Raw genomic sequence first — 576,716 nt, 5'->3', positions numbered from 1 at the left:
GCCCATCATCTGGGAGGTGAGGAGCGCCTCTGCCCAGCCGCCCCATCTGGGAAGTGAGCACCTCTGCCCGGCCGCCCCATCTAGGAAGTGAGGAGCGCCTCTGCCCGGCCGCCCATCGTCTGGGATGTGAGGAGCACCTCTGCCCGGCCACCCTTCGTCTGGGAGGTAAGGAGCGCCTCTGCCCGGCCGCCCCATCTAGGAAGCGAGCGCCTCTGTCCGGCCGCCCTGTCTGAGAGGTGAGGAGCGTCTCTGCCCAGCCACCCTGTCTGGGAGGTGAGGAGTGCCTCTGCCCGGCCGCCCGTCGTCTGGGAAGTGAGGAGCGCCTCTGCCCAGCCGTCCTGTCTGGGATGTGAGGAGCGCCTCCGCCCGGCCGCCCCGTCTGGGAGGTGAGGGGCGCCTCTTCCCGGCCGCCCCGTCAGGGAGGTGGGAAGCGCCTCTGCCCTGCCGCCCTGTCTGGGAGGTGAAGAGCGCCTCTGCCCGGCCGCCCCGTCTGGGAGGTGAGGAGCGCCTCTGCCCGGCTGCCCCGTCTGGGAGGTGAGGAGCGCCTCTGCACGGCTGCCCCGTCTGAGAGGTGAGGAGAGCCTCTGCCTGGCCGCCCACTGTCTGGGATGTGAGGAGCTCCTCTGCCCGGCCACCCCGTCTGGGAAGTGAGGAGCACCTCTGCCCGGCCGCCCCGTCTGGGAGGTGTACCCAACAGCTCCGAAGAGACAGCGACCGTCGAGAACAGGCCATGATGACGATGGCGGTTTTGTTGAAAAGAAAAGGGGGAAATGTGGGGAAAAGAAAGAGAGATCAGATTGTTACTGTGTCTGTCTAGAAAGAAGTAGACATAGGAGACTCCATTTTGTTCTGGACTAAGAAAAATTCTTCTGCCTTGGGATGCTGTTAATCTATAACCTTACCCCCAACCCCGTGCTCTCTGAAACATGTGCTGTGTCAACTCAGGGTTAAATGGATTAAGGGCAGTGCAAGATGTGCTTTGTTAAACAGATGCTTAAAGGCTGCATGCTCATTAAGAGTCATCACCACTCCCTAATCTCAAGTACCCAGGGACACAAACACTGCGGAAGGCCACAGGGACCTCTGTCTAGGAAAACCAGAGACCTTTGTTCACGTGTTTATCTGCTGACCATCTCTCCACTATTATCCTATGACACTGCCACATACCCCCTCCAAGAAACACCCAAGAATGATCAATAAATACTAAAAAAAAAAAAAAAAAAAAAACTAGAGAAGCAAGAGCAAACACATTCAAAAGCTAGCAGAAGGCAAGAAATAACTAAGATCAGAGCAGAACTGAAGGAAATAGAGACGCAAAAAACCCTTCAAAAAAATCAATGAATCCAGGAGCTGGTTTTTTGAAAAGATCAACAAAACTGATAGACCGCTAGCAAGACTAATAAAGAAGAAAAGAGAGAAGAATCAAATAGGTGCAATAAAAAATGATAAAGGGGATATCACCACTGCTCCCACAGAAATACAAACTACCATCAGAGAATACTATAAACACCTCTATGCAAATAAACTAGAAAATCTAGAAGAAATGGATAAATTCCTCGACACATACACTCTCCCAAGACTAAACCAGGAAGAAGTTGAATCTCTGAATAGACCAATAACAGGATCTGAAATTGAGGCAATAATTAATAGCTTACCAACCAAAAAAAGTCCAGACCAGATGGATTCACAGCCGAATTCTACCAGAGGCACAAGGAGGAGCTGGTACCATTCCTTCTGAAACTATTCCAATAAATAGAAAAAGAGGGAATCCTCCCTAACACATTTTATGAGGCCAGCATCATCCTGATACCAAAGCCGGGCAGAGACATAACAAAAAAAGAGAATTTTAGACCAATATCCTTGATGAACATTGATGCAAAAATCCTCAATAAAATACTGGCAAACCGAATCCAGCAACACATCAAAAAGCTTATCCACCATGATCAAGTGGGCTTCATCCCTGGGATGCAAGGCTGGTTCAACATAAGAAAATCAATAAACGTAATCCAGCATATAAACAGAACCAAAGACAAAAACCACATGATTATCTCAATAGATGCAGAAAAGGCCTTTGACAAAATTCAACAACCCTTCATGCTAAAAACTCTCAATAAATTAGGTATTGATGGGACGTATTTCAAAATAATAAGAGCTATCTATGACAAACCCACAGCCAATATCATACTGAATGGACAAAAACTGGAAGCATTCCCTTTGAAAACTGGCACAAGACAGGGATGCCCTCTCTCACCACTCCTATTCAACATAGTGTTGGAAGTTCTGGCCAGGGCAATCAGGCAGGAGAAGGGAATAAAGGGCATTCAACTAGGAAAAGAGGAAGTCAAATTGTCCCAATTTGCAGATGACATGATTGTACACATAGAAAACCCCATCGTCTCAGCCCAAAATCTCCTTAAGCTGATAAGCAACTTCAGCAAAGTCTCAGGATACAAAATCAATGTACAAAAATCACAAGCATTCTTATACACCAATAACAGACAAACAGAGAGCCAAATCATGAGTGAACTCCCATTCACAACTGCTTCAAAGAGAATAAAATACCTAGGAATCCAATTTACAAGGGATGTGAAGGACCTCTTCAAGGAGAACTACAAACCACTGCTCAATGAAATAAAAGAGGATACAAACAAATGGAAGAACATTCAATGCTCATGGGTAGGAAGACTCAATATTGTGAAAATGGCCATACTGCCCAAGGTAATTTATAGATTCAATGCCATCCCCATCAAGCTACCAACAACTTTCTTCACAGAATTGGAAAAAACTACTTTAAAGTTCATATGGAACCAAAAAAGAGCCTACATTGCCAAGTCAATCCTAAGCCAAAAGAACAAAGCTGGAGGCATCACGCTACCTGACTTCAAACTATACTACAAGGCTACAGTAAACAAAACAGCATGGTACTGGTACCAAAACAGAGATATAGACCAATGGAACAGAACAGAGCCCTCAGAAATAATGCCGCATATCTACAACTATCTGATCTTTGACAAACCTGACAAAAACAAGCAATGGGGAAAGGATTCCCTATTTAATAAATGGTGCTGGGAAAACTGGCTAGCCATATGTAGAAAGCTGAAACTGGATCCCTTCCTTACACCTTATACAAAAATTAATTCAAGATGGATTAAAGACTTAAATGTTAGACCTAAAACTATAAAAACCCTAGAAGAAAACCTACGCAATACCATTCAGGACATAGGCATGGACAAGGACTTCATGTCTAAAACACCAAAAGCAATGGCAACAAAAGCCAAAATTGACAAATGGGATCTAATTAAACTAAAGAGCTTCTGCACAACAAAAGAAACCACCATCAGAGTGAACAGGCAACCTACAGAATGGGAGAAAATTTTTGCAACCTACTCATCTGACAAAGGGCTAGTATCCAGAATCTACAATGAACTCAAACAAATTTACAAGAAAAAAACAACCCCATCAAAAAGTGGGCAAAGGATATGAACAGACATTTGTCAAAAGAAGACATTTATGTAGCCAAAACACACATGAAAAAATGCTCATCATCACTGGCCATCAGAGAAATGCAAATCAAAACCAAAATGAGATACCATCTCACACCAGTTAGAATGGCGATCATTAAACAGTCAGGAAACAACAGGTGCTGGAGAGGATGTAGAGAAATAGGAACACTTTTACACTGTTGGTGGGACTGTAAACTAGTTCAACCATTGTGGAAGTCAGTGTGGCGATTCCTCAGGGATCTAGAACTAGAAATACCATTTGACCCAGCCATCCCATTACTGGGTATATACCCAAAGGACTATAAATCATGCTGCTATAAAGACACATGCACATGTATGTTTATTGCGGCACTATTCGCAATAGCAAAGACTTGGAACCAACCCAAATGTCCAACAATGACAGACTGGATTAAGAAAATGTGGCACATATACACCATGGAATACTATGTAGCCATAAAAAATGATGAGTTCATGTCCTTTGTAGGGACATGGATGAAGCTGGAAACCATCATTCTCAGCAAACTATCGCAAGGACAAAAAAACCAAACACCGCACATTCTCACTCATAGGTGGGAACTGAACAATGAGAACATATGGACACAGGAAGGGGAACATCACACACCGGGGACTGTTGTGGGGTTGGGGGAGTGGGGAGGGATAGCATTAGGAGATATACCTAATGCTAAATGATGAGTTAATGGGTGCAGCACACCAACATGGCCCATGTATACATATGTAACAAACCTGCATGTTGTGCACATGTACCTTAAAACTTAAAGTATAATAATAATAATAAAAAAATTAAAAAAAAAACTTAAACCAAATCTCTCTTCCTTCAAGAAGAGTACCTAATCATAGTTTGAATGATCTTGTCTTCCTCAAAATTCCTACAGTGCTGTGCCACTCACTTAGTCATTATCTTCACACTCTAGCTCACAAGAACCACGGCCAAAGCCACACTTCACATTTCATAAAGGAAGACAGTATCTTCCTTTAGTTTTTTCCACGATATGCATCACCTTGGTTTCTGGCCCCATTCCCACAAGCACAATATCCTTAAACTTTGTAAACTGTTCTCTAAATCTAAACTATAATTATTTTACTAAAGATACTATAAATCCACTTTAATTTGATATCCCCATTTGTTATCATTTGATGATATCTGCACATATATATGTGATATATAATGCAAGCACAAATTTTAAATTCTACAATAAAAACAGTTATATGCTATATTTAAAATGAGGCATGACACAGACCTTAAAAATAAGAAAACTGCTATGATTAAATTTAACTCTCCATATTTGGGGTGGAAGGATCAGAACAAAAATACTTGGGTATTTGTAGAATTTAAGAATGTAAATTCTTTCCCTAAAATTCAGAGGCCACCGTGCTACACGTGTGGCTTGAGGGAGCGAGGTGGACGTGTGGCTCACAGAGCAAACATATGACTAGGAACCCTCCAACAAATGGTCACCTAAACAACAACATTCTGTAATCTTGCTGAGACCGTAACGTGCGTAACAGGGAATAGAAACAAGCACACAATTCCTACAACAGCTTTAACACAGACCTATTAGTTCATCTCAACCAGTCTTTTCCTCTTCTGGCTTCAAAATAACCCTGACAGCAGTCAGTTATGCTTTCTATGAGCTCTCTCAGTCTTTCCAGTCCCCTATATTGATCTGGCTCTAAGCACTTAATAAGCATCTTTCTCAAAAGCTTTCCAAGTCATTTTTTAAACAGAAGCCAAGACACAATTATGCCACGGTTTTAGGCAAAACCTTTCGTCTTTGCTAGATGTTTTAAGCACTGTTGGTTTCAGTCATTCCTCCTTATAGGACTGGATGGAAAACAAGTCTGCCCTGCTATGAAATGTGGGAGTCTTATCTCTGAAGATTTGTAATTCTCAAGTAAGACTCACATATGAAAGACAAAACTGATTATTTATTTAAGTGAGAATCCTTTATAAACACAATATGAAAAGAGAGATCTCATCAAGTCTTTTTGGTACACAGTTTTCATGATCGATAAGACTTAGTCTAACTCAGTACCTTCCCAAACTATTTTTGATGGTCACCCTCAGAGAGAAGTATTTTATACAGAAACCCAGGACACATGGCTACACATATACGTGTAATAAAAAAAATTCTACTTATGACCCACTAAACTGATTTCACAATCCACTAATAGGTCACAATATGAGGTTAAAAACAAAAACAAAAACAACTCCGGTTTCTATCTCTAGTTTACCTGGATCTCTATCATATATGTATATTACTGTATTGGGTTGGTGCAAAAGTAATTGTGCTTGTTGCCATTACTTTCAATGGCAACAAGCACGATTACTTTTGCACCAACCTATAATTAAAAGGGCTCTCCTTTAATGCTAAATCTGAAATACTATATTCCACACTGTCTCAGGAATTTGTCTTTGGGCTAGGCTACACAGACGCTTAAGAGAAATCTGAGGGAAATATAACTACATTTAAAACCAGAAAAACTAAATAACTGCAACCCATAACATTTCAAAAACTCAGTCACTTTCACAGTTCATGCACGTAAAAACCTACTTTGGTCCTCCGCATTCAACTGCAGAAGCTTTCACAAACCGGATAGGTTGTAATCCCACTGGTTCAATGCTTAGAGTATTGTTTTCCACAGCCTCCAGAACAGCTGAAGCCAACTTAAAAAAAAAGAAAAAGTACTAGATGCTATACTGGCAGAAAAATATCAAAATTGTATTCTACAGTAAACGAATTTTATAAATTATTCTTCTCCAAAGTTCCACTAGCTTGGCTTTAGCAAATGAAAAAGGAAGAAATCAGATAATTTTGGTTTGATTTATTTTATAATCCAAACACTGTTATGAAAGGCAATTCACTTATGGTAAAATAACTTTCCTCATTATCTGGACGAGGATTCAAGGCATCAATTCCAGTCTCTGTTCACTCCTTACCCACGATTAATATCCACAGTTAATGCCACTTCAAAATGAATATCCTAAAGCTTTATTCTGCTAAATATATACAATATTTTTAAACATTGGTCATTTATACCACAGCAATATATATTAATTAGCTGCATATTTTCTGAATTTGTATTTATGTGCACAAGAGTGAGTCTACAAAAGAATTAGCTGAATTATCAAATATTAAATGCCCAGATGAAGACGGTAGCAACTAACACCAGATGAAACAGGAAAACCTCTTTAGTCTGGCAAGGTTACTAATACTGAATGGCCTACCTGAAACCAGATACAGAGCCACAATGAACAAGATATATTCATACCAAAAGTGTGAAAAATGTTCATCTTAACTTCTCCTGGTAAGCAACGTTATAATTAAATGCTTGAAAGACTTAACATAAAACTCTTAGGATTAAATTTCTTATACTTTAATTGACCGGATATTTGTAGACAAACCTTTCACATGTAAGAACAAATTAAAATTACAGCTTTAAATTTTTATACTGCCTTATTTTTCTAAGGTTTTTGCATCTACTTAATCCACTTCATTTTATCCTTTTAACAATCCTGTGGCACAGGCAAAGAAGGCATTACTTTTCCTGTTTTAAAGATAAAAAATTAGATTTTTAAATCATGTACAGATAGACACAACAAATGCCTTTAACAGAGTGTGTAGAGAACTTCCCTTACACTGAACCTTGGACTGCAAATCAAGAAATAAGTCCTATCCCCCATACCTATTTAATACCTGACACCAATGCAGTACACATTTGAGTGTGAATGATCCTCTGCTCATATAAGAAAAGATGTTCAGTAACTGAATGCCAAGAAATTATCATGATTCTAGTACGGAATGGCAAAAATAGCAAAACATGACATTTTATAATAACTTATTTATGTAAGAGATATTAAAATATGTAATATGATTTAGTTTAAAAGAAGTACAGAAACAACTATAATGAATTCCTACTAAAATGAAAAAAAATTACCTCACTTTTTGAGAATGTTAAACATGGAAAGATATCTTCCTGGTAGATTTTGTCTAAGAAAGGACACGTCCTGTCCATTGTGGGCTCATCCTTCCACAATCGGAATTCATTATACAAGGATAAGTCAGCCTAACAAACCAAAGGAAAACACAAAAACATGTTTTAAAACGTATAAACATAAAAACCGCTTTACAAAACCAAAACTAATTTAAACATCACTGAAAAAAAGCTCTTCATTTAAAATAATAAATTGAACCACTCTTGGTGGTTCAATACCTGGTAGCAGTTTTCCTTTTTAAAAAATACTCTCAAATAATACCTGGTAGCATAATACCTGGTAGCAGTTTTCCTTTTTAAAAAATGACTCTCAAATAACCAATTAGCCTTTTTCCAAGCATCATTCACTACCATGTTCAATAACACTACTATTATCCTCACTCTGAGCTCCTTCTCCCATCCCCACCAAAAATGCTGGAGTTCCTCTTAAGACACAGGTGGCACACTATTCAGAATATAATAAATGATGACAAGTCTTTTCTGAAAACAATAAAAAGGTAATTTGGAACCTAATTAATTATAGTGTCTGAATAAACTGAGACTGGCTGAACTGTGAAACCTAGTTTGGGATCAAAAATGACACTAATTGTTCTACTATAACTTGAAGGCATTCCAAAAAGAATTGTCAAAATGTTATTGCATAACCAACAGGATTAAAAAAAAAGAATACGTAAAGCCTTCTAAACTACCTTAAAATACAACATTTATTTAGATATTTTTGACATATTTTTGGCACCCAGTAACTACCATCTTAGGCATCAATAATAATCCACTGCTGGCACCTGCCTTCCTATTCACTCCTCCAGCTATCCCTCTCTTTCTCACCTCCCTAATAAATTTTCCCCAAGTATTCTTCCCTACAGATTCTCAGATTCCCTCAGTCCAGCTCAATAGCATCTGCTGGAATACAAAGTTGCACTGACATCAGCCACCCAAACTAGAGCAGTCTCCCCCATCCTACAGCTCTAAGCTGCTCTTCTCCAGAGGCACTGGATACACCATAAATGATGCACTGACTACAGCTACAGACTGCCTCTAGGATAGCTCAATCAGATGTGCAAGTAGTCTACAAAAATGTAACATAGAGCTGAGTGTAGCCAAGCCTTCCTACAGACTTCCTTTTAAGGTGTATAAGGGCAATCTCCATGTGAATATTTTTTTCAGCCCAATTCATAAATTCCTTGAATCAAAGCAAAAGCAACAGGATAAATAATATTAGCATATAAGCAATACTTACATTTTCAAATGCATTTTCTTTGTAAAGTTACTGAGAAAAAGGACACTTCCTCAATTCCATTTATCTTCTAAATAAGACTCTTTAATCTTTGTTCCTAATTCACTTACCTCCTGGCTCTAATAAGAGATGTCACATCTCCAATTTAACAGTCTGTTTAATATTAACTTCTCAAATGTATTTGTTCCCAACATATATTGATTTATATGAGCACACACTAATGACCTAAGTCTGTTACTCTTTCTTAAGAAAGATGCAAATTTATTCCCTATTTAATAAATGGTGCTGGGAAAACTGGCTAGCCCTATGTAGAAAGCTGAAATTGGATCCCTTCCTTATACCTTATACAAAAATCAATTCAAGATGGATTAAAGACTTAAATGTTAGACCTAAAACCATAAAAACCCTAGAAGAAAACCTATGCAATACCATTCAGGACATAGGCATGGGCAAGGACTTCATGTCTAAAACACCAAAAGCAATGGCAACAAAAGACAAAATTGACAAATGGGATCTAATTAAACTAAAGAGCCTCTGCACAGCAAAAGAAACTACCATCAGAGTGAACAGGCAACCTACAAAATGGGAGAAAATTTTCGCAACCTACTCATCTGACAAAGGGCTAATATCCAGAATCTACAATGAACTCAAACAAATTTACAAGAAAAAAACAAACAACCCCATCAAAAAGTGGGCGAAGGACATGAACAGACACTTCTCAAACGAAGACATTTATGCAGCCAAAAAACACATGAAAAAATGCTCACCATCACTGGCCATCAGAGAAATGCAAATCAAAACCACAATGAGATACCATCTCACACCAGTTACAATGGCAATCATTAAAAAGTCAGGAAACAACAGGTGCTGGAGAGGATGTAGAGGAATAGGAACACTTTTACACTGTTGGTGGGACTGTAAACTAGTTCAACCATTGTGGAAGTCAGTGTGGTGATTCCTCAGGGACCTAGAACTAGAAATACCATTTGACCCAGCCATCCCATTACTGGGTATATACCCAAAGGACTATAAATCATGCTGCTATAAAGACACACGCACACGTATGTTTATTGCGGCATTATTCACAATAGCAAAGACGTGGAACCAACCCAAATGTCCAACAATGATAGACTGGATTAAGAAAATGTGGCACATATACACCATGGAATACTATGTAGCCATAAAAAATGATGAGTTCATGTCCTTTGTAGGGACATGGATGAAACTGGAAATCATCATTCTCAGTAAACTATCGCAAGAACAAAAAACCAAACACCATATATTCTCACTCATAGGTGGGAATTGAACAAGGAGAACACATGGACACAGGAAGGGGAACATCACACTCTGGGGACTGTTGTGGGGTGGGGGGATGGGGTAGGGATAGCATTGGGAGATATACCTAATGCTAGATGACGAGTTAGTGGGTGCAGGGCACCAGCATGGCACATGTATACATCTGTAACTAACCTGCACATTGTGCACATGTACCCTAAAACTTAAAGTATAACAATAATTAAAAAAAAAAGAAAGATGCAAATTTATTAAAAAAAAAAAAAAAAAAAAAAAGAAAGAAAAGAAAAAGGACATAAACCCCAAAGCAGGTAAGTGGTATTCTAAGGAAAGATTCTAGTTTAAAGGCTGTAATTTAAACCATTTATTAAGAGCTGACTCTGCCAGGAACCACCGTAAGCACTTTACAAGCATTTAATCCTCACAACTGTGCAAGACAGATATTATGATTGCCATTTGTAATTTGCCGGAGATTGCATAGCAAGAAAGCAGTAAAGTCCGAATTCAAATCTAAGTGGCTTGATCCCAAAGCCTTGCACTGGGCATGTATGTCTGCATGCATGCATGTGTATTTTAAATGTTTACAGAAGACATGTTGCTAATGTCATAACTGAGTGCCCCATCATATTTTCTACAAAAACACGGACATGCTTAATTTTCTTCCAGATTGTTACATATTTTTCTAAGACTTACACAGGTCAAATTTATGTAATTCCTTTGCCTAGTAAGACTTTTTGACAAGTTTTTCATGAAACATCAGACTATAACACGTACCTGAAGAGCAAAGGTTATTATTTTGAAGTTATATGCTGCCTATGCACATTTTAAGGGATTTCAAAAACTAAAAATGAATCTTTACCATGTTCCATGAGAAGACACTTATAATTTTGTTAGTGTAAATAGGGGGGAAAGTACATAATTACTTACACATACTGAGTAAGAAACACCAAAAATACAAGTTGTACCAGGCAATTAAAATTGCTATTTAAATTCCAAAGAATTAGAATTAAAGTTAGGACAAAGAAGTTTCTTAAATATTTAACAGAAACCAATGTGAATTTTGGATTTGGTTACATTCAGATTTAACCAAGTATTGAACTTCTCTCTTACCAGCATCATTTTTATTGATAATTCGTCAAAATGCAATTCAATTAAAACAGGTTAACATTGGTTATTCCATTTAATAAACTCCTGGCTTCCATACAAAAATTTAACAAGCACACACATTTCTTCAAGATTAATGATGGACTTGAATTTAACAATGTAAAAGATGGCTTCTAAGAAGAAATGGGAAAGCTTCATAAATTATTGATCAATCCTCTTAGAAATGCATTCTCACAGTATACAATGATTAAAAATTTTTACTCTAAACAGCTCAAAATATTTATATATTATTTCAGTTATCTTTGTAACATATCTTTTAAAATAAGACTATTATTATTATTATGATTTTGAGACAGAGTTTCGCTCTTGTTGCCCAGGCTGGAGTGTGATGGCGCAATCTCAGCTGACCGCAACCTCCGCCTCCCAGGTTCAAGGGATTCTCCTGCCTCAGCCTCCTGAGTAGCTGGGATTATAAGCATGAGATACCATGCCCAGCTAATTTTATATTTTTAGTACAGATAGGGTTTCTCCATGTTGGTCAGGCTGGTCTCGAACTCCCAACCTCAGGTGATCCTCCGGCCTTGGCCTCCCAAAGTGCTGAGATTACAGGCATGAGCCACCATGCCCGGCCCATTATTTCGTTTTTAAATTTTTAATTGTTATGGATACATGATAATGGTGGCCTTACATAGTTGTAAGTGTCTGAATAACAGACTGGCTGAACTGTGAAACCTAATTTGGGATCAAAAATGACACTAATTGTTCTACTATAACTTGAAATTTCACTTAGCAAAATGTCTTCCAGCCTTATGTCATTGTAAGGCTACCATTATTTCTATTTTTTTGTTGCTTAATTATCTAAATTAACTCTAGGACTCCCTTGCTGACATAAAATTCTCTCTGAATTTAAATAAAAGCAATGTATTGATCTTTAAGAAAATCATCTTATTTTCACATATTTCTTATATCCATACTTTGTAAGCGCACTCTAGCAATAAATTTTGACTAGCCAGATCATTAAAGCCACCCACTCTCCTCTAGACAACACATGACAGTTTCCTCCCTTAATGAAATACTGAGATTAAGAAACTTACCAAGTTTCCAGCAGGTACTCCAAGGTCAGCCAGGTAGAAAATGGAACTGAAGAATCCCTGAAAGCAGCCAGCTCTAGATAAAGCCTCCCCCATCTTAATACTGCATTATTTTGTACTAAAAATTTTGCTGGCAAAAATGATAACTGACACCTCAGTGATGAGAACTAACAAGTATCAACAGAGTCAGAGGGGACAGTCCTTGATGAGTTACCTCTTTGCAGTCTTTTACAATTGGCTGTATCACACTGAGGTCCTGATGACTGCCACTCATAGCACTGCTTGTGCTTTTATTTCTTGTATGCCCCTTTTTAAAAGGTGTCTTTCCACCTGGCAAAGGCTCCTGCGTAGGTGATGTTGGAGAACTGGACAATACAAGTGTCTTCAATGCAGCTACTTCAGCTTGAAGTACATCAATCTTGGAAAGAAATCAACATAGTCACATACATTAAATACGTTTCATGACATATGCAGCTAAATATTAGCAATCTGGTCAAAACACTTTCAAAGATGAAAAGTAAGTTTAATTTGTATTTCCTGTGGAGTAATAAAAAGAAACTAAAATCAAGTTTTTTGATGTTTCCATATGGTTTGGATTCATCTATTATTAACAACGTCAAATGAGCCTGTGAAAATTACCAAAATATCTAACATTTATGTGAATTTTCAAAATCCTCAAAATATAATAGCTTATGATTAGTTGTAGAAGTTCACTCCTAAAACAGTAAAATCTAATAACATTTAGGTGGCTTTTCTCAGTGAATTTAAAAACTAAGTATTAACATTAAAATGTGATTCTATAATCCTTTGGATAATTCATGTGATTTACAAGGTTTTAAATCATTTGGTTCTCATATAAATGGACACGAAATGTTTACTATTAATTATACCTACATAGTAGCTATTTTCTTCTATTTTTCTGTAGTTTCCAAATTGAAAACAAGCACTACTTTACGATCAGAACAAAATCCAACAGATGTTAAGGTATCTTTAAAACAGTTATCACAAATTTATTTTATACTATTAAGAGCTGCAAAAACTCACTTTTCCTTGTGCTTCTTTTAGCTGTTTTTCTGCTGTTGCCTGCTTGATATTTGCTTCTCTCACCATTTTATGAGCTTCCTGAAAAAGTTAACATCTCAAATTTTAGAAACAAAGTAGCATTTGTTTTCAAAAAGTTCTTGCCAAATGTTTACAATTGAAGCAAAGATATACTACCAAAAGTTAGCCTGAAGTTAAGTATTCAATGTCAACTATGGAAGCAGCAGTTGACAACAGAGACAAACTATGAGACATTAGGAATAGGTGCCTTCTTTTAGGACCTATTACCACTGAGGCAGCCAAGTTGAGATCAATCATCCGGATAGATACTTGCGTAAGGACTGTGAATGTGACGAAGGCAAACAATGACCAATGTGTCAAAGCCAACTCCTTTGCAGTCAGCTTTTTATAATGTGGTCACTATATATGTTCTTATTAGTCAAAGCAAAGACATACAGGAGGGACAAGTAAAAACATTAACACACCAATAATGTTGCAGTTTATAGTAATGACAGCTAAGAAGCCTTAGAGCTTTCAATAAAAACATTCCCAAAATTTTATTATGTGACAATTTTGTGAAGAGCAACCTAAAAAGGCAAATCAGTTTACCCTTTAATAGAGTTTTAATCTTCTAGTACCACAAATATGAAACTCTAGGTATTTAATTCCTTTTTATTCATATAATGTTTATTCATGAGACATTTACTCATGTCATCTCCTTGTGAGGTACTGCTCCAGATGCTGATTACGTACTGGGAAAGGACAAAGTCCCTGCTCTTAAGGAGCTTACATTCTGTTTATATGTATTAACCAAATAAAACATCGGAATAAGAATTGTGGGTTTTATTCTAAATGCAATATGAAGCCTTACAGTTTTTTTAAGGAAGACATGATCATTTTATTTTTAAAAGATTATGCCCTTGTATAGAATAATCCCTGTAAGGGATTAAGAATGGACTGGAAGCATATATAGGGTGCTTGAGATAGTGCCCCGAGATTTAAGAACTTACATTTTAGAACTTTAGTTTACAATTTATCAGAGGAAGGAAGGAAATGAGCTTCAAAGATATTTAATGAATAGTTTGACAATGGCACCCTCACTAGATCTGTCAAAATGCACAGTGGTAGAATGGAAAGGTGGAAGTTCTTTACATCAGAGTTTGACTGTTTGTTTCCCGTTTGTTCATTAGCTTTTACAGTATTGTAACACTGCAGTTTGTGTGTGCCCATGAATGTGAATTTGCAGCTTATACTAGTTTAAATAGGAGAATCTTTACTATCAATGATTTATAGCAAAATGATATTAACCATGAAGATATTCCATGCACTATTATTCTGGCTATCTTGGCAAAGTCCTTAAGAGCTGTCAAATTTAATGAGTTAAATATTCTCCTTTTAAAAATAACAAATGTTTCAGATTTGCTGAATTTTTCTGGGACAAGTGGCTGTCAACACAAAACTATCTGGCAATGTTTTAAAAATAATAAACACAGCTAATCTGACCCTTCAAGATAAGTAACATTTTAACTTTAAATGAAAAAGTAATTCATACTATGGAGAGAATAGTTGACTAAATTTTTGGAAATGGACTCTGTTTTCATTAATAGTGGATTATGCAATTTGTACCAAACCTCCAACGGAGAACGATTAGAAAAGCTAGAAAAGTTTTTTGTTTGTTTTTAAAATATGTTTGAAGGTATCTGAGAACAAAATAGTGAAGTAAACTTAGAGTAATGTGAAATTTTAGGTGACTTTTCCACTACAGACATAAGGGTTACAGTGAAAAGGTATAACATACATATAATTGGAGCCCCAAAAGGAAAGATGAGCACTAGACTGGGGCAGGATCAGTTGCTAAAAAGATGACATGCAGAATTTTTACAGAATTTTTTAAAAATTGACAAAAAACATCAAAAGGTAGACTCAAAAAAAGTTTGAAAATTTTCCATCACACTGCCCTTCCAAAGCTGAAAATGATGTAAGTATCACCTATACCAGGAGTCGGTAAACTTTTTCTGTAAAGAGTCAAACACTATGTATACATATACAGCCTCAGCTGCAACTCCTCAGCTCTGCTGTTGCAATATGAAAGCAGCCATAGACAATACACAAATTAGTGTGGCTGTTTTAATAAATATTTATGAACACTGAAATATACATATCATTTTGTTTTTCTTTTAGCATATCCAGCACCTCTCAGTTACCTTTTTTTTGGAGGGGAGGTGGTGCGCAAACAAGATCTACCTTCTTAGCAAATTTGTAACATACGATATAGTCGTGCTGTACATTGGGTCTTCAGAATTTATCTATCCTGCATAACTGACACTTTGTACCAATGACCGACATCTCCCGTTTCTCCCACTTTCCAGCCCCTGACAACCACCAATCTACTCTGTGCTTCTATGAGCTCGACTATTTTAGATTCCACATATAAGTGAGATAATGTAGCATTTGTCTTTCTGTCTTGCTTATTTCACTTAGCAAAATGTCCTCCAGGTTCGCTCATGTTGTTGCAAAAGGCAGGATTTCCATTTTAAGACTGAGTAGTATTCATATACACACACATACCCCCCACATTTTCTTTATCCATTCATCAATAGACATATAACTTGTTTCCATAACTTTGCTACTGTGAATAATGCTGCAATGAACATGGAAGCACAGATAACTCATCAGGATAGCAATTTTCTTTTGGATATATATCTGGAAGTGGGATTGCTGGATCATGCGGTAGCTTTATTTTTAATTTTTTGAGCAGAAACTTCCATACTGTTTTCCATAATGGCTGTACCAATTTACATTCCCACCAATAGTGGACAAGTTCCTTTTCTCCACATCCTTGCCAACATTTACTATCTTTTGTATTTTGATAATAGCCATTCTAACCAGTGTGGGGTGCTATCTCATTGGGGAGTGACTGGCATTTACCTGATGATTACTGATGCTGGGTATCTTATCATATACCGGTTGGCCATTTGTATGTCTTCTTAGGAGAAATGTCTATTTAGGCCCCTAGCCCATCTTTCAATTGGGTTGTTTTTTGCTACTGCATGCCTTATATACTTTGGATATTAACTCCTTATCAGATACACGGTTTGCAAATGTTTTCCCATTCAGTATGCCGCTTCTTCATTTTGTTGACTGTTTTTTGCTGGGCAGAAGCTTTTTAGTTTGATGTACTCCCACTTGTCCATTTTGTTTTTGTTGCCTGTGCTTTTGGTGTCACATCCAAAAAAATCACTGCCCAGACCAATGTCAAGAAGCTTTTTCCTTGTTTCTTCTGAGTTTACAGTTTCAGGTCTTATGTGTAAGTCTTTAATCCATTTGAATTGATTTTTCTTTATGGTGTGAGATCAGGGTCTAATTTCGTTCATTTGCATGTGGATATCCAATTTTCTCAGCAGCATTTATTGATAAGACTATCTACTCCCCACTAGGTGTCCTTAGCATTTTTGTTGAGGGTCAGCTAACCAAAAATGTGTCATTTCTGGGCTCTCTATTCTCTTCTATTGGTCCACATGTCTGTTTTTATATCAGTGCCATACTGTTTTTACTGCTGTAACTTTGTCATGTACTTTGAAATCAGGAAGTGTGATGCATCCAGCTTTATTTTTCTTGCTCAAGATTACTTTGGGGCTGGGCATAGTGGCTCACGCCTGTAATCCCAGCACTTTGGGAGGCTGAGGCAGGTAGATCACCTGAGGTCAGGAGTTCAAGACCAACCTGGCCAACATGGTGAAACCCGTTTCTACTAAAAATACAAAAATTATCTGGGCGTGGTGGTGCACACCTGTAATCCCAGCTACTCAGGAGGCTGAGGCAGGAGAAAAGCTAGAACCCAGGAGGCGGAGGTTATAGTGAATCAAGATCGCACCATTGCACTCCAGCCTAGGCAACAGAGCAAGACTCCATCTCAGAAAAAAAAAAAAATTACTTTGGCTATTAACGTTTTTTGTAGCTCCATATGAACTTCCTACTTCTGTAAAAAATGCCATTGGGATTTTCACAGGGATTGCATTGTATCTGTAAATCACTTGGGTAGAATAGACATTTTAACAGTATTAATTCTTCCAACCAATGAACACAAATCTCTTTCCATCTGTGTCTTAATTCCCTTCATTAACTGTATTATAATTTTCAGTATACAAGTCTTTTTGCCTCTTTGGTTAGGTTTATTCCTAAGTATTTTATTCTTTTTGATGCTTTTTGACACTGAAATCATGAGATTGTTCTCTTAAATTCCTTTTCAGGTAACTGGTTGTCCATGTATAAAAACATCATTAATTTTTGTATCCTGCAACCCTATCAAATTCATTTATTAGTTCTAACTTTTTTGTTGTTGAATCTTTAGAATTTTCTACACTTGTGATCATGTCATCTGCACACAGAGATTATTTCTTCCTTTCCAATTTGGTTGCCTTTTCTTTTTCTTGACTGATTGCTCTAACATTCCAGAACTGTGCTGTACAGAAATGGTGAAGAGTGGGCATCCTTGTCTTATACCAGATCTTAGAGGAAAAGCTTTCAATTTCCCCCACTGATTATGATTGTTAGCTATGGGTTTCCATATATGGTCTTTATTGTCTTAAAGTAAGTTCCTATATCTATTTTGTTGAGAGTTTTAGCATAAATGAATGTGGAATTTTGTCAAATGCTTTTTCTGCTTCTATTAAGATTATAATGTATATTATTATATCATTCTATTACTGTGGTTTATCACACTGATTGATTTGCCTATGTTGATGCATCCTTGCATCCCAGGGACAAATCCCATTTGATCACAGTGTATAATCCTTTTAATATGTTACTGAATTTGATTTTCTAACATTTTATTAAGAGCTTCTGCACCTATGTCCATTGAGAATATTGGCCCATAGTTTTTTCCTTGTGGTACATTTACTGGCTTTGGTATCAGAGTGATATTGGCCTCATAAAATGAGTTTGGAAGGGTTCCCTCTTCTATTTTTGTAAGAGTGTAAAAAGAATTGGCACTGATTCTTCTTTGAATGTTGGTAGAATTTACCTGTGAAGCCATCTAATCTTGGGCTTTTTTGTTTCTACTTCTTGATTCCATTTTCCAGAATTTGATTCCAGAAAACTGAGTCAGTTTCTAGGAATTTATCTATTTCTTCTAGATTATCCAATTGATTGGCATGTGGTTCATAAAAGTCACTTATGATCTTTTTTATTTCTGAAGCATCCATTGTAATACCTCCTCTTTCATTTCTGATTTGAGTCCTCTCTTCTCTTGGTTTGTCTAGCTAAGGGTTTTTATTTTTTTCAAGAAACAAACTCGGGTTTTCTTAATATTTTCTATTATTTTCCTATTCTCTATTTCTACTCTGATCTTTGTTATTCCCTTCCCTCTGCTAAGTTTGGACTTAGTTTGTTCTCCTTCTAATTCCTTGAGGTATAAAGTTAGGTTGAGATTGTTCTTCTTTTTTAATGTAGGCCTTTATCCCTCTTAGTACTGCTTTTTCTGCATCTCTTAAGTTTTGGTACGTTGTGTTTTCAGTTTTATTCGTCTCAAGAAACTTTTCAAGTTCCCTTTTGATTTTTTGACTCAAAGGTTGTTCAAAAGGATATCATTGTTTAGTTTCCACACATTTGAGTTTTCCTGTTTTCTATTATTGATTCCTAATTGAATTCCATTGTGAGTGGAAAAGATTCTTAGAATGATTTTGATCTTCTTAAATCTGAGACTTGTTTTGTGACCTAACATGAACTATACTGGAGAATGTTTCATGTGCACCTGAGAAGAATGTATATTCTTTTGCTGTTGTGTTAAAAGTTCCATACGTATCTGTTAGATCCATTTGGTCTATAGCGTTATGCAGTTCTGCTGTTTCCTTATTAATTTTCTGTCTGAATAATCTACTCATTAGAGAGACTGTGGTATTGAAGTCACCTATTATTAATGTATTACTGTATCAGCCTTCAGATCTGTCAGTTTGTTTTACACATTTAGGTGCTTTGATGTTGGATGCATATATACAGTCATGCACCACATAACATTTCAGTGAACAATGGACTGCATATATGACAGTGGTCCCATAAAATTATACCATATTTATTTTTACTTTACTTTTTCTATGTTTAGATACGTAAATATTTACCATTGTATCACAAGTGCCAACAGTATTCAGTATAGTAACATGTTGTACAGGTTTGTAGCCCAGGAGCAATAAGCAATATCATATAGCCAAGGTGTGTAATAGGCTGTACCATCTAGGTTTTACCACATCTTGGTTTGTGTAAGTATATTCTACCGATTTCTGCACGATGAAATCTATAATGACAAAATAATGATTTAAAATAGGGAAAGATGTATCTTATATTAGACCAATAGATGTGTGAGTTATCAGCAGTATTAGATCTATTTTTGAAAATGGAACTTAGACCAGACCTTCATCTGGATAATAAACTGTTAAAACAAGATCTTCTAAAATAAAGTAACATATTCAATCACACTCCTCTCACTAAGTATATATAAAACATGTGTGTATAACTGTTTTAATGAGAATATTTTTGTACCATAATAAAAATGTTAAAGCATTTTTATTGTTTTACCTTTTAAAACTTGTATTTACAATGTATGTTAACACATTAGTATGTCCATTAGCAAGTGTGTATAATTTATAAATACACATATATGTTCATATAGAACACTACCTATATGTGCCTAGCACATAGGGAACTCTCAATAAATATTAGTTATCTTCATCATAATGGAGGTAACATGCTCAAATTTTTCTCGTACTGATCAGGTACAGGATCAAAAAGTTTGGTATCTATTGATTTAGCTAACAAACGATGGTGGCTTGGAAGGCAATGTGCTCTATGTCCTGGAGGTAGCATCAAAAGACTTAACTGATCACTTGAGTGTGGAATGAAGAAATAAGAGGCCCCGGTGATGACTTCTTTTCCATGGTTTGACACAAAGAGAAATGCCATTTATGATTTTCACAGTAGATAAAGCAAGAGTTAGGATCATGAATATGAGTGCCTGCATTGCTCATTAGCCTCTCTGCCTCACTTTTCTTCTCAGATAAAATGATAATAATCTGCCCTATATGCATCATAGTATTGTTGGGAGAAAACTAGACATATCATAAACATTTACTAAAACTGGCTTATAAAACATAAACATCTTAAGACTACTATCTTTTTTTCTCCATGTAAGATATAGACTGCTTTGTATTCTTTCAACTGACTTAATTTTATATTATCTCAAAATTGGAGGCGTTAGAAGAAAAACATAACTTTTGAGGTTTATTAAGTATTTGATACTTTTAAAACTCAACTTTGCTACATACAAAGTATAATTATATTGAAGATTAGGATAATAGACTCCTATTATACATGTCAGACTTACCAAAACTGTGCATATTGAGTTTATTCAGAATAATCTTTAATTCCTAAAAAGATATGCAAACACACACATATAAAGTGCAAAAAAAGAATCTTTTCATAAGACAATGGTAAACAGATCATGAAGGCACAATTAAGACCAAATAAAAACTTTGAGCGCTTTTTCCACGATTCATAAATAATTGGTTCGAATACAACTTTCTTCATTACCAAAATCATCTTTAATCAATGTACTTTGTTTTCCAGAAAGTAGCCACAGTGTCAATGCTAACAGCCACCACTGGGTTAGAAAAGGTTAGAGACTCCAAACTATATTTTTTAGATATGCTTTTTCACTTATTGCCTATTGCCTAAGCTGCATTTCTGGCCCTTCACATCCTGCTACTTACAGGGAGAAGTTTCTTTCTGTTTTTTCTACTTCTATTTCATGTAACAGAACATACATACATGTGCAGATGGGTGAAACTAAGCAGGGCTAGCTAAATTAAATGCAAGTAGTCAGGAAATCAAAATTAACATAAATAGCTTAATATATTTGCTTTCTTACCTAATATCCATATCACTACAAAATTTTCTTCCAGTCAGACAATACTGGAAGAAAAATCTAATGCTTCTGTATAACCTTCTATTCAGAAATGTAACAAGTCACATAGCTTCTATTCTAGCTCTTTAACTTTCCACTCTTCCTATCCTTAAATTTATTCTCCTCTCATCTCTGATGACTAGCTAGCTAAATAAATAAACAGATTAATTTTAAAATGTTCATGAAAGAAAATGACCCCAAAAAGACAGAAAAGAAGGCAAAGGGGTATGGAGCAGAGAAGGCATGGAAAGCCCTACATGTCTAAAGACATTCAGGGCAATGTTACTTGTAATGATAAAAGTTGTGGAACAGGCACCTAGTAGATTATGACTATCGTTACAATTAGTGATGGTGCAGCAACATTAAAAATGTTATTTAGAAAAACACAAAATATTAAATTACAACTAAGTAAGAATACATACATACCTGAGACTGTGAAATAGATTATGAATAAATAATAACAAAAGGTGATGGAATTTCCACCCCCCCAAGTTTATTATAATAAAAGTTTTAAGAACAAATCTTTAGGAAAAAAACATATATATATCGTTAAATGATAATGGCATTAGCCATTCCAGTAACACATCAATGTTTTTGTTAAGGAACTTCTAAAGACTCAAGGTCTTAACCCAAAGGAGACACTTTACAGCAACAGTTCTTACTCATGGAAGTACTACCCTCACCTCACCCCCAGGGGTATCTGTATGCTGTCAAAATGACCGGGGGTATTACCAGCACTTTTCTGAGCAAAGCCTATTATAATGGTTTATTGTGTACGTCAACTTGACTGAATCAAAGGGTGCTCGAATATGTAGTCAAACATTATCCTGAATGTTTCTGGATAAGAATAACATTTACATTGGTAGACTGAGTAAAGTAGACTGCCCTCTAGAATGTGGGTGACCCTCATCCAATCAGTTGATGGCCTGAATAGAACAAAAAAGGGTGCCGCTCCCTCAAGGAAGAGATTTTTTTTCTGCCTTCAGACTCAAACTGAAACATTTGCTCTTCCCAGTTCTCAGACCTTCAAAGTTGGACTGGAAGTGCACCATCAGCCCTCCTGGGCCTCCAGTTTGCTGACTCCCACTGCAGCTCCCTGGGACTTGCCAGCCTCCATAACAGCAAGAGCCAACTCCCTATAATAATGAGTGCCTCTGTCCCTCTCTCTCCCTCTCTGTATCTCTCTATACATGTATATGTATATAGGCTCTGTTTTTCTGGAGAACCCTGACTAAAACACCAAGGACACTAAACGTCCTACAGTGTTAGTGGCACCCCTATGGAGAAACACTGCTCCAGTTAGGTAGAAATTTTTCCTGGTGGCGGGCTGGATATAAAAAGTATGCCTTCTTACAAGTAGATGTGCCTTCTAACATTTCTCAAATCATCCCATGTAAGATGACTATCTCAAAGAGTTTGCCCTCTTAGTTGTACAGTCATATGTAGTTAATCTAAAGTAGCCCGTAAATACTTGGTAAAATAAAAATCAATACTAAAATTTGCCTCCTTTCTTTGCACACATACATTTTTAAATAATCTGATACTGGTGGCCCATAGATGTTTTTTATTTCTTTTCACATCATCTTAAGTTGTAAACTCTACATTGCTTAAAGATTTCTCTTTTGCTTAGAGGACTTATAAATATACATGAAGCTAAGCAAATATTTTTCAAGATTCCCTCAAAATACAATTTTGTCAATATATAAAAGTCAAGATGTTGCTGTTGGCCAAGATGTAAATAGACCAACCTCAAATAGACTAGCTGTGAGTTCTTCCAATTCCTGTCCAAGTTGATCTCGCACTTTTGAAAGCCTCTCACATTCTTCATCTTTTAACTTCAGTTCCTAAGAGAAATTGATAATTTTATTTTGGATCTCCATAGTTTGAAGTTAGATTCAGCAGACTATATAATCTTTACTAATAAAATTATAAAATATGAATACTGTCACTTCTGACAATGTTCACATTGAAAGTATTTATCTAGCACCTGCTATGTGGAAGACAATCAGGCAAGTCCAAAATTACAGAAAATCCCAACTAACAAATTAAATTTTCACATTTCTTTCATAAAATATCCAAAAATTAAAAATATACATTATATATATAAACTATATATAATATATATTACAGGTGAAAATAAACAAAATGACTTCTTTTTTTCCTTTAACTTTTTGCTATACATATTTATTTCCATCAAGTAAGGAATTTAATTATGCATATTTCAATAAAAATACACTTTTTTTATGTTTACTTTAAAAGCTATTTACTTATAGGTAACTTCATGTACCATACTGCAACTAACCTAAAATATCTATTAGGAGACTATATCCATTAAACAATGTAACCAGATATAAATGATGCATATTTGCATTTAAAATCAAGAAAAACGTTACCAAAAATCACATTCTACATTTATATTCAACTCCTCACCAGTTCACATATAGATGTTTTAAAATTCCTTTATTCAGCTATTAAGCATATGCAATTTTGTATGCTTAAGTAGCCCTAAACTAATCTTTCAAACATAGGGGGGGAGAATCTAAGCTCCTTACATATTAGTCACAATTAAACTAATAAAATAATGAGTTAGTGGTGTTATAATTGTGGTGGCAGTATAGTCTTTTAATCCCCCAAAGATAACTCCTAAAAACCAGATATACCAACAGGGATATGAGAAGATCTCAATGAAACTAAGTAAAAGAGAATCTCCATAATTCTCAGAATACTAAGAGAATGTGGATAAACTGCTCACAATGCATGATCACCAGATGTACAAAAGCAGCAGGAAATTAAAGCTACAACAGAGGTACCCTACAAAGCAACAAAACCCAAAAATCACCAAGAAATACTCCACAAGCACAGGACTCTATCTTTGGAGAAAACTCGGAGAGCAAATCTAAGAATAAACGGAGAGAAAGCAAAAGGTTTTCACAGGCTCCAACTTGCAGGTGACTGCAAAAACCTGTATAGTCAGTCCTATAGGCAGCAAAGAGTGCTACGAAGCTCTAAACCCTCAAACATCTTAGAGGAGTACGTAACAAAGAGCCCTCACCAGAAGGACGGAGTCTCACCCTAAGGGGAAAAAAACTCGGAAGTCTCAAACAAAACTGCAGGGCAATGAAGACAGGGAGAAGGAAGGATAAGATATAAAGAGGGAAGGGAGTGGCAAAGTTCCAAAGGAAACAGTTGACAGAAAATACTAGAGAGAGAAAATAAGTATCCTATGATGGGATGCTAAGCATGTAAAGCTCTCAGAAACAGTGCGCTGGAAAAGAAAAACCTTTTTGACCAAGGATTACCTACGAGACAAAGGAGCTACACACACACTCCAAAAACAACAGAGGAGAAAGACCTTCAAATGTAAACTGATAAAGCTATCCTGATTTATTCTTTCATAGGAATCTCTTCCTAATAGTCCAGGGAAATCCAGATCATTTAAACATGGGAAACAAAAATATGTAAAGTTATCACAATAATAAAGTTAAATACAAAGCCAAGTCACCTACAAGGGAAAGAAAATCAGACTGGTACCGAATTTCAACAGCAACATTTATGTTAGAAAACAATGAAGTAACATTTTTAAGTTACTCAAAGAAAAAAATGTGAGCTGAGTATTTTATAGCCAGCCAAAGTGTCCTTCAAGTGTACGACCACAAAGTCATAAACCTGTAAGACCTTAGAAAATCTCTCTCCTATGAGCTTGCCTGAGTGGACCAGAGAATGTTTCAGATTAAAAAAACAAAAAAAAACAAAACAAAAAAACTGGATAAGCTGTAACATGATGGACTGGGGTAAGAAGAAAATACATCTAACTTTAGAACTAAAACTAAAAGATGGGAATATCAAGAGAATGAGAAGACAAGACACAAATTGGGAAAAAAATATTTGCAAATGACCTATGTGATAAACTACTGTTATCCAAAATATACAAAGAACATTTAAAATCCAACAGTGAGAAAAGAACGACCCAATTAAAAACTGGGCAAATGACCAAAACAGACACTTCACCAGAGAAGGCAGATACACAGATGACAAACAAGCATGTGAAATGATGATCAACATCATATCTTATTAAGGAACCACTAATTAAAACAATGAGATGGCTGGGTGCAGTGGCTCATGCCTGTAATCTCAGCACTTTGGGAGGCTGAGGTGGGCGGATCACGAGGTCAGGAGTTCGAGACCAGCTTGATCAACATGGTGAAACCCCGTCTCTACTAAAAATACAAAAATTAGCCACGCATGGTGGCGCGTGCCTGTAATCCCACCTACTCAGAAGCCTGAGGCAGGAGAATCACTTGAACCCGGGAGGTGGAGATTGCAGTGAGCCGAGATCGCGCCACTGCACTCCAGCCTGGGCGATAGAGCGAGACTCGATCTCAAAAAGAAAAAACAGAACAAAAAAACAATGAGATACCCTGCATACCTACTAGAATGGCCAAAACTCAGAACACGAGTTAGTGGTGTTGTAACTGTGGTGGTAATATAGTTTTTTAATCCCCCAAAGGGGGATTAAAACTGGTAATATCAAATGCTAAAGAGAATGTGAACAAATAGGAACTCTAATTTATTGCTAGTGACAATGCAAAATGGGAAAGCTACTTTGGAAGATAGTTTGGCAATTTCTTACAAAGCTAACCATACTCTTATCATGGGATCCAGCGATCACACTTGTTGGTATTTGCCTAAATTAGTCAAACACATGTCCACACAAAAACCTGCAAACACATATTTACAGCAGCTTTATTCACTCATAACTGCCCAAACTTAGAAGCAGCAGATGGCCTTTACTAGGTGAATGAATACACTGTGGTACATCCAGACAGTGAAATATCATTTTGTGCTAAAAGAAAATGAACTAACAAGCCATGAAAAGACATAAAAGAAGATTAAATGCACATTACTAAGTGAAAGAAGCCAATCTGAAAAGGCTACACACTATATGATTCCAACTCTATGACAATCTGGAAAAGGTAAGACTACAGAGATGTTAAAAAGATCAGTGGTTGCCAGGGTTTTTAGGGAGGAAGGGATGAGCAGGCAGAGTAAAGAGGATTTTTAGGTCAGTGAAACTATTCTGTAAGATACTATCATGGTAGACACATGCCATTATACCTTCATCAAAATCCACAGCATGTACAACACCAAGAGTAAACCCTAATGTAAACTATGAACTTTGGGAGACAATGTGTCAATGGAGGTGTATTAATTTTAAGAAATGTACCACTCTGGTAGGGAATGCTAACGGGGGGGATGCTGTGCGTGTGTGGAGACAGCAAGTACATGGGGACTCTGTACTTTCAATTTTGCTGTGAACCTAAAACTGCTCTAAAAACTGCTCTAAAAGTGTCAATTTTTTAAAAATGGAGATAAAACTGACAAAATGGTATAAAAATGATATAAGCTCAAGGGATGTAAAATAACACATATTATTTTTAAAAACCAAAAAAATTATAAGAAAGGTGAAACTAAGTGTACTAACTTCTTAAGTATTACTTGGAAAAAGAGTTACAACTTGAAGCTCTCAAATCAACTGGGATAAACCCAAGTACATTTATGAACACAGTGATTGGCATTAAGATAATACTTGTAACTAAAATCAAATGATACAGGAAAAGGGAAGAGACAGTTTAGTATTGTTTATGGCAGGAAACAAAGGTAGTATATAAAGAACTTTTAAGATATATAAATGCATTTGATTAAAAATAACAAAACAAAAATCAAACCTTCCAAAATACTAATTAAAAAAAAAAAAGATTTAGGAGGAATCAAGCACACTAGTGCCTAGGCAGCAAGCTTCATCTGCCCACTGACATTGGTCTTGGCAGCAGACCTGAAAGTTACCCTGTAAATTGGCTCCAACCCTTCTGCTACCCAGCCATGGGCCCAGTTTATTACTGCTTGCACAAGGACCCAGAAGAAGATTTACCCATATCCCACAACCCAGGAATGATTTGTCTGTCTGAGCCTCCTTGAAGGACCTGTCAGCCTTTGTCCCAAAGCAGGTCCTAAAGGATCCCACTCTCTACTCTAGCCTCTCTCACTACAGTCAGGGAAATGCCCCACCTGTGCAGGGAGCTTCTAGGGGAAGCTTGCCTGCCTGGGCTACCCTGGTGGGTTTGCCAGCCTCTGTCCCACAGCAGTGAAGGGGCCCAGACTCGGCTCCAGCCCCTCTCCCTGCAGTTGGTAAACTGTCCCATCCATGCAGGAAATTACTGGGAAGCATGGATGTAGGCCACTGGTGCAAGCTCACCAGCCTCCATCCTACAGCAGAGTGTAAGGGGTCCCAGTCTCAGCTCCAGTTCCTTTTGCTACAGTTGGGGAACTATCCCATCTGTGCAGGGAATTGCGGGGAAACATGCATCTGTCTAAGCAAATGGGACAGGCTTCCAGGTTCGGGTCGTTGGCCAACTTCCTCACAGTCAGGGTACCCCTACCTTGAGTCATCATTAGGTATATCCTGGCTGGAGCACCATGTCATCTTCGTGGTAAAAATGGGCTTAAGGCGCCCTCTACCGCTGAAATGGCTGCAGCAGTCACAGGCTTGACAACAGCCAGTCTTAGATCTCTAGATAGGCCCACTGAAGGATGGGCACAAAGTCACACTGCAAAGACTTGAATAAATAACTAATTCGTTAATAAGCAGACATCAGTGTACATCCACAAGCATTCAGAACAATCAGGGAACTATGACCTCACCAAAGAGACAAAATAAGGTACCAATAACAGACCCTAAAAAGATGGAGATGTGTGATCTGTCAGAATAAAAATCAAACTAGCTGTGTTAAGGATCATCAGTGAACTTCAAGAAAATACAGATAAACAATTCAGAAATTTATCAGAAAAATTTAAGAGAGACGCTGGAAAAAAAAAAAAAAATTCCCTAGCTAGAATGTGCAGTGAAAGCAGTGAAAAATGCAATAGAGCTTCAACAACAGAATTAACCAAGCGAAGAAACGATGAGTGAGCTCAAAGGCAGGATAAGTGAAAAATATACAGGTAGAGAAGAAAAAAAAAAAGACTAAAGAGGAATGAAGAAAGCTTACAAGATCTATGGGATAGCATCAAAAGAGAAAATGTTCGAGTAATTGGAGTTCAAGAGGGAATAAAGAAAGACAAATGGGAGGAGGAGCCAAGATGGCCGAATAGGAACAGCTCCGGTCTACAGCTACCAGCGTGAGCGACGCAGAAGACGGGTGATTTCTGCATTTCCATCTGAGGTACCGGGTTCATCTCACTAGGGAGTGCCAGACAGTGGGCGCAGGCCAGTGTGTGTGCGCACCGTGCGCGAGCCGAAGCAGGGCGAGGCATTGCCTCACCTGGGAAGCGCAAGGGGTCAGGGAGTTCCCTTTCCGAGTCAAAGAAAGGGGTGACGGACGCACCTGGAAAATCGGGTCACTCCCATCCGAATATTGCGCTTTTCAGACCGGCTTAAGAAACGGCGCACCACGAGACTATATCCCACACCTGGCTCAGAGGGTCCTACGCCCACGGAATCTCGCTGATTGCTAGCACAGCAGTCTGAGATCAAACTGCAAGGCGGCAACGAGGCTGGGGGAGGGACGCCCGCCATTGCCCAGGCTTGCTTAGGTAAACAAAGCAGCCGGGAAGCTCGAACTGGGTGGAGCCCACCACAGCTCAAGGAGGCCTGCCTGCCTCTGTAGGCTCCACCTCTGGGGGCAGGGCACAGACAAACAAAAAGACAGCAGTAACCTCTGCAGACTTAAGTGTCCCTGTCTGACAGCTTTGAAGAGAGCAGTGGTTCTCCCAGCACGCAGCTGGAGATCTGAGAACGGGCAGACTGCCTCCTCAAGTGGGTCCCTGACCCCTGACCCCCGAGCAGCCTAACTGGGAGGCACCCCCCAGCAGGGGCACACTGACACCTCACACGGCAGGGTATTCCAACAGACCTGCAGCTGAGGGTCCTGTCTGTTAGAAGGAAAACTAACAAACAGAAAGGACATCTACACCGAAAACCCATCTGTACATCACCATCATCAAAGACCAAAAGTAGATAAAACCACAAAGATGGGGAAAAAACAGTACAGAAAAACTGGAAACTCTAAAAATCAGAGCGCCTCTCCTCCTCCAAAGGAACGCAGTTCCTCACCAGCAACAGAACAAAGCTGGATGGAGAATGATTTTGACGAGCTGAGAGAAGAAGGCTTCAGACGATCAAATTACTCTGAGCTACGGGAGGACATTCAAACCAAAGGCAAAGAAGTTGAAAACTTTGAAAAAAATTTAGAAGAATGTATAACTAGAATAACCAATACAGAGAAGTGCTTAAAGGAGCTGATGGAGCTGAAAACCAAGGCTCGAGAACTACGTGAAGAATGCAGAAGCCTCAGGAGCCGATGCGATCAACTGGAAGAAAGGGTATCAGCAATGGAAGATGAAATGAATGAAATGAAGGGAGAAGGGAAGTTTAGAGAAAAAAGAATAAAAAGAAATGAGCAAAGCCTCCAAGAAATATGGGACTATGTGAAAAGACCAAATCTACGTCTGATTGGTGTACCTGAAAGTGATGTGGAGAATGGAACCAAGTTGGAAAACACTCTGCAGGATATTATCCAGGAGAACTTCCCCAATCTAGCAAGGCAGGCCAACGTTCAGATTCAGGAAATACAGAGAACGCCACAAAGATACTCCTCGAGAAGAGCAACTCCAAGACACATAATTGTCAGATTCACCAAAGTTGAAATGAAGGAAAAAATGTTAAGGGCAGCCAGAGAGAAAGGTCGGGTTACCCTCAAAGGAAAGCCCATCAGACTAACAGCGGATCTCTCGGCAGAAACCCTACAAGCCAGAAGAGAGTGGGGGCCAATATTCAACATTCTTAAAGAAAAGAATTTTCAACCCAGAATTTCATATCCAGCCAAACTAAGCTTCATAAGTGAAGGAGAAATAAAATACTTTATAGACAAGCAAATGCTGAGAGATTTTGTCACCACCAGGCCTGCCCTAAAAGAGCTCCTGAAGGAAGCGCTAAACATGGAAAGGAACAACCGGTACCAGCCGCTGCAAAATCATGCCAAAATGTAAAGACCATCGAGACTAGGAAGAAACTGCATCAACTAATGAGCAAAATCACCAGCTAACATCATAATGACAGGATCAAATTCACACATAACAATATTAACTTTAAATATAAATGGACTAAATTCTGCAATTAAAAGACACAGACTGGCAAGTTGGATAAAGAGTCAAGACCCATCAGTGTGCTGTATTCAGGAAACCCATCTCACGTGCAGAGACACACATAGGCTCAAAATAAAAGGATGGAGGAAGATCTACCAAGCCAATGGAAAACAAAAAAAGGCAGGGGTTGCAATCCTAGTCTCTGATAAAACAGACTTTAAACCAACAAAGATCAAAAGAGACAAAGAAGGCCATTACATAATGGTAAAGGGATCAATTCAACAAGAGGAGCTAACTATCCTAAATATTTATGCACCCAATACAGGAGCACCCAGATTCATAAAGCAAGTCCTCAGTGACCTACAAAGAGACTTAGACTCCCACACATTAATAATGGGAGACTTTAACACCCCACTGTCAACATTAGACAGATCAACGAGACAGAAAGTCAACAAGGATACCCAGGAATTGAACTCAGCTCTGCACCAAGCAGACCTAATAGACATCTACAGAACTCTCCACCCCAAATCAACAGAATATACATTTTTTTCAGCACCACACCACACCTATTCCAAAATTGACCACATAGTTGGAAGTAAAGCTCTCCTCAGCAAATGTAAAAGAACAGAAATTATAACAAACTATCTCTCAGACCACAGTGCAATCAAACTAGAACTCAGGATTAAGAATCTCACTCAAAGCCGCTCAACTACATGGAAACTGAACAACCTGCTCCTGAATGACTACTGGGTACATAACGAAATGAAGGCAGAAATAAAGATGTTCTTTGAAACCAACGAGAACAAAGACACAACATACCAGAATCTCTGGGACGCATTCAAAGCAGTGTGTAGAGGAAAATTTATAGCACTGAATGCCCACAAGAGAAAGCAGGAAAGATCCAAAATTGACACCCTAACATCACAATTAAAAGAACTAGAAAAGCAAGAGCAAACACATTCAAAAGCTAGCAGAAGGCAAGAAATAACTAAAATCAGAGCAGAACTGAAGGAAATAGAGACACAAAAAACCCTTCAAAAAATCAATGAATCCAGGAGCTGGTTTTTTGAAAGGATCAACAAAATTGATAGACTGCTAGCAAGACTAATAAAGAAAAAAAGAGAGAAGAATCAAATAGACACAATAAAAAATGATAAAGGGGATATCACCACCGATCCCACAGAAATACAAACTACCATCAGAGAATACTACAAACACCTCTACGCAAATAAACTAGAAAATCTAGAAGAAATGGATACATTCCTCGACACATACACTCTCCCAAGACTAAACCAGGAAGAAGTTGAATCTCTGAATAGACCAATAACAGGCTCTGAAATTGTGGCAATAATCAATAGTTTACCAACCAAAAAGAGTCCAGGACCAGATGGATTCACAGCCGAATTCTACCAGAGGTACAAGGAGGAACTGGTACCATTCCTTCTGAAACTATTCCAATCAATAGAAAAAGAGGGAATCCTCCCTAACTCATTTTATGAGGCCACCATCATTCTGATACCAAAGCCGGGCAGAGACACAATCAAAAAAGAGAATTTTAGACCAATATCCTTGATGAACATTGATGCAAAAATCCTCAATAAAATACTGGCAAACCGAATCCAGCAGCACATCAAAAAGCTTATCCACCATGATCAAGTGGGCTTCATCCCTGGGATGCAAGGCTGGTTCAATATACGCAAATCAATAAATGTAATCCAGCATATAAACAGAGCCAAAGACAAAAACCACATGATTATCTCAATAGATGCAGAAAAAGCCTTTGACAAAATTCAACAACCCTTCATGCTAAAAACTCTCAATAAATTAGGTATTGATGGGACGTATTTCAAAATAATAAGAGCTATCTATGACAAACCCACAGCCAATATCATACTGAATGGGCAAAAACTGGAAGCATTCCCTTTGAAAACTGGCACAAGACAGGGATGCCCTCTCTCACCGCTCCTATTCAACATAGTGTTGGAAGTTCTGGCCAGGGCAATCAGGCAGAAGAAGGAAATAAAGGGTATTCAATTAGGAAAAGAGGAAGTCAAATTGTCCCTGTTTGCAGATGACATGATTGTTTATCTAGAAAACACCATCGTCTCAGCCCAAAATCTCCTTAAGCTGATAAGCAACTTCAGCAAAGTCTCAGGATACAAAATCAATGTACAAAAATCACAAGCATTCTTATACACCAACAACAGACAAACAGAGAGCCAAATCATGGGTGAACTCCCATTCACAATTGCTTCAAAGAGAATAAAATACCTAGGAATCCAACTTACAAGGGATGTGAAGGACCTCTTCAAGGAGAACTACAAACCACTGCTCAAGGAAATAAAAGAGAACACAAACAAATGGAAGAACATTCCATCTCATGGGTAGGAAGAATCAATATCATGAAAATGGCCATACTGCCCAAGGTAATTTACAGATTCAATGCCATCCCCATCAAGCTACCAATGACTTTCTTCACAGAATTGGAAAAAACTACTTTAAAGTTCATATGGAACCAAAAAAGAGCCCGCATTGCCAAGTCAATCCTAAGCCAAAAGAACAAAGCTGGAGGCATCACACTACCTGACTTCAAACTATACTACAAGGCTACAGTAACCAAAACAGCATGGTACTGGTACCAAAACAGAGATATAGATCAATGGAACAGAACAGAGCCCTCAGAAATAATGCCACATATCTACAACTATCTGATCTTTGACAAACCTGAGAAAAACAAGCAATGGGGAAAGGATTCCCTATTTAATAAATGGTGCTGGGAAAACTGGCTAGCCATATGTAGAAAGCTGAAACTGGATCCCTTCCTTACACCTTATACAAAAATCAATTCAAGATGGATTAAAGATTTAAACGTTAAACCTAAAACCATAAAAACCCTAGAAGAAAACCTAGGCATTACCATTCAGGACATAGGCGTGGGCAAGGACTTCATGTCCAAAACACCAAAAGCAATGGCAACAAAAGACAAAATTGACAAATGGGATCTAATTAAACTAAAGAGCTTCTGCACAGCAAAAGAAACTACCATCAGAGTGAACAGGCAACCTACAACATGGGAGAAAATTTTCGCAACCTACTCATCTGACAAAGGGCTAATATCCAGAATCTACAATGAACTCAAACAAATTTACAAGAAAAAAACAAACAACCCCATCAAAAAGTGGGCAAAGGACATGAACAGACACTTCTCAAAAGAAGACATTTATGCAGCCAAAAAACACATGAAGAAATGCTCATCATCACTGGCCATCAGAGAAATGCAAATCAAAACCACTATGAGATATCATCTCACACCAGTTAGAATGGCAATCATTAAAAAGTCAGGAAACAACAGGTGCTGGAGAGGATGCGGAGAAATAGGAACACTTTTACACTGTTGGTGGGACTGTAAACTAGTTCAACCATTGTGGAAGTCAGTGTGGCGATTCCTCAGGGATCTAGAACTAGAAATACCATTTGACCCAGCCATCCCATTACTGGGTATATACCCAAATGAGTATAAATCATGCTGCTATAAAGACACATGCACACGTATGTTTATTGCGGCACTATTCACAATAGCAAAGACTTGGAACCAACCCAAATGTCCAACAATGATAGACTGGATTAAGAAAATGTGGCACATATACACCATGGAATACTATGCAGCCATAAAATATGATGAGTTCATATCCTTTGTAGGGACATGGATGAAATTGGAAACCATCATTCTCAGTAAACTATCACAAGAACAAAAAACCAAACACCGCATATTCTCACTCATAGGTGGGAATTGAACAATGAGATCACATGGACACAGGAAGGGGAATATCACACTCTGGGGACTGTGGTGGGGTCGGGGGAGGGGGAAGGGATAGCATTGGGAGATATACCTAATGCTAGATGACACATTAGTGGGTGCAGCACACCAGCATGGCACATGTATACATATGTAACTAACCTGCACAATGTGCACATGTACCCTAAAACTTAGAGTATAATAAAAAAAAAAAAAAAAAAAAAAAAGAAAGACAAATGGGTAGAAGGCGTATCCAAAAAAATAATAACAGAACATTTTCAAAACCTGAAGAAAAATAAAATCCAGATAAAGGAAAGTCAAAGATCACTAATCATATTCAACCTAAATAAGACTACCCCAAGGCATATTATAATCAAGCTCTCAAAGATCAAAGACAAGGAGGGGATTCTGAAAGCAGCAAGAGAAAAGAAGCAAGTTAACATACAAAAGAATTCCAATATGCCTGGCACCAAACTTCTCAGCAAGAACCTTGCAGATCAGGAGGAAGTAGGAGAATATATTCAGAAAGCTGAAGGAAAAAACAAACAAAAACACCAAGAATACTGTACCCAGCAAAGCCATCTTTCAGAAATGAAGATTAAAAGTTTCCCAGAAAAACAAAAGCTGAAGGAATTCAATACCATCAGAATTATCTTACAAGAAATGCTAAAGGGATTTCTTCAATCTGAAAGAAAAGAATGCTAACATGTAACAAAGAAACTCCTGAAGGTATAAAAATTACTGGCACAAGTCAGTAAACAGACAAATTCAGAATACTCTAATATTGTAATAGTAGTATATTAACCACTCCTATCTTTAGTTATTAAGACTAAAAGACAAAACTATTAAAAATAAGAACTGTAATACTTTGTTAAGAGAGAGACAATACACAAAGATATAAATTGTAACATCAAAAATTCAAAATGTGGGAAAAGAATGGAGTTACAGTGTACGTTTTCTTTCTTTTCTTTGAGATCAAAATTAAGTTGTTAGCAGTTTAAAATAACTGGTTATGTTTTTTGTAAGCCTCATGGTAACCACAAAGCAAAATCCTACAATAGATACACTAAAAGTAAAAGGCAAGGTGTCAAAACATATTACTAGAGAAAATCACTTAACCACAAAGGAAGACAGTCAGAGTGGAAGGAAGGATCTACAAAACAACTATAAAAGAAGTACCAAAATTGCAGTAGTATGTCTTTACTTATTAATAATTATGTTGAATGTAAACAGATTAAAATCTCCAATAAGAGACGGAGTGACTGAATGAATTTAAAAAACAAGACCCAACTCCATGCTGCCTGCCTACAAGAGACTCAAATCCTCTGTAAGGACATACAGAGACTGAAAGGGAAAACATTCAATGCAAATTGAAAAACAAGAGAAAGCAGGAGTAGCTACCTATACTTATATTAGATAAAACAGACTTTAAGCCAAAAATTGTAAGAAGAAACAAGAGTATTATGTAATGATAAGGGGGCCAATAAAGAGGATATAATAATTGTAAATATATATGCACCTTACATTGGAGCAAATATTAATAGACATAAAAGGATAGACTGTCATACAATAACAGTAAGGAAATTCAGTACTCACTCACTCCCAGAAACGGAAACAACTCAATGGCAAAAATACAAATAACATAATTTTAAAATGGGCAAAAGACCTGAATAAACATTTCTCAGAAGACATACAAATGGCCAACAGGTATATGAAAAAATGCTCAGCATCATTAATAATTAAGGGACTACAAATCAAAACCACCATGAGGTATCATCTCAACCCACTTAGAATGGCTATCATCAAAATGATGAAAAATAACAAACACTGAGGAGGATGTGGAGAAAGGAAATCTTTCATACAGTGTTGGTGGTAATATAAATTAGTACAGCCATTACAGACAACAGTATGGAGGTTCTCCCAAAAATTAAAAATAGAATATCCAGCAATTCCACTACTGGGAATAAAATTCACAGAAAAGTAAATCAGTATGTCAAAGAGACAGCTGCACTCCCAAGTTTACCGCAGCACTATTCTCAAAAGCTAAGACATGGAATTAACCTAAGTGTTCATCAGTGAATGAACTTTTTTTTTTTTTTGGAGACAGGGTCTCACTCTGTCACCCAGGCTGGAGTGCAGTGACATGATCACAGCTCACTGCAGCCTCAACCACAGAAGCTCAAGCAATCCTCCCACCTCAGCTTTCCAAGTAGCTGGGAACACAGGCATGCACCACCATGTCTGATTAATTTATTTTTTGCAGAAATGGCATCTCGCTATGTTGCCTAGGCTGGTCTTGAAGGCCTGTGGTCAAGCCATCCTCCCACTTTGGCCTTCCAAAGTGCTGGGATTACAGGCATAAGCCACTACGCCCTGCTGGATTATTTTAAATGCAGTGTATATACAAAATGAAATACTATTCAGCCATAAACAAGAATGAAATCCTGTCATTTGTCACAATATGGGTAAGCCTAGAGGACATCATGTTAAGTGAAATAAACCAAGTACAGAAGGACAAATATTGCATGATCTCACTCATATGTGAAATCTAAAAAATTTGATCTCATAGAAGTAGAGCAGAGAATAGCGGTTATCAAAAGCTGGGAAGAGTAGGGAGGAGTAGAATGAGGAGAGGTTGGTAAAACAGATGAGAAGTTAGTTTAAATGGGAGAAATAAGTTCTGGTGTTCTATTGCACAGCAGGGTCAACAGTTAATAATCTATTATATATTGCAAAATAGAAGAGATTTTTAATGTCTCATCACAAAGAAACAATAAATATTTGAGGTGATGGCAATGCTAATTAGTCTGATTTGATCATTATACAATGTGTGTGTGTATATATGTATATGTGTATGTGTAAATATACACCATACTGTGTTGCATAAATATATAAAATTACTACCTGTCAGTTAAAAATCAAACTTTTTTTTAAATGGTAACTTGGACATTATGGCTAGGTTAAAAAAAAGACTGGAAAGAAACAAAACTAATCACTGCAGTATTTCAAGCAAGAGATATGGATTCAGAGTGGTAATACTGGAGACAAGAAATTTGAGAGATACAGTTGGCCCTCTGTGTACACAGGTTCTGCATCAGCAGGTTCCATCTGCATATTCACCAAACCACAGATCAAAATGTTGAGAAAAAACAATAAAAATACAAATTTGTATAAGACAATACAGTATAACAACTATTTACACAGCATTTATATTATATTAGGTATTATAAGTAATGTAGAGATGATTTAAAGTATACAGGAGAATGTGCATAGGTTATATGCAAACACTATGCAATTGAGGATCTATCGATTTTGGAATCCCCGGCAGGGTGGGGGGGCGGATTTGGAGGACTGGAACAAAACCCCCAGTGGATACCAAGGGATGAGTATATTTACAACTCTATAATCAAGTGTATTTCATCAAATCCAAGACTTCATCATTTTTTAGAAAAAATTTTAGACATTAAAAATATGTTATTAATGAATCTATAATGTTCTTTTTTCCAACTGGAATTTTTATTTTAAACTTATAGGAAGACTCTCTTAAACTGATGAAGACATAGACTTTTATCATATGTAACTGTGCTTTTTTGTGCCTTTCTGTTTTGATGTCATATCACAGTGAGATCCTTTTGAAGATATTTAATTCGGTAATTAAGATCACAAATACGGAACCCAACTCACATAATTCAATTAAATTTATAACACAGCTATGACAAGTTCACACACAAGAAGGCAATGATAAATGTCATGATTAATGTCTAGCTGACTATAATTTTGACTTTTACTGATTTCAGAGATGTTAGTTGAAAAAAATGTACAACTCAGAATCAATGAAACATCACCATAAAATACATGCTACTTCTCCCCAACTAGTAAACTCCTTAAAGAGAGACATATCTATATTATTTTTGCCCCCTACACAACCTACTGTAATGCTGTTGAGTACTTTGGTTATTCAATAAATATTTGTTTCTGGTTTTCTGCTTCCCCATGATGGTAGATTAGAGGATTTGGGCATGCCTTGGCCACTTGGAAGTCACAAGATAAGGCATAAAAGGAAAACAGCAATCCACCAGAATCACAAAAGACACCCCAGATACCAGGGAGGAGAATGCTGACAAACAGCCCCCGTGATAGTGTCTGGCTGATAAAAGTGAGTGAAGTCCCAGTAGGTGAGAGAGGCAGAGAACTTCCCTCTGTGATTCACCTGTCCACTGGGGTTCCCTATCCTGGCTGAAGGAGAGCACTTTGTTTCTCCCAATCCCTGGAGTTAACTTGGAGAGAGGCTTGGAGATGCTATGAAGGAAAGACACTGGGAAAAGCTGCAGACATGTTCCCAAATCCAGGACCAAAAGCAGAATGCCATTTTTAATCTGGGCACGTATTAGTCTGTTTTCATGCTGCTGATAAAGACATACCCAAGACTGGGCAATTTATGAAAGAAAGAGGTTTAACGGACTTACAGTTCCCACATTGCTGAGGAGGCTTACAATCACGGCAGAAGGCGAAATACACATCTAACATGGTGGCAGACAACAGAAGAGAGATTGAGCAGGGAAACTACCCCCCATAAAACCATCAGACCTCATACTTATTCAGTATCAGGAGAACAGCCCAGGAAAGACCTGACCCCATGATTCAATTACCTCCCACAGGGTCCCTCCCACAACACATGGGAATTCAAGATGAGATTTGGGTGGGGACACAGCCAAACCCTATCAGGGTACATACGAAGTCAGCCATTCTTTGACAACCTGGCAACATGGCCATTCATGCATTTTAGTCTTAGGACAGAGATTGGAGCACCTGTTTTAGAGTGAGGTCAGGGCCTCCACAAGCAGAACTGTGGAAAGTACTGGAGTAGTAGACACTGGAATTGTACTCTTCCCTGTCACAGGGTTGGGGCAGGAGGAGAACTATTACCACAGCAGTTTCTCCTGGGCAGCAAGGCTTGCAGCCAGGGCCAGTTTGGCAACATGAACTGATCTGCGTGAGACACTGCTGGGTGCCTCAGTCTGTTCCTGAGATCGCGGTGCAGTGGAGTCCTCTCACTCCACCCCAGGGAGAAATCCAGGCATTCAGAGCACCCACCTGCCTGGCCCAGCAGCCTGAGCAGCCCCACCTTTCCTGGGCATACACTGTAGCATAGCAGGGCCTTCTCTGCTCCATTCCCAGGAAGATCTCCAAGCATTTGGAGCACCTACTTTTCTTGACCAGCAGCCTGCACCACCTCACCCGTCATGGACATAGATTGTGGTGCAGCAGAGCTCTCTCCACTCCATATCCAGGCAGATCTCCAGGTATTTGGAGCACCCACTCACCTGAATCAGTAGCCTGAACCACCCTACCCTTTCCTGGACATAGACTGTGGTACAGCAAGACCCTCTCTGGTCCATGCCCAGGCAGATCTCCAGGCATTCAGAGTGCCTGTGCATCTGGTTCAGCAGGCTGAGCTGGCACCATCCTTACTGGATGCAGATCACGGTACAGTGAGGTCCTCTCCACTACACACCCAAGCAGATCTGCAGACATTCAGGGAACCAGCTTGCTGGATCAGAAGCTTGAGCTGCTCCACCACCCTTCCTGTGCAGATATCCTGGTGGAGGGGTTCCCTTTCTGTTAAATGCCCAAGCAGATCTCCAGGCATTCAAAGCACCTGTTTGTCTGGTTCAGGAGCATGAGTAACCTCACCCCTCTTGTGCAGAAATCTTGGTGAAAGGGGGTCTTCTCCACTTCACACTGAGGCAGATCTCCAGGCATTCAGAGATCCCACTCACCTGAATCAGCAGTCTGAGCCACCCCAACCTTCCTGTGCAGAGATCCTGGGGCAGGCAGGTTCTGTCACATGCCCAGGCAGATCTCCAGGCATTCAAAGCACCTGTATGCTTGGTTTGGCAGCCTGAGTTGCCTCACTCCTCCTGTGCAGAGGCCTTGGTATAGGGGGGTCCTCTCTGCTCCACGCCCAGGCAGACCTCCAGGCACCTGGAGCACCAACTCTCTTAGATCAAGAATTTAGGCTACTCCGACTCCCATGCAGAGAACTTAGGGCTGAAGGGGATTCCCAGCTCCATGCCTAGGCACACTTCTGGGTACTTGGTGGCCGCCCATTGGATTCACCGTCAGCACTGGTGTTTGTGCTTGCCATGAGTGAACCTTTGGCAGATTTGCCCAGTCGTTCTCACCAATCATGGCCCCATCCCCCTGGAGCTGAGCAGGGAGCTCAGACCACTGCCTGAGGCAACAGAGTTTCTACCATTAAACAAGTATATACCCAGCAGCATTGGCTACAGCTGACTCTTATCAATAAGCATGGCCTACTGACTTGTAGGTCAAATGCACAGCCCAATATAAAACCTGCTGAAAGAAGTGCACAGAACTATAGAAGCAAAACCAAAAGATCCTACCCAGAATTCTCTACAGTCACACCCCAATAGGGAGGAAAAGAAAGGAAAAGAAAAAAACAATTATAGGGAAGAAAAAAAATCCTACTCACATGAAATTAATTACAAAAATTAGAAGTGCAATCATCTCCAGATGAGGAGAAACCAGTGGAAGAATTCTGGCATGATGAAAAATCTAAATGTAGTAACACCACCAAGGGATAGCACTAGCTCTCCAGCAACAGTTCTTAACTAAAATGTGAACTCAGAAATGACAGATAAAGAATTCAAAACATGAATTGCAAGGAAGATCAATGAGATCCAAGACAGAGTTGACAATCAACATAGAAGAAACTTCTAAAGCAATCCAGGAAATAAAAGAAGAAATAAACATATTCAAAAGAAATCAGAGGTTCTGCACCGGGCATGGTGGCTCATGCCTGTAATCCCAGCACTTTGGGAGGCCGAAGTGGGTGGATCACCTGAGGTCAGGAGTTCAAGACCAGCCTGGCCAACATGGTGAAACCCCATCTCAACTGAAAATACAAAAAAAAAATAGCTGGGCATGGTGGCAGGCGCCTGTAATCCCAGCTACTTCGGGAGACTGAGGCAGGAGAATCACTTGAACCTGGGAAGCGGAGGTTGCAGTGAGCCGAGATGGTGCCATTGCACTCCAGCCTGGGTGACAAGAGTGAAACTGTCTTAAAAAAAAAAAGAAAAGAAAAGAAAAAGAAATCAGAGTTTCTGGAACCAAAAAACTGACGTAAGGAATTTGAAAATACAATTGAAAGCTTTAGCAACAGATGGGACCGAACAGAAAAAAGAATTTCAGGGCTTGAAAAATGGTCTTTGGAATTAACCTGGTCAAACAAAAATAAAGAGAAAATAATTTTAAAAAATGAACAAAGTCGTTGAGAAATATGGGATTACATAAAAGAAACAAACCTATGAATTATTGGCATTCCTAAGAAGAAGAAAAAGTAAACAACCTGGAAAACATATTTGAGGGAGTAATTCAAGAAAATTTCCCTAACCTTGCTAGAAAGGTAAACACCCAGATACAAAAAATCTAGAGAACTGCAAGATACTATCCAAAATGAAGATCGTCACAGGACATAGTCACCAGACTGTCCAAGGTCAATGCAAAACACAACAAAACAAACAAAAATACTTAAAGGCTGAGAAAAAGGTTAGATTACATAATCACATACAAATGGAGCCATACCAGGCTTTGGACTTCTCAGCAGAAACCTTACAAGCCAGGATAGATTGGGGACCTATTTCCAGCATTCTGAAAGAAAAGAAATTCTAACCAAGAATTTCATATCCTGTCAAACTAAGCTTCATAAGCAAAGGAGAAATAAAATATTTTCCAGACAAGCAACTGCTAAGGGAATTCATTACCACTAGACTAGCCTTACAAGATACCCTTAAGAGAGTTCTAAACATAGAAACAAAAGAATGATACCTGCTACCACAAAAATTAGAGATCCTCTCTGCCACATGCCCAGGCAGATCTCCATGCATTCAAAGCACCTGCATGCTTCGTTCGGCAGCCTGAGTTGCCTCACTCCTCCTGTGCAGAGGCTTTGATATAGGCGGGTCCTCTCTGCTCCATGCTCAGGCAGACCTCCTGGTCACACTTAAGTACACAGGCCAATATCCCTGGTGAACACAGATTCAAAAATCCTCAACAAAATACTACCAAACTGATTCCAACAGCACATCAAAAAGTTAATTCATTATGATCAAGTAGGCTTTATTCCTGGGATGCAAGACTGGTTCAATATACACAAGTCAATAAATGTGATTCACAACATAAATAGAATTAAAAACAAAAGCCATACGATCATCTCAACAGAGGTGGAAAAAGCTTTCAATAAGATCCAACATCCTTTCACGATAAAAACGCTAAAGAAATTAGGCATCAAAGAAATGTACCTCAAAATAATAAGAGCCATCTATGACAAACCCACAGCCAACATCATACTGAATGGACAAAAATTGGAAGGCTTCCCCAAGAACTGGAACAAGACGACGATGCCCACTCTCACCATTCCTATTCAACATAGTACTGGAAGTGTTAGCCAGAGGAATCCAGCAAGAGAAAAAAGTAAAAGGCAACCAAACATGAAAAGAAAAAGTCAAATTACCTCTCCTACAGACTATATGATTTTATACCTGAAGAACCATAAAGACTCTTCCAAAAGGTTCCTGGAACTGATAAATGACTCCAGTAAAGTTTCCAGATACAAAGTCAATGTACAAAATTCAGCAGCATTTGTATACACCAATAACATTCAAGGTGAGAGCAAATCAAGAACACAATCTCATTTACAATAACCACACACACACACAAATACCTAGGAATACATCCAACCAAGGGGGTGAAAGATCTCTACAAAGAGAACTATAAAATACCGTTAAATCATAAATAACACAAAGAAATTTTAAAAATATTTCATGCTCATGGACTGGAAGAATCAACATTGTTAAAATGGCCATACTGCCCAAAGCAATCTACAGATTCAACGGTATTCCTATCAAACTACCAATGTTGTTTTTCACAGAACTAAAAAAAAAAAAAGTATTTAAAAACTCATATGGAACCACACAAGGGCCTGAATGGCCAAAGCAATCCTTTGAAAAAAGAAGTCAGAGGTACCATATTACTTGACTTCAATCTATTTTATAAGGTTACAGTAATCAAAACAGCATGGTGCTGGTACAAAAACAGACACATAGACTAATGGAACAAAATACAGAACCCAGAAATAAAGCCCTGGACCTACAGCCATCTGATCTTTGACAAAAATCAACAAAAATAAGCAATGAGGAAATGACTCCTTATTCAACAAATGGTGCTAGGATAGCTGGCTAGGCATATGCAGAAGAATGAAACTGGAATACCCATCCCCCTTCACCATATACAAAAATTAAGATAGATTAAAGATTTCAATGTAAGAAATCTTTGCCATAAGAATCCTAGAAAACAACCTAGGAATAAGCCATAAGAATCCATAAGCCATAAGAATCCTAGAAAAAAACCTAGGAAACACCATTCTGGACATCAGCCTTGGGAAAGAATTACCACCATTCAACTCAGCAATCCCATTACTGGGTATATATCCAAAAGAAAATAAACTGTTCTCCCAAAAAGACACATGCACTCACATGTTCATCCCAGCACTATGCACAATAGCAAAGACATGGAATCAACCTAGATGCTCATCAACAGTGGATCAGATAAAGAAAATGTAGTGCATATACACCAAGGAATATTATATAGCCATTAAAAAAGAACAAAATAAATTCCTCTGCAGCAACACTGATGCAGCTGGAGGCTATTATCCTAAGCAAATTAACATAGGAACAGAACACCAAGTATTGCATTTTTTTCACTTATAAGTGGGAGCTAAACATTGTACTCATGGACCTAAAGATGGGAAAAATAGAAACTGGGGACTACTAGACAGGGGAGGGGGACAAGGGCTGACAAACTAACAATTGGGTACTATGCTCAGTACCAGGGTGACAGGATTATTCATAACCTAAACCACAGAACTATACAATATATCCAGGTAATATACCTGCACATATACCCCCTAAATTTAAAATAAAAGTTGAAGAAAAAAAAATTTTAACAAGTGAGATCAAGATCCTGAAGCATTTTCAAAGAATTATAATAGGAGATGAAACATAACTTTTCCTGTATGATGCTGAAGACAAAGTACAATCAAAGCAATGGCTACCAAGAGGTGGAAGTGGTCCAGTCAAAGCAAAAGTGGACTGATCAAGAGCAAGGGTCATGGCAACAATTTTTTACATGCTCAAGGCATTTTGCTGGTTGATTTTCTGGAGGGCCAAAGAATGGTTAACAACTGCTTACTATCAGAGTGTTTTGAGAAAGTTAGTCACAGTTTTAGCAGAAAGATGCCCAAGAGAGCTTCACCAGAGTCGTTCTCCACCACAACAATGTTCCTGCTCATTCCTCTCATCAAGGGCAATTTTGTGAGAGTTTCCATGAAAAATCATTAGGCATACACCTTGCAATCCTTATTTGGCTCCTTCAGAATTCTTTGTTCACAATCTTAAAAAAATATTTAAAAAGCATCCATTTTTCTTCAGCTAATAATGTAAAAAAGACTGCATTGACATGGTTAAATTCCCAGCACCCTCAGTTCTTTAAGGATGAACTAAATGGCTGGTTATCATCCCTTATAAAAGTGTCTTCAACTTGACGGAGCTTATGTTGAGAAGCAAAATAAAATTTATAGTTTTATCTCATAAAAAAATATTTGTTAATGTTTACAAATGTCTTTGGCTACAGTTAGTAGAACCAATACTGAATAGGGTTAGTGCAAGTATGTGATTTTCAATGACTCTCTTTGCAAGCTATCCTACTGGGCTTTATTTTCTAAGTCATTTCATTTTCTTTTTCTTTTTCTCTTTTTCTCTTTTTTCTTTTTTTTTTTTTTTTTTTTTTTGAGACGGAGTCTCCCTCTGTTGCCTAGGCTGGAGTGCAGTGGCGCAATCTCAGCTCACTGCAAGCTCCACCTCCTGGGTTCACGCCAGTCTCCTGCCTCAGCCTCCCAAGCAGCTGGGACTACAGGCGTCTGCCACCACACCTGGCTAATTTTTTGTATTTTTAGTAGAGAAGCGGTTTCACCGTGTTAGCCAGGATGGTCTCGATCTCCTAACCTGGTGATCTGCCCGCCTCGGCCTCCCAAAGTGCTGGGACTACAGGCGTGAGCCACTTCGCCCAGCTCATTTTCTTTTAAGAAAAATAAAAGTTTAAAATAACCTCTTACAGCAGATTTCACCTTTTAGTGAATGTAAGAATCAACAAGTTTGATGAAAATGCATATTCCCAAACCTCAACACAATAATTTGATTTCAGCAGATCTGGAGTAGAGTGCAAGGATCTATACTTAATAAGAATGCACTAAAGCCCAATTTCCTCCTGAGAATTCCACTAAAAGCTGCTCTTCAGAAATATCCTATGGAAGGCCAAACAGCTAAATGACTACATCATAATCTCTGGCATCCCTGCACCTGAAAATAAGTGACCACATGATTGGTCCCCCTACACACACAGTATGGATTTGTTGCTGGGAAGTGGTTGTCCATCCAGGGATTACATTACCCAGCCCACCATACATCTAGGTATTGGCATGAAAGGTTCACACCAATAGAATGTGAGCAAAAGTGATGTGTATCATATCTAAGCCAAGGTTTTTTAGAAGAAGCTGTACCTTCTCTAAGCTGTCTTTCCCTTTTGTCTCATTGGTTAGATACAAATAACAATAAAACCCTAAGAAATTACAAAGGCCCCAAACAGAAGAGAAACAGATCTCTGAATTATTTCACAGAGAACTGCCTACCAACTATGAACATCTGCTTCAGAGTGTTAAATGAATAAAAATGAACTTCTATTAGGTAAAGTCACGAAAATTTGGGGGTTACTTATAAGCATCACCCTAATATATCAGGCATGTGTGTATACAAACACTTGTATAACCGCATATACATGTATATATTCATTTAATCAACAAAATGTATTGAAAACCCATTATATGCTCAAGATATAATCATGAGCACAAACATATGCAATCCTTATCCTCATGAATCTCAGAAGTACTGAAGCATGTGTGTATAAATGCAGGTTTTTCTATGTGGATTACTTGAATGGGGTAGACAATGAAGTAATATAAATGAGTAAGTAGAACTTTCACTTCCAATTAAGATAGAGGAACAGGGATTAGATTTACCACCCATCTGACACAACTAAAACTCTGAAAAAATATATGGATCAACAATTTGAAGCATTTGATATTAGGCAATAAAAGACAGTGATCCCCTAGAAATGAAAAACAAAATGTGCACCCCAGATCTGCCCCAGCTTATTATCTGAAGAGATGAAATAATTAGAAACAAAACATTTATTAAACTGCATCCCAACATATTAAGCAGAGCAAGCAAAGTATAAAAAAGATCCAAATCAAACTTTCAGAGATGAAAACTACAATGTCTAGTTTAAAAACATACTGTATGGGATTAACAGATTAGATATTTCAGAAGAAAAGAGTAGTGACTTTGAAGACATAGCAATAGAAACTACCCACAATGAAACACAGTGAGGAAAAAAAGATTTTTAAATGAAAGACTGTAACACCAGCAAGCTGTGAGATAAGTTTAAGCAGTCTAATGTACATGTAATAGGAATCCAGAGGAAAGGAGAGAGAGAGGAAGAATGGAAAACTTTTTGAAGATATAAAGGCCAAAATTTCCCAAATTTTATGAAAACTAACAACCTACAGCTTCAAGAAGCTCAATAAATCCCAAACATAAGAAAGCTGAAGAAACTACACCAAAGCAAATCACAATCACATTGCTTATGCCAGTGAGAGAGGACTCTCATAAGCAGCCAGAGAGAAAAGACCTAATACGCAGAGGAACAAAGGTAAGGGTAACAGCAGACTTCTTGTGAGAAACAATGTACATGCTTGAAAACACTGAAGCAACATCTTTACAGTAACAAAAAAAAAAAAATTATCAATCTTAAATTCTTTACTCAGTGAAAATATCTTTCAAAAACCAAAAATGAACACAGACATACAAAAGCTAAAAGAATTTATCACCATCAAACATGCACAACAAAAATGTAAAAGGATGTCCTTCAAGCCAAAGGAAAAATGATACGAGTTGGAAATCTGGATCCACATGAAGAAATGAATACCAAAGGAATGAACACACAGAGCAAGTCCCCAAACGGATCCTGAGCAAGAGGAGAGTTGGAGGCTCTCCCTCTCCCTCTCCCTCTCCCCACAGTCTCCCTCTCCCTCTCCCCACGGTCTCCCTCGCCCTCTCTTTCCACGGTCTCCCTCTGATGCCGAGCCAAAGCTGGACTGTACTGCTGCCATCTTGGCTCACTGCAACCTCCCTGCCTGATTCTCCTGCCTCAGCCTGCCGAGTGCCTGCTATTGCAGGCGCACGCCGCCACGCCTGACTGGTTTTCGTATTTTTTTGGTGGAGACGGGGTTTCGCTGTGTTGGCCGGGCTGGTCTCCAGCTCCTAACCGTGAGTGATCCGCCAGCCTCGGCCTCCCGAGGTGCCGGGATTGCAGACGGAGTCTCATTCACTCAGGGCTCAATGTTGCCCAGGCTGGAGTGCAGTGGCATGATCTCGGCTAGCTACAACCTCCACCTCCCAGCCGCCTGCCTTGGCCTCCCAAAGTGACGAGATTGCAGCCTCTGCCCGGCCGCCACCCCGTCTGGGAAGTGAGGAGCGTCTCTGCCCGGCCACCCATCGTCTGAGATGTGGGGAGCGCCTCTGTCCAGCCGCGACCCCGTCTGGGAGGTGAGGAGCGTCTCTGCCCGGCAGCCCCGTCTGAGAAGTGAGGAGCCCCTCCGCCCGGCAGCCGCCCCGTCCGGGAGGGAGGTGGGAGGTCAGCCCCCGCCCGGCCAGCCGCCCCATCCGGGAGGGAGGTGGGGGGTCAGCCCCCGCCCGGCAGCCGCCCCGTCCGGGAGGGAGGTGGGGGGTCAGCCCCTGCCCGGCCAGCCGCCCCGTCCGGGAGGTGGGGGTTCAGCCCCCGCCCAGCCAGCCGCCCCGTCCAGGAGGGAGGTGGGGGGCGCCTCCGCCCGGCCGCCGCCCCGTCCGGGAGGTCGGAGGCGCCTCTGCCCGGCCGCCCCTTCTGGGAAGTGAGGAGCTCCTCTGCCCGGCCACCACCCCGTCTGGGAGGTGTACCCAACAGCTCATTGAGAACGGGCCATGATGACGATGGCGGTTTTGTGGAATAGAAAAGGGGGAAAGGTGGGGAAAAGATAGAGAAATCAGATTGTTGCTGTGTCTGTGTAGAAAGAAGTAGACATAGGAGACTTCATTTTGTTCTGTACTAAGAAAAATTCTTCTGCCTTGGGATGCTGTTGATCTATGACCTTACCCCCAACCCTGTGCTCTCTGAAACATGTGCTGTGTCCACTCAGGGTTAAATGGATTAAGGGCGGTGCAAGATGTGCTTTGTTAAACAGATGCTTGAAGGCAGCACGCTCGTTAAGAGTCATCACCACTCCCTAATCTCAAGTACCCAGGGACACAAACACTGCGGAAGGCCGCAGGGTCCTCTGCCTAGGAAAACCAGAGACCTTTGTTCACTTGTTTATCTGCTGACCTTCCCTCCACTATTGTCCTATGACCCTGCCAAATCCCCCTCTGCGAGAAACACCCAAGAATGATCAATTAAAAAAAAAAAATCTTAGAAGTGACCAGAAGGAGGAAGAAAACCAATTATCTACAAAGGAATGACAACTACATTGACAGCTGGCTTCTCATCAACAATGATAGATGCCGGAAGACAAAGACGTAAAATTATGAAAGTGTTTGTTGAGAAAAAAAAAAACAACCATCAACCTAGAATTGTATGCCCCGTTAAACTATCATTCAAAAATAAAAGTAAAACTTGTAAAAAAAAAAAAAAAAAAAAAAAAAGGAATGAACACACAGATGCCCATGTAGCTAACATTTCTGATGTTTATCTATGTAAAGATTCTTTGTTATTATTTAAGTCTCTTTAAAAGATAATACTGTTTAATGCAAAACAATAGTGTTTTGTGGGGTTTAAACACACAAAGAAGTGAAACATACAACAATTATTGCACAAAAACTAGGAGGGGAAAAATAAAAGTATACTTTTGTAAGGTTTGTACACCAGATGTAAAGTAATATATCACCGGAAGGTAGAGAGTGATAAGTTAAATATGTCTACTATAAACGCTAAAGCAACAAAGATAAAAGCCACAGGAAGATGAAATTGTTTTAAAAATACAGAATTAATTCAAAAGAAAGGATACAAAAGGGAAAAAGGAACAAATGAGACAAACAGAAAACAAACAGTAAGATGGTAAATTTAAACCAAACTATACCATTATCCATTAAATGTAAATGGTCTAAACACCAATTAAAAGACAGAGATAATTACAAAGGATCAAAAGAACAAGACCTAACTGTACACTATCTATAAGAAACTCGTATTAAATAGGAAGACACAGTTAACCAAGTAAGTAAAAAGTATAGAAAATGGCCTCTCTTAAGATAAGACTAAAGAAAATGGCTGTTGACATAGTTTGATTCACAAGTTGTCACAATTCAGGAAGTATTTTTATATTCAAGAGTCCTTTTCAAGCCTTGAGATCTAAGTAAATATTAATACTAACTTATACTCTTCATAAAAGTCACCACATATGTGTTTACACATCACCATTTCAATTATCCAAACAGTATCTCTAAATACAGCATATTAGAGATTTCAAAGGAAATTCTCAAGTGAGCTAAGAAATTAGCAATCTGTTCTGATCAATAACCATGTGTTCTCAAAGATGGATACATATACTCAAAATTTTACCTCTATATAATGTGTGATTTTAATAAAATACTATCTATTAAGACAACAAAGTCTGAGCCAGATGACAGAAACAAAATGCAACCACATCTCACCACATCCTTTTCCTTTGGGAAGGAACTGGGGATTAAAAAAATGAATATACTACGCTCATGAGAGACAAGTATGCTAGGGAAAGAGTGGGAATACATTTGTGAAATGTCATGGTAGGTTGGATATTACACCTATAAATGTTTGCCCTACCTTCTCAATTTTCTACATGTGAATTGGTATTTCACCTAGGTTGTCAGGTTTATATATGCAGTTTTTCATATCATTCCATTATACTTTTGATATGAGTCTCCAGTGACATCCTGCATTTCACTCCTGCTACTGATAAATCTGTCTTCTTTTTGTCAGTCTTGCTAGAGGTTTGCAATTTTATTAATCTTCTTAAAGAACCAACATTTTGTCTCACTCATTTTCTCTATTTTTTCTGTTATCAATTTCATTGATTTTTGCTCTTTATTATTTCCTTCCTTCTACTTGCTCTGGTTTTATTTTGCTCTTCTTTTTACAGATTCTTAAAGTGGGAGCTTAGATTGTCCATTTGAGACTTTTCCTGTTTTCTGATGTATGCATTTCATTCTATAAATTTTCCTCTGAAATTTAACTGCAGACTCAGAAAAAGAATAAGATATGGCCACAAGTTTGGAAATAAATAGCAGAAACTTTTAAAATGACCAAATGGGAAACACAACAATTTACCAAGAAAATTCTCCAAGGTAAGATACAGAAAATATTCAAACTCAGCTTAAACTCAAAACAAAATGACTTAGACTGAGTGACTTCAAGTAAATAACCATTTAGTCAGCCATGTAGTAAGAAGGAAAAACCCTGCATGTGGAATATAGCCCACTCAATCTGCATTACAGATAATACGAGACAGGGAGCAGGCAATGCAGTGGGGCACAGAAGAGTTAACAGAGCCACATTTTTCCAGTTAGTAGTCTTAGAGGAACTTCTTTACTACCCAACCAGTTTCACGGATTCCTAAATGCTGCCTAACAGGAGCTGAGGCTGGGCATATGTGACGGATAAATGTACAACCATCATGATTTCATTTCTGCAGGTTGCCCCACCCCATGGAGAAATACTAATTTCTAATATAATATATGGAAGAATAAAATATCTTCTTTCTTACCCTCTGAGCTTTTGCGAGTTCTTCTTTTAATCGTTCATAGCCCTTTTCTCTAACTTCCAAAACAGATGGGCTTCGTAAACGAGACAGACTATCAGTACTCAACCCAAAAATATCATCACTGCCATCGCAAGCCTCTGTTATAGTAGCACCCTGTAAAAACTCTCTCTCTGCATTATAGTTGTCCTTTCTTGTAGTTAATTTAGTTAATCCAGCTGTGACTCCAGAGGTAGAGCAAGGGGCTGGGTCTGTAACATGAAAGCTGTAAAGGAGAGAGACATTTTTCAGAAAATATCAGCATATGCTCCAATAGAACTGGCTTAAACACACAGCTCTAGAACTGTACTACCCAATTTGGTAGCTTCTATATTTAAATAAATAGTATGTCCTCAGTCATATCAGCCACATTTCAAGTGCTCAATAGCTACATGTGGTTAATACCTATCATTCATATTAGATAGCACAGAAATAGAACATTTTCATCAACACAGAAAGTTCTACAGGACAGTGCTACTCAAGAGCAGGGGTTAACAAACTATAGCCTACAGGCTAAACCAAGCCTTCCACCCGTTTTTATAAGGTATCAATGAGCCAAGTATAGTTTTTACAATTTCAAATAGTTGAAAAGAAATCTTTAAAAGAATATTTTGTGACACATGAAAATTAAATGAAATTCAAAATTCTGCATCCATATATGAAGTTTTATTGGAACACAACCACTCTCATTCATTTACATACTGTCTATGGCTGCTTTCAAACTCTAAAGGCAGAGTTGAATAGTTGCAACAGAGACTGCATGGCTTGCAAAGCCTAAAATATTTACTATCTGGTCCTTCACATATAAAGTTTGTCAACCCTGTTCTAGAACATTATCAGGTCATGTATTTCTTTACCTAGGCACACTTAAGTTATTCAAATTTTCTAAAAATAGTAAAACTTAAAATATAGTAACTAAGCAAACTGTCCATTTTAAAAAAAATCAAATAAGTGATTTACTTATTTCCTACCTGATACTAGATATTTCCGCACAATTTAAACGTCTGGGGGATGAATACACGGGTTGTGTAGGAAGTTCAGAAACATCTAATGCATTTGCCTGGATAGGTACAGAGGATAAAGCTGAAGGGTGTGGCCGGTAGATGACACTTGGTGAGGTAGTCTGCTCTTGAGTTCCTGATTCATACACACCAAGAAGGTCCGGAGAAGTAGGTGAAGCAAGGTTTACTTCATGGAAGCCTTCCAAGGGATCATTAGCCATAGCAAAAGCCTCATCATAAGATAACCTATGTTAAAACAAAAAGCAGATACTTATTTTTAGATAATAACATTTAAAACTAAATTAAAATGCATAAATTATAAAATGTGTTTAACAGTCCATTGTAAATTATAAGCTTACAATAAAAGAGGCTTTTTTTAAAAAACCACAATCACATGGTGGTATATGCCTGTAGTACCAGCTACTCGGGAAGATGAGGTGGGAGGATTGCTTGAGCCCAAATGCAGGTTGCAGTGAGCCGTGATCACAACCCTGCACTCCAGCCTGGGTGACAGGGCAAGACCTTCTCCCACTCAAAAAACAAAAACAAAAACAAAACACCACAATCACTTAACATTTACTAAGCGATCTCACAGTATAACTACTACAAAAGGCAAACAATCTGATTTAGAAGAAACCTGAAAGTGATAAGCAATGCTGTTAAAGTGAGAATAATCAATTAGTATGAGGAATGAATAAAAATTGGCTTAATTTTTAAAAATATTTTAAAATTATTAAATGTTCATATTAAAATAAATTATCTCAGTATACTATTTAAATATGAAAATACTAAAAACAAAATCTAACAGTATTATGCAATCTTAGACTCAATAACAATTATATTATGCTGTGAAACTCTTAAAACAATTTTTTTAACAGAGAACATTGTATTTATCATGTACAACATGTTTGAAGGCACATACACATTGTGAAATAGCTAACTAGCTAATTAACGAATGCGTTACCTCATGCCATTATTTTGTTATGAGAAAACTCAACATTTACTCTCTGCATTTTTCAAGAATTTACAATATATCGTCAGGAACTACAGTCATCCTGCTGTACCATAGATCTCTTGAATTTATATTTAACTTTCTGATTATACATGACCTTGGTTAGAGTAAGTAGAAAGGCGGTAAAGACACACACATACTCTCTCATACCTGTCACCCAGATTATGAAATTGTTAATATTTTTGAGTCATTTAAGAATGTTTCAGACATGATGCCCACTTAATATCTCAATGTATACATATACACAGTGTGTGTGTGTGTGTGTGTGTGTGTGCCCGTGTATCTGTGTATGTGTGTGTGTATCCTAAGTACAAGGACATTCTATCTAACCACAAAATCATCATCAAAATCTGGAAGTTAACATTGATTAAAATTACCATCTAATCAACAGGCCCCATTCAAATTTCACTAATTGTTCCAATAATATCCTTTATATGTACAGGATCCAATCCTGGATAATGTGTTTCATTTCTATAAGCCTTAAATTTCTCCTCTGATGAGATTAGAATGGGGATAACACTAGCCCCTCCCTTGTCCTGGTTGCTGTGAGGATTGAAGGAGACAATCCATGTAAAGTATTTTGTAGAGTACTATGTACCTGACATAGAGTATGGCCTCAATAAACTTGAATTATCATAGCCCAGCCACTAACAATACCACATATGCTTCAGGTTCTCCATAAGCAAAAAACAGTTCATGTAACTATTCAATTATATCACAAAGTTTACATGGAAACTAACTTGAGTGTACCACTCAAGTTTTTCCTCTGAAGAATTCAAAGCTAAATGGCATCTTACAAATTCTTTATTGATTTTCCCTGTCTGCTGAATAGAGACCAAACTTCTTAGCCAAAAAAGTAAGGTCTTCTAGGATCTGAATCCAATCTCTCTTTCCAATTTTTTTCCTTCCTATGATAGTACTTTGACAGTTGTGAATAACATCTTCCCGGAACTTAGAAAATGCCAAACAGGTCAGGCTTGGTGGCTCATACCTATAATCCCAGCACTTTGGGAGGCCGAGGCGGGTGGATTACTTGAGATCAGAAGTTCGAGACCAGCCTGGCCAACATGGTGAAACCCTGTCTCTACTAAAAATACAAAAATTAGCTGGGCATGGTGGCCCATGCCTATAATCCCAGATCTCGGAAGGCTGAGGCAGGAGAATCATTTGAACCCAGGAGGTGGCAATGAGCTGAGACACTGCACTTCAGCCTGGGCGACAGATTGAGATTCCAACTCAAAAAATAAAAATAAAAAAAATGCCAAACCAAACAATATAGCACATCATTTCTTCCATAAGATACAGAAGTAGTCATTTGTTAAACTAGCTGAAAAATTTAACTCTCAAATCCTTAATAAAAAGTGTTAATACAAGTAGAGAATAAAAACAAAAAGATTTCAGCAAAGTTGAAAGAGATCTGACTCAGTATCATTTCAAAATTACAAATTAGTATGTGTCACAGACTTTCCAGCATATAGACAACCCAAAGTGCAACAATTAAATCTACAAATGACAAATTTCAAATCCAATCAGCTGTTTACTAATAGCAAATGATTTATTCTTCAAAATGAAACTAGTCCTTGCTTTTTTCACATAAAATATTCACTATGCCAAATGAAAGATGAGATTAATAAGGAATGTAAGGTGTTTAATACTCCATTAAAATTTATTATTTTTTCACCCAAAAGAATTTTCATTTTTTATTCATAATCCATATACCCACATATACCAAGAAAACTGCTATATTCAAAGTACATAATTCATTTTCACTTGAATATAGTTCAGGCAAGTACACTAACCAATTCATTAACATAAAAAACCTTTGTATTACGTTTGCATTAAATTTTGACATTTTAATCAGTAACTATTTATGATTCTTTCTTCTATCCCATATACTATGAATTCACCTCTTTATATCCTGAAGGTTCACTGAATCATAAAACGTAAAAGCATTTGCATTTCTGGAAATACAAAATAGTACAAATCCTATGGAGGAAAATTTAGCAATAACTTCAAAATGATATTAAACCTGTGACCCAGCATGCCACTCCTGGGGCTTTATCCTAAAGATAAACTGGCAACATGACAACAGCACTCTTCGTAATAGCAAAAAACTGATTCAATGAACCAGGGTACATCCTCATAATGAAGCACTGCACAGATGTAAAATACATATCCATGTATCGCTATGAAGTGACATCGAAGATATACCAGTAAGATAAAAAACAGGATAAATAACAGTAAACTACCTTTTATCTAAAAAAGGAGAATAAAAATAAATAAATATATATATATAATTTTTTTTTAATGGAAAGGCTAGGTTCAGTGGCTCACACTTGTAATCCCAAAAACTTGACACACAGAAGCAGGAGGACAATTGTGGCCAAGAGTTAAAAGACTAGCCTGGGCAACATAGTGAGATCTTGTCTCTACAAAAAGTTGTAAAATTAGCTGGGTGTGATAGTGCAGGCCTATAGTCCTAACCACTTGGGAGGCTAAGATGGGAGGATGGCTTGAGCTGAGGAATTTGAGGGTACAGTAAGCTTTGATTATACCACTGCACTCCAGCCTGGGTGAAAGAACGAGACCCTATCCTGAAAAAAAAAAAAAAAAGAACAAAAGAAAAAAAAGCAGGCAAAATGGTTACCTATAGAAGGAGAGATGACAGAGTGAAAAATATGAAAGCTAGACTTTTTTCTGTAAGTACCTTGCTTTACAGATTTGATTCTGAGCTTGGAACCATGTAAACAGTAAAAATTAAAGTTTAAAAAAGAATCCCTAAACATAAAGCAAATAAACTTGTGTACTGAGATGGTAGCTTAACCACACAGAAAAGAACTACTTCGAGTGATTTTAAAACATAACAACATAAATATATATCCCTAATGGAATGTATTCTAAAAGCAAAAGGAAGTGAAAAAAGTCACAACCTATTTTCAATGTTAATAACAGTAGTAATATTGATACTGTGATTCTGAAACTTTGTTATAAGATGAAGCAAATAAGTTATGCTAATGTCATTTGGAACTAAGATTTTCAGCATATTAGAAAAACTACAAATATAAAATCAAAGAATTTAAATCCTAGAGGCCTAAATTTTACTCAGAAACACCAGAAAAAAAATTCTAAGTTTATCCAATGAAAAGTTGGTCAGCATAGCAACGCTGACCAACTCAGGAGCCATGCGCACCCATGTACTCAGAGTAATACCATGTCCTCCAAAAAAAAGAACACAGGCTCCTTGGGAAAAATGGCTGATTCCAGCCTGGGACAGAAATGTACGAAAGGACCCTGGAACATCTTGTTATACCAGAAAGCAAGCACACCATCAAAAACTACTGGACTGATATCAAACGGACTCCCACTAACCAAAAACGGGACAATCTGAACATCAAAAAGGATAATATCTGCAAAGAACTGAAAGGCAAATATTTTTAAATCCATGAGGTCATAATGACACTAAAAATAAAGCAAAGTACCTCACTGGCCTTCTCTGATCAATGCTATGGAACCAATTCATTATTTTCAAAATTGGTAAATAAAATGAAAGAATGAAGTATTTTATCTGGCTTTCCTGTATATCAAAGAACTGAACAGCTCATGAGAAAAAGTTCTTTTTAGCAGAATTCCACTTAATAAATATAACTTTGGAATCCTAATGAAATAATGGATTTAGGGCAATAATTATTTAAATAGCTATTAAAACCATAAGGTAAAAGGTTGTTTGAGGAACTTTATAGTTAATCAATCAGAATGACAGTACCTGAACTCACTGATCACATCTTGTCACAAAAACGGAGACAATCAAACATTATGTATATTATGTGGCAAATAAGAAATGAACATCACTGCCATTAATAAAGCATTCTGGCCTAAGAAAAAAAAAAAAAAGAAAGACCCCAAATCAAACAAGCCTCTTGATGGTCATCAGTTTATAGTAAATACAGAGGAGAAAGGAACATGTTAAATAACACCACAGGGACAAAAACAGCAAAATCTAGACTTTGGGAAACTCTCATCATAAACAAACTACTTGGTTTTTCCAATAAACTGTAAAAAAAAAAAAAAAAAAAACGAGGTAGAGGGAATTTATAAACTTAAGAGAATTAACTAAACACAATCTGTGGGCCTTGTTTGGATTCTTCTTTGAATAAACCAACTGTAAAAACAAATTATGTTATTAGGAATTATAGTTAATTTTAGGGATAATAATGGCATAATGGTTGTATTTTTAAAATCCTTATCTTTTAAAAAAGATACACACTGAAGTATTTATAGATGAAATAAGATTACTTGGATTTGCTTCAAAATAATCCAGGGAGAGAGGAAGGGAATGGGAAGCCAAGGAGCCAAGTCATTCAACTACCAGCCCCAATCTCACAGGAAGTTAAGGTGGCTCCTCCCATAACAGCTAGTATTCGTTGAGCACTTACTAAATATTAAGCATAGCGCATCTATGGTTGAGGAAACTGCAGCTTAGAGTAGTCAGAATTAAAGCCTACCGTTATTAGACCCTACTGTCCAAGCTCTTAACCACCACGACACACTTACAAGTAGAACTGCTTTGCCACTCCATTGTTCCACTGTTCTAGTGAAAATGTTTCTCTTAGTTTTGAATTAAAATCCATCATGCCTGCAACATTAACCCTATTTTTCCCACATATAAACACAGTATTTCAGCCATTCTTTCAGCAAGTATTTACTAATGACCTACTCTGTGCCAGGATCTGGGGAAAGAAGAAAAATCTACTCTGCCTTCAAACAGCCTATTAGAGTAGGAGACTGACAAGTAGAGGCAATGATATGTGATAAATGCCACAGAAGATGCAAATAAACTCAGAGACCACACGGGAAGGACAAATAAATCAGAGACAAAGGATTCCCGAAAAAATAAAGCCAAAGGAAAGATCCAAACAACAAGCAAGAAATGAGAAAGACAAAACCTTTGTAAGGGCTTTCCAGACATGTCCACCATGTGAAAGCAAAGCATTTATACAAAACGCAGTTACTCCATTAGCTGGAGCACAAGCTATGAATATAAAGTACAAGTCTCGAAGAGAGGCAGGTTTGAATCCCACTTCTGTCAAATTACTGAGACAATCTGAGCCTAGGTTCTCCCATCTGGAAATCTGTGTCTTGGTTTTGCTACCTAACAGAATGAAAATTAAAAGGGATAATACTACATAACAGCAGTCCCCAACCTTTTTGGCCCCAGGGACCAGTTTCGTGGAAGACAATTTTTCCACAGACAGGGCAGAGGGTGGGAGGAGATGGTTTCGGGATGAAACTGTTCCACCTCAGATCATCAGGCATTAGATTCTCTTAAGAAGCATGCAACCTAGATCCCTTGCAATGTGCAGTTCACAATACGGTTCGCACTCCTATGAGAATCTAATGCAGCTTGCTGATCTGACAGGAGGTGGAGCTCAAGTGGGAATGCTCGCTTGTCCGCCACTTACCTTCTGCCACTTACCTCCTGCTGTGTGGCCCAATTCTTAACAGGCCACAGACCACTTTAGGTCCACAGCCCAGGAACTGGGGACCCCTGTTATATAGCACTTAGGACAATGCCTCTGAGCAGTGCTTCTAACCTACAATGTTTCCCTTCTGGGGGATACATTTAAATACTGTCTAAATTCAAGTCACTTCTGAAAAGGAGATTATTTTGAGATTAAATTTAATCCCTTTTTCAAGCACATAAAATTTCCATAAAATGTAATTTAGCTGGTAATGAGCTGCCAATCTCACTGGTCTGAAAATCTTTTGCCCTTTAAATACATAGAAGCTTTAAGATTTATTTCACATACGTCTTTATAAGAGTAAAATAAACTACTATTTTTAAGCAGTAGTATCTTTCGCATTAAGCAATGAGTGATTCAAAAAGAACTAATTTCAACTGATTATCCCAATTAGTAAATTAAACTTGTCAAGGATCATGACCAATATGTAAAAAAGATGATCACATTAAATTCTTATGGGTGAATCACCAACACAACTTGGCTGGCCTTATTACTGAGCTCCAGGTAATAAAGCAGACTGCAGACCACAAGAAAAAGTTGATCAAAACAATTTGCTTCTGATCCCTAATATGCATTTCCTGTTAATTTTTCTTTCTCGAAATCAGTACTATCACAGCAAAAACAACAGCCAATCTTTACTGAAGGTTAACTATGTTGTCAGATAGTGGTGCTAAGAATTTCATACATATTAACTCATTTAATAAATGCCTAGAAAGATCCTAATAACTTATGAAATTTACTTTTTCTAATTAAAGTGAATTTTTAAAATGTTTCTTGAAAACAAAAGCCATCCCTAGGACAACTCAAGAAATCAGAATTAATGGGAAAATATTTTCAATGAAACATCTGAAGAACATGAATAAAATGCATATACATATTTTAAATGAAATCTAGCAACTTGATTTATATCAGTAGTCCAAAAGAAAAAATAAAATCCATTTTTCCACAAAAAGCACATTCCCCTAATTTGGACTTACCTTGACAAATGGGAAACATAGAATTTTAATTTTAGAAAAAAAAAAAAAAACTAAAGCTGTGATTTTTATCTTTTTTCATATCAATTTAATATATGTGAAAATTAAATAATTTGAATTCTATGTTTACTAAAATTCCTCAAAGCACTACACTCAGAAAGTAAATCATTTCCAACAAAGGAGGTAATATGGCAACACAGCAGAGTAGAAGCATCAGTACCTGAAGAAGAAAGCTAAGGCTCCTGATCAAGCTCTGAGATCTATCTATGAACCTGGGCAGGTAACTTATCTGAGCCCAAATATCTTCATCTATTTCAGTGTAGAATTGGATCAAATAATCCTGGTAGATAAAGGAATGTACTTGTCTACTAGAAGAAAAGCCAACAGGGTAACTTAACCAGTATTCACTATCTCATGAAATAGCTTGTACTCTGGAATCAGTCTCAAATCTTGGCTTCACCAGTTACTAATAAAGTGACCTGAAGATCTAAGTCTCAATTTCTCATCTAAAAATGGAGATGACAGGTCAGGCACAGTGGTTCTTGTAATCTCAGAACTTTGGAAGGCCAAGACAGGACGGTTGCTTGTGCCCAAGATGTTTAAGCAACAACCAAAAGCAACATAGCGAGACCCCATCTCTACAAAAAATTTAAAAATTAGCAGAGTGTGGTGGCATACGCCTGTGGTCCCAGCTACTCCTGAGCCAGGAAGGTTGAGGCTATAGCGAACTGTGATTGTGCCACTGCACTCCAGCCTGAGCAACAGAGAAAGATCCTCTCTCTCTCTCTCTCTCACACACACACACACACACACACACACACACACACACACGAAAGGGCAAGGGGAGAAAACTGTACCTATCTCCTAAGGTAGTCATGAGAATTAAAGAGCTTAGCACCATATCTGGCACTTACCAATTAAGACTGGCTCTTACTATTATAATCATCTCTAGGACATTTCCTAATACTGGCCAAATATTTTGATCATATTGTATCAGCACAAGCACTATCACTAAGAACAAAAAGCAATGATTGTTGAGTTTGGGTTTAAAAGCTTATTGTTTTGAGTGATTTTCCTCAAAAAAAGTAAACATCTATAAATCCTGTAGTATAATTTTGTTTTACTTGTATTATCACAATAATAGAAATTAAATATTCCAAGACATGTCAAAAGAAAAGGTTTAAGATTATGTAAGCACTATTTTCCTCTTTCAATTTATTCACAGACAGTTGTGGAAGGGGGGCAGGGAGGAAAGTCCAGATGCTTTTTAAATTCCCAAATGACTTCTTAATTTAACATGAATTATGAAAGAAACAGTTTCTGAGATTAAAAATGAGACTGCTACTTCAATAGCATATAATGAATTGAACTGTTATAAATTCCATGAATTAGTTACAAATTCCATCACTTCTTTAAAAACCTTCAACATTTATTATACATATTAAATACATTTATTTCATACATATATGTGATAAATTATATTTATTCTTGTTGGAATGGAAGGATGATTGCCAGCTTCAACACCTCCGGGCAAATCCTGATACTAAGTGCTAAGAATACAGATACAAATGGACCAAAGAGATGGCACACAGCCTCTACGAGCCACGGCATGATTATTCTGAGGGTTGTGGGGAGGGAAGAGGGAAGAGGAGAATGTCTCAAAGAGAAGTAAAATATAAGTCAGATTTTCAGTGCTGAATACAAGTCCAGTAGATGGGCAAGGGGAATAGGATAGGACAGTCAGGGAATAAGGGTCTGGCACTAACAAAACTAACAAAGGAGACAGTAACAGAAAAGCAGGCTGGAGAGGCAGACTGTGACAGACCATTAAAAGCCTTCTTTAAAAGAGAAAATGTTGCTTAAAGTTTATCCTGAAGAGATGGTGAGATCTACATTTTAGAAAGTATAGATGTATTGTAATGTAGTCATTTAAAAATGACTCCCAAGGCAATGAGAACTTCACTGGAGACTAGAGGCTGGTTAAACGATTACTGTCTGATCTAATGCCAAGGTCATGCACTGGGAATGAGGGGATGGAGGCATATATACGTATGGAAAACATTCAGAACAGCTTCATTTATATTTATTCACAAACACACAATTATTCCAGTTAATCTTCAGAGCATTCATTTGAAATGGTTCTTATCCCTACTTTACAGATATATAAAAAAAAGAGGCTGAGAGAGATTAATTTTGTCAAATACACAAAAAGTAACAGAGCTAGTATTCAAACTCTGGTGTGTCTGACTCTAACACCTAACTCCACTACATCTGAGATACACTTAGAAGCTGAAATGGATAGGGAGTAGGGAGATGGGAATAAAGGTTAAAGCACAGCAAAGGATCTCTAAGAAGTGAACAATCCTGGGTGCAGTAAACCACCATGGCACGTGTATACCTATGTAACAAACCTGCATGTTCTGCACATGGTATCCCAGAACTTAAAGTTTAAAAAAAAAGAAGTGAACAATCCAAACAGAATAATAATGTTTAATCTCTGAACCCTTCTCTTACTTTCACAAAGACAAAACTGAAGTTTCTCTAAAGCACTGCTATTGAAATGAGCATTTGCTATTGCTTTGTGTTCTATTATTTTCCCCTATATTATTTTTGTTATCATTTCCTCCTCTGTTTTGTTACTATGCCAGAATTTAATACTTATTCAGCTCCTTACAGGACTTGGAAAAAAAAAAACAGCACATAAATCAAAATAAACAGAAACTTGAATTTACTATAGTACCCATATTCCTGTGTATTTTTTTAAAAAGTGTAGATATTTTATACCAAGGAATTAGTGTTAATTTTTGAAAATTTGTAATAATAAAAGCAGGAAATGTAGATTAAAATGAAAAAATAAATAAAGAACAAAGTTTGTAAAAGTACTGCAGTTAACTGCTCTTATCTTTGGGAAATACTGAAATACCTACAGGTGAAATTACACAGGACTTGCAATTTGTTTCAAAATAATATAGAAGTGGGAGAAGTGGATGGATGAGGACTGATCACTGTTGATAGTTACTGGGCTACATGATGGAAACTTTTAGGTTCATTATACTATTGTGTCTACTTACCTTATTTGAAACTCTCCATAATTTATAGTGCTCTCAAAATAAAAAGGAAAGTTCAAAATTTATTCAAATACTGTATAATAAAGGAGGAAAAAACAAAACAAGTATATATATAAAATCATTTTTTCATTAGCTTTCATAATAATTTTAAAGTTGGCTTCCCAAACTAGCATTTTAGTTATGACAAAAAAAATCACATTTATCTTTTAAGAAGCATTCTATGTTTATAAATGCAAATGTAATTAATAGCCCAAGGGCAAAATTACTCAAATGGTCAATCAGGCTACACAATTTTCCCATTTTTATTATAATAGATCACAAATGAATTCCCACTAATTCCACAATACTTTTTTTTTTTTTTTTTTGAGATGCAGTCTCGCTCTGTCGCCCAGGCTGGAGTGCAGTGGCACAATCTCGGCTCACTGCAACATCTGTCTCCTGAATAGCTGGGATTACAGGCGCCTGCCACCACACCCAGCTAATTTTTTGTATTTTTAGTAGAGATGGGGTTTTGCCATGTTGACCAGGCTTGTCTCGAACTCCTGACCTCAAGTAACTGTCTGCCTCAACCTCCCAAGTGCTGGGACTACAGGTGTGAGCCACCATGCCCGGCCTAATTCCACAACACTTCAATGTACAACCTGACATGTGTAGAGATGTTAGTTATTGCAGTGTGTTATGTTGACAGTTTTCAGAAAATGTTCTGAACTTATGAGCTAATATTATATTTAATTACAAATAATTATTTGTAATAATACAATGAGCTAATATTTAATTACAAATATTTATTTGTAATTAAATATTTATTTAAATTAACAGAACACCGCATGTTCTCACTCATAAGTGGGAGATGAACAATGAGAACACACGGACACAGGGAGGGGAATATCACACACCAGGGCCTGTGGGGGAGTGGCGGGCTAGGGGAGGGATAGCATTAGGAGAAATACCTAAGGTAGATGATGGGTTGACCGGTGCAGCAAACCACCATGGCACGTGTATACCTATGTAACAAACCTGCACATTCTGCACATGTATCCCAGAACTTAAAAGTATAATTTTTTAAAAAAATCATTTTCCAAATTTCTTTTTCTCAATAATGGAAGCTTCATTTTACATATTCTCTTAAGAATATATGCCAACTAAACATTCAACAGGTGCTGAAATACGCACTGACTAAATAAATAAACAAGAGTCTTTAGAGAAGGAATGAATAGCAAAGCGGTAAAGAGTGGAGACAGTTATTCAGGCTACATTTTTGCTGAAAAAGATAGAAATGAAACAGTAAATACTTTGCGAGAGTATCAAAACTGGAGAAATTGAAGTTTGAGAAAACCTGAGCATTTTAACAGACTAACTTCAGAAAACCTTCCTTCTAGTTCAGATTCTGTCACTGACAAGCTGTGTGAACTGACGCAAGTCATTTAATCTCTCTAAGGTTCAGTTTTGACATCTATAATGGTAGTGATATTATCTCCCCTGCCTACATTTGAGAAAATCAAATGGCATATCAATGTAAAAATGTATACATTGTAAAGCACAACATAAATGTATGATTTTATAAAGATCTAAGAAAGAAAAAAATGTAATGGGGGAAATAGCAAAAGCATACTGAGGGGTTTGTCTTACAAATCAGAAGGTATCTTTATTTATCTTAGGTAAAAGGAAAGAAAGGGAAAACTAGTCTTTATGAGGCATGTAGTTCAAATATGATTCTTTTCCCCACAGGGAATTGATACAAATTTGCTTATTGTTTTTTCAAACTTATTTTGGTTTTTCTTTTATACTTTATCCTTATCTGACAACCAGATGCTCCCAAACAAATATTCAATACTATTACTTTTATCTGGGCATATCAAATTACAATTCACTTATTTAAGTGGTTCTAAGCTATCATCTATATGCTCCTTTATGCTCATAGGGCATTCTCACATTCTTGAATAGTTTCTTCATACTAAGCTGTCAATTCATATACTTATTTGTGTATGTATCCATACCCCTCAGAGGAATTTCATCAACTGCCATTATGATTATATTTACAATCCTACTGTTAACGACAAGCATCAAATCTTTCATGAACTTGAACTATTTGAATAATTTTCATTCTTTTTCCTCTAAGTAATATCAGTTTACGGCTATAGTTATCTAATTTCGTGTTGCCCTATATTCTAAGATAAATCAGATTACTTTTTCCACTTTTCTCTAACCATGACTATGTACGATGTAAGCTTATAAAACTACCTCATTTAGTGGTAAGTTGAAAAGGAAAGCAGAAGGGAAAATAGAGATAGCAAGTTAATGCTCCCAGTTGTATAAATATCTTCCTCTTCCTTCCTTTGTCCCTTCATTTCTCAATGTTCATTTCAATTTCTACTGCTAGAGCAGCTTCAAAACATCCTAACATTCTTCAACTGATCATCCATCACCAAACACAGCACAGTACTTACCTGGCCCGATGTTAAAGCTATAAAATGAGGTAAGCCCTACTCTCGAAGCACTTGTAGACTAGAGGAAGAGACCACCTTGCCAATAAACATGTTTCTAGGGCCCTAGAAACAATTACAAATACAACACAAATATCAAAGTTCATAAATACCAAAAAAGAGGTACTCAGTATTATAAAAGCATAAAATTTTTAAAAAGAGTACCATCTGGTACAACTAAGGATAGTAGCATAAAAAAGGAGAAACAAGCTAGAAAGCAGTTTACAAAAGCTCAGATATTTTGTTTTTAGGATATCAAATGCGTAGTAACCAATTTACTATCCTTTGATGAACTGCATCTTAATCAGAATTATATCGGAAAAAAGTTTAGTGTGAAAAAGCGTACTCCCTTGGAATATCTTCAAAGCTTTCCCTCATTACCTCAATGCACAAATATCTCTACCCACTATCCATCTGTCCTTCCTCTCCACTACTCAACTATCCTAGCACTTTGTCTTAGTTGACATTCATTAAAATATGTAAAGTGCGTTCTACATTTTGAAGAACTTATAAAAGATATGGGAATGATTATAAGGCCCTACCTTCCATATTCCTTAAGAACAGTTTCCTTTAACCCCTACTGTGACTTGCAGAGTAGATGCTCAATGAGTATTTGATTTAAAAAAATCTCTGGTGACACAATGAGAATTACATATTACATTAACATTACGTATCTCATAAAAGCTAAATTACAAAGTTCTTCAGCATTATAAGCTACACATAAAGAAGTGATAATGTAGTGATTATGAGCAAACAATTCTTTAGCATTACCACTTATACATGAAGAAATGACAGAGTGTAGTGGTTAAGAGCACAGACATGGAAGACAAACTGTCTGACATCTAATCTAGACCTGTCACTTAATTAACTATGTGACGTTGAGCAAACTACATAAGGTCTCAGGGTCTCAATTTTCTCAACTACAAAATAGGGATAAAGTATTATCTCCTCGCTCACTCTGAGAGTAAATGAGTATAAAGCTTACACCAGGACTTCGCTTGATAAGCACTAGACTTAAAAGTAACTGTAGTAGCAATGCTGGTATCACCGTCTTCAGAAAACTTGGATATTTTTAAACCAGAAATACAAATGGTAACACTTGTCATCTGTGTGCCTCCTTATAGTTACAAAGCTCTTTAATAGAAGGTGCAGACCAGGAATGTAAGAAACAAAAGCACTACGTTCCATTTTGGGCAGTCGGATACAGTTTTTAATACCGGCTCTGTCACTGGCCAGCTGTACGACCACCTACAACTAAGTAACCATAGACAAATTATCGCAACTTTCTAAGCCTCCATTTCCTGACTTGTAAAATTTGATAAACCACCTATATCCCGGGAATGTCCAGAGGACTGAGGAGTCAAGGTATCGAAAACAAGCACACACAGTGCCTTGCACACAATCAAGCTCACACTGGTTCCTTCTCCCCTTCCCCACATCTCTAATGGAGTATGTTATTAAATCCTCATCTTACCATTATGAAGTTCATATTAGGTTGAAACATAAAAAACAGCAGAATATTAGCAATTTCAACCTAATAGTATTTCCACTGACAAATGGAGAAAATAAGCTCAAACAGGTTAAATGTTTTACTCAAGGTTTTATGCACAGTAAGTGATGGAGCTGAACATTAAATAATTTTTCATTCAGCCAGCTCACTAATTTGTTCACTGACTCCTGTTGAGGAGGAAAAAAGTATAGTAACTACTATAATGCATATAAAACTACTGTAATCTACAAAGTATTTTTTCGTGCCATATTTAAAAAATGAGGGGGTGAAACATTTCTAAGAACCTTTCCATTTTAAAAATTATTTGTAGAGGATGTGTGTGTTGGGGGAGGATGAGAGTTTAGACAAAATCAAAGGTAAAGAATATTAAAGGAAACATATGGATAACTGCACTAATTCAAAAAGTACAATAGGATCTATTCAGAAATCCCACAAAGCAGCTAAACATTAAATGGCCATCCTGGTGAAAGATTACAAGTATTCAGTACCACAGATGAGTTGTTTACCAAACACAGAAGGAAGAGTTGTATCAAACACTTTGGTTCACAAAGGTATACATTAATATGTAACATTACTGTAATGGAAAAAAATGCAATGGCTTTTCATTTAATAGTTAAAAAATGGACTACTTAATTGTATAACTGTTTATTTCTATAAATTCCACAAGGGCTTTAGGATTAGATCACATAAGCCGCATCTGGAATACACTGTCTGTCCAAACATGAAAAGTCCTATCAAAATGCACAGTACTAGTAAATAAATAACAAATGATAACAGAACAAGGCCCCATAAAACTGGTGAAATATTTAACAGTATCAAATATTTACTACGATTGGTCTACAACCCTATTCTGCCTCTTTTCTCCTTGATTTGTCATTCAGCACTGGAAGAAAAAAAAACCTTCATGAACAACAAAATGAGAAAAAGGATAATGAACAAGAACTGGGTCTTTCAACTGATTTACAATGGAACAGTTTTGTTGTAATCCTCTTATGGGCCCCTCCTCCAATTATGCAATCATTCCACTGCAAGAGATTACAAGGCTTTTAACCCGACACTGAACGGAAGGAGTTGGGGTGAAACAGGAGAGTGTATAACAGGTAGCCTCCGAACAGGCAACATTTCCATGAAACTAAATTGCCTCTCAGTAATCAGTACTAACTAACTCAGCGCTCGTGTCTTTCAAGACCTTACCCTTTCATCTTTTTTAATCCCATAACAACCGGCAACTCTTCACATGCTGCGACTTCCACCCAGCATCATCACTTCTGGAGCCAGTAAGCTCGCGCTTCCTGGGCGGTCGGGGCGAGTTGTCAACGCTGGGAGGGCAGAGCCATGCAATCCCACCCGTGCAGTTCGTCTCAACTCCCCCGAACACAAGTCTGGCGGCACGGAGCTGCCTACTTGGGCGCGACTCCGGGCGCCTGCCCGGAATTTCCCACCAGGTTTCACCGAAACCTCCCGAGGGTGACCTCTACGCCTCAGCACGGTGCCTCGCGCGTAGTTTCCTAAGACTGGGACACGAAACCACCCCAGGTCCACAGCCCTGCCGCGCGGCGTCCGGTGTTGTGAGCTGCTTCCGACTTGTTCGGGAACTCTCTCTTCATCCTCTTCGCGACCGCGGCCCTCCGCTCCCGGCCGCGCCCGCCCGCCGCCAGGTAACCCGCTGGACTCGGGCTCCCTGCCCCGGGCGCGCGGGACCGCGCAGTTAATGTGTAACGCGCCCGTGCCCGGGGGAGGAGCCGCCGCCCGACGCCCACCAGCAGCCCAGGGGGCGGCCGGCTGACCCGGGTCGCCAAAGTCCCCCCCACACGCCGCCCCCAAGGGCCCGGAGCCCAAGTGCCCAGGCGGAGAGCGAGCTCACCGGGCCTGGGCATCCCCCCGAACCCCCGCGTGCCGCGCCCTGCACGGCGCCAGCACCTGCACCTGCCGCGGCCGCCCCTCCTGGCCGACTCGCCAGAGGCGGGCGCGCGGGCGCCGAGGGGGGCGGTGCTCTACGCTCCGGGCCTCTCCCTCCCGCGGCCGCACTCACCTGAAGAACCCACCGCGGCCGCTGCCGGCGCTCAGGGGCGCTCACAGAGCCGCAGAGAGCGCGTCCCGAAGCAGCGAGAAACGGAGGAGGACGGCGAGCCCTTTCCGCTACACTCCACGGCGGCGGGCTCACTACGCCGGCAGCCGCCGAGGGAACGCGGGACTGCGCCTGCGCCGGAAGCGGGGCCGGGGGCCGGGAGCCGGGAGCGGCCGGTCCTCACGGAGGGAGGGCGGGGTAGGGGGGTGTGGCCGGCAGGGGCGGGGCGAGCCCGGCATGGGGCCTGGGGGCGGACGCGCTTCCGCGCCCCCTGGCGCCAGGCGGGGCTCGTCGCAGGTGTCACGGCCCTGGCCCGAGGTTCCTCCGCGGGCGGTTTCCCTGGGAACCAGCGCGAGCCGGAGCTGCGCTCTGTTTCGTCGGGCCCGCGCTCTGTTTCGTCGGGCCCGCGCTCTGTTTCGCCGGGCCCGAGAGGCGGCCTCAGGTTAACTTCAAGCATGTTGGGCTCTCCAGGAGGGAGAAGAGGCACCTTTGCCGTGGGTTGAGGACTCCTAGAACCAACCTGAGACTCCGCGGCCATATACACCTTACGACGTGTGTGTGTGTGGCGGGAGATGGGAGGGGAGGAATCCTGTAGAACCCAGATCCCATCATTCCAGCAACTGCCAGAGCGTTCGAGAATGTCATGTCTGTACCTGTCTTCTCTCATCTTTTGTGCCAACTGTTTTATCAAACTTCTACCCCACTTTAGGTCTTCCAGGTAGGAAAAATACAGAAAGAGCCAAGATCCCAAAAATCAAAAAAAAATAATAATAATAGAGGTAGTCATAGTATGTGTCTCTATGTTTAGCAAAAGAGAAACGTGCATTTGTGTGATACACTTATTGAATAGGACCATCATTCTGGGTATTAATCTCATCTATTAGAGGCAGTAAAGAAAAGTAGACTATATGTATGGTTGTTGGAGTCAGAATTACTGGGCTTGAGCCTGCCACCTGCTAGCTGAGTGACCTTAGGCAAATGAATCTCTCTAGCCCCAATTTTCTCATCAGTGAATGAGTATACAGAACCTGCCTCACTGAGTCATTAAGAGTTTAAATGGCTTAATTCATGTAAACACTTTGCGTACTTCATGACACAGAGTGCCTAATAAATATTAGCTATTGTTATTATACCATTATAACTATTATCATGCATCTGTAATCCAGAAACCTAGAAAGCCAGTGTTTCTTATTTTATACCCCATCGCCAATATATCACCAAGTCTTATTCATCCTAATTTCTAAATAATTCTTAAATCTATCTTATCTGATATTCATTGCCACTAGAAATGACCTTTCTCATTAATGGATTCCTATTCTCCCTTACACCTCATAGCTGGTCATTTATTCATCAGACATTTTATTGCACTCCATCTGTGTGCCTCCTGTTAGACATAGGGACAGAGAAACCATTACAAAGTCCCCACCATCCACGGACTCAAACATATATAGGGAGACAAGTATGTCAATAGTAGCTACGTGAAATGAATAAATTAAATATACAGCAAACCACTTAGGCTCCCCAGTCTTGCCGTACTCACATACAACCCTGTATTTCCATATGCTGTTTATTTTTATGTCTTGATCTCCTACCTTTTCCTTGCCTTGCTAATTATTTGTTATTCATTATTTAGCCTAGACATCAATTCCACTGTGAACCCTTCCCTATTGTTGGCCACTCAGCCCTATCCCAGCCACTCCAGTATGGGCTAAGTGCCCCTACCAGGGCTTCCATAACACCGTATCTCTTTGTAACACTTATCACATAGAGTTATAATTGTATCTGTATTTCTCCATTTTCCTGGACTGCGAGCTTCTTGAGAACAGGCACAAGGTCTGACATGCAGTAGGACTGACTCAGTAAATGCAGAATGAGTGAATGGCATGCATGCAGAGTGCAGTCTTGGTATGTGAATGTTTAGAGGACAAGTCCTATGATATATTCTACATAAGACCTAAGACATCATGATCTATAGGAAATAGTAAGCAGTAACCATATATGCCTGAGTCCTGCGTTGGTCCATTTACAAATCACCTACCATCCATGAGGCTTTTTGAAATATACTGAAAGATGTTCCTCTTGAATACTTAACCTGTTAGCGCTGTTTGAGAAGAGTGATATAGATTGTTACCTATAATAATACTTCAGTGTTCTTGCAGCACAGAGACCAAGATACATTACAGAATATTAGACACTCAGAATCTCAGCCTACAAAGTATGTAAAGGGCTGTGAGCATCTTAAGTTTGATAGCTTACCCATATATAAAAAGGACAGCTATTTCACAAAATTTAAAAATGTGAAAGATTTGGATGGGCACGGTGGCTCATGCCTGTAATCCCAGCACTTTGGGAAGCCAAGGTGGGCAGATCCTTGAGGTAAGGAGTTCGAGACCAGCCTGGCCAACGTGGTGAATCCCCATCTCTACCAAAAAAAAAAAAAAAAATCAGCTGTGCATGGTGGCACACACCTGTAGTCCCAGCTACTTGGAAGGCTGAGGTGGGAGAATCACTTGAACCCGGGAGGCGGAGGCTGCAGTGAGCCGAAATCACGCCACTGCACTCCAGCCTGGGCGACAGAGTGACACCCTGTCTCAAAAGAACAAAACAAAAGGCCGCACGCGGTGGCTCACACCTGTAATCACAGCACTTTGGGAGGCTGAGGTGGGCAGATCACCTGAGGTCAGGAGTTCAAGACTAGTCTGGCCAACATGGTGAAACCCCATTTCTACCAAAAACATAAAAAATTAGTCGGGCATGGTGGCTGGCACCTGTAATCCCAGCTACTCGGGAGGCTGAGGCAGGAGAATCACTTGAACCTTGAATCACTTGAACTCGGGAGGCAGAGGTTGCAGTGAGCCGATCGCGCCATTGCACTCCAGCCTGGGTGACAAGAGTGAGACTCCATCTCAAAAAAAAAAAAAAAAGAGTGAAAGATTTTATAGTGTGCTCAAGGTTGCCTTTTTCTCTTTATTTTTTTCTCTTTATTTTTTAAAAATGTAAATTATACAATTAGTGTCAAATATAACGTATAAAATAATATTGCTTTTTTTTTATCTTAAGACTTTCTCATTTATACCTTGGGCCAGAAAAAAAGCAGATGAGTGCAAATATATAGACATTGTAAATTGAACAAACCATTCTAAGGTTGTTACCCTTAGTTATAACTTTTATTACTTGTTTGCCTCTGTTTTGTTTTCAGAGTTAAGAAAATGTATTTTCATGGTATTTTCCAGTTGCAAACTGACTTCATGTTAATGATTACATGAGTCTTGTACAAAAAACAATTTGATGCAGGTGGAAAGGTAGTTATTCTTCATTTTTGTGGATGGGGAGCTTAGGCCACCAGAGTTAGGGCCCTGGTGTTTGGAATGCAGGTTAATATCTTATAAACGAATGAAGTGAAAACATATTGAACTTTTGTGTCCAGTAGTATGGCAGACTAGAGGCTCTGGCTGATTCTCAAACCCAAAGCAATATATATAAATATATATAAAACATCTTATCAAGCATATCAAAGAGTTGGCAAGAATATAAGAAACCCTGAAGGGCAAAAACTAGGTGTAAGTGAGAACTCAGACTGGTAAATAGTAACAATGCAAAAATGAAATGGAAAAAAAAGACAGTTATGGGAAAAATGTACCAAAAGTAATTAATCTATCATTTCCTTGTCTGCCAAAATAGTCAGTGAGTGCCAGTGCTTGTGTTCTCATAAAAACTGACTTTTGCAACTCCTGTAAAAAAGCAGAGCAATCTCAAAAGTGTCTGTCATGATATTAATTATGGACAATCCTGTATTTCAGGCCCCCTTTCTGATGTTGGAATAAGTGACTGGGAAAAATTGGAAAGCTGAGAGAAAGGGTTTAAGAGAGAGCTTAGACTCTAAAAAGTATGATTCCCCCCTTCAAAAGAATCACTTTAACAAGCTACATATATATAACAAAACGTTTTGAGAATTGACTTTAGATCCAGTTTATCACACACACAAATTGCCATCCATCAAACAAATATTTATTTGTAGCTTCTCTGTGACAACTGTGTAAATAATTTTCAGTAAGAAGGAAGAGAAGGAGAGATGAGACACAGTGAGAGGGCTTCCTGGCCTCCCCTTACTTTTTAATTCCAGCTATCGCTCTATTACTGAGGCTTCCTTCATCCCTTCCCATAGGTTCTGTGAGAAATCCTTCTGTCCTTAAAATAATTCTCCCTTTTTTGCTTTACATAGCTTTGAATGATTCCTATTACTGCCACCAGAAAATTATCCTAAACTATATATTTTCATACAGGGATTGATTTCTGTAGCAGTTAAAAAGCTCAAAGTAACAGTAGCTTAAAGAAAATAAAATGTATTACTCTCACATCAGTGTAGGTGACTCTCTAATCAGCAGATCCATGGGCTCCTTCCATCATGTGGCTTTACCATCCTGAAATGCAGCTTCTACCTTATGATCCATCATGGCTGTTCAAGTTCCTTATATCCTTTTTCCAGCAAGCATAAAGGAGGTAGGGGCAGAAAGGAACACACGTGTCTATTCTAAGCCACTTACAGAAGTTGTATACATCACTACACTATGCTCCCTTGGTCAAGTGTAGTCTCTATTGGGTAGCCATGTGCCCAGCTAAAAATCAGTGGTTCTAACACTAATGAAGAAGGGGAGAACGTATATTAAAGAGAACTAGCAGTCTCTACTTCATCACCTGGCATGAGACTTAGGATGAGAGAAATGGTGATGGGGTAGAACATACAAATAGAACAAAGGCGGTGTTAGGAAAACATGCAGTGTGTTCAGAGATGGTAAGCAATGCAGCTTAGTTGGCTCATGGAACAAGTGCAGGTGGATAGATAAGCCTGGAAAGATATGCAGGAGCCAGATTGTGGAAAGATCATAAATGCCAGGCTGAAGAATATAGAATTTGATAGAAGAAGGTTTCTGAAAGATTTTTGAGCTGGAGAGTAAAATGATCAAAACAATGCTTTAGGAAGACTTGTGTTGGCAATGCCTAGAATATATTTGAGGAGAGAATGACTACAGGCAAGGAAATTAGATAGGAAGCTACAATGAGATAGTGCCTATACTTCATCAAAACAGAGAAGAGGAAACATTTCAAAGGATGTCTAATGCAACAAGTGATTAGATGTCTCACACCTCTCTCATGCACACACACACACACACACTCACACACAGAGCTTACTCAGCGTCCATTATACCTTTTTGAGATCAGCACATTGATGTTACTTGGAGAAGCATCTTTCCACCATATTTAGTCTGTATGATTCCAGTGGAACTGAATTCCCCCAACTCCAGGGGTGAATATGTGACCCAGGCTTGACCAATCAGAGAATCCTAGTCTCTGTGATGGATTCATTGATAAGCAAATGACTCAAGTAGAGCCAATAAAAGTCAGTTCTGGGAGTTTTGGGTTAATGTTGGGAAAAATGAATCTATGTGGATTGCTGAGAAAATCAAATGTAAGCTGCTGGCAACAATCTTGCCCCCATTGGAGAATATGCCTAAAAATGGAACTAACATGGAGACGGCAGATCTGAGAGAGAAGAAAACGAAGTGTGAGTCCTAATGACATCATTTTACTTCCTGGATCAACCTGTGACTGAAGCCAGAGACCCTGGAATTTTTAGTTACATGAACCAGTAATTTTATCTTCGCTTATGCCAGATTATGTAGGGTTTTCTGCCACTAGCAACTGAATATATAGAAATAAAGGTGAGAAAGGAATCAATGAGAATTCCAAGTTTTAAAGATAGTATCATCTACCTTTGCCATACATAGTATTACCCAGACTTGGCTCTGATCAATTTTATCTGTTCCAAAAAATCAAATCTACATTCAAAGGAGGATGTTTGGGGCTGGGCAGAGTGGCTCACACCTGTAATCCCAGCACTTTGGGAAGCTGAGTTGGGCAGATCACCTGAGGTCTGGAGTTCAAGACCAGCCTGTCCAAGAGATGGTAAAACCCCATCTCTACTAAAAATATAAAAATTAGCTGGGCGTGGTGTTGGGTGCCTGTAATCCCAGCTACTAGGGAGGCTGAGGCAGGAGAATCGCTTGAACCCGGGAGGTGGAAGTTACAGTGAACCAAGATTAGGCCACTGCATTCCAGCCTGGGCAACAGAACGAGACTCTATCTCAAAAAAGAAAGAAAGAGAAGGAAAGAAAGAAAAAGAAAGAAGGAAGGAAGGAAAAAGAAGGAGGGAGGGAGGAGAAAAAGAAAAGAAAAGGAAAGAAAAGGTTTTCTGTATGATTGGGAATGTTCACAGTAATGCCATGAAAACTCTGAAAATAATTAGAGTCATAGATTATTGGAGTTAGAAGAGACCTTTAAGTCATCTCCCCTCAACATCTATTTTCACAAATGAGAAAGCTGAGACCCCCAAAGAGGAAGTGATTTATCCAAGGTCACAGAGCTAAAATGTCCCAAAGCTGAGTCTTGAACCCAGGTCTTTGCAATACTAGTCTATATATTTCCATTGTATCATCCTGAACTTCAAAACAGGACATCTAAAAAATGTTGTTGAGTACATTTGAGATACATATAACACAAATACAGACAACTTCCCATGAAGCAACTATTTTGAAAAGACAGTATTTATTTTGAAAGCATGGGAGTGGCAGCAATGTTCACCATATTCTTGTGAGGATAGATGGTCTTCTGCATAGTGTTGCTGTGACTCATGCCATTGTACATTAAGTGAAACCAACCATGCTGTGTTAACCACTAATAACTGGACCTGGTTAGATACCTGAGCCAAAAGCAACCCTGTGTGGCTAGATTGAAGATGAGAGAGGCCAAACTTTAGAAGTGGCATGAAGCTCTCCCCAGTAGGGATCCTCTATTCCTTCGAGGGAAATCAACCCAGTCAGTCCCCCTCCCTTTGCAAATATGAATGCTAAGTATGCACACAGAGGGTGGTCATTCAAGTTCAACTGGTAACCCAAATCAAGATAAACTATTCTTCATTAGGCTTACTACATCCTCATTATAGAAATACTGGGGTCCACATATCCTGTAATACCTAATCTCTATATTTTTGCAATAATTATGCATGAATTCCTTTACTTATTGAGTGTCCTTTACATGCCAGATACTTTTCAGCTACTTGGAAAGTGATAGAGAATAAAATAATGTCCCTGCTTTAATAGCTTTTGCATTCTAATGGAAGAGACAGTCAATACAGACATAAATATATAACATAATGTCAAGTAATAATATGTGCTATGAAGAAAAATAAAGCAGGACTCATTACTTCATGAGAACTTTATCACATAGCCAAACATGGCTATAAGGGAAGACAGAAAATTTGGTCTGTATGTCAGCAGTCATCTGCTCAGGAAGAAAGAACTAGCAGTCTGCCACAAAAAAAAAAAAAATTAAAAAATAATAAAAATTAAAATGAAAAAAGTACGAGTAGAAACAGGGAAGAAGTTACACTTTGATGTATCTAACACATCCACAAATTAACGAACAATTCATCTTTTGTTTAAATTAACCTTAAGGTAGTATTTGCCTGATTATTCACATAAACACATAGATAATTTGTATTTCTTGGGTTACTTTGGGGGAGTCTTGTCTCTCAGTGTTTGCCCAATTTTGATGCTGTCATTCATCAGTTATTTATTGTGTGTCATTAGTGGGCTAGGTAATATTCAATTAAACAGATGACAGAATATTTCCGAGATAGAAAAAGTTTCTGTATTCTCCAAGGAAAATATTCTTGCCTCAGTACCCCCACTATTGCTGCATATTTTATCTCAGCCAGTGGTTTTTTATTTTTTAAAGTGACAGATAAAATTGTATGTATTTACTGTGTACCCTCAGCCAGTCTTATTTATAAAAACAATATCTACTCTATTTCCTATACTAAGCGTTCTCACATAAATACCCATGCCCTTGTAAGTCATTCAGTTAATTATTGAGTGGCTACTAGGTACAATATCCAGCTGGTGAACCACTAGCATCAGAATCACCTGAGATACTTAGTTAACTCAGGCTTTATGAATCAGAAACTTTAAGAATTGGGCCCTATCTGAAATTTTTCAACAAACTTTAGAAGCAATTTTTATGACACTTTAGGAATCAACAGTAAAGAATGCATGGTACGAAGTAAAGCAGAAAATTCTCCAAACTACAATCTAGTTGGGTTAACATAATATATACATAAAACAGTGATTTTAAAAATGTATCCAGAGAGTAAAGATAGCATCCTCTATTCTTCCACCTCCCAGAAATCACTCAGTAACAAGGATAATGACAATAATACAAAATTCATTTTCATTGAAAACAGTAGATACCTGAAACCCTGAACTACAATATATGTGAAATACAGTGAATGGCAGAAATACTTTGATAAAAGATGTAAATGCCTACCGACTGCAGAAGACAACATCAACAAAGCACACTTCACAAAAGTAAGTGACTTATCTTAGAGACAAAACCAACAATCTTTCATTTGAAATAAAGGAATCAAGTATGTGGACAGGCAGCAGTGTCTTCCCTCAACCTGGTTTATCATAAAAGAGAAGGTGGTAGGGCGCCATTGGAAGAAGAATCATTCAGACATACCACATATGCAGGAAGCATTGTGTTTGTGAGGCAAAATGGAAAAAATATATATAGACTGTGATGTGAGCAGCCCTGTGATTGCCAATTTCTCTTAGTTAAAAGTAGAAGCTAAAGGAACTCATCTACACAACCTCTGTATTATAAGCAGAATTCCTATTAGGCTGAAACATGGTCCAGGCCTCTCAGCACAAACCTTCTGCAAGCAGCATTTCTTGGAAAACCTCTCCTCCAAACATGAGCAATCAATCAAAAAGTAATCAGTCATCCAGGCACGGTGGTGCAGGCCTGTAGTTCCAGCTACTTGGGAGGCTGAGGTTGGGGATCTCTTGAGCCCAGGAGTTCGAGGCTAGCTTGGGCAACATAGTAAGATTCTCTCTAAAATATTTTTTTTAATTTTAAAAGTGCGTATATAAAAACTATACACATTTTACAAAAATATATGCAAACAAAAAGATACATATTTGATGCATTTGTATGATTGCTTATCCAGGGGAGGATAGGAATAAGAATAAAAAGGAAACCACAAATAAATAAAACTAGCCTTCCATGAATCAATTATGATAATGTGGCATGAACTAATAAGTATGACTAACTCAACTTTCTTAAGTCCTTTCACTTGAAAATTTTTTTAAAAGCAGCAGAACCACAAAAGGAACTTAAATACGAATTGAAAAAGGGAGAGGAAAAAAATAACTATTTAAAAAATGAAGACAAAATTAACACAAACTTGGAATAAACACTTGTTAAGGGGGGAAAAAAAGGCAAAATAAAAAATGTTTTAAGAATCACAAAATACCAGATTGAGAAAAGCAAGTTAAATGAAGTGAAAATGAAAAAAAGGGATTAGAGAGAAAATTATGTAAATGGAAAGAAACAAAAGAAATCCAATATGTATATAATCTAACAAAAGAATCTAGAAGTTGGAACAGGAAAAAAAAAAAGCAGATAAATATTTTGAGACACTTTCCAGAAATAAAAGACCTAAATCTATAGATTGAAAGAGCATATCATATCCCAAATTAAAAAATGTCAAGAATAATCAAAGCAAGACCTAGTCTAGCATAGCTACTGGATTTCAAAGATAATGAAAGGATCTTTCATGCATCCAGAGCAAAATGATCAAGACATCTATAAGGGGGAAAAAATTAAAATGTAATTCTAAAGGTTTCATACCCAAGGATTTCATACCAGAGAAACTTATTCAAATAAAAATATAATGAACACTTTTGAACATGCAAGCAATATGGTTTTAATATTGCCCTTTTTTATAGGATATTCATAGAGAATGAATTTCAACCACCAAAGAGACGAATTTAGAAATATGGGCAGTGAGAGGAGACTGGTAGCAATCATTAAATCCATTATCTATAGAAGTAAGTCTAAAATAACGTTGAGAATTATGGTCATAGAACAGAGAGTAACCGTTGTAAGTCTTGACAATATCACAATGAAACAACCAACAAAAGCTGAAAGAGAAAAGAAATAAGGTAAACATAACAAAAATAATATAATTAGAGGGTAAAGAGGTGAGGAACAGGAAATACACTGTTCAATGCTTTCAATAATATATAAAAAGTAGTTTCAAAGTTATTAAGATGACCACTGGAACAAAAATGCAAACCTTTCAAGTTCAAAACACATGCATACACAAAGAATATATATACAGGCCATATAGTGAAAAATAAATGAGCACTACAAACAAAACCTAACAAAAAAACAAAAGATAGGTAAAGTAAGATAAAAGATGACATGACCTTCTTTTCAATGAGCACTGAAAATTTTCAATTAATTTTCTCAACTGGGATATCAGGGCAAATCTCAACCTTGTGCTATATACATAAGATACAGTGAAAACAAAATGATTTAGAAAGGTGGAAAATAAAAAGATAGGTGAAGGCATACCAAGCAAATTAAAACCAAGATCAAGATTTTATCTCCAAGTTAAATTCAAGAAAAAAGTATTAAATAAGACAAAGATAGGCACTTTATAAAACATGAGATGCAAAATTAAGATTTCATGCTTATGAATATCAATGTACCAAATAACATAAAATTGAAATTTATAAAGGAAAACTACATCAAATTCAAAGAGAAATCCACAGAAAACATGACTAGTTAATTTATCTCATCCAGAACAGATCAAGTTGTCAAAAATTAAGTAGGATATAGAAGGCCTAAATAACATAATTAGCAAGGTAGATTGTATATGTACATTTATATATTTATAAGTTTATATAAATATGTGAGCGAGAATAATACATTTTCTTTTCATGTACCATAGACTAGTCACAAACATTGATTAAGTATCTAAAGGTGCTTCAGATAGGCCTAAAAATTTTGTCTCTAATGGACAAGGGAAATGCTCCTTTATTCTCAGCCCCCTTTATTATTTTTTATTTTTTAAATTCAGCTCTTTTTTTTAAATTTAAATGAGCACAAATGAAGAAAAAGAGTGAAATAAGATTGTACACACTCATTTCCAATTTTAACAATTATCAATGAAGTACCAATCTGCTTCATCTATATCTCCAACAACTTCTTGCCATCCTGCATTATTTTATATTTAGTTTCTTTATTAACTTTATTAAGGTATAATTTACATACCATAAAATTCACTCATTATAAGTATATGAATCAATAATTGTTAGCAAATGTTTAGAGTTGTGCAACCACACTACATTCCAGTTTAAGAACATTTCCATTATCCCCAAAAGATCCTTCATGTCCATTTGCAATAATTTTACTCTTAACCCAGTTCTAGGCAACCACTGATCTGTTTTCTGTCTATATATTTGTCTTTTCTCTCAACTCCTTTTAACTACAGCTAGCTTCTCTTTTGTTTCATTTGCATATTGAACTTCCAGCTTGGAAAAAAAAAAGTTTGAAAACCATTATGACACACACTTACTTAAGAAACAATGTAAAAATATTTTTTATTTTAAATTTAAGATGTACATCCCATGTGCAAAATATATGGAATGGAATGCTCCAAAGCAGCAGTATCCAGTATGTGATCTAACTGATCCTGGTTAGGTAGAACACAGAAGCTTTGCAAAGACTATCTCAAAAAGGAATTTGAGAAGTTTGGTCTAAACATGGATGTTTATTGTATGTGGGGTATCTACAGTGAAAGAGGAGAGAAATGCTTTAATACTAATTTAAGCGTTAAAGTGGTCTGATGCTCCTTGCATCATTCATCGGGTGTGTTTTTCATTTGAGCTTTGCAAGAAAGCTTTTCCTGGTCTAAGAATAGAAATTATCATGGTTGTCAACATTCTTCATGCCTGTACTCCTAACCGTCATCAGTTTGGGCAAAGACAAAACAGCGTATGCAGTCTGGGTTTATTTGAATGCAGTCAGAAGTGTAGGTTATGGGTACTTGTTAAAGAGATGTTTTGAGGTCAAGAACTTTGGGGAATTAAAGAGCTCTCACTGGCCCAACTTATTCAACATTCAGGGGCCCAAGAGATTGTGCTTTCTTGTTCTGATGAAACATCTGAATATACTGAACTTGAAATCACAGGGGAAAGGAAGGGCTTTTGTTTCAGAAAGTAAAAATCTCAGGCATAAACCAGGCATATGAGTTGAGCTCAGGTCAACCGCCTTGAGCTTAATGGAATTACAGATTTTGAGGAGTTGCTGTACTATTTTGGTAGAAATAAAGTCCGAATTTTAGAAGACATATTCTGATGAACATGAATCATACTTTAAGTTTCTGCAGCTGCTTTTGGTGTGCAAACCCCAAGATGTGTTTGAATTACCAAGTGTCTCCCCTATCTGTGCAGCTTGATTGCAAGAGGAATTTAATTTCACAGACCTGAAAGGGAAACATGCTATCAAAAAAGACAAAATTTAATTAGAATTTGAGTAGTGGTATATGAATCACAAAATTATCCTAAATTTTATTCTTCCATGAAACTACTGAAATCCAGACTGATAGCAATCATACTATCAGAAACAAAAATTTGGAGTAGAAATTCAGCTATATGCTACCTGAATACAGTCTAGACGGTTCAAGAATTGTTTAGTCACATGTATAACTGGATTATCATTGACATAATCAAAATTAATTAACAAGTTTCTGAATCAGGTAAGTAAGTATCTTTCAGGACCAAAAATACTCTGACATCATCCCTGTGTGAAATTATTCTTGCCAGACAAGCAGGCACTTTTGGCCACAAGAAATGGGCATCTGTCCCCAATTCAATGCTAGCAATGCCAACTTAGGGCCCAGATGATTCAGGTAATTGTAGAACCTGACCTTGAGGCAAAGAGTTGGAAACAGTGTTAGAAATACCTGAATATTGCTTAGCCTGATATTTTATAAGAAGTAAATGAACAGCACATACTCCTAATTGGTCTGTCTCTTGGGGTCCTGAAATTTCCAGCGTATTGCAATTATGAGGCTTTTTTTTTTTTTTTTTTTTTTTTTTGAGATGGAGTCTCGCTCTGTCACCCAGGCTGGAGTGCAGTAGTGCAATCTCAGCTCACTGCAACCTCTGCCTCCTAGGTTCAAGCAATTCTCATGCCTCAGCCTCCTGAGTAGCTGGGATTACAGACACCTGCCACCACGCCCAGCTAATATTTTGTATTTTTAGTAGAGACCGGGTTTCACCATGTTGGACTAGGCTGGTCTCAAACTCCTGACCTCAGGTCATCTGCCCACCTCAGCCTCCCAAAGTGCTAGGATTACAGACCCGAGCCACCACTCCCAGCCCAATTATTAGGCTTTGAGTAACATCTAGCCAAGAGATATGAGTCATACCTAGTTTTGGTAGGCTATATATGCATTTTTATTAACAGAGTTGATTAGGAGAGAAATCAGGCCACATGCTTATAGATTTCTAATTATTCCTAAAATGTGAACATTACTATTCTAAAGAGTTAGAGAAGACTTCTGGCATGAACATGAGTGGGTATATTTGTATTTTCACTTTTCTATCTTTGAAAATCATTCTGGATACAAAAGGATAAAAACACAAACCCCACCTTCCAAAATCTGCAAGTCCATTTTTTTTTTCTTTTGCAGAGTACAACACAAATATACTGCCCAGGTTCTAAAACATGTATAAGAGTTAACAAAATCAGCTGAGGTTGAGCAGAAATTGTATAGGAAAAAATAGGAAAAACACAGAGACCAATCTCAGCTGCAAGAAGGTTCAGCTAGACACTGCAAGCAAAAGTATAACTCCTGAAGGTAAGAGACATATCCTGAGTTACAGAAACATTATCCTTGTTTACAAAAGTGGATGTGGGAACCGGGGCAAACCATGCTAGCAACAAAAGTCCCCTGTACCCAGTTTGATTCAAAAAGACAGTGCAAGTGAGACTACACAAAGAATCACACAGATAAGCCATATTCACAGGAAGCAGTCTGTTCATGTGGCAGCAGAGAAGTGAGTCTGCACTTAGTCAAAAACAGCTTCTTCCTAACCTTGCTCCCATACATACCAGAACTCTTGCAAATAGTTGGTCCAGGAAGACCCAGTTGACTCAATGATAATAAATAGGAAAGGGAAAGGAAGTAGCACATCACCAATACAAAGAAACAATAACAAAATTTTAGAAAAAGGAGCAAAATCTAACAGATGAAGAATGCTTTACAAGTGAAATGGTAGCTTTGGCAGATGAAATTTTTAGAAATAACTTTCCTTGAATTAGAGAAAAGAGTGAGACCATAACCCCAATAAAAATACAATTATAAAACATAAACATAGGAATTTGAGGAAGATTTAGAGAGATAGGAGGTGATAAAATGCAACGGAAGAATTCAGAAAAGAAGTAGTAGAAAAAACAAAACCATCACAGAAATAAAGACAAAATTAGAAGGGAAGTGAGAAAGAAAAGAAACATAAGGGAAGATAATAAGAAATATAGAGAAAAGAGAAAAAAAGCAAAATGAAATGAAAAATAGAAAGGATTAGACACAAAATAATATATACAGGAAACAGGCAAAGGAGGTTTTTTAAAAAAAACTTACAACTAGTGCCCCCAAGGAAAAGATCCAAAATAATGGAACAAACAAATACTTAAAGATATGATTGAAGAAAACTTTTCTCAAAAAAAAAAAGTACACCTATTTATTGAAAGGATATAGTATATGCCAGGGACATTTTACCTGACATAATTACTGACTACAATGAAAAGGAAATAATCCTTTGGAGAGGTTACAGATAATCAATCAAATCCTTTGTAGAGGTTGCAGATAATCAAACCACTTATAAAGGGAAGTGCCAGGCTGTCCTTAAATCTCTACACAAGAACATCTGTTCCAAGAAGACATTAGAGCAATGTATACAAGATACTCAAGTAGAAAAAGTGGACACAAAGTCTCTATGTCTAGCCAAACTGTCTTTCAAGTATAAAAACTACAAAGAGTTTAAAATATGCAAAAATTCGGCTAGCATTGTTTCTATTAGACCTTCTTAGGAAAACTACTAAAGATGAACTTTAGGTAACAAAAGATAATGGGCACAAGGCCAGTAAAAGGACTGCTTGTGAACATTGTATCATTAACGAATGATGTCTTTCCTTTGTGCCCTCCTGGAATTCATCCATCACCAGCCAAATCCCCTATATCCTTAGCCTCTTCTCTGAACATTTCATTCACCCTCTTGCTCTAGAAAACCAGCTCTCTCCTGAGGATATGCTTCCCCTGAAGCCATCTTACATAGTGGCTGCTTTTTTTCTTCCACTGTCCTTATATATCTGGGCCTACATTTGGGGAAGGCCACCTCTTTGCTCCTCGTTGCCACTTTCAGACTTTTCTCACTTGCCTCCCTAAAATTCTCCCAAGTTAAATCGCATGTTATCAGATTAACTCACCCAAAAATGTTCATTTTTGCTGTCATCTATTGACACCTGGGTCAGTCTTTTTCATTTCTCAATGCTATTAGCTCCAGTCCGATAATATCTCTCTTTAGTCTTAATTCTTAGAGATTTCAACAACTAAGGTAGGTGATCCTTCCAACACCATAGTTTGTCAGTTTTTTTTTAACTTCTTTGCTCAAATAACCTTGTTCTCCACCATACCTCAGTCACTCACCCTATGGTCATGCTCTAGATTGTGTCATTATCAATAACTTAGTTATCTTAGTTTCATCATTCTATTCCCAGACATCTCGCTTTCTGTCTTTCCAATTTACTCCCTTTGATGCCCCGTGATGGTTAATACTGTTAACTTGATTGGATTGAAGGATACAAAGTATTGACCCTGGGTGTGTCTGTGAGGGTTTTGCCAAAGGAGATTAACATTTGAGTCAGTGGACTCGGCAAGGCAGACTCACCCTTAATCTGGGTGGGCACCATCTAATCAGCTGCCAGCAAGACCAGAATATACGCAGACAGAAAAATGTGAAAAGAGAGACTGGCCTAGCCTCCCAGCCTACATCTTTCTCCCATGCTGGATGCTTCCTGTCCTCAAACATCAGAGTCCAGGTTCTTCAGTTTTGGAACTTGGACTGGCTCTCCTTGCTCCTCAGCCTGCAGATGGCCTATTGTGGGACCTTGTGATTGTGTGAGTTAATACTCAATAAACTCCCCTTTATCTATAAATATATATATATATATTTATATATATAGTCCATTAGTTCTGTCATATATATATAAATTAAAAAATGTATTTAAGGAAGGGAGCAGTTACTTGAGCCAGGAAACAAAGAAGTATATGGAGAGGGTTGCCTGATAGGAGCTGTCACCTTCAGCCAGAAGGTGCAGCCAGCCTGTGGTGGTGACACAGCAAGGGAGGAACCTTGGAAATAAATACTCAACCTCCCTCTTATCACTCTCTCTTGTTTTTTGCCATTGACTCAGAAACTGAATAATAGTTATTAAATTACCTTTTTTAGGTCACTTTGAGAAGATGAGGTATCAACAGCCACTACTATTAGGCAAGGTACAAGTATCACAACACTAGTGCCATCTGAGAATCCATGTCAACCCTTAGCTAAGGAAGTAGCTCCCAACCTGGAGATCTCTGGGTCCTTGAGGACTCTTAAAGTAGTTATGGAGCTCATTGAACTATTTTCAACATTTCAAAAAGATATCACGTAGCAATTGTACATCCATCCTTAATAAAACTGCACAAGCAAACTGAAATGTTATGTTTTCTAGCTTTGAGTTGATGTAATATGAACTCAATGCCGACCAGAAGTGTGATAGGTGGTTTTATACAACTTTGATTAATAAAGAAACGTGCATCATTTTAAAGAGAAATGAACCCAAGTGTAGATTCCAAGAATAGGCAAGTTCTAGGTCTTTCTCAATTGTAGACAGTCACTGAATCTAGGAGGTACTGTTTATAATTTACAAAATTATTTTACCACTAAAAATCACAAAATATATTCCATTATTAGGATATCATAACTAAAAGATAGATATTGCTGTTTGTTTACCTGGAATTATTGACTATGTGATAAATAATCAACAGTGTAACATGTTTACATCAAAAACATTAAATAATATCATGTAAAATAGAAACATATTGTTCTGGTTCTAAATTTAGTGGTCAGATTAGATTTTTTTTTAAGAGTCTGGAAGCACTCTTTGGTTCACTCAACATTACTAGTCAAGCACCTTTCAGGGCTGGATTACATAGAATTTTGTCCTGTCTATTTGGTCTGATCAATTTTTAAACAGTTTCATGCAGAATTTGCCTTCTGTTTTATAGCAAAGTCTATGTTATTAAGCTTCTTTGATAAATAAATCAAAAGGGTACTAGAAGAAAGAATATTTTGTATTCTGTAATACAATTACTATCTCAAGGGGTTAGTTGACTTTTAAAATAAAGTAACAGGGTTCATTAAAGTCAGGAAAATTTGCAGATTTCAGAAATGCTATAGTTAAATATTTTAGGGTAACTGTGGGAAGGGTACCAGAGTGATCTTCAGAGGCTTAGCAGTGAGTTGGAGACAGAGAAGGAATTGCTGCCTAGAAAATAGAAAAAGCAGATGGAATTCCTGTTCCTTCCCATAAGGGATCATTAAGTTCAAAACTGTCAAGATGTCAAAGCGTTAACAAGATTAAAAACAAAAGACAAAAGTTTTTCCTCCAAAACAAGCCTGAAAACTGAGGTGCTTTTGATGTGGAAGACATGTAAAATTTCCCATGTGGTGGTGGTTTTCTTATCAATGAACACTTGAAACCCCTTGTCAGGGAATGCAGTGTGACCTGTCTTCCCAAGGTCTCACCTTTTAGCCATTGCCTGACTAATTTCATCTGCCTCCACGATAGGGCTCACAAAACCAGGCTGGGCAAAGTCTGATCCATAGAATTCTATTTCTCTATCCATTCAAGACACTTATTCACTAACAAAGTAACTCAAATGGAAAAGCTTTGGTAATATGCAAAAATAAAAAACAATCTCCTCTCAGGGTTCAGAGCCTCCTGGGAGAGAAGCATACCTTATCAATGTCACAGACCTCCATTTGAAAAGCTAGCAGATCCCAGTCAGGGGCATAAGCTCAACTGCCAGAGCCAGGGCAAAGTGCAATGGGCCATCGTTAATGCAGTCACAACTATCAGATCAGTAAAGCTCCAGACAGGCATGGTGACTGATTTTAAAAATAAGATCTTTCTTTTCAAATTATTCTTGTACGTTAAAGCTGTCCTCCCCAAAGACTCGTACAATAATGTAAAACTTGGGAGACAACCTGAATGTCCATCAATAGGGAAATGGCAAAATAAATTATAGCATATCCATTCTCTTGAGTCTTAGGCATTTGTTAAAAAGGATAAGTTTGATCTCAAAATACTAACATTAAAAAAATGGAGCTTTTAACAAATAAGCAAATAGGACAGGAAAATACGATTCAGTTTTGCAAAACAAGTGTATTGGATGCAATCTTTGTGCACCTCCTCAGATTTTCTCTACTGCCTCTTTTTTTTCTGAAAGTAATCTCCACACCCCTATTGCACCCCTACCACAACCACTGCCTTTACTGAGCTCCCAGGGCTGGCCAGAGTTCGATTGGAACCCTGAGCCTGCATGGCCATTAGTCCTGACATGCTGAGCCCTATCAGCATTGAGTTGTCACTCTTTTTCTAGGTTTAGATGAAATGCCACACTATGGAGCAAGTGGGGCAGGGGGCAGGATTGGCTTCCTGAGTGTCTGCCAAGGGCTGGAAATATAGGAAATTATCTTTTTAGGGGGTGAAATTTGGCCCATGGGATATGAGAGGGTACCAAGGAGAAAAAAATCCCTCCCCTTTCTTCCTGCAGTGGGCTACTCTGAAGCGTGGTTTCTTCTTGCAGCTTTTCCAGAGGTGTCCTGCATGCTGAGTGGACATGTCTGCCAAGCATCTGCTATGTCTTTGCCAGGTCCCTTGTGAAATGGTGCTCTTAAGTTTTCTCAACAGAATATGACCAAAGAATTAAAGTTAGTGGTGGAAATAGCAGTTACAAGTGAGAGCTATCATTCTGTGACCTAGATCAAGGCCTTGTATCCAAAACTTGGTCTAAGTCTCCTTTTAAGTAGCTCCAGAACTGCAATAACAACACTTGTCCAACTTTAAATTACAGGCATGAATGGAGAACACAGGTGACACAGGCAAATTATATTTACTTATGCAATATGAATTATCCTGATACTTTGTGCCAGGAAATGTTCTAAGTGCTGGGAATTTAGCAGTAAAGAAAGGGGACAAAACTCCTCACCCACATGGAGTTTATTTTCTAGAATTGGAGGGGAGTGGATTGGGAGAACAGTAACCAAGGGTATCAAAAATTCATTTTAGCCCTTAGTTTCCTAGCAAAGCCAGCTCTGAAAAAAACTTGTCAAAGCAAGATTTCTGTCATTTCCTTCCCTGGGGCTAGAAGCCTTTTGCACCATGTTTAGCAGCTTTCCCACTTCCACCCCTCCCAAAGACTTACTCTGGGCTGTGTGTCTGGTCAGCTGTGTGTCTTTTCCCCCAGGAGTTGCTCATTGTGTTTCAAGGCTGTTAGCTCAGCTAATGTGCTTTTTTATTTTAGTAACTTCATAATACTAATAGTCTCTGATATTTGCAGAGTGCTTTTGTATTTACAGAGCATTTTCACTTACAGTAACCATTTTATTCATACTCCAACTCCCATGATATAGTCAGAACAGGTTTTATTTTCCTCCTTTTGCTGCTGAAAAGACTGAGAAGTTACATACTTTGCCCAGGGTCATCCAGCTAGGAAGAGCAGAGTCAAAATGAGGATCCTTCTAACTTCTTAATAGTGTTATTGCCTCTGTACTTTTGGGGCTATTTCTCTCCAGATAGAATTTTAATTATTTTGATCACATTTAATTATAATAACGCTATGGGTAAAAATGCAGAGCTCCAGAGTGGGCTGGTGGAAAAGAACACCTGGGGCAGGTGTGTCTGTGGTATCTTAAATAAATTAGATAGATTTTCTTTTCCACCTTCAGATAGAGCCAATGCTGTCAGAATCACTTTCAAGTAATAGATATATGACTGATTAGACTAAGTAATACAGCCGTGGGCCAGTGTTTATAGGCAACTAGGGTGCTTCTGGTGCAGCTGCAGTTCTTTCTCTCTGCATGCTGGTTGTCAGGAGCCAGCTGTCCCCACCCCGCCCCCCTTCACCCCCACTCCAGAGTCAGCATCCAGAAGATATGATTTGTTCTCCCTTTCCCCCCATATCTGATATTGCTAGGGTGACCATGTAACTATTGTCCGGGAGAAAAAGGAGAGAAAAAGGAGGCGCTATTAAATAATTACACCAGGACAACAGGTGTAAACCAGGACTCTACATTTCACCACTGAACAAGGGGTGAAAACTTTAAAAATAATAATAATAATAATGATAATTGATTACAAAAGAAGTCCTGAAAAGTTGCATGTTACATAAATGAAATTTCAAATATATAGGAAAGCTAGCTAATTAAGGAAATTCTTAACTATAAATTCTCTGGAAACGTAAGAAAAAAAGTTTCACAAAACACTTTACTATCTTTTATGTAAGGCTGTAAAGTTTAAATTTTCTATAACAGTTTCTTAATACATGCAATATATATTGGCTGCTGCTACACATAGTCGAACATTTAATTCTCACAGAAAGCCTGTGGAATGGTGTGCCTTGTTAAGATATCATGCTAGAACAGATACTACTGCCCACCCTACCAACAAAATCTTTATTCATATCATTTGCTTTGTTTTTTAATATTGTAAAATAATACATGCTCATTACAAAAAATTAGAAAAATATAGAAAAATAGAAAACAAAATAAATCACCCTTAATCATCACCTCACCAATAACCATTAGTAACATTCTGATGTATTTTTTCAAATGTTTGTATTTGTACAACTATTTTTGACTTAATTGTGATCGTACTATATTAACTATCCTGCTTTTCTCTTAAATTATATTACACATATTTTGCCATCCCATTATGAATTGTTTATAAGCCTAATCACAGTAATCTATTATGTGAGAAACACCTTGTTTACTTAACTATTCCCAGTTCGTAGGGCATTTGAGTTGCTTCCGATTTCTTATTATAAATAATGCCACAATGAAGACTTCATACTAAAAGCTCATTTGGTAGTTCATGTTATTTCTTGAAGCTAGATTTCAGAAACTGAAATTATCTTAAAGTAAATGAACATATTTTAGGTTCTTGTTACATATTTAAAATTGCCTTCCAACAGGTTTTTCTTCAGTTTACACACCCATCAAAAATAAATATGAATCTCACCAGCACTGAATATTTTCATATATGAAACATATGGTTTTCGTTCTGCATTTCTTTGATTTCTACAGAGACCTAGCATTTTCCCATATACTGACTAACCTAATTGCATTTTCTATATTTTTGTTCATATTATTTGTACACCAGAGTTGTTACTAAAAGTACAAATTCTAAATATCTATAAAATTACCTTAAAGAGTTCTTCATGTTTTGACTTGATAAAAATTACAAGATCTGGCCGGGCGCAGTGGCTCACACCTGTAATCCCAGCACTTTGGGAGGCCGAGGCGGGTGGATCACCTGAGGTCAGGACCAGCCTGGCCAACATGATGAAACCCTGTCTCTACTGAAAATACAAAAATTAGCCAGGCATGGTGGTGTGTGCCTATAATCCCAGCTCCTCGGGAGGGTGAGGCAGAAGAATCACTTGAACCCAGGAAGCAGAGGTTGCAGTGAGCCAAGATCATGCCACTGCACTCTAGCCTGGGTGACAGAGCGAGACTCCATCTCAAAAAAAAAAAAAAAAAAGTACAAGATCTGATAGGAATTATTACATGGATTAAGGATTGAGGAAAATATACAGTTTTCGATATGACATTAATTTCCATCCTCATTGAGAATTGGTGGAACCCTGAGCCTTGGAGGCATCTAAGGCAATGTTCTTGGTCCCAGTCAGTGAGGGTCATATTCTGTATTCATAGTCTAAGTTTCCTGATTGCCTTCCTCTGTGTTTTAATATTTAGCTATTTCATGCCTCCTCTTGTAGAAGCTGAAGTTAGGTATTATTGCCATCTGAACAGATAAGAAAATAAGGGTTCAGATAGGCATGTGACTTGCACAAGGCCACACAGCTGGTAAAGAGTAGAACCCTTTCTGATTAAAATCCTCACGTTCATTCCACTGGTATTCCACCTGAAGTCAGATGTTTAAGAACATTCAGGAAAAGAGGGAAGAAAGAGACCTGAAAAATTTATTAAAATAGCAGCCATTAAGTACTAGAGGTGCCTTAGCCAGACTGTACTGAGCATTAGCAAGATAAAAAGAATTCATTTCATATTCTCCAGGTTTTACTTTTCAATTTGTATAAAAATTCCTACTTATCCACAGCCTGGCTCTTTTAAGTATTATCTTACCCGAGAGGCAGTAGAGCACAGTGGATGAGTTCAGGCTCTGAAATCCATCTGCCTGAATTTTAATCCCAGCTTTGCCATTTGCTACCTGTTGTAACCTAGGAACGTTACTCAAATGCTCTGTGCCCTCAGTTTCCTCAACAGTACAGAGAAAAAGTATAATAATAATAGTACTTACCATATAGAGTTGTAGGGAAAAGTACATGAGTTAATACACGTAAAACACATGACATAGTGCCTAGCCTGTGGAAGTATGCAAGTAATGTTAGTTGTTGTTGCTGTCATTATACCATTATATGTATTGATTCATTTAACCTCATGACAACCCTATGATCCTGTGACAACCTTACTGTGATCCCCCTTTGACTAATGAGAAAACAGAAGTTATACTAATTATGAAAACATAGCATAAAACACTATTCAAACCTAAAAGAGAATCTCTGGCTGTAAGTGTGAACTAGATTTGAAAAACACAATACATCAATGAAATATAAAAAGTTAAGGGAAATAAGTTACATTTTACATCAAAAACAAATTAAGTAATATGAGATGTTAACATAAAACATTTTTGTCGGCACTGAATGTGCAAGAAATATTGTAGAGATTTTTAAATGTTTTTATTTGTATCATGAAGAATCCTTAGAAAAAAACTGTCTAACCCAGAAGTGTAGCGGGGATGCTGACAGATGTTACCGCCATCCTCCTTTGTACTATTTAAATACCATGGATTCTGTTCTTGATAGACTTGAATGCTTGATTTCAGGTGCCTATGACTCATATTTGTAAATAATTAATACATGTATTAAAAACACATTTTATGCATCAACAGATACTTTCATTTTGAATGTAAAGTGCACACACCCCAAACATTTTCTTTAAAAAAAATCAATATTTATTGAAAATAACCATGAATCAAAATTCTAAGGGAAATCAACATAACTAAAATAGTTGCGTGAGTACCGTCCTTAAGAAATAAGAATTTGGGAGAAATAGTTACCCTCACCTCCTTCCTCTCATTCCCAGATACAGGAAAAGACCTTAACTGAGGGATGGTTTCCTGCTGTGTCCTCGGAACCCCAGGGCCTGGTTCATAGAGACAAGTAAGCAGTGACTGAAGAAAGTTGCAAATGTGAAGACCTAGAATTTACCAGTGAATGACAATTTGAATGTGAGAAGCTTAGAAAAAGAGAAGATGGTGGTCAGCAAGGGAAGAAGAAAAATAAAAACATGTGAAAAAATGAGAGGAATGGATATAGGCAGAGGACCAAATGGCATCAAACTCACAGCAAATAGGCTAGATTCACCTATTTCAAAAGGAAATTCTTTCTAGCATAAAGAAAAGACAAATATTTAAGGTGATGAATATCTCAACTACACTAATTTGATCTTTGACTCAAATTATATGAATGTATTAAATTATTACCTATACCCTGAAACTATGCGCATCTATTATGCATCAATAAATAATTATTTAAAAAAATAGAAATGCTAGAACCGAAAAACTCAATAAAGAAATTAAAAAAGAAAATCAAGCTACTGAAGAGATCCCTGGGCTGTGATGGAAACAAATAAAATGGCTTATTTCTAAGGGCACTCAACTATTGAGTAAGTCTGAGCCGAAAGGTATAAAGTACCTTTGGCAAATAATAATAATAATAACCACAAAAATAAGCTTCTTAGATAGCCTATTGCTTTGTGGTTATAATAATTATACACTCCACTGGATAGCAAGCAATCTACTTATCTACACGTGTAAGTTTGACTTGAAGTTTCTTCTATTTTTCATCTGCTGGAGTAACTCAATTACTAGGCCATCTGTATTTGCAAATCTGCAAAGTGAATGTTGTCATCCAGTAGCCTTGCCACATGTGTCCTGAGTACTTTTTACATTCTTTAGCTTCCTTGATTCACTTCAGCCACCCTAGAAATTACTGAGTTTCAAATTAGATTAAGTCTCCCTGAGAAGTGAAATAAATATTGGATGGAGAGAAGGAAAGAAGATTCAGATGGGTGGGGATGAAGAATGAGCCGTGTGAAGGAAGCATGTTTGCTAATAAACCTCACGGAGGATGACCTGAGTACACAATGCGGTTTCATACTTTTATCTTAATGCTGCTCATTATAGCCAACTATAATCTCTGCCTGCCTGACAATGGTTTGTGTATATGTCTGTTCGCCCACCTAGACCTGGAATTCCCTGAAAGCAGAACCTAGTCTTCATCTGCGTATCCCCAGCTCCTAGAATCAGGACTGGCACAAAGCTGTTACTCAGTATCTTTTTGTTGAATGAAGGAAGCAAAGACTCAAATACATTTTTTCATTTTTTTCACCTTATGAAACTTTTGGCCTCATAAAACTTTTTGACTTATGAAACTTTCTTAAGGGCTATGAAGTAAGGTTGAATGCATTGCTTTGTGTTCAAAATCCCTTCAGCCCCTGTGGTAGTCAATGGAAATTTATATAATCTGATTACTTATTATATCACCAAACCTCCAGAGTTGGGCACAGACTGGAGGGTGAACCCACCAACTAAAAGAGGCAGAGGGACACATGAGTGTTCACACAAGTGATAAATTAACATAAACTACTTTAAAGGTTATTTAAAATTTACATGTCTTGGAGTTAACCCTAAAGTAGCAGTTCTTAATTTAGGGCTCATGGATCTTTAGCAAGTCCAAGGATGAATTTTAGGGGGCATATTTATGAACCACAAAAACAAACATCAAAGACAAAATGAGTTATACAAAGACATGTGTTTTGGAAGGGAGGTGATCTACAGCTGTCATTAGATTATTGAAGGAGCCTATGATCCAAAAATAATATAATTCATAACTTCAAACAGATATTTTCAGAGTATGACAAGAAATATGCACAAGGATGTTCATCATGGCATAGAGAGAGTGGAAAATTGGAAGTAATCCAAATGGATTTCAATAAAGGAGTGTTGAGCACATAAATAAAACATATATGATATGCTGCATACGGATTACACATTGTTGAGGGAAAGGGCAGGTTATTGCACAGCATGTGTGGTATGGTCTTATTTATGGAATTAATATACATGTGTATCTAGGCAGAGAATGTGTCTAGGCATAGAAAGACAGTCACCAAATGTTAACAGTTATTGTTGATTGGTCGAATTTGGGATGTTTTTGTCCTTCCTTTTTATACTCCCTAATTTGTTTGCATTTTTAGTGAGCATGTTGTCATTTTAACAAAATAATAGTATTTTCAAGAATTGGAGGGACAATTATAGAGAAATGTAAGGAAGGCAGAGTCATAATTGGCAAGTAAAAGAAACTTGAAAATTATTAACCTTAAGGTGAGCACCAAGGAGACCACTGCTGCTCTCCGAATAGACAACAGAGTGGGACGAGTGATACATAAGCCTGACCCAGTGTGGCAATTGCTGTGTCCTAGTTTAAACATATTCAAAGGGAAGTGACAACTGGTCTTGGAAACTCCTGGCTCCATCTAGTGCATTGTGAACTGGTTTTTCTGTGAAGACAGAGCACTATACAAGAATAAAATCATGTGTATGAGAGGTAGAGATAATTACATATCATCACTCCTGGTTGTGCCAGTCAGCCTGGCATGTGGCACAACCAGTTCCTAGAAGCTGCTCATCATCTGAATCAGATTAGAATCTTCTTTCCTCCTAAATGAACAAAGACCCACTTCCAACCTTATGTTTGAAATGTGAAACATTCATTTGCGAGATACAAACCCTTCTCAGAAAGACTATGTACCGATGCATACTTGCCATGAGTAAATGCTGCCCCTTTCAGTATTTCTTAATTGAAGCTGTCTGGTGTACTGTAAGAGGAATCTGTCTCAAAAGCTATGCATTTTCAAAATGCCCCTTTGTTTGGTGTCTCAAAATTTTCACACCTTGGGGTAATGCACTATAGTCATATGTATGATAAATGAAAGGCATGCTTTTCTTGTGTCAAGTGGGAGAAGGATGATTATGAAAGGGAAAAGCAGATTAATTTTAGAAGACAATATAAGTAAGGAAGCTGTGGGTCTGGAAAATAATTCACTTAAAATTATCCATACCCTATACCTCCTACAAATTCCTAAGTAAACCCAGGTGTATGGATACCCCAGTTTGAAGACCGTTGCTTTAGTCTGCCTCCATTCATTCATAGATACAGAAACTAAAGCCCAGGGCAGTGGCCCATCCAAGACTAGAACCTGTCTTCCAACTTGCAGATTAATGGGTTTCAACTCTACCAAACTGCCTTTTATTGTGTCCTTGAATAAATCTTTTCACTTCTTTGAGGATTTTTTCATCTACAAAATGAGAGGGGTGGAGTAGATCATCTTCACGCTGGATACCTTACCTTTATTTCTCCAGATGTACTCTCCAGTCTTCTCCACCCTGCTCTGGGCACTAGAAGTAGATATGTTTAAACTGTATCAATGGGCTCCCTCCCCCTGTGGCTTCTGATTGGGTTCAGTCAATGGGAGGCCCTGGCAAGAGCTCAGAAGGCAGAAAGGAAGTAAAATTAGACGATTTATTTACCTGCTCCAGCTGCTTGGTTGCTGTGGGTTGCTTGCATCCTGCCCCTGAAAGCCATGAATACTGTCCAGTATTCTTTTCATTCAGCTAATCTCTCTGAGTTCCAGTAACTTCTCCCTCCCCTCTGTCGTTCAGGCATAGGAGTGACAACACTTTCCCAGAAAATTCCATCCCGCTGGATCCACCCTGAATCCTCCACCACCTACTGCCCCACCATTTCCCTGTTGGGATTGAATCTTGTCTCTAGGAAGGGAAAGGGCCAGGGGCAACTCAATGTTCTCCATTTCCTTCCTTAATCCCATTAAAGTGTTCTGAAAGGAAAAGTAAATGATGTCACTCTAAACATATTTTTAAAATCTGGGCCCAGTTAAAAATCAAAATAAGTAAAATAAACAAAAAAAGTTTAAGTGAAAAAGGCTTTTTTATGTTTTTAATTTTTTATTTTGAAAAATTTTAGAAGTTGCAGAGCAATACAGAGATCCCATATACCTGTTGTCCAGCTTCCTCTAATATTAACATCCTCCCTAACCACCATACAATGATCAAAACCAGGAAGTTAGTATTGAGATAATTCTATTAACTAATCTGCAGACCTCATCCAAATGTTACAGTTGTCCCCTAATGTCCTAACTGGTCTAAGGTCCAACTGTCATGTCTCCTTAGTCTTCTCCAATCTGTGACAGTTTCTCAATCTGTCTTTCACTACCTTGACACTTTTGAAGAGTACTAATCAATTATTTTGTAGAAAGTCTCTCAATGTACACTTGTCTGATGTTTCCTTATGATGAGATTGAGGTTATGCATTTTGGGCAAGACTATCACAGAAGTGATGTTGTGCCCTTCTCGGTGCATCATGTTAAGAATCCCTGACGTCAATATGGCATTACTGGTGAAGTTAACTTTGGTCACTTGATTCTGTGGTAGTTGACAGGTTTCATCTCTATAAGGCTACTGCTTTTCCCTTTGTAACTAAAAGTATCTTATGGGGAGATACTTTGAGATCATGCAAATGCCCTGTTTCTTAACACAACTTCTCTCAGTACTATTAGTGTATATTGATTCCTGTCTTTGCTAATGGTGACTTTCCATTTCCATCCTGCCTTCTATATTTATTTATTTATTTTTATTTTTATTTTATTTTATTTTTTTTTTTGAGACAGAGTCTCGCTCTGTTGCCCAGGCTGGAGTGCAGTGGGTGATCTCAGCTCACTGCAAGCTCCGCCTCCTGGTTCACGCCTTTCTCCTGCCTCAGCCTCCCGAGTAGCTGGGACTACAGGCGCCCGCCACCACGCCCAGCTAATTTTTTGTATTTTTTTTAGTAGAGACGGGGTTTCACCGTGTTAGCCAGGATGTTCTATTCCTTCTATATTTATTAAAGAAGAGCTGGCCCTTCGCTTCATTAATTTATTTACTTATTCATTTACTTGTTTATATCAGTATGGACTCAGGAACATTTATTGTGTTTTATGGGTTATAATCCATTACTATGATTATCCATTCTTTAGCATACCTTGTCCCAAATTTCACTGGGACCTCCTTCGATATGGCTCCTGTGTCATTTTCACATACTCCATCATTTTTTAGTACTTCCTTAGTTTCTGGCACCACAAAACGTTCAGGCTCATCTTATATATTTCCTGGAATTGATTATTTCTCTAAAGAACACTTTACTTATTTGCTCAATCCTAATACATACATAAAGTAGTCTCAGAGTTGCTAACCCATGCCTCTGTCTGTGGAAACAAATTTACCAACTAGAGTATATATTTTTGTACAGTTCTTTATGTCTTTAGCTTTATATTGTACGGTCAAAATACTGTTTTCCAAACTTAGTTGGTTCTTCCCCAACTCTTTAAGTATGGTTATGATATTCATTTGTAGTACAGTTAGATCCACTTGTTACCCTTTGCATTCTAATTGGGCTCCTCCCATATCCTGTAGATTTTAATTATTTGGACAGGGTAGGGGGCACTTTGTGGTTCATTCCCTGGTTCTAAGAGTCAGAGATATACAAGAAGTTTATCTAGTCCATGTCACCCCACAACCACTACCCCATTCCACTTCTTCTTTCCATCTCATTCTCAAACTCTGAATAACCAAATCTCACTGCACCTATTTTTGTAAACAGTTATTTTCCATAAGTGAGCAGATACATGCATATTTTATCTCCCCTTTTATTCTTCCATGAAAGGTAGTACACTATCGATATTCTCTCTCTCTTTTGAGGTTCAGTTTGCATAAGATAAAATTAACCATTTTGAAGTGTACAATTCAGGCTGGGCATGGTGGCTCATGTCTATAATCCCAGCACTTTGGGAAGCCAAGGCAGGCAAATCACTTGAGGCCAGGAGTTCGAGACCAGCTTGGACAACATGGTGAAACCCTGTCTTTACTAAAAATACAAAAAATTAGCCAGCCATAGTGGCACGCACCTGTAGTTCCAGCTACTTGGAAGGCTGAGACACAAGAATCGCTTAAAACCAGGAGGCGGAGGTTGCAGTGAACCGAGATTGCACTACTGCACTCCAGCCTGGGTAACAGAGGGAGACTCCGTCTCAAAAAAATAAATAAATAAAATAATAAAGTGCATAATTTGGTAGCATTTAGCACATTCACAATGTTCTCCAACCACCATGTCTCTCTAGTTCCACAAAATTTTCTCAAAAATGTCTCAAAAGAATCCCCCATATTCATCAAGTAGTTACTCCTCATTTCTCCCTACCTATAGCCCTGGCGATGACTAGTCTGTTTTCTGTCTCTATGGATTCACCTATCTGGGTAATTTCATATAGATGGAATCATAATAATATGTGACCTTTTTATATTTGGTTTCTTTCATTTAACATAATGTTTCCAAGGTTCATTCACATTATAGCATGTGTAAGTACTTCATTCCTTTTTATGGCTGAATAATATTCCACTGAATGGATATACTACATTTTGTTTATCTTTCTATCAGCTGATGGACATTTGGGCTGTTTCCACCTTCTGGCTATTGTGAATAGTGCTGTTATGAACATTATATATGCATCTTTGAATATCTGTCTTCAATATTTTGGGGTATATACCTAGGAGTAGAATTGCTGGGGTCATAGGATAATTCTATTTAACTTTCTGAGGAGCCACCAAACCATTTTCCACAGTAACTGTACCATTTTACAATTTTACCAGCAATGTACAGGATTCCAGTTTCTCCACATTCTCACTAAGACTTGTTATTTTCTGTTTCGTTTGTTTGTTTATAGCCATCCTAGTGGGTGGATGTGGTATCGCATTGTCATTTTGATTTGCATTTACCTAATGATTAATAATGTTGAGCATCTTTTCACATGTTTATTGACATAGGTTTTATTTTATACTTTTTCCACCCATCAGTATACCCTGGAAATCACTCCATATCAATTCGTAAACATCTTTCTTGTTCCCTTTTGCAGCTGCACAGTACTACACTTTATGGATGTGCTATAGTTTATTCAACCACTCTCCTGTGTAGGGGCATTTAGATTTTTTCCAGCATTTTTCAGTTACAAACAATGCTGCAGTTAATAAGTTGGTGCAAATGCATTTTTTTATTATTGGAAGTGTGCGTTAGGTGGATTCCTGGAAACTGAATTGCTGGGTCAAAAGGTAAATTCATATGTAATTTTGTTAGTTATTAATGAAGTTAGCAAGGAACAATCCTGGCTGTCTTACTCTAACAACAAATGTAAAAACAAACTCTTTCTACAAGGGCTTGGAGAAGGGAAGCCCAAGAAATACAACCACCTGGTTTTTCACTTTGAGGAAATGGAAACGTGTATACAACTTACCTTTTACTTTCGTCTTCTTATAACAAGATGATGCTATGCTAAGGAAAGTAGCCCTGTCAGCACGCAAACAGATCTTATGTTCCTAAAGGCAGGATTAGATGGTCTGATAGAATGCCATGAGCTCTAGTAGAAGCTGAGTCCTATGAGTATCCTTTACACAACTCATTGTTATGTTTCTAATTTAATCTAATTATGTACCTGTGAGAAAAAACAGGATGAGCAAGAACACAAGTCATCTCCAAACTACTAGGTATGGGAAGAGGAAGTATACTCGATTCTCAATTTACTTCCATTTTTCTCTCACAGAAATATTAAAACATATCAGAATGTGCTCTGAGATACCACCTTAACAGTGGATCTGAACATCCGTAGCTCTTATATACTATTACTCTGCTGTTGGAATGTAGTCAGTCAAATTCCACTAAAGGACCTTTATAATTTAATCATCACCAAAACCCTCCTATCCTAGAAGGGCATTCAAGGTCAAGAACCCTGAGGCATCTTATAAGCCGCAAGAATGATATTGCCACCACCTAGACCATCATCAAAGAACATTTACTGTGTCCATCCTTTCATTATTATTGCTTACTGCTATCTTAAGGAGTGTTCAATGCATTTATCACTCACCATGTGAGTGCCCAGTCCAATGCCTATAACGTAATGATATTATGGAGTAGTCAACAGGAGGTAGAAGGAATCAATTTATTTCTGCCTCTATCCATTCAAATATTATATTGCTATTTAACGTGCAGTAGTCTAGTCTAAATCTCCTTGAGGTCAGCAAAAAAAAAGAAGAAAGAAAAGAAAAGAGATGAGAGGCCGTGTTTCAGATGGATTGGCTACAAGAGGCCACTCACATCCCCACTCTAAGTTTCTGATTTAAGTAGCTAAGGATACAGAAACTCAGAAGAGAGGTAACCACACAGAATGCAGATGAAGCATTCCACGGTGCAGACAGAATGCAAAGTTGATACTCAGAGGTCCCTGAATAACGCCTGTCTTTAGCTTTCCAGAATGCTGTAAAACCCACACCGCCAGAGGAAAAATGCTGAGATTAAAAAAAATTATTCAATAAATATCACTTGTATTGCCGGGTGTGGTGGCTCACACTTGTAATCCTAGTACTTTGGGAGGCCAAAGCGGGCAGATCATCTGAGGTCAGGAGTTTGACACCAGCCGGGCCAACATGGTGAAACCCCCATCTCCACTAAAAATACAAAAATTAGCCAGGTGTGGTTGTGGGTGACTATAATGCCAGCTACTTGGGAGGCTGAGGTAGGAGAAGCGCTTGAACCTGGGAGGCGGAGGTTGCAGTGAGCAGAATTCGTGTCGTTGTACTCCAGCCTGGGCGACAAGAGAGAAACTCCATCTCAAAAAAATAAATAAATAAATAAACCCACCATTTATACTAAAAAGATGGGCTAAACATCTGGATAAAAAATACATCCTCATTTATTCATTTCACAAACATTTATTAAGTGCCTACTAATGGCAGATACTTTGCTGGGCATTGGATATAAAGTAATTAACAAAATACTCATGGAACTGGTCCTCATGACATTGGCATTCTCATATGAGAAATAGTGGAAACACTTCTAGGCTGTTTTTAAATTTTCATTCAATAAATATTTCTTGAAGTAGCCACTATTCAAGGCACTTTGCTTTCATCAGTGAACAACAGACAGCTCCCTGCCCTTGTGGAACTCCCATTCTAGTAGGGAGAAAAAGACAATAAACACAACAAATGTGTCAATTACAAGGTATATACAAAGGAGAATGGTGTGGAGAAAGAGCACAAGTGAAGCCGGGTAAGGGCATCAAGAGTGCTGTGAGGAGGGAGGTGTGCAGGGCACTACGAAGTTTTAGGTAGAGTCATCAGCTCATTGAGAAGATACCTGAGCAAAAGCTTGAAAGAGGTGAAGGAGACAGTGCCTCAGATACCTGGAGGAAGAACATTCCAGGCAGGTAGAGGCTACTGAGGCTGGGGACATGCCTATGTGTTTGAGGAAACAAAGGAGACAAATGCAGCTAGAGATGAGTCCACAGGTGAAAGTAATAGGAAATGAGACCAAGGAGGAAATGAGAGCAGGTCATGGAAGACCTTAGCTGCCATTGAAGGACGTAGGCTTTTATTCTGAGAAGAGCAGGGAGTGAATGAGGGGTTTTGAGCAGAGGAGTGACATGGCTTGTCACTCCTCTGTGACAAGAGGAGAGACATGGCTTGACTTGGCTTGTCTTTTAATAAGATTTTTCTGCCTTTGTGTTACAACAGACTGCAGGGAGCAAGTGCAGACACCGGGAGACCTGTGGGAAGCTGCTGGAGTGACCCCGGAAAACCACGATGCGGGTTCTGAAGAGGCAGGGGCAGTGGAGATAGCTCCCTATCTCTGCGATAGTGAGATGACAGATTCTGAGTATATGTTCAAGGTGGAACCAATACAATTTGCTGAAAGATTGGATTGCAGTGTGAGAGAAAGAGAGGAGCTGAAGATGACTTCAAGGTTCTAGACCTTTTGGAAGGAAGGAATGTTCAACAGAGATGGGAAAGGTTACAGATGGAGCACATTTGTGGGAAAAGGCCAGGAGTTCCATTTTGGGCATGTTGGGTTTGAGATGTTTATGGAAATATTAAGGTAAGTCTGGAGTTGGGTGAAAGATCTGAGCTGGAGGTATGAATTTGGAAGTGGCATCAAGTCTGATTTTTATTTCATTTATTTAATATGATTACATATTAAAATATAGATGTTACTTTTTAAAATATAAAATTATATGGAGCAAAAACTGAAGTTTTTTTCTTCCCCCCTTACTCCAAACCTACTACTCTCCCCAGCAGTAACCACTATTAAGGAGCTGTTATATGTTAAAGGACTGAAAAGATGTCTGAAGAATGCTCAATATACCATATTAGAAAACCAGAACCAGCCGGGCGTGGTGGCTCACGCCTGTAATCCCAGCACTCTGGGAGGCCGAGGCAGGCGGATCACGAGGTCAGGAGATCGAGACCATCCTGGCTAACACAGTGAAACCCCGTCTCTACTAAACATACAAAAAATTAGCCGGGCGTGGTGGCGGGCGCCTGTGGTCCCAGCTGCTTGGGAGGCTGAGGCAAGAGAATGGCGTGAACCTGGGAGGCGGAGCTTGCAGTGAGCCGAGATTGCACCACTGCACTCCAGGCCGGGCAACAGAGGGAGACTCTGTCTCAAAAAAAAAAAGGAAAAAAAGAAAACCAGAACCAACATGGGTTTTTCATTTCCACGTGCATTTTACTACACGAGAAAAGGTATTTTAGAATTGCCCACATATTTATGCATAGCATTTTTCTATTTACCTATATGTTGCCTTTACCCATACAGTAACATAATTTCCACTACCTTCTACAATCACAGTGGTAAAGTAACAGAATTTCACAGCTGTTTGGAATAAACAATATTCTTGAATTCATGTGCCTTTTCTTGTAAAATTAAGCTGATTTTTAATTGATTCTATGTGAAATTTTTTTTCTTTAGCAATCTGGAATGTATTTGAGATGAATAATACCATTCATTTTTAAAAAGTCATCAATTATAGAGTACAGGATACACATTCAGCACCATAATCATAATACTCTAGACTCTAAGCTTTCATCTCTAAAATAGAACAAAGTTTCCATACCTTCCATTAGAAAAAGATAACCTTCAAAATTTGAACTAGTGCATTTCTGTTTTGTTGAGTTAGCAATTACTCTATGCTAGGAAAGTAATGATGACTCCTCAAATATCCAGTCTCTTATGAGCTTAGAGCTTCAGCTGTAATAAAACGCAATAGTCTTTCTAGTCTGAGGAGTTCACTATATCTCCCCTGAAATCAAAGATAATAAATTAATTGAAGAGGTTTTCCATCCTCTTTGGTTTGATTTTTGGCACAGTTCTATGTCCAATGACATACACAGAAACCTCTGCACACCTGGAGTGCCACATGATTTACCCCAAACAGTGTTTGTTATGCAGCTGTTGGATCCATTGTTGCAAGCAGTAAATAGGAAAAAAAGAAAAAAAACAAGAAAGAGTAGGACATGAGTTCTCAAGAAGATCACCATCCAACTGGGCAAGTAAAAATTTACCTGTAGGAAAACATGATCACTATAATTGGTTCTGAAACTAACCAAACCAGTGTATTCTGCTGTGGAAAAAAAAAATGAGGACTGTTCTCTACGTTTTACTCTGAATTTTTCTTGAACTTTTAGCACTGTTTGCTATCTTTTTTCTAGAGAAATCCAGCACATAGCAACATAAGTTCCAGAAAGAAGTATTAACAGGAAAACTGACCACTAACCACAGGCTAATCATTCTTTTTTTTTTTTTTTTTTTTTTTTTTTTTTTTTGACGGAGTCTTGATGTGTCACCCAGGCTGGAGTGCAGTGGCACGATCTCAGCTCACTGCACCCTCCGCCTCCTGGATTCAAGCGATTCTCCTGCCTCAGCCTCCTCAGTAGCTGGGACTACAGGCATGTGCCACCATGCCTGGCTAATTTTTTTGTATTTTTAGTAGAGACGGGGTTTCACCACATTGACCAGGCTGGTATCGATCACCTGACCTTGTGATCTGCCTGCCTCAGCCTCCCCAAGTGCTGGGATTACAGGCGTGAGCCACTGTGCCTGGGCCAGACTAATCATACTTAATTCAGCAACTTTATTTTTTTATGGGCACATGGGCTCCCACTTGAAACTTGAGTTTGCATCCATTTTTGCTGGTAGAATGTTTTTATTTGCAGGATAAAATAAAACACATCAAAAGTTCATGGCATGTCATCAAGAACAGCATACCTGAACAAATTTGAGAATCATGTTCCATAATCTTTGTTCTTCATGAGCAAACAGACTCAAAGGACAAAGGAAGTGTCATATGATACTTCTCTTTCCTCCTCCTCCTCCTCTTGCCTCCTCCTTTTCCTCCTCCTCCTTCTCCTCCTCCTCTCGCCTACCCCTGCTCTTCTTCCCCTCCCTGCAGTGGTAGCTATCCCCTGGGCTCTCTCCCACCATCCTTCCTCTGCATTCCACCCACCCACCCACCCACCATCCCAGTTTATCCCAGAACAACCAAAATAACCTTCAAATTGATTCCCCTTCTATAGTCCCTACCCACTCCAATTCATCACACACTCTTCCCAGAGACTCACATTTCTGCAGCTCGGATTTTTTCGAACCCTTTCCCCATCAAAAACATTGATTGATTGCCCACTTAGTAATGTCCCAAAGTCTTAGGTTCAGAATCAAATCCTCCAAAATACAACGTCTGGTCTTTGGTTAATATTTGAATACATGTGTTATCTACACACAATTTATGTTCAACTAATCACTCAGAAGAAATTTGACAAGAGACTTCTCATGTCAGTGGAGACATGTCAAATCAGTTTAAAATGAATGTGGGGCTTTCTAAATAGCTGCTTCTCAAGTAGAAGGTGGTATTGGCTACGTAAACTTGTTGTTGTTACTATTTCCTGTTTCCTTAAGGAACAAAGAGATTTATTTTGACATCTATAGGTGAATATCAGGATTCCAAGTGGAAATGATTCCTTGTTCTTTTCTATGAATTGCCCTGTCATTGGAGGTTTACTGGAATCAAAGACAAATGTGCTACTCTGGACTGTTGAAAATCAGAGTGGTCAAAATCACATAACTTGATGTTTACTGTCAAGGGAAAATATGGCTGGTATAGTTATTTCATAGAGCCCTGAAATTGCCTAAGGGTCTATCATATCGTTTGCTATTAATTATAGGGTTAAAATATTTTCCACAAAAGTCTAGCAAGATTAACTTTATGCCAAATGATACCACCCCTCTAGTGTGGCAGGACAGAGTGCCACTGTCTTCTTTATATGTTGTTTTCCTTTTTATTTTTTAATAATCATATTTTACTTTTAGAATCTGGAAAAAAATTTCTAAAGAAACTTTAAAGTTCGATTTAAAAAGTGATATGAGCCTTCAACTTTGCAATCCGGTGTTTGTTGGATATTTTAAAATAAGCTTTAGTGGCTTGTCTCCTCTAAGCAGGGCTATTTCGACAAGGCCTCTTTCAGTACCTGTTAGAAATCACCACCAGATTCAGAGCTCAACAATGGGAGTTTGTTCATTCAATCTGATCATTATTGACTAATTTGCATTTAGAATGCTGTCTCCAACCATTAATTAGTCATTCCTCAAAACAACCCAATGGGAGAGAGGAACATAATTATCCCTGTTTAGAAATGAAACCAACCAACAGTGCGTTCAGTGCCCCACAGAGGCAGATCCCCTAGCTATGCAGTCATGGCTGCTGGGAATATGCCAGCTGTCAGGGCCACCACACAACCAATAGGAGATGCAAGAGTGAGAATTTTACAAAATACCTCCGATGTTCCTATTTCATAAGCATTTGGGTTTAGATTTGCTGAGATTCGTCTTGCAAACCTTTATAAACATAACATCAGATCTATCAGACCACTTTTCATGGCAACACAACATAAGATGTGCAACATTGTATATATGCTTTTTAAATGTTCACAAATTCCCTCAAATAACCAACAGAATTATAATAGTGAAGGTAAGGAATAATCAAACAGCAAATACATACTAAATATTCATTATTCACAGGGCTCCATACTGGAATTATGAACAGGGATGGGGGCAAGAAATTAAAAAGATACCTACAGCCCTGGCTTTGCTCTAATCTAAGGTACCTAGAATTTGATAAAGAATCCAGCGAAATGCATATAAAACTTACTGTTTTAGAAAAATTTAATTATATGTAATCTTAATTTTAGAATAAGCATTTTTTTCTATATCTTTCTCCACAAAAATACATTTTCTTTAAGTTAAGGTGCAAGGGTGCACAAGTTACTTTAGAAGGTTGGAAAAGTCCCAGGAATTGGCCCTGAAATTATTTATTTTATTACTTAAAGAACGCTGGTGAATTCTCTCTTTTAAGAAAGAAAATATGGGGCTGGGCGCGATGGCTCACGCCTATAATTCCAGCACTTTGGGAGGCTGAGGAGGGCGAATCACCAGGTCAGGAGTTCAAGACCAGCCTGACCAATATGGTGAAACTCCCTCTCTACCAAAAATACAAAAATTAGCCAGGTGTGGTGGGACACGCCTGTAGTCCCAGCTACTCGGGAGGCTAAGGCAGGAGAATTGCATGAACCCAGGAGGCAGAGGTTGCAGTGAGCCAAGATTGTGCCATTGCACTCCAGCCTAAGCGACAGAGTGAGACTGTGTCTCAAAAAAAGAAAGAAAGAAAGAAGAGAGAGAGAGAGAGGGAGGGAGGGAGGGAGGGAAGGAAGGAAGGAAGGAAGGAACGAAGGAAGGAACGAAGGAAGGAAGGAAGGAAGGAAGGAAGGAAGGAAGGAAGGAAGGAAGGAAGGAAGGAAGGAAAAGAAAAGAAAGAAACTATGCGCCGGGTGTGGTGGGCTCACACCTGTAATCCCAGCACTTTGAGAGGCCGAGGCAGGCATATCACCTGAGGTCGGGGGTTCAAGACCAGACTGACCAACATGGAGAAACCCTGTCTCTACTAAAAATACAAAATTAGCTGGGCATGGTGGCGCATGCCTGTAATCCCAGCTACTCAGGAGGCTGAGGCAGGAGAATCGCTTGAACCCGGGAGGCGGAGGTTGCAGTGCACCGTGATCGGCACCATTGCACTCCAGCCTGGGCAAGAAGAGCAAAGCTCCATCTCAAAAAAAAAAAGAAAAAATTTCCTAGCTGACCATGGAAGGATAACAAATGTGATGAATCTGGCCGGGTGCGTTGCCTCACGCCTGTAATCCCAGCATTTTGGAAGGCCGAGGCAGGCAGATCACTTGAGGTAAGGAGCTCGAGATCAGCCTGGCCAACATGGTGAAGCCTCATCTCTACCAAAAATATAAAAAATTAGCCGGTGTGATGGTGTGCACCTGTAATCCCAGCTACTTGGGAGGCTGAGGGAGGAAAATCGCTTGAACCCGGGAGGTGAGGTTGCAGTGAGCCAAGATCGTGCCACTGCACTCCAGCCTGGGCGACAGAGCGAGACTCCATCTTAAAAGAAAAAAAATGTGATGAATCCATGTGTTATTATTTCCCACTACACTAAGCCATCAATATATCATGATTCTCTATGTGTTCTTCTAACACACAAACACACACCACACACACACTAACACATAATCGTTGCTTTTAATTGAAGAACATTTTCAACACCTCTCAAGTGGCAAAAATCCTGTTTATATTCTTGTCTGCCCCAGTTTATGGCTTCATAAGAATTTTTTCATCTGTTTTTTGAGGCAGAGTCTCGCTCTGTCGCCCAGGCTGGAGTGCAGTGGTGTGATCTCAGCTCACTGCAACCTCCGCCTCCTGGGTTCCAGTGATTCTCCAGCCTTAACCTCCCAAGTAGGTGGGATTGCAGGAGCCCACCGCCAGACCCAGCTAATTTTTGTATTTTTAGTAGAGACAGCGTTTCACCATGTTGGCCAGGCTGGTCTCGAACTCCTGACCTCAGGTGATCTGCCTGCCTCAGCCTCCCAAAGTGCTAGGATTACAGGTGTGGGCCACCGCGTTCCAGCCCAGTTTTAAGAATTTAATCTTCATTTCAAGCACAAAAAGACTTTTTTTTTTTTTTTTTGGCTGGTGGGGCCTCTTTTTTGAACTCTTTAGGGCCAAATCAACCTTTCTTCCTTGATCCCAGGGTGGAGTCAAATGAATCTAACAGACAAACGGCCCAACATCCTTCATGTCACTGCCAACTTCTCATTCAAAGGGGTACTTGGGGTGGCAGGTGGAGTTATAATTATAGCTTAGAAAAAAGCAGCATCAGCAGCTGTTGCTTCTGTTTGTTCCCAGCTATAACTGTCATCAGTGGCTAAACTGGCATAAACAGGCCTCTACAAGTGGAAAAACATTTAACCCCTGTTCTTGTCACACTCTGGGTCCTCTCAGTGGCCAGAGAACAGAAAGAAAATCTGACTGTGCACGAGCGAAGGGTGACACCGGGCGTGCAGCACCGACCTGAAGGCACCTCTTCGGGGGAGCCCGAAATTTGAAGATTCTCTTTCCTGTCGGAGACTACAAACCAAATAAATAGGTTAGTGCCCAGAGTAAACCTATGCATTTTAATTCTGACCTCTACTTGCTGTGATTTTCATTTTCCTGGCAGAGCTTGAAAAGAAGAGTGAACTACTAAATGAAAGAAAGGAAAGTTAATTAAGGACTGTTATTTAAAACTACCGGGAGTCCATGAGAACAAATTATGAAATGGGTTTAATTTATTATGCTCCTCTCCCAATTTTGGCTGTATTCGCACTAGGCAAATAGACAAGGTAAAGATGGAAAAATAAAACCGGTTTTGTGGCATGAGTCCCATCCTTTTGTAATGCCACTTACTTGTGCCAAAAGGCCCTACCTTCTTTATTAAAATCAGTAATGTTGAAAGCTAAGTTTGTGATTTTAGAAAATGCTGTAAACGTAGCTCCAGAGTTTCATTTCCTTAGGGAAAATAGGCAAATCAGAGTTGAATTGTTTTTCCAGCAATGAGTAAAGATAGAAAATTTTCTTGTTTATGATAAAATGTGTGGTGTAGGCTACTTTACAAAAGAAATCTGCTACAGAATTTATTTTTTGTGTCTAGTACAATTCTATCTAAAAGCTTCATGATTTCAGTCTAAGTAGCTCTATAAGACTCTCCTCATAGATCCTTTTGAGAAAAGTAAGATTTTAAATAAATCTCATTTTATTTGCATATGTTCTATCTTAGCCAGAAATTGAGCAAGATTTTCAAAGATTAGCTTTGCGCTGTCTGTTTCAAAACCTGAATATTTAATGTCTTGGTGAAAAGTGGTGGAATTCCAAAGAACTCACCAAAAACAAGGCTTTTGGGCCCAGTGCTCATCCTAACCACATTCATGAAATGGACTCAAGTAGAAAGAGTTGTAAATAATGACCTCATTTTGTTCAACTCCAAAGAGAATGTGAACCATCCCTAAGCATTTATGTACAACTTGTCATGGGGAAACTGCACCATTCTTATTTATCACTATGACCCAACTTTTTGGCTGACTTTTGAAATGCAATGAGTGCTAACGATGCATTTGGACCTCCACTAGAGAGACATCTACATGCAATCAAACCCACCAAAAGTGCCCCATCAATTAAATTCTCACGAGGGCCTTGTTTGTCTCATTTGTTCATTCAAATATATATTGGCCAATGGCTATATAATCTAAAAATAATATTTAACAGTTAAGGCAAGTTTAAGATGTCTAATATTACTCTTCCCAGAGACTGCTTTCCTCCTGCTTTCTGCTAAACTGAGATAATGGTTATCTGAAAGTTCCGAATTATAGAAACTAAGAAAGACAAAACAGAGATATGGCTGACTAGTTGCTGGCTTGAATTTCCTTGATATACAGACATACAGATTTATGCCCTATTTTAAACATTGCTTTTTACTTGTGTTTTGTCTTCTTGCTCTTCTAGAAAAAACTATCCAAGATGACTGTCACTTACTCCAGTAAAGTAGCAAATGCAACTTTTTTTGGATTTCATAGGTTACTCCTCAAGTGGAGAGGCAGCATCTACAAACTACTGTACAGGGAATTTATTGTTTTTGCTGTTCTTTATACAGCAATAAGTTTGGTATACAGGTACTTTTCTTTACATGTCTCCTTAAATGGCCATCAGATATTGTGTAAGATACAGTCTCAAAAATCTGAACCTTTTGATTGCCACTGACTTCGCATTATGGAACTCCTTTTTTGCGTGAGCCTCTCATTTGTCTTCTTCCCCTCAGGACAGATTTTAATCCACCACTAACCATTGTTAGGTTGTAAAATAGACCCTCACTGTTAAGATTCAGGTGGCCTTCATTCCAGCCCCAGTTGTGCCTCGAGACTGTTGCAATAGGCACAAAATGGAAGGATTATCCTTAGATCTTTACTGTGTAAAGACTTTTGAATGGGCAAAGTCCACAGACAATAATTATTTGTGCTTCTGTCAACTTGTCATTCATAGTTGATGATTTGACAGCTTGTAGCAACTACCTATATAATCAACATGTTCATGATTGGTGTATGTCAGGGAAAAGCTTTCCTTCTTTTGGCCTGGAATGAAAATATCTTATCCAGGATGATGCCTGCCACACTTAACAGTACCTCAACTAAAGCAAAGGCCTGTAGAATAATTTATTTTCTTTCCGTTTTCTGAGTTGAGGGTATATTATGTTCACAAAAGGAGGTGCTTATTCTTTATAACATTACAACATATGCCTGTCAGATTGACAGGAAATTTGAGCAATATCAAGTCCAAGAAATATTTTTATGATGAAAAGTTATAGTCTTAATAAAATTTCATCAGTATGATAAAAGGGAAGACTTATGAGATTTTAAAGCTTTTTTTATTAAAATTGAATGCATAAATTTCTTCTCTGGAGGAAGCTAAAATTTAAAACAGGAAAGCTAAAGGTTTTTGAGGCTGTATTTCCATTTTTTCTATGTTCATAGTTTGTTATTTTTCTTCTGCATACAGATAAACAAATTTGTGTTTCATTGCTCTCACATTCTTCCTTGCAGCAACAGGATCTCCTTTGGAAAAGAGGGATATTAATGTAGTTGACTGATAATTATTAAAAGTAAAATAGGTACAGCTATTTTTCCACATGTCAAAACAACCCTTCCAAGCAAGTGTATGCATTGGTATATATCTTGACAAAATATTTTTAGAGGGAAAGTCCTATTAACAACCTCTAATAATTTTTCAGACATGTCATATAATATGATATTATTTTGGCAATTTAGGTAGGTATCACCTAAGCCTTCAGAATATGAAATGGTAAAAGATACAATGGTGTTTCGTGATAATTATCTCATTAGTTCATTTTTACTAATGTGAATTTATTGCTGCTACTTCTGCTAAGAATAGAACAGAATAGCCCTTAGTACAGTTGCAATGTAGCTAGAAATGTTCCTTGGGGCCTCAACTTTTGTTCCAATATCATACTTATACCCCACAACATTTTATGCATATATTTCTTCTAAAGCAGAGGGCTTACATTTATAACAAAAATTATCAGTTCAAGTCATCCTTAAATTTTTAAAGTTCAATTGTAATACCTTATTAAAATAGATCTTTCTATCTTAATCAAAGGTATACCAAGAACTATAGGATGAGTTTGTCAAGAAAATCAAACACATCTATAGAAAAATATAGATGTAGTTTCATTCTCTAAGTCTTTATTAGCTCTATTATAGGTACATAATTATTCCTAACAAAAATTATAAGGAGGAACCAGATTCATTAATTTGATTACATTTATTTCTATTTTTGGAGGAATTTGACAAAATAATTTCTGAAATACTTTCTAGCTATTAAAATTTCTACATCTATTAGCCAAATATTTTTTCTTTGGCCAACTATTAATATGAACCATTTTATTATTAACTAAGTATGAGGCAATTTGTTAAGTGGTTATATATATGTATACATATATTATTTAATCTTTACAATGCCTCTTATATATAGATATTTTTATCCCCACTTACAGATGAGAAAACTGAGACTCAGAGAGTTCAAAAATATGCTCAAAGTCCAAATTCATAAGTGTCAGACTTGGAATTAAAATCTGGCTTTGTCTGACCTTAAAAAAGGTCCATGCTTTCCACATTTAAATCCTCTTTGACCATGTCTATTTGAACATCAGAAACCATTCTGGCTGTAATTGTCATCAGCATAACCCTGATAGACCTCTGCAACAATCTGGTACCTCTCCTGTCAGCTTTCCCTGACTTCAGTAATTCTAACACCTCTTCCAAAGCTGGGGCAGGAACTCCAAGCTCACCCTGTACCCCACACACCTTCTTTGTCAGGACCAGCTCCCAACAGCTCTCTATCTGCAATCTAATTGGTTGCTTACTGTTATCTCATTATCCCTTTGCTTCCTTTATCAAAGTTCTACTGACCCAAATGAGCCTTTGATGCTTGTTATAATGGATCTTTCCTTGAGTTCCTTCCTCCTTTGGAACAGCTACACTCGTCGATTTATTCAAATTCATCTGTTTGGCTTTCCTTCCTGTATTTTGGTCATTATTATTAGTTTGCCTTAAAACATTTCTCCAGACTCTGAATCTCTTCCCTATAATGTAAATATCAATAATAGTCTCATTAAATGCACTTATGTTTAACAATACCAGAAAATGGGGTTTGGGCAGGTTGGGTTAGATCTATAATATAAATTTTGAGAGAGTGACTAAATTTAATAATGAAAGTTTTCATTTCTCATTGTTAAATTTGTTTTAGACTCCAAACAATTCTGGGCTTTAAAATGAACAGTTATAATATCCCTTGAAGGGATATTATACACATGATAATCAAGAATGTGCTAAGTTGCATATTCAGGAGAAATATCAAGGTGTCAAATTCAGTGTTATTATTTAACAATTACTTAATAATGCTAATTCATACTTAATCAATAATACACTCTTTTTAAGGTATTCCTGATGAATAATTGAAAACTGAACTATTTTGTAACATACCTTGCTCTAAATCCAATGAATCAATCATATAAAACTTTTAAAATATAAAGTTTTTAAAATAAAATGATTAATTAATCCCACTATTTAATAGCCAATCATGTTTACAAAATGTTAGCACTTGAGACATTAAGCAATTAAAAAGCTTTTGAGACACATCAGTTTAAGAAAAAAGGAAAAAATTATTGATCCTTCAAAAATAAAAGATTATTTGTGCTTAATTGTTTGCACTTAATGTCACTTGCAAAGCAGGTGCAGAAGTATAATATCATAAAGGGCTGTGCATTTTATTTTTGCTCCAGATTGTTACTTACAGGAGTCCAAAAACGTTACTTTGAAAAATTATCAATTTACTGTGACAGATATGCTGAACAAATTCCAGTAACCTTTGTGCTTGGTAAGTATAGGTCACACGCAGATTGCAGCCACATAGCTGTCTCCGTTAGGATGACACCGATGACTCTGCATGGGAGTGTTTCCAAGCTGAGAGGCATGCCTGAAAAGCCACCGCTTGCAATAGAACCAGAATCATCCATAAGGTTTGCCTTCACGGCTGCTTTTGCGAAATTAACACCAAACAAGTTTGAGGAAATAATCTGCTATTGGACATTTAAGCTTTCTCTTCACTAACTCTCCATTTTTGCAGTCAATATTTGAGATCTAATACCCACTTACAGGGTGCTTAGGCATTGCCAGGCACAAATGACATTTTTTTTCTGGAAGGCAAAATCAGAAGATATGGATAATAATATATTTTTGTCCTCCAACCTCTAAAAAGGCTAAAATTCAGCTAAAAGCATCAGTGTCACCAACGTGTCTGCTGTAAGAAACTGCTTTATAATTTCCTGTTATTCTACAGGGTTTTATGTTACTCTGGTAGTGAACCGATGGTGGAACCAGTTTGTGAATTTGCCCTGGCCAGACAGGCTAATGTTCCTCATCTCTAGCAGTGTTCACGGAAGCGACGAGCACGGGCGCCTGCTTAGAAGGACGCTGATGCGCTACGTCAATCTCACCTCCCTGCTCATCTTTCGCTCGGTGAGCACTGCTGTGTACAAAAGATTTCCCACAATGGACCACGTGGTTGAAGCAGGTACTATGAATGGCTTTTCCTTCCATGGGCTCTTCTCAGCTGAGACAGGACCTCCAGAATTCCTTTGAAAATTCTTTATGTTTGTTTATTCACTCAAGAAACATTTATTGGTTGGGCGCGGTGGCTCATGCCTGTAATCCCAGCACTTTGGAAGGTGGAGGCGGGCGGATCATCTGAGGTCAGGAGTTTGAGACCAACCTGGCCAACATGGCGAAACCCCATCTCTACTAAAAATAGAAAAAATTAGCCGGGCGTGGTGGCGTGTGCCTGTAATCCCAGCTACTGGGGAGGCTGAGGCATGAGAATCACTTGAACCCGGGAGGCGGAGGCAGAGGTTGCAGTGACCCGAGATTGCAGCACTGCACTCCAGCCTGGGCCACAGAGCCAGACCTGTCTCAAAAAAAAAAAAAGAAAAAAGAAAAAAAAAAGAGAGAGAGAGAGAAAGAAAAGGAAAGAAAAGAAAAAGAAACATTTATTGATTACCTACTATGTGCCAGAAGCAAACTAAGAGACAAAGATGAATAAGACATGGTTCCTGCCCTCAAGTTTACTTCAGAGGTGGGGGAGAGAAAGTGGCAGATAGTAACGTTGCCTTAAGGTAAACATAATAATTATCATATTTATTAAACAATCTGGCTGGGCGAGCTGTTTGGAAGGCCCAGGCGGGTGGATCACCTGAGGTCAGGAGTTCCAGACAAGCCTGGCCAACATGGTGAAACCCTGTCTCTACTAAAAATACAATAATTAGCTGGGCTTGCTGGCTCCCACCTGTAATTCCCGCTACTCGGGAGGCTGAGGCAGGAGAATCGCTTGAACCTGGGAAGTGGAGGTTGCAGTGAGCCAAGATCATGCCATTGCATTCCACCCTGGGCGACAAGGTCCCCATCAGTCCCCAAAAAATAAATAAATAAAAATAATCTGTCACATTAACTTACAGTTTTCCAGCACTATACGGTTTGTCTCCTTTATAGCTATTTCATTTGGACTTCAAGAAAACATGAAAAAGGTAGAAAATAGATTCAGAAAGGTTATAACCTGCCCTGAATTACACAGCTGATCAGTGGAAAAGCCAGAATTAAAATTTAGGCTCCAAACTCCTAAGTTAATACTTTCTAATAGATTCTGGTAGGAACTGGCAATGTCAGTTTCATCTAGGCAGACACTGAGAGGTGACAGTCAAAAGCTGTTTTAGTATGGACCTCTTGTCTCTTGTGCCTCAAAGGAGATGTAGATAGTTAAAGGATGATTCTCTTTGGTGTATAAATATTTAGCAAAGAAGCTGTTAAGTCAGCCTTCAGTAGGGCGAGGATTACATGAGATAATTCTTGGCACATATGGATGAGAAGCGTGAGGTGATTCTGCCTTCACATTGAGTCCAGTCTCACATTAGTTTGCAGTATTTAGTCTCCTTTTCTGAAATGTCCTGAAAAATAGATATTTTCGGATTTTGTTTGTTTTGGAGTTTGTGTTGGCTTCTTTTGTTGTTGTTGTTTTTGTTTTGCCTTCTTAAATGGCTAATACAGATAGTAACTACTGAAGTCAAAATAAAACTGTAGAGATGAATGTCTATATTTCACATTTTATTTGAGAAGAAAGAACTCCAGTTTGAGGCATACACACAGACCAGATGGTATTCAGTATGTCCAAAATACAAAGAGAAGGTTGGAGGTTTTATAAAAAGACAGAAATGTTACATATTGCTCTTTGAGAAAGTTCATTGGCACTAGTAAGTTTCTGGGGAGCTGGCAAGTTTTGACTGGTGAGTGATGGAGGTGGGTAAAATTAGTCTTCAAGTTGCAGCAGATCATTTCAGCAACTATAAAACTGGTTTCAGGTAATAGCAGGCAGTTTCAGCAACCAGGCCTGCAAAGAATATTTTTTTTGAGACAGAGTCTTGCTCTGTGGCCAGGCTGGAGTGAAGTGGCGCTATCTTGGCTCACTGCAATCTCTGCCTCCTGGGTTCAAGCGATTCCCCTGCCTCAGACTCCCGAGCAGCTGGGACTACAGGCGCACACCACCACGCCTGGCTAATTTTTTGTATTTTAGTAGAGACAGGGTTTCACCATGTTGGCAGGATGGTCTCAATCTCTTGACCTTGTGATCCGCCCACCTCGGCCTCCCAAAGTGCTGGGATTACAGGCGTGAACCACCATGCCTGGCCTCAACTGCTTTTTCCTGGTGGCTTCTTGACTCTGTTTTAGTTGGGTACGACAAGAATGACCCAATTATGTTATCAAATTTCACAATGATTAAGAACACGGAGTAAGGGTTTGAAACTTTATCTCACAGCTTACTAGCTACATGACTTTGTCTGAGTTAGTTAACCATTCTGTTCCTCAGTTTCCTTATCCATAAAATGGACTTAAAGTAACTTATAATAGCACCTACCTCATATATCCCATAGGCTTGTTATGAGGATTAAAAAAGTTAGCATTTGCAAAATGTTTAGAGCATTCCTGGCACACAGTAAGTGCTGCATAATTTCTTGCCATTGTAATGAAATTACATCTCAAACAACAGCATAACATAGCACAGTAGCCACTTTAGAAGACTTGTTATTAATATAATATCCCAGGTCTTTTTTATCTACTTTGATCAAGAGGTTGTGAATGTCAAGGTTGAAATAAGGAAGAAGGGTGTAGATGATGTTGTTAGAGACGCAGAGTGAGATATGAGAAAGTAATGGGTGCCAGGAGTTGGTTAAGGGGGATTCAGGGGGAGGGTCTGAAGGCCTGGCACATGTACAGGTATATGATAATGTAAAATCAGTAGGAACTTTAAAAAAAAATTAATTGCCATCCTTCCTCCAAATATGAAAGTAGAATACTGTTTCAGAATGACCTAGTTAAAAATGCTACTAGACAGCTCAATTTTATCTTACCTTAATGTCTCCAGGAACAAATAGATTAAGAATTACCGTCTCTAAGAAAGACCTAAAAACAAACAAGAAACGTATGACCTATTCCAAGTTGATGAGCTAAAGTTTACTTGGATGAACAGAGGTGATATTTCTCTAGTTCTGACGCATCCTTGAAATGAAGAGAGTGCATTCTGACAGGAATCAGATGCCGGGTCCAATCCTCAAAGCAAATCTCATCTTCTTAGTGTCACCTTCATATTAAAAGCACACCAGGAAGAAGCCAGGTTGGCTGGCAATGGAGAGGCCTCTGGGGCCTCTGGTCAGACATGAGCTCCGAGGACTGAGCTGTGCTCAGGTCTGAGGGGCAAGTAGATATAGGGAGGCAAATAGGAAAATGACGTGATTTCATTTCCTTTGAGTGTATTTTTCAGAATACAAAGGCCCACTCCCTCTCAAAATTGTACAGATGTCTGCCATGTACTTGCATTCAGACTTTTCCCTTTCCGAGGCATGTGGAATACTGAAATACTTCTATCTGCTCAGCTACCAATGTTTCTGCCATTCCAAGGGAATCTCAAAATGAGTCCTTCACTTCTGGATGTACATTTAAACTAGTCTCTAGGAGTGATCCACAGACCCACAGGCCCTCTACATCTTGAATAACTTGAGTTTATTTATTTAAAATGCATATTCCTGGGTCCCACCCACGTCAGTCCCTCTGAATTATTATAGAACCTAATAGAACCTTTGGATGTACGGCCTAGGAATCTGCAGTGAAACATGCTCCTGTGTTGGTTTTTTTAGTACCCCAAAGTTTGAGAAGTATTGCATCTTTTCTGGGATGCTTATTTTTTAAACCCTTTTTCTCACTCCTGGGGCAAAAGGCTTTGGCAACCACCAACTCATTACTGATAACAAAGCAGCAGCAATTAAGAAAGGATGGATTCGAGGTTTCAGCTTGAGGGTCATGAATTACAAAGAAGAGCTTTGAGGAAGCAGTCTGGTGGGAGGCTACTGTATAAGGGATCTGAATTCCACCTGCTTGGATGTAACAAGCATTGTTCTGACTTAAACTTTTTGGTTGGTTTGTCTGAAGCGGATGAAGGGAGAAGAGAATTGACAGAGGAGCTGTGATGAGGTGAAAGCCTTTCCAAGGGTCCTGTGACACAATCACTGATTATCTCAGTGAAAAGGTCCCAGTTGCTCTCATTAATTCCTAAGTATTTTCTCAAAAGGCAGAAAAGAGGTAGTAGGTACATCTTGTCCCCACAGGAATATATTGTGCTTCTGGTAAGTAATTTTGAAGATAACTACTTTCTTCTCTTGGTGCTTGTAAATACTGGATAAGATGTTTTGATTCAGTATAAGACCATACTATACGCAAGCATTGTGTGTTAGGCGGCAGGGCAAAGGTTCCAAGCCACTATCCTCTAAGCCAGGAGAGACGCTTCGGAGGCCTGTCTTCCTGGCTGCCCCAGGCCGGCACCCGCTGTCACCGGCAGCGCTGACTCACTGAACTTCCTGCTGCTTTCCCCAGCAGAGAGGGCTGACTCAGAGTCTGCACATGGGGTCTGCTTCCAAGTTCTTCCAACTGGGCATATGCCTCCGCCACTCTCTGACTGTCCTTTGCCTGTGCCAAGGTTTCTGGGAAGAACAGGAAGTTCAGGGATGGCGGAAAATGTTTGGCAGATTCCCTGAGTCCAAAGCCGGAGCACCTGCTCCTGCCTGAGGGCAGAGAGGACTGGTAAGTAAAGCACTGAGGGCCCCAAAGGGGTGGGGACAAGGTTAAGGGCACGAGGGACCTTCTTGTCAGTTGAATTCTCTACATAAAATCACCTGTAAGAAAAAGTACATGTTCTCAAACTTCAGGGTGCATTACATATTGTTAAAATCAATATTGCTAAAAATTTGGATCCCACGATACCACTCCCAGAGATTCTGACTCAGTAGGTCTGGAATGGGCTCCAGGAATCAATGAGTTGAACAAACTCCTGGAGACTCTGAGGCTGGTGGTCCCTGGCTTGTGCTCTGGGAAGCAATGGGCTTTGAGGCAATCAGTTTCCCTCCAGCTTCTCTTTCTTCTGCAAGGGTTTTTGCCTCCATAGATTCAGTGCTGGCCAGAAGGAAATAAGCGAGAGGGCCAAGAGTGAGGACCAGCACCTCCTTCTGAAGCATCTGGCAATTTCTTGGCTGGCGCTGGTTGAACTAGGTCACATACCTGCTCATCCTTGAACTTCTCTTGCTTTTAAGTTGGACAGTCAAGTTACATTATTCTGAAAAATAACAAGACCAAAACACATGCTGCTGGGGAAATATATATAATTTGATGCTACAGGTTAAATTTCTCAAATTAAAAATAAAAAAGTTTTTGTTTCTGCTTATATGAAAATAAAAATACAACAGTGGAATTCGGAATAATGTCTATTATGCTGAAAAGTCCCTGAACTGGTCTGTGATCAGTTATTTATCAGAGAAACTGCAACAGTCTCTGTTACTTTTGCCTATTGGCTACAAATCTGCTCTGGAAAATTCCAGTCATTCCAATCACCTGCCCTGGGAGATGTCATTCATTCCAAGTCAAGTCAGATGCACAATTCCAGATCCTGGCTGAGTCAAGTGATGACCTTAGTTGTGTGCATATAGTATGGTCTCATACTGAATCAAAACATCTTATCTAGTATTTACAAGCATCAGGAGAGGAAAGTAGTTATCTTCAAAATTACTTACCAGAAGCACAATGATATGTAATAGGAAATTATATACATTCCTCTTAAAGAAACATTACCAAGCTGGTGCTAGAACTATTACGCCTTTGCTCATGCAACAAAGGTTTATTGTGTGTACAATATATGCCAGGCACTGTGCTGGGCACTGGGACTACCCTTATAAGCAGAACAAATATGGTCCCCATACTCAAGGATTAGTAAAATTTACTACAAATCTTATCTTAAATTAATCATTGTCATAAACAAGCACAAATATATTTACAGTTAAACTTTACATCTCTGCATTGCAATTCTCTCTCTCTAAAATAAATAGTTTCTGTCTGTATTTAGTAGTTCATAAGAGTAGTTATAAGACAGTAACCTCTGAGGAAAAAAACACCCTTTAATTTTCTTAAAGCCTTGGAGTCTTTTTTTTTTTTTTTTTGAGACACGTTCTCACTCAGTTGCCCAACCTGGAGTGCAGTAGCACGGTCATAGCTTACAGTAACCTCAAACTTCTGGGCTCAAGCCATCCTCCTGCCTCAGCCTTTTGAGCAACTAGGACTACAGATGTGCGCCGCTGTGCCTGGCCAATTTACTTATTTATTTGTTTAATCCCTTTTTTTCCTTTTTTTCTTTTTTGATACAGAGTCTCACTATGTTGCCTATGCTGGTCTTGAACTCCTGGCCTCAAGCAATCTTCCCACCATAGCCTCCCAAAGGGCTGGGATTTCTGGTGTGAGCCACCACACCTGGCCTGCCCTGGAATCTTAATGTAAAGATTCTTGACTGTCTTCTATGACTACAGGGAGCCTGATGAGACTCCACTGGAATTTTCAGTGACACTTATGGTTAACAGACATTAATATAACCAAGCAAGCCACCAGCTGTCAATGGATGTTGAGATAAAAGTTCTAACTTCAGATGCTCTGGCTCTAAGTCTAGCCCTATAAATGGAACTCAGGTCTGGGTCACTTACTGCTTAAAAGCCAAACAACTCAGGAACTTTGGTAAAAGGAACGTTAGCTTTATTTGAGAAGTCAGCAACCAGGGGAAGGCAGTGAACTGGGTTGAAAGGCCACCTTTCAGAATTGTGCCTCTAGGTAAAGGATTTCTAAGGGAAATTAAGAGAAATGAAGATCAAAACAGTCTTGTGAAATGTGAGCAGTTTCAGTCAGCTGGGCAGTTAATCATTGCTTTCTTGGTGAAAGTTTTGCGACCTTCTGCAGGTGCCATCAGCCTATTCTTACAGGCTAGTCAGCCCATTCCCAGAGCTGTTGGTCAGCATATTTTCCTTCTTTCTTTTTTTCTTTTCTTTCTTTTTTTTTTGTTTTTTTGAGGCAGAATCTTGCTCTGTTGCCCAGGCTGGAGTATAGTGTTGAAATCTTGGCTCACTGCAACCTCTGCCTCCCCAGTTCAAGTGCTTCTTCTGCCTCAGCTGCCCAAGTAGCTGGGATTACAGGCACAGGCCACCACACCCGGCTAATTTTTGTATTTTTAGTAGAGACAGGGTTTCACCATATTGGCCAGGCTGGTCTCGAACTCCTGGCCTCAAGTGATCCCACCTCGGCCTCTCAAATTACTGGGATTACAGGCGTGAGCCACCGAGCCCAGCCAGCATATTTTCTTTTATCTCTGTTGAAGGTCCTGTTTTCTTGAGGCTGTTTTTTGGGACTAATGTACAAACTCAAGGAAAACAATAATATTATTCAAACAAGCAAGCTTTTCTCTAACATGGAATTAATACTGTTAGAACCACATTTGCGTTTCTGGCACAGACAGATCATTTAATCTGTGATCTTCTCCTCTCTCACTAGGTAAACTAAAATGACTTTTATATAACATATTATGTAACATTCACAAAATTAATTGAATCTGGTATAACATTTCTGCCCTGGGTGGGCTGTTTGTTTTTTTTTTTTTCCTGATCCATTACACAGCTCTGGGGTTCCTTGGTCTCTGAATCTCCACTGCCTTGTGTTACAAGAGTGAGAGCCAAGGGGATAGTGGTATTCACAGCTGTGCCAGTTTTTCCTCTGTTGGCTGAACTTTTAGAGGCTGAGTAAGTCACCCCTCTGTAGTCTCACATGATGAGCCCGGAACAGACAGAATGTCATCCTGTGAGTGAAACTTGACTCACCTATGTGTAGTTGCTCTGCACATGAGAGAAAGTGCATGCAAAACTAGCCCTTCTTGAATTAATAGCATGGATAGGCAGTGTCGGTTGGTCAGTGTTTGAAGGTTCCCCCCACATTTCTGTCTCAGGAGTTAAATAAAGGCTATCCACTCAATGTTTCTCAAAGTATGGTTGCAGACCACATTCACTGATTAGCCAGGGTGCTTATTTAAACTGCAGATTCCTAGGCAACCTAGGGAATCAGAATCTAGATCTAGGGCTTAGGACCTAGAAATTGACATTTTAAACAGGCTCCCTAGAAGCACTGCAGGATGTTTGACCCAGACTGAGAATGCTGAAATGATCAGCACTAGGGCAGTTGTTCAACCTAAACTTTGCTGCATGTTGGAATCTCTGGTGATCTTTTAAAAATTCTGACGCCTGACTCCCATTCTCAGATATTAGGATTCATTAGGTATGTAGAGCAACCTGGGCATCAGGATTTTTCAAAACTCCCCAGACCATTGTAATGTATAGCAGAGTTTAGGAACAGCTGCACTAGAACACATCAATTAATTCCTCCGATTTCATCTGCAAATTGCCTCAGATCTATTCTACCCAGGGCAAATAAAATTCTGGGCCACTGTGCAGATGAGGATTTAAAAGCACTGATTTCTTTGTATGTTATTTCTTGTGTGTGATTATGGAGAAGGCAGTGAATTACCAGATGGGATACTAATTTATGGACAAGGATATGGGTAACTAGAGATTTGCTCATATCAATATAATAGAGGAGTGTCTGTCTCTATTCCTTATTGCTACTCCCAGAAACTGATTTTACTCCACCGTAGCCTATTTCAGGCTTTTCCAGCTGTGGTTTGTAACTCATTATGGGATTCTTAAATCAGGTTAACGGGTTGTAACCAGCATTTTTAGTGGAATGGAATGGAGAACAATAGAATAGAATAGAATAGAATAGAATAGAATAGAATAGAATAGAATAGAATAGAACAGCAGAAAGCACATCATGTGGCAGGGCCAATAACTGTTTTGTGAACAACATATATCTTACTATGGTTTATGGTAAAAAAACAAACAAACGAAAAAACCTGGTTGACATCCTGCCCTGCATGATGTTGTTGCAATGTGATTTCATCCCTCTCTCAATCTCATTTTGCTCCCCCCTTGATTTTCCCAATTGACAGGGATTTCTAAACCTCTTCCATTGAATGGAAAGGACAGCTGTAGCTGAAGCTGGTGGCTTCATTCCATTCATTTGGAAAACACAGAGATAAAAACAAGCCAGGCACGTTGCACTCTTCCTGAAAAAGTGTCATCCCTTGGAGAAGGGCTCAGATGCTGAATACACAACTCTCTCTTTCAGAAAGAACTGGCATGAAACCCATTCTGCCTTCAAGTTTTGAGATGCAGAGCTTTTAGTTCCTCTGCTAATAGAGCCTCGTTTGAATACTCTGCTTGAAAGGCAAAAGACATCTGCCTCAACTTCAATCAAGGAAAAATAGAGCAACTGTACAGCAGGCAGAATCTCTATGATGACTGGAATTTTGTCTATCAATGGATGTAATTAATCCTTTGGCTCGAGGGCAATAAAATTTTGTCTTAAAGTAGCAGATCCTGCTCCATCAAACCACAACTCAATTGGGAGTAAATGCAAACATGTATCTATATTGAGAGATAGATTTTACTCTGATTAGAAAGATGAAGGAGGGATTTGGGGATAAACAATATGAAAATTGCTGAGCAGAGCTGAGCCAGCCAGAAGAAAAAGCGATAGCAAGAGAAACTGTAGGCAGATGCAACGGCAGGATAAAATAGCTATGCCAGGGGTGTGATGGGGCCTGAGGAGAGCATGGCATGGAGACAGACACGTGCAGGGAACCAAGTGGTGGGAGGACAAGCCCACTCAGAGTGTTGCCGAACTGTAGCAAATCAGTAACTATAATTAGCACAGCCTCAGCAATGACAATAATGATCATATTCTGAAAAAAATATTGGTCTCTGCTTAAAATGGCTTGAAGTCCTGATGAGGGTGACATTCCATTTCATAACAAATACTTTTGGAATGGACTTGACCAACAACCTAGAGATTTTCTTTCAGTTGACCGACTTTGATTTCCAAAGGTGGAGTTACTTTTGTGAACCCCCAAAATCTGAGACAGGTCTCAGTTAATTTAGAAAGTTTATTTTGCCAAGGTTGAGGATGTGCACCCGTGACACAGCCTCAGGTGGTCCTGATGACGTGTGCCCAAAGCGGTCAGAACAGTTTGGTTTTATGCATTGTAGGAAGACATGAGACATCGATCAACATATGTAAGATAAACATTGGTTCAGTCTGGAAAAGCCAGAGATGACTCAAAGTGGGGAGGGGGCTTCCGGGTCATAGGTAGGTAAGAGACAAATGGTTGCATTCTTCTGGGTTTCTGATTAGTCTCTCCAAAGGAGGCAATCAGATATGCATTTATCTCAGTGAATGGAGCAATGACTTTAATAGAATGGGAGGCATGTATGCCGTAAGCAGTTCCCAACTTGACTTTTCCCTTTAGCTTAGTGATTTTGGGGACCCAAGATATTTTCCTTTCACACTTTGGATAAGTAAGATGTGTGACCCTGCAAGGAATAACAAAAATTATTCTGCTTATATATTCTTAGAGGATACATTAATGTCTCAGTGATTGTCATTCATCTTTCACAGCACCCAGCAAAATACTCAATAAATTTGTGCTAAAAACAAAATCACCAGCTCTTCTTGCTCTACTTGTCCTCTTTCAATCTCTTGCTTTAGTGTTTGCACCAAATAAACCCTCACTCTGCATATTTGCTTTCTGCTTAGAAGCTAAGAAAGGACTTGCTAGCACAATTTGATCCATGCTTCTGAATAAAAAATAACCAGAGATAAAGTTATTCTTTGGTCAAGTGACAGAGATTGAAGCCAATATATAAATGAGATCATTTTTTAAAATTGCACTATATGTCTCAAGAATATAACTGTTAGACAATTGATATGGAATATGTGAGAATAGGCTACAGCAAGTCTTTAAGCATAAAGCCAAGACAGATCAAGTTTATCTATTAACTTCATCCAATAAGATTTAACTGGCCAGGCACAGTGGCACATAGCTGTAATCCCAGCACTTTGGGAGGCCAAGGTGGGCAGATCACTTGAGCCCAGGAAGTTCAAGACCAGCCTGGCAACATGGTGAAACCCAGTCTCTACAAAAAATACAAAAATTAGCCCAGCATAGTGGCATGCGCCAGTAGACCCAGCTACTCAGGAGGCAGAGGTGGAAGGATTGCTTGAGCCCAGGAGGTTGAGGCTGCAGTGAGCCAAAGATCACACCACTGCACTCCAGTCTGGATGACAGACGGAGACTCTGTCCCATTAAAAATTGAAAAAAAAAATTTAATCATGCTCTGCAATTCTTTAAAAAACAAACAACAAAACAGATTTTTTAGATTGTGCAACAACTCTGAGATGCACTGAGAAACAAGAAGAGAATCACCAAGCTCATTTTTATTTTACACTTCCAGGGAGAGTACCATTCTCCAGGCATGGAGAGAACCCTTCTAAGCTAGTATAAATAACCCAAGTGTTATCTAAAACTAGTCTCCTGTTGGTAAATATTGGCTTTGTAGTTGTTACTTTGTTTATTTCAAATCCTGAATAAACAGAACCTTCAGTTAGTGGGACAGTGATTTTCAAACACCACTATGTGTCAGAATTTTCTGCACAGCTTGGTAAATATGCAACTGCCTAGACCCAATTCTATTAAATCACCCAGGAAAATTTAAAAGAATGCTGATGCCTGGCCTCATCCTAGATCAATTGAATCAGAATCTCTAAGGATATAAGACCCAGCCATTGGTATTTTCTTCTTTTTTTTTTTTTTTTTGAGACGGAGTCTCACTCTGTCACCCAGGCTGGAGTGCAATGGCACAATCTCGGCTCACTGCAACCTCTGCATTCCCGGGTTCAAGCAACTCTCCTGCCTCAGCCTCCCAAGCAGCTGGGATTACAGGTCCCTACCACTACACCCGGCTAATTTTTGTAATTTTAGTAGAGACTGGGTTTCACCATGTTGGTCAGGCTGGTCTCGAACTCCTGACCTCAAGTGATCCACCCGCCTCGGCCTCCCAAAGTGCTGGGATTACAGGCGTGAGCCACCACGCCTTGCTGCCATTGGTATTTTCTAAAAGTCCCCTTATGAGATTCTAAGGTGCAGACTTGGGTTGAGAACTCCTGCCCTACTGAGTCTGATTTAGTAGTCAGGGTCGGGGTCCAGGCCTCTCCATATTTAATAGATATCACAGGTGATTCAGACCTATGGCCTTTGGATCTTATTCTTAAGAACAACGGCCTAAGTCACATCAAAGATCTAGAGAACACCAAAGCTCTATAAATTGATGACTCTAAAAATGGGCATACCTCACTCCTCCTTTGACATTTTTTTTACTGAAACACTACCTCTTAAATAAAATTTGGCCTGCATCATAAGGAGGGAGGATTTTTTTAATTTATTTATTAGAGATGAAGTCTTGCTATATTGCCCAGGCTGGTCACAAACTCCTGGCCTAAGTAATCCTCCTGCCTGGGCCTCCCAAAGTGCTGGGATTATAGGCATGAGCCACTGCACCCGGCAAAAGGATTACCTTAAATAGGACAACCAGATTTGTTAACTGATTACAGATGGTTAAAGATAGAAAAATGTGTTATATTAGGGCAAAAGTTGATTTTCGTCTGAATGTAGTATCAGAATTCCATAAGCAAATGATTGCATTTCTGAGAAAAAAAAACTCAAAAATTAATATCTAATAAAAATCAGTTTTAGAAGTAAGTTTTAATTCAGAAAACACTATTTATATTAAATCATAATTAACATTTAAAAGCTACTTAAAGAGCCAAGGGGGTAAATACCAGGAGAGTCATTACAGCATTATTTTTAGTAGCAAAAAAATAAAAAACAACTTAAATGTCTTAAATGTCTATTCAAAAAGGAACTAGCTAAATAAAATATTATATACTATTAACTATTAATTAATGTTAATATATAGAGAGCAGCCATTAAAAGGAATGCTGCTGCTCTCTATATATTAATTTTTTAAATCTTCAAGATATACCTGAAAAATAGAAGCAAATGGCAGATACATATGTAGTATAAAATCATTTGTGTTTTTAAAAATAGGCCTGTATGAAAATCCATGAGATTTCTCTGGAAAGATACACAATAAACAGATCATCGTGATTTCCTCCAGGGAGGGAAATTTTATGGCTGGGAAAAGGAGACTTTCTCCACTAACAGTCCTTTGGCCCTTTGGGATTTTTGTACCATTTGAATTATTCAGTCAAAATTTTTAAAAAGAAAAGATCGGCTAGGGGCGGTGGCTCACGCCTGTAATCCCAGCAATTTGGGAGGCCGAGGAGGGCGGATCACGAGGTCAGGAGATTGAGACATCCTGGCTAACATGGTGAAACCCCGTCTCTACTAAAAATACAAAAACTTAGCCGGGCGTGGTGGCAGGTGCCTGTAGTCCCAGCTGCTCGGGAGGCTGAGGCAGGAGAATGGCCTGAACCCTGGAGGCAGAGCTTGCAGTGAGCTGAGATCGCGCCACTGCACTCCAGCCTGGGTGACAGAGCAAGACTCCATCTAAAAAAAAAAAAAAAAAGATCAAGTGTAAACTGTAAGTTTTAAAGTGCATCTTGTTGCAAACAAACCCTGGTATATAGCAGGCCTTCAATAAATGTTTATTAAATAAACCTGTTACCTTATTCCTCTTATTCAGTCATTCAATCTCCCCTTCCCTTGGTGTTTGGGGAGGGAGGAGTAGGCAGAGGAAAATTAAAGTTTCACATAATATACCTTAGTGCTTTGTGGGTGCTAAGTGTGTGCTAAGCGTTATGCTAAATAACATCTTGACACATGTTCATCATCTCAGGTAATTCTACAACATCCCTGTGAAGCAAATATTATCTCTCTTTTACAGATGAGAAAATTGAGGCTCAGAGAGTTCACTGCAAGCCCAAGCAAATTGCATTTTACACACACACACACACACACACACGCATGCATACACACATGCACACACACACACCAAGAAACCCTTTTTTTGGGGCAGGGGAGACAGTCTCGCTCTATAGCCTGGGCTGGAGTGCAGTGGCACGATCTCAGCTCACTGCAACCTCCGCTTCCTGGGTTCAAGCGATTTTCATGCCTGAGCCTCCCCAGCAGCTGGGATTACAGGCGTGTGCCACCATGCCCGGCTAATTTTTGTATTTTTAGTAGAGATGGGGTTTCACCATGTTGGCCAGGCTCGTGTTGAACTCCTGACCTCAAGTGATCCACCCACCTTGGCCTCCCAAAGTGCTGGGATTAAGGGCGTGAGCCACTGCACCCTGCCACAAAGAAACAATTTTAAAGTATGTGCAAAATGCTATGGGGACGATGAACATTAATATACTCTTTGCCCTTCAAAAGGGTCATAGTAAGGGAAACATTTATGTGTAATATTACTATGATGCAAGCCAAGAGCGAGTACCATGTGGGAACTTTAAAGGGAAGAAATCCCTCAGGAAAGAGAAAGAAGGACTCAAGGAAGGCTTCAGAGAGGAGGACATGATTAAGTAGGACTTGGAAAGGAGAGATCAGGAGAAAAGTCATGTGAGTCATGTGTTCGGCACTATGCCAAGTGCTTTATATACGTTATCATATTTTATTATTTTAATCGTAACAATTCCAAGTATTATGGTTCCCAACTTTAGATGACTAAACCAAAACCTAAAGAAGAAATTTCCCCAAATGTTCTAGTTCACATTTAATGTCTCCTTACCTCCTAATGGCCTCCTCTATCAGGGATTTTATATAACTTGTGGGTGTGCATGTATATGTATGTGTGTGTGCATGTGCGCTCACACACACACATTCCTTAACTCTAATGCAAGTATAAACTACTTGAGACAGGAAGCTTTATTCCATATTTCTTTAATATCCCCTCATTATATGCTTTTATATAGATGCTGAAATATGGTAACGTATTAGTGTCAAACTAAGTCTGTATACCTACCGATTTTTATTTTTTTGTAAAGGTTTTATGACAACAGATGAAAGGAAATTATTCAACCACCTCAAGTCTCCTCATCTGAAATATTGGGTTCCATTCATCTGGTTTGGAAATCTTGCAACTAAAGCCCGGAATGAAGGTAGAATCAGAGACAGTGTTGATCTGCAATCATTGATGACTGTAAGTATATCATAAATCATAAGAAAAATACGCTAATTAGAGACCAAGAAGGACCTGGATATAACACGTTAGACCAGGAAGAGTCAGCTTTGTTCAGTCCTGGTTCCAGAGGAACTGGAAAGATTGGACTAGTGTCAGACCTCTCAACATGCAGGACAGAGGTGGTACACAGGTTAAACTCAGGTTGCTTGGAAATGGTTCCTTGGAAGCTGCGTTTTAAACAGAATCATGCTTTGTAATAGGCTCTGTAAGAAAGTATTCCTTGATTGATTAGCCAAGGGTCGCCAAGGGCTCGAAAAGCTATGGTGCCCATGTAGTATATTTGCCATACCTGGCTCCAGGATCCTTGAAAAAAACCTGGAGGAGAAATAAACCTCCCCAGCCTAATATTTCCCCAAAACTGGAATATCGCGAGGTTAAGCCAGCCTTTCAGATACTCTAGTAAGTAAAATAGTATTTTCATTAATCAAAATAACCCTGAAATCATCTGAAAAAAATTTTTTTTATATAAGGGCTGGGTATATTTGTGCCATGACAGTCCCCTCCCTGGATTAGGCTAACGGAAGTGAATTGTTTAAAAATAGCGCCCAAATTGATGTGAACTCTTTTCCCTAGTCTTCCATAATAACTTTGTGCAATCGATGAAAAAAATCAAAGACTCCTGTCCTTCCTGCTTCAGAGATAGATTTTCTATCAATATGAGTGTTATAGTCTCCATTTGTGGGAGGAAACAGGAGTAATTATATCTCTTTTCTAAGATCTACGGTAAGCATGTTTTAAAATGAGAGAAACAAAAAATTTGCTTTCCAGATTACCTACCAAAATCGATAAAAATTACTTATTTAAAACATTAACAATTTCCTTCTCACCATGACTTTGGGCCAATATACATGTTGGAAATTATGGGTTCAATAGAATGGCGGGGGGATATTTCTATGAAGTCCTTTTTTTTTGGAAATAGAGTCTCACTCTGTTGTCCAGGCTACATGCAGCATAGTGGCACAATCATGGCTCACTGCAGGCTTGACCTTTTGTACTCAAGTGATTCTCCCACCTCAGCCTCTGGAGTAACTGGGACTACAGGCGTGTGCCACCAAGCCCAGCTAATTTATGTATTTTTTGTAGAAACAATGTCTTTCTATGTTGCCCAGGCTTATCTCAAACTACTGGGCTCAAGAGATCCTCCTGCCTCGGCCTCCCTAAGTGCTGGGATTATAGGCATGAGCCACCACACCTGGCCATGACTTATTTTAATATTTTTTAAAATGTCCAAATGTACTTGTCAACAAACTCATTGCTCCAATGATGTTCATTGATTGATTGTCATTTTTAGAACTTTCCTTTTGGAGTATCCTTGGGAATCAGTTTACTAGCCTTACAGTCAGTCCTGTAAAAGACATGCTCACATTCTGAGTCCCAGTAAGTACTTATTACCACACCCGTCATCTTAGTAAATCATGCTTGATCTGTTTCTGGCTTAGGAAATGAATCGATACCGCTCTTGGTGCAGCCTCTTATTCGGTTATGACTGGGTTGGGATTCCGCTGGTTTACACCCAGGTAAGAAATACTTTTCATGGAATTCTTTATTTCTACTTGCCTACCTTGGCACTGTAGCTTCGCTGCGGGAGGCCAGCACTGTCCCCTCACTCTGGTCTCTCTCTGTTCCAGGTTGTCACTCTTGCTGTCTATACCTTCTTCTTTGCGTGCCTGATTGGACGCCAGTTTTTGGATCCCACCAAAGGCTACGCAGGGCATGACTTGGATCTTTACATTCCCATCTTCACCCTCCTACAATTCTTCTTCTATGCAGGATGGCTTAAGGTAGCCAGTGGTCTCAGGGCCCCACTTTGTAATGTGTTATGTTCCAGACTCTCCACACTAATCCTTTACTGAGTCTTTAGCAAATCATTCATGAGTGAGTCAAAGGTAGATTTAACATGTAATGGCTCAGCAATGTTATTACTTTTCTGCCAGAGATTCAGAGATTCAAGTGACAGGGATAGAAACAGCTCATTTGTGCAAAGACATTAGAAGAACACTCTTATGGCTATTGATTCTCTTTTAAGTCTCTGTGTGTTCCCATTAGGATTATAATAATGTAACTAAAGTAGTAAGTGTACTTGCATTGATATTGTATACCACAACAAGCAACTAGGCAGAGTAAAAGAGTCAACAAGAAGCCTTGTAAATCAGACTTAACCATTAATATTGTAGTAGAATCTTGGTTCTGCTCAACTCTATAGTTATTGCAATTCCCTGAAATTCTGCTAGGTGTCCCACAACATTAAGTGTACCCCATTTTCTTTTTTTTTTTTTTACTTTCCCTGAGACAGAGTCTTGTTCTGTCGTCCAGGATGGAGTACAGTAACGCAATCTCAGCTCACTGCAACCTCCGCCTCCCAGGTTGAAGCAATTCTCCTACCTCAGCCTCCCGAGGATTACAGGCGTGAGCCACCGCGCCTGGTCTAAATGTACCCCATTTTCAAAACCAGAACTGAGACTCAGAATTCATCAGAATCAGAACCAGAAACACCAGAAACAATGACAACATCTGGTTTGCCAGGGAATTAAACAGGTTCAGGAGGTGAGAATGGTTTGCCTAACTATCTGTGTAGAATTTTCCTTGCTTCCCCTCCCTTCACCACCACCTCCTCAAATGTATGTGTGTAAATATCAGAGACCTGATTCTTCCATCACCTCTGTAAACTTCCAAATGGGAAGTATGTGATAGAAAAAAAATCAATGACAATGGCTTCATTAAGTTCATTCAAAGGCAATGATGATATGCAGATGATATTCGTAAAGTAGAATTTTCAAATGTTTGGCCTTCCAAAGAGCCATACCTTGTCGTGACCCACTGGGGCCTTCAGGTTGCAGTGAAATTTTCCCTGCAGAAGCCTTTCCTTTCATTGGTTTGACTCTTCACCAAAAAAAAATAATATGTTGATATTTCAAATTATACTCCAAAGAGTAAAGCCAAGTCCCTTACAAATGGCAAAAGAATTTTTAATCAGATTACTGTGATTCTTAATTATTTCTACCTGCGTAAGAGCAAGAAAGCAGAAGAGACTAATGACTTTCATTTTCCATTAGAGGAAAAAGTAGACTTTAGCTTTATAAATATAAAATCACCACAGTGGCCCAAATAATCATTCTCAAAAAGTACTTTTCTTTCTTTCCCCTGACTTGCACCAAGTTTTTATTCTTTGTTTTGTCTCCATGTAAGGTGCTTGACCAGCCCATAAAGAGCAGATAATGGTTCCTTCCCTCTGACATGCTTTCTAAAATATTTACATCCTTTTCCTTTATAAACTGTTTTAAAATCAGGTGCGGTGGCTCATGCCTGTAACCCCAGCACTTTGGGAGGCTGAGGTAGGAGGACTGCTCAGGAGTTTAAGACCAGCCTAGGCAATATGGCGAAACCCCATCTCTACAAAAAAAATACAAAATATTAGCAGGCATGGTGGCGCATGCCTGCAGTCCCACATACGTGGGAGGCTGAGGTGGAAGGGTCACTTGAGCCCAGGAGGCCGAGGGTGCAGTGAGCCATGTTCACACCACTGCACTCCAGCCTGGGTAACAGAGCAAGACCCTGTCTAAAATAAAAAAAATAAATCTTAAAAGACAAAATATTAAAAGGCACAATCTTAGCTCCATTAAAGGATAGGCAAACCTGCTGGGTGTGGTGGCACACGCCTGTAATCCCAGCACTTTGGGAGGCTGAGGCAGGAGAATCACTTGAACCTGGGAGGCGGAGGTTGCGGTGAGCCGAGATCAAGCCATTGCACTCCAGCCTGGGCAACAAGAGCGAAACTCTGTCTCCAAAAAAAAAAAAAAAAAAAAAGGCAAACCTAAACCATGGGTTGTGCCTCCATTTCTAAACAGCTGTTCTATCTCAACAATTAGGATATTTATAAATGTTTTCTAAGTGCAGAAAAGCTATCTTAACCTTATGAATAGTATATCACTCAGTTACTTGCTGAAAATGCAGCCCCCAGTGGAATAAAAGATATATTTTGAGATTGGTCAATTCAGAATCATACATGCCATTTTGTCAATTTAATGTAGACTACGATAATACATGCAGGACTGATTGCATAAAAATGAAAATCTGGATGGAATAAAAATAGGTTTCAGGACTCAACCAGTACCCTTAATTAATCTAAGTAAATCTCCAGGCAAGAAAGGGCAGATAGCCCCATGGAACTAGTGACAAGAACTTCAACATAGATATCACTGTGAGGCTTACTGATTCAGGGCACAGACCTGCCCAAGGAAAGGCACTTAAAATAAGAGCCACATATGAAAATCCTCTGGGAGCTTTACCTGACACTGATGCCTGGCCTCAACCTCACACTGCTTAAATCAGAATCTCTCGGGGAGGGACCCAGGCATCAATCGGGTTTTTTTAAGAGCTCCTCGGGTGATTTTAATGTGCAGCCAAGGTTGAAAAACACTGCTCTAAGTATTAATACGTTGACTTAAATCCTAAAAGATAAGTAGGTAGATTTTCTACTGAATAGTTTCAGAATCTAGAATGTTTAGACTCTAGAAACTAATCACATGGTGCCTTTATTTTACACATTTAAAATTTTTTTCCATCTAGACTCAATGTAAAATCTCCCTCTCCCCCAACTCTCTCCCTGTCTCTCTCTCTCACGCACACACACGAGCATGCACGCATGTCCAGATAATAAAAACCAAGGGAAATTTTTCAACAAGGAAAATGATAGATGAGTTGTATTTTATACATAAACCTCTCATCAAGAAGGCTATTCAATTCAGGAACATGATAAGAATATTTAATATTGATCAAATATTAAAAGATTTGTGACAATAGCTACCTAACATTTTCCCGGCAGGAAAACTAACTTACTGGATAAGAGTAAATCCTTTAGGGTAAAAACTAGGTAAGCCTCAATTTCCAACTTTAGGACTTACTAGCTCTCTAACTCATTTACTTAGCAGTTATGTTCAATAACTGTGAAAGCTCGGCCAAGCACAGTGGCTCACACCTGTAATCCCAACACTTTGGGAGGTCGAGAAGGGCAGAACACCTGAGCTCAGGGGTTCAAGACTAGCCTGGCCAACATGGTGAAACCCCATCTCTACTGAAAAAAAATCCAAAAAAATTAGCTGGATGTGATAGTGCTCGCCTGTAGTCCCAGCTACTCAGGAGACTGAGGCAGGAGAATTGCTTGAACCTGGGAGGCAGAGTTTGCAGTGAGCCGAGATTATGCCACTGCACTCCAGCCTGGGCAACAGGGCGAGACACTGTCTAAAAAAATAAAAATAAAAATAAATTGTGAAAGCCTCTTATATTATTTTCTTTAAGTGTGATTTAAGTCTTTCTTTACTGTTTAACCTTCTCCCTGTGTACATTTTGTCTTATCATCTGGGCCCTGTAATTCCCTGAAAGCATAGCCTGTGTACCCTTCAGAGTGCCTTGCAAATAGCTGGTTCTCCTTCACTATTCAGTCATTTGATTTGGCTCCTAAATAGGACATGGCTTCCCCTGATAGGGCCTGCATTGTCACCAGTTGAATGGACAGATCCATTTGGAGAGCATACCTACGAAGGTGCATCATTCATGGTTTGAGAATCATGTCTTGCTCGCTAATAAATATCTCGGTAGAACAATCTACTCCCCTCTACTCTTCGTATTAGAAAGTCACACAAGGAAGCAGAGAGGAAAACAGGAATCATCTTCAGTCTCTATTCTGAGTTTTCACAGGTATCATGATGGATTTATTTTATGTTCTCAACTACAGGTAGCAGAGCAGCTTATCAACCCTTTTGGAGAAGATGATGATGATTTTGAAACTAACTGGTGCATTGACAGAAATTTGCAGGTTAGAGGAATTTTTCTTTCTTTTTCAAATGTTAATAATAAATCACTTGCGATATTTCAAATCTAAGCAGATTTCAAATGCACACCCCTTGGCTTCAGAGCTTTAGCCACAAATGAAAGAGGCTTGGCTGTGCACTGTGCTGTCTCAGGTCCTTTCAGAAGCTTACACATCCGAGATTTCAGCTCCAGTGAAATTTAGTTCCTTTTAAGTAGAATTTCAAGCCAATTTTCTTTGTAAGCCCTCTATTAGCTTTTTCCAGCCTCTTTCATCTCAGCATAGAGCAGTATTTTAAATTGTTCTTTAGTCTGTTTTCTGTTGCCAACCAGAGAGGTTAATAGTGACTTAAAATGGCATCCAGACACAAGCTGGTGGGAGTTCCCAAAGTGGTATCACGTCAATCCCAGCAGTCAGATAGCCACCAGCTGGACACTGGGAGCCTGGGCCATGCCAGCTTGTGTCTCAAATCTGCATGAAATGCACTAAATGGGCCCCAGGGCACTTACCCTGAAGCACTATTCCAGAGAGCTTTTCATGAAGAAACAGCACTAAGGAATTTTCCTTTTAGGCAAGACTCTCCCTAGACCATTCTCTTCCCTGTGAAGGCCTTCACATTTTTCATTTGTTTCAAGCCCTTACTCGGCAGTTAAGTAAGTTCAAACATCTCACAGTAGATCCCAATGTCAGTCTCTTAGGGAGGACGCATAATGCCTAGGTCACTCACTTTGTCAAAATTGGAATCCCAGAGGATTAATAATGTATTCATGCATCACTTTGTCAAAGCCAAGAGGAGAGAGCACCATAGCACTGAGCAGTATAGACTTCTTGTTATGTTTTTCCAAACAAAGAAATGAACAAGAAACCAGGGCATATAAGAAGTGATGTCAAGTAAAAATGTGTTTACAGGGTTAACAGAATGAAAAGCGGAATCTTCACCTTCCTGTAATATTTGGGGTTAAGTAGGTGCTATCAGGTAAAACAACACCACAATTGTGAGCAAAGAATAAAAAGATGGCTCCCCTCCCTCCAGCTAAGAGGCAACTCCACTCTAGAGTGTGTGGTTTGATCCCGGAGTGTGGGAGGCTTCAAGCCCCACTTATCCTCATCGCCAAGTGCTCTCGAGTAGTAAACAACAGATACAACTCTCTGTGGCAGCTGTGGTCATGGCAAGTATGAACTACAGACATTTGTATATTCACTCATTTAGACTGTGTCCTAGCCCAATCTAACTCTCATCTGCCCAAAAAAACTTCTCCTTTTTATTTAATTTACATCTGAGTTATTCTAACAATATAACAATGATTTTAGGTCTCTCTTTTAGCTGTGGACGAAATGCACATGAGCTTACCCAAGATGAAGAAGGACATTTACTGGGACGATTCTGCTGCTCGCCCACCATACACATTGGCAGCTGCTGACTACTGCATACCCTCATTTCTGGGGTCAACAGTCCAGATGGGGTAAGTGCATTTTTAAAAAATCTCTAATATTTTCCAGCCTGAGCAACATAGTGAGACCTTGTCTCTATAAAAAAAAAAAAAGAAATAAAATAATTTAAAGTAGCCAACTGTGATGTCACCTGTAGTCCTAGCTACTTGGGGAGGCTGCAGTTGGAGGATTGCTTGAGCCCAGGGGTTCAAGGCTGCAGTGAGCTGTGATTGTGCCATTGCACTCCAGCCTGGGTGACAAAGTGAAGCCCTGTCTCAAGAAAAATAATTAATTAATTCACGAAAATTAAAATAAATATCTCCAATATCTAGGAAATGAACAGATAGATCACTGTTCTAATCTTTTTACCTTTTTTGGCATTTTTTTCTACCTAGGCTTAGTATGTAAGTCAGTCTCTGTTCAGTGGTTTTAACACAGCAATCACCCCTAAGTATAATGAGCTTTAAATAAATGAGTTGAGGCCTGAAGTAAATCAGGTACAGTTCTATAATAATTTCATTAAGTCTGAGCATGTATTTGATATTGGAGAAGTGTGTGAATGTGGGAGAAGTTTAAGTATATTTGCTGAAGGCAGATGCCACAGTTTCCAAGTAAATTAAAGAGAAAAGCACAGACTAATTCAGAAAGTAAGAAACTCTCCACTCAAAAACAAAACAAAACAAAACAAAACAAAAAAACTGTAGCAAAAGGGGAAACTTTTGTGGAATTTTTCTTATAATTCTTGGCAAGACTGTGGCTCATAGTTCCCTGAGGCCTGCTGTAAGCGGATTTGTGCAGTGGGTTTGTGTCCTGTGGTTGCTGCCTATGACCCTTCTTTCCCTCCTCCCTGAAGTGGCCTGCCCTCCTCCTTCTACTTTCAGGAGATCTCGCTTCAACCCTGTTCCCTTTGCCGAATGTCTCCTAATCCCCATCAGTGATGGTTTGTGGCACTTCTCTTCCAAAGGGGCCTCTGAGGCTGAAAACCTTTCCAGACCCAAAGAAAAGGAAGACTGAAAGTGGAATTTCAGTAGTTCCAGCAAATAATGAGAACGATTTAGGAGCCAGGAGATTTGCCTTGTTGCCCGCAAAGCACATCTTAGAGAAGGTTGCCTACTCCAGGCTAGATTTGCTTCTGCTTCTAGCTAGCCTTCTAAGACCAGACCCACCCACCCAGGGCTCCTTCCAGGCCAGAGAGCTCATCCCTGCCCTCAGTGTATTCTCAGTTTCCATGGATAGGAATCTCTTGTTGTATGCATGTCTCAGCCTTCATGATACCTTCTGCAGGGGCAGAGCTTCATGGACATCCAGCAATCATCTCAATTTTCAGAATTAATAAGAGCTGTTCTTCTGTGAGTTTGATTTTAGATAATTAAATATGCTTTATCCTTTTCCTCACTCTCACCATTGATTAATGCAAAGTACTTGACGATTTAACTTGAAAAGAAAAGAGACCAGCAATACTGATAGAATCAGAGCATCATTGTGATAACTCTATTTAGACTGCAAATGCTCCAAACACTCTATTTCTTATGTCCATTGAGTTGTTGTTACCCCATGGTTAAGATAATTTTTTGAAGGTCTCAAAATTTTTATCCTGACCTACTTATTTATCCTAATCATCATAATTCTGCAGATTACTACATAAATGTTCATGTTCTTTAGCAAATATTAAAACACATTTCTCTTGTTTCTAAATACAGAAACAGAAATAGGGATTGACAAGATCTCAGAGAAAATTCCTTCCCCAAAAGATCATTGGGAAGATTAGATGAGATTGTAAACATTAAGATGCTCTATATAAAATCATAGAGCATGATGATTATTATCACCTAGTCAAGCTTTATTTGTGGATGTCAAACTGAAGCAGAGAAAGATTAAATCACTTTAAGCTATTCTTCATATTAAACTTACCCTGGAAATTTGGTACAGAAAATAAAACAACTGAGAGAAAACCAGGAGGTACAATATTTAAAACTGCAGCAAAAAATTATCAGTTGTCAGAGAGAAGTCCTCCAACTAAAATGGCCTATTTACCAGCAGGATGGAGAGAGGAACAGACAAAGGCCAGAACCTATTGGGAGAGGGTTTTGTGAGAGGTTTAACTCGATCTGCTAGAACCAATTGTTCAAAGAAACAATTAGGCAAAAGCTCACTTGATCTTGATTTTCTGTATAAATGAGGACCATTAAAGTGGACCACAATCCAGGAAAATTTACTGCAGGAAAATAGGCGATCAGAAGCCCTGAGTTGATAGAAATGGCCCCCTTTGGATTTCTTAATGCCTATTTTTCCTATGATTGTGGTATTAGAAAAAGTGTTTCTGGTTGCCTATGACAGAAAACCAAATTCAAACTTTCTTAAGCTAAAGGAGGTTTATAGTTTCACATCCAGAGACGAGCCTAGCTTTGGGTGTCACTAGATCCAGAGGCTCAGAGAATGTCACCAGGACTCACTGTTGCCCCATCCCTCTCAGGTCTGCTTTTCTCTCCACTGGCTCAGGTTTCAGGCAGGCTCTCCCATCCTGAGGGCAAAAATGGCAAAATGGCAAGCTCCAGGCTTACAGCTTACCTTCTCAGCTAACCTATGGAAAGAGCACATCTCTTTTCCAACTCTTGAAACTGAAGTGATGGATTTGCTATGACTGACTGGGCTCGGGCTCACATATCCATTTCTGAGCTAATTACTATCAACAGGGAGACAATATTTTGACTATTCATGGCTGGTTTATAGGTCCATCTTTGAACCAAGGGTTATAGTCAGCCCCGTCCAACCATATGGAGTATGTGATATCTCAAGAAAAAGCAGGGTGCTATTATCAGAAGGGTGAATGGTTTCGCTGGGCTAGCAAAAACAATAGATGTTCTCTAAAATCATAGAAGATAATTCCCTAAGCAATGAATGGTTCCCTCACCAAATACAAGGTCAATGTCAAATGAGCCACCTGACTGAGGCTAAGGGCAAGGGGAAGGTAAAAGTTAAGAACTGTAGCACTGGTGGTCTTGTTGGTGCTGACTGAGCCAATGAGCTCTTTGCATGAGAGTGAAGATCACGTGTCAAGATGCTGTAGACACAAGCATTACATTTTATAAAAGTGCCTGCCTCTTGGTGACCATATAAAATCCTTTCCTGGATGAGATTTTTTTAAATTTTCTTATTCTCTTTAAGGTGTATGTTCCCAGCATATTTAATTCAGAAATCAAATTTTCCTTACCTTTTCATATCAATGTTTTGGGTTTGTAGCCACAATTCCCATAACCCGGATATTCTAAAATCAAAGCAATATCCTTCAAGAACAGAGCAAAAGTACTACTCTCCAAGGGCCACCTGCAAGAAGACCTGCCTCCCAGCCAGCACATTCAACAGCGCTGTTCACATTCAGCACACTGTTCATTTCCACTTCAGAAGGAAACTCCTTGGAGACAATGTCTTTATTCTCTATATTAAGGGACATGTTCAAAACATGGCCCTATTTTCTGCATATTTACCAAATATATATAACTCAAATAAATTAATTTTCCTTCTTTCTATCTTAAGCACAAATTTAAAATATATTTTCCCTTGGACCCTCACATACAGAATGTGCTCGTTTATTTATTCTGGTAAATCTTTTTCAGGGCCTACTATGAGGTAGGTTCTATGCCAGATGCTAGAGGTAGTCAAAAAAAGAAAAGAAAAAAACACCTCCCAAGCTCACAGATGTAAGGTGGAGAAAAGTGACATTACAATGTGGTAAATGCTACAGTGGAGAAACGCTCAGCCTTATGGGAACACACGCAATGAAGACACACTTCACCCAGCCTGGTGACTCAAAGAAAGCCTCTTGGAGTCAGGGACTCTAATATGCATCCTTAAGAATGAGTTAGGAGGCGGGCATGGTGGCTCATGCCTGTAATCCCAGCACTTTGGGAGGCTGAGGCAGGTGGATCAGTTGAGGTCAGCAGTTCGAGACCAGCCTGGCCAACATGGTGAAACCCAGTCTCTACTACAAATACAAAATTAGCTGAGCATGGTGGCACAGCCTGTAATCCCAGCTACTCAGGAGGCTGAGGCAGGAGAATCGCTTGAATCCAGGAGGCAGAGGAGGTTGCAGTGAACCGAGATCGCACCGTTATACTCCAGCCTGGGCGACAAGAGTGAAGAGCAAAACTCCATCTCAAAAAAAGAAAAAAAGAATGAATTAGGAGCCAGTGCACAGATAGAATTGAGGGGATTCAGCAGAGGGCTCATTTCAGGCCAATATGGGCAAAGACAGAAAGGAATAATAAATAGTATACTCAGAGTAACAATTTGATAGGCAAAGCAGAAGAGCCAAGAAATGAATCTGGAGAGGAGGCAAGGGAGAAGATGGAGGGTTTTATAGGCCAGGTAAGGGTTTCAGCCATTATTCAAAGCTATTAAGTGACAGGGTCACATTTTTGCTTTGGAGAGATTAGCCTGGCAGCTGGCTGAAAGACAGATAGCTGAGGATAAGACCAGAGCCAGAGTTAGCAGGCTGTTGTCATTTAAACAGGAGAGGATAAGGGCCTGAAGTAGGTGTATCACAAGGGATGTAGACGGTAGAGGTGACAGAAGGGACAGATTCAAGAAAGGAGAAGGAGTGAAGAACGGTAATAAACCAAAGATGAGAGAGTGTAAGGGTGAAACTGCTCTAAGGAAAAGATTATGAGCTCTCCCTTTTGCATGTGTTGAATTTGAGGCCTCTATGGGCAATTCACATGGAGATGGCCAGCATGCAGTGAGTCCAGGGACAGAAGATGCATTTTACTGGTATCAGTACGTAGAACCAAAGAGTGGGTGGGAGCAATCAGAACAGTATCAAGGAAACAGAGCAGAATACGAAGGGTAGAATACTATTACTGAAAGGGTGGTCAGAGGAAAAGGGTAGTCAGAGTAGGAATGGTCAATATAGATGCAGAGTAACCCAGAAAATGCCCTGCCAAGAGGCCAAAGGTACAAAGTTTCCAAATAAAGCCTGAAAAGCATGCCATAGGTTTTGCATGTTAGGGTCATCAGAGGCTTAAGTGAGAGTGTGGGGTAGAAATTAAACCATAGTAGGTTAGAAGTGATTGATAAGTAAGAAGGTCAAATTGCCAGTGTAAGCTGTTTTTAAAAAATAATTTTATTGTAGAAAAATTCAAACCGGGCCAGACATGATGGCCCACGCCTGTAATCCCAGCACTTTGGGAGGCCAAGGCAGGCAGATCACTTGAGGCCAGAAGTTAGAGACCAACCTGGCCAACATGATGAAACCCATCTCCACCAAAAATACAAAAATTAGCCGGCATGGTGGTGCACACCTGTAGTCCCAGCTATTTGGGAGGCTGAAGCAGGAGAATCACTTGAACCCAGGAGGGGAAGGTTGCAGTTAGCCAAGCTCATGCCACTGCACTACAGTTTGGGTGACAGAGCGAGACCTTGTCTCAGAAAAAAAAAGAAGTTTAAGCAGTTCCAAAGGTAGAGAACAAGCTATGAAAAAGCTCCATGTACCCATCACCACTTCAATTATCAAGTTACGGCCAGTCTTGTTTCATTCTCCACCCGCCTTTATCTTCCCCACCATTTGATCATGGTAAAGCAAATAGATCATAATGCCATTTTCATACTTAAAAAAACAAAAATAAAACAAACCCAAAACGCATATAATTCCTCAATTCATTAAGTATCCATGGACTATGTTTTTGAGAAGTCTGAATTGATGGGGTAAATAGACCAGACTGTATTCACTAAGAGACAGGGACTCTGGTCTGTTTCCCTCCTCAATTCAGACTTCTAGGGATGGCTTTTTTGTTTTGTCTTCAGTAAGGCTAATGGCATATTTTTTACTTGCCTTTTTTTTTGTTTGTTTTTTTGTGTTTTGTTTTGTTTTGTAGACAAGGTCTCTCTCTGTCACCCAGGCTGGAGTGCAGTGGCATGATCTCAGCTCACTGCAACCTCCACTTCCCGGGTTCAAGCAATTCCCCTGCCTCAGCCTCCCAAGTAGCTGGGATTACAGGCGTGCACCACCACACCCAGCTAATTTTTGTATTTTTAGTAGAGACGGGGTTTCACCATGTTGGCCAGGCTGGTCTTGAACTGCTGACCTCAAGTGATCCGCCCACCTTGGCCTCCTTAGAATTATCGTCACCACCTATACTGAATTTCACTTTGCTGCTGTACCCTGGCCTTGTTTGGACAGAGCCATTAAGACTCCCTCTGGTGTTCGCTGTAGAGCTGTCCACTGTGTGACTTGGCATCCCTTTTACTGAATTTCACTTTGCTGCTGTACCCTGGCCTTGTTTGGACAGAGCCATTAAGACTCCCTCTGGTGTTCGCTGTAGTGCTGTCCACTGTGTGACTTGGCATCCCTTTTACTGAATTTCACTTTGCTGCTGTACCCTGGCCTTGTTTGGACAGAGCCATTAAGACTCCCTCTGGTGTTCGCTGTAGTGCTGTCCACTGTGTGACTTGGCATCCCTTTTAGCAGAGGACTCACAGGAGGAAATGCATTTCAGATGTTGGTGGCGAAGAAAGAAAGCTTTGCCTCTTCTGGGCAAATCTTACGCTATTTATCTTACAAACTTTATAATTGTATAATTAATGATGGTTTCCTTTTCATTTTGGCTGCTGGGAAGCTGACAATCAAATTTGTAGCCTACCTTTACTAAGTCTGTGGAATGGGATTTTTTTGGAATGTATTTCTAGAGTCTGTATCTTTTATCATTGTTTCTTATTCTACCTCTACTATATTGGCTTGATTTTTTATATTATATATATTTATATAATATATAAATATAATATTTTATATGTTAGATATAGTATATAATATTATTGCATTGTATGTATTTCCAGAAGGCCACATCAAATCCTTTGTAAGATGAAGCAAGATGTGATAAAGAAACAAATTAACAACTCTCCTTGTTTGGAAAAAGGAAGGAAAAAAGACAGGCTGAGCAAAAGGAGCCCACTGGAAGAGAGGAAAGACACAGGAGCAAGGGGGGATGACAGAGCAAGGTCCTAAAGAAGTCACAGAACTGGCCCCGGGTGGCGGGGGGAGGTCCCAGTGCCTGAGCTACAGGGAAGCAGTTGAAGTTGGATACAGTAAGGGGAGAGGGGGAGATGGTGCCTGTGCAGCCAGGAAAGCAGGAACCAATGTTCTTGCTTCATCTAGTCATCGTGTCTTAATCTAAAGGAAGCTTTAACAGAGCTCATCTTTCTCTGTCTAATCTGGGACCAAAGAGCTACTGTTTTAAAATTGCATTTTATAAGCTTTAACACCAAACCAGTGCTGAAGTTCCGTCTCTTGATCTTTGCATGGGGCATGTTAAAAATCAGCTTCAAAATCAACACTCCAAATGAAAAAAGGCCAGTTAAAAATCTGAATGCAGTCCCCAAAATAGAAATGCTTTCATAAATATGCCAGTCTTGAGCATTTACTAAATAGTGATAATTATTGCATGGCCAGTAATCTACACTTTGCCATTTTATGAGTTAATAAGCAATGAAAAAGTATTTCTTGTGTGAATTCTTTTACCATTATCTCATGTGGGATCCCTTCAGTTGACTCTGTTTTGCTTGTTCTTTTGTAATACTGCGGAATCCTTTCTAATCTGCTGGAGTTTTGTTCTTGCTTTTGTTTGGTTTTTGCCTTTTGTATTTTTGAGACAGGGACTCCCTCTGTCACCCAGGATGGAGTGTACAGTGGTGCAATCACAGCTCACTGCAGCCTCGAACTCCTAGGCTCAAGCGATCTTCCTGCCTCAGCCTCCTGAGTAGCTGGGACTACAAGTGCATGACACCATGCCTGGCTTTTTTTTTAAGAGGCAAAGATCTGGCTATGTTACCCACTCTGGTCTTGAACTCCTGATCTCAAGAGATCCTCCCACCAAGGCCTCCCAAAGTGTTGGGATTACTGGTGGGAGCCACCGTACCCAGCCTTGATCTGCGTTTTAATTAAGGCATCTTTTCATTAGCTTAACTATGGAGATGCTATTAACCAAGATCGAGAAAACACCCACAAGTAGCCAAAAGAACATTGTATGTAAGATGCACAGCGAGGAAGTATACCCAAACCCTAATGTAATAATGAGTTTTCCTGGGACAATAATAAACACATGCATGATAAAAATAACTTTACCCAAAGAAATTTTAAATGCTTAAATTCAAGCCAGTGTTGCTGAAAATAATTTTTAAAAAAAAATGAACAAAAATCAAGGTCCAGAACTATCCTGTCACAACTGGCTTGAGGTAGAGTTAGAATGCCTGTCTTCACATTATATCATCATAAGTCACTTCAAAATTCTTACTATCTTTCAATTACTTGGGATTACCCATTAACACAAATGTTTAAGACTCTGAGGAATGAAACACAGAAATTTAAGACCTGAAGTCTCATAATGCCCTTTAGTCCTATCTTGAAAATCAAAACACCCAACAGTAAAGAAGATAATCCCTTAAGGGCCTTGGAAAAACCCTAACAAACTATCCATTCATAACAGCTAAAGGATTTGAAATTCTGGAGAAGAGAGGCTGTAACTGCTTATGAAATGGATCACTCAAGTGTGTCCAGAGTGCTTGCTCTAACTGTCTTGCTAATCTAAAAGCATGCTCCAAGCCTGTAAACTTTAAACTGCTGACTGTAATCCCATTTAAAGAGCTTTGTTTTATTGGGCTCTTCTGCTATAATTCAAATAATTATGTCAAAATGTTCTCACATATATAATAATCTTAAAAAGGGGGTCTATGAAGCCAATTAAGGATCCACTTAGTAAAGAGGAAAAATATTCAAAATTTTAAAGAGCTCCTTCTGGCTAGGGGTTGAGGAATTTATTTAAGACGTATTTGGTACTATGAAACTTTGTCAGAAATAATAATTTCTACTTATCTATCTTTATTCGAAAAGTTCTACGAATATGTAACATGATTTTTTAGTAATTATACAAACATGCAAATGTACTTAATGTGCACAAAATATTTAGGGTTATACAGTAGGTCAGAAATATTTTTAGTGATATTAATTCAAATATACCAAAATACATATTTTAGTAAGTGAAGACTTTATTAAAGTGTGGTTAAATATACTTCTATGTTGATGATACTTAGTAATCCTTTTTAGTCAACTATATTCAAATATTTTAGCTTTACAAGAAAATACGTAGTCTGATACATACAATTGCATGCTTATATTACAAACTACCAAAAATATCTCAAATTCTGAATTACTAACTTCAACAAAAGTGTATTCTGGGAACATTGATTTTTCACTTAATGTACCAGAAAGGAAGGAGAAATGGAAACTTCCAAGGAGATGAATGTGCATTAAGTTTATAATTTTAGAACTTACTCAAGGATTCTTTCATACTGTGATGTGAGGTCACCATGGGCAATCAGTTTTCATCTTTAAATGGTATCAGATGTGTACATGGATTGATTTCCTTTTTTAACAAAATTCCTATAGAATATAACAATATTAAAGAGGGAACTTTAAGTGAACCCCCACTTTTGGCCATAACTTCTTTTTGTGTCAGCCAGCAAGAGCCAAGAGAACATAACCAGGGTGGTAGGATGTAGCTAGATAAGCCTCTTTAAAGGCACAAGAGGCCACTTCTTCAACCAGATTTGCCAAAGCCCTTGGTTCAATGACCAGATAGGCCAACACGGGTAGTAGTGGGGTCATCAGCCCTAAATGCAGCTTTCTGGGCTACCTTCTAGGATGCTCTGGAGCTTGGAACTGTCCACCTGAAAGAGGGTTGAGGGAGGCTGGATGAATACAATATTTGGTCCACTGGATTTTCCTCATAACCCTTAGCCCCACACCTCCCAGCTCAGAGGGAGGGTTGCCTTGCCCATTTTATAAATCCTTGGCTACAGCTTTGATGATGATTCTGCAGTGCAGATGGTTAAAAATAGCCGCATGCGCCTCAGATGGGTTTGAAGAGTACATTTTGCTTTGCCCATGAAAAAAATGCTTCTCCACACATGTCTCTGCCCTGATAGATTCTCAGGCAAATTATCGGCTCCCTCCAAGGCAGTCGCCTGACTGTGAGTACACTAGCAATTTGAAAACAATAAATCTGCAGTGAGAAGTAGAATTCATCATACTAAATATCATTTTCCTAAATTCCTCATTTCAATTCTGTTAAAAAGGCCTCTTATTATTCGAATTAAAATTGTCAAAATACCGCTTCAAAAGTAGAGCAGAGAAAGAGAGACAAGCATCATCCAGTTTTATCTTTCAATCTTTTTGAAGCTCTATATTTACCTAATCACTCTCGTGAGAAGGGGGTTGCTTTGCAAAAAGCTTTCTTTGGAGAAATGCATTAAATCCTTCAAGCAATCAGGGCTATTTTTGTCTTTCTATATTAGACACACCCCAACAAGTATGGCAGTCTGCTGACATCTTCATCAGCCTGTTTCTTGCCTCTTTGTTATGGCAGCAGAGGGTGAAGCATGTTCTTCTGCACCCCTGACCAGCCCAAGCATCTTTTAAAGTTTCTAATTAAATCATGGCTGCTTATGCCCTTGGATATTTGTCATTTGCAAGGGAAACCATGGGGCTGATGTTTGTGTAGGTATTCCATATGTATTTTGAAATTTGGGTTTTTTATTAACACTTGAGATTAAAATAATTTTAATCCAGACATCTACCTAACCTGTGGAAATAATGCATGCTCTCCCTTCTTCTGGACTCAACTATAACTAACCAGCCTGACTGGCTTAAGATAACCTTTTCTCTTTCTCCTTCTTTTACTCTTCTCCCTTTCAAAAATAGACCAATATGTGACACAACCGTTCTCATTCTCATGTTTTCTATATTTTTGTATTGATGGTTTCTATTGCACAATAAGTGTGTATTGCAGGGTTTGATGATGTTTGGAAAATGGCACAAAAAAAAACAATATTGAGAGGCAAGGTCAGGGCAGTCTGTCTCCACAATTTTCACCATTGGAGCAGACCTCTCTTCCTTCCCTCAAATAACCCAGCTTCTTCCAGTTCTTATATTTCCTCTTCACCCACCCAGTGCCCTATCATTAAATGGCTTATCATTAAATGGCTAAGTCATCCCTTTTGAAGGTGTTGTTAAGTGATATCTCCTAGGTGTAGTAACATTTTTAAAAGGACAATCTTGAAGAAGAAAAGGGAGTGACCTTCAGACACACATTATCATCTCCTCCAACCCTGTCTGAGAAGTCAATGATAACTTGGAAACCACTTCTGAAAGTTTGCCAGTCATTGACAGAGTCCTTTTTACATCTTCTACTTTCAAAGCTTTTCTACACAGGTCACCCCTTTTGAACTTTCAAACAACCTAAAAGGCAGGTAAAGGATAATTATCACCAGCTTACCAAGAATGATGCTAAGTCACAAGAGATTAAATGAGTCCCCAAAGATCACACAGCTGGTTGGTGTCAGCATAGACACAGCAATCCTGGCTCTGCAAGCTCTCAAAATAAATTATTTTTCCCACCACAGAGACAGTGCTCAAATTTTATCCCTGGAAACTGATGGCCGCATGACACTTTTCATGAATGTCCTCCTATCTCTAATTACCTGCCTCTCTCAGTCCAAATAAGTTCCAGAACATAAAACCTAGCTTTTTCAGCTGACTCTCCCTAATACATAGGAATATAATGAGGGTACTTTTATTCTATCGTATAATATTTCTGCTATTAGTTGGTTAAGTGGTATTATATTGAGCCTCAGGATTGTACTAACCCTAGACTAAGAGGACACTTTAAATATCAAATAAGGAGCATAAAAAAAAAAATAAAAGAAACTAAAATTTATACTCCAGCCTCCCATTTGGGAAATACTCTTTCAAACTATTCTAAGGCTGAGTGTGGTGGCTCTCGCCTATAATCCCAACACTTTGGGAAGCCAAGACAGGAGGACCACTTGAGGCCAGGAGTTCAAGACCAGCCTGGGCAACATAGGGAGACCCCATCTCTACCAAAAATAAAAAATTAGCCAGGCATGGTGGTGCACGCCCACGGTCCTAGTTACTTGGGAGGCTAAGGTGGGATGATCACTTTAGCCCAAGAGGTCAAGGCTACAGTGAGCCATGATTGTGCCACTGCACTCCAGCCTGGGTCACAGAGTGAGGCTTTGTCTCTAAATAAATAAATATATACGTATTCTATTTTAAACTATTTTGTTCTTAAAGCACAGCTTCTGCTGTCATATTGGGAATAGTGGCTACCAGAGAAAGGAGGAGATGAACAGTGTGTGTTGGCAATGAGATCTTCCATGGAAGCATTTAGAAGAAATGTCTTTAGGTTTGTCATGCTGGGGAGTTTCCCTACTGCTCTGTTACAGCATTAAGACCTGGAGGGCATCATTCACCACTCAGTGTAAGATACTTAAAACTGCCCCCCAGAGCACTGATCACCAAGCGTGCTTCTAAAGACCCTGTTTCAGACTAAAGGAGTGAAAAGTTTTCAAGTCATGTTTCTTATCTAAAGCAGTCATCAACGTTGCTTTTTGTGTACCCTTCCACCATGGACACCCCTACCCACACCACACAACCCTAGCAATGCCCTCCATTCTCAAAGACAATCCACAGCTGCCCTCTGTCTCCGGGATAAAGTTCACATCCCACAACCTGGTATACGACTCTTCATGGCACGGTCCAAGGACCTCTTTCCAGCCTAGGCCTGACACTTTTCTGTGTGTTTCACACAGATTCAAGTATCTCCTATTTCTCACAAACACCCTAAACTTTCCTGCTGCCTTATTTGTTCAAGTCACTTCTTTCACCTGGAATGCTCTGTCCCTTTTCTATCCATCCAATTCCCACTCAGTGTCAAAGCCTAGCTCAAAAACTTGCTTTGCCCCAAATGTAAATATTTATTTATATGTCTTCTCTCTCCTTTTAAGTGATAATTTAAAAGGTACCTAATGCAACAAATTGTTTATGATAAGTGCTCAATAAATTTAGTCGGGTGAATAAACAGATAAACCTCATGCATCTACTCCATAGTCTTATGAGCCAGGAAGGTACAATAGGGTCTTCTTGGCAGACCTACCCAATGTCAGTTATGAATCAGTCCAACATAGCAAGAGCACCAGACGTTTTGCAGTTTGCTTGTTGCAACTTGTCTATTTTCCCCCATCTATGACCCAGGAGTTTATACCTCTTGCTGCAGTTGAAGGTATAATACATATGTCCTATACCAGGGCATAAGGTTTTTGTCTTTTGAGTCACAAAGTTTGAAGTATTAAAAATATAAACTTTTTTCCTAGAAGACTGTCTTTCTTACAAGATTGCAACCTTTAGAGGTAGTTTAAAAAAACAAATCCTAAATAAATAGTTGAGATCCCAAATGGAAGACAGACGCCTGTCCTATATAGAGAGATTGCCAGCTTGTCCTTGATTCCCAGAACACATCCAGAGTGGCTGTGTTAGTGAACAAGTTCACTTGTGGCTCCTCTGGTGTCCTCCTCCCTAACTAAATGGGTGCCTGTGGAGTGTGACTGGAGAGCTGACCAAATGCAATCCACCCAGCAGGGTCACCAAGGCCACTGAAGCATGAGTCTGCATTTCTCAAGTCGATGTAATAGAATCTGACCCTCACACAGTGGAGGGTGGGTCAGAAGGCTATCTGGTAGCCAAGGGCGCTGCTGAGGCTTTAGAAAAACAGCACAAGGTTGTAATCGAACGCCGTCCCAGGACATTCAGCCAGTTAATCATCTCAGTCATCCATGTTTTATTCATAAACATGAGGAACGACGTTTCTTTGGCTGCTTGCTTTGCCCTTTCAAGTTACACCAATATTATACTGTCCCAATGTTCTCCTTCATGTCACATAAAATGCACCCGGCATCTTGTCACCAGAGATGTCACTACCAATAGTGGACTGGGACCAGCTGGTTACTGTTGCTCCCAGAGCTAGCATGATGAGCATTTGTAGTTCAAGGGCAAGGCTTTAAGTTGTTCTTCAAACCCCATTAAGGCTGTAATTCCACAGAGATGTGTGGCAAATAACTATGTAATCCGAGGCCAGAGTAGACCAAACTACCAAACAGGCTTATCTCACCTCAATTATTCATTTTATGTCAGTCCTGAAGGAGATTTAAAATGGTAGGTTTGGCCAAGTGTGGTGGCTCATGCCTGTAATCCCAGCACTTTGGGAGGGCAAGGTGGGCAGATTATTTGAGGTCAGGAGTTCGAGACCAGCCTGGCCAACATGGTAAAACTCCCTCTCTATTAAAAATACAAAAATTAGCTGGGTGTGGTAGCACCCACCTGTAATCCCAGCTACTGGGGAGGCTGAGGCATGAGAATCACTTGAACCTGGGAGACAGAGGTTGCAGTGAGCCGAGATCACACCACTACACTCCAGCCTGGGCGACAGAGTAAGACTCTGTCTCAAATAAATAAATTAACTAATTAAATGGTAGAATTATTTGTTTTATTTTTTAAATGGTAGAAATTCAGCAGGAAATTCTTGGTAGCCAATCCATCAAATTTTATCACAAGCAGAGCCCAATCGCGATGCAAGTTCACCCTAACTGGATGAATATATCCTTTCCACAAGGTTCCAATTTCTCTTTTTTTAACCCTAATTGTACAGACATAAATGCAAAGCCTTATCAGGAATGTTTACAAATTACCTCTGAGCAAGGACTGTGCTTTACTCACTATTCCACCCTGGGCTCTAGCTCATCCCTTGACCCCTGTGTAGTAGGCTTTCCATCAAAGGGATTAGGAGCAAGGGCTTGGAGCCAGACTTCCGAATTTGCTCTAACTAGCTACGTACATTTAGTGAATCTCTCCAGGCCTCAGTTTCCTCATTTGTAAAGTGAGGATACTAATACCTCACTTTATAGTAATACAGTAATACCTCACTGTATTGTAATGATATAATACTAATACCAACTCATCTAATTATTGTGATAACTAAATGAATCAATGCATAGGAGGTGCTTAGCTGGGCCTTAGTATATAGTCAATAAATGTGAGCTGGGCATCGCACGCTCGTGAATTTACCTATGATCCATTGTTAAGGGGGGTTTTATGGGTCCTTGGGAAACTTGGCCTTAATTCAACTGTACTAAGGGAGAAAGAACATATACTAGATGACAGATAGATAGATAGATAGACAGACAGACAGATAGATTCATAGATATAGATATATAGATATTTCTTAATGTCCAAGTCTCTAGATCGGTGATTCTCAAAGTGTAGTCTGGGGATATCTGGGGATCCCTAAGACCACTCCAGAGAGTCCTGAAGGTCAAAAATGTTTTCATAATAGCACAACATGTTATTTGCCTTTTTCATTCTCATTCTGTCAAGAGTGTCCAGTGGAATTTTCCAGAGGCCACAAGATATGTGGTGATGTCATCACTTAGCAGTCAACGGAATGTGTGCTTGTACGTGCTTGTGTTTCAGACATTCCACAGTTATAATTTTAAATACAGTAAAGAGTAATAGATATAACCCACATAAGCAAATCTCTTTGGGATACGCAATAATTTTTAAGAGTTTAAAAGGGATCTGAGATCAAAAAGTGTGTGAGCCTCTGCTAGACTATCTCAAGTCCTCAAACCCCCATTTAAAAAATCTATAAGGCAAAAATACCAAAGTCATCTCTTAACTTTGAGACTCTGCCCCCAAAGCTAGGCCCCCGAAGCTACTCTGCCTGGATCTTGTCATTGTGTGTTTCAGGCTGTCTGGGTCCGACTTTCCTGACGAGGAGTGGCTGTGGGATTATGAGAAGCATGGCCATCGGCATTCCATGATAAGAAGAGTCAAGCGGTTCCTGAGTGCCCACGAACACCCCTCCAGCCCCAGAAGAAGAAGCTACAGGAGGCAGACAAGTGACAGCTCCATGTTCTTACCCCGAGATGACCTCAGCCCAGCCAGGGACCTACTGGATGTGCCCTCAAGAAACCCCCCCAGGGCCTCACCCACCTGGAAGAAATCCTGCTTCCCAGAAGGAAGCCCCACGCTGCACTTCAGCATGGGAGAGCTGTCCACCATCAGGGAGACCAGCCAGACAAGCACTTTACAGAGCCTGACCCCACAGTCCAGTGTGAGAACTTCCCCCATCAAAATGCCACTGGTACCTGAGGTATTGATCACAGCAGCCGAAGCACCAGTGCCCACATCAGGGGGCTACCACCATGATTCCGCTACCTCCATCTTGAGCTCTGAGTTTACAGGGGTTCAGCCAAGCAAGACTGAGCAGCAGCAGGGCCCCATGGGATCCATCCTGTCTCCCTCAGAGAAGGAGACACCTCCTGGAGGCCCCAGTCCCCAGACAGTTTCAGCCAGCGCTGAGGAAAATATATTCAACTGTGAAGAAGACCCTGGTGATACCTTTCTAAAAAGGTGGAGTCTTCCGGGATTCCTGGGGTCCAGCCACACTTCCCTGGGAAACCTAAGTCCAGACCCCATGAGCTCTCAGCCAGCTCTTTTAATTGACACAGAAACATCCTCAGAGATCAGTGGGATCAACATTGTGGCTGGCTCTCGAGTCTCTTCTGATATGCTGTATTTAATGGAAAACCTGGACACCAAGGAAACAGATATCATAGAGCTGAACAAGGAAACTGAGGAATCACCCAAATGAGTGCCACCAAGTTCTAGGACCTGGTTCTAGCCTAGATTCTTACCTCCCCAAAAGCAGCATATTAGGCCCAGGACATACCTGAAGGCTGGTCGACTTTTTAAAAAACATGATCACACTGTATAAGCTACTTAGAACTTTGAAGGGCATTATGATCCTGACTTTTTGAGAGCTGCGAAAAATCAAACGCATTCACGTCATCCAACACAACATGGCTTTCATCAGAAGTTACACAGACCACAGTGATTTAGCCAAATAAGTCTTAACCAAAAAAAGGAATCTGAAAAACATACATGACTTATAAATTCATAGATTATTAGTTGTGGAAAGAGTCTCATAGATCATAGTCCAATCCCCTAGACCCAAAGGCCCAGACACGCAGGGTTCTCTATTTCTCTTCTTTTTTCTCTTTCTTTTTTTCTTTAGCCATAAAGAAAGGAGATGGATCACCTAATGCCTGAAAGATCCCCTCCTTCCTAACGTTTTTGTTTGAGGCTTTCTAACCATCTCATTCCTACTTTTATAACTATTATTGTTATTATCACTTCCTGATTCTTAAGCTTCATCAGCACCAGAACACTTAATTCTCTTCAATTTCCTTTTTTACTTTTCTCTCTTTTCCTTTTATTCTGTCATCCTTTTTTTCCCTTCCCTTCTCCCTGGTTGTGCTGCTTTTCTAGTAATCTGTCCCATTTTTCAGGTTATAATATTTCCTCTTGCCAAATCTGTTGCTTATGTCTTGCCATGAATTTCAAAATATAAGACATTGGCAAAGCCTCCTACAGAATCATCAAAGGTGTCAACAAATCCAGCCTGATACCCTTCCAGTCTCACTTCCAGTGGAAGGCATATAGGAGTGATGGTTCCCCCCGTGCCCTTGCAGCCATTGACATTTCTTTCTGCTTCCACTATTTGGTGTTGGGCACTGGAGAAAAACGAAGCCAAGAGAATATGAAATTTGCATAGCCAAATGCTATGGAACCAAAGAATAAGATGACTCACATCTGTTTAACTTGAACTCTTATGCAAAAATCCTAATCGTGTCGCAACACGGGACCAGTTACTGTGTCTATCGGGTCATTTGGGAATGGGCAGGATACTGGAGCTGGGAGGCTAATGGGGTCCAGAGCTGCATAATGGGGATCGGATGTTGGTACTCCTCCCAGGGAGCTCTCAGGACAGCTGTTTGTCGTGGGCTCCCAAGTGCCTAGGCCATGCCTTACGACTGCTGCACTTACCATTTGTCATATGATGGCACTTGACTACATATGGCTTTAGAAATAAAATAACCCTCAAAACTACCATTTATTGAGTGCTTACACTGTTCCAGGCAGCAGCGAATCTTATGAGACTGATATACTGTTATTTCCATTTTAAAGACGAGAGAAACAGGCTTTAGAGAAGTAAGGTATTTGCCTAAAATCACATAGCCGAGAAGTGACAGTGTTCATCTTCAAACCCAGGTTTATCTGACTCAAGAGCCCACACTGTTAACCACTATGCTTTCTCACTGCCCTGTGCTATGTGTAAGGCCCTGAATCTGCCAGCAATTTGCCCAGCATTCTGGAGGATGCCCCAAGGGAGGCATGCCCAACTCACAGATTCAGGCTAAATCTCTCCAGCCTCAAGGGCCTCTCTGGGTCCTCCCCGCTCAAGTCTACCTGCGTCTTTTATGCATTCATAGAGAAGGGCATTGCTCCAGCTTGGAGTACCACCCATAGTCCTCTTCATTTTTCATGACAGAAAAAAGTTGGCAGGACCCTCCTTCCCTTCACCAACTCCTCCTGATACGCAATGTTCAAATTAGCACATTTTCACAAGACCTCATATCTCCCAGGCCTCCAAGCTGCATGACAACAATGACATTTACTTTAACTGACTTTTCTCAAAGGACTGAAAAGAAATAATATTAGAGGAAATGCTATACCTTGATGGTTCTCTATGTTGGTTGGTAGTGTTAGCATCTGGGAAAGCCCCGTTATTCCCAAAGCACTACGTATAGACTATGGGATCAAGAGCCAATATAACACTTCTAGAAGGCAGGATCCCTAACCTTCTCCCAGTCACCAGGCTCTTAATGCTATTTTCTTGGGTATTTCAATTTCAGTCTGTCTATTCTCTTCTCTTTAGCTCTGTCTGTTGCTCAAATTCAAGTAAGTTTCTACTTAGCTGCTTTTGAAACATAATCAGTTTTCATTCCTAAATCCAAGGTGATAAATTATACACAAATATAATAATACATTTATGAAGGGCTGGCAGTGTTCATTTATCTCTGCTTCCACACGCCCCTTATGCACTTTTATCCAGATAATTTTTTAATTTCCTCAATATTTCTTCAAAATTTGAGATAGACTCTCATTTTCTTCTTGCAATGAAAACTAAATTATGACATGCTCAATGAGCCCGTGTGGTTGAATTCAGCTATAAAATCAAACCAGCAATTGCTCAGAGCAGATGAAGAAATTCTCTATTAATTCTAAAATGAGTTTTTACTCAACACAGACCACGGTTGAAAAAAACAAAATGATTTCTTCTCATGTACCTGATTTCATTGCCTGCCTAGCTCCTTTTTCCCTGAGTCCTGGAACCTTCACCCACCTGGATGAATGGTCACATGGCCTGGTGGCTTAATCTTTTGAGTTTGCCCATTCCAAGAACAGGCTCAACTCTCTCACATTAAATGTGATCCAAAAGCCAGAGAGTGCGGTGAGGCCAAGCTCTATTTGTTGCGTTCTCTCCCTGCTTTGTAGAGATAACTCTGCCCTGATGCTGGGGTTTGTAGTTCAGTAAGGAAATGGCCCACTAACTTTTTCTCAATTTTCCAAGAATTTTAGAGAATGACTGGCACCCAGCAAAACAAAGAAGGCTGTTATCTCCCCTTCCTTTATTGTCCTGTCTACTTCATGGTGTATCGCCTCCACCACTCCAGACATCCACTTTCAGCCTGGTTCAGCTAAGCTATGGAAAATATTTTAAATGGAATGGAGAAATGTAAAATTTGCCATGAAAGTAAAGATTTGTTTAAATCTTAGAAATACTCCTCTTGTTTTTGGTGTTTTCGCCTCTAGCTTCCTTCTTCTCCAGAAAAATCAATTCAATTTTTTTCTTTCTTTTTTTTTTTTTCTTTTTTTTTTGAGACAGAGTCTCACTTTGTCGCCCAGAGCTGGAGTGCAGTGGCACAATCTCTGCTCACTGCAACCTCCACCTCCTGGGTTTAAGCAATTCTCCTGCCTCAGTCTCCCGAGTAGCTTGGATTACAGGGACCCGCCATCACACCTGGCTAATTTTTTTGTATTTTTAGTAGAGACAGGGTTTCACCATGTTGGCCAGGCTGGTCTTGAACTCCTGACCTCAAGTGATCCACCCATCTTGGCCTCCCAAAGTGCTGGGATTATAGGCATGAGCCACCACACCCTGTTTGATTCCATTTTAAGTCATTTTTCTGAGCTCTTAATGTCATAAAATCTACTCTCTGAGAATCTACTGAGCCCAAGTGGCCATGAGTTATAATGGGATAAGGAAAACCAGTGTTTTCCTTTACAAATTTGAACAAGTCTGCGTTCTTCTGAACTTCTTATTCTCATCTATAAAATGGGCTCTTTTCTGGCTCATTTCACTTGCCCTTCATGAGGCATCGTGAGAGGAGGCTGGGAATGCAGCAGCACTGTATGGATGGCAAGCATGACTGGGGATTAATGTTCCCATGGATTCACTATGAACTTCAGAAAAAGCCCTTCCTCTCTTCCTCATTTAGTCACTTGTTTGCCAGGATCTACTTATTCTACAGGATTCTAGCCTCTTTCATTCAGGAAGCTTTCCTTCTTTTTTTAGAGACAAGTCCTGCTATGTTGCCCAGGCTGGCCTTGAACTCCCTAGCTCAAGAGATCTGCCTGTCTCAGCCTCCGGAGAAGCTGGGGCTTACAGACATGCACCACTGTGCCTGGCTCAGAAAACTTTTCTTCTAAGACACACACCATTAAGCTTCCAAATTATTAATCTAGTCATTTCTCTCTTGGTTTTTTTTTCCTTTCATATGCTTCCCAACTCCTCCCACATCTTCTTTCTCTGCAGTGTTTTTTGTCATAGTTCTTCACTGTCCACCATATCCCAGGCCTCATCACCATGGCAATGAATTCCTCCTCTAACCCATTATGTGTCTCCATCCCCTCAATCAAAACATGGAACTGGAGAAAAGTAGTTGCTTCTGTTTTCTCCACTATAAATCTAGAGGATTTAGAACCCCTGGTTCAAAGTTAGAAGACCCTCTTGAGGTATCTAATCTCCCTAAACCTGGTCCTGGATCAGTTAATTAGAAAGAACAACTACAACTGTAAAAACTCCTAAGCAAGAGCAGGTTGAAACCTAATTCCCCCTGCCCCTCTCTTATCACAATCATCTACATGATCAACAACAAACATTTTCTGATGTGCTGGGCTATTAACAGTAACAACCAAGGATTTCCTCATTTTGTCTTGTTGAACTATGTCAGATAGGTCCTCAATACTTTTGCATGCTTTTTTGTTTTTTTAGTTCTATGGACCTTAATTTTTGGGACAGGCTTTTCCACTCATGTGGCCACTGAGTCGAAAGAACCAATTCAAGAATACCAGGATCATTCTCTTTTTGCAAATTTACAAAACCCAGAAAAAATATTCCTATTCACTGGCAAAGCTTGAGAGACAGAATCCTAACAAACATTCACCTCTCTCCAAACTCTCTCTCTTCATCACCTCCACCTGTGCAGTCAGCTCATGCCTGGCCATGGCAAATGGAAAATGCACCAATTTCCCTGTAAAATAGAGACCCAAAAACCACATTTGCTCAAATAATTAATTCAGTTTGGAGATTACGTTTTTGTGTTTTATTTTGTTTTGTCTCTGAGTTAATTCAGAAAGTGGACTCAAACCTTCCTTTTGCCACAGGTAGATGTGGCCAGGTGGTTACCTAGAATCATCTCTGATCTTCTAATTTTAGACATTTGCCAGAAGCAGCAAAGGGAATGTTGTATCTTGTATCCAGAAAACAAATAAGAACGTTTCTAAAATGGGTTTTGCACAAAAGCGCTGGTGCGTTCCAGGTTTTTTGTCTAGGCCAGTGGCTCTCAGCCAGAGATGGCTTTGCACCCAGAAGATATTTGACAATGTCTGGAGATAATTTTAGTTGTCAGGCTGGGGAGTATTTCTGGCATCTAGTGGGTAGAGGCCAGAAATGCTGCTAAACATCCTACAAGGCACAGGACAGACGTCCACAACTATTTGGCCCAATATACCAAGTTTGAGAAAGCTGATTTAGGCCAATAAGAAGGTAAAAATGAGACAACCATCAAGGAGATTAATGATAAGAGATGAGCTAGAGGAAGAAATAGAACTAGAAGAGAACAGATTAGCCCAGCAACAGGCTAAATTCCTATTCTATGTACAAGCTGTGAAGTAATTACCATTTCTCCCTTGATGATAGAGGATCTGATATCTCAAATTCAGAAAAATCAGATTTGAACCCCGAGGTTCATGCTTAGATTCCTTGAATGGCTCCTACCAGTAAGAGTAGCTAAATGCCATTGCTGGCATGATTGTAATTTCCTTAGATTATACTTTATATAAAGAGTGACAACAAATCCGGCACAGTGGCTCATGCCAATAATCCCAGCACTTTGGGAGGCCAAGGCGGGCAGGTCGCTTGAGGTCAGGAGTTTGAGACTAGCCTGGCTAACATGGCAAAATCGTGTCTCTACTAAAAAAAAGTACAAAAATTAGCCGGGCGTGGTGGCGCACACGTGTAATCCCAGCTCTTGGGAGGCTGAGGCACGGGAATCACTTGAACCCGGGAGGCAGAGGTTGCAGTGAACTGAGATCATGCTACTGCACTCCAGCCTGGGCAACAGAGCAAGTCTGTCTCAAATAATAATAATAAATTCTTACCAATATTATTGAAGAACTTGTGCCAATAAGCTGCTAGACTGTGGATAGACAACTGATCTAGCTTCAGCTTTTATATGTGTCTTTCTGAGGACTGAACAAACTGTATCTTCTAGACATGTAATTTGGTACTTTATGTAGAAAGGACTTTTTTGTAGAAAATAGTTACAAAGGATTGGGTCAGTTTACTACCTTCCCTGGGCCAAGCAAACTCATGGATTCCTCTGCCTCAGACTTCCAGGAGAATAACATCAAGGAATTGGTGAAATCCTGGATGATGTCACCAGTTGGACTTGTATTCATAGTCATTCATGAAACATTAAGCAACTATTGAGTGTCAGGCATTCCGCTAAAGCTGAGTGTCCGGGAAGTTCTGTCCCTCCCATCCTCCCTAATGGATCTGCCACTCTCTCTGCAGGTCCTGAGAAATAAGAACATGCCTTCTGAAGTTCATTCATGTTTGCCCCTGAGTTTGTTTTCTTCATCCACAATCCCGTTCCCCATCCCAACTATTTCAGTTTGTTTAACATGAAGCCCTTTGCTTGTATACATTCTTATAAAATGCATAGTTTTGTGTGCAAATGCTTTTGTAGTATAGGTCTCATCTGTTTATTTTTCACTTAGTACTATGTTTTTCAGATCCCCCCAAATTCCCTCTTGTAAATCTTATCTACTGCCCCAATTGCTTCTAGCCGCTGCATACTCCAGGATGTCTCATATCTCACTTACATACTGTCCCAATTGCCTCCACCTCCCTCCAGAGACCCTAGGGATCTCCCTCCAGAGAACCTAGGGATCCATAGAAGAGTTTCTTTGGGGTGTAGACCCACGAACAGATTGACCTCCAGAAGTGTCCTTGCATCTCTACATCCCTTTCCCCAACCCCAAGCTTGGCATCGCCTCACTATCTGTTTTTTCCAGTCTGAAAAATGTAAAGGGATGCCTAATTGTTGTTTAATTGACATTAGTCTCATTACTAATGCCATTAAGCATCTCTTCATGTGCCTGTGCATCCTTTTAGGACTCTTCTTCTGAAAATTGCCTTTTCAACTTCTTTGCTTTTTTATCTAATGGAGTTTCTGTACTTTTCTTGTTGATTTTCAGGAGTTCCTTCTTTTTCTAGACTAATAATAGACCCTTGTTGGTTTCAGACATTGTGGTGGTCTTTTCTGATCCTTTGTGTGTCTATTAAAAGTATCCATGGTATTTGTTGAATAGAAATCCTTAATTTAATATAATCAAATTCATCAATTTTTTTGTTTTATGCTTTTGAAGTTTTGTATGAGAAATCCTTCCCCATCCCTCTCCCATGATATTCGCCTACATTTTTTGTCCTATTTCCTTTACAGTGTTAAGTAGGGATAAGTTTTGTTGTTTTTTTCTCCATAGAGTGAGCCAATTATCCCCCCATCTACTAAACAACCTTTCATAAGTTCTACATATTTTTTGCAAATTAGATACACTGGTATGAAACAAACAGCATCTGAAAGAGGGGAGAAAGAGGGTCATATGAGTGGAAGAAAAGAAATAAAACTCCAGCTCCTCCCCACTGAATACTAACTTCCTTCCAAATGCCTGCCCTTCTGCTACCTGTGAGTGGTGACGTTTCCCCTTTCAGAGCTTGGGGCATAGCACTCATTTGCACAAAAGCCGACTAAAAATCGGCCAACTCTTGTATCACACTAAACTGCAAGAGTAAAGCCTGCTACTTAAGGAGCTGTTGTTTAAGGAGAAACGGAGATGATAGTTCAGGATCCTTCAACACTCAGAAGAAGGCAGGAGCAAATTCAGAGAGATGGAGTCCACAATCAAATTCTATTTAGAGCCTGGGATCAGCAAAGGTGGAGGCTTACACCAAATGGCCAGCATCACTTGTTCTTACTTGCTGAGGTCTGCTCTGGACCTACAGTCTAAGTCTTTACTCCCCTTTACGCCTCAAAGATGGGTGAATACTGAGTGTTTACTGCCCTCCTTGGTTCTGTCCTTAGAAATCAGCTGCCATGCTTGGATGGTTGCAGATGGGTTCAGAAGTGAATGAATCTCATCTTTTTTTTTATTCCCCAAGGAACAAAACTTTCTGGAAGTGGCGGCATCTTCAATTCTAATGATAAGCTTGGTATTAATCCACATGTTTACTGGACCCTACTGACTCCAAAGGAAAAGCACAACCAAGATTAGAAAACACTTTCAATCAGTCATTTTTTCCAAATAAAAATGGAACCCGATTACTTTCATAACTAAAGAATGGAGGAAGACAGGCAGATTTCTGTCACATTCATTCATCTCTCTTCAACATGGTTTTGCTCCCCCTGGCCCTGATGCAGAGGCTATGTGCCCCTGATGCTCTGCAGGGAAAAAGGTTTAGCTGGTGAGGGGCCAGGTGGGACAATGCCCTTCTCATGGGTACAGTGGAAATGAGACATGTGCCCACTTGCCTTAGAAGGCAGCCAGGCCTTTCCACTGGGATGTAAGCTCCATTCACTGGCTTTTTCAACCAGTGCATCTCCAGGGATTAGAAAAGTGTCTGACCATATCAAAAAAAAAAAATTAGGTGCATGGATGCTTGAAGGAAAGAAAAAAATAAATAAATAAAACCAAATCAGATCTAGATCCAAAGTTAGTAGACCTGAAAATCTCAATCAAGTATAACCACAAACTTAGCTGTGTGATCTCAGTCAAGTTACTTGAATACTCTGGACTTCCTTTAGCTCATCTCTAAATGAATGGTTAGACTAAGTGATTTAAAATCCCTCTCAAGGCCAGGCACGGTGGCTCACGCCTGTAATCCCAACACCTTGGGAGGCTGAGACTGGTGGGTCACTTGAGGTCAGGAGTTTGAGACCATCCTGGCCAACATGGCAAAACCCCATCTCTACTAAAAATACAAAAAATTAGCTGAGCATGGTGGCAGGCACCTGTAATCCCAGCTACTCGAGAGGCTGAGGCAGGAAAATCACTTGAACCTCGGGGGCAGAGGTTGCAGTGAGCCGAGATCATGCCACAGCACTCCAGCCTGGGTGACAGAGCGAGACTCCATCTCAAATAAATAAATAAATCCTTCTCAAATGCTGGTACCAGTAACATATCTGGAGATTCTATACCTGGAGGAGGAAGAAAGAGACGGTTGTGATGAACATTAGAAAATTGACCTAAATGGTGAAAGAAAAAGGAGAGTGAGGTCAGGAAAGGGAGGGTTACAACTATTGGGTACTTAGGATGTGCCTGGTGTTTTATATATATCACTTCAATCGGTCCTCACGACAGCTACAAAGCCCTATTACCCATTAAATAGGAGGAATATAGAAAAGGTAAATAACTTGCTACAGGTTACACAACAATTAAAATTTCAATCTGGGATTTGAACACAGGTCCCCTAGGCTCATTGCTGATTCTGCTATTCCACACCGCATCTGTAACAGTTAACTAGGTTAGGATAGAAAGTTATGTTTGCAGCACACAACTGATGAACAGTCAATCAGCAATCACCGTAACCACTCAACCACCTCTGCCGACTTACCCTTTGAGGTCCATGGAGGAACCTTGGGAAACCAACATTTATTGAACCTATTAGGTGGCAGTTACTGCAGTAAGTGCTGTCCATACCTTATCACATTTAATTCTCTTAACAAGCTGTGAAGTATCTCTATGCCCATTTTATAGGTAAGGAAACTAGGGTTTGGGGAAAAAACTTAGCGTTCCTGGGAGCCTTAACAAAAACTCAGTGAGCTTTAGCCCTTCCAAAACCTTACTCATCAGTCTGCCCTTAGCCATCCTCTAGCGGATGTGTGGTAATATTATAATAAACCAATACTGAACACTCTGCCAAATAACTAGAGCAAAATTTGTGCTGTAATTCAATTGGCCATCCCTTTCACCCTGGCATTTCATCAACCAGAAAAAATAAAAACCAAATATCATCAAAGAAAAGAGGCCCCCCATAGGTTCTTCAATTCTCATATTTATATAAATGCCATTGAAGTCCCAAGAAAAGTATCAAATAAATTTAAGGCCCAAAACCAAATAGCTGATGGATTTGAATCTACATTCTTCTAATAGTTAACTGTAAATAAAAATGTAAATTGAATAAATTACATGTATTACAATCAGCAATGATTTATCAATTATACTAAAAATACTATTTTAAAAAATAGCTAAACAATTAGGACCTGCCAGTCAAATGGCCTGGAAAACTAAAATAGCATTAAACATACTACTAGCAAAAGAAAGTGGAGTTTGTGTCATAATCAAAACCCAATGCTGTACTTACATGCCTAACAACATTACTCCCAGTGGAACCATAACTAAAGCATTACAGAATCTTACTGTCCTATCAAATAAGCTAGCCAAAAATTCTGAACTAAACAATCCCTTCACAAATTTAATAAAAAATTGGTTCAGTAAATAAAAAAACCTTATGTCCTCAATCCTCATCTCTCTAGCCATTAAAATAGAGTTACTTATTCTCATAAAATACTGCATCATACCCTGTGCCAAAAAATTAATACAAAAACTTATTAAAACAACTCTCACTAAAACCTCTTACAATCCTCCTCCCCCTATTTCAAATAAACTTTTCCTTCTAAAAGACCAAGTAAAACAACAGAGCCAAATTATGCTAAAAGAAATTTTTTTAAAGTTATAACAATTACTTAGCACATTTAATTCTCTTAACGAGCTGTGAAGTAGCTCTATGTCCATTTTATAGGTAAGGAAACTGGGGTTTGGGGAAATAAACTACTGTATCCATGTCACAGAGCTGACAATTAGCAGAGTTGCGTTTCAAAATCAGGCCTGCACATAAACCATGAGGCAAATATGTGACTTCCCTGAAGGATATAGCCCAACCCTAGAGCTTATTTCTCTATAAATACATTCCCTACAGTTGTACCTGCTCCCCTCCTGCTCCCTTGCTTCACTGGCAACAACTTAAACTCTTGGGTATGATATGGGATGGTACTTTGTCATTAGTCAAAGCTGGTTTGGGTGCCTGAAACACATCTGAAGATCCAATGCAAGACCAGCAATTCCTTCTTCTTTGTACACATGTGAGGTTTTTAGGTTCTGGGACCATGCTTCAGAACACTGAAATTACATTAAATGTGTGGTGGCCTATGTGAATTCAACTCTGTGAGTTTGGCGAAGAAAAGAGAAGCACCTGTATACGTGTAGAAAGAAAAGACCATTCTCCCTTCTCCCCTTCTCCCCAGGAAACAGATGCCTAAGAATGAGTGGAAGATGGAAGATATAAAAATCCCACTCCCTCAGCCTCAATTCCAGTGTGCTAAGAGTGATCCTGGTGGTTAAAGGTACAACACTCGAATCTTTCAAAACAACTTGGCTCCTAAACACAAGCCAACAATCTCATCTGCTGCTCAACTGAAAAACATTCTCCACTTTTTAGCATCCAGGCATGTGGAGTTCCTAAGAAATGCACTTTATTAATGCCCAACATGGTACCTTCCCAGGAGATTTTAATGGTAATTTTCACTCTACCAGTGTTATGTGTGCTGACTTTAGGGCCCACCCTTCACATATGGTATTACTCACTCAAGGGTTTAAACTGGGGCATTCCAGAAGTACCAGTTTCCATGATGAAAAGTGGAACAGCAGAAGCGCTTAAAGCAATTTTACTGAATCTAGTTTTTGTCTTTTTTTTTACATTAAGCAAAATAATGTTTACTAATAAGTTTCTTAATTTAGCAGTCTGAAACACAATTAGATATACAATTTTGGTCTGCAGTGGGAAGGTGGCTGGTAGTCTGAATCTGATTTTCAGATAGCTCTGTTTTTTTGGCCAACATGCTCCAATTTACTGCAGTCTCCGCCACTCCCTATTGTCCTACACTAGGCCTGCTTCACTCATTTGTTGCCTACCTGGCTCTCATAGGTATCTTGAGTTTGTACTTCTTTTACTAAAGCATCACCGGCTCCATGAAGACCTCAACCACTGTGAGTTCCACAAATGCACTCAGGGAAAGCATAAGAAAATACAGAAGTTAAAGTTCTCAGATCATCTTTCTGCTCACTTCTATAAACTTCCAGCAGCCCCGTGCTATCACTCAGACACGTTAAACCTGCATGCTTTTCTCTTGTTGACCTGCCTCTCTGGGTGAAGTACACAGTCATGGTGTTCCCCCTGGCTGGATGACAGTGTAAATCATCCAACCCGCGGGGACTCCCAGCACCAACCAACCCTGCTTCACCAGGCCCCATTGGCAGCAGGTCTGGCAGAGATGTCAGATCCCAGACAACTCAGGAACAGCATGTCATTGCCATGCCATTCCCACTCAGGAAACTCGAGCCTCTTCATTCAGGGTTGTATAGCCACAGCTGCTGTTCACGGTACCTGGCAGGCTGGTTGGCTCTTGCCACAGGCGGGGCAGCCAGGAGCCCTCCTGCTATTTCCATCCTTCAGCCTCAGGAGCCATCAGTCACTCCCAGGTCAGCTCCACAGCAATGGGCATGGAGCGCTGAGCAACAGAGAGCACTCCACAGAGAGAGGAGATGAAAAGATTTGGAATGGGTTTTTTTGGGGGGGATGGGGGTACAGGGGTTTGAGATGGAGTCTCACTCTGTCACCCAGGCTGGTGTTCAGTGGCACAATCTCATCACACTGCAACCTCTGCCTCCTGGGTTCAAGTGATTCTCGTGCCTCGGCCTTCTGAGTCGCTGGGATTACAAGCATGCCCCACCATACCCGGCTAATTTTTGTATTTTTAGTAGAGACGGAGTTTCACCATGCTGGCCAGGCCACTCCTGGCCTCAAGTGATCTGCCCACCTTGGCCTCCCAAAGTGCTGGGATTACAGGCGTGCACCACTGTGCCCAGCCTGGGATATGGAATGTGTTAAAGCCAGCTTTACTCTCCTAAGGACAAAGGCAAGCCAGTAAGTGGAGGAAGAAACAGCTAAGCCAGAGTTGGTAAATCCTGCTGGTGGGAGAGATGACTAAGGACAAGATCAAGCCCCCTCACTGCAGGGGAAATAAAACTTCTAAAAGTTATAAGTCCAAAAGTTGATAAAAGACTGGAGTTAGGCAAAACGTCAAATATAAGAGGCAAGAATATGCCCATGTTCTTGAGTTCTTTCCGTGATGGGCACTGGCTTTGTGTTTGGCCAACATAAAGTTTAGAGCCACTTTCCTCTGAATATTTCAAGTGATACTCAGAGAGCCTGTGGAAGGAGCACTGAGGCGTTTGAGAGCAAAGAGCAGAAAGCCAGCGTCAGAGTGGAAACAACCGTGTCCTTCAGCTGTTCCATCAAGGTCGATGGGGTATGGCCCCCCAGCCACCAGTGCAGTTCTCTGCAGCTGCCTCACCTCCAGTACCCAAGGCTAAGGGAGTCGATGTCTCTCCCACACACAGTTTTTGCAAATCCCACTCTGTTGTTACCCCACTGAAACATGCAGCGTAGGGTGGGGCACAGTGGCTCACACCTGTAATCCCAACATTAAGAGGCCAAGGCAAGAGGATTGCTTGAGGCCAGGAGTTTGAGACCCACCTGGGCAACATAGTAAGACCCCATCTCCACACACACAAAAAAAAACTTAAAAATTAACCAGGCATGCTGGCATGTGCCTATAGTCCCAGCTACTCAGAAAGCTAAGACAGGAGGATGGCCTGAGCCTAGGGGGTCAAGGCGGCAGTGAGCTATGATCACGCCACTGTGCTTCAGCCTGGGTGATGAAGTGAGACTGTCTCCAAAAAACAAAACAAAACAAAAACATGCAGTAAAAATCAGATATAAGTATGTGTCCTAGGATTCAGAGCTGTTCAGAGTTGGTGGTGACATCTAAAACTGATACACACAATCCCCCTCCCTCAGGGCCTCCTAGAACCTAAAAGAGCAGATACAGGGTGGCATGGGCATCACTGCCGCCCTGCATCCATAACACCTGCTGGCTGGGTACCAGCCAGGTATCTTCTCTACGTATTTTTCAGCAGACAATGTGTACTTTCTATGGTCTGTGGTCCACAGTATACCAGGGGAGTAAGTTCTTCTTGTTTTTTGTTTGTTTGTTTGTTTTTCCTAGAGATGGATCTTGATGGATCTTGCTATGCTGCCCAGGCTGGCCCTGAGCTCCTGGACTCAAGTGATCCTCCCACCTCAGCCTCTTGAGTAGCTGGGACTACTGCGATATGCCACTGTGCCTGGTTTATGAGCTCTGATTTTACATTCCACATATAAAACATATTTTTATATATGTTTTTATATATGTTTTATATATACATTCCACATAAAAAACATATTACATATTCCACATATAAAACCAAATTTCAAACATGGCCTGGTCAACATTTGTGAAGAAGTGAGGTCTTTGAACATAAAAGTAAGAATATGAGCTTTGGGCCGGGTATGGTGGCTCACGCCTGTAATCCCAACACTTTGGGAGGCCAAGGTGGGCAGATCACCTGAGGTCAGGAGTTGGAGAGCAGCCTGGCCAACATGACAAAACCCCATCTCTACTAAAAATACCAAAAAAATTAGCCAGGCTTGGTGGCAGGTGCCTGTAATCCCAGCTACTCAGGAAGCTGAGGCAGAAGAATCACTTGAACCCAGGCGGCAGAGGTTACAGTAAGCTAAGATTGCACCATGGCACTCCAGCCTGGGTGACAGAGCGAGATTCTCTCTCTCAAAAAAAAAAAAAAAAAAAGTGGAATATGAGCTTTGGACTTAGATTTCATGGATTCAAATCTTGGATAGACCACTTTTGGTGACAAGTTACTTAACCTTTCTGTGACTTGGTTTTCTCACAAATGAAATGGAGATAATAGTAATACCTATTTTTGTGGGTATTAATAAACTCATATTACACAGCTAGCCATATAGCATACACAATACATACTTGCCATCATGTTTATATCATCATATTATTAAATAGTATGGTGATTAAGAGCTGAGGCACTGCTCTAGTCGGGCTCAAACACTTACTAGCTGTAAGACCTTGAGCAAGCTACCGAACATCCCTTAACCTCAATTTCATCAACTACAAAATTGTGTTAATGCCAGAACCTTCCTCGTCAGGTTGTTTGAAAAATTAAATGAAATTGTGAAGATAAAGCTATTAATATGGGGTCTGATGCAAAGTTATGACTCAATAATTATTAACTATTTTTAATATTAGTTAATAAAATGGGCCAGACTTTGGAGCAAAACATTTGGGATTTTTTTTCCTCTCCTTCCCCCTCCTCAGATTTCATAATTTTTAATGTTTCTTCCCTGAAAGTATATAAGTGACTATTTTGCGAAGTCAAATATCTATGGACATTATTTCTTAAATCTCCTACCTTGGACCGATTTGATAAAAACAGCGTATAACAAACTACACGTGGCAGAAGCAAAGGCCAAGGGAGGAACACCAGCGAGGGTTTCTCCACGCTGCCTCCAGGTGGCAGCACTTAGCATGGCGAGCCTCAAAAGGCCCAGATGAGAGCCTCCGCTTCAATCCATCTGAAACCAAGGGTGGAAGCTATGTTCATCCCTGAGGGCGACTGAAGATTCTCAGATGCACTTGTCATTGCCTCTGGGGAAGGAGGCTTGGGACATGGATGGACAGGGCTGGGGCGATCAGGGCTGCCCCTAACGTATGCAGAGCCCCTGTGTGTGTAAATAATTTGAGTCATTCCAAATCAGTATGTTGAAAAAAACAAAACACCGCACCAGACCCAGGAGTGACCCATGCATCAGTCAGGTTACTCCTGGAAGCAGGGCCTGCAGGAAACCCCACACGCCTTAGAGCGCCTTGTCCAGATGGCATTGCCAGCCCCGCCAGTCCCAGGCACCAGGGAGGGACTTGAATATGAGAAACTTTAGAGGAAGATGCTTCAAAGCACAGAGGGGCTTTTGAGTAGAAACAGCCTTTCTTATGGGCGGGGGGTTCTGCATCCCTGAGTCCAAGATAATACACAAGCACACACACTTTAATTATTTCTTTAAGCTCTTGTTAATGTTTAAAATCTCCCCTTCTAAATGGATTGCTTACCAAAGACAGAATCCAAGAAATTGGCAGCTGAGGGTCTTATCAGGAGGGGGATATGGGCCTGGCACGGTGGCTCACGTCTGTAATCCCAGCACTTTGGGAGGCCGAGGCAGGTGGATCACCTGAGGTCAGGAGTTCGAGACCAGCCTGACCAACATGGAGAATCTCTTCAAATCAGTGGGGAATGTGGAATGGAGAGCCTCTTCATCTGCAAGACATCAAGGAATAGACCTCAGAGGCTGCTGATACCCACTGGCTCCCGGTTGGTTGGAGTAAATGCATTCACAGTAGGTCTTCATGTCACTGACCTTCTGTTCTTAGAACCTTGAGGTGAGAAGGAAATTTTTGTGTCACCTGGTTCAGTGCCTTGTTGTGTGGTAGAATTCTCTCTACAATCATCCTGCCAAGATTCATCCAGCTGGAATCCCTTTAGTGAAAGACAATTCACCCTTCCTGAGACAACACACTGCATGCTGGGACATTACACTCTTTAGAGGCCTTCTCCATGTTGAGTGAAAAGCTGTCCCCTGACAGCCAGATCCCACTGGTTCTGATTCTGCCTGTGGGTCCACACCTAAGTAGTCCATCCTCCTGCCTGCTCAGGACCTGCCTCAAACATCTGAAGAGTATGATGCTTCTATACATGCCCTCAACACACACACACACACACGCGTGCACACACACACACCGTTTCTTGAGACCAAACCTTGCCAAACCAAGAATCAAATTGTTCTTTACATCTGATGATCTTGAGTCCTTCCACTGTCCTGATCTGTCTCTGCTGGCGGTGTCATAAATGGTCCTACTCAAATGTGCACCCAGAAGCAAGCACAGTACTCCCCATATTTGATGGGTGGGAGGTGGAATTTTTTTTTTAACCAGTGCAAAGTAGAGCAGCAAAATCAGCCTCCTTGTTAGGAACACTCAGCTTCTAACCATGTGGCCCACGATGCTGTACCTCCCAGAACCTAGACCACTGTCTGGCACTGGGTAGACACTCAAGAAGTATTTGTTTAATATACATGAATGATATTTTGAAAGTGTAAGTTCATTTTTGTTTTACCTTTTTGTAGTAGCAGTTAGTGATTGTTGTTGCCAATAGTCAGGAGGAACTTTGGGATTTCATATCTGACGTGACTCTGCAGGCTGGGCTATTGGCTACCTGTAGCAAAGTCTACTAATTGTCTCCCAGTATCCATTCTATGGATCACAAGTGACTACATTTGGGCAATAGAATGTGAGCAAAGCATGACAGGTGCAATTTGCAGATCATCTCCTGGAAGGAGAAGCTGTGGCGCTCCCTTTCTGCATTCCTGCTGTCTGAGAGATGGGTGACTGGAGCGATCTTGGAAGCCACGTGTTGAGGATGACAGGAGCCACCCCCTGACCCTGGACCTGTTTCATGACTTGTGTGACACTGGATTTGGGGGTCCCTTTGTTATAGCATTTCAGCTGGTATCCTAACTAATACAACAACATATCCTAGAATTTTATCTCAGGACCTCTTCATAGTATCAGCCCTCTCTCCCATATTACCGTTTAGTAATATTCCAGATCCCGTTACTGCCAGTACCATAATCACAAGGTCTCTGAGCAACAATGACAATTCCAAGGACTAACCTTAGGCTTACTGTTGTCAATCAACATTCGACACTCTTGACCGGGTGTAGTGGCTCACACCTGTAATCCCAGCACTTTGGGAGGCCAAGGTGGGCAGATCATTTGAGGTCAACTAGCCAACATGGTGAAACCCCATCTCTACTGAAAATACAAGAGGTAGCTAGGCCTGGTGGTGCACGCCTGTAATCCCAGCTACTCAGGAGGCTGAGGGACAAGAATCTCTTGAACCTGGGAGGTGGAGGTTGTAGTGAGCCAAGATCACACCACTGTACTCCAGCCTACACTTTAAAAACTCCAAGGCAAAAATATCTGGACAATAGTTGAAAAAATGAAATTTAATTAAAATATTGAAAGTGTTATTATAAGAAGAAATCATCAAATAAAGACAGAGATGCCAACTTATTTTCTCCTCAAGGTCACTACCAGCGACAGCTTTGCCTTTGATCCTGTTGTTTTCTTTGACCTATTTATGGTGCACCTACTAGTCTCACAGCAACCATGCAGTGTCAGTCATTATTTACAGATGAAAGTCTGAGGGGGCCGGGCGCGGTGGCTCACGCCTGTAATCCCAGCACTTTGGGAGGCCAAGGCAAGCGGATCACAAGGTCAAGAGATCGAGACCATCCTGGCTAACATGGTGAAACCCCGTCTGTATTAAAAATACAAAAAATTAGCCGTGTGTGGTGGCGTGCACCTTTAGTCCCAGCTACTCAGGAGGCTGAGGCAGGAGAATGGCGTGAACCCAGAAGGTGGAGCTTGCAGTGAGCCAAGATTGCACCACTGCACTCCAGCCTGGGTGATAGAGCGAGACTGTCTCAAAAAAAAAAAAAAAAAAAAAAGGTCTGAGGTTCAGGAAGGTTCACATTGCCTTCTCAAAGCCACATAGCTATCAGGCAGCAGAACCAGCATTCAAGCCTGTCAGTCTCCAGGCAGCAAGTTTCTGTTACTACCCCAGCAAGTAAGACTTTGCCAGTAACAAATAGAACAGGGAGAGAACAGGAGTGTGCTTTTCATCTTTGAGCTGAGTCTCCTCACTGAGGCTCTGGACTTGCCTCTTCACTGCTTCACTGGGTGTTGGCAGGCACCAAGACAGAAGCTGCTGGATTTGTAGAGAAGCCAGCAGTGAGGGAAGTATCTGAATCTGCAGTGGCTTGACAACCATCAAGACAAAATTCAATTTGCCCTCGAATATTCACACTCAGGGAAAACATGCACGCGCACATACACACATCAAAAGAAAGTTTGCCAAAGATTCGGGGCGGCAAGCCAGACGTAAACTGTGATCAAAATCACAGAGAGGGCGGTGACAGCCTCCACCCTGAAGGCCAGGAGCATACGACTATCATGGATGACAGAGACATCAGAGAAGGTACCAGGAGTGCCACAGAGTTCCCAAGAGGGAGCCCAGAGCTGCTGATGGCAACAGACACAGCCCCGCCTGTCCCCACATCCCTTTACCTTGCTTCTGCATCCTCGAGTATGCTCTAGAAGTACTCTCTGGGCAATTGGGCAATCTATATTAAAGGACATATCACAGCAAATTGCAGACAGAGTGAACTTTCAAAGCCTCAGGCCTCATTGTTTCATTCATAATTTTTAAAAATCTTAAAATCTTTCAAAAGACTAAAAGCGAAGCCCAAATTCCTCAATATGGCATACAAGGCACCCCAGCTCTGGCCCCTGGTCCCCTCCTCAGCCTCACCTCTCACCACTCCCCTCCTCCTGCCCCAGCCATTCCCCAGCCTCGCTTTGTACTCGCCTTTTCCAGCCTATCTGCCTGTATTTCAGTTCTACCAATGGCCTCGTATCTCTTCCAACCAAAACGTTTGTTTTTCTCCTGAATGAAACCACCATGCCCAAAAATGGCCTCCATTTGGTTGACTTCTACACATCCTTAAGAGGGCGGCTCTGATGTCACTTTATCTAGAAAGCTTTCCCATGCTTTCCAGGCCAGGGCAGGCTACAGAATTCCATATCCTCTGTCTCCCCTATCACAGCACCTATGCCCTATTGGACTGAAGTTCTGTGATGGCACCAAATAGGATGGGACATTTCATTCCGTGTCTAACACACAGTAGGACCTTAATAAATATTTGTTGAATTTGCCTTTTGGAGACCATGAGCTCTGTGAGGCTACAGAGGCTGCAGGCCCAGGACCTGGTGTGATACCTTTCATATGCTAACCATTCATGACTGTTCTTAAATGAAAGCTTTTCCCCTTGTCCCTCCTGCTACCCCGAACCTTTGGCAAACTTTCTTTTGATGTGTGTGTATGTGCGCATGTGTGTTTCCCCTGAGTGTGAAAATTCTAGGGCAAATTGAATTTTGTCTTGATGGTTGCCAAGGCCCAGACATCACATGTTTCAATGTTACTGGCTCCCACTGAACCAAAGGCAGGGTTTAGTTGAAACTAACTCTACTACCATTTGGCTTCCCAAGGAAAAAACTGCTCCAGGCCAGGCACAGTGGCTCACACCTGTAATCCCAGCACTTTGGGAGGCCAAGGCAGGAGGATCACCTGAGGTCAGGAGTCCAAGACCAGCCTGGCCAGCATGGTGAAACCCCCATCTCTACTGAAAATACAAAAATTAGCCAGGCATAGTGGCTTGTGCTTGTAGTCCCAGCTACTCAGGAGGCTGAGGCAGGAGAATTGCTTGAACCCAGGAGGTGGAGGTTGCAGTGAGCCGAGATCATGCCAGTGCACTCCAGCCTGGGCAACAGAGTGAGACTCCATCTCAAAAAAAAAAAAAAAAAGAAGAAAAAAAGAAAAAAACGCTCCACAGAACAATAGGGCCATTTTATCATGTGCTAATGTGGATCTTATTTTACTCCTAAGACGTCCTCCCAGGTCAACCAAATTAAACTTCCAAAGATACTCTCCCTCTTTTATTCCATAGAGTCCTTAAGCATCATGGCAACTCCCAACAACCTAGGACAAAATTCATTGTCAGCTGATAGTTGTGACTAATGCTAGTAAGGAGATATACGAGGCATTTCCTAGACACATCTGAAAGACATGGTGCTGAAAAGTCAATAGGTAAATAAAGCAAAAGAGCCCAGGAGAAACTTAGATGTATTTCCATCATTGTGGCTTTGTTCACATTTATTGCCAGTAATCTGTCTGTAACGTCTTTCTGTGAGCTGGACCCAGTGAATTGATCCCGAGTACAAGGGATGGTCAATACCTCACAGAAGCAACTCATCACCATGGCCTTTGTCATGGCTGAGAAATGAAAAAATAGACATCAGGAAGCCAAATTGCTTGCAACAATGAAAAAAAAGCAAAGCAAAAGGAAAAACTCACACCTTCTCAAAACCGTCCATCCGAGCTAGGGCTGATTGTGTTTTGTGTCACAAGACCAAGGATTCCAAATCAGACTGTCAGTGATTGTGCCTCTGATCCAGAGGGCCTTTCACAGCCAGGTACAAATCACCATGAATGACATGCTCCTGGTAACTGCCAACTCTGGAGAAGCAGCAGGATGAGGGAGAAAGAGCATGGGATGCAGAATAACAGGACCTGGGGTTTTGTCCCATGGTGCCACTTATTGTGTGACCTTGGACAAGCCATTTCAATCCCTCCAGGCCTCAGCATTTCTTATATCAAGCATATAGAACACTTAGATAAAGCATATAGAACACTTTTAGAAAAGCAAAGCATAAGTAGTCGGTACTATGTGATGGCTAATTTTATGTGTCGACTTGGCTGGGCCATAATGCCCAGATATTTGGTCAAATATTATTCTAATATTTGTTTTCTTACAATTCTGGATTGTAGGAAAGGTAAGGAATTAAAAAGAGGAAAACAATGACATCTGGAGAAAGAAAGATATTATTTTCCACTGAGACAGCAATCCTAAGCAGTGGTTCCAGATAGAATTTACTCTGCACCAACAGTGAGGACATTGGGTAAATAAACATAAAGGTGAATATTAGATGAAAAAAGATCTAGGCAAATTAACATCATCTTGCACACTGAATTGATTACAGATGTTAGCATTGACTGAGAAACTTAAAGTATGTCCAATCTATTTCCTTCCCATCACGGATGAGGACTCGAAGGCTCAAGGCTGGAAAGTGGCTGGTCTAAGGTCACACTGTGTGTTCTTAGGAGAGTTAGAAAGAACAATTTCTTCAGAATATGCAACACTGCCTCCTAGAGTTTAGTCCTCCAACTAGCACTGCAATTCAAGGAGGTTATAACACTGTTCTATAATACCACTCCAGTATCTTAGTCAATTGGGCTGCCATAACAAAGTACCATAGACTGGGTGGCTTATACACAACAGAAATTTATTTCTCACAGTTCTGGAGGCTGGAAAGCCCAAAATCAAGGTACTGAAAAATTTGACATCTGGTGAGGGCCTGCTTCCCGGCTTGTAGACATCTAGCTGTATCCTCACATGGTCTCCTGTCTTGTAGTCTTTTAATGAGGACATCATGAAGGCCCCACCCTCCTGACCTAATCTAACCCTAATTATCTCCAAAGACCTCACCTCCAAATACCATCACACTGGGGATCAGGGCTTTAACATAGGGCTTTCAAGGGAGCACAAATACTCAATCCATACCAACTATCAATTACAAAATAAGTAAAATTCTTTCTAAAATACAAATCTTAGCCAGGTGCGGTGGCTCATGCCTATAATCCCAGCACTTTGGGAGGCCAAGGCAGGTGATCACGAGGTCAGGAGTTCGAGACCAGCCTGGCCAAAATGGTGAAACCCCGTCTCTACTAAAAATATAAAAATTAGCCAGGCGTGGTGGTGCGCATCTGTAATCCCAGCTACTCAGCAGGCTGAGGCAGGAGAATTGTTTGAACCCGGGAGGCAGAGGTTGCAATGCGCTGAGATTGTGCCATTGTACTCCAGCCTGGGTAACAAGAGCAAGACTCTGTCTCAGAAAAACAAGAAAGAAAGAGAGAGAGAGAGAGAGAGAGACCAGGAGTGGTGGCTCACGCCTGTAATCCCAGCACTTTGGGAGGCCGAGGCGGGTAGATCACAAGGTCAGGAGATCGAGACCATCCTGGCCAACACAGTGAAACCCCATCTCTACTAAAAATACAAAAAATTAGCCGGGTGTGATGGCGGGCGCCTGTAGTCCCAGCTACTCAGGAGGCTGAGGCAGGAGAATGGCGTGAACCCTGGAGGCAGAGCTTGCAGTGAACCGAGATGGCGCCACTGCACTCCAGCCTGGGCGACAGAGCGAGACTCCATCAAAAAAAGAAAAAGGAAAGAAAGAAAGAAAGAAAGAAAGAAAGAAAGAAAGAAAGAAAGAAAGAAAGAAAGAAAGAAGGAAGGAAGGAAGGAAGGAAGGAAGGAAGGAAGGAAGGAAGGAAGGAAGGAAGGAAGGAAGGGGAAGAAAGAAAGTAGGAAGGAAGGAAGGGGGAGGGGGAGGGAAGGAAGGAGGAAGGAAGGAAGGAAATCTTTTTCATTCTAAGTACCTTGGTTTGTGGCTCCATTAAATCTAAGAGATGTATAATTTTGTAGCCCTGGGACACGTACTTAGCTTCAGTGCTTTGGTTTTTTTGTTTTAAACTTCATTTTCAGTGACATCTCAGGCTTGATGCCATTTCTTATTAGGATGCCTTAGCCCAGAAATCCTCCCACGCCATGAACCTGTGATTCTGATACCTAGATTTTATTTCATCCAGCAGATATGTAGTGAGCACATGTGATGTGGTGAGCATTGGTCTGAATGCTGGAGATACACAGGGAACCAAAGAAACAAAGTCTCCTCACTGATGGAGCTTACACTGGAGGGTGGGGGACAATAAACACATCACTCAATAAAGTCTATAGCTTGGTAGATGGTGATAGTGCTCTGGAGAAAAACTAAGCAGGCTGGGTGAAAGTGAGCAAAGAATTTTTGTAAAAGTAGCTGAGGAGGACCTCATGAAGAATGGGATGTTTGAGCAATCATATAAAAGATGGGATAGGAAGTCACGCGGTATATGAGAAAGAGTGTTCTAGATAAAGGAGATAGTGCTCTAGGTCAGAGCAGAGGCTCTGAGTCAGGGGAACCATTTTCCAGTCATCAGATCCATTTGTGAAAGGAAAATAAATCTTAGAGCCCCAAAATCACTAAGCCAAAGGGAGAAGTCAAGCTGGAAACTGCTTAGGGCAAACCTGCCTCCCATTCTATTCAAAGTCATCCCTCTGCTCACTGAGGTAAATGCATATCTGATTGGAGAGGCTAATCAAAAACTCAAAAGAGGCCAAGCTCCATGGCTCACACCTGTAATCCTAACACTTTGGGAGACCTAGGTGGGATAGGAAGTGGATCCCCCCACTGACAGTGCTGGGTACATCAGATGACTTGAGGTCAGGAGTTCGAGACCAGCCTGGCCAAGGTGGTGAAACCCTGTCTCTACTGAAAATACAAAAATTAGCTGGGCATGGTAGCAGGCGCCTCTAGTCCCAGCTACTTGGGAGGCTGAGGCAGGAGAATCACTTGAACCCGGGAGGCAAAAGTTGCAGTGCTGAGATGGCGCCACTGCACCCCAGTGTGGGTGACAGAGTGAGACCCTGACTCAATTAAAGCAAACAAACAAAAAAACTCAAAAGAATGCAACTTTTTGTCCCTTATCTATCTATGGCCTGGAAGCCCCCTCCCCACTTTGAGTTGCCCCGCCTCTGCTTCCAATGGTCCGGCCTTTCCGGACTGAATCAATGTTCATCTTACATATATTGATTGATGTCTCATGTCTCCCTAAAGTGTGTGTGCAAAACCAAGCTGTGCTCGGACCACCTTGGACACACGTCGTCAGGACCTCCTGAGGCTGTGTCACTGGCATGTGTCTTTAACTTTGGCAAAATAAACTTCCTAAACTGACTGAGACCTGTCTCAGATAATCCGGGTTCACACATTCATTTGATATTAAAAGCCTACGTTTCTCCTGTTCATGAGAAAGAAAACTTGGTTTCTTCACCGATTCCTGATCCTTCACCTTGTGAAGATGGGATAGGAAGTGGATCCCCCTGCTGACAGTGCTGGGTACATCAGATCAAACACCATCCAGTTGTGCCAGGACAAAGGTCATCCAGCTCAAAGATGATTCTCTCAACCCTTATTCCATCATGCTAGTATTGCCAAGCTGTTTGTAACAAAGGTGAGAAAACAGCCCAGGAAGGAAGAAGCCCACGCACTGCAGTAGGGCTATCGGGGAAGTTTCAGAGTTCACCTCGGGTGGAGGTTTTGGCATCTAAACTGCAACAACTGGGCATGACAATCCTATCAGGCATCATACTCAACTCCGCCTGGATCCCCGAACCGGGCCCCACATACCTGTACACAAATCATCTGCTCCTGCCTCCCTTTCACATTTGGCAACCAGTATGTCCCACATGCTGTTCCAGGAGCAAGACATGCAATGATGCACATGACTGACAACACCCTTCTTTTGTGGCATTTATCCCCATTTGGGGGAAACAGCCAAAACCTGGTAAATGAGTGAACAAGATAATTTCACAGTGTAATGAGGGGTATAAGGAAAATCAACAGAGCAATGTGGTAGTCACCATTAGGGACAGAGGGGTGTCTTACTCAGATGTGATGGGGGCTTTGGAAGGCCAGGGAAGGCCTTCTGAGGAGCTGCCATTTGACCTGATAGTTGAGTATAAAAAGGGTTAGCCATCGGAAGGGTATACCAGATGGAAGGAGCAGTGAGGCCCTGCTGTGGGCAAGCGCTCCGTGCGTCTGACAAATAGATGTGAGTGCGTTTGAATCAAAGCCTTGGGGAGGTGGATGGAAGTGAGATCACACAGGCCTTGGCGTTCAGAGTAGGGAGTTCGGGTTTTATTCCAGGGGCAGTACGAAGCCATTGGAGTTCTTATGCCAGTTTCTATGACCTGATTTACCTTGTTTGTGCAGCACTCTGATTGCTGTGTGAAGAATGGTTTGGAAAGGTGTTAGTGGCTTGGACTGGACTATGGCTCTGGAGGTAGGGAGTGGGGGAGCAGGGGTGAGGAGATTATTCAGGATATATATCAGAGCCATTTGATGAACTGGATATGGTTGAAGAAAGGAGGAATTGAAGGTGACTCCTAAATTTTCCCTCAAGCAAGTAGGTAGTTTGTGGTGCTATTCTGTGAGATGGAAAGGAGAGGAAGACTTGTAGGTTGAGGGCGTGCTAATAAAAAAAGAATAGAGTATTATTTGGGGTATATTAAACCCCATCCAAGTAGAGATGTCGAATAGACAACTGTATATAAAACAAGTCTTAGAGGAAAGGTGAGGGCTAGATAGAGATAGTGGAGCTATCAACCAAAAGAAAGAAGTCATGTTACTGGATGAACTTGGCTAGGAACTTAACCTTGGCTAGGTCCAGAATTCCACCCCCTTTCCATGCAGAGACAGCAGGCTTTCTGACCTGCCCCATCTCTCCTCCCCCTGTCCCCAGGAGATTCCTGGTGCTGTACTGAAGGAAGAATGCCTGCCCTCCTTGCTCACAGGGAGGTTTGATTTGAGTGGCAGGTGCATTCCTGGGAGTGACAAGGTCAGCTTCTACTATCGCTACAGAAAGTTCACCACTTCCAACTCTAAGGCTGATTTCTCTCTCAGCTCATGGCTAGAAACTCACAGATCAGCCAACTAGGAAGTGGCATTTCTGCTTCCTCTTCACATGCCACAGGCACACAATATTGGAACTGTGATGTCTAGTGGAATGGTGAACTCCCAAGTCCAGGAGTGTCCTGATGGTCTAACACTAATGATGAAGGTGATGGTGATGCTGCTAATCACTAACACAGACCATTTACCATGTGCTAGACTTGCAATAAAAATTTTACCCAGATTGTCCCATTTAATGCTCAGACTAATCCTATAAAGTTATACTGTTCTTCTACTGTTTCCCCCATTTTACAAAGAAGGAAATTTATAGAAAAGATTGGTCTCTTCCTGGTTATCTAATCTCCTTCTAACTCCTTGAGATGGACATAAGCTGTCCAAGAGGAAAAGGGAAAAATTTTAAATATATGTTTTGCATTGTAAAGTAAATGTGTCACGTGTTTTGGAAAAAATGGAAAGAAAAAGAAATCACCGGTTATCATTTGAACATGCTTCCTTCCAATCTTTTTCTTTCTCCTTTCATCTTTTTTTCATAACTGTAATCAAGGTATAACCTAAATTAATATATATATATAAGGTATAATATAAATTCTCTATTGAATTTTTTTTTTTTTTGAGACAGATTATCACTCTGTCACCCAGGCTGGAGTGCAGTGGCATGATCACAGCTTACTGCAAACCCTGCCTCCTGGGCTTAAGTGATCCTCCCACCCCAGCCTCTGGAGTAGCTGAGACCTCAGGTGTGCACCACCATGCCTAGCTAATTTTTTTATTTTTTGGTAGAGATGGGGTTTTGCCATGTTGCCCAAGCTGTCCATTGAATAATATTTTTAAAGATCTTTTTTCAAGCACTTTCTATTCTTAAATGTGATTTCCACAGTTTTGAGTCAAGGTGTATTTGTCCATTCTCTCATTCCTATAAAGAAATACCTGAGACTCGGTACTTTATAAGAAAAGAGGTTTAATTGGCTCACGATTCTGCAAGCTGTACAGGAAGCACAGTGGCTTCTCCTTCTGGGGAGGCCTCAAGAAACTTACGATCATGGTGGAAGGCAAAGGGGGAGCAGGCATATCTTTACATGGCAGGGGCAGGAGTGGGGGCGGGGAGGCGCCACACACTTTAAAACAAACAGATCTAGATAGAACTCACTCACTATCATGAGAATAGCACCAAGGGGGCAATCTGCCCCCATGATACAATCGCTTCCACCAGACCCCACCCCCAGCATCGGCGATTACAATTCCATGTGAGATATGGGCAGGGACACAGATCCAAACCATATCACAAGGCAATAGGTATTGCTTGGACATCCAGGACAGTCTGTGCCAGACTTCCATGGCAGGAGCTCTGTCTCATCCCAGCCTGGCCTAGCGCTCCTCCCACAGAGCCAGGAGACTGAGTGTGGACGTGAAACCTCAGGACAGGTCACGGGGTCCATCTGAATGCACTATATTCAGGGCAGGTGTCCCAGAGGGAACAAGAGGGGCCTTGTGGCTGCCTCACTTCCAAACAGAAAGTGACCCAGGCTCCAAGCCTGGTAAGCCCCAGGGCATGAGCCCCAGGGCAGACATCCATGGGGCTTGGGATCCTTTTGTTCTGGATGCCAGAGGAACATGGCTATGTAGCAGATCTCTCCACAATTTTTTTTTTCCTTTTTCTGCAGTTTCCTAAAAAGTGGCCCCCTTACTCATTCGTCAGAAGCTTCTGAGTCTTCTTCTTGCAGTACCAAGACATTCCCCACTGGGCATAGTCCCTGTGAGGCTGTGGCTTCCAGGTCAGGCTCCCAAGTCTGCCACTTACTCACTCTGGGCCTGGGCACTACTTAACCTCTCTGACCTGCTTCCTTATCTGAAAATGAGGCTAATAATCATTCATACCTCACAGAGTGGCTAGGAGGGTTAAACGGGCATTTTCCTGGGTACCGAGCATGTAGTGGGGGTTCAACAAATGGTGGCTGTTGTTCTAGAAACTTTCTCCATATAGACAGCTCATGAAGGAAGCCATGGAGCGTTGTCTGTGCAGTGGGTAGCTGGGCGTGGAAACAGCACATCCTTCATCTGGAATGTGCAGACCCCTGCATCCTCTCAGCACTATTCAGGCACCAGGCGGAGAGGGAGACTGCCTGAAGACCCTCCTGCTCCCCCCGCCGCTCTCCCCTCTTCCCTGTCCTATTTCCCAAGGACACAGGAAGAACTTTACCAGGGGTAAGACCAAATTATGTAAACGCTCAGACCGGAGCAACAGGAGGACAGCCATGGTGCTGACAAGGGGTCCTGGGAGCCTCCTGCTCCAGGTGTCACCCTCCTATTTCTTCATCTGACAGTGGAGACAATTTGTGTGTCTACCTTGTCACCTAGTGGTGTTGTTCAAATGAGATTATATCCCTCAGCATGGTGATGGCATGTTATTATTAGAAATAACTTCGTGGGCCAGGCGTTGTGGCTCATTCCAGTAATCCCAGCACTTTGGGAGGCTGAGGTGGGTGGATCACCTGAGGTCAGGAGTTTGAGACCAGCCTGGCCAACATGGCGAAACCCCATCTCTACTGAAAATACAAAAATTAGCCGAGCCTGATGGCGCATGCCTGTAGTCTCAGCTACTCCAGGGACTGAGGCAGGAGAATCGCTGGAACCTGGGAGGCGGAGGTTGCAGTGAGCCGAGATCATGCCACTGCACTCCAGCCTGGGCAATGGAGCGAGACTCCATCTCAAAAAAAAAGAAAGAAAGAAAGAAGGAAAGAGCTTCGTGGAATCCATCCCGCAGCCTAAACACTGTTTTGCGCTCAAGAATCTCAGCTGTTTCTTAGGACAGAAATCCAACCTAATCCAAACATCATAGCTAATGTTTATTGAGTCTACATGCAGGCGCCAGCCCTATTCCTCATGCCTTCCATGAATCTCTTTATTTAACCCTCACATCAACCCAGTCATGGAGGTCCTACTGTTTTGTGCTTCACAAACTAAGAAGCCAAGGCAGAGAGGTTTAATGACTTGCCTCAAGTCATCAAAAGCTAAGAAGTAGCAAAAACAGGCTCCAAAAACCCCAAACACTGACAACATCAAGCGCGCTGGAGGACATGGAGCAACCGTGGCTTTTATTTATTGCTGGTGGGAAACCAAAATGGTGCAGCTACTTTGGAAGACAGCCTGGCAGTTTCTTACAAAACTAAACCTACTCTTACCCTATGATCCAGCAATCACGCTTCTTGTTATTCATCCAGATGAATTGCAAATTTATGTCCGCACAAAAACCTGCACAGATGTTCATAGCAGCTTTATTCATAATTGCCAAAACTTAGAAGCAACCAAGATATCCTTCAGTGGGTGAATGAACAAATCACTGTGGTATATTCGGACAATGGAATCTCATTTAGTTCTAGAAAGAAATGAGTTATCAAGCCATGAAAACACATAAAGATAACTTATATGCATTTTACTAAGTGAAAGAAGCTGATCCGAAAAGGCTACATACTGTATGATTCCAATTGTATGATATTGTGGAAAAGGCAAAACTATGGAGACAGTAAAAAGATCAGTGGTTTCCGGGGGGAGGGATGGATGAATAGGCAGAGCACAGAGGATTTTTAGGGCAGTGAAAATACTCCGTATGATACCACAACGAGGGAAACATATTATACATTTGTCAAAAGCCATAGAATCTACAACACCAAGAGTGAACCCTAATGTAAACTATGGACTTTGAGTGATAACGACATGTCAATATGGGTTCATCAGCTGTAAGAAATATTATCTGGAGGGGAATAGCAGGGGAGGAGACAAGGGGTATATAGGAACTCTCTGCACTTTCTGCTCAATTTGCTGTGAACCTAAAACTACTCTAAAAGAATTAAGTTTGAGGCCGGGTGTGGTGGCTCATACCTGTAATCCCAGCAGTTTTAGGAGTCCAAGGTGAGACGGTTCTTGAGGCCAGGAGTTCAAGACTAGGCTGGACAATGTAGTGAGACCCTCACCTCTACAAAAGAAAAAAAATAGAATTATGTTTGTTAATTTAAAACAAACAAAAGAGAACAGGCTTCAAACCCAGGAAGTCTGGCTCTGAAGCATACCCATTAACCACTATGCTATACTACCCTCAACTTGCAATGGAAGGAAAAATCCAACTTTTTTTTAGAAGTTATACACACACACACACACACACACACACACACACACACGTAAAGGAAACTGCTGGGTTTTAGAATACAGTGACAGAGGCCGAGCACGATGGCTCACACCTGTAATCCCAGCACTTTGGGAGGCCAAGGTGGGTGAATCACAAGGTCAAGAGATCAAGACCATCCTGGCCTACATGGTGAAACCCTGTCTCTACTAAAAATACAAAAATTAGCGGGGCATGATGGTGCATACCTGTAATCCCAGCTACTCGGGAGGCTGAGGCAGGAGGGTAGTGGAGGTTGCAGTGATCCGAGATCGAGCCACTGCACTCCAGCTTGGGCAACAAGAGCGAAACTCCGTCTTAAAAAAAAGAATACAGTGACAGAACAGGTCGCCAGCCCTCCCTGATCCATTCCATCCAGGCAAGGCTTGGAGGCTGATTAGGCCGACTCTGGCCTCACGCGCAGTGTTTGATAACAAGCACCTGACGCGTGGCGTGATGCCAGCCTCCCCAGGGCGCTTTGGTCTGGAAACAGCTGTGAGTAATCTGGAGCACCCAGAGCAGAAAGCTTTATCAGTCAGCCTGCCCCAAAAGCTGCTGCGAAAACTATCTGCTGGTGCAGTCATGCCTCCAACTGCCCTATTTTTAGTGAAACGCACTTTCCAGGGCTGTGCTTCTGATGAAGGAGCAAGCCGACTTGGTCTTAAGACATACATAGTCAGTGACAACCAAGCCACTTCCACTCGTCTGCCTGATTTAGGGTTTTCTGCAGGTTTATGAACCACCTTTCAAGGCATGTAACTAGGTTTATTGAATGCTAGTTGATTCCCCGCTTGGTGGGAACCCAGTGGAATAATACTTTATGCCCTGGAAAAGGGGACATGAGACATGGTGAGGTACTGCTCAAACAATAGCATCTTGCCAACATTTCAAAGAACGCCATTCAAGGTCAATAAAAAGCTGTCTTTGCTTTGTAAGGAAGTAAATATCTACATTACAGACCATAGGACTACTTTATGTGTTACGTGTTATATATTATGGTAGGAGGAAGAGTTGAAGGAGGGGACAGTGAACCAGGAGGGTATACAGTCGGCCCAGCCAGCTTTAGGTCTTCCTGACAGCAAACCAGGGGGCCAGACAGGACCCAGGAAGTGAGGAATCAGTACCAGAGCTTGCTCAGGCTTAACTCACTTGAGCATTTATCAGTACACCCTGGAATAGTCACAGCCCAATACCTGATTATAACATGAATAAGAAAAGGATAATCATACAAACCAGTTTTCAAGCACCTTCCATGTGCAAAATATTTAAACACATTATCATTTTTTAACCTCAGGAAAACCTTATGCAGTGGGTGTTCTTATTCCAGTTTTGCAGAATTGAGGCTCAGAGAAGGTAAACAATTTTTCCTTGTCAGTGGCAGAGCTGATAGTACGACTCAAATTTTTCTGACTACAAAGCCCATGCTTCCTCCTTCCATTTGTCATGCTGGCCCCTCTGAGCATCTTGGCCATTACACAAAAGGGTGGCTGGGCCAAGGTCTTTGCCTGGCCAGACACCGTGGCTCAAGTCTGTAATCCCAGCACTTTGGAAGGCTGAGGCAGGTGGATCACTTGAGCCCAGGAGTTCAAAACCTGCCATGGGCAACATGGCAAAACCCTGTCTCTACAAAGAATACAAAAATTGCCTGGACATGGTGGTGCATGCCTGTAGTCCCAGCTACTCAGGAGGCTGAGGCAGGAGGGTTGCTTGAGCCTGGAAAGCTAAGACTGCAGTATGCTGAGATCACACCACTGCACTCCAGCCTGGGCGATAGAGTGAAACCCTGTCTAAAAAAACAAAAAGAAAGGTCTTTGCCAATTTTAGTTTTGTGGCCCAGCATTTAACTAAAATTAAAACAATGTTTTTCTCAAGCATGATCCCACCTCACTTGCCCCACCGTTAACCTACATTTGCAGCAGAGCGATACACATGTTCAGTGACATCAGAGTCACCCAGTGGGAAGTCCGTGCTGCCAAGCCTGTTATGATCCTTTGGGGTGATCTGGTCTGACTCTCTTGTTTCCAGATGATGGGAGGAGATCATGAGAAGTTAAACTACTTGCTCAAGGTTACGCAGCAATTTAAAAAATTCAAATGCAGATCTTCAGAGCGCAAGTCCAGGACCCTCCCCGCAATACCACTCCCAGTCCCATCAGTAGGACTCCAACAGGGCAGGATTCAGCAAAGCTCCACACTGAACCCTACTGTCTGAAAGTCACCTGAGACAGACCATATTGAACCAATGCCACTTCTCCCTCCACATGCAAATAGGAAAAACTCTCCAACAAAAGAAAAGCACAGCTCACCCTGAGCCCCTTGGGGAGTCCAGGTTGGTTTGTGGCGTTTCAGAGCCAGATGTCCACAGATCTCCAGTCAACTCACAGAATCCACTCACATAATTATGTAAGTGCTCTTATATCATCTGGGCACATAAATACACTTTCAGAGGAAACAGTCTCAGATAGCTAGCTCAAAGAGAAACGTCCAGCTGGTGGTCTGTCCTGAACTCCTCCAGGGTCCCTGCTTCTCAGACATGATGCCTGCTGGACATGAGTTGGATCAAAGAAATCCTAAAAGGAGAGAAAAAGATGAGTAAGCTCACGGTGTCAGTCCCCTGCCCAGTTTCAAATCATCTCATTCGAGTCAGCCCCGCTGTGTGGGGGCGATGAGAGGTGACAACCAAGGAGAGACAACGTCAAGGCCTTATGTTATGCCAAGGTCCCCTTACCTCCCCATGCCCGTGACAATCAGAAAGCATGACAGAGCCACCAAGATCAGCTTCTCTGCTCTTGTTCAGCAGCCTCTCTCTACTCCTCAGGCTTCTTGGTAGCTCATTGGTTCCCAAAGTTGTGAGGTTGCTCGATTCCAGGAGGTTCTAAGTTGGCAGGAGTTTTATGGATATGGCTGGAGCTGACCAAAGATTTGGGCAAATATTGACATTCTTTGAAGATGTGAGATGACACCAGACAAGGACTATGTTGGCAACAGAGAAAGTTGGGAGGGGTGGCAGGAGGAAACTGACATGTATTCCATTTCAGCTGTATTTCAGGTACTGTCATTTAATCCTTACCATGATTTTATTTTATTTTTTAAGACAGAGTCTTGCTCTGTTGCCCAAGCTGCTGTGCAACGGCATAATCTTGGCTCACTGCAACCTCCACCCGCCGGGTTCAAGCGATTTTCCTGCCTCAGCCTCCCAAGTAGCTAGGGATTACAGGCGTGCACCACCATGCCCTGCTAATTTTTTGTATTTTTAGTAGAGACGGGGGTTTCACCATGCTGGGCAGGCTGGTTTTGAACTCCTGACCTCAAGTGATCCACCCACCTCGGTCTCCTAAAGTGCTAGGATTACAGGCATGAGCCACTGCGCCCGGCCCCTTACCATGATTATTATTATTATCATCTCCATTTACTTATCTCTGTTTAACTTAGTTATCATTACTATCTCCATTTGACAAATGTAGAAAGACTTTCAAAGAGGTTAAGCAATGTCTCCAAGGCCATACAGTTGGGAAATGGTAGAAATGAAATTCTATCCCAAATCCAACTGACTGCCAACCCACACACATCATACATTCCAGTGCCAGGCACTGTGGGTTTCCTTCCTCACCTCTCTTTTCTTGCATGCTGGAAGAACCCTGGTTGTACTGAGGCAGCAATATGCACAGCCCCAGGTGGCCCCAGATGGCATCTACCATCCTCTGAAACCACCTCTAGCTACTGGCCCTGTTGCTTGAACTGCAGCTCAGAATCTGTTTCCACACAGAAACCATCTTACACACAGCAGTCAGTAAGACTGCAGTCACCCTACCATCACCATACTGTTGTTCTATGAATTAAACCAACTTTTATAGACTGATGTAAAATACCATAATTTATAGCATTATTTCTACTGGAAAATGCATTGCAAGATCCACCAGCCCCCACCTCCAACTCCATCAAAAAACAAACAAAAACAAAACAAAAAGCCTTATAGGAGACTTCATGCATCTTTTATAAGGCTTATAGTTGACTCAGATTTCATGAGTCCCAACCCAAAGCTGCCTGCACATTATCAGCTCTTTACTTGTCAAGCAGATCTGGAAATATCAAAGCTGCCAAATGAAATTCTTGGAAGTATGGTTGTATTTGATCCCACCCCACTTTATTAAATTGAAAGAAAACCTTCCCTGAGACTGAAGACAAAATTTATTCCAGTCAGGAAGATAAAATACTAGTTGTTGTATTTATTTTATGATGACGGGGATGCACTTCCCTGGAAGACAGCTGGCTGGCATTATGGCCCAGGGGTTCTCAACCTCAGCACTACTGACATTTTGGTCCAGATAAGCTTTGTTGCCGGCAGCTGTCCTATGTAATGCAGGATGTTTACCAGCATCCTAGGCCCTACTCACTAGATGCCAGAAGCACCCTCTCAGTGTGACAACCAAAAATGTCTTCAGACATTGCCAACTGTCCCCTGGCAGAGGCTGATACATTTGGAGGACGTACTTAGAAGCCTGCATTAAGCCCAACGGAATCATGGAAACTCTCTGATGAAGAAATGCTGATCTGTGGGGTTTTGTTGCTTTTGCTTTTTGTTTTTGTCCAAAGGCCACTCTGAGACTGATGTGCGTTCTGATGGCAAATCCTACCTTTACCTTTGTGAAGTAGGGAGCAGATGATCACCAAAATGGACCAAAGCATCCTCTGGCTGTAATCCTGGGCCAGGCCTCTCTCCAGGCCATCAGGAAGCCCAGCTTCAGAGAGCACATCCCCTCATTGCCGGTTCCTGGGGACTATAAAGCAGAACTCTACCAAGGCCCATTCTCCTGACCTTGGTTCCTTTCGCACACTTACAGGCTATAAAATGCCGCCCCTGGCTGGGTGCAGTAGCTCATGCCTATAATCCCAGCACTTTGGGAGGCTGAGGCGGGTGGATCACTTGAGGTCAGGAGTTCGAGGCCAGCCTGGCCAACATGGCAAAACCCCTTCTCCACTAAAAATACAAAAAAATTAGCCGGGCGTGGTGGAGCAGACCTGTAATCCCAGCTACTCAGGAGGCTGAGGCACAAGAATGGTTTGAACCCAAGAGGCAGAAGTTGCAGTGAGCCAAGATTATGCCATTACACTCCAGCCTAGGGATAGAGTGAGACTTTGTCTCAAAAAAAAAAAAAAAAAAAAAAAAAGGCCACCCTTCCCACCCTTCCCTCCCACTTGGGCTCAACTTTGCCCCAGCTCCTCACCCTGTGAGTTGATGATGGAATTCCTTCAGGATTCAAGTTTCATTTCACGGCGATTATTGAAGCTCACTTTTCTCAGAATAATTGTCTTAGCACAGCAGTTGCTGTTGAACAGTTTCCAGTAGTTCAGCATTGAAAGAGAATCTAATTAACTTACAGAATATCTTGGGGCACTTGTCTGGAATCCTGCTCCGACTGCGTCCATAGAGCAGGCTCAGCACATTTTCATAGTGGTAGGCTAAAGTCTCAGGGGAAGTCTTTAGCTTCCTCCCTCGCATTGTTTTCTGTAAAGTCAAAGATTGGAGCTTATCTTATAGTTAACAACCAAATGTGAATTCGTTTCTGGGTTCTTCCAACCCTGTATATATCTTATTAACTCTTCTGATAAATTTTACAAGTTCTTCTCAGAACCACTCTCCTTTATCTCAATGATAATCAAGAGTAGAAAAATGTTATTTATTCATAAATATATATTGTCAAGTCACTGGATGCCAGCGATTTGAGTTTACATTAGTAAGCTAAGAGTAATGCATCTTTTGTTCATTCATTCATTCATTCAGATGCTCTGGGAGGGCAGGAAATTGTGTCCATTGTGCACCCCTTATTTATTGAATAGATGAATGCCCATATTGTTTGAAGTGCTGTTGTTAGTGCTAAAAATGCAACAGTGAACAGGATTGGCACAATCCCTGGCCTCAGGGAGTTTACAGTCCAGCAGGGAAGCAAGAGAACTAAGAAATAAAACCATCACAAATTGTGATAAGTGCTAACATGGAGAGAAACTGGGAGTAGAGGCAGCCTAGCTTAAATAGCATGGTCAGGAAGACCCTCCTTGACAGCTGTGGGATGATGGGAGTGAACTACAGGCTAGTTGTGGTGAGTATCTGTGATTTTTTTTTTGACTGACAGCTCTCCACGTTTGGGGAGCTTCTCACCTTATAAATCTTGGTGGTGGAAAATGACAACTCCGCATTATAGAAGCCGAAAGCTGAACCCCAGCCTCCCTTGTGGCTCAGCTGCGGCATGTGATCAATGAGTCTTCCCCGTTGGCCCCGATTCAACTCTTAGTGATACAAAAAAGCAGGACTTAGGCAAAATCCCTTCTGAAGAGGGAGGTAGCCATGGTGGGGGCTACACCAGGTTCGGAGGCAGCAGCCAGCACCAGTGGGCTCGGAAGTACAAGCAGTGGGGGGCTGGGCCCAGAGGCAGTGACAATGATACCATCACAAGACCAGTTCTGCACTGCAATTTAGGACTTTGGTCCCAGCTATAGCATCCAAGCCCAGTTCCACAGCACAGGCAAGGAGGTCTGTGAGCTTCCTAACATAATAAATTCCTTTTCATCCAAATCATTCAAAGACAGTTTCTATTGCGCTGAAATTAAGAACTGTAACACTAGAACTGCACCTTGAAGTATTTGAAGACCCAACATTAATTAGCTTGAAGCCAAGGTTTGGGCAAACACCTCCATGGAGCAGTTGAATTCAAATCCAACAGGTGCAAATGGTCAGACCCAAGCTTGGTGGGACAAGGTTGCTTCTGGACTGCTCTTCTGGAAGGCCCAGGATTCTGCCTGTGGGGCTCTTCTCTGTGTCCAGCATCAGCGTCACCATGATTTTAAACCAAGGAGAAGCCAGCTGCACCTCAAAGCTGACTAACTGGAAAACAGAACAGTTCACTTTATGGTTTTTACTTTCAACACTTTTTCTTCTATCTTTTGCAATACGGTTTGTAAAAATTCAAGCCCTATTTTTCCTCTGTTCTCCCAACACCACCACAACAATCATCAACAAAGAAGACTTCTGTGACCCCAAAATATGTGTGGAGATTTCTCCCCACCAGCCAGCAAGGGAGCAGCGTTGCAGTGGAAATCAGCTGGGTGTCCTCCAATTCCATTCCAACTCTGCCTTCCTGGTGAGAGTATCAGATCCCACAGGTTGAGGGCTCAGTCCCCAAAAGCGCCACCCCGCCTTCAGACACGAGTCACAAGTTCCAGCCTCCAGAACTTCTGATTGATCAGCTTCAAGTTAAGGTTCCCACAACCGCCCTCTAGGTTCAATTAATTTGCTGGAGCAGCTCACCGAACTCAGGGAAACACTTGCAGTTACCGGTTTATTATAAAGGATATCACAAAGGGTAGAGATGAAGAGATGCATAGGGCACAGCATGGGGGAAGGGGTGTGGAGCTTCCACGTCCTCCCTGGGCACAGCCCTTCAGGAACCTCCACGCGCTTAGCTAGCTGGAAGCTCCCTGGACCCTCTCCTCTTGGGCCTTTTATGGAGACTTCACTGATTGACAATCTTCATGATTGACAATCTTCATGATTGACAATCTTCATGATTGACAATCATTTAGAAATGAGATTTGACAAAAAGGATATGATCTAAACCCAGCAAGGCCCATCTGTTCAGATTCTTCTTGGACTCTGTGCAGCCTTCTTTCCTCCAGGGAATGAAGCAAAACCCTTTCTGGAATGAGGGTCTTATGACCCACAAGCAGATTCGAGTCCTGAGCTTCTGTTTCCTTAGACCTGCTCTTGGCACCTAAAGTGCCTCAACATTACAACAAAGGACTGTGACAGGGGCTATGGGAGTTATGAGCCAGGAACCATGGGCGAAAACTTATATATATAGTTACGATATCACTAATATGCATTGTTTTTTCTTTGGGATGTAGGTGTGTACGCACGAGTGTGTTTTCCTTTTGGTATAGGCTGTTTTCAGTTTTTCTGAGGGTCACCTTGATCATTTTATTCCCGACGATGCGGGTTTCATATGGGGGCTGAACCCAGTAGGGAATAATCCACCATCAGCCTTGTCCCTCCTCCTCCTTCCTCACACACATTCTATGAAACCCCTACCCACACCCCGACCCCTGGATCACATCTTGGGTAGGTTGTACAGCTTTCTCGACACTTTCGGGTATTAAAATTTTCAGTCAAATGTATGTCAAAACTTTAAAGTCTCATCCAAACTTTTAGCATCTCATTCAATTTAAAACTTCCTTCCTTCTCCCAGGTGAGGCCTGGCCTGTGGCTTAGGGATCAACAACGAGAAAGAGCTGGGGTTGGGGAGAGGGTCTCCGGGCTGAGTAGCGGGGGTGAAGGGGAGGGGGATACAGAGCCTGCTGTTTTCCTTCTTTGCTCCACGTCTTCTCCCCTGGCCCCTGCTCCTAGACCCTCCAGGCTTGGGCACAGAAGGAGGACGAGACTGTTTCGCTCAGTGGTTCTGTTTTCAGTTCCCCTTAGGCAGATACATGCCTTCTGTTGCAACAGATGCACAAATACTGGCCCTTTCCTGGAGGTGCTCCCGTGGGTCCTTCGGAGACACCTTCCAACCGGGGCGCTCCACACTGCACTCCTCGGGACAGCGATGCACTCTTGGCCAGGCTCCTGTGGCTCTCCCTGCTCCGCCTTCACCGCCAGCATAGCCAGCTGTCACCTGAAATCTTCTTGTTTCCTTTGCTGGGGCTGTTGGTTCCTGGATTCTGTGTCTTCCATTTTGATAAAGCACTTCCTTAAGTAGCTTTCTGAGAATTTGTGCATGAGAGGGAAACTTTTTGACATCTTTTCTGCTTGAAAAGAAAATCATTCTAAATCCTACTTTTACTGGGTGTGAGATTCTATACTGGAGATTATTTTACCTTAGAATTTTGAAGGCATTGCTCTGTTATCTTCTAGTTTCCAATAGTGGTACTGAAATGCCCAATGATGTTCTCGTTTCTAGCTGTGTGTGTGTGTACTCTGTTGTCTTCTATCTAGAAACCTTTGGGCTCTTCTTTCCAGAGTGCTGAAATTTTACAGTGGTGTTGGTCTTTTTCATTTATTGTGCTACAAAGTTGACAAGTTCATCAGAGAACTCATATATGTCAGCCCTAGAAAACTCTTTCATGTACTTCTTTCATCGTTGTCTCTCCCTTTTTTTTCTTTTGTGCGTGTGCGTGTGTGTGTGTGTGTGATGAAGTCTTGCTCTTGTCACCCAGGCTGGAGTGCAGTGGCATGATCTTGGCTCACTGCAACCTCTGTCTCCTGGGTTCAAGCAACCTCTGTCTCCTGGGTTCAAGCGACTCTCCTGCCTCAGCCTCCCAGCTAGCAGGGACTACAGGTGCCTGCCACCACGCCCGGCTAATTTTTGTATTTTTAGTAGAGAGAGGGTTTCACCACGTTGGCCAGGCTGGTTTCGAACTCCTGACCTCAAGTGATCCCCCACCTCGGTCTCCCAAAGAGTGGGATTACAGGCGTGAGCCCCCATGCCCAGCCTGTCTCTCTTTTTAAATTTAATTTTATTTTTAAGACAGGGTCTCACTCTGTCACTCAGTCTGGAGCACAATGTCACAATCATGGCTGACTGGTCAACCTCCTAGGCTCAAGCAGTCCTCCCACCTCAGCCTCCCAAGTAGCTGGGACTACCGGTGAGCACGCCACTACACCTAGTTAATTTTTTAATTTTTTGTAGAGCCAGGGTTTCCCTGTGTTGCCCAGGCTGGTCTTAAACTTCTCTCACCTTAGCATCCCAAATTGCTGGGATTATTGGCATGAGCCACCACACCCAGCCTTTTCTTCAACTTTTGATGAGATGTTCTCAAGCCTTCTATTATATTTTTTAATTTTATTTTTTAAATTGTGGTAAAATATGCAAAAATTTCCCATCTTAACCGGGTGTGGTGGCTCACACCTGTAATCCCAGCACTTTGGGAGGCAGAGGCAGGTGGATCACCTGAGGTCAGGAGTTCAAGACCAGCCTGGCCAAAATGGTGTGCACTCCATCTCTACGAAAAATACAAAAAAAAAAAAAAAAGCTGGGCATAGTGGCACACCCCTGTAGTCCCAGCTATTCAGGAGGCTGAGGCAGGAGAATCACTTGAACATGGGAGGCGGAGGTTGCAGTGAGCCGAAATCGTGTCATTGCACTCCAGCCTAGGCAACAAGAGTGAAACTCTGTCTCAAAAAAAAAAAAAAAAAGATCCTGTTTTTATTTTTATTTTCTTTGGATATATACCCAGAAGTGGAATTGTTGGATCATTTGGTAATTCTATTTTTAATTTTTTGAGGAAACACCTTCTGTTTTTCTTCTATTTTATTTTTAATTGTGCTTTTTTCATATCTTTATTTCCAAGAGCCCTTTCTTATTCTTAGAATATTTCTTTCTTTCTAATAGCATCCTACTCTTTTTATGGATGTTATGTCATCCAAGAAAGGCACAGTATTTGGAACACAGACTGTAGAGCAAGATGATCTGGGTTCAGATCCCTGCTCGGCTGCGCGCTAGCTTGTTCAGGTTGCATAAACTCCTTGTTCCCCAATTTCTTTCTTTATCAAGTGGAAACAATAACAGTACATACATTTTAGGATTGCTGTAAGGATTAAATGACCTAATAATACCACACCCAGCACGCAAGTGCTATCATTAACTCTCTGAAAATATTATGTTATAGTTTATTATTTTCTTCTATTCACTTCATTTTTTTGTCTTGATTTTAAACATTCTTATTTCAATCTCTGATTTTCACGTAGGAGATCTTCTTCAAGTGTTTTGTTATCTAAAGTGCTGCATGGAAATTCCGTTTGGCAGGGCAAAGTTTGTCACCTTGTATGGTTCAACAGGAGCCTACCCTGATAGAATTGTACACTGTGTGAGATCAGGGTTTTATCTATCTTGTTACTCATTTGATTACCTGCATCTAAAGCATAGTAGGTGTTCAGTCAATATTTGATAATATCATTAAACCTCTCTGAACCACACACAGTTTTCTCATCTGAAAAGTAAGGTAAAACATATTTATCTGGCTGGTGTTGCAAGAATAGATTATATATAAGGCACCTGGTAGCAACATTATTATCATTATCATTTCTAGGGATGACACTAGGGCAGCTGCTTCATAACCATTTGTGGTCACCACTGACCATGCTAAATATAGCAGTAAAGCAGAGTTGACAGGCCAGTTATTTTAATACAAATAAGCAAAGCAAGAAGAGGGCTCAAGATAATAGCCCTTGACATTCAATGTGTAGAAAGTCCAGGAAGAACACTGGCTTCAGTCATGACCTGTGAGCAGAAAGTGGGTAGCTCTGCTGCATCACCAAACAGCTCTGTAGAATCGCCATTCACGAGGTGCTTCTCAACAGTGTGGTCCGTTACAAGCAATTCAGCAGCAAAGTCATTGGACGCGGAGCAAGGGTGTGCCAGGCTCCCTCACCCACCCTGAAACTCTATCCAGAGAGCAGGTAGGCTGATGGATTGGTTGTTTTTGGACTAGAGTTTTTAAATTTAAAATGATAAGTGCCTCTAGTTTTTTAAAAAAATCAAGAGTACAAAAGGATGTAAATGGAAAAGTCAGCATCCCTATCACCCACAAACCCTCAGGTAGATTTTCCAGAGTTAATCACCATTATTTCTTACAGATATTTTTATGCACACACAAAGATATATTTTTTCACAGATGGGAATCATTAAAAAACTATTCTGAAATTTGCTTTTTTCCCTCCCTACTTTATTTATCCGGAATCACTTCCCATATCAGTATATGTGGATTTGCCTCCTTATTTTTAGCAACTGCTGTATGTATAAAGTAGTATAAAAGATAAGCCCCCAATCTCGATGACTTCACATAATTAACATTTATTTCTCATTTACCTCAATCCTATTGGGGATCAAGTGGGAGTGAGGAGGGTAAGGAGATGTTTTGCTCTTAGCACTTATTCAGGAATCTAGGATGACCACGGCCCTGCCACCTGCAACATATGACTTCCATATACTTGGTGGCTGCTATAGTCACTCTGGGTGACAACATCCAGCCAGTAGATGGGGAAGGAGAGTGTGGAGAAGGGCAAAAGGTTTGTTTTACAATGAACCAAGTCTAGAGGTGACATCTAACACTTCTGCCCACATTACTTTGGCCAGAACTTGAAGAGTTTCCCCTGTAGACCAGCACTAGGAAATTGTCCTGGCTGGACAGCTGCTTGTCTGGAACAACTGGACACTGTGGAAGGGAAACACAAACCTTTAATGGGTGGTCAAACATACCTGACAAAGGTGCACTGTAGGAATACATCCGAATTTATTTAACATGCAGAAGGCTAGCTTGCTTCTCTTTCTTCTGCTTTTCTACTTATCTTTTGTCAAAGGCAAGTTTTTAAACTGTGGAAAGATATCATCTGATAAGAATGAAGACATGAGAAATTAGAAACCTGTAACCATTGCTGGTGGGTGTGTGTACTGGCTCAGATTTGGTGGGGTACAGAGGAGCCATCAATGAAAAACCTGTAAATGATGCATATCTATGATCCAGCAACACTTTTTTTTTTTTTTTTTTTGAGATGGAGTCTTGCTCTGTCGCCCAGGCTGGAGTGCAGTAGCGCAATCTCGGCTCACTGCAAGCTCCGCCTCCTGGGTTCACGCCATTCTCCTGCCTCAGCCTCCCAAGTACTTGGGATTATAGGTGTGTGCCACCACACCCAGCTAATTTTTGTTTTTTTTAGTAGAGATGGGGTTTTACCATGTAGCCTAAGCTGACCTCAAACTCCTGGGCTTAAGTGATTGGCTCACCTTGGCCTCCCAAAGTGCTGGGATTACAGGCGTGAGCCACCACACCTGGCCTGCTCCAGCAACACTTCTAAGGACGGTTTCTAAAGAAATGAGTGGATTGCTGCTCACATCTGTATGCACATGGATGTTTATAATAGTCATGCTTTGTAAACAACCTAGATGCCTAACCACAGAAAACTGTTTAAATTACTGCACATCCATGTAATGGAATACTATGCAGGGGTTTAAAATAATTGCATAGATATCTGCAAACATGAAAATATGTCCATGATACGTCATGATTAAAAAATAAGGTTCCTGGTCAAGTACCATGGCTCACGCCTGTAATCCCAGCATTTTGAGAGGCCAGGGCGGGCAGATCTCTTGAGCCCAGGAGTTCAAGACCAGCCTGGGCAACATGGCGAAACCTCATCTCTACAAAAAATACAAAAATTAGCTGGGCACGGTGGTGTGCACCTGTAGTCCCAGCTACTCAGGAGGCTGAGGTGTGAGGATTGCTGGAGCCAGGGAGGTAGAAGCTGTAGTGAGCCAAGATTGCACCACTGCACTCCCGCCTGTGTGACAGAATGAGACCCTGTCAAAAAAAAAAAAAAAAAAAGCTCCTAAAGTGCAATTTTAAAAAACAAATGATTACTTATAGCGAAAAGACTAGAGGACACATGCAAATGTGTACAGTATTTATCTCTGGGTAATAGAACTATGGGTGTTTTTCATTTTCTTCTTTTACACCTTTATGTAATGTGTTAATATTTTATCATTAGGGAAAAAAACAGCAAAGCTATTTTCAGCTTGAAATGAAAAAAGGTTGATAAAGGGGATTGGGGCTTAGGTGATTAAAGGCAAGCATGTGAGTCAGACATGGCCTCCCAGCCCCTGCCGGACTGTTGCGCTGTCGCCGGACACTCAAGTTGCTATCAGGAGCACTTTTCTCTGTCAAAGTGACTGGCTTTTGTCATGCAATCCCCAAGTTATAATGGGAGGGTAGGATAGGCCCCAGAGCAGTCAGCTGAGCCAGCCCCGCTCAGTGAGTCTGTCCTCTGGGGCTCGCCATGCCCCCAGCCTCCGCATGGGGAACACCATCAGGGCCCTCGTGGCCTTCATCCCTGCTGACCGTTGCCAGAACTATGTGGTCAGGGACCTCCGTGAGATGCCGCTGGACAAGATGGTGGATCTGAGTGGGAGCCAGTTACGCCGCTTCCCCCTGCACGTGTGCTCCTTCAGGGAGCTGGTCAAGCTCTACCTGAGCGACAACCACCTCAATAGCCTGCCTCCGGAGCTGGGGCAGCTACAGAACCTGCAGATTCTGGCCTTGGATTTCAACAACTTCAAGGCTCTGCCCCAGGTGGTGTGCACCTTGAAACAGCTCTGCATCCTCTACCTGGGCAACAACAAACTCTGCGACCTCCCCAGTGAGCTGAGCCTGCTCCAGAACCTCAGGACCCTGTGGATCGAGGCCAACTGCCTCACCCAGCTGCCGGATGTGGTCTGTGAGCTGAGTCTCCTTAAGACTCTGCATGCCGGCTCCAACGCCCTGCGTTTGCTGCCAGGCCAGCTCCGGCGCCTCCAGGAGCTGAGGACCATCTGGCTCTCGGGCAACCGGCTAACTGACTTTCCCACTGTGCTGCTTCACATGCCCTTCCTGGAGGTGATTGATGTGGACTGGAACAGCATCCGTTACTTCCCCAGCCTGGCGCACCTGTCAAGTCTGAAGCTGGTCATCTATGACCACAATCCTTGCAGGAACGCACCCAAGGTGGCCAAAGGTGTGCGCCGTGTGGGGAGATGGGCAGAGGAGACGCCAGAGCCCGACCCTAGAAAAGCCAGGCGCTATGCGTTGGTCAGAGAGGAAAGCCAGGAGCTACAGGCACCAGTCCCTCTACTTCCTCCTACCAACTCCTGAGGAGCTTCAGTTGCAAGTCAATGCCAAGGACCCAACTGCAGCATGTTCTGGAAGCCTCTCCATTGGAGTGGAAAGGATGGCTCTGGGTCATTTGGGAGTGGCTCTGCTAGTAGAGACTGATGGAGAGAGCCAGGTGGAATGCCATAAATCACACTGAGAAAATATTTCTGGCAAACAGCTCCTCTTCCAGAGGGGAGTTGTGTGCCAATGATGGCATGACAATCCAGAGATCATAACTTCTTTGCAAGAAAACAGCTTCTCCACACATGTATTTTGAAACACTGAAGAGCAAAAGGGGCTGGGACACTCTGAACTCCTGCACTCTCCAGAAGTGACTGGTCATGAAGCTCATGAGCTCCTCAAATAAGGTATTTGCCATAGAACTAAATATTCTGGTGGTCTGTCTCTTTGCAGGACATATTTTCTTTACTGTAAATGACCATAAACAGTATCAATGTATCACTGAGGCCACCGAAAAGGACATTTCTACCTAGGCAATCAGTCAGATTCACAGAAAAAAGTTGTTTGTTGTTGTAAAGGCTCAAGATGAAACTCTTTCCCCAGCAGTTTAGTGCCTGCTGAAAAGATCCCTGATGGACAATACTTCTTGGTGGACTCCAGCTGCCCCTTTTATTATTATTAGAGACAAGGTCTCACTCTGTTGCTAGGCTGGAGTGCAGTGGCACAATCATGGCTCACTGCAGCCCCGAACTACTGGGCTCAAGCCTTCCTCCCGCCTCAGCCTGCCCAGTAACTGGTACTACAGATGTGCACACCTGGCTAAGTCTTTAATTTTTTCGTAGAGATGAGGTCTTGCTATGTTGCCCAAGCTAGTTTCAAACTCCTGGGCTCAAGCGATGCTCCTGCTTCAGCCTCCCAAAGTGCTGGGGTTACAGGCATGAGCCACCACACCCAGCCTTCAGCTGTCACCTTAAACTTGACAGTGGCTCATGCTGATTTAGTTCATTTTCCCTAAAAGGTTTGTCCCAAGATCTGCTCCCAACAGTTGACTGTCACTGACAATGTTGGAAGTCATCTGGAAAAGAGAACCTCTGTGGTAATGTGGTCTCATTAAAGTCAAGCCTTGTTGTGATTCCTGTCTACCTCCCTGAAGCAAAGCCCTTCTGTTTATTCACACTAATGAGCCAGAGCTGAGCTAAATTGAATCCCTGTCCTTGGAGGAAAACCACATTTCCAGAAGCATGTTAGTTTAAAGGTAGTAGGTGAGAAATGTGTTCTCTTGAAACAAGCACTTTGAAATTTGAATAGGAAGTTGTAGTGTATATAGGAAGTCTCTGCCTCTTTCGCCTAGTATCTCTGCCTTTGTTTCAATTTGTTTTGATTTTTACAGACTGTTTTGACAATGTATAAACCAAGGTATTTTGTTTTTTGGAAGTATGTAAATTGTGACCTTCCCACAAATATATAAACTTTAAAGAAATTGTTGTCAGTGGGTAATTTAATAATACAATTCTTTATGTACTTGAACGTTTTCAGCAAACAAGGACACAAAAAGTGTTATCTTAACTAAAACATACAGTACCAAGTTTTTAAAAGGATGTTTTCTGTAAAAGCATCTTAACCCAACAAAGTTTGGTTCTAAAATGACATTACACAGCAGACCTATTTTCATGTATGTCTTCCTACCAGAAATATTTCCTGCTAAACTAGAGGAAGGATGATGTTGCATAATTCCTTCCTATCGTCACCTCCCATCTGCAGAGCATTTGCAACCCATTGATCAGACTGCCAAAAAAGGTCCCTTTAATCATTTAATGTAATAGGTTTAAACTTTCAGGTCAAACATATTTAACTCCTTTAGAAACAAGTCCATATTTCTGTTGGACAGTTAGGATTTATCTCATTCCTAATGACGGAAGCCAAATTATACTCAGCTGATGCTAGAAACTTTTGTCAACAGAACTTGCATTCTAAGCTTAATCTATAGCAAGGTTTATAGATTTCTGACTTTCTTTTGACCCTGTCTTACCCTTCCCAAGATTAATCGGCCATTCTGTAGTTGCAGACTATAACCATAAAACAGAGTGAAGCCAATTGATCCATACAGAACTGTCATCTAAAGAGCTAACTGGTCTGAATCAGTAGTCAAATTATAAACATTTTGGCCCATAATCAAGCTGTTTTCTTCTAAAACAGTCAATACACAAAGAACATTTCTCAAATGGTATGGTCAAGTGTTCGCTGTTGAATTTGCTTTCCAAAAATGTTTTCACTGTAGATTTTCAATCAATTTTTTTTTTTTTTTTTTGAGACAGAATCTTGCCGTGTCGCCCAGGCCGGAGTGCAGTGGCGCTATCTCGGCTCACTGCAAGCTCCGCCTCCCGGGTTCACGCCATTCTCCTGCCTCAGCCTCCCTCAGCCTCCCAAGTAGCTGGGACTACAGGCGCCCGCCACCACGCCCAGCTAATTTTTTGTATTTTTAGTAGAGACAGGGTTTCACTGTGTTAGCCAGGATGGTCTCGTCCTGACCTCGTGATCTGCCCACCTCGGCCTCCCAAAGTGCTGGGATTACAGGTGTGAGCCACCGCAACCGGCCTTCAATCAATTTTATAAAGTATATAAATGCATACTTACATTTCTATAACCCTTCTAATAGTTTCTGGAAATGTTGACACAATTAGAAAGTAAAATAAGAAAATGTTGAAGCACCAAATGTAACTTTTTTGCTCCTGATTTTTAAGTCTTGAAACTCAAAGTGTTAATGCATCAAAGGGAAAATGTCTTCCAGAAGTTTACATAGGATTTTAGATTCCATAAATAAGAGTGATGCCAACTGAAATCTTTAACATGGAATCAATTGAAATGAATCAGCAACCAAGTTTGCTTCTTTATTTTGTCCTAAAATGCATCATCTCTAGAGTTTGTAATTTTCACTTAAAAGTGGGTTTGTGCCCTAATAATCAACTGAACTCAAACTAAAGGCACATATCCAACACAGTGAACCAGAAGCAATGTAGCATAGCGGCTAAGAGCATGGCCCTTCAGACTACCTGGGTTCAAATCCTAGGCTTGCCACGTACTAGTCAGTTATCATCTATGTGCCTCAGTTGCTCATCAGTAAAATCATAACAGTTTCTGCAGAGCACTGTAAGGATTAAACCCATTACTGTGTATAAAATGCATAGAACAGTGCCTGGCATGTGACAGTGAAGGTTTATATAAAATGTTCTTTTACTAAGTACTACACCATGCAGCACAACACCTATATTTACCCTAAAAGCAAGTGTAATTCCTTGATTTTTTTTTAAAGTGGCATCCCATGATTTGAAGGAGAAAAAAAACAGTGGCAATAGAACAAAAAAGCTGTTTTCTCTTCAGAAAATTTTCAACCATAATATCTAAAAGTCCTGAATGTAAGAAATATAACCACAATTTGGTCAAATGCTCCTGGCTTACCAAAATAGGAAAACACACAGACATGATTACCAAGGATGCATTTGCAAATTTCTAAATGAATATACTTTCATCCTTATCTATTATTCTAGAATTAATCACCAAAGTACTTGAAAACACGGGACTATTCCTTGGCATGAAATCCGTTTCTTAAGGGGCAGGAGGCATGTGACTGAAGACGTCGGTCCTGTTAGATAATTTTACTCTGCCTTTTGCCTGTTTTTTTTTTTTTTTAAGCATACTATTTGTCATCTCCGTACCATAGAAAGGATACTACTACTATTTGAAAACAACAAGGTATGCATGCCTTTCTTTCCTTGTGGACCGTCCACTTCTGGCAAATACTAAGCAGGACTTATCATTGAATCATCAGTGCCTTGTACAGTTAGTTCCACCACACTTCTTGAAGATGGGAGATTTTATCATGTACCCAGCCCATGGGACAGGAGGAAAGGCTGACACGTGGAACGCTGCTAGAGGCCAGGTACTTTCCTCAGGTTCTAAAGTTAATTCATGTAATCTTTTCAATACTCCTTTGAAAAGAGCTATTATATACTGCTCACAATTTTAAAATCACAAATTTGAAATCAGGGTTATCTTTAGTCTTCATATTGAGAATCTGAAAAGTTCTATAGTAATTCTGATTTTTTCTTTTTTTTTTTTTTGAGATGGAGTCTTGCTCTGTCACCCAGGCTGGAGTGCAGTGGCGTGATCTCAGCTCACTGCAAGCCCCACCTCCCGGGTTCACGCCATTCTCCTGCCTCAGCCTCCCGAGTAGCTGGGACTACAGGCGCCCCTCCCGGGTTCACGCCATTCTCCTGCCTCAGCCTCCCGAGTAGCTGGGACTACAGGTGCCCGCCACCACACCTGGCTAATTTTTTGTATTTTTTAGTAGAGACAGGGTTTCACCATGTTAGCCAGGATGGTCTCGATCTCCTGACCTCGTGATCCACCTGCCTCGGCCTGCCAAAGTGCTGGGATTACAGGCGTGAGCCACCGCGCCCGGCCAGTAATTGTGATTTTTAAAAAGGTTCTCTTAATATCTTCTATTGATCTAATATGCTAATACGGCACACAGCAGACTTTTATAAAGGGTTTTGTACAGAGTATTTTGTTGACTTCTATTATTCGGAGCCCTGGCAAGAAAATGCATTCACCCCATGTGATTACATGGAGAGACTTTAGTGAAGACAGGGTGAAGTGGGGGAAAAAAACAAGTAATAGCAACCCAGACACTCACAATAGCAGCAGCTGTTATCACCTGTAAGACTAAACAGGGTAAAAAAAACGTTTTGGCCGGGCCAGAGCGAGACTCCGTCTCAAAAAAAAAAAAAGAAAATCATTTCCCAAATCCATTAAGAGCTAAGAGCCATGGTAAGAGGTGCTGCCTAACGAAGACATAGTAGCAGATCTTGCAGGGATGCAGTTACCTCCAGAGACAAAGAGCAAAGGCAGGAAGAGAATAGATTGTCTCCCTATCTCCTGCCAGTGCACCCTCAGTTAAAGCAATAGAAAACCAATCCATAAGGAGCTGTGAGCAAGGCAGCTAGCAGGGGTAAGCCTGCACAGCCCCAGTGCAGGCAAAGACTGGATTTGGGGTTGAGGAGTGTAAAATACCAAACCCAAATTATCCTTCCTCAGAGAAAAACTGAAGGTTAACTAGGATAGATTTTAAGTTCCTAAGCACTTAGACAAATTTCTATGCAGTAACAATTAATTTACATTCCAAATTTCTCTTTTCATGTCACAAGTCTTGTGAAAACAAAAACCCACTGCTTCCATACTTGCTATCTCTGAGTTAAAAGAAACTCCATCCGTCACTCATACACTGTTTGTGGGAATGTAAATTAGCTCCACCTTTATGGAAAACAGTATGGAGGTATCTCAAATAAATAGTTACAACTACCATTTGACCGAGCAATCCCACTACTGTGTATCTATCCCACGGAAATCATTTTATCAAAGACACCTGCAGTCGCAGCACTATTTACACTAGCAAAATCACAAAGCCAACCACAAGCCACCAAAAGTGGACTGGACTTTTAAGAATGTGGTACATCACAATGAGATATCATCTCACACCAGTTAGAATGGCAATCATTAAAAAGTCAGGAAACAACAGGTGCTGGAGAGGATGTGGAGAAATAGGGACACTTTTACACTGTTGGTGGGACTGTAAACTAGTTCAACCATTGTGGAAGTCAGTGTGGCGATTCCTCAGGGATCTAGAACTAGAAATACCATTTGACCCAGGCATCCCATTACTGGGTATATACCCAAAGGACTATAAATCATGCTGCTATAAAGACACATGCACACGTATGTTTATTGTGGCACTATTCACAATAGCAGAGACTTGGAACCAACCCAAATGTCCAACAATGATAGACTGGATTAAGAAAATGTGGCACATATACACCATGGAATACTATGCAGCCATTAAAAATGATGAGTTCATGTCCTTTGTAGGGACATGGATGAAATTGGAAATCATCATTCTCAGTAAACTATCACAAGAACAAAAAACCAAACACCACATATTCTCACTCATAGGTGGGAATTGAACAATGAGAACACATGGACACAGAAAGGGGAACATCACACGCTGGGGACTGTTGTGGGGTGGGGGGAGGGGGGAGGGATAGCATTGGGAGATATACCTAATGCTAGATGACGAGTTAGTGGGTGCAGCACACCAGCATGGCACATGTATACATATGTAACTAACCTGCACGTTGTGCACATGTACCCTAAAACTTAAAGTATAATAATAAAAAAGAAAAAAAAAAAAAGAATGTGGTACATACACACCAATGGAATACAACACAGCCATAAAAAAGAAAAACAAATGTCCTTTGCAGCAACACGGATGGAGCTAGAGGCCATTATCCTAAATGAACACAGAAGCAGAAAATCAAATATCACGTTCTCATTTTTAAGTGGGAACTAAACAAAAGTGACATGCGGACACAAATATGGACGAAATGGACTCTGGGGACTCCAAAGTGTGGAGGGTAAGATAGGCATGAGGGTTGAAGTTACCTACTGGGTCCGGTGTCCAATATTTGGGTGATGGATATGCTAGAAGCTCAACCCTCACCATCACACATAATACCCTTGTAACAAAGCAGCACATGTACCCCAAATCTAAAATTGTAAAAACTCCATCCTAAAACCGTTAACAGGAGTTAGGTCTAGGTCATACTTACCTCTGAAACTGGAAAGATATTTGTGAACTTGAGATTTTTCTAAAGACAACAATCAGTAAGGGCTTTGAAATATATGAAGGCAAGGTATGGCTATTTTCTTCAATATAGTAGTTTGCATATTTTTACCTTTTTAATATTTTTTATTGGCCAATCTGTTTTAAGGTCTTTGGAGAAAATATGCCTAACTCCATGCCATCTGGCCCCTCAGGATAAACTCACCTGTCCCACCACATCCTTTGTGGGTTGTCATATGCTCTCCTGCTCCACCTACCTCAGTTGTGAGGATTACAATTAATGTGTGATAAAGCACTTAAAAAAAATCACACAGCAGATGGTATTGCTATTCAATCAGTGTAATTCTAATACCACATTCTTCCAGTTTTAATCACATCTACAAATATTAAAATATTGAGACAAATTCTTACATGTCTCAACTTCCCCCCCCCCTTCCCACAAAATTGTTTGGTCTATCAGTGTTTCTTTAAAAATCCTTTGCTCCTTTATGGGAATGTCCCTCCATGTTAGCACAGATGTCCAATAAAAACTCAACCTGTTGGTCTCTTACTTCTTGTGTATTCTGCTACATACGGATGCAGTATTAACAGCCTCCAAATCTAGAGTTGCCTTTAAACCAGCGAACTCAGTCCATACTTACACCCATTCTCATTCTCTTATCCACTTACCCAAAACAAAAAACCCTTAAAAAAAAAAAAAACCCAATCAATAACAATACTTAAGTCTAACCATACTCTTCTTCAGAGAAATTACCTTACAAAGCATTGGAAAGAGGTGCTGAGAACCAGCCAGGGCAGCACAGCAAAACCTGTCTCTACAATTAAAAAAAAAAAAAAAATCAACCAGGCATGATGCCATGCACCTATAGTCCCAGCTACTTGGGAGGGTGAAAGAATCGCTTGAGCCCAGGAGGCAGAGGCTGTAGTGAGCCGTGATCACACAACTGTACTCTAGCCTGAAGGACAGAGTGAGATCCTGTCTTGAAAAAAAAAGATACTTAGAGCACATCATCTTGCAACTTTAAAATATGACTTTTTCAAGCTTAAAAACATCATACAACATAGAGACCAGCCTGGCCAACATGGCAAAATCCCATTCTCTACTAAAAATACAAAAATTAGCCGGGCATGGTGGTGGACTACCATGTAATCCCACCTACTCGAAAAGCTGAGGCAGAAGAATCATTAGAAACTGCAAGGTGGAGGTTGCAGTGAGCCAAGATCGCACCACACTGCACTCCAGCCTGGTGGACAGAGTGAGGCTCCATCTCAAAAAAAAAAAAAACACATCACAGAAAGCATCGTAATTTTTTTCAATGCAAGAGACAGCACTTAGACTACACCAAATTAAATGAGTACTAGTTTATGGCATTTTCACTAAACAAAATTAAATGGGTAAATTAAATCCCAAGCAACTGGGATTATAGGCGCCCACCACTATGCCCAGCTAATTTTTGTATTTTTAGTAGAGATGGGGTTTCACCATGTTGCCCAGGCTGGTCTTGAACTCCTGACCTCAAGTGATCCACCTGCCTTGGCCTCCCAATATTAGGATTACAGGCATGAGCCACCGCACCCAGCCATGATTGAGTGTTCTTATGGCCCAGCAACAAAACCAAAAGATTAATATATGGCGTGTTTATCACATTTGACTTGGACTTATATTAATCAAGATAATTATTTCAAAAATGTAGATGGCCAATCATTAAGCTGGAAAATGCCATATTGAAAATAATCATTAATTTCCATTAAGTAGAGTTCAAACAGAATACACACATATAAGACATAAGAACCAAGTAATTGTTCAAATTTTTATTTTAATGCACAGTATGAGAAATGAACTTTTTTAAATCAACTGATTTGTATGGAAAATGACACGGCAAATAAATTAGACCTATGTTAAAGCGAAGGTCAGCTAAATATCCAAACTTAAGGATATAATGGGCACCGATAAACAGATTCCACAGTCTTCTTTAATAGAGTATCTTTCAAACACAACTTTGCTAGAAACTGGTCCAAAGATCGACAGCACGTGGGAATGCTTAACAGGGGTGGTGATCAGGGACACGTTTCCTATGAGAGTAAGAAAAAAGTCAATAGTGAAAAATGAAGAGCATGATTTTATCCAAAGTATTATACTAAATACAAACACAACTAGAATCCTGTATTAAAACTGTTATAACTCTGCAATGGTTTGCATGTGTGTCCCCTATAACACTCACATTGAAACTGAATCCCCAATGTGGCAGTATTGGAAGTTGGGCTTTTAAGAGGTGACCAAGTTATGTCATGGACTAATGGGTTATATAGGATGGGACTGCTGGCTTTAGGTGAGGAGGAAGACAGACCTGAGCTAGCCACTCAGCCCCCTCCTCTGTGTGATGCCCTGCACCACATCAGGACTGTTCTGCCTTGGGACTCTGCAGACACCCCCACCAACAAGAAGCACCTTCTATTCTCATCTTTTATTCTTTGATGACCATACAATAAGGGGGCATAGAACAATCTTTTGGAAAGATGGGATAAGGGTACTAGTAAATTTGTACTTAATGCTTGTTCAAGGATCTAAAGCTTGAGAAACACTGCTTTTAGAGGCAAACACAACAGTTACGAGAAGCTGAAGAAGCTTAAGAACAGATCAAAGAGTACAGCATTATACAGGGATCATATAGAGAGATAAACTTTTCACCCTTGGTAGCTTATGGGGGGACTAGGATGCTAACCATTGTCAAGAGTTATGAAGCAGCTGTCACAGGGCACTGATCTGAAAAAAAAAGTCTTCTGGAGATTAATAAGGAATATGAAAAAGAAGCCCATGGTCTGGTAGGTCTGGAAGGCTGAGTTAAAATTCAGTTTCTTTATTGCAAATTACTCAGAATTTGCTAATAAAAGATACCTGATCTCTAAAACAGTATCAGACCAAACAAGGTATTATACATTTTTTAAGCGTTATTTCAACTGTGGGTGAGGGCACTGACTTCTTGTGAAGATTTCTGGGAGTAGGTGTGGCTATATGACCTTGCCCTAGAACACTTTAGTTACAGAACTCAGTTTCCTTTTGCTATCATTCTGTTTAAAGACAATAGAAAGCATCACAGCATCTACTGTCCTCAGTACTTGACCTTTCCAAGCATGGCTCTTTCTGTGCCTTTTCAATCCTAAGAGCTACCTCAGCTGCCCATCCCTCTTTCCCCTTAAGTTTTTCTGGCTTAAGTGTTAAGAGTTGTGATATTTTAAATAACTTACATACTTTTATCCAGGCAAAACTGTCTCTGCTTTTCATTAACTCTAATTATAAAATAAATACAGCTCCCTATTTTGTTTTGCTGTTAGTAATTTTTTCTGAGAAAAGTGTTAGGGTACCTGGGTGCCGCTTTGATGATGTTGTCCACACGCAGAATCACCTCTGCTGCTTCAGCTGCACTCAGAAGAACCTGTCGCTTCACTTGAAAACTTTCTGTTATACCCAGGATAGCCATATCTCCAATGGTGCCTTCCCTCATATCTGCAAAGAAAAACAAATTTACTAAAAAGCAGTTTTAACTAAAGTATCAAAACATCTCTAATGATTTATAATAAAAATTAATCCTATTAATAAAATTAGGACACCCAACTACTTTACTCAGTAGGTAGATAAGCCTACAAATGAGCTCAAAGAAAGCCTTTAAAAAAATTAAAAGGGGCCGGGTGCAGCGGCTCACATCTGTACTCCCAGCACTTTGGGAGGCTGAGGCAGGTAGATCACCTAAGGTCAGGAGTTGGAGACCAGCCTGGCAAACATGGTGAAACCCCGTCTACTAAAAATATAAAAAATTAGCCGGGCATGGTGGTGGGCACCTGTAATCCCAGCTACTCAGGAGGCTGAGGCAGGATAATCACTTGAACCCAGGAGGCAGAGGTGGCAGTGAGCTGAGATCATGCCTCTGCACTCCAGCCTGAGTAACAACAGTGAAACTCTATCTCAAAAAATAAATAAATAAAATAAAAGGGGCCAGGATCAGTGGCTCACACCTATAATCCTAGCACTTTGGGAGGCTGAGGCAGGAGGATTGCTTGAGGCCAGCCTGAACAACATAGTGAGACTGCCCCCCCATCTCTAAGAAAATAAAAATAATTTAGTCAGGCATTGTGGCACATGCCTTTAGCCCTAACTACTTGGAAGGCTGAGGAAGGAGAACTGCTTGAGCCAGGGGTTCAAGGCTGCAGTGAATTATCATGGTGCCACTGCACTCCAGCCTGGGGAACAGAGCAAGACCATTGTGTCAGTTATAATAATAGTAATAACAACAATAATGTCAACTACTGATCACCCATATTAATAGAAGACAACATATCAAATAATAAAAAACAAATGGAAGAAAATTCATAAGTTACCTACCCAACTTCTCTTCTTGTGAGAATCCTGCTTCATTTTCTCACAGATTAACTGGTGCTCCCTCTTGTTCAATGACAGGATTATCTACCTTCTTAAGACTACTCTATAATGTCCAGCACAGCTTGTCAGAAAGTTTTTCAATATGAATTAAATCTGCCTCATTGGCCACTTTTATCTATGGACTAGAGATCTGTGATCTGTACTCAAGATTATCTTGCAGTAAGTTTACTATGAAATTAGAAGTTAATACTGATTGTATAAACAACATAATAGTTTATGTTATTTTTCAGAATGTAAGTATTGTTTATATTTAAATCCTATAGTCGTTATATACCAAATAGTTACAAATCTTCTAACCAGTTTTACATGTCTTATGGAATAACAAAGTTTGGGAAATGCTGAGCATATAAAGTCACACACATTTTCCCAGCACATGTAATGATTATGAGGACAAAGTCCAAAAGAGTCTTTTATACGGTTATTGTAACTCTTTATGTTCCAAAAGAAAAAAAAAGCTTAGTGAAAAGAGTTACTTTTAACAACGGCCACAAAGTTCCCCTTGATTGCTTACCCAATCCAGCAGTGGTATTGCCTTCACTGTGAGCAGCCCTGAGCTGTGCCACCAGGTCTGCACTGTCATAGCCTGCATTGTCAGCTATGATGGTTGGCAACTATGAAAATGAAGAAAACAAGTAACTACTCACTCTACTGTAAGAACCACTGATTTACTCCTAACTAGGATAGCTTTTTAAAATTATACATTTAGGAACAATGTAAAATCTGCTTCAGTTACTGCTCACGAAGAGGAGAAACTCCAGAATCAAATTTAAAAGCAGTATTAACCAGTTCATTTTCTACTCATTTTAAAACTATCAATAACCACAAAACTTAAGTTCGGATCTCTCATTTTGATTAACTTACCATTCTCAGTGCTTTAGCATAAGACTCCATTGCAACAGCTTCTTTGCCTGGTGTTCTATTGGCAAGCTGTGTCACAGCATGAGCCATCAACATCTCAGAACAGCCTAAAGATTAAAATTCCAATAAAATATTGCAATGCTTAGTTGTCTCCAAGATACTGAATTACTGACTTTAAGATATGCCAAGCATTTTAAAATTTAGTGCAAAAGCAATATAAGATTTCTGTAAGAACCATTAAAACCACTTATGACTTATATTGTACTTTAAGAAATTAAAAATATATTCAACATTTTCTAAATGCTTACCTCCTCCATAAACTGTTCTAGAGTCCTTTACAGTTTGCGCAAGAACACAAAGAGCATCATGCAATGATCTTTCTGCTTCATCTAAAATTTGTTGAGTGGCACCACGCAAAACAATGGTACAAGCCTCACCTAAAATTAAAAGACACAGTGACCACTTAGGGATAAAAAGTTTGCCTTCTATTATTTATGCCGGTGTTGGTTATATTACTGGGTTCTGAAAGCTGACCTGTCTTCCTGTATTATACATTCTCCAACAATCAAGGCTCATAATGGTTCTAAGTTATCAAGGAAAAAAAACTGTTGAACATGCACTGTTCACAAAGACACGGTAAATATGAGGTTGACTCAAGAGACTGAAACAAAGTATGTATCATGCTTCTGAAGAGTTAAGACTTGTAAGATATGCTATTCTAGTAACTACAATAACCTTTACTTCAACAGAGCCTAGCAAGAATTTAGACACCCTAACCAGGATCTACATAATCACTCACCAAGGGCAACCCCAGAAAAGTGAATGAGTTTGTCTTCTCCAATCATGACTTCCTCGATAAGTTTGCAACTTCCAAGCTTCACCAGTTCTGGGTGATCAAAGGTAGAGGCAATTTCACCACCTATAAACATAAACATGTATTAGTTAAATGCACAGCAGGCTTAAAATTCCTGTTTTCTAATAAGCAGTAATGGATAGATAATGATAGGTAATGTGTTTCACATTTTAAAAATTGATTGCTGATTATATTCCTGGCACTCTTTTTAAATACTTCATATCGACTAATTATTTAATCTTTAAAATAATCCTCTTGGATAGGCTCCATTATTATCCCATTTTACACATGATAAAAATGAGGCCAAGAGGTTTACCTTCCTATCCAAAGACCTAACTAGGATGAATATAAAAAGCTGGGGTTCAAACTCAAGCAGTCTGGCTTCAGACCTATAAGCACACACTATACAATACTACCTTCCCAAGGTTAAACTGAGTCTTAAAGCAGTTACTTTTGAGTTTAAATTCAGATTCTCTTCTGAATCCAACCTATAAGACTAAGACCTCATGATACAATTCCCAGCACAAGACATGAAAATATTTGTCCTATAAGTCAACCACTATACACTTCATGAACTGCTTAATAAGCACCTGATATCTCTAATTATCACAAATGAAATGTCCTAAGGCCTAAAAAAACAAGAAATGCATACTAAGAATTTCCCAGACCAAATTTAATAAGAACAAATTAATTTAGTCCTTATGTCTCATTTCTATTCCTATTTTCCCTCCATCTTCCATGCTGTAAACTGAACAGGTCAGCCACTTCGTTCCCTATTTCCTAACTAAGCAAAAGTCAGGTTTCCATTTCAAAATCCTTTTCTCTAGCTGACTACTCCTTTCATAATGTGAATTGCATATATTATCAATCAACCCTTCTTTTCCTATGCCTTACTGATAAATCTGTCAATGCTCTATTATTTATTTTATAATAAATTCATAAAGACTCTGGTCTTTGAAACTACTAATTTATACTCATAATTTGTATAAAGTTCTTTTTACTTTTGGCTGGCAAAATTCTGAGACTGCTTTGTGTTCTAGATGTGAGACACAACAGATATTTGGGACGTCATATCCAAAAATAAGACTAACTTGGCTTATGAAACTTTTCACTTCATCCTTCTACATGAGACTTTTCTTTCTTTTTAAAGAGAGAGTGTCTTGCTACCTTGCCTAGACTGGAGCGCAATGACTATTCACCAGGCACCATCATAGCACAACCTCCTGGGCACAAGCAATCTTTCTGCCTCAGCCTCTTGAATAGATCAAACTGCTGGCACATGCCACCATGCCCAGTGCAAGACATTTATTTAATGACACTTGCAAGAACCAATGTCATCATACACCTTTGACAACCACTGAGCTTTTAAGGATGGGAGCCACCATGTGGTCACCTTCATAGACATACAGTTGGTGTACTTAATAAACATTCTTCTGGGTATAGAGCAATTTCATGTCAAGACCTTACGATATGTTTATCCCATCAATATATTATTACCATTTACTTCTTACATCTTTTTTTTTTTTTTTTTTTGAGACGGAGTCTCGCTCTGTCACCCAGGCTGGAGTGCAGTGGCGCCAATCTCAGCTCACTGCAACCTCCACCTCCCGGGTTCAAGTGATTCTCCTGCCTCAGCCTCCCGAGTAGCTGCGACTACAGGCACCCACCACCACGCCTGGCTAATTTTTTTATTTTTAGTAGAGACAGGGTTTCACCATATTGACCAGGCTGGTCTCAAACTCCAGACCTTGTGATCTGCCCACTTAGGCCTTCCTAAAGTGCTGGGATTAAAGGCGTGAGCCACCACACCCGGCCTCTTACATCTTTATTTTGTGGAACTAAAGAATGAATTACATAAACATGAGCATCTTAAATTGTGTTTATTTGTCACCTTAAAGCATCAAGTACGCAATGGCTCCTAAGTAACTTTAAAGCAAGTAAACCCACTTCAAGTAATTAAAGGAAAATGTCTCTTGGTTAGAAGACGACTATGCTTCTCAAATGATTAAAAAAAACGTCTTAAGAGATCATTCTGGGATGAGACCAAGTCCACTCTCCAAAGGTTAGTACACTATAATTTCTTCTAATATTCATGGCAGTTCCAAACAGTGTGACAGCCCTACTGACTTCACAACTCATAACCCAGGTCTCCTTAATTCTCATTCCCAAACCAACTTTCCAACCTATTCATTCATTTTCAAGGACCTAAAATCTAGAAAAGTGTTAAACTTATTTTCCAGGGCTTAGAGTGTACTATGAAAACCATTAACAAAACTATACTTATATCCCTAAATCTGTAAAAATTTAATAAACAATAATTTTTAAACCATTACCACAATAAAAAGCAAACAAGCTGCATTTTTTTTTTTTTTTTTAAAGACAGGGTCTTGCTCTGTCACTTAGGATGGACTGCAGTGACGTGATCACAGCTCACTGTAGCCTTGGACTCCTGGGCTGAAGAGATCTCCTGCCTCAACCTCCCAAGTAGCTAGGACTACAGGCATGTGCCACCACGCCCAGCTAATTTTTTGTAGAGACAGTCTTACTATATTGCCCAGGCTGGTCTTGAACTCCTGGCTTCAAGCAATCTTCCTGCCTTGGCCTCTCAAAGCACTGGGATTACAAGCATGAGCCACCGCAACCAGCCTGAACTCATGTCATTGTGATGTAGACAGACATGTCTGATTTATAAACACAATTTCTATTTGACACAACTGGAATTATATCACTCATACTTCTATTAAAGGGTATTGAGGTATACTAATTTTCATTATACAATGTTGATTGTTTCACGTATGCTAACGTTTATTACTTTCAGAAATTTTTTAAAATTAACAAAAGCAATGTTTCAGTACTTGACCCACTCTCCAGCACACAGTAAATGTTCAATAAAGGTTACTATTGTAACTGTACTACTACAAAGGACACAAAGCATTCAACTACTTACTAAGCAATAAAAACAAATGTACGAACTAGATAAATGTAAGTAGACTTAAGACTTTTTAAAGCTCTAGTTTGTTCAGATTTTAACAACGGTCTTACAGGTTTGTGAGAAAAAAATATACATATCTTTTTTTTTTTTTGAGACAGGGTCTCACTGTGTCGCCAAGGCTGGAGCGCAGTGGCACGATCTCCGCTGACTGCAACCTCTGCCTCCCAGGCTCAAGCGATTCTCTTCCCTCAGCCTCCCCCCAAGTGGCTAGGATCACAGGCGCTTGCCACCACACCTGGCCAATTTTTTTTTTTTGTAGGGATGTGGGTTCGCAATGTTGCCAAAGTTGGTCTGAAACTCCTGAGCTCAAGCGATCTGGCTGCCTCGGCCTCCCAAAGTGCTGGGATTACAGGCACAAGCCACTGCACCTGGCCAAAAATCTACCTTTAAAACAGTGACACAATGAAAGAAATCTATACCTACGGCAAATGTGGTATATAACTTGGTATCGTAAATGTAATGTATCTATGTATCTAAATTAAAGGTATCCAAGAGAATAGATTTCAGAATAACTGCTGAAATTCTAAACTCCTTAAAGGTAGTTGCATATAGTAACAAATAACAAATTCAAGAGTGACTATTGTGTTTGTTAGAAAACAATACCTTTTTTCCATACCTGTGACAAGAGCTAGGCGTTCCACACCTGCAAAATCTGCATGCTCAATAGCCATGACACCAGCAGCACCAAAGAGCTGTTCAGGATAATTATAAATTAATTGCCTGTAAATAAAATACATGAAAACATTATGCTCACAACTGTTACAAGATAAACTACATTAGACTAAAAAACATGTAAACATTTTTACCACAAGTAAAAGAAATGCAAATTAGAACAAGATTGCATTTCTTACCTATATAATTAGAGTTTATCAACTATAGTACTAATGCATCCATTACTAGTATTGAAAAGAAGTGTTCTTTATTATAGTAACTGTATAAATCAATCCCGTAATTCTGGTCACTGTAAGTGTGCATAAATCACAATTTACTGATTACAAAAATCCATAATTTAAGTGAAGTTATCTAAGACAGTTCCTAGGTAAAAAATCTAATTCAATATAAGTAAATATGAAGTATTCCATAAACTTTCATGGAAAAAAATCCTTTCTTAAAAGCAAACACAGACCTGTTAATAAAGCAATTTATTCCATGCTTAAGAATACGTTCAACTTTCTCCTTCATTTTTTCCTTTTCCGCATGTTCTATTTCTGCAACCTTTGCTGTAGAGTCAACTCTTACCCGGGAACCAAATATCTAAGACAAACGAAGCATAAAGAGAGCATCAGTTTCATTATTTTTTTTGAGATTGAGTCTCGCTCTGTTGCCCAGGCTGGAGTGCAGTGGGGCAATCTCGGCTCACTGCAACCTCCACCCGCTGGGTTCAAGTGATTCTCCTGCCTCAGCCTTCCAAGCAGCTGGGATTACAGGTGTGCGCCACCACACCCAGCTAATTTTTGTATTTTTAGTAAAGACAGGGTTTCACCATCTCACATTGGTCAGTCTGGCCTTGAACTCCTGACCTTGTGATCCGCCCGCCTGGCCTCCCAAAGTACTGGGATTACAGGCGTGAACCACCACGCCAGGCCTCATTACTCTTTTTAAAGAGTCCCATAGCATATTTCAACATTTTTACCAACGTATATATATGTGTATATACACAATAGATTCATACCTATTCCAAGCTTTTTAGTGCAATTGATTCCTGAGTTTATAGAATCCAGCAATTTTTTTTTTTTTGAGACTTTTGAGACGGAGTTTCACTCTTGTTGCCCAGGCTCGAGTGCAGTAGCACAATCTCGGCTCAGTGCAACCTCCGCCTCCTGGGTTCAAGTGATTCTCCTGCCTCAGCCTCCCGAATAGCTGGGATTACAGGCATGCGCCACCATGCCCAGCTAATTTTGTATTTTTTTTTTTTTAGTAGAGACAGGGTTTCTCCATGTTGGTCAGGCTGGTCTCAAACTTCTGATCTCAGATGATCCACCACCTTGGCCTCCCAAATTGCTAGGATTACAGGCATGAGCCACTCTGCCTGGGCAGTAATTTTAATTTTTAAAAAGTAGAGTTACATACCTTTATTTTGTCTGTATCCATACCAGTATTTGCAATAAGAATTTTAGCATTTTCAATTCGTTTTGGTTGATTTACTCCAATTTTTTTATCCAACAGGAAGCCTACAATAAATATAAGAACAGTATCATATTTAATACTTCAAAGCAGCCTTAGTAAATCTTATAAAAAGCTGTCTGCTTTATCATATCACTGTTTCAAAGAAGCTATTTAAGTCCAATTTACCAAGCTCTTAGAAGGCATAAAAGCAAGCTTGTCCAACCTGCCTTATTCTGTTGTTGTTTTGCTTTTAGGCTTTTAGCGCCTGAAAGCCATGGATTTTAGTTTCTGTCTCTAGTGATAAGCAGAAAAGAGGGAGGAGGAAGGGGCTTTACCGACCCAACCAGAAACAGAAACTAGGAACCCATGACTGTATTCTCTTCCTTGGACACTTCTGGTATAAAGCATCCCACTAGAAGAGTTATTACAAAATCAATTTAATGGGTTACTTAAAAAATATGAAACAGAAAATATAAGAGCACAGTACAGACAATAAAATTAAACAGTATTTTGAAACTTTTGTTTCAGATATACGCTACACCCACATCTGTATGGGTTGCAATATAAAGACAATAGGTTAAGTCCTATATTTTTATTAGCTTAAAATCACCACCACAAGAGAAAAATTGAAGATTCAGGTATTGAGGCTGGTGGTAAAAATGGAAAAACCATGGACACCGTGGAGTCAGATAAATCTGACCCTGATCATGCCCCTGCTGCTGGCTATATAACCTTCGACAAATTATCCAACCAGAAATGCTAATTTGTAAAACAGGAATGTAACCAGTAGCAGAGGTGCTAGTTACCAGCCTAGTCCTGCTGCTTTGGAACCATCATACAAACCCAGTACCACCTACCTTTCTAGGCCTTTTTTTGGTTACATTAGAAACTTTTCCATTATGAAGCCACCATTATCTTGGGTTTTCTACTCTATTCAAGTGAACCTAATCCTCACTCACCAGGTCATGATGACTAAATGACTAAAGTTCCTATTACAATTCCTAGTACAGAGCAGACATTCAAGAATGGTGCTGCTTGTGCTACTAATATTCTTGTTTTAATGCTCCTTCCCTACCACCAGCCCCTATCAGAAATGCTACGCAGCGGCCAGGCATGGTGGCTCACGCCTGTAATCCCAGTACTTTGGGAGGCTGAGGCAGGTGGATCCCCTTAGGTCAGGAGTTCGAGACCAGCCTGGTCAACATGGCGATACCCCGTCTCTACTAAAAATACAAAAAAGTTAGCCAGGCATGGTGGCACACGCCTGTAATCCCACCTACTCAGGAGGCTGAGGCAGGAGAATCGCCTTAACTCAGGAGGCAGTGGTTGCAGTGAGGCGAGATCATACTGCTGCACTCCAGCCTGGGTGACACAGCCAGACTCCGTCTCAAAAAAAAAAAAAAAGAAATGCTACACAGCTCTTGTATATAAACTTAATCAAGAGTATTTTCAGAATTATGACTCTCTCTTAAAATAAATCAAGACCTATGACACAGAACAAAACCAGGACTCCAAACCACTGGTAAAAACAGAAGTTGTAAAGCACCATCTAATTCTTTTTTTTTCCTTCTCTATATAAGAATGCCTATACTTTTTGACAGGCCATTTTGTGAAGTAAATATAATGTGAAGATGATCTGGAAAACTTCACTCTAAACAAAAATGTACTACTAAGAAAGCAGTACTTATTATGTCTCATTTATCACTCTTTAAGAACTAGATCCTCTTGCCCTATAAACATACATAATTATTTGTTAAAGAAATTTTTTTTAATTCTTTTCTAAAAAAAACTAGTCATCCCCCAGTATACGAAGGGGACTGGTTCCAAGACGCCCACATACACCAAAATCCCCACATACTTAAGTTCCAGGCTGACTGGAACCAGCAGATTTGAAAAGCTGGCCCACTATATACATGGGTTTCAAATCCTGCAAATACTGCATTTTCCATCCACGTTCGGTTGCACATGTGCAAACCACGGACACAAAGGGCTGACTATATTTATTGAAAAAACCTGCATTGTGAACCTACATAATTCAAACCCATGTTGTTCAATGGTCAACTGTACATCCTCAACAACCAGCTAACACAATGATTTGACTGACCCAGACCCTTCCTGGAGAATACATATAATCCTGGTAAAAGTACCATTTGAGAATAGATGATTTCTAGTAAAAGAAAACATTTCCTCTTTATCAGAGACTGCAAATAACTTCATGGTAGTTAAGTAAACTCTAGAGATCATCAACAATGCTGGAATAGCGCGGGAAGAGGAGTACACTGTCAATAAAATGACAAAAATGGTTGCACATATGATATGTCCTTAAATTCAAGTTCACTGGCTTTGTAAAGGGTCACTGGTCTCAAAACAGAATTCACTCAGTATTCAGCCCTCAGCATCTAATCAAAGCTTCTTGTATCTGACATTCATACATACCTTCATCTAAATAGGAATCTGCCAAACTTCCTCCTAGCTTCTTGATAATATGAATTGCCTCCAGGTTGCCAGAGCCTTTCAGTCTGAGAACTGCTTCTACAGCTAACTTTGTAAAGTGGTCTTTGTGATGAGTAAGAAGTTTTGAGGATAATGTTGTGCCCGCAATATTCATTAAATCTTGACGGAATTTAACTTCATCGGAACTAAATAAAACCAACCAAATATACATATTAACCCTACTTTACTTTTCAAAATTTATCTAGATATTCATGTCAATAGATAATTTTACCCTAACTGATCAAGTCTGTAAGCTATATGAAAAGAATTAAACCTCAGCAGTAATCAAGAAACACAAATTAAAGATGTTATTTTCCCCACCAAACTGGCAAAATGCCAAAAAAAAAAGAGGGGTGGGGGCCACACAAGCATGCAAAAGTCTAATGTTGGCAAGAATGTGAGAAATGGCCGGGCACAGTGGCTCACGCCTGTAATCCTAGCACTTTGGGAGACTGAGGAGGATGGATCACTTGAGGTCAGTTCAAGACCAGCCTGAGCAACATGGTGAAACCCCATCTACACTAAAAATACAAAATTAGCTGGCTATGATGGCACATGCCTGTAGTCCCTGCTACTTGGGAGGCTGAGGCAAGAGAATCGCTTGAACCCGGGAGGCAGAGGTTGCAGTCAGCCGAAGTCGTGCCACTGCACTCCATTCTGGGCAACTCTAAGAGCGAGACTCCGTCTCAAAATAAATAAATAAATAAAAGGACGTGAAAAACAAGTATTATTATACAGTTGTGAATGGGCAAATAAATAGAAGTGCCTTAAAACAGTGGTCCCGGACCTTTTTGGCACCAGGGACTGGTTTCATGGGAAGACAATTTTTCCACCTGCTGCTCACCTGCTGTGCAGCCCAGGTTTGGGGGTGCCTTAAAACACACACACTTACCTTTGGACCCAACAATTACACTTCTAGAAACCTTTGGGCTATGTCGCAACGTCACAAAGTTATTTTATAATGCTAAAAATCATCAAATACACAAATCTCCCCCTACAGATAGGTTAATACAGTCATTCTAGCCAAATATTCAAATGTGTAACTCTATTAAAATACTGCACAGAAAATTGACATCCAAAAATGTGCTTAATATTTAACTAGGTTAAAAAGAGGCTAACAAATTCTCTATACAGTATTATACTATTTGCTTTATTTGTATATTTTGATGATATATACAAAAAGACTAAAAACCCAAACTTAACTTTAGTGGCTATCTCTGGAGGCTGATGTAGGTTTGACTGTTGGAGTGGGGTGAGGCAGCAAGATGATCTTTGTGTATGCTTTTCAGTGTCCTATAGATTTCTTGCATTAAGCATGTTATGAAAGAACACTAAATGTTTAGAACAGTAGTACTTTGCTATACAAACCCATGATCAACTGCAGAACTCAACAGCGCCTCTCTTGCAGCCTTCGTGGCTTCTCTCCAACCCGCTATGATGGTCTGTGGATGAATCTTTTTTGCAATTAAAGATTCTGCTTCCTATTAATAAAGTTATAAAACAAAAGTTATAAATAGAAAATTATTAAGCACTCCTCAATAGTAAAGACAGAGGAAGTAAGGACTAGATTACCTCTGATACTCAAAAACACAGTAGGAAAAAAGAGTTGCTTAGTTGCTCTTACCCTTAATAATTCTGCTGCTAAAACGGTAACAGAGGTAGTGCCATCACCAACTTCATCATCTTGAACCCTTGACATATCTAGAAAAAGAAATTAGTTATTAACTCAAAATTGCTTCTTTGCTTACTAAATTCTCCAAAAATATTCACTACCAATCTAAACTTACCAGGGTTCCTCATTCAACAAATTATTTGGAACTCTGAGGTCTGAAATGCAACAGTTTTACCACCAACATACGGGCACTCCTGAAGCTTGTATTTTAACAACGATAATTAACAACTAGTGGACATCAATTGACAGTACGATTGGTCAACACAGCCTATTTATAAAGTTATTTCAAAAATGTTAACAAACAGTATTATTAGGTTGGTGAAAAAGTATATTCAGACTTACCAACTAAAACTTTAGCTGCTGGATTGTCAACACCAATGTTTTTTAGAATAGTGGCACCATCATTGGTTACCATAAGAGAGGCATCTCGTCCACTGCTTAGAAGAATTTTGTCCTAAAGGGAACATAATTGGTTCAAGTTAAGACATAAGCACATCTTGAAGAATGCATGGATCAATCAGTATTCTCACACAGTGCTAGTGTATAAACACTCTGGATAGCTATTTTGTGGTATCCATTCATCAAATGTTTTCAATACATACACCACGTAACCAAACCATGTATCTACCCCTAGAAACACTAGAAGCACAGGTAGACACTAGTTTTTGTTTCAACACCGTAACTGCAAAAACAATGGAAAGAAACTATCAATACAGCCATAATTAAATTATAAAATAATTAAGGTACAGGATAATATTTGACAGTTAAAGGGGCAGTGTTATCTACTTACACTGAAAGGAATTTAAAAGAGCAAGCTACAAAAAAGTATTGATAAATAGTATCTGTTTTATAAAACAGTATGTTACATGAGTATAAAATACATAATGAAGTACACATACTTCTACATAAACAGAATATTAGAAGATGTACGTGCAAATGATAACAGTACTTGTCATTGGGGAGGGGCATGGGATTGGGGATGGTGATTCTGGGGACTCTGATTTTTACTAAGGAGAACATACTTGTCTTTTATAATTAAACGTTTTAAAGATTAAAAAGCATTTTAATACGCTTGTTATTATATTTCCACCAAGCGCTCTAAAACAATATTAAAATATAAAACTTTTCTATTTTTCTTACCATGCCTTTGGGTCCCAAGGTGCTCTTTACCAAGTCTCCAATGGCGATGGCACCAATAAAAGAAGTCTGGAGTAAAAACCAAGGAGATTATCAGAATCAACTTTACAGTCTTCAAGTACAGTTTTATCTTTATTTACTTTTTTTTTTTTTTGAGGCAGAGTGTCGCTCTGTCGCCCAGGCTGGAGTGCAATGGCGCGATCTCAGCTCACTGCAACCTCCGCCTCCTGGGTTCAAGCGATCCTCCTGCCTCAGCCTCCCGAGTAGCTGGGATTACAGGTGCCCATCACCACGCCCGGCTAATTTTTGTATTTCTAGTAGAAACGGGGTTTTACCATGTTGGCCAGGCTGGTCTCGAACTCCTGACCTCAGTTCATCCGCCTACCTCGGCCTCCCAAAGTACTGGGATTACAGGAGTAAGCCACCGCGCCTGGCCTCCAGTTTTATCTTTAAAACAATGCTTAGAACAAGGCTTACCAGACGAGCTGTCTCTGCTCTCTCTTCATCAGCTCCTGCCTTAAAGATGTTAACAGGTGCAAGGGAAAGGGACGCCTGAAAAGGAAAACCAAGAGGCATTCCGTTTAAGTACCAATACTCTAACACATACACTGAGGTGCCTTCCACTAGTCTTACAAGTGGACATCTAAGAGAAAACTCATTTACAACAATGTTTTCAATCAAATGAAGCTTCCATCATCGGAGAAAGCATTTAAGTGGGAGAGAGGGACTTGTAGGAGAGCGACATGGCTTTTCGGATTTACAAGGCCCCCGGGAGTATAAATTATACACCAGCGAGATTGACAGTTACGTACAGCGAGACTAAAGACGATCTTGAACTAAGAATGAGGCAGGGAGGGGTTGCAGGCCATCAAGGTGACGCCTGCCGGGCGGGCGAGGGAACGCGGCCTCCATCTTCCACCCTCGGAAGGCTGCGGCCCCTCCACCCTCTGATGGCTCAGACCCCGTCGCTCCAGGCTCCGCCCCTAGAAGGAGGGCGGAGCGGGTCCCACACTAGAAATTTCTTCGCTCCGGGTGAGGCGCGGACCTGGGCTGCCGGGACTATGCAAAGACCTAGGCACAAGGAGACGCTGGCTTTGCGGTCCACCCCTCCCCCTCGTGGTGAGCTCCACCGGCTGGCCTGGCGCAGGCCGCACGCCCCGCGCATGGCTCGCACCATGTGCGGAGGGCCGGGGAGACAGAAACGGAGCCTACGACCCTAGCAGGACAGAGGAAGCAGTGGGGTGGCAAGAGCACGGCGGAGCAGGGGTAGGGCAAGAGGCAGGGGAGTCAGGCTCACCATGGTTCCGAGGAGTTCCGCACACAAGTGAATCCCCTCACAGCTCGTGCTCGGGACCAGCGGACTGAAGGAAGCCGGAAGTGACGCCACACGCCCTACTTCGGGGGGCGGGGCCCCGGCCTGTCGTTACCGCCAGCAGGCGTCCCATTTTGATTGGAGCCCCACGGGCCGGAAACGCAGCCTTTCACACTGGAGGGGGCGTGGCCGCCGCTCCAGAACAAAGAGGCGGCTGCCGCGCGGGTTGCCATAGAAATGGAGTTCTTGCTCACACTTTTTATTTTCTTAAATTTAATCTTTAAACACTTCTATTAAAGTCACACATGTACACAGTTTAAAGTGTTATATACCAATAAGGAAAAACATAATTTATCTGCCTCACCACTTCCTGTCTCCAGGAAAACTGCTTTCAACTTTTTCAGTTTTTTGGAGGGGCTATTTACTATCATATTCCCAGATAATATTATTGCTATGTTAATTTTAAACATTATTTACTGAGTATTACAGAAGAAGACTTCCTTTTCTCTTACTGAATTTTCAGACGTTATTTCTAACTGGACGTTGACTGCCCAGGATAAGGTCTTGTGAACTGAGAGAGACATTTATAGTATTTTATCTTTGCCCTATTTACTCATTTTCAGGAATTTTTGCATTTCGGTCTTTTTTTTTTTTTTCCTCCAATAGTAGAGACGACTTATTAGTCTTTGTTTATAATAAACTGAAATATTTGGGACTGATCTTGATGTCTGCCAAAACCTTGGCAGACATCAAGATCAGTCCCAAATATTTCAGTTTATTATAGACAGTTTTCTACTTTCTCTAAGTTGACGGATGTCTAAAAATTTGTTCTCTAAAAAATTTTTCTGTCATCTACTGATACCCTCTTTTCTCCCTTTGACTAACTGATCGCTTAAGCTCCTCGGCAGGGCGCGGTGGCTCACCCCTGTAATCCCAGCACTTTGGGAGGCCGAGGTGGGCGGATCACCTGAGGTCAGGAGTTGGAGACCAGCCTGGCCAACATGGTGAAACCCTGTCTCTACTGAAAATACAAAAATTAGCCGGGCGTGGTGTGCATGCCCGTAATCCCAGCTACTCAGGAGGCTGAGGCAGGATAATTGCTTGAACCCGGGAGGCAGAGGTTTCAGTGAGCCGAGATCACGCCGCTGCACTCCAGCCTGGGCAACAGAGCGAGACTCTGTCTCAAAACAAAAACAAAACAAAACAAGCTCCTGGATTTTTCTTTTTCTGTTTTGTTTTTTTTAGAGATGGGGTCTTCTATGTTGCCCAGGCTGGCCTGGAACTCCTGGGCTCAAGCAATCTTCCTGCCTTGGTCTCCTGAGTAGCTGGGGTCTCCTGGATTTTTGACATTGCTAACATTAACAGGAATTTTCAATTTTTTAGTTGTTTCTACCCTTCAGATTTCCTCTAAGTGGGTTGATTTCCACCAGGGGTTGGCAAGCTGTGAGGAGTCAAACCCAGCCTGCCAGTTGTTTTTTGTATGGCCTGAGAGCTAAGAATAGTTTTTACATTTTTAAGTGGTTGAAAGAAATCAAAAATTTCCTGACACATGAAAATCCTGTGAAATTAATATTTCAGTGTCCATAAAGCTTCATTGGAATCCATGGGCATACCCATACATATTTACTCTGTCACAATACGATAGCAGAGTTATGTGGCAGAGTTGAGTAGTCATGACAGGTTGAATGGGCCCACAAAACCTAAAACATGTATTATCTAATTCTTTACAGAAAAAGTTTGCTGACCCTGGTTTACAGTATTCCTCAGGTCCAACATGAAAAGGGGAGTTCAGGCTGGACAAATTGTTATTTTAAATCTCCCAAGAGTTTTCTCTTCTTTGTAGGAAAATTTGGTCTTCTTTCAGGAAATGTACTTTCCTAGGCAGATCCCAAATCGCATTCTGGAATGAGAAGATTCACAATAAAAAACTAAGATGCCTGCACAATATTGAAAAAGGTTGTTTTTATTGTGGGCAAAATTACATACCTGGAGATATTTATTATGTCCTCTGGTAGGCAAGCCTGAGACTGTGTGTGATGGGGAAACCAATGACTGCTCCCTGCTGGGCTTTGAATGTAGCCAGAGGCATTTGGATGGGGAGAAGGAGGCAGGCCCTGCCACCTTGTGGAACTGAGGCTAGAGGCAGCCAGGAAGAGACTCTATGATGGGACCCTTGGAAATGTGTCCTTTCTCCATTGCATCTTTTGACCCTTCCTTCTTTCCTACTTCCCCCTCCTTTGATGACACCTCTACACCTAGAGGCTAAACACTCAGCTTCTAGACCCAGACTATATGAGTTTGAATTTCAACCATTTTACGTACTAGCTTTGTAGTCTTGGGTGGGTTTCACAGGCTCTTTAAATCAGTTCATTGAAGGCCATTCAGAGCGTGATCAATGTGCTGGTTTACCAAAAACTGTCTCTTTTAGCTGTTTATACTTTTTTGTTGTTGTTGTTGTTGTTGAAACAGAGTTTCACTCTGTCGCTCGGGCTGGAGTGCAGTGGTATGATCTCAACTCACTGCAACCTCCGCCTCCCGGGTTCAAGCAATTCTCCTGCCTCAGCCTCCCAAATAGCTGGGACTACAGGCATGCACCACCACAGCTGGCTAATTTTTGTATTTTTAGTAGAGACAGGGTTTAACCATGTTGGCCAGGGTGGTCTCGAACTTCTGACCTCAAGCAATCTGCCCACCTCAGTCTCCCAAAGTGCTGGGATTACAGGCATGAGCCACCACACCTATATATATATTTTTTAATTGAGACAGGGTCTTACTCTGTCACCCAGGCAGGAGTGCAGTGGTGTGATCTCCACTCACTGCAACCTCTGCCTCCTGACTTCAAGCGATCCTCCGACCTGTCTCCCGAGTAGCTGGAAATACAGGCATGCGCCACCACACCAGCTAATTTTTTGTATTTTTGGTGGAGACGGGATTTTGCCATGTTTCTCAGGCTGGTCTTGAACTCCTGAATTCATGCGATCTGCCCACCTTGGCCTCCCAAAGTGCTGGAATTACAGGCAGAAGCCACTGTGCCCATCTATTTATACATTTTATCGTAATTTGTATTAGATAGGTTACAGGGCCTATGGAGATAGTGAGACCTTGGGAATCCATGTTTCTGTGATTAAACACGTTGTGTGACTTTCTCCTGGCTCATCTTCTGTCCTCTACTCTCAAGTCCCTTGGTCTTGGCTTCTCTTAGTTAACCCTTCCTCCTCCCTCAAAGTCTTTGTGACCCTCTCCTCTCTATGACCCTGTGTCCTCCTCTCTCTTCCCCTTGGTATAATTTGGCTTTCAGTGAATTGGCTTTTTGTTAACTGGTCAGCTTCCAGTTATATAATCTCTCTGTGCCTCAATTTCCCTTTGTGTAAAATGGAGATAATTATCACAGATTAAATAGCTTAGAACAGTGCCTGTTTAGCTTAGCTATTGTTATCATTATATCCCAAGTCTTCTAATAGGCTTTATAAATATAGTAGCCGAGGTTGGATATGCTTGGCATGTTATGGAAGTAGGAAAGCACTGTAGCATATCATTATTTGATGGCTAGAGGTGATTTGGGAGCAAGGGTAGATTCATTAACTGGAGTGAAATAACTGGCGAAGTGGCAAACAACCACCAGAACAGAGTTATGGGACTTGTCAACATTCCTCAGGAACAGTTAGAATACCTGGGGAAGGAAACCAAATAAAGGACCAGGAGTCCACAGTCACATTAAGTTGGGTCCACCCAGACACCTACTGTTTGGGTAGTAGGGAGAAGGTTAGAAGACTTGATATTTCTCCTGTTGCAGACCGTGATAGTTTGTACACAGGAATCAGTCTGTGGAGCACACTTAGAGGAGCACTTTAAAAAAAAAAAAAACAGGGTCTCATTATGTTGCCCAGGCTGGACCACAGTGGCAGGATCACAGTTCATTGCAGCCTCAACCTCCCAGGCTTAATCTATCCTCCTGCCTCAGTCTCTTGAGTAGCTGGGACTACAAGCACACACCACCACGCCAGTTGATTTTTGTATTTTTTCATAGAAACAGGTTTTCACCATGTTGCCCAGGCTGGTCTCAAACTTCTGGGCTGAAGTGATCCACCCTCCACAGCCTCCCAAAGTGCTGGGATTACGGGCATGAGCCACCATGCCCAGCCCCCAAATATATCTTAAATCTCAATGAACTGACACCATCAACCATCTCAGTCACCCAAACCAGATAACTGGGGGTCATCCTTGACCCCTCCATTTCTGTCATTCCCCTTATCAATCAGAGGTGTTAATTCTTCCTCCTTTAGGCCCTCTATTACATTGGTGGCCCTGAATAAACTACACTTTTGATGTTCATGCTTTTATATGAGCCACTGTAATTCAACAAAATACAACAGAATTGACATTGTGCCAGTTCTGGGCTTAGGCCTCAAGAAAGCCTAGCAGCATCTACTTTTGTGCTCTTGGGAACCCTAAGCTGCCATGTAAGAAGACCACATGAAGAAAGACCCAAGACTTCATGGAAGAAAACTAAGGAACACAGCTGAGAGCTTTAAGTTCCAGACATAACCTAGTGGAACTGGTCCAGCCAGCCCTCAGCTGCTTGAATCATACTAGCATAGGCACAAAGCATATGAGGAAGCCAGGCCTCCAGACATCATGTGAGATGAGCCATCTCTGCTGTGCCCTGCCCATCTCGATCTATAGCAACTTGAGACATTAAATGATTGCTGCTTTAAGCCACTAACTTTTAGGGTGGTTTGTTGCACAGCAGTAAACAATCTAAACAGTCCTTTAACAATGCCTTTGAATACGGATTTATCAGATCTGGCTCCATTTCTGAAAAAGCCTCTCAACCAGTCTCCCTGCTTTATTAAAATACCGTAGGGCCAGCTACTTGGGAGGCAGAGCCAGGAGAATGGCATGAACCTGGGAGGGGGAGCTTGCAGTGAGCCGAGATGGCGCCACTGCACTCCATCCAGCCTGGGCAACAGGGAGAGACTCCGTCTCAAAAAAAAAAAAAAAAAAAAAAAAAAAAATACTGCGCCCTTCACGTATCCATGTTGTCAGAGAAATCTTTCTAAACTATTATTTTTCTGGTGTTTAAAATCCTTCAAGTTCTCTCACCTAATTTAAACAAAAGCTCCTTAGGATTCTGTGATCTGTTTCTCATTTCTCCTTTCTTCTGTATCCCCCAACCCTGCCTTTGCTCTCCATGCGCTTAGTCATTTGGAACCTCTTGCAACCACTGAATGTCATGATCTTTCTATACCTCTGTGCCTTTGCACATGCTATCCCTTCTCCCTAAGACATCCTCTCTAAGCTACAAAGACTTTCAACAAACCACCTCAGGGATCACCCCCTCTAAGAAGCTTTGCTTGAAAACCTCCACCCCTAGGCTGAGTTGGATGCCCTTCCTTTGTGTGTGTCTTTATCATGCCAGTTACATCAATCACTTGTGGACATGTCCATCTCCTTCATTGTTTAAATAATTTCCATCTTGACCTGTACTCAACTAAGGCTTTGCAATGTCACTCAGTGGCTAAAAACAGGTTTGAAGTCCCAGAGCTGAGAACTACTATTTGGAATGATCACACAGCTAAAACTGTGAGAAAGCCTGTCATATAGTTACAATTTCATTTTGATATCTTCATTTTGAAAATGGAGGCAGTGATATGAGACTAGGAAAGAAAATGTCACAAAGTTTCAAGTAGTATGTGAAATATAAATACAATAAAACTTTTAAGTAGATATCCGACCAAACGTTTTATTGGGGTTTTATTGCAATCTACTTTCAGCAATAAGGGGAAAGTGAGCATGAAAAGAACTCCAATCAGACTTTATTCAATAAAGCAGCTTTTCATGAATGCTTCAGGTCAGTGTATGATCAGCTCAGCTTCCAGTATCAACTTGAGTACCTCATTATGGATATTTATGCTAGAATGACAACAGTAAGGCATTGCAAAATCCAAAGTCATCTAATATTAAACCATATTTTACATAATTTGTAGGACAGTATACTAATACTCTACAATAAATAAGGATTTAAAAATGTGTTGCTTAGCCCTTGAACTAAATTCAATTACTAGCTTATTCTAAGTACTCCAGTTAATAAACGTTTGATTGTAAAGAACTCTGACTTCTCCAAAGATAAAAAAAATTAGTTGTCATGACAAAAATTAAGCTTAAAAAGCACATTCACACTTGTCCTTAAAAGCAAGTTTACATCATATATGAGAAAACTTTTCATGCCTGATGACATGGCTTATATGGCAAAAAACAGTCATATGCAAAGGACAACTAGAGGGCAATCGTCCCATCCCCACTTCCTCCAAAAAGCCACACTCGGCCTCAGTGTAAAAGTTATATTTTATTGCCATGCTACAAAATGTATGAAGTTGGCACTGATAGGGAGAAATAGAGAACAAAGGGTGGGAAGGGATAGAGGGAAAATTATGTTGTTACATATACAACAAGGTTTTATTTTAATTAACAGTGGTTACGTTTTGCCAATATTAAAAATGCAAACCAAAATTTAAAATGCTGATCTGAAACAGCATTAAGATACAATGTATGCATAGTACAGTATCACTTATGTCTTTTTATTAGAGAAATATGGAATGTTTATAAAAGAAATTAACCATGGGGGTAAAATTCATATTTCATATACAATTTGGCAATGGTAGTCCCACTGTTGGACAATTTTTTATAAAAGAAAAAATTAAAAATCTAATAAGCTACCTTTATACAAAGTTGCTATATTTATGCCTTTACGTAGGAAAAAAACATTTATAATGCAAATTAGGACATACAATAGTCTTACAATATTATACAATGTAATGAAAATAAAACATAACACAAAGTTTGTCCTTTATAAAATGTATATTTTGCATTACTAATGCAAATGTGGCACACTGGTGACTACTGTACTACTTATACCAGTCTGTTTCCATGCTATAACTGTCCAATTGCCATAGAACTGCAATTATAATGATGCTACAAAAGAACTGTGTTATACCAAAAATGAGGAAGTAGGGATGGGGAACAGGGATGTAAAGAACAGGAAAGATAGATAGGGTGCTGGTTTGGGCAGAGTATACTGTGGTACGTCATAAAATATGTTAATTTTTCAAGCCAAAAACATTTTCTTTACATTCTGTAATTTCGTACCAATGCCTTTATTCAAATTTGGCAAACATCAAGGAAAAGGTAATTAGTACCATATACCTCACACATCAGAAATATGAATGAGATGCCAATACATCAGTTACTTGTGAATGATGTCTCTGATGGTATGTCTATTTCAAGAATATATGTATTTATACACACACACTACACATTGCACAAAACATTTGGGCATTATAGGTTAGGAATAGCACGGGGGAATTGGGAAGTACTTTTTCATCTGTTAAAACCTTTACCTTGAGGCAAAAATATGGCGGCACATTGTTGGGAAATTATGAAAACATAAGGCCCCTGTCCCATTTTTAATAGAACATTATTGAGGTACATTTTTATATGCTGTGCCACAGTTTTGGGGAGGGGGAGGAGATAAACACTAGCTTGACTTGTTCTATTTATAACATTGAACGCTGGAGAGGGTCAACATTAGTATCTATAAAAACAAAGATTGCTTGGCAAATTTTCCTAAGTCCCAGATATGATGTATTCTGGATATACTGAGAAGTGAAAAGCTTTTTGCTGAATCTTAAAGAGTAAAGTGCATATCTCATCACTCCACAGCAGCAGTAAATAAAAGGAAATATTTGCCAGTCTTCCTGGAGGGAGGGAAGGCACCATATTTTCATTTTTAGAAGAAGATGAAACTGGGAAATAAAACACACTAAGAAAAAACACAAGTAATACCAATATCAGTTTCCAACCCTAGCATGGGATAGATGCTGTTATGATTTGTATGGATAAAACAGTATTCTATTTGGAGGGAAAACATTAACAATGATTATATTTCCAAAACCAAAAAGAAGGATCACATGGTCTACCAACAGAATTATCTAAAATTAGATCTGCCTCAGAAAATCTGAGATATATGGCCACAATTATATGCTAATAAAATATCAATATTTCATTCTAAAATGCACCTAGTAATAGGTACATCCTTCGAGGACACAGCTTAATGCCCATTACTAAACTACTGCAAAGGACAAGTAGTATTCTAAATTACCTTTTATTAAATAGGAACACAAGTGATTTCTAGAAAATATCTAGAAATTAACACCAGTTGTATATATTTTCCTAATACTCTTATAGTACCTAAAATCAAATTCTTAGCAGACAAATTGGTCCCATTTTCCTTTTTAAAGCACATAGTATTTAAAGCATAAACTGTAATGATTATATTGGAGTTATCTAAAAAAAATAAAAACTAATTAGAATCCGGGGGAAACAATGAAAAGGATGACGGAAAGAAAGAATAAAGTACCCAACCTCCAAAATGAATAAATAGATCAGCCCTTGCATTTGGAGATTAATGTTCTGCCTTGACTGGCTGTTTCAGAAAAAAATGTGCAATGGTTCCATCATAATTCTTATTCCACATTACAAAAACTATTACATAAATTTGGCACAATTAGCAATTTACTCAGAAGAAAGGATAAGTGGAACAATATATTAAAAATGGAACCTGCATCATGGAAACTGCACACCTATACCACTGCTCTCTTTTAAGAGAACAGTGAGCACTTTAATAAGCACCAAGTTCACAGGGGAACAAAAGGGAGAAAAGAAAATTCTGCTATGCACATAGAATGATAAAATACACTGATATTGATTTATAGTAAAGACACTAAAAATGGCACTAAAACGATAAAGACACCTTTAATAATTTATTTTCTTTATAATGATCCCACTCTATTGTTCTCCTAATCCATCATTGTCCTATGATTCGGTTACTGAATAGGTTGGATGCCAATATGACTAAAACTTTTTCATGCTAAATTAACCTTAGTTATATCTGGTAGATCCAGATCATAATCTCAAACTTCCTCATATTTAGAGAAAATAGTAAAATATTTTGCAAGGTTACCTAACCTTTTCCACTCTACCTTCTCTCGTATTCTCTAGTGTTTAGGAAATTGGAACATCTTTGATTTTCCAAGAGTTTGACATATGGAGACTCTTCAGTTTATATAAACTTTAATTCATTTTAAATCCTAAATTATGATACAATCTCACTGCTACAAGACTTCCACTGTACCTGCTATGCTGGCAACAATATTAATATTTCATGGAAATCGAAGGATAATCAAAGATCCAGCTACAAGTAAAAGGACAGCAGAGCTGAGGAACACTAGAGTGGGCAGAGTACAACTGCAGCGTGTAGCTGGGGGAATTACTGCTAAAGTGCTGGGGAAGAGTGCCCACAGAGACAACACGGTACACCTTGAGGGAACTTTGCATGTTAAAAGTAGCTTCCTTTTTTTCTCAGTTTGCTAAAGAGATCACCTATGGACACAAGCAAATTTAGAATTGGAGAATGTTTTTATCAACTTGAAAAGTAAACAGCTTATAAATAAATACTGGACAAGGGCAACCCTGTTACAGACTAACAGTAAGTTCCAAATGAACCTTCAAAACCATAATTTGACAAAAATGCAAACTAAACAACAATGAACACATAATCCAATTTCAAAACTATATACAAACTCAAACATTTTAAATTGAAAAGGACATAAGGCAACAAAATAAGACATCCCAAACACCAAAGAAAAAAACTGAAGATAAATGGAAACCTAATGGCACAAATGCCTCCAGAAAACAATGTGTTGTCAACAATCTATAGGAGAAAAACTTTCAGGAGATTGTGGTTCAGATTTTCAAATGTTTTTGGGTAAAGTGACCTGAGACTGATTCTTGAGCCTATTATAATTTTAAGATATCTGGACATGCCCTTCAAATGACATCATGAGATGAGTAAATAGAAAATCTTGTCTCCTTCCTGCCTTTCAGTGCACCAACAGCAAAGCACACTCATGGACACAGGCCGCTTTCTAGTAACACTGAAGGCAAAGGAGCTGACTGGTGTAAGAGGAGGTGCGGTACTTCTGTTTCCTTTACATATGTTTTGGCTCAAGTCAAAAAGCCATTAATTAATGAAATAAAGGATTCCTCATGTTACATGCTGGAGGCCACATACTGTGAACACTGAATCTACGAGCATTACTTTCAAAGCCTATAGTTACCTGTTAGCAATGTACATTGTCAAGAGGCTTTATAAAAAGTTTTAAAAGCCAACCATGACTTAGACATGAAAGGTATGCGTTAAGTCCAGAATATTGATAAAAATCAACCAGCATGTCATTTACTTCAACTCTCATTTTAAATAGGCACTGTGAAAACGGGAATGCTGCTGTACAACGAGTAGTATATAATGAAATTAGTGTTCTTTAAGGAGTACCTGCTCTACATTAATTCCCTTTAGTTAAAGATGCACATGAAATATTCAGAAAAAAATTTTATCAGTCTATAAAAGGAGTTAGTGTTTAGAAATGAAAATGAAGCACTTGCATCTTCATTTTTAAAAACTTCACAAAGGTGCAAACAACACAATGCTTTCCAGGCTCACATGGGCAGATCAGTACTATTGTGTCTAGTTTTCCTAGATGTACCATCATCTCGTGGCAGTGCTTTCTGCAAATTTGACATAGCAGCAGTTCTCTCGATGTCTATCACGGCATACAGCTCTGTGCGCCTGGTAGGGGTTTGTGGAAGGGGAGTTGTAGGCGTTTTTGGAGTCTGAGGGTTGTCAGAGTCACTGCCACCTTCCAAGTCAACCTGTATGTAATTAAGCTGCCTGTGTTCTAAACTTGGGCGTCTGATATCAAAGTTAAAGACTGTTGGTGTACAGTCCCGACGCCTTGAATATTCTATTTTGTGAGCACTTGCTGGCACTGTTACATTCTCTGTATTTACATAGTTATGCATTGGATCTAGATTATTATGGTAGCCATTTAGAGATGGGGTCTTTGGTCCTAAATTGTCATCTTCATCCCTACTTAGCTTGCGGGCTTCCCAAACAGGAGGCAAAGATGGTAGATTTTCATAGTTTAATAATGCAGTTCTTCTCTGAGCTGAGTTGTTGATATTCTGGGTATCTGAGGTACTGGTGGATGTCAGACGACCTCTCCTGACCCCTGAGGCACTAGGGATAGATAGCCCATTTATATTTTCATACACCAGTTTGTTAACAGAGGGTGCATCTCTTCGTTCATCACTGTCATAGCCAGTGTCCCATTCTGTGTTATTTGCTCCACTTCCACTAACTTGATCTCTTCCAAGTTGCTCCAGTTTCTCTTTTTCCATTAACTGCTTTTGAACAGGGGTTGGCCCTAAAACAAATTTGACTCCTTCAGGTTCAAGAAGAATCTGAGGATCCCTGTCCTCAATACTACTTGGTTCTTCTTTTGGTGTGCTGCTTTCAGCGTTAGAAACCCTCGCCTCCAATGGAACATGCACACTTGTGCGGTTTTTCCGCTCTTCTTGCACACCTGTAGTGTTGACATAGGTATGTACCTAAAACAAAACAGAAAGTGAATTAGTTAACTTACTTAAAAAAACAAAACTGAAAAAAAGCCTGACCACATCAGTTAATTTTATTGACAACAGTTAACTGTATTAACTTTCTCTCCAAATGTACTCTTACTTCAAAACTTTTGCACCTGTTTTTTTATTAATAAAAAGGTGGAAAGAGAAGGAGAAATGTAGAAATGTCTTCCTAATTTGATAAAAGAATAACGACTTCAAAATAACACGCAGGCTGGGCGCAGTGGCCCATGCCTGTAATCCCAGCACTCTGGGACACTGAAGCGGGTGGATCACTTGAGGGTAGGAGTTCGAGACCATCCTGGCCAACATGGTGAAACCCCGTCCCTACTAAAAATACAAAAATTAGCTGGGCATGGTGGTGAGCGCCTGTAATCCTAGCTACTCTGGAGGCTGAGGCACATGAATCATTTGAACCCGGGAGGCAGAGGTTGCAGTGAGCCGAGATTACACCATTACATTATCAGCCTGGGCAACAGAGTGAGGCTCCATCTCAAAAAATAAAATAAAATAACATGCAACATTATATTTGATTGTTAAACATGATAAATATTATGTAAAAAATAAAAATCAGGAACAAAATAGGGATTATCATTTTGCTGCTGTTTTAGAGGTTCTCAAAGCATTAAAACATGATCCAGAAATAAATAACGACTTTGAAAAGAGATAAGTTTATCCTTATTTACTGATGATCTGAATGTATAAGAAGATTAACTCCACTAGATTTAATAAGAGTTCTGTAAAATGCATATATATAAAATAAATGCCACCAAGTAAGAAATTATCACTATTTAGAAAAGCTTAATAGTATTTTGGGGAGATAATATAAAAATATTTACAAGGGTCGGGCACAGTGGCTCACGCCTGTAATCCCAACACTTTGGGAGGCCGGGGCAGGCAGATCACTTGAGGTCAGGAGTTCAAAACCAGCCTGGCCAACATGGTGAAACCCGGTCTCTACTAAAAATATGAAACAATTAGCTGGATGTGGTGGCCTGCGCCTGTAATCCCAGCTACCTGGGAGGCTGAGGCAGGAGAGCTGCTTGAACCCGGGAGGTGGAGGTTGCAGTGAGCTGAGATCATGCCACTGCACTCCAGCCTGGGCGACAGACCAAGACTCATGTAATTACAGTAAATAATATAACAACTCATTATGTAAAGAACACAAAGAAACTGATTTTAAAAACACTAAAAACTTTTTAATGTGACATATGGTTTACAAAACATAAGTATAACTAATTAATACAGAGGTTCCAACCAGATACTTCATTCCACACATGAAAACTAGCATACTCGGGAACACTAAATAACTCCATAACATTAACAGCAAAATCTACCTTCCTACTCGTAGTTCACTGACTATAATGGCTAAAATATGAAAAGCAGCATAAACTCTTAATCCATTGGACATTCTTATAATGGGAACTGACCATTAGTTATGCCTTTCTTAATCTATAGATGTACCTCTTCTGTGAACCCACAAGCTACTGTAATGGTAAGTTCCCCTGAATACCCGCATATATTTGAGCATAAACCAGCAAATATATGCTATCTCCTCTGATTGTTCACTACAAAAGTAATTTACAAACAGATAAAGTTAAACTTCAAGCTGAATAAAATCTTCCAGTATTAGCACAGTGATACCCTAACTCTGAACAATCATTATTGCTGTTACACAGTAGCACATGCTTACTTGTTCCTCAGCCACAAGCAAAGGATGTGTAGATTCTTCCCCTACTGAAGGCAGGCGAGCACTTCCCACAGAAGGATGTCTGCTTGACGGATGGGATGAAGCATCTCCAAATGAGGGATATCGGGGATATCCATTAGGTAAGTTCTGAGCAGCAAATCCTGGAGCTGAGTTTTTGTTTATTGGTTTAAGGAAAAGGGGGGCGGGGCAGAGAGAATAAAAATGAGTAAGAATCGAATCTGTACTGAGGATTATAGGAGGTCTTTCTGCCAAGACAGCAGAAATCAGAGCACAAATAGTATTACCCCCAACTCCATATTTTACCTAATATGAAATACTGAATGTTTTCATTTTTTAAATATTTGAAGTACTTAGAACTACGGCTGTGTTTTTTTGTTCTGTTTTGTTTTGTTTTGTTTTTGAGACGGAGTCTTGCTATGTCGCCCAGGCTGGAATGCAGTGGCATGATCTCAGTTCACTGCAAGCTCCACCTCCCGGGTTCATGCTATTCTCCTGCCTCAGCCTCCCGAGTAGCTGGGATTACAGGTGCCCACCACCACGCCCGGCTAATTTTTTTGTATTTTTTTAGTAGAGATGGAGGTTCACAGTGTTAGCCAAGATGGTCTCGATCTCCTGACCTAGTGATCTGCCCGCCTCAGCCTCCCAAAGTGCTGGGATTACAGGCGTGAGCCACTGCGCCCGGCCTACAGCTGTTTTTAAAAACTGACAACCATTATACTTCTGTTATCCAGTGGTGATTTCTAGTGTGTTATTGATTAAATACCCACAATCTATAGCTTACAACTAAACGTCTGTTATTCAAAATGTGAAAGGGAAAAGGGGTACTTACTTGTAGGTGTTCGAGGTGTTCTAGGGACTTCCAATTCTGTCTGATGATTATTTCTTTCTACAACTGGCTCTTCCACCACATTTATACTATTATTTTGCATAATCTCTTGCAACATGTTAAATAATTCTTCTGCACGGGCACACTTAAAGGCAAAGATTCCTACAAATATAAACCAAAAGGGAAAAATAGTTAACATACCTTTAAAAAAAACTATAGGAACACTTGACAAACAGCAGAATTGTAAAGTAAGCATTCTACGCACCGAGTCAGAAATCCCTTTTAAATAAATATCTGATAAATTAATGATTATTCTCTGTTTCAAAACAAACCCCCGCCAAAAGTTCACAGAATAATTTTCATTCATCTAAGGGAGATGGCCCAAAATAAAGCTAATGAAATCAAGACCTGCGCACTTACGCTAGTCTGTTTCTTAACAGCAGGGGGAGCCCAACTCACTATTCCAAGGTGATCATTTGCCATGTAACAGGCCCCTTGGAAAGTCCCTAGGTGTTTTCCAATTGTTATCTTGTTTAATTATTACAATAATTAAAAGATAGGTATTACCATTTCCCTTTTATAGAGAAGAAATTTAACATTCAATGGAAGTCCTGTAACTTGTCAAGGCCATTCAAGTAGTAGGTAGTAAAAAAATCAATGATAAAGACACTTAGTCAATTTAGCTGACCCAATCATTTACTGAAAAATCTTAAAGTTGACATGAGCCAAAATTTCTCACATAGACAATGTGCTTAATAAACAGTTGATAAATTAATACACAGTATACTATATCTTTCCTTAACAATCTGTTTATTTTGGGATTTTTTTCAGAAGAAAAATATTAATTTAATCTTTGTATACAGAATAGCTGAAAAAACAATTTCAAATACAATATTTGGGAAAAAAAACAAAGGTTCTACCTTGTCCAGTTTGACACCTTCGACCACTTTCAAAAGAAAAGAGATTCGAGTCATAGCCATAGCGTCGCAGGCAGAGGTAGTGCCATTTTACTGAGTCACGTTTGCGGGTGTATAAAATCAGTTCTGTGTCTGTAAGTTCCATTATGCCAGAACCTAACTCATTCCCATCATCATCCACATTAATGACCTAAAAAAAGAAGGTGACAGTCATGCAAATATGTCACCAATTCGTCAGGAAAATGCATTGTTGCTAATTAGTTATTTGTAATTTGTTAGTTCATTCATCAACCAATGTGTGTATCAGGCATGGACTACGTAGCCGTGTAACACCCAGTTCAGATCTGTAAGAAATTTACATTCCCACTGGGGAAACAAAATGTAGAAACACAAAGTCAATACCACAAAAGTGTATGATTAATTGACAAAGGAATGCAACAGAGGCTGCAGAAGGCAGGAAGTGTGGTCTAAGGTTGTTGAGACACCTTCATTTAAGAGGAGGAGGGCCTTTAGCTGGACCGCTAGTATAAATAAATTTACGCAGAAAATAAAATCAGAGGGGAAATCTAGTGGGTCAGGAGATAAAGGGACATCATAAAGACACAATGTTAAAGCAGAACAAAAAAAGTACCTTTCAAAGACACCAAAATAGATTGGCACAGAGTTCATATGAGGAAAGGCTTTGTACTGCTGAGCTTCAGAAAACATCCAAAGACTAAGAGCAGTAGGTAACATTTAGGGAGAAGTTACTATTCCCCTGGGAGTAGGAAAAGAGCTTTACATGTATTTAACCCTCATAACAATCCTAGACTACACTGTACAAAAATGGAATTAAGACTCAGTAATAACGTAACCTGCCCAAGGTCACAAAGCTTATAAAGTGACAGACTTACACCTAGGTTTGTGTGATCAAGGCTATTCTTTGTAACAGATCGAGGTCAAATTATCAGACACAAAACAGCTATAGCAGCATTTAGCCTACAGGTAAAATAACACCACACAATTTTAGCAAAGAGGTTAGTGAATGATGAGAGAAGAAGATTAATTTGATGGTGACTACAGGATGAATCAGAGGGTGACTTGAGGTAGAGTCCAGTTAAGAAATCACACAGGCACACATGAAAATAATAACTGAAAGACAGATAGTGATGAGATTGAAAAGGCACCCCGTAAAATGGCATTTTAAAAACAGTATTACCAGAACGGTATGGCTAATTAGATACAGAGGACCGAAGGAAAACTAAAAAAAATTCCATACTGTAAGAAAATGTTGTCATCATTTATTAAATCAAGAAAGACAGGGTGGAAAGAAAGGGAAATAGAAAGGTTTGGTGATAAAAGCCAGAAATAAGATATGTTAAGTGAAATAAAAGAAGAACACCCAACTAGGCAGTAAGATATATAACTCAACCAGTTTTACTGACCTTAAACTTGTTCCGATGGTTATCTGGGACAGTGTCTTTATCTGGACAGCTACAACAGCTACCCATGGCTTCTTCAGAAGACCATGTGTGCACTACATGAAAAATAATTTGGAAAAATTTATTAGATGAAGGATACAAAAACTGTAAACAGAAAAAGACTTTAGAAATCATCTAACACAAACATTATTCTGATGCAGAAAATTAAGTCCAACAAGGTATATGGCTGCAGCTAGATTTTATACAACTAGCTAGTTGATTTTACTCAGTAATAATGAGAATAAATTTTGTGAGGCATTAATAATGTCAAACAAATCTCAAATTTCTAGTTAAATTTGCAAAGGTCACCTATTCTAAAATCATCTAAAAAAAAAACCAACTTAAGGTCTCATATATAATATTACCTAAATAATTAATTTTTGTTCAAGAGTTAATAATGAAATTAACCCTTTGTGGCTTATCAGGAATTTCATGTCCTTCTTTAAAGAGAGAGAGAGAGACAGAGAGGGACAGAGAGAGAGAGACAGAGAGAGAGAGAGAGAGACAGCCAGAGACACAGAGACAGGCAGGCAGGCAGGCAGGCAGGCAGACATTATGTTGCCCAAGGCTGGGCTCAAACTCCTGGGCTCAAGTGATCCTCCTGCCTCAGCCTCCTGAGTAGCTGGGACTACAGGACTACCAGACCTGGCTTGTTCTTTAAATAAAAAATCACCAAAGGGATGGTGAACTTCTGGCTTGGCAGGTATTTTGACTGTTGTTACTCATTGTAGTATCTTTTATGTCTCCACAAGACAAGAGTTCATTGGTAATTAAAACAAAATCAAATTTCGAATAGCGCATTGGTAAGAGAGAAAGACAACTCAAAATTAAGCAGTAAAGTAACACACAGAATACTGGCAAAACTGATATAGCATGTCTATTTAATACTCCTTTCCCATAGAAGGTTAGAGGTAAGTGGTTATATACCTGACATTGAGTGTTTAAGAACACTCCAACTGAGCAGACAAAGAAAACTCCAAAGCATCACTTACAAACAAGGGAAATAATCAGATAGAATATGACAATATATGAAAAAGGAGGAGGGAAGGAAGCACAGAAGCTACAAAACATTACAAACATAAATTTGATTGAAGCTTGTTGAAAATTATTCAGTGGCTCTCCACTATCTTCAGTTTAACAGTATAAACTCTTCAGTATGATAGATCCGATCAGATACAATGTAATCCCTGTCTAACAGATCCAGTCTAGACTCTCCCTGCTTTCTGTTTCAAGCCCTATTCTTAGTCCTGTCAGAATAAACAAGCTGCAGTTTCCCCAGAGCATCCTGGTCTCTCACATCCTTCCAAGCTGCTCCCTTTCTGCTTCTTTCCTTTCTCAAGATTCAACTCAAAGTGCAGTTCCTCTAGGATGCTTTCCCTGACTCCAAGCAACTAGGCAAGTTATACTATTATGTATGACCGTCATGCATATGCTAACCCAAAGCACCCTGGGCTTCCTAGTATCATAGCATCTATCACACTTTGTACTGAGTAGAAATTGTGGCAGGTATCTGTTTATCTGTCTTTTCTCCTCCATTGTGAGCCCCTTGTCAGCAAGGATGAACCTTACTCATTTTTACATTCCTAGTACCTAACACGATACCTAGCATACAGAAGGTGCTATAGGACCTGTGATTTAAATGGACTGTATTAAACAAATGTGAAGGATCCCTAGCAGGTATAAGTATTAAGAAAATGAAAAAGTGTACTAGCGTATAAACCAAGAGTGTATATGATAACATATAATAGTAAAGTTAATTAAGACTCATGATATTTGGTATTTTTGCTTTAACTAATATGCCAGCTAAGTATCATAGTACAAGGACACATAAGTCACCATCTTTGTCTTTGAAGAGCTGTGAGTATCAAGGGGGAGAGAGAGAAAGAGAGAGAGAGAGATGTAAATAGATAATGCACTGCGATAAACCTTATATTAGGATATGAGCAGAGTACTGTGGGCACATGAAAGGGAACAACTAACTTTCTGGGTTAGGCAGGACAGGAAGCACTAATTGAGCTGGGATTTAAAAGAAGAGCAGAAACAACATGCTAAGCAAAATAAAGAGAAATAAGCACCTGAGACAGACAAAAGTCATGAAGTGTCACACCACATTCAGGAGAAAGTGAGGCGTTCAGTATGACTGGACTACAGGGTAGACTGGAAGACAAATGGGGCCCAACCATAAAGCAGCCTGAACAAGCTAGGGACATGTTCCCTAGATTTGAGACTTGATCTTCCAGTTAACTCGAAGATAGCCTGCCTCTAGTGTTCCCACAATAGAATGGCATAACTCTATTGTGGCCTTTATCGTACTCTACTGCAATGTTTATCTTTCTGCACCATCCACTTTGCTGTGATCTCTTTAAAGACAGGAAATCTTGTCTTGTTCATTTTCCAGGGCACTAAGCATACCAACTTACATGGCACATATTCTTTTTTTTTTTAAATCCCCCAAGACGGAATTTCGCTCTTGTTGCTCAGGCTGGAGTGCTATGGCGTGATCTCGGCTCACTGCAATATCCGCCCCCCAGGTTCAAGAGATTCTCCTGCCTCAGACATGGCACATATTCTATAAACATTTAATTTTTTAAAAAATAGTAAATGTTTAATATTAATAAATTATAGGATGAGTAATATAAGAAATTTTAAGTAAAGGGATAATTGATAGAGACATTTTTTAAAAGTCTTCTTGAAAGTACATATTTGTTCTCCCCGACCTCCTTGTGAAATATGAAGAGCTAAAAGATTACTACAGTATGGCTTTTGCTTCAAAAGATGATGCTCCAAAGGAATGTTTTTAAACTTTTTTTTTTCTCAAAAGGAGCAGGAAAATCATCCTTCCACTTGGCATCTTCATAAGCTACCTGTTAAGGTAGAACCTCTCGTGCTGGCAGGGATATACAGTCATGAGCCACATAACAAATGTTTGGTTGGCAACAGACTACATATATGACAGTGGTTCCCTGAGATTACAAGGGAGCTGAAAAATTCCTGTCAGCTACTGACACTATAGCTATCACAGCATCACAGTGCAACACATTATTCATGTGTTTGAGATAATGCTGGTATAAAAAAAAACCTACTGCACTGCCAGTGTATAAAACTATAGCACATTCAATTATGTATAGTACGTAATACTTGATAATGATAAATGACTATGTAATTGGTTTATGTATTTACTATACTATGTATCTTACTATTATATCAGAGTATACTCCTTCTACTTATTAAAAAAAAAATTAACTGTAAAACAGCCTCAGGCAAGTCCTTCAGGAGGTATTCCAGAAGAAGGTGCAGTTTTCCTAGATGACAGCTCCATGTTATTGCCCCTGAAGACTTTCCAGTGGGACAACATGTAGGAGGAGAAGACCGTGATATGGATGATTTTCACCCTGTATAGGCCCATGCTAATGTGTGTGTTTGTGTCTTTGTCTTAGTTTTTAACAGAAGTTTTAAAGGTTAAAAAAAAATTAAAAATTTTAAAAACAGAAAAAAATCTTAAAGGATATAAAAAAATACTTCTGTACTGCTGTAGAATGTGTGTGTTTTAAGCTAAATATTATAAGAGAGTCAAAAAGTTTCAAAAAATTAAAAGGTTATAAAGTAAAAAAGTTATAGTAAGCTAATTTATTACTGAAGAAAAAATTATTTAAACAAACAGCGTAGCCTAAGAGTACAGTTTTATAAAGCCTACAGTAGTGTACGATAACATTCTAGGCCTTCACATTCACTCACCACCCACTAACCAACTCACCCAAGAGCAACTTCCAGTTCTGTAACCTCCATCCACGGCAAGTGCCTTATACAAGTGTACCATTTTTTCTCTTTTATAGTTTTCTTACTGTACCTTTTCTATGTTTAGAAATGCAGATACTTACCATTGTGTTACAACTGCCTATAGTATTCAGTACAGTGATGTTGCTCAGATTTGTTGAGTAGGAGCTATAGGCTATACCATATATCCTAGGTGTATAGTAGGCTATACCATTTAGGTTTGTGTAAGTACACTCTATGACGTTTGCGCAGTGACGAAACTGTCTAATGACACATTTCTCAGAAGGAATCTCCACCATTAAGTGATATATGAGTGGCAGTGCAACCTACTTGGGGACTCTATCCACACTGAATGTTTGAGTTCAATACAACAATAATTAATGAAATGCCTAATATGTGATATGAAAGCCTTGTATGCCATGCCAAAGAGAAAGGAATTTATCCTACACATGATGGAAAACCACTGATGTATTTTAAGTAGAAAAGTGAGACGGTCAGAAGTGCATTTTAAATAAACATATGTATGATAAATTTAAGTAGGAGTTTAGCTCAGAGGAAAGAAAATCAGTTTGAGATTATTAAAAAATGAAATATGATAAAAACCTAAAACAAGAGCAGCAATGGTAGGAATGAAGAAGAAAAGAATAAATTTAAGGAACATTTAAGAGGAAAAGTCAGTGGCACCAAAGAACTGACTTGACATAATGGAAAACAGAGGCAGTTTCCAGCATGGCAGACAAAGGGTGCCAGGGGTCTATTACCTGAGATACAAAAAACTGTAGTCTTCAAGAGGAAGTGATAATGATTTGTTCAGATATGTTAAACTGAGAGCCCAGGGAAATGTCCAAGTGCAATAGTTAAGTACATAAGTATGTGTTTGAGGGAGAAGGTAAAACATTAGAACACATGTCACATTTTAAGCTCTTGAACACTGGCTCAAGGATAGTATGAAGACTGGTCTGTGGTTGAAATTCTGGGGAAATACAAATGTGTTTAAATACAGGAGTAGAGAGAAGCCAGTGAAGGAATTAAAAAAAAAAAAAGATCAGAATAGTACAAACTAAGAAAAGTAAGCATCAAGCAGGAGGGCACCATCCATGGCAGAGACAGATGCCAAACTACAATGAGCAAGTGGAAGATAAAGAGGTAACCCCTAGAGGATGGAAACTGGTCTTTGAAGAACTGGTTGAGAAAATAAAGAATAGAGAGGGCTACGGTGTGAATATATTCAAAAGAGAATACATTACTTGAGTTACGTATTTTAAGATGACATAGATTTATGCAGGCTTATAATCAGTAGGTCAAGAAAGTTTAAAAACATAGGAAAAACAAAGAAAAGAGAAGGGCTAATTGATGGATCAAGACAGAGGGGGATAGTAGAGATGAGTTCCAGGGCCCAGATTGAGAGGTTTACCCAGAGAAGGAGGAATGCTTCATTCTCTGAGGAGAGAGGAAAGACATAAGGGTGGGTCGAATATAGAAAAGAGGCTGAAGTAGGTAATATTTATCACCCTGCATTTCCTTTGTAAAAGAGAACGCAAGGCTTGTAGAATGAGGGACTTGAGAATGGCAGGATTAGTCACCAAGGAGCTACCCAAGAAAAGAGAGCAGGATTATTAAGTAGGCTGAGATGAGAACTCAGCAGAGGCTGCAGAGGCAAGATTATGCTGTTTTGCTAGCAGTGCTCAGCAGTCCACAGGATAGACAGTTCAACTGACCCACGGTCAGAGGGTAAGAGGGCAAGGATACTAAAGTATGTTGGCAATACAGGGGTTTGAAGTGACAGATCATGACATCCAGTCAGGAAAGAAGTAAAGAAAGAAGAGAGCTAACAAAATACAAAATGGGGCAAAACCCCAAAACAAAACAAAAAAACAGGTGGCCTCAGTAAGGCTAAAGAACAGGCTTAGCATGAGTGAGGGATAGACACAGCTGGAACATGGGCAGTTGTGGCCAATCTTCCAATTCCTGAAAGGAAACTTCTTTAATGTGAAGTTTTCATCCACATATCTGATTCTTTCTCCTAAACCACAAACTCTGAGGCAAGGGAAAAGGCTAGATACTAGATATTCTGCATTTATGACCACCAGATTAATATTTGAAGACTACATCTGAGCTATGTGACACCTAATAATATGCATTAATATTGTAAACACTTGAGGAACAACCATGTGATCTCATTTGCATACACTCCTCCAGGTTTGTAACTCAGCAAAAACACAAATGATTTTATTATGCTCACTCAAGACAGCAACATACAAAAGTAAGTAGGGTACATTTAAGAACAAAAGGTAGGCCGGGTGTGGTGGCTCACACCTGTAATCCCAGCACTTTGGGAGGCTGTCGTGGGAGGACTGCTTAATTAAGCCCAGGAGTTCAAGACCAGCCTGGGCAACACAGTGAGACTCTGTCTCCACAAAAAATAGAAAATTAGCTGGGCACAGTGGCACACACCTGTAGTCCCAGCTACTTGGGAGGTTGAGGTGGGAGGATCACTTAAACCCAGGTGGTCGAGGCTGCAGTGAGCTATGATATGCCACTGCACTCCAAGCCTGGACGACAAAGCAAGGCTCTGTCTCAAAAAATAAAATAAAATTAAAATTAAATTAAATTAAAAATACAAATAAAATAAAAGGTAGCTTTTGTTTGGGAAGAGCAATGCTATAACAAGTTTGCTGAATACTTTAAATTAGTAAACATGTCTTAGTTAATTAAAGCCATTTATCTTCATCCTTTGGGAGCAGGGGGGTGGTGTCAGCAATCAGGAAGAAAAATGGTTGCAGTTCAAGAAAACATTATTAAATTCTCTCATTAAAAAATTATAGGCCAGGAGTGGTGGCTCACGCCTGTAATCCTAACACTTTGGGAAGCTGAGGTGGAGAATCGCTTGAGCTCAAGAGTTAGAAACCGCCTGGGCAACATAACAGGACTTCATCTGTATTTAAAATAAAAATAAAAAATAATTGTAAATGTAGGCTTAGTGATGTAAAACATAAATAAACTTCAACTTACCTAGATCTGGCCATTAATATTCTTAGCCTCTGCTGCAGCATCAGGAGTTTAATCATATTTCAAAATACCATGTTTTCTTTGTTTGCTGATTTAACCTAAAAACAGAAGAAAAACATTGAGAATTTCTCATTTCTAAAGAATAATATTCCTTATGAGCTTTCTGGCAGCACAGTTAGTTCAGTTAATCTATTTAAACAAACTCAAAAGTCTAAAAGATTGAATAAAAAGTATTTAACATATAACATCAATTTTAAAAAGTAATATAATATGCACATGTTATCATTCTTTTTCAGAAGAAAAAGTAAAAATGTGATAGTCTAAGTTCTATGATGTTTCTGGCTTCTCTACTACAGCGATAATACTTGCACAACTCACTTCTCTATACTTATCTCCATAGCTGTAAAATGAGGGGTTAGATTAAACCACCTCTAAGGTTCCATTCCACCTCTAAAAACCCATTTTGGCCAGTAGCAGACTAATTCTCCATCCCCAGTGACATTTCCTAAACCTCACTCACCATAATTCCTCTTGAAGAGCTGACTGTCTTCAAAATCCATCCCCCATATCTTCCTATTCCACAAGACCCCTCCAAAACCAGTTCAGAAAAATCAGTAAATCAGAAAATCAACAGTATGAACAAGCATGCCACAGAATCACAGAACAGTGACATTACAGTGATAAATTACAGTCCAGAGTTACAAGAGATTTCAATGTATTTTTGAAAAATTTCTGGTCAATTTATTTACCCTTCACAGCACAAAAAAACTCAAACTCACTCAAACAGGGACACTAAAATTTACTGAAAACCTACTCTGTACCAGGCATTTTATTAGGGGTTATGGGAATAGTCTCATTTTAATCTACATATTAACTAGAGAATATGATTGATAGCCAAAATGAACATTTCCAAAACCATGTACCCACAGTCAACAATTTCAACTCTGAACTTCAAATGCAACAATTTCAACTCTGAACTTCAATTTTATATATAAAATCAGCATGCCAGGTGTTGGCTTACACTCCTTGTGAGATGCTGCTACATCTCACTTTAAGGTGGGTGGCAATCCTGTCCCTCTTCTTTATTAACCCTTTCTTTTCTCCAGGAGCTCAAATATACGCCATGCTTTATCTCTGGCTTGGAAAACTGCCCAGGGCTGAACTAATTCTACCATAAACCACTTCTTTTAGGTGAATATATACTCTCTTTGCCCGACTCTTTTAAAATGTATTCTAGGGGACTTTGGCCAATTAAGTCAGAAATATCTCTATTCCTCTCATTCTTCATTCCACTTATAAGCATTCTGCAACCCTTATCCTGCAATGAATTTAATGACTGCACATAAAATTAAGAGAAATGATAGTGATCTACCTATTAACTATCAATGAAAAGTCATAAGCTTTGAAATGAAGTTAAACATATTAAAGAATCAGTGTACCAACTCATTAAGCTCTTAAAAACATTATATATAACTGCATTGACTATGATACTTAGTAAAAAAGAAAACAATTTTACCAAGAGGCTAAAAATTACACTAAATGCTGTCTACCACCACCCTATTTTTCTATAGCAAACTAATTTACCTTACTGTATGCCACACATAGAGTCATTTGGATTATCTCATTTAATCCAAACAACCAATCAGGTACATACTACCATTATTTCTGTGTTCCAAATAAGGAAACCAAGGCTTAAAAGGGTTAGGTAGCTTTCCCAAGGTCAAGAACTTATCAGAAGGGCTAGACTTAAATTTTGATCTGACACCAAAGCCCAATCACTTATGAATTAATACACGCAAAAATCTTAAAACAGTGTTTAACATATAGTAAGCACTAGTACATGTTAGCTGTGAAAACAACAATACTTTGTTATTTTACAATGCTGCATGCCTTTGACCGTCAGTCAACCTTTCTGTGCCTACATTCCCTCATTTGTAAGATTAGGACACCCACTTCACAGAGCTACTATGAAAACCAAAAAAAACTCTGGATATAAAGATATTTCGAAAATTAATAGCATTTTAAAAGACAAGGCATTATTATATCACCATTACAGGTAAAATTCTGTCTCTTATTTCACAAAGAACACGTTTGCACTGTAAGCACAGAAAATCTAGAACTTAAGCACATCCTTATAACAAGTATTACATTAATAAATTTAGTAAAGCTGTCCTAAATTATTCCAAATATGATTCTTGCAGAATGACATGGAAAGAGAACACTGAACTCTATTCACAAGTATGATTATAAATTTGGTGCTTAGGAAGGTATATGTGCTCTTTTGGTTCACTAGCAATGAGGGGGAATTTGGCTTATACTACAGTAATTTTGTTCAAATACAACCAGGAAAGAATGTCTATAGTTAGAAGCATAGCAACATAACTAAATTTTGGGCACAGAAAACTGCCATGTTTTATTATATTAAAACAATCAAGAGGATGGCATTCAAAAACTGTGTTGTGTCCACGGTCTGGTTGTTTTTTTTTTTTTAAACCATTGGGTAGGTCTTTTAATATACACATTAATTTCCTGTTAATTCTTAACACTGACAAAGATTTCTGAATTATTTATATTATTCTGAAAAAGAAGAGTTAAGAAAAAAAGCTAAGGAGGGGAGATTCTCAGTACAGTCTGCTAGTTGCCTTAAATCAGAGCCATTATGTCAAAAGCAAGGACATCTGCAACAGTTCCCTTGTTAGGTGAAAATTTAAAGCACACACCTATACACAAAACTACAAAGGTACGTGACTATTTTTAAGCATCCATCCATGAATATGGTTGTATTTGCACATTCCTAAACAGATCTTTCTTTAGTTTTTTTTTAATCTGAGGGCAATGTTGATGAACTGCTTCATAATTCATAACCCTCCACTCACCCCCTCTTTTTAACTCTTGAAAAAAATCAATTACATTACTTACAAATCACTTCAATATCTGGTACCTTAATTTCTGGCAATTATATCTAATCAAAATTCCCTGAACTGCAGTTTAAACCAGATTCCTCTCATTTCTCTATAAAACATAAGTAAAACCAGTATGATCAAGAAAGATTAAGCATATGCTTATGTATATTTAAACTGTCATCAATTCACTTTTCTGTGGATAAATCTAAAATATTAATAAAGTGGCATTTCTTTTAAGATGGGTCTATGTTGCCCGGGCTGGTCTCGAACTTCTGGGCTCAAGCAATCCTCCCACTTCAGCCTCCCAAAGTGCTGGGATTACAGGTGTGAGCCACTTTGCCCAGCCTAAAGTGGCATTTCTTTATTTCAGGCATAGTTGCTTGAATTAAGCTAACAAAAGGTTACTTAGTAGATAAAAATGATTTTTAAGCAACTATCAACATTAAAGAGAAAATTAAACAATGAATTAATTCATTTCCCTATCCATACACTGAGGCATTCTACCACGTATTTTCTGAGCACCTATTCTGTGTGTCAGGCACTGAGTTAAGTGCTAGAAATAAAGATAAAGGACACATTCCCTGACTCCAAGGAGCTTACTGTCTAGTGGGAGAGACAGACAAGAAAATGAGTATGTGGCAGAACTGCAGACCCATGTGCTGGTGCTATCAAAACATTCAATACAGAACAGAAGGAAAGACAGAAATAGCATCAAAAAAGTCTCCCTGGGAAAGCTGGTCCCTATACTGAGTCCTGAAAGGTGGATGGGAGTTAGCTAGGGCAGGGGCAATCCAGATTAAGAAGAAAGCATGCAAAACCCCCCAAACCTAAAACAACACGGCCTCCTCCAGGAGAACCAGGTAGTTCCTTAGAGCTGGAATGTAGGGTGTTCATGGGAAAATATTAGGAGATAGGTAGGAAAGAAGGCACATGGCCATTTCACCAAGGGTCAGTTCGTACTACTGAGGGTAATTCACATTTCCCCTTAAAATCTTACATAAACCACTAATGTCCTACCAGAATACTTTCCCATGGAGGCAGAAAATTGAGATTACATACAAGAAGAATTTAACTTAACATTGGTAAGAAAACAATTAATAGTGTTTTACTGTCTGTGATGTCCAAAGTCTAACCTTCAAGGCACAACATCCATTTATAAACATTCCCCCGACAGCAACTGGACTTGCAGTGTCACTGTACAATGACCTGAACGTCAGATTCCCTCTTCCCTTCTAGACCCAGAAAACTCACACACTTTAACCCCATATCTCACAGTGAATCTGACAAAGTCCCTTTTAATCATGTATTTTGTTTTTTAGGAACAGAAATCCAACAATATATATATAGAGATTCATTTGTTTGTGTGTAAAACAACACACACACACATATATATAAAACAATTTTGTGTGGGTATTTGGCAAATACTAAGAAAATGTTACTAAAATAGTTTGCTAAAAAACTAGCTTTTTAAAAAAAGAAAAAGCTAAAATGGAAGATGATACAAAATACTATCTCTACCTTTAGTAGTGTTGGTCATAACTCTATCCTGGAGTCATTGTTAATCTTGGTACGTATCTATAGGAAGAAACACTGGTGATGAAATTTAGACAATTAAATTGGAGCGCCCATAATGTCTGCCCTAAGATATGTGCAAATCCAGCAGATGAGTCACTCTGTCTTAGCTAATTCAATAAGGTCATTAGTACCAAGGGCAACAATCCTAGCGTGCATGCACCTGCGCGCGCGCGCGCGCGCACACACACACACACACACACACACAATCAACCTTCAGAACTCTCAAAGAAACTCTTAGTTTAGTATAAAAACATATACAGGGAAATCAAATACCATCCTCTAGCAACACCAAAAGGATGAACATTCTATATGAGCAATCACACAGCTCTCTCCACTAAAAATTCACAGATCGCACCACAGAAAGCAAAGGTGTGTGCTTTTAAGGTAGCAGTAAGAAAGTAGAGGTACTCTCTAGAAAACGATTATCATTAACTCTGAAAATCTGAATGAATAGATTTGATCTCATAGAGTCAGTGCATTCAGTTTTCTGTAAACATTGTAGATCAAAATTCCATGTTTTTATTCTTTAGCTCAGTGATAATTTCTATGTATTAATCTTACAACTGTGTCAAATTAATAAAGGGTCACTTAACCTTCATAATAAACCTCTAGTTTAGAAATTTACTAATAAACACTAATCCCTTAGCAGGGACAGAACTCTAGCATAATAAATACTTAACTTATGAAAAACACATATATAAAATCTTTAACCCAATACCCATTTACTAAAAAATACTGTGAAATTCAAAGGAATTGTTATTTCCCAAATAAATGCCAAGTTGTTCTTAATGTAATCACTGAGTAACTTAAAATCAATTCAGTTTTTTCTATTACACTCATGTTTATAGACAATGAAGTTTTTACTAAACTGAGCAACTGTAGGAGGTAAAACCACAGTACGAATTTTATAATATTTTCCTTAATATGGTATACCTAATAGTTCTTAAAAAGCATTTGGCTTCATGGCTTTATTTTTTAAAACAACAAAATTTAAATCCAAGTCACTCTAATTTCAAGATTCATGTTAAATACACGAACTAATATTATTCAAACCATAAACATCAATAAAACACTAAAAGACACGTAAGAAAATCCCTAGGCATCTTCACTTTTTATATATGATACTTTAACCTAGAACTAAATAAACATTAATGTTGGATAACAGAAAAGTAAGCAAAAGCTGGTCACGATGGCTCACGCCTGTAATCCCAGCACTTTGGCCAAGGCAGGCAGATCACTTGAGGTCAGAAGTTCAAGACCAGTTTGGCCAACACAATGAAACCCCGTCTCTATACAAAAATTAGCCGGGTGCGATGGTACATGCCTGTAGTCCCAGCTACTCAGGGGACTGAGACATGTGAATCGCTTGACCCTGGGAGGTGGAGGCTGCAGTGAGCTGAGATCTCGCCATTGCACTCCAGGCTTGGTAACAGAGTGAGACTTAAAAAAAAAAAGAAAGAAAGAAAGAAAGAAAAGTAAATTAAAAGATATTTTTCAAAACTGAATATAGAAATGTATAAGCACAATTTACTATAAATCTGTATTTCCAAACTCAGTTGGATATGATGTTACTAGACTAATATTAAAAGTCTAAATATGGGCCAGGTGTGCTGGCTTACGCCTGTAATCCCAGTACTTTGGAAGACTGAGGCAGGAGGATTGCTTGAGGCCAGGACTTTGAGACCAGCCTGTGCAACATAGCAGGACATCATCTCTAATTTTTTTTTAAAGTCTAATATTGACTATGTGCACATGAAATGTGTATACCATGTGTACACCGCCCCCCCCCCCGCCACACACACACTGATCAAAAGAAGCTATGCCAAATGCCAAGCAACTATAACCCCCAAAACAAACTGTTTCACAAATAGCTCATTTAAATGTTTCTGCATTTAAATCAACCTAAAATATTGTTAAATATATTCTCAAAGAAAACTAAATTTGCCTATTTATTCTCTACTTCTAGAGCAGTGCACTCAAAATAACTGTTACAATCTAACACACCCGATTCAAGTATCCCACTAATAAAAATGTTTGTTCTGTATAGTCATCCCTTGGTGTATCTGGGTATTGGTTCCAGTGCCTCTGTATGGACCAAAACACGTGCACACTCAAGTGCCACAGTCATCCCTGTGGAATCTGTGTGTATGAAAAGTCAGCCCTTTGTATATGGAAATTTCGCATCCCACAAATACTTTCTGGTTGACAAAATCCATCTATAAGTGGATCCATACGGTTCAAACCCTGTGTTGTTAAAGGGTCAATTGTATATACGTTTTGTAACATTCCCCCTCATGAAATGCCAACAACAAAAAGTTTACCAGAAAAGTTTGCATCCGAGCACATCTATCCCTGTGATTAACTTTTATAGAGCTCTTAAAATAAGTATTGTTCAAAAGCTATTTAATGACAAAGACAAAATGTTCATGATATAAAATTAAGTATAAGAAAAAAGGGCTGGGCACAGTGGCTCATGCCTGTAATCCAGCACTTTGGGAGGCTGAGGCGGGCAGATCACCTAAGGTTAGGAGTTTGAGACCAGCCTGGCCAACATGATGAAACCCCCATCTCTACTAAAAATACAAAAATTAGCCAGGCATGGTGGCACATGCCTGTAATCCCAGCTACTCGGGAGGCTGAGTCAGGAGAATTGTTTGAGCCTGGGAGGCAGAAGTTGCAGTGAGCTGAGATTGCGCCACTGCACTCCAGCCTGGGTGACAGTGAGACTCCGTCTCAAAAAAAAGAAAAACGAAAAAAGGTAAAAAAAAATATTATTAAAAAAAATAAAGCTGGGCTGAGCACGTGGTTCACACCTACAATCCCAGCACTTTAGGAGGCCAAGTAGGGAGGACTGCTTGAGCCCAGGAATTCAAGATCAGCCTGGGCAACTTAGTGAGATCCTGTCTCTACAAAAAAAAAAAAAAAAAGTTAGCTGGGCGTGGTGGCGAATGCCTGTAATCCCAGCTACTGGGGAGGCTGAGGTGAGAGGATCGCTTGAGCCCAGGAGGCCAACAGTGCAGTGAGCTGTGATCATGCCACTGCACTCTAGCCTGGGCAACAGTGTAAGACACTGTCTCAAAACAACAACAAACCACTAAATGCAATATGTATCCCTAGGTTGGATCCTGGAACAGAAAAAGAACATTAGAAAAACAGAAGAAATGTAAATAGTCTGTAGTTTAGTTAATAGTATTGTACTAGTATTAATTTCTTAGTTTTGACAAATATGTCACGGTTATGTAAGATGTTAACATTAGGGGAAGCTAGGTGAAGGGTATATGGGAATCTCTGTACTATCTTTGCAACTTAACATTCTAAAATTATTCTACAAAATTTTATTTTAAAAGTTGCTCTTCACACCCAGTAGCAAACTTGAGAGGATTTGCATTTTTACAAAATAATGTTTTACACCTATTTTTCTCTCCCCTACCTCCACATAAAATACATAAACCCACAAAAAGAGACTAGATGAACACACCCTAAAATGTTAACACTGATTAATTTGGTGGTAGAATGAAAAGGATTTTTTCTTTTTATGTTTTCTAGTGTTTGAATAGCTTTTATAATCAATGAATTATTAACTAAAGAAAATACAAATCAATACTTACTGAAGGGTTCTTTAGAAACAAAAGCTGTAAGTGTCTAAGCAGAGCCCAAAAGCAGACTACATACAAAACACGTTTGGGCAGACTGTGAAGAACACAGTGGCCAAGGGAAACTGCCAGGAGCATTTAAGTAGGGAAACTCTAATGAGTAAATGCTGGAAACCTGCCAACAAGCAGAACTTAACATCTACTCTCAGGTTAAAGTGCCTGAGGCCAACAAGCTATGCTCAAAATTCACATCTTAGGGGAATGAATGTCTTGAAAAGCCCCCAATACTATGAATTCATGGAGACACACAGCCTGGGTTTACTTCAAACATAAATAATGCAGCTGGACACCTGGTATGCAACTGCCCACTGAGAACTCCTAGAGACAGTCTTCAGTACCACAATATGTTCCCAAAGTTTTTCTTCCCTACTTCTTTCCTAACACCTCCCTACCACCTACGCCCATTCCTTAGCCCTAAGGCCTAAAAATGGCACCCTGGTGCCATCTAGCAACATGGGTAGAATTATCTAGGTCTAGAGACCACTGGAATTACAGAATCAAATCCTATTTCAGATGTGTAACAGATGCCTCCCAAAAGTTGTTTTTTTTTTTCCTGATACTTTCAAGGAAAAATACGTTCTAGTAATTCCATTAAGCCATAAGAAGGGAAAATTTAATCAACAATATTCTCCAATCAAAATTTAAAGGTACAATCATATTGTCCCTTAAAGAAAGTGCTAGTGGAATCAGATTACATTTTGATAAGAAATTTCTTCTAAGCTGTAATCAGCGTAACTGACATAGGTTGCAAGCTCCTCCTAAAATAGCTCCAAGTGGGCCAGGCGCAGTGGCTCATGCCTGTAATCCCAGCACTTTGGGAGGCTGAGGCAGGCGGATCATGAGGTGAGCAGTTCGAGACCATCCTGGCTAACACAGTGAAACCCCGTCTCTACTAAAAATACAAAAAATTAGCCGGGCGTGGAGGTGGGCGCCTGTAATCCCAACTACTCGGGAGGCTGAGGCAGGAGAATCTTGTGTACCTGGGAGGCGGAGGTTGCAGTGAGCCGAGATTGTGCCACTGCACTCCAGCCTGGGCAACAGAGTGAGACTGAGACTCCGTCTAAAAACAAAAACAAAAACAAAAACAAAAATAGCTCTAAGTGGCCTGTTCTGAGTTTTGTGTTATTTTTAAAAAATAATTTTTAATTATTTGTTTATGGGTCACTCATTCTCAGCACAAAGTACAGTAAGTCCTAGAACCACCACTTAATAAACATTTATATGCATTCCTTTTTAGTTTACTTTTTTTTTTTTTGAGATGGAGTCTCGCTCTGTCACCCAGGCTGGAGCGCAACAGTGCGATCTTGGCTCACTGCAACCTCTGCCCCCTGGGTTCAAGCAATTCTCCTGCCTCAGCCTCTCAAGTAGCTGGAATTACAGGCATGCGCCACCACGCCCAGCTAAGTTTTGTATTTTTAGTAGAGACAGGGTTGCACTATGTTGTCCAGGCTGGTCTTGAACTCCTGACCTCAGATCTGCCCACCTCAGCCTCCCATAGTTTACTCTTTTGAATCCCTGTGGACTCTGTAATAAGATACCTAGGATTAACTTAATGAACTACAAAATAAGACACTACACTCAGAGGCAAAGGGATCTTGTAAGTTTAAGTACCTGGCCTTTACTTCATGAGTTCTGTAACAGTGATTTTAAGCATCAGAAGCCTTTGTTTCTTACTTTCCAGTTCTTGGTTGTGTTTAAGAAAGTAGAGGCTACCTACCAAAAAAGTGATCCTCAGGTATGGTGGTCACTGTACTGTTATTGTTGTTATTTTGAATATTAATAGACATATATCCTGTTTTTAATCAAAGCTGAGACATGATTTTTTTTTTTTTTTTTTTTTTTTTGAGACGGAGTTTCGCTCTTGTTGCCCAGGCTGGAATGCAATGGCATGATCTTGGCTCACTGCAACCTCCGCCTCCCAGGTTCAAGCAATTCTCCTGCCTCAGCCTCCCGAGTAGCTGGGATTACAGGCATGCACCACCATGCCCGGATAATTTTGTATTTTTAGTAGAGACGGGGTTTCTCCATGTTGAGGCTGGTCTCGAACTCCTGACATCAGGTGATCTGCCCGCCTTGGCCTCCTAAAGTGCTGGGATTACAGGCATGAGCCACCGTGCCCGGCCAGAGATGACTGATTTTAAGACTGATATTTTATATACCACTGAGAAAGAAAAAAAGTCAATTTAACTGTAATATGCCACTAATTGTAAGACACACCCAAATTTTAGTGAATAAAATTGGAAAATGTTTCTTAGGATCCATAAAACATGCCATACAGTCAATGAAAGAACTATCAACACATTACAAATAACAGAAATGAAAAGTTGTTTGGACCATCTTTTCTTTACTCCTTCCCAGATGTTGAAGATAGTTACTATCAAGTGGTAGGATTCCAGAGCATCCACGACTGATGTGATGTTCTTTTGAGCCCTTCTTAAATACTGATCTAAAAAACAATCTCATAATGCAGACTGCTGGGAACTATTTTCCCCATTTTTCAATAGGGAAATGAAGGTGAAGAAATCAATCAAAATTTTACTAGAAGCCAAATTTAGAATGTTCAGTTTTCCTCTCTACCACATTAACAAAGCCAATATGCATCCTTCCTCTAAAGGTTTCATGGTCTGCTTTCCTTCATATTTATCTGGATCTTAATTTAAACATATATCAATCTTCCATGGTGAAGGTAATTCTGAAGAGCCACATTCATAACTACACTTGAGCTCATCCCTCTGAAAACAACTTACAATAACATATAATTACTGGTAGTTGGGTTTGTTTGTTTGTTTGTTTTGAGACAGGGTCTCGCTCCATTGCCCAGGCTGCAGTGTAGTGGGGCGATCAAAGCTCACTGCAGCCTTAACCTCTTGGGCTCAAGTGATCCTCCCGAATCAGCCTCCCAAAGTAGTTAGGACTACAGGCGTATACCACCACACCCAGCTAATTTTTTAAATGTTTTGTAGAGACAAGGTCTCACAATGTTGCCCAAGGGGTCTAGAACTCCCGGCCTCAGGCAATACTCCTGCCTCGGCCTCCCAAAGTGCTGGGATTTGAAAGCAACTTTGAGAATATTTCTTTCTTCCTTTCTTTTTTCTTTTTTTTAAAGACACATGTGAAGAGAACAAATCTCAACAAAAAACAGCTGAAATTTCTAAGAAGATGTTTTATTCCGTCATACTCTCAAAATGTTTCTTCACCAATACTGGCTGAAAAGCTGTGTACTTTAAATAATCTTTTTAAAAAGACTTAGAATTATCTTTGAAAGGTCTTTGAACTTAATTCAACAGCTACAAAGAATATTGGTTTCCTATAATTATGTACATAAAATACTCATGTTGAAGCCTTAAAGTTTTAAATTTTCCACATGTAAATTACAAAACTGTATTCCCAGAAATGATTCATCCTTCTAAATAGAAAGTGCAGTATGGCTCAGGTGAGGTTTTAATCCTCATGTAATTGACAAATGGCATACAATATCTCTGCTATCTAAATGTACTTTAAACACTACATTAGAATTTAAAATGAAAGGCTTTGGTGGTATTGTATGTTTTGAGACAGGTCTTGCTCCACCGCCCAGGCTGGTATTATTGGAGATAATGTCTTCTGGAGAAATTTAGAATGCTAAAAACAAAGCCTTTCATTTTAGACTTAGTTAAAATATGTAAGACACTAGAGAGATCTGAGTTCTTACTTAACTTCTCTGAATCTGTATTTCCTCACAGGTTGAGTTAAAAATATTTCCTACCAACACTCCCTACACTTCATATGGTTTTTGCAGGTTTGGAAGTGGTTGTTGCATGCAATAACTATGAGGACTGAATTAAGTTACTAAACAATGAAGATGGAAAAAAATAAAAGGATGGATTAGAGTGATACTTAAGTGCTAGCCTTAATAACACCTGATGATTGATTAGACTGGGAAGGAAAGCAGGAGTCAAGGAAAATACATTTTTAGTTGAGGTTGACAGTACATACATTGAGCCAGGGAACATAGGAAGGACACAAGATTTAGAAAAACATAAGCTCAGTTTTGAATGTACTTTGATGTCTGTGAGACATCCAAATGGAGATGCTCAACAAATAGAAATACAGGTGTGGAGATGGGAGAGAGATTTGGGAGCCATCAACTTACGGATCCAAGCATACGGACAGATGAGACTGCCCAGTGTGAAGAAAAGTAAGACCTACAGCAGCTCAGAAACACCAACATCTAAAGGAATTGTGAAAAAAGCCCACAAGGAGACTGGACATTCACTCTCCAAGAAACAAGAGGACAACCCCCAAGAGTGTGGTATCACAGAAGCCTAGGGGAAGACTGAGGCAAGGTGAGATGGGACAGAAAGAACACTGTTGAATCAATAAGGTAAGACTGTAGAAACCAGTGTGGAGAAGAAAATATTTAGCAATATGGAAGAGCAGAACAGAGACAGACAATTGTCTTCAAATTTCCATCTTATGGAATAATAGGCTTGATTTGCTCCTGAAATAGGAGACAGACCAAACCACAGAAGTCTATGCAAATGGAACAAACTTCTATCTGCCCAACAAAGAACTGAGTTCCCTTTAAATGCTGAGTTCCCAATCACTGACAGTGTTTCAGTAGAGTCCATTACTGGTTAAGAAGTGTGATGTTGTCTCTAAAAACAAAATGAATTAAATACGCAAAATTAACCACAACAAAGTTAGACGTGATGATTTGAGCTTTTTTTTCAATTGAAATAAATTTCAAGGACTAAACTAAATCTGAACTACTTTACATTAAAGGGAACAAAAAGACACAACAAAACAGCTTTTAAATACTTAAATATAAAGCATATTTCTTAAGTTATTATTTCTGAAGTTATAAAATATTATATTCAATTAATTCTAAGTAAAACACATAAAAAAGATAAAAAGCATTTTTAACTTTGTAAGTCCAAAGTAAAACATTTAATATGATATAAAACCTCTAAAGACTTCACGAAATTTTATGGTTGATTTTTAGCTGTACTAATTCTGTTTAATGTCATTAAAACCTACCCAACTGAGTTTTTATAACTTTCTACCACTAAATAATTATGTTCTTCATTTCTCTATTTTTAAACTTGAAGCACATAAGTGTATTTGTTTGTTTTAAGGTAGGGCTTAAAAGTTATCTGTAATGCTGTATATTTTCCATTTGACCCTCCAAAGCCACTCTCTTACCTTCTCTACTCTACTCTGCACCCTAGGAGCCTCACCTGCATGGAGGCACCAGCAGACCAGATTGGCTGTGGTTCCCTTCCTTACTGAGGTTCTAGTAATGGCCCCTGTTAGGCAGCTCTCTCACATACTTATAGCTCTTGCTGATTCAGGTAACCACTTCTTCTCTCTGTCCCCTTTTGGACACCTAGGAGTGTTAAGAGCTGTTCCTAACAGCCTGGTGTTCCCAGCAAACCTGGCCAATATCACTTGCTGATTTCCCTTAACCTGCCCATAATGTGTAACTAATCCCTTTATTAAATTCTTTTCCATTACAGGGTTCCTGCCAGAACCCTGATTTAAGCAGCTGTTACTGATGTTTTCAATACAGTAATTATATATTACACTATAATCAGTGGAAAAGATACCTTATGAGAAAAGAACCACGATCAACAGCTTTTACATTTCTTAGTCAAACCAACTAAACTCCTAAGAATCAAAAATAAAAGTTACCAACCTAAAAATGTTTGAGAAGGAATTACTTACACATTTCATTAAGATTAATATCCAAAAATCTTGCAGTCATCCTTCACACCTTACTCTCTCACATCCCATATCCAATCCATCAATCCTTTCAGATGTATCTTCAAAATATATCCAAGTTCAACTACTGCTTACCATTTCGAAACTATTACTTCTCTGGTCCAAGTTACCAACATTTCTTTATGAATTTTTCCAACAGCCTTCTAATTGGTCTTTGCCTCTGATTGTCCTGCTCTAGTCTTTTATCAACACAGCAACCAGATTAATTCTGTTAAAAAGTATTAATACAGGAGCTTGGTGCAGTGGCTTACGCCTGTAATTTCAGCAACTCGGGAGGCTAAGGTGGGTAGATCACTTGGGGCCAGGAGTTTAAGACCAGCCTGGGCAACATCGCAAGAACCCATCTCTAAAAAATAATAATAAAAAAAACTTAGCCAGATGTGGTGGTATGCACCTGTAGTCCTAGCTACTTATTTATTAGGAGGCTGAGATGGAAGGATCCCTTGAGCCCAGAAGTCAGAGGCTGTGTGAGCCATGACTGTGCCATTGTACTCTAGCCTGGGTGAGAAAGCAAGACCCTGACTCACAAAAAAAAAAAAAAAAAAAAAAAAAAGTATTAATGGATACATTTTTCTAAAAATGGTAAAATTCATGACTTTGAAAAAACAGTAAAACAAACATATGTCAAAGATACAATTTAACTCATTAATAATGGAATTAGTAACATGTTACAACTGGTTCGGAACATTCCAAGAACTACACATACACAGGGAATAAGGAGTTCTGAAAGAAATTTACAAATAGATGCAAAACAGGCATATTCACAGGGCAGTAATCAACTGCATTCCACTGGGTATAATTTATATTTATTTCTATGAATAAGATTTAATTGCATTTTCTACTTTTTTATTGTGGTAAAATACACATAAAATTTACCATCTTAACTATCCATCATCCATCTCGTAATTCTTTTTTTCTTTTTGAGACAGGGTCTCACTCTGTCAACTAGGCAGGAGGGCAGTGATGTGACCATAGCTCACCTGCAGCCTTGACATCCTAGGCTCAAGGGATTCTCTCATCTCAGCCTCTCAATTAGCTAGGACCACAGGTACATCCCACCACGTGCAGTTAACTTTTTAATGTTTTGTAGAGGCGAGGTCTCACTATGTTGCCTAGGCTTCTTTTCATCTTGTAAAACTGAAACTCCACGGCCGTTAAACAGTAACTCCCTCCTCCCCCTATCCCCTGACAAAACCATTCTACTTTCTCTCTGATTTTGACTATACTACCTCCTTCACATAAGTAGAATCACATAGCATTTGTCTTTGTGTGACTGGCTTATTTCACTTTGCATAATGTCTTCAAGGTTCATCCATGTTGTAGCATATTACAGAATTTCCTTCCTTTTTAAGGCTGAATAATATTCCACTGCATGTATATACCACATTTTACTTATCCATTCATCTGTCAATGAACACTTGGGTTGCTTCCACCTTCGGCTACTTTGTACAAATAGATATGGGTGTACAAATACCTCAAGACCCTGCCTTCAGTTCTTTTGGGTATACTCAGAAGTTGAATTGCTGCATCATATGGTAATTCTGTTTTTAATTTTTTGAGAAACAGCCATACTCTTTTCCACAGAAACTGTACCATTTTATATTCTCACCGACAGTGCATAAGGTTTCCAATTTTTCCACGTCCTCACCAACATTTGTTACTTTCTATTTTTTAAAAAATAGTAGCCATCCTTGGCCAGGTGCAGTGGCTCACACCTGTAATCCCAGCACTTTGGGAGGCTGAACCAGGTGAAACTTGAGGATAGGAGTTCAAGACCAGCCTGGACAACAGGGTAAAACCCCATCTCTACTCAAAATACAAAAATTAGCCGGGCATGGTGTCACATGCTTGTAATCCCAGCACTTTGGGAGGCCAAGGTGAGCAGATCACTTGAGGCCAGGAGTTCAAGACCAGCCCAGGTAACATAGCAAAACCCTGCCTCTAATAAAAATACAAAAATTAGCCAGGTGTGGTGGTGCACACCTATAGTCCCAGCTACTTGGGAGGCTGAGACGTAAGAATCACTTGAATCTGGGAGGGGGAGGTTGCAGTGAGCCGAGATCACACCACTGCGCTCCAGCCTGAGCAATACAGCGAGACTCTGTCTCCAAAAAAAAAAGTAGCCATCCTAATGAGTGTGAGGGTAGTATCTCACTGTATTTCTGATTTGCATTTTTCTAATAATTGGTGATGTTAAACATCTTTTCATATGCTTACTGGCCTTTGTATATCTTCTTTGGTGTAATGTCTATTCAAGTCCTTGGCCCATTTTTAAATTAGTTTTTGGTTTTGAGTTTCAGAAGTTTTTTCTTGTATTGTCTGTGCCTTTGGTGTTACATCCAAGATACCACTGCCAAATCCAATGTCATGAAGCATTCGCCCTACATTTCCTTACAAGAGTTGTATACTTTTGATTCATTTTAAGTTAATTTTTGTATATGGTGCTAGGTGAAGATCCAACTCCATTATTTTGTATGTAGATATCCAGTTTCTCCAGCATCACTTGTTGAAGAGACTGTTCCTTTCCCATTGAATAGTCTTGGCACCCTTGTCAAAAATTATTTGACCATATATGCAAGTGTTTATTTCTGGGTTTTTGTTTTTGTTTTTTTTTTTTTTTTTTTTTTTGAGACAGGGTCTCACACTGTCGCCCAGGCTGGAGTGCAGTGGCACGATCTCAGCTCACTGCAACCTCCATCTCCTGGGTTCAAGCAATTCTCCTGCTCAGCCTCTCGAATAGCTGAGATTACAGGCGTCTGCCACCACACCCAGCTAATCTTTTGTATTTTTAGTAGAGACAGGGTTTCAACATGTTGGCCAGGCTGGTCTTGAACTCCTGACCTCATGATTCACCCACCTTGGCCTCCCAAAGTGCTGGGATTACAGGTGTGAGCCACAACATCGGTCTATTTCTGGGTTCTCTGCTCTATTCCATTGGGCTATATGTCTGCCTAAATTTATGCCAATACCATGCTGTTTGATTACTGTAGCTTTGTAGTTAAGTTTTTAAATCAGGAAGTGTGAGTCACCAGCTTTCTTCTTCTTTTTCAAGATTGTTTTAGCTATTGAGAGTCCCTTGATATTCCATATGAATTGCAGAATGGGCGTTTCTAATTTTGCAAAACTCATCATTGTGGTTTTGATAGGAATGGCATGATTCTGTAGATTATTTTTAGTATTCACATCTTAACAATATGAAGACTTCCAATCCATGAAAATCAGATGTTTATCATTTATTTAATTTCTTTGAGCAATGTTTCATAGTTTTCATTGTAAAAATCTTTCACTTCTTTGGTTATTTGTATTTTATTCTTTTTGATGCTATTGTAAATGAAATTGTTTTCTTAATTTCTTTTTCATATTGTTGTTAGATGAAAATGCTGACTCTTCAGGGTTTTCTATGTACAGGATCATATCATCTATAAACAGAGACCACTTTACTTCTTTCCAATTTGGATGCCTTTTCTTTTTCTTGCCTAATTGCTCTGGATGGAATATCCAGTATGATATTTAATAGAATTGGTGAAAGTGGGAATTCTTGCCTTGTTCCTGATCTTAGAGGAAAATCTTTTCAGTCTTTCACCACTGAATATGACATTCACTGTATTTTTCATATATGGCTTTTACTACGTTGAAATAGTTTCCTTTTATTTATTTATTTATTATTAATTTTTTTTCCGAGATGGAGTCTTGCTGTCACCCAGGCTGGAATGCAGTGGCATGATCTCGGCTCACTGCAACCCCCTCCTCCCGGGTTCAAGTGATTCTCCTGCCTCAGCCTCCTGAGTAATTGGAATTACAGGTGCGCACCACTATGCCCAGCTAATTTTTACATTTTTAGTAGAGATGGGGTTTCACCATGTTGGCCAGGCTGGTATCAAACTCCTGATCTCAAGTGACTCACCCACCTCAGCCTCCTCAAAGTGCTAAAATTACAGACATGAACCACTGCACCTGGCTCCTTTTACTTCTAGTTTTAGTGTTTTTTTAAATCATGAAAGAATGCTGAATTTTGTCAAATGTTTTTTCTGCATCAATTGACACAATCATGTGGTTTTCTCCCATTCATTCTTTTAATGTGTATATTACATTGAACAATTTTCATATGTTGAACCATCCCTGCATTCCAGGAATAAGACGCACTTGATCATAGTATATAATCCCACTGATATGCTGCTGAATTTGGTTTTGTTGAGGATTTTTACATCAATGTTTATGATTCAATTGCATTTTTAAGAAGTTTTCTGTTAAGTTCCAGTACTCTTAAAAAAAAAAAAAAGAAAGCCTCCCCACCCCCCCGACCCTGCCCACAAAATGAGACAGAGATAAACTCAATGGCTGAGCTAGACAGGACACCCATTTGTCATTTTTTGTCCACTTCAAAGTGGTTCACAATTTATCCTGACAAAGGCCTGCAATGGCTCCCCCTATTCCTCTGAGAATAAAAATTAAGGATTTTTCAATGGTCTCTATGAGATCCTAATTTTTTAGTATCATTTTCTGCCTCTCCTGTTCCACTACTGATCATGTACCTTAAAATTCTTCTCTCTCCATACTCTGCTCCAGCCACAGTGGCCTCCTTGCTGTTTCTAGAATACACTAATTATGTTCCTATCTCAGGTCCTTTGCAACTACTGTTCTTTGTACCTGGAATGCTTTTCTATCTGGTATCAGCATAGCTTGCTCCTTCACTTGCTTCAGGTTTTTGCTCACAAATCAATTTATTGAAGAATTTTCCTGAGCACACTACATATGAAATAGATAAACCCTTACCCACTAGCCCATGATGCTACACCCTTTTCCTCTTTCCCTACTACATCATTCTCCAAATGACTTACCACCAAGTGGCATACTACATATTGACTTGTTTTTTTATTCCCTAGCTCTTCACTCCAATGCCACCACAAAACGTAAACTCCATAGTGACAAAGATTTTGTTTTGTTCAACGAAATATCCTTGGTGCCTGAAGAATGCCAGACAGATATTAAATGCTTAATAAGTTTTAGTTGAATGAATAATCTCAGATATTGTTTAAAAATAGCAACATAAGTATTCATAAAATTTGTTCCTGAATTTCTGCAATGTGCAAACATATCAATAAAACTACAACCAAATGCTTTTACATTTTTACTTATTAACATATGTTACTTAATAGTTACTTATTGAGATGACTTGTAAAAATGGGGCTCAAAATTATCACTTAGATTTGTCTGTAAACTGACAGCTATCTCATGAAAAATATGGAATTTAAGATACAGTATCACAAAATTTCTTTTAGAAGCAATGCTACCATGTTGTTATCAATGTGAGCAAGTATACTCATAAGACTGAGGTAGTACCTGATGTTTTCCTTTTTGTACTATAGATTCAAAAACTGTCATTTGCATTATAGTTATTATAGCAGATGTAACTCCTGAAGACACTATCTAGGTAAGTTAACTGCCTAAGAGTCATTATCCAAGCCACATTATTTCCTCCAAGCTAGCTCATTCTTTGACGTTTTGCAGTCCTGGGATGAGCCTGGGTGAAGGTGAAGATACTCTAGGATTGAAACAACTGTTTATATTGGATTTCTCATCCTACAGCTTTTCCTAAGCTCTTTTAATTTCTAACATTAAAAGGTACTTAATATTAACTAGAATTTACTTTGAATATACTTGAACTATCTGCCATATGCAATTCCAACACCAACATCTTTGGTCTACTGAGTTATTTCAGCGAAAATAGAAACATGGTTACATATGGTTGGAAGGTACAAGTTTGGAACATCACAGACCAATGAAATAATGGTTTAGCTACAAACAATATTAGTTTAAATATTTTCTTTCTTTACATAACCTGATTCATTAAAAATCTGTTTGAAAAAATAAAGAATTTTAGAGCTAGTCTTTTTTCTTCTTTATACTTTTTTCCTGCATACTTTAAATAACCTCTAGATTACTTACAAATGCTATCTAAATAGTTGTTATGCTGTATTTTGTAATATTTTTTATACTGCTTTCTATTTCAAATAATTTCAATCTGTGGCTGATTGAATTTGCAGGTGTGGAACCTATGGATACGAACGACCAACTATAAATCAAAGACAAAGGCATCATGAAGTAAGGTTTTAAATTCCTCTAGTTGATAAGGCTGAACCTGTTTAAGATTGGGTCTGACAGCACGCACATTTTCACTTTTTAATTAGAATGCTGCAAATTAATATGTTTGTTATACTAAGTATGTCTGTCAGTAAAGAAAAATATTCAGAACATAACCCCCCGCCACCTATATCTGGTTGTAGAGGCAATAAATGCTCTTAATATATGGCCCTGATAATATCTGCTTTAATAATAAAAAGATAATAAAATCATCTTTCGAGTGTGTGAGGAAAAATTATTCTGAAAATGGAGAAATAACTTATTTGAAACCAGTATCTCCCTTTAAATTATAAAAAATTTGTTAGAATTACATCAAAGAATAAGAAGACTTTTTACATAAAGTTATTAGATTTATATCAAAACTACTTCCCCTGAATTACAATAATACAGTGTTACTTTTTTTTTTTTTTTTTTTTTTGAGACAGGGTCTCACCCTGTCGCCCAGGTTGGAGTGCAGTGGTGCAATCTCGGCTCACTGCAACCTCCACCTCCAGGGCTCAAGTGACCATCCTGCCTCAGTCTCCCGAGTAGCTGGGACTACAGACATATGCCACCGCATGTGGCTAATTTTTGTATTTTTAATAGTGAAGGAGTTTCGCCATGTTGCCAGGCTGGTCTCAAACTCCCAGGCTCAAGTGATCCACTTGCCTCAGCTTCCTAAAGTACTAGGATTACAGGTGTGAGCCACTGCACCTGGCCCAGTGTTACTTTTGTACCAGTAACTATACTAGAATAGACTAACTGGGCCTAATAATATTAATGCTATATTCTTTATTTTTACAGAGTAGGCCAAACACACATACACACGCTTCCTTCAGTTAAATTATACATTCTAAGGTACAGTGTCAGTATTTTCATAAGAATTTTGTTTACCCTGAAGTTTAAAAATTTGAAATATTAAAGAAGTTAAGATTTTAATAAACACAACTTTCTACCATTTGTGTGAGTAGGCCTTCAGATGGCAGCAAATGCAACATAATAAATGTTGGGCCTGTTTGTAAGAACTGGTTATCTGATATCCTCCTTTACTAAATTTTTTAAAACATGGGTTGCTCCCGGGGAAATATGCATTCAAGAGTGGGATGCGATCTAAAATCTAATAAAAGTTGCAAAGTATGTGACTTCTAGGTTTAAAAAAATTCTTGAGGGACTCAGTTTTGTGGTTTTTTAAAAAAACAAACTTCATTACATTTAGTCATCATGTCTCTTAAGGATCCTCTTGGCAGTAATGGTTTTTCAGATTTTTCTTGTTTTTGATAATCCTGACCATTTTCAGGAGCACCTGTAAAGTATTTTGTAGAATGCCTCTCCTCTCTTGGAATTTGATGCTTTTCTCATAATTAGACTGGGAGTATGGGATTTGGACAGGAGGATCACAGAGATAAAGTGCCACTTTTATCACAACATAGCCCTTGAAACACACTATCAACATGACTTATCACTGTTGATGTTACCCCTGACAACCTACCTGGCTGTCAGGTTTCTCCACTGTGAAGTTACTTCTCCCCGAACTCTTCTGCACTTCTTGGAAGTACTGTACTTCTTGGAAGAAAGGCATGCACAGCCCACACTTAAGGATTAGGGAGTTGTGTTTCACCATGAGGAAAGTGGAGTATTGACATACATTATTTGGAGTTCTTCTGTACAGATTTGTCTCTTCTCCATTTACTTATTTATTCAATCATTTATTCATTTATTCAATCATTTATTCATACCAGTATCAGCCCGTGGATATTTATTTTATACTCTGAGTTATAATTCAATACTACTTTATACTTTACTTATTTTCTTTTTCAAATTATTCCAACTTTGATCACTGTTAGCTCTTTTAGGTGACTCCTATGCCCCTTTGACATAGTCCCATTTTGTGGGTTTTTTGTTAAAGCCCTTCTTTACTTTTTTTTTTTGGCACTACAAGATGTTCTAAGCTGATCTTGTCTATTTTGTTATTTTTATTTTTTAATTTTTTTTAATTTTATTTATTTTTTTTGAGATGGAGTCTCGCTTTGTCGTCCAGGCTGGAGTGCAGTGGAGCCATCTCGGCTCACTGCAAGCTCTGCCTCCTGGGTTCATGTCACTCCTCTGCCTCAGCCTCCCTAGTAGCTGGAACTACAGGCGCGCACCACCACACCCAGCTAATTTTTTGTATTTTTAGTAGAGACGAGGTTTCACTGTGTTAGCCAGGATGGTCTCAATCTCCTGACATCATGATCCACCCGCCTCGGCCTCCCAAAGTGCTGGGATTACAGGCGTGAGCCACCACACCCAGTGTTTATTTTTATTTTTTTGAGACGGAGTCCCGCACTGTCGCCCAGGCTGGAGTGCAGTGGCACAATCTCGGCTCACTGCAACCTCCACCTCCTGGGTTCAAGTGATTCTCCTCCCTGAGCCTCCCGAGTAGCTGGGATTACAGGCGCCCGCCACCCTGCCCAGCTAATTTTTTGTATTTTTAGTAGAGACGGGGTTTCACCATGTTGGCCAGGCTGGTCTCGAACTCCTGACCTCGTGATTTGCCCGCCTTGGCCTCCCAAAGTGGATCTTGTCTATTTCTTGCCCTAGTCCTAGATTAAGCCATTTCTCCAAGGAACCCTGGTCCTTTTTAAAGGAGAAGGGTACAGATTCAGCATCCCTAACTGGAAAATTCTGAGAATTTTTGAGCACCAACATGACACCACAGGTGGAAAATTTCACACCTGACCTCACATGATGCGTGCACAAAATTATTTAAAATATTGTATAAATCACCTTCAGGCTATGTGTAAAGGCATATATGAAACATAAATTTTGTGTTTAGACTTGAGTCCCATCCCCAAGATATCTCATTATGTATATGCAAATACTTTGAAATCCAAAAAACCCCCTGAAATCCAACTGGGCACGGTGCTCACACCTGTAATCCCAGCACTTTGGGAGGCCAAGGTGGGCAGATCAAGAGGCCAGGAGTTCAAGACCAGCCTGGCCAGCATGGTGAAACCCCCATCTCTACTAAAAATACAAAAAATTTGCCAGGCATGGTGATGTGTGCCTGTAATCCCAGCTACTCGGGAGGCTGAGGCAGGAGAATCACTTGAACCTAGGAGGCAGAGGTTGCAGTGAGCTGAGATCATGCCACTGCACTCCAGCCTGGGCAACAGAGTGAGACTCTGTCTCAAAACAAAACAAAACAAAAACCTTGAAATCCAAAACACATCTGATCCCAAGCATTTAGGATAAGGATAAGGATAAGGATAATCAACTTGTATTAGAAACCAAGATTTGGGTTCTTGGTGTGCTCTTGCTACCGGGGTGTCATGGCATCTAGGAGGGCCTCTGTGTAACTAAATGTTATGTTATTTTGTGGAGAATTTGCATAACAAAATATAGAAATAAACTCATGGAGAATAGACTACGACTATGAAGTTGAAAGATTAATATAATTATAGATAGGGTATTATCACTTTTTATGAATGTGTTTTGAAAATAATGCATCTGAATAATATAAGGGAACCTAAATTTTTAAAAATATAAACTTAACACATGCCATTTTTGTTGCAAAGAGAAAAAGGTGACAAATGTATAATGTGAGGAATAAAAGAGGAAGTCCAATAGAATCCATCTTAATTCAAATGGACATGAAGTTAGTTGGATAAGGCAGGAAATTAAAACACACATACCACCCCCACACACACTCCTTACCTTAAACATTTTATTTTAGCTTAAACATATAAAAAGGCATGAATCATTTTATTTTAGCTTAAACATATAAAAAGGCATGAATCATTTTATTTTAGCTTAAACATATAAAAAGGCATGAATTTACCAAACTTAAGGCCAGGGCCTTTTTTTGTTAATGGGAGACCGCCGATTAGCATTCTGTATTATGTTTCTCATACAAACCTTACGTAAGTTGTATGTTATTTGAAATGGATCAAGGAATTCTATTTCTAGCAACATGGTAGGTTAGATGTCCAGACTGGCTCTACTGCTGGAATCTGCAATGCTTTATATATATATGTATATATATATATAATCTGCAATGCTATATATATATATATATATATATATAAAATTTGTTTTTTTAATTTTATTATTAAACATTTTCCTATTTTGGCACAAATGTAAAAAGCTACGAAAGGTGGCTCTTGACTTTAAGGTAATTTCATAATGCTGCTTAGAAAACTGCAGACTGCGGGAGACAGACTATATAGATCAAGACTGCCTTCCATACAGTTGCAAATCCCAAAATCCACAAAGTACAAATGAATGAGCAGTAAACCTACCTTGCAGAAGATGACAGCAAGTAAACTTGCCTGCTTGATCTTGATGATGGTAGAAAGAAGAAAATCTCCTGCAAGAATTTATAACTATAAGCCAGCTCTTAAATGAGTTTGTGGAGACGAAAAAGGATGAAAAGGCATAAGTAACATGAAAAATAGACTATATGTCTAATTAGAGTTATAGAAGGAGAAAATAAGAGGCATTATTCAAAGAGATAATGGTTAAGAATTTTCCACAATTATTCAAAGACATTATTATTATCCTCAGATCCAGGAAGCCCAAAGAATCCCAAGTGGGATTACAAAAAATAAAATGATGGAATGAAAAAAATAACGCCCTCAATACATTATACAAAACTGCAAAACACTAAATGGGAAGGAAAAAAAAAGGCTTAACACAGCCAAATAAAAGGGTTATTACTTACAAAGGAAGGGCAATTAAGACTTTTCAACAGCAATACTAGCAGTCAAAGTACTGGAATAATGTCTTCAATATCATGAGAAAACAGAATTCTACACACAGAGAAACTACCTTTCAAGAATGAAGATGAAATAAAGACATCTTTAAACAAAGAAAAAAGTGTCTGTTTCACCAAAGGATCTTCACTAAAGGAAATTCTAAAGAACGTACCTCAGGTAAAAAAAAAAATTATCATAGAAGAAAGGTCTCAGATCCAAAAAGGAACAATAAGCCAAGAAAACAGTAATTAGGTAAATAAATTTAAACAAAGGTTTACTACCTAAAACAGTAATTTGTCTAAAATTCTGTATGTGTGCATAAGAAGAATATGCCAAAACTAAGATAACAGACAACACTGTTACAGGTTGGGAGGAGGACAACCAGAGCATGCTAAGTTACTACATTATTCAGGAATAGGTTAAAGATACTGATTAATTGGACTTTCCTAAGAAAAGCATGTTAAAATAGCCAGAGCAACCACTAAAAGAATAAATAATATATTAATTATAAACAAGTATACATGCATGCAAGGTATGGAGAGGAGATGGAATGAGACAAATATATATGTCCAACTCAACACAAAAGACTGGCAAGAATGAGAGGAAGAATTGGATAAATAGAAAAACCACAGAAGGGGACAGAAATACACGTAAATCAGAGCTGGGCACGGTGGCTTACATCTGTAATTCCAACACTTTGGGAGGCTGAGGCAGTAGGAACACTTGAGTCCAGGAATTCAAGACCAACTTAAGCAACATAGTGGGATAACATCTCTAAAAAATTAAAAAATCAGCCCAGCACAGTAGCGCATGCCTGTGGTCCCAGCTACTTGAGAGGCTGAGGTGGGAGGATCGTTGAGTCCAGCAGATCGAGGCTAAAGGATCGTGCCACTGCACTCCAGCCTGGGCAACAGAGTGAGATCTTGTCTCAAAAAAGAAAAAAAAAAATTAAAAAAAAAAAAACTAAATCTATCGGTAACACAATTGACTAAAGTTCTCCAGTTAAAAAATAAAGATTGTCATTCAGAACAAAAATAAAACTCAACCTTATTCTATTTACAAAACTCCAATCAAAATACATGAAAAACTAAAGAATGAAAATACTGGCCGGGTGCGGGGACTCACGCCTGTAATCCCAGCACTTTGGGAGGCTGAGGCGGGCGATCACCTGAGGTCAGGAATTCGAGACTGGCCTGGCCAAAATGGGAAACCCCATCTCTACTTAAAAAACAGAAATTAGCCAGGCATGGTGGTGCACACACGTAATCCCAGCTACTCAGAAGGTTGAGGCACGAGAATTCCTTGAACCCAGGAGATGGAGGTTGCAGTGAGCTGAGATCATGCCACTACACTCCAGCCTGGGTAACAGAGTAAGACTTCGTCTCCAAAAAAAAAAAAAAAAAAAAAAAAAAAAAAAAAAAAAAAAGAATGAAAATACTACAGTAACCAAAAGAAAACTATACTAGCTATATTAATCCAAGAAAACAGCAATAACAACAATTAAAAAAAAACTGTAAGGCTAAAAGTGTGTTCAGATAGAGGGCCCTTTCATAATGATAAAAATTCAATTCAACAAACAGATAAAACAATTCTAATTCTAAATTGTTTAATTATTTTGGCTTATTATTAATGTACTTAATAGCATACATTCAAAATAAATAAAGCAAAAATTAACACATCTATAAGGAGAAACTGACAAACCCATAGCCATGGTGAGAGACATTAATTACCATGTCTTTCTTACTAGAGAAACTCATAAATCAGTCCCCAAATAAAACTAAACCCGAATCCAAAACAAAACCAAGACAGAGAAGATATGAAGAGAACAATTAACAAGTTCTTAGACATAAATATAACACTGTACTTAATAACCGAAAAAGCTGCATTCTTTCTAAATACACATGGAACATTTATAAAAATTAGCCATATTCTAGGTGGGAGGATTGCTTGAGCCCAAGAGGTCAAATTATTTGAATCCTTTCATTTCCCTCCATATTTTATAAATTAATCACTTAACAGCAATCATTTCAAAGCAAAGAGACTATCTGATTATGAAAAATAATATGATGCTCATGTAATACAGGGCTGCCACTGTTCAAGCTACTTCACATCTTAAATACATCACATTTACGCCCTCATTTAAGATCAACACATCACTGTAGGGATTAACAAAAAAGGATAAAAAACAAAAATAACACATTTCATTTAAGTATCTACATCAACGCCTGTATCTAGATCTCATTTCAAGTATTAGTAATGGTGCCCACAGTAAAATCTTAACAGCATCTCAGGTAAATGGGATGTTAGTTTGACCATTCTCACTGTCCTTGAATCATTATTTTTACCAAATTGGCTACTTATTTGTCAGATACGCCCAGAACCTATCTTTGGATGCCTTGAGGAAAAAACACTCAGTTTTTTAAAAAGAAGAAATGGAACAAGTAGACAACACATTTTTAGGAATTTCCAAATCATTCTGAAATTACAGTGCCAAAGAAATACACAATTACAAGGAACACATCATTTACTTGGGACTATTAATACTGTATATATGACTGAAAAGGATCAACTGGAAAGATGACATTTATTCCAAGATAAATAATTTAAAAAACAATAAAAATATGTATCTATCAAGCAAAATAAATTCATTGCCATTTCATCTACCATCAAAGCACCGTCCCCAACTTTAACCCCAAACACACACATACATACAAGGCAGACCTTTTTCATCTAAACTGTAAGCCTGTGGCTTACATGAAAACAAAATGCTTTTAACCACACACAAGCTCCAGCGCTCAGACTTGTAGTTTCTACATGCTGCCCACACAGCACTTTGTGAGCATGTGATTAGGAGGAATGATGCATAATCACACCACATTCCTTCCCTCAGCTCACACATCGAGAACTTGCCCTCTCAGCTGCATTCTTCTCCAAACAGCCATGGTCACCTTAGCAACCCTGTACTCCTAATATGGACAGCTGGTCCATTTAAAGTCAGTACTTCTTGGCAGGGAAAATGCTTGTTCTTCAAATTGGGGGAGAGAGGAGAGGTTTTCCTTTCAGTACACATTACAGGGGTTGATTTAACTTGATCAGCACTTTTGTTACGTGGCAGCAATTTGTGTTGAGTTTCAACCTATTCTGAATTTTGTTTTTTTGTTTTTTAATCTAAAAGCACGTAGCTGAAAAAATAAAATCAAGCCAGCTAATAAGGAACTCTAAGAGTGGAACATGAAACAAAAAGGTACCTAAAATAACTGTTCTTTTATAAACTATAAAACAATCCACATTTTTGTGTATTACGTTCAACCTCAGTTAAAATGAACTGTAACACCTGAAGCCCTAATACACAATAAGACATCAGGGTCAGAAGACCCACGTCTTTTTAATGTCATAGTGTATTTTTGAACAACAAAAAGACTGCTAAACTTCAAAGACCCATAACTCCAAGTAGACTATCAATCTGCATTTCCATATTCCACCACCTACATGTGAAATCTCTCTCAGTCTTTCCACAGGCTTAAATGTAAGCTAGGTGTAAGCCAAGTGGTTACTATTACATATCTGAAGACCCTTCAGACCTAAAATGACCTAGAATAGCACTGGATTCCTCAAAAACAATCTAAATCTCTGCCTCTAACAATAAAGCAGTGTCTGAACCAAATTAAGCCTTTTGGGACGGAAGATACTGGTTTATAATCCAGTATACCTGATTTTCACACTACAAACAAATAATTTGGCGGGGAGGGGATTACTATATTCTGAAAAACACAAGATCAAATTGCTCATTTCATCACCCCGATGAAATTCTAATTTCCCACCCATCAAAACTAGACACATAACCTTTAAGTAAACAGGCATGCTCAAAACTAGAAATATGGCCAGGCGTGGTGGCTCACACCTGTAATCCCAACACTTTGGGAGGCCAAGGCAGGCGGATCACCTGAGGTCGGGAGTTCGAGACCAGCCTGACCAACATGGAGAAACCCCGTCTCTACTAAAAATACAAAACTAGCCAGGCACAGTGGTGCGTGCCGGTAATCCCAGCTACTCAGGAGGCTGAGGCAGGAAAATCACTTGAACCCAGGAGGCGGAGGCTGTGGTGAGCCAAGATCGCGCCATTGCACTCCAGCCTGGGCAACAAGAGCAAAACACCATCTCAAAAAAAAAAAACCTAGACAACTTAAATTTATGGCATTCATTCTAAATTGGAAATACTTCTGAAATACTTTTCTATATAACAGAGGTGGACCTTCCACATTAATAAATGTTCCTTTGACTATGGCCTACAGTATTCACTGCTTATATTTTTGTCTGTATATGTGTGTTTTTTAAACTTCTCAGGCTATGAGGTTCTTCCTGGTTAGAAACAACTTCTTTCAAGTTAAGACTATCCTAGTTGTTATACCTTTTATATACAGGAAAGTATCAGCTGATAGGGTGGCAGTATAAGATTAGTAAAAGAACCTAAAGCCAATCCTACTACTGGTTTCCTCATTTGTAAAATGAGAATACTATCTATTCTATTTATGCAGTGTGGTAACACATCAAAGTAAGAATAAGAAAATTACTATGCCATACAAAAGACTCAAAATTAAAGAAACTGGAGAAAGGAACTATGTTACCTGATGTATAATTCTCTTAGTTTTTAAAAAGGATGGCGGGATTATTCAACAATGAATAGAATAACAAGTCAATATCAACTTCAGTACTTTCTGGTCTTCCCACCAAAGATCTTATAAATACTTAAGTGCTGATATATAAATTAATACTTATTTTAAAAAGCCCTAATCTTGGCTTCACTTTCAGCAGATGTGTGAATTCCCTTCCTGCTATAGTTTGAATGTGTCCCTTCTAAAATTCAGATGCTGAAATTTAATGGCCAATGTGATAGTATTAAGAGACGGGACCTTTAGGAGGTGACTAGGTAATGTGGGCTCCTTCCTCATGACCTAATTAAGGCGTTTATAAAAGAAGCTTTGCTCAGCATTAGTTTTGCTTGCCCTCCACCTTCTGCCATGCAAGGACACAGCATTCCTCCCCTCTGGAGGATGCAACCCTTACCAGACAAACAAACAAATCTACCAGCCCCTAAGAGAGCTCCTATGAACCCTCTACTCCTCCAAGTCACGTAGGCAATGTCCACTGAGTAAAAGATAAATGAGCCCCAATGGAAGAACTTTTTTCCTAAAAAGGATAAACCCACTCAATAAGCTCTGACCATGAGAAGCAGTATTTGAATTTTAAAGGTGACTACTTTTATCATTCCCTTTTATCCTAAATTCAAACAAGATGATCTGTGTCTTGCTAGCAAATTCTGACATAGTAAAACAGTGGCTAATAAATTAGTGAGAATCCCATAATAAAGAAAAGATATTAAATAAATACATGGAAACAAATTTTTAAAAATCAGGAGCAATTAAGCCTTACTCAACAATATTAGTTTTATTACTATATTTACAATTTCTTACCTTGTGGAATTCTCTTCTGAGAAAAACAGATACAATTTTGTTCCTAAAAAAATTTCAGGTAGAAAGTGGAAATGTTAGTTTCAAGACAGTCTACTAAAAATGAAAAATTACAAAATGCTAACAGAGTACATTCAGAATATTACGCTATGACATTTGATATTACGAAAGCTTGAGAGACAGTTGGTCTCTAATAACAAAAGTATGTGTTATAAAAAACCAAAATGTATTACTTTTATTACAAAAATACTTATTCTATTCTCTAAATATCAAGTCATTTTGCTAGGTACCTGATGATATGTGGCAATTTTTATATTCTAAAACAGCTGTTAAGTCAAATAGATTTTATACTCTTTCTAAGACTTGATGTTCTGAAGGGTCCTTTTTTTTTTTCGGTGTAATTCACATAAGGTAAAAAGCATTTCTTTGAACAGTGTTTTTTTTACATATTCACAAAGTTTTGTAACCATGACCACATCATCTAATTCCATAATATTTTCACCACTCCAATAAGACACCCCATACTGAAGGGTATACTTTTAATCCTAGGAAGAAACATACGAAACAAATTTAATTTTTAAAAATATGCAAGTAGCATAATGACCAAAATTATGCTGTAAGATACATCACAGAAATACACTTCTTAGAGCTGTATGGTAGAATTTGTACTACAAAGTAAAACCAAAAATACAAGGTAACTTTAATGTCTACCTTTTTTTTTTTTCTTTTTGAGACAGTATCTCACTCTGTTGCCCAGGCTGGAGTGCAGTGGTGCAATCTCAGCTCACTGCAGCCTCCACCTCCTGGGTTCAAGAGATTCTCATGCCTCAGCCTCCCAAGTAGCTGAAATTACAGGTGCGTGCCAACATCCCTGGCTAATTTTTATATTTTTAGCAGAGACAGGGTTTCACCATGTTGGCCAGGCTGGTCTTGAATTCCTGACCTCAGGTGATCCACTTGCCTCGGCCTCCCAAAGTGTTGGGAGTACAGGTATGAGCCACCATGCCCAGCCTGTCTACCATATTTTTTAATTAAATGATTTTCAAAGTAGATAACTACAAAGTTAAAAAAAAAAAAAAAAAGATTTGGCCACACTTACCAAGCTGGTTGACATGCCACAGCTGCATCTTACTTTATGACAAATGGACTGTTTCATCACTTTTGCATCTGGGCATCTACTTCTTAATGGTCATTTCTGAAATATAGGTTAAGTTATTAAGAATGTTACTCTTGAATATATTATAACAAAACTCTTTAAGAATAATTATCTAAATTGTAGTGACCAGAAAGAACTCTCAAAGCACTTTTTTCCCCTTTGAGACAGGGTCTCATTCTGTCGCTCAGGCTGAAGCGCAGTGGCACCATCACGCCTCACTGCAGCCTCAATCTCATGGGCTCAGGCGATCCTCCCACCTCAGCCTTCTGAGTAGCTGGGACCACAGGTGCATGCCACCACGGCCAGCCAATTTTTTAAATTATTATTTGCAGAGACAGGGTCTCACTACATTGCCCAGGCTAGTCTTGAACTCCTGCACTCAAGCAATCCTCCCATCTCAGCCTCCCAAAGTGCTAGGATTACAGGTGTAAGCCACCATGCCCAGCCTCAAAGCACTTCTTGAGCAACCTTCTCATAAAAAACATTATTAACAGAGCTGAGACTGAGGTGGGAGAGATAGAAAACTGGCTATTTGTACCACGGGACCAGAACTCTTCAGTCCTCAATTCCTGTCACCCAGTGGGACCTTGCAACTCCGGAGTGCCATTTACAGACTGGAAAAAAAAAAAAAAGAAATATATGGTAGCCCTAATATAGTACATTCTGAATACAACAAATTGCTTATTTATTATAAACAATTATTATCATTAATTGTTGTAAGCAATTATTATCATTAATTGTTATAAGCAATTATTATTGTTATTGTCAACTTTCCCCCTATAACTACAATGTAAACCACAGAAGGGGTTTTTGTTGGTTTTATTTACTGGTTTTTGTTTTTTTTTCTTTTGAGACGGAGTCTCACTCTGTTGCCCAAGCTGGAGTACAGTGACAAGACTGCAGCTCACTGCAACCTCTGCCTCCCAGGTTCAAACAATCCAACTGCCTGCCTAGCAGTTGGGACTACAGGCGTGCTCTACCACACCTGGCTAATTTTTGTATTTTTAGTAGAGACAGGGATTCACCATGTTGGTCAGGCTGGTCTTGAACTCCTGACCTCAGGTGATCCGCCCGCCTCAGCCTCCCAAAGTGCTGGAATTACAGGCGTGAGCTGCCACATCCAGCCTACGGGTATTTTTCAAGCACCTAAAACAATGAATTCCATGCTATAAGTGTTCATAAGGATTTACTGAAATGATTAACAGATGAATTTTTTTAACTTAAATTGATGAAATATTTAACCTTCCAGTACTATTTATTTATTTATTTATTTATTTATTTTTGAGACAGGGTCTCACTCTGTCACCTAGGCTGGAGTGTTGTGATACAATCTCGGCTCACTGCAACCTCTGCCTCCCAGGTTCAAGTGATTCTGTCTTAGCCTCCCGAGTAGCTGGGATTACAGGCACATGCCACCACGTCTGGCTAATTTTTGTATTTTTAGTAGAGACGAGGTTTCACCATGTTCGCCAGGCTGGTCTCAAACTTCTGGCTTCAAGTGATCCACCTGCCTCAGCTTCCCAAAGTGCTGGGATTACAGGAATGAGCCACCATGCCCAGCCTACCTTCTAGTATTTTAAAATGTCACTACCCATGTAGTGTTCATCCTAGGAGCTCCAGTTTCAAAAGATATTCATATTATTACCACTTCCACTCTTACTACGATGGTCCAAGCCACAATATTTTGCATACACATTAGTATAATAGTTCCCTGTCTGATCTCCCAGTCTCTCTCTTGCTCACCTCAACAAGTCAGTGAGATTAGCCATTTTCAAAAGAAAGTCAGATCATGTCATTCTTCTAATCGAATTCTCCAACTGAGTCCAGCTCAGTAGTCTAAAAGCCAGACTCCTTACAAAGGCCCATAAAGACCATGATCTGCTATCCCCCACCCCATCTCTCTTACCTCATCTACCACTCTCTCCCTTATTCACCCCATTCAAGCTATACCAGCATCTTTCCTTTCCTTAAACTTATCAAGCACCTTCTCACTTCAGGATCTCAGGACTTGTTTTTCCCTCTGCCAGTAACAAGAGATATCTCTCTCTCTGGCTTATTTCTCCTCTTCCTTTAGGACTTTGTTTTTGTAAGTCATCTCATCAAAGAAATCTGCCCTAGTGTCCTGAGCAAGCCCAAAATAGCTGTCTTAGTTTTCCTTATCTGGCAAAGAATTTGTAAAGAATAGTAAATTATAAATTTGGGAGATGGTAATCTTCAAACATAACATCATCAATTTTTAGATCTTTCTTTGTGTCTAAACATCTGTAGAGCTACACTGTTCCTTTTAAAAGATTCTTAAGTTCCCGACTTCAAAGAAATAATGAAGATGTATCTATCAAAGTGTGGTTTTCTTAAACTGTTGTTTTGTTTTTAAATCATCTGTACCATAACTCTAGAACAGAGTGGTAGAAGATTTGAATTAAAAGAGTCCCATCAAAAAACAAAAACCAGCAAAAAAATGGCATTCCCTTTCCTCCCACTTTGTTAGGGATTTCTGTTTGGGATTATATTATAAGGTTCCAGGTAATCTCAGGAAGTTTAACTGCTTCAAATTTATCTGTTACCTTTAGATATCAAGACCACCAGGAAACAATCAAAAGAACTCACTAACTCTTAACATGACTAAACTAGCTATGACATGGTAGGATGTTTAAACTTAATTATTTTTTCTTTAAATAAACAAACTCCCCCTAGGCTAAGCCCTCCTCTGCCTTTTAAACATTCTATGGCTGGCAAACTTCAGGGTCTTAAGAGAGATAGCCAGGGGACAGAGAAAACAGCAAGTCTGACTCAGTGATCACATTTAACAGTCCCTGAAAACCAAAACAAAGATACAGTTCTGGCAAGAGTTCTCTAGAATTGCTGCAAAACTGACTTATCCACATACCTTTCATCTGAACAATCTATTTTCACTTACTTTAAGGTACATAAAGCATTTGTTATGTGTCTATCAGACCTTAGGTATAAAAATAAACCAAGAGTACAAAGAAAACAATTAGCAGGGGTTCCAAAAGTTGGATGATGAAATTTAATGTTCAAATCTGCTTTGTTTGGAAAGTTGGAGAGAACCCTTGAATATTTTTGTACCGAAATGCTCCCACTCATTTAGAAATCAGAATTTTAGCAAGTTCAACCACTTGAAAGAAAGCTAGTAATATTAAAAACTTTTATTGAGCAACTTCTATGTGCCCCATATTTACATTAGTTAATTCTCAGAATTTCCCAATCAAAAAGGTTAAAGCACACGGTGGTTACTAACTTGTCTAAATCAGAGATAGCCTCAGGATTCCAAATCCCAGTTTGTCTTGTTCACTATTATAATCTGCAGTAAACTGGAATACAGTTATTAACGACAAATCCCATATTTGTGCCATAGGAATAACATGTAAATCCAGGCTGTTTATGTAAAAATTTGCTTAAAGCCAGGCATGGTGACCCGCAACAAGAATCCCAGTTACTTGGGAGGCTGAGGCAGGAGGATTCTTTGAGCCCACGAGTTAGAGTCCAGCTTGGACGATGTACCTAGACCTTGTCTCTTTAAAAAAAAAAAAAAAAAAAAATCATTAAAAAAAAAAAAACTTTGCTCCATTCTTGCTTCAGACAAGAGGACAAATGAAGAAAGATTCACTGCTATACATTAAGAGTAAACCTGTGGCATTAGGGGATTATTAAGGGCATTAAGGGGTGAATCCAAAGAATGTGCCATGCTTAGGTCTAAAAGAATTGAGTAAAAATAAGCTGGCCAGAGCAAAGCACAATAATTGGTTTTCAAATCACCTTTAAATGACTGATTGTTATTCCATACACTTAGAAAAGTCAGGGAAAAAATGTCAGGGTTCAATGGGGTGGCCACACAGGTGTTCATCAAAAGTTTCTGCACTGGCTGGACGCGGTGGCTCAGGCCTGTAATCCTAGCACTTTGGGAGGCCAAGGCGGGTGGATCACGAGGTCAGGAGATCGAGACCATCCTGGATAACATGGTGAAACCCTGTCTCTACTAAAAATACAAAAAATTAGCCAGGCGTGGTGGCACGCGCCTGTAGTCCCATCTACTCAGGAGGCTGAGGCAGGAGAATCACTTGAACCTGGGAGGCGGAGATTGCAGTGAGCCGAGATCGTGCCACTGCACTCTAGCCTGGGTGACGGAGTGACACTCTGTCTCAAAAAAAAAAAAAAGTTTCTACACTTTTCTGACTATCTGAAATATTTTTCTCTCTCATCTATCTACATACATACACATGTATATGTTAAATTATCTTTAAAGTAATTTTTAGAATTTATAATGAAATTATTAGTTCTATTAATTTTCCTAATTTTCTTTTTCTAAAAAATCCTCTCATGTGGAACACATTCTTGACATTATCAGATAACACTAATTGGCTTTATTTCTTCATACTCAATAGCATCTGATTTTATAAGTGTCATTAATGAAAAAATATTGTGTAGGAATATTTTCTTTCTGAATCGTAAGCTTAATTGGTTATTATTAGATTGAACTACTGCCTATCACATAGCAAAAGTAATATACCCACTGTATTTTCAAATGAAAATCAAAGTAATTCCTTCTCAGGACACATTACCCAGGAAATGTAGCCTTATTATACTAATGTCCTAAGTTAGTTGGAAAAAGTGAAAATTCCTTAGAACAAATTATCCCCATGATTAAAAAACATGCCATGTAAACATCAGTACAACTTAGATTTACACAGAGAAACAGACTGATCAATTTAAAGTTTCCCAAAGGATGGGCCAGGCACCATGGCTCACACCTGTAATCCCAGCACTTTGGGAGGCCGAGGTCAGCAGATCACCTGAGGTCAGGAGTTGAAGACCAGCTGATAAACATGGTGAAACCCGTCTCTACTAAAAACACAAAATTAGCCGGGTGTGGTGGTGCATGCCTGTAATCCTAGCTACTTGGGAGGCTGAGGCAGGAGAATCGCTTGAACCCAGGGGGCGGAAGGAAGTTGCAGTGAGTCAAGATTACACCACTGCACTCTAGCCTGGGCAACAAGAGCAAAACTCCATCTCAAAAAATGAAATTAAAATCAAAATAAATAAAGTTTCCCAAAGTACTAAATACATATGCTAGTCTTCTAAATATTTGTGATCTGGAAATTATCAGCAAAAACCAACATTCTTTTAAAAAAACACATACCACTTGGTTGAGTTTATGGTGCTAAAAAAAAAAAATAATCTCCCTCACAGTCTCCATTGCACTGATGGTTAATAAAGATGAAGGAAAGGAAAGGAGAGGAAAGAGAGGACACGCGTTCTCAAGATACCAATTATAAACAATACAACTTTATTTTTTTTAAGCCTTAGGATTTTAGTGTTCCTTTCTCAGTAACAAAGACTCCGTGTGCAGACCTAGAATTAGGAACATATAAAGATAATGGGAAGGTCTGCATGGTTTTGAAATCAATGTTGGGGGTTATCACCTGTGGCATTTACTTGTTTTGTTTTGTATTTTAAGGAAATGCAGATCACAGAGCACATAGATATGTATTGTTTCTTGAAACTTTATCATACACACAGTCTCTCTATAGTCAATGTTTGTCTCATCTTTCTCTCCTTTCCTTCCTTCCTCTTGAATACTCACAAACAGTATGAATAATGCATATTTAAATACTTGTGGTTTGTATAAAAACATGCTACACACATTCTAGGCCATGACATAAAATGCATTTTTTTAGTAAAAAAAAAAAAAACAATATTACATCTTAACATTGTGATTTGATTTAGAGCATCAAGGTAAAAACTTCCAGAGTGGAGGACTCTCCAAGATGGCTGACTACATGAAGCCAGGAGAAACAGCTCCCACCAAGGGACTGGGACATCAGGAAGACTCGTGCACTCCTAGCAAACCTTCAGAGGGAAGGCATTAAGATCAGAGGGAAGAAAGATACAGGGCATAGCTGAAGCGGGAGGAAGCTGGGAACCCTACACAGGGCTACCAGGCACCCAGGACTAGTTCCTGGCCCCCAGTGATTCCTGCAGAAGGGGTGAGTTGAACAGGCAAGGAGCAACCTGCTCTCACCAGGGGCCTCTGGAATCCCAGTAGGAAGAGACCCCTCTGCCACCATGGACACTTGAGTTGGCAGGGACAGCTACTTAGAGAAGTGGTAGTAGCAGAACTCCAGCCTGTGCCAAGTCTAGAGGGTTTGGTGCTGCAGCCTCTGTAGTGGAACACGGCCAGGGATGCCCATTCCCCTAGAATTGACCTGCCCCCATAGGAGATTTTAGCCCTAGTGAAACTGTCAGATCTGAACTCTGCAGAGCCAGTCTTGTCCATGAAACAGGGCCAGTTTGACGTGAACACCCTTTAGTCAGCTGGCCTCTCCCAGGGTCCCACCCTGGCCACACCTGCATGCAGTGCAGCCCCCAGGTACCTCCTGGGGGCCGCATCACAGCTCCTGCACTGGCAGGCCATGCCTGACTGGCAGAGTGCTCTAGCAGAGCTGCCCCACAGACACACACCAGGCTGCCTGTGCCCTCCCCCAACTGTGCCCTCCCCTGTGCTGCTTTGCCTACAAGCACTAGCCCACAGCAACCCCTCACATCACTTTGCCAGCATGTGTGTGCCAGCAGGAATCTTGTCTTCCCTTCCCAGCCAGGGTGTCTGCACCCTGCCATGCCTCTGCTGCCGTGAGTGCACCCCCGTCCCCTATCCCCCACCATACCACCACTGTCATAGGAGCACTGGCAGCAATGAGACCACCAGCCCCTGCCGCCGACACTGCTGCCTGCCCAAAACTAAGCATGGAGAACAGCAGACTGCCCCCATGAGTGCCCAATTCTATTCCTTGCAGGGACCCCCTGCCCTCCTCCAGCCATGCTGCCACCCAGCTGCTGCAAATGCCTGCATGGAGGCTGGCACCCCGGCGCTGGCTAGCACCTTGCCACAGTCCACACACGTCCACACTGCCACTGCTGTTGGCACGTGCAAACGAGTACAAGGACCAAGCCTGCTGCTATCACCCTATGAAGTGCTTTGGCTGGCACTTGCCCATTGGAGTGTGGTGACCAGTGTTCCTGGAGCACTGGAATTTAATATCCGGCCAAACCAAGCTTCATAAATGAAGGAGAAATAAGATCATTTTCAGACAAACAAATGCTGAAGGAATTTGTTACCACTAGACCTGCTTTACAAAAGCTGCTGAAAGAAGTACTAAATATGGAAAGGAAAGACCCTTACCAGTCACTACAAAAACAAACTAAAGTACATAGACCAGTGACACTACAGGGCAACCACACAAAAAAGTCAGCATAACAAGTTAACATCATGATGACAGGATCAAACGCACACATATCAATACTAACCTGCAATGTTAATAGGCTAACTACCCCAATTAAAAGGCACAGAGTGGCAAACTGGATAAAGCAGCAAGACCCAATGGTATACTGTTTCAAGAGACCCATCTCACATGCAGTGACACCCATGGACTCAAAATAAAGGAGTGGAGAAAAATCTACCAGGGAAATGGAAAACAGAAAAAGCAGGGGTTGCAATCCTAATTTCAGACAAAACAAACCTTAAACCAACAAAGATCAAAAAAGACAAGGGCATTACATAACGGTAAAAGGTTCAATTCAACAAGAAGACCTAACTATCCTAAATATCCATACACCCAACACAGGAGCACCCAGATTCATAAAGCAGGTTCTTAAGAGATCTTCAAAGAGACTTAGACTCCCATGCAATAATAAGTATGAGGCTTTAACACCCCACTGACAGTGTTAGACAGACCTTAGAGGAGGAATATTAACAAAGATATTCAGGACCTGAACTCAACACTGGACCAAATGAACCCGATATAAATCTACAGAACTCTCCACCCCAAAACAGAATATACATTCTTCTTATCGCCATACGGCACATACTCTAAAATCAACTACACAATTGAATATAAACAATCCTTAGCAAATGCAAAAGAACCAAAATCATACCAACTACCTTTCTGCACCACAACATAAGAAAAATAGAACTCAAGACTAAGAAAATTGCTCAAAACCTTAGTTACATGGAAATTAACCTTCTCCTTAATAACTTTTGGGTAAACAATGAAATTAAAGCAGAAGTCAAGAAATTATTTGAAACTAATGAGTACAAAGATACAACCAGAATCTCAGACACAGCTAAGGCAGCGTGAAGAGGGAAATTTATAGCACTAAATGCTCACATAAAAAAGTCAGAAGGACCTTAAATAAACAACCTAAAATTACAACTAAAAGAACTAGAGAAGAAAGAGCAAGCTAACTCCAAAGCTAGCAGAAGACAAGAAACAACCAAAATCAGAGCTGAACCAAAGTAGACTGAGACACAAGAAACCATTCAAAAGATCAATACACCCAGGAGTTGGCTTTTTGAAAAAAATTAATAGATAGACTGCTAGCTAGACTAATAAAAGAAGTGAGAAGATACAAATAAACACAATGAGAAATGACAAAGACAATGTTACTACTGATCCCACAGATATAAAAATACCATCACAGACTACTACGAACACCTCTATGCACACAAACTAGAAAATCTAGAAGAAATGAATAAAAGAAGAGCTAGTACCATCTGTACTGAAACTATTCCAAAAAAACTGAGGAGGAGGGACTCCTCCTTAACTCATTCTATGAGGTGAGCATCATCCTGATACCAAAACCTGGCAGAGACACACACACACACACACACACACACACACACACACACACACACACAAAGAAAACTTCAGCCAATATCCTTGATAAACATAGATGCAAAAATCCTCAACAAAATAACAAGCAAGCCAAATCCAGCAGCACACCAAAAAGTGAATCCCCTACAGTCAAGCAGGCTTTATCCCTGGGATGCAAGTTTGGTTCAACACATATAAATTAATAAATGTGATTCATCACATAAACAGAACTAAAGATAGAAACCACATGATCAATTCAATAGACGCAGAAAAGGCTCTCAATAAAATTCAATACCTCTTCACATTAAAAACTCTCAACAAGGCTGGGCGCGGTGGCTCACGCCTATAATCCCAGCACTTTGGGAGGCCGAGGCAGGTGGATCACGAGGTCAGGAGATCGAGACCATCCTGGCTAACACAGTGAAATCCCGTCTCTACTAAAAATACAAAAAATTAGCCAGGTGCGGTGGCGGGCACCTGTAGTCCCAGCTACTTGGGAGGCTGAGGCAGGAGAATGGCGTGAACCCGGGAGGCAGAGCTTGCAGTGAGCCAAATCGCACCACTGCACTCCAGCCTGGGTGAAAGAGCGAGACTCCATCTCAAAAAAAACAAAAAACAAAAAACAAAAAACAAAACTCTCAACAAACTAGGTACTGAAGGAACATACCTCAAAATAATTAGAGCTATCTATGACAAACCCACAGCCAACATCATACTGAAAGGGCAAAAGCTGGAAGCATTCCCCTTAAAAACCAGCACAAAACAAGGATGCCCTCTTGCCACCACTTCTATTCAACATAGTATTGGAAGTCCTGGCCAGAGCAATCGGGCAAGAGAAAGAAATAAAGGGCATTCAAATAGGAGGCGAGGAAGTCAAACTATCCTTGTTTGCAGACAACATAATTCTATATCTAGAAAACTCTACAGTCTCAGCCCAAAAGCTCCTAGATCTGATAAACAACTTCAGCAGTTTCAGGATACAAAATCAATGTACTAAAATCACTAGCATTCCTATACACCAACAACAGCCATGCTAAGAGCCAAATCAGGAATACAATTCTGTTCACAATTGCCACACACACAAAAAAAATACCTAGGAATACAGCTAACCAGGAGAGTAAAAGAGTTCTACAACAAGAATTACAAAACACTGCTCAAAGAAATCAGAGATGACACAAACAAATGGGAAAACATTCCATGCTCATGGATAGGAAGAATCAATATCGTTAAAATGGCCACACTGCCCAAAGCAATTTATCAACTACCAATGACATTCTTTACAGAACTAGAAAAAAAAATTTTTTAATTTATACGGAACAACCACCACAAAAAAAGCCCAAATATCCAATGTAATCCTAAGAAAAAAGAACAAAGCAGGAGCCATCATGCTACCTGACTTCAAATTACATCACAGGGCTACAGTAACTCAAACAGCATGGTACTGGTACAAAAACAGGCATACAGACCAATAGAACAGAAGATAAAGCAAAAAAATACGGCCGCACAACTACAACCATCTGGTCTTCAACAAACTTGATAAAAACAAACAATGGGAAAAGGACTCCCTAATCAACAAATGGTGCTAGGATAACTGATAGCCATATGCAGAAGACTGAAACTGGATCCCTTTCCAACACCATCTACAAAAATCAACTCAAGAGGGATTAAAAACTTAAATGTAAAACCCCAAACTATAAAAACTCTGGAAGACAACCTAGGCAATATCATTCTGGACATAGGAACCGGCAAAGATTTCATGACGAAGATGCCAAAAGCAATTGCAACAAAAGTAAAAACTGACATATGAGATCTAATTACATTAAAGGGCTTCTGCCCAGCAAAAAAAAAAAAAAAAAAACTAATAATAGAGGAAAAGAGACAACCTACAGAATGAGAGAAAATATCTGCAAACTATGCATCTGACAAAGCTGTAATATCCAGCATCTATAAGGAACTTAAACATATTTTCAAGAGAAAAGCAACCCCATTAAAAAGTGGGCAAAGGACACGTACCAACACTTTTCAAAAGAACACATAAACGTGGCCAACAAGCATATGAAAAAAAGCTCAGTATCACCAATCACTAAAAAAATGCAAATCAAAACCACAATGAGATACCATCTCGCACCAGTCAGAATGACTATTATTAAGAAGTCAAGAAATAACGTGTTGGCAAGGTTACAGAGAAAAGGGAATGCTTATATACAGTTGGTGAGAGTGTAAATTAGCTCAACCACTGTGGAATGCAGTGTGGTGATTCCTCAAAGAGCTAAAAACAGAACTACCATTCAATCCAGCAATCCCATTACCGGGTATACACCCAAAGGAATATAAATCGTTCTGTCATAAAGACATACGCACATATATGATCACTGCAACACTATTCACAATAGCAAAGACACAGAATCAACCTAAATGCCCTTTAATGGTAGACTGGATAATGAAAATGTGGTACATATACAACATGGAATACTAAACTGTCATAAAAAAGAACAAGATCATGTCCTTTGCAGCAACAAAAGGTGGAGCTGGAGGCCATTATCCTAAGCAAACTAACACAGGAACAGAAAACCAAATACCCCATGTTCTCGCTTATAAGTGAGAGCTAAATGATGAGTACACATGGACACAAAGAGGGGAACAACAGACAACTGTGGCCTACCAGAGGGTGGAGGGTGGGAGGAGGGAGAGGAGCAGAAAAAAATAACTATTGGGTACTAGGCTTAGTACTTGCATGATTAAATCATCTATACAACAAACCCCGTAACACAAGTTTACCAATATAACAAACTTGCACACGTATTCCTGAACTTAAAAAAATGAAACTTCCAGAGTGAGTTTTCTTCTATGTCTTCAACATTATGCATAAGAGAGGCATACAAATGTAAACGTCATCAGAGTCTGTGATTTTACTGTTTTTCATGAATTTTAATGCAATACACAAAATATTCACTATGAAGAGCAGCCTGGTATTAAAGCAGGTTTGCCTTTTATACAATCCCAGGGAACTGACTTACATGAATACCAAAACACCTCAGTATTTGACAACCTCTTCTTGAAGATGGTATCTTCATATCTATGTGTCCCAGAGACTGTCACCCAGTCCATTAACTTCCTCAGAAGTGGATGCAATTTGTATAAAACACACCTTGGCCCCCTTATTTTCTACGCAATAATCCATAACTTCAAAAATAGAAGTCAATGAAAACCAGTTAAAACTTTTTTTTTTTTTTTTTTTGAGACGGAGTTTTGTTCTTGTTGCCAAGGCTGGAGTGCAAGGGCGCTACCCGCTTCCCGGGTTCAAGCGATTCTCCTGCCTCAGCCTCCCAAGTAGCTGGGATTACAGGCATGCACCACCACACCTGGCTACTTTTGTATTTTTAGTAGAGATGGGGTTTCTCCATGTTTGTCAGGCCAGTCTCGAACTCCAGACCTCAGGTGATCCACCTGCCTCGGCCTCCCAAAGTGCTGGGATTACAGGCATGAGCCACTGTGCCTGGCCTACAACTTTTTTTTTTTTTAAGACAGGGTTTCACTTTGTCAACTAGGCTGGAGTGCAGTGGCGCCATCTCTGCTCACTGCAGCCTCGACTTCCTGGTTTCAAGTGATCCTCTTGCCTCAGCCCCCAAAGTAGCTGGGACTACAGGCATGTGCCACCACACCCAGCTAATTATATTTTTTCTATGTTTTCACAGAGACAGGGTTTCACCATGTTGCCCAGGCTGGTGTCAAACTCCTGAGCTCAAGCAATCTGCCACCTCGGCCTCCCAAAGTGCTAGGATTACAGGCGTGAGCCCCCTGGCCAAAAATAGTTACAATTAAAAAAAAAAAATCTGCCTTTATCTGTCAGAAGGAAAACACTATCTTCATTTGTCAGTAGTTCTGGTAGGCTCTAAATATTTTTCAGGAGTGTACAGGATATAGAGACAAATTTTCCCACAACTAAATTCTAAGGTAATTTCTCATAAGTGGGAATTGTACAAAAGACAAAGAAGGAATCACCAACGTGTTCAACCAGTTTCCAACAAATTGAGAAGTAGAATTCATGTTTCATGAAGAGGTCTTCAATAAATCCATATCTCAAAGCACTCAAGACAAGCTATACCTGTTTTCTCTGAACTACTGCTGTGAAATAGTGTTTCTCATGAAATCCACAAAACTTAGTTAAGATAAGCCAAATGAATTCAGTGGTCCTCCCTAACTTGTGCCTCATTCCTTATACATAAAAAAAATGCTTAATATTTTATATATAAATGCAATATAGGAAAAAAATGCTAAGAAGAAGAGGAAAAAAGACAAGCCCTATAAATTTGCCACATTACAACATATTTTTAGAGTGGGGGGAAAATGCCTGTGAAATCATTTTATATTTTACAGGTAAAGAAAATGAAGTAGCTTATGAGCAAGGAAAGAACTCAAGTTCGCAATATAAATGTTTTTCCCCCCAGAATTACACATTCCAACAAATTTATAGGACATTTTAGCTTAATACATGTATAACATACATGTATTAAATATGAATCAGAACCGACAGCAATGCTGAAGAGTTTAAATAAATGCATGAATTATGAGTTAAAGGAAATTAGAAATGGCCTATGTGCCCTTTAGGAATGGCAGAATTCCAGTAAGAAATCTGTTTCCTTGGTGTGGCTCTTTAGGACAGTCTAGGGTCAGTGGATCACTGCTTTGGCCTCACACACCATTTCTTATCTAGATGATTAGTTAGATTCACCATTGGCAAATGCCCCTAAAGATTAAAAAAAAAAAAATGTACAGGTTGAGTATCCCTTATCCAAAATGCTTGAAACCAGAAGTGTTTCGAATTTCACAGTTTTTTCAGATTTTGGAATATCTGCATATACATAATGAGATATCTTGGGAATGAGACCAAGTCTAAACATGAAATTCATTTACATTTCATATATACCTTATACATATAAGCTGAAAGTAATTTTATACAACATTTTAAATAATTTTGCCCATGAAACAAAGTTTGTATATACATTGAACCATCAGAAAGCAAAGGTGTTGCTATCTCAGCCACCCACGTGGACAATCTGTGGTGGTTTAGCACTATCATCATTCTGCACACAGAAAAGGTAACTACAGCTGTGAGGGCTGGGAGGGTCTTTTTTCCCTTGTGGAGGATGAATAAGCTGTGTGTTGTGTGCCTGTGTTTTCACTGTAGCCCATGACACGAGGTCAGATGTGAAATTTTCACTGTAGCATCATGTTGGTGCTCAAAAAGTTTTGAATTTTGGAGCATTTCAGATTTCAAATTTTTGGATTAGGGATCCTAAGTCTATATATGCCAACACTGTTTTCAAAAATGGACTACTGCTCATTTCAAAACTGATTCACTAAAAAGTTTGTATAAGAAGCATAAATCTTAAAAGTGGCAGAATAGAAGAATATATAACATCAACTGCTTTTATGCAAAAATCCATTTTATACAGCTAGTACTGGATTAAAACAAAAAAATTATAAAGAAATAACATTTCTCATATTAAAAGTTATATGCTAGGAAAGATCAGATGGAGATAAGGACAAAAGGTATAGTATACTCAATGTTGACAATTTAATATTTAAACAGAACACAAATCACTTTTAATTTCATGGATATTTACCTTACATCAAGCACATCTCTAGCACCCAGCCCACATTCAGACGGTCTACAAGAGCATGTGTGTGGAAGGGCACTTAATCTACTCACTTTTGGCCGGGCGCAGTGGCTCACGCCTGTAATCCCAGCACTTTGGGAGGCTGAGGTGGGTGGATCACCTGAGGTCCGGAGTTCAAGACCAGCCTGACCAACATGGAGAAACCCCGTCTCTACTAAAAATACAAAATTAGCCAGGCGTGGTGGCACACGCCTGTAATCCCAGCTACTCCGGAGGCTGAGGCGGGAGAATGGCTTGAACCAGGGAGGCGGAGGTTGCTGTGAGCCGAGATCGCGCCATTGCACGCCAGCCTGGGCAACAAGAGCGAAACTCCGTCTCAAAAAAAAAAAAAATAGTAATAATAATAATAATAATAATCTACTCACTTTTACAAAAATATATCTGCCCATTTAGTCTTAAAGGCACAAGTGAATAAAATAACATTATTATGAAATACTGTTTGGGAAGTATAGAAAAATCTGTAGGACAGACTTGTACTAAAGTAATAATTAACGAGAGGTGGTTTACGAATAAATACTCCAGCTTAATTGACATCACAGAAACTATGGGAGTTTGTCTTTACCATTTCCTCTTGCCCAAACCAAGCTGGATATTTCCCGGGGTTAAATAACAGTTCTTGTTTATTTCTCCTAGATATGACACCTTTTGCAGTGTGTGGGGGTGGGGGTGGGGCGGTCAAACTAAAAATACATAAACCAATATAAAATGTAAACTGGTAGAGAGGCTTAAGATCTACTGTTTACTCTAGGGAAAGCACAGATTCAAACTTAAAAAAAAAAAAAAAGACCTCAATGACTTTCCTGATACAGAAAGGGAAAATTTTAATTGTTTTTCAACCCACCATTAGAGGGAACAAAAGATTAAAAATGTTGCTTTCAGGGTAATGTGTGTGCATACCCTCTCTTCCACATGTATTTGTCTTTGTTTCTCCCTCTCGAGGAGTGGGTGTGAGTATGTGTATGTGTGTGAGAGAGAGAGACAGCAAGAGAGCGCGAGGGATGTTTTTCCCTTCCTCCCTCAGTCTCGGTCACTCTATATCCCCTCTCCTTTTATGTCAGCCTGTCTCTCACACTCAGTAACTCATTTCTAAGCACTGATATTCAGAAACAAAGCATTTTATCAGGTTGTAGTCTGAGGCAAAGTGAATTATAAAAATAGTCACAAAGTGAGAAAAAGAATAAGAAATTATTTAATCATCAGCTGAAAATAGAAAAAATTAAAGCCAGAAACTTTCAGCTTTCCTTAAACTACCTAAACACATAAACATGCCATACACAAAATCTTAATAAACATAGTAGGTTCAATCTAACAGATTCATTTACAGAATTTTGAGCTAAATGCATCAGGACAGAAAAGACATTAAAAGTCAGTTTAATTAAGTAGTTAGCACTGGCTTTGGAGTCATAGCTCTGAATTTATATCCCAACACTGCTATCACTAACTGTACAATCTTGGGCAGGTTACCTGCTCTTGGTCTATCTTTTAATCTCTAAAATGAAACTAACAAGTTTGTTGTGAGGATGACACAGATAATTCTTGTATAACATTTAGCATGGTGGCACATATTGAGGGCTTCACATTTTATCTGAAACATCAGGTGCAGTGAACATCTATTATTCTTTTTGTCTGCTTGAACTTCTCCTGCCATATGATTTCAGAAGGTAAAACACTGGTTCTACAGCTTGGAGTTCTTGAGAACTCCACCCATCTTTTTTTTTTTTTGAGACACAGTCCCACTCTGTTGCCCAGGCTGGAGTGCAGTGGTGTGATTTAGCTCACTGCAACCTCCGCCTCCCAGGTTCAAATGATTCTCCTGCCTCAGCCTCCTAGGTAGCTGGGATTACAGGCACACACCAACACGCTTGGCTAAGTGTTGTATTTTTAGTAGAGATGGGGTTTCGCCATGTTGGCCAGGCTGGTCTAGAACTCCTGACCTCAGGTGATCCACCCACCTCAGCCTCCTAAAGTGCTGGGATTAAAGGCATGAGCCACTGCATCTGGCCATCCTCCCGTCTTATAATTGCAGAAGGTTAAACACTTTCCCACATGTCCCATACATCTAGGATACATGTTTTGCCAAACACACATGTGCATCCCAGAGTAGCGAATTAGTGAGCAGAAGCAGAGAGCAGAAGGAGCTCATTCTCACACTAATGGTGGAGCAGTTTCAGCAAGGTCAAGTCTGGGGCAGAGGTGGCAGCATTTAGAGTCATCCAGAGCCAGCAGTGTTGCTGGGACAGGTTGTGGCATCCATCCGTCTGTCTCTAGATGGTACTGGCATCCTCATGGGAATTATGCAATGTGATTTGGAGCATTGTTTCTGGTTGCTTAGCCCTGAATCTGGTTCTCCAACCCTCACAACAATTTGATAAGCCACTGAGCTCTACCCAATTTCCTTTTAAAACATATTTGATTTGGTTTTTACTAACCAAAAATTCTGATTGACATCATGCAGGGGCGAAATCTATTCTCACCTGCCTCACCCACACAGAAAAAAAAAAGCAATTTTCCATCTCTCCAAAGAAACTCAAAAAGTATTGTTTGCTTTTAACCAATGGATTTATCCTGGGAAGACTTCGAATTTTATTTTTATAAATTATAGATAATTATTTTCTTAATTTAGAAAGTGAGAAATATCTAGGCAGATTTAGATTTATTTCAAAGGAACACTGTCAAGGAGAAGTGATATCACAGGAAAACAACTCTATCCAAGGAGTAGCTTTCATTGAGGTAACAAATGATTCCACCATGCCTAAAACCAACCTATGTATTCCCAACAATTTTCTTCCCAGCAGGAGCTTTACACTTGAGGAGCCCCACCCCCAAGGGTCATTTTTAGGTCAAAAAATTTTTAATTATTATCAGAAAACCATATATATTCCTCTTTTGTTTAAAAAAATAACTCAGTAAAATATCTAAATAGCAAAACTATTCAATTCTCTGTTAAAATAGTGCATAGTAAGTCAGTGCCTCATTGTCACAGGCTAACGCACACTCCTCCTCCTCTGCCAGATTTCTCTGCAGGTCTATTTTACAGTTCAGTAATGCTTTTTCCAGTGTTCAGAATGTTACAGCTCAAATCTGTTAATTTTATTACTCATCAGTAAAAATGTTGATACAAGGTTTGTGGGGAGGCTGAAGCTTGGGGACTAGTTTCCCTATTCTCAGGAGCCAGTTACCATATGGGGTTGAAACTATGTTTTAATGAATAAAATATATATATATGAACAAAATCAAGCATAGTTTTTAAAAAGGTGATTGTTGACTGCCAACCTAAAAAAAAAGAGAGTTTAAAAAAGCAAATCTTTTCAGATTAAAATTTAGGAAAAAAGAAAGAAGAATTTGGAAAGGTATATTGTTGTTAATGTACATCCAATGTATTAAAAGGTCAAAAAAAAAAAACAAACTCCAAACTTTGCCAGAGATTTGGGGGCGGGAGGAGAAGTCACAGAATTTCAAGGTTCATGCTCATGCATTAGAGCTACATTACACCTTACAAGTGGCTGAGGCCTTGAGAGTTGAGCAACTTACCCAAGGAACTTATCTTCTGATTCCTAGCTGAATGATGTCATTAAGACATCTTCCTTTTGCCCTTCAAAATAAAGTTAACTGAAATGAAGTTAACTGAATACCATATGGCATGATTCCTGAATTTAAAATAACAAGAAAATACTAAATCCAAAGCAAGTGATTTCAACTGTTTGTATTCTTTTTAACATAACGTTCTGATTTATGATAATTCATAAATACTCTAGACCCATCAGTACAGAAAAAGCCATCAAGGAAAGTGAAAACTTTTTATAGTGTCTATAACTTCATTTCTAGGTAATGCCCGGGATGTGTTATAAAGTAAAATCATTTTTGCATATGTGCCAAGGGCTATTTCTTAACCATCAATTATAATATACAAGTTGTTATTTACTGCATGCCCTCAGAACATATACCTAAACACCATGAATTTAAGTGTATGCAACTCAACAAAAAAAATTCTTTTCTGGTCACAATCCACTCACCTTATAAAGATACCACAATCCCTTAGAAAAAAGTTCTTCTGCATTTGATTCTTATACTAAATGTAGTGTGAGCTTTCTACTCAAGGGAATAAAAGGAAAAAGTTCATACAAGATCCAGGTCTTCTTTCTTAAATGAGGCTTGCACAAATAAGTCTTACAAACTAGCTATATTTGTGTTTTATGAGAAGCCTAGAAGAAGCAGAGCTAAAAAGGTCCTAAGGCTAGCTCTGAATTACTACCCTGTTATAAAGAGTAATTTATGCTATGAAATAACAGTAACAGTCAAAATATTCCCCTCCCCCGCCAAAAAGAGATGAGCTAACAGACTCCTATTAAAATAAGGTGCAAGATCAAAAAGTACATGAAACCCAAAAGAGAACAGGGAGGGAGGGTGTGTATAAAGAGATAAAAGGTTTACAGCAAGGAAGGCAAACCTAAGACACATGTACTGCTATTTCTCGTCCTTCAAAATTGGCAGACACAGGTAACAGGTGACAGCTCTGTGGAGTCTGGCAAAGGCTTCAGAAACCTCTGTTACAAAGCAATGGGAGCTGTCAGATTAAATATAACACTGTCATCCCTGGTTGAGACTGACTGAACAAAAGCTGCAGAGAAAACTCATTAAACAGATAAAGAGTATAGAGAAAAACAGGAACAATAAGAGCAGCCAATATTTACTGAGGTATTTTTTGTTTTTAGGTTACATACATTGTTCATTTAATCCTCAAAACAAACTTCATAACTACTAACACTGTGCCCATTTTATAGATGGAAGAAAAGAAACAAGATTTACAGAATTTTCAATAACCAACTAGCCAGTCGTATATATAGTAAGAAATGGGGGCCCTAACACGGATATGAGCAGTTTACCATTCCTTTGTAATGGATCATAGAACTCAACGACTGACCTAATCCTCTATTCATCTCCATGTAAATCCACCAGTTCAGAGTTTTTTTAAAACAAAATTTTAATTAAGTAATATCACGTTTCTAATTGAAACTGTGGGAAATATAATGAATATACTAAAACTGATATTTTTATTGCTTTTATAATTAACAGTTTGATGAACACTTTCTACACACACTTCTGTACATTTTTATTCCATTTATAAAACATTATCAATGGAATTCTGGGTCAAAGAGTGTGCACACATTCAGCCGGAACATTTGATTTTATTACTACTGAAATGATGAAGAGATGATGGTCCCTTTAGGAAAACAACTGTGTCTTATTCTCCCTTGTGTCCAAAACATCTAGTACATAAGCAAGTATTCATTGACTGCTTAATGAATGATGGAGGTTTCCCTTCCCTTAGCACACAGTCTCTGAGGGGAGAATTAAATCCTGCAGGTTCTCAAATGAGAAGACAAATGATGCCAAATATCAAATTTACTGATGGGCTGCATAAAACCCTCCTCAGGGAGAAAAAAAGCACAAGTACTGGCACTGCCATTCAAAGTATCTCTATATGTTTAAAAGAGTTGGATACCTTATAGTATATTTAAAGAATACAGTATTTTAGTAGGTATGTAACACTGAAAGATACTACTTCTCCCAGTTTATTATCTAAATGGCACACTGTCCACGAAGATAATTTCAGAACATGTTCAAAGAGCTTCAAAGGGCTAAATCTTTTAAATACTAACTAGATTTTTCATTTTACATTGATTTTTATTCACAGGTACTAATGTTATTATAGCAGGTATCCCATAAAGATGAAAAACAGATTCACTATAAAGACAATGTGCAGGGTATTGAGCTAGCACTTTAGATGTATTAATTTAATGTTCACCACATTCCATGCTAGCTATTATTGTCTCTATTTCACAGGCAAAGAAACAGAAGATAAAGAAACTTGCTTGTTTCTTTGAACCAAGACATTCTGGCCACACGCCTAATCACTACACATTATTGACTCCAAGTAACAAGCAAAAGCAAATACAGTTTCTGGCACAGCTTTCAGTGGACATTAGTGATAAAGGGTACAATGACAATACGCTTGCCAGAAAATAGGGTGTTCAATCAATTTGGATGGATTATTTATTTAGTAAATAATTATTTATTATCTATCATGGGCCAAGAACTGTATCAGAATATGTATTTTTCAAACCTTGAAAACAGTTTAGGGAAGAAAGAGGCAGATCTTGTAATACAGATATCTAGCGTACAGAGACAGATGTAACGGAGACAGAATAAAATAGAATTATTCACAAGTGTCAAGACACAGAAGGAGTAATTAACTCTACCGAGGGCACTCAGAGAAGTTGCACAGAAAGGAAACAGCTCAATTGTAACTTGAATAACAGACTTTTAATGTGTCTGGCTATAAGTTTCTCTCTCAAAATCATTCTCCACAGATGGGTCAGGTTATCACTATGAAAAGTGCTGCAGCAGAAGCACAGAATATGGCTTAGGACAGCTGGCACCACATGAGGTATGCTAGGGAGAGAAAGAGGGGGCTAGAGATTGCCACAGATCTGCAGAATCAAACCCCTACAAACACAATAGAAGCCAGTGACAAGTCCATTTATCACACTTAATTTTATAGCTAACATGGCTGTTAAAATTGCCTTTGTTTGGCATACCTGTAAATTCCCAATAAATTCTTAATAAAATAAACCTAAATTTAAAAACAATAACAAAGGAATGAGGGCTGGGAGGGGAAAGGTGGATGTAAAGCATGACTGACCCTTCCTGAGACCTCGCTTTAAAAAGTTATAGGAGTTTTTAGAAGTATAAAGCCCATAAGGATGAGGAGAATTGGGAAAGACACAACAGCAAATGAGAGTCATCAACATCATTTTGGAAGCTAGAAAAGGAAAAGAATAACCTATCAAGACCAAGAAAGTTGAAACCTAAACCTGACAGGGAGAAGCCATCAGGAAGCAAGCTGATAAAGACAGAAAGTAGAATAATGGTTGCCAAGAGCTAGGGAGGGGGAAATGGGGAGTTACTGCTTAATGGGTGCTGAGTCTCAGCTGGAGATGATGAAAAAGTTCTGGAGATGAATAGTGGTGATTATTGCACACTAATGTACTTAATACCATGGAACTGTACACTTTAAAATGGTTGTAGCCGTAAATTTTGTTATTATATTTTACCACAATTTAACAAAAAAAGCAGCAGCAAGTTGACTCATGCTGGAAAGATTTAGGTATTGTAGGGACAGTGAAGACAAAACACAGGATGGGGCTGGAAACCATATGACTGGCTGAAAATTCTTATAAGTGGCCTCCCCCTGAAAACCAATCTTCTCCCTATCCCTGATAAGAGTCTGGAGATGCATCTCTGGAGAGGGTGAATGAGAGACCCCAATCTTAGGAACACAAGTCACAACTGAAGCAAGACAAAATGTCTTACTGAAAAAGAGGAAAATTATGTGAAATTCTGCTCAGGATGCAGTAGACTATCTCCCAGGAGAAAATGGAGATGACAGATTACTTAATGTGTCCAACCATATTAAGAGCTGTTTCAGATTTGTTAAATAATTGTAAATGAATTAATAACAAGAAAAAAATTTTAAACTGGGATAATTATCTGGAAAAACAAAATATAATTAGTGAATTTTGTGACTCAGTTGTGAAAAATATTTGCATAGTCTTAATAAACACTAAACTACCCCCAAAATCTGATACCCTATAAAGATGAGAAAAAGGGAAGTATGTATAAAAGCCTGTGGGCAGTAGAGAGATTAAGATAACTAATCTTCATCCTTCTTAGATGGAAGTCAGTAGCTACTATCTAAAATGAAAACCCAACAAAAAGCAGAATAACTGACTTAGAAAAATGAAGACAAATATCAGAACAAATAACTAAAAGAACGGAAACTGACTGCCTTGTAAAGATTGGTAATTGGAGGTGAAGAGAGATGGGGAACTGTTTTCATAAGCCTTGTAATACAATTTGACTTTTTAAACTACACATGTACAAATATCATTTTAATTTTAAAATACAAATTTAATTTAGAAAGGTAACCAGAAGATTTTGTTTAAAAGATCTAAAATTGTCTACAGAGTATACATTTTTTCCAACTATCATTATTAATTTCTGTTAATTCTTAGGACTTCCAGTAATAGTGAGGCCAATCATAATAGATGCCTTTCTTGTAGAACAATTCATTAACTGGTATGTCATTCACTAGAGAAATACTTTGGGAATGTAGCAATTCTAAAGCCTAACTGTTAAAAACCACTCCTTAAATGCCGTATTTTCTCTCTTTCTCCCTAAGAATAGATATTTGGATATATTTTATAAAAGCTTACATTATTTGCAACTCTTGGGTCAAATCCAAATTTTGACATTTTCAATGACTAGCATTTGTAAACACCAGCAATAGTAGAGTTGATTTAAGTCTGAATGTCAAATGATACAAATGGACAGACTGAAAGGCTACCTCACAGAAAAATACACACAGGAATAAATATGCAAAGAAAACAGTAAACAATCTTATTATCTTATCTGCAAGAACTGCAGCACTGCAGCAACTTTTTTTTTTTTTTTTTTTTTTTTTTTTTTGAGACGGGGTTTCGCTCTTGTTGCCCAGGCTGGAGTGCAATGGCGCGATCTCGGCTCACCACAACCTCTGCCTCCTGGGTTGAAGCAATTCTCCTGCCTCAGCCTCCTGAGTAGCTGGGATTACAGGCATGTGCCACCACACCCTGTTAATTTTGTATTTTTAGTAGAGACAGGGTTTCTCCATGTTGGTCAGGCTGGTCTTGAACTTTCGACCTAAGGTGATCCGCCCGCCTGGGCCTCCCAAAGTGCTGGGATTACAGGCGTGAGCCACCGGGCCCGGCTGCAACTTTTTAAGTACCATACTTAGGGGCACAAATTCATCAACTAAATATAATCGAATTAACATACTTCTACACAGTCAAAACCAAGAACCTCATCCAGAAAAGGAAAATGCTTAAAAACACAAGATTAAAACCATGAGATTAAAACTACATCACAGTCTATTAAATTTTTTAAAAATTAATGAAGTTCTTTTCATATGAAGAGAAAAGCTATGAGGCCTTGGTTTCCTTTCCCAGCAGTACTAATGGGCTCTGTTGATCTACAACACAGAGTTGCTGGATTTCATGTGTCAACTATAAAACAAATTTGCAAACAATTAAACAAGTATTATAAAAGCTTAAAAAGATTAAAATAATATTTGTCTTATTATTTACATTGCACACCCATATAACAGGACAGAAACATAGTCAGAGATATAACAACCAAAAAAAATGCCAAGTATTTATCACTGAGTGCCTATTATGTGTCGGAACATGACAGAAAGAAAGGCATACTCCTCCTGCACTCAAGGAGTTTGAAATTGACTAGTGTAGGAGAGGGGGTAAGAAGTATGTTGTAGTAGGGCTGTGTCTTAGTGTGTTTTTTGTTGCTTATTACAGAATACCTAAAACTGAGCAATTTATAAGATATGAAATTTATTTCTTACAGTTATGGAAGCAGGGAAGCCCAAGGTCGAGGGACCGCATTTGGTGAGAGCCTTCTTGGCTGGTGGGGTCTCTCTGCAGAGTCCTGAGGCAGCAGAGGGCATCACGTGGTGGGGCTGAGCATGCTAGCTCAGGTCTCTCTTCCTCTTCTTATAAAGCTACCAGTCCTATTCCCGTGATAACCCATTAATCCATTAATCCATGAATGTATTAATCTATTCATGAGGGCAGAGCCCTCATGACCTAACCACTTCTTAAAGGCTTTTCCTCTCAATATTGCCACATTGGGGATTAAGTTTCAACATGAGTTTTGGAGGGGACAAACATTCAAACCATAGAAGGCTGCCAATATTAAGACATTAAAACAATTCATGAACAATACAAAACAGAGAAATGACTAAGAAGTAAACTACGAAATTGTAAATTTAGAGAAGGGGAAGATAATAGAGGGCTTGAAAGAAGAAGTAGACACCGAACTGGATCTAAAAGAATCTTTCAAATGCTATAAAAGCATTTGAAAAGATAAGGGATATTAGGGAGAATGAGTACTCTCTCTCTCTGGATTTTGCTATATATTTAAATAATACGTTATCAGTCAGATGAGAAAAGAAAAGAAAAAAAACAGAATACATATCAGTACTTCCCAAATTTATCTGCCTAACTGTATTTGCGATATTATTCTAAAATACTGGATAAATTCAAGAGACTACTAAAAGTAATTATAGCTTATGAAGGATCCAGGATCAAACCAATTAAGTATTACAGGACCCAATTAAAACAAAATCAAATATAGTCTTTGGGGATATAGGGGAAAAAACAAAAAACAAAAAACAAAAACAAACCCCAACCAGACTTCTGGAACTCTTATTAACATTAAGACAATAAACTAAATTTTGAAACAATTCCCAGAAGTGTTAATGCTCAAAGTGACTCTTCCCCATGAACAGAAATTTATGCAATATAAGCATGTCTTGCAAGCCAACTCAAATAGTGTTCGGGTAAAAATAAAAAACATCCAAAGACAACTTTACTGTCTCATAATTTTTTAAAGCACTAGGAGAAATTTTTAGGTTAGTATAAAAACATTAAAGAAAACATGAAAATAAAAATAAGAGAAGAAAAACTAATGAAACACTTCTTGAACAAGAAATGGTGGTCGGGGGTGGATTGCAATCAACCAAAGGTGAAAATAACAGAAAAAAGACAAGGAACTCATGTGCAGAAACATTCTTGGAATCTGCATTGGAAACTAATCATACAAAGTAATCATCACAAAATGAGGTCCAATCTACTGGTTAAAAGCATAAAGAGCTTTTATGACATTTTTCCACGCAAACTCAATGTAGACTTTTCCTCCACTACAAATACACAAAAGGTTTGTGTTGGTGCAATTTACTATGCCTATTCTCAGCCCTAGGATATTTTTGTACCCAATCTCAAATTGGAAATGAGATGCTATCTGTCCTCAAAATGTCGAGTTATTGGCAGAAACATAGTTCCATGTCTAATATAACTTATATGCTGTACTACAAGTCTTTTAAGCGGTATTCTTTTTTAGATGTAAGACCACCTATACAGTTAAAATAATAAATCAAAACTTGTGGAACACATTATTTGCTGATGTAATAAAGCAAACATTTTCCCTAGTATGAGAATACCACCTTAGTGCTTATTTACCCTATTGCTAAACAGATTCTTATTATGTATATCCTTTATTTTATGGAATTAGTATTTCAAGGTTAGCTACACAGTGAATCCTACTATTCCACCACTGTAAAAGCAGAGAAATGTTCCACAGAACTATATTCCCAAAACATTAAGCCAAAAGTTGACTACTACAAAAGAAAGTTCACACTTCCTTTGCTTCCATTTCCTCATTTGCTAATATTAGGTACCATGTGATATTCAGTTTTTAGAAACAAAAACTGGAAATTAGAAGAGGCCAGGTACATTGGCTCACACCTGTTATCCCAGCACTTTGGGAGGCCAAGGTGGGAGGATCACTAGAGGCCAGAAGTTTGAGATCAGCCAAAGCAATATACTGAGACTCCATCTCTACAAATACAGTACAGTACAGTACAATACAATACAATACAAATTAGCCCAGCATGGTGGCATGTGCCTGTAGTCAGTTCCTGCTACTAAGGGAGGCTGAGGTGGGAAGATCACTTGAGCCTAGGGGTTTGAGGCTGCGCTAAGCTGTGATCACACCACTGTACTTCACCCTAGGTGACAGAATGAGACCCTGTCTATGGGGGATTAGGCTTCTACCACCAGATGCACAACTGTAAGCAACTTAAAAAGTGGGGAACTGGAAATAGTTGTCCATTTATTTCCATCAGGTTGTAATTCTACTTTGAGAAAGAAGGAAAAGTTATTTGTGTTTTTAAAGTTATCATAATGCACATTTTATGTTTAAAGCATACATTAAATAAAAAGAACATTATTAAATTATAATAATCTATGAGAAAAAATATATTTTTTATAATGGGATGCAACTGTTAACATAGCAGACTTATGTTATTTTCCCTCTATAATGTATATAAATATTCCTTGACTTGTGAAGGGATTACATCCCAATAAATCTATTGTGACGCCAAAAAATCAAAGGTAGCACCATTGTAAATCAGGGATCATCTGTACTTTGTTTTATTTGGTGTTCTTAAATAAACTCTCACTTCAGTCTCCTGGTTCTATGCTTTAAATTCCCTTAAAAACTTTTTATTTATTTTTTTAGATGGAGTCTCATTCTGTCACCCAGGCTGGAGTGTACTGGCATGATCTTGGCTCACTGCAACCTCCACCTCCTGGGTTCAAGCAATTCACCTGCCTCAGCTTCCCGAATAGCTGGGATTACAGGTGCCTGCCACCACACTGCATTCATTTCCCTCATATTTATAATTACCAGGCTGTATCTATTAATTTGCTTGCTGCTTGTCTCACTCATCGGAATGAAAGCTCCATCAGAACAGAGAGATGTCTCCTGTTCTCTGTTGAATACTTAGCACCTTAAAAACTGTCAGGTACATAGGCATGCAATAAACATTCTGTGTTTTTAGTAGAGACGGGGTTTCACCTTGTTGGACAGGCTGGTCTCAAATTCCTGACCTCAACTGATACACCCACCTCGGCTTCCCAAAGTGCTGGGATTACAAGCATGAGCCACCGGGCCCAGCCAAATTTTAAAAATCTGTAAAAGCAATTTAATACTAATTTTCATTTGGGATTTAAAAAATAAAAGCACTGGTGTTGTTCTCATTTCTATAAAATGGCTAAACTCTGCACCCCAGGGGTGATGTAGGGCATGAGAACCTACCCTTCCACTCTGCTTTCTTCTCCAAGCCATCATTCCCCATCTTACTCCTAGCACTGAAGAGGTAAATGCAAAGACACTATTTCACAACTTCAGCAGTTCCTACCAACTACTGCCCAAACTCCTCTCCACAGCCCAAAAGAATCTCCATTACCACCACGTAGAAGCTCATGGTCTCTGGTGATAGACAGATGTACAAAGGAGGGTTGCTAATGCTCCTCTTCACACACCACACACAAGAGGCGACTGCATCACTTACTGGCAGCCATGCAATGGGGACTGTCAGTAGTAGGCAGAATTCTAAGATCCAAAATCCCTGCTCCATGATGTATATACCCTGTAAAATCTCTAGGACTATGAATATGATGGGATTTTACTTTCATGATCAGGCTAACTTTAAGAAAATGGGATTATCCAGCTGGATAATCCTGAACTAACCTCAAAAATCCTTCAAACGTGGGTCTAGAAGACAGAAGTCAGAGAGACTGGTCGGTGAGAGATTAGACAAAAACGATATTCTCCATAGCTGGCTTTCAAAATGGAGGGGGGGCATATGGCAAAGAATAAAGGCAGCATCTATAAGCTGAGAGTGGCTCCCAGCTGACAGCCAACAAAGAAACAAGACGTCAGTCCTACAGCTGCAAGGAACTCAGTTCTGCCAATAATCTGAATGAGCTTAGAAGTGGATTCTTTGCCAGAGCCTATAGACAAGAAATCATCCCAGCTGACACCTCGATTTCAACCTTGTGATATCCTGAGCAGAGAATCTAGCCACATGTATCCAGATTTTTGATGTATAGAACTGTGGGTGCCACTGAATTTATGGTAATTTGTTATGTAGCAAAATTAATAAGGGACTCCTTGGAGGGAAAGGCTGTAGGCGGCAGCTGCTGCTGATGCTGATGCTGCTGCTGCTGCTAGAGTAGGTAGATTTACTTCTAGCTTCAGCAACACTTCCAACAGGAAGACCAGAGGCAGACTATAAATTTGCCTGGAAACTAAAGAAAGGTCATCATAATGGGGTACATAGCTTTGAAACCACACTGCATTCATTTCCCTCATATTTATAATTACCAGACTGTATGTATTAATTTGCTTGCTGCTCCTCTCACTTATCATAATGAAAGCTCCATCCGTACAGAGATTATGTCTCCTGTTCTCTGCGGAATACTGAGCACCTTAAAAAATGTCTGACACATAGGCATGCAATAAATATTTGCTGGATAAGCTGTCATCAACCAAAAATCACAGTGGCCGGGCATGGTGACTCACACCTATAATTCCAGCACTTTGGGAGGCTGAGGTGGGAAGACCGCTCGAGCCTCGGAGTTTGACACCAGCCTGGGCAACCAGTGAGACCCCAACTCTATAATAAAAAAAAAATTAAAAATTAAAAAAATCACAGTAAACTGTGTTATATATAAGATTTCTTGGAATAACTACATTATCAACTGGAAAAGCTGCATTCAGTGAAGTCCATTCTAATAAATGATGTCCCTTTAATACAAAAGATAGGTGTTAGCCAGGTGCAGTGGTTCACACCTGTAATACCAGCACTTTGGGAGGCCAAGGTGGGCAGATCACTTGAGTTCAGGAGTTCAAGACCAGCCTGGCCAACACGGTAAAACCCCGTCTCCACTAAAAATACAAAAATTAGCCGGGCGTGGTGGCAGGTGCCTATAAACCCAGCTACTCAGGAAGCTGAGGCAGAAGAATTGCTTAAATCCAGAAGGCGGAGGTTTCAGTGAGCCGAGATCATACCACTGCACTCCAGCCTGGGTGACAGAGGGAGGCTCCATCTCACAAAAAAACAAAAAAAACAAAACAAAAAAAACAGATAGGTGTTTCTCCATACAGTTGTTTCACACATGCTTCCACAGATGTCTACGCTAATGCTGTCTAGTAAAGAATGCTTGTAACCTGGAAAATATATCAACAACAATAGAATGGTGTTTTAATAAACAATATGATAATGAAATCCCAACATCAACTGATTAAGATGGGGAATTTACTTTCAGGTAATACAGCCAATTCATCACCTCTTTCCACACAACCGTCCACACCCTCCAGAGTTCGAGAATCCTGATATGCTTGAAGAAACTGAGAACCAGAAAAATCTCCAGATGAGCAGTGGAGCATATTTCTACAGTGAATCTAACACTTAACATCTAATTTGTTTGTTATGCTAAACTGAATGTTGCTCAAAATTAAGTTTAAAAGCCCTAATATAATGCAAAAGAAATATGTTAACAATTATACCTTCTACTGAATACAATTTCTGGCACATTCAAGAGCAGATAACAGCAAGAGATATCTAATTCTAATACATCTCTTCTGCTAGAAACAATTATTTCTATTCCAAACTTCAACATGGTACATGCCAAAATGATTCACTGGTTGGTCGGGAGTCACGAATGTCTTTCCACCCCCACAGAATCACTGTTAAAAATGGTGGTTAGGTGCCATGAGCAGTCTGTACTTCAGGTACATTACAGAGCTTTGTGTCCTGGCAATTACACTACGTATTTATTTATATCTTGTCTCATTCTTTTAAAGGGGGAGGGGGGAGGTTGTAATCATCATATGTAGCAATACAATGATTTTTTTTTTTTTAAGGATGGCAATTCCTAAACAAGTCTTTTTTCAACAGAAAAAGTTCATCTTAAATTGGGACCATCTCAATTCAGCTTGAAAAGAAGGCAGGGAAAGCACATACATTCCCCTTAGATATTCTTTAAAATTAATTTTATAATGTAGAAAACAACAAAGTACTATTATGCATAATCCACAGAAAAGTAGAATGATTTAATCAGCATAAATTTAAAGAACTTCCAAAAATGTGTTCAGAATTAAGGGACAAATTTTCATTTTAAGGATAACAAAAACACAAGTAAACCATTAATACATTCATTCCTCCCCCATCCACCAAAAGTAAAAAGAACTTCACATCTGTGACCAGTGTTGGTTCATACCTTTGTATATGACTCACAAAACTATTCCTCAAAATTATTCCCTATCCCTATTATATATAATCACATTCCCTCAAAGTAGGATCTAAAAAGGGGTGGAATTCTTCCTTTTTAGAGACAGTTCATATATAAAAAGATGACAGTCTAATTCACGTTTAAGCCTGTATCTACAAATGTCATTTACTGAATTATTATGGTTGAATTAAATAAGCCTGCTAAGACTCAATCATAAGACCAGAATCATAACCAAAAGAAATGTTCTAATAGATACTATATTTGAAATCTAAGAATGCATTTTCTTCATCATTGTTAGGCACCTTGTCCACATTTTCATTTACTAATTTATATTCTAGATAAAACTTCCTAACACACTGAGAAGGTATTTTATCAATTCCTCTCTATTCCCACTGCCAATTCCTCTTCCCTCTACCATACCTTGATGCTCCCCACTTTAGGATGTGTGGGATGTATGCCCACTTTAGGTAGAATGTATACAATAACCAATCATGTCATGAGAAAGTTAATAGCTTTTCAATCCCTCAAGCCTTCTAATTACAAGATCTTAGTATCTTCATGTCGTTTGTTGTTGTTTTTTGTTTTTTTTACTGGGCAGATTTAGGCTCAGAGAATTTAGCAGGTAACAGCATCTATCTAAAAGTTAATACCATTATTTCGTTGTTATTTTAATGTTGCCATTGCCAACTATTCAAAGCCAGTGATACTAGTTTTCCATTTACGGTACCAATATAAAATTTCTCTTTAAATAAATGTATTTAAGGAAAAGAGTCATTTAAAGATATTAAGGAAATAACTGAATCTTGGAATGGCCCTCAAAAAAACTGAAGTGTCAGAAACACTACTCTGACCAGAATTGTGGCCATTTTAAACTCAATTTTTTCTCCACATTTTCTGGCTTATTTGATGACCCCAAATTCTCAACTAAGCTCCAGATTCCAACTTGGGATACTATACCAGCACATCAAATTCAACACCATTTTCTTCTGGATCATCCCCCACCCCCACCCTACTCCAACTTCACCATCAAAACCTAGCTAGATTCTCCTATATAACCATTCACACAATCTAAAAATCTAGAAGCTACCTGTGATTCATCCCTCTCCATTCACTGAATTCCAGAATTTACCAGCTCATTCATTCCACAAATAAAATCATGTGTGCAAATAAAATCATCTTATTTTAGAATGTTGTTTCTTAAAAACTTTCACACTCTATGAGAGGAGATATGTAGCCTTGTGGATGCTTTCTCCAAAATTGGAGGGTGGAGGGCAGAGGGGAACACATGATATGGGACAGATTTGAAAAGGAATGCCCTAAAATATTAACAGGGGTCATTTCTACATGGTACATGGTAGAAATGAGTAAGTTCCATCTGCTCCATATTTTCCTGTAACTTTGTATGTTTTCTATATTTTTATCATCAAGAAAAAAATACATTCCAAAAAGTGGTCCCATCTGGACTCACATCTCAATTCCTATTCAAGCATCCTAGTTCAACTCTCTTTAAATCCTCCTGTCTGTCCTCTAAATTGACCTTTGCAAAGGTCATTGTCCAATACACTATACACACAATTGCCTGAATAATACTCCTGAAGAGTTTTCACTAGGTTACACTTCTAGTCAACAATCTTTAATAGTTTCCTATTGACTATAATCATAAGAGTTGCCTACTCTGCCAGCTTTTAGGCACTTATCTAGCCCCAATTCTACCAATATAATAGATTTTCATGGTATCTAGAATCAAACTGCTCAAGTAATATTTCCATCATTTGCCAGCTGTGTCATCCTACAAAAGTAATTTAACCTCCAGATACCTTGGCTAAGCATTTGTAAAAAGAGGGCCAATAATACCTCATAAAGTTGTTATAAACATCAAGTGTGTAATGAAGGGACTGGTACATAATAGAAGCTCAATAAACAATAGTGTTATTACTCCTTTATAATCCTACACACAATCTCAGCTCAAGGCTGGTTTGCCCACTACCACAAATACACCTGACTTTATGTGCTTGGCTCACAGTGTTTCCCACGCCCTGAATAACCTCTGCCAATCCTCCACTTCTTCAAGCTCCACCAGCTCTCTGAAGCATGCACAGGCCAGACTTCCCCCACTTCTCATATTCTTTCCAGGGGTGTCCAATCTTTTGGCTTCCCTGGGCCACATTGGAAGAATTGTCCTGACCACACATAAAATACACTAACAAGAGCTGATGAGCTAAAAAAAAACGAAACAAACAAAAAACCAAACACACACACACACACACACACACACACACACAAACCCTCATAATGGTTTAAGAAAGTTTACAAATTTGTGTTGGGCTGTATTCAAAGCCATCCTGGGCCGCATGAACCGCAGGTTGGACAAGCTTGCTCTACACCTCACGGCTCTTGTGGCAGGTGAATTAATACTCAACTCATCTCAAAACTTGTAGACTTTGAAATTCTCTGTCTCAGCCTCTACTAGACTATTAGCAGTCTGAGGATAGTCATTGTGCCTTATACTTTTATCCCTTGATACATTAATTCCTTGTATAGAATAGATCCACAACATAAAATTATTGTTTTGCATATTTTAGTATTTCCTTTCCAACTAGACTGCAATCTTCCTGTCAGGGCTAACTTATGTCTTCTTTGTAATCCTAAAAATACATAGTATAATGCTACTGGCCCACTCTCCATTCAGAAAAATAGCACTTTAGTTAATAAATCTCACATAAAAAAATGAGAGAAAATAGCAAGTTTCTACTGTTAAAGTTAATGTACACATAAAAAAAAAATCTGAAAAAACAAACAAGGACTGATGATAGATATTGGTGGAATTATCTTTTTCCTGGAATAACAGTTATACTCTCATAATCACCTTACCATTTGAAACATCTACTAGTGGAACACAGCAGACTTACCAGATCAGACTACTACTCTGCTCAAAACTCTCCAAGGACTTTCTATCTCACCCAAGTAAAAGTGAAAGTATTTACAATGGCCAGGCCCCTTGCTCTCTCTGCAGTTCCTTGAATACAGTAAGAAACAAATTAGCTCAGCTAGAGCTTTTACACTTGCTTTTCCCTCTCTTGAAATGTTCTCTCCCGAATATCTACAGGGCTCACTCTCCCATGCTCTTCAGGCAACCTCTAGGAGAAAGCCCTTTCCTTATCATCTGCTACGGTCTGAATGTTGGCATCCCCCTAAAATTTTATGTTAAAACCTAGTACCCAAAACAACGGTATTAAGCGGTAGGGCCTTTGGGGAAGTGAGGAAGTCAAGATGGCTCTGCTCTCATGAATGGGATTAGTGCCCTTATAAAAGAGGTTGAAGGGAGCAATCTTACCCCCTCTACCATGTGAGGACACAGCAAGAGGCACCATCTATGAAGCAGACAGTATGCCTTTACCAGGCACTGAATCTACTGGTCACTTGAACTTCCCAGCCTCCAGAACTATGAGAAAGAAATCTGTTATGTATAAGCTACCCAGTCTAAGGTATTTTGTTATATTAGCCCGAATGTACTAAGACACTAAGAGCACTAAGCTCACCCCACATTCCAACCCTTTCACCAACTCTTTCTTCATAGCGCTTATTACCACCAATGAATTATATATCTGTTTGTTGTCTCTTTCTAAACACCGGCCTGTAGGCTACATGAGTGCAGGAACTTTGCTTTGCTCACTGCTACAGCCCCAGTCCCCAGTACAGACAACAGGGCCCAATAGTCAATAAAGATTTGTTGTATGAAGAAATGAATCTAAGTTGAATTGACTCTAGAACATTCTATCTTCAGTTTTATTTAATATCATCCATTTTATATCTTTGCTTCCTCATTTCCTCTTTCATACATTTGGAATAATATCTAAACCTTGCAGGAGATGTAAGGATTAAGAGACAGAGTGTGTGTAACTTAGAATAGCATCTAGCACATAGAATTGTTCTCTGTTACCTATTGTTATTAATTTCAGCCACTTAGTTCCAATTATATTCTTAGATATAAATGTATGATTCCTATTTGTTATGCCCTAAGCAACGATTTTTGTAGGCAAATGGTAAAGATAACTAATATCTTCTCTAACCAAAAGTTACCTTAGGCAAAAAGCTACAAAGTATAGAGTGTTTCCTAATAATGATAAAACTACTAATACAACTGCAAGTTAGAATTGTTATACACTATTATTATAAGTGAAAGCGTTTGGTTTATATATACCTGATCTGAAGCCTGTAAGAGCTCTACCAAACCCAAACTAGGTTGCTGTTTTGACTTTAGCTGGACACTTCAAAAATATGTAGATATACCTATTTTATCGTTCACAGGCTCCTTTCTATTGCAATGGATTTGTTCATCAGACTACAAGCTTTTTTTTTTCTTTTGAGATGGAGTCTCACTCTGTCACCAGACTGGAGGTGCAGTGGCGCGATCTCGGCTCACTGCAACCTCCGCCTCGCCGGTTCAAGCAATTCTCTTGCCTCAGCCGCCTGAGTAACTGGGATTACAGGTGCCCACCACCACGCCCGGCTAATTTTTTTGTATTTTTAGTAGATTCGGGGTTTCACTGTGTTAGCCAGGATGGTCTCGATCTCCTGACCTCATGATCCGCCCGCCTCGGCCTCCCACAGTGCTGGGATTACAGGCGTGAGCCCCCACGCCTGGCCAGACTACAAGCTTTAAGTGTAAATCCATGACAATATGTTTTAGGACAGAGTTTTGACCATTTATCAAAAAAACACACTAAAACTTAAAAGAAAAAAATTAGTATTATCGTAAGTCAAATATTAATGCTTTATCAGAAAGCTAAATGTAAGTTAAAACTACTTGGCCTCCAAATCTGGCATACTATTAATAATTCAATTAAGCACTTTTTTTTTCCTTTCTCTTTTTTTGAGAGAGTCTCGCTGTCATCCAGACTGGAGTGCAACGGCACTATCAGAGTTCACAAAGCCTCTATCTCCTAGGCTCAATCAATCCTCCCTATGAGCCTCCCAAGTAGCTACGACTACAGGTGTGCACCACCCAAGTAGCTACGACTACAGGTGTGCACCACCACAGCCAGCTAATTTTTGTTTTGGTTGTTGTTGCTATTTTGTAGAGACAGTGTCTTGCTATGTTGCCCAGGCCAGTCTTAAACTCCTGGCCTCAAATTATCCTCCTGCCTCAGCCTCCCAAACTGTTAAGCATTATTTTGTAATACTCCTAAAATTTAGATTTTTATTATAGTCTCCATTTTTTAAATACTCCATTCTAGAGAACTACCCACCCAAACGATCTAGACTGTGTTTATCATGTAGTTAATCAAAAGGTATTAGTGCATGTATCCATACAACAAGGAAATATTTATTATATTGAGGCACAGACATGAGAAAACAATCAATGGAATTTCTAATGGTAAATAAGCCAAGACTAGCAGCTAAATGCTAGGCCCACCAGGCATGAGTAAGCTGAGTATATTCCATGTATAGTACAAGTTTCCAATAATTTGAAGCAATAGGTTTGTTTCATAACACATCACTTACAGCTTCTAAGCACTGTAATACTTAGCAAGTATTTATTTAGCATTTATAAATGCTATTTCTGATTAGTCACTTTTGGCCAAGAGTATGTGTTCTGGGATGAGAAAAACAATAAACGCCTAAAAGCTCCTGTTCATCACTGTTCTTCAGCTCCCACGAAACTTTTAAGTGTGTAGGAGATTTAGTCCTCATATCGATACCAGGGAATACTGAATTAAAACCTAGAAGCGGCCAGGCGAGGTGGTTCATGCCTGTAATCCCAGCACTTTGGGAGGCCAAGGTGGGTGGATCTGAGGTCAGGAGTTTGAGATCAGCCTGGCCAACATGGTGAAACTCTGTCTCTACTAAAAATTTAAAAATTAGCTGGGCGTGATGGTGGGCGTCTATAATCCCAGCTACTCGGGAGGTTGAGACAGGGGAATCACTTGAACCCAGGAGGTGGAGGTTGCAGCGAGCCGAGAGTGCACCACTGTACTCCAGACTGGGCAACAAGAGCAAAACTCCATCTCGAAAACAAAACAAAACAAAAATCTAGAAGCAACAGGCTATAGCACAGGAGAACTTACTCAGGTGCTGTGAGATAAAACATAGGGTCAGCACTTACAAGATCCTGAGAGTGACTGCCTCCTTAAATTTTAAGTCCTACGTGCCTCCTTGACTCACTCTGGCCTTAGGTAGAGCCAGGGATGTTATTAAACATTCTACAATGCATAGGACAGTCTCCCACAACAAAGAAGTATCTGGCTCAAGATGTCAATAATGCTAACATTTAGAAGCCCCAGTTTAAAAGAAAGAACTGAGTTAGAATTCCAGCTCCACAACTCATTAGCTAAATGAGCTGCAGCAAATTATATAACCTCTCTGAGAGAGTTTCCTCATGTATAAATTGGATATCATGCTTATACTGAAAGATTGCTAGGAGGAAAAACTGAAACAGAAGCCCTAGGCAGAGAGTAGACACTCTACAAATGTTAGTTACCATTCTTCAGAGTAAAATCTCCATCACAGACAGAGCTCTGGCCCACTCAAAGATGTATTTTTAAATTATTATGGTACTATAATTATTTTATCGCCTATCAAAATTTAAGGAACTTGAAGATAAGAGTCCTTACCTTATTGGACTTTGTAGCCTCAGCGTCTAGCACAAATGGACGAATAAATTCTAAGCACCTACCCATTACAATAAGGTATAAATTGCATTGTGCAAAATTGCCAAATATAAGAAAACATAATTCTTGCCCTGGAAAAATTCTGAAAAGAAGCCTAACAAGAAAACAAAACATACAGATAGATTTAACACACAGTAGGCACTCAAAAAAGCTCATGGATTGATGGGTAAAATTCACGTAAATAGCTGAGGCCACGATTGAATATTAATGGAATGCAGATGAAATAGTATTAAAGATATTTAATCAGGGAAAAAGCATATTTTCCTGATTAAATCCTATGTATATGCAGCTAGTATTTTCTAAAGGGAATGAAAGTACACTTAACGCACAAACATCAAAATGACAAGTGCTATCATTTGCCATTTTAGCAATATTTAGCTAAATTTCTTTTTTGTTTTGTTTTGTTTTTGAGGCGGAGTTTCGCTCTTGTTGCCCAGGCTGGAGTGCAATGGCGCGATCTCGGCTTATCACAACCCCCGCCTCCCGGGTTCAAGCAATTCTCCTGCCTCAGCCACCCAAGTAACTGGGATTACAGGCATGCGCCACCATGCCCAGCTAATTTTTGTATTTTTAGTAGAGACGTGGTTTCTTTATGCTGGTCAGGCTGGTCTTGAACTCCCGACCTCAGGTGATCCACCCGCCTTGGCCTTCCAAAGTGCTGGGATCACAGGCGTGAGCCATCGCGCCCGGCAGCTAAATTTCTTAATTCAGATGACGGCAGCACATTTTAACAGGTTCAAAGGGCATTTTAAGCAATTTTAAAAACCACATCATATTTTAATGGGAGCTTATCAAATCCCTGACATCCACAATCCATAAATCGTCTGAGACAGAATAAGACCAAAAAGGCTGATGCCCAAATGTCTGTATACTTTGCTGAAAAGGCTGAGCTCAAGCATACCCAAAGTGTGTTAGAAGCAACTTTTAAAATGCACAAATGTAACAATTATTTTTAAACCAACAATTTTAGAAAAATAGCAGTTCCTATCTAAAGCTTTTATAAATATAAGACACTGGCTTTGCAAATGTCAGCGGAGTTTTAAGATCTCTTTCTAAAGCAATAGTCTCTCTGTTTTGCTTGGTATCTTAATATGTCTTTAGTTTCAAAACTTAATTTGCCAACACTATTCCTCTCAAAACCTCAGGAATTCCATTACTAGTTTTAAACTAAATTAAAGGAAAATAGACGCATTCAACCCATGGCAGAAGTATGCACAAAGTGTTTGTTGATGCTCATAAACAGACTGAGAAATTTAGACACATCTGAAGGACAATGGCTGTACAGTCAAGTCTGTTTTGCTCCACCATGGAACCAAACAGAGAATTATTGCTACCAAGTGAGACCAGCCCTAGATACCTCTAAACTAAGTGGACTATAACAGACAGAACATTATCTTTTAAGTTAGAGCTTTTGTGTATGTTTTCACGTCAGGGAAGAATAGTTAGAGCATCCCTAAAAAAAATCCATATGGAGCCAAGCTATCCTCTCTCCCAAAACAATCCTTAAAGTGACTTCAACAGTAACCACTCGCTTGCCCCCCAAAAATATATGAGATTTTTAAAAAAAGGAATAAACTATGCTTAACATACAGATGGTTCTTTGTCTTATCCCTAGAAATCTTCTTTTCCATTCCATTTCCTTTTTCTCAGATTCCATAAATCTTCCTGACAATTACAGCCATTTCCACTTTTCATCCCTCTCCATCATCTCCTTCAAGACCTAGTTCATCTCAACTTACCTGAATCACAGATATCAGGATCCCCTGGGTGGAACTAGTAACATATTTTCCCATTTCCCTGTTACTCCATTTTATATGACTTAATGGAAATACAGATTCATAATTCCAAATTACTTTTTTTTGTTTCTTTGTCTTATTTCAAACTCTCCCTTTCCTCTACCCCCAGCCTCTAGTCAAATTCTTTTTTAAACACAATTCATTCACAAGATACAGGCTATCCACATAAAGTAAAATTACAGTGACTGCTAATAATGAAAATAATACATTTTTGATGAAGTAAACAAGTGAAAGCCAGTTGTTTGCACAAGAGTGATCAGTGCTTGCAACCACATAATTAATAAAAATAGAGAAAATAAATCTAATTATAAACAGCATATAACCAAACTAGTAATCATATTTTTGCAGAGTACCTTATAAAACTAACATTCTATCTTTAGAAATGAATACACAAAGAACAATTTGGAAATATTTATCAAAAATGCTATTGTATATCCACGGACACAGAAATTCTACTTCTAATTTTAAAGTACTTGCACGGGCAAAATATGTATACAATATTCATTAAATCATTATTTTAAAAGTCAAACATAGCCCCAGCACTGTGGCTCACTCACACCTGTAAACCCAGCAGTTGAGAGGACTACTTGAGGCCAGGCACTTGAGACCAGCATGGACAACATAGTGAGTCCCCGTCTCTACAACAAAATTTTAAAAACTTAGCTGGAAATGGAGGTATGTACCTGTACACCTGTGGTCCTACCTACTTGGGAGGCTGAGTCAGAATGATCGCTTGAGCCCAGGAGTTCAAGACCGTGGTGAGCTATGATTGTGACACTGCACTTCAGCCTGGGTACCTGTCTCCAAAAAAAAAAAAAAAAAAAAAAAATGGAAGAAACGCACCAAAGATAGGAAACAAACTTAATGTCCACCAAAAAAGGAATTTATAGTACATTCCGTTTGATGGATACTATACAGCCATTAAAAAGCTACGTATGGGCCAGGCGCGGTAGTTCACGACTATTAATCGCAGCACTTTGAAAGGCCGAGGTGGGCAGGTCGCTGGAGCTCAGGTGTTTGAGAGCAGCCTGGACAACATGGCAAAACCTCGTCTTTATAAAAAATATAAAAAATTAGGCAGGTGGGTGGCTTGTGCCTGTGGTCCCAGCTACTTCAAGGGCTGAGGTGGGAGGATCGCTTGAGGCCAGGAGGTCAAGGCTGCAATGAGCCAAGATTACGCCACTGCACTCCAGCCAGGGTGACAGAGCAAGAGACCCTGTCTCAAAAGAAAAAGAATGTGGTTATAAATGTAGGAAGAAAATGTGCTATAAACAGGAACTGCCTTAGGGCATGGGACCTAGTAGACAGAAAGGTAGGAAAAAAGACTTGCTTTTCACAATAAGCCCTTTTGTATCTTTAAATTTTAGATCATGTACACTTACTAAACTTTTGTTAAAATAATTTTTAAAACAGCAAAATAATTTAGGACATTCTCTCAGATCCTCTAATCCATAAATAGTTCTACTCTTTTATCTCTAGGCACTTTTAATTTGGACTGAAAATCTAGGCTACTAGAGGTTACCAATAACCATAGGTAGAGGACTTATTTCTTTAGTGAAAAGTATAACCATGGCAACTTTGCATCAACCAAAACAAAATATAAGAAGTCAAGAAATACACAAAGAATGTATCTTACCCAAAGCAATCTTTTTACAGAAATAACACTGAATACAATACAATTTTGTTAGCACTCTACAAACTGTGCTTCACCAAAAGAAAAAAACCATCTGGCTGAAATTTCTGGTTATGGTCTAGATCTCAAATGGCTATATACACCAGAAATATTTTGTAAAGAACCTAAGAAGTGCCAAAATCATTTGAATCCAAAAGGCAGTTAAAAACAAGAGAAGAAGGAGGACAAAAACTTGGGCAAAAGTTTCAAATGCCAAAAAAAAAAAAAAAACCCACACATTTTCAAGGTATTTTTCTAATGGAATTTTTCTTTTTAGCTCTTAAATTCCAAATAAGCTGAACACTATAATCCCTCAATTAGTCATTAAAACTCAAGAAATGTAAAGAAACAGTTCATCTTTTTCAAGCTAATTTTTAAATGTTGCTATTTAATATGATTTTTGTTTTTGCTATTAGATAAAGAATTATTAATTTGATAGCAGCTAATACTACTCAGGTCCCCTCTTCTTTCTCAGATTCAAACAATCTATTTCATTATAAAACAAGAAAGCATATTCTTGACATGGGGAAAATACATAACGGTAACATAAAGAGTAGTGTATTTATTTTTTGTTAAAATCCTTTTACTGGGTCTTTTGTTAACATTATGACTTGGCCATCTGAACATACTGCTACATCAGTATGTTTTAGACTTGACGACCTATTTTTTTTTTAATCAAACTATATAGCTCAAAGGTTTGTTGTTAAAATCAATTACAGTCTCTTGAGGTCTACAATATACCTCAGCAAACAAAAGATGTTAGCTGGCATATCAAACAATCAGTATATTCCTTTGCCAGATTCAAACACTCAGGCTAATGACCCCCAGAAAAGCCAAAAAAAAAAACCCCAAAAACTTCACAAAAGGTACAGTTAAGAAAACAGGATATAAAAAACACCTCAGAATATGTGATATTTACATATCTTGACAATTACAGAGAAAAAGGACAAGAATGTCACCAACCAACCAATAATTTTCTTTTTTTTTTTTTTTTGAGATGGAGTCTTGCTCTGTCCCCAGGCTGGAGTGCAGTGGCATGGTCTCAGCTCACTGCAATTTCCGCCTCCTGGGTTCAAGCGATTCTCCTGCCTCAGCCTCCTGAGTAGCTGGGACTACAGGCATGCGCCACCACACCCAGCCAATTTTTGTATTTTTAGTAGAGACGGCATTTCACCATGTTGCCCAGGCTGGTCTTGAACTCCTGAGCTCAAGCAATCCTCCCACCTCAGCCTCCAAAAGTGCTGGGATTATAGGCGGAAGCCACCTAACCAAGGCTTGTAAGCTTAATTTTTATCTTGGAATGTTCCCTCATTTTTCTTACACAGTTGGTGCAAAAAAAAGAACCAAGGAGCAAAATGAAGCCAGTATCTAAGATGTGGGACAACTTACAGAACTCTACCCCAAACACTACCTGAAGACCACTCAAGATTACCTATTGACTGGGTAAATCAGATTCCCTAAAAGGCATCAAACACCTGCACAGAAGGTAAGAGTACATGCTGTATTTGAACCAATAAACATCTAGGTAAAAATCCTGGGGCTCCACTATTATCACCTGCCTGACCTTGGGAAGGTTACTTAACTCTCTGAGGCCTCAGTTTTTTCATCTATAAAATGGAAAGAGGAATAATAATTCAGTAGAAACTCTTTTAACAGACTTCTACTGTATCAAACTTACAAAAGTAAAGCTCTCCAATCCCTCCATAAATCACTCCCTAATGCCCAACACAGGCTCATCACCTACACCTAGTAGTCTTCTAAGCAGACCACTTTCTTAACATGTCCCTACCCTTCTGCACTTAATGCTTAATAAGAGCCAGCAGTCCATTCCCAAACCAGTTTATGCCAACTGCACTTGTTATTGTTAATTATATAATTTAAGATCGTATGAACTGAATTATGAGGAAAAAGGTTGTTTCTGTGAAAATTATGTTGAAAAGTTCAAAAAGATTCAGAGGCTAGTATTTTTTAAAGTTATTATGGAATTAGGTATATGTCAAAACAGCTTCAAATAGGAGGAAAAGCATGAAAACGTGGAAGGATTTTATATACAAGCATACCTCAAAGATATTGCGGGTTCTGCTCCAGACCACAGCAATAAAGCAAATTTTGCAATAAGGCAAGTCACAAAGTTTTTGGTTTCCCAGGGCAAACAAAAGTTATGTTTACACTGTACCGTAGTCTATTAAGTGTGCAACAGCATTACGTTTAAAAAAACGCACATACCTTAATTTTAAAATACTTTATTACTAAAAAATGCTAATGATCATCTGATCAGCAAGTGGTCATCTTTTTGCTAGTGTAGGGTTTTGTCTCAAGGTTACAGCGGCTGACTGATCAGAGTGGTGGTTGCTAAAGGGTGGGGTGGCTGCGGCAATTTCTTAAGGCAACAATCACTTGCCGCATCAAATGACTCTTCCTTTCACAAAAGATTTCTCTGTAGCATGTGGTGCTAATTTACTGCATTTTACCCACAGTAGAACTTCTTTCAAAATTGGAGTCATCAATCCTCTCAAACCCTGTCACTGCTTTATCAACTCAATTTATGTAATATTCTAAATCTTTTGTTATCATTTTAACAATGTTCCCAAAATCTTCATCAGGAGTAGACTCCATCTCAGAAACTATTCTTTGCTCATTCCTAAGAAGCAATTCCTCATCCGTTAAAGTTTGACCATGAGATTGCAGCAATTCAGTCACATCCTAAGGCTGTAGTTCTAATTCCAATCCTCTTGCAATGTTCACCATATATGCTGTTACTTCCTCCAGTGAAGTCTTCAATCTCTCAAAGAGATCTATAAGAGCTGGAATCAACTTCTTCCAAACTCCCATTAATGTTGATATTTTTACCTCCTCCCATAAATCACAAGTGTTCTTAATGACTCTTTGGAATGGTGAATCCTTTCCAGAAGGTTTTCAGTTTACTTTGCCCAGATCCATCAGAAGAATCACTACCTATGGCACCTATAGTGTTACAAAATAGTATTTCTTAAACAATAAGACTTGAAAGTCAAAATTACTCCTCAATCTATGGGCTGCAGAATAGATGTGTTAGTAGGCATGAAAACAACATTAATCTTGTACATCCCCATCACAGCTCTTGAGTGACCAGGTACATTGTCAGTGAGTAGTAATATTTTGAAAGAAATCTTTTCTTCTGGGCAGTAGGTCTCAACAGTGGGCTTAAAATATTCAATAAACCATGCTGTAAAGAGATGTGCTGTTATCCAGACTTTATTGTTCCATTCATAAAGCACAGAGTAGATTTACCATCATTCTTAAAGGGCCCTAGGACTTCTGGAATGGTAAATGTTAACTTCAAGTCACCAGCTGCATTGGCTAAGTAGAGAGTCAGCCTGTCCTTTGAAGCTTTCAAACCAAGCATAGATTTCTCTCTAGCTATGAAAGTCCTAGACAGCATCTTGCAATAGAAAGCTGTTTCAACTACAATAAAATTTGTTGTTCAGGGTAGCCACCTTCATCAATTATCTAAATTAGTTCTTCTGGTGAGGCATGTTGGCTCAGGCCTATGGTTCTGGTGCATAAGGAGGCGAGGCCAGGAGTTTGAGACCAGCCTGGGCAATTTAGCAAGCCCTCATCTATATAACCATAACACATAATTCTAAGAAAAATGATAAAGAAGTTCTTCTAGGTAACTTGCTGCAGCTTCTGCATCAGCATTTGCTGCTTCACCTTGCACTTTTATGTTACATAGATGGCCTCTTTCCTTAAACCTCATGAACCAACCTCTATTTGGCTTCAAACCTTTTTTCTGCAGCTTCCTCACCTCTCTCAGCCCTCATATAATTGAACAGAATTAGGGTCTTGCTCTGGATTAGGCTTTGGCTTAAGGGAATGTTATGGCTGGTTTGATCTTCTATTCAGGCCATTAAAACTTTCTCCATACCAGCAATAAGACTTTCACTTTCTTATCATCTGGATGTTCACTGGAGTAGCACTTTGCATTTCCTTCAAGAACTTTTCCTTTGCATTTACAACCTAACTGGCACAAGAGGCTTCTCTTTCAACATGCCTTCCTCCCTAACTTTAATCACTTCTAGCTTTTGATTTAAAGTGAGAGATGTGTGACTCCTCCTTTCACTTGAACACTTAGAGGCCATCATAGGACTAACTGGCCTAATTTCAATATTTAGGGTCTCAGGAAATAGGGAACCCTGAGGAGCAGGAAAGAGATGAGGAAACAACCATTCAGTGGAGCAGTCAGAACACACACATTTATTGATCAAGTTCACCATCCTATATGGGCACAGTTTGAGGTGCCCCAAAACAATTACAATAGTAACATCAAAGATCACCATAACAGATATAATAATGATAAAAAGTTTGAAATACTGTGAGAATTACCAAAATGTGACCCAGAGACATGAAGTAAGCACACGCTGGCTGGAAAAATGGCACTGATACAGAATTCTGAATACAGGGTTGCCACAAACCTTCAATCTGTTAAAAAAAAAAAAAATGCAGTTATCTGCAAAACACAAAAAAATGAGGTATGCCTGTATTACACTGAAAGTGCCTTATATTCTCTCTTCTCCATAAAAAAGGGAATTAGGATACTTAATGGATAATGCTGCATGGCTGTGGATTATGCCAAAAAAGGCAATGCAGAACTCTAATCAAAGTACCCATCTACAAACAAAAACCTTGACCCTATAGGGAAAAAGTGAAGGAATGTACATTCTAGTTAAAATAAAAAAATGTTATTTTTTATGATTCCTTGTAACCAGCATTTTCAAGTACCTACTCAATATATCACATAGAGGATCTTAATACATAGCTATCTCAAAATTTACAGAATTATTGTGAAGACTGAAAAAAAATGCACTTAAGTACAGTGTGTGAATCTTAGTAAGTATTCAATTAAAACCTGTTTAGGTCAGGCATGGTGGCTCATGCCTGTAATCCCAGCACTTTGGGAGGCCAAGGTGGGCGGATCACCCAAGGTCAGGAGCTCCAGACCAGCCTGGCCAAAATGGTGAAACCTCATCTTGATTAGCCGGGCATGAAAGCGGGAGCCTGTAATCCCAGCTACTCAGGAGGCTGAGGCAGGAAAATCGCCTGAACTTGGGAGGTGGAGGTTGCAGTGAGCCAAGATCGCACCACTGCACTCCAGCCTGGGTGACAAGAGCAAGACTCCATCTCTAAATAAATAAATAAATAGGCTGGGCGCGGTGGCTCACGCCTGTAATCCCAGCACTTTGGAAGGTCGAGGCGGGCGGATCACGAGGTCAGGAGATCGAGACCATCCTGGCTAACACGGTGAAACCCCGTCTCTACCAAAAATACAAAAAATTAGCCAGGCGTGGTGTCGGGCGCCTGTAGTCCCAGCTACTTGGGAGGCTGAGGCAGGAGAATGGCGTGAACCTGGGAAGCGGAGCTTTCAGTGAGCGGAGACGGCGCCACTGCACTCCAGCCTGGGGGACAGAGCGAGACTCCGTCTCAAAAATAAATAAATAAATAAATAAATAAGTAAACTTCTGTTTTAAGAGTTTTAGGGGGGTGAGAGTGTGTGTGTGTGTGTGTGTGTGTGTGTGTGTGTGTGTGTGTGTGTGTGTGTGTTTTAAGATGAGGTCTTACTATGTTTCCCAGGCTAGTGTTGAACTCCTGGGTTCAAGTGATCCTTCCACCTCAGCCTCTCAAGTAGCTGGGACCACAGGTGCATGTCACCATGCCTGGCAGGTTTTGATGTCTTCTGTTGTTACCATAATGATCTGCTGCTCTAACAACATAGTATTGCTGTCTCCCAAAACACACAGAAAAGTAAAAGATGCACAATTTTCTTGTTGTTTTGTTATTTTTGTATTCATATATGTTACACATACAGACTTCAGACATTATTAGCCATATAAATTCCTAAACAGCCATCAAAAAACGTCAAGGCCAATACTCCTGAGAGCTCCAGGAGACTGTAGTCTCCCAGGGGTATACTTAACTATAAAGATAAGATTATGGTAATGTATTAACATGTCAGCACGACTAGGCACTTGAAAGTGACAACATAGGAAAAATGAATGAGGTGCTGGCATGGTACCAGTGGAGGGAGCAGCAGCTCTTTGAACAGGGAGCAGACAGGAAGAAAGGTTGAGAATCCAAATTGAGGAGAGTAACTAGGAGATAATGATAAAGACCAAAGAGAAGCAATGTAGAAACTGGCAATCATTTTGTAGGTAAACCTGTAAGCTAAAGAGAAGGATGTGGTGATTCAGCCTCTAGCTCAGAACTGTGGAACACTGGCACAGATATTAAAAAGCTTTTCCAGGCCGGGTGCAGTGGCTCAGACTTGTAATCCCAGCACTCTGGGAGGCAAAAGCGGGCAGATCACAAGGTCAGGAGATCGAGACCATCCTGGCTAACATGGTGAAACCCCACCTCTACTAAAAATACAAAAAATTAGCTGGGCGTGGTGGTGGGCGCCTGTAGTCCCAGCTACTCAGGAGGCTGAGGCAGGAGAATGGCGTGAACCCGGGAGGCGGAGGTTGCAGTGAGCCGAGATTGCACCACTGCACTCTAGCCTGGGCGACAGAGCGAGACTCTGTCAAAAAAAAAGAAAGAAAAGCTTTTCCAATTAATTAAAAGTAATATCACATTTTTTAAAGTTCATGTCTTAGGACATTATAATCAATTTTACTCTTCATGAAAAAACTGTTACATAAAGAAATGCACTCTAAAACCACAACAGTGAAGTACCTTTCTCGCCTAGTAAGTTGGGGGAAGGAGAAAACAGCACTAATACCCAATCTAAAAGAATACAGTGAAACAGTACTAGTAATACTATCCTTTTGAGAAGCAATTTAACCACATTTCAAGATTAAAAAACTCTCATATCCTTTGACTCAAAAATCATACCTGGGAACCTACCTTAAGGAAATAACTAGAAATATGAAGAAATCCATATACTCAAAGGTGTTTTCTGCAGTATTTCTCTTTTTAAGCTTAATTTATTTTTTTATATTTTGCAACATTTCTTATGATAGCAACAACTAAATATGATGGATGGTGACACGGAAAATACTTAATATAAAGTTTGTAAAAAGTAGCAAACAAAATTGAGTATATACTATAAGTGATAGAAGATGTATATGAAAAAGGCTATAAAAAGCTCCAAAATTGACTGTATTAGTGATAGAATTAAGAATTTTTTTCTATTTTTGTAAACTTTCTGAGATTTCACTTTATGAATTAAAACAAATTACATTTTTAAAACATCAATCTCCAAAGATTACATACTACATGACTTCACGCAACATTCTCAAAATGACAAAACTAGTGGTTGGGGGTCACGGGGCATTGTAACTACAAAGAGGCAGCACTAAGGAGTGTTTTCATGGTGATGGAACAATTCTGTATCTTGATTGTGGTATTGTTTCCACAAAACTACACATGGGATAAAATTACACAGAACTATATGTACACATGCACGCACAAGGAAGTCCAGGTTGAAAAATGGTGAAATCTGTATACCGTATGTTGTCTCATTAACAGTAATGTATTGATGTCAATTTTTTTGTGTTCATAAATGACATCTATGTAAGATGTTTTCGTTGGGAAAACCAAGTGAAGGTATGCAGGACTATTATTTTCCAACTTCCTGTGAGTCTACTTCAAAATAGAATGTTAAAATAATACATGCACTAGCATGTATAATATTAAACTTTTCTGAGAGTGGGAGATGTGGGAATGTAAAATGAGCCCTGTAACATGTAGCTTTCAAGGCACTAACCTACCAACTATTCACAAAACCCCACAGAAGGCAAATGGCAGTCTAGATTGAATGTAATTTACTTAAGTCAGGTTTTAATAAAAGGCTTCAATTTAAATGAAAATATCAGTCAATTTTCAGAACATGCTTAACTGAATAGTTTTGAACCTCAAAGCCTATACTTACATAATTTATTAAGCAAGAGCCCTCGGAACTTTCTTCCTTGCCAGAAAACAGTTTCAACAGATATAAATGATATTTTCTTACATACATTCATTTTAAATATATAAATGACTACTACACACAAAAGATATAAAAGCTTATTACCTCTGGACTGTGCTCCATGACAGCAATCACATCTGTCTTAATTAAACATTTTGACACAATGCCTAATATAGTAGGCTCCCAATAACTATCTACTGACTCAGTCAGTCAATGGATGAATTCACATTTTAACCAAGGTTCAATGCCCAAGTCTCTCCAGCTTTAACTGGGAATGGGAGGTAGAGGGTTAGGGGGAAAAAGGCCCAGCTTCTACCAATTTACCAGATCAAAGGATTATATTAACCAACACTCCCGTAATATCAATGTAAAAGTTTACCTTAGGAAAACCTTAAGTCACCTCCTCTAATCACTCATATCTTAAAGGATTGTTTAATAAAAAGAAATGATCTGGTATCAAAAAATCTGCCTCACTAATCTTTGTCACCTAATGCTTTAGAATTTCCTTTGCTATGTGCAACTCTATTGACTTCTTGATCTAACAAATCTTAGCTAGAGTTATGCAAAGTATCAAAAACCTCTTCTACACAAGCCTTAAACTCTCAACAATTATACATATACAATTATATATACTTATACATTATACACATATATATAGAAAGCACTATACAAATATAAGGTATATTATTACTACACTTAGTTTTCACTAAGGAAAAAAAAAAAAACCATAAAACACTAAGGTACCTCTAAGCAGACTGCTTGTTACAAGGAAAAATAGTAACTATAGAGTAGAAGAACCAGACTATATCTTGACCGAAGTTAAAATCACTAATGAGGGGCAAGTGGGCATTATGTATCTCCAGATGTGATAATCTGAGAGGAAAACATCACTTTTGTAACATTCTGACTAAACATAACCTGACTACAATCAAAAAGCTAATCAGATCAAATCAGACAAGTCCAAATTGAAAAACCTTCCGTAAAATAAATGACCTATACTCTTCAATTGCATGAAAGACAAAGAACTGCTGAGGAACTCTCCCCAAATTAAAGGAGACTAAAATAAAATATGTGATCAAATTACCAAAATGGGAATGTAAAGTGTAAAGTACCGTATCAACGTTAAATTTCTCGGGCCAGGTTTGGTGGCTTATGCCTGTAATTCCAGCACTTTGGGAGGCCGAGACAGGATAGCTTGAGCCCAAGAGTTTGAGACCAACCTGGTCAGCCTGGTCAACATAGTGAGACACCATCTCTACAAAAATCTTAAAAAAAAAAATCAGCTGGGCATGGTTGGGCCTGCCTGTAGTTCCAGCTACAAGAGAGGCATGAGTATCTCTTGAGCCTAGGAGTTCAAGGTTGTAATGAGTTGTGATTGTGCCACTGCACTCCAGCCTGGATAACAGGAAGAGACTTTATCTCAAAAAAAAAAAAAAAAATTCTGGAATTTGGACTTTCATGATGGTACTGTGATTATCTTAAGAGAATACTCTTATTCTTAGGAAATACACCCTGAGGTAAAAGGCATACAATCTACTCTTCAATGGTTCACAAAAAAATAAATGTGTGTATGCAAAAAGAAAAATATGGCAAAATATTAAAAATTAGTGACTATGGATAAAGGGTATACAGAGGTCTACTGCACTATTCTTGCAACTTTCCTGTAAGTTTGAAATTATTTCAAAATAAAACGTTTAAGAAAATAGGACACTATTCTCCAGGCGGTTACTTATAAGCTCTAAGGAATAAAATTTTTAAGTACTACTAAAAATCACTCTGCAAAACTAACATAAAGTTACGAGAACTTCACAGTCAAAAATTACAAGACAAGAAGGCGTGGCACCATAAGCAACAGCCAGCAGAAACAAACAGCAGAATCATGTCTGCAAAGACTTCAGATACTGGATTATCAGGCACAAAATGTAAAGTAAGTATATTTAATAGATTTTTAAGAAATAAAAGAAATATTGAGAACATAACCAAGAAAAGGAATAAGACTACCCAAAAAAAGGATGATAGTCTTAAGAAGGAACTGAATAAAATGTCTAGAAACAAAAATATATAGTAAATGAAATTTTTAAAAACCCAATGGCCAGGTGCAGTGGCACATGCCTGTGCTCCCAGATACTTGGGAAGCTGAGACAGGAAGATGGCTTGAGTTCAGAAATTTGAGGTTGTAGTGTGCTATGATCGCCGCTATGAAGAGTCACTGCACTCCAGCCTGGGCAATATAGCAACACCCCATCTCTAACATAAATTTGTAAAACTCAAAGAACATGCTATAACATAGACTAACCTAGAAAACATGCTAAGTAAAATAAACCAGACACAAAAAGACAAATATTTTATGATTCCACTTACATGAAGTACCTAGAATAGTCAAATTTGTAGAGGCAGAAACTCAAATAGTGGTTGCCAGGAGCTAGAGAAAAGAGGAAATAAGGAATTACTGTCTAATGGGTACAAGTTTTGGTTCACGATGATGAAAAAGTTCTGGAGATCAGTAGTGGTGACAGATGCACAATGATGTGAATGCACTTAATGCCACCGAACTGTACACTTAAAAATGGTTAAATGGTAAATTCTATGTTATATGTATTTAACCATAATGAAAAAAATGGGCATAATAGTTAAATAAAAAGTTTTTAAATTCAATAAACTGGTTGAACACAGCTGAAGAGAGAAGTAGCTAACTTCAAGAAAAGTATCCAGAACACAATACAATACACAAAGATAATGAAATGGACAATATAAAAGACAGGTTAAGAGACACGGAGGTAGAGTAAGAAGATCTAACATACTTCAAATACAAGTTCCAAACAGAAAATATGGAAGACAAAATTTAAGAAAAAGGCCAAAAATTCTCCAAAATTGTTGAAAGACACTAATCTTCAGATTTGAAAACCTAGTTAATACCAAGCACGATAAATAAAAAGAAATCAACTTCCAAACATAAAAATGAAAATGCAGATCACCAAGAACAAAGTAGCAGTTCTAAAACTAGCCATAAAGAAACAACAGATTAGTCCAGGCACAGTGGCTTGCACCTGTAATCCCAGCATTTTGGGAGGCTGAGGCAGGTGGATCATGAGGTCAGGAGATGGAGACCATCCTAGCCAACATAGTGAAACCCCATCTCTACTGAAAATACAAAAATTAGCCAGGCGTGGTGGTACACACCTGTAATCCCAGCTACTCAGGAGGCTGAGGCAGGAGAATTGCTTGAACCCAGGAGGCAGAGGCTGCAGTGAGCTGAGATCGCGCCACTGCACTCCAGCCTGGCAACAGAGCAAGACTGGTCTCAAAAAAAAAGAAAAAAAAAAAAAAAAAGAAACAACAGATTAACTGTAAAGGACTGTCAATCACACTGTGTATTTTTCAACAGCAATAAAAGCCAGAAGATAATGAAATAAAATCTATAATGAACAAAGAAAAAACAACTGCTAATCTAGAATATATATTCAGGAAAACCAGTTTCAGGAATGAGACTAAGAAAAAGTTATTTTCCAACAAAAAGTTTTCCAACACACCCTCCCTAGGGAAAATTCTAAAAGATGTACTTCACACAAAGAAAAATGGTCCTAGATCAGAGGTCTCAGATGCAAATGAGAATAAGCAGACATCTGCAAATACAGTGTATAGGCAAATCAAAGTAACAGTGTTTAAAACAAAAGTATCTCATTTGTTGGAGGTCAGGGAGAACTAAAATAAAGCTACACAGAGTTTAACTTCCAAACTTCAAGACAGAGGGAAATGTTAAAAAAAAAAAAAAGACATTCATATAAAATTAAAACAAAAAGCAAGGTAATGATTAATATAAAATTCAGATGGCGGTTACTTAAAGAGTATGTCAGAGATCACAAGTAGTGAGAAACATGAACGGCCATCAAAGGTGCTGGCAGTGTTCTGTTTTTTAAAGTGGTTGGTCATACATGGTAGTTCATTATATAATTCTTTACACACACACACACACACACACACACACACACACACACATAATGATGTATGTCTTTGTAAGAATAAAAGTAAATTCTGAAAATCAATATAGAAGAAAAAAATTCAAAAATCTATGGCTCCTCCCCAAAAATTTAGAATACTTCACAAACACTGGTCTTCAAAATTCAAAGAAAAAGATGAATTATTTCATTCAACAAATACTTACTGAGTGCCTAATCTGCCTACATGTGAGGTGAGAGGTGTCATGAAGATGTGTGATCTCTCTTCTCTCTCGTCTTCCTAACCTTATAGAGCTGCACTAATACAGTAGCCACCAGCCCCATGTGGGTATTCATATTTAAATTAATTAAAATTAAATTCAATTAAAAATTTAGTTCTCCTATAACACTAGATATATTTTAAGTGCTCAGAAGCTATATAGGGGCCACCATATTGAACAGCATAGACATAGAACATTTCCATCATTTCAGAAAGCTCTTAGTACTACCATATTTTATTATGATAGAAATACATTGATAATTTTAAAATCTTAAATAGAAAAAAAAATTTTAACGGATTAAATCCCCCTTAAAAGTCATTTTATTTCTATGAAACTACAGCTTCTTAGTAGTATTTAAAACAGCTTGCTATTTATTAAAAATACATAGGAAGTATCAGAAATTGTTTACCATCTCCTATGTTCCAACAAAAACCATCAGACACAGGGTTTAAAAATAAATAAACAGCCGGGCGCGGTGGCTCACACCTGTAATTCCAGCACTTTGGGAGGCCGAGGTGGGCGGATCACAAGGTCAGGAGATTGAGACCATCCTGGCTAACATGGTGAAACCCCGTCTCTACTAAAAAATACAAAAAATTAGCCGGGCGTGGTGGTGGGCGCCTGTAGTCCCAGCTATTCGGGAGGCTGAGGCAGGAGAATGGCGTGAACCCAGAAGGCGGAGCTTGCAGTGAGCCAGGATCATGCCACTGCACTCCAGCCTGGGCAACAGAGCGAGACTCTGTCTCAAAAAATAAATAAATAAATAAATAAATAAATAAATAAATAAATAAATAAGCTACTATTAAATATTTAAGCACAGTACTACTAACCAGTGATAAAGCCATGTCATAGGGATATAAAAAGCCGCAGGATGAACACTGCACTCTCTCTTAGGAGCATCAATTTTAGTTAAGAGTATTTTAGGCCGGGCGCGGTGGCTCACGCCTGTAATCCCAGCACTTTGGGAGGCCGAGGCAGGCAGATCACGAGGTCAGGAGATTGAGACCATCTTGGCTAACACGGTGAAACCCCGTTTCTACTAAAAATACAAAAAATTAGCCAGGCGTGTTGGCGGGCGCCTGTAGTCCCAGCTACTGGTGAGGCTGAGGCAGGAGAATGGCGTGAACCCAGGAGAGGCGGAGCTTGCAGTGAGCTGAGATCGCGCCACTGCACTCCAACCTGGGGGACACAGCGAGACTCCGTCTCAAACCAAAAAAAAAAAAAAAAAAAAAGTATTTTAAAATACTGTCGACATGCATGTAAGATAGCAAAATGCAACATTTATATAAATTTTAAAATATAAAACCCTACAGGCATCAAAAACTTCAATTTATAGCAGGCACACTTTGGGCTGCATTCCTAGACTTCTGAGGGTACTATTCATCCACATTTCTGCCATTGGGAGTACTTTAAGAGAAAAATTTAAGCACTGTTAAAATAAATGAATTAAACATTTTTTATTTACCAGCAACAATGATACACAACATAACTCTATAAACCCATATCATTTTAATATCTAAAGCAGCAAACCCACAGTTTTCTTTAAAATTAACAGAGGGTCCAAGCTATTTCTACTTAACCTGAACATTTTGCCTTGGACATTCTAATAGAATTTAAATATTTCTATAGCATTCCCAACTTTTAAAATTACGCAACCAAAAACACTCAAAAGAAACAAATGTTAAGCCTTAATTTAACAGTCACCTAGGCTAGGTTTGCACCTTAAGTTCCCCACCCCCACACCCCCCCCCGTCCCTCCCCCACAGCCGCCTGCCCACCCAAGTGAACCAGGGAGTCAATAAGCTCCTCATCTAGACAACTGATGCAATTTCAATAAGCACTTATGTTCATAATTGGTTTGTGTCCCCAGGAGGACTTCTGTGACTCCACTTACATAACCCATTACGCACAGTGCTGCACTATTCTTTCTCTAGAAAGCATTTTGAATACTGATATTTGTACAAGGTTTACTTGCTGTATTAATAAAAAGGCTTTTCTTGCTCTATCTTTCCTGCAGAAGAAGTGAAATGGAAAGCCAATTTCTGCTGCTTCACTATGTCAAAGGCGAGTTATTTATCTTGTTGGCTAATCAACAGAGTAATAACTTAAAGCAGCACCCCCAGGCAGCGCCCACAGTTCAACAGTTTTCTCCAGAGGCTCTGGTTGAGAAACACAGTCTTAAACAAGTAATTTAGAGCTACTTGTGTGAACTCAACTGAAAACAGTCTGAACTGCTCCTTGAAATATGTTATAAGTATTGACTGTGAATCTTGACAAAATTAAATTCAATGGTGGCGAGAATCACAATACGTCCTCTGTAGGCTAACACAAGGGCAGAATGTACCCCAAACCTTCTTTAATATGCATAAATATGTGGATGAATAGTCTCCTCCAATCCCTCAGATTCTGTTTAAGCCAAGATTTTCGGATTTCACAGAACCATAATCTTTAAAAAGGGGCACGAGGAAGGAGAGGGTGACCAGCATAGGGCTGCCAACTTTTATTCTGCCAAGGACATTTAAAAAACAAAAACAAAAACTACCGATTACCCATCACCACTATTTCATAAAAGAACTAAGCGCCCATCGAAAATGGCAAAAGATAATTTTAGAAAAACATATCAATAGATTTAGCTTTAAAGAAGCCAACTACATTCTCCTTTCACTCAAAGGAAAACTCTGTCATGAACTGACACTACTCCACAGTCCAGCACTTCGGGAGCCACAAGCTTAAGTGGCTAGCTCCCACTGAGAAAAGGAAAGTGATGATACGTAATGCCCAAACCAAATATTAACCTATTCAATAATGAGGAAATGTAAGCTTAGAGAAGTTTAGGGACTCTCCCAAGGTTGAATACCAAGGATTTTGACACGGGTCTATCTAATTCTAGAGTCAGAGGTCCCAGCCATTATCCTAAGTTTCCTCTAATATTCTTCCAGTGGTATAACAATCCACCCTCATCTAGTCACCTTTGTGACCAATGACAACCAAGGAATTTCCAAGACAGCTGGAGGGAGTGAGGGGTGTACTCCCTGGCCATCATTTAGACTGAAGCTAAATGGAACTCCTGACCTTTGCCTCATTAATACCAGGCTTACTGAAACTAAGCCAAACAGCCCAGACAAAGCACACACAAAACCCCCTGCCTCCAACAACACTGACACAGGACTCTTTCGACATTCCCAAGTGCCTGTGATATAGTGGAAAACATATTCCTGAAAAACAAAAGGAATGTATTAATTCTCAAGAAGGAAATAAACACTTCCATGGTAACTCAGTCTAAAAATAATAAACTTGCCCTCAAAAAGTTACAACTCTAAGCCTCATTCTGCAAACTATTATAATCTTTTACACATTAATACTCAAGTTCCCCCTATTTAAATACCTAAACAGAAAACCACACAAAATTCTATAAATTTACAGTTCTTAAACAGTTTCCAAAATAAAATATGTAACTTTCATATGTGTTATCATATAATGGATAAAAGTATCTTATTCTATCCCTCTAATATAATCCAAACATTATAAGCCAAAACTAATCATGTTAATCAAAAGAACTTATAAAATAGAGTTGGAAGAAAAATATGTAATCAAATGCCATTTTCTATAAAAAGCAATATTAACAGCCTTAATGAGATGTAAATATTATCTTTGAATATTCAGAGGTTCTTGATTTTGAAACCAAAATCGATGTCATACACATAAATAAGTGAAATACTGTATCAGAGATTTGCTTCCAACTCCTCACATACCACTTGCCAAACAAATGTCCAAAAGAAACAAGCTAACATAGCTTTTAAGTAACCAAATCTGACACTCTGGATGAAATGAGTCTGAAGTAGTTTGTCCTCCCTGAAACAGGGTAAAGATAGCATAGTATTCTTGCTACCCAGGGCAAGAAAACTGTATTTCCCAATTGGATTTTTAATGATCAGATTCTTTCTACTCCGTGTGAACCTACAGTGTGAAGAAGCAGTGGACATACTATCAAATTCTTTACCCACTGCATAAAATAAATCACTTAGCATATTTCCTTCTGTTTTAAACAGATGCCATTTAAAACAGAAGTTTTTTTTTTCTTTCCCCTCTACATTCTCCCTTGGCACTTTCATCTTCTTACACAGATTCAACCAGTACACCTATTTGTATTATTCACTAAACCCATGTTTAATATATGCCTAGTCCTGACCTCTCCCCTTAACCACAAATCCACATTTCCAAAAGCCTTTGGACATTTCCAGCGTTTGGCAAGTATACAAAAAAGTCAACAAATCCAAAACTGATCTCATTACGTACCTCCTTGCCCGTATTTCTAGTAAGAGTACCACCGTCAACATCTCCGACACTTAAAAAGTGTAATCTTCAGCTGGGCGCAGTGGCTCACACCTGTAATCCCAGCACTTTGGGAGGCTGAGGCAGGCGGATCACGAGGTCAAGAGATCGAGACCATCCTGGTCAACATGGTGAAACCCCGTCTCTACTAAAAATACAAAAGTTAGCTGGGCGTGGTGGTGAGCACCTGTAGTCCCAGCTATTCGGGAAGATGAAGCAGGACAATCACTTGAACCCAGGAGGCGGAGGTTGCAGTGAGCCAAGATCACGCCACCGCACTCCAGCCTGGCAACAAAGCTAGACTCTGTCTCAAAAACAAAAGTGTAATCTTCACCTTCCATCTCCTCCAAACCTGCTCCAAAAACCCCTCCTCCTCGCCACCCACCTACGACATTGAGGTCCTGCAGAGCCTTCACTCTAATTCCATTACCACTGCCCTTGCCCAGTATTTATACTACATTGAAAGTCAGCTTTCCACATCAAATCATTCTGCACACTACTCTATTAGACCTTGGTAACTTCTCATTACCTCCCAAACGTCGAACTTTTTTTCCCCAAATGTCAAACTTCTAAAAGCAGCACTTAAACATGCTCCACAATCCTGCCCCCACTTAAAATTCAAACCTCATCTCTAATTCCCAAAAATGAACAGTATATTCCAGGTAATCTGGTCCACTAACTTTTCTCCAAGTACACAATGAACTTTCCCACCTCCACACTTCTGCTCACATCATTCTCTTTATTTGAAAGGCCTTCTTCACCCACCTACTCCCAATCCATAAATCTTTGTCTTAGAAAAGTCTTATTCTCTGTAACATTAAACTCAGGTTACCAGTTTATTGGGGAGCAACATGATGCAGTAGAAACACACAGGCTTTGGCACCAGACAGATTTGGATTCAAATTGGGGCTGTTACATGCTAGCCACATAGCCCAGGCAAGTAACTTAACATATTTGAGCCTCACTGTCCTCATTATTAAGGTACTTACATATTGCTGTGAAGCTAAGAAAATGCTGTAAACAGCAACTAGCATTAAGTCTGTTCAGTAAATGCTCAATAAACAGTAGCTTCTGAGCTATCTCCACAAATTTCCATTACTTAAGCTAAAAATGAACCCTTTCTTCTTTTGTATAATTTACTCCAAACTTTACCTCAAACCACCCATAAGTATTTACAAATGTTTATGTTGTAAATGTTTACACAAATCTTATATCCCCTTCTAGATTTCAAATTCCTAAAAACCAAAAGTTTAATCTTTATATCCTAAAATGCCTAGTATAGCGCTTTTCATGAAGCACTCAACACCCATCGCCAATGTTAAGTCCCAATTACAAAAAAAATTGTTAGTATGCCTAAAGAATACAACTCAACTCTTCATGATTTCAGAAATTATTACCAAAACATGAAACTCAACTGTTATGGCTATACCTTTATTTGCTCCTTACATAGTTACCTAACATAGCATAGCAAATAGCATGCTATGCATAACATAGCATAACATGCATAGCAAATGCTCAGTGTTTGTTGAATTGACTTGTATAATATAAAAATACAATCAGTATCTGATTTTCCCCAATCACCTTTCTCTGCTCTTAAAACTCTTGAAGTATTTCCCTTAAAAATACATTGTCATACCTGCAAATCTGTAACTACATCTAACTTAACTATTTTTCCAGATTCTCTCAATTCCAATATTCCAATCTTATGCTCTAAATAATTAAGTACTTCACATGTGGAAGAAGCTACAGTTTCTATCTAAATTTAAAAGTTGTGCAAATATGCTGGGGATGGTGGCTCACAACTGTAATCCCAGCACTTTGGAAGGCCGAGATGGGAGGATCACTTGAGCCCAGGAGTTCAAGACCAGCCTGGGCAACATAGTGAAACCTCGGCTCTACAAAAAAAAAAAAAAAAAAAATTAGCCAGGTGTGGTGGTTGGTGCCTATAGTCCTAGCCACTCAGGAGTCTGAGACAGAAGGACTGCTTGAGTCCAGGAGTTGGAGGCTGCAGTGAGCTATGATGGGGCCACTGTGCTGCAGCCTGGGCAGCAGAATGAGGCTGTCTCGAAAAGAAAGAAAAAAGAAAAGAAAGGAAGAGGAAAAAGAAAAGTTGTGCAGCTAATCTCTCCACAATTTTTTCCAAGGACTTTAAAAATCATCTACCCTTTGCCTGTTCAAAATCAACAACCTTGAAATAAATTTTCCTTTGCATAGGAAAAGCTCACTGAACTTGTCACTTCAGTCTATTTTTCCTGATTCATGATACCACCTCCCCTTTCAGGGGTGGGAGGAAAGAGAATGACATAAGTACCCAAAAAACTACAGAATAAACCCTAATCTACACACAAGATGAGAGTTGCAGATAGCGTCACTGGTTTCAAGAAGGTGATTTGTGAATACTTTACGCTGCAAAAACAGTGGCCATCTGCTAATAGCAATAATCTGCAGTAACTGCATTCCCTTATAAAAAGTTTTTAAATCACCATTTATTGTGGAAAACCCATATTTCCTACAAACCTTTCAGCAGTAAAGTTTACTACCTAAAATCTGTTCACTAAACCTACCTACATCACTTTCTCCCCTAGGAAATCCTCAGTTTATCCGAAGTAAACACTTCATGGAATAAGTTTAAACAAAACATCTCTGCCCACCTGTGTGAAACTCTGCATTGCAGCAACAATTTTAACAGTGTAAGGAATCTCTCAAGAAAATCCAAGAACAATTTTTCCTTAAGAAAAATGACAGTTCCAAATATGAAGGTAAACAAACTTTGGGAGAAAGGATATAACTGTCCAACTCTTTAAAATCAATTCGTACAGCCTCTGAATGAACTCATCATACAACTGTGACATCAGATAGCCAAAAGAATTAAGAGTGTAGATTAGAGAAAAGCATCTTTTTTTTTTTAGTATGTCTGCAAAAAAAGGCGGGGGAGGGGGTGTCTAAACTACTGATTTTCCTTAAGCAAGTTTTTTCTTTAAGTTTACTTCAACAACAGCTTCAGCAAGCTTTCAAGTGAGTAAAGATGATACAGAGCATGCTGGTGCCACAGCGACCTACGTATCCAGGACCGGTTCCGAGCCCAGTCCAAATCGATCCCGGACAACCCTGAAGCAAATCTGGATGAAAAGCCCTGCAAAAGATCCCTGGCATGTACAGGCAGCGCCCCACCCTGGAGGGAAAAGACGACACCCCTGGGACCCGGGTTAATTACTGACCCCAGGACAGACCCAGAGGAGGCGAAAAGTCGGGAACTGGAGCCCAAGATTGAGTCTGGTGTCCAGCTACTACCCCAGGCCGGACACAGAATACCAAACTAGGGAGCGGCGAGGTTTGGGGCAGCACACATGAGGGGGGTCGGACGGACGAACAGAGGCCCAGCCCATCCCCACTCTCGAGTCCCAACAGCAACAACAGCTCTGGGAACCCCCTCCCTGGCTCCGCCCCGCCCACCCCATGGACCCACAGCCAGCTCTTCCCGTCCCGCTGGCCCGGAGAAGTCCGCGGCGGTCGACAATCCCCTTCCCCGGACGCCGGCAGCCGAGCCCTCAGCCCGGATCCCGAAGCGGGCAGCGGGGGCACGAGAACGCCAGCTCCGACGCGGGCCCGCGGCCGTCCCAGTCCGTTTCCCTAGCCACTCACCGTCCGCCCAGGTGCTGAGAGGGAGCAGGGCGCGGGTCGGCGGGCGCGAACCCCCAGACTCCGACCCGCGCTGGAGCCCCTACTTGGAGCAGATCGAGTCTCAGCCGCTGTGCCTACAAGGCCTCTCTCCGGCCCGAATCTTGGAAAAGCACTTCCGGGGGAGCGGGGGAGGGAAGGGTTTTGGCACCGGAACTGCTCTCAGCCCGGAGCTGCCAGGGCCTCCAGGGCGGGGCGGGGCCTCTCTCGCCGGGCGCCCACAGATCAGCCTCTGGGCTCCTAACTAACCCTTTCCGCCCCGCGCCTCCTCGATTCCCCGGCTACTGCTGCACCCTTTGCTTTAACTGCTGTTTGAGTTGTTTTACTCCAGCCAGCTAATTTTACAAATAAGGAAACCGAGGCTCGGAGAATTAGGTGCAAGAATCCAGTGCCTACACCCGGCCTCCCGACTCCCTTCAGTGTACTCTACGCTCCAATCTGCCTCCTTTAAAAAATAATGATAATAGTTAACATTTATTGAACGCTTACTACGTGGTAGGCACTGTATTAAGTCCCTTCGGGTGCATTAACTTATTTAATCATCCCCAAACTCCTTGGGGTTGGTGCTATTATCTACGTCTTGCAGGGGAGAAAAACGGTCAAAGATACCAAACCCAATCTCACAAATGTTGGTTGATTTTAATTCACGTGTGTATAAATCTCATCTACCTATACCAAGATTTTGAAATTATTTAAAAACAGGGCTCAAACTATATTCCTATATTCTGTCATCACTGGTGACTTCAACAGAGGCGAGAGCTGGGGTTGGGGGGTTGGGGGGGTTGGGGTGGGGATCTGGAATCTTTTTGCTTGTCTCCTTTTATTTACTTTTATTTTTTCACCCTGGCAAGTTATAAAATCATCTCTGCATTGTAGGAATCCAAAATGATAATGCATGATAAACATTTCAGAATGTCTGGCATTGGATAAAAGTTAACGATTCTTATACCTCATCAGCAATAGGCAATAGAAAAGATTAGTTAAGGAAATAAGAAAGAGTAGGGGTTGGCCGGGCGCGGTGGCTCACGCCTGTAATCCCAGCACTTTGGGAGGCCGAGGCGGGTGGATCATGAGGTCAGGAGATCGAGACCATCCTGGCTAACAAGGTGAAACCCCGTCTCTACTAAAAATACAAAAAATTAGCCGGGCGCGGTGGCGGGCGCCTGTAGTCCCAGCTACTCGGGAGGCTGAGGCAGGAGAATGGCGTGAACCCGGGAAGCGGAGCTTGCAGTGAGCCGAGATTGCGCCACTGCAGTCCGCAGTCCGGCCTGGGCGACAGAGCGAGACTCCGTCTCAAAAAAAAAAAAAAAAAAAAAAAGAAAGAGTAGGGGTTTTTACAACTGGAAAAATACAGGTGCTTGTGAAGCTCCATGCAGTGATAATATGAGGACCCACAGAGTTACATACCAGACAGGGAAAAGGGATGGAAAGGAGGAGGGCGTGGGATTCCTCAGCCACAAAATCAGAAAGGCACCAGATATCTGAGGCAGATTCTGTATCTGGGATGCAGGGAAAGAAAAAAAAGCCTCTTAGCAATGCATACTATCTGCAAAACAAATGTACTAACATCTCTTGAAACTGGGGGGGGGGGGGGTGGCGGGGAAGATTTTTAAATGTTTCTACTATGAAAGGCAGGGGAAAGGAAAAAAGTTGAAAACCCATTATTACAAATTTAAGATGCAAACAATGCCACTGCTCTTGGCTTTATTTACAGGGCTTTCTTACTTTATTTTTGTGATCGCAGAAGTGTTGGCAAATACTTCCGTAATACTCAAATTCAAGCAGCCTTTTGTGCCTCAGAGTGTGAAGAAGTAAAAAACAGCGTGGGTTGGCAGGACTCACCGACATCTCTTTTTACTCAAGGCCTAAAGGGATAGTGAGAGGAATCCTGAATCACAGATATTATCAGGCTCTGTGTGGGATGCAGAGGTGCTAGAGGTTAGTCATTTAATCTGGTCATCTAACTGGTAAATGGAGCCGCCTGGGTTTGAATTTGCAGACCATATTCTCAGATGCTTTTCACCACTATCCCAGTGGTTCTCAAATTTGAGAGTGCATCAGAACCACCTAAAGGGCTTGTTAAAACAGATTGCTGGGCCCCACCCCTAGAAGTCCCTGGACTAAGCCTCTCAACATCATCTGTGAACTTGTTACAGATGCACATTACTGGGTCCCGCCCCAGATCTTATGAATCAGAAGCTCTGGGGTGGGACCCAGCAATCTGTGTTTTAACAGGCCCTCCAGGAGATTCTGATATACTGTCAAGTTTAAGAACCACTGCATAAGATATTAAGAACTAATATCTTGTCTTCCACATATTCCTCTTTTTTTCTAATTTTTTCCAACAGGGATAACTCTTACCGGAGCAAAAGTTCTTGCCGTTGAATTAAATGACCTATTGAAGGATTTTTATTCATGTTTTGCTCTCAGTGAAAGAAGATGAGGCTAGAAAAAAAATTACTATAATGGAGGATTCATTTTGATTACTTTAAATTTGTACTGAAATGTAACCAGATAATACTGGGTTGGGGGTGGAACTAATATTATTTGGGAATTACTCTATGCCAAGGCTTTACACGCGTTTTCTAAATTAATCTTCACTACATTGCTATGAGGTTTTATGGTCTTAATTTTAGAGATGAGGATAACTGAGACTTAGGTGAAGTAATTGACTTAAGGCCACATTCTTGTTAAGGGGCAGAATCAGGATTGTGCAAAGATCCCTCTAATTCCAAAACTCATGTTCTTTCCACTTCGTGGCTGGAGCCTGGAGAACCAAATTCCACTGTGGGCTCCACTGCCCCAGCTATGCAACATTGATTAAGCGATTTAATCTCTATTTCGATTTCTCCATCTATAAATAATGTTATCATAAATCTGCCCCACCCACACTGGAATGTCAGAACAAATGAGGAAATGAAAGTGTAAGCACTTTCAGCTTTTTAAAGAAAAACAGTAAAAAGGCAAGTTATTAAGGCATTGTATGTTTAGGCAAGTGTTGCTGTGTGATTCTGGACGGTGAAGTCTTTCCCAATTATCTCCTGATTCATAAAGAAGAGTGCCAAAGAAAAAGTTGTTTGACTTCATTTACCAGTGTCTCCTGGAGGTAGAAGATGACAGAGGATTGTATGCATCTCTTGCAAAAATTACAAGCAATCTCTCACCAGGCTCATTCGGCTCCAGGTTGTTGCCAAATTGCTGGCCCATCCTCATCTTAGAGATGTCTTTTCTCCTAACCCTTTTCTTCTGTCCATTCCAGGCATCCCTCTACCCGCCTGCCTCTACCCACTAGGAAAGACTTAAAATTCCTTTTACTTTATTATGTAGAAGGATTTAACTCTCAATCCTCATCTCAGGCCAGACTCCAGGCCACCTTTATTGACACAATTACCATGTTGTGCAATTCCAGGGGGTGCTATTCACAAAGAATACAACATGAATGATGCTCAAGAGGTGACAAACACAAATGATGCCCCCTGGAACTGTGCAAGGCTGTGGCCCTGTCTATGCATAGCTCCTACCCCCAAAATCCATTAAGGTGTTTTGTTAAACAAAAGAGCCATCTACTTGGGTGTCCACCCTTTGCCAAGCTTTGAAATAATGGGGTTCTTTGATTTTGTTTGTTGGTTTAATGCAGATCTGATCCTAACCACACAGCTTAAGTTCTAACTTCCACACTCTACTGTGACACTTTTCACTCTTTTCTGTGACATTGTTGCCTATCTCCCCACTAGACTTGTGAGTTTCTGAAGACCTTTTTATATTTTGTCTTCCTCATCTTTTATTCATGCCTCAAAAACATTTGCTTTGAATAACAGCACAGTGTAACTAGTACATATGTATTAGTGTAAATATTTATGGCAAAGATTTGACAAATGTATTGTTTGATCCAGAGAGTTTTGTACCATGAAATAAATTGAGTCAAAATTTTAAAATTGAGAAATGTCATGTAAAAAAAAATCCCAATTTCTGGCATCCCTTGAAAATTTAAACACTCTGGCAGACATCTGGCATGCATCCACAAGGCATCAGTGACTTTAGCTAGATGCAGCATCTCTCTTCATCAAACAGTGCAATGAGTTGGCCTTACCCACATGTGGTATCTTTATGGTAGACAGAGTTTGGGACCACTGGTCCCAAAACATCATATGGATGTTTTAAAGAAACAAGTATAGAATTTTGCCTTATATATTTTACATGTGCTCATAACTATTCAATGTATTTTGAGGTAATTTTAAATTGTTTTTCTGGGATAGCAATTGTGGGGTACTACACTGTACTTTTTTTTTTTTTTTTTTGAGACAGAGTTTCATTCTGTCACCCAGCCTGGAGTGCAGTGGCACGATCTCAGCTCACCGCAACCTCCGCCTCTCAAGTTCAAGTGATTCTCCTGCCTCAGTCTCCCGAGTAGCTGGGATTACAGGTGCCCACTACCATGCCCGGTTAATTTTTGTATTTTTAGTAGAGACCGGGTTTCACCATGTTGGGCCAGGCTGGTCTAGAACTTCTGACTTCAGGTGATATGCCCGCCTCAGCCTCCCAAAGTGCTGGGATTACAGGTGTAAGCCACCATGCCTGGCCACGTTGTACCATTTCTAAACAAGCAAGGCAAGTGCAGACATCAAATTATAAATATCATTACCACCAACGTTTTAATGGAGTTGTAGCTAATGTTATTTGTCAACAGCCTTGGAAAGACAAAAAATGAATAATAGCAATTACTTAAATAGATTTGATGACAAACGACCCTATAGGGTATATATATATTTTTTTAATTTATTTTTTCCTGGATGGAGACACAAGCAAAGCTAGTTCAGGTAGCTAGCAAATGATGAGGTCAGGATTAGAATCCAAGCAGTCTGTCCCCAGAGACACACTCATAACCACTAAACTAATATTTATTGATCCTTTTCTATGTGCCATGGCCATGACTGCCTCCCAACTGAAAGAGACAACCAGATTTATAGAAGAATGTATAAATCTCTTCCAGGCCTTTTACAGGTCACTATAATAAACCCACATAGATCCTTTTCCCTCTCCCACCCCTCATATTGACATGTTTATAATCATTTTTGAAATGGACAAACTGCCACATGTCTAAAACTTCTTTTAATTCCCATATAGTTCTTGCATGAAGTTTGTTTCTGTTGAAAGTTATCATAACGAATCCTATGCACGTGGTTTCACAAACAACGGAAGAAATTTGAAGCCATATAATACTGACAGTGAAAACCAGTATCTCTAGTCAAATCCTGCTTGCGTGGAGAAATGGGAGATGTCAAGGTTGAATTTGAGCAAAAATGTCACATTGACACAAATGCAGAGAAAGTTCAAAAATAGAGAACTTAAAAGGGAATGCTCATCAACCTTTGGTATATTTTACATTTAATTTTTAACTAAATATCATGAAAAAGTACTGGAACTGGCACTTTTCTTTAAAAGGCTTAAATTAATTAAATTTCTGTTGTCCACATTGAATTACGTAGTATCAGGAATTTAAGAGGTTGCCTTCCACTCTTACTCCTTTTTTATCAAAACACTGCCCATCTTACCTTGCCTCAGCTTCTCTTTCTGCAAAATATGCATGATAAATGCATCTTTATATCTTAGAGATGTTGTGAGACATAGCTAATAAATGATTACACAGCATAGCTCTTTGAAGTATAAAGCACTGCATAATTACTAAATACTATAATAATCATCCTCATAATAATAGTAATTTTCAACCAGCACATCAACCAGACCCAGATGCCTTTAGTCACCTTCCAGTTAGACAAAAGTGTATATACCAACTATTAAATCAAATAAAAATCTTAAACCACAGACTGGCTCTACTCCCTTCCTCTTTCCTATGCAGAATCTGAAGTCAGACTGCCAGTGACACATCTCAGTTTCATCACTTGCTGGCTGTGCGACCCAGCTCATACAAGACAGCTAATCTCCAACCTCTATCTCTTCACTATAAAAATTACAATAATAATAATACCCACTTCACAGGATTTTTGTGAGAGTTCAACACATTAATACATGTAGAACTCTGAACTAGTGGCTGGCAGACTATAAGGGCTCAGTGAACATTAGCAGTGGTGATGACTTGCAGCAATATCTAAAAAAAAAAAATAATAGGCAGCAGTCTAGCCATGTTATTGGATAGTAAGTCAATCCATTCAACTTGGAGAATAATTGGTACTGCCCTCTAGGTTACCATGTTAATATTCATCAAATATAAGCTCTTTAATATTGAACTTTGATATCAAAAGGAAAGGTGAGACATTTCATTCTCATTTTCCCAGTCTGTTTAGTCTTTCTTTTTTTTTCTGGAGAGAGGTTCTTGCTCTGCCACCCAGGCTGATGCGCAGTGGTGCAGTCACTGCAGCCTTGATCATCTGAGCTCAAGCGATCCTCCCACCTCAGCCTCCTGAGTAGCTGGCACTACAGGCGTGCACCACCATGCCCAGCTAATTTTTATATTTTTTGTAGAGACACAGTTTTGCCATGTTGCCCAGGCTGGTCCTAGGCTCAAGTGATCTGCCCTGCTTAACCTCCCAAAGTGTTGGGACTACAGGCATGGGCCACTGTGCCCAGCTATTTTTATTCCTTATAATCATTGTGCATGTAATAAATGGCTACATTTTTATTATAGATTATTAGGAAAAAATTGGGTAAAATTTAAAAGTACCTCTTCATCACTAATACTCCCCATGCCCCAGCCCATTCTTCTCTGCAGATGTAACCACTATAAATGATTCGGTGTGTTGCTTTCCAGGCATTTATCAGTGCATTTATATTCATATAAAGAAAACCCAATGGAAACATGAAAGTATGTGCTTAAAGCACCCAAAAGATGAAATTTCACAATGATGCCTGGGCTGATCTCGAACTGCTGGGCTCAAGCAATCCTCCTGCCTCAGCCTCCCTAGTAGCTGGAATTACAGGCATGTGCCACTGTGCCTGGCCCCACCAAAAAAAAAAAATTAAAGAATTTTGTGTTTTTCAATCATTATTAAGTAATTTACAAAATAGAAGGAGGAAAATGTGGTTAAAATTTCAATGAGATATGAAAAAAAATTACCAAAGTGAAATTCTTAGAGAAACTTTTGATAATAAAGATCTTATACACGTGTCAAAAAAAAAAGAAATTTGTGTTTTTACAAATGCATAGATATAAAAAAAAATCAGAGCTTGTTAGGACTTCCTTATACTAATTTAATTTTAACATGGTTTAAATTCTTAAATTAAACAGTAAAATAATATTTACTATGGACCATAAGCTCTTTAGTGCTTACGATTTTTCTTTTTTCTTTTTTTCTTTTTTTTTTTTTTTTTGAGACGAAGTCTCGCTCTTGTCCCCCAGGCTGGAGTGCAATGGTGCAATCTTGGTTCACTGCAACCTCCGCCTCCCAGGTTCAAGCGATTCTCCTGCCTCAGCCTCCCAAGTAGCTGGGATTACAGGTGCCTGCCACCATGCCCAGCTAACTTTTTTTTTTTTTGTATTTTTAGTAGAGACGGCGTTTCACCATGTTGGCCAGGCTTGTCTCAAACTCCTGACCTCAGGTGATCCGCCTGCCTTGGCCTCCCAAAGTGCTGGGATTACAGGCATGAGCCACCGCGCCTGGCCACGATCTGTCTTAAGATCTTAATCCAAGCTTGCTTTATATGTATGTATGCACCAATATTTTTAAATACATAAATGTAATCATATTGTTTTGCAAATGACTTTATTTGAGTGAGTGATTTTACACATCATAATATTTCTTAGTGGCAATCTAAATAAGGAACTTAAACCGTATCTGCCATTTTGCTCCCCTAAAAACTATTCTTGTCTAAGGGTCCTGTTAGAACAACTTGAGTTTCAAAAGCTTCCATTTTTGCTAAAGCAAATTTCATTTTCCATCACATTTCCAAGCCCCTGTAATACAATCCTTTTTTAATCTCTACAGAGTGTAAGAGGGAGAGAAATCCTACTGACCAGGAGCCTTCTAAATGGTGACTATGGAGAGATGCCAAGGAAATTGAATGGTGCCAAATGCAAAATCCTCAAGTTGCTCTCTAAACCAAAGAAATTCACTGGGAGCCGGATTTCACTGAGGCAGGAAGTATTTCACCTACAAAGATAGAGCACATGTGGAGATTATATTTGGGACCAGGGAATAAAGAAGAAAAGGAAAGCTACATTGTATTTCAGTTGTATTTCAGGAGACAGTAAAAAGAGAACGTTCCCTGAAGCAAAAATAACCAATGACCTTTGGTGCAGGAAAAATATTTAAGCAATAGTTTATAATTAAGTTTATTTAAATTTTTCCCTTATAGGAAATTAACTGCTGAAAATCTGTTACTCCTTCAGCAAGTTCAATGCACATAGAACGCATAGAGAAAGAGAGATCCAGAATTATTTCAAATTTCAAAAATTATATTTATTTGAAATAACCCTGGATCTAAACTACTACAAATGTTTATTGCATACTCAATATGCATAGGAGGTCAGGGGAATACCAAGAACTCCAAGTTACAGAACAAGTCTTCTAAGTGCTTAAAAGTGCCAGTTAGGGAGATAAGTTATGGGCTCATAGAAAAAGAACCGTAATAATGCTAAGGATCCTGTGGTAAATGCTAAATGAATAACAGAGTCATTCATTTTTGGAGACCTCGTCCCTCACTCATGGTCTTCAGGTAAGAGATAGAACTTAAATCATGTCTTAAAGGATTTTGGAAATTATAGGAAAATAAGGGACATGAAAAGGATCCTAGCATTAAAAAAAAAGTACAGATGCAGCAAAGTACCAAGCACATCTAGCAGACCTTGAGCAGATCCTTTTAACTGCAACAAAGGGTTTGTGCCAACTAGGAGAAAACTTTGAGTAAGTAGGTTGGGCCTCTGCTCTGAAGGGCCTTCACTACTAAATTAAGATATTTGGACATTATCTTTTTAGGCAGTAAAGAATCAAAGCTGGTTTCCCGTGAAGCAACATGATTAAAGTATGCTTTCTAAAAATCTTTCTTTTTTTATGAAGAAAATTTGCAAAACACAGAAAACCACCAAAAATAGAATAAAAATTGGCGTGCACCTATAATCCCAGCTACTCAGAGACTGAAGCAGGAGAATCTCTTGAAACTGGGACATAGAGGTTGCAGTGAGCCGAGATCGCACCACTGCGCTCCAGCCTGGGTGACAGAGTGAGATTTTGTCTCAATAAATACATACATACATACATACATACATACATACATACATAATAGTAAAATAAAAAATGAAAATAAAAATTACTTGGAAATCCATCATCCATAAATATGTTAAACTTTGATGGCTAAATGTACAGCATTTTATTTCTGGTCATATATTTATGTGTGTGCACGTGTGTGTGTGTGTGTGTGTGTAGACTGGGATTATGTTTTTTTAATTCAACATTATGTTGTGGGTTTTTCAACATGATTTTTAATAAACTGCATTGTATTTCATTATATAAATGCAATATGTGTCCAATTTTTCCATTTTTCATGCAGGCATAAATAACTAAGATTAATCCAAGGTTAGCATAAGCAGTATTTACAAAGGATTGGAGTAAGGATAAACTGAGAGCAGGAAGACCAGTTAAGAAGCTACTGGTAGAGAACTGCTTGAATAAAGGGCATGTTCACACACTGGAATAGTTTATAACTATTATATTACATTATAATTATTATTTCAAAGAATGATACTGCTCCCAGTGTAGTATTACGCAGTGATCTCCAAGGTAGATTTTCTGGGTTTCTCCTCTTCTCCCCAGTCTCTTAAATTTGTAGTGCTCCAGAACTCCATCCTTTCTCTTCTCCTTCATCTACATTTCCTCCCTTGGTAATCTCATCCAGTCCCAAGGATTTAAATACTGTCTATATGTTAACCACTTGATGGCCTGTGGAAAGAAAAAGTATTCTATATACAGAGATGGATACACATTTCCTGAGAAAGCATTCAAAACTGTAAGTTGGAAATGCCTGCTCCACCAATGCCATCCAATAGGACAAATTACAAATACAAAACACTAGTGTACTGCCCTCAGAGGGGTTCTTGTAAGTGAGGAGGCTTGAAGCTGAGTATATGCTACAGCTCAAGTCAAGGCCTAGAGGCAGGAGCAGAATGATGTGATGAAGGAATCAGGAAGGGTGCACCGCCACTGCAAAGTCCGGCGATGGGATGGGTAGGGAAAAAAAATCACCTTGGGCAATTTGCTCTTTAACTTCTACTCATTCAGATGTTTGTAGACTAATAACCTGGAAGCATCGTTTGATTCAGGTTTCTAATAAATGGCATGTAAGCCATTGTGACAAGGAGTGGAGGGAGAAAGACTCTGTTGACCAGTGAATAAAATAATGATCCTGAGATAGAAAGCAAATATACATGATTCTTCATTTTCAATACCTTCTCCATGTCAAAGTTTTTTTCATTGTTTCTTTTATGAGCTCTGCTTTTCATCACGTAACCCCTTCAACTAAAATTTTCAAAGAATTCTTTCTTTCCATCTTGAAAAGGCCTACCTACTTTTATACAATTGCACTTTGCCTTCTTTTTTGTGTAATTGGGTACAAACATGTAAAAATATTTATACTCCTTTCTAATCTATAGAAAACCATTTTGGGGGTCTTGAAAACAGACTCTTTACAGATGGAGAGAATGAGAGAAATGTCCTCAGTGTGCTGGCTAAAAACTGCAATGTCTGCCCAGCACTGTGCCTCCTCTCATAACAGGGGATGCTCTGCTGAATGAGCCCTTGTATGTCAAGATTCAAAAAGTTCTTGTTTGCTCCAGTTGAACAAAGCTCTCACAGACAGTGGGATCTGCAGGGTAGCCACCAAGTGTGTTAAACCAATGCTCCCTCCACCACACTGCTGAATAGTTTATCGTAATGGCAGTTCTCACCTTCATGTATAGAGGCCGGTGTTCATGTTGCCGTCCTGCACAGAGTTCCCACTGACTTCAAAGGAAATGACATAGAACAGAACCCTGTGGTGTAAGGAGAAACAAGCAGCATCTGATCAGAATCAGGCCACTTTTTTTTTCATTCCCTCTGTATAAATGGCTAAATTTATATACGGAATATCTAAAGGCCACCTTTCACTTCAGCAGTTTATGAATTGTCAGGTATACATACACTTATTGGGAAGTTCAACACTGGACTGCTTTTTATGTAGGAGGGAAAGGGAGGGGAGTGTGTGTTAGAAAAATCCACCTCAATCCCACGTATTGCTTGGTCTGTAAGACCCCCAAGAGACCAAAGTGATCTGGGGCTAGTTTAGGGGTTCTGTTTTACTTATAGCTGGCCTTGAGGCACATGCTAAAGAAAAAGAAGGAGGAGGAGAAAAAGAGGAGAGGAAAAAAAGAGAAAAAAGAAAGCGTAAGTGTATGTTTATTAAGTCTCTGGATAGGGGAAGTCATTCTAAGCTTAAAAACAAGAAGGGGATAAATCAAAATGAAATAGGTTAAAATGGCAAATGAAAAGCTGCGTCAATTGTGACAGGCAAAAGATTAATATTCCTAATATATTCAAATTATCCACAAATTGGCTAAAAATGTAATAAAATAAATTCTAGATGGATAAAATGTTAAAATTTAAATTTTCTAAAAATGTTTAGCTAAAGTAATGCATAGGTGAATATCTGACCTCTGGATAGGAAAGGGAGTTCGAAGCTTAAACATAGTATAAGAAATCACAGTGGCCAGGCACGAAGGCTCATGCCTGTAATCCCAGCACTTTGGGAGGCTGAGGCGGGCAGATCACAAGGTCAAGAGATCGAAACCATCCTGGCCAACATGGTGAAACCCCGTCTCTACTAAAAAGACAAAAATTAGCTGGGCGTAGTGGCAGGCGCCTGTAATCCCAGCTACTTGGGAGGCTGAGGCAAGAGAATCGCTTGAACCTGGGAGGCAGAGGTTGCAGTCAGCTGAGATCATGCCATTGCATTCCAGCCTGGGCAAAAAGAGAGAAACTCTGTCTCAAAAGAAAAAAAAATAAATAAATCATGAAGAAAAAGATCAACACATTTGACTATATGAAAAATCAAAATTCTGTAAATTAAAAAAAATAAAAATTAAAACAGTCAACTTGGAAAATATTTGCAACAGTTATCCTGAATTTATAAAGAACTCAAGGCTGGGCTTGGTGGCTCATGCCTTTAATCCTAGCACTTTGGGAGGCTGAGGCAGGCAGATTGCTTGAGCTCAGGAGTTTGAGACTAGCCTGGACAACATGATGAAAACCCATCTGTAAACAAAAATTTAAAAATTAACCGGATGTGGTGGTCCATGCCTGTAGGCTCAGCTACTTGTGAGGCTAAGATGGGAGGATCACTTGAGCTCAGGAGGTGGAGGCTGCAATGAGCCGAGATCATACCACTGCACTCCAGCCCAGGTGATAGAGCAAGACCCTTTCTCAAAAAAAAATAATAATAATAAAAATAAAGAACTCAAGAAAGTTGATTTTTTTAAAAAAGTAATAAAAGATTTCTATAGAATAAAAGGCAAAGGATTCAGAAAGTTCATGGAAAAATTAAAATGGCTAATAAACACTTGAAAATGTTCAATATTACTAATAACCAATGAGTAATGAAATACAAACTTTTTTCACTTCAAATAGGCAAATATGAAAAAATGAAACTATACATTGTAGTCTTTTCAAATACAAGCAATGAACAGAAAATATAGTGAAAAAGAAATGCTTATTCAAAATAGCAACAAAACAAATAAAATGCCAAATAATATACTTAATGTGCAGAACCTAAATAAGGAAAGTGAGCTTTCCTCCCTTTCTCGCCGGAAGGCAGCCTCATGGGAGCCAGGCCTGCGTAGGAAGAGTGTTCTAGCAAGGTAGCAGCCTAAAGGTGTCAGGAAATTGGCAACATGCAGGGAGATTAAGCAAATTAGCAGAATATTAAGGATAATGACAGTCAAGTTGCTCACTGTCAGAGAAAAGAGGTGTAAACATGGAAGGGGAAAGCTAGACTAAGCCCTGTGGCAATGGATTAGAATTGAACCTATCAGTGTGAACTTATGGTTTTCAATATATAAAGACAGATATAAAGAATAAACATAGGGCTGGGCACGGTGGCTCACACCTGTAATCTCAGCACTTTGGGAGGCCCAGGCAGGTGGAACACTTGAGGTCAGGAGTTCAAGACCAGCCTGGCCAACATGGTGAAACCCCATCTCTACTAAAAATACAAAAATTAGCAGGACATGGTGGCACACTCCTGTAATCCCAGCTACTCAGGAGGCTGAGGCAGACGAATCACTTGAACCGGGAGGCAGAGGTTGCAGTGAGCTGAGATCAAGCCATTGCACTCCAGCCTGGGCAAAGAAGCAAGACTCCGTCCCAAAAATAAATAAATTAATTAATTAACATAGATGTAAATGCATGTATGCATATATGTATATAAATGCATATGTGAAAATACCTATATATGTACATATGTATATGCATACATGTATTTCCCTAGCTCAGTTAGTGAGGCAGCCTCAGAGAAGCAATGCCATAGTAACGATGAGCACTCCCAGTGCCTTGATCTTGGTTTCTGAATATCGTTCTATCTTCTCCACATTTACTCTGTTCTTTAGGGATCTCATACACTTTCTAATGCTTCATGCTGATGACATCTACATGTATATGTCAAGACTAGACCTTTCATCTAAGCCCCAGATTACTATATTCAAACTGCTTATCTGACATCTCTATTTTGTTCTGTCACACACATTTCAAATTTAGCATAGTCAAAATAGAATATTTGATTTCCCTGTGCCCTTCCAATCTATTTCCCCCATTATTTGTATCTTATAAATGGCAACGTTATTCACTCAGTTACTGAAGTCAGAAGTCTGGGAGTTAAAATCCTTTCCCTTTCCCTTATCCTTCATTGTCAGTTCACTTGCCAGTCCAAATGGGGTTCTACCTCCCAAATGCATCTTGAATTCATTCACTTTTCCCCATCTTCACTTGGGACTGTGCCAGTTTAAATTACTGCTCTTCCTCTCCTGATTTACTGTGATGGCTTTTGACTGGTCCCTCCACTTCTATGGAAACTTCCTTACATTCCATTATCAACATAACCAGAGTAAACTCCTGAAATGTAATTAGAGCATGCCATTCTCCTCTTTAAAACACTTCCATGTTTTTCCAGCCTTTTAGAACAAATCCAAGTGCCTGGCTATGGCTAGAAAGACCCCTGCATGATTGGAACACTTGCCTGAAGTCTCCAACTTCACACCATGCATCTTATGTCATCAGTCACAACTCTGCAGTCAAAGTGTCCTGTGCAGGCTGAGCATGGTGGCTCATGCTTGTAATTCCAGCACTTTGGGAGGCCGAGATGGGTGGATCACTTGAGGCCAGGAGTTTGAAACTAGCCTGGCCAACATGGTGAAACGCCATCTCTACTAAAAATACAAAAAAATTAGTCAGGTATGGTGGTGCACACCTGGTCCCAGCTACTCAGGAGGCAGGAGAATCACTTGAACCTTGGAGGGAGAGGTTGCAGTGAGCCGAGATTGCACCACTTCACTCCAACCTGGGCAACAGAGCGAGACTCTGTCTCAAAAAAGTGTCCTCTGCAATTGATGCTCCTAGAACATACCAACTTCTTTCCTCTTTCAGGATTTTTGCGCTTGCTCTTGTTTCTGTTTGTAATGCTCTTCTTTCAGCTTTTCACATGGTTGGCCCCTTCTCTTTCTTTAGTTTTTAACTTCAATGTCAATTTCTCACCGGGTGCTGTGGCTCATGCCTGTAATCCTAGGACTTTGGGAGGCCAAGGAGGGTGGGTCACCTGAGGTCAGAAGTTTGAGACCAGCCTGACCAACATGGTGAAACCCCATCTCTACTAAAAATACAAAATTAGCCGGGTGTGGTGGGGTATGCCGGTAATCCCAACTACTCAGGAGGCTGAGGTAGGAGAATCGCTTGAACCCAGGAGGTGGAGGTTGCAGTGAGCCGAAATCGCACCATTGCACTCCAGCCTGGGCAATAAGAGTGAAACTTCATCTCAAAAAACAAAAACAAAAATGTCAATTTCTCAAGGCAGAAATTCTTGGTCATCTTATCTAAGTAGGACCCTCTATTATTCCCTTTCACAGCCAACTGTTTATATTCTTCCCAATACAAGCTGTAATTATTTTATTTATTTGGTTGTGTGTGTCTTTCACTAGAGTATAAGTTGTGCGAGGGAGGTGATCTTGTCTTTCTTGTGTTCTTATGTATTCCCATGGATTTAGCATGGTGTCTGGTGTATCACCGTATAGTTGATAAATTTTTATTGAATTCACATATCCATCTGACAAGGGATTAATAACCAGAATATATAAGGAGCTCAAACAATTCAGTAGGAAAATCCCAAATAATCCAATTTTTAAATGGGCAAAAGATCTGAATAAACATTTCTTCTTCTTATTATTATTATACTTTAAGTTTTAGGGTACATGTGCACAACGTGCAGGTTTGTTACATAGGCATACACGTGCCATGTTGGCTTGCTGCATGACATTTCTTAAAAGAAGATATACAAATGGACAACAGGTATATGAAAAAAATGTTCAATATCACTAATCATCAGAGAAACTCAAATCAAAACCACAATGAGATTTCATCTCACCCCAGTTAAAATGGCTTTTATCAAAAAGACAGGGAATAATGGATGCTGGCAGGGATGTAGAGAAAGGGGAACCCTCATACATAGTTGGTGGGAATGTCACTTAGTACAGCTATTATGGAAAACTGTAAGGAAGTTCCTTAAAAAACTAAAAATAGAACTGCTATATGATTCACCAATTTCACCACTAGATGTATATCCAAAAGAAAGGAAATCAATATATCAAAGATATGTCTGCACTCCCCCGTTTATTGCAACACTATTCACAATAGCCAAAATATAAAATCAACCTAAGTGCCCATAAACGGATGAATGGATAAAGAAAATGTGCCATATATATAAGACGGAATATTATTCGGCAATAAAAATTAAACCCTGTCATTTGCAGCAACATAGATGGAACTAGAGGTCATTATGTTAAGTGAAGTAAGCCAGGCACAGAAAGACAAATATCACATGTTCTCACTCACATGTGGGAAGTTAAAAAGTAGATTTTGTGAAGATAGAGAATAGATTGGTAGTTTTCAGAGGCCAGGAAGGGTAGAGGGGAAGGCGAGGATGAAGAGAGGTTGATTAATGGGTACAAATATACAGTTTAACAGAATAATTAAGACCTAGAGTTTGATAGATCAGAAGGGTGACTATAGTTTACAACAATCTATTGTATATTTCAAAATAGCTAGAAGATAATAATTTGAATATTTCAAACATAAAGAAAAGACAAATATATAAGGTGATGGCTATCCCAGTTATACCGGTTTGAACTTTACAAATTATATGAATGTATTACATTATCGCAGGTTATCCCAAAATATGCACACCTATGATGTATCAATAAAAATTAAAAATAATACAAATTTACAGAAATCTACTACGTGTGAGGTGCTAAGGACTCAGAAATGAAACAAAACTTTCTCTCACATGGCTTATAACCTAGGAGAGAAGTAAGTAGGAAAGCAAATAAGAAATGGCTATTCTGCATAATTAGTGCTATGGTGGGGGAAGAAAAGGAGAATATAGCATCATCTAGAGAAGCCCCTATTCTGGGGCTCAAGGAAGATCACAAAAGGCTTTTTTTTTTTTGGAGGCTGTAACACCTTAGTGAAACCTACAGGATGGATCAGTTAGTCATCCAAGATACAGTGGGTGAGGACAGAAGCAAAGAACAACATGTATCTGGAAAGGAAGGAGGGCATGACATGATCAACAGGCTAAGCCCTAGGGCTGCCAGAGTAGAGTTGAGGATGAGGAAGATGAATGGGAAGAGATAAAGATATAAATAAGCTGATATAATGGTAAACCTCACCAAACATCTTAAGGAAATGGGAAGGTCATTGGAATGCTGTATGCAGGGAGTAGCATGACCAGTTTTGTGTTACACAAGGTCATTCTGGCTGTACTGTATATAAGGGATTGAAGACCAAGAGTTAGGAGGCCATGGCAGCAACCTAGGTGAAAGCTGGCAGAATAACAGTGACCTCAACTGGGTTAGTAACAATGGGACTATAAAGAATAAGAAGACAGATCTGAGGGCCACTTAAAAAGTGGCAGTCACAAAAATTAGCAATTCAATAAGTAATTTGATAAATGATGTGGGGACAACTGGTTAAATATTCGGAGGAAAAGAGTTAGATTCTTATATCAAAATTACATCAAAATTAACTCCAGGTCAGTGAAAGATTTGAATGGTTAAAGAATGAAATTATAAAACTATCAGAAGACTTCTGGTCAAGATGAATGACACTTTGAGATACCCCATCTCTTCCAAATCCACTTATGATAGGCAGCTAAAAAACAAAGCTGATTCCACTTCTCTTGCTGAGGCTATAGCATTATACAGAGCTGTGGACTGGAGGAGGAAGGACAAAGACACAGTAAGAACTGAATAGGCGGGGCACGGTGGCTCGCGCCTGTAATCTCAGCACTTTGGGAGGCCAAGCTGGGCAGATCACCTGAGGTCAGGAATTCGAGACCAGCCTGGCCAACATGGCGAAACCCGTCTCTACTGAAAATACACACACACACACACACACACAAATTAGCTGGGAGGGGTGATGCATGCCTATAATTCCAGCTACTTAGGAGGCTGAGGCAGGAGAATCGTTTGAACCCGGGAGGCAGAGCTTGCAGTGAGCCGTGACACTGCATTCCAGCCTGGGTGACAGAGCAAGATACTGTCGCAAAAAATAAAACAAACAAACAAAAACCGAAACAAAACATTAAATGTAAAAAGCAAACCTGTAACACTTTTAAAAGAAAACAAGAGAATGTATTTATGACCTTAAGGTAAGGAAGGATTGTCAAATTTAAGCATTAAATCCTTTATTTGACAAGTGACACCATAAGTAAGTGATAAGGCAATCCACAAACTTAACTTTGCAATGAAAGAAGATACTTTCAAAGCATTTTGCCACACTGGACCTAGACAAGGTGTAGGTGTGCTCCTTGCATTGATGGTTCTAAATCTTTTTCCCTCTTTCCTTCCTGAAACTTCTGTTTTGATTAACATGTAATTGGACTATACCACTCACTTCTACTCCTTGTTATACACTCATTCTCCCATCTGGAGACACTCATCTTTCCTTGAAGATTTTAGCTGGTGGTTCACTGTTACTTCAATATCACTTTTGTCATAATTCTTGGTGATTTTAATATCGACTTATATGGACCTTCCAGTAACCTAGCTTCTAAGTTCTTTGGCCTCCTCTTCTTGATATTGTCTTCTATCTTGGCAACTCACTAACATGGTTATACCTCTAGACCTGCACTGTCCAATAGGATAATTGGACTGAATGTTTCAAACATAAAGAAAAGAAAAATATATAAGGTGATGGCTATCCCAGTTATACTGGTTTGAACTTTACAAATTATATGAATGTATTACATTATCACAGGTTATCCCAAAATATGTACACCTCTGATGTATCAATAAAAATTAAAAATAATAAAAGTTTACAGAAATCTACTATGTGTGAGGTGCTAAGGACTCAGAAATGAAACAAAACTTTCTCTCACATGGCTTATAACCTAGAAACCTACAAATTGGAATGAAATGTGTCCAATATGATGTCCACGTTTCTCATGTTGCTTTTAAATTTTAAATTTATGCTGGGTGCGGTGGCTCATGCCTGTAATCCCAGCATTTTGGGAGGCCGAGGTGGGCGGATCACCTGAGGTCAGGAGTTGGAGACCAGCCTGACCAACATGGAGAAACCCCATCTCTACTCAAAATACAAAATTAGCCGGGCATGGTAGCACACGCCTGTAACACCAGCTACACGGGAGGCTGAGGCAGGAGAATCGCTTGAACCTGGGAGGCGGAGGTTGCAGTGAGCCGAGATCATGCCACTACACTCCAGCCTGGGCAACAAGAGCAAAACTCCGTCTCAAAAAAAAAAAAAAAAAAAAAAAAAAAAAAAAATATATATATATATATATATATATATATATAAATTTTAAATTTATTAAATTTAAATATTTAAATATTATTTCTTCCACTGAAGTTCTACTGGATAGTGCTGCTTTAGATCTTGTCATTACCAATAAATAACTGCAACTTCTCCATAATGTCATTATTAAGCATCACATTTTCTGACCTTTTTTTTTTTTTTTGAGGGACAGGGTCTCTCTGTTGCTCAGGCTGGAGTGCTATGGCGTGATCATGGTTCATTGCAGCCTCAAACTCCTGGGCTATAGCGATCATCCCGCCTCAGCTTCCTAAGTAGCTGGGACTACAGGTGCATGCCACTAAACTCCCCTAAGTTTTTTTGTTTTTTCATTTTTATTTTTTTTAAGACAGAGTCTCACTTTGTAGCTCAGGCTGGAGTGCAGTGGTGCGATCTTGGCTCACTGCAACTTCCACCTCCCAGGTTCAGGTGATTCTCCTGCCTCAGCCTCCTAAGTAGCTGGGATTATATGCGCCCACCACCATGCTGGGCTAATTTTTTGCATTTTTAGTAGAGATGGGGTTTCACGATGTCGGTCAGGCTGGTCTTGAACTCCTGACCTCAAGTGATCTGCCCACATCAGCCTCCCAAAGTGCTGGGATTGCAGGCGTGGGCTACCATGCCTGGCCTTATTTTTTATTTTTTAGAGATGGGGTCTTGATATTTTTCCCAGTCTGGTCTTGAACTTCTGGCCTCAAGTGATCCTCCCACCTCAGCCTCTCAAGTGGCTGGAATTATAGGCAAGATCTTCTGTTTTTAAAGCTTATTCTTTGACTCCAACCATTTTTCAAATATATCTGTACCTATAATATATTAATTCCTCAACCATTTATTGTCCCTAACCTGTGTCATTGCCAATTTTCATTATTATTCAACCTAAATTCTGTGATAAATCATTATAACCTTGCATGCATCCTAAACTCCCTTGTCTTGTCCCTCTTACTTTTTATTGATTTTTTTTTTAACTTTGCAAATCCTGGTTAAATCTAACTTTCTGCCTGCTTGTTACTAGGATCCAGTTCTCCACTTAAATTTGCACTGCACCTCTGCAGCTAAATGTGGTTGGAGGGAAAAACACATAACCATCACTAACCTCACTTGAGTGCTTAATGCTACCTACCAATCATTACTGTTTCTTAGTCCAGACTCTCATTCTTCTAGACTATTCAGAATTTCTCCTAACTTTCAAGCCTCTGAAAACTTCTCCCCTCACTCTTATCCTCACTCTCAACTGATGAGTTGTATCTTATTCCTATTGAAAAATAATGGCAATCAGAAAGGAATTTTCATGTGCTCTCACTGTCACATCTCCTCACCTACCTGCATTTGTGTTCACGTGCTCTGCCTTCTCACATATTACTGTGAATGGACTGTCTATGCTCCTAATGAAGGCCAGTTCTCTATTATGTGCTAGATCTCACTCTCTCTAGTCGATTTAGGGACCCCGTTACAGCACTTTTCTCCTTTATCTCTGGCATCATCAAGTTTTTTCTCTCTATTGGATCTTTCCAATCAGCACAAAACCATGATGTTATTTCTATTGTCTTAAGAAAAGAAAATAAACCTTACTATTCACCTTACTTTTCCCTTCAGTTACTCCATTTTCTACCTTCTCCTTTTAGCAAAATTCCTTTAAAGAGTAGCCTGCCTATACCTACTATTTCTAACTTCTCCACTCCCATTCTCTCTTGAATCTACGTTGATCAGCTTTTCTTCCCCATCTTAGTCCATTTTGTGCTACTATAACAGAATACCTCAGAGATTTATTGGCTCACACTTCTGGAGGCTGGGAAGTCCAAGATTGAAAAGTGCATCTTGCCAGGGCCTTCTTGCTGCATCATCCCATGGTGGACAGCATCCCATGGCAGAAGGGCAAAGAGAGGGTGAGAGAGACAAAACAGAGCTGAACTCATCCTTTTATAAGGATTCTACTCCAACGATAACAACTCTATTTCTGAGATAATGGCATTAATCCATTCATGAGGGTAGAGTGCTCATGACCTAATTACCTCTTAAATATCCCACCTTTTAATACTGTCACAATAGCAATTAAACTTCAACTTGTGTGGGAGGGGACAGACATTCAAACCATAGCATCCCCCACCATGCCATTAACTCTGTCATCACTATCACTCAATATTTCCACATTGCTAAATGTAATGGTCAATGTCAGCCCACATCTTGCTTGACCTATGAGCAGTATGGGACACAGCTGATCCCTCCTTTCTTCTGGAGACACTTTCTTTTCTTGACTTCCAATGTTTCTCCCTACCTTACTATCTCTTCCTTCTCAGTCTCCTTTGTTGGTTTCTCCTTATTTCCCTGACCTCTGAATATTGAAATATCTCAGGCTTTGGATTTCTTCTCTTCACTATCTATACTCACTTTGTGGTAGATTAAATTATGGTTTACAACTACTTGCTTTCTCCCTTCTATGACTATTATACATCCGCACCCTTTGGATTTGTCTTTAAATGCCTCTGCTGAGCAGAGTATACATTTTTTGCCACATTGCAGGGCTGAGTTATGTGACTTTTTTTGGCTGGTGGAATGGAATAGAATGGAAATACGTGGTGTACACCATATGCAAGGAGAATCTTTAAACTGGATTGAATGGATTAGTTTGGTCTCTCTTGCTTCTGCCCTTTGCCACGAGTATAGCACAGACAGGGGCTGTTCTTTTAGCCTAGGCACAAGATTAGAAGACACTTGAATCCGACCTATTTGCTGGCCCACAACCTAGAGCAGAGCTGTAATCAATCTGTAGCCCATATGTAGCAAGAGCAGGAAATGAACGTTTGTTGCTGTAATCCACTGAGATTTGGTGCTTGTTAGTTACCTCAACAATGTTAACTAATAAAATTTTCTTTAAACTCTCCTGAGCTCTATGCTCATATATCCAGTTGCCAACTTGGCATCTACATTTAGATGTATCAAAGGCATCTCGAACTCAGCAGGTTCAAAATGAGCTCCTGATATTTCCCACAAAATCTGTTCTTCTTGAAGTCTTGTCATTATCACTAATGTAAACTCCAACAATAACAAAAAAAAAGGGGACAAAAAACTACAGTCACACTGATTTCTCACTTTTGCTTGCATTCCATGCCCAATTTATCAACAAATCTTGGTTTTATTTTCAAAATAAATCCAGAGTCTGGAAACTTCTCACCACCTTTACTAGTACCACCTTGGCCCAAGCCATGATCATCTTTGCCCACTTACTGTTACAGCCATACCAATCCCCACCAATGGGGTGGTCACCTTTGCATTCTCCATCACAGCCTCAGCTCCTAGGCATTACTAGAGAAAGTTCCTCTAGAGTAGGAAAACAAAAGTTAATCAATAACTACCCAATGAATGTTACCCAAGCTTAGTTGGGTCATAATTACTCATGGGTTATCTTTTAATTATCTCTAATCACTTTTTACCACCTGCATCACTATCATAGTCCAAGCCACTATCATCTCTTGTCCAGGTTATTCTGAAAGCCACTCAGTTTACTCCTGCTCTTGTCCCCAAGAGTGCGCCTTTTAAAACAGTAAGACTGTGTTATTCCTTTGTCCAAATTTTCCTTTCCTCAAATGGAAAAATATCACCTCACCAAGAGAAAAAAATCATTATAATGGTCCACAATGCCTTACATTTTGCACACATGCAAACACACACACACACACACACACACACACACACACACACACTCCCCATCTTACTGCTCAGATCTCATCTCTTATGACCCTCACTTTTCTCATTCAGCTTTAGCCACAGTAGCTTCCTTGCTGTTTCTTAAATACATAATTTATGCTCCCACTTCAGGGCCCTTGCATCTGTTGTTCCCTTTACCTAAGATGCCCTTCCACCAAATATCTCTATGGCCTGCTTCCTTGCTTTCTTTAGGATTTTACTCAAATGTCACCTTATCAGTGAGGCCTTCCTTCACCACTCTATTTTAAATGGTCCCAGAAATCCTATCCGGCTTCCCTGCTTTATTTCTCTCTATAGCACTTATCATAAAGTATGTAAAATTTAACATATAACAAATTTTGCTTTTTTATTGTGTTTATTGCTTCTCTTTCTACACTAGAATGTAAACTCCATGAACTAAGAGTTGTTTTGGTCTGTTTTGTTCACTGTTGTATACTGTGAACTGGTGTAGCCTTCTTCTCAAGCCCTTCCAATAAATTTGGAAATTCCTAATTACTTGAATTAAATCTTTCTCTGCTAAAAAAAAAAAAATCTACATTGGTTTCTGTGTTCTTTAATTAACCTGACTGATAGATAGACCCATTCTTGCAGAAAAAAGAAATGCTTCTATCTGGAGAGATTGAACCCGAACAACTCTGGACCCTGCAACTATTGGGCATTCAGTGACAGTCTACATATTGAACAATGAGGTCTCCAGCCTTTTTATACCATTGGCTTTAGACACTAGCTGACAGACTTACAGTACACCATCTTCAGGGAGGAGATTAGAATATTTGTTATTGGAGCTGCTGGCTTCCCAAGAGAAAAGCATTTTGGGAAAGAGGAAGAGAGCCCTGCCTAATCAACCTGCCATGCACAGAGGTTGCAATGGACTTTTTATTGCCTCATTCTTAAATCAAGAGACCACCAAGGGTCACCAGATATTAGAAGACATATAGAAGAAAGATTCCAATACAAAATATAGAAAAAACCCCCAAAACTTTAAAAAATGAACTTATGGCCAGGCGCGGTGGCTCACGCCTGTAATCCCAGGACTTTGGGAGGCTGAGGCAGGCAGATCACGAGGTCAGGAGTTCGAGACCAGCCTGGCCAACATAGTGAAACCCTGTCTCTACTAAAAAACACACACACACACACAAAAATTAGCTGGGTGTGGTGGCATGCACCTGTAGTCCCAGCTACTCAGGAGGCTGAGGCAGGAGAATCGTTTGAATCTGGGAGGCAGAGGTTGCAGTGAGCCAAGACTGTGCCACTGCACTCCAGACTGGCAACAGAGCGAGACTACATCAAAACAACAACAACAACAACAACAACAAAAAACTTTTAAGGAATAGAAAGAGTAGATGGAACAGAAGAAGAAAGCTTATAAATTACAATTATAACTAATATTCTAAGAAAGACAAGATAAAGTATTGCATCTTTACTTTAGTAAGTACTCCTTAAACAATAATAAGATACTCCTAAAAAGGAACATTCAGAGAATTAGAAAAATTTGTAAGTATTAAGAATGTAATAGCGGATAGAAAATTTAATAGGATTGGAAAATATGTCTACTAAGACAGTAGAAAAGAGGAAGGAAAGGATAAGAAGATTAGAAACTCAACACAGGAAATTTAGCATCCAACTGATCAAAATTTCAAACTAATAGAGAAAAATTGAGAGCAATAGTCAAATAATTAAAGACAATTTACAAGAATTAATTGCCAGAAATCCTAAGGTAATATAGAGAAACAAAAAAGACCATGCAGGAAGGAGAAACAGAATGGCATTAAACTTCTCATGGCAATACTAGATCCTAGACAACGATAAAACAATGACTTCAAAATTGTCATCAAAATGGATTTCCAATGTTGAATTCTATACAAATCACAAATCACGTGTAAGGGTAAACTAAAGACATTTCACATATGCAGTCTCTCAAGGTCTCAAAAAATTTACTTCCGGGCACCCCCATTTTTTTCTTTTTTTTTTTTGACACAGAGTCTTACCCTGTCACACAGGCTGGAGGGCAGTGGCACGGTCTCTGCTCACTGCAACCTCCCCCTCCTGGGTTCAAGCAATTCTCCTGTCTCAGCCTCTAAGTAGTTGGGATTACAGGCTCCCGCCACCACGCCTGGCTAATTTTTTGTATTTTTAGTAGAGACAGGGTTTCATCATGTTGGCCAGGCTAGTCTCAAACACTTGACCTCAAATGATCTGCCCGCTTCGGCCTCCCAAAGTGCTGGGATTACAGGTGTGAGCCACCGCGTCCCTTCTAAGCACCCCTTCTAAGGTTGCTGTTGGAGAAAGTGTTCCATCAAAACAATGGAAGAAACCAAGAAAGGGGCATACATGGAATCCAAGCAAAAGAATCTTATGCAGGAGAGAGGAGAAGGGAATGACCGGAAGTCCCAGGTAGCCTGCAGTGCAGCAGGCCTAAAGAGCAGCCAGTCACAAATAGGAATAGGACAATGGAGGCCTCAAAAAGCCTGTTTTTAAAAGATGGGGGGAAAAAACCCGAACTGTGAGACCGACAGATTAGCTGATGTATTAACCATAGAATATACAGAGAAATTTTACGACTCTGGGAGAGGAAATGATCAACTGAGACAAGTACATAGAAAACAAAACAAAGAGAAAAACAAGGTAATTATTATCATAATTATTTTTGTAAAAAGGAACTGTGGGCCGGGCGCGGTGGCTCACGCCTGTAATCCCAGCACTTTGGGAGGCCGAGGCAGGCGGATCACGAGGTCAGGAGATCGAGACCATCCTGGCTAACACGGTGGAACCCCGTCTCTACTAAAAATACAAAAAATTAGCCGGGCGAGGTGGCGGGCGCCTGTAGTCCCAGCTACCTGGGAGGCTGAGGCAGGAGAAGGCGTGAACCCGGGAGGCGGAGCTTACAGTGAGCCGAGATCGCGCCACTGCACTCCAGCCTGGGTGACAGAGCAAGACTCTGTCTCTAAAAAAAAAAAAAAAAAAAAAAAAGTTACCAGTGGAGATTGTTTTTACTGTGGGCATATTTGCAAGTTGAAGGAAAGACGCAGCAGGGAGAGAAGGAGAGGAACTGATGGAACAAAGTCAAAGAGGAAGTGGGATAAGATAGGACATAAGGACACGTGGAGCATTCAGATCCAGAGAGGATGATCAGCACCTCTTCCTCTGAGACCAGAGGGACAAACCATAATGAGTGAAGAGATGAGGACATTCTTAAAGTGGAGCTAGCAAAGCTGGGAATGGCCTTCCACAAGAGGAAACCTAAGACTGGACCCAGAATAGTAAAGGTGGGTTTGGGGACTTGAGGCAAGTGAGAAAGCTCTGGAAATGCCGCTGGATAAATTCTGTAGGGATGCATTCCTGGAGAGGTGGTGCCGCGGTGAAAGTGGTGTACATGGATAGTGAACCGCACCTACATGATGGCATGATTTTCTTCAGGCATGCCCATCAACCTGGGAGTAGGAAAAAAGCCCAAGAATGCTGGATTTTCCCTAACGTGAAGGAAGGGAAAGTGACAACCCCACAAATCAAACAGGTGAGTGTGGAGTGTGCACGCCTCTAGTTCTTTAGTATACCCATATATAACTAGCCAGCCACAGGAAGCTCTCTATGCGGAGCTTTGAGTAAGACAGGAATGGCATTAACAAGCTATAACAAGAAAGGCTGAAAAGGGTACGTAGTCATGTTTGCTCTGAAGGATGGTCCAATAGGAGTGAAGAGGTGGGACAAGTAGAGAGAGTGATAAGTTGTGGTCAATATAACAAGCACAGAGGGTGATAGTTTCGAGAATATAAAATTCCAAGTGGTGTTGAGGTCCCAGGTATGGCCATGCAAGTGTGTAACTGAAGTAGAAACTAGTCAGCCAAGTTCCTGCATGAAAATGAACATGGATTTGGTAGGCAACCTCTAAGAGAGCCCCTAGTGACCCCCACTTCCTGTTAGTCTCACCCTTGTATAATCCCCTACCCCATTGAGTATAGGTCTAGTGACACTTCTTTTTTTTTTTTTTTTTTTTTTTGAGATGGAGTCTCACACTGTCGCCCAGGCTGGAGTGCAGTGGTGTGCAGCTCACTGCAACTTCTGCCTCCTGAGTTCAAATGATTCTCCTATCTCAGCCTCCCGAGTAGCTGGGATTACAGGTGCCCACCACCAGGCCTGGCTAATTTTTTGTATCTTTAGTTGAGATGGGGTTTCACCATGTTGGCTAGGCTGCTCTCAAACTCCTGACCTTGTGATTTGCCTGCCTCAGCCTCCCAAAGTGTTGAGATTAAGGCGTGAGCCACCGTGCCCAGCCAACTCACTTCTAACAAATAAAATGTGGCAAAAATGGTGGGCTCTTGCTTCTGAGATTAGGTTACAAAAATACTCTGGCTTTCACCTTGTTTGCTTTATTTTGCTGTTGCTTTTGTTTGCTTGAATGATGCCAGCTGCCATGTCGTGAGCTGCCCAGTGGAGAGACCAACCAGGCAAGGAACTGAGGGAGGTCTCTGGCCAACAGCCAGGGTGGAAATGAGTCCTCAGTCCAACAACCCATGAGGACTTGAGTCTGCCAACAGCCACATGAGTGAGCTTGGAAGCAGATCCTCCCCAGCAGAGCCTTAGATGACGGCTGCCTCAGTCAACACTCAACTGCAGTCTTGTGAGAGACCCCGAGCCAGAGGACCCAGATAAGTGTTGCCCAGATTCCTGACTCACAGAAACTGTGAGACAATATATGTTTGTTGTTTTAAGCTGCTAAGGTGGAGTGACTTGATATGTAGTCATAGATAACTAATACAATGGATGTTGACGTCTTGAGAACAACAGGAGACAAGGTTGAGAAGAAAATCATGAACCAGGAGCAGTGGTCATCATTAAACATAAAGCAGAGCTCCTTCCACTTTACTGTGCAGACAGAACGCTTAGGGGTCTTGTGAAAATGCAGATTCTGACTCAGTAGTTTTGGGACCTACCCTTAGTTCATTGTACATTTCTTTTTTCTTTCTTTCTTTTCTTTTTTTTTTTTTTTGAGACAGAGTCTCGCTGTGTTGCCCAGGCTGGAGTGCAGTGGCGTGATCTCGGCTCACCACAACCTCCGCCTCCCAGGTTCAAGTAATTCTCCTGCCTCAGCCTCCCAAGTAGCTGGGACTACAGGTGTGTGCCACCACGCCCAGCTAATTTTTTTTTTTGTATTGTTAGCAGAGATGGAGTTTCACTATGTTGGCCAGGCTGGCTTTGAACTCCTGACTTCAAGTGATCCACCCACCTCAGCCTCCCAAAGTGCTGCGATTACAGGTATGAGCCACCGTGCCCGGCCTTTTCATATATGTATTTATTTATTTTGAGACAGAGTCTCGCTCTGTCACTCAGGCTGGAGTGCAGTGGTCATCTCAACTTACTGCAAACTCTGCCTCCCGGATTCAAGCAATTCTTCTCCTGCCTCAGCCTCCGAGTAGCTGGAACTACAGGCACGTGCCGCCACACTCGACTAATTTTTGTATTTTTTTAGTAGAGACGGGGTTTCACCATGTTGGCCAGGCTGGTCTCAAACTCCTGGCCTCAAGTGATCCACTGCCTTGGCCTCCCAAAGTGCTGGGATTACAGGCATGAGCCACTGCACCTGGCCGGTTGTACATTTCTAAAAAGTTCATGGAAGAGGCTGATGCTGTTGGTGCTTTACAAACTAGGGCTCTAAAGCACCCTGAGGATGAGCAGAAGACAGTAGAGAGGATGGGGAAAAGGTGAGTTGGGAGAACCCAAATCAATATGTTTGAAGAGGAGATCAAATTGTTCACTAAAATAAGGAGGCAGTTCAAGGCATATGTAAGCCAGGGCCTAAGATAAGGCTAGGGAATAATAGAGATGAAGCAGACAAGCAGATAATTCTGGGTGAAAACGTGAAGCATTGGGTATTGCCTACAACTGGCTTTTATGGGTTCCCCATAGTATAATGCTAAGGCAGGTCTGTCACGGTTAGGGGACAGGATTCTCTTTCTCTCTTTCCCTCCTGCCCCATCCCATCCCCCCACCAATTACTCTTAATACCTATCTACATCCATTTAATGAAACCTGATTTATAAAAGGCCTTTAGGGGCCGGGCACGGTGGCTCATGCCTGTAATCCCAGCCCTTTGGGAGGCTGAGGTGCATGGATCGCTTGAGCCCACGAGTTCGATACTAGCCTGGGCAGCAAGGCAAATCCATGTCTCTACTAAAAATACAAAAATCAGCTGGGCATGGTGTCACATGCCTGTAGTCGCAGCTACTCATGAGGCTGAGGTGGGAGGATCACCTGAGACTTGAGAGGTTGAGGCTACATTGGGAGGTTGAAGCTGCAGTGAGCTGTGATTGTGCCATTGCACTCCAGCCTGGGTGACGGGAATGGGACCTTGCCTCAGAAAAAAAAAAAAAAAAGAAAGAAAGAAAGAAAAGGAAAAAAAAAAAGGCCCTTAGGGTAGATGGAGATATAATTTCATTCATTTATTCATTCAGTCATTCATTCATTCAGTCATTCATTTAGCAACCCTGTCCCAAGCACCTATTATGTACTAGATATTAGAGAAACAAAAGTGGATGAGAGTCTCTGCCCTAATTACTGATATAGCAGGGGAGACAGGTGACAGGTACATCAATAACTACTGGAACACAATGTGATAGGTGCTATAATAGAGGTACAAAAGTTATGGTAGCCTGGCAGGATTAATGATTAATTTTTCCCAAGAGCTCAGGGGTAAGACAAGTTTTGCAGACTAGGTGGCTGGAAGCCGGGCCTTTAGAGGAGTAGACATTGAAAAGGGAGTCAGGGAATTTTAGGCTGATCAATTTGTAAATAAATATCTCTTAGACCCCTTCCTTATGTGAATAACATAAGCTCACACAGCAACAACCTTCTCATCGTTGGGCTTTCTTCATGGGAAGGGAACTCACAAACTGGCCAACATAAATATCTTGGCTCTTGGCTGCTACATTTCTCATTATAAATGATTAAACTGATTTTCTCAGTTTACATACAGATCAGGCTCATATGAGTTTGGGATACATGAGCCAGGTTTTTTTGTGTTTTTTTTTTAAATCAAGCCAGCATAAACCAAGTTGAGATACCAGATTACAAAGGCAGAAAACCCACAGAATCTAGAAGGGCAACATCTTTCCTAACCATTCAACTTATTCCTCCACTGCACACAGTGAAACAGTAAACCTAAAGAGGACTGGATTCACGATAACATTGTTCACGGAAAGGGACAAGAGGCTAATACTCTTAGACTTAGGTGTATGTGGTGGGGGAAAAAAGTCTTGAAAGGGAACTGGAAGAGACCTAATAAACACACTTGAATAGATATTGCATGCAGTTCAGGTACTTCAGGCATTTGTGTGCATTAATAGTGAGCCTTCAGCACCATGCTTTTATGACTTGAACCACAAAAAATACCAATAAAGAGAGGAGAACTGGGTGAACTGTTCCTGGAGCCTCTTTGAAACCATACATAAGGTCAGCTTGACATCACCACTCATGTTCTGCTTGATCAAGTCTGACCAGTTTTTCCCTTGCAGTTAATAGGGCAGTTCTTTTCCTCCTCTGTGACTTCTTACTAGCCTTGAACTGCTGTGGTAGCAGTAGCTGAGGTGCCTGCAGGCCAAGTGTGCATGTGAGCAATGGGTCCACGAAGTCAGCTATAGTCTGCCCGCCATGCCCCCATTCGGACTTGATCTAAACACTGACATCTCCACATAAAACTGCCACCATGTCCCCAGCCCACTCTCATTGTACCAAGGTCTTACGGTTTTAATCTCAGTATAAAATCCTATGTGAGTGCCCCCAGAAGAAAATTCCAAAGCCATTATCTTCTCCATTTAAATCTTTTGTCACACTTAAACAGAAGATCTGATTCACATACAATATCAAATACTTTGCCCCTTGTTGGTATCATCTAGTCTTTGTCAGTGTGTCCATTTTGACACAGTTGAAATCAGGTTGTTCATTAGCCAGTTGGTTAGGTTGATTTCACAATTAAACCACTATTAGACATACATTTAGACACACACTCATGCCGCAGTGTAGACCGGATTCTTATTATTTAAAGTAGGTACAGAGTATTCCAGTGTATTCATAGAGTGGGATTCGCTTAGTCTTCCCCTCTATTATTGGGTTTTGGGTTGTTTCCAGTTTTTTAAAAATTTATTTTATTGAGACAGAGTCTCACTCTGTCGCCCAGGCTGGAGTGCAGTGGTGTGATCTCGGCTCTCTGCAACCTCTGCCTCCTGGATTCAAGCAATTCTCCTGCCTCAGCCTCCCATGTAGCTGGGACTACAGGCACATGCCACCACACCTGGTTAATTTTTGTATTTTTAGTAGAGATGGGGTTTCACCATGTTGGCCGGGCTGATCTCGAACTCCTGACTTCAAGGGATCCACTTGCCTCAGCCTCTCAAACAGCTGGGATTACAGGCGTGAGCCACCGTGCCCGGCCCAAAATTTATAATACTGTGAATAAAGGTACTACGTACATTGTTATACAAATTGCCTTTTTTTCCTTTTTAGATTGTTAACTTGGAACATATTTCCCAAGCCAATGGATGAACAGTAAGGAATCACTGAATGATTGTAAGCTGGGAAAAGGCATGATCAGATTTTCACCTTTAAAATATCTGCCCATTGAGGGTAATACCTGTTACAGGGTTATTGTGCACACTAAATGGGGTCAGAAAGGTGACACCAAAGCAAAGAACGGCGCAGCTACAGATGCTTATACTAAGACTGTTGTCAGGAAGTCTATGAAGAATCATAGTTAATTGAAGATCATCATGCAAAGTGTTTCTCTTGGTTTCTTATTTTATCTTTGCATGCCAAAAATGTTTTCTTGAGATTCTTATTTAATCTTGGCATGCTAAGGATAGTGCAGTGCCCTGAGAAGCAGTTAAACCCAGCAAATAACCAGCTTCTTTGTGAGCAAGTACTTGCTTCAGGAACTTGGGCTTGCCTCATAAGCATGGAAGTGGTCCACCCTTGAAGCACGGCAATGTCTGTGACCTGATAAGGAGAGCAGAGACATTATCTGGTCTAGACACTGGCTTAAGAGATAGCTTTTCACATATCTCTTCTCTCTTTTCATTTGATCCATTGCAATCTTCTTGTTATATTTAAATCCTGTTTTTCTCCTTCTGCTCTTCAGCGTTCACAACGCTCTAGCTTCACCATCTCTGGACTCTGTTTTCTCATCTGGAAAGTGAGGAGGTGACCTTGACAGTCATTGTGGGCCTTTGCAGCTCTAACCTTATGGTTCTGTCCCTTCTGTCTGGATGGCAAGGCCCAGTCTTGCCTTAACCCAGGGTCTTATTGCTTCAATTTCCCCACACCATGAACCACTGGCTCCCTAGAGAAATCTTTCTCAAAGTGTGACACCCGAATCACCTGAAAGCATGCTAAAATGCAGGTTCCTGGGCCCCAGGGCTGCAGAATCAGAATCTCAGGGATAAAGCCTAGGGATGCTGCTTTTACGTTATAAAAGACAAACATGAATCAATGCATGCGATTGTGGGCCAAACGAGGTGAAAGCCTTCCTGAGAGGAACACTTTGCCCCACAAATCTCTTTAGTCTTCGCCTTTCCTGTGTTCCCTCTTATTCTTCAAGTTCTGCTTTCTTTTTGGAAATGTATTTATTATTTATTAAAAAAATTTTTTTAGAGACAAGGGCTTGCTGTGTTGCCCAGGCTGGCTTTGAACTCTTGAGTTTAAACAATCCTCCTGCCTCAGCCTCCTGTACCTGTGTGTAACAGGGACTACAGGCACATGCAACTGTACCTGGCTTTCAAGATTCTGCTTCTTTAAACAGATCAAAAGAGTCACATTAGAGTTACATCAAAGAAAACACATTCAAATGATAGGACTGCCAGGCTGAGTGATGCACAAGAAAGACCTTTTCAATCACACTGATCCTCAAATTCTACTTAGTCTGCAGTTGCCTGATCTACTGTCATTAAGCCTGACACTAAATGTGGCATTAGGAGACTTTTATGGGTTGGATTGTGTTCCCCCCCACCACCGCCCCAATTAACATGTTGAAGCCTTAACTCCCAGTCCCTCAGAGTGTGTCTTTATTTGGAAACAGATGTGATGAGTTTGCAGATGTGATTAGTTAAGATGAGGTCATACTAGAATAGGACAGGCCCTTAATTCAATAAAACAAGTGTCTTTATAAAGAGGGGAAATTTGGACACAAACAGACCTGGGCACAGGGAGAACACCATGTGAGTATGAAAAGAGAGATCAGGGCGATGCATCTACGAAGCAAAGAACACAGAATACTGCCAGCAAACCAGCAGATACCAGGAGAGAAGCACAGAAGAGATTCTCCCTCACAGCCCCCAGAAAGCACAAATTCTGGCAGCACCTTGATCTCAAGACTACCTTCCAGAACTGTAAGACAACATATTTCTGTTGTTTAAGCCACTTTATTATGTCAGTCCTGGCAAACTAACACAGAGACCTTGGTCACAGCCCTGGCTTGATTACAGAGACTGTAGACTATCGCTTTACGTACTCTGAGCTGCTCTGTGTCATCTCACTAAAGAGACAGAAAATATGTTGCATTCATTAGAAGACAAGTATTGAATGAGATCTCTGTGAATGCACTTGTAAAGTGTTCACTATTAGTGAAATTATTTTTCATGAAGTGGCAAATAGGGAAATGCTTTGGGAAGATCATAAAGGGGTTATGATCTTCCCAGAATTATTTTTTACCATTCTTAAAGGTAGGCACCAGATTGTAGGTGTCTTCACTTAATCAAAATGTGCTGGTAGCATAGATGAACTCCCTGCACTCCTGTCCAAAGTCAGTCCCTCCCCCTGTGCACCAGAATGCATCCCCTCTCACCTGCTCTAGGCCATCACTCCAGCACTCTCCCCTTCCTTTTCTAAACCTTTGATTTCCTCCTCCCATCCACATATAAACATGCTATTATTTTTCCCAGCTTAAAAAAAACCTTTTGGTGGGGCGCGGTGGCTCACGCTTGTAATCCGAGCACTTTGGCAGGCCGAGGCGGGAGGATCACGAGGTCAGGAGATCGAGACCATCCTGGCTAACACAGGTGAAACCCCATCTCTACCAAAAATACAAAAAATGAGCCGGGCGTGGTGGCGGGCGCCTGTAGTCCCAGCTACTCAGGAGGCTGAGGCAGGCGAATGGCGTGAACCTGGGAGGCGGAGCTTGCAGTGAGCCGAGATCGTACCACTGCACTCCAGCCTGGGGGACAGAGTGAGACTCCGTCTCAAAAACAACAACAACAACAAAACAAAAAACAAAAAACAAAAACAAAAACAAAAACAAAAAAAAGTTTATAGCTTTAAAAAAAACCCTGCCTCCCCTGTGAACTACTCTTCATTTTTTTTCCTCTGCTCTACAGCAAAACTTCATGAAAGAATTGCTATAACCCAGTTCTTCTCTTACTATTTTTAATTTTTAGTAAACTTTATTTTAGACATTTAGAAATGTGCACATAGTCCTAAGCGCTCAGTTAATCTTCACAGACTGAACACTCCTGGCAACCAGCACCCATATCAAGAAATAGAATCTTATCAGCACCCCAGAAGCTCACCTCCTAACCCCTCCCAGTCACTCATCCCAAAGTAACCACTATTTTAACTTCTAGCACCTAGAGTGCTAGAATAGTTTTCTTGTTATAGATGAGTTTTCCTGTTTTTGAACTTCATACACATGAAATCATACAGTGTGTACTCTTGTATCTGGCTTTCTCCCCTCAACATTATATTTGGGAAATTAATCCATGTTGCTATAAATAGCAATGATTCACTCATTTTGATTGCTCTGGACCAGAATTGGCAAACTTTTTCTGTAAAGACCAGAAAATAAATACTTTAGGCTTTGTAGGCCATAAAGTCTATCACAACTACTCAACTCTGCTTCTGTAGCCCACAAAAGCACCCAAAGACAATACTTCAACAAATGGTCATGGCTGAGTGCCAGTCACGCTTTATGAAAACAGTTCCAGTGTTGGATTGGATTCTCAGGCTGTAGTTTGCTGACTCCTGCTTAGTCTGTAATATTCCATGGAATGAATATGCCATGACTTCTAAAATCCATTCCAATGTTGATGGACATTTGTGTTATTTCCAGGTTTGGGTTATCCTATCAACTCTCCCATCTTTTTGTGTTTTTAAATCAACTTAGTTGAGGTATGATATACATATAATAAAATGCACCCATTCACTTGTCAATCTATTTCAATCTGGATTTTCTCCCACCAATCCAACAAAACTTTTGTTGGCAAAATCACCAATGATCTCCACGTTGCTAAATCCAGTGGTCAATCCTCAGTCCTCAACTTTTTTTTACTTCTCAGTGGCATTTGACACAATTGATTTCTACCTCCTCCTTGGCATACTTTCTTCACTTGGTTTCCAGAATTTAGCATTTAGGTTTTCTTCCTACCTCACTGATCACTCCATCTTAGTCTCCTCTGCTGATTCCTCTTCTCCCAGTCCCTTAATGTTGGAAAGCTCAGAGGCTCAGTCCTTGGTCTGCGTCCTTCTCTATCCACACTCACTTTCCTGGCAATCTCATCCAGCCTTTAGCTTTAAATACCGTCTGTATACCAACAACTCTCACATTTATATTTCCATCCAGACTTCCTCCCTGACTTCCAGACTTGTAGATCCAACAACCTGCCTCACCTGTAGCCTTCTCCATCATGGTGTTCATAGTCATCTGAATCATCTTTTTAAATTGTTTTTCTCACACACTACATCCAATCCATAGCAACTCCACCTACTTCTACTCTCAAAATCTAACTACTTCTCACCACTTCTGCTATTTGTAACCTGGTCCAAGCCAGCATCATCTCTCGTCACTGCAATTGCATCCTATCCGGTTTTCCTATTTCCACTCTTGCTAACATAAAGTCAACTCACAACACAGGAGTCAGAGCGATCTGGTTATAACATAAGACAAAACATGCCACTCCTCTGCTCAAAACTCAATACAGTCCCATCTCATTAAGAGTAAAGGTCCTACAGTGTAAAAGTAGAAGTCCCTACAATGGCCTGCAAGCCCACGAAGGATCAGGTCCTTCTTATTTCTTCCATCTTCCTGGTCTCCCCTCCCTCCCTCTGCTCTAGCCACCATAGAAGCCTTAACATACCAGGCATAGTCCTGTCTTGCTGTTTCCTTTGTCTGATATACTCTTTCCCCATATGAACACCTGGCTAATCCTCTCAACACCTTCAAGTCTTTGTTCAAAAATCATCTTCTCAATGAGTCCTACCCTGATAATTCTGCAATGAGTTCCTCATGCTTTCAATTCACCTTATTCTGCTCTACTTTTTCCTTTTTCCATAACACTTTATAGCCTCCTAGCATATACATTATTGACCTAGTTAGTAGGTCTACCGTTAATCACCTATCTCCTTACACTAGAGTATAAGGTCGATGAGGGTATAAATCTTTCTTTTGTTCATTGATATATTGCAATCTCCAGGAACAGTGTCTGTTACGTAGTAGGCACTCAATAAATATTTGTTGAATATCTGAAAGATTAAGAAAATAGGAATTTCTATTTCTCTGTAAAAAGCATTAGTCTCCTTTTTCGGTGCAAAGTCTCACCCTGGTTTGAAAGCCAAAGGACTCATCTGTCAAGTTCCCAGTGAGTGGTTTGGCAATTATATCAACTACTAGCAGGTCCCCTTAGGTCGATGGACACCTGAGGCTATTTATTTTATTGGTGAAAGGTTGGTGTGAGAGCATTTTGGTCCATTTCAGGAAAACAGCAGTGTTCTAACCAGCAGCTCCAATAAATCTTACACATTCTTAAGCCCATAAGTCCTGGCCTCTTGCCTCTCTACACATCCATTCATCCAACTAAGAAGAACCTCTTGTTGGAGCACACAGGGCCCCTTGATTAGCAAGAGCAATGGGAAGGAACACAATCCTCTTCCCTTTCTGCCCTGGGGACACAACTTCAGAGCAACAAGCTCTTCGCTCAGGACAGGCAGAATGTGACAAGTAAGATTTTGCATCTCTTTCCACATACACCAAATAGCTTGCCCACTGTCCCGAGTCGGTTAAAGTTAACACATGGTGCCATGAATTTATATTGATTTATTCCAAGGTAATTTATGTTTACTTCTGGGACTGTCAGTTACTCTATGACCATCAAAGTCTATGGAGACTAATAGGCTCAGAAATGGTTCATGCAAAAGAATGTCTTTCTCATGATAATTTTCTGATTCCATATCTTTTTGCACATTCTCTATTATAGAACTTTTTACATTTTGCACTGTAGTTGTTTACATTTTGATCTTTCCATCTATATACCCCTTACTCGTCCTTTGCCCCAACCACTACACTAACAGTTTCTTATAGCTGGGACTAATGGTTTATTAACTTAGCAATACAGGGTAGTAAGTAAAGGCACAGACTCAGAAGCCATATTATGTCAAGTCCTAGCATTAGTACTGTATGATCTTGGACAAATTACTTAACCTCACTGTGCCTTAATTGTCTGGGCTGTTAAAGGAGAATAACACCACTGCCTCATGAGGCTGTTGTAAGGATAAAGTGTATGTATATTGTATATATAAAAATCACTTAGCACAACACCTGGCATATAAGAAGTGTGAACACACACACACACACACACACACACACACACACACACACACACATCCTTGTTTACATAATTAGAAGCACTTTGTGTCTTTGTGAGGTGACAAAAATTATCTGAGATTGTCTTTCAGTGTGACTCCTGCTTTAGAATTATGAATGAGTCAGCTGTTTGGTGAAAATATTCTAACAAGATGTTAAAGGGAAAAAATAAATTTGACCCTGTGCACATACACCCAGAATACATTTTGCCTTCTTCAGGACAGGGCCAATCCCATGAAACAAGCTCCCCAGCAAACATTCTCAGAGGACTTGGGGTTTCCTCTGGTACCACCAGGGTGTAGGGGAGGAGGAAGCAGGAGCAAAGTTTAGGGAATGTTTTCTGGGCTTCCTCCCCACTCCTCAAAAACACATATTAAGCCTGTGTGGCAGTTACATACATACACGAGGACCTTTAGCCTAGCCTACATTAGTTAGATCCTTTAAGATTTGCTGTAAACGGAATTGTACCCCCACCCCAAATTCATATGTTGAAGTCCTAACCCCCAATATAATTGTATTTGGAGATAAGGCTTTTGGGAGGTAAATGAGGTTAAACAGAGTCATAAGGGTAAGATCCTAATCTAAGAAAATTGACGACCTTATAAGAAGCGGAAGAGAGCAATGTCTCTCTCTCTCGCCCCGTGCTGAGGAAAGGCCATGTGAGGACACGACGAGAAGGTGGCCCTCTGCAAGCTGGGAAGAGACTGTTCAACAGGAATTGACTGGCACCTGATCTGGGACTTCCCAGCCTCCAGAAATGTGAGACATTTCTGTTGTTTAAGCCACCCAATCTATGGTATTTTGTTATGGTAGCCCGTGTTGACTAAAGCAGGTTGGAACAGGATAATATACCCAGATAATCCCAATAATGGGTGTTTATTGCCAGGGTTCATGGGGCAGCATGGGATGTCCTTCGCCTCCTTAGCTGGGCAGCCAGTCTTGGTCTCAGAGCTTCCCAGGGATGTGTACAGGCTCATGGAGAAAAAGAATAAAGGCTCAGCATGGATTGGGATAACTACACTTTGTTTATCTAGTATTCCTATTTCCTGGTTGAGTGTCCCTATTGGGCAGTTTGACACCCGAAGTCCTTTTTGGCCTCCTTCTGACTAGCTCAGTCCCAGGGGACTTTGGCTCCAAACAAACGTGGCTAGGGTAGTAGGGTTGGTTTTATACGGCAAGAAATATGACAACAGAGAATAAGCCACTAGCAGCCTGTTTCTCAGAAGCGGGCTGTGGGCCTAGGAGGCACTTAAGAACAACAAAGCGTTCTCCTCACTGTAGAGTGTAGTTTGAAAAGAGCAGTTTTGAGGTCAACGCTCCTATTCTAGTGCTTCTATTATTACTTCCCTAGGGCTGCTGTAACTAAGTACCACAAACTGGGTGGCTTAAAATAACAGATACATATCCTCTCACAGTTCTGGAGGCTGGAGGTCTACAGTTATCAGCAGGCCGTGCTCCTTCTGAAGTCTGTAGGGGAGAATCCTTCTTTGCTTCTTCAAACTTCTGGTGGCCCCAGGCATTCTCTGGCCTGTGGCAGCAGAAAGCCAATTTCTCCATCCTGTGTCTTCATATGGGCTTCTTCTCTGTGTGTATTTCTGTCTGTCTTCTTTTTTTCTTATAAGGACACCAGTCATTGGATTCAAGCCCACTCTAATCCAGTCTTACCTCATTTTAACGTAACTAATTATATCTGCAGACTCTATTTCCAAATAAAGTCACACTCTGAGGTTCTGGGAGACATGAGTCTGGAGGGGCACTATTCAATCCACTACACTGCCTTAGTTGAAATCTTCCGTTGAAAATTACAGAAAAACATATGAGCCAGATTATGAAAATGAAAGAGATTCTATTCATAGGACACAGGAGTGGTTTACAGACTCTCAGGTCAGTAAAGCCATCAGGCCTTAGAAGGAAGACCCGGGAAGTGCACGGCTGTCAGATGGCTCCGTTCCCTCTCTTCTTCTTATCAGAGCCTCCCCGTGCCTGTCGGCTTCATTCTCTCTGCAGCTGGCTTTCTCTGTGGCACCATGCCCTCGGCCAGCAGCAGATGACCAACTCAGTGCTCCAAAGGTTACATTTCTGTTCAAGCAATCAGTCCAAATTGAATAGTCTTGGCCCCAATTCTAAATTCTCAGGAGGGAGAATCTGATGGACTCATCTAGGATCAGATGTTTAATCCTGGTCTAGTTAATTGTGGGTAGGTGGGTGGAGTGATAGAGTAAATCTTCTATCTATCTAGAGGTAGAGGCGTCCCAGTGGCTGGAAAGCCAACACTCAGAGAAAGAAGAGTCACTGCAAGCTGGATAGATAGCCCAAAAAAGGTCTAGACAGATCTTGTTTTATAGCATTTAGCAGCATGCAAAGTGTTTTCATTTATACTCTCATTTGATTTGTGCAAATTCCTATGGAGTCGGCATAACTAGCATTTTGCTCATTTTGTACATGTAGAAACAAACTCAGAGAATTTAATGGTTAGCCCATAAAGATGGCCAGGGTCAGAAGTCACACACAACATTAGGTCTTCTGGGTCCTGACCCAATTCACCTTACTATACAACACAGAAATGTAACTGACTTTGTCATTTTTATTACAACCAATTGTCAGTTATACACAGATTTATTATCCAAGTTCACAAACGTAGTTTTATAAAAATAAAATTTTAGTAGTCTAAAGATTACAGCCATTCTATTCTTGTCTGACGGATCCAAAGTTTTTCCCACTTATTTTCCTTCTTTCCTAGGCCACTGTTTCTTCACAATTCTCCTCCTTTGGCATCATTATTCCTCCAGAAAGTTCACTAGGATTTAGCACACTTAAATAAAAAGGACAGTAGTTTTCTTTTTAACATTTAAACTCAAATCACTCCTCCTTTGCATTTAATGGTTTCCTTCTATGAATTCTGGCATCTAATTAATTGACAGTGTTGGGAAAACGGGGTTATACCTTTGCAATCCTCTTACTCATCTCTTTTTTATATTTTCATTTTTGTTTTTGAGACAGGGTCTTACTCTGCCCCCAGGCTGGAGAGCAGTGGCATGATCACAGCACACCGTAGCCTCAACCTCCCAGGATCAAATGATCCTCCCACCTCACTACATGGGACTACAGGCATGCGCCACCATGCCTGGCTAATTTTTATTTTTTTATTTTTAGTAGAGATGGGGGTCTTACTATGTTGCCCAAGCTGGTCTCGAATTCCTGGGCTCAAGCAATTGGCCTGCCTTGGACTCCCAAAGTGCTGGGATTTCATTATTCATCTCTTACATTTTCTCTGAGGCTTGTTTCCCACAGTCTCTGGTTCAGGTTCTCCCTTCTCATTTTTTTTTTTTTTTTTTTTTTCACACATTGCTCTTCCCAATCCTGTCACCTCTTAGTGAAGGATTTTGCTTCCTGTTTACTGAAACTCCCTTAGTTAACCTGGCCTTGTTTAATTCCCTTGAACTTTCTGTCTCTATTTTATGTTTACCTCTTTCAATTATCTCAGGATAAAATCATCCCTCTTCTCTTCAGAGATAAGTTCTCTCCTAAAGCTTCCTAGAACCATTAACCTCACATAATTTCCTCTAACAATTAAAGCTTGCTTTCTCAGCTGCGTCCTCTTTTGCTTTTCTTTTTTGCTTTTCTCTTTTTTTTTCTAAGAAAACCAACCAACAGCTGCCTAGCCTTTGCCTTGCTACCCCTTTCTGTCTTTCCAGCTATACTTCTTGAATAAATGGTCTTTGTTCTCTACCTTAATTTTGTCTTCTTCACTCCTTTCTTTTTTCAGTATGGTGTCATTCTCCTGAAACTTCTCTCTCTCTCTTTTTTTAATGCCTTCAATTTCTTTCCTCACTTTGTTCATGTTTTCATTTAAATAGTCAACAATAATTATAATAGGTGTTTTAATATTCTTCTCTGCTAATTCTGTATCTGTCATTTCTGGGTCTGTTTCCTTTGAGTGATTATTTTTCTGGTTATGGGTCACATATTTCTGCTTCTTGACTTGTTTAGTCATTTTTTATTGGATGCTGAACATTGTCAGTTTTATATTATTGAGTGTCTAGATCTTACATCTTCCTTCAAAGACTGTCGTGTTTTGTAGTGGCAGGCAGAAAGGTACTTGTGGTTTAGTTTGGCCCTTTTGGGATTTGTTTTCAAGCTTTGTTAGGGCAGACCTAAAGTAGCTTTTATCCTAGGAACAGTTTAGTAACATTTCCAAGGCATGGCCCTTCTAGTGCTTTCACTGAATGCTCCGAGTGATCAGTGAGGACACTCCCCTCTGGCTGGTCAGCCCTTGAGCAATTCCCAGCCCTTCGTAAGCTCAGGAACTGCTGTTCAGTTCGCAATCTCTCTTCGCTCAATGGAGTTTCACCATATTCAGCAAAGGCTCAAAATGACACCATGCAGATTTCTGGAACTCTCTTTCTGAGAGAGAAACTCTGCAACTCTGCCCTACAATTTCCAGCTACCTCAACCCTCCTGAATTCTGATCTTGGTCTCCTCAACTCAATAAGACCATTGTGTCTTACACAGGTGCCCTTCCCTGCTGCATCACTAGACATGTGTCTTCAGGCAGAAAGCCCGGGGGATCTTAAGGCCGCATTATCTCAGGGATCACAGTCCCATATTACCTATCATCCAAAGTCTGGAAACAGCTGTTTCACATATTTTGTCTGTTTTTCTAGTTCTTCAAGGTGAATTCCAGTTCCAGCTACTTCATTATGGCCAGAAGTTGGAATGTCTGAAACTACTCTTTTGAAGAACATCATGACTGTTTCTAAGTAACCAAAGGCTTTCTTTATTCCTCTTGTTTTAGAACAACACTTGATCACTGGCCATTGCCTTCTTAAAATTCTGCTCCCTGAACCATCCTACCCCCTTACCATTCCCTCCCTACTTCTTCTTATCTTTCCTTTTCCAGAGGGGCTGGAAAGTAGGCAAGCTCAAGAATAAAGCAGGTTGTAAATGGCATTGGCAATTTCCAGTTTGATCAGGGAGCACAGCTGGAGGAACCCGGGCAGTGTTTTTTTTGGCAAAAGTCTCCTTTTTAATCCTCATAGTTAGCATTTAACAAATTTGCTGATTGATTTTGGGCCCACTATACTCTAATTTCTTTTTTATTTATTTATTAATTTTTTTGTTTTAGAGATAAGGTCTCACTCTGTTGCCCAGGTCAGAATGCAGTGGCATAATAACAGCTCACTGAGGCCTCAAACTCCTGGGCTCAAGTGATCCTCCCACCTCAGCCTCCTAAGTAGCAAGGACTACAGGCTTGTGCCATCAGACACACCCAGCTAATGTTTTAGTTTTTATGTAGAGACGGGGTCTTGCTATGCTGCCTAGGCTGGTCTCGAACTCCTGGCTTCAAGTGATCCTCCTGCTTTGGCCTCCCAAAGTGCTGGGATTACAGATGTGAGCTGCCTTGCCTGGCCCCACTATACTCTCATCAATTAGTGGGATGGTTGAGAGCTGACTGCATTTAAGATGTACATATTTCAGTATGAATGCTATTATTTCCTAGTCTCATATGGGGTATTTCTCAGGAAAGTATGATCAAATCATTTGAGATTCAAATTATCAAGATTGTCATCTTTGCCAGGTTTCTTGTACTCCATTTTTATCTTGGTAGGTTCTCAACTTGTACAATTCCCCTGCGGGTCCTTTCCAGACCCAATAGTTACTCTTTTTTCTTTTTCAGTTTGTATATGTGTTTCTGTTCTGGGTGGTTTAGCAATACACTAACATTTTTTTTTTTTTACTTTGTTTCTTATGTCAGGTAAGATTAAGTAGGTTAATATCTCTACCGTAAATTATGCTTTTCATTTATTTGGGTTAATGATTCCAGACCCCTACAGGCAGAGGCATCCACAAATCCAAGCTGATTATGCTGCCACCGAAATTCAAACCTTATTTTTTCCCCTAAGGATATTTCTATTAATTATATTTAACTTCTACATGTATTTAATATAAAACAAATTTAACTGCATCAAAAAGAAATCTGTGACAAACAGAATAATGCTTAAAAGTAATATAGTGTTTCATATCCATCACAAGAAAATAACTCAGATACTCTTAGGGCATTTGCTGTAACTTTTATTGACATTAGATGGCATTAAGATAGCCAAACATCAAGCAAAGAATAATTATCTTTCTTTCAATTATTATTCCAACTCTCTTTCAAGAAACTTGTCAACACATGCTTGATGTGTTGAGAAATAAAGCCACTTTAAAGGAATCATGATCAAGCTCAAACTGATAATGTTTAAAATTAAGGACAATTAAATGTTTGCTTATCCTAGGAGTTAATCTGCTACCCTTGAGACCTCACTTCACCTCTTCTAAGATTATTTTTAAAATGAACAGATTGATTTTTCACAAAATGCCCCCATAGATAATGGTTTCCTTAAACAAATAGAATGTTTAGAAATCCTGTGCTGTTTTGGCATCCCTGGTTACCTATGTTTAAAGGAGAATTTAGGCCGGATGCGGTGGCTTATGCCCATAATCCCAGCACTTTGGGAGGCTGAGGCAGGCGGATCACCTGAGGTCAGGAGTTCGAGATCAGCGTGACTAATATGATAAAACCCTGTCTCTACTAAAAGTACAAAAATTAGCCAGGCATAGTGGCAGGCACCTGTAATCCCAGCTACTCGGGAGGCTGAGGCAGGAGAATTGCTTGAACCCGGGAGGCAGAGGTTGCAGTGAGCCGAGATGGCGCCACTGTACTCCAGCCTGGGCAACAGAGTGAGACTCCATCTCAAAAGAAAAAGAATTTAAACTGAAGTCATATCCACAAACATACAACAAGAAAATGGATTCTGAGTCATAGCTATAACTCTTTGTCTTAGCCTAGAAAGCAAAGATGGAGGCAAGGGCATATACAAATAGTTTATTATTATTATTATTTGAGATAGGGTCTCACTCTGTCACTCAGGCCAGAGTTCAGTGGTGCAATCATGGCTTACTGTAGCCTCAACTCCTGGGCTCAAGTGATCCTCCCGCCCCAGCTTCCCAAGTATTTGGGTCTACAGGCACACACCACTATGCCTGACTAATTTTTTGTTTGTTTTTCTTTTGTAGAGACAGGGTCTCGCTAAGTTGATCAGACTGATTTTGAACTCCTCGCCTCAAGCGATCCTCCTGCCTTGGCCTCCCAAAATGCTGGGGTGAACCACCACACCTGGCCTAATATTGTATTAGAAGGAAGGGAGTACAATTCCAGGGCAGCAAGAGTGAGTAAAAAGGAAGTCAGTCAGGGATGGAGAAAAAGCAAGTGCAAAGTGGGGCATCAGGAAGCGGGCTACAGCTTCATGAGATCACACAGTGGGTTGCTTGGTTGGGCTGTATGTAATTATGGTGCACAGAGTGGTCCACCAAGGAGTGAGGGGGATGACTTAACGTGTGGGCTCCTTTGCACCTCCTGTCTCTCTTTGGTCCAAGTAGACCTCAAAGAGTGATAACTCTCTAGCACTCTCAGGCAAAGACCCCTCCAGGCAGCCAATGGGGAAGCCACATCCTGAGGCACAGTGCTATCTCTGCATCTGGAAGTCGGGGGAGGTGCCAAAGACTCCACAGTCTGGTTGGACTGACTTGAGAAGCAGTTCTGCTACAGCTCTCACTGTGTGGGCGCAATGGAGGCCATGCCTGAGGTAGTCACTCCATAGGAGAAGGTGTGCACCACCAGAGCTGTCCATTCTGCAAGCAGCTCAGAAGCCAGTCAGGCAAATCTGGGGAAGCTCATGAAAAAGCTCACGATTGTCCTTATTGTTATTCAGGCCCCTTTCTCAAAATTCCATTTAAAACACACTTTCTGAGGACCTATTATTAATATTTGCCAGTCTTTCTGCCATAAGCACTAAGATAAAGAAAACAGAGTCTCTGGCCTCCGAATGAACTACAATTTATTGTAATAAATACTAAGACCCGGCTGGGCGCGCTGGCTCATGCCTGTAACCCCAGCACTTTGGGAGGCCGAGGCGGACAGATCACCTGAGGTTGGGAGTTTGAGACCAGCCTGACCAATACGGAGAAACCCCCGTCTCTACTACAAATACAAAAAAAGTAGCCGGGCATGGTGACCCATGCCTGTAATCCCAACTACTCAGGAGGCTGAGGCAGGAGAATTGCTTGAACCCAGGAGGCGGAGGTTGTGGTGAGCCGAGATCGAGCCATTGCACTCCAGCCTGGGCAACAAGAGCAAAACTCCGTCTCAAAATAAATAAATAAATAAATAATAAATATATACTAAGACCCTGGGACTTTGTATTAGTCTGTTATCATACTGCAATAAAGAAATACCTGAGACTGGGTAATTTATAAAGGAAAGAGGTTTAATTAACTCAGAGTTCTGCATGGCTTTGGGAGGCCTCAGAAAACTGACAATCATGGCAGAAGGTGAAGGGGAAGCAGGCACCTCCTTCACAAGGTGGCGGGAGGGAAGTGAGGGAGAGCGAAGGGGAAAGAGCTCCTTATAAAGCCATCAGATCTCGTGAGAACTCACTCACTATCACGAGAACAGCATGGGAGAAATCTGCCCCCATGAGCCAGTCACCTCCCACCAGGTCTCTCCCTCAACCCCTGACGATTACAATTCAAGATGGAATTTGGGTGGGGATGCAAAGGCAAACCATATCAGACTTTAAATGAGAAAAATGAATTCCGTCTGGGAGAGAACAAGGAAAGCAACAAAGAAGAAAATGTAGATGAATAAAGTAGCTTCATCTGATTCAGCTGAGACTATGGAAGGGAAGGATAAAGACTAATGAGACACACAGAAGATTAACCAAGAGTATGCATCCTGTCTCCTGAGTATGGAAATGAGGCTATCTCTGAGTGACCCCTGTAGCAGGTTAGGATCTTTCGCTCCCTCAATTTTCTACTGTGATGGCCACATATAAGGCATTGTGGCAATTAACAAAAAAGCCAACTAATCATGATTTAAACCATACAAGCTTTCATTATTGACTTGGTAAGTTCAAAGCTGGCCATCTCAGAGTAGTTTTGGAAACCAAAAGTGTCACCAAGAATCCAGGGTCTTTATTCTGTCCTGCTTTCTTCAACTTGTTGGCTTTCATTCTTAGGTTGATTGCCTCATGATTCCAAAATGATCGCTGCAGCTCCAAACATTACATCTTCATAGAGTAATATCTAGAAAGAGAAGGAAGCAAGGGGACAATAAAATGCTTTCTTCTCAAGCATTTCTCTGTTACCAAATAACTCTTTCCCAGAGGCTCCCTTAGACATCCATTTATACCCCATTGACCAGAACTGGGTTGCATGTCCCCACCCTAGATTAATTAGTGGATAAAGAGATTAAGAGTGCCATGATTTAGTTAGATCCAGCAAGATGTTTCTTTTGGGGCTGGGTTCATAATTGCACATCAAAATTGGCCTCCTCGTTGATGAAGCCAGTGTGTTCTTTCTAACAAACTGATGATGTCACTGTTATGCCTGAAATTCTTCTATGGCTCTTTCTTGTCTATAGGGCAAGTCCAAGTTCCATGACTATTTATGCTTCTTCGTGTCAGCTCTTCAACTTCACCCCCTCCTAATCTGCCAAGGCACTCTGTTTCAGATCTGTGGAATTAGCTGAGATTCCCGGAATGCCCCATGCTTGTTGCTCCTTCTAGTGCTTTGTATAGATTGTCTCTTCTGGCTTTCCACATTGTTTTCTTAGCAACTACAACTTATCTTTCAAATATAAACTTAAATGCCTCCTCCTCAGAAAGCCTTCCAGGATGTTCCTCTTCTGTTTTCTCAAAAGTGCCCTGTTTATACCCCTTTTATGACATATACAGCCCTGTGGTAATTACTTGTTTCTTCATCTATCTCCTTTACTTGACTGGAAATCTCTAGAGTTTAGCCCGGTACCCAGAATGAAGCAGCCACTTAAAAAGTGACGATTAAGTGAAAAATCCCTATGGTTGTGTGCTTTCAAACTCAACCAGGTCTTTATTGGTTTGATTTGTTGCTGGTTAGATCCTGACCCTGGGGACCATTTCAGACACTCCTCACCCTGCCACAGCATAAAGCCCAGGCTTTGTCTCTCTCATCCTCAGCAGATGATCTCAATGTCTACTTTTTTAACAAAGTATAATTGCTATTTCATTTTTTTCCAGAGGATAGTTTTCCATCCTTAAGATTGAAAACACCTTATACGGGCTTTCGCGGAGGTCATGGAACAGCACCATTAGGTCTAAATCAGGGAGGGGTATTGGATCCTTCTGGGCTTCATGAGAATGACTCCTGACTACTTTTCCATGAATGGCACAACTCATATCACAATGCAGTTTCTCATACAGCTGGGAAGCACAGGTGTTAAAGACACTCACTTCAGAAATGGCCCTGATGGCTATGGCCTCTACTTTGTTTTTAATGACGAACTTAATGGCCTTGTCCTTGGGCACACATTGGGTGCAGTTGTACAGGGAACAGGCTGTGTGTGGCCTTGGCCCTTTTTGGCACAATCAGTTTCTTCTTTTCTTTTTCTTGTTTTTTTTTTTTTTTTTTTTTTTTTTGAGACAGGGTCTCGCTTTGTCACCCAGGCTGGAGTGCAGTGGCGCCATCTTGGCTCACTGCAGCCTTGACGTCCGGGGCTGTAGTGATCCTCCCACCTCAGCCTCCCACATAGCTAGGACTATAGGCATGCGCCACCACAGCCAGCTATCTTTGTATTTTTTGTATGGACAGGGTTTTTCCATGTTGGCCAGGCTGGTCTTGAACTTATGGACTCAAGTGATCTGCCCACCTCAGCCTCTGAAAGTGCTGGGATTACAGGCGTGAGCCACTGCACCTGGCCACTGTTTCTTCTTTTCTTTGTCATCTTGGAAGTGAGGACCTGAGAGAGCTTTACTTCTATTTAGAGTTCACTGAGACACTAATTTCAGGGTCTTCGATGTTCCTTCATTCACTTTGACCCTCATTCTCAACACCTAACATTTCTGTTGCTCACTCTCTTCATCCCACTCATCTCAAAGGAAAAGGTCTCCCTTCTCCCTAAGGATCTCACATCCTCCACCCCCTTCTTGGACCTCTCTCGCCAGAATCTTCTATCTTCCCTTTGATACCTATTAGCACTCTGGTCTCCTCCCAACCATAACACACCCATCAGACTGGATACCCTTGCACTGTCTTACATTTCAAAAGATTCCTGTCCTGTTGTCAATGCCTCAAAGCAAGCCCTTAAAGCAGGGGTTGCTAGAACTGGTAGCTCAAATACCAGATAGAGCCTATAGGGGTGTTCTACTCAACCTTCACGGTGTTTTTAAAAGTGGGAAATTTCACTTAAAAATGAGGATTCCAGACTTTTCCATAAAGGTCACACAGCTGACTGGTCTGAGCCACCTTTTCTACATGGCAACAATGATGTGGGTACAGCCGCTAGCCACTACCTTTGGGTGGGGCATGTGGTCACCAGGTTGTCAGAGTATCCTTCTTGTAAGCATTTGAATTTTCAGCCGCCTAGACTTGTGGTTTTGTCCTGTATTTCACCTGGAAGTGCCCTCTTGAAAGTCATTGGTGATTTCTTAGTCATGAGATACACAGGTGTTTGCTCCATCTCCATTGTCCTTGAACTCTCTGTACTTCCTGACCACCTCTCTAGAAACTACACCCCGCTTGGCTTCCTTAGACCTTATGTTCCTGGTTCTCCTAGATTCCTAATGCCATTTTTTTAAGGTATACATGTGAATACGAATTTGCAGTAGAAAATACGATATAATATAAAATTTTAATAGCTGACAAATACAAAACCATTACACAATAAAGGAAAATAATGTTTTTACTCAGTAATTGCCTGACACACCTTTATAACTTTTTTTCCTACTAATTTTGGCTTCATGTTCATTGATAACCTTCTCATATGATGATTCTTAATATCTATCTTTTTTGTACAGGAATGTTTATTGCAGCATTATTTATAATACCAAAAGGTGGAAACAACCCAAATATCCATCAACTGACAGATAGATAAACAAAATGTGGCATATCAGAGCTGTGTGCTGTGGCTCACAGATGTAATCCCAGCTACTTGAGAGGCTGAGGTGGGAGGATTACTTGAAGCCAGGAGTTTGAGACCAACCTGGGCAACATAGCGAGACCCCATCCCCCCAAAACAAAAACCAAAATGTGGCATATCCCTAGAATGGAATATTATTTGTCAACGAAATTAAGTAGTGAAGCCAGCCACAACATGGACAAACCTTAAAAACACTATGCCAAATGAAAGACACAAAAGACCTCAAATGACATCATTATTCCATCCATGTACAGCATCCAGAACAGGCAAACTCATGGAGACAGAAAGTAGATTGGTGAGCACTGGGGGCTGGGAGGCCGGGGATGGAAGGGAAGGGAGTGGTAGCTAATGGGCCTCTTTTTCTCCCCCAGTGTGTTTTTTATTGTGTTAAAGTTCACATAACATGACATTTATCACCTTTGACCATTTTTGCTGGCTGTGTTCCTTCTGCCTCCTAAATGAAGGCTTCTCCTAAGGTTTGGTCCTGGAATTTTCCAGCTAGGATCCCCTTCATCTTCATGGGATGAGTGGAGTCATGTAGCTTTTGCCATCCATCCCTTTTTGTCAAGAGCTGCCAAATTTCTCTCTGTCCCTGTCTCTCCCTCACGTTCTTTTCACACATCTCCAATGATCTGATGGAAATCTCCTCCTGGTTGTGTTTCTAGCACCTTACATATATTATATCTGAAACACAACTTGTCATCTTGCCTCTGTCCCCCTCCCCCTAACCAAACCAGGTCCCTTTCAATTAATTAACTGTGATGGAGTTCTCACAGTAACCCTTTCCTTTGCACATCCCCTTCCTTTGACCTCCACAGCATTTCTTCAGGCCTTTATAACATCTAGCTTCCCACCTGGTCTCCCTGCCTCCTCCCTCTCATCCAAATGTCCTTCCTTGCATCCTGGAAAAATTATCTTTTTAAAACATTGCTGTGATAATGTCTTTCTCCTGCTCTCTATTCAGTAGCTGAGGGAATGGGCCATGAAAATTAGTCAGGATTCTTGTCCACTTTCTTCTCAACAATCCAGTTACATTTTACCCTCAAAGACAATGACAACCCACCTTTTCCACACCACTGTTGGTGCTTAAGAGACTGTTAGTGGATCTCTATCAGTTGAAGAAGAATTTCCAAAGCTTCTGACCTTCAACCACTCAGGCCCAGCCAGATTTCCAACCTTATCTCCCACCGCTTTTTGACACCTACCTAACATCACCTGGGCAACTTAAAGAAACCTCATGTTTTTTCTTCCTTTGCTGATGCAGGTCTATTGTTTGGAAGGTCCTCCCAGCATTCACTGAGGCCTTTCTCAAATGTCTTACTAGCAATGCCATCTGTCACACACATTCTTGCATTGTATTTATGCCCAGGTCTTTTCTGGCTCACTATATTGTATGCTCTTTGAGAGTAGGGACTGACTCCTTCTCTATCCTTTGTCCCATCAGAGTGCTCAACACATGACTTTCTTTCCTTCAACAACTATTTATAAAAACCTTCTATAACGGCAGGTACTAAGCCGGGGCCTGGCATACAAAGATGAATGAGGCATAGTCCCTGTCTTGATTCAACCTAATGAAAATGACACATGAACCCATGACTATAAAGTTGGCTGAGGCCAGGTGGTGGCTCACACCTGTAATCCCAGTACTTTGGGAGGCCAACGCAGGAAGATCACTTGAGACTACGAGTTCAAGACCAGCCTGGGCAACATAACAAGACCCCGTTTCTACAAAAAATTTTAAAAATTAGCCAGCTGTGGTGGGGCACAACTGTAGCCACAGCTACTAAAGAGGCTGAGGAAAGAGGATGTCTTGAGCCCAGGAGGTTGAGGCTGCAGTGGGTCATGATCGCACCACTGCACTCCAGCCTGGGCAACAGAGTGAGACCATGTCTCTAAAAAAAAAAAAAAAAAAAAAAGTAAAATAGGATGAGCACAATAGGTGTATATACAAAGCATAGGGAGAATTTATTCATGGAGGATGACTGAGAACAGGAAAGTGAGGCCTCAGAGGAGGTGACATTTGGATTGGGCACTAAAGGAAGAATGAGCAGAGGTGAGCAGGGGAAATGACTAAAGTAAATTTTAAGCCTCATATACATATATATATATATATATATGGCTTAAATTATATATGTATTTAATATAAAAATATTTTCATATAAAACATATTTAGTACATATATATTTATACATAAAACATATATATATGTTTTAGGAGATGGGGTCTCACTATGTTGCCCAGGCTGAACTTGAACTCCTGGGCTCCAGCGATCCTCCTGCCTTAGCCCCCCAAGAAATTAGGACTACATGTATGCACCACTATGCCTGGCTCAAGCCAGCTATATTTACAACTTATTGGCAATTATGATGAAGGTAGCAAAGTTGAAGGATTAGCTCAAATGCATTTAGATTATGTAGGCTTTAGTTTGGTATGAAACAGATGAGAGTTAATGCTATCACACAGGGATAGATTCTACCAAGGGAAATATGTGGAAGAAAAAAACCAACTTCAATTACTCTAATTCTTGGTTGTTGACTCCCTCCAACACATACATTCCTTTGTTGACAAATGAATGTTTTAGATGAGCATTTGTTTATCACAGACATTTAACAAAGAAGGAGAGCAAACTGACAATCAAGATTTGGTGCAGATCAGAAAACCAATAAACAATGTTTTTTTTGAGACAGAGTCTCACTCTGTCACCCAGGCTGGAGTGCAGTGGCAAGATCTTGGCTCACTGCAACCTCCACCTCCCGGATTCAGGCAATTCTTGTGCCTCAGCCTCCCTGGTAGCTGGGATTACAGACGTGTGCCATCCTACCCCGCTAATTTTTGTATTTTTAGTAGAGACAGGGTTTCACCACATTACTTTATGGGCCAGGCTGGCTAGTAAATAATGCCTTATACATATTGCAAGCATAGGATCTTCAGTACAGAAATGAAAGATTTTGGAACTCTTCCCTTTACTGAATATGACTTGAACAGCATTATCACCTGCCAAGGCTGAAGTCACTGCTAAAATGGCTTCCCAAATAGGAGACAATCCCCAGAATCTGTCTCTATCAGAAGAATGACCTTTGATTTCATCTCTAAAATACACAAGCTTTATTTGACTAAGGTAAACGAAAGAGCCAGAAACTTTAAATATAGCTTATTTTATTTGATCATCTTAACTGAAATCTCTTTCTGTGTGAGAAAAGATTTCCCCATCAGCAGTTTTTTTAAGGGGCATTTGGCTTCAAAAGCTTTTATTGCTTTTTTTTTTTTTTTTTTTTCCCTATTGTAAGAATATTAAGCCAAGCATTTCTGGGGAGACACGCAACAAAAATGCCAGCGTTAAACGAAGTGCTGCTGATTTCCAAAGGGACCATTTCTGCAGTAACAAGCGGCTGCTGTTGTTTTCACAGAAACACCAACAAATAGTCACAGAAACACAGTACGTGGGTAGTGATCATTAAATTAAGTATTTCCTCATTTTAAAGCTAGTTCTAAAACAACACAGAATTACTAGTGAACACAAATAATTAGACTTCTGTAACCGATTTCTGTAGAGTCACAGGATTTTTAGCCTCCTACCAAGGCAGCCTTATGTTCAGGCATCGGTCATACGTTCTCATCTGCTCAGAAGCCTCAAAGTAATCACCCAAGATCTTGATAATTTAAGACCTGACTAGCCAGGTGTGGTGGCTCACATGTGTAATCCCAGCACTTCAGGAGGCTGAGGCGGGAGGATTACTTGAGCTCAGGAGTTGAAGACCAGCCTGGGCCACATAGTGAGATGCTCTCTCAACAAAACATCAAAAAATTAGCCAGGTGTGATGGCATATGCACCTGTAGTCCAAGCAACGTGGGAGGCTGAGGCAGGAGGATCACTTGAACCCAGGAAGTTGAGGCTGCAGTGAGCCATGATCATACCACTGCACTCCAGCCTGGGCAACAGAGTGAGATTCTGTCTCAAAAAAAAAAAAAAAAAAAAATTTTTAAAAAATGTTTAAGCCATGACCAACTTGAGTATTTTATTTTATTTTATTTTTATTTACTTATTTATTTTTAAATTTGGGACAGAGTTTTGCTCTTGTTGCCCAGGCTGGAGTGCAGTGGTGTGATCTTGGCTCACTGCAACCTCCGCCTCCTGGGTTCAAGTGATTCTTCTACCTCAGCCTCCCGAATAGCTGGGATTACAGGCACCCACCACCATGCCCGGCTAATTTTTGTATTTTTAGTAGAGATGGGGTTTCACCATGTTGGCCAGGCTGGTCTCGAACTCCAGACCTCACCTTATCCACCCACCTCGGCCTCCCGAAGTGCTGGGATTACAAGCATGAGCCACCGCCACCGGCTGACCAACTTAAGTATTGACTGTTCATCTCTCACCATAAAATTCTTATTGTTAAAATTAAGCACTGGGCATTGATTGTTACACATTGATCTGAGCGAAGTAGCCTGTCATAGATGCCTTGTCTTCCCAAACCCCGACCCTGTGAAGCAAGTCTAGGTTACCTACTGGCGTGGGAGGGCTGCAGGCAGATGGGCAGGAATGTGACCCAGGTGCTTCTTGGGCTGCCCTTTGAACCACATCCATGGAACTCTTTGCCTACTGGTGATAAGTGACTCTGCACACTGATAAGCACCATTTAGAAACACCATTCTGATAACCATCACTAGGCCACTGTGAGTGTTGTTGAGTTCTGGAATTTTCCTTGGGGCCGATTGTTTTGCAATATGTCTCTCAGGCAAATCCCAGTTCCGTATGTAGTTGCAGGACTGTAAATTGCATAGAATTTGGGAGAATTTCTTTTTCTTTTCCTTCTTTTTGTTGCTAGATAACAAATTAAACACATCAGAGGATTGAAAAGCCTCTAAGTTGTTTGTTGTTTTATGGGGAGGAGAACAATGGATTCACCAGGCTGAATTCTTAGTGCCTGTTTGCTCTTTGAAGCAGTTTGCAGGTGAGCGATGGTGGCAGCGGCACACACAGGGAACTGAAGTTGGAATGCACAGCAGTTCCCACTCTTCCTCCACTGAGGTAGGACCGCGGGCCTGGGAGATGCCAGGCCTGAAGGATCCAGCTGCCTCTGGCTTCCAAGGCTGGTGTAATGGCTCAGTTCTCACAGAAGTGCTGACAGAATATGACAAATAGAAAACAGATGTGAACTGACCTTCCAAAAATGTATTGCAAGGCTTCTTAATCTTCACAGGAATTCTTCAGAGTGAGAGATGCCACCTTCAGGCAGCAATGCTCATGGCATCTTAAAGGGTTGATGTTTCTGCCTGTGATCCCCTCGCTAGTCGGCCACAACTGTTCTTCTTGCCCACTGCCCTCTCAGACATCTTTTTCTCGGCATCCATGTGTGAAATGGATGGATCCCCGACTGGCCAGGGGATCACAGGCAGTGAATCCTCTCCCTCACCTGTCCCCATACACAGTCTTGGCTTTTGTAGTTATAGCCACCTTTTCCTACACATTGAGGCTGTTCCTCTCCCATCTTTGCCATTGGATCTCTACTTGCTTTGAAATTGTTACTGTCACTGGGTCCATTGCTTGCTCCAAATACCTGTTTGTTTGTTTTTAAGACATGATCTCCCTTTGTTGCCCAGGCTGGAGTGCAGTGGCATGATCTCAGCTCAGTGCAGCCTCTGCCTCCTGGGTTCAAGAGATTCTCTCACCTCAGCCTCCTACAAGTGCCCACCACCATACTCGGCTAATTTTTGTATTTTTAGTACAGATGGGGTTTCACCATGTTGGCCAGGCTGGTCTCGAACTCCTGATCTCAGGTGATCTGCCCGCCTCGGCCTCCCAAAGTGTTGGGATTACATGCGTGAGCCTCCACACTTGGCCCCAAATACCTTTTTGACACTAAATGTTGGTTTGGAGCTACTGAGTACACTGGACTTTTGCCCACTGAACAACTTAAGTTAGATCTACTAAGTAGAGGGGTGCAAAGGACAACAGGGGAATCAACATCCCCTGTTTCTTTCTCTCTTACTGCCTTCCTGGTCCCTGGCTTCTAGGTCAAAGTGCTGCTCCTTATGTAGGCAAGTGTGCGCTCAGCATGCATGATTCTGTGGCTTTTTGAATTGCTTAGTGTACGTTCTTTGTGAACATCTGCATGCATCCTGCAGGAATTTAGGTAGCATTTCTCAGATTTTTGTCCCCCAGTCTCTATAATACATTGATGGAGACTTTCTTTCTTGCCAAATTATTGATATCCCAAAAAGAACTGATGGCAACATTTCCGCTGAGAAAGAAAGCCACGTAAGTACAACACAGTGCGAATTCATTCCCAGTGCCACTGATGAGCAATCAACGACATCACCCCAGTTAATCTCAAATCCATCTGGCTTCAAAGTCTAGGCACTTTTCAGCGGGCCAAGCCAGGTCTCACTTTGGAAGTCAAGGGGATTCTGTGCTTAAGAAGTCAGTGCATTGTCCTACCTCCAGACGTTATATGCCAAGAAAGTTCATCTTATTTTGAAGCAAACTCAATAAAATGTTCTGGACAGAAATGGACAGAGTTTGTGGAATCTGAATCTTTTCCTATTCCTGTATAGCTTAAGACTAAATAATTTGTCCAATTTGGGGGACAATAAGAAATGTACTCTTCGGGCATGGTGGCTCATGCCTGCTAGTCCAGTGCTTTGGGAGGCTAAGATGGGAGGTTCACTTGAGGCCAGGAGTTTCAGACTAGCCTGGGCAACAAAGTGAGACCCCGTATCTACAAAAAAAGTTTTAAATTAGCCAGTCGCGGTAGCATGTTCCTGTAGTCCCAGCTACTGGGGAGGCTGAGGTAGTAGGATCACTTGAACCCAGGAGCTTGAGGCTGCAGTGAACTATATTGTGCCACTGTATTCCAGCCTGGGTGACAGAGCAAGACTGTATCTCTTTTAAAAAGTTAAAATTAAAAAATAAAATTAAAATGTTCTCTTTTTCAGAACATGCAATCGTTGCTTAGATATTTGAGTTTTGCAAATGAATAAAAAGTATCAAATATGCAATTAGTATGCATTAGCTCAGTAGAGAGTGATGATGATCTTGTGAGATGAGCAATAGCATGTAAATTTTAGAGAGTAGATAGATGAAGTTTATAGATGTCATGTATCTACAAATGGGAGAGCAGGATTCAATTAGACTTGTCTGTAACAGGGGCTACAAAATTTTTGTATTAGAAGGGTTAGGGCAGCCCTTTGATGGAAATGTAAGCAGGAGACTTTCTTGAAGCTGTTTGCATAGCTACCTCATGCCTTTTCTGTTTTTCTTTTTCTTTTTCTTTTTTTTTTTTTTGACGAAGTCTTGCTCTGTTTTCCAGGCTTGAGTGCAGTGGTGCGATCTCAGCTTACTGCAACCTCTGCTTCCTGGGTTCAAACAATTCTCCTGCCTCAGCCTCCCAAGTAGCTGGGACCATAGGCGTGCACCATCATGCCTGGCTAATTTTTGTATTTTTAGTAGAGACGGGGTTTCGCCATGTTGGCCAGGTTGGTCTCGAACTCCTGACCTCAAGTGATCTGCCTGTCTCGGCCTCCCAAAGTGCTGGGATTACAGGTGTGAGTCACTGTGCCCAGCCTCATATCTTTACTTAGTGCATTTTGGGTTAGATTGACGGGGGGATGGAGATGGGGGGGGCGTTGAAGACCCCACTGCAAGCTACTTCTTAGGCTGCCGTTTCTTCTGTGACTCTAAGATCCACTCTTTCAATTGATATGTTTTCCAATGTGAGATCCCAGGAAGAAAATTTTAAAGACAAATCTGCAATTAGTAGTTTTTTTTTTTTTTTTTTTTTCATTTAGAGACAGGGTCTCACTTTGTTGCCCAGGCTGGAGTGCAGTGGTGTGTTCACAGCTCACTGTAGCCTCAAATTACTGGCTGATTTCTAAAACACTGTTTGTAGAGACAAAGTCTCACTCTGTTGGCCAGACTGGTCTTGCCCTCCTTTCCTCAAGTGGTCCTCCCACCTTGGCCTCTCACAGTGGTGGGATAGTAGGCATGAGCCCTACACCCAGCCAATTAGTAGATTTTTGGTTAACAGATTTAATGAACCCAAACTTCTACTCTCTGCCAGTGTTTCTAGTTCATTCTGTGCAAACACCCCTAGCACACTTAGGATCCAGCAACATCTGGGGTTTTTTTTCTGTCTTTCCAATGTCCTGCTTTCTCACTTCTAGGTCTTTCTTTGCACATGCTTTTCCCTCCCCCTTCCACCGCTGCATTCTTTCCTCCCTATATCCACTCTTCCCCTGGCTAACTCCTATGAAGCCTCAGCTTCAATGTCACCTCCTCCAGGTGGCCCTCCTGCTCTCCCTCCCATGTCATCCTATTATAACCCTCATCACACAGCCATCTTCAGGAAGGCACTCTGTAGCCCAAGCCTATGCACTCGAATCTTGACTTGCCTGATTGCACAACTTTGGGCTGCCAACTCTCTCAGTGTTTGACTTTCCTCGCCTTTATTTTTATTTGTATTTTTATTTATTTATTTGTTTTGAGACGGAGTCTTGCTCTATCGCCCAGGCTGGAGTGCAGTGGCGCGATCTTGGCTCACTGCAACCTCCACCTCCCGGGTTCAAGTGATTCTCCTGCCTCAACCTCCTGAGTATCTGGGACTACAGGCCCCTGCCACCACGCCGAGCTAATTTTTTTTTGTATTTTTAGTAGAGACGGGGTTTCACCATATTGGCCAGCTGGTCTTGAACTCCTGACCTTGTGATCTGCCTGTCTCGGCCTCCCAAAGTGCTGGGATTAAAGGTGTGAGCCACCGCGCCCGGACTTGCCTCACCTTTAAATGGGGACAATAGTGGCACCTGAGCCCTTGAGATAAGGTTCAGGTTCAGAGAGAATACCTTTCAAGTGCTTAGAGCCAGCCTGACCTGCAGGGAACCTTCCATCCATGTCAACTCATGTTGTTTACAGTAATAGAAGAGAGACTGTGAGCAAGTTGGTTGCCACAGCACCCCAGCACATGGCATAGTGGCTATAAATATTTGCTGGACAAATGAATCTGCAGTTGCACAGACATATTAAGTGTACTGCTCCCGACCCTCATCACCTCGTGTCTGGACTCTGACATGGGCTCCTGTCCCTCAGCCCTGCTTCTACCCTTGCTCCTTTTTAAACCAGCCAGAGGGCTCTTTTCCAAGTTGAAGTCAGATCATGTTGCTCTTTGAGTTTCCTGTCTCACTTGGAATAAAAACTAAAGTCCTTGCAATGAACCCCAAACCCCTACGTGGTTTGGTTCCCAGTATCCACCATGACCTCATCTGCTACCTTCCCCTTGCTCACTTGGCATCGGCCACATTGGCCCCTGGGGTACTCCCCAGACACACCAGGAATGCTTTCGCTTCAGAGAGTTTGCCCTGGCAGTTTCTTCTGCCTGGACCATTATTCCCAAAGAAAATTGCCTACTCACTCCTTCACCTCCTTCGTGTCTCGCACTAATGCCACCTTCTCAATAAGGCCTGCATGGACCACTCCATTTAAAGTTGCAACCCTGTCCACACTCCCCTCCAGTACTCCCAATTCTCTTCCCCTGTTCAAATTTTCTTTTTCCCGTATCATGAAACACCTTCTAACTTAACACTGTAATTAATTAATTTATTATTATGCTTACTGTTTATTTTCTGACTTTCCCTTCTAAAATGTTAGCACTACAATGGTAGGGACATTTGTTTATTTGCTGACATATTCACAAGCACTTATAACAGTACCTGGGCCTGGCATGGTGGCTCATGCCTATAATCCCAGCACTTTGGGAGGCCAAGGTGGGAGGATTGCTTGTGCCCATGAGTTCGAGACCAGCCTGGGCAACATGGCGAAACCCCATTTCTACAAATACTACAAAAATTAGCCAGGTGTGGTGACACAGGCCTGCGGTCCCAGCTACTCGGGAGGCTGAGGTGGGAGGATCACCTGAGCCAGAGAGGTCAAGGCTGCAGTGAAATGTGATTGTACCACTGTACTTCAGATTGGGCGACACAGTGAGCCTCTATCTCAAAAACAAACTAACAACAACAAAAAACAGTACTTGGTACACACAAGGTGCTTAATATATATTGTTAAATAAATGGTTACCTATAGATACACACTTGCATGCTTATGCACAGCTATACATAATTACTGTTTATAGTTACTATGGTTTAATAGGGGCAATTCTTCCAGGTGAGAAAAGCAGACGTTTCCAGTTGCAGTTTTGACATAATGTCCTAGAAAGATTTCATTTAAATAGATTTTTTCAATAAAAGAGGCATTGCACAAAGTCCCTTATTGGTGCAGCCTCAACATTTTCTTTGGCGGTTTGGATGCTCTGCTGTCTAGGCTGTGGCCCTGTGCATGTGGTCTTGATGGAATGTCCCGATTAGTTATGAGATGTTCCCGAGGAGCCTGGGGGAATAGCTTGTCAGTTCAAGTCTCACCACGGAAGGTTTCTCATTAGCAGTTCTCTTGAAATTCTTCTTGGGCCGTCTCTATCCTCCGGCGACTCAAAACAGCATGCTTGCTTATAGTTTCTTTTGTCAATCTTTTTCCTTATCGACTGCTAAAAATAAAGTGGTTATTTCTTAAATTATGATGACAATGGTCATTTTGACTAAATATTTCCATCCTCACTCCAACAATTATGTGGCACATATAATAATTTTTGCCTGACCTCTGTTAAAAATAAACTATGATAGGAATATGTTAACTGTGTAGAATAAGTTACAAGGCAGTAGATTTGGGCTCATTATAAGAAGTTTTAATAAGAAGCTGAGAAGAATATAGAATGAGCTGACTCTTAATATATAGAATTTCCTATTCAGTGGAGATGATTTATATGAAAAGCCCAGAAAAGGCAAATCTATTGAGGTACAAAGAAGATGAGTGGTTGCCTGGAGCTGAAAGTGGGAGTAGGGAGTGACTGCAAATGGCAAAAAGGCTTCTTTAGAGGAGACAAAAATACTCTAAAATCAGATTGTGGTAGTGGTTGCACAACTCTGCAAATTTACTAAAAACCATTGAATTATATGCTAACGTGAGTGAATTTTATGGTTTGTGTGTTAGTTTGCTAGGGCTGCCATAATATAGTTTCACAGACTGGGTGGCTTAAACAGGAAAAGTTTTCTTACAGTTCTGGAGGCTGAAAGTCAAGGTGTTGGTTGATCTACAGAGTTGGTTCTGTCTGAGGGCTGGGAGGGAAGGATGTGTTCCAGGTCCATGTCCTTAGCTTATAGATGGCTGTCTTCTCCCTTTGTCTTCACATCATATTCCTCCTGTATGTGGCTGTGTTCAAATTTCTATTTTTGTAAGGACACCAGTCATATTGGATTAAAGCCCACCCTAATGACCTAATTTTAATTACATATAGATACACACATGCATGCTAAAGATGTTTAGATGTTATGTCCAAACACAGTTATTTTCTGAGATACTGGGGTTTAGGACTTCAACATATGTATTTTGGAGGGAACACAATTCAGTCCATAACAGTATGTAAATTATACCTCAATAAGAAGCATGTTAATATATATATATATCTTTTTTTTTTTTTAAACAGAGTCTCACTCTGTTGCCCAGGCTGGAGTACAGTGGCACAATCTCGGCTCACTGCAACCTCTGCCTCCCGAGTTCAAGCGATTCTCCTGCCTCAGCCTCCCGAGTAGCTGGGACTACAAGTGTGCACCACCATGGCTGGCTAATTTTTGTATTTTTGGTAGAGGCGGGGTTTCGTCATGTTGGCCAGGCTGGTCTCCAACTCCTAGCCTCAAGGGATCCGCCCACCTCAGTCTCCCAAAGTGCTGGGATTATAGGCGTAAGCCACCACACCTGGCCAAAAATAACATATTAATTGAGCATTAACTAGGTTCTAAGTCCTATGCTAAATACTTTACATACGTCTCTCAGTTGATCTTCTGAATAACACCATGATGCAAGTATGATTATGACTACTTTAAACATGAGGAAAGTAAGGCACAGAGAGGTTGAATAACTTGCCTGTGATCACAAAGCCAGTGTGCAACGGAGCCACGATTCAAACCAAGTAACTTGACTCCAAAGCCTACACTGTTAATCCCTATGCTAATATCTACAGTGTCTAGATATGCCAGGCAGTGTAAGTCAGCCGTCTGATATATATATTAAAATCTCGATTGTAAACAAGAGAAAACCGAGCCTCAGCGAAATCCAGTAACCTACTCAAGTTCACAGAATCTGAAACTGGGGTTCTCTAAGACCTAAGTAGTTTCTAAATATTATGGCATTTCTAATGATGTGTAACTGTGAGTCTCACTATTTTTGATGGGCGAGCTCTAAGACAGGAAAAGGCCCCTGACACACAATAGATGCTCCAAAAATAGCTGTGAGAGGAATGAGAGCATATTGAAAGGTCTAGTCTGTAGTTTTAACTTCACATTGATGGACAAGGAATCTACTCAGGCTGGAGCGATGAGCTGCCTCAAGCCTGCAGTTCTGGAGACTACTTGGGCCATAGGCTGGGGGATCATCAATTGTATCACCATGATACAATTCTCTGGAAGGTGCCTCTTGACTGGAGAAATTTGTCTGAGGAAATGGGCATCCTCACAGCCTGCTGGTGCCAGGGCAAACTGGAGTAAACTTTTCACAGGGCAACCTGGCAACATGTATCAAAAACTTCAAACACATGCATGCACACACACACGCACGCACATGCGCACATCCTTTATTTCCCAATAATTTCTGATCTACAAATTTACAAGTGTTAACACCTCCCATTTGGCAAGCTATACTCAACCTACAGCAAGCAAAGCATTTATACCATTACAATCTCTCTCCCGTCATCCACACTGAATTCACTCATCTATAAAAATGAGAAATTAGTATCAAATCTAAAGAAATGTAAGATGTTACTAGCACTAGATCAACACTCTCCTTAGTCTCAACTTTTCAAGGGTCACTAGTAAGTTCGAAGGATCTTTGATGACTCCGATGATCTTGTAATGCCCAACAGTATCTCCCAGGAGTAGTTTTCCCAGAAGATTGTAAAACTCAAGATCCTCTCCACATAAGACACTCTTGATAGTTCTCTTCCGATTCAGCCCACCACCCCAGTGGTTAACATAACAATCCGTAACTCATAATAATCAGTGAGAACCATTGTTAAGACAAAAAGTGGCCAGGCACAGTGGCTCACGCCTGTAATCCCAACACTTTGGGAGGCCAAGGTGGGCGGATCACCTGAGGTCGGGAGTTCGAGACCAGCCTGACCAACATGGAGAAACCCTGTCTCTACTAAAAATACAAAATCAGCCAGGCGTGGTGGCACATGCCTGTAATCCCAGCTACTCAGGGGGCTGAGGCAGGAGAATTGCTTGAACCTGGGAGGCAGAGGTTGTGGTGAGCTGAGATTGCACCATTGCACTCCAGCCTGGGCAACAAGAGCAAAAGTCCATCTCAAAAAAAAAAAAAAAAAAAAAAAAAAAAAAAGACAAAAAGTATTTGTACTTAGAATACACTACTGGACCACTGGTATCAGGAGCTTCCATCTGCATCATGACATTCTCAGTGCTATGGTTCACAATATCCTGCACGGAGTTTTCTGGGCCCTTCACAAGTCCAATTAAGAAAGTGACAACACTGCAGGACTTCACAGTAGCTATCCAGGAAATAGGGATATGGCAAACAATTCCCAGCCTCAATATATGCTAATCCTGAAAAACAAACAAAAGAATTCTAGATCAAAAGTGTCTCTTATAATATTTTTCATAAAATACAGGCCCATTTTTCATTTTATATTAAATTAATTAATATGTATTCAGCACCTACCATGTACCAGGGACTGTGCAAAGTACGTTCCATACACTTTCTCATTTAGTCCTCAGAGGAGGAAATGGAAGCTTAGAGAAGTTACTCACCCTGCAAGTAGGTCTGTCTGATGATAAAACCTTTGCTCTTAAAGGGAATTCCTAGCTATTCATGGCCTTAGTTGTGAACGTCTTGAGCCGTTCCTATTCTCAATCATTCTTGATTCTAGAAAAAAAAAAAAAAAGAATGTATAAATGTTAAGAGAAATTGGGCCAGGTGTGGTGGCTTACACCTGTAATCCCAGCAGTTTGGGAGGGCAAGGTGGGAGGATTACCTGAGGCCAGAAGTTCAAGATCAGCCTGGGTAATATAGCAAGACCCTGTCTCTACAAAAAATACAAAAATTAGCCAGGTGTGGTGGTGCATGCCTGTGGTCCCAGCTACTTGGGAGGCTAAGGCAGGAGGATCACTTGAGCCTGGGAAGTCGAGGCTGCAGTGAGCTGTGATCACACCACTGCACTCCAGCCTGGGTGACAGAGCAAGACCCTGTCTCAAAAAAAGAAAGAAAAGAAAAAAGAAAAATTGGAAACAATCTAAATGTCTAATAATAAAAGAATAATTATGGTATAATCATAGAATGGACTAATATGCAGTTCTTGTTGATCATGTTTTTAATTATTCTAGAAAAAGTTCATGACATATAATATTAAGTGAAAAAAGCAAAAAATAAAACCAGTTACATGGCCGTTCACAGAAAAAGAAATGCAGATGAACAATAAGTACAAAAAATACTCAATCTTACTCAGAATTTTTAAAAATGCAAAGCAAAACAATAAAATATCCAGCCTGGGCAACATGGTGAAAACTTATCTCTATAAAAAAATTTAAAAATTATCCAGGCATAGTGGCATGCACCTGTGGTTCCAGCTACTTAGGAGGCTGACGTAGGAGAATCACTTGAACCAAGGGGGTGGAGGCTGCAGTGAAACACTTTTGTGCCACTGTACTCCAGCCTGAGCCACATAGTGAGACTTTGTTTCAAAAAAACAAACAAAATACTTAAACAAAATTGATGTAATACTTTCATCAGTGAGATTTGCAATTGAGTTGGTCAGGGTGTACAGAAACAGGTACTCTAACGCACAGTTGTTGAAAGCATTATTAGGTACAAACTTTTGAGAGAAATTTGACAATATTATTAAAAATTTAAGATGCATACTCTCCTTGACCTAGCAATTTTACTTCTAGAAATTTGTCCTATAGAAATGCATACATATGCAAAGATGGTCATTACACCACTGATTGTAGTAGCAAAATAATTGGAAACAAATGTTTATCAATAGCCAATGATTAAATAAATCATAGAACATTCATATAGTGGAACATAGGCAGGTTTTAAATGATGTAGAGTTGTATGTGCTTATTTGCAAAGTTAGCTACCTCAGTCAAGATCCAGCCAGGAACACAAAACTCATATCAGATAATTCAATAGGTGGAATTTATATAGTGGTCCTCCCGTATTCACGGTTTTGCTTTCCATTTCAGTTTCAATTACCTGTGGTCAACTGCAGTCCAAAAATATTCCATGGAAAATTCCAGAAAGTTTCATAAAGTTTTAAATTGTACACTGTTCTGAGTAGCAGGATGGAATCTCTTGCAGTTCCACTCCATCCTGCCCAGGGCATGAATCATCCCTGTGTCCAGCAGATCCACGCTGTCTGCATTACCCGCCTATTAGTCACTTAGTAGTCAGCCTGTTATCAAATTCACTGTCGTAGTATCACAGTGCTTGTGTTCAAAGTAACCCTTATTTTACTTAATAATGGCCCCAAAGCGCAAGAGTAGTGATGCTGGCAATTTGAATATGCCAAAGAGAAGCCGTAAGTGCTTCTTTTAAGTGAAAAGGTGAAAGTTTTTGACTTAATAAGGAAAGAAAAAAAACTGTACGCTGAGGTCACTAAAGGTCTTCTTTAGTAAGAATGAATCATCTATCCATGAAATCGAGACCAATACATTGTTATAATTGTTCTATTTTATTATTAGTTATTGTCGTTAATCTCTTACTGTGCCTAATTTATAAATTAAACTTTATCATAGACATGTATGCATAGGAAAGAACATAGTGCTTATAGAGTTTAGTTCTATTTGAAGTTTCAGGCATCCACTGGGTGTCTAGGAATGTATCCCCCACAGATAAGGGTGGGAACTACTGCATAGGAATCAATTACAAAAGTTTAGAGGCAAAACTATTTGTATCCAGAAAGTGGTGATCTGGGTACATGGGCTGCCCTGCAGGCTTTGACACAGGCAGGTGGTGAGTGAGAAGAGCAGAGACAAGATTACTCTATCCAAGGCCGTATCTTCCTCTCTCTCTCTGCTTCTTTCTGTGTATCAACTTCATTCTCTCTCTATATACCAGCTTTCTGCTCTTCTCCATGCACATAGCTGTACCAGCTCTAGTTCAAGAATTAGCAGTAGCTGAAGATAATCCCAGGAGACAGTCTGATTAATCCGGATTGGGTTAAGCACCCACCCAAGTCTAATCAAGGCAGAGGGAAGGGTCACATAATATAAACATGGCCACAGAACCCACCTATGTGAGTGGAGGGTTGCAGTTCTCACCAGAGGAACCTAGAATGGAGAGATCCTATCTACTATTGACAACATGGGTGTCTTAGTTCATTTTCAACTGCTAAAACAGAGTAACAGACTGGGTAATTTACAAAGAAAAGGCATATATTTCGCTCATGGTTCTGGAGGCTGGGAAGTCCCAGGGTATGGCACTGGCATCTGCTTGGCCATCTGGTCAGGGTCTTCTTGTTCTATCCTCCCATTCGATGAAAGCAGAAAGGCAAGTGAGTGCAAGAGCCAGAGAGAAAATGAGGGCCAAACTCATCTTTCATCAGGAGTCCACTCCCACAATAACTAACCCACTCCCAAAATAACTAACCCACCTCTGAGAAAACAGCTTTAATCCATTCAATGAGGGCTCTGCTCCCAAAGGTCTCACCCAACACTGTCACAATGGCAACCAAATTTTAGCACGAGCTTTGGAAAGGACATTTAAACCATAGCAACAAGCAACTGCATTGGTACTAATGCCATCTAACAGAGTAGGAAATTCATGATGGGGAGAAGATTGAAATAGGAGATAAGTTAAGCTTGGAACATGCTCAATTGAGGTGCCTGCAGAACACCCAAATATATCATTTAGGAGGTAACAGAATGGAGAGTCTAGAGCTCAGCATGGGAATTTGGGCTGGAAATCTAGACTTGTGACAATTAGCGTGAAATTGTGTTTGAAACCATGGGTAAGTAAGGGGAAAAGAAGATGGTTCAGAATAGAACCTTAGAGAATAAGACACATTTACAGAATGAACAGAGGAAGAGGAAATGCTGAAAGAGACTGAGAAGAATTGGCCAAAAGGACTGGAGGAAAAAAAAGAAACAAAAAAATCATGGTGAAAGAGAGAGAAGAAAGAGAAAGGAATTTTCAAGTAAAAGAAAGTGGTCAATTTTGTCAAATGCTTCTGAGAGGTCATATAAAATAAGCCCTGAAAACTGCTTGTTTGGATGTGGCCTCAAGAAGATGTCTGATAATTTGGGTATCAAAGTGAAGGAAGAAGCCAAATTGCAATGCACTTAGGAGGTTAGGAAATGAATTCCTCATGATGCAATTCCTTTGCCACATTCATGAACAGGTAGGTGACAAGCTTTGCATAACATTAAATAGAAGAAATAAGCCATTGTGCTTGTATGTCATGGTTCTGCAAATTCTGCCCCCTCTTTTTTTCTTTTTTTTTTTTTTTGAGACAGAGTCTTGCTCTGTTGCCTAGGCTGGAGTGCAGTGGCACGATTTTGGCTCACTGCAACCTCTGCCTCTCAGGTTCAAGGGATTCTGCTGCCTTAGCCTCCCGAGTAGCTGGGATTATAGGCGTGCGATACCACGCCTGGCTAATTTTGGTATTTTTAGTAGGGACAGGGTTTTGCCATGTTGGCCGGGCTGGTCTTAAACTCCTGACCTCAAGTGATCTGCCTGCCTAGGTCTCCCAAAGTGCTGGGATTACAGGTGTGAGCAACCACACCTGGATGCAAATCCCTTTTAATAGGGTAACTTGAACTAATCTTGTCAGTTCAGAACATTTACAAAGGCCAAATCTCAGGTTTTTACTTTGAATTCACAGAGCAAATCACAAAGGTCCCCTTGGGGTTGGTGATTCTTATACAGTCCCAGTCTAGAGAAACATCAGAACAGGGGCCAGCTAGCTACAGTCCTTGCGCTGCATCTGGCCTGCTGCAAGGTTTTGTATGGCTTGTGAATAAAGAATATTTTTTACATTTTTTCAATGTTTGAAAAATAGCAAGCCGGGCGTGGTGGCTCACGCCTGTAATCCCAGCACTTTGGGAGGCTGAGGTGGGTAGATCACTTGAGGTCAGGAGTTCAAGACCAGCCTGACCAATATGGTGAAACCCTGTCTCTACTAAAAATACAAAAATTAGCCAGGCGTGGTGGCACATGCCTGTAATCCCAGCTACTCAGGAGGCTGAGGCAGAATTGCATGAGCCCAGGAGATGGAGGTTGCAGTGAGCCAAGACTGCACCACTGCACTCCAACCTGGGTGACAAAGCAAGACTCCATCTCAAAAAAAAAAAAAAAAAAGAAAAGAAAGAAAGAAAAATAGCAAAGGAAGGAAAATATTTTGTGATACATGGCATTATATGGCATTCAAAATTTCAGTGTCTATAAATAAATTTTATTGGAACTCAGCACTCATCTATGTCTGACTGCCTTTGTGCTACAATAGCAGAGTTTAGGATCTACGACAGAGACCATAAAATGCTTACTATCTGGCCCTTTTCAGAAAAAGTTTGTGGATCCCAACTCTAGAAGACTGGACAGAGCAGTCCTGGGACTTTAGGTTGCTCTTTGGAGATACAAAAATAGCTTAGTTATGGTCACCAAACCTCAACAAAAAGCATACTATATATTTGTCTAACCTCCTAAAATTTTAGGTATAGGAACAACCCTAGCATAATTAGGCCCACAACGAATGGCCCCATTTTAGGCCAAATCTAGGGGTTTTCACTTTTGACATGTAGTGAGCTATGTATTTATTTGTGATATCTTGGAACACAACTGGACCAGACTCTGTGCCTGGCATTGAGACAGGCTAGAATAGAGAGAGGAAAAGCCAAGATCTGTAACTAGACTTAGGCCCTGGTGTGGAATAGTTCCAGGACGGGCCCTGGAAGTTAATTGGCAGGGAACAGTAAAATGCCATGGAGCACTTCCCAGATGAGAGGCTTACCAAGGGCTTTACACACACTTACCAAGATAAACAAGACTAACGCCTCCTCTTTCACCAAAAAGCTTACCGTCTGAAGAATGGGAATACAAATCTAGGGTTAAAATCCTAGGTTCACAGCTGCATCTGGGAGATCACCCATTCCAGTTTTCCCTTTCTAGGTGAGCTGAACACCGTGAAACAGAGGCAAGCAAGATGCTAAGGTAGTTTAGAGGAGGGTGAGCTTACTTGCTGGCAGGCAATTTCAGCCTGGAAGGAAGGAAATACTTTAACAAAAGAAAGTAGAACGTGTGAGAGACAAGAAACCTCAGAGTACATTTAAGGAACAGCATGAAGATCCTACTGGCTGAAATGGATGGTGTATATGAACTAATTTTTAACTTACAAATTTACTTTTAATTTCCAGCTCTGCCCAACAGGAGGTCTTTTTAGGTTCAACTAAACATGAACTCACAATCTAGACCACACTCAGATACTTCAGCGGATACTCCAAAGGAAGCATAGATTGCCATCGGGCCATGGGCATGTCCTTCCAGGACTCCCTGCAGCAGTCTACCTAGCAGCACTGCTTAGGTTCCCACAGCAAGATCCTTACTGGCCACCAAAGGTCGAGTTCTCATGCAGAAAGGGAAACAGTTTTGCTAGCCCTTTACTCATGCTCCCCAACACCAGCTCCAGTTTCACTGCTTTCCCCCAAAATAACTCCTGGTAATATTTTTCTGAGAATTTACATGAAATTATGTAGACATAGGTAGACATTTGGTTTATATCTATTTTTTCACTATTAAAACAAGCAATGAACATCCTTACACATGAAAGTATTTCCTATCAGTGAAGTTACTTGATCAAATGGTAAATTTTCAATTTTTTTTTTTTTTAAGAGACAAGGTCTCACTGTGTTGCCCAGGCTGGAGTGCAGTGTCTATTCACAGGTATGATCCCACTACTCATCAGCATGGGAGTTCTGACCTGCTTCATTTCTGACCTGGGCTGGCTCACCCTTCCTTAGGTAACCTGGTGGTCCCCTGCTCCCGGAGGTCACCACATTAATGCCAAACTTAGTGTGGACACCAGATCAGCATAGTGCACTACAGGTCAGAATTCCTAGACTTGAGCGATCCTTCCACCTCAGCCTCCTGAATAGCAGGGACTACAGGCACGCACCACTGCACTCAGTAAATTTTAAATTCTGATAGGTAATATTAAGTGGCTATTACTCTTAATGCACACCAACAATGTATGAGTACCAAGTTCCTTTCACTCTCTGTGGCTGAATATTAGACATCTTTAAATTTTGTCTTTATAATGAACCAACAATTGTCTTGTGTTAATTTGCATTTCTCTGATTACTAGTGAATTCATACATCCTTTTTTTTTTTTTTAAACTTTTTAAATTGGGCGGGGGGGTCTTGCTATGTTGCCTAGGCTGTTCTCAAACTCCTGGGCTCATGTGATCCTCATGCCTTAGCCTCCCAAAGTGCTGGGATTACAGGCGTAAGCCACCATGCCTGGCCATATACCTTTTCAAATATTTATTAATTACCATTTGTATTTTTTGTATGTGTGAATTACTTGATCATATTCTTTGCCCATTTTTCTATTGAATTTTTTTCATCAATTTGTAGGAGATATACATATATATATATATGGCATACATATTAATGTATTGTTTATATACACACAATAAATATTTCTATTTTATTGAGTATTATTAGATATGTAATGGAAACTATTAAAAACTTTTGATCAATACAGCTTGGTGGCTAAGTGAATGTTAGGGCTTTGTGTGTCTCAGCTCTATGACTTCCTAGTATGTGACCTTGGGCAAAGCACTTAATCTCCCTGAACCTGTTTTGCTAAGTGGGGATAAGAGATGTACTCACTGGCTTGTCTTGAGTATGGGGCACATAAAGTATTCAGTAAATGGTAACACTAAGCTTTTTTTTTTTAATTGAGATATAATTCACATACCATAAAGTATACAAGTCAGTTGTTTTTAGTATATTCACAAGGTTGTGTAACGATCACCACTATTTAATTCAAGAACTTTTCCATCACCGCCACGTAAAAAAATTCTGCACCCAGTCACTCCCCATCCTCCCTTCCCCACCCATCTCCTGGCAACCACTAATCACTTTCTGTCTCTATGGATTTACCTATTCTGGATGTTTCATATAAGTGGAGTCATACAGTAGGTGGCCTTTGTGTCTGGCATCTTTCATTTGGCATGTTTATAAGATTCATTCTGCATGTTTAGCACATCATTCATTTTTACTGCTGAGTAATAATCCATTGTATTGATACACCACATTCGATTTATTCATTCATCAGTTGATGGACATGGGGATTGTTTCCAATTTTAGCTATTCTGAATGATGCTCCTATAAATATTCATGCACAAGTTTTTGTGTGGACATGTTTTCAATTCTCCTGGGTATATATCTAGAAGAATTTTGAGGTCATATGGTAACTCTATGTTTAACATTTTAAGGAACTCTGAAACTTTTTCTACAGCAGTTGCATCTTTTTACATTTTTACCAGAAATATATGAGAGTTTCAATTTCTCCACATCCTCATCAACACTTACTATTGTCTGTCTCTTTTATTGCAGCCATTCTAGTGGATGTGAAGTGTTATCATCATTTTGATTTGTATTTCCAAATGATGTTAAGCATCTTTTTATATGCTTATTGGCCATTTGAATATCTTCTTTGGAGAAATGTGTATTCAAATTTTTTGCCCAATTTTTAATTGTCTTTTTATTGTTGAGTTGTAAGAGTTCTTTATATATTCTGGATACTCGACTCTTGTCAGATATATGAGTTGCAAATATTTTCTCCCATTTCGTGGGTTTGTTTTTTTTTTCTGACTTTTTTTAGAATGTCCTTTGAAGCACAGAAGTTTTTTTGTTTGTTTGTTTGTTTTTTTGGGGGGGACGGAGTCTCACTCTGTTGCCCAGGCTGGAGTGCAGTGGTGTGATCTTGGCTCACTGCAACCTCCGCCTCCCGGGTTCACGCCATTCTCCTGCCTCAGCATCCTGAGTACCTGGGACTACAGGCACCCGCCACCATGCCCAGCTAATTTTTTGTATTAGTAGAAGCAGTGTTTCACCATGTTAGCCAGGATGGTCTCAATCTCCTGACCTCATGATCCACCTGCCTCAGCCTCTTAAAGTGCTGGGATTACAGGCGTGAGCCACCACACCCGGCCAAAGCACAAAAGTTTTTAATGATGAAGATCAATTTGCCGTTTTTTTTTTTTTTTGAGACAGGGTCTTGTTCTGTTGCCCAGGCTGGAGTGCAGTAGCATGATCCTGACTCACTGCAACCTCCATCTCCTGGGCTCAAGCGATCCTCCCACCTCAGCCTCCCAAGTAGCTGGGACTACAGGTGCACACCACCATGCCCAGTTAATTTTTATATTTTTTTAGTAGAGACAGGATTTTGCCATGTTGCCCAGGCTGGTCTTGAACTCCTGGGCTCAAGCAATCCACCCACCCTGTCTCCCAAAGTGCTGGGATTACAGGTGTGAGCCACTGCATCCAGTCAATTTGTCTATTTTTTATTTGGTTGAGTGCACTTTAGGTGTTATATTCCCAAGTATTTTATTTTTTTAGATGTTATTATAAATGAAATTTTTTTAAAATTTTTATTTTCAGATTGTTCATTGCTGGAGTATGGAACTAATTGATTTTTGTATATAATCGTTCATCCTGCAATTTTGCTGCATCCATTTATTACCTCTAATAGTTTTTTTGTGTGTGTGTGTGTATTCCTTAGGGTTTTCTTTACACAAGATTATGTCATCTCCAAATAGAGATCATTTTACTTCTTTCTTTCTAATCTGGATGACTTTTATTCTTTTTGCTTGCCAAATTGCTCTGGCTAGAACCTCCCACACAGTGTTGAATAGATGTGGAAAGAGTGAACAGCCTTATCTTTTTCCTAATCTTATGGGGAAAGAATCCAGTCTTTTACCACTATGTATGATGCTTCCCACTGAGGAAGTTCTCTTATATTACTAATTCGTTGAGTGTTTTTTTAATTATAAACGGGTATTGGATTCTGTCAAATGATTTGTCTGCATTTATTGAGATGATCATGTGTATTTTGTGTCCTTTGTTCTATTAATATAGTCTATATGTTAGTTATTAAGGCTGCCATAACAAACTACCACATACAGGTATTTGGTATTTATTTTCCCACAATTCTGGAGGTTATAAGTCTGAGATCAAGTTGTGGGCAGGATTAGTTTCTCCTGAGGCCTCTCTCCTTGGCTTGTAGATGGGTGTCTTCTCCCTGTGTCTTCATATGGTCTTCCTTCTGTGAGTGTCTGTGTCTTAGTCTCCTCTTACAAGGACACCAGTTGTATTAGTCCATTTTCATGCTGCTAATAAAGACATACCAAAATTGGGTAATTTATAAATAAAAAGAGGTTTAATGGACTCACAGTTCCACATGGCTGGGGAGGCCTCACATCATGGTGGAAGGTGAAAGATGAGCAAAGGCATGTCTTACATGGTGGCAGGCAAGAGAGCGTGTGCAGGGGAACTACCCTTTATAAAACCATCAGATCTCATGAGACTTATTCACTATCTTGAGAACAGCACAGGAAAAACCAGCCCCCATGATTCAACTACCTCCACTGGGTCCCTCTCATAACAAGTGGGGATTATGGGAGCTACAATTCAAAATGAGATTTGGGTGGGGACACAGCCAAACTATATCACGAGTCATATTAGATTAGGGCCCAACCTAATGATTATAATTACTTCTTTGACACTATCTTCAAAAACAGTCACAGTCTGAGGTACTAGGGGTTAGGGCTCAATATGTGAATTGGAAGAGGGACACAATTCAGCTCATAATAGTGTATTACACTTATGGATTTGTATATGCCGAACCAACCTTGCATTCCTGAGATAAATCCCAGTTGATAATGGGACTTATTATCCTTTTTATGTTGCTGGATTTGGTTTGCTAGTATTTTGTCAAGGATTTTAGCAGATGGCCAGCATTATTATCTTCTTTATTCTTACCATTCAACACGCTTTTACATGTGCTATGTCATTTACCCTTTAACAGAATTCCATGAGGTAGGTAGTATGTTTACCACAGCAAACTGAGGCTCAGGAAAGTTTATTTTCCCCTAACTATAAACTCGCAGTAGTATATAGTATAAATTGGAATTAAAATTACAGATGGTGAGAACATTTAGGGAGATGAAAGAAAGCAGGATTTGGTGAGAACAAAGAGAAACTTTGTATGGATGGAAGTTTACAGAATCAATTTGAATAGCATCAGTGATCTCAATGATGTAAGAACTGAGGTCATCTGCTGATGTGCAAAATAAGAGTAAATAGGTTCATGGTTTCAATTCATGAATGTAATTAAACCAAATAGGAGTGACAATTCTCATTAATTTTGAGAACATGACTTAACCAGATTAACTCATGTTCTCATTAATTTTGAGAACATGAGTTAACCAGATTTAACTCATTAATCATGAGAACATGATTTAACCAGAATGAGCCAAAATTTTAATAATAGGGATTGGACTATAACAGTAACAGTAAACCTCAGCTTACAGATTTCTTCTTTCTTGGAAAGTTTGTTTCCCAGTTGATTTCCAGTTTGCACACTCTCCTCTAAGCTTTGGGGGAGCTGTACCATGACTGTTCAGTCAGGAAATGCTGAATTAAAATTGAATCTCTGTCCCAACAGATTGTGTGACTCTGAAAGTCATTTAATTTCTTCATGGCTCTACTCCCTTATCAAATGAGGGAATTAAGTTAGATGATTAGCTCCCAGCTTTATGACTCTATTCATTTAGTGAATAAGCAGACTGGTGATTCAGTAGACTGGAAATTTTCAGACAGCAACAATAAAGAATTTACTAAGGGTAGACTAAGGAATTACTAAAGAGCAATGAAGCCGTGTTGAGGGTAGAGAACAGTTAACTCAGGATAGCCAGTGAAAGTGAGAAAGAGTAAACAGATTAGGGTGGAGATCCAGGAGGGCTACCTAGAGTTGGGGATTGACATGAGGCGTATTACATAAGGTTACTGAAATCTAGGTGGTCAATTGGTTAAAATTTATCTTAAGTAAAAATAACTAAAAATAATTTAAAAGCCAGATCAGAGAGTCCAGGCTGGGGCAGGAGATAGATGAAACTCATACCTTTAACTGCCTATTTTTACATTAGGACCATAATGTTATTTATCCGAGTTCACCGGACAATGCACTGAAGAGCAAGGACCTTACCCGTAAGTCCCTTCAGTAAAGTTCCTGAAGGAGTCCTGGCCCTGGTCCCTTACATCATTTACAGGTCATGTTTAATTTCTTTGAACTGTCACATGATACTTCATCATAGGAGGCAATGTTCTGTTAATCAAGACATCTGTTTTTCCTTTTCATTTAATTTTTAAACTATTTTTATTCTCTTTCACTCAAATGAAATACATTCTTATTTTTTAAAAAGCTAAATATTTAGATACATAATGAAGATAGTTAGTCCCTAAAATTCTTCCTGTTAAGTTTGGTGATGATTCATTCCTCCAAGTTACTTTTCTTTGCTTACTAACATATTACTTATAAAAATTAAATCATAAACACTGTTTTTCAAACTGCTTTCCCTCCCCCACCAACAAACCAGCATAGATCTGCTTTATTCATTTTGACAACCACAGAGGATTCCATTGTATCATGATATATCATATTTATACAGCTTCTATTGATAGACATTTGCCTTGCTTCCATTTTTTTTTCTATTTTTTATTGTAAATAATGCTGTAATGAAAATTCTTGTACATATCTTGCATATTTGGATAAATGGTTTGTAAGTAATACATTTTTTCTTATTTTTTTCCTTTTCCCTTCTTCCTTCTGTGAAAATAAATAATATATTCCTAAAACTCTACTTGCTTTCAATAAAAAAGTAAACAAGTGTGAATTTTAAAAGTGAAACTGTTGAGTCAGTCTTTTAGCAGATATTCCTAAATTATCCTCTGAAAACATTGAACTAATTTATAATCCCATCATTGTATGAGGGTAGCTGTTTCCTCACTTGCTATCACTGTCTTTTTTTGTTTTGCTTTGCTTTTTTTAAATCTAAAATTTAAAAAGTAGAGTTAGCAAATAAAAGTATAGTATGTTTAGTTAAATTTGAATTTCAGATAAAAAATGATACTCTATCTCAAGCTAGGCATGGTGGCTCATGCCTGTAATCGCAGCATTTTGGGAGGCCAAGGTGGGCCGATTGCTTGAGCCCAGGAGTTCAAGACTATGGCGAAATTCTACAAAATATACAAAAATTAGCTGGGCATGGTGGTGAAGGCCTATAGTTTGAGGAGCTTGAGTTGGGAGGATCACCTGAGCCAGAAAGGTCAAGGCTGCAGTGTTCCAGCTTGGGCAACAGAGTGAGACTCTACCACAAACAAACAAACAAACAAACAAACAAACACACTATCTCCATCTTCCAGATGGCCTGTTTCTGGTCTCTCTGTTGGTATCATCAGTGATGTCTTCTCTGTTATCAGTTTATCTGTACCATTTATCTCATCCTACATGGATGAGAAATATTTGCTATTTAAATATGCATATTCTTAAGATTTAGTGAGACGAAGCATAAAATTGGTTATTTTTATGTCCTCTTCAGTGAACTGCCTATTCAAGTCTTTTGCTCCTTTTGCCAGTGGTTCATTTGTTTTCCTTAATGATTCATAATAATTCTTTTAATCTTAAAGCTTTAGACACATATATGTCCCACTTTTCCTTTAGGCTATTTTTATTTTTTGTCTCCATTTAGAAGGGTTGCATTTTATGTAATACAATTTGTGCAGTTGTGCCATTATGCCATTTCTCAAATCACCTGGATGCCTTGTGCAAATGCAAATTCCTGGGCTCCATTCTAGACCTAATCAAATGTCTTTACTATTGTACTCTGAACTATTAAGAAGCTCCCTAAGGGGTTTTCTTTCTCCTTTCCTAACTGCCCCCTTTGTTTTTTCCTCCCTCCCATCCATTCTTCCAAACTTCTATTACATTCAATGATCAGTACTGAAGAATTTGCTAGAATTATTAAAATAAAACATACAAGTAAACATGCTAACCATGCAATTGGAAGCTACTGTCATCTTGTGAGACAGTGTGCTGATCCAGTAAGATCAAGATAAGATTGACTTATTCTTCATCAGTTGACTTCAGGGAGAAAAAATGATTTTCTCTGACATTATTAAAAACCTTTTTATGAAAAATCTCAAGCACACACGAGAGTTCAGAAAACAATAAATTCCCATGTACCTATTATCAAGCTTTAATAATTAGCAACAGCCAATCTTGTTTCATCTGTATTTCTACTCCCCCTACCATCCCCTTTCCCCAGATTTAGCAACTCTCAAGAGATTCCTAAACTCATTCAAATTTGAGATCCAAAACTTTATGATTTCTGGGTTTTGCATTGTACTTTCCAACTCCAAGAAAATAATATTTACCTTTTTTTTTTTTCTTTTCTTTATCAATTGTTGGCAGGGGCTGGGTTGAGGGGAAGCAATTTACTCTTTTTTTTTTCCTAGCTGGTACTTGTATGATCTCATTTTCTTTCTTTTTTTAAAAGAGACAAGGTCTTGCTCTGTCACCAGGCTGCAATGCAGTGGCCCACACATAGCTCACTGTAGTCTCAAACTCTTGGGCTCAAGCAATCCTCCTGCCTCAGCCTCCTGAGCAGCTAGGACTACAGGTGGATGCCACCACACCTGGCCAATTTTTCTGTTGTTTGTGTCTTTTGTTTGTTTGGTTTTTTTTGTAGAGACCAGGTCTCACTATGTGACCTAGGCTAGTTTCAAACTCCTGCCCTCAAGAGATCCTCAGCCCCACAAAGTGTTGGGACTACAGGCGTGAGCCACCATGCCCAGTCATTTTCTTTGGTTTTGATCTCAAGAGTTTGAAATCTATTATTATTAAAAAACAAAACAAAACAAAACTGAAGACATTAGGGGTAATGCTAAGGAACAGGTACCTGAAATGTTTTCTAGAGATTTCAAATATCTATGCTTTAGTATTCCATCCAACAAAATTAATACTAGAATTTTCTTACATGTTATTAATGGCTAGCAAGATTTTTATCTACAGTGTTTTGCATTTATGCTACCTGATGTTCATATTTGATATAGTATTAAGTTACTACAATTAGTTAAAGGAAGGAGGTTTGAGAAGTATTTAGGCATGAGCAACAGACAATTAAAAATGCTAACACTTTGAACATGAGAATTAAGTATTAATGAGACAGAAAAGCCCATAGCAGATTACTCATCTGAGTAACTGCTGGTTGACTCAACACCAAGCTATAGTTCCTTAATCTCCTATCTGTAAAATATGAATAACAGCACCAAACACCTACATTGGTTAGAAAAAATGAAACTAATACTTTGATCTTCTTTCAAGAAGTGAGCTGCCTAATTAGCTGAGTTTCTTTAATTCTTCTTATTGTCTAGATGAAGAAATTATCCCTTGGGAAATATTCTCTTTCCACTTATAAAAGAATGGGAAAATCTATCATATGGAGATACCACATTTAAAAAATGCATTCATTAGTTGATGGACATTTTGAATTGTTTCCTTTTTGGCAGTCATGCATGATGCTATGAACATTGATGTACAAGTTTTTGTGTGAACATGTTTTCATTTCTCTTGGGTATATATCTAGGAGTGGAATTGTTGTGTCATTGGATAATTATGCTTAACTTTTTGAAGAATTGCCAAGCTGTTTTCCAAAGTGGCTGAACCATTTTACATTCCTACCAGCAATATATGAGGGTTCCAATTTTTCTATAGCCTCATCAACTTTTTTGGGTATTTTGTTTAAAATTATAGCCACAATGGTGGATGTGAAGTGAAATGCGATACACTTCACATTTTCCTAATGATGAATGATGCAGAGCATCTCCTCATATGCTTATTGACCATTTTGATACCTTCCTTGGAGAAATCTCTGTTCAAATCCTTTGCCCATTAAAAAAATTTTTATTGAGTTACAGGAGTTCTTTGCAATGTCACAGTGAAATCCTACCAAGATTAAAGCCAACAAAGAAATAAGAGCCAATAGAGAGTAAGATTGAGCCATGACCACATATTTTGAACCCTTGTATGCATGCATGAAGTCAGACCTACCTACATGGACTTTAGTTTTATGAACCAATACATTTGAACCAATACATTCGTGGGCAGCTGACTAGAATAATGATTGCCTGTGCCAACTCCTCAAGTAGAATGGGGCTTTTCCCTCATGTTATTTTCCTGATCTATCCCCAGGCCCTATGCGATACTTGGGAAATCTTATCATGATAAGCCTGGCAGGTAGGCATGGGGATAAAAGGTGCAGAGAAAATGAATGATGCCTGGCACAATTGAAAGTACCACCATCAAGCCCCAGAGGGCTCTGGCCGAAATTTCAGACCACAGAGGCCTTTGTACATCCTCCATAATAATTGCAAAAGTCACAACTTTAAAAAATAAAGCCACAAAGTAAAAAGTAACCAATCCATCAGGGCAGACAGATAAAAAAGTATTTTTGTTCCTAGGTTGCCAAGATGGTTCAGCCAACATACCTTTAAAGATTAGGTATTAATGAATGTTAAAAGTAGATGAGTCTAAAAGTAGAGGACTTGCTGTGTGGATTTGAACAGAAGAGGCTAAAGAGGAGAGGGTAGGAGTAGTGCATGAAGCTAATGCACAGCTGCAGCTGCTTCCCATATGTCTCTATGAAAGATTTAATTTTTTTTTTTTTTTTGAGATGAAGTCTCATTCTGCCGCCCAGGCTGGAGTGCAGTGGCGTGATCTCAGCTCATTGCAACCTCTGCCTCCTGGGTTCAAGCAATTCTCCTGCCTCAGCTTCCCAAGTAGCTGGGATTACAGGCATGTGCCACCATGCCTGGCTAATTTTTGTATTTTTAGTAGAGATGGGGTTTTACCATGTTGGCCAGGCCAGTCTTGAACTCCTGACTTCAGGTGATCCACCTGCCTTGGACTCCCAAAGTGCTGGTATTACAGGCGTAAGCCGCCATGCCTGGCCCCTAAGAATTAATATATTTGTATGTGAAGAATAATGACACTATGATATAGGCAGAACAAAACTTAAGATATAATCTTTACCATCAAAGAGCTTCTACATGCGACAATGAGTGCCAATAAGAGATGTGATGTCACAATACTATAAAGATACTTTAACTGTATTGAGGGAGTTCCAGAAAGTCTTCAAAGAGGAAGAAACACATCAGGAGGGAGAAATAGGATCTGTAAACTACATTTATTGAATACTTACTGGACACATCATATACAAAAAAGGATGGGGGCAGGTAAGAACTTGAAGAAATTAAATATACACATTAAGTTTCTTCACTAATTCTAGCCACTAAAGAAGTACAAAATTTGTACAAGTAATACTTTATAATGAAATTTTGATGCCTGTCAAAAGGGTAATAAGCTATACATATACTACAATAAACATTTTTAAAAACTGTGCTTAATATCATAGAATTTTCTTAAAATGGGTTGGTAAAATACCTATATAGCATCCATTCTTACACACATATTTTCCATTAAAGATTGCTTAAATAGTACAAATTCCTATTGCTAAGAAATTCATGGTCAACAGCTGTATATGAAGTTCCTCTAAGAAACATCACAGCATTTGCAGTAAGTCCATTTCTCCAGTGAAGCCCACCTTATTTTCAGTTTAGCTTACTACCAAGTTCTCATGAGAACTGTTTATATGTCTTTTGCTTGGTCATCTTCTTCAAGTTTTCTGATTTCATTTTTTAAACAATTTATAGTTTCACGACTTGCTTTTAATCTCTCCTTAAGCTCTGCAATCTCAAAGCTTGTTTTTTTCTTAGCAGCTTCTAATTTTTCTCTGGTTTTCACTTCAAGCTCTGCAACTAAAGAAAACAAATACTTTTACTAAAGTATTTTTCTCACATGTTTAAGATATATGACAGGGTAATAAATATGGCATTTCCTGACGACAATGTTTCCATGATGAAATGTGGATAACTTAAGAATTACAACATTAAACATGGGTGCAGGTTGGGGGAGGGGAAGAATGTCTGAATTCCCAAGAGAGGATCTAAGATGTTTCCTACAACTAAAAATAAAATTCTGGTCACCAACTCACAGTTAAAATTTTAAGACATAATGTCCTTTTTTCCATACACATATTAAGATTGAAATAAGGGGGCACACAAACCCAAGATACATCAGCTAATGAGAGGTGACTGGGCGCAGTGGCTTATGTCTGTAATCCCAGCACTTTGGGAGGCTAAGGCAGGTGGATCACTTGAGGTCAGGAGTTCGAGACCAACCTGGCCAACATAGCAAAACCTCGTCTCTATCAAAAATACAAAATTAGCAGGGCGTGGTGGTGCACACCTGTAATCCCAGCTACTCTGGTGGCTGAGGCATGAGAATCACTTGAACTTGGGAGGCAGAGGTTGCAGTGAGCTGAGATGACGCTAGTGCACTCCAGCCTGGTCGACAGAGTGAGACTCTGTCTTAATGGGTGGGGGTGGGGGGGAAGCGTTAACTACAAGTATTCTTAAATTTATATACAGGTGAAACTTTTTTTTTTTTTTTTTGAGATGGAGTCTCGCTCTTGTCGCCCAGGCTGGAGAGCAGTGGCATGATCTCAGCTCACTGCAACCTATGCCTCCCAGGTTCAAGCAATTCTCCTGCCTCAACCTCCTGAGTAGTTGGGACTACAGGTGCATGCTGCCATGCCCGGCTAATTTTTTGTATTTTAGTAGAGACGGGGTTTCACCGTGTTGCCCAGGCTGACTGCGAACTCCTGAGCTCAGGCAATCCGCCCTCCTTAGCCTCCCAAAGTGCGGGGATTACAGGCATAAGCCACCAGGCCCGGCCCAGGTGAAACTTATAAACAAAATCACACTATCAATACAAGCCAATATCTTTTTTTCAAATAGGTGGCAATAACTGCTAAAATTTGAATCCCAGCTCTGCCACTTACTAGCTGTGACACTGTAAGCTATTTCACCTATGTTCCTCACTTATGAAACAGAAATGATAATGGCAAATACTTCATAATATTATTTGTTGAGAAAACTTTTGAGACAGGATCTTACTCTGTCACCCAGGCTGGAGTGCAGTGGTGTGATCTTGGCTCACTGCAAACTCTCACTCCCGGGTTCAAGTGATTATCCCACCTCAGCTTCCCAAGCAGCTGGGATTACAGGTGTGAGCCACCACACCCAGCCTGTTGAGAAGACTTAATGAATTAATTTATGTAAAGTACCCAGAATACTGCCTGGTACAGAAAAAGCCCTATCAACTATTGTTATGAGAAAAGAGAAACATTAAGTGATATCTGAAACTATCTATCTATAACAAAGTACTAAAGAAATGTTACTGCAAAACAGGACACATCTATTTAAATATGCCACTTGGATATGTAGCATGATGTTTTACAAAGAAAAATATCTGCTTGTGTCTAACATTTCCATCTTGTGGACATTTTTGGTAACTGCTGCTCACTATTAAAGTACACTTATACTTACTTTCACTAATAAAAGATGGTCACTAATTGGAAGCCAGATGGTTTGGTGGGAAAAAAACCCAACTATGGAAACAGAAAAGATCTGATTTCAAATAAACCCTTGCTTCCTTATTAGCCGAATGCTAACATTTCTAAGGCTCCATCAATCTCTTTGTACGATACAGCTAAAACTAGGTATTTCTCAGAGGATTTACGAAGATTACATGAAGTAATTATATGTAAAGCATCTAGCACATAAAAAACATGCAATACACGGTAAAACCCTGTCTCTACTAAAAATACAAAAAATTAGCTGGGCATGGTGGCGAGCACTTGTAGTCCCAGCTACGCGTGAGGCTGAGGCGGGAGAATGGCGTGAACGCAGGAGGCGGAGCTTGCAGTGAGCCGAGATCGCGCCCTGCACTCCATCCAGCCTGGGCGACAGCGCGAGACTCTGCCTCAAAAAAAAAAAATAAAAATAAAAAAAATAAAAAAATTCAATGAATATTAATGAGTTCTTTCCTTATTTTGCTCATTGCTGGTGACTTGCTTTTTGTGATTGTCAAAACAATTCATATTTTACTTTGTAATTCTTTTCATTCTTTTACAAATTATTTTTATACATAGGTAGTACACACAAGATTACAAATTAAAAGATTAAAGAGTAGACAGTGAAAAAATATGCCCTTCTACTACACTTGTTCCCCAGCCTGCCATGACCAATCAGTGCTTCTTCCCAGAGATAATCACTGTTGTGTTCTCTGATATCTTCCCAGAAATAGTCTGCTGATATACAAAGCATATACCCAAGTGCAGTTTCTTCTTCTTCCCAACACAAGTGGTATCATTCTATACACATTGTTTTGCACCTTGCTGTTTCACTTAACATTATATCTGGAAGCTCACCCTATAACACAGAGCTGTCTCATTCTTTTTAATGACTACAGAGGACCTAATTGAATGGATAAATAAAATTCATTTAGTCTGCCCCCTATTGATGTACACTCAGAGTATCTCCATTTTTTTCTTTTACAAACAATGCAATAATGTGTATGCTGTAAATAATCATTTTAGTATATTTGTAGGATAAATTCCTGGAAATGGAACTGTTATAGAATATATATGTACTTGTAATTCTGGAAGAACATCAAGCAACTCAAAAGGATCTACCAATTTATAATCCCATTAGCATTGTGTCTGTTTCCCTACTGCATCAACTTTTTGGTCTTACCTAACCTGAAAGGTTAAAAACAGTATTTCTGTAATTCGCATTCATCTTATTACTATTGGGGCTGACTCATCTTTTTTATAATGTTTGAGACATTTCTCCCTTTCTACAAATGATCTGTTTTCCTTTTGCTCATTTTCCTATTGGGTTATTGGCCTTTCTTATTGATTTGTAAGAGCTATATACAGCTTTATACAGTAGTCCCCCCTCATCCATGGTTTCATTTTCCATGCTTACAGTTAGCCACTGTCAATAGCGGTCTGAAAATAGGTGAGTAAAAAGTAGAATAAGATTTTTTTGGGGGGTGGGGTGGGGAAAGAGCACACATTTACATAACTTTTATTAGAGTTCATTGTTATAATGTTCTATTTTATTAATTAGTGTTGTTAATCTTTTATTGTGCCTAATTTATAAATTAAACTTTATCATAGGTATATATGTATAGGAAAAAACAGTATATAGGGCTTGGTACTATCTGTAGTTTTAGGCATCCACTGGGGTTCTTGGAATGTGTCCTCTCCAGATAAAGGGGGACTACTGTATGTTAAGAAACTAGTCATTTGTGACATGAGTACATTTTTCTATGGCCTGTCAGTCTTTAGACTTTGTTCCCAGTGCTTTTTACTATGCAGAAATTTGTATTCCCCTATACCCTCTCTCCCCACATCAATTTAAAAAACACACTGAATGATATGCGCTTTGTTAGATGCTGGGGTACAGAGGCAGGAAACAGGTAAGAAAAAAATGCACTAATGTTATGAGGTAATCATAGGGAACGACAAGAGTAGACTGGATTCAAATCAAGTAGAAAGGGTGAGTTTTATGAAGGAGGGCTTCTTGGTAGTAGTAACATCTAAACTGAATTTTAAACAATGAGAAAGGAGTTAGGTAAATGAAGTGGGCATACAGGCCCAGGAAGCAGCATAAAGACAAGGAGTCCTGTATAGCTGTAAGCGGTAGTTTTAAAACTAGCCAGGGAGACCTGATTAACTCAATTGTCAGAAGGACAGCATTCACTGTAGATATAACATAGATTTGTTGTTTGATTCATGATACTTTTATTTTTGACAACTTGTAAGACTGCGAAGGGCACTAGATGTTTGGAAGAAGACATGAGTTAATTAGCAATGAGATCCTGGGGGAAAACATTTTAAAACTTCTTTTAGCTTGTTCCAGTGTTCTGCTTCCTATGTGTTAAATGCTTATACAAAAAAAGAAAAGTTTCTGTTTTTAATTTCCCAATGAAGCTCAATTTCGAGAAAACAAATCCAAAGAATTACTACTTTTATAAAGTCAGTTCAGCATACTGGTTAGGAGACAGACTATCAGGCTTTTTACAACTTATTAGTTAAGTGGACAGATTTTGGGTTTAAAATGCAGGCTCTACTGGGTAATTTTGGGCAAGTTATCAAATCTTTCTAGAGCTTTTACCTACAAAATGGTGCTAATCATAGTATCTTCCTCCTAGGGTTATTTTAGAGTATTAAATAAGTTAAGAAATGGAAAGTGCTTGTCAGGTACATAGTAAGCTCTCACTAAGTGTTCACTATCATTTTTACTATTTCTTGAAGAAGCAACTAAAAAGCTAGATCATTAGTGCTTAAACTTCCAATATACTCCATAATAAATATTCTCTCTATAAAAATACTATTAAATTTTTGGAGCCTAAGTTCTGAGGACTGCCAGGGATCAAGTTCTGATTCTACTACTAACTAGCTGTGTGACCCTGGGCAAGTTTCTTAACCTCCTTATACCTCGGTTTCCTTTTCTAAATATTACCTAATAAAGCTGTTATAGAATTAAGTGAGTTTATACATGTACAGACTCAGAAGAATACAAATAGTAAGCACTGAATAAGTCTGGCATTTTATTATTACTAAATATTGACTATCATATGCCCTCAGATTATTAAAACTATACATATTTTTTAGACCTTTGATTAATATTCCCAGATAGCTTTCCTAAAGAGCTAAATTTATACTCACAAAACAATTCATGAGAGTGCAAAGTTTACTCTTAATCGGTACAACTATTTAAAATTCCTGGCTGGCATGGTGATTCATGCCTGTAATACCAGTACTTTAGGAGTCTGAGGTGGAGAAACCTGCCCCTACAAAAAAAAAAAAAATTAGCCAGACATGGTGGCACATACCTGTAGTCCTAGCTACTGTTAGGGGGCCAAGGCAGGAGGATCATGTGAGCCCCCAAGTTTGAGGCTACAGTGAGCTACGATCATGACACTGCAACCCAGCCTGAGTGACAGAGCGAGAACCTGTCTCTAGGGGAAAAAAAAATGCTTTTGCTAATTTAATAGGACAAATATAGTCATTCACTACTGTTTGGTTTGCATTTTTAAAATTATTAGCAGGGCCAGATATTTTATCATTTTATTTACTGGTGATCTCTTATTCTATCTGTCTGTCCATACCTTCTGCCCATTTATCTACTGAGGTTTAACAGGTTTTTCTATTTATCAATTTTAGCATTTAAAAAAACATTAATTCTTTGCCATATTTTCTGCAAACTTTTCTTCTTTGCCTTTTGGAAATGCAGAAATTAAATATACTTAATAAAGTCTATCCTTATTTTAATGTGATTTTTCCTAACACTTTAAATTTGGAAAGTCCTTCCTAGCCAGGATAGCCAGTAATCTAATTTTTCAAAAAACAGGCTGGCTGATTTTCAAAAAAACATTTAAATATCTTTAACTAAACTGGAATTTGTTTTGGTAAGTACTATGAAGTGATGATCAAAATTAAGTTTTCTTCCCAAAAGCTTACCAATTATGCCAACACCATTTATGGAATTAGACTTTTCTTCCTTATTGATTTGGTACTGTTAAGAAAATGAACTAAAGATCACACAGAAAACTTAATTTATTGATAAAAACTTCCCAAGGTTATACAGCTCCATACGTAAGATTTAACACATTGAAACAGATTTATAGCCTTTTCACAAAACATATTATTTATAACTACTTGTTATACATAAATAAATGATAGTTTTGTCAAAAACAGAAAAATGTGAGCACTTGAATTTTAAAAGAGAATTTTCTGCCATGAATGGGCACATTTCATGGTATGAGAGAAAGAAGAGAGTGATCAATAATGAAGCACAGTAGTGCTTTTCACCTTTTCAAAGTGATCATATACTTAACTGTTTTATGTTCATAACATTTTTGCAGATAAAGAAACTAAAGCATACAAATTTTCAATGACTACCTAAGTCACAAAATTATAATTAGTACCCAGATCTTTTAAGTCCTAATCAAGTGTTTTATGAAAATATAAACAAAACACTTCTATAACCACTAATTGTTAAACAGCAATTCCCTCCCCACTTCATTACCATCCCTCTACCTCTTCTTTTATTGCATCACTCCCTTTCAGCCTACAAATATACTAGTTTATTTCCCCCTGAAAACAATACCCTCTTGACCCCGTATCTTGCTTCTGTTACTGCTTCAAAGACTACTGCTCCTCTTTACAGCCAGGCTTCAAGACAGAGTTGCCCACAGTGTCTGTCTCCAATTTATCTTATCTGATGTTCTCTTATCCACTTCAAGTCATCTTCTGACCTTACTGTTCTCCTTACACTGCTCCTGTTAAAGTCATCAAGGAGCTCCATCTTACTCTATCCAATTACTGGGCCCTCATCTTACTTGACCTATCAGCAGTATGAGACACTCTCTAGTTCCTGATACACTTTTTTCACTTGCCTGTGAGGACATTACATGCACCTAGTTTTTCTCCCTCCATATTTGCTGTTTGTTCTTCATTCCCTTTGCTGGTTATCTCCTCAATCTTTAAATTTTGGAGTGCCCAGGTCTCTCAGTCTTTGGACCTCTTTTCTATCTTCACTTACTCCTTTGATGATACCATTTGGTCTCATAATTTATAACTGTATTAACTTTCAAATTTATGTCTCCAGCCTACACTTCTCCTCTCTTTGAATGCCATGGTGCAACATCCTTCTCAACATCTCAACTTACATGTCTTACAGACATCCCACACCCATCATGTCCAAACTTGCACTTTTTTTTTTTGAGACAGAATCTTGTTGTATTGTTCAGTCTGGCGTGCAGTCACATGACAACAGCTCATTAAAGCCTTGCCCTCCTGGGCTCAAGTAATCCCCCAACCTCAGCCTCCTGAGTAGCTGGTACTACAGGAATGTGCCACCACACCCAGAAAATTAAAAAAATTTTTTTTGTAGAGATGGGGTCTCACTACATTGCTCAGGCTAGTCTTGAAGTCCTGGGCTCAGGCAATCCTCCCATGCTAGCCCCTCTAATGTGCTGCGATTATAGGCATGAGCCATCACACCTGGCCGCCAAAGCTGTACTCTGAATTGCAAAAACCTGTTCCTCCAAGACCTCCCACCTGTGTAAAAAGCAATGACTTTTTTGGAGTTCCTCAGGCCCAAAACCATGTAAGTCATCCTTTGCTTTTCTTTCTCCAATACCTCATTATTCAAAACATCAGCAAATCCTCCTGTACCTATTTTCAAATCAGGTCCAAAATCTAATGTCTTCTCCCATTGCTATCACTCTGGTCCAAGCCACCATTCTACCAAATCTGAATTACTGGGACAGCCTCCACACACAGGAAAGAGTAAAGGGGACTTTGTCTTAAGCTTTGGTACCAACTCCCCAATTCCACGCCTTGGCCCTTGGATGGCATCTCTGGACCTACCTAGGCCAAGAGGAGCCCACTGCCCTGAAGGGAAAGTCCCAGGCCTGGCAGTATTCAACACAAGCTGACTGAAGAGCCCTTGGGCCTTAAGTAAATATTTGTGGTACCCTGACAGAACTCCTTGTGGGCCTGTGGTAGTGGTGGACACAGGGAAAGAATCATCTGCCTGGAAAAAGGGGAGGGAAGAATGGGAAGGATGCTGTCTTGTAGCTTGGGTGCCAGCTCAGCCACAGTAAAACAGAGCACCAGGATTATTCCTAAGGTTTCCAACTCCAGGCCCTGGCTCCTGGACAGAATCTCTGGACCTACCCGCAGCCCAGGGAAACTCAGTGCCCTTAAGGGATGGACACAAGCTAATCAAATTAATGATTTAAGACAGTCTGTTATTTGGCTTGGAGATTGGGTGGTGAGTCTCGAACATCGCATGCAAATGCAGTGCAACTGGAATACTTTGGATTTCTGTATCATCCCCTATTCCTATAATGAGACTGATTATTCATGGGAAATGGTCAAAGGACGCCTTCTGGGTAGGGAAGATAATTTATCATTGGACATAACTAAATTAAAGAAACAAATTTTTGAAGCCTCTCAAGCTCACTTATCCATTGTGCCTGGAGCTGAGGCGTTAGATCAGGTGGCAGAAAATCTTTATGGATTAAACCCCACGACTTGGATTAAGTCTATTGGGGGCTCCACTGTAGTAAATTGTGGAATTACATTTCTCTGTTTAATCAGCTTGTTTTTAGTGTGCCGGACCAGTCAAAGAATCCTGGGTAAAAATCAAGAGAATGAACAAGCCTTCATCACCATGGCACATTTATATAAAAAGAAAGGGAGAGATGTTGCGGGAAGTCAGGAACCCCGAACGGAGGGAACGGCTGAAGCCATGGCAGAAGAACATAAATTGTGAAGATTTCATGGACATCTATTAGTTCCCCAAATTAATACTTTTATAATTTCTTACGCCTGTCTTTACTACAATCTCTGAACATAAATTGTGAAGATTTCATGGACACTTATCACTTCCCCAATCAATACCCTTGTGATTTCCTATGCCTGTCTTTACTTTAATCTCTTAATCCCGTCATCTTTGTAAGCTGAGGAGGATGTATGTCACCTCAGGACCCTGTGATGATTGCGTTAACTGCACAAATTGTTTGTAGAGCATGTGTGTTTGAACAATATGAAATCTGGGCACCTTGAAAAAAGAACAGGATAACAGCAATTGGTTCAAGGAACAAGAGAGATAACCTTAAACTCTGACTGCCGGTGAGCCAGGCAGAACAGAGCCATATTTCTCTTCTTTCAAAAGCAAATGACAGAAATATCGCTGAATTCTTTTTCTCAGCAAGGAACATCCCTGAGAAAGAGAATGTGTCCCTGAGGGTAAGCCTCTGAAATGGCTGCTTCAGGGGCGGCTGTCTTTTACGGTCGCAGCTGTAGGGATGAAATTAGCCCCAGTCTCCCGTAGCACTCCCAGGCTTATTAGGACTAGGAAATTCCTGCCTAATAAATTTCGGTCAGACCGGTTGCCTGCTCTCAAACCCTGTCTCCTGATAAGATGTTATCAATGACAATATGTGCCCAAAACTTCATTAGCAATTTTAGTTTTGCCCCGGTCCTGTGATCTCACCCTGCCTCCATTTGCCTTGTGATATCTTATTACCTTGTGAAGCATGTGATCTCTGTGACCCAGACCCTATTCATACACTCCCTCCCCTTTTGAAAATCACTAATAAAAACTTGCTGGTTTTGTGGCTTGTGGGGCATCATGGAACCTGCCGACATGTGATGTCTCCCCTGGACACCCAGCTTTAAAATTTCTCTCTTTTGTACTCTGTCCCTTTATTTCTCAGACTGGCCGGCACTTAGGGAAAATAGGAAAGAACCTACGTGAAATATTGGGGGTGAATTTCACCCGATATCTGGCTGAATTTCCCCTGATACTGGCTGACTTCATCACCTGCTGATTATAGAGCCTTAGGGCCTCACACAAACATAGGTGGCAGCCAGGCAGCGGTTACAGTGGGCCTTGGGCAAGACCCAGTAATGTGCTGGCTTCAAGTCTGACCTAAGGCAGTCCCAGTGGTGGTGGCTAAAGGGGTGCTTGTGTCATCCCTCCTCAGGTCTAGGCAGTTCAGCACAGAAACAGAAACTCCGTTTGTTTGGGAGAAAGTAAGGGACGAGAACAAGAGTCTCTGCCTGCTAATCCAGAGGATTCTTCTGGATCTTATCCAAGACCACCAAAGTCGTACCCTACAAATCTGCAAGAACCACAGCATTACTGGGCCTTGGGGTATCCCCTAATGCAGATATGGCTGCAGTGACCAAAAATTTAGATCACAACACCTAAGTTCCTTCAAATACCTGGAAAGCCTGCCCAAGGACAGGTACAACAAACCTAGATTACAAAGACTACAATAAAAACCTAACTCTGCAATGCCCAGACATTGATGAATATCAACAAGTATCAAGACCATCCAGGAAAACATGACCTCACCAAACGAGCTAAATAAGGCATCAGTGACCAATCTCTAACAGAGATATGTGACCTTTCAGAAAGATAACTCAAAATAGCTGTTTTGAGGAAACTCAAAAGAAATTCAAGATAACACAGATAAAGAATTTAGAATCCTATCACATAAATTTAATAAATAAATGGAAATTAAAAGAATCGAGCAGAAATGCTGGAGTTGAAAACACCACTGACATATGGAAGAATGCATCAGTCACTTAATAGCAGAACTGATCAAGCAGAACAAAGAATTAGTGGGCTTGAAGAGAGGCTATTTGCAAATTCACAGTGAGAGGAGACAAGAGAAAATGAAGCACATCTACAAGTTCTAGAAAATAACCTAGAAAAGGGGAAATCCAGGCCAGGTGCAGCAGCTCACACCTATGATCCCAGCACTTTGGGAGGCCAAGGAGGGAGGACTGCTTGAGCCCAGGAGTTCGAGACTAGCCTGGGCAACATGGCAAAACCCCATCTCCACCAAAAAAAAAAAAAAAAAAAAAAAAAAAAAAAAAAAAATTAGCTGGGCATAGTGGTGGCATGTGCCTGTGGGTCCCAGCTACTCAGGAGGCTGAGGTGAGAGGATTGCTTGAACCCGGAAGGTGGAGGTTGCAGTGAGCCAAGATCATGCCACTGCACTCCAGCCTGGGTGACAAAGTCAGGACCTGTCTCAAAATAAAAAGGCAGGGTAGGGGTAGAATCTAAGAGTTATTGACCTTAATTAAAGAGGAGATAGAGAGAGAGAGGAGTAGAAAGTTTATTCAAAGGGATAATAATAGAGAACTTCCCAAATTCAGGGAAAAATATCAATATTCAAGTACAAGAAGGTTATAGAACACCAAGGAGATTTAACACACAGAAGACTACCTCAAGGCAGTTTATAATCAAACTCATAAATCTCAAGGATAAAGAAAGGATCCTAAAAACAACAAGAGGAAATAAACACAAAAACAAGTAACATACAATGGAGCTCTAATACATCTGGTAGTGGACTTTTCAGTGGAAACTTTATAGGCCAGTAGAAAGTGGCATGACATTTAAAGTGCTGAAGGAAAAAAAGCCTTTTGTCCTAGAATAGTACATCTGGTGAAAATAGCCTTCGAACATGGAGAAATGCTTTCCCAAACAAAAGCTGAGAGATTTCATCAACACCAGAGCTGCCCTACAAGAAATGCTGAAGTTCTTCAATCTGAAAGAAAAGCATGTTAATAAGTAATGTGAAATCATCTGAAGATACAAAACTCACTGGCAAGTAAACAGAAAAACAAAGAATATTATTACATTGTAATTGCAGTTTGTAAACTACACAAGTCTTAGGTAGAAATATGAAAAGATGAACCGATCAAAAATAATAACTACAATTTTTCAAGACATAGATAGCAATAAGATATAAATAGAAACAACAAAAAGTTAAAAGTGGGGAGATGAAGTTAAAATATAAAGTGTTTATTGCTTTCTTTTTGCTTGCTTGTTTATGCAATCAGTGTTAAGCTGTCATCAGTTTAAAACAACGGGTTATAGGATATTATTTGCAAGCTTCATGGTAAGCTCAAACCTAGAAACATAAAAGAGAAACACAAAAATAAAAAGAAATTAAAATATACCACCAGAAAAAATCACCTTCACTAAAAGGAAAACAGGAAGGAAGGAAAGAAGAAAGAGAAGACCATCAAACAATCAGAAAAATAAAATGGTGGAAGTCCTTACTTATCAATACTAATGAATGTAAATATCAATATCAGTGAATGTAAATGGACTAAAGTCTCCAATCAAAAGACACAGAGTGGCTGAATGGATGAAAAAACAAGACCCAGTGATGTACTGCCTCCAGGAAACACACTTCACCTATAAAGACACACGTAGACTGAAAATAAAGGGATGGAAAAAGATATTGCATGCAAATGAAAAAAAAAGATATTGCATGCAAAATCAAAAAAGAGCAGGAGTAGCAATACTGACATCAGACAAACAGATTGCACAACAAAAACTATAAAAAGAGACAGGGTCATTATATAATAATAAAGGAGTCAATTCAGCAAGAGGATATAACAATTGTAAACATATATGCACCCAACAGTGGAGCAGTCAGATACATAAAGCAAATATTATTAGAGTTTAAGAGAGATAGACCCCAATACAACAATACCTGGCATCGCCAACATCCAACTTTCAGCACTGAACAGATCATCCAGACAGAAAATCAACAAAAAAATACCATTGGACTTAATCTGCAAAATAGGCCAAATGGACCTAATAGGTATTTACAGAACATTTCATCAAATGGCTACAGAATACACATTCTTCTCCTGACCTCATGGATCATTCTCAAGGATAAAGACCATATGTTAGGCCACAAAACAAGTCATAAAACATTTTTTTTTAAAAAAGCAAGTAATGTGAAGTATCTTCTCTGACTACAATGGAATAAAATTAGAAATCAATAACAAGAGGAATTCTGGAAACTATACAAACACATGGAATTTAAACAATATGCTTCTGAATGACCAGTGGGTCAATGAAGAGATTAAGAATTGAAAAATTGGGTCAGGTGCAGAGGCTCACACCTATAATCCCAGCACTTTGGGAGGCTGAGGTGGGAGGATCGCTTGAGGACAAGAGTTCAAGACCAGCCTGGTAAACACAGCGAGATCCCCAGCTCCAAAAAAGTTAGAAAGAAAGAAAGGAGGGAAGGAGGAAAGGAAGGAAGGAAGGACAGATGGAAACTGAAAAATTTATTGAAACAGATAATGGAAACAACACAGCAAAAGCAGTACTCAGAGGGAAATGTGTAGCTTTAAATGTCTGTAGCCAAATAGAGGAAAAACTTCAAATAAAATATCTAACGATGTATTGTAAAAAATGAGAAAAGCAAGAGCAAACCAAACCCAAAGTTAGTAGAGGAAAAAAGATCAGAGTAAAAATAAATAAAATTGAAATGAAGAAAAAATACAAGCTCAATGAAACAAGAAGTTGGTTTTCTGAAAAGATAAACAAAACTGACAAATTTTTAGCCAGATTAAGAAAAAAGAGAAAACTCAAAGGATGAAAAAGGAGACATTAAAACTGACAGTGCAGAAATTCAAAGGATCATTAGTGGCCACTATGAGCAATTATATGCCAATAAATTAGAAAATCTAGAAGAAATGGATAAATTCCTAGACACATACAACCTACCAAGATTGAATCATGAAGAAATCCAAAACCTGAACAGACCAGTAACAAGCAACAAGATTGAAGCTGTAGTAAAAAGTCTCCCAGCAAAGAAAAGCCCAGGACCCAATGGCTTCACTGTTGAATTTTACCAAACATTTGAAGAAGAACTAATACCAACCCTACTCAAACTATTCCAAAAAATTGAGAAAATAATACTTCCAAACTCATTCTATGAGGCCAGTATTACCTAGACACCAAAACCAAAGGTACATCAAAAAAAGAAAACCACAGGCCAATATCCCTGATGAACACTGATGCAAAAATCCATAACAAAACACTAGCAAAAAGAATTCAACAACACCTTAAAAAGATCATTCATCGTGACCAAGCGGGATTTATCCCAGGGATGTAAGAATCGCTCAACATGAGCAAATCAATGTGATACCTCATATCGACAGAATGATGGACAAAAACCATATGATCATTTCAATTGATGCTGAAAAAGGATCTGATAAAATTCAGCAGAAGTCAAATTAGCCTTGTTTGTAGATGATATTATCATTATTTATTTATTTATTTATTCTGAGAGAGAGTCTCACTCTGTTGCCTAGGCTGGAGTGCAGTGACACAATCTCGGCTCATTGCAACCTCCGCCTCCCAGGTTCAAGCAATTCTCCTGCCTCTGCCACACGAGTAGCTGGGATTACAGGCACATGCCACCATGCTCGGTTAATTTTTATAGTTTTAGCAGAGAAGGGTTTCGCCATGTTGGCCAGGCTGGTCTTGAACTCCTGACCTCAGGTGATCCATCTGCCTTGGCCTCCCAAAGTGCTGGGATTACAGGCGTGAGCCACCACACCCAGCCTGTAGATGATATTATATTTGGAAAAACCTAAAGACTCCACCAAAAAAGCTATTAAGAGTTGATAAACAAATTCAGTAAAACTGCAGGATACAAAATCAACATACAAAAAAATCAGTAGCATCTCTGTATGCCAACAGTGAACAATCTGAAAATGAAATCAAGAAAGAAGTCTCCCCCTCCCCCTCCCTCTCTGCGCGGTCTCCCTCTGATGCCGAGCCCAGGCTGGACTGTACTGCCGCCATCTCGGCTCACTGCAACCTCCCTGCCTGATTCTCCTGCCTCAGCCTGCCGAGTGCCTGGGATTGCAGGCGCGCACCACCACGCCTCACCAGTTTTTGTATTTTTTGGTGGAGACGGGGTTTCGCCGTGTTGGCTGGGCTGGTCTCCAGCTCCTGACCGCGAGTGATCTGCCAGCCTTGGCCTCCCGAGGTGCCGGGATTGCAGACGGAGTCTCGCTCACTCAGTGCTCAATGTTGCCCAGGCTGGAGTGCAGTGGCGTGATCTCTGCTCGCTACAACCTCCATCTCCCAGCCGCCTGCCTTGGCCTCCCAAAGTGCCGAGATTACAGCCTCTGCCCGGCCGCCACCCCGTCTAGGAAGTGAGGAGCGTCTCTGCCTGGCCGCCCATCGTCTGGGATGTGAGGAGCCCCTCTGCCCAGCCGCCCAGTCTGGGAAGTGAGGAGCGCCTCTTCCCGGCCGTCATCCCGTCTAGGAAGTGAGGAGCGTCTCTGTCCGGCCGCCCATCCTCTGGGATGTGGGGAGCGCCTCTGCCCCGCCGCCCCATCTGAGATGTGAAGAGCGCCTCTGCCCGGCCGCGACCCCATCTGGAAACTGAGGAGTGTCTCTGCCCCGCCGCCACCCCGTCTGGGAGGTGAGGAGCGTCTCTGACCGGCCGCCCCGTCTGAGAAGTGAGGAGCCCCTACGCCCGGCAGCCTCCCCGTCTGGGAAGTGAGGAGCCCCTCCGCCCAGCAGCCACCCCGTCAGGGAAGTGAGGAGCGTCTCCGCCCGGCAGCCGCCCCCTCCGGGAGGTGGGGGGCAGCCCCCGCCCGGCCAGCTGCCCCGTCCGGGAGGTGGGGGCAGCCCCCGCCCGGCCGCCGCCCTGTCTGGGAGGTGGGGGGCGCCCCTGCCCGGCCACCCTGTCTGGGAAGTGAGGAGCCCCTCTGCCCGGCCGCCACCCCGTCTGGGAGGTGTACCTAACAGCTCATTGAGAACGGGCCATGATGACGATGGCGGTTTTGTCGAATAGAAAAGGGGGAAATGTGGGGAAAAGAAAGAGAGATCAGATTGTTACTGTGTCTGTGTAGAAAGAAGTAGACATAGGAGACTCCATTTTGTTGTGTACTAAGAAAAATTCTTCTGCCTTGGGATGCTGTTAATCCATAACCTTACCCCCAACCCCGTGCTCTCTGAAACATGTGTAAGGGTTAAATGGATTAAGGGCGGCGCAAGATGTGCTTTGTTAAACAGATGCTTGAAGGCAGCATACTCCCTAATCTCAAGTACCCAGGGACACAAACACTGCGGGAAGGCAGCAGGGCCCTCTGCCTAGGAAAACCAGAGACCTTTGTTCACATGTTTATCTGCTGACCTTCCCTCCACTATTGTCCTATGATCCTGCCAAATCCCCCTCTCCGAGAAACACCCAAGAATGATCAATAAATACTAAAAAATTAAATAAAAAAAAAGAAAGTAATCTCATTTACCACAGCTACAAATTAAATAACTAGGAATTAACCAAAGAAGTGAAAGATATGTACAATGAGAAATATAAAACAGTAATGAAAGAAACGGAAGAGAACACACAGAAAAGGAAAGATATTCCATGTTCATGAACTGGAAAATCAATATTGTTAAAATGCCCATACTTCCCAAAGCAATCTACAGATTCACTGCAATCCCTATCAAAATACAAATGACATTCTTCACAGAAATAGAAAAAAAAAAACAAAACCTAAAATTTTATGTGGAACCACAAAAGATCCAGAATAGCCTAAGTTATCCTCCGCAAAAAGAACAAAACTGGAGGAATCACCTGACTTCAAATTATACTACAGAGCTATAGTAACCACAACAGCATGGTACTTGCAGAAAAAGAGACACATAAACCAACGGAACAGACTAGAGAACCCAGAAACAAATCCACACACTTACAGGGAACTCATTTTTGACAAAGGTGCCAAGAATATATACTTGAGGAAAAAAATGGTCTCTTCAATAAATAGTGCCAGGAAATCTGGATATCTATATGCAGAAGAATGAAACTAGACTCCTATCTCTCGCCATATACAAAAATCAAATTAAAATGGATTAAAGACTTAAATCTAAGATCTCAAACTATTAAACTACTAAAAGAAAACATTGGGGAAACTCTCTAGGACACTGGACTGGACAAAGATTTCTTGTGTAATACCCTATAAACACAGGCAACCAAGGCAAAAATGGATTAACGGGATCACATCAAGTTAAAAAACTTCTGTACCACAAAGGAAACAACAAAGTGAAGAGACAACACACAGAATGGAAGAAAATATCTGCAAACTACCCATCTGTCAAAGAATTAATAATCAGAATATATAAGGAGCTCGAACAACTCCTTAAGAATCTGATTTTAAAACGGGCAAAAGATCTGAATAGACATTTATCAAAAGATGACATACAAATGGCAAACAGGTATACGAAAAGGTGCTCAACATCACTGATCATCAGAAAAATGCAAATTAAAACTACAATGAGATGTCATCTCATGCCTGTTAAAATGGCTGTTATCGAAAAGACAGGCAATAACAAATGCAGGCGAGGATGCAGAGAAAAGGGAACCCTTATATACTGTTGGTGGGAATGTAAATTAGTAAAACCACTATGGCCAACAGTTTGGAGATTCCTCAAAAAACAAAAAATAGAGCTATATGATCCAGCAATCCCACTGCTAGGTATATATCCAAAAGAAAATAAGTCAGTATATCAAAAAGATATCTGCACTTCCATGTTTATGTTATTGCAGTACTATTCACAATAGCCAAGATTTGAAAGCAACCCAAGTGTCCATCAACAGATGAATGGATAAAGAAAATATGGTACATATACACAAGAGAGTACTATTCAGCCATAAAAAAGGAATGAAATCCTGTCATTCCAAACAACATGGATGGAACTTAAGGTCATTATATTAAGTGAAGTAAGCCAGGCACAGAAAGATAAAACATTATATATTCTCACTTATTTGTGGGAGCTAAAAATTAAAACAACTAGGCTGGGTGTGGTGGCTCATGCCTATAATCCTAGCACTTTGGGAGGCCAAGGTGGGTGGATTAACTGAGGTCAGGAGTTCGAGACCAGCTTGGCCAACATGGTGAAACCCTGTCTCTACTAAAAATATAAAAAAAATTAGCCAGGTGTGGTGGTACACACCTGTAATCCCAGCTACTAGGGAGGCTGAGGGAGGAGAATCACTTGAGCCTGGGAGACAGAGGTTGCAGTGAGCCGAGATCATGCCACTGCCCTCCAGCCAGGCCAACAGAGCAAGGCTCTGTCTCAAAAAAAAAAAAAAACTCATGAGATACAGAAAACAGAGTAGAATGACGGTTACCAGAGGGTAGGAAGGGTAGTGGGTAGGTGGGTAAAGGATGGTTATTGGTACAAAAAATAGAAAGAATGAATAAATTAAGCATTTGATAGCACAACAGGGTGACTATAGTCAATAATAATGTAATTGTACATTTAAAAATAACTAAAAGAGTATATTTGGATTATTTGTAACAAAAAGGGTAAATGCTTGAGGTGATCGATATCTCATTTCCTGGATGTAATTTTTAGACATTGTATGCCTGTATCAAAATATCCCATGTACCCAGTAAATATATATACCTACAATATACCCACAAAATTAAACATTTTAAAGAAGTTAAATCTGATGTCATTCCTTTGCTCAAAACTCACAAATGACTTCATATCTCAGTTTAATAATCTGAAGCCCTCATAGTTACCCACAAGTCCCTATATGACCTAGTCCCCTATTAACTTCTCTGATCTCATCTCCCACTCCTCGTCCTCTTGTTCACTCTACTCTAGTCACACTGGACTTCTTGCTGTTTTTCAGCCATGTACTTACCTGAGGGCCTTTGTCCTCACTGCTCCCTCTACATATAATATCCTTCCCTTAGATCACTCCTTTACCCCTTTAGGTCTCCAAATGCTCAGAAAGCATTTCCTGACTGACATTTTGATATCAGTATCTAAAACTCCAACCATCTCGTCCCACCAAAGATGCTCCCTGCCCCACTTTGTTTGTCTCTATAGCACTTAATCACTACCTTATACTTCCTTGTTCTGTTTATTTAATACCTGTTTTCCTCCCACTAGAATGTAGGACCCATGACGATAGGGCTTTTTGTCTGATTCAGGCACTGCTCTAACCTCAGCAGCTAGCACCTAGAACAATGGTTGGCATTAACTGGTACTCACTATATATTGTAATGAATGAATAATCAAAGAAATGACTGAACAGTAACATCAGTGTTAACACAGGGATGTCAAATAGATTTCATATTAAATGCCAATTGCAAATGACTGAGAATAGATGCACAGATTAATGCGTACAGAATTCTGAGACCATGTCAGCTTAGAGAGAAAATACAACATGACCGATTATCAATGTGGCATTCAGGTAGTCAACACTTGAGCATTAATCTGAAACTATGTAAAATGACATCAGCAAAAATATAAGATAAACTAGTTCACAGTATATAAAAGTATAATTATGGTTTGCAAGGTTCTTCACACAGATTTTGTTAGCAAAGACTAGTAAACAGAAAATGATAGGCTAAGCAAGACTAATAAAAAACTATACTTAAATGTAATTAGGGAATAAAACAGACAAACAGTACTTCAGCGAATGTAAGAGGCTGTCTTTCACCCTTCTTGAAAGCAGGCCTACTTGGGAACAATTTAAAACATCCTTTTTACATGTTCCACTGTAATACAAACTGTGTTTTTTAACACCTAAAAAACTTACCTATTTCATTTTTTTAAAGTGTAAAAGGCACGAATCATACAACCCTTTCACTATTACAGAATACGTTATTTTTCAGAATTATGAATGCATGGCACTTACATTCTGTTTCATGCTTATAGGCTCCTAATGTTAGCTGACGAGATGTTGTCAATAATTGTTGCATCATTGCTGTTGGGTCTTGAAATATCTAATGGGATAAAATGAACAAAAACCCAATAACTTCAAAGTTCTCCAACTTCAAATGCTTTTAAAACTATCATTATAAAATCTTCTTACCATTTCATCATAGAACTCTGAAACCACTGTCTTTTTCCCCAGCATTGCATTGGTGTCTGATTGAAACAGCTTTAGCAAATGATACAGGGTTACCTGTGAAATAGAAACAGATGTCAAATCTGTGCAATGGTTTTTATCATCATAAGATACTGGCATTTTTTTAACTGAAATAGAGACTGGAATAAGTATATACATGTCAAATTCATGATCTTGTTTCAACTGCAACTTATTGCAGCAAATCACCCAAATTTTCTGTACCTTTATTTTCCTATTAGATCCATTCATATCTACCTAACATGAATACTCTTTAGAGGGTAATTAAGAATCTGTTCAAGAATCTCTAGAGAGGAAACTAAAAATAACACAAGATAAAGCTATAGAAATTAAACTGAGAAATCACTAAAACATGAATTCTTTTACTTACACAAGTGGATTAATTGTGACTGCTTTGAAGATTAGAGTTTACAAATTTACTGTGGGGAATGAAAAAGTTCAGTGAGGGCAAGATAATTTCTTTGGGGATCTATAAGATTATTACATAAATGACATAATAAATAAATAAAAAGTTGGTCAGTAATAATTCACTTTGGCAAGAGCAACATGTCTTCAAATACCTAAAAACAGGTATAGTAAGACATCAAAGGAAAAGCTTTGTAGCACAATGTGTGATTATTTCAGCAAAATAAAATCTAGTTCGGAAAACATCAGACTTCATGTTGAAGTTCTGAAAACCAGACCCCAAATAATTTTCTAAAAAGTTAGCTAGCATAATTGTAAGAGAATGGTACTCTTCAAAAAAGTCATGAAATAGGGAGCAAGGAAGGGTACACTGAAAAAGTCAGAAAATATAAAATTCCTTGCAACTGAATTTAAACAAGCACCATCAACTCCCCCTAAAGACAATCTAGCTCAATTAACAGAATGTCAGATTTCCCTGGACATGGCTCAGCAAGTGGAAATATCCTACTTAAAGGACATCTTCCAGGCTCAAGATGATGCACTAAGAATGTAGAAAGGGGAGGAGGGAAATGCACAGAATTCTACTAAAATAACAGCAAAATAAGAGAGCATGAATTACATATCAAATTATTTAAAGCAAATAATTTAACAAATTTCTGGAACAGACAGAAAGCAGATGAGTCTACCAAGAAGGATAATAAACAATGACACCAGAGAAAAACCACAACCTGAAAACTTAAGAAAACTGCCTAAGAGGTGTGAGCCAGAGCTCCCAGGAGCCCTACAGTGCTCCAAGCTCAGAACTGGCAAGTATCAAAGTCAAGAATGCTATGGGGTAGCTAGGCCTCTTGACTTTCTCTTCTCTCTCCATTCATAGACAAGAAAGCATATCTACCTTTAGTGCCTAGAATTTTTCTCCCCAACAATGAACTATGAAGAAAAAATAAGGACATTTCAGATGGGCAATATCTCTGAAAGTTTATTTCTCAGGCATCCTTTCTGAAAAAATTCCTTTGGCAAAATGAAAAAAAGAAACTTGGAAAGAGGACGAAAAAGGATCACCTATAATCAATCATTAGGCACTGAAAGATACTATCTGAAGCTGAGAAATCCAGTATTAGGGATTTAAATATATGAGATGCACAGGAGTGAGTAATTTCTAGAGGAATTGAGAACAGGTAACTGTTAAAAAGCAGTTTTCTTGGAAAAGAGGTCAAAGATGGGATAAAGATGTTATGGGCTGAATTGTGACCTCCCTGCAAAAGGTATATTTTGTTTGAGATGGGGTTTTACTATGTTGCCCAGGCTGGTCTTGAATTCCTGATCTCAAATGATACTCCTGCCTCAGCCTCCCAAGTAACTGGGACTATAAATGCAGGCAAAAGATACGAAGCCCTAATTCTCAGCACCTGTGGATGTGACATTATTTGGAAACAGGGTCTTTGCAGGTGTAATTACAATGAAGTCATTAGGGTGGACCACAATCCAATATGACTGGTGTCCTTCTAAGAGAAGAAGACACAGAGACCAGGGAGAAAGATAAGGCCATGTGACAATGGAGGAAGATATTAGAGATATGTTGCCAAAAGCCAAGGAACATCTGGGGCTGGAAGAGGCAAGGAAAGATGCTCCCCTAAAGGCTTTGGAAAAAACATGGCCAACACCTTGATTTCAGACTTCTAGCCTTCAGATCTGTGGGAATAAATTTCTGTTGTTTTAATCCACCCAGTTTATGGTACCAGAAAACTAACACAGAAGACTTACACTTATTTCAAAAATCTTCTCTTAAAACCATGTGCACAACTGACTTTTACAATTAAGAAATTCTTACAATTACATTGTAAAACTGTCCTTCCCTAAATTTATTATTCAGACTTCCAGAGGCATTCATGCGGATATAGGCAATAAAAACATTTCAAGACAGATGTCTGTAATTTTGAGTGGTGTTTGAAAATTCTTAGAACAATGAAACTGCCTATACTTGCCTAGAAATCCCTATTTCTAGGAATGAAAACTCAATTTGACATTTTGCTTTTAGAAACAACCATTCTTTTTATAGTGGCTTGATCTGTATAATAGGTTACTGGGTAGCAGAAGTAAATCACAAGTTGTCTTCCAACCAACTTGTCTTTCTTAGATATTTTAAATAAACCTTCACTGGACATTTTCTGTAAGAGCTAACTATTGAAAAAGTACAATAGTTTAATAATACTAAAAAACCCTATAATATTTTTTAGAGAATAAAATTCAGGCCTATGTAAATCTATATGGGAATCTATTAAACAGATTAATCACTATAGCAGTGCAATAGGTTATATACCTTTCTAAGAGTGACTTCAAGAGCTGTCTCATAATGAGGTTACAGGGTACAATGATTTCTTTCATAGATTTATTTTCCAACTGGGGATAAGGGGTAACAGATGAGGAGACAGGGAGGTAAGGCAGCATATTCTCAAAATAAAAATGAAAACCCAGCAATCTTACAAAGTTAAAAAGAGCTTCTACTCTAGTAACATATGAGCTGCTTCTCTCTCCCTCTCAACATCTGCTAAATTCTATGCTCTCTTTTCCCTAATAAACTATTCTCATTAAGGTCAGTGTCTCATTTTTGTATCCTTCTCAATCCCTTAAACAATATCTTACAAATAGCAGATATAATATTTAATAATTTCTTGACCGGTCATGGTGGCTCATGCCTGTAATCCCAGCACCTTGGGAGGGCAAGGCGAGAGGAATGCTTGAGCCCAGGAGTTTGAGATCAGCCTGGGCAACATGGCGAGCCCCTATCTCTACAGAAAATAAAAAATTAACTCAGCATGGTGGCATGCATCTGTGGTCCCATCTACTGGGGAGGCTGAGGCAGAGGACTGTTTGAGGCCAGGAGGTGGAGGCTGCAGTGAGTTGTGTTTATGCCACTGTACTCCAGCCTGGGCAGCAGAGTGTAACTCTGTCTCAAAAGAAAAAAAAAATTATTGCCAAACAAAATATAACATGAGTGTGTTTTCCTGAAGGGCAACACAGATGGTAGGAGATCTAAAAACTTCATCACATGAAAACACAAAAAATGTTTAAATGAGCTATGGATGCTTACTCATGAGAAAAGAAAACTAAGGTAGGAATAGTAATCAGTAAAAAGTTCAGGGAAGCGTAACGAAGTACAGCTTTCTTAAAACTAAAACTACCCCAACCTTGAATAGGATGTTTTACTTAGTGACATAAGTTAATTCTCCATATTGGAGATATGCAAGCCCAAACTAGATTCTCATTTGAGATATTGCCTAAATAAATTCCTACGTAGGAAGAAAAGAGTAAGTCTACGTCATTGGGTCCCAATTCTCATTGTGCATCAAAATCACCTGGGGTGCTGGCCCCATTCCAAACCTACTGAATCAGACTCTCCAAAAGGTGAGGCCTAGGAGCTTGAATTTTTAAAAAGCACCTCACAAAAATTAATAAATAAATAAGCAAGCACCTCAGGTGTTTCTGATGCAGCCAGTTAGGAACCGGTTTGCTGAAATACTGGTCCAGGTGATATTCAGCTCCTTTAAAAATACATACACAGTTTAAAAAATATAATCTGATAATTAAAATGTAAATGTTTGGTGCTAAAAGACTGATGTGATTCTAACAAGATAAAATGGTGATGAATGTGAAAGCCTTGAAACTGGAGTTAAACCCCAGCCACATATGTGGAATGTGAGAGCCATTACTGAGTTTTGACCCTACAGGCTTAAGAAAAAAAAAGGCCTAGTGGTTTTACTCAAAAGAAAAAATACTAGAAAAAGGTATGAATGCAAATATCTGGGTTCAAAAACTAGCTCTACCATAATTAACTGAGTGTTTTTGAGCAGTGACTTGACCTCTGAGCCTTGGTATCCTGATCTCTAAAATGAGGGTATCACAACCTAACAAAGTTGCTGAAGGATCAAAGCAAAAGCCTGGAGGGATTTTTTTTTTACATTATCAAGCAACAATCTGATAAGAAGAGATCAAAAGATGAAAAAGCCAGTGGCTATAAAAATAAAGACTCATAAATAAGATATAAAATGAAGCGCTAGTACTGATGACAGCTTAAAAAAGCAAAAACACTGTTTCTTAGGGTTTAACTACCAAAAACTATAAAAACTATTTTACACAGCATATGGGCTCAACTTATTTATTACTAATAACCGAATGATAATAATAGTTTTAAGTTTTTTTGCTGCAGTAGTCATCTGATTTCCATGGTTTCTTTCCAATACATGTTCATATTATATGTTTTTTTCCATACTTGAAAAAAAAAAGGATTTTGAAAGGCGCTACATTTAAAAATGAAAAACTTAACTCATGGCAAGATACACTGTGCCATAAATTTACATAAAACACATCTGAATGAACACTATTCATTAAGTATTATTACATGTTCACATTTACTAAGAAATCTATTTTATATTTACAAAGATTAATGCTACTCACAGGTCTTTCATTAGGGTCAATGAAAAATATTTTGATGATTATTTCGAATTCACCCCATCCTGTTTCAGTAATTTCATATGGAGGTTTAGTAACAACTAAAGACAGAAAAAAAATAGTAAATTATCGGTTTAGTTTCCTAGCCATTTTTAACTTTGGATATTGTGAATCAAAAGACTATATTGTACCTCTTAAAGGATTGCCATAGCTTTCATGTAATTTAAACTGGATTTTCTTCACATATGCTGACATATCCTAAAATATAAGGAATTAGTTAGTTTTATGATCTACAAATGAAAACTAGGAAAAAAAATACACTGAGCGTATATACTTAGTTTTATAAAAAACATACTTCCCTTCAAATTTTATGGAATCTAATTTTCTAAAAAACATGAACTACACCTGGGAAGTTATTTTGCTTTTTTTTTTTTTTTCCTGAGATGGAGTCTCGCTTTGTTGCCCAGGCTGGAGTGCAGTGGCATGATCTTGGCTCACTGCAACTTCCCTGACCCAGGTTCAAGCAATTCTCCTGCCTCAGCCTCCTGAGTAGCTGGGATTACAGGCGGCTGCCACCATGCCTGGCTAATTTTTTGTATTTTTAGTAGAGACGGGGTTTCACCATGTTGGCCAGGCTGGTCTCGAACTCTTGACCTCAGGTGATCCACCTGCCTCGCCCTACCAGTGTGCTGGAATTACAGGCGTGAGCCACCGCACCTGGCCTATTTTGCTTTTTTTAAAAAAACAAAAAGGAAGCCTGTGTTGAATTCTTTTATGATTTGTAATGTATAGAAATACACGTCCCAAATTAACTTTTTTTTTGGCAAATCTTGTTTTAATACACCTCTATAGATAATATTCTAAATCAATTTTGATTTTTTTCCATTAAAACAACAGTACATATCTGGTACTATTACAGAAATATAAGGCAAATCTATAGTCAATTTCAAAGAACAAAATTATATCACATACGCCGGGCACGGTGGCTCACGCCTGTAATCCCAGCACTTTGGGAGGCCAAGGCAGGTGGATCACCTGAGGTCAGGAGTTTGAGACCAGCCTGGCCAACATGGGGAAACTCCATCTCTACTAAAAATACAAAAAATTAGCCAAGCATGGTGGCGGCGCCTGTAATCCCAGCTACTCAGGAGGCTGAGGCAGGAGAATCACTTAAACCCAGGAGGCGGAGGTTGCAATAAGCTGAGATCACACCATTGCATTCCAGCCAGGGCAATAAGAGAGAAACTCCATCTCAAACAAACAAAAAATTATATTACATAAAGCTAAGGACAACTAATTTAAAGCAATCTAAGATTGTTGAATACAAAAACTCCTCATTTTCTTTATTTTAAAAGTACAGAAGCATATTCATTAGTTATGGCAAATAAAAGGGTTTCTGTTGGCAAAAGTGGCTTTTAAAATATATAATTCATTATAGAAGAATAAAAAAATGCAAAGCAATAAGTCACATTCAATAGTAATGTTTATTAACTTTTTAATTTACTTTTAGGAATTTTTAAATTACTTATATCTACATTCATATCTAACTTTATTATTTAAAAAATAAACTGGAATCTTACTATAATGATACCTTTTTTTTCTGTAGAGATGGAGTCTTACTATGTTGCCAGTCTGGTCTCAAACTCCTGGGCTCAAGCGATCCTCCCGCTTGGGCCTCCCATAGTGCTGAGATTACAGGAATGAGCCATTTTGCCTAGCCAATGGTTTTTAGTTATATTCACAGAGTCTCATAAGAATCACTACAATTTTAGAACATTTTTATCACACAAAAGAAAGCCATATCCATTAGCACTTACCTCAATACCCTTTCTCCCCCACCCACTAGCAACCACTTATCTATTTTCTTTGTCTATGGATTTGCCCCTTCTGGACATTTCATATAAATAAAAGCATATAATATTTGGCCTTTTTTATATTTGGCTTCTTTTACTTAGCATAATGCTTTCAAGTTTCATCCATGTAGTAGCATCTTTACTTTATCAGTACTTTACTTTTTATTGCTTGATAATATTCAATTGTATGGATATATCACATTTTATTTATCCATTCATCAGTTGATAGACAAATGAATTGTTTCCACTTTTTGGCTATTATGAATAACACTGGTATCAATATTCACATGCAAGTTTTTGGGTAGACTCTGAAGGGTTTTAAATAGAGGAATAATTTACTCACTCAATAAATATCTGTTAAATGCCTACTATGTACTGGCTATGTTCCAGGCATTGAAGATTCAGCAGTGAAACAAAATTACTAGCAATCAGATGACACAGCAGAGCTGTCTTTCACATTCTTATTACCACATTATTACTTTAAGGATTAGCTGCTTATTCCTGAAACTCCTGATTAAATACTATGTTAACTTAGATATGATGTTAGGAAGATGTACTTGTACTGTATTTATAGCATAAATAGTTCTTGTTATCTTAATTTTAATTAGGAAACATTTTTGGAAAATTGATTTCTAGTATCATATGAAGATGACAGTTCTCTATTTTTTCAAAAACTTTTTGACAACATTCCTACAACGGACCAATTTTATAATCAGAAAGTTACTATAAAAAATTACAGGTTGTCGGCCGGGCGCGGTGGCTCACGCCTGTAATCCCAGCACTTTGGGAGGCCGAGGCGGGTGGATCACGAGGTCAGGAGATTGAGACCATCCTGGCTAACATGGTGAAACCCCGTCTCTACCAAAAAATACAAAAAATTAGCCGGGCGTGGTGGCGGGCGCCTGTAGTCCCAGCTACTCGGGAGGCTGAGGCAGGAGAATGGCGTGAACCCGGGAGGCGGAGCTTGCAGTGAGCTGAGATCGCGCCACTGCACTCCAGCCTGGGCGACAGAGCAAGACTCCATCTCAAAAAAAAAAAAAAAAAAAAAAAAAAAACTACAGGTTGTCTTTAAGCAAAACAAATTACAGACAACTTTAAGTAAAACAGTTACAGAAAAAACGAGTGCCTACCTCATTTCTATATGGTTTCACATATACTGTCCACTGATGAGTGTGCCCATCTTCTTCTCTTTTCTTTCCAAAATACCGAGCAACATTACCGTAAACTATTGGTTTAACGATAGTAACACCCTAAAAGAAAAATAATTTTAAAATAAATGAATATTGTACCATTAGCTAAATATGCAGAATAAGAGCTCTGAAAACTTGCTTTAAAGAATGGCAGGCTAACAATCTATAGTTTGCTTATAATATGGATTTCTCTCAAATCAATTTCAGACACATCCTTTCATATTAACACAAAAAACGCCAGAATAATTACAATGTTCCCTCTTTGAAAATGCTTTTATTTAAATTACCATGTAAAGCGCTTTTAGAGTGTTGTTAAAAGAAATGCAAAAGGCCTTTTCTTAAACACCTGAAAGCTAGGCATTGAAATAAAAATGGCCAATTCTGACTGGCATCACCTGTGGCAATGTCCTTATCACCTAGCCTGTGGCAGTGTTTCCCAAAGTATAGTATAAATATTAGGAGTAATTTGTGAGAGGTAGAATAAAGGTCAAACATTTTTCACTTTTTTACTTACGTGTTTAATCAGTATTAAAAAATAGTAATAACTGTAACTAGAAATTAAAACCTACAATTTCACCAAGGTGGGTGGATCACCTGAGGTCAGAGGTTCAAGACCAGCCTGGCCAAGATGGTGAAACCCCACCTCTACTAAAAATACAAAAATTAGCTGGGCTTGGTGGTGTGCATCTGTAATCCCAGCTACTTGGGAGGCTGAAGCAGGAGAATTGCTTGAACCTGGGAGGCAGAGGTTGCAGTGAGCCGAGATCATACCATTGCACTCCAGCCTGGGCAACAGAGCGAGCCTCTGTCTCCAAAAAAAAAAAAAAAAAAAAACAACCAAACACCCTACAATTTAAAAAACATTAACGCTTAGAAAGAGGCTTTTAAAAAATAAACTGATTTAAATGTAAATGTTACAATAAATATTACAGTTGAATTCAGACATGGCAAAAATGGCCAAGAGTCACTTGGATGACTGAAGCTTGGTAAATAGTGGCTGATGACATGTTTGCTACATTTGTCCTTAGTTTAACATACATATTTCTTATATCTGATAAGTGCAAAGGCAGTGCGTATTGACAGATTATGTTGGAAAGATAAAAAATTTCAATTGAAGTGAAAATATTGAATGTTGCACATGAATCTGAAACCAATGGCTCAGTTACAGAAATGTATCTGAAGAACAATGAGCAAGATTTACCACATGTGAAAAGTGCTGAGTGAATGTAACCAACAACAATAAAAATGAAGAAAAGCGGCCAGGCACGGTGGCTCACGCCTGTAATCCCAGCACTTTGGGAGGCCGAGGCGGGCAGATCACCCGAGGTCGGGAGTTCGAGACCAGCCTGACCAACACGGAGAAGCCCCCGTCTCTACTAAAAATACAAAATTAGCTGGGCATGGTGGCGCATGCCTGTAATTCCAGCTATTCAGGAGGCTGAGGCAGGAGAATCGCTTGGAGGCAGGAGAATCGCTTGAATCCAGGAGGTGGAGGTTGCGGAGAGCCGAGATTGCGCTAGTGCACTCCAGCCTGGGCAACAAGAGCAAAACTCCGTCTCAAAAAAAAACAAAACAAAACACACACACACACACACACACACACACATAAGTATTTTAAAACCTACTAATTATTGCTATTTTTTTTTTAAAGAAACATTGTCTTGCTCTGTCGCCCAGGCTAGAGTGCAGTGGCACGATCTCAGCTCACTGCAACTTCCGCCTCTCGGGTTCAAGCGATTTTCCTGCCTCAGCCCCTCTAGTAGCTGGGATTACAGGTGCCCGCCACCACGCCCGGCTAATTTTTGTATATTTAGTAGAGACGGGGTTTCACCATGTTGACCAGCCTGGTCTTGAACTTCTGATCTCAGGTGATCCACCCTCCTCGGCCTTCCAAAGTGCTGGGATTACAGGCGTGAGCCACCTTGCCCGGCCCTGCACGTTAATTTTTAAGGCAGGACCCACTGGCTCCTGATAAAAACAACTATTTGTACCCCTTCTGATTTTTATTTATAAAGGAAAGGAAATTTTTCTTTAAAAAGAATGAACCACGGCTGGGCGCGGTGGCTCACGCCTGTAATCCCAGCACTTTGGGAGGCCGAGGTTGCAGTGAGCCGAGATCGTGCCATTGCGCTCCAGCCTGGGCAACAAGACAGACACTTCGTCTCAAAAAAAAAAAAAAATTAACGTGCCAGGGGCTGTGTGAGGGAAATAAATATTACAATGTCAAACATTACGCTAGGGTCTATGGTAATTTCATCAAAAACAAAAGAAGTTGACATTTACTGAATGTTCCCCATGTGCCAGGCACAGTGTTATGCTCTTGCTTTGAGGCTTTGTGAACACCATGAACTCCAGCAAATTTTCTTAGCTTTCGTATGCCTCGGTGTCTCAGTTACCGCACTTGGAAATACTGCGGGTAAGCGCTCAGCGACTGTTTGCTACAGTTATTGTTATCCTCACACCAGGAGGGTGGCGTCACCGCTTCACCAATAACCTAGATTGGCAGCGAATGTGCACCAAGCTGAGCTTTCCCAGCCCTCGGAGTCGCCCGTTTCCTTGGCAGCCACGTCCGGGTTTCCCCAAGCCACCATTTATCTGTTTGTTTTTTGGCGGGGGTGGGAGTTGGCAGTGACGCGAGGAAGTTGGGGCCCAATGAACGCCGGTTTTTCGCTCAATGGCTCTGACTCGCTCTCCAACCTGAAACCACGGTTCAAACCCGAGGAGAAAAGGCGCGAAAGGAAACCCAGTGGGCCCTCCCCGCGCCGCGCAGGGAGGAACCGAGGCGGGAGAGCCACCCCGGAAGAGGGGCGGTCCGGGCACTGACCTTTACTCTCCCGCCGGAGTCAGGCCCAAATTCGGCCATTCTCTTGAACATATTGTCCCACGGAAGAAGCCGCCGCCGCCAGGGAAAGAGACCGGGGCTGGCGGGGTCGCCGCTCCCCTCAGAGACCGCGCTCCTGTCGCGCGGGCCCAGGCGGAGGGTTTCTAGCCGAAGGAGGGCGAGTTACTTGGGCTCACGGCGGTGAGTAACCGTCAACTCCTCAGGCCGACTGTGCTCCTGAAGGCCATTCAGGCCCGCGCAGGTGGAGAACGCCGCGAAAAGAGGGGCGACGGCCGCACCGCGCGCAGGCGCAACGGGCTCGCGTATGCGCACGCAGTGTACACTGCGCACGCGCCTGGCGGCTGCAGTCACATCACAGGACCAGTGCAGGAGTTCCAAACCAAAAAAAAAATGAAAGGCAGGAAATAATAAATGACTTCAAAAAGTTGTCCAGATGTTAAGGAGATGAGTTTCCACACTGAAAGATCCTACTAAGCACCCAGCACAAATATTAAAGCATCCACGTCAAGGCATATCATTGTGAATTTTCTGAACATCGAGGAAAAAGAGATCCCACACCCTTCCAGGTTATACAGACTATAGAATCAGAGTGGCTTCAGATTGCTCAGTTAGAATCTAGGAAGCCATACGGCACTGTCTTCAAAACTCTGAGGGAAAATTACTTCCGATTTAGTCTTCAATACTCATCCAACTACCAATCTAGTGTGTGAATAGAATAGAGTTTCAGATGTGCTAAATCACTACACACAAAAAATAGTACCTATCTTACCTTTCTCAGTACCTCCAGGAAGATCCTGTAGATCTGATCCACCAAAATGAGGGAATAAGCCAAGAAGGAGGAAATTATGAAATGCAGGAAATACAATAAATAACAAACACAGAAAATAGTAAGATCCCAAGATGATACTGAAAGAGCTCCGGGAACAATAGCTGTGTATAGGCATAGACGGCAACGCATCTAGATTAGATTCGGTCAGAAATCTTTGGGAGACACTGCTTCAGAAGGATGGGATTGACAAAATTCCAGCTGGCGTTGAATCAAGAGGAGATTTGACCGAGAGTTTGGAGTTTAACTCATGACAGGTACACAGAAAACTAAGCGGCTGTAAGAATTATGCAGCTATTAATTCTAGGGAAAACAAAATCTTGTGCAAGAAAGGAAAGTAATTGTATTTATTGTTACATAAATACTGAGTATTGGCCGGGCGCGGTGGCTCACGCCTGTAATCCCAGCACTTTGGGAGGCCAAGGTGGGCGGATCACGAGGTCAGGAGATCGAGACCATCCTGGCTAACACGGTGAAAACCCGTCTCTACTAAAAATACAAAAAAATTAGCCGAGCGTGGTGGTGGGCGCCTGTAGTCCCAGCTGCTTGGGAGGCTGAGGCAGAAGAATGGCGTGAACCCGGGAGGCGGAGCTTGCCTTGAGCCGAGATCGCACCACTGCACTCCAGCCTGGGTGACAGAGCAAGACTCCGTCTCAAAAAAAAAAAAAAAACAAAACAAAAAAAAACTGAGTATTGATCCCCCCTCCCCCTCAAAAAAAGAATTACATTTAGAAGGATGGGCTTTGGAGAAGGGTACTATGCTTGATGGGGATGGAGGAGGAGGAAATAGAGCTTAATCTTTAACTTCCATAGTAGGAAGTCAGTATCTTAAAATGGAAAAATCAAGAAGAAGCAATATAGGTGTAATATTGAAAAGCATGGAGATAAATATTTTAAAAAATAAGCTAAAAGAGTAGAAAATACTGCTGATTGTAATTTTTAGTAATTCCACTTAACAACTGTAAAGAAAATACTTTTTAAAAGACTTCACTAAATAGAAGTGCAAGGGATGTGCTCAGGGCTTAGTTATATTAGTGCCACATGAAGAGCTCAATTGTCATATGGATGTCACTGCATTTCAACCAAGATAGGAACTGAGTTTCTTTGAAAATGATCAAACATTGATATTGATTTTTATTCTGTTGCCAGAATAAGAGTAGAAATTTGGTTTGGGGGCGTAATTATATTTAAAACAATTGGTATGACTAAGAAATATTTATCAAAAACTAAAGCAAAATCTCCAACAAACATTGCTTTCCCTCTTCAGTCTACTTTGTCTAATCTCTGGCAGTTTCCTCAATCAGCCTGTGTTGTTGGGTTATCCTGGCACTTCTTGGACATGTCCTATCTCTGTTTCTCAGCTGTCACTCTTCAACTCTCTCTCCGCTACCTTGACTCATCCTTTGTACACCTCAGGGTATCTCGATATGCATAAACTCATTCGTTTTTAGTTTAATCACGTCAGAATGGTCCAAGAATTTTGAAGCCAAAGGTTGCACCTATGTAGTGGCCCTCTGCTGCCCTCACATGGCTAGTCTATGTGCTGCATTTACATAGCCAAGAAGTGGCTTGGAACCCCGCAAGCGGTTGTACTGGAATCATGTGGCCTTGAAGAGTTAATTAAAAAAAAAAAAAAAAAAAAAAAAAGGCTGGGCGCGGTGGCTCGCGCCTGTAATCCCAGCACTTTGGGAGGCCAAGGCGGGCGGATTACGAGGTCAGGAGATCGATCTCCTGACATGGTGAAACCCCCTCTCTACTAAAAATACAAAAATGAGCTAGGCGTGGTGGCGAGTACCTGTAGTCCCAACTACTCGGGAGGCTGAGGCAGGAGAATCGCTTGAACCCAGGAGGCGGACGTTGCAGTGAGCTGAGATCGCGCCACTGCAGTCCAGCCTGGGTGACAGAGCGAGACTCCGTCTCAAAAACAAAAAGCTTAGAATGTTCAGTTTGGAGGGAACATACTAAATAATCAGCAAGAGATTTATTCGATCAACTGATATTGATTGAGCATGTACCATGTTCCAGTCACTCTTCTAGGTGTTTAGAATACAGAAGTGGAATGAGTGAAAAATTTCTATTCTTCCTATCAGGACAGTGGTTCAGCATATTATAAAATCAGAGATGTATCATGGTAAGGAGGGTGTCCAGGTGTTGGGGAAGGAAGCAACCCACTGAGGGATGTCAGAGCCTGAGTGGAGAGCACTTGGGCAGAGTTGGGGAATTGGTTACATACAGGCAAACCCATCAAATACGTAAATGTACTAAGGATACATTTTAAGGATAATGAGTATAATGGATGCTAAGTTACTTACTGTCAGAGAAGAGAGTTAAAACATGCGAAAGAAGAAAACTAGAGTGAATCCTGTGGTGTGAGATTAGAATTGGAGATATTGGTGTGGATTCATGATTTTCAATATAAATAGATAGATATAGAGATAAATATAGTGTAAATACATATATCTTCCAGCTCTGTTCACTGATAGGGCCTGGAAACAGTGATACCCTAGTGCCCAGATCCTGTTTTTTTAATACTATTATGCACTTTGAGGAATCAGGGCTCCTTGGAGAAATGCCTTTTCCATTTTTGGAAGCAAGGAAGGAACAAGGTGAGCCTTAGAATATCTTGTGCCAGAAAACAAGAAAGTGCTTGAAGAATGATGGAAATATGTCGAAATGGCACAGAAGACAACTTGCAGGGGCTCACTGGCCAAATCGAGGACAGTGTGAACATCAAAATAAATAATAGTAATGGACTATAACTCCTTATGATTTGAATAAAATAGAAGCCATGGGTCCATACTGATATAATAAATAAATGCATGACCAGGCACGGTGGTTCACACCTGTAATCCAGCACCTGGGAGGCCAAGGCAGGCAGATTGCTTGAGCTCAGGAGTTCCAGACAAGCCTGGGCAACATGGCAAAACCCCATCTCTACTAAAAATACAAAAATTAGCCAGGCATGGTAACGCGTGCGAGTAGTCCCAGCTACTCAGGAGGCTGACGCGGGAGGATTGCATAAGCCTGGGAGGCAGAGGTTGCAGTGAGCTGAGATCGCGCCACTGCACTCCAGCCTAGGCGACAGAGTGAAATCCTGCCTCTAAATAAATAAACAAACAAACTGAAAATTTGATGAGCAGTAGTCTCAAGGCACCTCCTCCCCAAATACTTTACAGTGAAGATGGCTTGCAGGCCTCACCTTAATCAAGTGATCCAAGTGAACATCATCAATAATGGGGCAAATCAAAACTGCAAAAACTGAATGCCACCTGAAAGGATGCAGTGAGAACATCACTTCTGTGGTATTCCTACCAAAGATGCATAACTTAATGGAATCGAGAGAACACCAGAAAAACCTTAGGTACATTCTATAACATAACTAGTCTGTGGTCTTCAAAAGTGGCAAGGTCATAAAAAGTCCAGAAAGAAACAACTGAGGAAATAATCCAGATTCAAAGAGACTTAAAAAACATGACAACCAAATACAATATGATTCTGAATTAGATGCTTTTGTTATGAAGGTCTTATTGGGACAATCGATGAAATTGAGTGGAATCTGATGACTAGGTGGTAGTAATGTATCAGTGTTAATTTCCTAATTTGGATAATTGTTTTGAGGTTTTATGCAGGAGAATGTCTTTATAGGAATTACACACTGATGTAATCAGGGCCATTGGGTATCATGTTGGCTATTTACTCTCAAAACAGTTCTGAAAAATAAAAGATCTTTGTACAGTACTTTTATATTTTTTAAAAGATTGAGTTTATTTCAATGTTTTTTTAAAAAGTGGAAAAACCTCTGTCATTTTGGAAGTTATATTTTGGTGAGAAGAGACAAATAAGTAAAATATGTAGTATATAAAATTATTATAGACTTGAGCCCTGAGGCACTCTCACATTTAGAAATTAAATAGCAGAGAAAGAGTGAGCAAGAAGGACTGAGAAAGAACAGTCAGTGAGGTAGGATGTAAATAAGGAAAAGCCAAGGGATTAAAAAACTGCTAAAAGTATGAAGCGGTTCACTTTGTCAAATGCTGCTGAGATGAACAAGATGATCACTGGAATTAGCACTGAGGAATCATGGGAGAAATCCTGGAGGAGCAGTTTCAGCTGGGTGAGGATAGAAGCCAGATTAGAGAGGGTTGAAAAGACACTGGGAGGTGAGGTCATGGAGTTGGTAAGTACAGACATACTTCCCCAGAAGTCTTGCTGTAAAGGGAGCAGAGAATGGAGTTGCAGTTGGAGGATTATGTAGGGTCAGTGGAGTATTTGTTGTAAGATGGAAGGTTACTAGGGCAGACTGTAGAATGATGGAGGTGATCCAGCTAAAAGGGACAAACTAGGGATGCAGGAAACAGCCTGACTTGGAGTAGTGAGAGGGATGGGAGGGAAACTGCATGTGGAGTCAGTGCTGTTGGCAGGAGCAGAGGCTCTTCATCCTGATAATAGGAGGGAAGGAAGGAAGGATGGGCCTGTGGGAAGGTATGACTGCTGCTTTGGGATGTAGAAGGGAAAGCTTGGTATGAAGTTGCTTTTGTTTTAGAAGTGTAATATGAGGCCAGGTTATCTGCTGAGAGCAGAGGAGGGTGGAGGATAAGGGGGCAGAGGAGGAGGCTGAATGTGTGTCTTGAGGCTTTGAAGAGAGAAGAGGAAAAGTAAAATAGTAACAGTCATTTTGGAGACTAGGGACATAAAAATGGAAGGATTGTAGAGAAGTAACTAAAATGGTCAGGCAGACTTGAGGGCTCATTTGAGATTTATGGTTATGAATTTAAAGTGAGACCTGTCAGCATGCTTGTGAATTTTTCTCCAGCAATATCTGACTATTTAAGTGAGGTAAGTGACGATATAAGAGATATTAAGAGCACCAAATCATATTTTTTCAAATATCTGTATTCTTTTCTTCAGAGACACTATAGGAGTCTAAATAAAAACAGACAAGGCATGTGTTGCAAAGCCTTTAATTAGAATGTTTGTATTTTTTACATCATGCATAACTTCACATTTGTGATTAATTAGTAATTATTTCAATACTTGTAAGCTCATCTGCCTCAGATTTAATCATAATACATGAATTAAATTAATCAAATTAAGGAACAGCAATTTAGAAAGAAACACACTTTAAGAAATCAAAATTCTCAATTCAGGCAGTCTGTTTCTATCATTTGGTATTCTACTCCTTTAAAAATTTCATATTGCCCAACAAAAAGTGGTTATTTTTACTGTTTTTGGAGATGACTGAACAGATGAAGGCATCAGATGCCTTCATCAGCTGGTATTTTGCCTAAGATCTATTTAAGATAACCTTTTCTTATATTTTTTACTTAATATTGGGCATAATCGTATCATTCAAGATTAAGTCTGGGTTATTTCTTTGATAAGAACTGAATGTGGCCGGGCGCAGTGGCTCACGCCTGTAATCCCAGCACTTTGGGAGGCCGAGGTGGGTGGATCACAAGGTCAGGAGATCGAGACCATCCTGGCTAACACGGTGAAACCCTGTCTCTACTAAAAATACAAAAAATTAGCCGGGCGTGGTGGCGGGCGCCCGTAATCCCAGCTACTCGGGAGGCTGAGGCAGGAGAATGGCGTGAACCCGGGAGGTGGAGGTTGCAGTGAGCCGAGATTGCGCCACTGCACTCCAGCCTGGGCGACAGAGCGAGACTGTCTCAAAAAAAAAAAGAACGGAATGTACTGGAGATGTATTTGATAACCAAGGTTTTAGGTAAATTTTCACCAGTATTAGTTCTATTTGCAAACTGAAAAATGTTGTAGGCTTAATGTAAAATAACCACATTAGTGAACATTATATCTCTTAGAAGAAAGGCCATATTTTGCTCCTGCTTCTGTAAAAATATTATTTGTTTGAAGGGGAAATAATGGTAGTGTGACCTTTCACTTAATTCCTACTCCCTTAATGTGAGAGAGACAAAATGAGCTGAAGAAGGAAAATTCTGGAGTTACACTCCACAACCTTGAACATACTGACGGACATCTCTGTTTTGACAACGATTTCTCCATGCCACCCTGTAGAAAAAGATGAAGCAAATGGTGAAAGGTTAAAACATATCTTCATTGTAATATACATACTTCGCACTCCTTGGGGAAACAAAATATTTTATCAATAGATAAAATAGTAAGATAGACCCAGCTATTGCTATTTATTAAATGAAGATATGTATACAAAATACTTCACTCCTACCCAAATTTCTCAGTAGAGCATAGAATGCCGAACATAAAGATTGAGTAATGTGCGTTGTACAGCAGCAACTGCAAAGTGAATTCCACATTTATTTTTTATGTATTTATTTGAGACAGAGTCTCACTCTGTCGCCCAGGCTGAAGTACAATGGCGCAATCCTCTGCAACCTCCACCTCCCGGGTTCAAGCAAGTCTCCTGCCTCAGCCTCCCGAGTGGCTGGGATTACAGGCACCTGCCACCACACCCAGCTAATTTTTTGTATTTTTAGTGGAGATGGGGTTTTGCCATGTTAGGCAGGCTGGTCTCGAACTCCTGACCTCAGGTGATCCATCTGCCTCGGTCTCCCAAAGTGCTGGGATTACAGGCGTGAGCCACTGTGCCCGGCCCACACTTACTTATTCTAAAAAGAATTTCAAGATATGACAAGGAACTGATAGAGTGTGAAGCATCTTAAAACTCTAGAAATCCCCTAAAATAAATTGAGGAGTAAAAGAGTAAGATTCTGGATCAGTTAAAGTAGATTGTTTCTTCAAGGATGTAGGTAATACATCATTTAGCATAAGCCAAAAGCTGCAATTTTGAGGTGTCATTAGCATACTTTGGTCTTTAAAAGTCTGCTCTCATTGTATATATCAACAGTAGAGTAAGATAGTTTTCCCTTTTAACACTTAAAACATACCATGCTCTAATGCCTTGTGGATCACGGACAACCCTCTTTGCACAAGCTACAGCATCAGCGATGTTATCTTGCAGCAAAGCTGAAAGACAGGTGGTAAGGAATAAAAACTTTAATAGATATTTTATTTTAAATTTAGGTTTAGCCAGCTTTTTTCTGTTAGGCTGTGGAAAGAATGGTAAGATATTATTTTCTATGAGTCCATATATGTGTAATTGTTGGGGAAAACTCTCTTCATTCTCTCCCATTCAGCATGAAATGAAGCATTTTTTTCTTCATTTACCAAAGTCATTGGAAGCTCTGGAAGTATTAACAAAATGATTAAAGGTCTTCTTTGCACTAGACACTGTAAAAAAACACCTAGTGATATTTTACTCAGCAGTTCTATTATTGAAAATTTATCCAAAAGAAATAAGAAATGCACCCAAAGATGTATACAAAAAGCTATTCATAGCAATTTATGAGGGAAAAATGGAAACAACCTAAGTGCTCAATAGTAACAATTGGATCAGTAAATTATAGAATATTCATATATTAAAATTCTAGTCATTCTTTTAAAATGATGATACAGATTTGTATTTTTTTCTCATCTGGAAAATGGAGCAAAAGATCATTAAAAACCGATTTGTATTTGCTGACATGCAAATAATTTTGTGTGATAAGAAGCAAATTGTAAAGCCGTGTGTATAATACAATTTAATTTTTGCAAAAGCACACAGTATTTACATGTTTGTATGTGGGTTTATATGTGTATGATATAATTTAACATTCATACACATGATTGATATACATTCTGGAAGAATATATACCAGAATTTACCCATGGTTATAAACCTCTGGGTAGTAAGATTATGGGTGTTATTTTTCTTATTTGTATTTTCTAATTTTTATTTAATGACCAAATATTATTATATAATATAAATTTTTTTAATTAACTGGATTTTAGAAATAAGATTAATGTTCTTTATTGGGAATTTTAATATTTAACAATTTAATAATATCAACTTTGCAAGATTTCTGCAATATTTTTGACACTGAGGATTCCACATGGTATTTCTATTTTTATGAGTTCAGTAAAATATTTGTTTCACTCCAAATAAATAAATCCTTAAGTTAATTTGTTATTTACAATAATAATTCTACAGGAACTGTATTTTTTGAAGATGTAAACTAAAGAATTTAGAAATGGAATATCATCATGTTCCTAATTCACTTAAAAGTCTCTCAGCAGTAGCCAGGTACAGTGGCTAACGCCTGTAATTCCAGCACTTAAGGAGGCTGAGGTGGGAAGATTGCTTGAACTCAGGAGTTCAAGACCAGCCTGGGCAACACAGAATTTGCCTGTACTAAAAATTTCAAAAATTTGCCAGGCATGGTGGTGCACACCTGTAGTCCCAGCTACTTGGGAGGCTGTGGTGGGATGATCACTTGAGGCTGCAGTGAGCTGTGATGGTGCCACTGCACTACAGCCTGGGGACAGGGAGACCCTGTCTCAAAATAAAACAAAACAAAACCAAACAAAAAACTCTCAGCAAAAAAAAAAAAAAAAAAAAAAAAAAAAAAAAGGCATAGAAGAAGCAACTATGGCAAAATGTTAACAACTTTTAAAGTGCATAATGGGCATATGGCTGTTTATTATACTAATGTCTCTAATTTTCTATACATTTAGAACATTTCATAAAAAAAAAAGTAAAACAATTGAAAAAGGACCATACAACTAAATTATCCCAAAACCTCCCCAAAGTAAGCAGGAGCAATGGCATTGTTCTGGACAAAGCATCAGTAAGGCCATTGACAGTAAATTAATAGGTCATTCCAGAAACTTCTGTATATTAAAAAACATCAACCTTTTATGATACCACTTCTTTAATTTCTTACTCAGGGAATTATGAGGAAAATAATAATGACTTTCTGGAAGTTGAGATGTAGTTTTTCTAGGTCCCTCATGAACCTTTCAAGGCTTTTTCATTTGTATTGAGTCTCAATTCTTGTAAGTATAACCAGATTGGTCAAATATTAGCTTGTCTTACCACTGCAGGATAAATGACAGGCATTAACTGCTCCTGGGGTTTTGCCATCATTACACCAGTAGCGGCTATTGATCTGAAATATCCCATAATCAGTGCTTCTGTCTCCAGCATTGTAGTTTGTAGCTCGTGTGTTGTAACCACTCTCCCATTTGGCCAAACACATCCCTGAAAAGAACTTATTTTTAGTAATAAACAGCAACACTAAGTGACTTATACTCTATAGCAAAATCAGTTCTACTTAGCTACTTCTATTTTACTGATTTGTTTTATAAGTATAAAGATTTACTTATAAAATATCTTAGCACTTTAGTGTTAAGATAAGGGACTTGTAAGAGAATCCTTTTGTAATGCAAATCATCTTGTAACACCAACGAACAATATAACATACTTTTAAAATATTAAAATACATGTTTGTTCCATTGCTTTTACCCTTCCCGTGCTCCCATCCCTCAGGCAACATTCAGCCAAGAACAGAAAAATCAACAGAGCTGTTGAGTAGATTTTGTAAATTCATAGCAGATACATAGGCTGATGGAAAAATGCTTTTTTTAATCAGAAAAACATAAGGATTTTCTGATAGAAATTTTCTTATAATATCTAAAGGTGAATTTGGATATCAAGTTAGAATCTTGAAAACAAGACTATTCCGTGATTTCATCCCTTCACTCATTCATTCAAAAATAGCTATTGAGGGGAAATGTCTGAATTCAATCTGAAAACTACAGAGATTATTACATCGACAACTATGTACTAAACTATAAAATAACTTTTCCTCATGGCACATCTTGAATTGTGTGGGAGAAAATGAAAGATAGTTAATCAAGTAGAGTAGATAAAAATAATAAAACATTTCATGCTGAGTTTCTGGGATCCTATACAAAGAGTGACTGAAGGGAACTAGGTTCCTACTGCTCTTGTGTAGGGAATTCAATATATTCTTTAAAAACATCACTGTTAAAAATCCCATGTCGGCTGGGTGCAGTGGTTCACACCTGTAATCCTACCACTTTGGGAGGCTGAGGTGGGCAGATCATTTGAGGCCAGGAGTTCAAGACCAGCTTGGCCAACATGGTGAAACCCCATCTGTACTGAAAATACAAAAAATTAGCTGGGTGTGGTGGTACACACCTGTAGTCACAGCTACTCAGAAGGCTGAAGCACGAGAATCACTTGAGCCCAGAAGGCAGAGGTTGCAGTGAGCTGAGATCATGCCACTGCACTCCAGCCTGGGCCACACAGTGAGACTGTCTTTAAAAATAAAATAAAATAAAATAAAAATAAAAATAAAAATCCCACATCACGGCAGGGGACTTGAAGACAAGAAAAATACTGCATCACTCTAGGCTCTCAGAGCCCAAGTTCAAAATGGGAAATAACTGGAGTCACATACCAAGGACTTGAGAGAGCTCTGCCAGGTCCTCAAATGTATCTTTCAGTCAGCTTACATGTGCCATTGAATCTCAGGCACCCAGCAAACTTCCTAGCACTAGAACAGTACAACAGGTCCTGTTTTACTTAGAATGGAATTTTCCCCTGCCATGCCCGTATTCCTTTATCGGGTATCTCTGGTTATAAAGAACCAAACTGATGTTTTTAGCCATTGTAAGTATACAAACCCACAAAGAAATAAAACATCTATTCACTCAAAGCCCCTTCTTCTTCTTCCTTCTCTCCTAGTGTCTGTTCCATACGTAGCTAATTCTCTGGAATTATGGAGAGTAGACTTACAGTTTGCTAGGCTGATTCCCCTGTAGCCATCCATTCCCAATCTTTTCAGAGTTCTGGCCAACTCACACCTTTCAAAGACCTTGCCCTGGACCGTAACAGAAAGGAGGACAAGCCCCAGAACAATGAGAGCCTTCATGTTGACTGCTAGGTCAGAGTGCTAGGCTGACCAGGGTGAGCTGGCCCCAGTATTTAACATCTTTTAACTTCCTTCTTCCCCTTGTGGTTTGGGGGCTCCACCCTTTCAGTTGTGTGGAAAACAGGAACTGTCTATTGATCCACTGACTCTAAAGAGATTTTTTTAATGCTTGAAGAGAGATATGCTGATGTCCTAAGAATTAGTCTACAGGAAAATAATGAAATGGAATTGTTTAAAGTACTGGCTCTGGAAGAATTGGGGCATAGCACTACTTCCAAGACAGGAACTTTCTTCTGTTTGATTATGAATTTGAGCAATTATAAAGAAAAAAATGACTATTTTGTGCAGCTTAAAATGAGCTGTGATTTTTGAGTAACATTCAATTTTGTGAAATTGTTTTGTATGCATTCACTTTTTTATATTTATCTTTTTTACTTAAAATTATTTTACATATCTTTTCCACAAAATGGACATGACACATGTGCCTGTTGTCTTAATGGGTGTATAGTGTGACACCACGTTGCTCAGCTAGTTTCTTACTCTAGACTCTTTTTGTTACTATAGCAAATTTTTTATTATTATAAATCAGTGTTTTACTATTATAAATAAGGTTCATGTGAACAACTTTACCAACTACCTTTTTTTTTTTTTTTTTGAGATGGAGTCTTACTCTGTCACCAGGCTGGAGTGCAGTGGCGCAATCTCAGTTCATTGCAACCTCTGCCTCCCGGGTTCAAGCAATTCTCCTGCCTCAGCCTCCCAGGTAGCTGGGACTACAGGCATGTACCACCATGCCCAGCTAATTTTTGTATTTTTAGTAGAGACAGGGTTTCACCATGTGGCCAGGATGGTCTGGATCTCTTGACCTCGTGATCCGCCCGCCTCGGCCTTCCAAAGTGCTGGGATTACAGGTGTGAGCCACCACATCCGGCCTACTTTACCAACTACTTTTCACAATACTTTGCCTCCCCTTTCCATATTAGAACATAAGGGGTCATTAGAAAGCAACAGCATTTTAAAAATAAAACCTACCCAAACATATATCCAACTAAATGCTACCTTTGAAAATAGCAATCTCAGGAGGCTGTGCACAGCTTTTAAAACAATGCTACCAGAACTCAAAAAGAACTGCACTTCTGTATCTGCCTAAGAGGACAGATTCTGAGCCACACAAAGTGTCATCACTTTGTAGTTACCCTTATTTTTCATCAGTGGCCTCTAAAGATTACCAGATTTGGTTTTAAATGACAGTTCAAGGACCCTGTTCAAAAATCAAGAATAATCTCATTTTTCAGGCTAGGCCTAATTTTGATTCTTCAATAATAAATAGGGCCAGGTGCAGTGGCTCATGCCTGTAATCCCAGCACTTTGGGAGGCTGAGGTGGGTGGATCACCTGAGGTCAGGCGTTCAAGACCAGCCTGGCCAACATGGTGAAACTCCGTCTCTACTAAAAATACAAAATTAGCTGGGCGTGGTGGTGCGCCTATAATTCCAGCTACTTGGGAGGCTGAGGCAGGAGAATTACTTGAACCCGGGAGGCGGAGGTTGTGGTGAACTGAGATCACACCACTGCACTCCAGCCTGGGCAACAGAGTGAGACTCTGTCTCAAAAAAAAAAAAAAAAAAAAGAAAGAAAAAAAAAATGGCCAGCTGCGGTGGCTCATGCCTGTAATCCCAGCACTTTGAAAGCCCAAGGCAGGCTGATCACCTGAGGTCAGGAGTTCGAGACCAGCCTGGCCAGCATGGTGAAACCCCGTCTCTACGAAAAATAGAAAAATTAGTTGGGTGTGGTGGTGGGTGCCTATAATCCCAGCTACCTGGGATGCTGAGGCAGGAGAATCGCTTGAACCGAGGAGGCGGAGGTTGCAGTGAGCCGAGATTGTGCCATTGCACTCCAGCCTGGGAAAGAGAGTGAGACTCTGTCTCAAATAATAATAATAATAATAATAATAATAAATAGTGAGACAGATTTTCAGGACCCAAAGAGACAGAAACCAATTAAAAGAGTTAGTCTTGGCTGGGCGCAGTGGCTCATGCCTGTATTTCCAGCACTATGGGAGGCCGAGGCAGGAGGACTGCTTGAGACCAGGAGTTGGAGACCAGCCTGGGCAACATGGCAAAACCCTATATTTACTAAAAATAAAAAAAAATTTAAAAATGTGCTTGTAGTCCCAGCTACTCGGGAGGTTGAGGGTCAGAGGATCACCTGAACCCAGGAGGTTGAGGCTGCAGTTAGCTGAGATCGTACCACTGCACTGCAGCCTGGGCAACTAGAGTGAGACTGTGTCTCAAAAATAAAAAAAAGAAAGAAAGAAGGAAAAAAAGAGTTAGTCTTTGGTCCCCTTTATGCCGTTCCCAACTCAATACTAAAGAACAGCCAGTTATTACATATGCTGGTTTCAGCCTTATGCTGATAAGATTAATTTTTGTTTTCAAATGTTTAAATAGTTATGACCTTATACTTTCTTGGAAGTGGAACAAGCAAATATTTGCTTGCCAACCTGAACCAAAGTGATAGCATGTTATCATGTGACTACTGCAAAGGGAAGAAGTGTTTTTGATCCCCTTAATTATCTCCCCTGGGGAAGAAGTTAAGGGCAGTTATAACATCCATTTATAATCCTGTCATTCCATTTGAGGTAGGTTTAATGAGCAATCTATTTAAAAATAAAATAGCAAGTAAGCATGATTTGAGGGCAGAGATAATTTTTCTTCCTCAGAAATTTTGTATGTACTGCATGTTCTTTTTGATGCAATGTATGCATTTTATCTTTTTAGGAAAGTTGCTTACAGACCCTAGATTACTTTGTTGTATTACAATGGGCAATAGTCATGATTTACTCAACTTATTTGTTTCTCAAGATAGAGAAAAATAATTATTTATGGTGAGTGTTGGGGGCTTCAGGCCTAGGAAAGGGAATTTGACCAAGGGTTTCTCACACTTTTGACTATTCCCCAAAACTAAAACCATCCTGAAAAGATGGAGATTTGCCATAATTTAAGATATTCTAAAGAATGTGCTATAGCCCTCTGTTTTGTTTTGTTTTTAGATAGGGTGTTAGGCCAGTTTTGTTTTGTTTTGTTGTTTTGGAGACAGGGTCTTGCTCTGTTGCCCAGGCTAGAGTGCAAGGGCACAATCTTGGCTCACTGCAGCGTGAACTCCTGGGCTCAAGCAATCCTCCTGCCTCAGCCTTCCAAGTAGCTGGGACCACAGGCGAGTAGCTGGGACCACAGGTGTGTGCCACCACACCTGGCCAACTTTTTAAATTTTTAGTAGAAACACAGTCTTGCTGTGTTGCCCAGGCTGGTCTTGGACTCTTGGACTTAAGCAATCCTCCTGCCTCAGCCTCCCAAAATGCTTGGATTACAAGCAGGAGCTACTGCACGCAGCTCTGTTAGGCCATTCTTATGTTGTTATAAAGAAATACCTGACACTGGGTAATTTATAAGAAAAGAGATTTAATTGGCTCATGGTTCTGCAGGCTGTTCAGGAAGCATGGCACCAGCATCTGCTTCTGGAGAGGCCTCAGGGAGCTTACAATTATGGAGGAAGGTGAAGGAGGAACAGGTATTTCACGTGGTGGAGCAGGAGCAAGAGAGTTGCCGGGGGTTGGCGGGGGCCACACTTTACAACAACCAGATCTCGTGAGAACTCACTCACTATCACCAGGACAGCACCAAGCCACGAGGGATCTGCGCCCATGACCCAAACACCTCCCACCAGGCCCCACCTCCAACACTGGGGATTATAATTCAACAGGAGATTTGGATGGGCACAAATAACCAAACTATATCACAGGGTCTCACTCTGTTGTCCAGACTGGAGTGAAGCAGTGCAATTATGTTTTTTCAGCTTTGATTTCCCAGGCTCAGGTGATCCTCCCACCTACAGGCGTGTACCACCACACACAGCTAATTTTTCATTTTTTGTAGAGACAGAGTCTCGTTATGTTGCCAAGGCTGGTCTTGAACTCCTGGGCTCAAGCAATCCTCCTGTCTTGGCCTCCCAAAGTGCTGTGATTACAATCATAAGCCACTAGGCCTTCTGCTGAAAGTGGTGGGATGGGCACACAGGTTTCTCTCTGTTCACTTTCCAAATTCCATTAAAGTATCAACAAAAGGAGTTTGAAAAGGTATAAACCAATAAGGGCAAAGGAAAAGCAGAAGAGATGATAATAGATGAGAAATGTCAATAAAAGTTTATAATACAGAGTGGTTGAGTAGTAACTAACTTAGGATAATGGAGAAAGCTGACACCTGAGTGCCTGGAAAAAGGGAAATCAATACAAAGCAAACTAGTTTGTGCCCTAGATCCTGGAAAAAAACTCAGTAATTCTGAAGGCAGGACTGCACGGCAGTGCTATAAACAGGAAGACAGGTTGGAAATCTGTATATGGAACAGTTAAGCCCCAGATTTTCTCCCCCAGACCAGGAAACCAGGTTGCTGCCTTTTCCCACCCTAGAAGAAGGATGAGAAGATCACTCTTTGGAGAGGATGAACCAAAGACTCTGGACTTAGGACTCAAGGCATGACTAAAGACAGGGGATAATGCCATAATGAAAATAGGGGCATTAAATGCAAATCTGCATTCTGAGCAGTAAGCCAGTCACCCAGCTCTCAACCTGCCTGAACTGAGCTCCTTGATGTCTGGCTGCCAAAACCACCTCCCAGGCAGGAGCCAATAGGATCCTCTCTGGAGTAAATGTCTGAACCAGGAGAAAAGACCTATAGATATTAATATTTGGGGCCCACAGTGAAATGGCCAGTCTTGATCAATTGCCTGTGGTGAGACGTACCCAGGCTTACAGATTTTCTGCTCAGCTCCTTGGTGCTTTGTATTACTCTTACACAATCAGTGGAGGATACTTGATGAAAGACACTATTGTGAAAGACAGAGTGACATTAATATCAAAAGAAACATTTCGAGAAGAAGAACTCAAAGGAAACAGAGGCAAAACAAAATAAGACATAAGCTATAACGAATATCTCAGGGAGATAAGAGAAAATAAGAGAAAGAAAGGGAGGGAGAAAGAGAGGAGTGTGTTTTAGGCCTTGAAGGGGACTCTAAGAGAGAAGTTCCAAAAATATTTTAATCGATAGTGGAATTACTAAAGTAAGGGTGATTATTTTGAAGCCTTCCTCATTCATCTGCATATATGAACTCTGTCATATTTGTTGAGGCAGTCATGTTACTTTATCATCATCTTTCTTCTGCAGCTCATCTGTACCCAGATCTGTGTTCTCTTAAATTTCAATGGAAATAAGCGAAATATTTTCACAGAGCTTCATGAGCAGCATTCAGATAACATATAAGCCATGTAAAAATTAACTAGAAAGAATATCTCAGTACAGTGTTCTTTTGGTAGGGTCACTTTTATTACACAGTTTTTTAAAAAAAGATTTAAAACTCTTGCAAGAATAGCATTTATATTTCCTGGAAGAAACACAAGTTGCCATGCTTCCAGAATGCTACCTCCTATCCAGGCTGTTGTTTGGAAAACAAGTTCCACTGAGAGAGGATAAGCTGGGGAGGGACTTTCTGAGGCCGCTGGGTATTAACGAGGCAAATTTGGTCATATCTAGGGTGATAATGGTAGCAGATTCCAAGACTGGTAGCACTCTGCATCTCACTCCCATGTGGGGTCCAGGGCAGTGGCAAGAAGTCTCTTGGATGGCATGTAGTTGTTGGAGAAATTGAACACAAATTGCCCTGCCTTGGGCATCAACAAAGCTTGGAAAAGGAGCCTCCTGCCTTTGAATGACCACGTCAGCTTGGGCAATAACCACTGTCTGAATAGCTCAGGCATGACCATGACAGGCTGAAGCTCTAAGGTCTTCCCCAGGTTTTCTGAACTTTGTAGTTTTTTGAGACTCCTAGAAGCTCCTGGACAGGACATCAGCTTAAAAAGTTTAACAAAACTAACAATGCCTCACCACACGGGGGAAGAGGTGCTTAGAGACATATTTTGTTAGATTTGGGAAGAAAGCAAAGTGATGTTTCTTACGTCCATTTATGGTATATCAGATCTATACTAACCACACTATTTGATCTAGACTTGCTTGCTCTGATTAGAATGTGATTGGAAAGCAGAAAATGAGATGATTCCTGGGGGCTCTAGGGATTAAACTATTTTCCTGAAACTAGCTCGTTGGTGTCACGATTCAGGTCACCATTAGCTCCAGAGGTAACCCTAGGTCGTTTTTTTTTCTTTCTTTTTTTCTTTTTTCTTTTTTTTTTAGAGACAGATTCTCACTCTGTCACCCAGGCTGGAGTGCAGTGGCACAACATAACTCACTACGTCCTTGAATTCCTGGGCTCAAGCCACCCTCCTGCCTCAGCCTCCAGAGTAGCTGGGACTACAGGCACGTACCACACACCTGGCTAATTATTTTAATTTTTGTATAGATGGGGTCTCTCTTTGTTGCTTAGGCTGGTCTCGAACTCCTGGGCTCAAGTGAGCTTCCCACCTCGGCCTCCCAAAGTGCTGAGCTTGTAGGTGTGAACCACTATGCCCAGCCAGTGTTTGGATTTTCAATAGCTCACACTAGTGAGACAGACCTCTCTGTCTTTATAATCTTGTTTCACTATAATTTATGTCATTACTATAGATTTTTTGTTCCTGCAATCTTGTTTTTGCTATTAGTATTAAGTAATTAAAATATTACCTGTGTCAGTATATGAGAAAAATGAATTTAAAAACCCTCAGAATGTCACTGACGCAGGTAAATCTAAATTGTGTTAATGGAGAGAAGCACTGGCATGGCTTTTGTCAGGGTGTGCAAGTAACCACTTGGTAGTGAAGCAGTGCTGCTTCCTCGAAGTTATTGAGGACGTTGGGATACTGTGGTTAGGACAGCGGCATTTCACTCATGACTCAGCTGAGGCTGCCCTGTGGGGTTTGGCTTAGGGGTGCAGAGGACCTAGTCTCATTTCTGTTGTGGCAGCGTGGCTGCTAGCAGAATATGCAGGGAGTGAGAGAGTTGGGGTGTAGGGAGCAATACCCTCTGACTCTCTGGGGGACACTAGATGCTGAAAGGTTAAAGTGAAGTAATTACTCTCTCAACTAATGGAGGTGCTGTGTACCAGTCTCGTGAAACAGGACGAGCACCCCTCCAGCTGTCCCCTGCAAGTCCAGGAGCCTGGCCACGGGTCAGAATGGCTTCCTTGTGGGAGCAGTCCCTGTGAGGAGTAGGACTTGACCCCAATCCAAAGGTGGCATTTCGTTGGCTCCTGAGGCACATGGGTTGCTAGGAAATGGTAACTAATTTAGGCTTGGCTAATTCAGATTAGTGTATTTTTTCCCAAGGATTAGTTTTGTTTTCTTTCTTCCCGTTGTGACTGGCATGCAATCTGTTCTTTTAGCACTCAATATCCCTGTAATTTGAGGTCCTGCTCATTGCAAAATAGATCAAACAAGCTAGATAATTTCCTTCCCAGGTTTTCTGACACCATCCAAACTGCAGAAATCATCAAACTTTAATTTATGCTATGGTCTTGCTGCTGCATTTTGGGTCAGGTAACTGGTTAATTCTGAAAGGAAATAATACTATTCACCATACATCCGAGGACTGGGTAATAGGGAATTATTTCTACTATATTGCCAATACTGTGCTACAATAGTCTCTAGCAAAAGCCACATGTTACTGTATTTAAAATCTGTCACTTGATCACTTGGCCTAATAAGTAGCACTAGCCTAGTAAGGGTATTGCCAGGCTCTGCCATGCATTTTACCTCCACCCACAGAGGAGAATTCACCATTTCTGGTATTTGCTGTGCATTTACTCTGTTCTTTGCCTTCTCTCTTGCCATCTCTTCAATCTGCTATGCCCTTCCCCACCTACTCTGCCTATGGAAAGCCTCCTAATTCCGCAAAGTCTTCAAGAAGTACAAGCCAGCCAGGGGACTGGAGGAATTGAGGTTAGGTGGGCAGTGTTCTAAATAGAGAAAGTCATATAAGCAAAGGCAGAGAGCAAAGAGAGTAGGCCATATCTGAAAGAATCACTGAAAATAGTTTTTAAAAAGTAACAACATTTCTGTTAAAGGGATAGTTAGAGTTAAGACTCTTTCAGAGTTATGTTTAAAGTTCAAAAACACTTTTGTAAAGGCATCCTGGCTTTTAAGCTCTTAAATTGCTTTTAATATGCTTCTTACAGTTGTTGCCTTTGCCATGTGCCATACTCTCACGCACTTATTGGGAAATAATTTGTTTGACAATGCTTATCTAGCAGCTACTAACTGCTAGGCAGCACCGTGCAAGGAGCTCAGGTTCTGGTAGGAACTAGGCAGGTAACATCCTTGCCCTAATAGAGTTTGTAGAATAGTAAGTCATGCTGATTGAAAACAATTTTAAGTGTGGTGAGTACTTCAGAATAGAAACAATGTATTTATAGAAGAAATTAACAAAAGTGATAAACCTGTCTAGGAGGTTCTAATTGAGACCTGAATGATGAGTTGTAGTTAGCCAAATGAGAGAGGTAGGGAAATTGTGGAGAGAGAGTGGGGCTGAAACAGCATGTTCTAAAACCCAGAGGCAAGAGGCACGAACAGGTTGATGAAGACCCTGAAAGAAGTGCTAGAATGTCTGGTAAAGACATTTAGACTTGGCTGGGCACGGTGGCTCACGCCTGTAATCCCAGCACTCTGGGAGGCCAAGGCGGACAGATCATGAGGTCAGGAGATGGAGACCATCCTGGCTAACACGATGAAACCCCGTCTCTACTAAAAAATACAAAAAATTAGCCAGGCATGGTGGCGGGCGCCTGTAGTCCCAGCTACTGGGGAGGCTGAGGCAGGAGAATGGCATGAACCTGGGAGTTGGAGCTTGCAGTGAGCCGAGATCGCACCACTGCACTCCAGCCTGGGCCACAGAGCGAGACTCTGTCTCAAAAATAAAATAAAATAAAAAGATATTTGGACTTTAAATCTGTAAGTGCTAGAATGTCTGGTGAAAGACATTTGCCACTGGATAAAGTGGCAAAGAGAAATGAGATTGAGGTCAGGGTGGGAGGGGCAGGACCACATCTAGGCACTTAATCCCAAAGAGAGTGGGATTTAGGATTTAATCCCAAAGACAATGAAAAACTATTCATGAGTATTAAAGTGGAGAGTAACAGCCTCAAAATTTTTAAAGAAATCACTCTATATTGGCTTCAGAGAGAATTGCTAGAGAACTGACACATAATCCAGATGGCAGGTGATGATTGCCTGTGGAGAGAACTGAGAGAGCTCAAGAGATATTTAGGAGGTTGAATAGTCAGCCTCCTAAACTGGTGATTACTCAGACTGTTTGGAGATTAAGAAAAAAGGGAAAGGAAACAATACTAGCTTTTGTTTATCACATACTTACAAAGTGCTAGTCCATTAATAAACATTACCTATAATTCTTACAGGGATTTTATAAGTATTATTTCAATTTTACAAATAAATAAAGAAATATAGCTAATAAATGTGAGAGCAGGGATTTGGATTCAGGTTCAGTTACATCCTTTTTTCAGTCTACCATACTACCTTGTAAAAATTGAAGTGAAAAAGGAATAAATTCTGTTAAGACCCAATTCTCACGCTTTGACAAGCTATAACGTTGATTTCAGTTCCTGATATAGTTGTGCCAACCCATTATATTCTTTTTAATTTTAATTTTATTTTATTTTGTTATATTTTGTAGATGGGTCTTGCTATGTGGCCCAGGCTGGAGTGCAGTGGTTATTCACAGGCATGGGTATAGTACACTATAGCCTTGAACTCCTGGGCTCAAGTGATCCTTCCACCTCAGCCTCCAGAGCAGTTGGGGCTATAGGCCAGACACCACCACACCTGGTTTATATATTTATGTTAAAGGTGTGAGTTTTCTCTAAGAGTTTGGTCTAACAGCAGGCAATGCCATTGAACGCTTAGAGGCTGTCAGTGTTGAACAACTGATACAATCATTCTGAAGGGCTTTTGATTTCTTTCTCAATGCTCTATTATTTCCATTATCTTTAAGCTTCCAAGGCCAAAGTAATTAGAACTTTGGCTAGATCTCACTTCCCCCTTTCCCATTATAAACAAACACTTTTCTTCCCACTTTGGTCAAGTTACAAAGATCATTCCTCAATTTACACAATAACTGGGCATTCAACATTGAGAAATTATAATGAAATCATCAACTGATTTTTCAGATGTGATGAAATGCAGTCTTGTTTGCAAAGAAACAGAAGTGTTCCCATTTTAACTTCCTCTTTCTAGAAGGGCATTCTGATTTCATTTCTGTATTAAATAAGATCTTTGGATATAAGTTCTGTATAATCTTTTCATTTTGTATTTTTAAAATTTTGTTTTTATTTTTACCATTTTGTTTTTGTAAGCTAGGTTCTGTATAATCTTTTCATTTGCGCCTATCTAATTGTATATTTATTAAATTCCCTCTCACTGAACTAGTGATTTCAACCTGTAAATGAGCTCTGGTAACATCACAAAATGTTGATGAAAGAGGGAAGAAATTTGTTGTAAATAGGATAATGGGGTCATATATGTGGGTTGCATTTTACTCCCTCTTGACAAACATTTTACTGCAACCCTTAGAAAGCAAATAAGTTAAAATGTTTAACTTCCTATTAACGATGATTTGCATATACACATTTACTTGAAGATGATGCTGGTCTCTCTTTTGGCATCACTCTAAGTTGTTTTGGGTGCAGCTACACTATCTTATTCTTTCCTCCCTCACTCCCCCAACTCTAGTACACAATACCTCTGTGAGGTGGCTGTTTGCCAGCATGGAAATACTCTATTTCCAACTCCAGTACACAATACCTCTGTGAGGTAGCTGGTTGCCAGCATGGAAATACTCTATTTCCACCTCAGTCAAGTAGAAACTGAACCCACAAATGTAGTGCCATTTACACCCAGGCCTTGCAATCAAGTCAGCCTGACCCAAAGAGGATAAGGGCTGGTATCAGTGTCTCACACATCTATTTTGTGTGGGTTTTTTTAGTTCCAGAAACACTGTGTTGAGATCACACATTTATTTTAGAAAATAATTTCCTTGACTGCTGTTTCAAACTGACATGTAATTGAAGACTAACAGTAAATTAGAAATGTTATTTTAAAAATAGGATGCTAAACCCTAATCTGCTACTACTTGACTACTAATTTTTGTGAAAACAAAGGGAGTAAAATAAACCTAAACACATAAAAACTACACTTAGAATTATCATATCTATGTAAGGAATTCAATCACACTGCAAGTTAAATCTCCTCTGTGGAGTGTAGCATCTATTTTAGACCTGAATTTCATGTATGGACTTCATGATAACTTCATGTTAGTACATGGCTTTCTTACTAATCCCCTTAACTCCAGGTTTTCTCTCTTCTGACCCACTCCACACCCAGAACGTGCCATTCTTGAACTCAGAGGACTTAGTGTTAAAAACACACATATGTCATTACATATCATCTATGACTTCATTTTCTATTATTGTTTGCTGTTGTATTGTCTTTATAACTGCTATCATGAGCTTTTCGAGGGCTTATGCTCCTTTAAACCTTTGCTTCTGCCTTCCCAGTAAGAAACCTTCACTTGTACAATGTAACCACTCAACAAATTTGGTAAAGTCACTGTATAAAAAATACATCCCACCTACAATTAAATTGTTGCTCTTCTCTTCTGAACATGTGTTTTAAAACAGGATTCTGACGTTACATATGATGCAATGAAGTAACACAAAGTTCTAAATAAAAGCCAACCACAAACTACAGAGGAATGTGTTTTTTTAATTATTAGAAAATAATTACAAAATATAGCTTAGAGTTAAAAAAAGAGAGAGAATAGTTTTTATTTATTTATTTAATTTTTTTTTTTTTGAGATGGAGTCTCGCTCTGTCACCCAGGCTGGAATACAGTGGCACAATCTCAGCTCACTGCAACTTCCGCCTCCTGGATTCAAGCAATTCTCCTGCCTCAACTTCCCTGAGTAGCTGGGATTACAGGCGCCCACCACCATGCCCAGCTAATTTTTGTATTTTTTAGTAGGGACAGGTTTCACCAGGCCAGGATGGTCTCAAACTCCTGACCTCAAGTGATCCGCCCACCTCAGCCTCCCAAAGTGCTGGGATTATAGGTATGATCCACCATGTGAGCTACTGTGCCTGGCCGAGAGAATAATTTTTAAAAATACACAGTTAACTTAGCCCTCTGGAATACATTAGAAATAAGACCATATGTTTGAGGCACAGGATTTCTCATACCAATCTGGGTAGAAACTATTTGAAGGTATGATTCAATACTTCATTTAAAGTTAATAGGGGATTGGGTGCCATGGCTCACACCTGTAATCCCAGCTCTTTGGGAGGCCGAGGTGGGCAAATCGTGTAAGCCCAGGAGTTCGAGACCAGCCTGGGCAACATGGCAAAACCCCATCTCTACAAAAAATACAAATAATTAGCCGGGCGTGGTAGCATGCGCCTTAGTCCCAGCTACTCGGGAGGCTGAGGCAAGAGGATTGCTTGAGCCCAGGAGGAACAGAGGTTGCAATGAGCTGAGATTGTACCACTGCACTCCAGCCAGGGTGACACAGAGAGACCCTGTCTCAAAAAAAAAAAAAAAAATTTAATATGGACAAAAAAATTCCACTTTCATTGCTAAGAACACTATAATTTTATTATAGAATAAGGTCCTGTATAACATTTGGTTACAAAGTTTAAGAATTTATCTATTCATTAGTTCAATATAATAAAAGTTTTTTTTTAATCGAGACAGACAGGGTCTTATTGCCCAGACTGAAGTACAGTGGCGTGATCATAGTTCACTGCAGTCTCAACCTCCTGGGCTCAAGGGATCCTCCTGCCTCAACCTCCTGAGTAGCTGGGACTACAGGTGCACCACCAGCACACCCAGCTGATTTCTCATTTTTTGTAGAGATAGGGTCTCACTACGTTGCCCAGACTGGTCTCAAACTCCTGGGCTCAAGCAATCCTCCCATCTCAGTGTCCCAAAGTGCTGGGATTACAGGTGTGAGCCACTGCGCCCAGCCAAGAATAAAAATTGACTGAATATTTTTCTATGTAAGAGGCACTGTATTGATGCTGAGGATACCAAGGTGAAAAAACATGGTTGTTTTCTTCTACAGAACATGCAAACCAACAATTATAATCCAATGTAATAGTTTTAATGGTGATAGCTACAAAGTGATGATGGAGCATGGAGGGAACCTGAAGTCTGTCTGGAAGAGATGGTGAACGCTTCATAGAATTTCAGCTGAATGAGAATTGGGGGAAGAATAGAATTTTGTTTAGTGGACAAGTGGGGTAGAAGACTTGTGGTAGAAACTTCCAATACTCACCCATATCTAGTTCCCTCTCCTTCCAGGCACAGAGGAGGATTATACTTCCCTGTCCCCTTGTAGAGTTAGGCGGAGTGATGTAGCTAAGTCTAGGCAATGAGCTATGGGTAGAAATGTCATTTCTAAGCTGAAACATTTAACTGCTGGTGCAAAACACTCCAGTGCTCTTACTTTTCCTTGGCAACTGATGAAGTTGTATGTTTCAGAAAGTGTAGCTAGCTACCTGATGGTGGAACCTCCGGCAGCCTGAGCGTCTGAGTGACTATGTGGAGCAGAGCCACTTGCTAAACTGTGATAGGCATTTTGGAATGAATAAGGAATAAAATGCGTGTTAAGCCACTGACATTTTGAAATTGTGTTATTTCAGCATTCCAGGTAGAGGTAAACATATTTAAAAATAAAAGAAAGGAAGAATAGACAAATCTTCCATGCAGGAGAATTTCAAGTACTTTATGTAGATACTCTGCCCTCAAGGAAGTATTGAGGCTGTGCATAGTGACTTCCTTCCAAAGAATACAGTATGGAAACGAGGGAAAAGAATAATTTCACAGGAGAGAAACCTGACAAATTCTACTTCAGTCAGTAGATCAATGTTAACATCAACAGTGATAAGCCACATTGATAAGTATGCATCCTTGATATGATGTGATGAAAATGGTATTTGCCTCTGTGGTCTTTCTCTCCAAAACATATAACCCCAGTCTCACCATAAGAAAAACATCAGACAAACCTCAAATGAAGATTATTCTACAAAATACCTGATGAGTACTCAAAACTGCCAAGCTCATCAAAACAAGGAAATTCTGAGAAACTGTCACAGCCAAGAGAAGCCAGAAGAGATACAACAACAAAATGTTATATGCCACCCTGGATAGGATCCTGTAACAGAAAAGGGGCATTAGGTAAAAACTAAAAAATCTGAATAGAGTATGAACTTTAGCTAATAATAACATATCAATATTGGTTCATTAATTGTAACAAAGGTACCTTATTGATGTAAGATGTTAGTAATAAGGGAAAGTGGGTGTGGGGAATACAGAAATGAACTGTCTTATCTTCAGGATTTTTTTGTAAATCTCAAACTATGCTGAAATTAAAAGTTTATTTAAAAATAAACACTGCCTCGGCAACATAGTGAGATTCTGTCTCTTAAAAAAAAAATTGGCCAGGCATGATGTTACATGCCTGTAGTCCTAGCTACTCTGGAAGCTGAGGTAGGAGGATCACCTGAGCTCACGAGGTAGCGCCATCATTGTGCCACTGCACTCACTCCAGCCTGGGTTGCAGAAGGAATCTCTGTCTCAAAAAAAAATAAAAATAAAAAATAAAATAAAAAAAGAAAAGAAAGGAAAAAAGGTATAAGAAAGAATATGGTATGCTGTGGAAGTTCCTTTCAAAGTAGAAAGTGGAAGTGAAGAGCTTGGCTGGGTAAATGAAGAATCTTTTATGCTATTAAAAGGAAATTCCATTTTTATTGTATAGGTTAGGTGAAGGATCCCTAGAAGATCTATGGATAGGCTTCAGAGGTGTTGCTAAACCTCCAAAATTATATAAAATTATATTGCATATTTTTCTCAGAAGAAAGTAAAAAGCTTTATTATTTATTCTCAAAAGTATAAGTACCTAAAATAGGTTAATAATCACTGCTGAAGGCAATGTAAAAACTGAAGTCTTCCGAGTAAAAGGAATGACACAATTGTATTTTTTTGTGTGCCAAAAAGGACCATAGATCACTTTTTGCTAGGACAGACTAAAGTGATTTGGTGTGTGTGGGGGTGTGTGCGTGTTTGGAGAAGGAAGGCCAAAATGAAAGGCAAGATGATAATAAAGACAGTGATCTTCAAACTTTTGAACGTGGTACATTTTGCAAGGGGAGAAAACTGTTGGGATTCACTCAGGATGGTGGCAGAAAGAATAAAGGGAAATATTAGGGAAAGTTATAGGAAATAGTCACAAACCTTTTAGAAGGCCGAAAGTTTACATAGCTTGTAATAATTGAACAGGCCAAGGCGGCCAGTTCTTACCTTAGAGCATTAGGTCATAGGGTAAATACAAGGGACAACAGAGGCTTCCCCAGTTAAGTCTGTTTACCCAACTTCAATTAACTAACCTTTGAGCCAGATGGCCTTCTCTGGGGAGGTCTACCAAGGATATTGCCCCCTAATGGTATTTGTTACACGCGTCCCTGTGAAGAGACCACCAAACAGGCTTTGTGTGAGTAACAAGGCTGTTTATTTCACCTGGGTGCAGGTGGGCTAAGTCTGAAGAGAGTCAGCAAAGGGTGGTGGATTATCATTAGTTCTTAAAGGTTTTGGGATAGGCGGTGGAGTTAGGAGCAATGTTTTGTGGGCAGGGGGTGGATCTCACAAAGTACATTCTCAAGGGTGGGGAGAACTACAAAGAACCTTCTTAAGGGTGGGGAGATTACAAAGAACCTTCTTAAGGGTTGGTGAGATTACAAAGTACATTGATCAGTTAGGGTGGGGCAGAAACAAATCACTGTGGTGGAATGTCATCAGTTAAGGCTATTTTCACTTCTTTTGTGGATCTTCAGTTGCTTCAGGCCATCTGGCTTAGCTTGGGCTGAGAGGCCTGATAGTATTTACCTGAGACCGTGGTACCTGAGTTTTAATCATTCCTAGAACTACTCTCTTAACCATGTTAATTATCCACAAGTGTGTTTACTCAAGTTTACTCAAAGTGTGTTTACTCAAGTTTACTCAAAGCTTCTGTTGTTAATTGTATACTAAATAAATGCCTGGAGTTCGAGCTGCTCAGGGCCGTCCACAGTGACAAACCTCTCTAGGTGTGCAGGCGGCTGGACACTCAGCTGGACTGGCAAAACAGAATATCTGTGTGTCAGTGTACGTTTTATTCATCTGTCGTTTGGGTCAGGGTCTGAGGGCAGACCCCGCGGCTAATGCCTTCACGTGTGAGGAGCAATACCTCAGCTGGTGGCCTGTGTGAGGAAACCCGTGTGAGGAAAGCCCTGTGAGGAAAGCCGTGTGAGGCCAGTCAGGGGTCTGCAGAAACAGACTCCCCGCAGTTGGAGCCCCTCCTGAGGCAAGCTGCCTAGGAAGAGTGAGGACTGCCCTCATGAGGAAAGCTGCGAAGGAAGCGTGAAGGAAAAGCGACGGACCCCCCGGAAAACAAAGGTGAAGAAAGGAACCGCGCGGTCAAGTCAGTGAGTAATCAGCAAGTCATTGGTGCCCACTCAAAGTTACCAAGTTCTGGGGGAAGTTGGGTCAAGCTGAGTTTTCATCATGGGACCACAGTTATTAGCACAGCAGAAACATTATATGAAAGTATTAAAACAGTTACTTAAGGCTAGCGGAGCCTCAGTTTCACAGGCTCAATTAAGGGACCTAATCATCCATGCTAGACAAACTGTTGCAATGCAAACTCTTGTGATCCCAAGCCCGTGGTTCCCGGAAGAAGGAACGCTAGACGTAGAACTCTGGGAACAAATGGGGAGAAATCTTAACATGTGCAAAGGCAACAGGTCCCAGTAACAGCTTTAACGTTATAGGCTTTAATTAGAGCAGCCTTAGCTCTGTTACACGCAGAAGAGCCTAAAAAGAGCAAGGAGGAGAAAATGTCACCTGCCTTATCACCTCCTCTTCCCTCCACCCTAATATCACCGGGCCGAAATAACAGAGGAAACGGGGGTTTATACCTGAGCCTCCTCCTCCAATAGATAGGAAAAAAGACCTAGGATATGCTACAGCTATCAGTCCCTGTCTTAAGCGGGCAGCATTAGAAGCAGAGCTCTTACTCTGCCCAGTAATGCAGAATCGGCAAGGCAATCAGGTGTATGTTTATAAAAAGATAAGAAAAAAGGCATTAGGAGCCGAAAGCCGTGCAGCCGAGCAAGCAGTAAATAAAAAGAAAGGCTCGGCAGCCCGGAAGTTCACAGAAACAGAGCCAGCACAGGCAAAAGGCAGCGCTTTTACAAGAGTAAAACAGCTACCGCCCAGGGACCCGCCGGCTCAGCTCTCTAGCTCTGCAGGTGACCCAAGGCAAGTGCTCCTTGTTTACAAGCGACATCCCAGATTATAATTCTCTGCTAAAATTTAAGTAAAATGTAAGAATTTGAAAAACCTCTTTTCTGATAATGGCCACTGTTGCTCTCTCTCTCCTACCCCTGACGTAGCTCTCCAAATCCAATTTAGGTAAAACAGTAACCTCTGAAGGGAGAGAGATTACAGAAGGCCGATGAATTAGTTAAAGAGTAGTTAAAAGCTAGGCATGTAAAACCACACATTACCCTTTAAAGGAGAACTTTAAACCTAACTAAATCATATTTGTTAAATTAGAAGAAAAGTTGTATGTAAGTGTAGTGAAAGCATATGCATGAATGACTGTCGTAACCCACTGATTAGATAGTCTTTTGATTTCTACTTGCTAAAAGAGTCCTGAATTCAGTTTCCCAACTACTGGGTCACTGTTTTCAAGACTGTTGGCCAGATTAAAGTCCATAAACTTGATCAGCTTGAAAACTCAATTGCAAGATTTAAGCTGTTCTGCCTGTGGCTTTAAGCACATGGTTAAAGTATATTATTTAAGTTTCTGCTTCTAGAGATGCTTTCAGATTTTCTTTTTAAATTTCATGTTACTTATTTCAACTTGCCATCTTAATGATTAATGCAGTCAATTGCTAAGTTATAACCCTGATATCATCAGGATTCCTTTAAGTAAAAGGTAATTCGAAGCGGTATTGCACTTCCCCATACCTAATGCTTTAACACTGTTTACTGATGGGTCTGGTAAACATGGAAAAGCGGCAGTCTAGTAGAGACCACACAATTCCATCACTCAGAGTTTACTAGCACTCAGAGAGCTGAGGTTACTCTGTTTATTTATTAAAGAACTTTTACAGCATGAAGTTAGCTCTGGAGACCACTCTGTGTGCTCTTTTTCTCCGACTTCAGCAATTGCTACACCAACGTACACATCCTGTTTTTATTACACACATTCGAGCCCACAGCTCTCTGCCTGGCCCATTGGCTTATGGCAATGATCAAGCAGCTCTTCAGGTTGTAACATCACTGCTAGACCAAGCCACCCAATTGCATCAATTTTTCTACTAAAATTAGAGAAACTCATCTTAAACAACTTCAACTTATACAGAGATTGGCTAAACAAATTATCTGACGGTGCCCAGATTGCCAGCTCACAGGCACAGCCCCTCTTTCAACAGGTGTTAACCCTAGAGGATTGGAACCTAATCAGTTGTGGCAAACAGATGTTACATCCCTAAATTTGGGAAACTAAGATATATACATGTATCCGTTAATACCAACACTCACCTAATTAGTGCACATTAAAAAGAGAAATAAAGGGAAAGAATGAGTAAGAAAGAGACTAGAAAAGACAGATCAGAGACAGACACAAAAAGACTAAGGAGAGAAAGTAGGAAGAAAGGAAAGAAATATTAAAGTTACAGATATAAGAATGCACCTTTAGTAAGGAAGGTTATAAAACATAGTCAGAAAGTTAAGCCATGTTAAAGATTGTCTGTGAAAGTTGTGAAGAATGTTATGAAAAGGAATTTATGCAGGAAATATATAATTTTTGTTTTGAAGGTCTAAACAAGTTTTAAAACGTTAATTGTAAAAAAAATTCTGTGTGTAAACATATTGGCTAAAATAAAAAAGGTATCATCCAGTTTTTCTGTAAACTAGACATTAAAGTACAACAAGTTTTTCTTAAAACACTAACCTGCTCTTTAAAGACTGTAAAAAGTCTCTCAGCACAGGCACCACCCCTAGAATTTCCAGTACACCAGCACCAGCCTGGAGACTACATTCTTATCAAAGGATGGAAAGAAGAAAAAACTCAAGCCAGCCTGAGAAAAGACATACAGGACCCGCAGCCTCAACAATGTGGCTTCCGAAGACAACACAGGTCCCAGGCATTATGCTAAAGAAGGAAAAGTCTAAGCCAGATAATTTATTCATTTTAAATTCTCTCACTTTACCTACTACCTATACCTGCTACACTCTATTAAGCTCATCCCTTAAATCTGCCTTTTTTCAGTCCTATCATCTAGGCAGACACTCCCTTTCCAGCTTCTAACAATATCTACGTGTCAATGTATGTTTTATTCTTCTGTCATTTGGGTCAGGGTCTGAGGGCAGACCCCTGCAGCTAATGCCCTCAAGTGTGAGGAGCAATACCTCAGAAAACTATCCCAAAACCTACTTTACTCCACCTGTTGCTACTTTTCTGAGGAAAAAGTACTGAGTAATTATGATGAACTGTCACTTAAAAAGTCAAGTTTGGTTGAATTATATACATCTACTTTAGCATTATGCTTATGAATATTAACATCTGAAGCAAAATGCATATATGTTGTTAATTATAATTATAAACATAAAGCATTGTGATGTAAATCTACACTTACGGGAAATGATCATTACAAAGCAAAAAGGCAGGAACCGAAAACCATGGGACTGATAGCAAAACATCCTTTCTGAAAATTAGGGGAATTCTAACTATTTATGTACAGTTAACATTGCACGCAGCCAGACTTCTTTGTAGGATACTAATTTAGAGTAATCACTAAACCCTATTAATGTGCTAATTTTAGTTTATTAAAACAAATTTTCAGTAATCCTTAATAACTCACAGACAATTAGGTTTGGGAGACAACTAGTTTGGGAGGAGGAAGTCAGAGCCAACTAAGAATTCCTGAAAAAATAACAAGAGCAACTCTGTATTTATAATTTAAAATTCTTTGTGAAATTTCCACTGCCTATTTTCTTGAAATTATGTTTTACATATCCGTGTTTCTCCTTACCAGTCTCTCTCGTTAAATCATGGAATTTGAGTGTCTGTTCATTTATTTATTTTTTTTACTTTTCATTGGTGTATTATATTTACTAAGTTAACACATTTTAAATGTACAGTTGAAAGAATTTTTACATACTCCCCGTGTAACTCCTGTGTTAACCATCTATAAGAGAAACACAGATGTGTAAAACGTAATATCAACATACAGAATATATCCAGTAACCCAAAGTCTCCCTATGCCTCCTTCCAATCAACATTTCTTCAAAGGTAGGCAGTATTTTTTTTTTTTTTTTTTTTGAGATGGAGTCTCATTCTGTCGCCCAGGCTGGAGTGCAGTGGCGCTATCTCGGCTCACTGCAAGCTCCACCTCCCGGGTTCACGCCATTCTCCTACCTCAGCCTCCCGAGTAGCTGGGACTACAGGCGCCCAGTAGACAGTATTTTTATCTCTGTCACCATTAGTTTTTTCCTGTTCTGGGTGTCATAATAATGGAATCAGAGAGTATGTTTTCTTCATGTCAGCTTGTCTCACTCAACATTATGTCTCTGAAATTCCTCCATGTGTTGCCACTTTGTAGCAGTGGCTCATTTTTTTCTGTGTAGTATTACTTTGTATGAATATGCCAGAATTTATCAATTCAACTACTGATGAATTTTTTTCATTCCTTTGGTAAATATGAATAGTTACTATGGATATTCTTATAGGTGTTTTTGGTAGACATATGCACTCATGTCTCTTGACTATAGTCCAAGCAATGGAATTGTTGGGTCATAGGATAGGTGTTTGTTTAGCTGCAGTAAATTCTGCTAGTTTTCCAAAGTAATTGGGCGTATTTAGACTCCTACCAGCAATGATGAAAGTTCTGTTTCTCCATACCTTTAGTATTGCCCATACTTTTAATTGTAGTCTATCTGGTGTGTAGGAAGTAGTATGTTATTGTTTTTTTTAAACTAGCTCATTGAGATATAACATATATATATAAAATAAACCGCATATATTTAAAGTATACAAATTGATTTTTTTTTTTTTTTTGAGACGGAGTCTCACACTCTAGCCCAGCCTGGAGTGCAGTGGCGCTTGGCTCACTGCAAGCTCTGCCTCCCGGGTTTATGCCATCCTCCTGCCTCAGCCTCCCGAGTAGCTGGGACTACAGGTGCCTGCCACCACGCCTGGCTAATTTTTTGTATTTTTAATAGAGATGGGGTTTCACCGTGTTAGCCAGGATGGTCTCGATCTCCTGACCTCGTGATCTGCCCGCTTCGGCCTCCCAAAGTGCTGGGATTACAAGCATGAGCCACCGCGCCCGGCCACAAATTGATGTTTTAAAATATGTATACACACCTGAAATGATCACCACCAAAACAATGAACATACCCATTATCTCCAAAAGTTTTCTGTGCCCCTTTGTAATTCCTCCCTTTCTTTAGCCTCACTCCCCCATTCCCAAGCAGCCACTGATATGCTTTCCGTGATGATAGTTTGCATTTTCTAGTTTTAAATAAACAGAATCACATAGTATCTACTCTTTGTTGTCTAGCTTAACTCTGCATAATTATTTTAAGATTCACCCATGTCATTGCATGTATCAAAAGTCCATTTTTTTGCTGAGTACTATTCCATTGTACAGCTGTACTACAATTTGTTATTCCAGTCATCTGTTGATGGACATTTGGTTTGTTTCCATTTTGGGGCTATTACAAATAAAGCTGTTACAAACATTCGTGTCTCAAGTCTTTGTAGGGACATCTATTTTCTTTCTCTTGGGTAAATACCTAGGAGTAGAATGTCTGGATCACATAGTAGGTGTATGTTTAACTTTTTAAGAAACTGTTAAACTGTTTCCCAAAGGTTTTACCATTTTACAATCATATGTGTCTCATATGTAAAACCAGCATATGAGAGTTCAGGTTCCACCATATCCTTGCCAACACATGATACGGTCAGTCTTTTTAATTTAGTCATTCTAATAGGTATGCAATAGTATCTCATTTTGCTTTTAATTTGCATTTCACCAATGACTAATGATGTTGAACATTTTTTTCATGGGCTCATTTGCCATCTACATATGTTACTTGGTAAAATGTTTGTTGAAATATTTTGCCCATAAAAAACATTGTTTTCTTATTACTGAGTTTTAAGAGTTCTTTATATATTCTAGATACAAATTCTTTTTTTTTTTCTTTTTTTTTGAGACAGAGTCTCGCTCTGTCACCCAGGCTGGAGTGCAGTGGCACAATCTCGGCTCCCTGCAACCTCTGCCTCCCCAGTTCAAGCAATTCTCCTGCCTCAGCCTCCCCAGTAGCTGGGATTACAGGTGCCCACCACCATGCCCAGCTAATTTTTGTATTTTTAGTAGAGACAGGGTTTCACCATGTTGGCCAGGCTGGTCTTGAACTCCTGACCTCAGGTGATCCACCCACCACAGCCTCCCAAAGTGCTGGGGTTACAGGCGTGAGCCACCACGCCCAGACTAGATACAAATTCTTTATCAAATATTTGCTTTGTAAATATTTTCTCATAGTCTGTGACCTGTGGGTTGTCTTTCAGTCTCTTAACATTGTCTTTTGAAGAATAGTTTTCAATTTTGATGAAGTCCAATTTATTGATTTGTTTTTATGGGTTGTGCTTTTGGTGCTGTATCTAAGAAATTTTTGCCCAACCCAAGGTCCAAAGATTTTCTACTATGTTTGTTTTAAGAAGTTTTATAGATTTATGTTTCACATTTAGGTTTATGATCCATTTTGGGTTAATTTTTATGTATGGTGAAATGGTGCAATGTATAGACCCAAGTTTTTTTTTTTGCATATGGATATATACACACACATATATATGCATACATGCAAACACACAATTTACATTTAGTAAACAAGAGATAAAACTGTAATCTCAAAAAAAAATTTCTTTCTTGGTGGTGATTTCCATTAAAGACCATCTCCAGATCCACTTCCTCTTCTGTGTCAGGCTATTGGCATGGAACTAAGTCTATCTGATGTGTAGTTGAGCTGTGTTTGACTGTGTTGTGGTTTTAGTTAGTTTCTGTTCACCACTGACTTCAAGTGTTATGGAGTAGAATGAGGGCTTCTCTTCAGCAGAGCCTGGGATCTGAGAATTAACAACATCCTAGAGATCCATCTGTGCTTCCCAGCCATGTCACCTGGGGGAATCTCTTCCTGCTTCACAGCCAAGCTGTCAGGTTATGGGTTACTGGGAGTTTTCTTTGTTTTTCAGTCTAGTCTCCTGTTTGTGTGTGTAGAGGTCTCTTGAAGCCTTGCTGCTCACCCTCTGGCCTTTGGAGGACAGCTTCTCTGCTCTCCATGAAGGTCCAGAATGTTTCAGAGGAGTTTCTTAGCTTTCCTACTAAGTCTTTAGGCTTTGGTAGTTGAATGCCTGCATTGCTTGTGAGGATTCCTGACCTATCTCAACTTTCACAGTTGGACATTAGAGTACGTCTGATGGATTTCTCTCCACTCGTCTTCCCTGTTCCCTTGCCTCCAGAAAGAGCTATGAACTTGCAGAAGACTCCACACACCCCAACAGGGGATCTCTCTTAACTTTTCTTCTCTCCTTCTAACTTTTTACCTACTACTGTTGTATAATGACCCACGGGAAAAAGTGAATGAGTGGATGCAGACTTGCTCTGTGGCTGGGTATCTTTGGGATTTAATCTGTTTCACTAGCCCATTATTATATATTGGTGAAAAACTAGCTAATTTCTCATTATTCCCATCCATGGTTTTTTTTTTTCCCCTAACCTGTTCTTGCTCCAGTGATGAGAGCAGCTGTGGGTCTTATCTTTCCTAGATAAGGGCTACTTTCTGGAGTTTGTGTTTCTTTTCTTTCTAGATTCCTTTGTGTCTTTAGTCCCTTCTTTATTTTCTTTCTCTCTTTCTTTCTTATAGAGGTAAGAGTCTCGCTATCTTGCTCAGGCTGGTCTGGAACTCCAGGCCTCAGCTGCCCTAGTAGCCACCATACCTGGACCTTCAGTTCTCTGAAGCATTTAAAAAAATTATGTCTGGCTTGTTTTGATTTTTAGCATGAGATTGACACCCTTTTGTGATTTTCTATAATAGAATCAGAAGCAGAACTGAGATTTGGTCTTAATAATTTGAGAATTGTACCTTTACAAATAAAACTGTTTATGGTTATATGAGTAACTAACGTTCAGAGAGAAGTGATTGGCCAAGGTATAGAAATGAGGTAGGGGCTATCTTAGTCAACTCAGGGCTGTCATATCAAAATACCACAGACTGGGTGGCTTAAACAACAGAAATTAATTTTCTCACAGTTTTAGAGGCTGGAAGTCTGAGATCGGAACTAGCATCATTAGGTTCTTGTAAGGGCTCTCTTCCTGGCTTTGCAGACTGCCACCTTCTCCCTGTATCTTCCTATGGTGAAGAAAGAGTTCTGAATCTCTTCTTCTTCTTATAAGGGTACCAGTTCTATTAAATCAGAGCTCCACTCTTATGACCTCATTTAACCTTAATCACCTACTTAAAGACTCCATCTCGAATATATTCACATAGGGGGTTAAGACTTTGACGTATGAATTTGGGGGTGTAGTGAAGGGGGACAAAATTCAGTCCATAGCAAGGTCCTAGATGAATTATAATCCAACACTTTTGATTTCTAGTCCCTCCAGGGTGAGGACTTACAGGGCAAATGGGGGGTCAAGGGACTCAGTGTCGTGTTGTAATTTAAAAAGCATAGGCTGTAAAGTCCAAAAAACTTGAGCTTAAATTTTGGCTCTGCACTAAAACTGTAGGAGCTTGTGAAGGGTCTTCAATGAGCCTCAGTTTCCTAGAAGATGTGAGAGTTTGATGGGATTACATATGTAAAGTGCCTATGTGTCTTGATTGTACTTGTAGGATTTTCACTTTTGGAGATGACTGAGCGATTGCAGAGAGAGGCTAATGTCATTGAAAGAAGATTTCATTGTAATTCAGTTATCTAGAGAAGGGTACATGCCATTCCACTCAGGACCACATGTGGAAGCACCTGGGTCAGTTAGAAGGCATAGGAGCAGGAGGAAAGCATGGCTCAAAGACTTTATTGTGATTTCCATGAGAAGGAAGGAGCAAGACAGTAAATAGTTTAAAATTTGCTAGTTTGAATAATTTCCACAGACTCTGGACTATAGGGATGGGCTCTAGTTGTTAGGTACCTGGCCCAGGGGTGATTTAGGATAGGACAAATATTGGCTTGGTGTGTGATAGTTAGATATAGCCACGACCCCCAAAGGTTTGGGGGTGTGGCTTTGGATTTGTTGTGTTGCAAATGAAAGGTGTTTTCCCAGGCAAGTTATTTACTGTGTCTAGGAATTAACTAGCCCTGGAAGGAGCAGTCCCTCCCCTGCCAGTAGGGCTCCTAAGATGTCAAACCAGACATCTTACAGAAACACAGAAAGTCATTATTAATACATTGTCTCAGTTCCTGGCATATTACTACATGCTTCATGAGTGGTGGTCTTTTCCATAATCACTCCTGTCTTTCTCTCATCTCAGCAGCTTCTGGAAGATTTTTTCTCAGTAGTTCTGTCTGGATAACCCAGGCCTTGGTTTTTCCCTGTCATAACTACATCTTGATGGACCATGCCTGGGTAAGGCTGAGAGCCCCATTAAGAGGGAGCCCTTCCAGATTCTGTTAGGGCAGGGGCAGGACTAGAAAATAAGAGTCATCTGGAAGGGGCCAGCTTTGTTGGGGGGGGATTGATATCTCTATTTTCAGGCTAAAAGAGAGGGATTCTCAGTCTGAAGCCCTATGGGTGGTTGATTTGGGGTCACCACGCATCAGCATCCTGGCAACAGAGAAGAAAACTAGAAAATCTATTCCATCTGACTGGGCTGCCCATATTTAGCTACATGCTTCAGCAGCAACTGTGTCCAGGCTGGTGAAAGGGCAGTATTGGCCTCTCCTCAAGGAAGACTGAGGTCAGGCCAGGCGTGGTGGGTCAGGCCAGGCGTGGTGGCTCATGCCTGTAATCCCAGCACTTTGGGAGGCCTAGGTGGGCAGATCACAAGCTCAGGAGTTCGAGACCAGCCTGACCAATATGGTAAAACCCCGTCTCTACTAAAAATACAAAAATTAGCCAGGTGTGGTGGTGGGCACCTGTAGTCCTAGCTACTTGGGAGGCTGAGGCAGGAGAATCGCTTGAACCCAGGAGGCGGAAGTTGCAGTGAGCCAAGATCACGCCATTGCACTCCAGCCTGGGTGACAGAGTGAGACTCTGTCTAAAAAAAAAAAAAAAGACTGAGGTTAGCAACAGTTGCAGTAGTTATAATGAACAGTTCATTTTTCTGAGTTGTCTGGGCTGTCCAGCTTCAGTATGCAGTAAGAGTAAACAAGATTGATACTCTGGACTGAGTAAGCACCACTGGAATCTTTGAACATCAAATAAAAAGGTACTGGTAGAAGAAAAAACATAATTTTCTGTTAACATGGCCAAATGAGGCCTTAATTAATTAAGCACCTCTGAATGGCAAAGCGGGACACAAAGACAGGGCACCATTCAGAATACAGAATTATGAAACCCATGGAAACTGCATAAATATCTTTTCTTTCCAAAGTCATCCTACCATAAAGAGATTATCCATGGCTGAATTCACACCATCAGAGTCCACAGTTCCTGCAAGTGATATGAACTTGGGTCCAGATGCCTCACGGATATTTGCCCAAGCAACCTCTCCAAAATAAAGGTTAAGAAGCTGCACTAATCTCTATGATTCTGGCCAGTTATTCATACACTATGAAACTCAACTTCCTCTTACAGAAGATAAGGATATTAATATCTACTTTGTGGCTTTGTTGAAATCACACCATGATGACTATGGCACATTCACATTTAAACAATAAATAAATGATAGCTTCTCCTCTTCCCATCCCCAGTTTGCTCTCCTTTCTAAACAATAAACAAGTTATTATCTCAAAACCATACAGTTACATGGAAATTAAACAACCTGCTCCTGCATGACTTTTGGGTAAACAATGAAATTAAGGCAGAAATCAATACATTATTTGAAACTAATGAGAACAAAGATACAACATACCAGAAACTCTAGGACACAGCTGAAACAGTGTTCAGAGGAAAGTTTATAGCACTAAACACCCATATAAAAAAGTTAAAAAGATCTCAAATTAACAATCTAACATCCCACCTAGAGGAACTAGAGAAACAAGAGCAAACCAACCCCAAAGCTAGCAGAAGACAAGAAATAACCAAAATCAGAGCTGAACTGAAAAAAAAAATGAGACTCAAAAGCCGTTAAAAAGATCAGCAAATCCAGGCATTTTTTTTCTGAAAGAATCAACAAGATTGATAGACCACTAGCTAGACTAATGAAGAAAAAAAGAAAATATCCAAATAAACAGAATCAGAATGACAAACGGGACATTACTACCAACCTCACAGAAATACAAAAAACCCTCAGAGACTGCTATGAACAGCTCTATGCACACAAACTAGAAAACCTAGGAGAAATGGTTGATAAATTCCTGGAAACACATAAACTAGAGAACCCAGAAGAAAGGTTGATACATTCCTGGAAACATAACCTCCCAAGATTTAACCAGGAAGAAGTTGAATCCCTGAACAGACCAATATTGAGTTCCAAAATTGAACCAGTAATAAAAAGCCTACCAACCAGAAAAGACCCAGGACCAGATGATTCACAGCTGAATTCTACCAGATGCATAAAGAACTGGTACCATTCCTAATGAAACTACTTCAAAAACTTGAGGAGGAGGACACATTCCTAACTCATTGTATGATGACAGCATCATCCTGATACCAAAACTTGGCAGAGACACAACAAAAGAAGAAAACTTCATGCTAATATCCTTGATGAACACAGATGCAAAAATTCTCAACAAAATACTAGCAAACTGAATCCAGCAGCACATCAAAAAGCTAACCCACCATGATCAAGTAGGCTTTATCCCTGGGATGCACGGTTGGTTCAACATACACAAATTAATAAATGTGATACACTATATAAACAGAACTAAAAACCACATGATCATTTCAATAGATGCAGAAAAGGCTTTTGATAAAATTCAACATTTATTCATGTTAAAAATCCTCTAGGCATTGAAAGAACATACCTCCAAATAATAAGAGCTATCTATGATAAACCCATAGCCAAAATCATACTGAATAGGCAAAAGCTAGAAGCATTCCCTTTGAGAACCACAGCAAGCCAAGGATGCCCACTCTCACCACCTCTATTCACATAGTACTGAAAGTCCTAGCCAGAGCAATCAGGCAAGAGAAAGAAATAAAAGGCATCTAAATAGGAAGAGAAGAAGTCAAACTATCTCTGCAGACAATATGATCTATACCTAAAAAACCCCATAGTCTCTACCCAAAAGCTCCTAGATCTGATAACTTCAGCAAAGTTTCAGGATACAAAATCAATGTACAAAAATCAGTAGCCTTTCTATACACAAACAACATCCAAGCAGAGAACCAAATCAAGAACATAACACCATTCACAATAGCCACAAAAAGAATAAAATACATAGGAATACAGCTAACCAGGGAGGTGAAAGAGCTTTATAATGAGAATTACAAAACACTGCTCAAAGAAATCAGAGATGACAAAAATAAATGAAAAAAACATTCCATGCTCATGGATAGGAAGAATCAGTATTGTTAAGATGGTCATACTGCTCAAAGCAATTTACAAATTGAATGTTATTTGTATCAAGCTACCAATAACACTCATCACAGAGTGAGGAAAAAACATTTAAAAATTCATATGGAACCAAAAAGGGGCCTGAATAGCCAAGGCAATCCTAAGCAAAAAGAAGAAACCTAGGAGCCAGGTGTTGTGGTTCATACCTGTAATTCCAGCACTTTGGGAGGCCAAAGTAGGCAGATCATGTGAGCTCAGAAGTTTGAGACCAGCCTGGGCAAAATGGTGGAACTCCATCTCTATAAAAAATACAAAAATCAGCTGGGCATGGTGGCACACACCTGTAGTCTCAGCTACTCAAGAGGCTGAGGTGGGTGGATTGCTTGAACCTGGGAGGTGGAGGTTGCAATGAGCTGAAATTGCGCTATTGCACTTTAGCTTAGGCAACAGAGTGAAACCCTATCTCAAAAAAAAAAAAAAAAAAAAAAAAAAGACAAAGCTGGAGGCATCATGCTACCTGACTTAAAACTAACTACAAGGTTGGCTGGGCGTGGTGGCTCACACCTGTAATCCCAGCACTTTGGGAGGCTGAGGTGGGTGGATCACGTGAGGTCAGGAGTTTGAGACCAACCTGACCAACATGGAGAAACCCTGTCTCTACTAAAAATACAAAAGTTAGCTGGATGTGGTGGCACATGCCTGTAATCCCAGCTACTCAGGATACTGAGGCAGGAGAATTGCTTGAACCCGGGAGGCAGAGGTTGCGATGAGCTGAGATCATGCCATTGCACTCCAGCCTGGGCAACAAGAGCAAAACTCTGTCTTAAAAAAAAAACAACAACAACAACAACTATACTACAAGGCTACAGTAACCAAAACAGCATGGTACTGGTATAAAAACAGACACATAGACCAATGGAACAGAATAGAGAACCCAGAAATAATGTCACACACAACCATCTAATCTTTGACAAACTTGACAAAAACAAACAATGGGGAGAGGACTTCCTATTCAATAAATGGTGCTGAGATAACTGGAGAGCCATATGCAGAATACTGAAACTGTACCCATTTCTTACACTATATACAAAAATAGACTCAAGATGGATTAACGACTTAAATGTAAAACCAAAAACTATAAAAGCCCTGGAAGATAACATAGGAAATAACATTCTGGGCACAGGACCTGACAAAGATTTCATGATGAAGACATCAAAAGCAATTGCAACAAAAACAAACATTAACAAATGGGACCTAACTAAACTAAATAGCTTCTACATAGCAAAATAAACTATCAACAGAGTAAACAGACAACCTACAGCATGAGAGAAAATATTTGCAAGCTACGCATCTGACAAAAGTCTAATATCCAGAGTCTATACAATACTAAAATCTATAAGCAAAAACAACCCCATTAAAAAGTGGGCAAAGAAGGCCGGGCATGGTGGCTCATGCCTGTAATCCCAGCACTTTGGAAGGCTGAGGTGGGCGGATCACAAGGTCAAGAGATCGAGACCATCCTGGCCAACATGGTGAAACCCCATCTCTACTAAAAATACAAAAAATTAGCCAGGTGTGGTGGCGCACACCTGTAGTCCCAGCTACTCAGGAGGCTGAGGCAGGAGAATCTCTTGAACCCAGGAGGCAGAGGTTGCAGTGAATTGAGATTGTGCCTCTGCACTCCAGCCTGGGCAATGGAGCAAGACTCCATCTCAGACACTTTTCAAAAGAAGACATACATGCATCCAACAAGTATATGAAAAAATGTTCATCACCAGTTATTGAAGAAATCCAAATCAAAACCACAATGAGATACTATCTCATACCAGTCAGAATGGCTGTTATTAAAAAAGAAAAAATAACAGATGCTGGTGAGATTGCAGAGAAAAGGATATACTTATACACAGCTGGTGGGAATGTAAATTAGTTCAGCCATTGTGGAAAGCAGTGCCATAATTCCTCAAAGAACTCAAAACAAAATTACCATTCAACCTAGCAATGCAATTATTGGGTATATACTTGATGAGGTTTGGCTGTGTCCCCAGCCAAATATCATCTTGAATTGTAGCTCCCATAATCTCCACCTGTCTTGGGCGGGACCAAGTGGGAGGCAATTGAATCATGGGGGCAGGTTTTTCCCATGCTGTTCTCATGATAGTGAATAAGTCCCATGAGATCTGATGGTTTTATAAAGGACAGCTCCCCTGCACATGCTCTCCTGCCTGCCACCATGTAAGATGTGCCTTTGCTCCTCCTTTGCCTTCTGCCACGATTGTGAGGCCTGCCCAGCCATATGGAACTGTGAGTCCATTAAACCTGTTTCTTTATAAATAACCCAGTCTCAGGTATGTCTTTATTAGCAGCATAATGGACTAATAAGGTAAATTGATACTGGGAGTGGGGCACTGCTGTAAAGATACCCAAAAATGTGAAAGCAACTTTGGAACTGGGTAACAGGCAAAGGTTGGAACAGTTTGGAGTGGGAAAGTTTGGAACTTCCTAGAGACTTGGATGGCTCAGAAAACAGGAAAATGTGGGAAAGTTTGGAACTTCCTAGAGACTTGTTGAATGGCTTTGACCAAAATGCTGATAGTGATATGGAAAATAAAGTTCAGGCTGAGGTGGTCTCAGATGGAGATGATGAAGTTGTTGGGAACTGGAGCAAAGGTGACTCTTGTTATGCTTTAGCAAAGAGACTGGTGACATTTTGCCCCTGCCCTACAGAAGTGTGGAACTTTGAACTTGAGAGAGATGATTTAGAGTATCTGGTGGAAGAAATTCTAAGCAGCAAAGCATTCAAGAGGAAGCAGAGCATAAAAGTTTGAAAATTTGCAGCCTGATGATGCAGTAGAAAAGAAAGACCTATTTTTTGGGGGAGAAATTCAAGCCTGCTGCAGAAATTTGCATAAATAACAAAGAGTTGAAAGTTAATCACCAAGACAAAGGGGAAAATGTCTCCAGGGCATGTCAAAGACCTTTGCGGTAGCCACCTTCTATCATAGATCTGGAGGCCTAGGAGGAAAAAATGGCTTCATGGACTTGGCCAGGCTCCCCTGCTGTGTGCAGCCTAGGGACATGGTGCCCTGAGTCCCAGCTGCTTCAGCTACAGCCATGGCTAAAAAGGGCCAACATAAAACTCAAGCCATTGCTTCAGAGGGTGCAAGCCCCAAGGCTTGGTGGCTGACATGTGGTGTTGGGCCTGTGGGTGCAGAGAAGGCAAGAATTGAGATTTGGGAACCTCCACCTAGATTTCAGAGGATGTATAGAAATGCCTGGGTGTCCAGGCAGAAGTGTGCTGCAGGGGTGGAACCTTCATGGAGAACCTCTGTGAGGGCAGTGCAGAAGGGAAATGTGGGGCTGGAGCCCCCACACAGCGTCCCCACTGGGGCACTCCCTAGTGGAGCTGTGAGAAGAGGGCCATAGTCCTCCAGACCCCAGAATGGTAGATTCACTGGCAGCTTGCATCGTGTGCATGGAAAAGCTGCAGGCACTCAATGCCAGCCTGTGAAAGCAGCAGGGAAGGGAACTATAACTTGTAAAGCCACAGGGGTGGAGCTGCCCAAGGCCATGGGAGCCCACCTCTTGTATCAGTGTGACCTGGATGTGAGACACAGAGTCAAAGGAGATCATTTTGGAGCTTTAAGATTTGACTGCCCCATTGGATTTCAGACTTGCATGGGGCCTATAGCCCCTTCGTTTTAGCCAATTTCTCCCCTTTGGAATGGGTGTATTTACCCAATGCCTGTACCCCCATTGTATCTAGGAAGTAACTGACTTGCCTTTGACTTTACAGGCTCATAGTTGGGAGGGACTTACCTTGTCTCAGAAGAGACTTTGGACTGTGGCTTTTGAGTTAATGCTGAAATGAGTTAAGACTTTGGGGGACTGTTGGGAAGGCATGATTAGTTTTGGAATCTGAGGACATGAGATTTGGGAGGGGCCAGAGGCAGAATGATATGGTTTGGCTGTGTCCCCACCCAAATGCCATCTTGAATTGTAGCTTCCATAATCCCCACATGTCATGGGAGGGACCTGGTGGGAGGTAATTGAATCATGGGGCAGGTTTTTCCCATGCTGTTCTCATGATAGTGAATAAGTCTCATGAGATCTGATGGTTTTATAAAGGGCGGTTCCCCTGCACATGCCTTCTTGCCTGCTGCCATGTAAGACATGCCTTTGCTCCTGCTTCACCTTCCGCCATGATTGTGAGGCCTCCCCAGCCATGTGGAACTGTGAGTCCATTAAATCTCTTTTTCTTTATGAATTACCCAGCCTCAGTATGTCTTTATTAGCAGTATGAGAACAGACTAATACCCAAAGGAATAGAAATCATTCTGCCATAAAGACACATATATGCATATGTTTATTGCAGCAGTATTCACAATAGCAAAGACATGGAATGAACTTATCAATGGTAGACTGGATAAAGAAAATGTGGTACATATACATCATGGAATACTGTGTAGCCACAAAAAAGAATGAGATCATATCCTTTGCAGCAACATGGATGGAGCTGAAGGCCATTATCCTAAGCAAACTAATGCAGGAACAGAAAACCAAATATTTCACATTCTCATTTGTAAGCGGGAGCTAAACAATAAGAACACATGGACACAAAAAGGGTACAATAGATACTGGGGCCTACTTGAGGGTGGAAAGTGGGAGGAGGGAGAAGATAAAAAACTACCTACCAGGCATTATGCTTATTATCTGAATAAATAATTTGGACCCCAAATCCCTGTGACATGCAGTTTTCCTGTATAACAAAACCTACACATGTATCCTTGAACCTAAAATAAAAGTTAAATATATATATATATTTAATATACAGTGTATTTTTATATACTATATTTTAGGTGATATATATTTATATATATGTATCACCTAAAAATACAGCTATTAAAAATTGATCACAGTAATCAAGAGAGTGTGATACTGAAAGAGGGAAAGACAGATCAATGGAACAGAAATACACCCACACAAATACACCCAGTTAATTTTTGATAAGGGAACAAAGGCAATTCAATGTAGGAGGGATAGCCTTTCTCAGCCAATGATGTAGGAGTAAATGGACATTCATTGGAAAAAGAAAAAAGAACTTTAACCTTGACCTCACACCTTAGGCAAAAATTAACTTAAAATGGATCATGATCTCAAATGTAAAATGCAAAACTATAAAATTCTGTGAAAGAACACAGGAGCAAATCCTTGAGACCTAGGACTAAGTAAAGAGTTCCTAGATTTGAGACCAAAATTACAATTCACAAGAGGAAAAATAGATAAATTTTACCTCATTAAAATAAAAAACTTTTGCTCTGCAAAAAAAATTTTTTTAAATCCCTGTTGAAAGGATGAAAAGACAAATTACAGACTGAAAGAAAATATTTGCAAATCACTTATCAGACAAAGGCCTCTTACCTAGAATGTATAAACAACTCTGAAAATTCAACATAAAAAATAAATAATCCCGCTAGAAAATTGGACACTGACACAGAAAGATGCTCACAAACATTTCACCAAGAGGATATATGAGTGGCAAATAAACACGTGAAAAGATGCTCAACATCAATAGCCATTAGAGAAATGCAAATTAAAACTACAATGAAATATTACAGCTAGTCTGAATAATAGCCCAACATATTATTTTCAGGCTGCTATAACAAAACAGCATAGACTGAGTAAATTACAAACAATGGAAATTTTTTTTTACAGTTTTGTAGCCTGGGAAGTCCAATATCAAGGCACCAGCAGATTTGGTGTCTGGTGAGAGTTCATAGATGGCTGCCTTTTCACTGTGTCCTCACATGGCAGAAGGGGCAAATTAGCTCTCTGGGGTCTCTTTTATAAGGGCACTAATCCCATTCATAAAGGCTTTGCCATCATGATCTATCTAATCACCTCCCAAAGGTCCCACCTCCTAATACCATCACCTTGGGAGTAAGGATTTCAGCATATGAATTTGCAGGGGACACAGTCAGACCATACCGCCTGGCAACTCCTGTCATATCTCTGGGATATATGTCATAGATAAGTCATATCTTAAACATATGGAAAAAATGGATTTACCAAACAATCCAGCAGTACATTCTTGGTTGTATATCCCAGAGATATGTAATTTCCGCACAAGAACTTTTACACACATGCTCATAACAGCTTTATTTCTAATGGCCCCAAACTGTAAACTATCCAAATGTCCTTTAATGAATAAATGATTAAACAAACTTTGGTATGTCCATGCGATGGAATACTACTCAGCAAGATAAAATGAACGAACCATTGATTTCATTGAATTGTCTACTTGTATCTTTTTGCATCTCATTGAGTTCCCTTATAATCATTACTTTGAATTCCTTTCCTGGAAATTTATTGATTTCCTATTCATTGGGGTCTGTTAGTAGAAAGTTATGTTCCTTTGGTAGTGTGCCATTTCCTTGTTGTTTCATGCTTCTTTGTTGATGTCTGTGCACCTGGCAGAACAATCACCTCTTCCAAAATTTCTAGAGTGGCTTTCACAGAGAAAGACTTTTACCTGCATTAGGTTTTAGTGGGCCAGTTGGGAGGGGTGTGGTAACTCCGTTTCCAGATAGGTGCAGTGGTATAATCTCCAATCAGCTTCTTCAGCTGCATTCAATGTCAGCAATAACTCTGAATGTCACAGTGGCCTAGGCTATAGAAGTTTGTGGTTGTGGTAGTGGCAGTGGCAGTGGCAGTGGCAGTAGCAGTGGTGTAGGTTGTTAATGTCCTTGCTGTCAAGGGCTTTTGGGGTCCTCCTATTCTCATTTTCACCACAATGGAGACTTAGCCAAGGGGATCCCTCTTGGTGTCAGGACTGATGGCCCTGCAAGCAGCTTCAGTGGCACTGGATTTCAGATGCAGTAGGTCTTGGGCTAGGGTCATAGGCTCAGGTTCTTGCAAACCTATTATGGCACCTGAATCTTGTGGTGCAGGTTTGCTGTCTGTGGCAGGGTTGAATGTAGATTGCCCACAGTGCTAGGATCTGTGACTCTGAGACATCCCCTAGCAGCTTGGGGCCAGGGGGTTGGGGTTGTAGCTGTGATTCTACCCTTGAGGGGCAGGGCACAGCCCTGGCCTGACTCCAAAGAAGGAGTACTCTGGAGTTTGAGCCTAGGCTGTAGGGTCAGCTATAATTCAGGAGCCAGAGTCAATAGGACTTAATAGCAACTTGGGTTCCTAGGGATAAGGCACTATGTAGTGGTGACTGTAGGCCCTGAGATGGTGAGGCTTGGCAGTATCCCAGACTCTGTGACATCAGGTGCAGTGGCAGCAAGTACTTCTGAATGGCTGATTATGGCTGTCATTTGGGCTCTGGGGGGCAGGGAACAGCACAGCAATGACTCCACCTCCCCAGGGAGAGTAGTAACTCAGCAGCTCAGACTCTAGGGGGCTAGTCCAGCTCCAGGAAAGCAGGGTACTAGAGTTGCTTAGTCTGTAGAACTGTAGCGTGGAGTGTCTTAGTTCAGCCACACTGCTTTGCCACCCTGGGATTCAGGGTACTATATCAGCCCAGTCTTGAGATGTTCTACTGCTCAGCTTGTCCAAGGCTCCAATTCTCCAGCAGAGCATGGTGCCATTCCAGCTGGGGTGGAGGGGGGTTGTGACTATCCCTGGGATGCAGGGCTCCACAGCACTGTTCCTGTAGGAAGCAGTGCACAGTTTCAGTTCAGGCCATGGGGCAGGGGCAGCCACAGCTGAAAGAGGTAGACGGAGTTCTGCCAAAGCATTTCCCCAGGAGGGACTACAAAACTTCAGCTCTGGCCCAAAGATTGAGAGGGAAGGGTAAGTGGGGTGATTCCACCTTGACCCCACTGGAGAGTGAGTGCTACGGGCTTCTAATTGGCCGTCTTACTGACATCACTCATCTCTGTATCAAAAAAGAAACAAACTTCTGATATATATATCTTGGAAGAACCTCAAAAAAATTATGCTGAGTAAAAACAGCCAAACTCAAAGGGTATATATTGGATGATTCCATTTACTAACCATTCATGAAATAACATAATAATAGAGATGGAGAACAGAATAGTGGTTGCCATGGGTTAGAATGAGAGAGAGGAGATCGATGTGGCTATAAAGTGATGACATGATAGAGTCTTGTGGGGATGGGACAGTTGAATACCTTGACTGTGGTGGTGGTTATACAAGTTTCTACATGTACTAAAATTGCATAGAGCTACACACACACACACAAGTATATGTATAACTGGTGAAATTTAAATAAGCTCTATAGGGCTGGGTGCAGTGGTTCACGCCTATAATCCCAGCACTTTGGGAGGCTGGGGCAGGATGATCACTTGAGCCCAGGAGTTCAAGACCAGCCTGAGCAACACAGGGAGATCCCATCTTTACAAAAGGTTTTTTAAAAAAAATTAGCCAGGTGGCACATGCCTGTAATCCCAGCTACTTGGGAGGCTGAGGTGGGAGGATCACTGGAGCCTAGGAGGTCAAGGCTGTAGTGAGCTGTGATCACACTACTGCACTTCAGCTTGAGTTACAGATTGAGACCCTGTCTCATAAATAAATAAATAAATAAATAAATAAATAAATAAATAAATAAGCTCTATAGATTGCACCAATATCTATTTCTTGATTTTGAGACTGTACTGTAGTTGTGGAAGATATTGACATTGGGGGATGCTGGAGGAAGACTGAACAGAATTTCTCTGTTATTTCTTGGCTGCCACTGGTGATATAATTACCTCAAAGTAAAAGCTTTTAAACAACTGCTATGAAATTCGCAAATAAAAAATATTATTTATAATAAATAGATTGGCTAGATATAATGAAAAAACTTCTTGAATTTCAAAAAATTTGAAAAAATTTGTTGAACTTTCTTAAAAGTAAAACCTACTTCTTTTTTTCCACCTCTCATTGAGAATCTTTCAACAGAATCATCTTGACAATTAGAGGCTTGGTATGGACAAAACAGGCCAGTGAGAAATATATTTATCTGGTTTCCTAATATTCATACTGAGCTGGATATTCTGTCATTTTAAGAAAAAGAAAAAATAAACCAGGCATGAAAATGTACCACTTATCTTTAATTATTTTTTCTGGGTGTATCACAAGTTACCTGGACCTCAATACTGTTTTGTTTTATGATTGTAAATGGAATATAGATGTTGCAAAATTGTAAACAACAGACTTTTTTTTTTTTTTTTAAATGAAACAGGGTCACACTCTGTTGCCCAGCAGTGGAGTAATCATGGCTAATTACAGCCTTAAACTCCTGGGCTGGAGGAATCTTCCAAGTAGCTGAGACTACAGGTATGTGCCACCACGCCTGGCTAATATTTTCATTTTTTGTAGAGATCGTCTCACTGTGTTGCCTGGGCTAGTTTTGAACTCCTGGCCATGGGTGATCCTCCCACATCAGTCTTCCAAAGTGCAGGGATTACAGGCATAAGCCACCAAGCCCAGGTAAAACCATTTTTAAAAAGAAAGTGAATTCCCTCAGAATCCCACCCCAAAGAAACCACACATATTTTTTGGTAAGTCAGATAATTCAATATATACTATTGAATAATTTGCTTTTTTTCACAGCACAATATTTCATACACAAATTTCTTTGCCAGTGCTCCCCGTTATTGCCATTGTTTGGATGTACTATAGTTTATTTAACCAATTTCCCATTGATGGACATTTGGATCCTTCCAATATTTTTATTACATTTATTTAGTATTTTGAATAGTTTGTCTGTGTTTGCTGTGTATTACCCCAAAAAGTAGCAGTGGTTTAAAATAATAATCATTTATTTCACTTATGATTTGGTGGACTGCAGCTCTTCTGGTCTAGGCCACCCTGGCTGATTGCTGGGTTTTCTCAGATGTCCGTAGTTAGTGGTTGGTTGGCAGCTAGGTGATTTCAGATAGCTTCATTCATACGTCTAACAGTAGGCAGGCTGTTGTCTAGAATCATAGGAGGCAGCTAGTCTCTTATCATCCAGAAGGCTAGCCTAGGTTTATTCACATAGTGGCAGATTTCCAAGAGCAGACTGAGGTCTAGCCCTAATCCACAAACACTTTTCAAGCTTCTGGTTGTGTCATCTTTGCTAATGTTTCATGACCAAAGTGAATGATATGGCCAATCCAGAATTGAGGAGTGAAGAAAACAGACCTTACTTCTTGATGATAGGATCTACAACATTACATTACGAGGGCACAGATGTCAGATTAGGAAGAAATTGTGGCCCTGTGTTCAATCTACCACAAGGAGATGATACAATCACATAGTTTTAGATAGATACAATGTTAGAAATCAATAACCATCATATATACAAACAACAACCAGCTAGGAGAGAAAATAAAATATTTTACTTTCTTTTTTTTAATTTAATTTAATTTAATTTAATTTATTATTATTATACTTTAAGTTTTAGGGTACATGTGCACAATGTGCAGGTTAGTTACATATGTATACATGTGCCATGCTGGTGCGCTGCACCCCAACTCGTCATCTAGCATTAGGTATATCTCCCAATGCTATCCCTCCCCCCTCCCCCCACCCCACAACAGTCCCCAGAGTGTGATGTTCCCCTTCCTGTGTCCATGTGTTCTCATTGTTCAATTCCCACCTATGAGTGAGAATATGCGGTGTTTGGTTTTTTGTTCTTGCAATAGTTTACTGAGAAAGATGATTTCCAATTTCATCCACGTCCCTACAAAGGACATGAACTCATCATTTTTTATGGCTGCATAGTATTCCATGGTGTATATGTGCCACATTTTCTTAATCCAGTCTATCATTGTTGGACATTTGGGTTGGTTCCAAGTCTTTGCTATTGTGAATAATGCTGCAATAAACATACGTGTGCATGTGTCTTTATAGCAGCATGATTTATAGTCTCTTGGGTATATACCCAGTAATGGGATGGCTGGGTCAAATGGTATTTCTAGTTCTAGATCCCTGAGGAATTGCCACACTGACTTCCACAATGGTTGAACTAGTTTACAGTCCCACCAACAGTGTAAAAGTGTTCCTATTTCTCCACATCCTCTCCAGCACCTGTTGTTTCCTGACTTTTTAATGATTGCCATTCTAACTGGTGTGAGATGGTATCTCATTGTGGTTTTGATTTGCATTTCTCTGACGGCCAGTGATGGTGAGCATTTTTTCATGTGTTTTTTGGCTGCATAAATGTCTTCTTTCGAGAAGTGTCTGTTCATGTCCTTCACCCACTTTTTGATGGGGTTGTTTGTTTTTTTCTTGTAAATTTGTTTGAGTTCATTGTAGATTCTGGATATTAGCCCTTTGTCAGATGAGTAGGTTGCAAAAATTTTCTTCCACTTTGTAGGTTGCCTGTTCACTCTGATGGTAGTTTCTTTTCCTGTGCAGAAGCTCTTTAGTTTAATTAGATCCCATTTGTCAATTTTGGCTTTTGTTGCCATTGCTTTTGGTGTTTTAGACATGAAGTCCTTGCCCATGCCTATGTCCTGAATGGTAATGCCCAGGTTTTCTTCTAGGGTTTTTATGGTTTTAGGTCTAACGGTTAAGTCTTTAATCCATCTTGAATTGATTTTTGTATAAGGTGTAAGGAAGGGATCCAGTTTCAGCTTTCTACATATGGCTAGCCAGTTTTCCCAGCACCATTTATTAAATAGGGAATCCTTTCCCCATTGCTTGTTTTTCTCAGGTTTGTCAAAGATCACATAGTTGTAGATATGCGGCATTATTTCTGAGGGCTCTGTTCTGTTCCATTGATCTATATCTCTGTTTTGGTACCAGTACCATGCTGTTTTGGTTACTGTAGCCTTGTAGAATAGTTTGAAGTCAGGTAGTGTGAGGCCTCCAGCTTTGTTCTTTTGGCTTAGGATTGACTTGGCGATGCGGGCTCTTTTTTGGTTCCATATGAACTTTAAAGTAGTTTTTTCCAATTCTGTGAAGAAAGTCATTGGTAGCTTGATGGGGATGGCATTGAATCTGTAAATTACCTTGGGCAGTATGGCCATTTTCACGGTATTGATTCTTCCACCCATGAGCATGGGATGTTCTTCCATTTGTTTGTATCCTCTTTTATTTCCTTGAGCAGTGGTTTGTAGTTCTCCTTGAAGAGGTCCTTCACGTCCCTTGTAAGTTGGATTCCTAGGTATTTTATTCTCTTTGAAGCAATTGTGAATGGGAGTTCACTCATGATTTGGCTCTCTGTTTGTCTGTTGTTAGTGTATAAGAATGCTTGTGATTTTTGTACATTGATTTTGTATCCTGAGACTTTGCTGAAGTTGCTTATCAGCTTAAGGAGATTTTGGGCTGAGACAATGGGGTTTTCTAGATATACAATCATGTCGTCTGCAAACAGGGACAATTTGACTTCCTCTTTTCCTAATTGAATACCCTTTATTTCCTTCTCCTGCCTAATTGCCCTGGCCAGAACTTCCAATACTATGTTGAAAATATTTTACTTTCAATAGCAATAAAATAATTTTTTAAAAATCCAGAAATAAATCTAATAAAAGACACATAAGATCTATATGAAAGAAAAAAGGTGTTAAGGAACATAAAACTTGAACAAATGGAAAAGTCTATTATATTCTTGATTAAGGAAGACTGATATAAAAATATCAGTTCTCTCAAAGTTGGCCTACAAATCTAAATAGATCCTAATGAAAATATCAAGAAGATTGGTTTTATTTTTTGAAAGTAGATAAATTCTAAAGTTTATACAGAAAAATGAATATGGTGATTTTAAAATGTCTAAAAATTCCTTAGGAAGTACAGTTTAATTCCCTTCTCCCTAAAGTGTGACTAGCTTACTTCTAATGAATATGATAAAGTGACAGTGTGCCATTTCTGACATTAAATCATAAAAATTATGTGTCCTTCTCCTTGCTTTCTCTCTCTTGGATCATTTGTGCAGGGAGAAGTCAGTTGTAATGTCAGAATATTCAAAAAGCTCTATGGAGAGGTCCATGTAGTGAGTTACTGAGTGAGGAACAACAAGTGAGGAACAGAAGCCTCTTGCTAAAACTAACTTGGAAGTAGATCCTCCAGCACCAGTCAAGTCTTTGGATGACTCCATCCCCAGCTGATATCTTTTCTACAATCTAATGAGACACCCTGAGCCAAAACTACCCTGGAAAGTGACTCCTAAACTCCTGACATACAAAAATGATGAGAAAATAAATGTTTATTATTTAAGCGATTACATTTGGAGGGAAAATTGTTATACAGCAATAAATAACTAATATAATGAATAAGCAATAATAGACATAAACCTTAAAGGCAAGAATAATAAAGGGGGATTAACCCGATTATATAGTAAAACATATTCTAAAGCTATAATAATTAAAACAATGTGGTAATTGCATATGAATAAATATAGATATCAAAGGAGTAGAATAGGAGGTTGATAAATATGTACATATCCACTGAAAAAAGTTAGTGTATGAAAATGGCAAAATTTCAAATCAATAGGGCAAAATAAGGATTATTCAATAAATGGCATTGTAGGAAATGAAGAGCTAGCTGAAAAAATAAATTATATCCATACTTCACATATTATACGAAAATGAATTATGGATAGATCAAATATTTAAATAGTAAACATAAAAAAGGATTTTAAAAATTATGGGAAAATTTTAAAAAGAAAACCTCTGAGTGGAAATATAGAAGCCTTAAGAGATTAGTAAGTTTACTTACACACACACACATTCTCCATGGCTCAAACATTGTGGACAAAGATAAATGACAAACTGGGAAAATCTTTGCTGCTTGTATCAAATATAAGGTAACTGATCATCTGAATTTATAAAGGAGAGAATATAAATTGATAAGAAAAAGACCAACAACCCTATGAAAAAAATGAGTAACAGACAACTGACACAGAAAAGGAAATACACATGGCTTTTAAATAAATAAAAAGATACTTAATAACCCTCGTAATATAAGAAATGTGAATTAAAACTACAAACTGATGCTACTTTTGATCTAATTAGTTGGCAAAAATCAAAATGCTTGACAAAATCCTATGTTGGTAAGGGTAAGGGGAAACACTCTCATATCTTGCTAGTGGGAAAATGAACTGGTACAATCTCTTCAAGATCATTTTGGCAATTTTGTTATCTGTCAAAACTACAAATTTACTCAGCCAATCCATTTCTAGGATTATGTCTCATAAATATATATAGTCACACGTGTAAAATGACATGTATAAAGTTATTCTCCTTGGCATTATTTATCATAGCAAAACACTGGGAAAAACTTAAATACATTGAAGAGGAAACATTAAATAAATCATGTCACACACATAAAATGAGATAATATGGAGTCATAAATAAGATCAAGGAAGTTAATTATATACAGATACAGCATGTCTGCAGGATACATTTAAACATTAAAAAGCAAGGTGCAGATGCTTAACACTGTGGGAGGCAAAATAGTTTACTGACTTTCAGCAAGTCACTAAACAAATGGAAAATCAAAGAGTAATAACAAACCCTGGAGGAGGTAGGAGATCAGTACCCAGAGTTTGTACATTATTTGACATGTCCAGTTTGGAATACTGGCAAGTATATTACACAGCACAAAGGAGGTGGATGGGAGCAAAGTTGTATTGAGTTAAGGAAATAATTACAGATAGAAACGTAGGGGAAGAGGGGAATAGAGCTATATAGGATTAACATTTTTATACACCACTGAAATTAAGCAATTATAAATCAGAAGCTGATTCTGATAAGTCAAGGTATATAAGGTATAGCCTAGATCAACTACTAAAAAAACTTTTTAAAATAGAGAAAAATAATTAAGAAAATTAAAATGTTTCATTAAAAATATTCACCAAAGGCAAAAGAAAGCAGTAATGAAGAAATAGCAAAATAAAGATATGAGACATAGAAAATGAAAAGCAAAATGGCAATGTAATCCAACTATATCAATAACAACACTAAATGTGAATGAATAAAAAAATTAGTAACAATTCTTCACAAACTCTCCAAAGTACAGAAGACAAGGAAATAGTTCCCAATAGGTCTTATAAGGCCAATATTACCCTGATACCAAAACCAGACAAAGACATTACAAGAAAAGAAAGGCACAGACCAATAATTCTTACAAAGATGGATGCAAAAGCCTTCAAAAAATACAAGCAAACTGAATGCAGCAACATATAAAAAGAACTATAGACCATGACCTGGTAGGATTCATCCCAGGAAGGCAAGGTTGGTTTAACATCTGAACGTCAATCTATGTAATATAACACATCAATAGAATAAAAAGGAAAAATCACATGATTATCTGAACAGATGCAGCAAAAACATCTGAGAAAACATCCAGCCTCCTTTCATGATGAAAATACTCAACAAACTAGAAATTGAAGAGAACATCTTCAACCTGATAAATGACATCCATAAAAACCCACAGAAAACATCATACTTCATGGTAAAAAACTAGATGCTTTTCTCCTAAGATTAGGAACAAAACGAGGATGTCCACTCTCGCCATTTCTATCCAACACTGTATTGGAGGCCCTAACCAGGCCAATTAGGCAAGAGAAAAAAACAAGAGGCTTCCAGATTAGAAAGAAAGTTAAACTATCTCTATTCACAGATGACATGATTTTGTATGTAGAGAATCCTAGGGAATCCACTAAAACCTCTTATAAACTATGAAACAAGTACAGCAAGGTTGCAGAATACAATGTCAATATATAACTTTCAATTCTATTTCTAGATACTTGCAATAAAAAACTCAAAAGTGAATATAAGAAAACAATTCCTTTTACAATAGCATAAGAAAGAATGAAATACTTAGGAATAAATGTAACAAAAACTGCAAAACTTATACTCTGAAAACTGTAAACCATTGTTGAAAGAAGTTGAAGAAGATCTAAATAACTGTAAAAACATCACATGTTCATGGATCAAAAGACTTACCATTGTTAAGATAGCAACACTCTCCAAACTGACCTACAGATTCAATCAAATCTCCATCAGCATCCCAGTTAACTTCTTTGCAAAACTGACAAGCTGATTTTAAAATTGATAAGGAATTGCAAGGTGCCCACAATCTTGAAAAAGAACAAAGTAGGAAGACCCACATTCCCTGATTTCAAAATTTACACAAGGCAACAGTATTCAAGACAGTGTGGTACTGGCCAGGATGGCTAGAATTAAAAAGAGGATAAATAAGGAACACTGGCAAGGGTGTGGAAAAACTGGAACCCTCATACACACCTGGCCGATATAGAATGGTGCAGTTATTTTGAAAAATAGTCTGGCAGTTTCTTAAGAAGTTAAACATAGAGTTACCCTATGATCCAGAAATTCTACTCCTAGGTTTCAATTCAAGAGAGAAATGAAAACACACATCATGCAAAAAACTCATATACAAATGTTCACAGCAGCATTATTCATAATAGCTAAAAAATCAACTCAAATGTTCATTGTTTGATGAATGCATTTAAACAATATTTCTTAAACCTTTTTAAAAAGTAAGCTAGACACAGTGGTGTGTGCCCGTAATCCTAACTCCTCAGGAGGCTGAGGTTGGAGGATTGCCTGAGCCCAGACGTTCAAAACCAGCCTGGGGAAAGTAGTAAGACTCCCTACCTCAGAAAAATGGTCTCACTTGTTCTTTCAAAATTATTTTCATTTCTGTGATGGTTTTCCTTCTTTTATTTCCTCCTTCAGTCTGTCATTTAGTATTTTATTTCCTTTGATTATCTGACCATCTATATTGTATTCTTGCATTGTGTTCTTTCACAAAATCAACAATTGCTTCATTGTCTATTGATTTCAATTCATGGTAAAACGTTTGGCAGCCCCGAATGTTTGCAGGGCCTGGGGCAAGAGTAAAACAGAAACCCCAACAGCCATTTGTCTAAATTTAAAAGGTATAAGTCAAGTTTTGGAACTATTGAATAAAATACATTCTGCTGTCTTATTTTGACCAAAATACCTTTAAAACAACATAAAAATATGCAGAGATGATCTTTATATGATTGAAATGCAGTCAATATAAAAGAGAACTAAATTTAATTATTACTGCACATGTCTAGGTGTTCTGTTCATGGATAAGCAATAAAAGAAACAAATAAATAAAAGAAACAAATATATTTTATAAATTATATTTATTCCATGAATTTTATGTCTTCATTTTAACACAATCACAATATCAACAAATGTCATACTATTTTCAATTAATTTCTGTTCCATTGAAGGTAATAATCTAAAGGATTACAAAAGAAACATTTTATTCAAAGTGTCCCAAATTTCCACAAAGGGGTACACTTTGAACACAAAGAGAAGCAATAAAATCAGTGAGGCACTTAGTGGAAAACAATACTTTATTATGCAAAAATTTTTTGCTTTCGTGTTGAGAGGAAAAATATGACAGATTAATTTGTCATTTCTGTTTCCTGAAACTTCTGACACTCCAATCCTCACTGATCTGTGCAGCAGTGTCAGTAGCAGTCAACCCATAAATCTGAATAATAGTTGGGCAGAGTTACCTATTGTTTTAAAGATATTGGGCAAAGGATTTGGAGAAGCATTTCCCTGGCGTTATTCACAAAAAGTTTAGATTAGTTGTGCTGTGCTGACACGGAGCATTAAATCCAAAAGTGACAGAGCTGCCTATGTGTTCTTTAATAAATGTGTGTGCTTGTGATATATGGGTCCCTCTGAAGTGTGGAACCCAGAGCAGAGGCCTCTTTTTTCTGAGTCGATGAGTGATATGTATTTGGTACTTTTCATCTTCTCTATACCATGTTTTTCTGGTTAATTTTGTCTCATGCCATGTTTGACTGCTCTTTCTCACATCTTTTTTCTCTAGTATCCTTATCTACCACTGCAAAGGCAAATACTTCAGATCATATATCCTCGTTGGCTCTTTCCGGGAGCTGCTACGATCCGTCCCCAGCCCACTATGCCAACAGTCCATTCACACCACCTAACACTACTTAACTATTTTTACATTTGAGGATCTTCATCTGTATCCAGTTTTGCTTGGTGTTATGGGTTGAATCGTGTTCCCATGTAAGTAAAAAATATGTTGAAGTCCTAACTCCTAGTACCTCAGAATGTGACCTCATCTGGAATTAGGGTCATTGCAGGTGTAACTGGTTAATATGCGGTCATATTGGAGTAGAGTAGGCTCCTGATCCAATCTTAATGGTATCCTTATAAGAAGACAGGCACGGGAGGTCAGAGACACACATGGAGAATGCCATGTTATGACTAAGGCAGAGACTGGAGTTATGCAACTGCAAACCAAGGCACACCAAAAATTGCCAGTAAACCACCAAAAGCTGGGAAGAGGCAAGGAAGGACATCTCTGCAGTTTCAAGAGGAAGCATAGCCCTGTTTACACCTTGATTTTGAACTTCTAGGTCCCAGAACTGAAGAGACAATGAGTATCTATTGTTTTGTGGTACTTTGTTATGACAGCACTAGGAAACTAATACACGGTGTGTTTTACCCATTTCTTGTTGCTCTGGTTCATTTCTAAAAGAGATGAAACTTTGGATCTAAGATGTCATCAAGTTCATAGTGTCAACGATTCTCCACATTTGCAGTAGAGTTATGAGATTAGAATTGTCTACATGATTGCCCTAAAAGGAATGGGTTTCTATTCCATCTACTAACCCACAAAAGATCCTTAATAAATAAATATATGTGAGAAGTATTTTCATATATGGAGGCAACTAAACTTCTCCATAGCATAAGTGTGACTGCAATTTGGAAGACGTTTGAATTATTATGAGATCATTTGTTCCTTGCAAAGTTTTTGCCTTCTTAGAAACAGAGGCTCCCTGTAAGTAAACATAACCAAGTTGTGGTAAAAGTCCATGATGTCCTCCCAGTCCCATATGGGGACATAGGCTTATGATGTCAGAAAAACATGAAATTCTGTTTTCCACTGAGGACTCTGGAGGCCTCAACATAGTCACTATTCCATACCTTTCTACACTCCCACTACTCTCCACAAATAGTAGTTCACTGGAGGGTGAATATTTTGTAAAAATGTGTAGTTCTTGGGGTTTCAACTTTCTTTTGTTTTTGAGACAGAGTCTCGCTCTGTCTCCCAGGCTGGAGTGTAGTGGCGCGATCTTGGCTCACTGCAAGCTCCACCTCCCAGGTTCACACCATTCTCCTGCCTCAGCCTCCCAAGTAGCTGGGACCACAGGTGCCCGCTGCCACACCTGGCTAATTTTTTGCATTTTTTAGTAGAGATAGGGTTTCACCGTGTTAGCCAGGATGGTCTCAATCTCCTGACCTGGTGATCCACCTGCCTCAGCCTCCCAAAGTGCTGGGATTACAGGCGCGAGCCAATGCGCCCAGCTGGGGTTTCAACTTTCCACCAGGAAAGGTAAGAAGTGGAAGATGGCCTTTCAAGTGTGGTTTGACCATTCTGAATCTATCATCATGACACTTGGCTTGTGCAAATCCCAAACATCCATTGATTAATAATAACATTCTCTGACAGCTACTTTCCCATTTCTCTCCTCTTCTTTACCTGTTTATTATTTTTAAAAAATTAGATAGAGTCTTGCTATATTGCCCAGGCAGGACTTGAACTCCTAGGCTCAAGCAATCCTTCTGCCTCAGCCTCCTGAGTAGCATGGATTACAGGTGCATGCCACCATGTCCAGCTTCTCTGCTCTTCCTTAGAACAATACTCTTATTACTATTATTATTGTGGTTAAAAAAACACACAATGTTGTATTTACCATCTTTGTATTGGGCCATTCTTGCATTACTATACAGAAATACCGGGCTGGGCATGGTGGCTCACGCCTATAATCCCAGCACTTTGGGAGGCCAAGGTGGGTGGATCACGAGGTCAGGAGATCGAGACCATCCTGGCTAACACAATGAAACCCCGTCTCTACTAAGAATACCAAAAAAATTAGCTGGGCGTGGTGGCGGGCGCCTGTGGTCCCAGCTACTTTGGGAGGCTGAGGCAGGAGAATAGTGTGAACCCAGGAGGCGGAACTTACAGTGAGCTGAGATTGTGCCACTGCACTCCAGCCTGGGTGACAGTGCGAGACTCCATCTCAGGAAAAAAAAAAAAAAAAAAAAAAAAAAAGAAAGAAATACCTGAGACTGGGTAATTTATAAAGAAAAGAGGTTTAATTGGCTCACAGTTTGCAGGCTGTATAAGCATGGTGCTGACATCATCTGGCTTCTGGGGAGGCCTCAGGGAACTTTTATTCATGGTGGAAGGCAAAGTGGGAGCTTGCATGTCATGCGGTGAAAGCAGGGGCAAGATTGTGGGGAGAGGTGCCACACACTTTTAAATGACCAGATCTTGTATTAACTCAGATCAAGAGCTCACTTATCACCAAGGGGATGGCCTAAGTCATTCATGAGGGATCTGCCCCCATGACCCAAACACATCCCACCAAGGCCACCTTGAAGATTGGGGATTATATTTCAACATGAGATTTGAGTGGGGACAAATGTCCAAACTATATCATTCCATCTCTGCATCCCCCTTCTCATGTCCTCCTAATATTGCATAATACGATTATGCTTTCCCAATAGTCTCTTAAAGTCTTAACTTGTTCCAGCATTACCTCAAAAGTCCAAAATCTCAAATAAGACAAGCCAAGTCTTGTCCACCTATGAGCCAGCTTGTAAAATCAAACAAGTTATTTAGTTTCAAGATACAATGGGAGGACCAGCATTGGGTAATCATTTCCATCTCAAAAGGGAGAAATCGGCCAAAAGAAAGGGGCTACAGGCCCCATGGAAGTTAGAAACCCTGCATTAATTCTTAAAGCTTTGAAATAATCTCCTTTGACTTCATGTCCCATATCCAGGGCACACTGATATGAGGGTTGGGCTCCCAAAGCCTTGAGCAGCTCTGCCCCTGTGACTTTGTGGGTTCTGCCCCACAGCTGATCTCACAGGCTGTTGAGTGCATGCAGCTTTTCCAGGCACAGGGTGCAAGCTGCCAGTGGATCTACCACTCTGGGTTCTTGAGGACAGTGGTCCCCTCCACTAGGCAGTGCCTCAGTGAGGACTCTGTGTGTGGGCTCCAACTACACATTTCCCCTCAGCACTGCCCTAGCAGAGGTTCTTTTTGAGGGCTCTGCCCCTGTAGCAGGCTTCTGCCTGGGCACCCAGGCTTTTTCATATATCCTCTGAAATACAGATGAAGGCTGGCACACCTCATTCACTCTTTCACCCTACAGGCTTAACACCATGTGGAAGGCACCAAGGCTTACAGTGGCTTTCACTCTCCAGAATGGTGGCATGAGCAGTATCTGGGGTCTTTTGAGCCAAGGCTTGAGCCAGAGTGGCCAGAATGTAGGGAACAGTGTCCTAAGGCTGTGCAGGGCAATGGGGCCCTGGACCTGGCCCATGAAACCATTCTTCCCTCCTAGGCCTCTGGGCCTGTGATGGAGGTGCTGCCATGAAGGTCTCTGAAATGGCTTTGAGGTCTTTTTCCCACTCTCTTTGATATCAGCACTTGGCTCCCTTTTAGTTATGCAAATATCTCTAGCAAGATATTGCTCCACAGCCTGCTTCAATTTCTCTCTCGAAAAACCTTTTACTCTCTTTGCCACATAGCTAGGCTGCAAAATTTCCAAATATTCTCTTATCTTCCTATCTTCTTCTCTGCCCTCCAAACTCTTCCAGCGTCTGCCTGTTACCCAGCTCCAAAGTCAGTTCCACATTTTCAGGCATCTTTATAGCAATGCTCCACTCCTCAGCACCAATTTTCTATATTAGGCCATTCTTGCATTGCTATAAAGAAATATCCAAGACTGGGTAATTTATAAAGAGGTTTCACTGGCCCATGGTTGTGCAGGCCATACAAGCATGGCATCAACATTGCTCATCTTCTGGGGAGGCCTCAGGGAGCTTTTACTCGTGGTAGAAGGTGAAGTGGGAGCTTGCACATCACATGTTGAAAGCAAGAGCAAGAGAGAGAGAGAGAGGTGGGAGAGGTGCCACATACTTTTAAATGGCCAGATCTCATGCAAACTCAGAGCAAGTGCTCACTTATCACCAGGGGGATGGCCCGAGTCATTCATAGGGGATCCACCTGATAATCCAAACACCTCCCACCAGGCCCCACCTCCAACATTTCAACATGAGATTTGGTTACAGACAAATAACCAAACTATAGGCCAGGTGCAGTGGGTCATGCCTGCAATCCCAGCACTTTGGGAAGCCAAGGTGGGTGGATCATGAGGTCAAGAGATCGAGACCATCCTGGACAACATGGTGAAACCCTGTCTCTACTAAAAATACAAAAATTAGCTGGGCATGGTGGTGCACACCTGTAGTCCCAGCTACTTGGGAGGCTGAGGCAGAAGAATCACTTGAACCCGGGAGGCAGAAGTTGCAGTGAGCTGAGATCATGCCATTGCCCTCCAGCCTGGTGACACAGTGAGACTCCATCTCAAATAAAATAAAATAAAATAAAATAAAATAACCAAACTACAGCAATCTTAATCATTTTTTACTTAAAAATGATTACATTTCAGTAGTGTTAAATATATTCACATTATTGTGCAACAGATATCTAGGATGCTTTCATCTTGCAAAACTGAAACTTTATACCCCCAAACACTAATTCCTCTTCCCCCAACCTCCAGCCCTTAAAAACTACCTTTCTGCACTCTGTTTCTATAATTTCTGACCACTCTAAATACACCATATGAGTGGAATCATATAGTATTTGTCCTTTTATGAATGGTTTATTTCACTCAACATCATGTCCTTGAGGATCATTCATGTTGTAGCATATGACAGAATTCCTTAAGGCTGCATAGTATTCCATTGTATAAATATACCACACTTTCCTTATCCATTCATCTGTTGATGGACATTTGGGTTGCTTGCACCTCTTGGCTATTATGAATAATGCCACAATAAACATAAGTGTGCAAGTATCATTTAGAGACCTTGCTTTCAATTATTCTGCATGTATACCCAGAAATGAGATTGCTAGATCACATGGTTTTTCTATTTTTAATTTTTTGAGGAACCGCCATATGGTTTTCCACAGTGGCTGTGCCATTTTACATGACCACCACCAATACACAAGTGTTCCAACTTCTCCATATCCTCTCCGACATGTGTTATTTTCTGTTTTTTTGACAGTGGCCATACTGGTAGGTGTGAGATAATATCTCATTGTGGTCTTGATTTCCATTTCTTTAATGATTGGTGATGCTGGGCATTGTCCTGTGCATTTATTGGCCATTCACATATCTCTGGAAAAATGTCTATTTTGATCCTTTGCCCATTTTTAACTTAAGTTTTTGTTGTTGAGTTGTAGAAGTTCCTTATATGTTCTGGATATTAACCCCTTATCAGGTACATAATTTGCAGTTATTTTCTCCCATTCTATAGGTTTTCTTTTCACTGTTTCCTTTAGTGTGCTAAAGCACTTAAGTGTAATGTAGTCCCATTATCAATTACTGCTTTTCTTGCCTAGTGTTTTTGGTGTCATATCCAAAATATCATCGCCAAATCCAATGTCCTGAAGCCTTCCTCCCATATCTTCTCCAGGAGTTTTATAGTTTTAAGGCTTAGAGTTAGGTCTTTGATCCATCCTTTTTAACTTAATTTTTGTGGGGTAGGGTAAGGATTCAATGTCAAGCTTTTGCATCCAGTTATCCCAACACCCTTTACTAAAGAGACACCTTTCCCTATTGTGTGGTCTAGGAATACTGCCAAAGTTTATTTGACCATACATACAAAAGCTTATTTCTGGGCTCTCCATTCTGTTCCATTGGTCTATATAGCTACTTTTATGCCATTATCACATCATCTTAATTGCAGTTTTTTTTGTGGTATGTTTTGAAATCAGTAAGTGTGAGGCCTCCTACTCTGTCCTTTTTCAAGATTGTTTTGACTATTTGGCATCCCTGGAGGTTCCATAAGCAATTTAGAATTTTTTTCTCTTTTCTCTAAAGAATGCATTGGGATTTTCATAGATATTGCATAGAATCTTAGATTACTTTGGGTAGTATGAATATTTTAACAATATTAAGGCTTCCAAGCCATGAACATGGGATGTCTTACATTTATCTGTGTCTTCTTTGATTTCTTTTAGCAATGCTTTGTAGTTTTCAGTGTACAAGTCTTTCATGTCCTAAGTGTTTTGCCCTTTCTTATGTTATAGTATATAGTATGCGTTTTTGTAATTTCCTTTTCTGGTCAATGTTAGTGCATAAAAACACAAATGATTTTTATGTGTTGACTTTGTATTCTGCAATTTTTTTGAAAGTGTTTATTGTAATTTTTGTGGAATCTTTAGAATTTTCTAAATATGAGATCATATTGTTAGCAAATAGAGATAATTTTACTTCTTTTCCAGTTTGGATGTCTTATACTTCTTTTTCTTGCCAAGTAGTTCTTGCCAGACTTCCCATGTTAAATATTAGTGGTGAGAGTGCAAATCCTTGCTTTATTCTTAATCTTAGAGGAAAAGCTTTCAGTCTTTCTCCATTGAATGTGATGCTAGTATGGGCTTGTCTTATATGACCTTTATTATATTGAGGTAAGTTCCTTATATACCTATTTTGTTGCGTCTATATTCATCAGCAATATCAGTCCATTATTGGTCCATAGGTTTTTCTTTTTCTTTCTTTTTTTGTGTTTGTGTGTTTTGTTTTGTTTTGTTTTTGAGAGAGTATCTCATTCCTGTTGCCCAGGCTGCAGTGCAGTGGCACAATCTCAGCTCAGCACACTGCAGCCTCGACTTCTCGGGCTCAGGTGATTCTCCCACCTCAACCTCCTGAGTAGCTCCAAATGCACATCACACCTGGCTGATTTTTTTTTGTTTTAGTAGAGACGGAGTTTCACCATGTTGCCCAGTCTGGTCTTAAACTCCTGGGCTGAAGAGACCCACCTGCTTTGGTCTCCCAAAGTGCTAGAATTACAGATGTGAGCCACCATGCCCAGTCTCTTGTGTTTTATTCTGGTTTTGTTATCAGCTTACTGCTGCCCTCAAAGACTCAGTTTGGGATTGTTCCCTCCTCTTCAATTCTTTGGAAGAGTTTGAAAAGAATTGGTATTAGTTCTTTAAATGTTTGGTGGAATTTTTTTGTGAAACCATCAGGTCCTGGGCTTTTCTTCACTGGGAAGGTTTTGATTACTGCTTCAATTTATTTACTCATATTATGTTTATTCATATTCTTTATTTCTTCATGATTCAGTCTTTGTAGGTGGTATTCCTCTAGGAATTTATCCATTTCTTTTACATGATCCAATTTGTTGGCATAGTTGTTCACAACAGTCTCATAATCCTTATTTCTGTGACAATGGTTATAATGTCCTCTCATTCATTTCTTTTTTTTTCTATTTTTTATTATACTTTAAGTTCTAGGGTACATGTGCACAACATGCAGGTTACATATGTATACATGTGCCATGTTGGTGTGCTGCACCTTTTAACTCGTCATTTACATTAGGTATATCTTCTAATGCTATCCCTCCCCCCTCCTCCCACCCCACAACAGGCCCCAGTGTGTGATGTTCCCCTTCCTGTGTCCAAGTGTTCTCATTGTTCAAGTCCCACCTACCTATGAGTGAGAACATGCGGTATTTGGTTTTTTGTCCTTGCGACAGTTTGCCGAGAATGATGATTTCCAGCTTCTCATTTGTTTCTAAAGTTTTTTATTTTACTTCTTTTTTAGAGATAGGGTTTCGCTATGTTGCCCAGGCTGGTCTTGAACTCCTAGGCTCAAGCAATCCTCCCACCTTGGCCTCCCAAAGTGCTAGGATTACTGGTATGAGCCACTGCACCTGGCTTTCTAATTTTACTTATTTCAGTCTTCTCTCTTATTTTCTCAGTTGGTCTAGCTAAGGGTTAGACAATTTCATTGATCTTTTCAACAAAAACAACTTTTGGTTTCCTTGATGTTTCTCTATGGTATTTCTATTCTCTAATTCATTTACCTATGCTCTAATCCTTCTGATAACTTAGGGTTTAGTTTGTTGTTCTTTTCTAGTTCTTTGAGATATGAGATTAGGTTGTTGATTTGAGATCTTTCTTCTTTTTTAATGTAGGTGTTTACCACTATAAACCTCTCCCTCACTTCTACTTTCACTGCATTCCATAAGTGTGATATGTTGCATTTTTGCTTTCATTAGTTTCCAGATATTATCTAAATTCACTTGTGTTTTCTTCTCTGACCCATTCATTAAGAGGGCACTGCTTAGTTCCCACAAATTCGTGGACTTTCTTGTTTTCCTTCTGCTATTGATTTCTTGTTTTATTTCATTGTGATTGGAGAAGATACTTTGTATGATTTCAATCTCCTTATATTTGTTAAGATTTGTTTTACAGCCTAACATGTGGTCTATCTTGGAGAAGCCTCCACGAGTACTTAAGAATGTGTATTCTGCTGTTGTTGAGTGGACATCAGTTACAGCCAACTGATCTATACTGTGTTCATGTCTTCTGTTTCCTTGTCGATCTTCTGTATGGTTGTTCTGGCCATAAATGAAAGAGAAGTATTATGTCTCCTGCTATTATTGTGTTGTTGTTAATTTCTTCTTTCAGTCCTGTCAATGCTTCACCTATTTGGGAGTTCTAACATTAGATGTGCATATATTTATAGTTGTCTTATGTTCCTGATGAATGGACCCCTTATCATTACATAACATCCTTTTTTGTTCTCCTGAGTTTCTACTTAAAGACTATCTAGACTACCTTGTCTAATATTACATATGGCCACCCCCGCTTTTAGCTTCCCATTTACATGGAACTGTTTTCCATCCCTTCACGTTTAGACTTTGTGTGTCCCTAAGTCTAAGGTAAGTCTTTTGTAAAAAGCATACAGTTGGATCTTGTTTTGTTTTTTTTTAAATCCACTCAGCCAATCTGTCTTTTAATTAGTGTTCATCACATCTACCTTTAAAGTAATTGCTGATAGGAAAGAACTCACTATTGCCATTTTGTTGTTTTCTGTATGTCACGTAGCTTTTTTGTCTCTACTTTCTTCCACTGCTGTCTTTTTTGTTTTGTTGTGTTTTTTGTTTTTTGTTTGTTTGTTTTTTTTTGTAGTGACATGCTTTGATTCCCTTCTCATTTCCCTTTGTGTATATTTTGTAGGTATTTTCTCTGTGGTTACCACTGCAATTACATAAAACACCTAAACATTGTAACATCCTATTTGAAACAGCTAACAACTTCATTCATGTATAAAAACTCTACTCCTTTACATCTCTGCCCCCCTCCACTTTGTAATTAACACAATTTTCTCTTTTTATAATGAGTATCCATTACTCAGATATATAATTACTTTTTACACTTCTGTTTTTTGTATTCAAAACTGGTACCTGGGCATGGTGGTGCACACCTGTAGCCCCAACTACTCAGAGGGTAAGGCAGGAGGATTACTTGAGCCCAAAAGTTCAAGACCAGCTTGGGCAACAAAGCTAGACCCCAACTTTAAAAATAAATAAATAAATTCAATGCTAGAATTAAATGTAATTTACACACCTACATTACAATATTATAGGACTGTATATATTTCTATGCATTTACCTTATCAGGAACTTCTATACTTTGAATGTATCATCCCATTCCCTTCTAGTCTGCAAGGTTTCTGCTGAGAAACATGCTAATAATTGATTAGGAGCCCTCTTGTACATGATGAGTGCTTTTCTCTTGCTGCTTTCATGACTCTGTTTTTGATAGTTTATTATAATGTGTCTTTGTGTGGTCTCTTGAGATTTATCTTTGCTGGCATTTTCTTAGTTTCTTTTATATGTCAATTTCTCTCATATCTAGGAAATTTTTTGCTGTTATTTCTTCTAATAGGTCTGTGCCTTTTTCTCTATTTTTCTTCTGAAACTCCCATAATGTTGTTCTGTTTGATGGTGTCCCATAAGCCCCTTAGGCTCCCTTTATATTTTTTCATTCTCCTGTGCCTCAGCAATTTTGAAAGTCCTGTCTTTGAGTTCACTATTTCTTCGGCCTTTCCAAGTCTGTTCAATCCCTCTAGAGATTTTTTTTTTTTTTTATCAATTCAGTTATTGTATTCTTCAGTTGCAGAATTTGTTTGGTACTTCTTTACAGTTTCTCTTTGATGATATTCTCAATCTGTTTATGCATGATTTTCTTGGTTTTGTTTAGCTATCTATGCTCTATTTTAATTAAGCATTCTTATAATGGTATTTGTTAATTCTCTGGCACCTCATTTACCTCCATTTATTTCAAGTTGGTTTCTGGAAATTTAATTGGTTTCTTAAATGTGCCATGTTTCCATTTCTTTGTTATGTCTCATTAATTTTTGTTGGGATTTTAGTATTGAAGAATCAGCCATCTCACCCAGATTTTCTGATCTTGTTTTCTATATCAAAGACTTTCTCCATTCAGCCTGGCTAGAGATTCTGGAGGCTTCTTAAGCCTTTTCTGGGAATGCATCCTCTTTAGGCTTGTGTGTGAATTCTACTTGAAGAGGTTTGCAGGGTTTCTAATCAGAAGTTCCCCTGCAATACTGTGGCGTCTTGGGTGCTATAGCAAGTCATGGTACTGGAGCTTCGCCTAGTGTCTGTCTGTGGTACTGCAGACTCCGGAGCAGTGTGTTCCCAGAGCTTACAGCTGGTGCCCCCTTGCTGTGCTCAGATTCAGGCAAAAATACAGAAAGCGGTCCCTCAGCCAGGTCCCTAAAACTTAGAATGTTGGATATATGTTCTAGTCTTTTTCCTCTGCAGATAGAAGTTTGAAGGTTTCCTCCCAATTGCTCCACGCTGTGCAGGGGTTGGGGGCTGGGAGGCTCTGGCAAGCGACAGGTAGTTGAATTTTCCTACCTGGCTTTGATGCCGTTGATTTTAGTCTCACTTGTGGTAAAGCAACCTGTAACCGGTTTCTGGATTTCTCACAGAGGGATTTGGTCTATCATTGTTAAATTCATTTATCCATGACAGAAGAAGGGTCTTGGTCTTCCTGTTCCATCGCCTTGCTGACATACTACAGTACTCTTCTAAAGACCATTTCTGGGATGGGCACAGTGGCTCACACCTGTAATCCTCACACTTTGGGAGGCCAAGGCAGGAGGATAACTTGAGTCCAGGAGTTCAAGACCAGCCTGGGCAACATAGTAAGGACCTCATCTCTACAAAAAGTTTTAAAAAATTGTCAGGCTTGGTGGTGAATGCTTTTAGTCCCAGCCACTTGGGAGGCTGAGGTGGGAGGACTGCTTGAGCCCAGGAGGTTGAGGCTGCAATGAGCCATAATCACATCACTACACTCCAGCCTGGGTGATAGGGCAAGACCCAATCTCCACAAACAAACAAAAAAACTGTTTTCACTATCTCCCTTCTTATTCCCTCCTCAGTTCACTCAAATCACCCTTTTGTCCTCACCACTCCATTCAAACCATACTGCTCAGCCACTACTGAACTTAATTGTCAAATGAAATGGTCAATTCAGTCTTCATCTTAGTCAATCCTTCAGTAGTATGCCAGACACTTAATGTTTCTCCCTCTTTTATGAAACTTTGCTTCAAGGCCCCCCCATGCAAATTTAATTTTTTTTTCTCCTCTCTCAGCTCTCTTACCTCACAGGTTGTCCCCTCAGTCTTATTGAGTCACGCTAATTTTGTCTATCTTAAATATAGAAGAACCCCGGGGTTCAGCCTGCTGACCTTTTAACTATCATTCTCTCAGTGAGCTCATCCGGTCCCACTGCTTTAAATACTATTTATATACCCATACTTCCCACACTTTTTTTTTTTTGAGATGGAGTCTCACTCTGTCTCCCAGGCTGGAGTGCAGTGGCACGATCTCGGCTCACTGCAACCTCCACCTCCTGGGTTCACGCCATTCTCCTGCCTCAGCCTCCCGAGTAGCTGGGATTACAGGTGCCTACCACCATGCCCAGCTAATTCTTTTGTATTTTTAGTAGAGACAGGGTTTCACCGTGTTAGCCAGGATGGTCTCGATCTCCTGACCTCATGATCCGCTTGCCTCGGCCTCCCAAAGTGCTGGATTACAGGCTTGGGCCACCACGCCCGGCCCTATACTTCCCACAATTCTATCTCTAGCCCTGACACTGACCTTGAATTCCCAATATGTATATTCAAATCACTACTTGGTGTGTCCACTTGGTGGTCTGTTTTCTCAAACTCAACATATCCAGCATGAAATTTTTGATACCTACCCCCTCAAAAGTTTCCACCCCATTCCCCAGTCTTCTTTCATTATTAGATGACTTATTTTTTCCTTCTTCATTTTCTTAGGTCAAAAACTTTGGAGATGTTCTTTATTTCTTTTTCTCATATTCACCTATACAGCAACAGACGAAGTTAGCTTTACCTTAAAAATAAACTCGGAATCTTTGTTTCCACTGCTATTACCCTAATCTAAGAAACTATACTTTTTTCTCTTACCCATATTAAAGCCTTTGCTTTAATTCCAATTGGTCCACCTGCTTCTGGAATTGTTCCCTAACAGCTTATTTTTCAAATAGTAACCAGTGATAAAATGTAGGATTATACCTTATCTGCTCATATGCTTCCAAATTTTGTCATACCATGAAAAAACCTGAAATCTTTACCATTCCCAATAAAGCCCTACAAAATCATGTCCCCAAATATCTTCTTGAACCCATTTCTGACCATTCTTCTCTTCCCTCACTCTACCAGCCTTTTGCTGCCTCAATTAGGGCACTTGCACTATTACTTCTGCGAGAATGTTTTCTCTGGCTGGGCATCATGGCTCACACCTGTGATCCCAGCACTTTGGAAGGCCGAGGTTGGTGGATCACCTGAGGTCAAGAGTTCGAGACAAGCCTGGCCAACATGATGAAACTCCATCTCTACTAAAAATACAAAAAAATTAGCCAGCATGGTGGTGGGCACCTGTAATCCTAGCTACTCAGGAGGCTGAGGCAGAAGAATCGCTTGAACCCGGGAGGTGGAGGCTGCAGTAAGCCGAGGTCGCGCCATTGCACTCCAGCCTGGGCAACAAGAGCGAAACTCCATCTTAAAAAAAAAAAAAAAGAATGGTTTTCTCCCTGATAGCCACATGACTATCACTCCCTCTCTATATTTTCAGCTCTGTTCAAACCACACTTCATAAGGATCTTCCTTGACAAACATATATAGTAATACCTTGCTTTATACTGGTTAATAATTTTTAACACAAACTGATATATTTGATCATTGTCTGCCTTTCCTCACTACAAATAATCTTCAAGAGATGAGGGATGTTACATTCATGGCTATATTCATTTTGGCACCTGGATGTGCAACCAGAATATTTGTTAAATGAATCCTACCTGAAGAGAGATACTAACTATATCTTATCTGATTTAGATCCCATAATGACCTCACATAAACTCTTCTTCCAAGAAATAAGACATCCTGAATACTGCAGCACCACCTCTTTTTGGCTAACCCTGAAAAGTGCATATATGTGAAAGCCCAAAAAATGAAATTCCTGAGCTACGTCTTTTCTAAGTTATCTCTATAAGATTCAACAAGATCTCAGACATAGCAGATTGGGAGCCCTACAGATCGAGCAAAATTGCTGGGTACAGTGGCACGCACCTGTGGTCCCAGCTACTCAGGAGTCTGAGGCAGGAGGATCACTTGATCCTAGGAGTTCAAGTCTAGCCTGGGCAACATAGTAAGACCTGTCTCTAAAAAGATTAAAATATCCACTGCTTCATGCAAATATTAGCTAATCTTCAGGTGGAGTTTTTAGTTTGACCCTAGCACAGTGCCTGACATCTAATGGGCAACTCGGTAATTCTGAATGAATGAATACACAGAACCCAATAGTACTTAAGGTTTCTCAAATGTTGGAAGACACTATTCATCACCAAAATCCTGGCTTCCCCAACCCATCTTGGCAAGCTGTCATGTAATGGTAGTTGCTTTCAACAATGCTAAGGTTTAATCTGTCCTGGAATGACTCTGGTTCTCGTAATCTCTACCTTGGCCAATTTCTCCAGGAAGCAGGCTCCAATTGAGGTCATCATTCTGAGATCTGAGAGCTGTTAGGACTCTGAAAAGTATTTGAAAAAAATGAGATACCACACCACCATAAGGGCAGAAATGGTTTGGCACAGGTAGATTACCACCAGGTGCAAACGTGTCAGGAAGATATACAGGCTCACCAGAGTGGCCCCAAGTTGCGTGAAATTCTACAGCAGTCTGCTTCATAAGGGAGGATGACTGTTAAGTCCCCATTCGGGTACATTACTTGTACTAATCACTGTGTCCCAACCAAGACAACAAATAGAGAAATTTTTGTGTGGCATCAACTGCAACTCAATGTTTCAAACTGTTTACCTTGTTGTGGACCTAGAGATACCATTATTGGTAACTGAAGTCCTCCCAGCCCCCAGTCCAGTACTTGGTACACTGGTGACCAGGCCCTTGGCTTCCTCCACCTAGTGCTGTAAGAAGACTAATTTTATGGCTATCTGGAGAGAAAGTGGTGTTAAGCCTTACAATCTCCTTTGATATTATTTGAAGGAAAATATATCAAAGCAATAATAGTTTCAAAATATGCTTTTTCAACCTACATCTTCCTCTCTTTCATGTTGAGATTCTCTGATAGGGCAGAAGACTCTTTATAACATTAACTATTTGTTACTTCCATGCCCTCATTGGACTATTATCTCCCATTTCAAGTAAAATGTACTAAAACAAAATTTCAGATAATATAAATAGAAAATTTTAAAGTAGAATTTGACATGTTTTTGGAAAAACACCTAAGTATTATTTTAAATATTTATTACTATCACCTTCTAGGTATGATGGTCACTTAAACGATCTAGAATTCAGCTAGACTTATACAATAGTAAGCATATTTCTATTATTTTATTGATTATAAAATACATCATACTTGTGTATTAAAATATATACCGTCCAAAAAGTAAAAACGCTTGGATGCCAGCAATTCTGGTTGGTTATGGCACATTAGATGCCGTGTGAGACTTCCTCCTTGATTACATCCCTCTACTTTCTTGCCCCTAGAAAACTATGCTGAATTTTATTAATGATTTCTTACGTTGCTTTTCTAATGTCTCTAAATGTTAGAATCTCTAATATAAATGGAATACTGTGTGAATTCGTCTGTGACTTGCTTATTCCAGTAAAGATGTTAAGTTTTTTATTTTTATTTTTATTTTTGAGATGGAGTTTCGCTCTGTTGCCCAGGCTGGGGTGCAGTGGTGTGAGCTCGGCTCACTGCAACCTCCGCTTCCTGGGTTCAAGCAATTCTCTGCCTCAGCCTCCCGAGTAGCTGGGATTATGGGCGCCTGCCACCATGCCCGGCTAATTTTTGTATTTTTAGTAGAGACGAGGTTTCATCATCTTGGCCAGGATGGTCTTGAACTCCTGACCTTGTGATCCATCACACCCTGCCAATGTTAAGATCTTTTTATGTTCATGTAACTAGTTCTTACATTTGCAGGCTCCATACTATTTTATTGCATGAATGTCCTACTATTTATCTATTCTATTGGTGGCTATTTGAGATGTTTCCAGTTTTCTATTACAAATGATGTTGCTATAAACATTCTTGTAAATGTCTCCTAGTGTAAAGATATGAGTTTCTCCTGGGGATATATGCACATTTACTTTACCAAGTAATGTTAAACTAGATTCCAAAATTGTCGTATGAATTTATACCCCTTCCAGCAGTATTTTCACTTGCACCGTATACTAGCCAATACTCAAATTACATTTTGAACTTTTTTGCCAATATTGTAGGTAAAAAATGGCACCTGTGATCTTAATATGCACTTTCCAGAATAAAATTAAATTTTATTTCATATATTTATAAACTTTCTTCTGTGAAATGTCAGTTCATGTCTGTTGCCCTTTTTTTTAATTTTCTTTGGGGCAGATCTGTTTATTACTAACATGGTGCACTGTAGTTTTAGCAAATTTAATTGTTTTAGTTTCTCAGTGACAATAATACAGATGGTCAAAAATAGGCAACAAAATCTCTTTTCTAGTTCCTCTACCTGGTCACCATTTTAAAAACACAAGTTCTTCATATATACAGATATATTTATATATTACTGTACGAAAACGCATTTTAACAGACTTCACAGCTCATTTAAAGCTCATTTAAAGTTTATAATCATTCATGTGAAAGATTCCTACATGGAATGTTCACTTAGAATTCCTCATTGGGATTCCAGTGTTCTAGGTTAGAAATGCAAAAGTCCTTCTTCAGTGCAATGCTAGACATTTTCCCTTTGTTCATCATTTACTTTCATTCAAGGGTTTCCTAACCTCACTTTTGTACCTTCGTTTTTGTTTGCTTGACTAATTTCCTTTAGTGTATTTTCAGGTAAGGCAGGTTGATATCTGTACAAATAATCATATAGACGACGATGATAAATGAGGTATCCTAACTCACGCATAGTTGTAGAATCAACGTAGTGAAAAGAAACTGCAAGATCAGAACAAGAACCAGGACCCTCTACAGGAGGATAACAGTTGTAATTCCAGTGCCAAAAGGTTCTGGGTAGATAACCTTTAATTAAATGTTCTGGCATAAAGGGATGAAAAGTTTCTTTTCCAGTGGTATCTCTGGAATCTCCTGCTTCCACATTTATAATTTCCATGCATCTCCCCAGTGCTGTCTTCAATGGAGGAACTAAATGTACACTTGTCTGTTTCAAATGCATCAACAAATCTCTTCAAGGCTTCTTTGCTTAGCACATATTCTGCTCCTCCACTCAATGTAGCCCTGCTTTACATATAGGGTTTTAGTTTTCTCCCAAAGTAAATGGGTTCTTCAGGGTAATATTTTGAAAGAAGCCATCTCAAATTGTCTACTATGACATACGTGTCATCATCTGCTTTCAAAAGCCAATCAGCATCTTCTAAATAATGTTCATGAACATACTGAAAAGCTTTGTTTTCCAGTATAGCTGATCTCTGCCTTCTTTGGTTTTCAATCCCACAGTAGGGAAGTCTTTATTTTCTTTTGAACTCATAACACTTTGTGACAATGCTGGGCCCATGTAACTTTGATAAGTTTGGCCTTTTTCTCTAGGTTTTAAGGGCTTGTCATAACCCAGCAAAGAATTTTAACTTTCTGATAGAGGTTTTCAGCGATGTCGGTGTTCTCATCTTTATGTTGGCTAGAATCAGCATTGAAGTTCATTTGTCCTTCTAGATGATTGTGCCATTATCATCTGAATGCCTCGCATGAGGATCATTATGAAGAATATTAGGCTGGGTGTCACCCTATTCTCCCAAAATACTAAATAGCTGAGAACGTTAAAAAAAAAAAAACAACAAAAAATCCTATTGCCGATCCACAGAGGAAGGCTAAAAAATTCAGCCAGGATTTAGAGGCCATTTCCCGGAAGTCTATTTCTCACATCAACCGCGGCTCCCTCTCGCTCCTCCTGGGGGCGAAGAGGAAGACGACACGGGATCGAGGACCTCTGGTTCTCTGGGCAGCCGCACAAGTGGCTCCTGGCCAAGAGCCGAAACCGCCCGCTGCAGCTCAAATGATTCAGCGGCAGCGGCGGCGGCCCGAGTTGACCATTTTTCTATTGGGTTTCTATTGTTCTCATATATGTATGGTTTATTATCTATTCTTGATAAAAGTCCTTTTGTCAATTATCTGTGTTTCAATATCTTCTCCTAGTCTGGGACTTTTCGTTTCACTCTTTTAATAATCAGGAGTTCTTAATTTTATTCAAATTTATCAATCTTTCCCTTTATAATTTGTCCTTTTATGTCTTAAGAACTCCTTCTCCAATCCAAGGTCATACAATTATTTCCTATAATTTATTCTTAAGAGTCTGGCTTTGCCTCTTACATTAAGTCCACATTTAATCCACCTAGAATTGATATTTATGTATGAGATTCCCATTCTATCATAAATCTAGTTTTCATATGTGGTTTCTAGTCTCTGTATATTGTTCTATGGTCTATTCCTGCATCAAGTCTGTATTATCTTACTTACAATACGGCTTAGTATCTGGTAAGGCAAGTCTCACTCCACCTCCCTCTTGGTTATCATTTGTTTTTGAGCTTCCATATAAAATTTAGAACCAGATAGTCATATTCAGTAACAAACTTCTTGGGATATTATTCTGATTTGCATTGATGCTATAGATTTGGGAGGAGCTGTCATATTTAATGATACTGATTCCTCCTACCCGACAACAGGAATATTGATGTCAACGATGCCAGTCTGTAGAACACACTTTCAGGAGCAAACAGATGTCCATTGATTTGGGTCTATCTTAATGTCTTTCAGTAAAGGTTTAAAACTTTCTACAAAGAGCACTTTGCACACCTTTTATTAAATTTAAAACTAGCTCCATTATATCTGGCTTCTAAACTGACTTTGTATTCATTGATCTTGCTAAATTTTTTAAGCCTATTAATGTATCTGTAGATTCTTTCACAATATACATATCACCTCATATCTTCAAATAATGACCTCTAAGAGTCAGTTCTACTGTCACATTCTCTGGGTTGGCTTTTCTGACTCCTAACGTGGATCACTGCTCTGCTACTGAATCTTACAAAATACCTTACCTCACCTGTAAACAAGGAATCCCAATAGGACTGTTTTTAACACTTACATGAAATAACATATGGAAAAGCACATATTAGTCTCTTTAGTTCCTTTCTTCTGGACAGCCAATTGTTTTTTCTTTGTATGCTCAAGGTATTTTGCACATTGCAATCACTTTGAGTTACTCACTGAATGGAAATTATTTTATTTCCTGGCTCCTAAAAAAACAGAAGTAATATTCACTGTCTTTGTATCTCCTTCCTGAATACCACATACATAGACATTCAAATGCTACATATATATATTATATATATAATATATATAATATGTAATATATCATATAATATGTAATATATTATATATAATATGTAATATATTATATATAATATGTAATATATTATATATAATATGTAATATATTATATATATAAATGTAATATATTTTATATATAATATGTAATATATTATATATAATATGTAATATATTATATATAATATGTAATATATTATATATAATATGTAATATATTATATATAATATGTAATATATTATATATAATATGTAATATATTATATATAATATGTAATATATTATATATAATATGTAATATATTATATATATAATATATATAATATGTAATATATATATTATATATATATTTATATATATAGCCTATAATAGGCTTTCACCTAGGGCTAAAAACAAAAACAAAAAGCAGCATTACATAGCTAAGTAAAATTAAGACCACTTTCTTACACCTACCATGAGAATTCTATTCAGAATGTTAGGATACTATAAATTTCCTTAAAAAAAAAAAAAAAAAAGTAAATGTATTCTCAGGCCAGGTGCAGTGGCTCACGCCTGCAATCCCAGCACTTTTGGGAGGCCGAGGAGGGTGGATCACTTGAGCCCAGGATCTGAGACCAGCCTGGGCAACATGGCAAAATCCGCCTCTACAAAAAATACAAAAATCAGCTGGGTGTGGTGGTGCACATCTGTAGTCCCCGCTATGCGGGAGGCTTGAGCCCAGGAGGTTGAGGCTATGATGAACCATGATCATGCCACTGCACGCCAGCCTGGGTGACAGAGTGAGACCCTACATAAAAATAAAAGTATTATCTAAGGATTCTCTAAGGTAACAATCTAAATACTAAATAACTTCCTTTTAAATGACTCTCATTGTGTGCACTAAGTAAACTTAGAAACATTTTCAGTATAAGAATGGAAATAAAAAGGGTTTGATTTGATTAGCTAACTCCACCATAATAGAATATATTAGGTTAATTCTGGTTTGATAGATTAGAAAAGGATCTTTCAGATCTTTCTTGGTTCCTAAATCAGATCTTCAGTTCCTGGGTCTGCCCTTTACTGGTTGTATTACTGAACTGTTTCCTCAATTATTAAAATGGAAATACCAAATCATGATTTACCGATTCATTTCTTATGTACGCCTATCTCTAGATGGAAGCACACAACTAACATTTAAATATATTTAAGCCACTCTAACAATCACGAAATAGTTAAAAATAAGATACCCATTTCCACCACTAAGATAGATTTTTAAAAGCACTAATTACTGAAAAGAATGTGGAGAAATACACATTTTCACATACAGCTTGGGTAAAAGTAAATCGGGACAATTTAATGTGTCAAAAACTCAAATATTCATACTCTGAATCAAGCACTCCAAGAAATTCATTACTGGAAAACAGATATTTGCACTAAGATTTACCTATAAGGAAATTCATTGCAGCATCCTTTATAATACTCAAAAACCTAGTGAAATAACCTGAACACCCAGTGGCAAGAACTGGTTAAAATTATGTTACAAGTTGAAACACCAGGTAGCCATTAAAAGTAGTTTAAAGGCACAATTTGTCAATCTTTAATGTGCATACAAATCACTGGGGATCTTGCTCAAATGTACATTTTGATTTCGCATGGTACATTCTGCACTTGTGACCAGTTCCCAGACCAGGTGATGCCAATGTTGATACCCTGTAGACCATACTTTCAGGAGCAAACTTAGAGCATTTAAGAAAATGTCAATATTCTAAAAGCCCTCAGTTGGCCCCACATAACCTAACTATACATTCTCTCTATAAAACTGACTTAGTCACACAAAATACATCATATCCAAGAACTCATGCTACTAGTAATGTTTAGAGTCAGCTGTTTATTTCTAAACTATGTCAATGGTAATTTTGCTTGTGATTTCATCTCAGTATTATGTAAACCAATGAAACATTTGAGTGCAAAAGAGAATTGGTTCAATGAAAACTAAGTTTACTTTGGTTTTTCTTTTTGAGACAGGGTCTCACTGAGTGTCTGTCGCACAACCTGGGGTGCAGTGGGACAATCTTCACTTGCTGCAGCCTCGACCTACCACGCTCAGGCGAGACTCCCGCATCATTCTCCTGAGTAGCTGGGACCACAAGCCTGTGCCACCACATCCAGCTAATTTTTGTATTTTTGTAGAGATGGGGTTTCACCATACTACCCAGGCTAGAACTCCTGAGCTCAAGCGACCCACCCGCCTTGGCCTCCCAAAGTGCTGGGATTACAGACATGAGCCACTATGCCCGGCAAGTTAAGTACTTTGTAAAGTCTCCATAAAAATGAGCTGCTTTAAAAATTGCCATTAACAATGAAATAACCACTTGTCCCCATTAGGATGACTACTATCAGATAAAAAGAAAAGCATAAGTATTGTTGAGGATGTACAGAAACTACAATCTTCATGCACTGCTGGTGAGAACGTAAAATGGTATAGTAGCTGTGGGAAAGTTTCATGATTCCCCAAAAAGTTAAACATAGAATTACCATTACCCAGCAATTTCACTCCTATATACCCAGAACTGAAAACAGGGACTTACAGATAGTTGTACACCTATGTTCATAGTAGCATTATTCACAATATTCAAAAGGTAGAAACAAGCTGTCCACTGACAGATGGATAAACATGTGGCATATATGTACATAAAATGGGATGATATTCAGCCACATATTGACACATGCTACAACATGGATGAATCTTAAAAACATACCAAGTGAAATAGCCAGGCGCAGTGGCTCACACCTGTAATCCCAGCACTTTGGGAGGCCGAGGCGGGCGGATCATGAGGTCAGGACATTGAGACCATCCTGGCTAACACGGTGAAACCCCATCTCTACTAAAAATATAAAAAATTAGCCTGGTGTGGTGGCGGGCACCTGTAGTCCCAGCTACTCGGGAGGCTGAGGCAGGAGAATGGCATGAATCCGGGAGGCGGAGCTTGCAGTGAGCCGAGATTGCACCACTGCACTCCAGCCTGGGCGACACAGCGAGACTCCGTCTCAAAAAAACAAAAAACATACTAAGTGAAATAAACCAGAGCCAAAACACAAATATTGTATGATTCTGTTTATATGATGTAGCCAGAATAGGCAAATTCAGAGACAGAAGTACAAGAGAGATGATCGGGGACTGGGGCTAGGGTGGGAATGGGGAGTTTGTTTGGGATGATGGAAAAGTTCTGGAAATGGATAGTGGTGATGGTTGCAAAACACTGTGAATGTATTTAATGCCACTGAATTGTATGCTTAAAAATTGTTAGAATGTCAACTTCTATATGCTTTACAATTTTAAACATGCTGACGCAGCTCTTAAAATAGTTGCTAACAAGACAGTGAGGCAGAACTACAATTCAAGATCCTTCATTCAAATATTAACATTTGCTTGCCACAAGCTGATGTAGACACTTGGGATTTAACAGAAACTACAATAAGATCCTTGCTTTCATGGGACTTTATATTTGAACGAACAAGCAAAATACATAGTGCTAGGTCATAAATGCATGGGAAGAGTAAAGAATAAAGCAATTAAGGGAGGTAGCAGTTTCCATTCAATAGAATGGTAAAAACAAACCTCACTGAGATTCTTCTCAGGCAGCTATCTCCAGCATTCCAGGCAGGGGAAATGGCCCACACAACGGCTCAGACACATGACGATACCTAACCTGTTTGAAAAACAAGGCCAGAGTGGCTAGAATGGAGTGAGCATGGGGAAAGGTACTGGTAGATCTGGTCAGAGGTAAGAGAAGCCAAATTGGTTGGGCGCAGCAGTTCATGCCAGTAATCCCAGCACTTTGGGGGGCTGAGGCAGGAGGAGCTTGAGTCCAGGAATTTGAGTCCGGCCTTGGCAAGATGGCAAAAAGCCCATCTCTACAAAACTGACAAAAATTAGCCAGGTGTGGTGGTGCGCACCTCCAGCTACTCAGGAGGCTGGGGTGGGAGAATTGCTTGAGATCAGGAGGTGGAGGTTGCAGTGAGCTGAGCTCATGCTACTACACTCCAACCAAAGTGAGAGTGGGGGGAATGGGGGAGCAAATCATGGAGAGACTTTTGTCAGGACTGCCAGGACTGCAGCTTTACTCTGATAGAACTGAAGAGTGGGCTGGGTGAGGTGGCTCAAACCTGTAATCCTAGTGCTCTGGGAGGTTGAGGTGTGAGGATCGTTTGAATCCAGGAGTTCAAGGTTGCAGTGAGCTATGGTCACACCACTGCACTCAAACCTGGGTGACAGAGATCCTGTCTCTTAAGAAATAGGGAGGCACTGCAGGATTTTTAAGAAACAATATAGACTGACAGCTATACTGACAACAGACTGTGCAGTGGCAAAGGCAGAGAGCAACCCCAGCATTAGTAAGAGGTCCCAGGTATTTTCTGGTGGTAGAGACAAAGTACTTCCCTGTAGATGTAGGGTGTGAGGAGTCAAGAGTGATCTGTTTTGGGCCTACACAACTGAAATGACAGTATTTATATTCGCTGTTGGGTAAGACTGTGAACAGGCAGATAGGGGAGAGGAGGGGCTGAAATATTAGCCCATCTGAATTGGAAATATAAATTTTGAAACTGACAGCATGTAAATCCTACAGCCATGAGTCTGGATAAGAGCACCAAATGTAGAGACTAGTCCCCTGGAAGTGCCCTCAAAAATTAAATGGTTAGGGGAGAGAAACAGCAAAGGAAACTAAAAAGAACAAACATAAATTTGACTCCGTTTTTACCTTTCCTATTAACCGATCAAATAACTAGTATCAGCCAAATCTAATTAGAGGGCACATTCTGTCTGTGTGTGTAAGCAGAAGAAACAACTGTCAGAAGATAAATTACTCTAGATAACTTACTGCCCAGGTACACATAATAGAGATAAGAGGAGGTGGGCCATACGTCTTTTAGTGTCCATTCATAGTTAGATGATTTAGTAAGTCAAGGAAAACATAAAATGGACTGCTATAGAAGTAGGCAGTCTCTCACTGTGCACAAGCATACACAGCATGTGTTTACAGTGTGAAATATAAAAGGCTCAAGTTTACACACTTGGAGTAGAATGGGCTGCCAGTATCCTTGGATCAATTTCTAAGTTGTATAAAAATAACTTCATCAGAAAAGTGTTTACAATACATAACCTAAGATATACTATTGTGAAAAGGCAGCCATCAATAAAATCCTTTAATAACTATTTTTTTTTTTTTTGAGACGGAGTCTCGCTCTGTCGCCCAGGCTGGAGTGCAAGCTCCGCCTCCCGGGTTCATGCCATTCTCCCGCCTCAGCCTCCCAAGTAGCTGGGACTACAGGCGCCTGCCACCACGCCTAATTTTTTGTATTTTTAGTAGAGACGGGGTTTCACCGTGTTAGCCAGCATGGTCTCGATGTCCTGACCTCATGATCCGCCTGCCTAGGCCTCCCAGAGTGCTGCTGGGATTACAGGTGTGAGCCACTGCACCCGGCCTACCTTTAATAACTATTAGCTCCAGTTTTCACGTTCTACAAATAACTTCTGACGGTATTCTTAGGTTAGACGCCTAGGTAAGATTCTTGCATTTTGTGTTAAGATAATTTTTTCCCCTTACTTGAGGAAAGCTGAAGAGGTCATGATGTAAAATGATAACCTATTTCAGGGGGAATAAAGAGCTAAAGTGGTACACGGGACTGGTTTCTATACTGTAATGGGGAGGGGTCCAATTTCTAGACTCAGTGCCTACATTTTCTGCATGTTAGACCCACCTACCTCATATCTGACAGCTATAGTAATTGTGTAGGTAGAACCTGTATTTACATGAGACAAGATACCACAATAAAATGCTATGGCCTATCTTACACAAAAGTATCTAACACAGTATCTTGTAGAGTAGGTACTCAACATTTGTGCAAATGAAAAATTTAAAGTAGTATGTTCCTAAATGGTTAGTTTGGGTATCAGTAAAGCTTAAAATCTTACAGGGGTGGTGGCTCAGTATCATGACATTCAGTAAATAACTGAAAATTTAGAATCATAAAATCATTCTAACCTCTACTCACTATATTCTGCTAGTCATAACCTTTCAGAGCCCATTACCTCCCTTTTAAAAGTAGAACACTGGCCAGGTGTGGTGGCTCATGCCTATAATCCCAACACTTTGGGAGGCCAAGGCAGGAAGATTGCTTGACCCCAAGAGTTTGAGACCAGCCTGGACAATATGGCAAAACCCCATGCCTACCAAAAATATAAAAAAGTTAGCCAGGCATGGTGGCATGCACCTGTGATCCCAGCTACTCAGGAGCCCGGGGTAGGCTGCAGTGAGCCATGATCACACTACTGCGCTGCAGCCTGAATGACAGCAAGATCTTGTCTCAAAAAAAGAAAAACAAAAAAAGAATACTAACTGTCTTATAGGATAATTAAGAAACTAATGAAGCAATAGGTACAAAAACAATTTTTAAAAAATGTTGATGGTTGACCAGGCACAGTGGCTCACGCCTGTAATCCTAGCACTTTGGGAGGCAAAGCCAGACTCATCACTTGAGCCCAGAAGTTCGAGACCAGCTTGGCCAACGTGGTGAAAAACCGTCTCTACTAAAACTACAAAAAATAAATAAATAAATAAATAAATAAAAATAATAAAAAAAAATTGGCCGGGTGTGATGGCTCACACCTATAGTCTCAGCTACTCGGGATGCTGAGGCTGAAGAATCACTTGAACCTGGAAGGCACAGGTTGCAGTGAGCCAAGAATGCGCCACTGCACTCCAGCTTGGGTGAGAGAGCGAGACTGTCTCAAAAAATAAAATGTTAATAGCAATCCCCTAAAAAACAACAGGACAGCATCGGTGATTGTGTTCTTCAGCTGGGTTGACAACCGTTAAAGTGAAAACTGATGAAGACAATTACTGCCTTCTCCGTCCCATAGCTTGATCCATCTACCCTCTCCCAGGGGATGAATGTGTTACTAGATGGACTGCCACCATAAAAATGGGAGCCTTATCTTAGATAGCAAACCCTGACAATCTCACAGATAAACACTGTTACTTCTAAACTAAGCCATGCCCACACCACAATGCCCTCAATTTCTATTTCAAAGAAAACATAAGTCACTAAATATGACATCTTAAAATTTCTACCACACACCTACAGCCCACAAACTTCTATTTTTATCTACCCTTATCTTCTCTCCTGACAGGAAGAGGTGTTTCTCTTTTATCTATTCTTTTATCAATTTAATCTGCAGCCAAGAAGCTTTTTGAAATGTTGATTATGACACTTCACACAATTCAATGATTCCACATGACTCTTAGGACAATCTTTAATGTGACCTACAAGCTCCGGAGAGCCTAGCCTTGCCAACTGCTTGAGCTCCACACATAGGCTATGTTCTTCACTCCCTGCTTCAGCCAAACTGGCATTCTTTCAGTTCCTACTAGCATGCTCCTCTTGCCAAAAGCCCTTTTTGCAAGTCTCTGCCTAAAAGGTACTTCCCTTTCCCATTCACCATTTTTTTCCTACAGATCTCAGTATAACATTAAAGTAGTAAATTTCATTTTTTAAAGTTTTTCTATAAAATGAATATAGATTTTTGAAAGGTAAAGTATATATCATTTATCTGGAACTGACAATAGTTTATCAGAACTGATGTACCACACGAAAATCCAAGAACTGTTAATGAACTATAAATGGGAGAAAAAGACCAACAACATCATTGGAAATCATTTCTAATAATTATTGTTTCATGGTAATGGCTCTGAAACAAAACTAGGAAGACTGGGAAAAGTCTGTCCATAAATCTTTTGTAAAAAAAAAGCTTCTCTCTTTCACTAAATTAGGTCTTGAACTGAGTCATATGTAGTGTGGCATCTGGCCAAAAAATATTCCTAATGATCTTCTCTTAAAGTTAAATGACCTCACAGGGTAGGGACGAGAGTCTCAACTAATTCAACACAAATAGGGATTGATCAATGGAAACATACAACAAACAGTAACAGGAAATCTAACAAAAATCTGAACCACAATTTTAGTGGAGGCATGGAAAGGGATCCCAGTGATGGTAGTATTATTTCTCATGTTCATATTCACTTGTTTAGAACTGTTACCTTTAATACTCTGAAGCTTGCAGGTAAGAAATCTGAGGCCTGATATTAATACCTGGCACAGAAATATCTACTGAAATCACTGAAACTGAAGTCTGTTACTGTTTCAAAAGTACCCCATAATGTTTCCAAGCTAACCAGTAAAATATTTTTGCTACAAACATTTTTACTTAAGTCTAGTAAGGTTAATGATCCTCTAAAACTAGACAAATGCTTTCTGAATCTTCCATTTAAAAACCATGTAACAGCCTGGAAATCTGTCAGGCCTCTTAATCCTAATTTTAGCCCAATTATCAGTCGCTTTAAAGAGCACCAAAATGTCAATACACAAGAAAACCACCACTATCTGGCTTAAAGATAGAATACAGACAACAGTCCAATTTCTGCTATACTGCATATTGCCAATAAACATTAACTACTTAAAACCATACACAATGGTTACCAAATAACAAATTAAACAAAAAAGACAAACTGCAAAGTCTTATCAAAAGTTTGTTTTATTTTCAATACAAGATAAATACCATGCTTGTTACTAGTGCAGTTTAAGGCCGACAATGGCCATATATCAAACTGCCGAACAGTCACCTAAATGCTAAAGAAAGGAAAGACAAAGTAAACATTAAACACAAAATTGCAATTACAAACATTTTAATAAAATGGAATGAGCTTTTTAATTGAAGCTAATATGAAGTCTAATTCTCATGGACAGCAAAAAAAAAAAAAAAAAAGTCTATTAGATCAATTATCACCTTACCTTTTTGCACAGAAATCTTATTGTGAAGTCACCATAGAGTCAATAGCTAAAATTTTAAGACTTTCTTTGGCCTTCTGATATTAAACAAATTATTTACAAACTGTGATCAGTAATTCGTGGATATTGGTAAAATGATACAATTTTTTGTTGTTGTTGTTAAGGGCTTTCCATTAAAAATTGTAAAACAACTTTGTAAGGCTGTACAGGGCTGTAAACTACTTTGCTAATATACCATGGGATGCAGAGGAAGGAATAATAGACCTTTTTTTTAAGGCTAAAGTTATCAATGTTATAGATGCATTCCTTAAAATACATTATGATTTATACCCAAAGGATCCTTTCCCATTAAATACCACCTGAGTACTACAATTTTCAAAGTAAAAAAATAAACATGAATTCACCATAGTTATTTTAAAATAATTTAACTTACAGAATGTTGAGAAGTGTTACGCAGTAACAGTGCGACAAAAAGAACACACTTTCAAAACAAAATGTTTTCGCTAAATGCAGGGTCTGTCCAATTATGAAATTAATGTAAAACATTTACACCCATGGCAGAGTTTTAGGATACTCCCACGTGAAAAAAACTCTTGGTAGTATTTACTATGCAGTTACCACTTCAAGATGTGTGTGACTTCAATTAAATTCAACCTAGTATTTAAAAGACTCCATTACAATATGTTAATACAGCAGGAAGTCTTTAAAGACATTAAAATCTGTCGTATATAATCAAGTATTTATACGTCCCATACAAAAACCATAGTAGCTGCATACTCAGTGAATGCCACAACCTGAAATTCTAAAAAAAGAACATTGGTTAAGACAAACCTAAATCAATCTGAACAGTGTTGCCTGAATATTTAGAATATTCACAAAAATTCATATTGCTTCTTTCTAATGCCAAGAAAGAAGAGTATAAGAACTTCCTCCCAGAAGCCTAGACATTTTAATACATTTTCTATTTCAACTTACAATGAAACTTTAATCCTGAATCTTGATTTATCTAAATCAAAAATCTCACATTACGAACACAAGGAATGCCATATGTAAGGCCACATCTTAATAAATTTATAATTTTTGGTTGAATATTTATTGAAAAAATCAGTCTAAGGCTTCTAAGAGTCAAGTTGCTTAAAAAAATAAATACACCAGTGTTTAAACTGAAGTTAAGGTTAAAAAAACGCATACACACACACACACACACACACACACACTGTAAGAACAGAAAAATAGAATGCTTTGCTACAAAAATCCCACTTAATATATTTTAGCACAAAAATGTCTAATATACACTGGATAAGCGTGCATTTACGTACATACAACTAGGGGAAACATTTACAGAGGGCTACGGGATGCAAATGAACTTAATGAGTAATAAAAACCAGTTGTTATCTGTAAAACAGAGAATCTCAATACTGTATTCTCAGTCAAGAATTAGAACATAAACTTCCTCTTAAGCTGAAGCTTAAAACACAAAATTGGAGCCATTTTAGAAAATACAGAAAATGCAATGATCATTCAGGTATGAAAACCAAAATGTCGAGAGCACTCCAACAGAAAAGTCTTGTAATGCATCTCATTGTATAAAACAGTATGTATTTAGATTGGCACAGTTAAATACATAAGGGAAAGAGAAAGTCTTTGCCCTTTCCACAATTTTCCTTCACTATAAAATATTATACAACATTCATTAAAACCTCCATGTTTATTTTAATAACTGACCTGAAACTAGTAAAAAATAAAGCAATATTCTCCACAGGAGAATTAAATGAAAATAGTATCTTAAGCTACAAGTTATCTGTGTATTCCAAATTGTCATTAACTGCTTAAGAACATTCTAGGTAAAAGGACCATTAAATGGGCTAAACTATGATCAAAAGCCACTGCAACTTACTCCAAACCTTATGAAAAGTGACAAAAAAAAAAAACACACATCTGCAAATTTACACTGGAATATGCTTTCCACAACATAGTTCCTTTAACCAAAAGCAGCACTTTCAATCCAAAGTGTTGCCTCAGAAGCAGTACCATTCAGGTACTGTATCACTCATCTGTTTAACTTTACTACTGGCTGAAAGGAATGTGACTGTATAGCACTAATAAATGCTATGTTTTAAAATTCAACTCGTTTGTTTTCACATCCACTACAGTTATTAACTAAGGAAAAAATGAAAAGGTCTCTGAGACACTGTTTTTGGTGTCTATGCAAGGATTTATCTCTTTGGATTGTTTTTACACATTAAAAAAAGGAAGAGTTTTCAAATAACATTAACCCATAAACAACTGAAGGGGGTATGAAGAACAAAACAAGGCCTGCAATTTTCACCTTTACTGCTATACATTCACGTGTTATCAGGTAGAGAAGGACTTTGCAAAATTACTTGGTCAAACCAAGAAGTTATTTCCTTCTGACAACACTTAAAATAACGGATTAGCAGCAAACAAATCTAGTACACTCACACTGTCTGTAACGAAAGTCATGTAATGAGATCAGCCAAGCAAGGAGAAGAGTGATATAGAAGGAGCAATTAAAAGGTTCCATTGATAAAATATGAAAAGGTAAATAAAGGATTTAATTAGTATAAAATTTCCAGTTTCATTTCAAGTGCAGTTAGATTTTTGTGATTCCATTTTTAAACTGTTCAAAGAAAATTTTATTTTCATGGACATTTTACTTACCTTTTAACCCTTTACTATTAACTAATTTCTCTTGTAATATTTATATGTCCATACTTCTTCGCATTAGGGCATTGTAGTCAAAATATTAAAAAGCCAAGAAATGACACAACAATATACAGAAAACAGGAAAATTTTGATACAACTCTAAAATAATGTTAAAAAAGCAACCGCATTTTCAACAAAATGCTTTAAAAAATCATTTCTGAAAGTGAACAGTTCTGATAAACATCAACGATCCCATGCACAGATACTTCAAACACAAAATATTTTAAAATAAAACTGGCAGTGATATGGGTAATTCAAAACAGCTAATTTTGTCAGAAGTGGTTTGATAGCAGACAAGATGAAAGTGAAGAACAGCAGTGGAAATTTCTGGAGGGTTTCTACAGTTGCACATAACACAGTATCTAGGGTATTTTAACACTTTAAGCATTGTCCTAGAATTTGGGTACTCTTTAACAACCAATGTGTATTAACAGAAGATCTCTCAAAGATAATCAGATCTTAAAAACATATTAACGTGCTCAAGAATTTTAAGTCAAATTTCTGAAGTAGTGATTTCAAATTACATTCCCATAAAAACACCTAATCAAGTTGACACCCTGCCTCTGCCAATTTTGCAATCAAGAACACATGCTAGTCAGGTGCTTTTAAAGTGGGCCTATATGTAAGGCAGGTTTGAAAAAAATCTTTGATTAAGTAACTATAGCATGAATCAATACGGTGCATGAATATACATAGTATTCCTTAAACTGTGCAGACACGGTTTATCTGTAATTTCCCATTACAAATACTGGGGAATACAACCGAATGTTAATGAACATCACATCCTTCAAAAATTTATACCAATTGGAAAATATAAGGCTCTCTTTACTCACATTTACCTGCTGCAGGGCTGTATTTACACTGACTATGGCTTAAGAAATAAACCATAAGATCAATAAAAACAGCAAGTAATTGCAGCATCAAATCGGAATTGTCAAAATTTCTTCAATGTTAGCGGTTCACAATTAAGTGTTTCGGTACATCTGTGTTGTAATTAACCTGCATTACACATCAAATATGTACGGGTTTTTACTTATGTGTTAAAACCTCTGTTTTTTTGACCCCTTACACATTGACTAGATTGCTATGTCTGTCAAATCTCTATTTTTACAAGTTTACATACCATTCAGCAAAGTCACAAGCTAACTAGGTAAAAACAGCTAGAAAAGCAGAATATAGAAATATTAAATATCCATGTAATCACCTATTCTAATATCAAAATCAAGGGCAAAAGACACTTAATTACTATGTTTAATTCACTGAACGCAAGATTAGATTGAGGCATATCCAAAAACGCTATTGCAATGCTTTAAAGGACAGTAAAAATGTTGTCATAGTAACATTATCTTTAGATATTGCTGAACACAAGACTTTCCCTGAGGTGTAAACATCAAATAACTTGAACAGCTTTACACATCAGCCCCATTAAACAGTTTATTACAACACTACATCTATTGTAATCAAAGTGATGCTGTTTACAGACATTATCATATAAACATTTTTAACAAGAACAAACTACTACAAAAACAAGCATTTACTTGACTTTTTTTCCAATTGCTTGCACATCATAATGGCCAAATGTATATAACCAGTAATAAAGTTGCAAAAGCTATAACTTTTTAAATCACACAGGTTTCCTTCAAATAAAACAGTTAAGCAACATAAAAAATAAAAGTAGAGCTACTGGTTACCATTTATGCAGATTTGCTTTATTCAGATCTATTCCTGTTCATTTTATCCATGAATCCTTACAGGTTCAGTTCAATCACAAGAAGCAAACTGCTGGACAAGCGTCATTTTTCCCCCATGAAGACTGTTTTGTCTTGGAAGGTGATCCTCTTCCTTCAGCTGTAATGTGTCAAAATTTGTGATGTAGATTTTGCTATTCCCCAAAATACACAGAAAAACGCTGGCTTAACTATACATACACAAGTCGTGCATCTACTTCACTGTTATGTATTCTAACACAAAATAAGAATTAACTGAAACAGTAGCTGCCTTTGTGGTGGTGAAATGTTCCAATTTACCTGATGATTAAACTGAGACATTCTGATTTCATTCTTCTTAAATATTATTGCCTTATAAATTTAATGACTGAAGCAGTAATGAAAACATAGCAGCTACTGTTTCTGTGATGATGGAAACATTCATAAGTCATTTTCTAAAATATGCATACTACAAAAATAAATGGAAAATGCTTGGATGATTTTTATGTAAATATTTTTCATTCACCCACATATCAAGTCTATAAACTCATTTAACAATTAAATGCTGAACTAAATATAAAATGCAAAATTATTTTACAAATTAATTTATTTAACAGCATACAGGAACTTCTGCAAGTATTATAAATCAAATGGTGTTCCATGTTACAAAATTTGTAAGTAAGATTTATAAATAGAGTATGGACATTTAAATTAATGACATCCACGTACAAATCTTTAGACGTAATACAAATTTAAAACATTTACTTTACTTTTAGTCTATTCCACCTATATAGAAATACCTAACGTAGTATTATAAACTAACCAAAACAAGCTAAGTGGGAATCTACAATGATAAAGTTCATTTAAAACTCACATAAAAGAAAAAAAATAGAATAAAGTTGATAAACTAAAATTTAAAGAATACATATATATGCAAACTTCAGGTAGAGGTTCACAAGAAACATTCAATTAACTTGGATATAAGTAACCACTGAAACAGTCGGTAATGAAAGTATAAATGACAAGAAACCACTTCAATAATAAAGTGATTTAAGAGTCAAGAGGGCAGAAGGTTTTTTAAAATTTTTTTTCAGTTTGAACATGTTCATAGGGCACAGTTTAGTGATATTTTGAAATAAAAATAACTGAAAAATACTTTTTGCTCTACAATTAAGAGTTACTTCTGCCACTGCTATAAATTTTTCTATTATGTCCTTTCCTAGGTTGTATCTTAAGAGCATCAGTACATATATGCATTCACACTGCCTAGCAGTAATAACTTAAAATTTTAAAACTGCAAAAGAAAAAAAAATACAATCCAGACTTCTCTTTTATATATATAGTTTCTATATGCCTGTATCTTTCAGATAACTTCAGCCATTACTATTGTTATCTTTTATTGCATCTTCATCTTATGTTGATGAAGCTATTTAGTGAAACTATTTAATGGGGAAAAAATACAAAATGGCAGCTTTCAAATGTTTTATTTTTATTATCTGCACTACACTATTAAAAAACAGGTTTATGTATTAGAGAGAGACAAGGCATATGTTCTAACCTGAAATAATAATTACTGGGAAATTAATAAATCTAACTGCAAAAGAATGCTATCTCCCTAAATTTTCTGTTGCGCTGGAAGGGATAAAAAGTCATTAAGAGGGAAAAACTATTTAAAGTCATAGCAAAACAAAAATATTCAACTCTTCCATAAAACATATCACATACACTGCATCTTTGTGTCATTATCACTCCAGTGGAGAATTATACTATTTTTATATAGAGAATCCCATTTGTAAAATTGCAACACACATCTTTTCCCAGGACTAATGCACTCTTTTGTTTGATTATACTTTATAGATAGATCTTTTCTATTAATAAATCTAATTTTCACCATACAGACATAAAATATGGGGGATAGTCTAGCAGTTTTTATTTCTATTTCTAAACACTTTACATTTTATGCACTTGGAAATACAAATTTTACAGTCTTAAACGAAAGTGAATTTGAAGGCAATACAACCCATTTCCAATAATCCAATTCCATATTATACTCTCAAATGTCTAAGTAGGCAACTACATCAACAAAGATATCAAAAAGAAGCTTAAAAGTGACAAATACATTCAACGTCCATGTTTTCAATGTATCATTTGGTAAAATCTGTAATGTCAAAGCCACACAATTACTTGCTTTAGCTATTAATTATAAAAGAAAGGCCTATGTAAACAGATGTTAAAACAACTAAGATGATAAATGGAATCTACACCTTTTTAATAAAGTCTGTAAACTAAAGTGAGCACTAAGTAAAATTTCAACACACAGAGAAGTACTTGTATTTTAAGATACTATATCAAGCCATTATTAACAACTCAAATTATAACTGTTTCTGTTAGAAATTTATCTATGCACATTTGTTAGAATTAGTATTTTAAATTCATGGTAAATTCATCTTTTAAGATTTAAATAAATACTTGACAGGGCACTTTTATAGATTTTCACATTAATATACTGAATTAAAAGGATTCTCATAATTTTAGAGATGCACTACTAACTCAACGAAATAAAATTCACTTTTCTCTATCTGAAAATTTCTCCTTAATAAGAGGAATGGAAATGAGGTGGGCAAGAGAAATAATTATCTACATATGAGTTAACTCTAAAATCAAAATTCCTTCTTGTGTTGACTAGAACATATTACATAAAAACAATTCTAGTTATTGTAGATATTTACAAGAAGTTCTTGCTACCAAAACATTTCATATTTTCTTCTACCTCTGTACATAGTACTTACCTCATTTTAAGTAAAGCATTTTATTACTCTATAAAACACATACATAATTGCTCTTACAACCCAGTAAAATAGAAATAAACTTAATCACATTCAAAGAAAAATGAGGTTTGTTCCCAAAAGATTTACAAAATGAACATCTCAAAATAACCTGTTATTTATAATTCATGGAGAGTCAAAACATGCTACCACAAATTCATAAAATTTGGATAGCATAAATGGCACCCTTACCCCTTTTTGGTTATTAGGTTTCTTTAAACAACGTTAACTAAATATTCATTCAAGACAGAATTTACTCAAAACAATCTATTTTACAAACTAAAACAATGGTAGTAAATTTAACACTGAGATGACGGTGAGAGAGCAAGATGACTCACACTGGCATTGAATTTTTTTTCAACAGGGAACATTAATCATTTGTAAACAAAACTATATTCTTAAACCACAGTGAGCAAAACACACTATACATCCATTCAAGGGATCACTTCCTACTCCCTCTTGTAACTTCAATTAAGTCAGCTGTGTAGTGAGACAGGTTTTGTGAATACTCAAAGAAAAATCAGAGCTAAAGCAATGAAAGCTAGCATACATATCCAGATGAAGCAGAGCAGTTAGGATACATGGGAAAACAAGGAAACAGGGCTGGGAGCTATAACGCAGACCTCAGATAACCTAAGAGCTGCAGAAACAATTTTAAAATCTTATTATAACCAGTATCATTCACCAGGTAATTAAGAGAATTTAATTTTCACATAAGCCTCAAAGCAACACTAAGAAGAAAATGAAACATCTTTAACATGTAAGAATTTTTTTTATTCTTTTGGCTTTTTTTTTTTTTTTCAAAATTAACACAAAGCTAATAAGCTGAATACACAATGCAAAGCATCCTAAATCTTGGGCAATAACAAAATCTAAGATCCTAAGATCATGATATTTAAGGTAGGAAAAAAGTAATCAGACTAGACTGGGCGCGGTGGCTCACGCCTGTAATCAATCCCAGCACTTTGGGAGGCAGAGATGGGTGGATCACCTGACGTCGGGAGTTTGAGACCAGCCTGACCAACATGGAGAAACCCCATCTCTACTAAAACTACAAAATTAGCCGGGCGTGGTGCCACATGCCTGTAATCCTAGCTACTCCGGAGGCTAAGGCAGGAGAATTGCTTGAACCCAGGAGGTGAAGGTTGTGGTGAGCTGAGATTGTGCCACTGCACTCTAGACTGGGCAACAAGAGCAAGACTCCATCTCAAAAAAAAAAAAAAAAAAAAAGTAATCAGATAGCAAAGGCAAGTTATTTAATCCAGACCCCATACCCAATGCTTAAAAATTGTCATGGATGATTTGAGAATTGTAAAACCTCATAAAATAGAGAGAGGAAAAGCCTGAATAAAGAGTATTTTAAAAAAACATAATTTGGTTTCAGTAAACAAAGAAAAGCTGAATTGTTAACACAAATTTGCTGAGTAGGGATGTTCCAAAGAAGTGACAAGAGGAACGTAACCTTTTAAGTAACTCAACTATGAAACTAAAATTATTTCAGTAAAAAATGTACAATCGTAAAGCACTGAACTACTTTTATTTTGCTCAGAGTGGTCTGAGAATAGAGGTAGAAATTACAGAATATGAAGCACAACGTATTTACATACTGAAATTTACAATATTGGTATTTTCTCATTAAAATATTATCTATTTGAACTTAGATATTGAATACTTTTAGAAAAACCAATACATTTTAAAATGAGAGAATGCAATTAACATTACCAACAGTTCAAACACAAAAAAAAATTAAGATGGGACAGACATTAACAGCTTGCCAAGATCATTACGTTTCCAGTTAAAAAGTTAAGAACTTGCCCTTTTAGCCATTCATCATCACTTTAATAGATTACATTAGTATTTTATTTGTATACAGCCTTACTAGTGACATTCACTTTAGCTTTCAAATCACTCAGTCCATTTGGTCCATTTAAGATTTACATGAAAGCTCAAAAGGACTCATATTTTAAAACTTCTAAAAAGGTCAACAGACCTTATTATGATGGTGATCAAATTTGCAGATAGCTTTTGTTTTAAAGATTTACTTGAATATATTTAATCCCAGTCCCCACCCCTTTATTCAAGTCTACATCCACAATACTGTTTGATATAGCAAACGTACAATAATCCAGGATAACAGAATTTTTTGCACTAGAAATGCTTATGTAAAATTTTTCTTGGATGAAGGCACATACAGTATTACAACTCAATTCTGATTAATGTACAAACAAAACATGGAAATTCTGGTATGGTACATCAGTGATTAAGAAAAATGTCAACAATAGTTTGCACATTAGGAATTTGTAGTTTATGTCTGAATGTAATGAAACTCAAGTCATGATATATTTAGGTGTACCCATTACTAGAATGTAATGTTAGCTAACTCAAATAAGATTAACAATGGACTTTGTTTACTTGGTTGACTATGCTAGTTTTACTAAAACCAGTAGAAATTGTAATTAGTTAACTTTGGGCTTAAATTGGTTTAGAGGCCCCTTGATGGGCACATCCAATTTTGTAGATGAATTCAAGTTTCATTATCATGCCTTTACTAACAAGAAGCTTGCTGATAACTTATAAAGTCCAAAAAAATAGGTAACTTACAGAACCTGTACCCTTCTATAATGGAAATGACTGACATAGGTAAGCATTTCAACTAATAACCCAGTCACAATCCAGTTTAAGCAACTGATGGATATTGAGAATTTTTTCATTAAGATGGGATCAGATGTATTTAACTCAGGGGAAAAAAGTGCTACATCTTTAAAATTTAGTGTTTAGATTTACATAATACAACATTCAATTTTTACATTCAAAAACAATATCAATTTCAATAAGCTTAGTTTTAAAAGTAAAAGGTTTTTTTGCCTCATATTAAAAGAATGTTTTGAGATTTATATTAAATTTTGTAATACATGGAAAACTACAAATTAAAGTTTTGATATTCAATCTGCATATTCAAAATGCAAAGTATCAAAACCAGCCTTTTAACTCAAAAAGCCCTTAAAATTGTAAATAGTGTAGGAGCTTATATCTGTGTTCCATAAAAATAGCATGCTTATTTTCTAGGCATTTAAGGACTTCATTTGCGTATCTGTTATGGTTAAAGAAATTGGTATTCTGTCACAGAATTACATACACTTGATAAAACCTTTAATTTTGCCCATAACAATTTAAATACTAACAATTACCATGACTGAATTTTCAGTAAGTTTCCCATGATTACTGAAAATAATCACATAAAGAGTATTTACCTATGAGGGGTTTGTTTAGCCTTAATTTAATTTGAATATGCCAACCAACATATAAAGAAAAAATATTTTAATTTACAGAATAACCTTTGTGTCACATGCATAAGCCTTATAGTGCCCTCCCCCAGCTCTTCACATGAATAAATGCTATTAACAAATATAAAAAATAAAATTACATGTGAAAATGAAGCATAAACAGACAACTCTTCCCACTTCATGAAAAATGTACACAAGAAAGTTTTAAAATACAGAAAAAAAGACAATGATTATGATTTATGAATGAAACATCAAAGAAAATTATTTCAAGGTATTCTAAACTTGGGTATATGGCTTGACACAATTTAAAATTTTTAGATATAAATCAGTGCACCCTAAACCCATTTTAATTGATTAACTTTTACATCTTCTTTGCAAATTAAAGGATACTGTTTCTTTTAAAAACAAAAAGCAGATGTCAGGATAGTGTCTCTTCTAAAAAAAAAAATTTTTTTTTTAAAGGAAAATTCTCTTTGAATGTTGAGAAAACACCCTCCTGTATTATAAACTATTATTGTGTTAGATTTTCTCATAAATTTTTAGGGACAAATAAAACTAGTTCAAAAATAGTAACTTTCCATTTATTTTTAAAAATCCAAACACATAACATATATGTGAAATAACTCCCTGTGTTTTGTATTTTAAATTGCATGCAACCTATGTATGTGATACAAGAACCCCAATTTTTAGATTTTAGAAGTACACAATGAGTCCTCTTGATTATTTCCTTGCTTTGTTAAGACCATTAACTATTTGAAACCTGAAAGTGATAACTCAGCAATAAAATATTCATAAGATAAAGGGTCAAAATTTTTACCTGTCATTACTTACCTATAATTTGTTTCAGATGTTTCCAGAAGATTAAATTCACAAGTAGTTGGACCATTTAAAATGTAGGTATATACTGTATAAACAGTAGCCTTGGAGTTATAGTTACTGTTAAGAATACACACACATTTAACAGGGAACAAGGAATACCCACCTTCTAACGATGACGATATTCGCGCTCTCGGTCACGCTCTCGGTCACGGTCTCGGTCACGATCCCGGTGCCTCTCTCGTTCTCTGCTTCTCTCTCTGTAATAATCGTCATGACGGTCTCTACTACGGGATTTATGACGTCGACTCTTTTCTCGTGATCTACTATGGTCCCTCTCTCTTGATCGTTCACGTCTTCTAAAAGAAATTACTGGATTAATGCTCTCCATAATTAGATAGCCTAAAAATATTCAATTTTTTGATGTCTAAAAAAACTTAGGCAGCAAAAATTCTTTGTAAATCTGGTTTAAACTTACTATCCTGAGCTGCCAATAACGACTTACCAACTCACCAGGTAAGCATGAACCAGAAATTTCACTATTAAAAACATTAACAAAAAAATCAGCAACCAGACACATCACAGAAATGCATCACATCATCTATTAAACTAGTAGCCTAAAACAGATGTGTAGTATTTACTGAATGCACAAATAGAAAGGTAAAGGGAAAATTTCAAAGCACTCGTGTTTCAAGCTAAAGAACATCTACAATATGGTTTTTTTAGATATAAAAGTCATGAAATCACAACACACAATGGGGCTTAAATACATGAATATGACAACCTCTTAACATATGGTTCATGAGCAGCATCCAACACAAAGAAACCTTCTAATACGCATGTTATATTCAGGGGAGGAGAAGAGGCATGGGAGAGGGCTAACAATTATGACCAGTAGCAAGAATAGATATAGTATTCACATTGTATTTAATAAGTAGAAATGTTTCATGAACTGCGATTTTTTAAAAACAAATAATTTAACCAAAGCTTACTACCCAAAAGACTTCTATAAATTCTGCTAAATTCACAGTAAGGAAATAATAACTGTCTACGAAATAATATTTATGTCTTGTATTTCTGCACCAGACAGCTAAGCTTAGCAAACATTAGGTGCTAAAATCCTTGATCAAGGCCTAAGTTATTACTTTGTTTTTTCAAGATAGGGTCTCTCTCTCTCTCTCTGTCACCCAGGCTGGAGTGCAGGGACATGATCACAGTTCATTTCATCCTCGACCTCTGAGGCTCAAGCAACCCTCCCACCACAGCCTCCCAAGTAGCTGGGACTATAGGCATGCACCACCAGGCCCAGATATTTTTAAAATTTTTTTGTAGAAAAACTCCTTATGTGGCCAAGGCTGGTCTCAAACTCCTGGGGCTCACGTGATCCTCCTGCCTTGGTCTCCCAAAGTGTTGGGATTAAAAAATTATTACTTTGGACTTCAAAACTTAAAAAGATGATACAAGATAACTATATCTATGACAAATTTGTTTAGACACAAAGATTCTTACACCGGGTCAAAAAGGTAATAATTACAAAACTGGGGACCATGTCAAAGGCAAGCTCTTTTCTCTTACAGATTACTACCAGATAGAGTACACTAAAGACATATCTAAGAATACCAAGTGAAGATTAGGTCTGCCTTTCAAAAATATATAAAATTTCAAAGTTAGCAGCAATGCTAAAAAGAAAAAAAAAGGAACTACCTAAAAGATAGATCATTCATTCATTCAGTCACTCCCTCATTCGAGAAATTTTTATTTAGCACTCATTCTGTACCACACACTCTGTAGGCATTAGAAATATTATAACGAGCATGGCTGAGCACACTGGCTCATGCCTATCATCCCAACACTTTGGGAGGCCAAGCTGAGAGGATTACTTGAGCCCAGGAGTTCAGGACCAGCCTGGGTAACTTAACAAGACCCATCTCTTAAAAGAAAAGAAATATAGTAAGCAGGATAGATAAATCCCCTGCCATCATTCAACATGTGTTCTAATGAGGAAAAATATGCCTTATAACAAGTAAGAATTGATTATGGTAAGTACTATGGAAGAAATAAAAAGAACAATACGACAGACTAACTTGGGAGAAGCCCCACCCTAAGAAGTTAGAATGAGACGTGAAGAATAAGGAGCCAGCTATGTGAAGAGACAGGGAAAACTGCTCCCAGCAGAAGGAATATAAAGTGAGGTGGTCAAACATTTGGTGTACCTAAAGAAAAGGAGAAATATGGAGAAATACTCACTGGAGAACAGTGAGTAAGGGGAGAGGTACAAAATGAGGCTAAAAAGATAGGCAGGGGCTTTATCACACAGTCCCTCAATCTTTACAGTCTTGCTTTAAGACTGAGTAGGAGCCTTTAAAGGGTTTTAAGCAAGCAACTAACATTTAGAGTTAAAAAAAAAAACCACTCCAGCTGCTAAATAATCAGTAAGTAAAAGCAAAGTCCTCCTTTTAAAGTCTCACAGTATTTTTTCCATTTGTAAACTAACAGTTTTTTTAAATGGAAATGAGACAGGAAAGTTTTACCTTGATCCAGAACCATAAGACTTGGACTCAATTCCATGAAGGCAATCTTGCAAAGAACTAATAAGAACTTTGCAACGATCATCAGCAGATACTTTGGATTGTTTAATTAAAGAAATTGCAGTTACCAGTGTCTCAATAGCACTCCCATAATCACCTGTGAGGGAAAGGAAAGGGTTTGAAGTCAAACAAATTTTGTTTTCAAAACACCATCAAACCACTTGGGATAAGAGTGATAAGGCATTTTACAAAAGTACTGTGCTATAAAATAACTATGCAAGACAATGTCTTCTTTCAGTGTTTCACCATTTGCAAAAGCCTTTCATGCTCATGATATTGACTCAACTTATTATACGTGTGTGAAGCACATTATCATTTTGCAAATATAAGAATAAATAAGGTGTCATGAGGCCCCTGAACCATTAAATGTCAAGGGTAAGACTTAAATCTATACCAAATAACTTAAAATTTGGATTTTCCCCACTACACTGTGACACACAACTTTTTTCAATGCTTTTTAAATAAATCGTAGGTAATGATTTGGGAATATAAAAAGAACTACTACATGTAAATGACCTATCTTCTAGATTGTACTTACATTTTTAGGTCATTCCTAATAACATAAATAAGAAATATTAATACAAGAAATACACAAACCAGCACTGGCATCAGACACAGCTCTCGAAATAGCACTGCTTGAGATTGCCCTATTTCTATTCATGATTTCTTCAAATTCAGCTTCACTCAATGGCGTTCTTGCAGTATCCATTTCCCTGTAAAACAAAAACATAAACCTTAACTCATACTCAACAGATTTCCTCAGTTAGTCACAACAGTGTATAGCAATTCATACTAGCTGCTTCTGACATGTGCTTTAGAGATAGTAGTTACTTTTCCATATTGAAGCATGCTACTTTTCCAACAAAGAGAACAAATCTAAAAATTCTCCTATACCAGTATCTTTCAGCTAAAACAGGGTAGCAGCTTAAACACCTCATCTTCTTGGAAGGCAGAAATAACATATTTATATACCTACAATCTAATATTTACAGTCATTGTTCCTATCTTTTATCATCAAGTACTTTCACAGATACACACTAACTTACCTTCCAGGGGGGCCATAGTCACCCCTATCATATGGTGGAGGTCGCCCATATGGATCTGTTGGTGGTGGACCTCGGCTATCTGATGTAGGCATGCCACTGTTAGTTGGTGGAGGAAAGAAAGCTGGGTTCACATGCGGAGCTGGCGGTGGGGCACCTGGAGGTGGTCCAGGAAGATGCGGAGGAGGAGCTAGTGTAAGGGGTGGCCCAAGTGGACCGGGTGGACGAGGTGGAAAGGGGCCTGGAGGTGGAGGTGGTCCCTGTTGTGGAGGTGGTGGGCCAGGAGGGGGGCCGTAGCCTGGAACTGGAGGTGGAGGGCCAGGAGGAAGTGGACCCAATGGAGGCTGCCCAAAAGGTTGTCCAGGAAAAAGAACTGGTGGTGGAGGGCGATCTCCTCGATTAGGAGGCCCAGCTAGAGGAGGAGGCAGAACCTGACCAGGAGGTGGAGGACCTGGTGGACCAGGTGGGCCTGGAGGACCTAAGGGTGGACGTGGTGGAGTCTGTCCAGCTAAAAAACAAAGGAGAAAGAGAGAAAAAAAAACACTTCACTAATAAGATATTTTAACTTTTATATGCCAAGATTATACTTTAAACGCATAGAGCATACACCAAGTCTTTGTCTTTAAATTAAACCCGTATGGTAAATGTTACACTACCAACTACAATGAAGTATATCCTTACAAATTTAACTAGCTCAATTTATGCTTAAGAAAAATTATTGAAACGAAAACTTTAATAAAAAAATATTACAATGCCTAGAGATATTTTCCATCTTTCCGTGTACACACACTTCTTACAGTGAAATCACCCACCTTATATTCTACTCTGATGCCAAGCTAGAAAGTGAAACAAGGAAAAATGATCTTGAAAGGATTTTTTTAAGAGGTAAGAAAGTAAGACGGATGTAAATATTCTATATATAAGTCAAGCAAGTTTGGAGAAAAATAAAGACCTTTTAGGCCAAAAATGGGTATTTCCTCTATGCTGTGCCCCATATGCCATGGAATCCTAGTTTCCAGGAACAAAGGCCGAGTTCCTTTAACAAGATGCTTGATCAAATTTCCTGGATTCCAAAAATAGCATAACAAGGAGAGTAAGTCACATTAATAATGCATTACTTGAAAAAGAGAGAAAAGGAAAAGAGGTATTAGGTAGACATGTTTTATCCATGGTAATTTAAGAAAAGTTTTACCTGGAAAAGGTGGGGGTGGCCCTCCTGGTCCTGCTGGCCCAGGAAATCTGTCCCCACCAGGAACAGCCCCTGGAAAACGGCCCCGTCCTCTACCACCTTGTGGAAATGCTGCACGGGAACTGCCTCCTGGAGGACCAGCTTTACCTTCCCCAGACATTTGTCCTGATTGTGTAGCTGCAAATATCCAAATACTCATAAATAGCACTTATTAAAAATAGTTTTCTGAAATGTAACCACTATTATTAAAAACAACTCTATTTCTAATATATTAACTTGCAAATGCCTTGTGCCTATGCAAACTACATAAGAAAGTATGGTTTAGGAAAACATTCACATCTATTTGGGTACTTTTAAAGACTCAAAATATCCAGGTTTAAATATATTTTCCATAGGTAATCGTGAGTTACTTTCAAAATACCAGCACTCTGCAGCAGCCAAGACCGAAATTCTTCAACAGATATCTTAATTTCAGTATTACATCATTTAAATTTTGTAACACACTTCTTCAGTTAAGTCTTAAGTGCTAAAACATTAAAAGAAAAGGAACCACTTGAATTTCTGTTAATTACATAATCATCCATCTCATCTCTTTAAAGATAATGTACTTAAATGTATAATGACAAATCTTTTCTATATTCAGTTTACCAAGTGGTGAAAGGTCTTGTTGCCAAGCAGAAAAATCAATGAACATTTTCTGGTTATCAGTGATCTCTCCCCCACCATAATACACATCCACATAGCTCTCCTTTAATCTAAGAATTAGAATGTAGTTTCTTTCTGTATCTAAGATGGAAATAATAGGACAAGAATGGCAGGGCTATAGAACTTGCACATTGTTGTATAGTATTGGGTCTGTTACATCTGGAGAAAAATGGAACAGGAGTAGGTTTCTCGTACACAGGCCCACAGTCATAACCAGTGATTAAATCTAATTCAAAGCATGGACTTTGTGAAATGGAGTTCCTAGTGAGCTAGTATTAAGATGACTTCTCTAGTATAACACCTAACAAATGCACTGGTTAAAATGTACATATTTTAATAAAAGCCTCTGAGGACTGCTTACTTTTCCTGGACTGCATTTCAAATTGACTCAGGAACTGTTTATTGCATGGAGTTACAACAGGATTCTGACCATGAAGTTCTCTTTTAGGTAACAGATCCATTAACTTTTTTGAAGATGCTTCAGATCCAACACCAACAAGGGCAAACCTAAAAAGTGTTTAAGGGGTGAGGATACAAAGTAAAAAGAGATCAATATTATTACTGTTATTCTTCTGTAAAAAGGTCTTAATCTGCTTTTATCTAAAACAACAGCTGGGCACAGTGGCTCATGCCTGTAATCCCAGCTGCTTAGAAGGTTGAGGCACGAGGATTGCTTGAGCCCAGGAGTTTGAGGCTACAGTAACCTATAATCACACTACTGCACTCCAGCCTGGGCAACACAGTGAGATCCTGTCTCTAAAAATAAATAATTTTAAAAACTAAAAATATTTCTTAACTATACGAGTACACATTTTTGTTCATCTTGTATAACATACCATAGAATTCAGTCATTCAAAATATATAATTCAGTGGTTTTTAGTATTTCACAGTGTTATAACCACCACCATAATCAATTTTAAAACATTTTCATCACCCCAAAAAGAAACTCCATATCCATTAGCCATCGCTCCCATTCCTTCCCATCCCTGTACCCTATGGAACCACTAAACCTAATTTCTGTCTCTGGACTGGCCTATCCTAGACATTTCATCTAAATGGAATCATACAATAGGAGGTCCCTTGTGACCAGCCTTCTTTAACTAGCATGTTTTCAAGCTTCATCCACTGTTACAGCATGCATCACCACTTACTTTTATGGGTGAATAATTTTCCATTATAAATATACAACATTAAAAGAAATGTATCCATCAGTTCATGGACATTTGGGTTGCTTCCACTTTTTGCTACAATAAAAAGATGTACAATATCATTAACTATTGGGGAAGTGCAAATCAAAACCACAAGATACCACCCCATACCCACTAGGGTGGCTATAATCAAAAAGACAAGTATTAAAGATGTGGAGAGGCCGGGTGCAGTGGCTCACGCCTATAATCTCAGCACTTTGGGAGGCCAAGGCAGGAGGATCATGAGGTCAGGAGTTCAAGACCAGCCTGACCAACATGGTGAAACCCCGTCTCTACTAAAAATTCAAAAATTAGCCAGGCATGGTGGCGTGTGCCTGTAGTCCCACGCTGGGAGGCTGAGACAGGAGAATCGCTTGAACCTGGGAGGCAGAAGTTGCAATGAGCCAAGATTGCGCCACTGCACTCCAGCCTGGGTGACAGAGTGAGACTCTGTCTCAATAAATAAATAAATAAATAAATATGTGGAGAAACTGGAACCATTGCACATTGCTGATGAGCACGTATTAATAAAATGGCACAATGCCTCTGGCAAATAATCTGGTAATTCCTCAAACATTTAAACATAGAGTTACTATATTAACCCAGTAATTCCATTCCTAGGTACACATCCAACAGAACTGAAAATACATGTTCACACAAAATGGGTACACAAATATTCACAGGGGCATTTTCCTTAATAGCCAAAAGTGGAAATAACCTAGACGTCCATCGACTGATAGATTAAAAGAAAAAAGTGCTATATCCATGTAGTGGAATATTACTCAGCCATAAAAAGAAATGCTGATGCATGCTTCAACATGGATGAACCTTAAAATCATTATGCTAAGGAAAAAAGCCAGTCACATAGGACTACGTATTTTATGATTCCATTTAGATGAAATGTCCAGAACAGGCATATCCAGAGCACGTTAGCAGTTGCCAGCAGATAGGAAGAGAGGAAATGGGAGTGACTGCTAACCAGGTACAAGGTTCCTTCTTGGAGTGATGAAATGTTCTGGAATGAGACAGTGGTAATGGTTGCTAAACTTCATAAATATAATAAATTATCATTGAATTGTACATTTAAAAGCCTGCATTTTATGGCATATGAATTATACCTCAAAAAGAAAAACAAATTTAAAATAATCAGAATGATTACCAATTCGTATAGTTACAGGATATTCTAAATTATTTGAGGGAGGGAGGGTCTTAGTAGCTTAAGAAGCTTAAGCTCTTTTCCCCCTAATGTTCAATATGATCTTTTAAATTATCCTTCTTATTTTAGTCAACAAGTTCTGCTGTTTGCACCAGGATTATCTTGGGTCACAACATTTAGAAAAAACTAAATTAATTTAACAAATATTTATTAAGCACCACTTCTTATACGCAAGGTACCATTCTAGAGCTGGAGAAGTAATAGAGAACAAAACAAAATCTCTGTTCTCATTAAGCTTAAAGGCTTGGAAGAGGAGACAACAAACGAGTAAAATATATCAGAGCAGAAATAAAGGAAACAGGATAGGAAGGTGCTACTTTGCACAAGATGGTCATGGAAGAAAACTCTTAAACAGTTTGAGTCCTGAATGAAGTCAAAGAGTAAGCCATGTGGATATTTGAGGGGGAAAAGTAAACCAAGAAGAGAAAACAGCTAAAGGTCCTAGGTAGGAATTGGTCTGGCCAACAGCAAAGAGACTAATGTGGCTGAAAAAGAGTGGTAGGATAGGGTTAGAAAGGTGGTGGGAAAACAGACCAGAAAGTACCTTGTAGACAATGGTAAAGAATGAGACAGACAGGAAACCATGAGAAGATTGAGCAGAATGTCATTTTTTTTTTAGAACTTCTGTTATGTGGAGTACAGACTGTAGGGGGCAGTCTATACTTCCAGTTAGGAAGCTACTGCCAAAGTTTAAGTGAGAGATGATAGTGGCTTTGACCAAGTGGTATAAGTAAAGTTAGTGAGAAGTATTCAGACTCTGCATATATTTTGAAAATATTCTCAGTTTAGTATAAATTGGTATAATCTTCTAAGATAAGTAAGCAATATAAGAAATAAGAAAATTCTTTATCATTGTGCATCTAACAATTTATCCTTAAAAGAAAATCCAAAATCTGTACCAAAAGACTTATATAAAATGATGTCTGCTGCAACATTATTTACAATAGGCAAAAGTGGAAACCACCACGATAACCAAAAATAAGAAAGGTAAATTACAGTAGCATACCAGGTATGATGCAAAAGAATTAGACATTAGAGAGGATGTGTATTTATTTTTATTCCTTATATCAAACATATAAAACACATGAATTATAATTCCATTATTTATTTATTTATTTATTTTTAGGAAAAAGCCCAAAAGAATCTTCACTAAAATGTTAAAAGTAAACATCAATGAATGGTAGGACAGTGGTATTTTATTTTCTTACTTTTAGATATCTGTATTTATAATGTTCTCATGCTGAGGCTATCCCACTTGTATAGTTTAGTAGTGAAATAAAGCAAAATATCCATGTAACACATTATTCAGTTGCCCATCTTCTCCCATCTCTTAATCACAGGGAGAGTAATGGTTCTTAAACTGTCATTTCAACAACCATTTCAACCACAGATAGAGAAAACTTGGGAAAAATAGAAAATAAATCTGTCCACATTTCCACTCTACTGGTTTTAGTGTGTTAGGTAATAGGGTACGTAAAATGAAAAGTATCAATCTTTGCCCAAGAACCTCCTTCCAATGTAAACAATCATGTGTTGTTTGTATACATGTGTATACATGTGTAATTAACATTAACTTAAAGGAAAGTTAACTTGTAAAAACTGTATCACTAGCTACTAAATCAAAAAGAAAGAAAAAAAAAACTTACCCCTTTGACTGGCCATTTGCCCGATTTTCAAAAAATTTTATCTCCAAAATATCATTTACTCCCAAAGAATGAACTGCTTCAGTTAAGTCTTCATCTGTTGTCCACTGCAAGATATTTTCCCCCTCATTAACCATTAAAATAAAACCAAGATTTTTATTATCCCAGTCTAGTTTTTAAGGGGAAATTTGAGACATAAAAGAGAAAATAAATGCTGAGTGCAAATCTAAGTCTAGTTATGGCCAGTCAGACTCCAATTTTTAAACAGCACAAAAACCATCTGGGAACCTAACTTCATTCCCTGATAAGTATTTCAGAAACTAGAAGGTATATACCCTTGGGGTTACAATAAGATTTGACTCTCAAGAGTTTCTGGTCCCTTACAGCTTTAAACTGCTATGATTTTAAATTGTGAATAAAACCAATTTCACTTCCTCCCATTAAAGGAAAGTATTTTGAATTTCATCTTGTTTTTGAATTAAAATGCAGATAAGAAAAAACTAACATGTATTTAATATCTACCATATACTTTATGTATCAACTAACTCTTATAACAACCATATAAGCACTATTATTATACCCATTTTACACATGATACAATAGAAGTTAAAGAGCTTTAACTCTTTAACAAGGTCACAAAACTAATAATAGATGGTGGAGCTAAGATCCAAATACTTACTTAGCAACCATACTTTCATAACTACACTGCTACTGTCTCCAATTTTATAGAATACTCAGACTGGGTGGTGGGAGATCTGTTACATTTAGTTTTAAAAGAAATGTAAATAGGCTGGGCACCATAATCCTAGCACTTTGAGAGCTTGGTTAGGAGGATCACTTGAGGCCAGGAATTTGAGGCCAGCCTGAAGCAATATAGCAAGAAGTCAGCTCTACAAAAGTGTTTGTTTTGTTTTTAATTAGCCAGGCAGAGTGACACATGCCTGTGGTCCTAGCTACTTGGAGGCTGACACAGGAGAATCACTTCAGCCCAGGAGTTTGAGGCTTCAGTGAGCTATGATTACACCACTGCACTCCAGCCTGGGTGACAGAGTTTTGCAAATTCTGTCTCCCCCTGAAAAAAAGAAATGTAAATAAAACGTTTAAAAATACAGTGTTATTAAGGAAATGCAAGGGTGCCAAGTTTTATTGATTTTTGCATATACAAGTTTTTAACTTTCAAGTATACATATAACTAAGTAGAAATACAAACATTCTATAGGACTATTTTAATGATACTTAAGATGTAATATTAATAAAAAATAAATATACATATGTGCATTTAATGAAGCTCTAAATCAATAATCTTAGTCTCATGACAACCCAAATTAAAATATAATACGCACAGAAGTGCTTCTATAAATCAGATTTCAAATTTAAGGGCAGAAATAAAACTCAAATTTGTAACACAAATTAAATAATGGACACTATTTTTAAACCAGGAGTGATACTATGTCTCTTTCCTTTTACACTTGAATCCTGGTTTGAGACCCCATGTGAGCATTATTTTTAGTGAAACTGGGCTATCGGAAGCAAGGTAAAGTGGTAGCATAAAAAAGGTAACTGAAGACAAAACTAATTTAACTATATTTAACTAGTATCTCCACCAAGAAAAGTTGAATGACCACAAAACTCAAAACTAGAAGAATTCGAATTAACGATGTTGCAAAGATATTTGTATTTCCCTCCTCATTGGACAAGCAAACACATATAGAAAAACACAGTAACTTCAAACTTATAAAAATCTGGAGAAAAACATTAATTACTAGAGCAGTTCAAAATCAATTACCAATAATTTAATTCTTATATTAACTTCACTTACCCATGTTAGATTTCCAATATATAATGCAATTCTCTTTCCAGTATATGTATAGACAACATTTGGTGCTGCTCCTTTACCCACATCATCACCAACAGTTGGTGGGAGAGTATCCATGTAATCTCGGTCTTCTGGGGCATCTCCATTATTTGCAGATGGAGATATGACATCGTCATACAAATCTATCTGATCATGCCCACCATATTCAGCTTCCTGAGATACAGAAATAATGCTCTAGATTATACAAAAGTCAAAATACTACTAAAATAGACTTGAATACAAATTCAACTTTTTGTTTTAAAAATCTGATGGAAAAAGGCCAAGGATTTCAGTACAAATCTTTTTCCACTTTATGCAATAGATGTATTCTTGAACAGGTCTAAAAAGTGAATTTCTTGCCGGGAGTGGTGGCTCACACCTGTAATCCCAGCACTTGGGAGGCCGAGGCAGGTGGATCACTTGAGGTCAGGAGTTCGAGACCAGCCTAGCCAACATGATGAAGCCCTGTCTCTACTAAACATACAAAAATTAGCCAGGCATGGTGGCACACGCCTGTAATCCCAGTTACTCAGGAGGCTGAGGCAGGAGAATCGCTTGAACCTGGGAGGCGGAGGTTGTAGTGAGCCAAGATCGTGCCATTGCACTCCAGCCTGGGCGACAGAGCAAGACTTCATCTCAAAAAAAAACAAAAAAACAAAAAAAGGGGGTTTCCTTTATTTCTTTTCTTTTTTTTCTTTTTTTTTTTTTTTTTGTAGAGACCAGGTCTCGCTACATTGCCCACGCTAGTTTCGAACTCCTGAGTTCAAGCAATCCTCCTGCCTCGGCCTCCCAAATATAGGCTTGAGCCACTGCACCCAGCCTAAAGTTAATTTCTATATAACGAAACCTACTTTTCCACTGATATTTATTATAATATAAAAAATAAGTTCTTTTGGAAAAAGACATGGAAACAAAATAAGTAACATGAAACTTTCCTTGGAAATACTCTTAACTAGAAGTAATAACACACAAATGCAAATAGACAAGTTTTTTTTAAACTGACAGTAGAAAAATCACCCCAAAATCCAAAGCCATTATATCTTTAATATGACCACAGAAAAATAGTTATTATTTTCTATAGTATTCAGATCTTGTTTTCCAACCTTGAGGAAGCTACCAGTATTAAAAAAAAGCATAGTGAGCTGAGCCATAAAAGAAAGAAGAAATATGGGTATGTAAATAATTCAAAATGTCGTAATAAATGAACAAGGTAAAGAGAAATAAACGAAATACATGTAGAACAATCCAAATTAATTATCTTGCAAGTTGTATTATTCTCAGTGAACAAAGAGCTAATGCTTACCTGAATTCTTAGTTATCTAGTCAAGCAAATTAGCAAGAGAAAAGCAACAGACAACAAAAAGAGTATAGTAAAGCTTTGGCACTGTCACCAGCAGAATTAAAGCAATGCTACTGGGTGTCACTTACATGCCTAAATGATAATCAGGGAAAAGGAAAACTAAAATGAAACAGAAACAGGAGCAGGAAAAAAATAGAAGAGGGTTCAATTTGTAACTAAGTACATGAAAAATGAAATGTAGGTAAAAGCAGAACACTCAACACTATTTAATTGCCTTTGATAACCATTAAATAGACCATAAGCTTGACTAAGCCTGTAGCACAGGAAAATCTCCATTTTTATCTTCTACTCTCCCTTTCCACAACTAAGTACTTGTATTGGTGTGAACCATTTTATTCTTATGACATAGAACATCTGACATAAGGAAAAAGACAATTATAAGACAACCTGAAAGTTCAGACGTAACTTACAGATTCTCCCATTAATACAATTTACTAAAGAATTATACAAATGGCACATATGGAGGAGCTAATGGTTTTAGGGACTATTAGCCAAAATAGTCCCTAAATGGATAGAATGACCCAGAGAAAAGCATTTGTTATATGATGGTAAACAGAGCAACAAGATATTATGGGCCCAGGCTACTGTTTTGCTATTTAAAGGAGAGCCAGAATAAGATCTTTTATTTATTTTGTATTTTTTTAATTTTAATTTTTATTTATTTATTTTTTTGAGACGGAGTCTTGCTCTGTCGCCCAGGCTGGAGTGCAGTGGCGCAATCTCGGCTCACTGCAAGCTCCGCCTCCTGGGTTCACGCCATTCTCCTGCCTCAGCCCCCCCCCCCCCCCCCGAGTAGCTGGGACTACAGGCGCCCGCTACCTTGCCCAGCTAATTTCTTGTATTTTTTGTAGAGATGGGGTTTCACCGTGTTAGGCAGGATGGGTTAGCCAGGATGGTCTTGATCTCCTGACCTCGTGATCCGCCCGCCTCGGCCTCCCAAAGTGCTGGGATTACAGGTGTGAGCCACCACACCCGGCCGAGAATAAGATCTTTTTAAAAGAAAAAGAAAAAAGCCTAGTAGGGGAAATATCATTTATATTCCTAAATAAAGGGACCTCAAGTAATCATCAGGTAATCGTTTATGTAATTAATGACTTATCCAATTTACTAGTTACAGAATCTTTACATACCAATTTTACTTGTTACGAGGTAGAATGTCTATAAGACTTATTTAATAAGGGGTCTGGGATCTCAAGGTTAAATCAGAGAACAAAGCTAAATTTAACAAAGGGCAGAAACTAAGACCACAAGTCACTGAATAATGCCATAATTTTATTCTGTTTGTACAGCAATACTAAAATAATCTTTAAGAAATGAGTTTTTGTTAAACAAAGTAACATGCTCAAATTGCAATGACCACAGAAATTAGGAAAAAAGAGGGTAAGTTTTGTTATGAAGTTTCAGTGTGGCTGAAGCTTCAGGCGGTGTGGCTGCAGCAGTAGTTCCATGCACTTAAGATACTAAAAAGTTTCCCACAAGGGGTGTTGGGCACTTTAAACTCTCTTGCAATCCGGTTCTGAACATCAAGTAGAATTACTAATATTATTCAAAGGGAGTTGAGTTTCCATCCTCCTCAGCAGAAACTATAATCACAATATATGGTCTGAGGGAAAGTAAAAAAGAATGGAAGGGTTATTAACAGCAGGACTAAATGTATTTTTAAATTTACACTTTCACTTACATAAATAGGTGAACAGATTCTTTGTTTTCTTCTATTAGCTACAAACCTGTGAAAATGTTTACATAAGTAGACAAAAAATTTACAAGCATAATTGCAGCTACACTAACCTGGTATATCACAATCACTTACTATTTTTGTCCATCCATGAATTCCTATGTTGACACAAACCAATTTTCCACATTGATATGATTCTACCAATATTTAGGATCAGCCATTTTGTCTGGTAGTTGTACTGCTTCCAAGTGGTTGTAGTACGATCCTAATTAAGACCATGGTCCTGGGGTTTGATCTCCATGTGGACTAGTTAGCTTCTCTCTGTTCCAAGGCCACAGCCTGTACACTTAGCCCCAATGGTATACATTTAAACTTTGTGAAAAAACATAATGAATCTGAATACATTTGCTGCCATTACTAAAAATGAAACTCAAAGCACACTCTTTTGTAGTTATCAGTAACCTTCCTTTTAATCAGCTTCATATCACATCAATCCTCCAGCGTAAAAAAAAATACAGAACATACTGAACTTTGTTCTTACTTCATAAAGTGAGAAAATATGCATGATGTTTGCATGAGAAATTATGCAAAATGTATATCACAGGTCATATATAAATAAAGCTCTGTGAGCCTACTGAACAGACTAAAAAAAAGGTTTCCAGTTTGTCAAAGAAATATTTCACGGTATCATTTTTTATTACATGAAGGGTCTTTTCAATTATTACTTTTAATTTTAATGGCATTCAAAAAACAAGAAAATATCAACATCATTCCTCTAATTATCTTTGATACCAAATGTTGCCCAATCTTATCTGCTGTTCATAGTAGCTAGCCAGCTATGTTACATAAAGCTTGGAATAAACAACAGCTCTTAGGGTTTGTTTAAAAAAAAAAAAAACTCACTAATTTTTTTCATTCCCTACCATTCTAAATCACTACAATCATTCTTTAGACAAGGTATTCTCTCAACATTTTACACAACAAGATTATGCTCCACATGATATACAAATATCTGTTGCCAAGCCAGAGAAAATGGATGGCAAAATGACCAAAATCCTATTAGTTCCCTTAAAGTATGGCTTCTCAACCTTTTCATTATCCCTGTCTCCTCCCTCCCTTCAAGAAGTTACTTTTAGACATTTTTTCCCTAATTACCCCTCTTACAATTTTAATATCACAGATATACGATACATACTGTATACCACTATTGGGATGAACTTGTTGGCTGTCAAAATATTCATCATTCTCCCTGACAGGCCTGATATTTTTTTGATGGTTCTAAAATTACAGTAATATCATTCGAGGCTAGGCATGGTGGTTCATGCCTGTTAATCCCACCACTTTGGGAGGCCAAGGCAAGAGGATCCCTTGAGCCCAGGAGTCTAAGACCAGCCTGGGCAACTTAGGAAGATCCCATCTCTACCATAAAAATACATAAATACATACAAAATTCGTGCATTATATGATACTATCAGTAAATGCACAGCAAAGGCCACTTGTTTCAAAGCCTATTTTAAATTATTTCCATTTAGAGAAATATATGAAGGGGGGAAGTTACATTTTGCATTTACAAAATATATCCTATACCTCGGAAAAGAAATACTAGTATGCAAAATCCAATAGCAGATAACCTAATGCATACATTTTTAAAGAAAATATATCATTTTCTGGTTTTATCTAATTATGTTCTCAGTAGTTATTAAAACTGGCTAGTAATCCCTGTAAAAATCCCTTCCTTATATAATGGTAAGGAATTTGGTACTAAAAATATGCCACATAAACCATAGTGGACAATTCACAGGCAACTAAATTAACTGCACCCATAAATAACAAAATAGAGAAGAGTTCTAGCTTCCCTGAACATTTCTATCCATTTTTCTGAATCAATTCTACCTAGCTCATTCTCAACCTGACAGCTTTATTTCAGATGGTTTTCTAGTAAACATAAATAAATCATAAACAATGTTTCTCTGATATTTGTCCAAGAAATTTATTTTCATTAATTGGCTCAACAATTGGCTAGAATACATACATAATGACTGAACGTAAAGCAAAATGATTCATGACATAAAAACTGACTTATCGGATGTCCAGGTCCGTAACTCCTAAGTGAATTCTTTGTTCCAACTACTGCCTCTATACACCTCCATTCTTTTAAAAGTAATTAATCTATTTTTGTGTGTGACAAAGTCTCGTTCTGTCACTCAGGCTGGAGTACAGTGGCCTGATCTCAGCTCACTGCAGCCTCTGCCCCCCAGGTTCAAGCAATTCTCCTGCCTCAGCCTCTGAAGTAGCTGGAATTACAGGTGTGCACTATCATACCTGGCTAAATTTTGTATTTTTAGTAGAGACAGGGGTTTCGCCATGTTGGCCAGGCAGGTCTCAAACTCCTGACCTCAAGTGATCCGCCTACTTCAGCCTCCCAAACTGCTGGAATTATAGGCATGAGCCACCGCACCTGGCCTACACTTCCATTTTAAAGCTGGGTGGTCAGATTACTAAATTTGTGCTATCGGTGATGGCCTGACAGAGCAGAAACTAAATTCCACATTAAGAGTTTCTGACTCCCAAACAAGCAACAAAACATACTACTTCAATGCAAGCAGTGTAAGTTTCCCTAAAGTTCACAGAATTTTTTTGACTTTCCTCTCCAGATCAACAAAACTTTACACATAAAACATAAAAGAATGGTAACTACAATATAGGACCTGTCAGTGTGCTATAATTATAGTAGTCCCCTCTTATCTGAGAGGGATATGTTCCAAGACCCCCAGTGGATGCCTAAAGCCACGGAAAGCAAGGAACCCTAAATATACTATGTTTTTCTTTATATATACCTACGATAAAGTTTAATTTATAAAGTAGGCACTGTAAAAAATAACTAATAAAAGAGAACAATTTAGTCATGCATGACAATGTTTTGGTCCAGGTGGTCAGATTATAATGGAGCTGAAAAATTACTATTGTTTAGCGATCTTAGCCCAATGCATTCCTCACGTTTGGGCTCGTAATGCTGGTGTGAACAAACCTACTGTGCTCTCAGTCATATAAAAGAATAGCACATACAATTATGTACAGTACACAATACTTGACAATAAGCGACTGTGTTACTGGTTTATGTATTTATTATACTATACTTTTTTGTTTTTACACTTTTTTTTTTTTTTTTTTAAATAGAGACGGAGTTTCGACATGTTGGCCAAGCTGGTCTCGAACTCCTGGCCTCAAGCAATCTGCCGCCTCAGGCTCTCAAAGCACTGGGATTACAGGTGTGAACCACCACACCAAGGCCAACTATACCATACTTTTAATCATTATGTTAGAGTGTACTCTTCCTACTTCAAAAAGTTAACTGTAAAACAGCCTCAGGCAAGTCAGTCCTTCACCACGTATTACAGAAGAAGGCAGTTATCCTAGGAGATGACAGCCCATGCATCATACTGCCCCTGAAGACCTTTCCAGTGGGACAAGATGCAGAGATGGAAGACAGTGATATTGATAATCCTGACCCTGTGCAGGCCTAGGTTAATGTGTGTATATCTTAGTTTTTAAAAAAAGCTTAAAAAAAAAAAGACCAGGTTCAGTCGTTCATGCCTGTAATTCCAGCCTCCTTTGGGAGGCTGAGGCAAGAGGATCACATGAGGCCAGGAGTTTGAGACCTGTGCAACACAGTAAGACCTTGTCTCTTCTAAAATAAAATTAATTTTAAAAGTTAAAAAAAAAAATTTAATAGAAAAAAGTTTAGGCCCAGTGTGGTGACTCATGCCTGTAATCCCAGCGCTTTGGGAAGCCAAGGCAAGAGGATCACTTGAGGTCACGAGTTCGAGACCAGCCTGGCCAACATGTGAAACCTCGTCTCTTACTAAAAATACAATAATTAGGCAGGCATGGTGGTGAGTGCCTGTAATCCCAGCTGAGGCAGGAGAACTGCTTGAACCCAGGAGGCAGAGGTTGCGGTGAGCCAAGATCGCGCCACTGCACTTCAGCCTGGGTGACAAAGCGAGACTCCATCTCAAAACAAAACAAAACAAAAAAAAGAAGTAAGTTTACAGTATAAGGATATAAAGAAAATATTTTATATAGTTACACAATGTGTTTGTATTTTAAACTGTTATTATTGAAGAGTCCAAATTTATAAAGTAAAAACGGGCCAGTCACAGTGGCTCACGCCTGTAATCCCAACACTGGTAGGTCAAAGCAAGAAGACAGCTTGAGCCCAGGAGCTGGAGACTAGCTGGGACCTCATCCCTACAAAAAAAATTTGAAATTAGCCAGGCATGGTGGCACATGCCTGTAGTCTCAGCTGCTCTGGAGACTAAGACAGGAGGACTGCTTGAGCCTGGGAGATAAAGGCTGCAGTGAGCCACAACTGCACCACCGCACTCCAGACTGGATGACAGTGAGAAAATAATCAATCAAGTGAAAACATTACAGTAAGCTCATGTATTATTGAAGAAAAAAGTTTAAATAAATTTAGTGTAGCCTGAGTGTACTGTACAGTGTTTATGAAGTCTACAGCAGCATGTCCCAGATCTTCACATTCACCCACCACTCACTTGCTGACTCTCCCAGAGCAACTTCCAATCATGCAGGTTCCTTTCATGAGTGCCCTACACAAGTGTGCCACTTTTTATCTTTTATATCAAGATTTTCACTTACCTTTTCTGTTTAGATATATTAGATACACAAATACCACTGTGTTACAACTGCCTACAGTATTCAGTACAGTAATATGTTGTACAAGTTTGTAGCCTAGGAGCAACAGGCTACACCATATAGCCTACATGTGTAGTAGGCTGTACCTTCCAGGTTTGAAATGCAAAAGCACTCTATGATCACAAATGACAAAAGCACCTAAGATGGACTTCTCAGAACATACCGCCATCGTGAAGCGACACATGATTGTAGAACAGTTTACTGTCATAAAAGTTAGCTAAATATAGTATCTCTCAAACTACCTTATTGTATGTAATATTTTCAGACCTCAGAACCACGGGTAACTGAAACCACAGAAAGTGGAACTGTGGATACGTGTGCACTACTGTATGTAGGTATCTCTCAGCTCCCCTACAGTGTACTCTAAGGGTAGAGACTACCTAAACTTTGTATCCCTCGTTGTTGGCACATAACAGACACTCAACAAATGTATTTTGAACAATTCAATCTTTTTTTTTTGAGACAGGGTCTTGCTGGAGTGCAGTGGCCCGATCTTGGCTCACTGCAACCTCTGCCTCCCAGGTTCAAGCGATTCTCCTGCTTAGCTTACTGATTAGCTGGGATTACAGGCAGGCACCACCATACTCGGCCAATTTTTGTATTTTGATAGAGATGGGGTTTCACCATGTTGGCCAGGCTGGTCTGCAACTCCTGACCTCAAGCGATCTGCCCACCTTGGCCTCCCAAAGTGCTGGGATTACAGGCATGAGCCACCACACTCGCGCTAAACAATTCAACTTTTAAATTATTTAGTTTTGGCCAGAATTTTAAAATCTACAATTACTAAATATTGGGCTAGTAATTACTACACTTGAGTATAAATGCAGTTTAAACTGAATTGATATGCTACTGTGAGACAGAATCACTTTCTTCTCAACTTCAAGTAATAGAGAGGTTTGGAAGATGTTCAAATTCCCCTTCCAGCTGTTCTCAGCTTGGTGACATCCAAAGACCTCTAAGAACTAAAGAGAACCCATAAGGAGTAGCCAGTCCCTTGTGCCTCCTCCCCCCTTCATTCTCCATTCTTAAGTTCACCTGGTGAAGAAAGGCACTCTATTAGAGCTTCACTAATTTATTATTCTCAATCTATCCCCAAATTAGTTTCTGCTAAGACTGTTGAATGCCTCACTTTTTTCTACTTCAATAGATGCAAATCACTTTTTGAAATAATACTGTGCCTTACCAAAATACAAAAAAGCTTCATAAAAGTATGACATTTAAAATAGAAGACTCAGCAGGATACAGACAAAAAATAGTAGAAAATGGAAATAAAGACTATCCCGAATTTCAAAGTATACAAATCCAATGAGAACTGCAGTTTACACTGGAAAACAAAGATTTTTTTTTTAATGTTTACAACAGCTTTGAAGCCAAAGTAAGTCAAAACTGGCTACTATTTAGTATTTTACTCAACGACAATAAAACAAGAGTTCTAGTCTACTATAGCAACTAGTAGAAATAAGGTCGCCAGCTAGTAAAGATTAAATCAGTTGTAAATTATTTTGTGGTTGCCTCTAATTCTGGTAAGATTTTGGAAAAATATTTCAATGACAGTAACATATTTTTAAAAACAAGATAAGCTCTGAAAATAACCAACTATCCTTTTGTGACCTTTTTTTTTTTTTTGGTACAGAAACTACCACAGCAAGAAGCGGTAATGTAAAAGGATATACAAATCAATCAATCATTGATTGGCCAATGATATGCAAAGTAGCAAAAACAATGCCTCTATTTATCCTCGCCATTAATCTATTCAAACATATAAAGATTTTACTGGTAAAATTATACAACTGTGTTAGACGTAATGCAGTAGGTACCTTATACAAATCATTGAAAACTTACATTTAAAAGGAGTTCCTCATTGGGTCCACAAAACTAATCTCTTTTTACCTCCTGCCCAGTCAGCACTTGCTACTGCACAGGGATAAGAATCCACCCAGCTATCCGGATAAGGGAGATGTCCCTCTCAAATTAAGTATGCAAAAGCCTAAAAATATTTCATTAAGAGGTACTGAAAAAAGCTTAACTTCTAAAATTGAGACCCAATTCTTCTTTTATTGTGCATAGAAAGGTGAACCAATGTATTATCTTGTAAGTAAAGCTAATAAAGGCAGTCTTGAACACTCAATCGTTGTTCCTTGCAGTTACAGCCCTCTTTTAAACGCAGTTATATTCATTTGATAAATAAAAGGAAAAAAATTTCCTAGAGGTCTTATAAGCGTTAGAACCTGTGTTGCACTCGAGGAATGTATCTGATTTGTAATGGACACAACTCAAGTATTATTATTTAAAACATAAGCACAATTTTAAAAACACAAAGATTTAAAAACTTAACCTTTGATTACAATGTATTACATTTAAACAAATCCAGTCTTTAACTGAATAGCAAACATTTAAAGCCAACTGGTATTTTTCTGTTTTCTAATATTTAAACCAGAGGCACAAAGTCATTCCTGAAAAATAAAACAGTAAAGATCTCTTGAGTTTCCTTGTTTTTTAAAAAGCCTGAGCAACTAGTCACGAATATGATGGTTAATGGAGGTGGGAAAACCACATTAGCCAGTAATATTTCATTAAACTTCTCATAGGGACCTGGGAAATACAAAAAAATAAGGCTTTTAGGAACATTGCAGTTAAGCACAATTTAATTGTTTTAAATGTGTTACTACATAAAATGCAGTAGATACGAACAGCAGGTTCAAACCTTAAACGTCACTAGCAACAAACGACATCTTTTGCAAGGATGCCCATTAACAGACATCACAGCCCCGCGTTACCTCTAAGCAACGTCGTTCAGGAAAACCTTGCATTCTCACTTTCGCTCAACCTTTCAAAAGGTAACACGGGGCCCGGGGGTGGGGGTGGGGGGATTTAACACTTTGTTTTCGAAAATAGGGTCTTATCTATAACTCTTTATTTTTAAACCACATCATAAGGATTTGGGGTGAACGTTCTTTCATTTTAATCACTATGAGATCTGTGGGTGAGCTAACATCTTTTTGTTCCATCCAACCATCGCGCTTCCAATTCTTCCTTTTGGTCCCCGGCCACTCATCTTCACAGGTATTTTCATCACAAAGGCCAACAACGACTGGGCTTCAAAGCACTGCAAGCCCTGGATTAATGAGGCAGGACCAGCGCACCGACTTTTATCTGTGGCTCCAAAAGTCAAAGGACTTGTTGCAAATGAGCCCGCACCTCAGTCGCCTTCAGAAAGTGTGAGGGGAGGAGGAAGGCGCCACGCCGAAACCTGTCGCAAACCCGAGAAGGAGAGCCCCGGGGACTGGGCGCGCGGGATACAAAGGGCCGTGAACGCGGCCTTCCATGAGGCGACAGTGCGCGGGCAGGGAGACAAAATGGAGCGATGGGAGGAATCGGAGCCCGAGCGGCAGCGGCGGGGAAGGGGCGGCGGCGGCGGGCACGCGCCCCGCCAGGGCTTCCTCCTCCGACCAGCGACGGGGGAGGGGGCGCGGCGGCGGCCAGTTCTCTCCGCCGCTTACACGCGGCCCCACCGCCCGGGCCTAGCGCGGCGGGAAGCGCCAGCCGGGTGCCGCCAACAATAGGGAGCGAGGCAGCGCCGGCGAGGGAGGAGCCGGCGGCAGCTGCACAGCGGCCCGCGTCCGCGCTCCGGGCCCCGCGGCGACTCGCCGCGCCCGCGGCCCGTGAAACGACGCGGTAGAACGAGGGGCGGGGGGGCGCCACGCCAGGGGTCGGCGGCGCGGCCCAGAGGCGGCAAGGGCGCACACTCTGCAGTCGCTTCGGCTCGCGGCCGCAGCGGGCCCCGGGTCAGCTTCCCGGCCGCAGCGCCGCCCGCGTCGGCGGCGGGGACCTGGGCTCTCACGTACCTGGTTGAACTCTTCGCCGACATCCGCGTAAATGTCTATGTGGTCCACGCCGTCCGCCATCTTCCTTCAGCCTCGGCCGCCGCCGCCGCCGCCGCCTCCTGCAGGTCTGCCCGCCGCGGCAGCAGCAGCGGATCTAGCGGCGGTGGGGGGGCGCTTGCGTCACTTCCGAGGCCCGAGGGAGGGAGGCGCGGGCGACAGGGGCCGGCCGGGGGCGGGGACTCTGCAGCCCAGCCGCTCTGCTGGCTGAGGAAAGGCTGCGCCTCTGAGGGCAGAGGACGTTTCTTTTGTGTCTGGGTGAGGCCCGGGAGTGGGGGCCAATTTTTTTGTCCTACTCGCGCATCCAGCTTAGCAGTGGGTCCCACCTGTTTCCACACACCGTCTTTTCACGTGGCCTCTGGCATACTCAGACGTTTTGTTAATATTTTCATTTATCCGTTGTTCTTATCTTTCTCACATCCAGGACTTTTAAAGGTGGAAGTTATATGTCCGTGCTTAAATGCAAAGTGTAACCCCCGGGCATTCTGTGAACGGCTTAAGACCAAAAACAATGTCTTGTTTCTGCATCCTCAGAGACCAGCAGAGTTTTATTTGCATCGTAAACGCTAGATACCCGTCAGTGGTTATCTTTGCATGCTGTTTATGTTGCCATTTCCATCTCTAATCTTCGTGGGCTTCTTTCCCCCCCACCTTCCTCTCGCATTCATTGCCATTCATTTTTTCTTCCTTAGATCTACAGTAGGTTGTCTCTGGCGTAGTTCAGATGCTTCTAACATGAATGCAGTCATCTTAGAGCACACCCAAGAGAGTGGAGGTATCTTGAGGCCAGGGGGGCTTCTCTCTCAGAATCCTAGAATGTCCCAACGGGAAGGGAACTGGAAAGGTGTCCTTAGGTCTAAACATCTCATTTTACAGAAGAGAAGACTGAGGCCTAATAGAACCTAAGTGATTTAACCAGGTCACATGGTCAATAAAGGTAGGAACATTCAGCCACGATACTTTACTCAAAGATGTCTCTCCAGTTTGAAACTTTCCCCTCCATTCTTAATTTCTTTTTCACTCATTAAAAAATATACTGTAGTAGAGCGTGTTTCCTGAGAAACTGGCCAGAAATCATTCATAGAATAACCCAAACAACATCTGTAAGGTTGGGCATCTCTAATCCAAAAATTTGAAATGCTCCAAAATCTGAAACTTTTTGCGCACTGACATGATGCCACAAGTGGAAAATTCCACACCTGATCTTATTTGCCAGGTCGCAGTCAAAAATGCAATCAAAACTTTTTTTCATGCACAAAATAACTAAAAGTATTGTATGAAATAATCTTCAGGCTGTGTGTATAAGGTATATGTGAAACATAAATGAATTTCGTTTAGGCTTGGGTCCCATCTCCTGGATAATTTATGTATATGCAAATATTCCAAAATCCCCTCAAATCCAAGCATTTTTGCATAAAAAAGACTCAATCTGCACTTGGTATGGTGGAAAAAGCATGGTTGCAGTCCTGGAGGCCAGTCTGGTGATCTGGGTACCCATTTCTAATCAGACATTTTATCAGCTAGATGACCTCAGTCAAGTTTTCAACTCTCATATTCAATCTCAGAATCTTTAAAATCCAAGCAATAATATCTACCTCACCAAGGTTGAAGGTTGGTGATACTTTAAATGAGTTAATATGAGTTAATATGCAAAGTGTCCTGTCCTGTTCCAAGAATCAGTATTTAAATACTGATTCACTTTCTTTCTTGGGGCATTATAGAAGAAAAGAGACACTGACGTTTAAAGGTGAGAGTATTTTCTAGATTGGTGGTGTGGTAGAATAATGGCCCACCATAGATGTTCATATTCTGATCCCTGAAATCTGTGAATATGTTACCCTTGCAGATATGATTAAGTTAAGGATCTTGAGGTAGGGATAGGGATACCTTGATTGTCCGGTAGGCTCAAAGTAATTTGCAAGGGTCTTTAGAAGTGAAAGAGGGAAGCAATAGAATCAGAGAAGATGCAAGGATTTCTATTGCAGTTTATCTTCTTTCAATACAATTAAAAACCATTCCAGCCAGCATGGTGGCTCATGCCTGTAATCTCAGAACTTTGGGATGCCGAGGAGGGAAAATTGCTTGAGCCCAGGAGTTTGAGACCAGCCTGGGCAACATAGGGATACCTTGTCTCTACAAAAAAATTAAAAAATTAGCCAGGCATAATGGCGTGCACATGTAGTCCCAGCTACTCAAGAGGCTGAGGTGGGAGGATCACTTGAGACTGGGAGGTTGAGGCTGCAGTGAGCCATAATTGCACCACTGCACTCCAGCCTGGGTGACAGAGTGAGACCCTGACCCTCCAAAAAAAAAAAAAAAATTATTTCAAGGCTCTGACTTCTATCGTTGTCTGTAAAAAGTCAGCTGTCAATTGACTATTGCCTCTTTGAAGTTAATTGGTCCTTTTTTTTCTGGTTGCTAAGATTTTTCTTAGATTTTAGTTCTCTGTTTTCTTACCATGTGTGCTTGGAAGTGTATTTCTTGTTATTTGTGATGCTTGGGATTCACTGAACCTCTTGAATATATAGATTAATGTGTTTCATGAGTTCTGGAAAATTCTCAACCATTACCTCTTCAAATATTGTTTCTGCCTCCACTCTCTTCTCTCCTTCCCTGACTCCAATTAAATATATGTGGCCGGGCACAGTGGCTCATGCCTATAATCTCAGCACTTTGGGAGGCTGAGGCAGGTGGATTGCCTGAGGTCAGGAGTTCAAGACCAGCCTGACCAACCTGGTGAAACCCCATCTCTACTAAAAATACAAAATTAGCCGGGCATGGTGGCGCGTGCTTGTAATCCCAGCTACTTAGGAGGCTGAAGCAGGAGAATCGCTTGAACCTGAGAGGCAGAGGTTGCAATGAGCCAAGATCGCACCATTGCACTCCAGCCTGCGCAATAAGAGCAAAGCTCCGTCTCAAAAAAAAAAATATATATATATATGCTATATATATTTTAATATATAATATATATGCTATATATTTTTAAATATATAATATATATGCTATATATATGAAATATATATTATATATGCTATATATATTAATATATTATATATGCTATATCTATTTTAATATATAATATATATGCTATATCTATTTTAATATATAATATATATGCTATATATTTTAATATATAATATATATGCTATATATATTTTAATATATATATGCTATATATATTTTAATATATATGCTATATATATTTTAATATATAATATATATGCTATATATATTTTAATATATAATATATATGCTATATATATTTTAATATATAATATATATGCTATATATATTTTAATATATAATATATATGCTATATATATTTTAATATATAATATATATGCTACATATATTTTAATATATAATATATATGCTACATATATTTTAATATATAATATATATGCTACATATATTTTAATATATAATATATATGCTATATATATTTTAATATATAATATATATGCTATATATATTTTAATATATAATATATATGCTATATATATTTTAGTATCAAATGTACCTATACATATGTATGTGTGTGTATTTTAGATCTTTTTATTCTATCCACTATTTCTCTTACCCTCTTTTTAAAAGTTTTCCATCCTTTCCTTTCTCCATGCTTCATTGTAGGTAGCTTTTTTTCTGATATATTTTCTAGTTTACTAATTCTCCCTCCTATGGTGTTAATCTCATCTACTGAGACATTAATTTTGTGTTTTTTGTAATTTTAGATTCTAGAATTTCTACTTGATTCTTTTAAAAATCTCTTAGGTTCGTTTTTATGGCATCTAATTATTTCCCAAAATTGTCAGTTTTGGCTTTTATCTCTTTGAATATAGTAGGCATCATTGGTTTACAATCTGGGGTCTTTGATAATTCCCATATCTGGAATTCCATTGGGATTGTTATGTGTTATATATTCTGGCTGTGGCCCACTTCCAGCAATTAAAATAATGTAAACTCAAATATTTAAGATGAGCAGGAAAGAGGTTGGAAAGCAGTAATGTTCTAAGGTTCTCTGTATGTCTGCTTTTTCTCTGTACAGAAGAGCTTTCTCTCCTTTTCCATGTGCATGGCAATGCAACAATGCAACCTCAATGCAAGTTCCAGGGTTCAAACAACCACCATTTAAGCAAATATTCAGCAGTCTTAGTTTCAATTACAAAATCTAAGGAATGCCAAAGTAAGGTTTTCTGTGCTGGAAGAAAAAATCTAAGGAAAAAGGAACTGTTTAACCCAATTTTTATGAGATTCTACTCCCATGCCAATCAAGGTTTTTAAAGGGAATGGAGTCCAGAGTAAAAACATGGCTGACAAATCCTACCCTGTAAGTCAGGAAATGGTGGAGAATTCTCAGTGAAAGATGGTAGCTTTGAGCTAGACAGACATCTCAAAGAATGTCTGACATATTCTACTTATTAGACGACCATATATAAAGTCATCATGGTTAGGGAAGACAAATGCAAATCCATAAATATTTTACACTTGCTATCATTCCAGTTTACGCCAATAAGTCAATGCCATAATATCCACAGGGACATGATTTGCATTCCAATATGCTACAGGCCATAGTTTAGCCCAGTGGTCCCAAACTTTAAAAAATACTCACTTCTAGTCAGGCACAGTGGTTTGCACCTGTTGTCTCAGCTGCTCTGGAGGCTGAGACAGGAGGATCTCTTGAACCCAGGAGTTTGAGGCTGTAGTGAGCTATGATTACACAATTGCACTCCAGCCTGGGTGACAAAGTGAGACCTCTTCTCTAAAAACAGAAAAGAAAATTAAAAATAAAATTTAATTGGCCAGGTGCAGTGGCTCACGCCTGTAATCCCAGCACTTTGGGAGGCTGAGGCAGGCGGATCACGAGGTCAGGAGTTCGAGACAAGCCCAACCAACATGGTAAAACCCCATCTCTACTAAAAGTACAAAAATTAGCCAGGCATGGTGGCATGCGTCTATAATCCCAGCTGCTCCGGAGGCTGAGGCAGGAGAATCACTTGAACCTGGGAGGCAGAGGTTACAGTGAGCTGAGATCGTGCCACAGCACTCCAGCTTGGGTGACAGAGCAAGACTCCATCTCAAAAAAAAAAAAAGAAAAAATTTAATTAAAATACCTGTATCAGTATAACATTTGAAAACATGCAGCCATAATACATGTAAATTTAAACATTATTTTATTAAAACTTATGTTGACACTATGAACACAAACATACAATTTTAAACCATGAAATGAGTTTTTTAATATCTTGCCATGCATAAAGGCCTTATATTATTATTAGTGGATTTAATCCATATTTCAAAGTCTTCATTTTGATTTTTTAACATTTTAACATTTTTAATTTTTGTGTGTACATAGTAGGTGTATATATTTATGGGGTACATGAGATGTTTTGATGTAGACATGCAATATGTGAAATAATCACATCATGGAGAGAATGGATATCCATTCCTTCAAGCGTTCATGCTGTGTGTTAAAAAAATCTGATTACATTCTTTTAGCTATTTATAAATATACAATTATTATTGACTATATAGTCACCCTAGTCAAATAGTAGGTCTTATTCATTCTTTCTATGTTTTTGTACCCATTAACTTATCCACTTTTGACCCCCAAACTCTCATTACCCTTCCCAGCCTCTGGTTACCATCCTTCTATTCTGTATGTCCATGAGTTCAATTGTTTTGATTTTTAGATCCCATAAATAAATGAGCACATGCAATGTTTGTCTTTCATTCTGTACCTGGGTTATTTCACCTAACATAATGATCTCCAGTTCCATGCATATTGTTGCAAATGACAGGATCTCATTTTTTTTTTTTGTAGCTGAATAGTACTTCATTGTATATATGTATTACATTTTCTTCATCCATTCATCTATTGATGGACACTTAGGTTGCTTCTAAATTTTAGCTATTGTAAATAGTGCTGTAACAAAAATAGGAGTGCAGATATCTCTTTGATAAACTAATTTCCTTTCTTTTGGGTATATACCCAGCAATGGGATTGTTGGATCATATGATAGCTCAATTTTTAGTTTTCAGAGGAACCTCCAAACTGTTGACCATAGTGGTTTTACTAATTTATATTCCTACCAACAGTGTACAAGTGTCCCCTTTCTCTACATCCTTGCCAACATGTTATCTCCCGTCTGAGATAAAAGCCATTTTAACAGGGGTGAGATGATGTCTCATTGTAGTTTTGATTTGCATTTTTCTGATGATCAGTGATGTTGAGCAATTTTTCATATACCTGTTTGTCATTTGTATGTCTTGAGAAATGTCTAGTCAGACTTTTTGCCCATTTTTAAATCAGATTATTAGATTTTTTCTTTGGTTATTTGAGCTCCTTATATATTCTGTTTATTAATCCTTGGATAATAAAGATGGGTAGTTTGCAAATATTTTCTCCCATTCTGTGTGTTGTTATATAAGTCCATTCTCATACTGCTATAAAGAACTACCTGAGACTGGGTAATTTGTGAAAAAAAAGAGGTTTAATTGACTCACAGTTCCACAGGCTGTACAGGAGGCATTGCTGGGGAGGCCTCAGGAAACTTACAGTCATGGCAGAAAGGCGAAGGGAAAGCAAGCAGGTCTTCACATGGTGGCAGGAGAGAGCAAGTGAGGGGGAAGTGCCACATTTTTAAACAACCAGATCTTATGAGAACTCACTCACTATCATGAGAACATCAAGGGGGAAATCTGCCCCAGCAATGATTCAGTCACCTCCCATTAGGTCCTTCCCCCAACATTGGGGTTTACAATTCAGCATGAGATTTGGGTAAGGACACAGTCACAAACCATATTATTCCACCCCTGGCCCCTCCCAAATCTCATGTCTTTCTCATATTTCACAACCAATCATGCCTTCCCAATAGTACCCCAGAGTCTTAACTCATTCAAGCATTAACTCAAAATTCAAGTCCAAAGTCTTGTCTGACACAAGGCAACTCCCTTCCACCTATGAGCCTGTAAAATAAAAATAAGTTAATTACTTCCAAGATACAAAGGTGGTACAGGCATTGGGTAAATGCTCCAATTCCAAGAAGGAGAGATTGGCCAAAACAAAGGGGCCCCATGCAAGTCCAAAACCCAGCAGGGCAGTCATTAAATATTAAAGCTCAAAAATAATCTTGTTTGATTTCATGTTTCACATCCAGGTCACACTGATGCAAGGGGTGCCCAAGGCCTTGGGCAGCTCTGCCCCTGTGGCTGCTTTCATGGGCTGGTGTTGAGTGTCTACAGCTTTTCCAGGTGTATGGTGCAAGCTGTTGGTGGATCTACCTTTCTGGGGACTGGAGGACAGTAGCCCTCTTCTCACAGCTCCACTAGGCAGTGCCCAGTGGGGACTCTGTTTAGGGGCTCCAACCCCACATTTCTCCTCTGCACTGCCCTTGTAGAGGTTCTCCATGAGGGCTCTGCCCCTCCAGCAGACTTCTATCTGGACATCCAGGCATTTCCGTACATCCTCTGAAATCTAGGCAGAGGCTCCCAAACCTCAGCTCTTGGCATCTGCATACCCACAAGCCCAACACCACATGGAAGCTGCCAAGGCTTGGGGCTTGCACCATGTGAAGCAATGGCCTGAGCTGTATCTTGACCCCTTTTAGCCATGGCTGGAGATAGAGCAGCTGGGACACAGGATGCCATGTCCTGAGGCTGCACAGAGCCGTGGGGCCCTGGGCCTGGCCTGCAAAACCATTTTTCCCTCCTAGGCCTTCAGACCTGTGAAGGGAGGGACTGCTGTGAAGGTCTCTGAAATGCCCTGGAAACATGTTCCCCATTGTCTTGACTATTAAAATTTGGCTTCTCTTTACTTATACAGATTTCTGCAGCCTTGAATTCCTCTCCAGAAAATGTTGTTGTTGTTGTTGTTTTTCTTAGCACATGGTCAGGCTGCAAGTTTTTCAAACTTTTATGCTCTACTTCCCTTTTAAATATAAGTTCTAATTTCAGACCATTTCTTTGTGAACACATATGAGCATATGCTGTTAGAAGCAGCCAGGTGGAAACTTGAATGCTTTGTTGCTTAGAAGTTTCTTCCACCACATACCCTAAATTATCTCTCTCAAGCTCAAAGTTCAACAGATCCCTAGGGCAAGGGCACAATGCCATCCATCTCTTTGCTAAAGCACAGCAAAAGCAACTTTTACTCCAGTTCCTAATAAGTTATTCATGTCCATCTGAGACATCCTCAGACTGAACTTCACTGTCCATATCACTATCAGTATTTTGGTCGCAGCCATTCAGCAAGTCTCTAGGAAGTTCAAAACTTTCCCTCATCTTCCTGTCTTCTGAGCCCTACAAACTATTCCAACCTCTGCCCATTACCCAGTTCCAACGTTGCTCCCACATTTTCAGGTATCTTTATAGCAATGCCCCACTTATCTGGTACAAATTTTCCATATTAGTCTGTTCTCACACTGTTAAAAAGAACTACCTGGTACTGGGTAATTTATGAAGAAAAGAGGTTTAATTGACTCACAGTTCTTCAGGCTTTGCAGGAGGCATGGCTTGGAAAGCCTCAGGAAACTTACTATCACGGCAGAAAGGCAAAGGGGAAGCAAACGTGTCTTCACATGGTGGCAAGAG

General features: G+C 39.5%; 8 protein-coding genes, 3 long non-coding RNA genes, 4 other non-coding genes and 3 pseudogenes across 79 annotated transcripts in view, besides 31 other annotated features; 5 read left to right on the top strand and 13 right to left on the bottom strand.

Moving 5' to 3' along the window:
* RAB3IP (RAB3A interacting protein) overlaps nt 1-69,556 on the bottom strand; it is an 84,963-nt gene extending 15,407 nt beyond the window's left edge. For 2 of the 17 annotated variants that reach the window (NM_022456.5, NM_175624.4), the window contains exons 1-8: nt 68,767-68,938; nt 52,139-52,414; nt 51,135-51,393; nt 22,983-23,078; nt 13,284-13,361; nt 12,454-12,657; nt 7,461-7,589; nt 6,077-6,189 (exon numbers count right to left, since the gene is read on the bottom strand). In NM_022456.5, the coding sequence (NP_071901.2) occupies nt 6,077-6,189; nt 7,461-7,589; nt 12,454-12,657; nt 13,284-13,361; nt 22,983-23,078; nt 51,135-51,393; nt 52,139-52,389 (1,130 nt within the window). In that variant the 5' untranslated portion in view covers nt 52,390-52,414; nt 68,767-68,938. The other 15 variants (NM_175623.4, NM_175625.4, XM_006719226.4 and 12 more) reach the window with 14 other exon arrangements.
* Nucleotides 25,332-25,501: an enhancer, noted in NCBI's record as "experimental_30842 CRE fragment used in MPRA reporter constructs". NCBI's record gives its function as "activates a minimal promoter by MPRAs in K562 erythroleukemia cells, with activity observed for both the introgressed and non-introgressed 12:70176162 variant alleles {active_cell/tissue: K562}" and the evidence as "EXISTENCE:reporter gene assay evidence [ECO:0000049][PMID:34662402]".
* Nucleotides 47,684-48,275: an enhancer, noted in NCBI's record as "H3K27ac hESC enhancer chr12:70153303-70153894 (GRCh37/hg19 assembly coordinates)". NCBI's record gives its function as "activates a minimal SCP1, AML or CMV promoter by ChIP-STARR-seq in naive H9 embryonic stem cells {active_cell/tissue: H9 hESC(naive)}" and the evidence as "EXISTENCE:reporter gene assay evidence [ECO:0000049][PMID:30033119]".
* Nucleotides 68,361-69,190: a silencer, noted in NCBI's record as "silent region_4654". NCBI's record gives its function as "represses an Ori minimal core promoter by ATAC-STARR-seq in GM12878 lymphoblastoid cells {active_cell/tissue: GM12878}" and the evidence as "EXISTENCE:reporter gene assay evidence [ECO:0000049][PMID:35858748]".
* Nucleotides 69,248-94,163, top strand: LOC101928002 (uncharacterized). 3 transcript variants are annotated; one of them, NR_110072.2, is made up of 4 exons: nt 69,248-69,520; nt 77,102-77,225; nt 82,409-82,576; nt 92,211-94,163. It is a non-coding gene; the product is annotated as an uncharacterized LOC101928002 (long non-coding RNA). The 3 variants fall into 3 exon arrangements; NR_159972.1 differs by lacking the exon at nt 77,102-77,225 and having other exon boundaries at nt 92,211-93,273; NR_159971.1 differs by lacking the exons at nt 77,102-77,225; nt 92,211-94,163 and adding an exon at nt 85,227-85,476.
* Nucleotides 94,164-108,494: 14,331 nt separating this feature from the next.
* Nucleotides 108,495-164,290, top strand: BEST3 (bestrophin 3). Of its 18 annotated transcripts, none has more exons than NM_001282614.2 (10): nt 108,495-108,593; nt 109,985-110,151; nt 113,334-113,428; nt 113,891-114,124; nt 128,905-129,059; nt 130,541-130,618; nt 130,730-130,882; nt 134,833-134,913; nt 136,219-136,370; nt 164,011-164,290. In NM_001282614.2, exons 2-10 carry the CDS (start codon nt 110,000-110,002, stop codon nt 164,105-164,107), a joined length of 1,197 nt encoding a protein of 398 aa, NP_001269543.1. In that variant the 5' UTR covers nt 108,495-108,593; nt 109,985-109,999; the 3' UTR covers nt 164,108-164,290. The 18 variants fall into 18 exon arrangements, 17 of the variants coding, with proteins under 17 accessions (NP_001269543.1, NP_116124.2, XP_047284336.1 ...); NM_032735.3 differs by lacking the exon at nt 164,011-164,290 and adding an exon at nt 151,985-154,189; XM_047428380.1 differs by lacking the exon at nt 164,011-164,290 and adding an exon at nt 137,220-137,728.
* Nucleotides 114,144-114,344: a silencer, noted in NCBI's record as "fragment chr12:70087234-70087434 (GRCh37/hg19 assembly coordinates)". NCBI's record gives its function as "represses an EF-1alpha promoter that drives an FKBP-Casp9 reporter gene in an ReSE screen in K562 erythroleukemia cells {active_cell/tissue: K562}" and the evidence as "EXISTENCE:reporter gene assay evidence [ECO:0000049][PMID:32094911]".
* Nucleotides 117,578-118,146: an enhancer, noted in NCBI's record as "OCT4-NANOG-H3K27ac-H3K4me1 hESC enhancer chr12:70083432-70084000 (GRCh37/hg19 assembly coordinates)". NCBI's record gives its function as "activates a minimal SCP1, AML or CMV promoter by ChIP-STARR-seq in primed H9 embryonic stem cells {active_cell/tissue: H9 hESC(primed)}" and the evidence as "EXISTENCE:reporter gene assay evidence [ECO:0000049][PMID:30033119]".
* Nucleotides 118,273-119,472: an enhancer, noted in NCBI's record as "BRD4-independent group 4 enhancer chr12:70082106-70083305 (GRCh37/hg19 assembly coordinates)". NCBI's record gives its function as "activates an origin of replication core promoter dependent on BRD2, P300/CBP, MED14 and CDK7 cofactors, and independent of BRD4, by STARR-seq in HCT116 cells {active_cell/tissue: HCT116}" and the evidence as "EXISTENCE:reporter gene assay evidence [ECO:0000049][PMID:35650434]".
* Nucleotides 118,722-183,215, bottom strand: LOC105369823 (uncharacterized). Of its 2 annotated transcripts, XR_007063358.1 has the most exons (5): nt 183,204-183,215; nt 182,848-182,941; nt 168,784-168,988; nt 119,203-119,257; nt 118,722-119,097 (listed from the first exon to the last, which is right to left on the bottom strand). It is a non-coding gene; the product is annotated as an uncharacterized LOC105369823 (long non-coding RNA). The 2 variants fall into 2 exon arrangements; XR_007063357.1 differs by having other exon boundaries at nt 118,722-119,257.
* Nucleotides 168,249-168,328: an enhancer, noted in NCBI's record as "active region_6654". NCBI's record gives its function as "activates an Ori minimal core promoter by ATAC-STARR-seq in GM12878 lymphoblastoid cells {active_cell/tissue: GM12878}" and the evidence as "EXISTENCE:reporter gene assay evidence [ECO:0000049][PMID:35858748]".
* A 13,675-nt stretch (nt 183,216-196,890) lies between the features above and the next one.
* On the top strand, nt 196,891-199,234 carry LRRC10 (leucine rich repeat containing 10). The gene has a single exon (NM_201550.4). It carries the CDS (start codon nt 196,960-196,962, stop codon nt 197,791-197,793), a length of 834 nt encoding a protein of 277 aa, NP_963844.2. The 5' UTR covers nt 196,891-196,959; the 3' UTR covers nt 197,794-199,234.
* A 6,993-nt stretch (nt 199,235-206,227) lies between these two features.
* CCT2 (chaperonin containing TCP1 subunit 2) lies at nt 206,228-222,339 on the bottom strand. Of its 2 annotated transcripts, none has more exons than NM_006431.3 (16): nt 222,274-222,339; nt 221,454-221,528; nt 220,980-221,045; nt 220,182-220,293; nt 219,792-219,868; nt 219,536-219,648; nt 218,111-218,313; nt 215,639-215,739; nt 214,695-214,822; nt 214,185-214,288; nt 210,523-210,642; nt 210,032-210,160; nt 209,727-209,830; nt 209,377-209,476; nt 207,794-207,935; nt 206,228-206,503 (listed from the first exon to the last, which is right to left on the bottom strand). In NM_006431.3, exons 1-16 carry the CDS (start codon nt 222,274-222,276, stop codon nt 206,473-206,475), a joined length of 1,608 nt encoding a protein of 535 aa, NP_006422.1. In that variant the 5' UTR covers nt 222,277-222,339; the 3' UTR covers nt 206,228-206,472. The 2 variants fall into 2 exon arrangements, with proteins under 2 accessions (NP_006422.1, NP_001185771.1); NM_001198842.2 differs by lacking the exon at nt 222,274-222,339 and adding an exon at nt 221,789-221,909.
* Nucleotides 221,969-222,308: an enhancer, noted in NCBI's record as "active region_6653". NCBI's record gives its function as "activates an Ori minimal core promoter by ATAC-STARR-seq in GM12878 lymphoblastoid cells {active_cell/tissue: GM12878}" and the evidence as "EXISTENCE:reporter gene assay evidence [ECO:0000049][PMID:35858748]".
* On the top strand, nt 222,975-223,076 carry MIR3913-1 (microRNA 3913-1). The gene has a single exon (NR_037475.1). It is a non-coding gene; the product is annotated as a microRNA 3913-1 (primary transcript).
* On the bottom strand, nt 222,976-223,075 carry MIR3913-2 (microRNA 3913-2). The gene has a single exon (NR_037476.1). It is a non-coding gene; the product is annotated as a microRNA 3913-2 (primary transcript).
* A 4,928-nt stretch (nt 223,077-228,004) lies between the features above and the next one.
* On the bottom strand, nt 228,005-337,410 carry FRS2 (fibroblast growth factor receptor substrate 2). Of its 17 annotated transcripts, none has more exons than XM_017018718.2 (11): nt 337,268-337,410; nt 321,501-321,596; nt 276,838-276,933; nt 275,742-275,784; nt 269,815-269,882; nt 245,524-245,618; nt 238,702-238,793; nt 237,281-237,467; nt 236,364-236,522; nt 235,517-235,680; nt 228,005-233,793 (listed from the first exon to the last, which is right to left on the bottom strand). In XM_017018718.2, exons 7-11 carry the CDS (start codon nt 238,765-238,767, stop codon nt 232,843-232,845), a joined length of 1,527 nt encoding a protein of 508 aa, XP_016874207.1. In that variant the 5' UTR covers nt 238,768-238,793; nt 245,524-245,618; nt 269,815-269,882; nt 275,742-275,784; nt 276,838-276,933; nt 321,501-321,596; nt 337,268-337,410; the 3' UTR covers nt 228,005-232,842. The 17 variants fall into 17 exon arrangements, with proteins under 17 accessions (XP_016874207.1, NP_001265280.1, XP_016874206.1 ...); NM_001278351.2 differs by lacking the exon at nt 321,501-321,596 and adding an exon at nt 316,147-316,260; XM_017018717.2 differs by lacking the exon at nt 321,501-321,596 and adding an exon at nt 267,024-267,125.
* Nucleotides 279,623-279,823: a silencer, noted in NCBI's record as "peak1784 fragment used in MPRA reporter construct". NCBI's record gives its function as "represses an SCP1 promoter by STARR-seq MPRAs in K562 erythroleukemia cells {active_cell/tissue: K562}" and the evidence as "EXISTENCE:reporter gene assay evidence [ECO:0000049][PMID:32103011]".
* On the bottom strand, nt 292,205-292,358 carry SNORA113 (small nucleolar RNA, H/ACA box 113). Its single transcript, NR_145803.1, has one exon. It is a non-coding gene; the product is annotated as a small nucleolar RNA, H/ACA box 113 (small nucleolar RNA).
* Nucleotides 309,871-310,040: an enhancer, noted in NCBI's record as "active region_6652". NCBI's record gives its function as "activates an Ori minimal core promoter by ATAC-STARR-seq in GM12878 lymphoblastoid cells {active_cell/tissue: GM12878}" and the evidence as "EXISTENCE:reporter gene assay evidence [ECO:0000049][PMID:35858748]".
* Nucleotides 337,017-337,066: an enhancer, noted in NCBI's record as "active region_6651". NCBI's record gives its function as "activates an Ori minimal core promoter by ATAC-STARR-seq in GM12878 lymphoblastoid cells {active_cell/tissue: GM12878}" and the evidence as "EXISTENCE:reporter gene assay evidence [ECO:0000049][PMID:35858748]".
* Nucleotides 337,238-337,739: an enhancer, noted in NCBI's record as "H3K27ac hESC enhancer chr12:69863839-69864340 (GRCh37/hg19 assembly coordinates)". NCBI's record gives its function as "activates a minimal SCP1, AML or CMV promoter by ChIP-STARR-seq in primed H9 embryonic stem cells {active_cell/tissue: H9 hESC(primed)}" and the evidence as "EXISTENCE:reporter gene assay evidence [ECO:0000049][PMID:30033119]".
* Nucleotides 340,410-341,023: an enhancer, noted in NCBI's record as "OCT4-NANOG-H3K4me1 hESC enhancer chr12:69860555-69861168 (GRCh37/hg19 assembly coordinates)". NCBI's record gives its function as "activates a minimal SCP1, AML or CMV promoter by ChIP-STARR-seq in primed H9 embryonic stem cells {active_cell/tissue: H9 hESC(primed)}" and the evidence as "EXISTENCE:reporter gene assay evidence [ECO:0000049][PMID:30033119]".
* LINC02373 (long intergenic non-protein coding RNA 2373) lies at nt 345,005-360,574 on the bottom strand. Its single transcript, NR_185917.1, has 3 exons — nt 358,110-360,574; nt 348,198-348,281; nt 345,005-347,193 (listed from the first exon to the last, which is right to left on the bottom strand). It is a non-coding gene; the product is annotated as a long intergenic non-protein coding RNA 2373 (long non-coding RNA).
* On the bottom strand, nt 380,726-448,055 carry YEATS4 (YEATS domain containing 4). 8 transcript variants are annotated; one of them, XR_007063128.1, is made up of 9 exons: nt 447,775-448,055; nt 444,891-445,010; nt 442,099-442,165; nt 441,914-442,008; nt 437,000-437,092; nt 436,823-436,910; nt 400,524-400,638; nt 397,761-400,319; nt 396,680-397,192 (listed from the first exon to the last, which is right to left on the bottom strand). XR_007063128.1 is itself a non-coding variant. In NM_006530.4 (7 exons), exons 1-7 carry the CDS (start codon nt 447,823-447,825, stop codon nt 417,482-417,484), a joined length of 684 nt encoding a protein of 227 aa, NP_006521.1. In that variant the 5' UTR covers nt 447,826-448,055; the 3' UTR covers nt 416,928-417,481. The 8 variants fall into 8 exon arrangements, 2 of the variants coding, with proteins under 2 accessions (NP_006521.1, NP_001287879.1); XR_007063129.1 differs by having other exon boundaries at nt 396,680-397,189; XR_001748876.2 differs by having other exon boundaries at nt 397,761-397,928.
* On the bottom strand, nt 384,803-385,121 carry RPS26P45 (ribosomal protein S26 pseudogene 45; annotated as a pseudogene).
* Nucleotides 391,515-391,809: a silencer, noted in NCBI's record as "tiled region #8454; K562 Repressive non-DNase unmatched - State 8:EnhW". NCBI's record gives its function as "represses a minimal TATA promoter and a strong SV40 promoter by Sharpr-MPRA in K562 cells {active_cell/tissue: K562}" and the evidence as "EXISTENCE:reporter gene assay evidence [ECO:0000049][PMID:27701403]".
* Nucleotides 391,515-392,029: a biological region, named in NCBI's record as "Sharpr-MPRA regulatory regions 8384 and 8454".
* Nucleotides 391,735-392,029: a silencer, noted in NCBI's record as "tiled region #8384; K562 Repressive DNase unmatched - State 8:EnhW". NCBI's record gives its function as "represses a minimal TATA promoter and a strong SV40 promoter by Sharpr-MPRA in K562 cells {active_cell/tissue: K562}" and the evidence as "EXISTENCE:reporter gene assay evidence [ECO:0000049][PMID:27701403]".
* Nucleotides 406,598-406,895, bottom strand: RN7SL804P (RNA, 7SL, cytoplasmic 804, pseudogene; annotated as a pseudogene).
* Nucleotides 447,106-447,707: an enhancer, noted in NCBI's record as "NANOG-H3K27ac-H3K4me1 hESC enhancer chr12:69753871-69754472 (GRCh37/hg19 assembly coordinates)". NCBI's record gives its function as "activates a minimal SCP1, AML or CMV promoter by ChIP-STARR-seq in primed H9 embryonic stem cells {active_cell/tissue: H9 hESC(primed)}" and the evidence as "EXISTENCE:reporter gene assay evidence [ECO:0000049][PMID:30033119]".
* Nucleotides 447,521-447,680: a silencer, noted in NCBI's record as "silent region_4653". NCBI's record gives its function as "represses an Ori minimal core promoter by ATAC-STARR-seq in GM12878 lymphoblastoid cells {active_cell/tissue: GM12878}" and the evidence as "EXISTENCE:reporter gene assay evidence [ECO:0000049][PMID:35858748]".
* Nucleotides 447,708-448,311: an enhancer, noted in NCBI's record as "NANOG-H3K27ac-H3K4me1 hESC enhancer chr12:69753267-69753870 (GRCh37/hg19 assembly coordinates)". NCBI's record gives its function as "activates a minimal SCP1, AML or CMV promoter by ChIP-STARR-seq in primed H9 embryonic stem cells {active_cell/tissue: H9 hESC(primed)}" and the evidence as "EXISTENCE:reporter gene assay evidence [ECO:0000049][PMID:30033119]".
* Nucleotides 447,961-448,150: an enhancer, noted in NCBI's record as "active region_6650". NCBI's record gives its function as "activates an Ori minimal core promoter by ATAC-STARR-seq in GM12878 lymphoblastoid cells {active_cell/tissue: GM12878}" and the evidence as "EXISTENCE:reporter gene assay evidence [ECO:0000049][PMID:35858748]".
* On the bottom strand, nt 453,564-459,417 carry LYZ (lysozyme). Its single transcript, NM_000239.3, has 4 exons — nt 459,254-459,417; nt 457,526-457,690; nt 455,500-455,578; nt 453,564-454,645 (listed from the first exon to the last, which is right to left on the bottom strand). The coding sequence occupies exons 1-4, from the start codon at nt 459,387-459,389 to the stop codon at nt 454,579-454,581; spliced, it is 447 nt and encodes a 148-aa protein (NP_000230.1). The 5' UTR covers nt 459,390-459,417; the 3' UTR covers nt 453,564-454,578.
* Nucleotides 474,914-475,628: an enhancer, noted in NCBI's record as "H3K27ac-H3K4me1 hESC enhancer chr12:69725950-69726664 (GRCh37/hg19 assembly coordinates)". NCBI's record gives its function as "activates a minimal SCP1, AML or CMV promoter by ChIP-STARR-seq in naive H9 embryonic stem cells {active_cell/tissue: H9 hESC(naive)}" and the evidence as "EXISTENCE:reporter gene assay evidence [ECO:0000049][PMID:30033119]".
* Nucleotides 476,469-476,628: an enhancer, noted in NCBI's record as "active region_6649". NCBI's record gives its function as "activates an Ori minimal core promoter by ATAC-STARR-seq in GM12878 lymphoblastoid cells {active_cell/tissue: GM12878}" and the evidence as "EXISTENCE:reporter gene assay evidence [ECO:0000049][PMID:35858748]".
* On the bottom strand, nt 522,114-523,581 carry C1GALT1P1 (C1GALT1 pseudogene 1; annotated as a pseudogene).
* CPSF6 (cleavage and polyadenylation specific factor 6) lies at nt 533,440-568,229 on the bottom strand. 5 transcript variants are annotated; one of them, XM_005268588.4, is made up of 11 exons: nt 568,092-568,229; nt 556,460-556,669; nt 554,644-554,747; nt 550,956-551,101; nt 549,893-550,066; nt 549,653-549,763; nt 548,704-549,208; nt 548,255-548,370; nt 547,601-547,754; nt 545,236-545,428; nt 533,440-538,286 (listed from the first exon to the last, which is right to left on the bottom strand). In XM_005268588.4, the coding sequence occupies exons 1-10, from the start codon at nt 568,149-568,151 to the stop codon at nt 545,239-545,241; spliced, it is 1,770 nt and encodes a 589-aa protein (XP_005268645.1). In that variant the 5' UTR covers nt 568,152-568,229; the 3' UTR covers nt 533,440-538,286; nt 545,236-545,238. The 5 variants fall into 5 exon arrangements, with proteins under 5 accessions (XP_005268645.1, NP_001287876.1, XP_005268647.1 ...); NM_001300947.2 differs by having other exon boundaries at nt 545,236-545,425; XM_005268590.4 differs by lacking the exon at nt 549,653-549,763.
* Nucleotides 534,580-534,641, top strand: MIR1279 (microRNA 1279). The gene has a single exon (NR_031692.1). It is a non-coding gene; the product is annotated as a microRNA 1279 (primary transcript).
* Nucleotides 553,698-553,747: an enhancer, noted in NCBI's record as "active region_6648". NCBI's record gives its function as "activates an Ori minimal core promoter by ATAC-STARR-seq in GM12878 lymphoblastoid cells {active_cell/tissue: GM12878}" and the evidence as "EXISTENCE:reporter gene assay evidence [ECO:0000049][PMID:35858748]".
* Nucleotides 554,823-555,023: a silencer, noted in NCBI's record as "peak1783 fragment used in MPRA reporter construct". NCBI's record gives its function as "represses an SCP1 promoter by STARR-seq MPRAs in K562 erythroleukemia cells {active_cell/tissue: K562}" and the evidence as "EXISTENCE:reporter gene assay evidence [ECO:0000049][PMID:32103011]".
* Nucleotides 561,528-562,027: an enhancer, noted in NCBI's record as "H3K4me1 hESC enhancer chr12:69639551-69640050 (GRCh37/hg19 assembly coordinates)". NCBI's record gives its function as "activates a minimal SCP1, AML or CMV promoter by ChIP-STARR-seq in naive H9 embryonic stem cells {active_cell/tissue: H9 hESC(naive)}" and the evidence as "EXISTENCE:reporter gene assay evidence [ECO:0000049][PMID:30033119]".
* Nucleotides 563,715-564,009: an enhancer, noted in NCBI's record as "tiled region #12312; K562 Activating DNase matched - State 5:Enh". NCBI's record gives its function as "activates a minimal TATA promoter and a strong SV40 promoter by Sharpr-MPRA in K562 cells {active_cell/tissue: K562}" and the evidence as "EXISTENCE:reporter gene assay evidence [ECO:0000049][PMID:27701403]".
* Nucleotides 566,913-567,492: an enhancer, noted in NCBI's record as "NANOG-H3K27ac hESC enhancer chr12:69634086-69634665 (GRCh37/hg19 assembly coordinates)". NCBI's record gives its function as "activates a minimal SCP1, AML or CMV promoter by ChIP-STARR-seq in naive H9 embryonic stem cells {active_cell/tissue: H9 hESC(naive)}" and the evidence as "EXISTENCE:reporter gene assay evidence [ECO:0000049][PMID:30033119]".
* Nucleotides 567,493-568,073: an enhancer, noted in NCBI's record as "NANOG-H3K27ac hESC enhancer chr12:69633505-69634085 (GRCh37/hg19 assembly coordinates)". NCBI's record gives its function as "activates a minimal SCP1, AML or CMV promoter by ChIP-STARR-seq in primed H9 embryonic stem cells {active_cell/tissue: H9 hESC(primed)}" and the evidence as "EXISTENCE:reporter gene assay evidence [ECO:0000049][PMID:30033119]".
* Nucleotides 567,493-568,406: a biological region, named in NCBI's record as "NANOG-H3K27ac hESC enhancer GRCh37_chr12:69633505-69634085".
* Nucleotides 567,537-567,756: a silencer, noted in NCBI's record as "silent region_4652". NCBI's record gives its function as "represses an Ori minimal core promoter by ATAC-STARR-seq in GM12878 lymphoblastoid cells {active_cell/tissue: GM12878}" and the evidence as "EXISTENCE:reporter gene assay evidence [ECO:0000049][PMID:35858748]".
* Nucleotides 567,907-568,406: a silencer, noted in NCBI's record as "silent region_4651". NCBI's record gives its function as "represses an Ori minimal core promoter by ATAC-STARR-seq in GM12878 lymphoblastoid cells {active_cell/tissue: GM12878}" and the evidence as "EXISTENCE:reporter gene assay evidence [ECO:0000049][PMID:35858748]".

The sequence above is a fragment of the Homo sapiens genome, chromosome 12 (assembly GCF_000001405.40).
Source record: "Homo sapiens chromosome 12, GRCh38.p14 Primary Assembly".
Lineage (NCBI taxonomy): Eukaryota > Metazoa > Chordata > Mammalia > Primates > Hominidae > Homo > Homo sapiens.
The sequence above is the reverse complement of the archived record's forward strand: the minus strand, read 5'-3'. Positions and strand labels throughout refer to the sequence as shown.

Bases quoted from the DNA above. Each gene is read 5' to 3' on its own strand.
- BEST3 (NM_032735.3), top strand. From the start codon at position 110,000: ATGACTGTCACTTACTCCAGTAAAGTAGCAAATGCAACTTTTTTTGGA. The intron at 130,883-134,832 runs GTAGCCAGTGGT...TCTCAACTACAG, and splicing joins TCTATGCAGGATGGCTTAAG to GTAGCAGAGCAGCTTATCAA. The intron at 136,371-151,984 runs GTAAGTGCATTT...TGTGTGTTTCAG, and splicing joins GGGTCAACAGTCCAGATGGG to GCTGTCTGGGTCCGACTTTC.
- LRRC10 (NM_201550.4), top strand. From the start codon at position 196,960: ATGGGGAACACCATCAGGGCCCTCGTGGCCTTCATCCCTGCTGACCGT.
- CCT2 (NM_006431.3), bottom strand. The intron at 220,294-220,979 runs GTAAGAAAAATA...TGTTCCCTTTAG, and splicing joins CCTTGGGACCCAAAGGCATG to GACAAAATTCTTCTAAGCAG. The intron at 206,504-207,793 runs GTACCCTAACAC...TTACTCTCATAG, and splicing joins ATCATCAAAGCGGCACCCAG to GAAACGTGTCCCTGATCACC.
- FRS2 (NM_001042555.3), bottom strand. From the start codon at position 238,767: ATGGGTAGCTGTTGTAGCTGTCCAGATAAAGACACTGTCCCAGATAAC. The intron at 237,468-238,701 runs GTCAGTAAAACT...TTCTTTTTTTAG, and splicing joins ACCATCGGAACAAGTTTAAG to GTCATTAATGTGGATGATGA. The intron at 233,794-235,516 runs GTAAGCATGTGC...GTTTTGTTTTAG, and splicing joins TGCTTGTGGCTGAGGAACAA to GTACATACCTATGTCAACAC.
- YEATS4 (NM_006530.4), bottom strand. From the start codon at position 447,825: ATGTTCAAGAGAATGGCCGAATTTGGGCCTGACTCCGGCGGGAGAGTA. The intron at 445,011-447,774 runs GTCAGTGCCCGG...TTTTTCTTTTAG, and splicing joins ACTCCGGCGGGAGAGTAAAG to GGTGTTACTATCGTTAAACC. The intron at 437,093-441,913 runs GTGAGTAGCATT...TCTATTTCACAG, and splicing joins TTGACCCTAATGAAAGACCT to GTAACCCTGTATCATTTGCT.
- LYZ (NM_000239.3), bottom strand. From the start codon at position 459,389: ATGAAGGCTCTCATTGTTCTGGGGCTTGTCCTCCTTTCTGTTACGGTC. The intron at 457,691-459,253 runs GTAAGTCTACTC...AGTTCTTTTCAG, and splicing joins GGGAATCAGCCTAGCAAACT to GGATGTGTTTGGCCAAATGG. The intron at 455,579-457,525 runs GTAAGACAAGCT...CCTGTCTTTCAG, and splicing joins CTGTCATTTATCCTGCAGTG to CTTTGCTGCAAGATAACATC.
- CPSF6 (XM_005268588.4), bottom strand. From the start codon at position 568,151: ATGGCGGACGGCGTGGACCACATAGACATTTACGCGGATGTCGGCGAA. The intron at 554,748-556,459 runs GTAAGTGAAGTT...AATATCTTGCAG, and splicing joins ATATTGGAAATCTAACATGG to TGGACAACAGATGAAGACTT. The intron at 549,764-549,892 runs GTAAAACTTTTC...TTTGGAATCCAG, and splicing joins GCCACCCCCACCTTTTCCAG to GAAATTTGATCAAGCATCTT.